This window comes from Dasypus novemcinctus, chromosome 10 (assembly GCF_030445035.2).
Source record: "Dasypus novemcinctus isolate mDasNov1 chromosome 10, mDasNov1.1.hap2, whole genome shotgun sequence".
NCBI classification, from domain to species: Eukaryota; Metazoa; Chordata; class Mammalia; order Cingulata; family Dasypodidae; genus Dasypus; species Dasypus novemcinctus.
Window position 1 is genome coordinate 6,983,677 of NC_080682.1, and position 549,873 is coordinate 7,533,549.

The following is a 549,873-nucleotide window of genomic DNA, read 5'->3' on the forward strand; positions in this document are numbered from 1 at the left end:
TTTCTGGGTAGCTTATTTTTCACAGTTGAGAGCTAACATCTCCCCAACTATGAAATGGGTGCATATCAAAACATCTTCTCTTAACTTCCCTTTTTTTTACCAGATTAGGTTACATGGAACACAAACTTCAATAACACACTCCAGCTTCTCTTTGTTTGTTTGTTTGCTTGTTTTGTACTCATCATCTTCTCCCCATACAATGCTTAAGCCACATAATCCCAACAACGCATTTCCTCTAGACTGTTTCAGGTTGCGAGAATGTCCAAATGAAGATGATGCTTTCTTCCCAAAGACTTGCTTCCAGCAATCCTTGGGTCCTCTGCCACATGGCAAGACACATGATGTCATATACTGGTCTTTCCATTGTCTTCTGGGTTTTGTTGCTTTCAGCTTCTTACTTCCATGGCTTTTCTATCTCTCTCACTACCACTTTCTATGGTTTCCTGTTTCCACTGAAAGGTTCAAGTTTTTCTTCTATTTCTCAAACATAGTAAACGCGGCTATTTTTTACTCCGTGTTTGATCATTTCAAATCTGAAGCATTTGTAAGAGTGTTTCTGTTGTCAGTGTTTCTGCTTGTTCTTGTTCATGGTGTCTTGTTTCCTTGTGTGCATAGTTATCTTTGACCATGTTCTGGATATTCTATTTGAAATGCTATATATAGGAAAAATCAAGTGTTGGCTGTTCCATGTGTGATGGTTTGGCTATTGTGTCAACTTGGCCAGATAATTGTGCCCAGTTGTTTGGTCAAGCAAGCACTGGGCTAACTGTAATACAAGGGCATTTATGGACTTTAGTCACCATTGACTTTACAGCAGTGGTAAATCATAGGTAGCTGATTACAATTACATCAATCAAGGAGATTGCCATCAGCAATGAGTGATGTTTTATCCAATCAGTTGAATGCCTTGAAAGGGGAAGTGATTCCAGCATTGAGAGAGAATTTCCCAGCTCATCTTTGGACAGCCAACATCTCCCAGAACTTGTCAAGAACTTTCACTGGATTTTCATTGCAGCCCTTGGCTGTGACCTGCCTGCGGAACCTGGACTTGTGCACCTCCACGGTCACATGAGAGATTCTGATAAAATTGCATACTATTGACAGATATCACTTGTTGATTCTGTTTCCCTAGAGAATGCTGATTAATACAGCTTGTTACCAGGAGTGGGATTCCTCTCTTGGCCCAGATTTAAGCTTCCATGTTTTCCCCTTAAAAGCTGTTTCTCCTTCAATCTCTCCTTTCCATGTCCCTTTTAGTCCAGGTTTACAGTGGTTTTGTTCATACAGCTCTCTCTAAAAATCTTGTTGGTTTAGCATGCAAAAAGCAGGGGTCCAAGCCATCAGACAGTAAGACTTTGCACAAGTCTTTCTGAGATAACTGCATTTTCAAACCTTATTTACATATTCCAAGTTTAGTTAAGCCTTCCAATGGGGCACTTGCATCTGGGATCTTAATTTCCGGAGGCTTGGAATTTCCAGAATCAGTTTCTGTTTTCTTTGTGCCCAACAGTCCAATCCTCAGCCTATCTCTCTCATCTAGCATTTTGCTATAAACTGCAAGCAGAAGCTAAGCCACATTCTCTAGGTTTATTTGGAAACTTCTTCAGCTAAATGCCCAGGCTCACCATTTTCAAATTCTACCTTCCATGAAACACCAGGAGTTAATCTTGCTCAGTTCTCTGTGACTTTAAAACACGGATCGCATTTCCTCCAGTTTCCAATAATAGTTTCATCATTTACTTCTAAGCCATCATAAAAAGCCTCTTTAGGGAAGCAGATGTGACTCAACTGATAGAGCATCTGCCTACCATATTGGAGGTCCAGGGTTCAAACCCAGGGCCTCCTGGCCTGTGTGGAGAGCTGGCCCAGACTCAGTGTGCTGCCATGAGCAAGGAGTGCTGTGCCTCGCAGGGCGTCCCTGCATAGGGGAGCCCCACATGCAAGGAGTGTGCCCTGTAAGGAGAGCCATCTGTGTGAAAAGTGCAGCCTGCTCAGGAGTAGTGTCGCACACATGGAGAGCTGACACAGCAAGATGACGCAACAAAAAAGAGACACAGATTCATGGTGCCACCGAGAATGCAAGCAGACACAGAAGAACGCTCAGCGAATGGACACAAGACAGCAGACAATGGGGGGGGGAGGGCTGAAATAAGTAAAAATAAAATAAATCTTTTTTTAAAAAAAAGAAAAAAAAGCCTCTTTGGCATCCTTATTGCTATCAACAATCTCTTCAAAGCAATCTAGGCCTTTTCCATCAAGCATCTCACAATTCCTTCAAAAAATACCTCTTACCCCTTTATAAAACCGTTCCAGCATTTTGGTAATTGCAAAAGGACTTCCCCACTCCTCAGTACCAAATTCTGTATTAGTCAGCCAAAGGGGTGCTGATGCAAAATATCAGAGATTGGTTGGTTTTTATACAGGGTATTTATTTGGGGTAGGAGCGTACAGATACCAGGCCATAAAGCATAAGTTACTTCCCTCACCAAAGTCTGTTTCCACGAGTTGGAGCAAGATGGCTGCCGACGTCTGCAAGGGTTCAGGCTTCCTGGGTTTCTCTCTTCCAGGTCTTGCTTTTCTCTGGATTCAGGGTTCCTGTCTTCCCAGGGCTTGCTTCTTCCTGGGCTCAGGTTTCCTCCTTCCTGGGGCTGGCTTCTGTTTCCTCTGTGAGCCTACTTCCTGGGGCTCCAGCTTAAGGCTTCAGCATCAAACTCCAACATCAAAAATCCTCAACTCTGTCCTTTGCCATGCCTTTTATTCTTGGTGGGTGGGGACTCAACGCTCTAATGACATGGCCCCATCAAAGCCCTAATCATAACTTAATCATGCACAGGTACAGACCAGATTACAAGCATAACCCAGTATCTCTCTATGGAATTCATAACCGTATGAAACTGCTGCGCCATGCTTCCTCTGAAGTCTGCAGGGAAGATCAGTTCAGTGGGTCTCTCCTGGCCTCTGGCAGGTGCATCAGCAATTCGTCGCACTCCCTGCCTCAGCCATCACATGCATTCTCCCCGCTGTCTGTGTTGAACTTTCCCCTTCTTATGAGGACATCAGTCATATTGGATTAGGGCCCACCTTAATCCAGTGTGTTCTCATCTAAACTAATCACATCCTCAAAGACCCTATTTCCAAATAAGGTCACAGTCACATGACCAAGGGCGAGGACCTGAATATGTCTTTTGGGGACACTATTCAACCTGTAAGAGCAATAAATATCAGAAAAGAAAACATAAGAAGATTGCTTCATGATTTAGGGATAAGCAAAGATTTCTTAAATAGTAACAAAAAAGCATGAACTATAAAAGGGAACACTGGCACACTGGGCTCTGACAAACAGCCTCGAAAGTGACCCTCATGGCCCCCACCTCCTGGTGTCTGTGCCCCTCTTGAGAGTGGGTGGGACCTATGGCTTGCTTCTAACCCACAGACATACCAAAGTGACAGGATGTCAATGATTATATGTACACAATCATGTCATAGAGCATTGCAAACTGTCTTTCTCTTTCTAGCTTTGAAGAAGCAAGCTGCCATGTTGTGTGTGGCTGGACACTGAGACCCTCAGTCCAGCAGCCTGCAAGAAACTGAATGCTGCCAACCACGGGAGCTTGGAAGTGGGTCCTCCCCAATCAACCATCGGATGTGACCACCGCCTGGCGGATGCCTTTTTTTTTCAGCAGATGCCTTGATTGTAGCTTTTTGAGATCTGAAGCAAAGCACCCAGACCCTTGACCCACATAATCTCAGAGATGATAAATGCATGTTGTTGTAAGTTTGTGATTGTACTGTCATGCAGTGATGGTTAAGCAATACAGACTCCAATAAATTGAAGACATCTTGTTCATCAAAAGAGAAACTAAAAAGATAAGCCATAGACTGGAAACAAATATTTGAAACACACTTATCCAACCAAAAGCTCATATCCAGATTATATGTAATGAATTCCCACAGGTCCATTTAAAAAATGACTGATGAGCTACACGCCCACAATCCATGCCTCGGACCATGTACTTTTCTTGTTTTCTTGTTTAATAGACTCTTTACTCCCTTGCCTAAAAAAAAAAAAAAAAAGATGATCCGAATTTTAAACTTTTAAAAAACTTAAGGGGAATGGATGTAGTTCAAGTGGTTGAGCATTTGCTTCCCATATACAAGATCCCAGCTTCAATCCCCGGTACCTCCAAAAAACAAAAACAAACAAGCAAACAAATGAAAAAACCAACTCAGGGGAGCCAATGTAGCTCAGTGGTTGAGCACTGGCTTTCCACATATGAGGTTCCGGGTTCAATCTCCAGTCCCAGTACCTCAAAAGAAAAAAAAACAAACAAAAAAGAAAAAAAAAAACATAATTAGGCACTTCACAAAAGAGGAAATCTAAATGGCCAACGAGCACATGCAAAGATGCCCAATGTCACTAACGAGCTGGGGAATGCAAGTTAAAATCCCCATGAGGTACCACCATGCTCATTGGAATGGCTCAAATGAAAAAAAAGCTTGACAATCCCAAGTTGTTGAGGGCAATGTGGAGCGACAGGAATTCTTACACATTAGTGGGAAAATGGTGCCTCCACTTCAGAAAACTGTTTGGCCTCCAGCTACTCTCTAGGCCAGGAAGTCCATTCCTGATAATATGCCTAATAGAAATGAGTGTTTATGTCCACCAAAGACATACACAAAAGCATTTGTAGCTGCATTATTTATAATAGCCAACACTGGAAATACCTCAAATGTCCGTCAACTGAAGAACGGGTCAATTTTAGTCCTATGACAGAATACTACACAGCCATGCAAAAGAACAAAACACCTGCTCCATACAGCAATGTGGATGGATGTCGCAGAATTATGGTGAGCGAAAGAAGTCAGGCACAGAAGAGGGCATACTGTATGCTTCCATTTCTATGACATTCACGAGTAGGCAAAACTTATTTTCAGTAAATAAGTCAGGAAAGGGATTCCCTTTGGCAGGCAAGGCTGGAAACATTCAATGCCTTGACCTGTTGTGGTTACACAGGTAGATATACCTGTAAACATTCATTGAGCTGGACACTTAGATAAGTGCACCTGCTTATATTTATGTTATATCTCAATTTAAAAGTGCCAGGGTTAGGGGAACAGGTGGAGCTCAGTGGTTGAGCACCTGCTTTCCATGTATGAGGTCCTGGGTTCAATCCCGGTACCTCCTCAAAAACAAAACAAAAGGTGGGGTGTATTAGTCAGCCAAAGGGGTGCTGATGCAAAATACCAGAAATCTCTTGGTTTTTATAAAGGATATTTATTTGGGGTAGAAGCTTACAGTTACTAGGTCATAAAGCGTAAGTTACTTCCCTCACCAAAGTCTATTGCCACATGTTGGAGCAAGATGGCTGCTGACGTCCGCCAGGGTTCAGGCTTCCTGGGTTCCTCTCTTCCCGGGGCTCATTTCTCTTCAGGCACAGCTGCTCCGTTTTCTTCACAAGGTCAGCTGCAGACCACGAGGCTCTCTAGACTTTACCTCTCTCCACAAGGCCAGCTGTAGACTATCAGGCAACCAGCTCTGTCTCTCTCCCGGGGGCTCAATTTTCTCTGGGCTCAGCTGCTCTGCTCCTCTGTGTGCTTATTTCCCAGGCTCCAGCTCAAAATTCCAGTATCAAAACTTCAACTAGCTCGTCTGCTTTGCAGTGTAGTTTTAGCCGTGAGTCCCCACCCACGAAGGGAGCGGGGACTCAATGTCCTACTGATGCGGCCCAATCAAAGCCCTGATCATAACTTAATCACGCCCAGGTACAGACCAGTTTATAAACATAATCCAATATCTATTTTTGGAATTCATAAACCATATCAAACTGCTACATGGGGGGAGATAAAATACATCCCCTTCCCTCTAAAAGTTTCTAGTCCTGTCATAGAGAAGCCAGCATGCAACTTGAGCGTTCTCAGTCAGAGCAGGTGTACTGTTGAGACTTGGTGGTCCAGATATTGTTTGGGGAGCAGAGGGAGAATTGGGGAGCACCTTGAGAGCTAGTTCACAAGTGGCCTCCAACTCACCTTGCACCCGGGGTTGCAATGCTGCGCTGTTGATCAGTTCAGTTCACGCTTGGCCTGGGGGTCAGTGCTGAGCAGGTGGGTCTCTTACTCCAGCAAAACAGCTCAGCCCTCACAGAAAGCACGGGAAGGGGTTCTAGAGGAGAGGGCTTGGGGGTAGGCCTGGAGACTCTGCAGGGGAGGGGAGGCACAAGCAGAGAGAGAAGCTCCCTAGAGGAATGTGGTACTGCAGGAGGAGGGATGTTCAGGCTCAAGTCCAAGGGCTGATGTGAAGATCTAGGGGGAAGAGCTCGGAGGGCTCAAATGCAAAACAACAACCATGTGGATTTTATCCCAGGCATAAAAGGGGAAACTGCCAACTACCTATTTGGAGAAGAACTTTCAATGTAACAATATTTCTCTGTTTCGTTCTAGAGTCATGCCCTCTTCTGATGATGTGGCTGAAAATTTCAAACTTCAAGTTTTGCAATTCACCATCAGTGGGAAGCGGACTTGGCCCAGTGGTTAGGGCGTCCGTCTACCACATGGGAGGTCCCCGGTTCAAACCCCGGGCCTCCTTGACCCGTGTGCAGCTGGCCCATGCGCAGTGCTGATGTGCACAAGGAGTGCCCTGCCAACCAGGGATGTCCCCCGTCTAGGGGAGCCCCACACGCAAAGAGTGCACCCCGCAAGAAGAGCCGCCCAGTGCTAAAGCGCAGCCTGCCCAGGAATGGTGCCGCACACACGGAGAGCTGACACAGCAAGATGAGGCAACAAAAAGAAACACAAATTCCTGGTGCTGCTGATAAGAATAGAAGCAGTCACAGAAGAACACACAGCGAATGAACACAAAGAGCAGACAAATGGGTGGGGGGTAGAGAAATAAATAAAAAATAAATCTTAAAAAAAAATTCACCATCATTTTTCATTGTTGTTTTGCTATTAGGTGAGAGGAATATATTAAAGAAGCGAATTGTGGGAAGCGGACTTGGCCCAGTGGTTAGGGCGTCCGTCTACCACATGGGAGGTCCGTGGTTCAAACCCCGGGCCTCCTTGACCCGTGTGGAGCTGGCCCATGCGCAGCGCTGATGCGCGCAAGGAGTGCCCTGCCACACAGGGGTGTCCCCTGCATAGGGGAGCCCCACGCGCAAGGAGTGCACCCGTAAGGAGAGCCGCCCAGCGCGAAAGAAAGTGCAGCCTGCCCAGGAATGGCGCCGCACACACGGAGAGCTGACACAGCAAGATGACGCAACGAAAAGAAACACAGATTCCCATGCCACTGACAACAACAGAAGGGGACAAAAATAAGAACACACAGCAAATGGACACAGAAAACAGACAATGGGGGGGGCGGGGGAGGGAAGAGAAATAAATAAAAATAAATCTTAAAAAAAAAAAGCGAATTGTGCTCGATTGCCTATTTGTACAAAATAGATCATGAAAGAAGGGGTGCTGTTTTCTCAAGGCTTAGAGACAGCACCAAACGCTACTGGTGGTAATAAGTCCTTTTTCTTTCTTTCCTTTTTTTAAAATGTGTATGTTTATTACTTTTCTTGCCCTCCCCCCATGGCTTCCTCATCTGTCTGCTCGTTGTCTGCATCTTCTTTAGGAGGCACTAGGAACCGAGCCCAGAACCTCCCATGTGGGAATGGCTTTCAGTCATTTATGGAACTCTAAATGTGAGCCGGGCACTTGCTAAATGTTTCCGGTGCCTTCTCTGGCTTTGGCACCTAGCTCAAGATCATGAAGCAAGTAAGTGGCAGAGTTAGGACCTGAGGGCAGGTCCACCCAAGCTCAACACCTGCTCTCTTCCCCACTGTGCTCGCTTACCTCTTCAAAGCGAGGGGCTGTGCCCGGGAAGACTAATTGTCGGAACATGCATTGTTGTCGCCTTGGCAACACTGGGTTCACAATCAGGAATCTGGGGGATCATCAAAGGAAAAAACTCAGGGTTGAAGGATGTGCCTCTGTCCCACCCACTGACCGACACCTCTGCCCAAGGACCACGGAGTTGCTGGAAAACAGCTTGTGGCAGTTTGAAAATCTTTTATGAATCCCCCAAAGAGAAAGATGATGATTGTGAACCCCTGCATTCCTGGGGTGTGAAACCATTTCAGTTGGTCTACTCAAGGAGCTGAGACCCAGGGAGAGATGAACCACATCTCTGCTGCTGATAACTCACAGCTGAACTCAGGGAGAAAGAGAGCCACCAAGCTGGATAGAGCAGGCCGGGAAAGAGACGAGCCCGGTGCCCGCCTCCACGGCCCGGCTCCAGGCACGGCGAGCCTGGCGGGGACGGGAGAGCCCCGTGGCCGTCCTGCTTCACCACGGGGCCGGACAACAGGTCAGCAGTGGCTGCCTGTGGTGAGAAAGCCCCTCTGATGGTGCCTTGATTCGGACAATTCATGGCCTAGGAACAGGAAGATTTTACCACTAATGCATTTCCATTATAAGGCCAACCCATTTCTGGTACTTTGCATCGGCAGCCCTTGGGCAAACTAAGACACAGCTCATCAGATCGAGAGTGTCTAACTTGCTCTGTGGGCCTTGAAAGCCACTCACCTCCTGTCCTGTTCTGAGCCTTGATGGGACAGATTTTGAAACAATTAGTCTCTTTCAGCGGAAGGCACAGAAGCTCAACTCCAAAAGGAAGATGTTTATGGGCTCACCAGACCAAACTATGGGAGGGGCGGCATGGAGCTGGCCTCTCCGGGGCCAGGAACCTAAAAGCCACCTCTCTCTCTCATCTGTTTTTCTGTGTCCAGGTGCTCCATTCTCCCACCTGCTGTGGCCTCACGTTCTCCCAGTTCCATGACCCAAAAGGAAAGAGAGCATCCATTCCGGAGGACCTCTGCTGGGCCCAGCCTGGCCCACGGGTTCACCCCTTGGGCCCCTCTCTGTGGCCGGGTGGGCCCGAGGCTCCAGGCTGGGAAGGGCTTGGGCCCCAGTGCGTGCCTGTGCCCGCAGGGCATGCTGGAGGCCAGTGCACCAGGAGGAGGAGATGCCGCCGGCAGGGGGAGGCTGGCGCTGGCGGCTCTCCCAGCTGTCTGTGCACCTGTCACCCTGACTAGATTCATGAGCCAAAGGTCACGCTTGCCCTATTTTGGGAATAGCAGGAAAGGGCAACGGCTTCAAACTCTCCAGATGGTGACTTTGGGCCGGAGCGGCTGGGTCGGTGGATCTGTTTGCAGCGTGAAGGCACAGAGCCTGAAGTTTCGAGAGACCGGCTTTCAAGCCACGCTCCAGCCGTGGACCCAGCAGCTGGCCGGGCAGAAACCTTCATTTCCTCCACAGGCTGCAGCACTTAGGAACAGGGCTGGTGACAATAAATTTAAGGGGCCGTAAACCACGCTCGGGCTGGAAGGACTCTAAGGCTGGTTTCCTGACGTTGGGACAGAAAAGTCCCATCTGGAGATGTGATGGCTCCTCCCTCTCCCTCAGCCAGCCCAAGTTTCTCCAGCAGGCAGATTTGGCACTCGGGTGCGGTTCAGCTGCTAAAAACACCCCGGAGTCTGCGCGAGGGCGAAAGGGCTCCGCGGGTCCCCTGCACGGGGCCTCTGCGCGTGTGCCTGCGCTGACGTCACCCACAGGGGCTGGCAGAGCTGACCCCTCCTGGCTGGGAAAGCAAGGAGCAAGTGAGGACAGAGCTTGGACATGACCTGTGATGTTGGTTCTAACTTTCTCGTGGCTTCGACTTGGTTTTAATCAGGATATTTTATGAACATTAAACATATTTTAAAAACCACTAAGGCAGATGTGAGATTTGGGGATTACCGAAGGAGGATGTTGGGTTTTGAAGGACTGAAAAACGGTGCCTGGATGTACCTAACTTGTTTGGCCATTTCGTCACCCAGAGAAAATTTAAGCATTTCCTCGGGCCGTGTGGGAAAGAACGGAGGCTGGACATCAGCCTGCCTGGGTGCCAAGCCCAGCTCTGGCCTCAGTTTTTTAAAAAATTTATGTTATTTATTCCACCCACCCCCCCTCCCCCCGCCTCACCCCATTGTCTGCTCTCTGTGTCCATTCACTGTGTGTTCTTCTGTGTCTGCTTTTGTTCTTGTCAGTGGCACCGGGAATCTGTGTCTCTCTTTGTTGTGTCACCTTGCTGCATCAGCTCTCAGGGTGTGCGGCGCCACTCCTGGGCAGGCTGCGCTTTTTTCACGCTGGGCGGCTCTCCTTATGGGGCACACTCCTTGTGTGTGGGGCTCTCCTACGCGGGGGACACCCCTGCGTGGCACGGCACTCCTTGCACGCGGCCACCCTGACCTTGGGCCAGTTCCACACGGGTCAAGGAGGCCCTAGGTATTAGCCCTGGACCTCCTATATGGTAGGCGGACGCTCCATCAGTTGAGCCACAACCGCTTCCCTCTGGCCTCAGTTTTCTCACCTGTAAAATGGGAACGTGAGTCCCGGTAAGCGTCTGGCGTGAGCTCAGTAGGAGAGGAAAGGGACCGAGAGAGTCAGCGCTTATCCGAGGTCCCATGTCTGGGTAAGGGCAATCCAAGAACTCTGATCTCCAGCCACAGGGTCCCCGACCAGGACAGGCAGGGGAGGGGCGGGGTGGCCGGAGCCCCTGGCCAGCACGGGAGCGTCAGGGGCCTTGACAGGGTGGCAGGAAGGCTGCGCAGGCGGGAGGCGAGGCCAGGAGCGAGGAGCCAAGCTGCCCACCGCCCCCTTGCCCGGACGGTGTGGCTGGGTGGCCTGGACCCGGGGCCTGAAAGCAGCCTGGGGTTCTTCTTCTGAGGCTGGGGTCTCCCCCCGTCCCCCTTCCCCAGCTAGCACCCCAGGGCCCTCAGTCCCTTCTCTGACAGTCCCCAGCAGCAGCTGCCGAGGACCAGCAGGTCCAGGCAAGGCTTTGGCTCTGCTCCTGGGACATGCCTCCTCCCCTGCTGGCCTTTAACTGTTCAGACCTTCAAACCGGAGCAAGCCCGAGCCGCCCCCCCGGCTGGAAGGCTTTCTCTTGGGAGTCCCGTCCCCCATGGCGGGATAGCCGTCCTGGCCTCCTGGAGTCACCCTGTGTCCAAGTAGAAAAAAAAGAAGCCCCAGTGCCCAGCCCACCGCAGAGTCATAAGAAGCACCAAGAACCTGGGTTCAAATCCTGGTCTGCCTCTCTCCAGCCGTGTGACCTTGGGCAGGTTACAGCCTCTTTGTACAACAGGATGATAATGACAATGGCACCTACCCAGTGGGGGTGGGGTCTCCTGCCGGGACTAATGAGCTGGACATGGAAAGTGCTCGGGGCGCGGGGTGGCCCTCACTGCCTGGAGGAAGCTTGCCCCTCCCTCCCGGACACACCCCTGGGTGCCACCTCTCCCGGCAGAGGGACCCGGCCCTCCCCAGCCCGGCCATCTGGTCACCCCCGTGCCTGGCTGCACCAGCGCACAGCGGTGGGCGGTCGCCCCAGCGGAGGCCCAGCCCGGGCTGCGGCCCAAGCATCCTCCCCAGGTACCCAGGAGGCCTCGGTGCAGGGACCCTCAGCGCTGGGCCCGCCTTCAGCTCCGAGACCCCTCTCGTTTCTCCCCCTCCCAGCCCGCCCTGGTCTCTGAACCCGCCAGAGGAAACCAGAAGCCCCCTAACTTGGAAGTCCTCCCTCCTGTCCACGCCGGGGTCCGAGCGTTGTACCATCAAACCCGCGGCCACACGGATGCGGAAGTGGTCAGCTGCGGCAAGCTGTCAGATGGCCCTGGAGCTGGCAGGATGCCGGGCTGTCCCCTCCAGCCCTGGCCGGCCCCGGGGACTCTTACAGCCACTGTGGCCCCAGGGTTCCACCAGTGCCCCCGGCACCAGGGCACGTTCAGGGCCCTCTCCAGGGGGCCAGGCAGGAGCACCCTCAGCCGAGAGCTCGGGGCACAAGGGACCCAGGCCCTGAGTGAGCCCTTCCCGGCAGTCTCCCTGCGGGGAGGGTTGGGAGACCCCTGGGGCGACAGTCTCGGGGCCAGGGCGGTGGTGGCTTCGGGGCTCACTGGGTGGTGGGTGCACACCGCGCCTCTCCTGGGGACCACCGGCCCTCCCCGGTGCATCCCCCCAAACCAGAACTTCCAGTCTCTGACCCACCGGGCTCTGCTCGGCGTCTCCGTGGGGCAGGGGCCTCTCGGAGGGGTGGCCGGGCCTCCAGTCTGGGAGTGTCGGGTGCAGAAAGTCATCTTGGCCAGTTACCCACTTGCTCGGTGAAGTCCATCCCCCTCTTGGACCTCAGTTTCCCTCTCTGTAAAGCGAGGCTTGGAGTTTGATGCCTGAGGCCTCCTGAGCATTAAGAGGCTGAGAGTCCTCGAAGTCCCCTTCCCTGCTCAAGAGCCTGCCGTGGCTCCCCACTGCCCAGGACCAACTCCACACGCCTTCGCCTGGCAGGCAAGGCCCCCGCAGTGGGCACCAATGCCCCTGCCCAAGCCCTCCCATACGGGAGCCCCCACTGTCCCCCGGCCCCTGCCCATGCCTGGCACATTCCAGAACCCCAGCCTGACCTCCTGCTTTCTCCTCTGGCCCCCAACCCCCTCCCTTCCTCTCTTTCGGAGAATGATGCTGGGAAAAGCTTGCGAAGTCACCGGGCCGGGGTTTGAATTCAAGCTCTGCCACTTAGGAGGGCGGGGCCTGGACAAGCCCCCCCCCCCCCACCTCCCTGAGCTTCGGTTTGCTCCTCCGTGGGAAGGTTACTGCTGCCCCGGGACCTGAGATCATTGTCCCAGTCCCCAGCATGGGGACACGAGACCTGGGACGGGCCTCAGAGAAGCCCTGCGTGCACCAGAGAGAACACCAGGGAGCTCGCGGGGCCCGGGGGGGCCCCCAGCATGCACAGAGGGTCGGCTCCACGCAGCCATTTTCTGGGGCAGGTAAAGGTGAGTGGGCGCCTCACCTGGGAGCAGAAGAGGCAGAAATGAACCAGACCTGGACCCTGCCCGCCTGGGAGGAGGGTGTGATTTGGGGGGAGACACCTGAACCAGCGAACCTGGGCCAAGGCAGGGGCTCGGGCTGCCATGGGGGAGGGGGGCTGGGCAGGGAGACAAAGGCTGGGAGAGAAAGTTCTGGGCCCCAGGGTAGAGCCCAGAGCTCAAGAAGGGTAGGGAAGGTTCTGGAGAGAACCTTCTAGTCCTCCCTTCCTGTGGGTGTGGACTTTGTCCTGAGGGTGGGGGTGGCGGGGTGGAGGGGAGCCGCTCAGGGCGGGGCATTCTGGAAGTCTCTCCAGACTGCCGGGTGAGCCATGGGAGGTGCCAGGAAGGTGGCCCGGAGCAGATGGCAGGGCCCGGGGTCTGTGGGGAGACGCAGGGGGCTGCGGAGGCTTCGGCGGAACCCCCCTAGGGACACCCGGGGCTCCGTGGGGTGAGCCCCATCAGGCTGACAAGGCTCCCCAGAACTGCACGAGGCCCTTGGCCCACCCTGGGCCCCTCCCACTGGGGCCCCGAGGCCACAGCACTGGCTGGGGTGTCTGAGTGTCCGTGAACCTGGGGACATGAGAACAGGCGGCAGCCACACGCATGCAAAACCCCGGAGGGTGCGTGCGTCACTCCTGCGTGAGCCTGCACAACGTCTGAGCTTGCAGGGCCTGTCGGGGCTCCGGGCCCAACAATGCACCTCGTGACATCTACGCAGGGGCTCTTTACTTGGGGTTGGAATATTCCCCCTGCAGGAAGTCCTCCAGATTGTCTCCTGGAGGTTCATAACTTTATCTTTTTCTTTCTCTCCCCTTCCCCGCAACCCCAAAGTTGTCTGCTCTCTGTGTCCATTCACTGTGTGTTGTTCTGGGTCCGCTTGCATTCTCGGCAGAACCAGGAATCTGTGTCTCTTTCGGTTGCGTCATCTTGTTGTGTCAGCTCTCCGTGTATGGGGCACCATTCCTGGGTAGGCTGCACTTTCTTTCGCGCTGGGCAGCTCTCCTTACGGGCGGGGCGCACTCCTTGCGCGTGGGGCTCCCCTACACGGGGGCACCCCTGCGTGGCATGGCACTCCTTGCGCATATCAGCACTGCGCATGAGCCAGCTCCACGCAGGTCAAGGAGGCCCGGGGTTTGAACCTTGGACTTCCCATGTGGTAGACGGACGCTCTATCTGTTGGGCCAAATCTGCTTCCCTAAAACCTTATCTTCCCGCCTGGACTCTGAGCTCCTGGGGACTGGAGCCCAATGCCCTTCCTGGCGCAGACCCCTGCCCCACCCTCTCCTTCCCTGAGGCGTCCCGGGACGGAGCAGGCAGGGGCACCTCTGCCCACCCAGGCTCCCAGAGACCACAGCACGGCTCTTCTCTCACCACTTTTATTGGTCCCCAACGCGCAGCCTCTCGCCCCGCTGGAGGCCGGGAGCACCTCATGTCTTGCGGCCTCCAAAGACGGGGCGGTTCAGGTGCTCGGGGGAGGCCAGGAAGGCCTGGAGCTGGGGCCGGGCGCGCAGGCGCGCTGCGTAGGCCGAGAGCAGGGGCAGCGCGTCCAGGCAGCCGGGGACCAGCACCTGGTGGGCCAGCAGGAAGTCCAGCAGGTTGTAGTCGGCGAAGGAGATCTGCGGGGAAGTGGGGAGCCGGGGGCGTCAGCCGCCCGCAGGGAGAGGGGGGCCGCGGGGCCAGAGCACTGGCGCAGCCTCTGCCCCCCGTGAGCCAGCCCCGCCCCACTTCGGGCCTCAGTTTGTCCTTTCTGAGAAGTGGCCAGGAGGGGCCGGGCCGAGCGCGCACCTGGTCGCCCACGATGAAGGCCTGGCCGCCCTTGTTCTGGGCCAGCAGCGTCTCGAAAGGCTTCAGGTGCCCGGGCAGCGCCCGCACGTAGTCCTCCTTGCCCGCCTCCTGCAAACGGGAGGGACGCCAGCGAGGCAGGGCGTGCGGCCCCCCGCCCAGCCCCGGCCCCCGCCCGCCGGCCCCCACTCACGTAGTTACTGTGGATGAGGTGGCTGCAGCGCCTCCGCAGGTCCTCCACGCCGTCGTTGACCATGTCCACCAGCGCCGCCTCCCGCTGGTCTTGGCCGTACAGCCCTGGGACAGTGGCCGGGCGGCAGGCTCAGGTCCCAGTGGTGGGGGAGCTCCCTGCAGGCCTCTCCCCCCACAGATGCCCCCCAGGCCCCGGCGGGACGGCTGCCAGCCTGGGCAGCCAGGACCCCCTGCCCAGGCCTTGTTCTAGGGGTCCACCCTGCCCTCCTCTGCTGCTCCCCTCTGCGGGGTGGGGGTCTGCAGGGCCACGGCGACATACCCAACAGAAGCCCACGTCCATCCGGGCACCTGGCACTCGAGGACGGCTCGAATAGCCCCAGGCCCCTTCCCCAGGTCTGTCCACCCAAGTGGGGGACCAAGCCTCCAGAGTGTCCACCCCAGGCCCCGGGGCGGGGCCGTTTGCAGGGGCCTGGCCAGAGCTGGACATGTGATCCGCCAGTGTCCATGTGCAGACACATAAAGCACCTTGTGGTACAGGGTGAATTAGGGTGCAAAGAGGAAGTGGCAGGCCACAGCCCGGCTCCTGCGGATGTCGGGTGGCCTCTCCTCAGCAGCTCCCACTGCTCCTCGGAGCCCTTCCCTGGTGGCCACCCCGTCCTGGGCCCCCCAAGGGGCCAAAGCAGAGGCAGCACCTCCCCAGCCGTCCCCGCGACGGCTCTCTGCGAGTACGGGGGTTCCAAAGTGAGTCGGGGCGGGAGCGAGAAGCCGTGGGCTGGGCCTGGGACCTGGACGCCCGGCCCGCCCGCGGTGGCCTCTGGCTGCGCCAGCACACGAGTGGGGGTTGGGGCCCCTCTGAGCTGCCGTCCAGGAAATGGGCGCAGCGTGTCCATGTGGCGCCGCCTGGCCGGGGCGAGCCGGAGGCCCCCGCAGGGACCCCCTGGCACCCAGTTCCTGTCCCCTCCTCCAGGGGCGCCTGGCCTGCCCTCCAGCCTGGAGGGTGCTGCTGACTTCAGGTGCAGCCACTCGGGCCCCAGGACGTCCTGCCAGGGACCAGGTGACCCCCCCGGAGCAGGTGCCCGCGGCCTCAGGACTCACCGAGCGAGCGGCCCAGGTGCCGCAGGATGGCATTGGACTGGTACAGGGTGAGGTCTCCGTCCTGGAACTTGGGGAGCTGCCCGTACAGCTGGGGGGGACACAGCTCGGTGAGGGGCGCTGAGCTCGGCCGCCCCCCACTCCCAGCCCGCCAAGGTCCCGCCCTCCCCCCAGGCCGGGCGCTCACGCAGGAGGCCTTGAGGTCACCCTGCAGCCAGGTGTCCTTGGTCACCACCTCCTCCTTCCAGCTCTGGCCCTGGTCAGCCAGCAGCATGCGCGTGGCCTCGCAGCGCCCTGGGGAGGGGGCGCAGGGCTGTGGGAGGGGCGTCGGGACAGGGCAGAAAGCCTGGCCTCCGAGCCTCCAGGGGAGAGGAGGGAATCAGGGAGAAAGGGCCGAGACCCCACCCCACAGCCCCACAGTGCCCCAGGGAGAGGGAGGGTGCCCCACAGCCAGTGGTCCCCAGGGGAGGCCCGGCCCGCCCCGCCCTGCAGCCCCTGGAGCCCCACAGGTCCCCTGAGGAGCCGAGGCCGCACCTCGCGCGGGGAAGTAGACGATGGTGTACGGCGGCACTAGGAGAGACAGACAGACAGGCCGATGGAGGAGGCCCCGGGCCAGGGCTGCAGGCGCAGGGCCTGGAGTCAGACCCCCGGGACACGGGGCGGCTCCGCCCAGGGCCCACCCCACCCCCGGCCGGTGCCGACCCCACTCACTGGCAGGCGGTGAAGTGCAAGTGCAGCAGGAAGTGGGGAGGAGCCCGGAGGCCTTATAGGGCTGCTCGGCTCCACCCTCGGCCCAGCTCGCCCCGCCCCAGGAATGCGCTGGGAGGTGGCTGGGGCGTGGAGGGGCGCACGGGGGAGGCACACTCAGCAGGGCGCAGTCCCCCCTGCGCGGGCAAACACACACAGGTCCTCATGGCCCACAGAGGGCCTGGACCGGGGTGCTCCAAAGTCTCCTCGAATGAATGAATGCTAGATCAGTGGACATGCACAGGTGCATTTACAGGCCCTTCCTCCGTAATCATGACACTAGCAAACCTTTAGGTGCTGAGGACCTCACATATATCACAACACTCGTTTTTACAGATGAGGAGATGAAAGCACAGAGAGGTTCAGTGACTTGCCCCAGGTCACACAGCTGGGAAGCAGCAGAGCTGCGATTTGGAGCCCCAAGGGCCTGCCTCCCAAGCCTCATTCCTTTCTCAGCAAAGCCCTGTGGTCCACCGTGGGTGGGAGAAAGACAAACGGACTGCAACAGGCAGAGCCTTCTGGACCAGGGAGGGCTGTGTCCTTCCAGGCAGAGCCCAGGGCCCTCGCCCAGCAGGCCTGCCTGACACCCCCAGCCCAGTTCTCCTGCCGGCTGCCCCCTCCCCCGGGCAGGGTTGTGGACTTTCTTTGGGAACTTGGGCCTGTCGGATCCCCAAGGAGAGAGGAAGACATCCTTCCCGGATGCAGAAGCAAAACCCTGAGACACCGCCCGAAAGCAACCCAAAAGCCACCGCCCTCATGTATTTCTGTTTTCAGCTGGGAGTGTGGAAGCGAAAGTACAACTAATGTCAGCGATGAGTCCTCCAGGGAGACTTGCCGCGGCTTCACCCACACATTTTTCTGTGGTGAGGCAGCACCCAAAGCCGAGGCGTGGGAACCAGTAATCAGCATCTGACCCGGAAGACATGCAACAGGTAGTTGTTAAAGGAATGACTGTGCCTTTTTCTTTTTTTAAGATTTTTAAAAATTTATTTCTCTTCCCTTCCTTGTCTCCCCCGCCCTAGTTGCCTGCTCTCTGTGTCCATTCGCTGTGTGATCTTCTGTGTCCGCTTGAGTCAGCGGCACCTGGACTCTGCGTCTCTTTTTGTTGCATCATCTTGCTGCGTCAGCTCTACGTGTGTGCAGTGCCACTCCTGGGCAGGCTGCGCTTTTTTCGCACGGGGCGGCTCTCCTTATGGGGCGCACTCCTAATCCTTGTGTGTGGGGCTCCGCTACATGGGGGACACCCCTACGTGGCACGGCACTCCTTGCGAGCGGCAGCACTGTGCATGGGCCAGCTCCACACGGGCCAGGAGGCCCTGGGGTTGAACCATGGACCTCCTATATGGTAGGTGGACGCTCTGTCTGTTGAGCTACATCTGCTTCCCTCTAGTTCACTCATTTTAATTGCTGAAAATAGTATTTCATTATTAAATGATTTCACAGTTTTAAAAAATTCAACCATCCTCGAGAGCAGCCTTCTGCAGCAAGAGCTCAGGGCTGGGGAGTGCTGGCCTCAGGCCTTCCTTGAGCCCACAGCTGGAGGCGCATCTGCCCAGCACCCAGCAGGCGCAGAGAGCACCCCTTCTAGTCTCCTCTCGTCTCCACAGCCACCCTGGGAGAGGGGTGGGAAATGTTGCTCCCACCACAGACAGGAGGACCCCAGGCTCAGAACGCTTCGTTCCTGTGCTCTGGCCTGGAGCCCCCACCTCGCCCCGCTGGCCAGCCTCCCGCCAGCTCACCCCCTGCAGCCGCCCCGCTCGGGCTCCTCCCCGGGGGGCTTGGCCCGGCGCTGGGCTGCCCCCGGCTGGCTTTCTGCAGCGCAGTCCTCTAGCTCCGGGGGCCCAGCCAGCCCCGGCTCTGTGGCCGCCCTGCTGCCGCCTCCTCTGGGGCTCGGCTTTCCCGGCCTTCCCGGGCCTGCCTTTTCCCTTTGTCCACCCCAACCTCCACTGAACCCACTTATGGGCAACCGCGCTGTATCCGTTGGCACCAGTGAATGGTGTTTTTTAAATATTTCAGTTTCATCATCACATAAAATTCACTCATAAAATGTACAATTTAGTGGCATTTAATGCTATGCAACCATCACCACTACCTAATTCCAGAACCTTTTCACCACCCCAAAAAGAAACCCCCGCTCCCCCCAGCCCCTGGAACCACTAATCTGCTTTCTCTCTCCATCGGCTCGTCTCTTCTGGATATTTCATGTCAATGGAACCACGCAGGGTGTGGCCTTTTGTGGCGGGCTTCTTTCCGTTGGCGTGTTGTGACATGTATCAATGCTTATTCCCTTTTGAAGATCACGTTATGTTTCGCTGTCTGGATACACCACATTCTACTTATCCTTTCAGCAGTGGATGGACATTTGGGTCATTTTCACTTTTTGGCTACTCTGAAAATGCCGCTATGAACGTTCGTGTACAGGTTTTTGTGTGGACATACGTTTTCATGTCTCTGGGGTAGATTCCTAGGAGTGGAATGGCTGGGCCATACGTAACAGTTTGAGAAACTGCCAAACTGTTCTCCAAAATGGCTGTACCATGTACAGTCCTGCCAGCAATGCATGAGGGTTCCAGTGTGCCCTCATTTTCACCATCACTTGCCATTGTCTGTCTTTATTTTGGCCATCTTACCAGGTATGGAGGTGTCTCATTATGGTTCTGTGTATGGCACTTACCAGAATCAAGCACTGGATTCAGCTTGTGAAAAACACAGTGAAGAGGGAGCCATGGCCCTTGCCATCAGAAGAATCACAGAGTCTCCACCCTGGTGGACTTCATAGGTGAGTCATTTAATGAAGAAGATAAGATCTTCACTGACAGTTCACCCATCCATCCATTCATCCGCCTAGCCATCTATCCACCTGTTCACTCTTGTGTCTGTCCATCTATCCATCCACCTACCCAATCATCCATCTATTCAACAACCAAACGTCCAACCACCAGTCCATCAAACCATCTGCCTATCCACCCATCTACCCATCTGTCCAACTACCCACCCACCCATATGTTTAGATTGAATTATATCTCACAAAAAGAGACGTTCCTGTCCTAACCCCAGCCCTGTGAATGTGATCCTATTTGGAAATGAGATCTTTGAAGATGTAGTAGTTAAATGAGGCCCAACTGGGTTAGGGTGGGTTCTAATCCAATAGGAATGCTGTCCTTAAAAGAATAGGAGATTTGGACATAGTAGGAAGAGAGAAGCAGACACATGGCCATGTGGCAGAGGCAGAGATTAAGTTGTGCTGCCACAAGCCACAGAACACCAGGGATGGTGGACAACCCACCAGAAGCCAGGAGAGAAGCAGGGAATGGATTCCATCCTTTAAGAAAGAGCATGATAGGTTTATGTCTATTCACCTTAGGTCCTATAGGAATGGGCATAATTTTTAAGTATAGGACTGACTGGAAAAGTCTCTAATCTTGCCTGACTGCTGGCCTTGACATGACTAATATAAAAATCCTAGGAGGAGTGGATTTGGCTCAACTGATAGAGCATTCGCCTACCATGGAGGTCCAGGGTTCAAACCCAGGGACTCCTGACCTGTGTGGTGAGCTGGCCCACATGCAGCGCTGATGCACACAAGGAGTGCTGTGCCATGTAGGGGTGTCCTCCACGCAGGGGTGCCCCATGTGCAAGGAGTGCACCCTTCAAGGAGAGCCGCCCCACATGGAAAAAAGCACAACCCATCCAGGAGTGGCGCTGCACACATGGAGAGCTGACGCGGCAAGATGACGCAACCAAAAGAGACACAGATTCCTGGTGCTACTGAAAAGAATGCAAGCGGACACAGAAGAACACACAGCGAGTGGACACAGAGAGCAGACAATGGGGGGGTGGGTGGGAAGGGGAGAGAAATAAATAAAAAATAAAATACCTTAAAAAAAATTCCTAGGGCTTTGTGGAGATGGTGAGGAGGGTCGTATCTTCCCCCAGTCCTCCCTCCCTTATCACAAATCAGTGGAAGAACATGGAGGCTGCAATTGGCCATCTAAAGGTTCAAATGACAACGACTTCCACTTCTTCATTTTGGTGGGTGACTTTTAAGCTTTTGTGTGTATGTTTTAGGCAACTCTTTATATTACTTTGTTGAGATTTTGTGATATATTGGGCTGAATACACAGCACCATAGGTCCTTGCTAAGGGAAGTTTTATAAAGACATTGTTAACACAATTTGTACTGGTAATAATTTAAAAATGGACTGGTATTTTTAAAAAAGGAAGCATGACAGTGCTGACACCTTGATTTTGCACTCCTGACTTCCAGAATTGTAAGACAATAAATTTGTGTTGTTTAAGCCAAATATTTTGTGGTACTTTGTTGCACCAACTCTAGGAAACCAAGACATTATCCAATCATCCATCCACCTATCAATTCATCCATTCATCCATCCTTCTGTACATCCATCCATCCATCCATCCATTTGTTTATCCATCTCCCTGTCCACCCATCTAACCATTTACTCAACCATCTATCTGTACATTCATTAAGCCATCCAACCACCAAGCATTTAACTGCAAGTCCGTCAATTATCTACCCATCCTTTCACAAAATCAACCACCCATCTCTTCATCCACCCATCCGTCTGTGTATCCATATAACTTCCTATCTACCCACCCAACTGTCCATCCACCTGTCCATCAATCAATCATCGATCAGTCCATCTAGCCAATCACCCATCCTTCCAACCACTAACCATTCGAACACCAGTCCTTCAAATCACTCAGCCCTCAATCCAACCATCCGTCTACTCACCAAGCTATCCATGTACTCATCTGTGTATTCATCATTCAACTGCGGATTCACTCATCCTGGACACCAGAGGTGGAACCCCAGTGTGGCTGCGTCAGCCTGGGCCAGTCAAGGGCACCAGGATGAAGTTCCAAGATGCCACTCATGGAACACATGCCAAAAAGGATTTCCAGTCCAGCCTTTCTCCACCATCTAGACACAAAACCTTTGCTCCCTGGTTGAAAGCTCTTCTACCCACTATATCCTGACCACTACTTTGGATCGTACTTGGGGACACATTTCTCACCACTGCTTGCTTTCTTAGATGGCTCTGTGAGGCAGATATTATGCCCATTTTACAGGTGAGGAGACTGAAGCTCAGAGAAGTGAAATGTCTTGCCTAGATCACTCTGTGAGGACATGGGGTGGAACTCAGGCCTTCAAGCTCTTTCTACAAAATCTATGAAGGATGCCTGTGTCCTATCTCAAGGAGATGTGACCTGGCATGGAGAGGGGCTGAAGGAAGCTCTGAAGGCTGAGCTTTCAACCCATCAGTAGGGATTATCACAATGAACCCTTGACCACCTGGCCGGTGTCCTCTCGCCTGTGAACCTTGGTCTTTCCTAAGACCCTTGGACCCACCTCAGGGGCTTGGTAGAGGCTATTTCCTCTCCCATCATGCCCATCCCTCTCTCTTCTCTTGGTGACTCCCAGCGTCCTCTGGTTTCAGCTCACAGATCTCTTCTGCCCCGCTCCCACCCAATCACAGCAAGGCCCCATCCTCCTCCCTCTTGACACCCTGCCCTTATCCACCTGCTGTTATTCTGAGTTTGCTGAATGTGCATCTCCCTCCAGGTGGGAAGTTCCAGAAGGCAAGGACTGGTTTCTGACATTTGTGAAGATCCAGCCCCTCTGAATTTTCCTCTGCCCCTCTTGGCACCCGTATCCTCTTTCCCAAAGCCACTTACTCCTCCTGAGGGCCTCCACCCAACCCTACTGCCTCCAGCAGCTGGGCCACTGCAAGCTCACGACTGACCCCTGCCAGGGACCCCAGTGCTTGCCCGGGACCAGGCACAGATTAAACCTAGACTATTGCCCCATCTCCCCGCTCCACGCAGCACCCCTGATGCGGGAGTCATGTCCCCATTGGTAGCTGTCTGGAGGCCTTTCTCAGAGTTCGATGTGACTGTGAGCAGGTCTCAGGGGCTGTCCTGGGGCTGGGTGAGTACCAGAAGGCTTTGGTTTGCAGACGGAATACATGAATGGGTGGCCATGAGAGGCCAGAGCCACCAGCTCAGGTGGCAGGCATCTGGCGGGATCTTGTTCCCTCGGACAAAGGCCGGCGCGGGGGGCAGGTGAATAAATCATGAGGCCACGAGCGGGGCGGGACAGGACAGCTGACCTCATTCTGCGAGCAGGCGGTGAGTGGGCTGGGGGCCTGGCAAGGGGGTACCACCCAGCCCAGCACCCTCCTTTCCCCTGAGAGGCAGAAGCCTGGGAGTCAGCAGGGCGCGGGGGCGGGGGGGGGGTGCTGGCCGGAGGGGGGGAGGGGGCAAAGTGCAGAAGAGGTGAGGTTCCGTGAGGGTGGCAGAGAGGAAGGAGAAAGGTCTGGAGGTGGGGGGGGGGGGTGATGTGACTTTCCAGAATCCTGAAACCATCCTAGGGGGAGCTGGGATGGGCAGACAGGGAAGAGCAAGGATGGACAGACAGATGTGAGAGCACGTCTCAGGGCTGTAGATGGAGGGCAGGGACAGGCGGTGGGCATGAATGGGTCAGAGCCTCGCAGGGGCACTGCCAGGCAGAGGGCTGGAGGGGGTGGCAGGTGAGACAGACACAGAGAGACACCCTGGGAGCAGAGAGGGGACAGGGCAGGCAGCAGCCTGGGAAGACTGAGGCAGAGGACAAAGGCCAGAGAAGCAGAGACCACGCGCCCACAGGGGAGGCGGGCAGTGAGGGAGGCGGCCAGGCGCGGGGGCCAGCACCTGCGGGACAGGTAGGGGCACCCGGGGAGCAGGCTGCAGCCTGCAGGGCTGGAGGGGGCTGGCTGGGACCCCGGGGAGGGGTCTGTGGGCTGGTAGGACTGAGCGAGGGGCAGTGTGGGGGGCTGGGAAAGACGCGGGGCGTCCGGGGGACGGGTCCCTGGGGACGGGGAGCGGGGAGGAGCTGAGGGCCACGGAGAGCGCCCCCTCTGCCCACAGAGCCTCCTCCCACAGGAGCGGTCAGCAGGAGGCACCCAGGCCCGGGCACCATGGCCCTGCCCCAGGGCCCAGCGGACGTCAGCCTCCCCGCGGGGGACCCCAACCCCACTGAGGGCACTCCAGGGCCCAGCCGGACCCCGGGCAGCCCAGAAGCCAGCAGGCGGCGGGCGCTGCTCCAGGAGCTCGAGGCGCAGGTGCAGGCGGCCTACGGGCAGGTACAGGGGCAGGGGCGCGGCACCCACGGGAGAGCAGCAGGCACCAGGGTGGGGCAGACCCAGGGCCCAGGCCCGGACGGGGACCCGCTTGCCCGTGGAGGGCCCGGGCAGCGGAGGCGAGGGCTGCGCCACCGGGAAGGAGAGCTGCTGCCCAGCCTGCCCTGCCACCCCCTGGCCCCGGGCCCCGGCCCCCTGCAGCTCCTCGCCCAAGGGCCAGGGGCGTGGGCCAGGCCTGACCGGGGGGCCAAGGACAAGCTGGGTGGGAGGGCCAGGTCTTGCAGGGCGGGGGTGTGGTCCGGCCACGTTCTGCGGGGGGATGCCCCGGCCCCCCTGGCATGCCGGGCAGCTGCTCTCATCCTCCCAGGACCCAGCCCCGCCTCTGAAGATGGCAAATCTCCTGACTGGGCGAGATTAGGGGGGGGCGGTGGGGAGGAGGTTGGGGAGGGGCTGGCCGGAAGACCCTCAGCTGAGCTGTGCCTTCCAGGGGTCCTTGGGTCCCCTCCCCCAGCAGACACGCTCAGAGATGATCCCGGATTAGGGCCCAAGCCCCCGTGCCCAGGGCCTACCCGCCCCCGATCTTCTCCACAAAACCCTGGGAAAATCCCGCACAGAGCTCCTGGCCCTCCCTGGGAGAGGCAGGGGGCTGCCGGCAGCCCACGGCACCCGCTGAGGCCCGGGAGCCTGGCATGGTGCAGGGGCCCATGGGAAACTGTGCCAAGCGTCCCCGGCACGGGGGGCTTCAGGTAGGAGGCTGAGGGGAAGAAGCCGAGGCCAGGAGGCTGGGCCGGACCCTGGAAGGGGCAGGTGGGGGGTCATGAGCCCCGTGTGAGGCTGGGTGGGGGCGGAGGTGGGGCACGGGATGCCAGGGGCAGGGCCCACTGGCAGATGGAGAGTTTTTCTGGAAGCCCCCAGACCCTGACCCATGCCGGCCTGGGCTCCCCTGCATCCTTGGACCTCACTGCCAAGCTCGTGCAGCACCCCAGCTGCCCCAGGCCCCTGCTCTCCACTAGCCAGTCTTGACCCTGAGACAGAGCTCGAGCTCGCCGGTGACCTTGGCCAAGCCCCTTGCCTTTTGAGGGTCTCAGTTGACCCACCTGAACAATCAGGGATGGACCTGCCAGTCTAAAGTGCTAACAGCCAAGGGCCCCTACACCCCCGCCTGGTCCTGGGCCGATTCCAGAGGCAGGAGTGGCCGCCGGGCAGGAGCAGAGGGTCCCCGGGCCCTGTTCTCAGCGGCCGCCGCCCAGCTCATGGCCGGCTCTGCTGCAGGACCCCTGGCAGCGGCCCAGCTCCCCCCCAGGGGGCTCCCGCCGCAGCCTCAGCCGCCGCCCCGAGGAGCAGGGGGGCCGTGGGCCGGGGCCCGCCTGCATCTTCCTGCGGCCCAGCCTCGCCGCCACCCAGCTCGTATGTACCGCCGCCTCCTGCCTTGCCCCGTCGCCTGGCCTCTCCCTGAGCAGCGGGTCGAGGACCGAGTGGGGACCGTGGAGCAAAGGCACACAGCTGCAGGGGCTGGGGGAGAGCGAGGCGGACGAGCCTAGAAATGGAGAGGAGATCAAGCCCCAGGGGTCCCAGGGAGAGACGAGGGGACCCGGACAAATGTCGGAAAGAGCCATAAGGGGAGGGGCCAGGGACGCGGCTGGGGACTCCCCGGAGTGGGCTCTGCCCAAGCCCCGGGGCCACTTCAGGCAAAGGAGGGCAGCACGGGGAGGGGGCCCGGGGTGCGTCCTGGCGGATGGCAGGGAAGGGGGCCCCCAGGCGCACAGACTGGTCAGCAGGGATGGGTGAAGCCGTGTCCGGGCCGCGTCAGACAGGCACAGCTCCTGGGCCTCCGTGCTGGGGGAGGGGCCGAGAGGGGGGTTCCAGGGAACCAGAGGAGGGGGAGCAGGAGTCTGGGTGGTGGGGAATTCCTGACCCTCCCATGCCCCCTTAGGACCGGGAGCTGCGGCCAGAGGAGATTGAAGGTAAAGAGTTTGAAAGGACGGGAGCTCCCCCGAGGGGTGGGCATACGGTGAAGGGCATGGGGGGCATCGGGGTCCCCAGAAAAACTAGGAGCGAGGAGGTGGGCCCAGACCAAGCGGGGTGGGGTCTCCAGGGTCCCCCGGTCTGTCGGTTCCTTGGTCCCATTCGCTGGGTGGGTCGTCGTGCCCTTCTGCGTTTGTTCATGCCGCTCCCACTTCCTGGGTGCCCCGTGTGCCTGGCCCTGTGCCGAGCACACGGAAACGTGGCAGATTGGACGATATGGCCCCTGCCCTCGGCAGACAGACATCAATAAGTCAACTTACAAGCACAGAAGAGAGCCGCCAAGAGGGCTCAGTGCTCAGAAGGAAATGAACACATGGGCTGGAGGGGAGCAAGTCTAGAGGGAAGATTCCCTTGGATAGACGACGTAAGGATGAGAGGAGGGAATGTCCCAGAATGTAAGCTTTGTGCGGGCAGGAATTTATTTTTCTCTCTCTTTTTAAATTTTCACTGCTGTATCCCCAGTGCTTAGAATGCATAGTACATGCTCCTTAAATACGTGCTGAAAAAACAAATAAAAGGAAGAGCATGTACAAAGACCCTGGGGCAGCAAAGAGAAGCCTGCTTTGGAGAGAGTGCTAGGGCCAAGGGGAAAGGGTGGACTGGTCCAGGCCTGGCCCTAGGGCATGCGGGGCAAGACCCATCCTGCCCTGTCTGGCAGAGCTGCAGGCCGCCTTCCAGGAGTTTGACCGGGACCAGGACGGCTACATCGGCTACCGGGAGCTGGGCGCCTGCATGCGGACCCTGGGCTACATGCCCACCGAGATGGAGCTCATCGAGATCTCACAGCAGATCAGTACGTGCTTCGGACCCACCCCTACCCCCTAGGTCCAGCAAGGCCAGGCAGCCTGGGCACACGGGTGCCTGCCCAGAGCCTGGGCTCTGGTGAGGTCAAGGCCAGACCTCTGCCCTGGGAGAATCTCGCCATCCCCTATGAGGTGGGCATGGCAAGGCCCATTATCCCCATTTTCAGATGGGGAAACTGAGGCTCTGACAGGTTAAGTGACTTGCTCAAGGTCACACAGTAAGTAACTATTAGCGCCAGAACTGGAGCCTGATGCAAACTCTTCAGGAAATTTCTTAAAAATTAAGGAATGCCCCAAGAAGTTTCAAGAGTGGTTCGGCCTTTGACCAAATCGGAGTCTTGCTTGGGGAGAAGGGCAGCGGCTCCCCACCAGGAAACACAAATGACCCAGCCAGGGGGTACAGAGGGAAGGAGGGGCCGCTTAGCAGGGCAGGGGCAGGGTCTGGGCAGGGGCCACTGGCCCCTCCAGTCTCTCTGATTGGCGTGGCCTGCAGGTGGAGGGAAGGTGGACTTTGAAGACTTTGTGGAGCTGATGGGCCCCAAGCTGCTGGCGGAGACGGCAGACATGATTGGGGTGCGGGAGCTGCGGGACGCCTTCCGGGAGGTGCGGCCGCAGGCGGCGGGCGGGCGGGGCCGGCATGCCTGTTGGGAGCTTGTGGCTGGCTGGACGGACGGCTGGCTGGCTGGATGAATGGCTGGCTGGCTGGCTGGCTGGCTGGCTGGCTGGCTGGCTGGCTGGCTGGCTGGATGGATGGATGGATGGATGGATGGATGGATGGATGGATGGATGGATGGATGGACGGTTGACTGGCTGACTCGCTGGATGACTGGCTGGCTGAATGGAAGGATGGAAGGATGGAAGGATGAATGGATGGATGGATGGATGAATGGATGGAAGGACAAACTGATGGCTGGCTGACTGGTTGGATGGAAGGATGGATGGACGGCTGGCTGGATGGATGGATGGATGGACGAATGGATGAACGGACAGCTGGCTGGATGACTCACTGAAAGACTGGATGGCTGGATGGAAGGACAGATGGACGGCTGGCTGGCTGGCTGGCTAGATGGATGAATGGCTGGCTGGCTGGCTGGATGGCTGGCTGGCTGGCTGGCTGGCTGGATGGATGGATGGATGGATGGATGGATGGATGGATGGATGGATGGATGAATGGCTGGATAGATGACTGGATGGATGGACAAACAGACGGCTGGCTGGTTGGCTGGATGAATGGATGGATAGATGGCTGGCTGCCTGGATGGATGGATGAATGGATGGACAACAGACGGCTGACTGGATGGATGGAAAGATGGATGGACGGCTGGCTGGCTGGATAGATGAATGGATGGATGATTCAGTGAGTGTGCCAACACCGTGACTGCCACCACCACAGTTCGACACCAACGGGGACGGCTGCATCAGTGTGGGTGAGCTCCGCGCGGCCCTCAAAACCCTGCTGGGGGAGCGCCTGAGCCAGCGCGAGGTGGACGAGATCCTCCATGACATTGACCTCAATGGCGATGGCCTGGTGGACTTTGAAGGTACCCCAGTCCCTGCCTAGCACCACACAGGTGGGAAGGTTGATGAGGTTCCACCAAGGCAGTGTTTATCAGGCACTCATCTTCTTAGCACGCCCATGTCCTTGCCCAGTTAATTCTCACAAGAACCCTGGAGGGAGGGGCCATTACCTTCAGACTCTGGAGAAGAAGTCAGTTCTTAGCAAAATGTAGATATGTGCCTGAGGTCACACAGAAGCAGGAAGTGGCAGTGGCCAAGATTTGAATATGGGCAGCTTGATCCAGAACCCAGCACTTCCTCTATCCTCAAGGATTCAATAATAGGAGGCCAAGGAAAATTAACAGGTAGAAGTACATGTCCCAAAGTTGCTCCCGAGCATCCTAGCGGCCAAAGCAAAAAGGAAAACAGGCCCAGTTTCAGGGCATTTTTGTCCTTTAGACAAAGGTCCCCTCTTCCTGACCCTGAGGCCTTCCCCACTAGATCCAGGATGTTGTGCAAATGCCCTCCCCTCCCACGCCACGGCCAGTAGATCAGCCTTACCCCTCGTGCGACCAGACAGCAGAGCCAGCCCTTGCTTTTTCCCCGGCAGAGTTTGTGCGAATGATGTCTCGCTGAGCCTGGACGGGAGCTGGCAGCAGCACAGGATTCAAGGATGACAGCCACTACGGGCCAGGCCGTGGCTTCCTCTCCTCCCTGCCCTGTGCGCGATGCCCCTGTCTGCCTTCACGCCTGCACCTGCCCCTTCCCCAAAGTCTCCGTCCCCTCCCCCCACCCTGTCTCCCTTTCCTGGACAATAAAGCGTCTTCAAGCCTAGGGAGTCAGCTTTGGCCTCTTACTGGCTGACACATACCTGGAAGCCCCAGTATTTGGTTCCCGCAAGATTCAGGGCCTGGGACTGTCCTCTTGGCCCACAGCCCCTCGACAGTGAGCTCCTTGGGGGGCAGAGACCCCCTCTTCCACTCTGGATCCCGGGCCCAGCCCGCTTCTCCCAGGGCTCGGCCTGCACACCTGCCCTCGAGTGGGCACCTTGTCCAGATGGCTGATGACACCAGCGGGCAGAGAAAGGACCCTTGGCTCATCTAGTCCTGCAGCGGCCTTGGGGGTGGCCTCTCTGCGGACCCTTCGGGAAAGAGCTGGCTCCTCAGGCGCTGAGCGCGGTTAGGGGGCAGCCTCCGGCTGTTTGCCCCTTCAGGCTGTGCCTCGGCTTTGGGGCTGCGGCCCTGCTCTCCCTCAGCCCGCAGCCAATGACTGAGCTGGTGGGGTACAGGACCTGGAATCTTCTGCCCAGCAGGACGTCGCTCCAATGGGCGGCTTTGCTCCCGAGCGCCCCCTTGGGGTAGGTTTTGTCAGGTGGGCCTGGTGGTCAGAGGTCCCCTGAGGCCAGAGGCTCCCGCCCAATCTCCTCCCATTCCTAACTTCCTCTCACTGCTCTCTGAGGCCCCGGGTGGCACAGCCTCACTCCAGCCCTGCCCCCCGCGTCTTCATGACCCCGTTTTGCAGACTGAGGAAACCGAGGCGCTGAGCGGCTTAAAGCCACGCAGTCCCACTGCCAGATTGTTCGGCCTAAAATATCACTCCTCTGCCTGCTCCAAAACGAGCCAGGACACCAGAAGTTTCTGAAAGGATGAGGGACTGGCATGAAATCATACTCAGGATGAAGTGGGGGAGGGGTTGCACCCAGGCCCAGGAAATCTGGAGCCCCCCAGGGTGGAGTGCTGCAGGCTCTAGCTGGGGGGAAGGCCTGTTGGCGGGAGGACCAGTCACCCAGTCGAGAGGCACGGGGAGCTTTCAGCGCCCGCCTGGGCCTCTCCGTCGCTCCTGGCAACAAGCCCTGGGGCAGGAGGCGGGCCCTGCCCTGGGCGCCGGGTGCCAGCCTGGCTGCGGCAGCTCAGCACCGCTAGACCTGGGAGGGCCCCATTAGTCCTCATTCCCCAGGTGGGCCGTTCCGCCTGCCAGCCCGCAGGCCGCAGGGATAAGCGTGAGGTCGCCCGGCCTCCGCCGCTCCCCTAGGAACCGCGGCCCACCCTCCCTCCCGCGCACCCTCCACGGCTGGCACAGATGGCATTGCTGCCGGAAGGGACGCCTGTCCCCTCTGCGGGGGCGTCGGGAAGACAGGCTGAGGGGTGAGGAGGTGGCTCTGTGCCAGGGGCAGATCAGAACCCAGCCCGGGGTCAGCCTCCCACCGCCCTCACCCACTTGGCACCCAGCCTGGTCAGGTCTGTTGGGGGTGGGGGAAGGGACCGCCTGGCAGCCAGATGGTCTTATCGGCTTCCGCGTGCCTGCTGGCACCAGCAGGGCTCACGACTCCCCCAGCTCTCACACTTACCCAGAAAGTCCCAGCAGACAGTAGCTGGAGCAGGGGTCAGGCCGGGGAGGGAGCAGGGGGCAGGTGGAGACTGTGGCGGGTGAGCCCCTTCTCCACCGACAGGGGACACCTGCCCCCCAGCTCCACTATGGGCCAGGCAGAAGCCCCTGAAGCTACCAGATCTAATTTCCCAAGAAGAACTGTAAATCCAGATGTCCTCATTATAGCCACTTAAAAAAATTTTTTCAGTTGTAGTATACATTCAGCAGGGTGTTTAAATAGTAAATGTGTAGATCTATGAATGTTTATATATATAATGCCCAGATTACAGTCATCCAGACCGTCCACTTAGTTTATAGAGATAAACTTTTTAAATTTCAATTTATTTTATTCATTTATTTCTCCCCACCCCCTCGTTGTTTGCACTTGCTGTGTCTGTTCATCTTCGTTGTTTCTTTAGGAGGCATCGGGATCTGAACCCAGGACCTCTGATGTTAGTGGGAGGCACCTAATCACTTGAGGCACCGTCTTTCCCTGCTTTGTTGTGTCTCTCATTATATTTTTCTTCATGTGTCTCTTGTTGTGTCATTATGTTGCATCAGCTTGCTGTGCCTGCCCGTTGAGCCGGCTTGCTGTCTTCTTTAGGAGGCACCGGGAGTCAAGCCAGGAACCTTCCATGTGGTAGGTGGGAGCCCAATCGCTTGAGCCACAGATGCTTCCCTGGATAAACTTTTAATTTTGAAAGTTTTAGGTTTACAGAATTATCACAAAGATAGTACAGAGCATTCCTGTACACCCTGCATCTAACTTCCCTGCCTGTTAATATCTTGCATTAGTAGAGTATGTCTGACATGGTTAGTGAGCCAATGTTGTCACTTTGTTATTAAGTAAATCTGTATTTTATTCATATTTCCCTAGCTTTACCCTAATGTCCTTTCTTTGTTCTAGGATCCCATCCGGGGCACCACATCCCACATCATCATCACCAATCCTTAGGTCCCTCCGGGCTGTGATGGGTTCTCAGACTTTCCTTGTTTTTCCTGACCTGGGCAGTTTTGAGGAGGACAGTCCAGAATGTTATAGAATGTCCCTAAATTGGCGTTTGTCTGGTGTTTCTTGTGATTAGACTGGGGAAATGCCTTTTTGGTAGGAAGACCCCAGAGGCCAAGTGTCCTTCTCATCACATCACAGTCAACAAGACTTCCCACCATGGAGGTGGACCTTGAGCGCCTGGAGTGGGTGGTGTTTCTCAGGCTTCTCCACTGTAAAGTACACTTTCCATACTTCCCTCTTTGTAAGAGAGTCGCCATGCACAGCTCCCCTTAAGGAGTGGGGAGTTACGCTCCACCTCCTTGAGAGGAGCAGCTACCTAAATTATTTGGAAGTATTCTGTATGGGAAATTTATCTATTCTCTCCCATTTATTTATTTATTCAGTCATTTCTTTATATCAGAATGGGTGTTTTGTTTTTTTTTTTAAGATTTATTTTTTATTTATTTCTCTCCCCTTACCCCCCGCCCCAGTTGTCTGCTCTCTGTGTCCATTTGCTGTGTGTTCTTCTGTGACCGCTTCTATCCTCATCAGTGGCACCAGGAATCTGTGTTTCTTTTTGTTGCGTCATCTTGTTGTGTCAGCTCTCCATGTGTGCGGCGCCATTCTTGGGCAGGCTGCACTTTCTTTCATGCTGGGTGGCTCTCCTTAAGGGGCACATTCCTTGTGTATGGGGCTCCCCTACACGGGGGACACCCCTGCATGACAGGGCACTCCTTGCGCGCATCAGCACTGTGCATGGGCCAGTTCCACACGGGTCAAGGAGACCCGGGGTTTGAACCGCGGACCTCCCATGTGGTAGGTGGACGCCCTATCCATTGGGCTAAGTCGGCTTCCCATTTGTTACACATTGGGTGACAACCCAACACTACTTTATCAACTAGAATACAAGGCTTCTATACAGTTCCTTTTGCCATTAGTCTTAGAGACTCCACTACTTTCTAAAGTTTTTCAGGTCAGCACCTTTCCCCCCATACCCTTCAGTGAGGTGGTGTCATACATTTGTAAAGCAGTTTGATTCTTTCCCACATTCTGCAATCCATTCTAGAAGTCCCCCAGAATTCTAAAAGACTTTTTAAATTTCACATGTGTGGGAAGTGCAGGATGCAGATGTGGTTCAACTGATAGAGTGTCCACCTACCATATAGGAGGCCCAGGGTTCAAACTCAGGGCCTCCTGACCCGTGTGGTGAGCTCGCCCACACATAGTGCTGCCACGAGCAAGGAGTGCCGTGCCACACAGGGGTGTCCCCCGCGTAGGGAAGCCCCACGCGCAACGAGTGTGCCCTGCAAGGAGAGCCGCCCCGCACAGAAAGCACAGTCCACCCAGGAATGGTGCCGCACACATGGAGAGCTGACGCAGCAAGATGATGCAACAACAACAAAAAGAGACACAGATTCCCAGTGCCACTGAGAATGCAAGCGGACACAGAAGAACACACAGCAAATGGACACAAGAGAGCAGATGATGACATAGATGTGCAATGGACACAACCAATCCAATGTCCACAGAGAAAATGTGGAATGGGTGTGGGAAGGGTAGCCATGGTGGCTGCTGGGTGTGGGGAACGGGAGGAAGAGATGAGATGTGGAGGTGTTTTCGGGACGTGGAGTTGTCCTGGATAGTGCTTCACGGACAATTACGGGACATTATAGATCCCCCCAGGGCCCACTGGATGGAACGTGAGAGAGTCTGGGCTATGATGTGGACCATCGACTATGGGGTGCAGTGATGCTCAGAGATGAACTTACCAGGTGCAATGGATGTGTCATGATGATGGGAGAGAGTGTTGCTGTGGGGGGAGTGGGGGGCAGGGGCAGTGGGGTTGAATGGGACCTCATATTTTTCATAATGTAATTAAAAATAATAATAATAAATAATTAAAAAAAAAAAGAAAAAGAAAACACTGGCTTGGAGGTAAGGAGGTTCTGGTGGCTTCCACATTAAACTGTCACACACTTTAAAAAAAAAAAAAAAAAAGAAAATGTGGCATTGGTGTGGAGAAAGTGGCCATGGTGGCTGCTGGGGGTAGGGAGTAAGAAGAAGAGAAGTGATGTGGGGGCATTTTCGGGGGTTGGAGTTGTCCTGGGTGGTGCTGCAGGGACAGTTACCTGACATTGTATGTCCTCCCATGGCCCACTGGGTGGACTGGGGGAGAGTGTGGGCTATGGTGTGGACCATTGACCATGAGGTGCAGCGGTGCTCAGAGATGTATTCACCAAGTGCAGTGAATGTCTCATGATGATGGAGGAGATTGTTGTTATGGGGGAAGGAGTGGGATGAGGAGGGTGGGGGGTATATGGGGACCTCATATTTTTTTAATGTAATATTAAAAAATAAAAAAAGACAAAAAAAAAAGAGAGCAGATGACATGGGGGGGAGGAGAGAGAAATAAATAAAATAAATCTTAAAAAAAATTTCACATGTGCTATATTTTAATCTGCGTTGTAAAGTTCTATGAATTTTGATAAATGTTCCATGTCTTATATTCACCATTATATGTACAGGATCATACAGAATAGATTTACTTCCCTAAAGAATCTCCTGTAAAAGAGTTAAAATTTAAAATTTAAAAATAAATTAATAAATTAAAATTAAAAAATAAAAAGAATCTCCTGTGTGTCACCTATTCAATCCATCACCCACCTCAAACTCCCAGCAACCACTAATCTGTTTACTGTCTCTATGAGTTTGTCTTTTCTAAAATGTCATATAACCAGAATAACACAGTATGTAGTTTTTTCAGACCGGCTTCTTTCACTGATCAATATGCAGTCACGATTCATCCATGTCTTTTCGTGACTTGATTAGCTCATTCCGTTTTATTGGTGAGTAGTCTTTTTTTCCTTCATTAGAGAAGTTTGTGCATTTACATAACAGTCAGTATAATAAAGACATCTTGGTTCTACCAGTTTGGGGCACTTACAAATTAAGTGGCTATAAACTTTTGCGTGCAGGTTTTTGTGTGGACACTCATTTTCAAATCAATGCAGCAAATACCTTGGGGCCTGATTGCTGGATTACGTGGTAGGATTCTGCTTAGTTTTGCAGGAGGCCGCCAGGCCCTCTTCCAGAGCAGCTGCATTTCCACCGGCAGCAAATGAGGGTTCCTGTGGCTCCTCAAACTCAAAAAGAGTTGCCGTTGTAATCTTTAATAAGTGTGCTGTGGTATCTCATTGTTGTTCATCCACTTATTTTTCAACATTTATTTTATTTTTTTAAAGACTTATTTATGTTTTTATTTCTCTCCCCTCCCCCCTCCCAGTTGTCTGCTCTCTGTGTCCATTCGCTGTGTGTTCTTCTGTGTCCGCTTGCATTCCTGTCAGCGGCACCCGGAATCTGTGTCTCTTTTTGTTGTGTCATCTTGCTGCATCAGCTCTCCGTGTGTGCAGCACCACTCCTGGGTAGGCTGCACTTTTATTGCGCTGGGCAGCTCTCCTTATGGGGCGCACTCCTTGAGCATGGGGCTCCTCTACATGCGGGACACCCCTGTGTGGCAGGGCACTCCTTGACACATCAGCACTGCACATGGGCCAGCTCCACACGGGTCAGGAGGCCCAGGGTTTGAACCCTGGACCTCCCAGGCGGTAGGCGGACACTCATATCTGTTGAGCCAAATCCGCTTCCCATATTTTTTTTCCCAACATTTTATAACAAGCCTGTTCCAACATACAGTGAAGTTGAAAGAATTGTACAGAAATGCAATGCTGAATTTTACAGCCCCAAAGCCGGCCAACAAACCCACCTGCAGGCTGGGCCCTAGCTCTTGCCATCTGATTTGGAGGCCATCATGCTGAAAGGCTCCAAACTGCAGCGAGTGAGCTAGGCACCTGGGGTCTGTGTGGAGAGGGGACTCCCGGAAAAGTTTCACCAAGGCCAAGTGACAGAGGCCTGTGCTGTCTTCCCCCTGGGCTGGGAGGGTCCTGAGGGACAGGTCACCGTTGTCACCCCTGACCTTCGGGGAACTCTGCTCCTTCTGCTATGGCCCCTGCTCCAAGGAAGAGGGACACGGAAACTGCTCTACTCCCAGGTACAGCCCTGCAGACACCTCCTGGCAAGTTCCTTCTCTCAAACAGGCAACAGAGAAAGGAGGAGAGCCTAGCCTTGGAGGAAGAGGGAGGGTTGAGGGACCACCCCCCACCCCCGCACAGCGGCGCTGTCCAGAGGACAGCCTCTGTGCCACCGGCGAGAGGGGCGCTCCTGGGTGATCCATGCTCAACATTTTTTAACAGTTGTATATTTAGTCTGGATATGTGTTAGTGTCATACAATAAAGAACTTGGCTGGTCTTTGCCCCTGATGCCTGGAATTACCTCCTAAATTACTGTAATGTCCCCTAATCGGAGTGTCCCTTGTCATTCAAACTTCACCTCACAGTATACGTTAACAAGATGACTCAGGTGGGGCCCGCCACACCGCAGAGACCACCGATGTGATTAGAGGGTTGGGGCTTTGAGCCAAGTCTCATCGACCCCTTCTGGGGGTTGGGGGTGAGAGCTCTGGAAAGTGAATTCCACCACGTGACTATTTTTTTTTAAAGATTTATTTATTTATTTATTTATTTCTCTCCCCCCCCACACACCCCACCCCGGTTGTCTGTTCTCTGTGTCCATTTGCTCCGTCTTTTTTCTTTGTCCGCTTCTGTTGTTGTCAGCGGCAGGGGAACCTGTGTCTCTTTTCTTGTTGCGTCATCTTGCTGCGTCAGCTCTCCGTGTGGGCGGCGCCACTCCTGGGCAGGCTGCACTTCCTTTCGCGCTGGGCGGCTCTCCTTGTGGGGCGCACTCCTTGCGCGTGAGGCTCCCCTATGCGGGGGACACCCTTGCGTGGCAGGGCACTCCTTGCGCGCATCGGCACTGCGCATGGCCAGCTCCACACGGGTCAAGGAGGCCCGGGGTTTGAACCGCGGACCTCCCATGTACCACGTGACTATTGATTCAGTCATTCATACCTTAGTGCCAAGGATAAAGAGGCATTTTCGAAGTTTTGCTCAACTTTATTCGGGTGACAAATGATTTGTGAAAACCAAAAGTGATAAGGAGCTGGGGCAGGGGAGTCCTCATATAGGACACGTGGGAGCACGTGAGGAGATGGCTGATGTTAAGTTACCATTTCATATGGGGGTCCTCACAAAGTGGGGAGTGGACATTGATTCCTACATCCCAATAAGCTCTCTCTACTGGACTGAAACTGGATTATCACCAGGGGTTGTTTATCTGCAATCCTGTGCGGAAAGCCCCTGTAGGTCAATTGTTTTTGTTGCTGTTTTGTTTGTTTTATAGTAGCAAGGAAGAAAATTTTTATTTGTACCAAAAGCAATTAGGTTAATTTTTTTCTCCAAAAATCCTTTCCTGGAAAGGGTTCCCTCCTGGCAATGGCCAAGGTTGGTAGCCGTTTTATTTTACTTAACCTAAGTGATGGAACCCCAATAAAAACTCTGGTCACTGAGGCTCAGGCTTCCCTGATTGGCCTTGCTGTGCCAGGAGGGTGATGTGGCCTCACCCCACTGGGAGAGGACACCAGTGCTTTGCATTTGGGAACCCTCCCGGTTCTGTCTCCTCTTAGGGGTATCCTTTTCACTATTAATAAAGTTGTAACTGTAGCGCTTTCCAGAGTTCTAGCAAAGCTGTGGGCGTGGCCAGAATCCAAATTTGTAGCCAGTTGGGCAGAAGCGCAGGTGTCCCTGGAACCCCCGAGCCTGCAGCTGGTGTCTGAAATAAAGACCATCTTGTGGAATATGGTGCTCGTGTGCTGTGGAGCCTGGACGCCGGGGAGTTAAGTCAGAATTGCATTGTAATTAGAAAACGATAAGGTGTATCACACTTGGGTGTAAATGGACACTACCGCTCTTCCTTTTAGAGTTTTTTTTTTTTTTTAAGGGAGTTGCTATAAAAGAAATACTAAGTAGATGGTGAGAATCATGAAGGTGTTGCACAAAGACTGAGGTTAGAAAAACACTAGGTACAGGTCAAATCTCAACTTTCTTCTTTGCTAGTCTCTTGAGGCTCCTCTTTGGCCCCTGCTGTGATCTCTATTTCAGGGGAAAATGACTTGCTCTTGTCCAATCACCGGTGCTCCCAAACTCCCAAGCCCTTCCACGTGTCAGGCCCTCTCCCTGGCACCCTCCTTCTCAGCTGCCAATCCCCCACACACACACACACCTTAGGGTCTTAGTTCAAATGCCACATTTGCTGAGAAGACTCGTGGGAGGCCTCCAGACAGGCCCCGTCCTCTAATGCCCACGGCCCGAGCCCCACTGGGACCATTATCTTACTGGACTGTGTGCCTTTACTTCCCTGTCTGTCTTCCCTTCAGACGAGGAGCCCCTTGAGGACAGAGTCTGCAGCCAGTTCAAATCTGTATCCTCAGCGTCCAGCGCGAGGTCTGGGATGGAGGAGGCAGAAAATGTTTGCTGGATGAATGGGAGTAAGTGTCCTGGAGATGAGGCAACTCTGCAGACCTAGGCACATGATGGGGACACCAGGCAAGAGCGGTTTAGGGGAGAAGAAGCCTGGGAGAAAGGGGTAGGGAAGTGGGAGAGCCTGAGATTTAGGGTTGTGAGAAATGAGATTTGAGATGGGGTCTGGGCGTGGTCTCTTAAGTGGGATGGGAACAAAGGAACAAGAGGAATGAAACCAGAGTTTTACAAATATGCATTTACTCCACACGATAACTCTCTGAGGTAGTTTTTCTGACCTCTCCCCCAACCCGTTTTGCAGATAGCCCTGTGAGATGAGCGACTCGCCCAAGCGGCGGCCGCTAGTGAGGAGTGGAGTTGAGACTGGAAGCAGGCAGGGATTGCAATTGGCGCTCCTGTCCCTGATTCATCTAGTTCGGAGTCCGGCGTGCACCAAGTAGTCGACGAGGGTTACATGTCGCTGCTGCTGTCATTAACTGCGGCAGAGGCGTGGGGTCTGCGGGGCGCGTTGAAGGCTCCACGGGTCGCCCTTCCTCTCACCACCTGCCTCGACCAGAGGACGAGCCAATCCGGGCAAGAGCCCCGGGCGATGGCGTTGGGGCCGGCGCCGTTGCCATGGGAACAAAGGGAGGCAGCCAGCGGGCTCATGCGCAGATGGCGGCCAGGGTGTTGAACCGGCGAAAGGTGACGTAAAAGCGCACGGGGTGGGGCGGCCGGCTGGGAACGTCAAAGCCCTGCGTCCTCCGGCAGCCGAAGAGGAGCGGCGCGCTCGGTGGCGGCGGCGGCGGCGGCGGCGGCCACCCGGGCTGCACCGAGACCCGGCGGCGCGAAGCTGACGTGCGAAGCCGCGCAAGGGTCGCACCCGCGCCCGGGAGGAGCCCCTCGGCGCGCCCCGCGGCGGCCCGAACCCCGGTCCCGGCTCCCGAGGCCCCGCCCCCGGGGCCTGGGGACTAATCGGATTGAGAGCGCGCTGGCCCGGGCCGCGAACTCGCCAGTTGCGGAGGGCGCCGCTCCCTACCCAATCCCAGGCAGACAGGTGCGAGGTCCGGAAGGCGGGGGCCAATCAGCAGCGGTTGCGGCCCGTGGGGGCCGGTCTCGGCCAATCAGGAGGCTCGAGTGACATCTCGGCGCGCCAATCGGGAGTGAGGGAGCGGCCGGGCCCGCCCGCCCTTCCGGTCGGAGCGCTATTTACCGGGGGCGTGCGGCCCGCTTGCCAATCAGAGCGCGGCCGAGCGGCCGGGCAGCCGACCCCGCAGCAGCCGCCGGCCGGCGTCCGCCCGCGCCCAGGAGTCGGGGATGTCCTACAAGCCCATCGCCCCCGCCCCCAGCAGCACCCCCGGCTCCAGCACCCCTGGGCCCGGCACCCCGGTCCCCACAGGTGAGGCTCCAGCTCCGGCCCTCCTCGCCTCCCCGGGCGGGCGAGGCCTCGACGAGAAGACGGCCTGCGTCCTGCCGCACCGGGCCTGCCGCCTGCGGTCCGCGAGCCTCAGTTTCCTGGCCTGTGCTGTGGGCGTGGTCACGTGAGGGCGTGTAGGTGGAGCGCAGGGGGAGGGGTTTGCCCCTGAAGTTGACCGGCCTGGAATGAAGTAGCCCCTTGGAGGGCGTCGGGCGACTCCGGGCAGGGAGCTTGGAACGCCGGGAGGAGGCGTCCCTGCCCCGCGCCGACCGCTGCCCTCTTCCTCGCGCGGGTTGCAGCCGGAAGTGTCCCGTCGCCGTCGGGCTCGGTCCCGGGAGCCGCCGCCCCCTTCAGACCACTGTTTAACGACTTTGGGCCGCCCTCCATGGGCTATGTGCAGGTGAGTGCGGCCCAGGGCGGGCCGAGGGGGGCCGGAGGGCCCGCCCGGGGCCTGAGCTCACCGCCCTGTTCCCTTTTGGCTAGGCGATGAAGCCACCCGGTGCCCAGGGCTCGCAGAGCACCTACACGGACCTGCTGTCGGTCATAGAGGAGATGGGCAAAGAGATCCGGCCCACCTATGCTGGCAGCAAGAGCGCCATGGAGCGCCTGAAGAGAGGTAAGCGGGGCCGGGCCGTCCTGCCCTGCCCAGGGCACACACAGGGCCCACCTTTCTTAGGGAAGGCTGGGCATCCCCAGGCCCAGACATGGAGCCAAGCCTCGGGCCCGTGTCCCTGCCCAGTGAGACCTTTTGAGTTGTACTGAAGTGGAGTCCATTGTCAGGAAGGGACCTGGGAATTTGTATTCTAACAGGATGACTTTGAGGAAGAGCCAAACCTCTCATCTTGTCCAGCCCCTCCTTAGATTTTGGTCCCTCTTACTGTAAAGGAAGAGGGCAGGGGGGCGGGCAGATCCTTCTCTGGAGGGGGGGGCGGGCGACTGGAGGGTCTCTGAGGCCAGGTGTGTTACTTCCCGGCCCCCACCCCAGGCATCATCCATGCCCGGGCCCTAGTCAGAGAGTGCCTGGCCGAGACCGAGCGGAACGCCCGCACGTAACAGGAAGCGCCGCCGCCTCGGCGTCTGGACCTTGCCTGGCCACTGCAGAGCACCTGCTTCTTCCTGGCCTTCACCCCGAGTTGCACTTCCCATCCTGGGCTTTCTGCCCCGTGTCCCTGGCCCGTGCCCTCCAGGAACCGGGAGGCAGCTCCCACTCCAGCAAGCAGCACTTAGCTGGGGCCCCCTGCAGTAGTTAGCAGTGAGGTCACCTGTGAGGCCCACCCATGACCTGCTGACGGCGTTGATCCAGCTGGAGCCTTCTACCTGGGGCCCCACCACTCAGCACTTCCCCAGCACTTCTCACCACCTTGTCCCTGTCCCCCTTCTCTCCGAGCAAGGCCTAGGAAGGCCTATCACCTCCCTGCCTTGACTCCTGGGCCATAGCAACTCTTTTCTTAGTGTGTCTTTTGCTAATAAACCCGTTTTGTATAAATACAAAATGATCTGGAGTTGTTTTCTCAGCTCTGAGCCTTTCTGGATCCAGGTCTGAGATAGAGGGAAAAAGGAGACCCAGGGAGGGGGAAGCCAGGGTGGGGTGGGCTGAGGCTGGCCTTGCTGCCCCATGCACCCTGAGCCCTGCGGCTCCTTCCCTCCGCTTCCCCCCTCTAAATAGCGGGAAGGTTTGAGTTCTGCTCGCCTTGGTGTGGTGCCGCCAGGGGGCAGTGCAGGGCCTCGGCTGCCTCCCTGGCTGGAGGGCACTGCCTGCGGGCCTGGGCCTGGAGGGTTCTGTCCCCAGATTAGCAGTGATCCTGGCCGGGTGGAACTGCCAGTTCACTGGAGCCAATCCCTTAACATGCCTTCATGCCCTAATGCCTTAAGCGCCCTGAATACACCCCATCTCTGACTTCTGGGGGTGGGAGAAGGGCTCCAGCGTCCCTCCCCCAGCCACACTTGGCTGGGAAGCGGGGGTAAGGGTCGAGGCTTGGGCTCCCCCGTGCGGGAGGCCCAGCTCGGTGCTGTCATCCACTGTCCCAGCACGTTGGGGCAGGCTGGGTGTGGCCTCCTGAACCCAGTGCCTGTGGCCTTTGCCCCTGGGATTGTGGCTGTGGGCCAGATTTGTGGCCCCAGAAACACAGGTGTGGCAGGCTGGCTCCAGGCTTTGGGGCGGCAGGGCCCTGCCCTGGGCCTGGGGCCCTGCAGAGGCAAGTCAGGCACCTGCTTCTGGCCAGACCTTGGGTGGCACTTCCCCTGCCCTGAGTCACAGGTTCCTGACGCCGCAGAGGGTGAGGGGCTGGAGACGGGGGGATGGGACCTGCCAAAGGAAACTCCGCCCCTTCATGGTACACCCAGTCCGGGTGGAGATGGGAACCGGGGTCCCGGGGGTCCCAAGCAGCACACAAGGAGCCAGAAGCCCTTGCCCTCCCCACCTCCGCTGCGGGTGGGGAAGGAAGGCAGGGGTCACCTCTCCGCCGCCGCGGGCCAGGACCCGCCGCGGTGGCGAAGGCCCGCCGGGCCCAGGAAGGGGGCGGGGCGGCCGCGGTGACGCGGCGGGGAGGGGACGGCAGGGGCGCCGGCGGGCAGGCGGGGAGGAAGGTCGGGGCCATGGGCCCGCGCTGCGCGGCCAGGGGTGCCGGCCACTGCTGGAGCGCGCGGCCGGGGCTGGGGGCGCTCGGGGCTCCGACCCGCGGCGCGGCCGCTCGGGCCCGGGCCGGCTGAGGGGCGCCCGCGCCAGCCTAAAGGTGAGCCGGGACGTCAGCGGGCGGGAGCACGGCGCGGGCCGGCCGCCGGGGAGCAGGGGGAAGTGGGGCCGGCGGGGCCTCTCGCCTCCGGCGGGGGTGGGGAGGGCCCGGGGCTTGGGGTGCCTGCAGCCGCACCGCGGCGCCGGACCCGGGCGGAGGTGGGCGGCGCGGCCCTCCCGGGGCGGAGGACCCGTGGCCGCCAAGTGGAGCCCCTCTTGCCTCGACCCTGGGGAGGGTGTCAGCTCTCGGGCAGCACGATGGGGTGGCTGCATAGACGTTGGGCGAGAGGCAACGGGGCCGGGGGCTGCAGGAAAGACGCCGGGGAGGGGGCCGGAGTGGGGAGGGCAGAGCCGAGGGGCGCAGGGACTCACACGCTCGGGAAGGTGGGTCTGGATGAGGGGGTGGGGAGCTGGCTCAGGGATGCTGAGGAGTGGGGCGCACGGGTCCTGCCCGCGGCGAGACGCCTCGGGGGACACGATTCGAGGCGGACCTGCGGGGACCCAGAGCACCATCGACTCGCCGAAGGGGATGCAGGGGGGGGCGGGCCCGGGCGGAGGGGCATGGGGCTCGGGGGGGCAGGTCCCCGGGGAAGCCCGGGACGTAGGGGCTCGGACGCGGCGCGGGCCGGAGAGGCGGGGCTGCGCCCCCGGCCGCGCGCTCCGCTCCGGGGGGCCCGCGTCAGCGCGCGGTTGCCAAGGCGACGGGCAGGGGGGGGCGCGGAAAGGAGGTCAGCGCCGGGCCCCGCTGCGGCTCGCGGCCCCCCCCACGACGCTGGGCTCGCCTCCGCCTCCCCCGCGGCGGGCCCGGGCATGGGGACCCGCGGCCCGAGCCCCCTGGCCGGTGCGCCGGGCTCCGGGCCGCGCGCCCCCGCCCCACACTGACGGCCGCGCCGTGCCCTGCGCCAGGCGGAGCGGAGGCCGCGCGCGGCCCCCCGAGCGCCGCAGGATGCTCATCAAGGAGTACCACATCCTGCTGCCCATGAGCCTGGACGAGTACCAGGTGGCCCAGCTCTACATGATCCAGGTGGGAGCAGGGCGGGGACCGCGGCGCCGGGGCGACCTGCCGGGGGCGCGCAAGCCGGGCATCTCCAGGCGCGGCCCCGGGGCCAGCTCACCCCCACCCCATCCCTACCCCCGAGCCCAGGAGAGGAGAAGGGCCACCGTCCGATGTGGGGGGCGGGAAGCGTGTGGGGAAAGGGACAGCGGGCAGAGGGGTGCCTCCCCACCCCCGTGTGCCCGGTGGCCCTGGACGCTTAGCTCACGCATGCTCTCCTTTAGCCTCCTCCACCTGGAATCCCACGGGGAGGGGGAAGGAGGGAAGAGTAGTGGGGGGGGGGGGGCAGCTGGAGAGGGTCCTGGCAGCCCCAGGAGTCAGGGAGAGGGGCCCAGGGCCAGTCCCAGGGAGATGAGGGGGCTAACTTAGGGTATCAGGGCCTGGCACGGGGGTCAGGGCTGTCCCTGGGATCCGCATCTGAGGACGGGGGTGGGGAGAGGGAGGGCCAGCCGCCAGCCTCAGGGTCCCCCAGGGCACCACGGCAGCTCCAGAGCTGGCCAGGGCAGGGTCCGGGTGCTCGCCAGCTCTGAGGGGTGTGGCAGGAGCTGGACCCCAGGGAGGGCAGGGGACCAGGGGCCGGGCCTCAGGGGGAGGGGAGGCCTTCTCCTGTCTTCCACTCAGGCCACGCTGGCTTTGTGGCTGCCGCTTGGCCCTGTCCAGTCTGCTGCCACCTTTTGGCCTTGTAGGGCTTCCCCTCTGCCTCCAACACTCACGCCCCTGCCCCACCCCAACACAGAACCTTCCCTCACCTTCAAGCGTGGTCATGTGACCTCAATTAAAATGTCAAGCCCAGCTCTTACCTGATACCATTCTCTTTTTTCCACAGCACTTAACCACCTTCGGACATACCAGATAATCTGCTCTTTTGTGTCTTTCCCTCCACTAGAGTGGAATTTTCACAAGGGCAGAGATCTTTCGTCCCAATCAATATAATCCCAGACAAGGCCAGGCTTAGGGTAGAGGCTCTGAATAAATATTTGAAAGGCTGAAGGAGGGCGGGCTGGCAGAACAGCTGGTCCCAGGGGGCTGGGATCAGGATTCAGGAGTCAAGAGGGCTGGGACTGGGGTCCCGGAGCTGTGTGGGGCCCAGGCCCAGTGGGGAGTCCGGGGCGATGAGCGGGGCAAGACCTGGGCTCCAGGGTCGAGCTCCCCGTTCTGCTCCACCCTGGGCCACAGAAAAAGAGCCGGGAGGAGTCGAGCGGCGAGGGCAGCGGCGTGGAGATCCTGGCCAACCGGCCGTACACGGACGGGCCCGGTGGCAGCGGGCAGTACACGCACAAGGTCTACCACGTGGGCTCCCACATCCCAGGCTGGTTCCGGGCCCTGCTGCCCAAGGCCGCGCTGCAGGTGGAGGAGGAGTCCTGGAACGCTTACCCCTACACCCGAACCCGGTGAGTGGGTGAGCCCGGGGCCCCTGAGGGCCCAATGGGCGGGGGTCGTGATCCTCACCCCTGCCCTCTGCCCAGGTATACCTGCCCTTTCGTCGAGAAATTCTCCATCGAAATAGAGACCTACTACCTGCCTGACGGGGGGCAGCAGCCCAATGTCTTCAACCTGAGTGGGGCAGAGAGGAGACAGCGCGTCCTGGGTGAGGCCTGGGCTGGGGGCCCTGCTGCCTGGGCGGGCCAGGCCCAGGCTCTCCTGGCCTTCACTTCCTGTCTGTGAAGGGTGGCCCTCCCAAGCCCGAGGCAGGGCAGGGTTTGAGGGGTCTGGGGTGGCTCAATGCTTGCCCCCACCCCCGCCGCAGACACCATCGACATCGTGCGTGACGCGGTGGCCCCGGGCGAGTACAAAGCGGAAGAGGACCCCCGGCTGTACCGCTCGGTCAAGACGGGCCGGGGGCCGCTGGCCGAAGACTGGGCGCGGACGGCGGCCCGGACGGGGCCCCTCATGTGCGCCTACAAGCTGTGCAAGGTGGAGTTCCGCTACTGGGGCATGCAGGCCAAGATCGAGCAGTTCATCCACGACGTGGGTGAGCACTCAGCCACAGGCGGGGCCTCTCTCCCGGCAGGCACCGGGCCCCCGTCGGAGCCAGACAGTTCTCCCGACTGCCGGGGGCCCCAGGAGCGTGCAGCCATCGTTTCCACTTGGCGGGGTGGGCGCCAAGGCAGAGGGGCCTCCCAGCCTAGCCAGGGGAGAGGAGAGCCAAACCTTGAGGTCTGGGCGTGTCGGGAGGACAGGAAACTGGGGACATGAGCTGCGAGGTCAATGCTGGCGCTGATTTTCAGAGGTGCTGCTTCTCCCATTGAGACTCTGCTTCTCCATTGTCCTGTGGGTCAAGTGGGACCGCCAGGGAATGGCACGGGCACAGAGCTACTGGGCAACACACTAGGGAGTGCAGCTTCCGCGACTGCGGCCCTGAGGTCTTACCCTCCCACTCCCACCTCCTGAGTCCCAGCCACTGGGGGCCCCGGGACCCTGTTCCATGCCTCGCTTTAAGTGCGACCCCATGGCTCCTGCTCAGCCCTGCGCCATCCCCCAGGTCTAAGGGCGAGCAACCACCCCCCCAGCCAGAAGGCCGATCCCTGGACGGGGGTCCACCAGGGTCCTGGGTTCTCTCCACTCCCGACTCCCTAGGGAACCTCCAGCCAGCGGCTGCCCAGCTCTGCGCCTCAGTGCGCGCTGTAAGCGAGGAGGAGCTGAAGGGCTAACAGCAGTCACAGCTGGCCAGGTCCTTTGCCAATGACTGTTCATGCAGGAACCCACCCCCCTTAGCGCCATCAGCGTCCCTTCAAGAGAGGGATTGGTATCGTTCCCACTTCACAGATGAGGAAGTTTAGCTCAGAGAGTAACACAGGCTCGTTGTCTTGCATTTAAAAATACAGAAAAGTTCAAATAAGAAAATTAAAGTCACACACATACAACAAGGATTAAGATTCTGATAGATTTCCTTCCAGAAACTGAAGATGATAATTCAACTGTTATTACTTTATTTTCTTGGATTCTGAAACGATTTTTCCTGCTTAGGATGAAAACATCCCAGAAAGGGCATCATCTTTTGCTACAACCTTCATTAAGTGCCAACACTTCCATTAACTATTAGCACCTTCATTAAAAATCAACAATTTCATTAACCATTGATGTCTTAATTAACTGTTAACTCTTAGTGAGAAGCCAGTCAAAAGAGGGCAAGAACAAGCCTTAGTTCCAGCTTTCAGGGTGGGGGTAGAGTCAGTGCTTGAGATTTGGGGTGTCCAGGGGGATAAAGAGGCAGTGTGTGAGGAGGGAAGGCGAAGGAAGCAGGTGCCCCAGTTTCCACTCTTATCCCCTGGATAACGGCCCTGCCCTACTTTGTGGCTCTGGGTGGTGGCAGCCCAGGGGAGCCATTGCCCAGCCTCGAGGGCTGCACGTGTGGCTGCAGCAGTGGCGGCAGGGAAGCCCGGGGCAGCCAGCGGTCTGACGCCCGGGCACCCGTAGGTCTGCGCCGGGTGATGCTGCGAGCCCACCGCCAGGCCTGGTGCTGGCAGGACGAGTGGACGGAGCTGAGCATGGCCGACATCCGGGCCCTGGAGGAGGAGACCGCCCGCATGCTGGCCCAGCGCATGGCCAAGTGCAACATGGGCCACGAGGGGCCCGAGGCCCAGCCCCCAGGGAGGCCGGGCACCGAGGCCCGGGCCAGCCGTGCCAGCACCCCCGATGGGCCCGAGGTGCCCCCGGGCCCTGACGCCTCCCCTGATGCCAGCTTCGGCAAGCAGTGGTCTTCATCCTCTCGCTCCTCGCACTCGTCCCAGCACGGAGGTGAGGCTGCGGGACGAGCTGGGAGGGGGGCGGCCCTCGGCGGCCGGGCTCCCAGGAGGCTGAGCCGGCCCTGCAGGGGGCGTGTCCCCCCAGAGCCTGTCCGAGTGGCGCATGCAGAACATTGCCCGCGACTCTGAGAACAGCTCTGAGGAGGAGTTCTTTGATGCCCACGGTGAGCCCCGTGGCCCCGGGGAGCTGGGGGGACTCAGGGAACCCCCCCACCGTGACACAGCCCCCTGGCTCCTCAGAAGGCTTCTCGGACAGCGACGAGGTCTTCCCCAAAGAAATGACCAAATGGAACTCCAATGACTTCATCGACGCCTTCGTGTCCCCCACGGAGGCCGAGGGGCCGCCAGGTGAGGCTCCCACGTCAGGCCGCCGGCAGCCGGCACCCCTGGCGCAGCCGGAGGGCCGTCCCTTCCCTTCTGCCTGCCACTGGAATCTCAGAGAAGCCAGTGCGACTCAGCAAACACTCATCTCTCGGCCCAGCTGGCTCCGGGCAGGGCACCAGGGGCTCAGAGAACCACCTGGTCAGGAGTTTATCGGGGTCCTAAGATGCATGACCATCCAGAGAGGGGGGGTCATTAAATGCACATGTGAATAATGGACAGACAGTGGATGGACGGGTGGGTGGATGGGGACGGGCTCTCGGGGTGCAGCCATAGCACAAAGGATGGAGGGATTGGTCCGGAACCAGGCAGGCTTCGTGTGGGGCGTGAGGTAGACGTGGGCTGTGCAGGAGCCAAAGGAGCGTTCCACGGTGCTGGCAATGCTCTCTAGCTGGCCTGTCCACCATGGCAGCCACTAGCCACGTGTGGCTACCAAGCACTTGGAATGTGGCTTGGGTGTCTGAGAAACTGAATTATTTTTTTTCATTTAATTCATTTAAATTTCAACAGCCGCAGGAGGCCAGTGGTCCCCCATTGGACAGGGCAAGAGTAGAAGTCTGCCAGGCAAGCCAGCCATGGTGGGGAGAGCTGTCCCTGGCAGCGGGGCCAGCACAGAGGTCTGGAAATGTGCAACGACCTGTGCGAGTCAGGTGTGAGAAGGTCAGGGGAGATAAGAGGGTCTCATCTCAGGCAGACACCAGAGTAGGGGTGCCTGGGGTGCCAGGCGAGGGGATGCCAGGCCCCCCACCCAGGTCCTCTCACAGGCTTTCTCTTGCCCTACAGAGCCTGGCACTGAGGCCACCAAAGGCCTCGGGGACGGGGCCCGAGCGGCCAGGGACTCGGAGGTGAGTGTGGGCGGCCCTCCCGGGTCCCTGTCTGCTGCTCACCGGCCTGTCCGCTGCCCTGACGCACCAGGCCCATCTCCCCCGCAGGGTCTCGACGGAGCCAGAGAGCCGGGGGCCGAGGCCTGCGCGGTGCATGCCCTCTTCCTCATCCTGCACAGTGGCAACATCCTGGACTTGGGCCCCGGCGACGCCAACTCCAAGCAGGCCGACGTGCAGACGCTGAGCACGGCCTTCGAGGCCGTCGCCCGTGTCCACTTCCCCGAGGCCCTGGGCCACGTGGCGCTGCGCCTGGTGCCCTGCCCACCCATCTGCGCCGCCGCCTTTGCCCTTGTCTCCAAGTACTGGCCAGGGGTGGAGGGCCGGGGGGCACGGGGGCTCCAAGGCGAGGACAGCCACCTGGGGGCCTCTGGGATCGGAACGACCCCGTGGGAGGGGGGCAGGGGGCGGGAAGCTGGACGCCTGGGCTCTTGGCCTGCCTGGCCCGCTGGACCTCCATCTCCAATCAGCGGCTCCGTGGCCGAGGACTCCCTTGTGGCACAGGGACGTGGGGGCCCGCAGGGGGCTGGAGGCACCCCACCCATGCCCCTCCTCCTCCTGCAGCCTGAGCCCCTACAGCCACGACGGCGACAGCCTTTCCCGCTCGCAGGACCACATCCCGTTGGCCGCCCTGCCACTGCTGGCCACCTCGTCCTCCCGCTACCAGGGGGCCGTGGCCACCGTCATCGCCCGCACCAACCAGGCCTACGCCGCCTTCCTGCGCTCGCCGGAGGGCGCTGGCTTCTGCGGGCAGGTCAGGGCTTAGGGGTGTCCCCGGGAGCCTGCCACCGAGTCATCTGTCTGCCTGCCCTTCCCTGCGGCCCTAGATGCCACCTGCCCTCTCACCCAGGTGGTGCTGATTGGAGACGGTGTCGGCGGGATCCTGGGCTTTGACGCGCTCTGCCACAGTGCCAACGTGGGCACGGGGAGCCGGGGCAGCAGCCGCCGCGGGAGCATGGTCAGTGTGGCCGTTGGGCCGGGGCTGCCCTCTCCCTTTCCAGGCCTCCGGAGGTCAGCTCGCCACAGGCAGGCCGCCTGCGCCTCTGCCGCATCTCCTCCCGGGCGCTGCCTGCCTTCTTTCTTTGGGGCCCTGCCCAAGCCCCAAGCCTCTCTCCTTCCCGCTTCCAAATAAGTAGAAAGTTGAATGGGCTCCAGGCCTAACGAGGTTTCTGTCCCGTTCCCTTTAGAACAATGAGCTGCTCTCCCCTGAGGTCGGCCCAGTGCGGGACCCCCTGGCAGATGGGGCGGAGGGGCTGGGCCGGGCCAGTCCAGAACCTTCCGCCCTGCCTGCCCAGCGCACCCCCTGCGACGCGGCCAGTCTGGAGCCGGAGGGCTTCCAGAACAGGTGACGGACATCCCAGCCCCGGAGCTCCCACCAAGGGCTCAGGCTGCACTGCGGAGCCCCTGCACTGAGCACCCCGTCCCCTGCAGCCTCCAGGCGGCCGCCTCCCCAGGGGAGCCCCGGCGGGCCAGCACAGCCTCCTGCCCCCCGACGGCGGGCGAGGCTCCCGACGGCCCCACCTGCGCTGCCCGCCTCGACTTCAAGGTCTCCGGCTTCTTCCTCTTCGGCTCCCCACTGGGCCTGGTGCTGGCTCTGCGCAAAACTGTGATGCCCGCCTTGGAGGGTGAGCCCCCGGGGAGGGCATGGGCCACCCCTTGTCCTTGGTCGGCGCAGATGAGCCTCCATCCCATCTGACCCTCCATCTCAGCCGAGACGCTTGGTGTTACTACCATGCAAATTAAATTCTTTGGCTAGAGAAGGGGAAACTGAGGCCCGGAGAGATAAGAGTTGTAGGGGTTGAGTTTCCCAGAGTGCACTGGGAGGAACTTCACTCCCACGAGATGTTCTGCATGAGAAGGGGCCAGGCAGGCCCTGTAAATGCTGTGTCCTGAGCCACAGCCACAAATCAAAGGGTCAGAGCCTCTTTTTGCCGAAAGGCAGGACCCCCGAGACCTCCCAGTGAATGCCAGCTCAGGGCCACTCCTTCCTCCCAGAATGCCCAGCTGAGCCCCCTCCCCACCCTTCTCTATCTCCTGTGCACCCAGTGGCACAGATGCGCCCAGCCTGTGAACAGATCTACAACCTCTTCCACGCGGCCGACCCCTGTGCCTCCCGCCTCGAGCCCCTGCTGGCCCCCAAGTTCCAGGCCATCGCCCCGCTGGCCGTGCCCCGCTACCAGAAGTTCCCCCTGGGAGATGGCGCGTCCCTGCTGCTGGGTACACCCCAACCAAGATGGGGGAGGGGAGGAGACCAACAGGAAGGGGATAGGAGGTAGCTCCTACATCATCAGGACCCGCTCACGTCACCCCTCCCAGGACCAGGGACCACACCCCTGGCCCCTTGGTGGGGGGTTGGGCTGGATCTCTAGCACCCTCTGACATTTTCTGCCCAGGAGTGGGGGGCAGTGGTGGTAATTGAGCTAGAGAGGAGACTTGAGTGACAATGGTACTCACCAGGGGGCGTGTGTGTGCCTGTGCGCAGGTGCACTCTCTCCGTGTGCACTTGTAGTGTAGATGTGTATAGGTACTGGCTTGGGCTCGTACAGCTGTGCGTGCCAGCAAGTACCTATTGGGCCCATGAGACAGATGGGCATGTGTTTGCGGGGGTGGGGGTGGCAGCATTCTGGCGGGAATGCAGCCGGCTGACTGGGTGAACCCTCAGGAGAGCAAGCTCCCCACGCGTCACCCCACCCAGCTATGGGGCAGTCCAGCCTCGGCTGTGACCTGACCAGGACGGGGTTGGGCAGCAGGACAGATGGTGAAGGCATAGGGGCTGAGCTGCCCTGGGACCCCTGGGGGGGGGGGCCGGAGGGCAGGCCTGGCCCAGCCGGGACGTGGCTGCTGAGGGCGCCCCTCTGCCCGCAGCCGACACTCTGCAGACCCACTCAGGCCTCTTTCTGGAGGAGCTGGAGATGTTGGTGCCCTCGACGCCCACCTCAGCCAGCGGTGCCTTCTGGAAGGGCAGTGAGTTAGGCGCCGAGCCGCCAGCCCAGCCAGCCGCCCCCAGCACCACCAGCGAGGTGGTCAGGAGTAAGTCAGCCAGCCACCGCGCTGGGGGGGACCGCCTGGGAGAGGACCCCCAGCCTTCCCGCTGGCCCCCCACCTGGCACCCACCCCCGTCCTAGCCAGGTCTCAGCCGAGGCTGGAGAAGGCGAGGAGTAGGCTGGGAAGGAGGAGGGAGGGGGGCTGTCCCGGCTGTACGGGTGGGCCCAGGGCAGGAGCCCTGTCCTCACTGCCCCCCGTGGCTGCGCAGTCCTGGAGCGGTGGTGGGGCACCAAGCGGATCGACTACTCGCTGTACTGCCCCGAGGCGCTCACCGCCTTCCCCACCGTCACGCTGCCCCACCTCTTCCACGCCAGCTACTGGGAGTCGGCCGACGTGGTGGCCTTCATCCTGCGCCAGGTGGGCTTGGGGTGGCCGGGGGGAGGAGGGGCAGGGACAAGCAGGGGGCGCCGCAGCCCCAGGCCTGGCCCCCAAGTTCACGGGGCAGCACCCCGTCCGGCCGCAGGTGATCGAGAAGGAGCGGCCCCAGCTGGCCGAGTGCGAGGAGCCGTCCATCTACAGCCCGGCCTTCCCCCGGGAGAAGTGGCAGCGCAAGCGCACGCAGGTCAAGATCCGGGTACGCCCGCCAGCCCCAGCCACGACCCCAGACCTCGCTTCTGCCCCGCCCCTCGGGGCTCCGGCCCCCAGGGCTGGCCCCGCCCCTCGGTGGCGCTGGTCCCCACCCCGCCCACCCAGGTCAGGTTCGTGGGGCCCGCGCTGACTCCCACCCCACGCTGCCCCTCCTCCCTTCCTGCACGGCCACGCCCTCTGGGGACAAGAGCCTCCCCACCCCGCCTGGGACCACGGGCAGGATCGCCAGGGCACACCCGGTCGCCTCTCCCGCAGCCGCCCCTGCAGCCCCGCAGCCCCTGCAGCCCCTGCAGCCCCGCAGCCCCGTCCTGCCCTGGCCGCCGGCCCACCCCGTCTTCTCCCGCCAGAACGTCACTTCCAACCACCGGGCGAGCGACACGGTGGTGTGCGAGGGCCGCCCCCAGGTGCTGAACGGGCGCTTCATGTACGGGCCCCTGGACGTGGTCACGCTCACCGGGGAGAAGGTCAGGACCCCGCGGCCCCGGGCAGACCCAGCCCGGGCTCCCGGCCCTGCCTCCTGTCCCGGAACCGCCCGGCGGCGCCCCTAGCGCCCCCCCCATGGACCCTCCGGCCCTCTCCCGGCCAGGTGGACGTCTACGTCATGACGCAGCCGCTGTCCGGCAAGTGGGTCCACTTCGGCACCGAGGTCACCAACAGCTCGGGCCGCCTGGCCTTCCCGGTGCCCCCCGAGCGCGCGCTGGGCATCGGCGTCTACCCGGTGCGCATGGTGGTCAGGTGAGCGCGGCGGGCGGGCCCGGGGGGCGGGGCTGGGCCAGGCCCCGCCCCGCTCACCCCCCACCCCCCACCCCCCGTGCGCAGGGGCGACCACACGTACGCCGAGTGCTGCCTGACGGTGGTGGCCCGCGGCACCGAGGCCGTGGTCTTCAGCATCGACGGCTCCTTCACCGCCAGCGTCTCCATCATGGGCAGCGACCCCAAGGTGCGGGCGGGCGCCGTCGACGTGGTCAGGTAGGAGCCGCCTCCCGCCCCGCCGCGGGGCGCCCGCAGCCCCGGGCCGCCGCGCTGACCGCCACCCGCGCTCCGCAGGCACTGGCAGGACGCGGGGTTCCTGATCGTGTACGTCACGGGCCGGCCCGACATGCAGAAGCACCGCGTGGTGGCCTGGCTGTCGCAGCACAACTTCCCCCACGGCGTCGTCTCCTTCTGCGACGGCCTCACCCACGACCCGCTGCGCCAGAAGGCCGTGTTTCTGCAGAGCCTGGTGCAGGAGGTGCGGCGCCGGGCGAGGGGGAGGCCGGTTCCCAGCGGTCTGGCACCCCTTGGCCCGACTGTCAGGAGAGGCCACTGTGGTCCTGCATCCCCGCGTGGCTCTGAGGCAGCCTGGCCCCACCACTCTGTCCTGCCCCTGGGGCAGCTGACCAGCCTCTCCGTCCACAGGTGGAGCTGAACATCGTGGCCGGCTACGGGTCCCCCAAAGACGTGGCCGTCTATGCGGCACTGGGCCTGCCCCCAGGACAGACTTACATCGTGGGCCGTGCTGTCCGGAAGCTGCAGGCACAGTGCCAGGTGAGGGCCTGGTGTGACCTCCAGGGCTCAGCGTCATGGGCCTAGACCTTTCTGAGCTGGTTTCCTGGCAGTGGCATTGACCTTGTCAGCTTATCCTGAGACTCCCATGATTAACCGTCCCTCAGCATGCCCGGGGCCGGGCACGAAGCAGTACCTGGTATATGTTAGCCTGTTATTTTCCGTCAAGATCCCAGTTTGCAGATGAGGCAAGTGAAACCCTGAGAGGAGCAGAACAAGGAGGAAAACCAGGGCGCCCCAGCTCCCTGCCTGGGGTTCTGTCCGCAGAGAGGAGGCGGGGTCAGGCTGGGCCGGGCTCGCTAACCAGTCCCCAGCCACTTCAGAAGCCCGGGGAGGGCAGCACAGGGCTGCAGGCCAGCCGGCCCCCTCATCCCTGCCCGCTCTGCCCGCAGTTCCTATCGGACGGCTACGTGGCCCACCTGGGCCAACTGGAGACGGGCTCCCACCCTCACGCCCCCACGGGACCCCCGAGGGCGGCCTTGGCCAAGAGCGGCTATGGCGTGGCTGCCCCGGTGGACTTCCTCCGCAAACAGAGCCAGCTGCTCCGCTCCAGGGGCCCCAGCCAGGTAGAGCGCGAGGGCCCAGGGACGCCGCCCACCGCGCTGGCACGTGGCAAGGCCCGGAGCGTCAGCCTCAAGTTGGACAGCGAAGAGTGAGACCCGAGCTGGGCCGAGCCTGGGTGATCTACGCTCACACCCGAGGAGCCGCAAGGGCCGCGTGTGGGGGGGCTGGGGGCCCACACCCCCGGCTGCCGCGGCCCAGCAGCTCCACCCCCTGCACCATCCGTCTGTCCCTCAGTGTTACTTCCCTGTCACGTGGGGGGACCCCGCCGGGGGGAGGGAGGAGGGAGTGGGCAAGGGCCCAGAGGTTTTTCCAGCGTGTGTACACCCATGAAAATAAACACCACCTGCATCCCACCTGCTTGCCCACCTGCCTGGCATCGCAGGGGGCCGAGCCACAGTTGTCAGCTTGGGGGCTACAGAGAGGGACAGGGACCTGGCACGGGTCATAGGTCCTGGGCCCCCGAGGCCTCTCCCTGGATAGAGCCACTCCCCCCTCGCCAACCCTCCCCACCCCGGCTTCTCACTGAAACGCCTGCCTCCAGAAGCTGAGGCCTGGGGACACTGGGCTCCAGGGTGGGGTCTGCACTGGGAGGCCACCTTCCTCAGGGCACAGCCCCTTTCCCTTCTCCCCATCCCACCTCACACAAGTTGCCAGGCAAAAGCCTTCCCAGCAGCCTCCAGTTTCTCTCTGCCTGTGGCTGCCCCACCCCCGTGGGGTCTGCTGGGTGTCATCTTGCCCTCCCCTCCTCCCTCAGACCCCTTCTGTGACCCACATCATACTGGCCCGGGCCAAGGACCCACCAGAGAGACTCGGCACCAGCCTCTAAACATGCCCCCTTTCCAGTCTGCGCCCCAAGCCTGACCATCCCTCCAGCCTCCCAGCCCCCAGCCAGGCACCTGCTTTTCAGCGCCCCTTCCTCGGGTGCCTCCCCAAGCCCGCTAGGGCTCCTGGCCCTGTCCCACCCCAGCTGCCCAGGGCCACAGCCCTCTGTGCTCTAAACCATGGTTCCCCCCTGGCTTCCTGGGATAACCCCAAGCCCCTCACCTGGCCCTAAAGGTCCTCCCCAATTGGAACCTTCTGGGGTCACCCCCATGCACACTCACAGACACAGCCCAGCCCTCATGTGGCTGCCAGCCACAGCCTTGTCAAGTACTACCCCTTGATGTCCTTCCTCATCTCCCTGGGCCCTTGAGGACGCAGCTCAAGTCCTGTCCCTTCCCCAAGAAGCCTCCACACTGGCCACCTGGCTTGTACCTGCCTTACTTCTCCCTCAACACTGGAGGCTCCCAGGTGCCACAGCCCTGGCTGCAAGAACCACCACGTCTTCTCTCTGGCAGGGTCACTGAGGCTCAGGGAGGTCTCAGAGCTGGTGAGTGGGGAGCTGGGACTAGAACCCTGATCCTTTGCCTCCCAGGACCAGGAAATGCCAGGTGGTGCACCTAGCTCTCCGATGGATCAGCTCAACAGACCCGAAGAGATAAATAAGGCCTTTATACAGAGAGAGCTGGTGTAGCGGGGGCGGGCGGGCTGGCAGCGGCAGCTGTGGGCTTGGCAGGGCGGGGCAGGGCCGGGTGGCCCTGTTAGTTGGAGAAGATGCCCCGGAAGCGGGCCTTGTCCTCCTCGTCCTTCTGCCGCATCCGCGCCTCCAGGGCCCGCAGCTCACGGCTCACGATGGGCGCCAAGGCTGGGTCGAGCTCCAGCACCTTGGCAAAGTCAGCCTGGGCTTCCTGGGCATTCCACACGGCCGCATGGGCCTTGCCCCGTTTGAAGTAAGCCTTGACATTGTCTGCGGGGGACACCAGTGGGTAGTGGGCAAGTAAGGTCAAGAGTGGGGCCCCAGCCAGCTGCCCGGCCTCGCTTCTCGTGGGGGGCTTTATTGGGTCTGGCTCCCGGGGGGGCTTGGAACAGGGACAGCCGAGGGCTCGGTCTTGGGCCCCCATGCCCTGTGGTGATGGAGGGAGGAGGCCATGCCACCCACCAGGCCACCCAGCGGCCTAGCACCCACTGCTCACCGTCGTACTTGTTGAGGATGGAGGAGCAGTGGTCCAGCACCTCGTAATACTCCTCGGCCACCAGCTTGCACTGGCAGTAGTTGAGCAGCAGCGGTGTGATCTGCTGATCCAGCTGCATCCAGTCAGGGGAGCCAGGCTGCTCCTGGGGCCAGCGGGAGGGGAGAAGGTGTGAAGCCCCGGCCCCCCCCCAGCCCTGCCTCCCGCCCACCCCACCTGCCCCAGGCAGCACCTTCATCTGCAGGTTCTTGAGGCAGGCGATGGCGTCGTAGTACTTGGCGGCAGCCTCCTTCACCTGCCCCTCGCGGTACAGCCGGTTGCCCTCCTGGTGGATGACCGGCACCGCCTTGGCCTTCTCCTCGTCCGTCATGGCCCAGGGGTCCTGCTGGTAGGTGCCAGGATTCTCCACCTGCCAGAGCACAAGCCGCGTCAGGGCGAGGCTCCAGGGATGCCGCAGCTTCCCCAGTAGCAGACCTGCCTGGCACCTGGGCTGGCAGGACCTCCGACGGCAGACAGTGGAGGCAGAACCATCCGCTCATTCACCAACCGGTCAACAAATGCCTATGGAGCATCTCCTCTGGCCCGGCACTGATGCCAGGCCCTGGGAAACTGGATGGTGGAAATCCCTGCCTTTACAGAGCTTCTGTTCTAAGGGAAGAGTCCCTAAACAGGCAAGGAACACAGATTCCTCTGTGATTTCAGATCATGGCAAAGGCCGGGAAGGAAACTATCCCCACAAGGATCGAGAATAAAGAACGGCGAGTGGGCAGGTCACGCCTGTTGAGGGAGATGCTATCTGATACCTTAAGGGATAACCTGGGGACTGCCAGGGTCCCTCCCAAGTATCTAGCACCTGTCCCTGACCCCTCCCCCAGCAGTCCATCCGATGAGCCCACCGCCCCTGGGCAGGGCCACCACCCCTCTGAGGCTGGGCGATGCGCCTGGGTCCCTGGCAGCCACTCACCTTAAGCATCTCGATGTTGAAGATGAGAGGCTGGGGGTTCTGCTGCAGGGCGTCCAGGTCGGCATGGCCCAGGGAGCCGTGCTCGTGCATCTGGGCTATGCCGCAGCAGTGCCGCTGCCCCTCCAAGGGGTCCTTGCCCGCTGCAATGTTGCGGAGACTCTTGGCAACCAGCGGGTACAGGACCACGTGCTGCAGGAGGGCGGGTGGGTGCCAGGGGCTGTCAACAGGGGCCCAGCCCTCTCCCAGACATCACCCTCTGAGGCCCAGGGAGGGGAAGCAACTGGCCCACCCCACCCCCAGGACACCCCCACCTCCCAGCCCTCGCTCCCAGCGAAGCCCCCTGGCCCGAAGAGGCCCACTAAGAGGCTGGTGTGGTACAGGGAGACAGATGACCAGGTTGAGGGCCCCTGGGGACAGGGACTAGGGCAAGGCTGGACAGACAGACAGGACAGGCAGGTGTGGGGCAGGCACCTTGACGTCACAGAGGAACTGGGCTATCTCCCCCTCGCGCATGGTGCACACGATGGTCTCCCACACGGGCAGCTTGAACTTCTTGCCAATGATCAGCTCCATGGGCTTGCCGCGCGCCCGGCTGTCATCCAGCAGGGCGCCCTCCTCGTCGCTGTGCAGCGTCCGGTAGTGGAACGTGGCCTGTGGGCCGCATGTGGAATCAGGGAGGGGCCGAAACCCTACCCCCCGCCCCCCAAGGACAAGCCCCGCCCCCAAAAGACAGGACTCACCCAGGAGTCTCCACCCGACCTTGCACTTGACTTTACACCACCACCCAGGTGAGGCTAGTAAGTCACAGGGAGGGAAGCACGGGGCCCAAGCCCCACTGCTAGCGGGTCTGGCTCCAGTCACCCCTTCAACAGATAAGGACGGGGCTCCGACAGTGTGCTCAAGCTCTGTGCTAGACACTGCTGTCCAAATTCCCTGCCCTCAAGGAGTTCAAATTCCAAAGGAAGGAGACAGACAACAAACCAAAGGATGTGTTACGCCAGAGGGAGGATGCTATGGATCAAAAGACAAGCTACAGAGGAAGCAGCTGTGGCTCAATCAGCTGGGCTCGTGTCCCGGGGCTTCCTTGTGAAGGCAAGCTGGCCCATGTGCTGCAGAGAGCTGCTGCAGCAAGATGACACAACAAAGGGAGACAAGCAGACACAGAAAAACACACAGCAAATGGACACAGAGAACAGATAGCAAAACAAGCTGCAAGGTGGGGTAATAAGTAAATAAATCTTTTTTTTTTTAAGATGTATTTATTTATTTATTTCCCCTTCCCCAGGTTGTCTGTTCTCTGTGTCTATTTGCTGCGTCTTCTTTGTCCGCTTCTGTTGTTGTCAGTGGCATAGGAATCTGTGTTTCTTTTTGTTGCGTTATCTTGCTCTGTCAGCTCTCCGTGTGTGCAGCACCGCTCCTGGGCAGGCTGCAATTTCTTTCGCGCTGGGCAGCTCTCCTTACGGGGCGCACTCCTTGCACATGGGGCTCCCCTACCCGGGGGACACCCCTGCATGGCAGGGCACTCCTTGCGCGCATCAGCACTGCGCATGGGCCAGCTCCACACGGGTCAAGGAGGCCTGGGGTTTGAACCGCGGACCTCCCATGTGGTAGACGGACGCCCTAACCACTGGGCCAAGTCTGCTGCCTCTATTTTTTTAAAAAGACAAGCTCTAGACCACGTGACTCAGCAATGCCCCTAATAAGGCATATCCCCAAAGAACTGAAAGCAGGGACTTAGACAGATATTTGGACATCATCACAACATTATTCACGAACCCAAAAGGTAGAAGCAATCCAAGTATCCATCAACAAAGAATGGACTAAAAAAATGTGATAAACAGATGGCAATCGACAACTCCTGCTGCATGCTCCAACATGGATGAACCCTGAAGACATCATGTTGAGTGAAATAAGCCAGACACAAAAGGACAAACATTGTATGATTGCTCTTATATGTAAAACTTAGACTCAGCAAATTCCTAGAGGCAGAGAGCAGAACAGCGGTGAGCACACATGGCAGGAGGTGGGAGTGAGGAGTTATTTCTGAGCGCGAGTTTTCGTTTAGGTGACAAAAACTGTCTGGAAGAGATCATGGTGCTAGCTACACGTCTTGTCAATGTACTTTAATCCCGCCCCCCCTTTTTTTTTTTTAGGAGCCTCTGGGGATTGAACCTAGGACCTCGTACATGGGACTCAGGCACTCAACAGCTGAGCTACATCCACTCCTGTCAATGTACTTTATGTCAAAGAACTGTCCACTTAAAGTGGTTAAAACAACTTTTGGTTATGTATATTTTATCACCTTTAAAAATAAGCACATTTTTAAAAAATACAAGCTATAGCAAGATAAGAGAAATGGGGAGGGCTGGAATGGGGGGCACCGAGCATCGAGGCAGGGTGGTCAGAGGGGACATTTAAGCTGAGACGTGGAGGGAGTAAGGGAATGCGCCAAGGAGGCATCTGGGGTAGGAGATGGAGGTACTAGGCCAAAAGGACAGCAGATGCTGAAGTCTGATGGTGGGACAGTGGTTAATGTGTTCAAGAAGTAACAAGGAAAAATATTTGTAGTTCACCTGAAATTCAAATTTAACTGGACATCTGGCAACCCTAAACCAACTGGTTTGAGTCCAGAGCTCTTCTCTAAGCCACTCTGCCAGTTGTTCTCAAAAGAAAAAGAAAAAAAAAGCAGCCACAAGGCCTTTGGGGCAGATGCAGAGTGAACGAGGGAAGTGGATTCCTGACGGTGTCACAGTAGCAGGCTGGGGTGGAGACTTTGTCTTTCCCTCTGAGCGAGATGGAAGCCACTAGGTGACCCTGAACCCTGGGAGGGCAGGATCGGACTTGGGTTCTGCTGCTAGGATGAGAACAGGCTGGGGGGTAAGGGGGTGGCCACGACAGAAGCAGGGAGGCGAGTTAGGGGCTTTCTGCAATAGTTCAGGGAGACGATGGTGGCCCAGACTAGTGTGGGGAGAAGTGGTCAGAACCTGGACGTAATCTGAGGACGTGCTGTGGGATGTGAGAGTAGGAGCCATGGGTGACACCAACGTCTTGGGCCTGAGCAACCAGAAGGAGAGGGGCCCTTAACTGAGATGGGGAAGTCCTGGGTAGCGCAGGTCAAGTGTGAGTTGCCCATCAGACATCCAAGCAGAGGTGGTGAGTTGGGAGCTGGATATCAAGTTTAGTGGAGAGGTAAGGACCAGCGATACATGTCTGGGAGTCATCTAGGTATGGAGAGTTTTTAAAGAGATGAAATTGGATGAGATCATCTGGGGGTAACTGCAGAGAGACAACGTGTGAGGACTGAACACTTGAAAGGATATGGGGAAGCAGACTTGGCCCAGTGGTTAGGGCGTCCGTCTACCACATGGGAGGTCCGCGGTTCAAATACCGGGCCTCCTTGACCCGTGTGGAGCTGGCACGTGCACAGTGCTGATGCGCGCAAGGAGTGCCATGCCACGCAGGAGTACCCCCGTGTAGGGGAGCCCCACACGCAAGGAGTGCGCCCCGTAAGGAGAGCCGCCCAGCGCGAAAGAAAGTGCAACCTGCCCAGGAATGGCGCCGCACACACAGAAAGCTGACACAACAAGATGACGCAACAAAAAGAAACACAGATTCCTGTGCCGCTGACAACAACAGAAGCGGACAAAGAAGAACACGCAGCAAACAGACACAGAGAACAGACAACTGGGGTGGGAGAGAAGGGGAAAGATAAAATAAATAGATTTTTTTTTAAAAAAAGCTTTAAAAAAAAAAAAAGGATATGGTCAGACGAGGCCACGCTCTTGGCCAGCACACTGTGCTGTCCCTCTGAGCTCAGTTTCTGCATCAACAAATGGTATCAAGAATACATCTCTTGGGAAGCAGATGTGGCTCAACTGGTAGAGCGTCTGCCTACCATATGGAGGGTCCAGGCTTCCATCCCCAGGGCCTCCTGACCTGTGTGGTGAGCTGGCCCACGCACAGTGCTGCCACGTGCAAGGAGTGCCGTGCCATAAAGGGGCGCCCCCACGTAGGGGTGCCCTACACTGAAGGAGTGCGCCCCACAAGGAGAGCCACCCCGCATGAAAAAAGCACAGCCCACCCAGGAGTGGTGCGGCACACACAGAGAGCTGATGCAGCAAGGTGATGCAACAAAAAAAAGACACAGTTTCCCAGGTCTGCCGGATAATACAAGTGGACACAGAACACACAGTGAATGGACACAGAGAGCAGACGATGGGGGGGAAGGGAAGAGAAATAAATAATATAAGTCTGGGGGAAACGGACTTTGGCCCAGTGGTTAGGGTGTCCGTCTACCACATGGGAGGTCCGTGGTTCAAACCCCGGGCCTCCTTGACCCGTGTGGAGCTGGCCCATGCGCAGTGCTGATGCGCGCAAGGAGTGCCCTGCCACACAGGGGTGTCCCCCGCATAGGGGAGCCCCACGCGCAAGGAGTGCACCCGTAAGGAGAGCCACCCAGAGCGAAGGAAAGTGCAGCCTGCCCAGGAATGGCGCTGCCCACACTTCCCATGCCGCTGACGACAACAGAGGCGGACAAAGAAACAAGACACAGTAAAAAGACACAGAAAACAGACAACCGGGAGAGGGGAGGGGAATTAAATTAAAAAAAAAAAAATCTTTAAAAAAAAAAAAGAACACTTTGGGGGAGGGGGGGAGAAATAAAGTAAATCTTTAAAAAAATAATAATAATATAAGTCTTGGAAAAAAAAAAAAAGAATATACTTCTTTGTGCTTTGGGAATTCAAGGAAATAAACCTGTAAAGCATTTAGCAGAGGGAGCAGTCAATCAGTGCCAGTGGCTGGATATTTAATAAAGCCTGCTCCTGTTCTTGCCATGCCTTTAGTCACAGATTTCCCTACCTTTGTCACATTCTGTCCCTCCAGTATCCCCCTTACCAGGCTCCAAGCTCCAGTCCCTTCTCCCCAGGCCACCACACCTTGCACACACACCTACACACCCTCTCTTCCCAAAGAAGAGCCCTCTTAATGTAACGATGATCACTAGAGCTGTGCAGCTCCCCTCCAGAGCCTGTGCACAGGGTCAAACTAGAAGCTTCTCGTGCTGGCCAAGGGCCGGGAGCTGGGCAGGAGCACACGCTCATTCACAGTAGCCATGACATTTGGTGTCCCCAGAACCTAACAGGACCTTTATTCACCAGCTCAGTAAACATCTCTTTGCTGGGCGCAGGGGCTGCGTCTGGGAAGCTCCTTAGTTCTACAGACAAGTAGTGGCTGGGCAAAGCACTTGGGATGCCGGGACTCGGCGTGAGCAGAGGCAGGGGAGCCTGGAGGTGCGGGACGTTTGCGGGAGGGGGTTCGAGAGCATGGGGCTTGGGCCTGGATGTAGAAAACAGGGGAGAGGGGGCTCCTTTCCTTCCTAGCCTTCATCTGCCCGATGGGCGATGGGCGCCACGTCGAGCAGTCGGGAAGTTCCCAACGGGCTCTGGGCAGGCCGCCCGGCCCTCGGGGGCCCACTGTCCGGGTTTGTGCGCCCCAGCGCCTGTTTTCCCTTCTAAATAATGGGAGCTGTTCTAAATGTTCTCAGAAGGCCTTTCCAGCTACATATCCTGAACCGTGAGACCACGAGGAGCCCCTCCCCACCCAGAGCCTTCTCCAGTGCAGGGCCTGCCCAGAGCACTGAGGTCAAACGCCCGCCACTCGCTGTGGTGACTGACGCGACCCCACGGCCAAGCCCGGGGGCGGGGGAACCCTTCCTAATTCGCGCCCTCCTTAAATTCAAACCAATCAGCGTCGAGCTCTGCACGCGAGCAGTAGAGCCACTGGCCGCCGCTATCTGGGCATGCGCAAGCTCTCGCCTCAGGTCTCCCGCCTCGCATGCGCACCGCGCCGCAGAAAGGTGACGGGGTGTGGGGTAGCCACTAACCTTGGTTCCATCCCGATAGTCGGGGAGAGCTCCTCGGCCTTCCTGTATCACACGCTTGTGGATCCCGTCCGTCCGGAGGCTTGCGATGATATCCGCCATCCTCCTTCCCCGCTGCTCTCTTTCGGCAACTTCCGGACTCGTTCGGACCTGCTTCGGCAATGCTAACGCCTCGGCAGCTTCCGTGATGGCGCCATTTTGGTTGAGGGCAGAAACCAAAAAGGGGACTGAACACGGAAGTGGATGGTGATTGGTTCTCTGCCCCGCGGTTTAGCGCGCGGTCTGGCCAGGGGCGGGGCCTGAGAAGGTCTAGGGGAAGGTCCGAAGCCCGTCGGAGAGGCGGAGCCTGAGTCTGCTAGGCGGGGCCTTTGGGAAATGGAATCTGGGGAGGTTTTTAGATCTCAGAAGGGTCACAACTGTGGCAGGGGAGAATAGCTGGTGCGGGGTGTCGGTGATGGGGGGGATGTGCGGGAAGGGCACCTGGGGCATGCCCGTATGGCATATGAATATGTTCAAGTGGTCATGCCTTGGTGGGTGGAGACCCACACAAAACAAAACAAAACAAAAAAAATGGAATTGCTCTGACCTGCGGATGTCTCCAGCAGCCGCGCAGCAAGCCACGCCATTTAAAATGGTAAACCTAACAGAACGGCAATACAGCGAGTTAGGAAAAGGGAAGGGGGAAAAAAGCCCACCCATAATGTCACACCCTAAAATTAGTCATTTCTCTGTATTCTCTTCCGGATTTTTTCTTTTGCATGTCTTGACACTTTTGCAACCTGTATTTATTTTCTTAAACCCCACCCCCAAAAAAGGCGGGGAGGAGGATGAAAGAGACAAGGAGGGTTTCTGGGTCTCCGCGGGAAACTAAGCTCCCGAGAGACCGAGAGCCCCTGTGGGTGCTCGGCACCCCTGAATCCACAGTGTCTGGCGTATAGTAGGTGCCCAGTAAATACTGGGAGTACGTAAATGATAGAAATTAAGTGCTTTTGGGAATGTCTTCAATGATTCTCTCCGCCTGTGGAAACTAGTTGTAAACAACAGAACCTTCTGCTCCCACTTTGCAGGTTTCAGTCACCGAGTAAGGGCGGGGGTGGGGTGGGGAGGGGTGGTATCTTCATGTCATTTCCACAACTGCAAAGGCTTATTGTCCGTCCTCTGTGACCCAGGTGCTAAGCGCTTTAGATATTTATCCGGTTAATTTTCCGACAAGAAGTTGGGGTGGAACCTCTAAGGTGAAGGGGGAACATGTTTTGTTTGTTTCTTTTCACCAACACCAAGTTTCACAGGCAGGTTGTACCAAAATTTGAAGGAACAAGTGGTCTGTATCTTGTATGAATTGTTACAGAAAAGATAAAAAAGAAAAGATGACCAACATATTTTAAGAGGCTAGTTTAATCTCCATTCTTAAACCAGATAGTACACTACAAAGCAAGAAAAGTTTATACACCCATTTCACTAATATAGATACAAAAAATCCTAAATAAAATATTAAGCTAATAGAATCCAATAGTGTATTTAAAAATGGATCAGGGTCAAGTAGGATTTTATTCAAGAACATAAAAATGGTGTAACAGAAAAATCTTTTAAATAACTCACCATATCAGTGGACACACGAAGAAAACTCATTTAAAAATGCAGAGAAAATATGTGATGAAGGTCTATGACTATTTGTGATAAAGCTCACAGGAATAAAAAGGGAACATCTTCAGATTGATCAAAGCTACATCCTCAGATTGATAAAAGCTACATACAATTAAGTGTGATGGAGTAAATATCAACATTCTCTTTAAGATCCTGAACAAAACAATGAGGCTGTTTAGTATAATGTCTGAAGTCCTGGCCAAAGCAATAGACAAAAAGCAAAACAACAACCAAGAAAAGAGTGCATTGTCATTATTAGCATTTTCTACATACAATCACCTATGTAGAAAATCCAACAGAATCAACAGACTACTTTAACAAATTAGAGTTCGGTAATGTTACAAGGATATAACAGTAAGCTAGCAAAAATGAAAAACTACCCTCCACACCAGCAATAACCAACTCAACGTATAATAAGACACCATTCACAACACCAAAAGAGCCCATAAAGCATTTAGGAAATCCAAAGACAGCTTTCTGAAGAAAAGAAAAAGAACTCTATTAAATGACATAAAAGAAGACGTAATAGAAGTGACATAGCTTCTTAGTGAATAGAAGAACTTAACGTTTAAAGATGTCATTTCTCCTGAAATCAAACTAGAAATTTGATGAAATGCCAATGAAAATTGGGAGGATCTTTGAAGAACTTGAAAAGCATTTCTGTAAGATTTCTGTAGAAGAATAAAAGCCCAGGAAAAGCTAAGCCCAGTTTGAAAAAGACCAAAGAGGAGGGACTTCCCTTCCTTATTAGGACTCCCCACAAACCATCCTAGTAAAAAGCACATGACTCTGGCCAAAGGAATCAAAAAGCTGAGAACAAATGCACATGTATGAAACTATATACCTGATACAGAGTAAAAGTGGCACCACAATCCAGAGGGAGAAAGAGCTGATTGGTAGGTAGTATTGGAAAACTGGTTCACTCTTCATTGAAATAAATCTGGATCCTTCCAAAAGTGGACTCTATAGGCTTCTTTTTTTTCTTTTTCTTTTTCTTTAGGAGGTACTGGGGATTGAACCTGGGATCTGGTGCATGGAAAGCAAGCACTCAAACCACTGAGCTACTTCTCCTCCCCCATAGGCTTCTTAATATTAATTGCAATAATACCTAACATTTATTTTAAATGCTAACTATGTGTCAGGAACTGTTCTGTGCTCCTTACTAGGCATTCACAAATTCAACCCTTGGTTTAGGCTGAAGGAAGCCCTTTTATTAACTGCACTTGACAAATGAGGAAACTGAGGCACAGAAAGTTCATGTAACTTGCTCAAGGCAGGACCAAGATTTGGGTGAAGCAAGTAAGGGGTGCAAATGCAGGATTAAATTTATTTTTTTAATTTTTAATAAAACTTTAAAATTGTTTAAATACAGTTTAAAGTTAAATCAAAATTTCACATTTGATACTTTGTTCATCATGGATTTTTGGCATTAATTTTTATTTTTTTTAAATATGATTTTTCTTGCTTACTGAGTGCATTATTTTCGGCATCCCCTTAAATTTTGTACGTGAGGAAAGCCCTCCATCTCCTCACCCTAGACCCGGCCCTCCAAGGTCCAAAAGGTAGTAAGGGAAAGACCTGAAAGTCAAGTCCAGGTCGTTGGGCTTCAGAGCCCCATTCCTGACCACTTTGTTGCAACACATGTCTAGATAGTAAAACCGTAAGGGGACAGAATAAGATGTTGGAGAAGATCTTCATGACGTCAGGGTGAGAGAACATTTTCAGCAAGGCTCAAAGTGAAGGATTATTCTCTATCCAAGGGCACCTTGCATGAACTATGAACAGGGAGTCTGACAGGGAGGAGATATTTGCAACATTAAAAAATCAGCACGAGATTAATCATGAGATAGGTATAGCCATGCACATCAGTAGGAAAAAGACTTGAAATCTGACAGAAAAACAATGGACAAGGGAAATGAGCAGGCGATTCACAAAAGAGGAGCTGCCCAAACCCTCCAGTTGTCATGAAGCCAGATGAAAATAAGGTACCACTTTATAGTCATTAGATTGGCAAGCCTTTAGAGACCTGGATAGTACCAACCGCTGAGGGAAAACTGGAGCCCGGGAGGTGGGTGCGTAAACTGGTGCAGTCACACAGGAGAGCATCTGTGTACCTTGAGAAGTCACAGTGCGTGTACCCTATGGCCCGTCGGTCCTAGTCCTGGGCACCCTGCTCCAAGAATAATGCTCTCACATCCATGAGGGGACAGGATGAAGATGTTTAGGGCAGCGACATCTGTGATGGAGGTGTTGGGGTCAGCTAATGGCGGAGTGGATTATAAAAGTGGAGGATGCAGGGCATGGTATACCAAGCATGCAGCTGGGAGAAGCAACCAAAGATGCATGCAGGAAACATGAGTGTTCAGTGGGAAAAAATGAACTGAATGAGTTTTACATGATGACACCAGGTTTGTAAATTGCAAACACATCCGCAAAGGAGAGAGTACCATGTGTGGTGCAGGGCTAGGCAACATTCTAGAATGCAGGTGGAGCACACTGATGTGGGTCCTCCAGAGGGGCCTTCTTCATAGTGACAGCGTGTCACCAACTGAGAAGCAGGAGTGACTGGACTCTCTGGACCTGAGATCATAAAATGAAAGGGGAATGGGGATGGCAGTTTTGGGGAGCTAGGTGGGCCTGGGTTCAAATTCCAGTTCTACCACTTGAAGGCATTTGGGACTTTGGCAAATCATTCTTTCATCCCTTCCACAAATTTTGGGCATCTACTTAGGGCCAAACAGTGTTCTGGGCACTGTAAATACAGTGCTGGATGTAACAGGGTAAATGAGATAATTTTAGGTAAGTGCTCTGTGATATGAGACTGACTTTAGATGGCATAGTCAGGAATGGTCCCTCTGAGAGGTGACATTTGGCAGGGGCACAGATGACCAAAGGAACCCGTTGTGCGAAGAGCCAGGTAAAGAGCTTTCTTGGCATAGGGACAGTGTGGGCAAAGGCCCTAAGCTGGGAAGACTAAGAAGACTGGGTGAGGATGGAAGAGACAGGCAGTGGCCAGACCACACAGGGCTCTGTGGGTAAAAAGTTCAGATTTTACCCTAACGGCAATGGAAGACCAGAGGAAGGTTTTAAACAGAGAAGTGACATAGCCGCAGGCATTAAAAAACAAGAAAGTTTTATTGGAGATTCACCCACAGAGAGAGAGAAAAAGATCAGGGAGGTGGTGTTAAAATATGTTGTTGGGGAGCGGATGTAGCTCAAGTGGTTGAGGGCCTACTTCTCATGTACGAGGTCCTGGGTTCAATCCCCAGGACTTCCTAAAAAAAAAAAAAAAAAAAAATTCCTGTTGGCTGCTGGGGGAGACCGGATGGGAGGAGAGAATGGAATGGAATGGCAATCAACCAGCCTCAGTTTCCACATCGGCAAGATGGCGAGAATACTCCTCCCAGGCTGGGCGTGGAGAAGCAGTGAGGCCCCCGAGGCTCCACGGGCCTCGAGAAGCCGACAGCGCTGCAGAGCGCCCCTCCTCGCTCCTTGCGGCCGGGAGCCACGCGCGGAGGTCCGTCCGGGCCCAGCAAGGACTGCGGGTGGCGCCGGAGCGCGCCCGGGCTGCGGCTCACCCCGGCAGCCGCGGGGCGGCGCCCACCAGCCCGCTCGGCGCTCGGCGCCCCTGGCCTGCCGCGGGCGGGCGGGGGCGGGGCCGTTACGTGGGGGCGGGCCCTCGGGGGCGGGGCCCGGCGTGGGGGCGGGGCCGCGGCGGCGCGGGGCAGGCGGCGCGGATGGCGGCGGCGCAGGGCGCCTGAGTGGGCCGGGGCCATGAGCGCCGCCCGGCCCCAGTTCAGCATCGATGACGCCTTCGAGCTGTCCCTGGAGGACGCGGGGCCCGGGCCCGAGGCCAGCGGGGTGGCCCGCTTCGGGCCGCTGCACTTCGAGCGCCGGGCCCGGTTCGAGGTGGCCGACGAGGACAAGCAGTCCCGGCTGCGCTACCAGGTGAACGACCCGGCCCACCTCGCCTCCCGCCCCGTCCCGGCCGGACCCGGGGTGCGATCCCAGGCCGGACCCGGGAGAGCCCCGTGTCCCGGGAGAATCTGCCTAGTGGCCCCAGCTGGAGTGGAAGACGCCCCCTCCCCGGACGTGGCCTGGAGCCCGGCCCAGACCCACATCCCCACCCGCCCGGCCCCGACCTCGGTCCCCAAGCCGAGACTGGAGAGTCCGGCCGGGGCCTCACTCCCACCCCAGCTGGAGATCCCAGCTGGAGACCCCACCCTCCATACCCTGACCCAAAGCCTTGCCCGCACTCAGGCGCACCCGGTTCAGCCCCAGGCCAGATGAAGTAATGGAGCCTACACTCCCCACTCGGTCCTGGGAGCGCCCCCTGCCCTCCATTTGGAGCCCCCCTCCCATGACAAGTCTTCCCTCCCCGGACGCCAACTAAACCAGGAATCCCCATCTTCCCGGAGGACCTCCACCAACGCTAGGATCTTTTCCTTGGAGATCTGGACCAGATTTCTGTGTCCCAAATCCGGGAACCATGGGTCTGGCCTTCTCTGACACCCTAAATCCAGAGCCTCCACTCTGGACCCCTGAAGTATCATCCCGAGAGCTTCACCCTGATTCCCAAGTTTGGAAGATCTGGTCCTGGGGCCCCTGCCGGCCCCTGCTCTCCAAGCCCCCGGTGCCCGCCTCCCACCCGGGTTTCAGTTTCTGTGAATCACCAAACCCGTTCTGCCGGAGGTGGAGGGCCAGGGAGCAGCTGGCAGGCAGCAGGCGGACAGCTGTGGGGCCTGCTGCCTCCTCTCCCCTAGCGGGACAGGAGGAGGGGCCTGACCCTATGGCCACTCTGAGCCCCGCGTTCCGGAACAGAACCTGGAGAATGATGTGGACGGAGCCCAGGCCTCTCCGGAGCCGGATGGGGGGATCAGCACCAGGTCAGGGCCAGGTGGGGACCCACCCGTATTCCAGCCCCAAACCTCCAGCTCCTGTTCTCCAGGGGCCCCACCCTGCCTGACTCAGCTTCCTCCCGTCCTGTCCTGGAGGGAGTCCTGGTCTGGCCCCCATTCCCCCCACGGGCTCCCCTGGCCTAGCCCTGACCCCCAGCCTCCTCCCACCCCTGAAATGGATCCTCTTTCTGCACCCGTTAGGGCCCCTCTCCTACAGGGATACTGTCTGCTCTAGTCCCTGCACGACCCCCTGCCACTTCCTCCTGCCCTCTTGCGCCCCTCCTCCCTCACTGGCCCACCTGTCCTGCAGGGACTCAGGCCGAACCTCAGTCCGCAGCTCCCAGTGGTCCTTTAGCACCAGCACCAGCAGCACCCAGCGCTCCTACAACGCCTGCTGCAGGTGAGCCCCTGTTCCTCTGGAGCCCCCCACCTGCTCTCTGCCATGGCGCCCACAGCCCTGCCTCCCCCCACCCCCTCCCAGCACCCCTTTCACATCCAGCCCTCTCTCCTGCCCGCCCGTCAGCTGGACCCAACACCCTCTGATCCTGAAGAACCGCCGGGTGGTGCTGGCCTCCTTCCTGCTGCTGCTGCTGGGGCTGGGTGAGTGCCCCCGAGGGTCCCCCGCCCACCCCCTGAGGGGCCGCCCTCCTTGGTGCCGGCTCTGCATCCTCCTTGGCACCCCGAGCCTCCCAGCCTCCTGAGGAGGCAGCTGGCTGGCATCACCCCACTGCCATTTTACAGGGGAGGCCTTGAGAGGTCCCCAGACAGGAAGCCACACACGGCTGAAAACGGAGCCTGGCTCCAGAGAGCTATGGATTCTTCCTTGTCCTTTTTCTGTTTTGACTTTGCCTCTTTGTGCCATCATGCGCCAGCACAATATCCTGAACTACATCTGTTTCGGCCCTGGGGATACAGCGGAGAAAGGAACAGCTAGAGATGGACAGAGTCCCTGCCCTCAGGGTGCGTCCACTCCCGTGGGGAGTGCACGTGGTCTGTCAGTGCAGGCTGAGGCACACACTGCGCTGCGGTTCACAGAGAACCGGAGAGTAACAGCCCGCCTCACAGCAGGGAGACGGGGCCTGAGGTCCCAGCAAGTTAGGGAGGGCCAGGCACTGTGGCCAGGGACTGAGTGCCCTGCCAAACTGAGCCATGGGGCATCTGCCACCACCCGCTCCTCTGGAGCCCGAGAGCTGGCAGGGGTCTCTCTTACCCCCATTGATCCCATAGGGAAACTGAGGCCCAGGGCAGGCCTAGATGTCACAGATGCTTCTGAGTATAGGCTCCTCATTCTCTGGGGCTATGGAGGCAGGGCCCCCAGAAAGGATCGAGAGTTGGGGTCAGGAGGAACCCCTCAGGAGGGTTGCTGCCCTGGCACCCCCTCCCTTCTCTGGAAGATCATAGCCCCCAGGCAGCCAGGCCCCCCACTGAGCAGTGCACTAGCTCACCCTGGGGCCTACGCCCCGGGTGTGTGTGCAGGGGAGGGAGCTGCCACTGCCCAGCCCCCCCACTGCGTGCCCCACACTCGGCATGCTGGCCACCATCCCCGTCTCACAGGTGAGGACACAAGCAGGTGAGGGGCCTGCTTGGGTCACCCCTGAGAAGTAGACAAGCTGGGAGTCAAACGCACAGGAGTGAGAATGCTGGGCCTCCGGGCCACCGTGTGCTCGTATAGGGGCCTTTGTAGGAATTAGTAACAGGCGTCCCCTCTGAGTGGGCACGAGAGCCCACGGTCCTAAGCCAAGGCACAGGCGGTTTCAGCCCCCATCACCCCCTTGGTGGCATGATGTGCAGTGCACAAACCACACAACAGTCCACGGTCGCCCTGAGAGCCTCCTTGCTCTCGCCCTACCCCACCTCCCCCCCCCCATTCCATCCTCCAACTGGGAACCCAGGACTCGGCCTGAAAAGTTGATCCACATCCCCTCTCCACCTTCCTTCCCAGATACCCCCTGTCCTTGGGCCAAAATCCACATCCCGCCTGGGGCGTACAGGTCCTGCCATACATTTCCCTCCAGCCTGCGCTCTTGCCGGTCCACTTTCACCAAATGCTGAAAGCTTCTAGAGAGCCCCAATTCCTCCCAGACTCGAGGCCAGGGGTTCTTAACAAGGGGTCTATAAGCTTGAATTGAAATTCAAAAGACCATTATTCTTGTGGAGACGTGTTGGCACAGGTGATCTAAATATTTATTAGTAATACTCAGCGTAGTGTGGACTCAGGAGGGGTCTGTGGTTTTCACCTACCTCTCGAAGGGGGTCCGTGGGACAGAAAAGGCTCAGAAGCCCTGCTCGCGGCCTTTGCAGTGCTGTCGCCTCTGCCTGGGCTTCTGTCCTCCATCTGCACACCGAAGTAGCAAAGCCCCTGGCGACAGGCAGCCTCCACCGTCCAATTGCAGCCAGGGCCATGCCTTTCCCCTCTCTGCCTCAGTTTCCTCCTTGGTGACACAGGGATGATAGCAATACCTGTCCTGTGTGGTCAAGGTGACAGCTAAGGCAGTGCCTGGCAGCCGCTGGGAAGTGGTCAGTAAATGCTAACCCCTTACTGCTGCCGCTGCTGCCCGCCCCCAGCTCGGCCTTCTGATCTGAGCTCAGATGTTGCCACCTGCAGGAAGCCCGTCCCCGACGCCCAGGCTATCCCCCACTGCCCTCTTCTGCTCCATCCTGTGACTTCAGGGTTCCTGGCCTCCCGGGCTGTCCACCGCGAAGCCCCAGCCCCACCCCCCACAGAGCAGGTGCTCCCGGGAGGTTTGTTGAACGAATGAAAGGCCACACCAAGGAGCAGACAAAAGCCTCTCGTTTCACAGACCTTTCCCAGGGCCTGCCAAGTGCCCGGCCCTGAAAGCAGCTTGGTGAGCTCGGTGGGGGGCGCCCCTGCAGCTCAGGTGGGGGCGCCCTTCCCCGGGCCTGCGCCTCGGTGGGTGGGGGAGGCCCCGCCCCGGGCCCTCACCCGTGCGGCCCTCTGTGTGCAGTGCTGATCCTGGTCGGCGTGGGACTGGAGGTGACCCCCTCTCCAGGTGAGGCCCCCGGCGGGTCGGGCAGGAGGGGTCCCCCCCGCCCCCGGCGCCGCGCCCTGACCCGCCGCTCCCACCCCGCAGGTGTCTCCAGCGCCATCTTCTTCGTGCCGGGCTTCCTGCTGCTGGTGCCGGGAGGTGCGCGGGGGGCGGGCCCGGGGGCGGGGCCTGGCGCGGGGGGCGGGGCCTCGGAGCTGACCGCCGGCCCCCGCCCTGTAGTCTACCACGTGATCTTCATCTACTGCGCGGTCAAGGGCCACCGGGGCTTCCAGTTTTTCTACCTGCCCTACTTCGAGAAGTGAGGCGCCCCCCCTCCCCGCGCGCGCGCGGCCGCGCCCCCCGGGGCCTCCGCGGAGCTCGCCGCGTCACCTTCTCTCATCTCACGGCAGCAGCCGCCCCTCCACGGCCCGCGCAGCCCGCTGCCCCATCTGGACTTAGCTCAGGAAGGTTGGGTGGTGCCAGGCCCTCTACCTGGGCCCTCGCCCCTCGCCTGTTCAGTGCCTTAACCCCTTCCTGGGCCCGGGGCTCCTGGGTCGGTGTTACTTTGTGCTAATAAAAGGGTAGTTGATTCCAGCAGCCTTCCTCTTGGCCACGCCGGGCCAGCCGCCAGCCGCGCCACAGCCCCCTCCACAGAGACTGAGAGAAGTACCCCAGGACCACTGAGCTCCTGGGGACACAAAGCCCTGATGCGTCAGCCATGTGGCACTAGAGGGGCAGAGCTGGGCCTGCCAGCTTGGGGATGCTCTTGGGGCCCCAGGCTGCCACAGCCAGCCCCAAATGTGGGCCTTGACGGGGCAGCAGCCCAGGCTCTGCTTCTTAGTCGCCCCCCACCTGCAACCTGCCTGCCCCCCAGCTTGAGAAACCCAGGAGGCCGGGCCCATGGCCCAGCGAGCCCCGGTGATCAGAGAATCTTAGAACCACGGAGCGTTAGAAACAGACCGGCTCGGAATCTTAAGAACGGAGAGACAGAAACCTGGAAATCCGAGAGCACCCCAGGCCCTGCCCCCCAGGCCCCGTGCATGGCACATCGGGGGGGCTGCCTCCCACAGTGCCCCCTCACCCCGTCAGCACCGTTTCGCAGGAAGCTGAGGCCGGTGAAAAAGCGACTCACCCGACGGCAGCCAGTGGGCTGTGCCCAGTTAGGCCTGCAGCCCAGGGCTCCAGCCGCCTCTCCTCTCCGTGGCACCGTGGGGGAGGGAGGAGAGCTGGTGTGGTCACCTGCCAGGCAGCAAGTCCTGTTCCTGGCACACACGCTGACGGTCTGTCTCCCCCACCGAGATGAGCGAGGGGCCGGGCCTGGCCTGGCTTCCGTGCGTCATCGCCGCAGCCCTGGGACTGTGGAATGAATGACCCCCAGAGGCCAGCTTCTGAGCCTGTCCTCCCCTAGGCACCCAGCCCCCCACCCTTAGCCCTGAGTCACTACCTGTCTGGGAACCCCATCTGGATGCAGGAAGCCCTAAACCACTAGTTCTCCATCTCCCAGTGGGGCAGGACCAGTTCTAGTTTCCAACCCAAGATAGACCAGTACTTCTGTAAATTAAATAAAAACTAGAAAAATGGAACAAAAAGTGAAAGACACACAGAGTCCAGGCCCACAGCTTTTATCATTGGATTAATTGGGCAGAAAAGTACATTTCAACACATATATTCAGAACAAGCATAGGAAAAAAGAAAAATTCCAGAAACCATTCACTGAAAGTGACAAACAGGCAATAAATACAGAGTCATTACACTCATAACTCATTCTGCAGTTTTAACCAGGTTATTCTATTCAGCTCTAGTGCCCAGGCGAAATACGGCCTGCGAGCTGGGAAAGATTTTTCTTTTTATTTCATCGTGGTCACATATGCACAACTTAATATTGAAAATGGAGAAGTATTGGATTCCTCTAGGTGCTTGGCTATCATGCATAAATGAATTTATGAACACGCCAGTAAAAAGAACTTATTTGGGAAATGGGGGCAACATGTGAATCTCCATCACAGTCACAACGTTGTACCGCCATCGCCACCATCCATTACCCAAACTTTCCCACCACCCTGAACAGCTAAGAATGATTTCTGTGATTTTTAATGGTCAGGAAAAAAGTTGAAGAGTAATAATACTTCATGACGTAAAAATTATATCAAATTCAAATATTGAGGTCCATAAGTAAAGTTTTGTTAGTGCCCACCGCACCCGTTTGTTTTTTTTGTCTTTTTTTTAAATTTTATCCCCTCTGCCCTTGTGGCTTGTTTTTGGCTTTCTGCTCCCAGTGTCCATTTGCTGCATGCTCTTCTGTATTTTTACCCGTCTCCCCTTTTTTTGTTGCGTCATCTTGCTGAGTCGGCTCTCCATGGCGCTTGCAGGCCGGCTGGCACTCCGTGGTGTGCGGGCGACCCTGCCTTCACAAGGAGACCCCGGGACGTGAACCCAGGGCCTCCCGTATGGACGGGAGCCCAACTGAGCCACCGCCGCTTCCCGTACCCATTTGTTTTTGTGTTGACTGTGGCTGTCTACGACTTGTAGCTTTGTGCTGTGGCTACAATGGCAGGATTGAGTGGTTCCAACAAAACCATGTGATCCTCAAAGCCTAAAATATTCACTCTCTGATCCTTTACAGAAAAAGTTTGCCAACCCTTGGTCTCTTTGAAATACCATGAATATCAGTATTTGAACTTTTAATGTGACCCAGGAGCTGGAGTCTAGCTATTTCTTGAGTGCAGGTTGGCCTGAGAGCTAACACAACAGGCATACCTCTTTTTTTTGTTTATTTTTTTTCGGTTTTCAGGTACCAGGAACCAGGAATTGAACCCTGGACCTTGCATTTGGGAAGCCAGTGCTCAACCACTGAGCCACATTGGCTCCCCTGAGTTGGGTTTCTCATTTGTTTGCTTATTTTTAGGAGGCACCAGGAACCAAACCTGGGACCTCCCTGTGGAAAGCAGGCGCTCAACCGTGTGAGCCACATCCCCTCCCCCCTCAATATTTTGCATTTCTCTTTATTGCACTCTGCAAATATTGCGGTTTTGTTTGTTTTTGGAGGTGCGGGGGATTGAACCCAGGACCTCCTACATGGGAAGCAGGCAATCAGCCACTGAGCTTTATCTGCTCCCCAGTGCAAGTTGTTTTTTTCGTTTGTTTTATTTTTAGGAGGTACGGGTGTCGTATGTGGGAAACAGGTGCTCAACGACCTGAGCTACTTCTGCTCCCCTGTGTTGTGTTTTTTATAAATTGAAGGTTTGTGGTAACCCCACAAGGGGCAAGTCTGCCTGTGCCGTTTTTCCAACAGCATGTGCACACTTGGTGTTGCTGTCATGTTAATTAGCATGTGCACATTGTTGTTTTAGACATAAAGCTATTGCACACTTAATATTGTCAACATAACTTTTATATGCACTGGGAAACCCAAAAATTTCAGGGGCCTTGCTTTCTTGCCATATTTGCTTTATCGAGGAGGTCTGGAACTGAATCCACACTCTCTGAGACACGCCTGTATTCACAGGCACCAAGATTATCTAAACTCTTTCTGTCTCTCCTCAGTGAATTGTGACTCAGTTTACCCTGAATGCCTTTTGACTCAAGCCCATTTTCATCTGACATTCCTATAGTTAAACTAGCTTTCTTTTGGCATTTTAGCTAGTGGATATTTTTTTGAAGCCCTCACGCCCAGCCATTCGGTTGTCATGTTTTGAACGTCTCTTGTCTCTGTACTTAGCTGCATGGAAGAGCCTGCTTCCTGCCCTTTGGGATCTGCTGTCCCCTTCTTCCACAGAAGAACCGCCAGCTGTTGGCTGGGCACTTGACCACCCACATTAAAGCCTGCTTCTCCCAGCATCCTTTGCAGCTGGTTGTGTCATGTGGTAAGCTCTGCCTAATGGGATACAAGTGGTTCATATTGTTTGCCCTCCTGTTTTCTTTGTTCCTTCTTCCATCCTCCCACTTAGAAAACAAACAAATGTGCTCACACCCTAGGGATGGCAGAACAGCAAGCCAGAGGAGCCTGGGTCCCTGAAGAATGTGTAAAGCCAGCTCCACCTTCAGCCTTTTCCTGTGGGGGAAAGAAACTTCTACCCAGTTTGAGGCAGTGTTATTTTGGGTCTGTTACTCACAGGGCACCTAATCCTAATAGTGATCCTTTAAAAAAAAAATGCAATTTGGGACTCTGACTTTCAACTAGCAAATTTAATCTTCTATTTATTGAAAACATTGATTTTTTAAAATATTATTTCTTCTTTTTCAGTTTTTTTTAACAAATCAACTTTATTCATACATATTGATAAAGCATACAATTTATCCAAAGTGTATTTGGTATACTTACATAGTTGTACATTCATCACTTCAATCATTATTAGAGCATTTTCATTATTTCAGTAATAATAAACAAACATGAAAATTCTTCACCACTCAATCTCTCTATGCTTCCCCTGCAGTAAATAGCTGCAATTTCTGGCTATTCTTGCCCATTTATTCATTTTTAAGCAGTTACACTGAGATGCATTCATATACCATACAGTCTAACCAAGGTGAGTTATCAATGGGTTTTAGTATAATCACAGTGTTGTGCATTCATCACACACAAAATTTTAGAACAATTTCATTCCTCCAAAAAGAGAAACTCCACACCCCTTAGCAGTCACCCTCAATCCCTCTGTCCCTCCCCAGCCCTACGTAACCACTAATCTAATTTCATCTTTATAAATCCATTTATATTTACATTTTATATACATGGAATCATACAAGATGTCGTACTTTGTGCCTGGTTTCTTTCACTTAGCCTCGTGGTTTTTTGGTATGTGTCTGATATTAACATCTTGTAGTATTAACATACACTTGCTCAGTTTCAAAGAAAAATGTAACATGGGACTGGATAGCTTAGTAAAACCACATGTGAAACATGAATTTGGGTAAAATTGCACATATAAGACGGCTTTTCTTTGAAAGGATTATTTCTGCCTTCTGTTTTAATGTTTTCTATTTACTTTGTTTTTCTTTGCTTTTTCCCTCTGTTCCACCCTTCTGTTGGCTTAATCACAAACTCCTTGTTTCCCCTTTTCCTTCTGTTACATGACAAGTTACCTTTAGGAGGTTAACAGCCTGAAGTTACTCTACCCTCTGCCATAACAACAACAACAACAAAGGATTTTGGCTAGCCAAAGCATCCCCTCCCAGCTTCCATCTTATTTTGTCTTTTATTTTAGTCCCTCCCTGTTTTTAAAATCTCCCAAATTAGTTTTAAAAACAAACAAACACAAAACAAAACACCTAAGGCTTCTTTAGCTCTACTGATAGGTTTACTGATTGCTCTCCTGACTCTCTTTCACCACGTGCTCTGCCTTGCTTACTGAAGCCACCTCTTCAGCAAGGACGTGTGGTTGGGAAACCCTTTTTCCAGTCTTCTTTTGTTGAAAAGGTCTATATTCCACCTTTATTCATGAATAATGATTGATATGGGTATAGCCTTCTTGGCTGAGGTTTATTTTCTTTTCCCCTTTGGCCGACAATGAATTCTTCCTCCGCACTTTGAACAATTTATTCCATTGCCTGCTGGCATCTATTGTTGCCAGCGAAAAGTCTTTGGAACGTCTAGTTGGTTTTCGTTTATAAGTAATCTTATTTTCTCTGGAGGTTTTTTTTTTTTTTTTCCCCAAAAAAGATTTCCTTTTTGTATTCTGCAGTTTCACTGGGTTGTATCTAGGTATGGATTTTTAAAAACTTATTCTGTTCTGGCTCCAACATGCTCCCTCAAGGTGGGGGCCTAAGTCATTGCTTAGTTATGGAAAAATATTAGCCATCATCTCTTTTAATATTGCTTCATGCTCACATTCTATATTCTCTCCTTATGAGATTCTTCATGATTTTTAATAACACTTTAATATTTTCTATCTTTTTTATCCATCAGTGCTATGGTTGGGATGATTTCTCCAATCTAGCTTTTGGTTCTTTAATTTTCTCAGATTGTGTCTAATCTGCTGTTTAATTTATCCACTGATTTTCCACCCCATTCCAATGGTTATATCTTTAATTTCTAGGTCGACTGGGTTCTTTTTAAATCTTCCTGTCGTTTTTTTTGTTGTTGTTGTTTTGTTTCATACTATTCTATTATGGCATATTGGTCTCTCTTCCTTCTTTTATCCCAAAATCTTTTACATTCATTTTATGGTCCGTTATAGATTGCTCCATTATGCTCCTGTTTCTTGCATCTGCTGAGCGAGTGTTGTGCTGGACGGTTTGTAATTTTTTTCCTGAGTTCCTCTTCAGGAGTGGAGAGTCTTTTTAGAAATCCCATGAGCCCTGGGTTGAGAGAGTGCCCCCCTCGGCAGTTTTCCAATCCCTTCGGCTTTTCCCACCATGGAGGTAGACTGCCCTCCTGCTGGACGTGCAGCCCTGGGCTTCGGGCCTCTCCAGGTGCCTTTTTTCCCATCCCAGGCCCTGCACCTGGAGACAAGCTCCCTTGCCCGTCCTCGGGCTGGTAGGTGGCCATCTAGTTCGGGCTCCCTTTCATGAACAGGATAGCCTGGTGAAACCCTGGGACACATTCAGGACGTTGATTTCTTGCTCCCCACCCTCGTGCAGTCATTTGTTCATCGTGGGTGTCAGAGCCCAGGCTCCAGAGCTGCCACCTGGACCGGAAACCCCCACGGAGGCGGCTCCCTTCCACCATTCCAGCTTTGATTTCTCTCTTTGTCTTTGGTAACTGGGCAACTGGTAACTTTGGTAACTGGGCTCTCAAATTCAGCTATTTTTTCATTTCTGCCCATGAGTAGTGGGAAGAGGCCTCCCAATTCACCAAGTTCTTAGAGGTTCCGCCTCCCCATCCTTGAATGCCGCCCCTTCCAGGGAACTCCCTACCTCCTAACGGACTGGAGAGATCCAAACACTGGGGAATGACAGGCTGTTGAGGGCGGGCTTCCTCCTAGTGGCTTGGGGCAGGGGAAGGCGAGGATGAGGGTGAGCAGGTGCCGTCATGAGCAGGCGCCCCGGCCAGGTGCTCTTCCGTCCATGGGGGCCCCTTGAGGGGGATTCGCAGGAAGAACCCTGCTCGGGGTCCCTGGCTCTCCACCCTGGAGCCTCAGTGGGTGGAAAGCATCATCACAAACTCTGCGGGAGAGAAGGGGTGGGGCTTAGGCCGGTCCAGGTCAGGGAGGGAAGGAGGCCTTGGGGTCGCCCTGGGAGCGAGAGGGTGGGAGGGACACTCACCATCAAAGTCTACGGTGCCATCCCCATCGAGGTCCACCTCGCGGAGCATCTCCTCCAGCTCAGGGCCCGCCAGCGGCTCCCCCAGGAGGGCCGGTGCTGCCTGCCGCAGCTCCGCCACCGTGATCCGTCCATCCCCGTCCCTGTCAAACTAGGGTCCCGGAAGTCCTCAGCACCCCCCCGCCCCCGAATGCTTCTGCAGGTACCCGGCTCCACTCCTGCCACCTCTTCTGCCTGGATGTCCCCCCATCCCTGTCCCTCCAACTTGTCCAGGAAGCCTCCCTGGACAGGCCACCTCCCCACCCCTCCCGTCCCAGGTGGGAGTGAGCCGAGTCCTCTCTGACCACCCCTGGGTCCTAGGCCCACCCCCTCCAGGGTCCCTGGCCCCCAAGGGAGGGGGGGCCTCCCGAGCCTCACACCGTCTGACCGAGAGGCCACGGAGGCCACCAGCCAGGCTCCCCACCCCCCACCTGGACTGCAGCCCCCACCTCCCGGAAGGCGACGTGCAGCTCCCGCACCCCCAGCATGTGCGCCGTCTCCTCCCGCAGCTTGGGGCTCATCAGGTCCACAAAGTCCTCGAAGTCCACGCGGCCACCCACTGCGGACCCAGGCAGAGAGTCACGGGTGACCCAAGGGCCAGGCCCTCCCGGCTCGGCACTCGGGAGGAAACAGCGGCACCCGCACCCGGGCGCCAGGGGCCAGGGCTGGTCTGCTCTCAGGGTGGGGGCACGGGACCGGGCTTTGGAGTCTGACCACCCGGGGCTCAAATCCTGACTCGGCCATGCATCATGCGTGAGCGTGGGCGGCCGCTAAACCTCCCTTCCTCATCCTAGAGTGCGGGTGAGGGACTCTGCTCCGTGGGGTGCTGTTGGGATCAGAGGCCACGGCTATAAAGTGCTGCCACCCAGGAGGTCGGCAGCAAAAGCCCCTGATGGGGCACACCCATGCGCTAGATGCCCTCAACTAAAAAGCGCCACGGGAGCGGATGTAGCCTGCGTGGTTGAGCGCCTGCTTCCCATGGACAAGGTTTTGGGTTTGATCTCCGATAGCTCCTGAAACCAAACAAACGATAAAACCACGTAGCTCAGTCTTTGAATGCCGGGTTGAATTAAAAAAAAAAAAACCCGCCAGTGGCTGAATAACAGATTGAGGGGGAAGAAAAAGAAGCAGTGCACTAAATGTTCCCGTGTGGGGACTCCCATCCCGATTTTAGAAAGTATAAAGAAACGCAGCAAGATGACGTAGCAAAGAGAGAGAGAGATACAGATTCCCAGTGCCACTGACAAGAATGCAGGCGGGGAAGCGGATGTGGCTCACACCTACCATGTAGGAGGTCCAGGGTTCAAACCCAGGGCCTCCTGGCCCGTGCAGTGAGCTGGCCCATGCGTAGTACTGCCATGTGCAAGGGGTGCCATGCCATGCAGGAGTGTCCCCCCGCGTAGGGGAGCCCCACGTGCAAGGAGTGCACTCCATAAGGAGAGCTGCCCCTTGCAAAAAAAGAGCTTAGCCCACCCAGGAGTGGCACTGCACACATGGAGAGCTGATGCAGCAGGATGACAGAGCAAAAAAAGAGACACAGATTCTGGGTGCCGCTGACAAGAATACAAGTGGACACAGAAGAACACGCAGTGAATGGACACAGAGAACAGACAACTGGGGAAGGGGGAAGGGGAGAGAAATAAATTTTTAAAAAATGAAATAAAAAATAAAGAGACAGATTTCCGGTGCCACCAAGAATGCAAGTGGACACAGAAGAACACTCAGTGAATGGACACAAGAGAGCAGACAGCAGGGAGGGGAGGGGAGAGAAATAAAAAATAAAATGAATCTTTAGGAAAAAGAAACAAAAAAAAAGGATGCAGGCAGACACAGAAGAACACGCAGCGAATGGACACACAGAGCAGACAACTGGGGGGGTGAGTAAGGGGAGAGAAATAAATCTCTAAAAAAAAAAAAAAAAGGAAGAAAACCAGTGCAAGGCAGGGAGCCTGACAAATTAGCGAATGGCAATTACACAAGTGCCCGTGACACATTTAGTCACAAAGAACAGCAGGGCTCTGGCACGCCGGGCCCAGCCTGGACTCGGGGCCCCGAGGCCCAGGCACCACCCCCTGGCTGGCTTATTGGGGGCTCCAGAAATGGGGCTCACTGAACCTCAGGAGGCCGTGCCCTCCCCAGAGAGGCTCCAGCTGCAGCCACCCCGGCCCCCCCGTCGCCACGAGGGTCCCAGCAGAGAGGGGCCTGTAAGGTCTCCGGGGTGCCCGGGCCGAGCGGAGAGGGAGGGGTGCCCCGGGGGTTCCTCGGCCCGGCCCTTGCCCGCCCACTGCGCCAGGAACGTGGTGGACACCTACCCTCAGGGGCCCTCAGAGACCCCTCCCACCAGCCCTCGTGGTCCCCCTGAACCCCGAGGCTCAGAGAGGCCGGCGGGGGGCGAGCCACTGACTGCGCATCTTGACGTGCTGCGAGAGCTCGAGGAGCTCCATCTCGGTGGGCATGTAGCCCAGTGCCCGCATGCAGGCGCCCAGCTCCCGGGGGCCCAGGCCGCCGTCCCCGTCCGTGTCGAACTCCTCGAAGGCGGCCCGCAGCTCTGGGACAGGGGGCTGAGGTCAGGCGCCGGCCACCGGGCGCCGGGACAGCCCCCGCCCCCCGGGCCAGCAGCAAGGGCCACTCACCGTCCAGCTCCCCGGGGTCCAGCTCACGGTCCTGCAGGCAGAGAGCGCAGCACGTCCCCAGGGGGGCCCTGGCGGGGTCCCCCCCGTCCTTCTCCTCCAGGCCCGGCGCCCCTACCCCTGCTCCTGGAGCTCAAGGCCCACCCTGGCCTGGAGGTCCAGCTCAGCACAGTCCCCACCTCCCGCCAGCCCGAGGCCCGGGACCCCCGCCGTCCAGGCTCCCTGGGCACTAAGGGGTGGGGTGGGCCAAGCCTCAGGACCTGACCCCCCACTCGCCGGCCCCCCGCCCGCCCCGCCCGACCTTCCCGAAGACGCGGTCGAGCAGGGGCCAGTATGTCCTCTGGGCCGCGTCGTGCTGGCGGACAGATCGGTGCCGGTGGGACTGGCGACGAGAGGCTGGCCTGGGGGTCCCAGGGGGCGGCCCCTCCTGTCCATCCCCGCTCCTAGGGGGTTTTTTGCTGCTCCCCGGACCCGCAGGGCCCTGGACAGCGGCCTGCTTCCCGGAGCTGCCGGTGCCCGCCTGCCACCCGCGAGGTCCCCTCTCCCTCATGCTCTTTCTCCTGGTTGAGGTGGGCCCCTCGGCCCCACCCTGGGGAGCCACCCCTCCTGCAGGGGGCTTCTGGGGGCCGGGGGCCGGGTCTGGGCAGCGCTGCCCCCTTGCCAGGCCTGCGGCCATGTGGGGAGACACTGCGAGACGGGGCCCCACTGAGCGCGCTTGGTTCTCAGGTCCCACAAAGCTGCTTACGTGCCCCCGCCGGCCGGGTTCCGTGCCCCGAGGGGGATTAGGGTAAGTGAGGTCGACAGCCCGGGCTCTAATCCCCACCCCCTGCCCGGGGGTGGCCAGGGCAGAGCCAGGCAGGTCAGGAGGCAGATGGCAACGAGGGGTGCCGGGCCAGATGGGTGCTACGGTCTCCAACTCCAGCTCTGCCACTTAGCAGCTGGGAGACCAGTTCATCTCCCCAGGCCTCAGTTTCCCCACCTATAAAATGGGGAGAACACTGGCAGAGGGACAGGGACGCAGCCCAGCCTCATGAAACAGGACTCAGCCAGGCCGGGATGACAGGGAGGGCATCTCAGGCAGGAGGGGAGGGGCAAAGCCAGGAGGTGGGCAAGGACAGGGCAGGCTGTCCCTGGGAGCCCCCTCTGGGTGACAGCCTGCCTGGAGCAGGGGGCGCTGTGAGGTGAGGGCAGGAGGCCAGGCCCCAGAGGCCTCGAGTGCCGACTGAAGGGCGTGGTTGGGGATGTCAAGAGAGGTGGGTGCTTGGGGACCCCAGAGCCCATCCCCAGACTGGAGGGGCCCAGAGTGAGGGGTGTCCAGCAGGCTGGCCGTGGGGGGGCCAGGGCCGGCTGGCCACCTGGCCCAACTGGGCCGGGGTTAGGGTTTCCCGGCGAGTAGCCCCATGAATGATTGACGAGCAGCCGGCTTGGGTTTCGTGCCCGCCCGCCCCAGCGCCACCCGGCGCCATGCGCTGGGCTCCAGGCCCCGGCGAGGGGCCCAGCGGACAGTGGGGCGCTGGGCAGGCCGGCACGCCCTGCTCCTCCCGGCCGGCGGCCCGCGCCGCGCAGGTAAGCCGGGCCTCGGTGGGCCCTGGGGCCCCCACTCTGGTCCCACAGGGGACCCGGCTCTGGTCCCACAGGGGCCCCGGCTCTCGTCCCACAGTGGATGGAGCTTGCAGAGTGGGGCCTGCCTGGGGAGGCACCCTGGGCCCCGGAGGCGTTCAGCCTTACTGGGGCACTGACTGTCCCCAACTCGGTGCTGGCACCAGGACCTTCCCCTCGCTGCACCTCTGCCAGCCGGGGGGACACGCAGCAGACCTCCCGGGGCCCAGGCCCCCTCACTCTCAGCCCACAGCTGAGCCCCTCCGTTTCTGTTTAGTAACCCCCAACCCAGGGCAGTCCCCTGGTGCTGCCCCCCACATTTGGGGGCCACCTTCTGCGTGGGCTGTGGGAGGGGAGAAAGGGACTTGGGGGGATGGGCAGGACACTCACCTTTAGTCCAGGAGTTGAACTTGCTGGGAGGGAGGCGTCTTCTGCCCTAGACTCCCTGGCCACCCTCGGGCTCCCATGGGCTCATGGGACCCCCCTGGCCCTTCCCCTCCTGGAATGGTAAACACATGAACCCCAACATACTGGAGAAAAAGGGGGCCTTGCAATGAGCTAGCCAAATGGTTTTCAAACTGTGTTCCCTGGAACCCTCAGGGATGCCTCCCCTTTCAGTTCAGTCATGAGCTCCACAATAATATTTCTGTTTTTCTTTTTTTTTTTTAATATTTATTTTATTTATTTCTCTCCCCTTGCCCCTGTTGTCTGCTCTCTGTGTCCATTCGCTCTGTTTTTCTGTGTCCACTTGCTTTATCTGGCAGCACTAGGAAACCGTGTCTCTTTCTTGTTGCGTCCTCTTGCTGCGTCAGCTCTCCATGTGTGCGGCGCCACTCCTGGGCGGGCTGTGCTTTTTTGTGCAGGGCGGCTCTCCTTGCGGGGCACACTCCTTACACGTGGGGTACACCTATGCAGGGAGCACCCCTACATGGCACTCCTTGCACGCATCAGCACTGCGCGTGGGCCAGCTCACCACACAGGTCAGGAGGCCCTGGGTTTGAACCCTGGACCTCCCATGTGGTAGGCGGATGCTCTATCAGTTGAGCTACGTCTGCTTCCCTATAATATTTCCCTTCAAGAAAGATTCAGCAGCCTTGGAAACACGTTTGAAAGCCTCTGTTTAGTCTACTTGGATTCACCGGGATTCTGTGGGGCAGAATGGTTAGTCCAGGTTTGAGTTTTGGTGACTCCCTTCCTCTCCTCACCTTTAAAATGGACTGTATGAGCACTAGATGACATCCCTATTAAAGGCCCCAATACAGGCTTGCTAACCCAATGGTGATGACAATGACCCAGAGAGGGGCAGCAACTTGCCTGGAGATGCACAGCATCCTCTCTCTGATGACCATTCATTAGTGTGCTCATCCATTCATTCATTTGCTAGGCTCCCACTCCAGGCCCGGTGGTCCACTGGGGACCTCAGACGGACACCACTATGGAAGCTGGCATGGGCGCCACCGGCCACAGACCCCGCATGGAGCTCGACGATGAGGACCACTACCCGCAGGGGGGCTGGGACACGGCCTTCCTGGTGGCCCTGCTGCTCCTGGGGCTGCCAGCCAACGGGCTGATGGCGTGGCTGGCTGGCTCGCAGGCCCGGCACGGAGCGGGCACCCGCCTCGCCCTGCTCCTGCTCAGCCTGGCCCTCTCTGACTTCTTGTTCCTGGTGGCGGCCGCCTTCCAGATCCTGGAGATCCAGCACGGGGGGCACTGGCCGCTGGGGACGGCCGCCTGCCGCTTCTACTACTTCCTGTGGGGCGTGTCCTACTCCTCGGGCCTCTTCCTGCTGGCGGCCCTCAGCCTGGACCGCTGCCTGCTGGCGCTGTGCCCGCGCTGGTACCCGGCGCGCCGGCCCGCCCGCCTGCCCCTCTGGGTCTGCGCCGGGGTCTGGGTGCTGGCCACGCTCTTCAGCGTGCCCTGGCTGGTCTTCCCCGAGGCCGCCGTCTGGTGGTACGACCTGGTCATCTGCCTGGACTTCTGGGACAGCGAGGAGCTGCCGCTGCGCGTGCTCGAGATCCTGGGCGGCTTCCTGCCTTTCCTTCTGCTGCTCGTCTGCCACGTGCTCACCCAGGCCGCCGCCTGCCGCACCTGCCGCCGCCCGCCGCCCGCCGCCCGCCACGGCTTTGCCCGCGTGGCCAAGACCATTCTGTCGGCCTACGTGGTCCTGCGGCTGCCCTACCAGCTGGCGCAGCTGCTGTACCTGGCCTTCCTGTGGGATGTCTACCCCGGCTACCTGCTCTGGGAGGCCCTGGTCTACTCGGACTACCTGGTCCTGCTCAACAGCTGCCTCAGCCCCTTCCTCTGTCTGCTGGCCAGCGCCGACCTCCGGGCCCTGCTGCGCTCAGTGCTGTCCTCCTTCGCGGCCGCGCTCTGCGAGGAGCGGCCCGGCAGCTTCACGCCAGCTGAGCCTCAGACCCAAGTGGACTCTGGGGGCCAGACGCTGCCGGGGTTAACGTCCGAGGCCCAGCCGCAGGTGAACCCCGCCGCCCAACCGCAGTCGGATCCCGTGGCCCGGCCACCGGTGGTCCCCACGGCCCAACCGCAGTCAGATCCCGTGGCCCGGCCACTGGTGGTCCCCATGGCCCAACCGCAGTCGGATCCCGTGGCCCGGCCACCGGTGGCCCCCACAGCCCAACCGCAGTCAGATGCCGTGGCCCGGCCACCAGTGGCCCAACTGCAGGTGAAACCCGAGGCTCAGCCACAGCTGGACTCCGTGGCCCTGCCACAGTCAAACCCTGAGGCCCAGAACTCCGGGCCCGATGCCAGCTCGGCCCCGAGTCCCTCTGGTGAGCCCTCGGCTGCCCCGGCCACAGCTCCCACCTCAGAGGGCCCTGAGACCCCGGCCGCGCCTGCTTCCTCTGTAGGTGAAGGCCCCAGCAGTGCGCCCCCAGAGGAGGCCCCCGGGGCAGGCCCCACGTGAGGGCCCGGAAAGCCCAGGCCGGCAGGGCGCGCAGCTGCAGAGGAAGTCACCTGGGAGAGCCCCGCTGTGCCCTCGGCCGGGAGGAAGGATTTGCGAGAAGTGAAAACCAAGTCGCCAAAAGTCCCGGGCAGTTTGCTGTGAGTCCCCCACCCCCGCCAGGCTTGACAGCTGCCCTGGACACACAGTCACCCAGCAGCCCTCTGAGCCACAGCTAAAGGTGCCCTGGGGCTTCTGCCTCCAACGCCCCTTTGCCAGGGTCTGCAGGAGGAGGAGAGCAGGCAGGACTTCCCCTGGGCTTGACCTGACCTCCCTTTCATCCCTCCCTCCCCTCCTCCTTGTCCTTGGCCTGGGCACAAGGCCAGGTCCCTGCAGAGAAAGGAGGAGACCAGGAGTCAGCAACCCCAAGCAAGACCCCAAGGCCTTAGTGGCCCCCAAGCTGGCCTGCCATGGCCAAGTCCTCTCCCCTAAAGGGCAGTGAAGCTGCAAAGACGTCCCTCAGCAAGGTGGTGGGGAGCAGAGGCAGGAGCTACTGAGCCCAGATTTGAGTCTGGCTCTGCCACATCCTGGCTGAACTCTGGACATGCTACTTTGCCCTCTGAGCTCCTGCTTCTTCATCTGTGAAAAGGGCTGTTGTGAGGGTTCATTGAGAAAGTGTGCCAAAAGCCTGGCACACGGAAGGGGCCCCTTGAGCAGCTGCTCTCTTCCTTCACTGGCGTACAAGATGTCCCAGGAGAATGGATGCGAGGAGGCGGCCGGGAAAGTCACCAGCTGGCCTGAGCCTCTGGGACCCCCTGAGCTGGAGGACGGGTCAGATGTACCCCCTACTGCTCTGGGCTGCGGACCCCCAGGCTGCCTGCAAGAGCATGGGGCCACCTCTGCTTTTGAGGGGCTCCAAAGGACTTCAAAGTTTGGCTCTTGGGTCCAGCTGGCATCCACTGGCCCCTACCCACCATGGCCAGGGCTGGCTGCCTCCCCCCTCCTGAGCCGCTTCCATGTGCTCAGTCCAGGGGGCACAGCTGGGAGCAGGCACAGGCATGATGCGTCCAAAGGGCCAAGTCTCCCTGGAGGTCACATGGCATCTCTGAGGCAGAACCCACCTCTTCCCTCTCGGGCCACTGCAGGGAAAACTAGGAAGTGCCGGGGGTCTTCTGGTCCACCCTCCACTTCCCTTTGCACATCGTCACCCCTTCTTGACACCCACCCCACCCGGCTTCCTCTCAACCCCCTGTGTTCCAAAATCACACCCCTTTCCCCTGTCGCCACCCAATCTCTTCCCATTAGCTCAGTGTTATGACTTCAGCAGCTGGGAGACTCCTTCACCTGCAAGTGTGAACGGTGACAATGACACTTCAGGTGCCGCCCCTGCCCGGGGTGCTAGCATTTTAGAAAGGCAGATCCGTGGTGCAGTTCTGAGCTCTTCCCGAGTTTTACACTCGATCTTAGCCAACAGGCCGAGAAGCGATCTCACGGGGATTTAGCGAGGTCGTTTTCCTTGCGGGGTTGGCCGTGGCGGCCATTGGATGAGAGCACCTGACAGCGGATGGGAATCGGGCTGCGCAGGGGGTGGTAAGGCCACAGTATAACGGGAGCATTTCCTCCTGGTGGAATTTGGGGCACTGAGGCAGGTGGGAGAGAGATTTCTGGGCAGGGAGCCTCCTTCAGCCATTCAACAAATCTTGGCTGAGCCCTTGCGGTGCGCCTTTCCAGGCAGCCTTCCACCTGGGGGACGTGAGGGGGTAAGCGTGTGGCCTCTCGTGCCCTCGGGGTTTGGGGTTTGTTTTGATCCTGGCTCTGCCACCAGCTGTGTGACCTTCAGCAAGTCACTCCACATCTTTGTGACTCAGCGTCCTCCTCTGTAAAGCGGGGACCGTAATAAGGGTACCCGTTCCCGGGGATGACATCCCTGAGAAGAGCTGGGACCAGGCGCGGCACGACCACGTTTTCCATAGTTGTTCGCCACGAGCCTGGCTGCCCCAGGGAGCACCCCCAGGCCTCATCCAGGTCCGAGGCCAGGCCCGACCCACGTGGCCTGCAGGTACCCTGCCCCCCAGGTGCTGTCCTCGCCACCACACGGCCTCCTCCTCGCCCATAAAAGCTTTCCCACTCTTCCCCTCCCACCCCCCCAAAAAACAACCACCACACGATGGAGTGCACACTGCCTGCGTGCAGGGCCTGGGCTCCGGGGCCCCTTGTGGCACTCTGCAGTGTCCTTCCCAGGCAAAGCCTTTCAACATGGCAGGCAGATCAGACAATAAAACCTCAGTGCCAGCACCTTCCTTCTGCTCTGGTCCACACGCCAAACTCTGGCCCCTGGGGAGAAGGCCAATCCCACCTCCAAGGTCCCCGAGGGGAACCCCACCCACAGTGGATGATTGCTATCCAGGTGAGGGCGAGAGCAGCAACCAGAAGAAACGATGCCCTGCAAGGTTTTGCAGGTTGAAGAGGAGTTCCGGTGGCCCATGGAGGAGGGCTTCGTGTTAGGGGACACATGTGCACCCAAAGCCAGGGGCATGAAAGGCAGAAGGCTCAACTCCAAGATATTCCAGGGCTCCCCACCTCCCCCTGCTACACCCCCAGGGGGCGGGGCGCCTGCTGCCCTTTGGAGGTTCAGCCTTTCTCCAGGCAAGAGACCCCTGCTCTCCATCAAAGGGCCCAGACGCCGATTCCAAGAGCTGTGAATATGAACATTTTTCAGTTCTACCTTCAGGGCTGCTGTTCATTCATTCATTCAACATCCATTAATTGAGCACCTACGGTGTTGGGCAACAGTGTGCTAGATGCTGGGGAGAGAGTGGGGGAAACGAGGCAACGTTCTTGTCCTCAATTTACTGACTTCCTGGGGGGCAAGGCAGACAAAACAAAAATGCACCAAGAATTACATAACGCGATACCAGTAGTTAGTAGTCAGGGCCCCCGGGGGGTAAGGGTCAGCGAGTGACTGAGCGGGAGGGGTCAGAGAGGATGGACAAGGTGAAACATGCTCCGAGACCTGGAGGAAGGAAGGGTGGGAGGCTTTTCAAACTCGGGGCAAGAGTTTCCACACGGCGGGAAAAGGATGTGCCAAGGCCCTGGGGTGGGATTGGGGGTGGAGGTGATGTGCTCCAGGGACAGGAGGGTCAGTGACCCTGGGCCACATGCAGGGAGGGGATGGTGGTAGGTGCTGAGAGGTGGTGGGCGGGGGTCAGACAGACCGGGGCACAGGGGGAGGCAGGGGCAGGTGTCTGTGCATTTTATTTCAAGTATGATGATGGGGAGCCAAACAGCTGGGGATGGGGATGGGCTGCGGGGGGTGACCTTGGGCAGGCCCCTGCCATTCTGAGCCGGTGGCATGAGGGGAACAAGTGATGATGGGACCCAGCAGGATCTCCGTCCAACCCCAGGCTCCCTTGGAGTCCTTCCCCGCCCCCCCCCATCTCCCATCATTTTTCTGGGAGGGGGGGCCTTTCCCCAGGCCCCTGGGCCCGCAGGGCTGGGGGTGGACACTATAGGAAGTCATGAGGGAGGGGGCCATGGATCACGGGGGTGGGGGGGTGGGGGGGGCAGACAGCTGGGGGACCTCTAGGGACACCTAAGCCCCCAGGGTGGGGCAGGATGGAGGCGGCTCGGAGGCGGCCAGGCTGGGCTCCTCCTCACAAGGAGAGGTGTGTGCCCTGACCTGGGAGAGGGGGCCCTGCGGCGCGAGCCCCCTCTTTTTCCGGTAAGGAGGGGGGGACCGCGCAGGACCCCTGGGTGCTCAGCGGGAAGGCGGCGGGGCGGGCCCAGCGCTCGCTGCTCTAAACCGTGCCGTGCAGTCACGTTCTTAGAGAGGGGACCCGTGAACTCAGAGCGGCCGCGTAGACTCGGAGTCGGGTGGGGGGCGCCGCACGGCGGGGGCGGGAGGCGGTGCTCCCCGCAAGGCTGCCCACGGAGGAGCTGCGGCCAGAGACCGCGGCCCCGGGCCCCTCAGAACCCGCCCCGGCCCTCGGCGCGTGACCGCGGCCCCGCCCCCGCGAGCCCCCGCCCCGCCCCCGCGCCGTCCCGGCTCCTCTGTCACTTCCTGATTCCCGCTTCCTGCTTCCCAGAGGCCGGGATCCGGAGCCGCCCCAGGCCGGTGCCGCAGCCCCCGGCGCCTCCCGGTGAGCGCAGCGGGCCCTGGGGCGGGGGAGGGCGCGGGCCCCAGGAGCCCCCCGGCCGCCGCGCCCCCCTCTCACCCCCAGGGCCCGGGGGCTGCCCAGCCTCTCCCCTCCACCGGGGTCCCCTGGAAAGGGGCGCCGCGCTCGCCTGGCACCCGCGCAGAGGCCGCCGTGGGCGGCGCTGCACCCGGAGAGGCGCCCGGCCGGCCCGGGCTCCCTGCAGCAGGGCCCACCCCGGGGCTGAGTCCGGGGACCCTGGCCGCCCCGCAGTGCACAGCTGCTCTGCGCCCACCCCGTCCCCCCATCACTCAGCCTCCAGCGCCTGGCAGGACTGGGCGACCTAGGAGGAGCCTCTGCGCCCACCCCCCCGGCCCACCCTCCCACATCCCCGAGCCCCTCAGGACTCAGCAAGGGCCCAGGCCAGGGGTCCCTGCCGTCCCCTGCTCAGCTCACCTCCAGGGGTGGGGCAGCCTGTGACCTTATTTGGTGACTGGGGAAACTGAGACCCAGGCAGGGCCCCAGCCACACCCTGCCACTCCCCTGGGAGGGCTGCGGGGTGGGAGGCGCCGGATGGGTGCTGACCCGGATGGGTGCTGACCCGGGGCCTCTGCTGTGCAGATATGTCCTTCCGTAAAGTGGTTCGGCAGAGCAAGTTCCGGCATGTGTTTGGGCAGCCGGTCAAAAATGACCAGTGCTATGAGGACATCCGAGTGTCCCGCGTGACCTGGGACAGCACCTTCTGTGCAGTCAACCCCAAGTTCCTGGCGGTGATCGTGGAGGCCAGCGGCGGGGGCGCCTTCCTGGTGCTCCCCCTGAGCAAGGTGGGCTCCGGCAGGGCCGCGGTCGGACCTTTCCCCACACCCCACGGCCCATCGTCCCCTCTGGCCCGGCCCCCCACGGCCACGCAGGTGTCACAGGCGTCACGTCCAGGTTTGCCGCTCAGATGTGTGAGCGCAGACAGAGAGCGCGTTTTTATTGTTTTATTGCCGTCGAGTCAGTGTCGGAGGCAGTAAATGCCTCCTGCTCACCTGGTGGCCGGGCACTGGCACCTCACCGCCACTGCCCTTTGGGAACGCCGCTCCACCAAGTGCCCTGACCGCCTCTCCCCTGCCTGCAGACGGGCCGCATCGACAAGGCCTACCCGACGGTGTGTGGGCACACGGGGCCCGTCCTGGACATTGACTGGTGTCCCCACAATGACAGAGTCATCGCCAGCGGCTCAGAGGACTGCACGGTCATGGTGAGGCGTGGGGCCCGGCTGGGCTGGGCTGGGGGCAGCGCCTGAGGCCACAGGGACAGGCAGAGGCCACACCGTCCCCGCTGTGCCCGCAGGTGTGGCAGATTCCAGAGAACGGGCTGGCCTCGCCGCTGACGGAGCCGGTGGTGGTGCTGGAGGGGCACACCAAGCGCGTGGGCATCGTCACCTGGCACCCGGTGGCCCGCAATGTGCTGCTCAGCGCAGGTCTGCCCCCCGCCCCTGCGCCCCTGCGCCCTGCCCCCTCGGCGTGGACCATCCCGGCCGGCGGTCTCCCTCGGGCCCGCAGAGGTCTCGGGGAGGGGGGCAGAGCCGGCCCTGCGGGCTCACGCGCCTCGCCCGCTCCCAGGCTGTGACAACGTGGTGCTCATCTGGAACGTGGGCACGGCGGAGGAGCTATACCGCCTGGACACCCTGCACCCCGACCTCATCTACAGCGTCTGCTGGAACCGCAACGGCAGCCTCTTCTGCTCCGCCTGCAAGGACAAGAGCGTGCGCGTCATCGACCCCCGCCGGGGCACCCTGGTCGCCGTACGTGGCCTCGGAGGCGGGATGGCGGGGGGCAGGCCCAGGGACTTGTGTGACCGGCCCGTCCCCCCGCTGCTGCCCAGGAGCGGGAGAAGGCTCACGAGGGGGCTCGGCCCATGCGCGCTATCTTCCTGGCGGACGGCAAGGTGTTCACCACGGGCTTCAGCCGCATGAGCGAGCGGCAGCTGGCGCTCTGGGACCCGGTGAGTGCTGGGGTGCCCCCACCCCAGGACCTCAGCACCTCTTCTCCCCCTGTCCCTGCGCTCCCACACTCCCGGTTGCCTCCACCGTGCCTTGGGTCTCTGCCTGTGTCGTTCCTGCCATCCAAAGGCCCTCCCTTCCTTGGCTCACTGGGTACAGCCAGCTCTCCTCAAGGCCTGCTCCTCCAGGAAGTCCTCCCGGCCCCTTCCCGAGACGCTCTGTCCCACAGACCTGTGCTCCTCCCCAGGGACCTCTGAGGCCCCATGGGGGCTTGGCAGCACCGTGGTTGGGGCTCTGCACCAGTACTGGGGCTCCTAAACTCTGGAGCTGGCCTCACAAGCGGGTCCCAGGAGCAGAAAGGGGCTGGGGGGGCTGGGCTGGGCACGTGGCAGGAGCCAAGGCTGGGAGGTGGGAAGGAACCGCCGGCATAGGGGCAGCTGCTGGCTGGCACGTGAGCAGCTGGGCCAGTCCTGACCAGGGCCTGGGGCCTGCCTGCCTGTCCCCTGTGCCAGGAGAACCTCGAGGAGCCCATGGCCCTGCAGGAGCTGGACTCGAGCAATGGGGCCCTGCTGCCCTTCTACGACCCCGACACCGGTGTGGTCTACGTCTGCGGCAAGGTGGGCCAGGCCCGGGCCGGGGCGGGGGCAGGGGCCCTGACGGCCGCACTGATGCCCGCTCCCCGCTCCAGGGCGACTCCAGCATCCGGTACTTCGAGATCACAGCCGAGGCCCCCTACATCCACTTCCTGAACACGTTCACCAGCAAAGAGCCGCAGAGGGGCATGGGCTGCATGCCCAAGCGGGGCCTGGAGGTCAGCAAGTGCGAGATCGCCCGGTAAGAGGCGCCCCCGAGGGACGGGGCCTGGGCGCCCAGCTGAGAGCGCTGCCGAGGAGCTGCCCAGAGGCCAGGGGTCCGACACGGGGGCTGCCTGGGGGCCGGGCTGTGGGAGGGGCTGGGGTGAGGTCTGGAGCGGAGCAGCCAGGAGAGCCAGCGGGGGTCCCCCCATGGCTCTCCCTGCCCTTTCCCAGGTTCTACAAACTACACGAGCGCAAGTGTGAGCCCATTGTCATGACTGTGCCAAGAAAGGTGAGGCTCCCTGGATCCCCTGCCCCCTGCTCCCTCCTCCAGCAGGTGGGCCGTGCAGAGGTGATGGATGAAGCCTGAGTGGGAGGTGGCCCCGTGTGGGGTGGGGTCAGGGGGCTGGACAGATGCCAAGTAGGGGCAGGCGAGGCCAGGCATGGGGGAGCCACAGAGGATGCAGGTGGGAGGGGGCAGCAAGGGTGGCGGTCTTCCCAGAGGAGGTGGGCCTGACGGCATGGCTGGAGAGTGGGCCACTGGTGAGTGGGCCAGGGGACAGGCACAGAGATGGAAATGGACTGAGAGACCATGAGGTGGGGATCAGGCCGGGAGCCTCAGACGGGCATCCACGAATTCTCCATTAGATGCCAAGTGCCCCAGTCGGGGCGCAAGGAGCGTCTGAGAGGTCGGCAGGGCCTGCCCAGGACCACCCCGTCCACGGGGGCACAGACTGGGTTCCTAGAACCCCGAATCCTATAAAGCTACCTAGCTGCCCCCCACCCCTTGCAGGGAGGCTGCCCCAGGGGTCCTGCTCAGGAGGGCTGAGGAAGGCTCAGAGGAAGCTCTTAGCAGCGTCCAGAAGGGAAGTGAAAGGTCACTTGGGGCCAGGACACTGGAGGAGACGATGGGGTACAAGCCTGGTGGCCAGGAGGCTGGGGAGGGGTGGCCACGAGGGTCCCGTTAGAGATGAGGCCTGGGCCAGGATAGGAGCAGTGGGACCAGCAGGGAGGGCAGTGAGGGCCGGGGAAGGCTTCGGCCTTCTAGAAGAAAGGCAGGGCAGGCAGCCAGCGTGGAGGCCAGCCCCACGGCCGAGGTTCCTCCATGGCTTCTGAGGTCAGGTCAGGAGAGGTCAGGGCCAAAGTGGGGGGAGCTGACGCCAGGGTGTTGCTTGCTGCCCCTGCCCCGGCTGGTGAGCAGCGAGGGATGGCGAGAGCGCTGCTCACTGCTTTGGCCCGCTGGGCCCCCGTCCCCTGCCCAGTCCGACCTCTTCCAGGATGACCTGTACCCCGACACGGCCGGGCCCGAGGCGGCCCTGGAGGCGGAGGAGTGGGTGAGCGGGCGCGATGCCGACCCCATCCTCATCTCCCTGCGCGAGGCCTACGTGCCCAGCAAACAGCGGGACCTGAAGGTCAGCCGGCGCAACGTGCTCTCCGACAGCAGGCCCGCTGCGGCCCCTGGCTCCACCCGCACGGGGCCCTCCACGGCCACGGCCACGGCCGTCCCCCCCAGCAGCAGACTCGCCGGAGGAGCCGGGGTATGTGTCCCGCCGGCTGGGGGCAGGGTGTGCCTGGGCCGTGCGCTGCCCCTCCCTGCGGCCCCTGACCCACCCCTGCTGCCCCCGCAGGAGGCTGGGAAGCTGGAGGAGGTGCTGCAGGAGCTGCAGGCGCTGAAGGTGCTGGTCAAGGAGCAGGGGGAGCGCATCAGCCGCCTGGAGGAGCAGCTCGGGCGCCTGGAGAACGGGGATGCATAGGACCGGCCCCCACGGCTGCCACCCCTCCAGCCTCCTCCACCCCCCTCTCACTCGGCTTCTGCCGGCGGCTCACGCCGGGCCAGCTGGCTGCTGAGGGCCTAGGGTGGGCTCCACGGCCGGCCCACCCCCACCCACCGTGGTCCCCCAGCTCCAGCCATCGCCTGGCTTTTGTCATTGTTACCAGGAGGATTTTTGCACCAAGGCAAGCTCGCTTGTCCTCTGAAGGACCACCTTCCCCACCCCTGCGCAGCCCACTGCCCCTCTGCGGAGGACGCGGGAGGCACGGGGTCTATATTTTCATTCCAAATAAAATTCTCTTTCTAAAAGCCACGTTTGACCTTCCGTGGCAAGGGTGGGGCTGGGAAAGGAGGTCCAGAAGGATGGGGATGGACGAGGCCCGCAGGCATCACAGATGGGAGAGCGGTCTGGGGCGTGGCCAGACCCCACAGCGTCGCTCACCTCAGTTCTTGGGGAAATTGAGGCAGAAGACAAGTAGACACCTCCACGCCGCGTCCTGCTTTGGGCACCCAGTTCCTTCCTCTGCTCACAGGCCCTGTTGCCCCAGCCTCGTCCCACGAGAGGCCTGTGAAAGGACGGCGTGGATCGGGGTGGTCCCAGGGGCCCGGGGCCCCCACCAGTGAGGGATGGGCGGGGTAGTGCGGGCAGGAAGCGGAAGCCTCGGGTAACCCCTAGCTGCTGTCGGGAGCGCGAGAGCGCACTTCTCGCTCAGCCTTGCCAGAGCTGAGGTGGGCGCCCAACATGGAGGCTGGCAGACTGATGGTGAGTGCCAGGGCCCGCTGGGTCCTTGGGGTGGGGCAGTAGGCCGTCAGGGCTGGGTGGCTGGGCCCAGGAGCTGAAAGGGATCCCCCACCTAGGCCCTGGGGCCCAAGAAGCCCGCAGGGGCAGAGGGGAGAGATGGAGGAGAGGAGAGGTGAGCAGAGGCCGGGCCTTTCGCTCGCCTCGCCTCACCCCACCTCCGGGCTGTGCCTCCCTGGGGCTCAGACCCCCAGTGCCGGCTCCAGGCCTGGGCCCCTTCAAGACCCTCCCTGCACTTCTCCCCGGGGGGCTGGGCCGCAGCCACAGCCCCCACTTGCCTCCCTGGGCCCGGGGGGAGGTTTGCACCCAGCACCCCTCACGCCCCGCACCCCCTCCCACCTTGTTCCAACCGCAGGCTTCCTCTGGCAGCTGCGCCCGCCCCCAGCCCCCGGCCCTGCACACCCCAGGTCCCCGGGGACGGGGCGCCGAGCGGAAGCGCTGCAGCTGGGGCAGCCCCCTTGCTGGGAGGGAAGGAAGTCGAGCGGCCTCAGGCCCCCCATCCCGGCCTGGGGCCTGCTGAGTGCAGGATGAACCCCCCCCCCCAGGGTTGGTCCAGGCCCCCCACACCTGGGGCCTCGGGAGAAACCTTTCTCTCTGACACCAGCCTTGCGGCCTCCACCCCCCACAGCCCAAGTGGCACGTCTGGGCCCTGTCAGCCGTACGGGTTAAGCACCTACTATGTGCTCCAGGTGCTTGAGATACTCAGTGAATGAAACAGACCCCCCCCAAAACCTGTCTCCCTGCAGTTTACGTGCGGGTGGGGAGAGAATACAGGAAACAAACCTAAGATGTAAGCAGTCAAGCCAGCACGCGCGAGTGCCGGGCGAGGAAAGCAGGTGGAGGGGCCTGCGGGGCCCAGCAGGCCCCCTCGGGGACGCCAGGTGGCTAGGAGCGGACGGGACCCCCCAGGCAGAGGGAACGGCCAGCGCGCAGGCCCCAGGCAAGAGTGGGCTTGGGGTGCACAGGGCAGGCCTCGGGCTTCCCTGCCCAACCATGGACCGTCCCCGTGTCACGTGGAGCACAGCGGAAGTGGCCTGGCGCCCTGCTGCAGGTGACAGCCCCATACCCTCTCCCCACAGGCTCTACCCCGCGCCCTGGGGCTCGGACTACTGCTGGCCCTGCCGGGGGCCCTGGGCTCGGGCAGCCCCAAGGACAGCAGGGGCTCCAGCTCTGTCACTGTCATCCTGCTGCTGCTGCTCCTGCTGCTGCTGGTCATTGTCCTGGCCCTGGCCTGGCGCCGCCTGAGTCGCGACTCTGGAGGCTACTACCACCCAGTTCGCCTGGGGGCCGCGCTGTGGGGCCGCACGCGCCGCCTGCTGTGGGCCAGCCCCCCAGGCCGCTGGCTTCGGGAACGGGCCACGCTGGGGTCACCAGACAACGACCCAGAGCAGGCGGAGGACGCCCAAGAAGACTACGCAGGGCCTGGCGGCCCCGAGGAGGCTGAACCCCAGGAGGAGGGGCCCTGGCGTGGAGAGGGGCCGGGCCCAGAGCGGGCCAGAGAAGCACACGACAGTGACAGTGACGGCGGCCTGCCGCTCAGCACCCGAGGGCCGGCAGGCTCGGGGGGCAGTGCCGAGGCCCTGCTCAGTGACCTGCACGCCTTCGGGGGCAGTGCTGCCTGGGACGATAGCGCCAGGGCCGCCGGGGGCCAGGGTCTCCACGTCACCGCACTGTAGCGCCAGCCTCGGCTCCCCTGCCCTGCACAGCCACATGCTCCCTGGGCCTCTGCTCCCAAGCTGCCCCTGCTGGACGTGGCCTGCCCTGGCCCTATGGTCACCACACACCTGCACGGAGAGCCTCAGACTATACCTGCCCCCACCAGATCCCGTCCCCAGGGCTCTACCTTTTCCCCACCCCCACAGGAAGGCAACCCACCCACGGGGTGGAGGACAGCGGTTTGAAATAAAGCCTCCAGCCTGGCAGTGCCCTGGTCCTGTGGCAACCCCCCAGCCCCAAGCAGGTCCACCCCGGGCCTGACCCTTGCCCACTCCTGCCCCCAGAAGTCAAAAGGAAGAGCCAGGTTCGTGCCATGATTGAGTCTTTTAATTCTCCAAGGGCACAGCTCCCACAGCAGGCGCCTTTGGGTGGCTGGGACCCTCTGCCAGCAGCTGTAGCCCATGCCCCTCTGTGCCATGATTCAGGGGCTACAGCCGCCCTCACCTGGACACACTCCCTCTCCCTCTCCAGAGCCCCAGACACACCCAGGCTGCACGGACTGGCCCAGGGTCCTGCGGCCCCCACAGCCTGCCAGGAGGGCCTCAACAGTCCCCCACAGCCCCTCCCATCGTGCTAGCGCCCAGGGCGTCCGCGGCTCCTCTTGCACTTTTTGGCCCCAGACGGTGGACGGATGGGGAGGGGGGCGGTGGTCGAGGGTGGCGGCGGTGGCGGCAGGAGTGGAGGTAGGGGTGGCTCCCCAGGCTCCGGTGGACCGGGGCTGGGCCGGAACCCCTCAAAGGGGGAGAACTTCAGGGGGCTGCAGGGGAGAGGGGGCAGGGTCAGAGCCTCCTAGGCCCCCAGGGGCCTCCTGGCACGGGGTCAGGCAGAGGGCGGCAGCCTCTCCACCTACAGGGGCGCACCGCCGAGCCTTCAGGGGGCCCCCTAGCAACGAGGAAACAGAGGCCAGTGCTGGTAAGAGCCTTGGCCTGGAGAGTGATGGGAGAACCAAAGCCAGACCAGCTTCCGCCCATGGGGGTCTGCCCCAGCTCCACGCTCTCCTCTGCCTGCGGTACCTGATGGGGGTCCGCGGGCTGCTGTGGAGGCGCCTGGGGGAGCGCAGCTTGGGCTGGAAAGAGAAGCCCTCCTTGATGCTGTCCAGGACGGAGGGTGCCACGTACGTGAAGCCCTGGGGAAGGAGGCCGGGCGGGACTCAGCGCCCGCCATGCCAAGGCCGCGTCCCTGCCCTTGACCCCAGGCCCTCACCAGGAAAGCCTGGTTGGCGCTCTCACTGAGAGCCATGTCGTCTGGGCTGTCCACCGGCGTCTGCCGCGTGAAGCGGGTGTCAAACTGGCTCACGTCCTCTTCTGACTGCTGCGGGCAGACCGAGGGGCCGGGGTCAGGGGGCGCCTGTGCTGGGGGTCCTCGGTGCACTCCCGGCCACTGGAACTTGTACTCACCAGACAGGGTCTGAATGGGGGATCCACGTGGCGGGCCAGGACGTCGTCCCAATTGATGTGCCGGAAGAAGGGGTGCCTCTGTGGGTAGGGCACCCCAAGCATGCCAAGAGTTCACTCTCGGGCTCCCTCAATACATCCACCTGCCCTAGAGCCCCACCTCCTGGCCCCCGTCACCCTGGGGGGCTCGACTCTGCCCCCTTGGTGGTGATCCCAGACCGACCTGCACGTCAGCAGCATCCCCTGGGCCACCCCCGATCCGTTGGCTGGGATTCCGTTTCAGAAACTGGGGGGCAAGGGCAGAGGGTGAGGCTTGGGGAGAGGGACTGCTGGTGTGCTCCCCCATGTCCCCAGGGCTTGGCTGCGTGGAGCGGGTAGGGTGAGAAGACTGGGTCCTACACGAGCTTTCTCACAGGCTCCGGGTCGGCTTGAGGTTCCTAGAGCCCAGCAGGGGCGCCTCGAGGAAGCCTCCCCTGCTCCAGCTCCTGGCCGCGCACCCCCTGGGGAGACTCCGTGATGGGAGAAAAGCTAGGCGGTCGTTACAGACGCTCAGCTCGCTAGGACTGGGACGGGGACCTGTGCGGGCCAGGCAGCCACCTGAGGCAGAGCCGAGGCTCAGCATCCTGGGCCCGAAGTCCGCAATCCCTCCAGTGCCAGCGGCGCTCAGGAGCCCAGGCTGAGAAGCGAGGGGCCCCACCTTTTTGACGAGGTCCCGGGCATCCGGGGTGAGGTAGGGGGGCAGCACCAGCTTCCCCTTGACGATCTTGTCCATGGTCTTCTTCCGGTTCTCAGCGGTGAAGGGTGGCTGGAGGGGGCAGAGGGGGAGAGGAGCCTTGTGGGCGCCCCACGGCCCTGCCCCTGCCCGGGCAGGGGGCCCTCCCCCTGCCCCACACCCTCCCTCTCGAGGAGGCTGGACTTGCCGATCCAGTGAGCATGTCGTACATCAGGGTCCCCAGGCTCCACCAGTCCACTGCCCGGTTGTGGCCACTGCGCGTCAGAATCTCCGGGGCCCTGGGGGCCGGGTGGGACGGCAGTCAGGCCAGGCCCCTGTCTGGCTGTCCTCCCAAAGCCCGGCCGGCTGCCGCTTACATGTACTCAATGGTGCCGCAGAAAGTGTGGGTGACAGCGCCCTCGTGAATGGACTCTTTACAGAGGCCGAAGTCCGTCAGCTTGATGTGGCCTGTGGAAAAGTGTTGGGGGGGCGGTCAGGGCTAGGCACCCCACCTGCCCCCCGGGGCTCCCCCACCCTCCCCACAGTCTGGGGACCCAGTGTGTGCACCCTGGCTGCTGAGCATGATGTTCTCAGGTTTGAGGTCCCGATAGATGATGCCTTGAGAGTGGAGGTGTCCAAGGGCCAGCGTGATCTCTGCCAGATAGAAACTGCAGAGACAGGACAGGGCGAACGAGGCAAGGGTTCCTGGAGCCCCTCGAGAGGGAGAAAGACGGGGAGAGAGGCAGGAAGTAGCACCCACCAGGCCGTGTCCTCCAGGAAGATGCCTTCTCGCTCCAGATGTGTGAAGAGCTCACCGCCTGGGACACAAACATGTCAGTGGCTGCGTGGAGGAGCAGACCCTTTTTTCTCTCTGTCTTGGTTTCTTCTTGGGGAGAGTGGGGCTCGGAACTCCTGCCCTACCTGCCTCACAGAGCTGCCGTGGGGATTCAATTCAATTCAGCAAACATCTACTGACGCCTACTCGGTGCCTGGCTCTGGGGTGGGTGAAGCTGGGGACACAGAGGTGAAGAGACCCAACCACCGCCCTCAGGATACGGGGATACAGCCACGCGCACAGCTGCTCTAATAACGCCCAGACTGAGGCAATGGTTCCAAGAGCTGCACCCCAATATCTCAGGGAGAAGAGGGAAGTCAACTCAAACCCAACACAAGGGAACAGAGAAAGTCTCACGGGCTTGGTGGGCCTTAAAGGGGATGCAGAGCTGGGAGGGGAGGGAAAGCACAGCGTGGAGGTAGGAGCTCGCAGGGCTCCTCTGCTACAGGCGGGCTAGCAGGAAAGCAGGCCTGGACCGCATCGTGGAGAGCAGGGGCATCAGGCCAAGGGGGCCAGCTTTATCCGGACAGTTATAGAGAGCCATGGAATTCCGAGCAGGAGTGTTGGGAACAATCCCGTGCTCTAGGAAGACAACCCTCGCAGTTAGTGGAGGAGACACTAGAAAGGGGGTGAGCTAGAGACATCGAGAAGTCTAGTTAAGAAACAACTACAACTGCCCACCCCACCCTACCCCGTGCCCAAGAGAGTGGAGAGGATGGAAGACACTGCAGACAATGAACCAGCCGAATTTGGGACCTGGCTGGACACCGGCACAAAGGGGAGAGCAAGAGGATGTGAAGGGCTAGTAAAAAAGGACATCACGACCCTCTGGACTTCATCCACCCCCCAATGCAAGTGAGGGACACAATAGGCGCTGGACAGACGTTTGCTGAATGAATGAAGGCGGGATGGATGGGTGGGTGTGCGGGGTTCCCTAACCACTCTCTGCAACCACACCACCTCAGGATGTTCCCCGGCCCTCCCAGGGCTGCCTGCCCCTGCCCTGGCTGGACCCACACTCATACCACTGAGGCACTCGAGGATGAGGTAGAGCTTGCCACCAGTCTGGAAGGCATAAGCCAGTTCCACAATGAAGGGGTGCTTCACCGACTCTAGAATGTTCCGCTCAGCCCGCGTGTGTGCTGTGTCCTTGGCATTGCGCACAATTTTGGCCTGGAAGGGCAGGGATTAGTCAGAAGTGGGGGCACCTAGGGCCTCCTTCAGGCCCCCCAGCCACCATTCTTCTACCCTTCTGTCACCCCATTTCATTTCTTTATAATTCTGCTCCGCTCACTGCAACCCGGCATGGTTCAACATCGGTCACAGGCTTTCTCTGCCTCAGCACTGCTGACATTTCTGGCCAGATCATTCTTTGTGTGGGGGCTCTGCTGTGTGTTGTAGGATGTTTAGCAGCATCCTTGGCCTCTCCCCACTAGATACTGGCAGTACCCCTCAGTCACGACAATTGAAAATGTTTCCAGACGTTGCCAAATGTTCCCTGGTTGAAAACTACCACGTAACAATATAGGTCACAGTAGCAAAACCAGCATATGCCAGAGACAAGTGCCACGAAGACGGGGACGTCTCCACCATCATGTTCACTGCTGTCTCGTAATGGCAGGCACTCCTGAGCACTCGTTAGTCGAACAAATGACTCACCTTCCTCAGGACTTTCATGGCATATATTTTGCCTGAGTTGGTGCCTTGCACCTTTCGCACCTGGAACACCTGTAGAGCAGGGGAGACAGGATCAACTTCTCTCCACAAATCCTATTTTCAAGAAGCCCCACCCTGAAGCTCAAGAGGCCCAGGCCCACCCAAGGGCGGGGCAATAAAGATTTGAAGACAGATTCTGAGAGGATTTTCCTTTCCCTCCTTTGCGTTTCTTGTGCTGAATTCTATCAGGGGCTCTGCTGGTTTCTAGGTCTAATCAGTCTGAGAATGCTTTTTAGAGTCAAGACCGCCGTGAGGCCAGCAGGGAAGGAGGGAGGGCCAGTACCTTGCCGTAGCCCCCCTTGCCCAGCACGCGCAGCAGCTCAAAGCAGTGGGGTCCAATACGCTCGGGGCCGAGGTTCACGCTCGTCTCAGTCAGCTCCACCTCTTCATAGTGTCCCACGGGTCTAGAGACGCAGGGAGTTAATGGGGGCAAGGCTCCAGTACCCCCCAGGTCCCCATCCGCCCTCCCCCAACACGACTCTCACTCACTCCAGGCCAGCCGCCCGCAACTCGGCAAGGGGGCACAGGTCCTGTGGGGAACCGAGGGGTAAGAATCAGGGCAAGAATCAGGCCCGAATGCCGCCCTCGGCCAGAGAAGGAGGGGGTCGGGGACAGGAGCATGAAGAGCATGGGACAGGGACTCGGGAGGAGAGGCCGGGACAGAAAAAGGGGACCCGGGAGAAAGGGGTGACGAGAGGGAAGAGGGTGGAAGAGACGTCGGAGTGAGGGTGGCTCAGAGGGGCCGCGGCCGGAGGAGGATCGGGCCTGCAGGAGTCGGGGCCCAGTCTGGGTGACGGAAGCCGGGGTTCCGTCCGCGGAGAGGGGAAAGGCTCGGCTCTGGGGCTGAACCGCGCCCCGTCGGGGCACTCACAGCGGGACTGAGCTCTGCTTCCCCCTCGCCTTCGCTGCCCTCCTCCGTCTCCAGGTCCAGGTCGAACACAGCCGCCATCACGGCGCCGGCCCCGCGGGCCCGGCCCGTACCTGGCCGCGCACTGACTGACAGTCCGGGGCCCTGGCCCGAATGTCATCATTTCGCGCCTACGGCCGCGCGCCGATGACGCACGCGCGGCTCCTCCCTCTCCCGAGCCCTTCGCTCCGCCGGGCTAGGAGAAAAGATGGCGTCCGTCGCAAGGCCTCCCGGGAGTTGTAGTTCCAGAGTGCCGGGGTGCCCTGCGTCCACCTCGCCGAACCCCTTCGGCGGGACCCCTGTCTTCCCAGTGCTGCTCCCCGGAGTGGGGTCTGGATGAGGCGGGGTCGGAAGAGCATGCAGGTGTGAGTGTAAATTCAACCCCCAGCTCTCTTGGAACCGTGCGCGGCCAGGGCAGCTAGAAGCCAGTCGCATCCCCTGTTTGTCCCTGGGAGGCTGCTGCGTCAGTCTCTCCCTAACGGGCTTCTCGGCTCGAGGACTCTGCGGGTCAGAGCATTTACGGGGTGTCTGCTCCGTGCCCAGCTCACAGGCGGGCTGTTGCCAGGTTCCTACTGGAAAGGGGTTTGGGGCTGGTGTGTAACATGGGCTTGTGCTGGAGAACGTTCTGTTCTCCTTGTAAGCACATTTAGTGACTCGGCCTCCTGGTAAAGAAGAGACACTTAATACAACTTTGCTGAAAGTATGAATCTCACACCAAGACTGGTGTGAGATTTGGCCTGGATTCCTGTTGGATGTGGCTCTCTGGGGGTGAACAGAGGCCAGACCTGGCCTTGGGTGTGCCTTCTGATTGTCCAAGACTGGCTGGGTGTGCATTCTGGTTGGATGCGGGAGGCTGGGAGTGAACTCGGATGGACAGAATTCTGGGGTCTCTAGGCCGTTGGAGGGTTATCGGTTGGCTGTGGCCCTTGGAGTGTAATTGCACAGAAGAAGAGCCTCCGGGTTAGGTCATGGTGCAGATGTAGGGCAAGGCCCAGGCAGAAGATCGACCCAGAGGCTGGGTGGGTGGGGCAGTTTGCCCTTGGCTCCAGATGTTACAGGCCCCCTGCCCATCTCGGCCCCACCCCCAGCTGAGCCTGGCAGGCGTTGTCCCGGTGGAGAAAATCTGCCCCAGACTCCAGACACTTCACTAGTCCATAGCCTTTATTTGGGGAGGGGTGCTTGTGGAGCTGTCCACAGCTCCATGCTGCGCAGAGGCAGGAGTTTTTAAAGCAGCCTCCCCTAGCTTCGGAAGAGAGTGTAGACTCTCCTCTGCAGCCGTGCTTCTCCAGTGCTAGTTAGGTGTGCCAGAGGCGAAAGCTTGGAAGCTCAGCCGGGAAGGAGTATGGCAGGGGAGCGTGCATGTGGCTCATTTTTCCTCATCTGTCAAGCGGAGGGCAGAAGTGTCTGCCTGGAGGTGTGAGGGGAGGTTATTCCCGCCCCCAGGTCACCTGCATCTACTGCTCAGGCCAAATGAGGCAGGTGGAATTTGTTAAATAAGGGACAGGGAAGTTTAGTCTCAGGTTTTCTTGGGATTTGTCCAAGACCAAGGGCACAGCCAGGTTCTGTCCTCCTGTAGGTGGCAGAAAGGGAGACAGACCTGGAGGGGTGTGGGGAGGAGGGGCCGGGGTTTGGAACCACTCCCTCCTACCCAGGGGGGGACCAGGACTGGCAGCTGTTGTTGTTTCCGCAAGGCCAGAGTCCTGGGGCAGCTGTGGGCTGGACTGGGGCCTTTGGGAGGGCGGCAGGACGCAGCAGACCCCAGATCCTTTCATCTGTGGCCCTCAGGCCCGGGAGGCTTTGGCCACCGGAAAGCCCTGCAGCTCTGGAACAGACCTGAGGCCTTGGAGTGGGCCAAGCGGAGTGGGACAGGGTAACGGGGAGAGAGGCAGAGAGCACTGGGGAGCAGAGGGCAACGTAGCCCTCCTCCCCTGGCGCCCCGTCCCCTGCCCCCTGGCCCCAGCGCTATTTGAAGTGGGACAGGAAATGGGCTACGGGGTAGTGGGGCCCGTCGATGCCCAGGCCCTGGCAGAGGCCCAGCAGGCGCAGGCGGGCCTCGGCGGGGGTGGGCCCGGCACAGGCCACGCTGCAGTAGGGCTCCTCGTACTCGCCGGGCACCAGGGCCTCCTCCAACAGATTGAGGCGCAGCACGCCCTGGTCGTGCAGGGCCTGCAGGACCTCGCGGCTGGCGGTGGAACTCAGCGCGCGCAGGTGCTGGGACACCAGGCACATGACACCCACCAGGTGGCCGCGGGCACGCGGGCGGGCGGGCAGGGCAGGCCGCAGGCCGCAGGCCACCATGGCGGCAGCTAGCAGCAGGTCCACGCCATAGAGCTCCAGGATCCAGTCGCGCAGGTAGAAGCCGCCCATGCGGGGGTTGATCTCGATGAGCCGCGGCCCCACGCCGGTCAGCTTGAGCTCCACGTTGAAGACGCCGTCCAGCAGGCCGCAGCCCAGGCAGCAGCGGAAGGCCGCCTGCACCAGCTGCGCCTCCTGCTCGGGCGCCAGCCCGGTGGGCATGCAGGCCGCCGTCTCGGTGAAGCCAGGCAGCCGTGTGGGGCCGTTGTCGGAGACAAAGGCGGCCAGCAGCCGCCCGCCAAACACCACCAGGTCCACGTCATGCTCGGTGCCCTCCACGAACTCCATCAGCAGCATGGCATTGCCCCAGCCCAGCCCGATGCCCGGGTGGTCGGCCTCGCCCTGCAGGTCGCGGGCGATCCGAGAAAAGTGCTCCTGGCACTGGGACATGTCCTCCACCAGGCGCACGCCCACAGCACCTGCCCCGAACTCCAGCTTCATGACACCCGGCAGGGGCACCTGGCGGGCGGCCTGCTCCACGTCAGCCTCGCTCTTCAGCGGGCAGCAGGGCACGGCATGGAGGGAGGGCGCCGGCCAGGGGGGGCCGTGGCGGCGCAACAGGTGCAGTTGGGTGCGGCTCTTCTGCTTGGCCAGGCTCATGGCAGCCGGGGGGCTGCAGGGCAGACCCAGTTCCTGGCAGAGCAGGGCCGTGAGCACCAGGCAGTCGTCCCAGTAGGAGAAGCAGCCATCCAGCTGCAGGCCGCGTGCCCGCACCAGCTCCGCCAGCAGCCGTGCATTCTCCTCATCTCGCCGGTGCTCTGTCACGTCAAAGTGGATGAAGGTCTGCACCAGCTGGGACGCAAAGTGGTTGGGGTCCGACTCCACCAGATGCAGCTGCAGAGAGCGGGGCGGGGGTCAGGGGCATGTCCCGGTCAACCCTTCTGGGGGTTGGGAGAGTGGGGAGAGGGGATGGGGCCTGGGCGGGCACACACAGCCAAGAGCAGCGCAAGGCCAGGGCTGAGCCTTCCCTGCCATGTTCCCTGCTGTATCCCTGGTGCTCAGCCCGCTACCAAGTACATAGTACGTGTTCAATAAATATTTGCTCGTGAATGAATAAAGAGAAGGTGCCGCCGGGACAAGGCGACCCCTAACCCAGCCTAGAGGGAAACCTGGAGGAGGCAATGCTGGAAGCCAAAGAATGAGTCAGGCAGAGGGGACCAGGAGAGGTGGGTGCTGGAGGGAGAGGGCAAGAGCTGGGTGGGAGGGGCTGGGGTGCCAAGGGGAGGGGCATCCACCCACAAGTACCTACTGGGAAATCCCATGGGGCCCCGCAGATCCCTGCCCGCCAGGGGAACACCAACACAAGGCAGTTGCTATCCAAGGCAGCTAAGGAGGGAGAGCAGGTGGCACCTGCCCAGGGCCTGGCAGCAAGAGGCATGACATTCCAGGTGGAGAAAACGCGCCAGGGAGCCAAGAGGCATAGGAATGGCTGGAAGGGCGCGGGGGCCACTGTGGTGGATTAGGGCCAGCCCCCGAAGGGCTGAGACACGTGTCCTCTCAAACTCATCTGTTCAGTGGCGCTAAGAAGGTCTGCCCCCACCCCTAAGATGTGGGGCACCTGCTCCCATCTCCTCAGGATCTAGAATGTGCCCCCCGGGCACCCTCCTCAGACCCTGGGACCCAACCTCAGGAATCCTACCTCATAGGTCCCCTCTGGCGGTGGGCTCCGCCCCCAGAGCTAGGGCCCCGCCTCTGGGACTCGGGCTCCGCCCCCGGCGCTAAGGCCCCGCCCCGCCCTGGCCCCGTCCCCCGTCCCCCCCCCCCCCCCCCGCACTAAGGCCCCGCCCTCGGAGCTCGGGCCCCTCCCCGGCGGTGGCCCGCCCCCAGCGCTCAGGCCCCGCCCCGCTCAGGCCCGGCCCCGCCCCGGCGCTGGGCCCCGCCCCACCTTGAGGCCGTAGTCGCGCGCCGCCGCCCACACGAACTTCTTGCTGACGCCGCCGGCGCCCACCAGCAGCAGCTGCTTGCCCTCCATGAGGCCGCGCGCCGAGCGCCGCAGCATCGTCTCCACCAGCGGCGCGGCCGCCGCCTCCTCGTCGGCCGCCGGCCCCGGGCGCGGCGCGGCCCACAGCCCCTCGAGCGCGCCGCACGCCTCCAGGCACAGGCCGCCGTTCAGCTCCAGGGCCACGGGCGTCAGCGCGCGGCCCGCCACCGTCAGCGCGAAGTCCACGCCTGGCCGGGCCGGGGAGCGGGCTCAGCGCGGGCCGCCGCGGGGGGCCCCCGCCCCGCCGGCCCGCACTCACCGAGGAAGTCGGTGCGGGCCCGGCGCCCGCCGCGCTGCTCGGCGCTCAGGCCGGCCTCCAGGGCCAGCACGGCGGCCAGCGCGGCCTCGGCCGCCGCCTTGACGCGCCGCCGCACGTCCGCCGCCTGCGCCGCCTCGCCCAGGCCGCACTGCGCCAGCGCCACCTCCAGCGTCCGCGGCAGGCAGCTCTGGTGCCGCAGCGGCCGGTCCCCGCGGCCCACGGCGCACACCACCTGGGCAGGCGGCGGCTCAGGGGCGCCGGCCTGGGGGAGCCCTCCCGGGGTCCGCAAGCTCCCGCTCCCCTCGCGCCCAGACCCCTCATCCGGGGTGACCGAGCCCGTTCTCCAGTGTGACCTCGGCTCAGCAAACCACCCTCGCTATCTGGTTCCCTGACCCCGCTGGGGATACACCCAGACTTCCAGGCCCAGCTGGGGCTCCTGCGGCTTGAGGGCTCCCAGCTGCTGCCACCCTGGGGGTCTGTGCCTCCTCGGGATGCCCAAGCCCTAGGATCTCTGCTTGAAGCCTTCGTCAGACTCCAGGGGAGCTCCTGGGGTGCAGAGTCCCTGGGATGGTCCCCAAACCTTCCTGGGGTCCCTTGCTTGGAGGACCCCCCTAAAAGGCACTGGAGGTTTATCAAGAGCTTCCTGGGAAGAGGGTTCCGCCTGGGCCCGGCTCCCAGCGTGAGCCTGAGCATGGCGGGGGTGGGTGGGTGGGGGGGTGTTTCTCCTGGTGGGGAAGGGGTGCAGACAGGGCTGGCGGGAGGGTCCAGGAGCCCCACCCCCACCCCCAGAGGCAACCAGGGCCCTCTGAAGTTTTGTCTCCTTTCTCTGCCCAGAGATTTGCAACCCCCCCCCCCCCCCCCCGCCCCGGTCCGGTGGTCCCTGTCATGTGAGTGGGGCTGGGCTGGGGTGCGGTGGGCAGGACCCGGACTGACCAGGACTCGCTCACCTTGCTCAGCAGAGGCCGGTCGCCCTGTGTGCGACACACCAAGGCACAGATCCGCACAGCCAGCTCGGGGCCGGGTGGGGGACTACCTGGGGAAGACGGTGAGGCCGAGCCCAGCGCTGCAGCCTGGCGGCAGAGCCGGGTTCCCAGCCCTGGGTGGCCCGGGGGGCTCTCACCTGGGAAGGGCGGCCGGGCGGGCGGGCACACGGCCTCCACCAGGACGCTCTCCTCCTCCTCCAGCTTCTCCAGCAGTGCCAGCACGGTGTCCACCACTGTGCCCAGCTCTGCCCGGGGGTGCAGACGCCAGGCCTGCCGCCCCCGCCAGCGCCACCCGCTGAGCTTCACGGCCACCTGGGCAGCAGGGAAGGGGAAAGGAGCCACCTCACTACCACCGCGTGTACTTGCAGGGTAGGGTGCTCAGACCACAGGAGCCGAGGGGTTAACTGAGGTAGGAGGGCAGGGGGTTGTCACAGTGCGACAGGGCAGTGGCAGGGCTGAAAGTCGGGGCACCTTCCCAGCAGGACTTGGTACCCAGCTGCCAGGGCCATCCTCCTTCATCTGCTCACGCCTCAGGGGGGGGGCAGGGTCCTGTTACCTGCAGGGTGTCCCCTAGGCCCTCGGAGTGCAGAAAGGCCCCTACTTCCTCCGTCACCAGTGCCTCCTGGCCCTCTTTGCCACTCAGCTCCACCAGCCGCAGTCCCGGGCTGACCTCCTCGCCCCGCAGCAGCGCCGGCGGCTTGTAGGTAAAAGCCAGGGTAGCTGGCACGGCCACGCCACCCTGCTGGGCCAGCAACCGCCTGGTCAGCAGCCGGTCCTCCAGCAGCCGGGCCAGCTCGGCCGAGGCTCCCGTGGGGCAGGCCAGGTCGCGGGCCAGCTCGGCTGCCTCCCGACCCCTGCCGGGCCCCGGCCCCAGGCCTGCCAGGAAGTAGGTGGCACGGCGAGGGGGGGCAAAGTCATCCAGGAAGGTCAGTCCTCCGGGGTGGAAGCTCACGGCCTTGGAGACCAGGAGGGCGGCCTCGCCCGGATGCCCAGGGGCTGGCACCTTCGTCAGCCAAGCAGGAGACAGGCACAGGAGCATGTTTCCTGTGGGCAGAGGGAGGCAGGTGGCTGGCCAGGGAAGGCCGAGCACCCCCATGCCTGCCACCTCCAGCCCGGGCCCCTGGGCTGTGGGGCAGCTGCTCTCAGAACCCACCCACCCCCACTCGGAGCTCGGCAGTTGTTCCAGGGGAATGCAGGCGGTTGCCAGGGTCGGCGGGTATTTTGGGACGCGGCCGGGCCGGGGCAGGGCTGCCCTTTCTGTGGGACAGGGGGTGGAGGACTTGGGCACACACTCACCAGGGCTCTGGATCCCACCCTCGAGCAGCACGGGCAGGAAGGTGCTGGGGGATCCCAGGACGCACAGGGTCACCTCGGCCCCAGGGCAGCCTCGGGGGAAGAGGGCAGGGCCCAGCTCACCAGGGGCTCCCCTGGCCGCCTGTCTGCCCGGCTTCCCCCACCTCCATGCCCCTGCCCTCGCCCTGGGGCCCCCAGATCCCGGGGTGCAGCGAGGAAGCTGGAGAGGGGAGGGGAGCCACTTGCCCCTCCCCACCCATGAGGCCCCTCTCCCTGCAGCTGCCCTGAACAGCGCTGTAGGCTGGGTGGCAGGAGACCAGAGTCCTAGCCTCAGCTCTGCCACTTTCTGTGCGACCTGGGAGGTGTCACAGCTGCTCCCAGGCTGTACAGTGGCACCAGGAAGGAGGCTCGTGTATTCTAGCTGTGAAACCTCTGTCCAAACAAAACCATTTGTGGCCACCTGATACATCAGGCAGATAAAGCGGGGGTATAGGGGTGGCAGACTTCTAAAAAAGCCTCGCTTCCCAGGTGAGGGTGGGCAGAGCCCGGGGCTGGAGCTCCCTGTGGGGAGGCGTGGGGGACTCGAGCTCGCACCTTCTCTGCTGGTGCCGAGGGAGCCAGAGCCCGGGGGAAGGGGCCACCCTGGGCAGGTGGGCAGGTCCCCCTCTCCCCTCCAGGGGTGGGACGCAGGCTGGGCGGAGGACAGCTCTTCCCCCCACCCCCGCGGGCGGCGCCCCGCGCGGAGCACCTGTGCGGGGCGCCTGGCTGCGGTCCTGGGTCTCAGGGAGGCCGGCATGCTGCAGACAGCTCTGCAGGAGGCTGTAGTAGTAGGCAGTCCAGGCCCGGGCCGCGGCGCCCTCGGGCGAACCCTTGCAGTCGAGGCCCACGTCCTGGCGCCAGGAGCCAGGAAAGCAGCCCGCAGGCGGCAGGCCGGAGCCCCCTCCCCACGGGCCCTGCTCTTCCTCCAGGTCCTTGGAGCCCAGGGGGCAGTCCCACTCGGGACCCTGCAGATCCAGGGAGAGCTGGGAAGAGGGTAGAAGTGGTGGGTCTCGGGTGGGGTGGGCAAGGGAGCACCTCAAGCCAGCGCCTCCCCTGCCAGCCCTGGGTCATGTTTGGGGCAGACTCTCTATGGGACCGAGAGAGGATGGAGCTGGGCTGAGGGCCCCAGACTTGTCGCAGGCATCATGTGTATGGGAGTGCTTTGTAAACTGTTAAGGGGTGGGGTGGGGAGCCGTGTCTGCTCTGCCCTGACTTTGTCCATAGGGGCAGAGCTTTTGGTCTGTTTTGTTTATCGAGGTAGCCCCAGCACCTCAAACAGAACTTGGAATACAGTAGCTGCTCAATAAATGTCTGTTGCATGAAGACGCAATGATGTATGGACCACTAACTCACTCATTTCTAGGCCTCCGTGGCCCCTCTACTAGCATGAGAGTTCTGAGACCTAATAAGTAGATGAATCTGTATCATTGTCACCCCTCAGTAGACCTTGAGGACCTACTGTGCACCCAGCCCTGTGCCAGGCGTTGGGAAGACAGACTGGTGCCCTTTTCCCCAGATGGTTTGAGTGAGGGATATACTCTCCTGGCATGAAATCTTACACCCCTGCCCCTCTTGGAGACCTGGGCCAGCCATGCCCTGGCTGATGCCCACAGGGCCCCTTGGGAGGCTCAGTGGGAACATGGGTGGTGACACTTATGCCTTGCTGTCCCTGGACCTGCAGTCCCTGGGCCTGGCAGCTAAGCCTGGCTCCCAAGGACAGGCTGGGCCACCTTGGGCACGCTGCAAGCTCTCTCTCTAGGCCTTGCGGGTGGCTGGAGCCTGCTCTGCTCCAGCCCAGGGGTGCTGATGAGGCGTGGGCTGTAGAGAGCCTCCTGGTCACTGGGAGACAGGGTGCCGTGGCCGTGGCCAGGACAGCAGAGGTTGAGCCTCCCATCTGGGCTCGAATCCCAGCTTTCCAGGGTCCAACATGGACCTGCTGAGCCCTCACCTAGCAGGTGGGCTCCCCGAGGGCTTGGGCTTGGGGGTCTCTGCACACAGCAGGGGCTCAATGAATGTTGGCTGAATGAATGAATGCCACGGGTTGAGGAGGGAGGTGCTTCTCCCACGGGGTGGAGAGTCCAGGGGACACGGGGAGCTGGTTGTGGGTGGGAGCGGTCTGCACACGGCAGCCCCCAGGATTAGACCCTGGGGACCCTCCCTCTGTCCAGGGACTTGGTCTTTTGGGGGAGGGGACTCACCATCTTGCAGGTGGAGAGGCTGAGAGACTGATGGCAGAGACAGAGGGACAGAGAGGAGAGGAAGTCAGGGCAGCTGGGTCCCTACTCCCTCCCCACACCCAGCCCCTAAGACTTTGGCAGAGAAGAGGTGGCTGCCACCGTGCCTCTGCCCTGGCCCTGCCAGGCTCCTGCCAGGTTTCCGAGGCTGCCCCACCCCCACCCGCACCCCTACCCCAAGGAGGCAGAGCCTTTCTGCTTCCAGCACCCCCACCCCCACGATCTGGGGGCCGCTGGGGCAGCGCTGGGGGTCCCGGCTCCTGCTCGGGCTCAGCCCCTCCAGCGAGGGGCGCCCGGGCACCCCTGGGCGGGGGAGTGGGCGCGCAGTGTCCCCGTCCCCGCGGCCCCTGCCCGGCAGCCCCCCTCCCTGGCTCGCCGGCGTGCGCAGGAGCCGGGGTACCTGGCGGGCGGCGGCGGCTCGGCGGGGCTCGGCGCGGGCAGGCGGCGCGGGCAGGGCGGGCGGCAGCGGCGGCACCCAGCGGGACCCGGGCGGCGCCGCCTTATATAGAAGCGACCCGGGCAAGCCCAGCGCCGGGCGGGGCCGCGGGCGGAGGGCTGCGCGGACAGACGGACGGACCGCGGCGCCCGCCAGGCCCGGGCCCGCCCCCTTCCTCCAAACCCTTCCCCGCCCCGCAATCCCCGGGCCTGGGGCCCTGGGGCTGGGAGGGGGCGCGGGGGAGGGGAGGGGGGCCCGCAGGAGGGCGGGACGCGGCATCTGCGGGCACACCCACAGCGTGAGACGGAGGGACAGGTGCAAATGGAGAGGTCAAGACAGGGACACACGGATAGTCCCGTGTTGGAGGAAGGAGATGGGAGAGATGGTGCAAGGGGCGGCGGCTGGTACTGGGGCCCCCTTGGGGTGGGGTGGCCTGGAAAGGGATCGGGGCACACCGTGGGTCCCGAGCCCTGCCCTGGGATGGAGTCCTGGCCCCCCAGCATCCCCTGCCCCACAGCTGGCTGTCCTCCTGGGCCAGCGTCCCTTACGTCTGTGGGGTCCTCTGCACACTTTCCCCCCATCACTGCCGAAGTGGGGGCTCCTCAGGCAAGGGCCTACGGGAGGGCAGTCCCAGCTCCCTGCAGGGGGAATAAGAGGAGGACGTGGCCATGTCCACGGGGGTCCCAGTGGGTCTGAGCCCAGGAAAGGGGTGCCTGCAGGATCAGCATGCAGGCCCGAGGCACACCTGCAGCTACACCCGGTCGCCTCCCAGACACGCGATCATGCCTCATTGCAAACCGCCGAAAGCACACCCCGAGAGCTCTGGCCGCCAGCCACAGACTCCCAAACACACCCAGAGCCCTCACTCTCCTGGAGTGTGTCCCCCAGGCCGGCTTCCAGTCTTTGGCTGTGGGACGAGGCCACCTCCCTTGCCAGCTCCGAGTCTCGTTTTGCGCATGCCTGAAAGAGGGCTGTGGTGCGGATCAGCCCTGGGGGGTGGCTGCTCCCCCCACAGCCCGGACTCACGCTCTCCCTGGCTGTCTCAGGGCGGGGGAGGCGCCCTGGCTGTCCCCCTGAGCCTCCGGGGGCCGGGGAGAGTACTGAGGGGTGGGATCACAGGGGGAGGGGGCCAGCTTGGGGCCCTTCTGCAACTGTACACAGAGCAGCCTTTGAGCACCTGCTCTGTCCACCCCTGGAGGGGCTTGGATGGGGAAGTGACTTACCCAGGGTCACCAGCCGTGCCCACGTTTCCCACACAGCTTTCTAGAGCTGCTCAGGGCCCTCCCAACTCTGAAATGGGTTGTGGACACCCCGGGAAGCTATGTTGCCTTGCTGCATGGGTGGCCTGAGTGCCAGAGCAGGTGGGGTGGCAGGTGACAGGGCTGGGGCTCAGATGTCATCTAGAGAGCATGAACTTAGAGCCCAAACAGCTAGGGCAGCCCCTGGGACCTCTGTCTTCTCCTCAGATGGCAGTTACCATGGACACATAGCTCAGGCTTGGGCAGGCAGGGGCGCCTGGCAGAAACACACGGGGGTACAGGGGTAGCACCAACAACTGCTTTTTTTTTGTCACGAGGCACTGGGAACCGAACCCAGGACCTCCCATGTGAAAAGTGGGAGCTCAACCGCTTGAGCCCCAACCACTCCCGTGTTTCTTGACCTTGTAGCAGGTCCTGGGTGAAGGGCGTTCCATGACATATTTCATCAAACCCCGTGAGGTAGCGCTTACTGTTCTCTGCCTTTCACTGGTGAGGCGAGCGAGGCTCAGAGAGGTGGTGTCCCTTGCCTCTCACCTGCTTGTCACCCAGCAGGTGAGAGGCAGAGCACTGGCAACCTCTTCACCTCCAGGCCCCAGCCCAGCCTGGCACCTGGCAGGGGGCCGCCAGGAGGTGGGCGCAGGGAGGCTAATCAGGGTGGGCCAGCTGCAGGTGAAGTTCAGGGCATGTCCGTCATCCCTGCCAGGACAGCCCCCCGTCACCTGGGGCTGGGCTGATCCAGGTCTGTCCGGGCGAGGAGCAGCCCGGCTGGAGCCAGCAGTCAGCGCCCTCGCACGGAGACCCGTGGGCGCTCTGGGGAGGGGAGGGGAGTCTCAGGCTCCCACTGTCCAAAGGAGAATCAGGCTCACAGCATGGAGGGGCCCTTTCCTGGTATATTAGTCAGCCAAAGGGGTTCAGATGCAGAATACCAGACACTGGTTGGTTTATATGAAGAGTATTTATTTGGGGTAGGAGCTTACAGATACCAGCCCATAACGCATAAGTTACTTCCCTCACCAAAGTCTATTTGGAGCAAGATGGCTGCCAACGGCTGCGAGGGTTAAGGTTTCCTGGGTTCCTCCCTTCTGGGGTCTTGCTTCTCTCTGGGCTCAGGGTTCCTCTCCTCCCGGGGCTGGCTTCTCTCTCCTCTGGGTGCTTACTTCCCAGGGCTCCAGCCTAAGGCTTCAGCATCAAACTCCAGCGTCAAAACTCCAACATTAAGAACCCTCAACTCTGTCTTTTGCCTTGACTTTTATCTGCGAGTCCCCACCCACCAAGGGGCGGGGACTAAAAACCCTACTGGCACAATATAATCTAATATGCCCAGAGGAAAAGTTTACAGACATAACCCCATATTTCTTTTCGGAATTCATCAATAATATCAAACTGTTACACCTGGTAACTTTGCAAGGCCTCAAGCCTGGCCTCTGAGCATTTGGGTTTGGGGTCAATCCTCTGGGGTGGGTGGTAGTGCAGGATGGAGACCGTGGGCTCCCCCCCAGATCAAGGCAGGAGTTCATTTGTCCTTCCGTTCTGTGCCTGCCCCCCACCCAGACCCCTAGGACACAAATCCCTGGCCACCATCCTAGCTTTGGTCTCCGCAGGCTGAGTGCTTTTGGGCATGTGGCTTCCCTTCTCTGAGCCCGTTTCCAGGCAGGTGTGCAGGGAGCCAGGACTGCCAGGGGTCACTGAGTACGGTTGTGCAGGTTGCTCACTGAACAAAGTCACTGGCTGGTGGGTCAAGCGCCACTCTGCCAACCGTGCGTCCTGGTGGAGCTGCCTGTGCTGGAGTAGGGGGCACCTTCCCACTGGCACAGAAGCACTATGGGGGCTGGCGCAGCCCCGTGGGAGGCCCATGAATGGTGTGTTTCAACTTGCTCCCCCCCGCCCCTTCAGCGCAGGGTCCTTCTGGAGGTGGTTCACAATGGGACCTGCAGAAGCGCAGCCCACAAAATGCTCCTCTTCAGGCCCCGGCAGAGGGGCTCTGCCAGAGACCACCTGTGACCTGCTGCACCCAGGGCCCTCCCAGCCGCAAGGCAGAAGCCTGTGCCCAGGGCTGAGGCTGCACATTCCTGCTGCCCTACTGTGTAGGAGAGGAGACAGGGCACTTGGGGGCAGGCTCTGGGGGCGCCTCCCAGCCCCCTCACCTGCTCCAGCGCCTGTGACTCCAGCTCTAGACTTCCGTCTCTGAGGTCAGGGCCTCACCTCCAGAAGGCATGGACGAGCCAGCTGCCATCTTGGGCTGGCGCTCAACCTCCCTGAGCCCCACTCCCCCCTGTCTAACGAGGCTCTGAGTGCCCCTTGCAGAGAGAGGGGGCAGAGGTGGGGCTGTCCAAGAAAGGGTTTTGAGAACTGCAGGTAAGGGCCTTTTTAAGCTGTAGGTATCCCAGCGGAAGGGGAGAAGGGCGTTTCCAGAGCTCCCTGCAGCTCCCAGAAGCCCCAGCAGCTGCCCCAACACTCAGAGGGGCCCAGGGACAGGGCTGGGAAAGGGAGAAAGCCCCAGGCCGGAGGGCCCAGGCAGGTGCCCAAGTGCGCAAGAGGGGAGGCTGTTCGTGGCTGCCAGCAATGAGGGTCTGCAGCCTTGGCCAAGTGCCCTCCCCTCCTGGGCCTCAGTTTCCCCGAGGGCCAGATCTCAGCAGACTCAGGTCTGAACCCTCTGTGATCCCCTCCTCCTGGCCGCTGAGTGGTCGAGAGTGGGATGGCTCAGTTCCAGGCCCAGAGCCTGGCCTGGCATTCAGAGGCACATGTGCACTCCCACAGCCTGTGGCCCTGTCACTAGAACATTCCGGATCCCGCACTCTACCTTCTGGGGTCTGGCAGGTGGCCATGCCAGTGTTCCAACACAGCCATTTACATGTGGGGTTCCAGACGCTTCCTCCTGGTATTCCTGAACGCTGTGCGCCGCCCCCACCCCCATCTGCTGGTGAGGGCGGGGCTCAGGGCACCCGGGAACGGGCACTGCAGGGACCCGGCCTGCTGTGGAACCAGCCCTGTCGTCCTGGTGACAGCTCGCGTCCCAGGCACCCCAGGCCCCCTCAGGGGCAATTAGTGAGTGTGGGAGGGGGTTTCCATGGTGGCTGTCCCGAGGGGGTGCAGCCAGGGCTCAGGGCGGGCGGCCGGGCCGGCGGGGCCTTTCTCCTTTGTCCTGGGCACACTGGGCCTTTGTTCCCACCCGGCGGGACGAGGACCCTGGGTGGGGAGGGGGTGGACTTGGGTTGGAGCCTCCCCAGCCCGGGCAGGGGAGACGAGGGGCAGCATAGAGGAATGGGGCCCCATCCTGGGCCTGGCACCCGCTTGGGGAGCCTGCCTCGTACCTGTCCCCGGGAGCCTGGGCATGGCGGCTCACAGTGGGCTCCCCTGGCTGGTAAACACCGTCCCCAGCAGCCAGCGGGGCGGCCACGGCTGTCCCTGGGGAGGGAGCCAGGGCAGAAACAGAAGGGGGGCTGCGTGGATGGGGGGATGGGAGGAGGGGAAGGGGCAGCCACGGCCTCTGCCAGCGTCTGCTCACTCAGACTTTATTGCAGCCCTCCCCAGGGGGCCTCTGGGGCCACCCAGCCCAGCCGGCCTCCCTCCCCTGACGTCCGTGCTGGCCAGGGCCTGGGTACCAGGACAGCTCCGTGGCGCCCCCGCCCATGACCTTCCTTTGTCCTTGTGACTGACACACGGTCAAAGGAGTGAATCAGTCCAACGAGTGGGGCGTCGCCCCCCCATGGGAAGGGAGCCGAGCTGAAGCCAGATCCCAGCGATAAAGTGCAGGTGGCACGGACCTCAGCCGCTCAGCCGCGGGGGGCACTGACCCACGGGGCCTTCAGAAGCGGGTGTCCAGGAAGGAGGAGCCTCGATGGGGCCTGGGGGGGCCCTCGATAGGCGGGCCCCGGGCCCGCGTCAGGAGCCCGTGGAAAGTCTTGCCTCGGGTCTGGGGCTTGCGCCGGGGCGGCCTGGGCTCCTCCGGGGGCTGCACCACGATGCGGGGCACTTCGGGGCCGGGCCTGGCGCCTCCCCGCGCCCCTGCCAGCTGCTGGGCCTCGAAGATGGCTTGGGCCCCAGGAAGGCGGGCCTGCGGGCGAGGGGCTGGCCCGGACGCGGACTCGGGCAGCTGCCCCAGCTGGGTCCTGATCTCGCGCTGCAGGTCCCGCTCGGACAGGGCCACGCTGTGCACCTGCGGGGCGCGGGGGCTGCTGGTTGGCAGGAGGGTGCGGCAGCTGAAGGGGCGGGGCAGGAAACCGCCGGGCCCCCTCGGAGCGTGCAGTCCGCAGCCCCAGGAAGTGGCGGAGGGCTGGGGGGCTGACAGCCTCCCCGCGGGGGAGCCACGGAAAGCCACTCGAGGCCTGGGGTTTGCACGTGCTCTGCAGCTCGGGGGACAGGAACTGGGCGCCGGCTCTGGGACTCAGGTGCCCCGCTGCGCGGCAGGGCCTGGGGACACCCACCTGGGACATGAAGACCTCCTCCTGCAGCTGGGTGGGGGGGATGGCCCGAAGGGCGCCGAGCGTCTCCAGGAGCCCGGGGCAGGCCAGGCGCTGTTCCGCAGTGCCCAGGGCCAGGCGCACCAGCGTCAGCCCCGCCCGGAAGAGCACCTTCGCGCCTGTGGGGAGGGGTCACTCAGCGGCGCCCGGCCCTCCCCTCCTCAGCCAGCCCGCTCCCCACTGCCTCCAGCTCTGCACCCCTCAACTCGGGCCGGGATTGCTTTTTGGGGAGCACAGGCCCCTGTGCTGGCTAAGGGCTCCCAGTCTTCCCTCTTTGGGCCTCAGTTTCCCTGCTTCTACAAGCAAAGCCTGGGGTGAGTGCCCTTTAAGGCCTTGCCAGCTCGGATCTGTGGCCCTTTGACTCCAGGCAGATTCTAGAAAGAGCTCCTTCCCTCTGGGCCAAGGGGTCGTGGGACCGTGGAACAGCCCCCTCCCCCCTACCCCAGAGACTCAGAATTCCTTCCTGGCAGCCTCGGATCTGCTGGGAAGAGCCACCGGGGGTCAGCAAGGCCTAAACACAACTGTGACCCGCGACCTAGCGAAGGGGGGCAGTCACGACCGTCGTTGTTGAAGGGCGCCGCGGCCCTGCTTGGCCCCACCCCTCCTTACTCCTCCCACCCGGGAGGGGGCGGGACCAGCTCAGCCCCACCCTGAGGTCTGAGGCCGGCCAGGATGTGACCTGTAGATAGCGACCGAGCCAGAGCCAGGCAGCCAGCCATCCTCTCCCAGTGGGGAAGCCCTGACCAGCAGGCACACAGCAGGAGCTCAATAAATGCATATATGGGTTTCTACCATTTTTGAGGTGCACCGCCTCACGTGCTGTGAAGAACAGGCTTCCGCGGGTAGGTTACTGCGGGAGGTGTGGGGCAGAGCCCCAAAGACCCCGAGAGCCAGCCCAGCTCGGCCCCGCCCTTGCTGGCCTGGCCCCAGCACCCACCTCTCAACACGTCCCTTCCTCCATCACCTGTCGCCTGGACCCTGCAATCTGCTCCCCCAGCACCGCCTGGCCTGCCCCCTCGTTTCATCTTCATGGCACTTACAGCAATCTATGACTAGCTTGTTAATGTGGTTTTGTCACCACCCGTCCCCAACCCCACAGAATGTGGGTCTCACTCAGGCAGCCCCAGGCTCCAGGGCGGCGCCTGGCGCCCGAGAGCACTCAGCAGACGACTGTGGGAAAATGCCTGCGTGCCCCCCACCTCGTCCTGGGCACTGAGCTGCCAGCGTCTCGGGCCTTTGCACGTGCTCTCAGCTCGGGTCGCCTCTTTCCCAGCTCCTGCCCATCTGCCTCCCTGGAAACCTCCCCTGGGGCCAGCTCCGTCCTCACGCGATTCAGTTCAGTGCCCCTGGGCCCTCCCGGCCCCTGCTGGGTGCTCCTTCAGGGCAGGGCCTGGCCCTCCTGCACAGAGGGCGGCCAGCGAACAAGTGCACCGAACCGATGGGCTGTGGCTGCAGCCACCACCATCCCCCACCCCAGCTGGGCCCCTCAGCGGGCCAGCTAGGCTCCCCAGGCCTGGTGCTCCCCGGGCCGTGTGCTCCCCAGGCCTGGTGCTCCCCGGGCCGTGTGCTCCCCAGGCCTGGTGCTCCCCAGGCCTGATGCTCCCCAGGCCGGATGCTCCCCGGGCCGTGTGCTCCCCAGGCTTGATGCTCCCCGGGCCTGATGCTCCCCGGGGCATGTGCTCCCCAGGCCTGGTGCTCCCTGGGCCTGATGCTCCCTGGGCCTGATGCTCCCCGGGGCATGTGCTCCCCAGGCCTGGTGCTCCCCAGGCCTGCTGCTCCTCAGGACATATGCTCCCCAGGCCATGTGCTCCCCGGGGCATGTGCTCCCCAGACCATGTGCTCCCCGGGCCTGATGCTCCCTGGGACATGTACTCCCCGGGCCTGGTGCTCCTCAAGGCTCCGGCCCCATGCACCCCGGGCACCCCACTCACCCTCGCTGAGGAAGGCGTCCCAGACACGCAGCACCGTGGGGAAGGGCAGGGAGCGGGCGAAGAGGCACAGGAACCACTCAGGCAGGTAGAGCAGGGGCCCGACGCCCACCTGCTGCAGGTGCTTGTGCACACGCGGGAGGAGGCGCCGCAGCAGCGCCGCGAACACCTCGGCGTCCAGCCGCACAGCCTCCTGTGGCCACGTCCATCAGCTCGGGCCGCCGGGCACCCCCACTCCCACACCCCAGGCCCCAACCCGCCTCCCCTCCATGCCAGCCTCCCAGCCCCCGTCCCCGCCCACGGGGCCCCCAACCCAGCCTCTTACCATGTGGGGCCCATAGTAGCCGGGGAGGTAGACCTCGCAGATCTGCACCAGGCACCAAAAGGCCTCCTGGGGGGGGCACAGGTCCATGAGTGCCCCTCACAGAGTGCCCCTCACAGGGCTGAGGGGCACAGGCACCAGCTGGGGTGACTCGGGGGGCAGGTGCCGTTCCTACCCTGGCAGTACCTGGGAGGCTCTTCCCAAAAGCCTCTCCCCTGGGCTCCACTCAGGGCCTGGTGACGGGTTTCGGGGGCTGGGGTATGTGGCTCAGGGTGGTGAAGTCTAGGGTCAAAGGTCGACGGTTGGGAGGGACCCAAGTTCAATTCTGGGGTCATTAGGGTCAGGGTCAGGTCCCAGGATTCAAAATCAGGAGTCATGAGGTCAAGGTGAAAAAGTTAAGGGTTCTGACTTTAGGCAAGGTCATCAGGGTTGAATGTCACCGAAGATGGCAGTCCTGGGACCCTGGGTCTCTGAGACAGGGTCTGGGAGTCAAGGATCATCTGTCCCTGAGGTCAGAGTCCCTGGGACGGGGGGTCATGGGCCCAGAGCTCAGGATCATGGGGGCCTGGGGGCATGGGGGTGGTTGGGGCGTCAGAGTCTTAGGTCCCTGGAACAGGGTCAAGGGTCACTCACCTCCGGGGGCAGGTGCATGAGCAGCACGGCGGCCACGGGGCCCTGGGCCTGGCAGTACCCCTGTTCTGGCCGATACAGGGTGTAGGCCTTAAGAACCTGCTGGAGCCCCTGCTGCCTGTGCCAGGAGACCCCGTTAGGGAGCAGTCCCCCAGGGTGCCCCTGGCCCACCCTCCGGGGACCCCCGCCCAGGCCTCAGCCTCCCTGAGCCTTCCCCGCTCCCCTGATACACAAGGTGTACAGCTAGGCTGAGGGGCTAAGGAGGTGGGGTCCCTGGGCATGGTCGGCCTCGTACCCGTGACCTTGGGGTGACACAAACATCTCGTGCAGGGGGAACTGGCGGTGCAAGTCCCTGCCAATGGTCTCCATCCACTGTGGATCTCCGGGGGCCGAGGCCAGCTCCTGTCCGGTGGGTGGCAGGAGGGCAGACGTGAGGGCTCGGAGGGGCGAGGGGCTCTGGGAAAGCGAGGCAGGACCCCTGCCCGCTCCCTCACCTGATAGGTGCCAGGGCTGTTCTCCTGACACACGTGGGCCCCGCACAGCAGGGGCCAGCACCGGGCCCGCAGGGCCGAGGGGATACCTTTCCGACACTGCACCTTTACCTGTGGGGGGAGGCCAAGGGCTCATCAGGCCAGCCCCACAGGCCACCCACTCCCGTCAGCCCGAGCGCAGTGCATCCTGGGGCCGGGGGTCACTTTGAGGGGGCAGGGAGCAGAGGCAGCCCCTGTGGGACTCAGGATGGGCAGCTTCGGCCAGGCGGCCGGCGCAAGGGAACGGACCAGCTTCCCCCTCACCTTCTTGTACCGCCGCGACATCGTTTTCTCCCAGTGTGAGGTCATCTCCACCCACTTCATCTCCCGCTGGCGGATGAGGTCGGCAGGCGGCTGACCCGTACTGGGGACACACGCACAGGTCACCTAGAGCCCACCCCTGCCGCCCTCCATGCTCCCCACGAGCCCAGCTCCTGCTCCTGCTGATGACCTGTGACCAGGAATTGGCAATGGTTGTCATGGGGACGGGAAAGGATGTGGCTCTGATGTGGGCGGAAGCAGGAGAGACTGAGGCGTGTGTGGGTGTGCGTTGGGGGATGGGCTGGCTGGCTATCCCCCTGTCCCCCAGGGCAGGGACACAGACAACTCAGAGGGGAAGCTGGTTGGTCAGCACCCTGGGCTGGCAGCCAGGGGTCTTGAGTTTGAATCTGGTTCTGTCTCTGACCTGCTGTGTGACTTTGGGCAAGTTCCTACTGTCTCTGTTTTCCTGTTGGCATATTTGGGGAGGCGGGGAGGTATTGTGGGTTCTATGGTTTGGATGGAAGATTCCTGGGCCAGAGACTTAAAAGGGGAAGGATATTTGCCCCAAGGGTGGGTGCAAACCTTCGGAGGTTTGCGAGTATAAGAGATGTACAGGAGTACCCCCACCCTAGGCGCACACACCAGCCCTCCCCACCTGGAGGAGTGAAGAGAGGTGATGGGCTCCGAGGCCGGCTCAGTGCCTACGGCCAGGCCCCCCCAGGACCCGCGAAGGCCTTGCGCCAAGATCCGGCCCCCCCACCCCACCCCACTTACCCTGGCTCCGCCGAGCTGCCCCCAATGAAGCCATAGCGGTCAGCCTGGCGGTACGGGCCGGGCCCGCTCAGCTCCGAGTCGGACCCCAAAGAGCTGGAGTCATCCTGCAGCTCGGAGGGCTGTGCCAGGTCCTGCCCCAGGGCCATGGCGCCGGGACCCCAGGTGCGACAGGTTTAGGCTGTGAGACGTGGGCAGAGCCGGCCTGAGAGGCGGCTCCTGGTCAGCCTGGGGCCCTGGGCTCCCGTCCAGTCAGTTCCCAGCCCCAGCCAGGATGTGGGGATGTAGCGGGAAGGTTTCGGGGTACCTCACCGAGTCCCTGACAGGCCCTCTCTTGTTGAGGGGGGAAGGCCCTGAGGTGGCAAAAGACCAGGCCCCTGTTTGGAGCCGGAGCCCCAGCCCCAGGCCCAGCCCCGTCCGCGGGCAGCCCAGCTCACCTCCCAGCTGCACCTGACCTCCTCCTCTCACTTCCTCCTCAGCCACAGCCACAGCCACCCACTCGGGCCCCTCCCAAGGTGGGGGGGGTCACCCCTTCCTCTCTGAGGCGCTTCCTGCCAGCCCCAGTGCCCCTGAGCCCCGCGCTCCTCCCACCCTCCCCGCGGGCAGGCTGGGGCTCTGGGGCTGGGATGGGCAGGGGCCAGGCTGCCTCCAGGGTTGAGGTTACTGGCACGTGAGCCACCCCGACTTGAGGTGCGCTCTTTTTGGAGGAATCCCCTTTAACAGGCCCGCGGGCCGCTCGATTGTGCTACCCCCCGAGGTCACTGATGAATAGTCATCTCGCGACCACCGCAGGCCCGGAGCACCAGAATGGGCTCAGAGTTCGGGGGCCTCGGTGACTCTGAGTCCCCTGTCCCTTGTCGCTGAGCCTCAGTTTCCATTTCTGCACTTGGAGGGTTTAATCTGCAGGGTTTCAGGGGGCGGACGGGGCTGCGGTTCCCCGCGTTATTCAAGCTCTGGCACCACGCTCCACCCAGGGCAGCGATGGGACAAGCCCATCAGTCTTTCAAAGAGAAAAACAACTGCCACAGCGCTTCCGGTCCTTTAGCCTCAGGACGGGGCTGGGCTAGCCCTTAGGGGGCGGGACCAGATCAAGCCCCGCCCCTTCAGCCCCGCCCCGAGCGCCGAGGCCCCGCCCCCGGGCCGGCACGACGCGGCGCCTCCCGTCCAGCGGCGGCGCTAGAGCGCGCGGGGAGGGCGGGCGGACCGGCGCGGGGGCGGGGCCGGGGCGGGCCCGGGCGGGCGGAAGGGGAGCCAGGCCGGAAGGCGGCGGCGGGAGGGCGGGAGGCAGGAGCGGGCCGGGAGCTGTAGGGCCGGAGCGGTGGCGCGGCCATGTCCGACAGCGAGAAGCTCAACCTGGACTCGATCATCGGGCGCCTGCTGGAAGGTTAGCCGCGGCCGGGGAGGCCGCGGAGGGCCGCGCTGGCCCCCTGCCCGGCCCGGAAGTGGCGCGCGCGCAGGACTGCCCCTCCTGGGGCCAGCTCCGGCAGGGCGGGGACGGGCCGCGAGGTCCCGCGGCCACGGCGCCCCCCGTTCCACTCGCGGGCGCCCTGAGGGGCCTGGGGCCTGCTCGGGCCCGCGGAGCAGCCCCCTCTCCCGGGAGCGCACGGGGTGGCCGGGCCTTGGGGGGAGGGAGGGCCCTGAGAAGCCCAGCCCGGGGAAGGGGTCGGCGCTGTTGAGTTGTTGGTGGGGGGACCTTGAGGAGAGTTGGGTCCTGTCTTGGGGGCGTGAGACACAGGTCCTGGGTGGCACAGCAGCCAACAGCTTCCCTGGTCGAGGCGGCGGCCAGGGCGACCCCCCCGAAGTGCCCATGGGCTGCCCGTGGCACCACATCCCTGCTCCAGAGGCCAGGGTCCTGACGCCCAATTCCACCCCACAGTGCAGGGCTCGCGGCCCGGAAAGAACGTACAGCTGACAGAGAATGAGATCCGTGGTCTGTGCCTCAAATCCCGGGAGATTTTCCTGAGCCAGCCCATTCTTCTGGAGCTGGAGGCGCCTCTCAAGATCTGCGGTGAGCTCAGCCCCCTTGGGCCTCCTGAAAGTGGCGTTGGCCCCCAAAGTGCCCAGATTCCTCCTCCCTCCAAGCAGTCCAGGCCCCGCACCTGGCGCTGACCTGATTCCCTGGGTCCCAGGCGACATCCACGGTCAGTACTACGACCTCCTGCGCCTGTTTGAGTACGGCGGCTTCCCACCCGAGAGCAACTACCTTTTCCTGGGGGACTACGTGGACCGGGGCAAACAGTCATTGGAGACCATCTGCCTGCTCCTGGCCTATAAGATCAAGTACCCTGAGAACTTCTTCCTGCTCCGTGGGAACCACGAGTGTGCCAGCATCAACCGCATCTACGGCTTCTATGATGAGTGTGAGTGGCGCGGGGGTCGGCAGCTGCCCGGCCTCTGCAGTGCTCTCCCCTGTCTGGTGGGACCCTCCTTTCGGTCTGGCGTCAACCTTATCGCTGTCTGGCAGGTGCCTGCTAGCCTGAGCTTGCCGGACCCTGTGCCCCACCCTCCTGGCATGGGGCCTGGCACCGGGGAGGGTTTGGTGAATGGACGCCGACTGGAGGGCTGCCCACGTTCTTAATAACGCTTTGCCCCATGGCCCCGCCTGGTGACACCCCCACCCCCAGGACATCCGTTACCTAAGCACGTAGGGCACTAATCTGGGCTGAATCTGCCAGCCAGAAGCCAAGATAAGCCAGACTCAGTCTCTCCTGGCCCTGCTCATGGGGTAGGGGTGTGTGCTAACCCTGAGGTCCCAGACAGATCTCTGGCGTGCCTGTGGGCTAAGCTGCTTTCGCCTCTCTCCTGGAAGGTGGCAGGCAGCGGAGAGGGGAGGGGAGGGTGAGCCCCGGAGGCCCAGAGACCCAGGCCCAGGGAGGCGGGCGGCCTTCTCACCAGCATCTCCTGCCCCTGGACAGGCAAGAGACGCTACAACATCAAACTGTGGAAGACCTTCACCGACTGCTTCAACTGCCTGCCCATCGCAGCCATAGTGGACGAGAAGATCTTCTGCTGCCACGGAGGTGAGGGGTCTAGGGCCCTGCGTGCCCCTGGATACCTGGTGCCGTGCCGAGAGAGCTGGGAAGCCAAGCCCCGGCTGCGTCACCAGGGGCCTTGGGATGAACTTGTTAGCTGTCTTGGGGCTTGCTCCGATGCCTCTTCTTCAGGAAGCGTCCCTGCTACAGCCCTGCTGCGAGGCTGCCCTTTCCCCTTGTGGCACTCGGCGTCCTACCTTCAAGGAGCTCAGCTCCTTTCTCCTGAGATCTGCACTCCCAGAGGGCAGGGGCTTCTCTGGGCTGGTTTCCCTCTGTGCCCAAGGCCTCAGATCCACAGATGGCAGGATGAGGGGCTGTATCACCTGGGTCCCCACAAGTCCAGGAGAGGTGATGGACCGTGGTGGGAAGGATGAGGCTGCCTCTGGTGGAGGGGGTGGTCATTTTGAGGCTTGGGCAGTTGACCTCTCCGCCCCACCCCCCGCAGGCCTGTCCCCAGACCTGCAGTCCATGGAGCAGATTCGGCGGATCATGCGGCCCACAGATGTGCCTGACCAGGGCCTGCTGTGCGACCTGCTGTGGTCGGACCCCGACAAAGACGTGCAGGGCTGGGGCGAGAATGACCGTGGCGTCTCCTTTACCTTCGGGGCTGAGGTGGTGGCCAAGTTCCTGCACAAGCACGACTTGGACCTCATCTGCCGGGCACACCAGGTGGGCTGGCTGCTCTGGGGGGCCATGGTGGGGTCTGACAGGGCCGCCCCAGCTCGCCTGACCACCCCCGTCCTCGCCAGGTGGTAGAAGATGGGTACGAGTTCTTTGCCAAGCGCCAGCTGGTGACGCTTTTCTCAGCTCCCAACTACTGTGGCGAGTTCGACAATGCAGGCGCCATGATGAGTGTGGACGAGACCCTCATGTGCTCCTTCCAGGTGGGTTGGGGGAGCAAGGGGCCCAGGGCCCCCGGGGCTCAGCCTTGGGAGCCTGACCAGCTGTCTCTTTTCTAGATCCTCAAGCCCGCTGACAAGAACAAGGGGAAATACGGGCAGTTCAGTGGCCTGAACCCTGGGGGCCGGCCTATCACCCCACCCCGCAACTCCGCCAAAGCCAAGAAGTAGCCTCCGCGGGCCCGCCCCTCTGCCCCAGATGATGGATTGATTGTACAGAAGTCCTGCCGCCACGGGGAGGCAGGCCAGCCTCTTAGGCCACCCATCACAGGGAACACAGAGCCTTGGAATTTTTTTTTTTAATGAATTAATAGCAGCGTCCAACCCCCCAGGGCTCCTTCCTGCCTGCGCCTCTGGTGGCTGCGGGCTGGAGCCTGGGGCTGAGGCTGCAGCTCAGGGCAAAGGGAGATCGTGGGTCTCCAGCCTGGCCTGGCCTCAGGGCTGGCGCTGGATCCTGGGGCAACCCATCTGGTCTCTTGAATAAAGGTCAAAGCTGGATTCTCACCATGGCTTGTCTCGCTTGTCCCAAATGCAGGGCCTGGCAGCCCTTCTGCAGGCCTCTCGGTTGGGAAGGCTCTGGGCACTGGGCACTGGGCCCCAGCCAGGGCAACCCCCAGCCACAGGCTCAGGCCCACAGGGTTCTTCGAATTCCAAGCCAGGGCCAGAGAGTATTGGGAAAGCAAAAACAGCCTGTGCAGACCAGAGGTGTGGCCAGGACTGGAGGGAAGGCAGAGGAGCAGTGGCCAGCAGTGCACTGTGGCTTTCTCGTGGAACTGGTCCTCGTTGGGGGGCTGGGGGGTGAGGACCCAGCCCAGTCACTCTGGGGAGAGCACCCAGGAGCTAGCCAGGTGCAGCAGGGATGGGGGGCAGGCACAGGCAGCCTGGAGCTGGGGCCCCCTGGACCGCCCGCTGCCTGGGCCTGCAGGGGCCGCTGGACAAGGCCGCAGGTGCCCTGCTCAGCCCTCACCCTCACTGTCTTCAGCCAGCACGGGGCTGGGGCCCTGTGGGGAGTGCACTGGGGCCAGGATGGAGCCAAAGAACAGTGAGCGGAACTGGAAGGAGAACAGAAAGCAGGAGTGAATTCTGGAAGCCACTTCCTTCCTTCCCTCCCGTCCTTCCAAACCCTGCCCCTACCTTCTTTGGTGGGGGAGTCCCAGGCACTGAACTAGGCTCAGCCTCATCTTCCTCCTCTGAGTGAGGGCCAGGTGAAGGGGTGTTAGGGGGCAGAGGCCGTGAGCCCTCACTGCCCACCGTGGTTTCCATGGCGATCATGTAAGAGTCAATGTCGTCATTGGCAAAATCATCCAGGTGTGTGCTGCAGGGGTGTGAGTGTGAGCAGGGAGAGGCAGCAGAGACCCGCCCCACCTTGGAAGGCTCTGGGTGGCAGGACTTGGCCCCACCCCCTGGGCTCTGATGGTTTTATTACTTCCTGGTTTGCTTGAAGGGGAGAGGACACAGGTTAAGTGGTAGCTTCCTGGAGGGCTGGGCCTGGGATCTGTTTGATCCGAGTTAGGGTAGGAACCTGAGAAGAGGCAGCCTGGGGGCCAGGTTAGCCTGGCTGGGGGGAGGGGAGGCAGAGCAATTCCTGCAAGCCCGGCCACAGGGGGCCCAAGCCCCTCCACCCCAGGGGACGGGAGCTGGAGCTTGCTGGGGCCTAGGGACAAGCTGGGCCCAGGGCCAGGCCGACTTCCTCTGCTTACATGAGCCCAGCCTCCCCAACCCACCTGCTCTTCCAGCCACCTGCTTCCCCACCCCAGGCAGTTCCCTGCCTCTGGGCAGCCTTCTTCCTCCTCAGCCTGGGAGGTGGCTCAGCCAAAGAAGGAAGCCGGCAGGACCTTGGGGACGCCCCCCCCCCCAGTGGGAGGGGTCTCTGAGCACAGCTGAGCAGAGGCTGAGCCTGCAGGGCTGGAAGCTGTAAGCAGGAGGGGCCAGGGCCTGACAGGAAGTGGGGGAGGGAGCAGTGCTGGGAGGAGCAGGCTCAGGCCAGGGTGCAGGGATGGGCAGAGGGAGGAGTGGCTGGGGGTCACCCTCACCTGTTAGCCTGGAGCTGGGGTACTGGTGGGCAGAGTCCCGGGGAGCCCAGGGCCTGGGAAGGCACATCCACCTCTGAAAGCGTGGCCAAGACGAAGCGCCCGTCAAGCAGGGAGTCCTCAATGGTGAAGATGGCTGGCCTGGGCAAGCAATGGGACAGAGGAAGGTCAGGGCGCTTGGGCTCCTGGCATCCCAGAGCCTTCCCCTCCAGTCCTGAGGCTGGGAGTTACCTGCCCGGAGCATCAAAGTGAATGCTCAGAGACAAATTCGCTGACTCAGCAAAGCTCAGGAGCCCCTGGGAGAAAAAAGGCAGAGAGCGTGTCAGGCCTTGGGGGTTGGGGGGGGTGCAACAGGATAGCCAGCAGGTGGGGGGGGCATGGCTTGGGGGTTGGGGGGGTGCAACAGGATAGCCAGTGGGTGGGGGGGCATGGCTTACCCGGAATTCCTTGAGGCAGAAAGTGATGGCCACCCCTTCTCGGGCCTGCAGCTGCTGGAACTCCTCTTCCCCGAGGCTCACCTCAGTCACCATGGGTTTGACCTTGCTGTCTGCACCCGGCGGGAACAGGAGGAACCTGGACCCCACCCCTGCCCTCTCCCACCGCAGCCCTGCTCCCTATCCCAGGTCATGCCCTTCTATGGCCCGGCTCCCTCACCTGCCTCCTCCTCCTGGTAGCTGCGCAGGATGACTCTGCGGCCACCACCAATACCCAGAGTCACTTCAGCCAGTGCGGGGGGGAAGGGCAGAACTGCCTCCCCTAGGACCCTGTGAGGAGGGCACACCATCACGCCCAGCCCAGCAGCCTTGCTCTCCCAGGACTCAAGGCAGGGCAGCTACACACGCATATCCAGGGATGTGTACACGTGTTCACTCAATACCTAAGGAGAATCACCTCCGGGCAGGCCTGGCACACTCCGGGGAGGAGGACAAGGGAGTGGGCCTACATGGTCCCCGCCCCGCTCCCAGGCTCTTGTGGCAGAAAAATCCCCTGCAAGGTGGAAGGGGACAGAGATGGACAGGACAGAGCCCAAAGAAGAAAGGCCATTTGCACCAGGCAGAACTGGGCAGTCGTGCCCAGCCACGCAGGGGCAGGAGAAGGACCCAGGAGGGCGAGGAAGACAGGCGAGGGGAGGCAAGCCACACCCATGCCGGCCCTAAATGCCCAGCCGTCCCTACACACCCACGGTGTCCCGACACACTGGCTTTCCAAGAGCGCCCCTCAATCCCTGTCTATAGGGATAAATGATACACATTTGCAGATGAGATAGCACCTGGAACCTGCCCCACAATGAAATGGGCTTGATGGACTCAGGGTTCACCACCCTATACTCTCTACTTATGTGTCTGGAATTATCCATGAGAAAAAAAAGAACATTCGTGAAAGAAAAGAAAGCAAGACCCCAAAGTCCAGAGCAAAGGTGACAGCCTTCCCTCCTCCTCTACCCAGAGGAGTCCTGAGCAGTGCTACTTCAACCAAACTCAGCAATGGGCTCTTAGGACCTAAAAGGACTATCAAATCACCATGTCCTGAGACTACCAAAAGAAACGAAGGGGCGGGGGGCACCTGGAAGAGAAGCAGAGTCCAGCCTGAAGCGGGGAGAGGCCCCTCCTCCCTCAGCTGGTCCTTGCCAGGCTCCACCTCCCTGCAGCCCTGGGGCTCTGAGCGCACCTAACAGCCACCAGTCCACAGCCAGACAGCCCCCAGCCTCCCTGCCCTGTCCCCTGCCTCGGCCTGGGGACTCAAGGCCAGAGCCTGGGCAGGTGCAGTGAGAGCCTGCCCCCGGGTGGGGCTACCCTAGAAGGATGACCAGGCCGGTGAAGGGTTTTCTGTTTTGTTTTGAGGAGGTCCTGGGGACTGAATCCAGGACCTCGGACACGGAAAGCAGGCGTCACCCACTGAACTACCCTCGCTCCCCAGCAAAGGGTTTTGAAACCCTGAGCACCAAAGAGACGACCTCTGAGGCTCCTCAGCCCAGACAAGAGATTTGAGGGAGGTCCAGGGAATCAGCCCAGGTAGGCGTGAATGGCCCGGACGGCCAAGCCAGACCCCCTGTGAGGAAAACAGAGCTGGCACGCACATGGCCCCTTCCCCCCTCCCTTCAGGCCCACCTCTGCCTTGAAAGAGCCAGCCAGATAAAGACCTCAGGCCAATGGGGCTGGGTTAGCTCTTTGGAATCCACAGCAGCCCCACAGGGAAAATGGAAGAAGTGCCTTCTTCAACTAACATGGAGGCCCCGAAGGAGGAGGAGAAAGGCCTAAGGCTCAGCTGACCTGGCTGGGGCGCGGAGCACGTGGGGGCACAGATCTGAGTCGAAGACGGCCTGCAGGGACTCGCAGTCCTGGAACGACAGGTTGTGAGTCTTCCTCACCCCTGCATGGGTAGACAGGGTCTCAGGGGGCCCTGCCGGCCTCCAACCCCCACCCCGGGGAGCCCTGGGCCAGCCAGCAGCCCACTTACCGTACTTGCAGTGGAGCTGGACTACCAGGCGGCTGCTCCTGGCATTCAGGGAGATGCAGCATCTCTCCACGGTCTTCTCCAGCATCACCAGCGAGCGGAAGACGGACAGGAAAGACTGAGAGAGGAAACACATCGGCCTAGCGCCACGGCTCCAGTCAACCCGCTCTCACGGCCCATGGAGGCCCTGCTCAGAAGGGACCCACAACACATGGGATACTTGCACACTTTCAGATCTTTCTTCCCTCTGCAATGCCCTAAAAGACTTGCTTGCCTTTCAGGGACCACCTCGGATGCCACCAACCTGAGCGAGAGGCTCTCCAGTTCCCGGCAGTCACTCGCCCTCTCTGTAGCTCCACTCCCCTCTGTGGCTGTCTCCGCTAAGCCTTTACTGCATTCTGCACTGGGTGACCCCCACTCTGTCTCCCAGCTCCTAAGTGGCCCAGGGCAGAGACACTGCTGCTGGAGGTTCCTGGGCTGGGGGCTGGGCCACAGCTGAGCAGAGGGGCTCACCTTCATCAGGACCTTACAGCGCAGCGGGTCCTGATCAGGGGCAGCTGCCTGGTACTGCTGGAAGAAGAGTGGGGCAAACAGGAAGCAGGCGAAGGCCGAGCGAGAAGAGTTCACGGTCCGGAGGGAGAGCTGGGTGTGCAGAACGGGGAGGGAGGCACAGTCAGGGGCAGTGGCAGGCCCAGCCCCCTGCCCTGCCTTGGCTCACACTCTTATTCTAAAGGCCTCCACCTTCACCCTCACCTCCTGAAATCCTCCCTCTCTTTCAAGGACAGTCTGAGTCCTTACCTGTTCCCTGACTCGACCTCATCACTGCTCCCACTGCCAAGGGTCTGTCCCTTTACCTCTTCCCCAAGTTATTCCCAAGTCTGTGGGACCCCATTCCCCCAGCCGGGAACCCCAGGGCAGCTGCTGTCAATTCAGCAACGGGAATGGAAATTAACACTGGGCACACAGATCTGCCCACGGTCAGCACTGGGCAGGACTCGAGCCCAGGTTCCCTGTGCCCTCCTGCAAGCCTCCCCCCAGAGCCCTGCCCCTCACCCCGTCCTCCAGGGGTTCCAGGTAGAGCTCGTCACCGATACGGGACAGGGAGTGGACGGCCCTGCCGAGCACTGCGGGGAGGAGAGTAGAGAGAAGGGGGTGAGTCTGCGCCAGGGGTCGGCCCACGTGTCCCTGCCGCCCTCCGGGCCCCAGCTCACCCTTCACGTTGCCGCCCGTGACCAGACACTTCATGCTGCCACACTCCGAGCCCGGGCCCGGCCGGCGGCCGCGCTGACACCCGGAGACCAGGCTCGCCACCTTCCCCTGGCTCCCAGCGACCGCCACCCGCCCCAGCGCTCCCTTCCCGCGCGCCACCCCCGCCGGCCCCGCCCCCGCCGCCTTATTGGCCCACACACAGGCGCCTCCGTCACGTGAGACAAACGCTCGCGGGCGCCCCCGCCACGTGACCTGGGCGCCGCGGCGCCTGCGCGGCTGCCGGCTCCTCCTCCGGGCCCGCCCCTGCCCGGCCGAGCGCGGCGCGGGCGCGAGGCGGGCTGCACCGCGGGACGCGCAGAGCGGAGTTCTGGCTTCTGGAGCGGAGGTTCCTGGTGCGGTGGAGCGAGCACCGGTCTCGGGATACGGAGACGTGGGGGCGAGCTCGCCGGGGTCTCTAGCTTGGTGCGGGTGTCCCGGGCTCCTGTCGGGGGATGCGGGGCTGGAAGCAACCCCGGCCGCCCCAACCTGGGCCGAGAGTCGGACCTTCGCGGCACCAGCCAGCTCCAAGTAGGGGCTAAAGCAGCTTGCTGGAGGAGCCACAGTGGGAGGTGGCTGCGCATTCTGGCTTCGAGGAGGTGACACTCAATTGATCCCTGAAACAGAACGGAAGCTTCGTGGGGCAGAAAGGGGTAGACGGGTGTACCCGGCACAGGGCAGAGCAGGAGGCAAGGCTTGGCGGTGCGTGGCGCTGTGCCGCGTGGAGAGGGAAGCGGGGCTCTGCGCCTCGCAGAGGGGTGGGGGCTGCCTGGCTGTATGGCCCTCTTAAAGACGGCGGGGCTGTGCCCTTTCCTTGCGCCTCCGTCCCTCCATGTGAAGTGGAGGGGAGGCTAGAGGCGGCCTCCTGACCGCTAGTCCCCAGGACTGTGGTTCTTGGAAGGACCCTGGACTTGCCTGCCTCGCCCTTCTGGTCTTGTCAGCCGTGAGACCATTTGTCCCTGGGCCCCTTGCCCTCCAACTCCTGGCCCTGCAATTCTGGACCCGACTTTGTTTCTCCCTCACCCCTTCCCTAGACAACGGGGAGGTCCCCTTCCCCTCCTCCTTCCGGGAGGGATGGGTGAATGGCAGCACCTCCTCCCCACATAAACGGGGAGTCCTTTCTGACACCACCCTCTTCCTCACCCCCATGTCCAGTCCTGGCCACCTCCCCTCTCAAACAGTTGGCAGATCTGCCCACTCCCATCCTTCTTCCCGGACAGGCCCCCTGGCTCAGGCCACCAGCATCTCTTGCTAGGACTGTGGGAACAGCTCTCCACCCTCCATATAGCAGCATAAAGCCACCTTCCTAAGATGTAGATCTTGTCATGCCAGGCCCTTGCTTACACCTTGCAGGGGGTTGCTGAGTGCTATACTTAACAATAGATAACGTCCAAACTCCTAACCCCACTGCCCATGCCATGCCCCTCACCACTCCACCTGTTTCCGGCCTTTCTCTTTGTGATGGCCTTGTGCAGCCACACTGGCCCCGCCACATCCTTTCCACCTCGGGGTCTTTTTACATGCTGTTCCACCACTTGAGATCGCCATGCTGGCTCAGCCCTTACTGGGTCTTCTTCATGGCACTTAGACAGCAACTTGACGTTGGTTTATGCGTCTGCTCACTTACCAAATGTCCTTCCTCCCCACCGGGAGCTCGGTGAAGGTGAGGGCTGTGCGCAGGCTTCAGTGCTGCATCTCTGTTCCTCACCCAGGGCTCAGCCCTCTGTAGACACGCAGTAAACAAGTGTTACATGAATAAGTGGGTGATCCAAATAAAACCGAGCTGCCTTTTAATCACTTCGCACAAGGCTGTGATGAACAAAACAAATCCAACCTCCAGCCCTCTGCCCACGACTCCACTCCTTCCTGTGTAATAGCTGGCCCTCTACTCTATCTAAACCACAAAACAAAGCAAAAACCCTGTGCATCAATTATTCTCTTCCTTACCTTTTTCTTTCTCTCTCTGGATCTTTTTTTCCTGATGGAAATCAGGAGACCCTTCTTCTCCATCTTTGTCACCAAACGCATTACCTGAGCAGCTCAACCAGAGCAGGAGATGGTATCAAGAGTTCCTGCCTGGAACGTAAGGGAGAGGAGAGCCGTGAATTCCCCCAGCCCTGTTTGCTACCCCTGACACCTAGGAGTCTGTAGGGTCCCCTGGCCTGGAGGTCTAGGGAGAGGGGAAGGGAGACAGAGTTCTAGAATCCTCAATGGGTCTTTCTTCAATCACCACCTCTCCCATTCCCTCCCCTAAAAGAAAATCACAAATCATCTGGACCTTCTGAAGGTTTTTAAGAACCGAACAGGAGGGGGATGCAGATATGGCTCCAGCAGTTGAGCTCCTGCCTACCACGTGGGAGGTACCAGGTTCGGTTCCTAGTGCCTCCTGAAAAAAACATCAGCACACAACAAACAGCGAGTGCAAATAGTGAGGGAGTGTGCAGAGAAATAAATCTTAAAAAAAAAAAAAAGCAGGAAAAGAAACACAAAACAACACTGGGCTTTGCCCTTTACTCCATGACTTCCTGCAAGTCCCTCCATCTGTATAACAGGATAGGGCAGGAGAGGTTGACTGGTGTCCCGATAGGCTCCAAGCCAGGGCCCCTCAGCTGCCTGTGCTCTGGAGAATGTCCGCCACGCCCCTTGCCCCCGCTCCCAGCTGCGGGGCTGGAAGGGCGCTTTCCAGTCTTAGGCCGTGGAACTGCTCCAGGCTAGCCATTGGCACAAACACACCACAGGTCCAGAGGGAGGAGGCACAGCAGGGTGCTGGGAGTTCTCACGGGACCCTCTGGGAGAGTAAAGGAAATGCCAGGCAGGGAGTCTGTTGAAGTCAGGCCCTGCTCGTAGATGGCCCGGAGCAAGTCAGGGCCCTGCTTTGGGCCTCGGTCTCCTCTCCACTGCACGGGGAGTTGCATGAGATGCTCCCTCGGGAGTCTTTCAAACCCCTATGTTTTATATCCTCACCATTCCCCACTTCGGAGTGGACTCCAAGTAAGTGGCGTGCAAGTGTGTGTGGTGGGGGGAGGGACTCCTGGCAGATGGAGAATGGAGGAAGGTGGTCACTTTTGAACATCAAAATAATTTTCTGGGAAAATCTCTTCCCTTTCAACTACTCCTACTTTTTTTTTTGAAAACATTTTTTATTGTCTTTTTCTTAAAGATACATACATCACACAAAATATTACATTAAAAATTATAAGAGGTTCCCATATACCCCACTCTCCACCCCCCCCCCAACATCAACAACCTCTTTCGTCATGGTGGCACATTCGTTGCATTTGATGAATACATTTTGGAGCACTGCTATACCGCCTGCATTATAGTTTACACTCTCCCCCAGTCCATTCAGTGGGTTATGGCAGGACAGATAACGTCCAGCATCTGTCCCTGCAATATCATTCAGGACAACTCCAAGTCCTGTAAATGTCCCCATATCACATCTCTTCCCTCTCCCTGCCCTCAGCAGCTCCTGTGGCCACTGTTTCCACATCAATGATACAATTTATTTCATTGCTAGAGTCACAATAGTTCTACAGTAGAATACCAGGAAAGCTACCCTGATCCATATTTTATTCCTCCATCCTGAGGACCCTGGGATGGCGATGTCCACATCACCTCTAAATCGAGAGGGGCTTAGATTCCACAAGGCTGACAGATGTGATTCACCTGCTTGCAGGTATAGATTCTCTCGGTTCCTTGGTGTGGTGGTTGACCATCCTCACCTCCCTGTTAACTGACCTGCGTAAGTCCAATGAATCGGAGAGTAGGTGTTACAACTCTGCTGAGGCTCAGGGCCCAGCTGGCACATGGACAGTCCAGAGATTCAAGTCTCCTGAGCACAACTACTACTTCTTAAAGCCACTGTCCAACTGGTTAGGTTTGAAGTTACAGGAACCCCAAAGCTTGGGGCGAACCCTGCAGACATCTGGGGGGAGTGTCCCAGGCCAAGGGGACAGCCAAAGCAGAAGCCTGAGCGGTGGCAGGAGCTCTGCCTCTGATGCCTGGCCTCGTGTTGGGCCCTTCTGGTACAGTGGAGAAGGGCCAAGAGGGTCACGGCACCTGAGCTCAGGGCTACGCTACAGTCTAGTCAAAGAGCGACCACAGGAAATGGCACCATTACACCTTTTCTTAAATCTTATTTTTATTTATTTCTCTTCCTTTTCTTGCCCCCCCCCCAAGTTGTCTGCTCTCTGTGTCCATTTGCTGTGTTCTTCTGTGTCCGCTTGTATTCTTGTCAGCAGCACCCAGAATCTGGTGTCTCTTTTTGTTGTGTCATCTTGCTGTGTCAGCTCTCCATGTGTGTGGTGCCATTCCAGGGTAGGCTCCACTTTTTCGCACTGGGCAGCTCTCCTTATGGGGCACACTCCTTGTGCATGGGGCTCCCCTACACGGGGGACACCCCTGCGTGGCACGGCACTCCTTGCATACATCAACACTGCACGTGGGCCAGCTCACCATACGGGTCAGGAGGCCCTGGGTTTGAATCCTGGACCTCCCATGTGGTAGGCGGACACCCTGTCCGTTGGGCCAAATCCACTTCCCACCATTACACCTTTGAGGAGGACTAGGAATGACAAAGACATGAGCAAGGAGCGCGTGTCATTAGGAAGACCTGGGCGGGGCAGCAGGGAGGGCTTCCTGGAGGAAGGAGAGGCCAGAGGTGTGCAGGGGAGAGTGTATGGAACACTGAGGAGCCATTAGCGGTCATGCGTGTGTTTGTCTCCTAAAGCCGCTGTAACAATGACCACAACAGGTGGCTTAAAACAACAGAAATGTATTGTCTCCCAGTTCTAGAAGCCAGAAGTCCCAAGTCAGGGTGTTGGCAGCACCAGGCTCCCGCTGAAGGCTCCAGGGAAGGCTGTGTCCCCTGCCTCTCTCTCCCCACCAGTTTCTGGTGGTTATAGGTGATCCTTGGCCCTCCTTGGCTTGTGGATGTGCCAGTCCCATCTGTGCCTCTCTTGTCGTGTAGTCTTCTCTTTGGGTCCATGCGTGTGGTGTGGTGTGCGTGTGTGTGTCCAAATTTCCCTCTTCTTACAAGGACACCAGGCATATGGATTCTGCCCCCCCGCCCCCCGAATCCCAGTATGCTCTCATCTTTTTTTTTTTTTAAAGATTTATTTCTCTCCCCTGCCCCCCACCCCAGTTGTCTGTTCTCTATTTGCTGTGTCTTCTTTTTCTGCTTCTGTTGTTGTCAGTGGCATGGGAATTTGTGTTTCTTTTTGTTGCGTCATCTTGTTGTGTCATCTCTTCGTGTGTGCGGCGCCATTCCTGGGCAGGCTGCACTTTCTTTCGCGCTGGGCGGCTCTCCTTATGGGGCACAGTCCTTGCGCGTGGGGCTCCCCTATGCGGGGGACACCCCTGCGTGGCGTGGCACTCCTTGCGCGCATCAGCACTGTGCATGGGCCAGCTCCACACGGGTCAAGGAGGCCTGGGGTTTGAACCGCGGACCTCCCATGTGGTAGACGCCAAGTCCGCTTCCCTGCCCTCATCTTGATAACATCTGCAGAAACCCTATTTCCAAATAAAGTCACGTTCACAGGTTCTGGTTAGATGTGACTTTTGGGGGTACACTATTTCAGGGGGTACAGTGAGGACGATTTGGCAGGCACTGCTTGGTCCCACAGTGGGATGTCCTCCGTGGCCCTCCTTGTAGAGCTGAGAGCAGAGGCGGAGCTTACGCATGGTTGAGTCCTGCCACATTGGGGTGACCAAAGGGCAGGAGTGTTTGGTGTTTGTGAGTTCACATGGCTTAGTCTTGACCTAACCCCATGACAATGCCACCCTACCTTTTCTAGCCATGGCACATGCAGAAAATGGTATTGTCTGGCTCCTTGGGGGCTGACCAAATGGGCAGAGCAGCCCTGGGCACCGAGTCGGTGTAAGGGCTTCGTGGCACGCTGCAGTGCTGCCAGCCCCTGCTGGCCCGCCCTGCCCACCTCGTTCTTGTTCCCCAGCCTTTTTCTCAGCAACCAGGACAATGCTGGGTGCTCCGCAGTGGTTTAAAGAATACACATTGAACGACTGAAGAATGGGGGACTTGGAGGTGATGAGACTGGAGCCGAGGAGAGTCTGGAACCTGGCTCCATCATACAAATTGTGTGGCGGTGGAGAAGTTGCTTGTGTCCCCTGAGCCACAGTTTCCTCATTGGTAAATGGTGGGTAAGGATGGCACCTGGCTCAAAGGGCTCCGGGAGGGTTACCTTAGTGGCTGCTCCTGAGGTGCTCAGAGCAGACATGAGCGTGGCTCTCCCCATTACCGCTGGGACCCAGCACCTTCACAGGAGCAGAGGGTCAGAATGGGGACCAATTGACCTCTGGCTTTGACAAGAATGCTCCCCAGGAAGCCTGGAGGAACGTCCGCCCCAAGAAGCATCCCAGAGAAAGGGCCCGGGCTCCAGAAACTGGACAACACCCCAAGGACTCAGGTCGGGCAGAGGAGCCAGGCCAAGGCAGATCCCCAGGGCCACCCCGCGATCCAGCGGCGGCTGTGTCTTCAGCTGCCTGGGGGCTGCCTGCCTTCCTCGTGTGTCACCACACGAGGCCACCACAAGACGTCTGGTGTGCCCTCGCCACTGAGCCCCATGCAGAAATGAGGGAACAGCCCTCTTCAATCTGCCGGGTGGAGCCAGAGGGAGATGGGGTGGAATTTTTTTCAAACCCACAATGGGAAAGGAAGGGGCTTGTTCACCAAAACCCGGAGTGCTGGAGTTACAGGGCCCCCTTGGAGCACAAGTGAGGTAAGGTTAGGACAAATCAAAGGCAGCGTGCTTCACCCAGCAGGGGAGGACACCGATGGAACTCATTACCCCAAGATGTGGTCTCGGCTGGAAATATAAATAGCTTCACAAAAGGTTTAGATAAATCCGTGGATGACAGCTCCATTCATGGGTTAGAAGGAGGCGGTGGATTGGGGCCTGCTGTCCCCTGGGGAAGGCGTCCGGGAGGCGACCACCCCTCAGCGCCCCTGTTGGAGAGCAGCTTCTGGCCGCAGGGACCCCCGAAGGCAGTGTCAGGGTTCCTGGAGGCTAAGCCTGTGAGTTCCAGGGGACCGTTCCTCAACCTCCCAGCATTCGGCACCCACGGTTTGGGGAAGACCTAGGTGCCACGGGCTCTTGGTAGAAGCATCCTGGCCAGGCTGTCCCCTAAGGGACCAGCAGAGGGAGACAGACACCGCGCCCAGTCCCAGCTCCCAGCACAGAGGGCGCTGCTTCCCCTCTGCCAGGGTCAGGCAAGCCTCTGCCGGTGCCAGCTTGGTGCCCTGCTGGTGACAGCCCCCCACAGTGGGGTGGGAGCAGAGACTATATCCTTGCTGGCTGAGATGGTCTTACTACAGTGTAGTGGGGGGCAAGGGGATTTCAGGGAACTGGGGAGGGGTGGGGTTCTAATTATGAGGTGGGCAGCTCCAGAGTCAGACCTTGGGACTCAGTTTCCCCACAATCAAATGGCAACTATAATAGTAACTGCCTTTGGAGGACGAGGTGATACCATCTGTGACATATTTAAAGGCAGGGCTAGACAGCGTGTGCTCAGTAGATTGTAGCTATCTATAAGGGCTACCGCCAGGTGCCTCTCGGGTCCCTTGGGAGCAGCTCGCAAAACTGTCACTGTCTCAGCTGAGCCTTGCACCAACCCTGGGGGGTCCTGAGGCTGACAGGCTTCTAAGGGACGGGTCTGGGCTTTCTGATCCCCCTGGGTCCCTTGCTGAGGGGGAGGTTGGAGGAGGCCTGCCCCCGGGTGCGCAGTATGCACCAGTCCCCCAGGAGGCTGCCTCTCAGCAGCCCATAGCCTCGGCGCTCCTGGCGTGCGGGGTCCAGGTCCTCTGGGCCCACAGTCAGGCATGGCGGTCGGCCTATAGAGGAGGGGCTCCGGGAGCCCAGGGGAGTTGCTGGGACACCCCCCCCCCCCGCCCCCGGCAGGCCCGCGAGGGCTCCTCTTCCTGCCCCCGGGACCTCTGTGCTCTCCCTGCACAGCCTTCTGCACACCTTCTTAGGTTCCTCTTTCGTGTGAGTGGTTGAGCAATGATTAACTGCTGAAGCGGAAAATATGCACGACATACTCTGTTAAGACCCATGAGGTGGACCTGGGAGAGGCCCGGGGATGTCCTCTAGATGGCCTGAGAGCCCAGAATGGGCTGGCACCCAGGACGACACGGACTGGTTGACACTGGTGGCCCGTTAGAGCCAGCTGTGTCCTGAGAGTCTGGCCTTGTGCCACAGCCCTCCTCCAGCATGCCGAGCCATGAGGACGGGTCGTGAGGCAAAATCAGATCCTCAGGGAGCTGCTAACCATGCAGGTGTGGCTGTCACACCAGGTGGGGGAGCTGTGAGGGCCCCCAGGGGCAGAGGTGTGTGTGTGTGTGTGTGTGTGTGAGAGAGAGAGAGAGAGAGAGAGAGAGAGAGAGAGGCTTGGGGAAGGTGGAAGGAACAGACGAGAGACATGCAGACGTGGGGGCTTGCAAGGGGGAGGTGGCGTTCCGGACAGGACAGGTTAAGCAAAGAGAGGAGGGACAGGGCATGAAGGGCGGGTGACGATAATAGTTAACATCGTTGAATGCTTCTGCACGCCAGAGATTTGACCTGTTTGAACCCCACTGTCCCTTATCCTGCGGTAGGTGCTATCGTCATCGGCCTCATTTTATAGATGAGAAAACCCAGGTCAGAAGGCTGGAGGGACTTCCCTGAGGTCACAAGGCTCATCCCTGTGGAGCTGACTTCTCTCTCCACCACCAAGTCTCCCTCTCTCCCAGCAGTTGTTGGACTGGGCCGGCATGGCAGGGCGGGGATGGAAGTGCCCACACAGGGACGTGGTGTCCCACCTCTGACTCCCAGGGCCCCTGAGGAGCCCAGAGGAGGCTGGGAGAAGCCTGAGGGGGGGAGACTGGTGGGGAGGGAGGGGAGAGGGCGGGAGAAGCCGGCAGTGACTCAGCAGGGCAGGATAAGGATCTCCCAGCCCAGGGAGAGGTAACCCCACTCTGCCAGGGGAGACGGAGTCACGGAGCCCGCGGCATGGGCTGGCCAGGGCAGTGGAGCATCCCGGGAGAATGGCGGGCTAGGGAGGCGCTCACCTGGGGGTAGCCCTTCTGCTCCTGCCTTCCTCACACCCAGACTTCCCAGTTGATGGGAGATGCAGAGATGCAGGCGCAGGGACCCAGCTTCTCTGAGCTGCTCTCTCACTTCCTGGGAGGCGTGGGAGCAGAGTGGAGGCAGGGGAGGGCCTGAGCTGGTCCAGGTGTGGGTGGGGCACCCAGGGCAAGGCAGGGCCACTGCTGAGCCAAGAGGCAGCCCTTCTGCCCCGGGGTTTCCGCTGAGGACAGGGCTAGCTCAGGGTGAGGCAGGGCCTCTGGGCTCCTGCTCACTGGAGGGAGAGGGAAAGTGCACATCCTGCGGCCTTGGCCTCATCCCCTGCCTTGGGTGGCCCCTGGCGCCTGTACACGTGCACACTTGCACAAGCACCTGTGCGTGCGCACGCTGGAGCACACACACGTGGTGGGCGGAGGCTCTCCTAGGGATGCAGAATCCGAGGGGTCCCGGGCTGGCCCCCTCTGGCCCTGGCAGCCCAGGGGGCTCTGAGCCTACCCAGATGCTCAAGGTACAGGCAAAGTTGTCGGGCCGTGGGAAAGCAGAGACAAGCCCTTGCCTTGTTCTCCTGACTCCGGCTTCAGTGTTTAGTCCACGATTCCAAACTCCTTGCTTGCGGTCTTGAGAATTCTACTGAGGGGACTCGGGTGCTCAGGGGGTCTCGCACCTACTCGGGGTCACACTGGCAGTTTGTGTCAGCAGTGGGTGTCCAGGAGAGCCCAGGTCTTGGCTCCAGACCACAAGGACTCTGGTGTTGGCGTCCTGAAGAGTCCTGCTCACCCACTCACTAGCTGGCTTCCCGTTCCTCTTGGGTAAAATGGGGAGATAATAGTCCCTCTCTGTAGGGAGTAAATGGAGGTCACGGAGACAGCCTCAGCACAGGGCCTGGCAGGTGCGGTGGACCTTAATACATTCAGATGGGCGGTTGTTGTCATCTACACCTTTAGGGCCCGAGGAAGTCAAGCTTCAGTGAGAATCTCTGGGCATCACAGCAGCTGAGAGGGTCGCTGTCACAGGCCCGGCTGCCCCTATGCCCATAGCACGGTGGCCCCTTAGGGCTCCTCTCTATCCCCAGGCAACTGGCATGGACTAGGGGCTCAAGGAATGTTTGGTGAACAATGAATGAATTAGTGAATGTCCCTGCTCACCTCTGTGGCTTCTCCAACGCCAGACCTCTGCTCACTTTTGGGGAGGGGACCAGACCAGAGGTTCCCCTAGTTCAGGAATCCAGAAGCCCTGGCCAGGGTCCCTTCAGTGCCAACTCTGCAGCTGGGCAGATGTTTTGGGCATCCAGAGAGCATTCTCTGGGGATGCCAGTACGGAAGGAGAGAGGACAGGAGGGAGCAGGTGGGACACTAGCCCCTCCCTGGGCCACACTGGCTCACCCCCACCCCCTTGAAGGACAGCTCAGTCACCACCCCAGCCATACCCCTTGAACCTGACTTGCCACCTACAAAAGCACCAGCTCCTCCATGGGTGGCAAGGTTTTGAGTGTGGAAGGCCAGTGGGGGCAAAAAACAAGTTTCCTTTTCAGCTCACTGAATTCTCTCACCGTACTGTGGGAGAGGAGGGCAGAGGCAGTTCTATGCCATTCCACGGAGAGGCGAGAGAGCCTGACCCCAGGCCACCCTGGCCAACTGGAGGCCAGGTACCCTGCCCCCCAGCCTGGGCCTTCTGCCCCGGGCAGGGTGCCACGTGGGCTATGCCAGGTCTCACCTCAGCACCTTCCCGACCGGTCTGCCCCCTTCTCTGCCCCTGAAGCTTCCCCTGCTCCTGGAAGGTCTCCTGCCTCACCAACCTCTGTGGCCCTAGCTGCCTGCATGCACACTGCCACCTAGGGCTGGCCTCGCCGGGTGAGTGAGTGTGCCCGGTCACAAGGCTGGGAATCTTGAAGACGGGCAGACTTGTCTTGGCCTCTGTGTCCTTTACAGTATACAGGGCCTAGTACCCAGGAGGGGCTCAATAAATGCCTGCGAAATGGACCGTGCAACAGATGGAGCCAATCTCTCTGGAGGATGCGCGTCTTCTGGGGTGGGGCTGGAATCTCCTCCAGCCTCTGCTTCCCACACCGCCCCCATGGAAGCCCAGGCTGTCAGAGCTGAAAGGGCTCCTACCAGGAACTCTGCACCCTGGGGGGGCGGGCGCTTTCCCCAGGCCTCCAGCTGGAAAGTAGAGGGCAGCCACCTGTCCCAGCCTCTCCTGCATAAACCCTCGCTTTTGCTTCCTTCTTCCCCGAATTCCAACAGCTACCCCCCACTTGGGGACTCGGCAGAACCCAGGCCCATCTTTATTCCAGCCCCCACCCCACCTGGCCGCTCCTAGCTGCCTTTCCCCAGGTGTGGCGGAGGGGCACTGGCAGCTTGGAAATTGAGTTGATTTTCTCCTTGGCAGTAGGAAGATGGGGGAGGGGAGAGGCTGGGCCCCCACGAGGTGAGGGAAGAGGACAGGGATGCAAGTCCAGACAGGAGGCAGAGGGAGAACACGACTTTCCCAGCTTGTGGGGTCACGGCGCCAAGAACCAAGGACAAAGTGGGGGCCCGGGTGCCACGTGTCAGGCCGCTCATCCCCACCCCCACCTGGCCTGGGTCCCTGGTTCGGAAGGAGCGCCATTCCTGCAGACCGGTGCTTTCTAGACTCCCAAACTGATCGTCTGCAGGGGGTGGGGTGGGGGCCACCCCTGCAAACGCACCCTCTGCTCCACCTCGAGAGTCTATCCCTCTTCCTCCTCCAGCCTTCCCCCTTCCCCCTCAGCTCACCGCCTCCCCTCTCTCACTCCCACCCATTTGCCTCTTGCCTTTGTGTCTCCTCTTTCCTTCCCTGGTCCCTTCCCTTTCTCATTTGGCCTCCACCCTCTCTCTCCCTCTCCCCCTCTCCCTTTCCCCCTTCTCTCCGGCCCCCTCCTCCTCTCCCGCATGGGGGCTGCTTTCTCCCTGACTCAGCAAGGTGCTTTATAAGGTGCTGAGGGGGCTCGGCCAAATCCAAACCACATTGTCTGTGCAGACTCGGCGAGGAGCAGGCTGCACACCAGCGGAGAGGGCTCCAGCGGCCCCCCTTCCCCTTCTCCCCTTCCCTTCTGGGCTTCCTCCCTCCAAAAGGGTGGTTGCTCGGGGCCCTCCTGGCCAGCCTCTGGTGCCAGTCACCCACTGGGCATCTGCCTTCTTGACCCTGGCATGGGCATCCAAAGATCGTGGAACTCACCCGCCAAGAATGTCATTGAAACGCCGGAGCCCGGCTGCGAGGGGGGCGGGAGGGAGGTGAGGGAGGCCCAGGCCACTTTGCAAAAGGGCCCCTTCAAGGCAAGTTTCATCAGGGCCACTAGTGGCACCTCAAAGGCCCCTGCCCCCAACCCCAGGCCAGCTCTCCTTTCTCAGCCCTTTTTGTCCTTGTTTAAAAACACACACACATGCACACACAAACACACACACACGAAAGAAGAGGGAAAAAAAAACAACCAACAACAAAGTCTGTCCCACTCCAGTGAGGTAATTGAAAACAAACTTCTTCCCCCCCACCCCCCCACCTCGGTTCTCGCGGTGCAGAAGAGGGGAGAGCTGCCCTGGGAACCCAGCTCTGGCCACAGCGTCTGCTCTGCCCGCGGGGCTCAGGAGTCTGCGGGCCACTGGCAGGGCGCCCTCCTTTCTCGGGGGGCATGGGGCTATATCCCCTCCCCTGGCAGGACTGTGGGGTAGGCATGGGCTTCTGACTCTTGCAGAGACAGGCTTCACCTTCCCGGCTGCTCCGCCAGCTGCCTCACCCCTTTCAGGACAATAAGCAACCAGGACCCGGAGCAACTGACCACCAGATGATTTACTCGGCGGCCTGGCTCTAGGGCACCCAAGCCCTGCAGACCAAATGGCAATCCCCCAAGAAAAGTCACCAAGGGGCGCCTGCCCGCCCAGATGAGAGCCGTTTCCTCTGTGGCCTCCCCACAGCCCTTTCTTTGTGGGGAGGAGGGAGACCCTCCAGGGAGGGTCTAGGCTGGTGGGTCCCCTAGGTGTCCTGGCCCCCTGGGCCCAGCCCAGGCATGAGGGAAGGAACGAGGGCACGCCCCCCACCGCCAAACCAGCCCTACCCCACCACCGGAAAAAACCAACAACCCCAAACCCTAAAGGATGGCGAACGCCAAATGCCTTTATGGGGAAGTGTTTCACAAGTGGGGACTCTAGATCTGTCCATCGCCTCGAATCGGAGAGTTCTCGCTGAGTCACCCGAAGCCTCTGGTGTTGAAACTGGTCGGGTGCCCCGTGCTGATTAATGAATTACAACCCCCCACCCCAGGCTGCACTCTCTCTGCCGGGTGGCTGAGAAGAAGAATGAAGGTCGCGCGGAAGACGAGGGAAGACGCCTCGCCAGTACCCGCCTCTGCGCCCGGAGCCCGCCAGTGGGGCCGCCGGGCCCTCTGCCTCCCGCCCAGGGAGCCCCGGCAGCCGCTTAGTCACCTGCCCCGGCCCCCGGCGCCGCACTTCTCCCGGCTCTTGGAAATGGGACAGGCGGCGGGACAAAAGGCAAGGGGGGCGGTCGGCCCAGACAAAGGGCAGCAGGAAAAACACCATCACTTGCTGCGAGGCCAGCTCGCTGGCATTTGGGAGAATGTGTCATTGCATTTACTCCAGGGGAGGGGGAGGGAAGGTTAGCGATGGCGAGGCAGAGGTAGCGTGGAAGCCGGGCTCCGGCCCGGGCAGGGGCCGCCCCTGAGGCCCGAGGACGGCCGGGACCGGCTCACGCCCCTGGCTCGCCCGCGCGGGCCGCAGGATGATGCCCTCCCCGCCCCCTCCCGCAGGAGGCCCAGGGTGGTACCGCGGCAGCCTCGCCTCACCTCACCCCCCCTCGGCGTTGTGGGAGGGAGAGGAACCCCAGAAGCCCTCCCTTCCCTCCTCCCCCCGCCTCCCCCCACCCCGGGGAGGGCCGCTACAATTTGTGGTTACAGCTTTACACGTCAGAAAAAAAAAAAAGTTTGCAGAATGTCCCACACCGAAAAAAAAAAATCCGAAACCGAGCGAAAAAAACCTGCGAGTGGGCCTGGCGGATGGGATTATTAAAGCTCCGCCGGAGCCGCGCTCGCCCTCCCACTCCGCCAGCCTCCGGGAGAGGAGCCGCGCCCGGCCCCCAGCCCCATGGACCTCCGAGCAGGTAGGGGCCCGGCGCCCCCGCCCCCGCCGTCCCGCGCCGCGAGCTGCGGGGCCGTCGCGGTGCCCGGGCAGAACTGCGAGCTGTCCCTGCCAGCGGGGCTCGGGCCGGGGCAGGCACGGCCGCGCGCCCTCGGGAGGGGGCCGGGCGGGGACGCGGCATTCCTGGAGTCCGCGCAGCGGGGCCAGGAGGTGGCCCGGAGCGCGCGGGGAGCCCGGCGACCCGCGGCCCCGGGGGGCCGGCCACCTGGCGAGCCGGCGAGGTGGGGTCCCGGGAGCCGGGTGGCCCGAGAGCCGCGCGCACGAGTCGGGGCAAGCGGGTGGCGCGGGGAGCGAGGCTGCGGGAGGGAGACGCGGCGGGAAGGGAGGAGGGGAGCTGCGGGGAGGAAGAGGGAGGGGACGGCGGAGTGGGCGCCCGAGGCCGGGCCGGCGGCGGCGAGCGAGGCCGACACCTCGGGCCGCGCCGCTCTCCCTCCCCGGCCCTGCGGGAGGGGCGGGCAGCGGGAGGGAAGGCGGGCGGGCGGGCCGGGGAGGCGGGCGGGCGGGCAGCGCCGAGCCGGCTGGGCCGGGCGGCCCGAGGCGCGGGAATCGCGGCGTCCTCGCGGCGTCCTCGCGGCGCGCCGCCCGCCCGCAGCCCACCATGCTGCCCGCGGCCGGGGAGCCGGCGGCAGGTAGGGCCGGTCTGGTGGCGGGGCGGCGGCAGCGAGCCCCCCGCCCGCCCCGCCGGGGCCTGGGAGTGATTAGAGCGGGGGGCGGAGGCGGCCCGGCTGGACCCGGCAGGAAAAAGTCCGTCACCGGCCCGGGAGCGGCGGGAGTGGCCGCTCGGCTCGGGCGCCTGCGGGCGGGCCGGGCCGGAGACGGCCGCGCGGGCGAGGGCAGCGGCCGGAGCGGGCCGCGGAGCCCCGGCGCCCCGGACCCCGCCCCCGCCGCCGGGAGGGGAGCGACCCGGCGGGAGCGGGCCGGGGGGCGGGGCCGGGGGCGCCGGGGCCACACAGGGGGAAGGCGCCGCCGCCCTGGGGAGGGGGCCGGAGCGAGAGGTCACCGGCGAGGGGGGCCGCCGGCCGCACACATCCCCTCGAGGGGCACCCGAGGTCCGCGGGTGCCGCCAGCTTCCCGCCTTTCCGTCCCCCCACCTTCCTGCCGGGCCCTCCACCCTGCGCTCCTGGAGCCCTCCCGGCAGACTCTCCAGCCCAGAGGACCCTCTCCCTGTTTCCCCTCCCCCTCGGGGAGGCACGGGCTGCCCGGAGAGGAGGGGGAAGAGACTGGGTGCTGGCAGGGGCAGACTGAGTTCTGGGGGGTTCGGTACGGGGGCGGCACTGGACCCACTTGCCTGTCGCCTGCACCCTCTGACCCAGAAGGGCTGAGGGGCTTTCACCGGGCTTGCCGGCGGGACCCTGAACACACACTGCCGGCACGGGTGGGGCACAGGTACACGGCCCCCTGGCAGACCCACTTGCTGCCCTGGGGACACACTTGGCCAGGGGAGGAATCAGGCACCAGGCAGAACTGGCCGCCCGTGGGGCACACCACCCCAATAAGTAGCCCCTCCTGGCTGGTGAAAGGGTCCAGCGCACGGCTGCCCCGACACACTTGTGCCGCCACCCCTACCCGCCAGCTCCTCAGTCCCTGACACTTCACATTCCTCCCACAGTCCCACCTGCCTATTCACACAAGCCTTTTGCCTGCCCCCTCCAGGCCCCTCCCACGTGCCTGCACACTCCAGATTTCAAATTCACCCCCACCCTTGCCGGGACTCTTCCCTGCAGCCCTCTCCCGCCCCTGGCTTTCACCGTACACCCTGCTGCCCCTGGCTTCACCTTGCTGGCCCCAGCACCGAGGGTTTTCCCTGCAGCACCATGGGGCACCCTCTCACCCAGACCTAAGCCCTCCACCTGGTACCCAGCTGCTGCTTCTCCCAGGCCTGTTTCTTCCTGGGTTCTTTAGGCTGGAAGGGCAGGGCGAGGAGGGGGATGTTGAAGTGGGCAGCAGAAATGGAGTCCCGCAGGCTTCAGCCGGGAGCAACTTCACCGCGCAGAGGGCAAGCCCACGGCCACCCAGTGGGTTGAGGGCAAAGCTGGGTCCCCTCACTCCTAGGCCTGGCTTTCCCCTTCCTCTAAGCTGCTTGCCTCCCTGCGGTCTGGGGGGATGGGAACCAAGGAGAGGGCAGAAGGGAGAGAAAGAAGCCCGAGCAGGAAGGGACAAGGAAAAATGGGTGGTTTCTGTGCCTTTCCCTGGCCAGGGGGCTTCCTACAGTCAAAATGCCTGGCTTGCACACCACACAGGGTACACGTCACTTCTAAGCCACTCCATGCCCCATTCTGGCCCCAGTCTGACCTGAGGGCAGGGCCTTTCTTCTGACTCCCACATTTGGCCCCCACAGCTGCAGCCCACTGCGCTGCTCACAGCTCTGAGCCACTGGGCCCAGGCCCAGAGGCTCCCGGCCGACCTTCACCCTGACCCCTGGCACCTCAGCAGGCCCGGGGCTGTGCACGCAGTGGGTCTGCCCATGCAGCTGGGTCAGGGTGGCCAAGTGTGTGAGTGTGTGTGTGTTCACGAGGGGGGCCTCAGTTCCCAGGGCCCAGGGATCTGGATGGAATTAGGGGCCAGCCCCGGGGTGGGGGGCCAGGATGGGGACTGGGGGGGCTGCAGCAGGAAACGTGAGCTGCACTCATTAGCTCCTCACGTGCTCAGTGGATTTATAAACACAGGGAGAAGACGGCATGTAAACAATCAGTGGGCAGCAGCCAGAGGCAGAGCTGGGGTGGGGGCCGGGCCAGGGGCCAGGGCTGGGGGAGTGGCCCAGGACCCAGCCCCTGCTGGCCAGGTCCACCTGCTCCCTGCGAGCTGGAGAGGAGGGCTGAGGTGCCAGGCTGCCCTCCTGGGATGTGCGGGGCTCCCACCTACACCATAGGTGCTTTGCCCCACACGGCCTACAAGTTTCCTGCCTGAGATGGGGCAACACCTCCTGGCCAGAGGACGGCAGAGCCCGGCCTACCTCCCCTTTCCCCTTGCCCTGCGCTTCTCCCTCTGGATTCCTGGGACTCCCTCCTTCTGGTTTTCTCTGTGGGCCGGGTCAGTTGGATCCTTCTGCTCTCTCCCTGCTCCCCCCCCAGCCTACAGTGACACAGTTACCTCAGAACTGAAATATTCCTGGAAACACCGGCCCTGTCTGGTTAATTTCATGAGCCGTTTTTCTGCCCAGATGACTTAGCTCTTGTTTATCCAAAGGCTTCTCCCCTGCTGTCCCCATGTAGGAAGCCGGTTCTCCCTAGGGATGTCCCACAGGGCCCCGAAGGGGATGGGGCCAACAAGGCCCAGAGCTGGCCCCAAGACTGTCCCTCCTCCCCTGAAAGAGCCCAGTCCCAGAAGTGGGGCTACAGGGCTGCCCTAAGGCAGGGAGGGGGAAGGAAGCCAGCCTGGCTCCCAGTTCCTGCTTCAGCCAGGACCCTTGGCATTGCCGAACTGCGAGCCAGGCCAAACTCCCTCGAGGCTAGAAGGGCCGCTGCCCACCTCGGCAGGTCTCCAGCCTCCCAAACTAAGCCCACGTGGTACCGTTAGGATCCTGGCGTTGACTCAGCCAGATCCCCAGTGTAGCCGGGGAGAAGGGCCGGGAGTCGGTCTGGGAAGTGAAGAACAGAGAATGGAAAGGCTCTCGGAGGGGCAGGCGAGAGCTGGGAGCTCTGGATGGAATGGAAGCCTGAGGGCAGGAGCTCTCAGGAGGCGGCAGAGGGCTGCAGCTGGGAAGGAGGACAAGGAAGGGAGAGGTCGCCGCCGACCCTTCCCCATGTCCTAAGCCCTCGTGTGAAAACACACCCCCTCGAACGCAGAGCCCTTCCCCTGTCGAGCAGTGTCCCTGTGACTGGGACTTCCGCAGAAGCCTCCCTCAGGAAAGTCAGCAGGCCACGCATCTGCACGCATCCAGAGGGCGCAGCGGGGGCGCTGCGGGAGCCCCACCTGGCACTGTCTAGGAGGCATTTTCCCACGACTGGAATCTCAAAGCCTTCCTAGTTCATCACCGTCTCTTAAACCCCAACGGGGCACCATGACGGACCCTAAACCTAACTTAGTCTTAAATCTTTAGGCCCTAACTCTAAGTACAGTCGAATTGTAAGCCTGTCCAACTTATTTCTAATTACCAAAGCAATGTATGTCATTGTAGAAAAACTGAAAATACAAAATATAAAGTAGAAGAAAGAAACCACTGGTAACCTCATACCTACCCAGGCTTTAAACCCTAACGAGCCTCTTAATGACACACGAAACACCCCCGCATCTGACATCTAAGCCAACACACACAAACCTTAGCCCCGGCTCACCCTCTGCCTGCCCCAAACTAGCCGCATCCCTCTCCTGGACTCAAACCTCCACCAAACTCACTCAACCAAACCCTGAGCCTGGAGTGCCGTGAAACCCTAGAGGCAATGCAGTCCTTAAGCCTACGCCCTGCCAATTAATGCCTACTCTCTCCTGACCTTCGTTGCCTCACCCAGTCCCAGTGCCCCCTGAATCCAAGAGCCTGGAAGAGCGCGTTTCCCAGCTGCCCATGTGCGCACTCATGGCCCCAGTCCCTGGCTTCCGGGGGTGCCCAAGCTCCCAGCACCATCAGCTGAGGAGCCTGACTCACCAGATGCACTCCTCCCACCCCCCATCTCTTAGTTCCCGCTGCGGCTGATGGAAAAGCCTCATTCAGGTCAAGCTTTCCCCACCCAATACCCCAGGGAAGAGGTGGACAATCCCTGAGGGGGGTGCGAGCCGGCCCCACACTTCCCACACCAGGAATCCGAGCCTCGAACATGCTCGACAGCAACTGCCTAAAGCAGCCCTAGCCCCCAACGCTGGTGGTCTACCCCCGCAACCCTGCCTCCTCCAGCTCTCCTCAGTTCTCGGCCCCCATCCCACCCCGCCCTCTCTCCTGCACCCCTCCCTCGGGTGGGCTGTGCTGCCTCCCCTCTCCTCGGCTCTCCTCATGCTGCTGCGGCACAAAGGGAACCCAGGAAGACTGATTCACAGCCCCTAGGCCTGGCCCCATCCCTCCATGTACACAAACATACGTGTTGGCACACATACACTGACACGCGTGCCAAAGACTCTTTCTCAGTTGACACACAAATCTACGATCAAATAGCTGCTGGTACACAGATACGCACACACCAAGTCCTCGTCCTCAAACACATCCATGCCTACACGCACATGCGTGCGCCCCCCACACACACACACTTAGGCCAGCAGTACTCCCCTCCCCCAGCTCCTCTTCCTCCCATCTGGCGTCCCACCCTCGCACCCCCCTCCCAGCCCAAGGTGGGGACAGACACCTGAGGGGCTGCCAGCTGCCTCCCCCGCCCAGGTCTGGGCCCGCCCTCAAGCTTCTTGCCCATCCCGTCCACAGGGGACTCGTGGGGGATGCTAGCTTGCCTGTGCACGGTGCTCTGGCACCTCCCCGCTGTGCCAGCCCTCAATCGCACAGGGGACCCGGGGCCTGGCCCCTCCATCCAGAAAACCTATGACCTCACCCGCTACCTGGAGCATCAACTCCGCAGCTTGGCTGGGACCTACGTGAGTATCCAGGAGTTGGGCGGAGAATGGGAAGAGGAGTTGGGCGAAGAGAGCCGTAATGGTGGGGGGTCGTGGTGAGTGGCGGGGAAAGGGCAGGGCCTTGGGCTCCAGCAGTGTCCCTGTCGGGCCTATCTGCTGCCCTTCCCTCGCAGGCGCCCCCCTCCTCCCTATCCTTGGCCCCGGGACTAGGCATGCGGGCAGGCCTCGCACCCGCCTTGGCCCCCTGCCCACTGGCTGCCGGCCCGGCTGCCCGCCTCCCCCTGGGGGCTGGGGAAGTCTCCTCTGTTTACCCCGTGTTGTGGTGTCTCTTGCACGGGTGGGGCTGGGTGGGGATGGAGGGGCCCCACCTCCCATGCCTGTGTCCCAGCTCGTCTCTGCCCCCAGACCTGGGGCCCTTCTGCTCTGGACCCACGGCCTCCCTTCCGGCTGCCTCTCTCATCCCAGCTGGGCCTCCTAGGGGGTCGGGGAGAGGGGGCTGCCGGGCACCAGGGCCATTGGCGGCAGGGGCTCAGGGTGTGAATGGAGGCGATGCCGTAGGATTTGGGGGCCATCCAGGGGTGTTCAGAGAGCCCAGGAGAGAAGGAAGGAGGGTCAGAGGAGCCGAGGACCATGGGGGACTGGCCCCTTCTTCCCGTGTTCCTTCCACATCCCAGACCCTATTCTGGAGCCAGAGAAAGAAAGGGGAGGAGGGTGGCGGGGGAGCTGGCTCCAGCCCCGGGATACACCGAGGAAATTAGTTTGTCTCTGTGCTTGTCAGCGTGTGAACCTCCCCCTGGGCCCTTGCCTCTCCCAGCCTCACCCCTCACTTCTCCCTTTTTCTCCCAGCTTAGACGTCTCCCTCTTCCCTTTCCCTGGGCCCCAGGCTGCTCCCTCGAGGGTTGGCCAGGGCTCTGCCCTCCTCCTGGTCCTGCCTTCCAGACCCTTCCTCCTGACCCACTCTGCCCTTGCAGCCCTGCTCCTCACAGCCAAGCCCTTCCGGGGGCCTGAGTGCGTGCCCTGCTAGCCCCCCTCCCTCCAGCTGGGGGTCTGGGCATGTGGGGGAGCCGAAGGAGGGTGCTCCGTGCCAGCGGCTCCTCTGCCTTCCAACACACACTGGTCTCTCTTGAGTTTCCCGGTCCAGAAAACCTTTGCTTGACTCTGCTACCCCCTCTAGTTCCCGACCCGTTTTCTCTCCCGGCTTTCCCTGCCAAATTTCGCGAAGGAGTGGTCTACACCCTCTGCCTCCGCTTCCTCTCCACCCACTCACTCCTTAACCCCCTGCAAGCTGGCCTCCAGTCCACTGCACGCTACTCTCCAAGGTCGGCCCGCACCTCCTTCTCGCCAAATCCAGCAGTCTTCGTCAGCCCCCCTCTCCTTGCTCTGTTTTGCAGCGACCCTGCTGAACTATGCGACTCTCGAGCTCCTCTCCCCTGGCCTCTGTGCCCTCCTGGTCCACCCTCTGCCTCTCCAGCTTCACCTCCCGGCTCCTTCGGGGGCTGCTCTGCCTCTTTGCCCTGCCCTGCCGCCGGGCGCACTCCCAAGGCTTGCATACCCCGCCAATCAACACATCCTTACCGAGTGTCTGCTGCGTCTTCTCTCTCTACACCTTCTCCGTGGGAGAGCTCGTCACGCCCACTGCTTCAACTGTCACCTCTGTGCCAATGACATCCTTGCTGGAGAACCTTAGGGGAGGCCGTGACCTGAGAGGCAGAACATGGAGACGAGCCAGTGTCAGGGGATCCACGCCATAGAAGCTCTGGGGGCAGGTCTCTAGGTCTTCGGCGCACTGGCGGCTCCGCCCTCCTCCTTCCCCATTGCCCTCTCCTTTTCACAGCTGAACTACCTGGGCCCCCCTTTCAACGAGCCTGACTTCAACCCACCTCGGCTGGGGGCAGAGACTCTGCCCAGAGCCACTGTCAACTTCGATGTGTGGCGAAGCCTCAACGACAAACTGCGGCTGACCCAGAACTACGAGGCCTACAGCCACCTCCTGTGCTACCTGCGCGGCCTCAACCGCCAGGCCGCCACGGCCGAGCTGCGCCGCAGCCTGGCCCACTTCTGCACCAGCCTCCAGGGCCTGCTGGGCAGCATCGCTGGCGTCATGGCGGCCCTGGGCTACCCGCTGCCTCAGCCTCTGCCAGGGACTGAGCCCGCCTGGGCCCCCGGCCCTGCCCACAGCGACTTCCTCCAGAAGATGGATGACTTCTGGCTGCTGAAGGAGCTGCAGACCTGGCTGTGGCGCTCGGCCAAGGACTTCAACCGGCTCAAGAAGAAGATACAGCCTCCTGCAGCTGCGGTCGCCCTGCGCCTGGAGGCCCGTGGCTTCTGATCTCTGGCCTTTACCACCTCCTTTTGTCCCCTCCCCCTGGAAACCAGGCTCCCGCTCTGGGAGGGAGGAACCTGGATGCCAACACCTGTTGAGCCAGGAGACAGAAGCCGTGAGCCTCTGGGCCTCCACTGGACTTGGGTGGGGTGGGATGCAATAGGCCTGTCCGCCCACCCCGACCCCATCCATCCCGTCTCCCAAAGTCCTACAGGTCTGGGGAAGAGATGCAATAGGCCCATCCCGCTGCCACGGAAGTATCCCTCCAGGGAGCCTGGAGTGTGTCAAGCGGTACGAAGGCTCTCACTGCCTCCTGCTTCCTGCCCACCGCCTGCCAGCACCCACCCAGCCTCTTCAGCGGCACTTCCAGGAAGCGTGACTGGAGGGAGGGTGGGGGCCACCAGAGCATGTGCCTTTCTGGGGTGAAGCCCTTTGGCTGCCCTACTCTCTTTGGGTGGCTGTTGCTACCCTAACTCCAAATAACTCTACATATCTAATTCCAGAACAGACAAGTCCAAACAGGAAGAGATGGGATTAAAAATGGAAGATGTGGGGTCTGCATTGGAGGTGGCCTATAAACCAGAAGAGGTAACACTGAAAGCAGAGGGGCAGGGACACGCTGGACCCCGGGGCCACCAAGGCCATCGGTGGCACAGGGTGGCAAACAGAAGCTCGCAAACTCTTGCCGGCCTCGCGGTGCCTCCGCGCCGCCCCTTTCCCAGGGTATCTGTGGGTTGCCCAGGCTGGGGAGGGCAATCACAGCCACAGCCACAGGATTTCCTGAAAGTTTACATTGCGGTAGCATTTTGGGGTGTAGGGGGGCAGCTCCCCCAGGCCCTGCCTCCCAGCCCCACCCACTCATGACTCTAAGTTTGTTGTATTAATATTTATTTATTTGGAAATGTTATTTATTAGATGATATTTATTGCAGAATTTCTATTCTTGTATTAACAAATAAAACGCTTGCCCCAGGACTTACTCCGTAGGCTGGCCCTGCCCTTCCTTGTGTCTCTCGCCTCTGGGGTCTCCTGGCCCACCCTCCCCAGCTCCCACTGCTGGTGGAGGGCCCGGAAGCCCAAGATTGGAGAGTCTGGGGTGAGAGGGCTGCTCCCGGTTCCTATTCCTGGTCCCTGAGCCCAGGAAGATTTGTACAACAGCAGACTTCACAACCCGTGTCCTGTTCGTCCTGCCTCCGTCTGTCCCTTGTTTCCATTGTCCCTGCTTCTGCTCAGCCCTCCTCACTTCTTGGGATCCCTTGAACGGTCTCATAGGCCTATCCCCTCCAGACCACCCCCCACCTTGGGAGCAGAGCAGCTCACCCGCCCCCGTGGCCTCTCCCAAGTTGGCAGCCACCTGGGCCCCACCTGTGGCTGCCCCTTGGGGCCCCAGGGCAGGGACTCACCTTCTCCTCAACACCCTCCATCGCCCTTGCCGGGTGATGCACTGGAGCTAGGTTGTATTTCTCAGCTGTGACCCTACTCCTTTCTTCCTGTTCTAAGGAAGCAAATTTGGGGGGAAGGGGAGAAAACCTCATTCTGGAGCGTGAGTGAATGGAATGGATACTGCCCGAGGGGTGACCCAAGTTCAAATCCCAGTTTCAAGCCTACTATCTGAATGACCTTGGACAAATTCATCAGCCTCTCTAAGCTCCCCATCTATAAAACGGGCATAATTTAATGCCCATATAAGAGTGCTGGGAAGGACAGCAGAAACAGCAAAGGCGAGATGCTTGACTGCAGTAACAGTCATCACAGTTACTTAGAAAACATTACTTAGGACACATCAGCACGTCATGTTACTCTAGGTAAGAACCACAGGTCAATAAATGGGTTAACCACCCGCAGGTCACACCGGGGTATTCTATAAGGGCCTCCTGGAGACAATGCCTTGAGCCTAGACAGCCTGGTCAATCAGGATACTTTCAAGGCCTCCGTTGCTTCACTGTGCTACTTGGTGTAGGAAAGCCAATAGGAGTCCAAGCTCTGACTTGGCTCCTGCCCTCAGGGAGACTGCCATCTACTAGGGCAGAAAAGATCAGCTTCCTGGAAATAATAAGAGGAAATGCGTCCATGTGCAGTACCGACTGGGAAGAGGAGAGGCCAGAGGCAGGGGCAGGAGGATTGGACTCCGCTCGAGACCCTGAGTCACTGGCCCACGGTGGAGTGGACATGCTCTGTCCTGAGGGGTCCAGCCTCTTCAGGCAGAGACGCTGCCCAGTCACAGTCACAGCCAGGGGCACCCCAGCCCTGCCTCCTATCTAACAAGATAGAAAGAAGGGGCCACCTGGGCAAAAGGGGGAGCTGCCTGTAAGGTGGAAAGCCCATGCAAAGATGGAAGTAAGGAAGATCCAGCTCCTGTCATCCAGGACCCCACACTTCTAGACGGGGACCTTCTTGAGAGCAGGCTCTGAGTACTCCTTAGCTCTCCACTAGCTCAGGCCCTAGCCCAAAGAAGGTGTTCAATAAATGTGTGTTGAGCCAACCAATCTAGTAAAGGGAAAAGCACAACTCCCCTCACACTCCTAACTGCTGCTCTACAAGGCAGAATTTGATTAAGTGCAGAAAGAGACAAGTGGGCAAAATACCGTGGGGATCAGGGCAGGAGTGACATCATTCTCCTGGGTGGAGGAAAAGGCTCTGCTAATCTGTGGGCCCTGCCTGGGAGGGCTGGGATCTGAGGTCTTCACCACGTCTCCAGCCCAGCACACGGTAGGTGCTCCCAAGTCAACTTTGGAATAACTGCGCGCTGGGGTTCCACGCTGGTCTTGGAGGGCGGGCAGCATTTTGACAGATGGGGACGGGGCAGGACGATGGCTGCGCAGTCTGTCCCTCTCTCTTTCAAGCACATAGCATCTCCAAGGAGGGGCCCTGGCCTACTCATCTCTGCATCCCTATGGCATTTTAACCCAATGCCTGGCATGTAGTAAAGCACTTGATCGTTGGTTGGATTAAACCGATTGAAAGAGTATCAAGACAAGAGTGTATTAGAGTTTTAAGGCGACAGTTGCCCAACAGGCTTAGGTGGTCCAGAGGAATTGAGAGAATGTCGAGAAAGAGCCACTGGCTCTTGTAATTATGAAGTCATAGACGATCTTTGAAAGGGCTGTTGAGAGGTAGATACCAAATTATGAGATTGGAGGAGGATATGGTGGGAAGAAAGTAAAAGTGTAACTATAACTATATTCCCTCAAGAGCTTGGTGGTGGAGAGGCTATCTAGAAGGGGTAGCAGGGATCAAGAAGGTCTTTTTTTTTAGGTACTGGGTGCCAGAGATTGAACCCAGGACCTTGTATGGGGGAAGCCGGTGCTCAACCACTGAGCCATATTGGCTTCCCTGAGTTGGCTGGTGTGTTTTCGCTTGTTGTTATTTTTGTTTTTTCAGGAGGCACCAGGAACATGCCGTAGGCAGGAGGTCAACCGCTTGCGCCACATCTGCTCCCAGGAATCGTTTTTGCTTTGTTTTGTTGTATTTGTTTTTACATGGCATATTTTCCCCCTCCTTTCACTTTCAACCTATTTGTGTCTTTGAATTTAAGGTGACACTGGTTCACAGCATCCTCTTATGATCCTTTTTTATTTCTGTGGGGTTGGTAGTAATATCCCCCCTTTCATTTCTGATTTTAATTATTTGCATCCTCTCTCTTTTTTCTTTTTTAGTCTAGCTAAAGTTATATCAATTTTATTGATATTAAAAAAAAACTTTTGGTTTTCATTGACACTCTACTGCTTTTTTATTTCTATGTCATTTATCTCTACTCTAATCTTTATTTCCTGCCTTCTGCTGGCTTTGAGTTTAGTTTGTTCTTTTCTAAATCCTTCAGTTGTGAGGTTTTTCTGATCTGAGACCTTTCTTATTTAATGTAAGCATTTAGAGTTTTAAATTTTCCCCTTAGGGGAGTGAGTGTAGCTCAGTGGTTGAGCGCCTACTTTCCATATACAAGGTCTTGGGTTCAATCCCTGGAACTCCCTAAGATAAACAAACAAACAAATAAATTTCTCTCTCAGCACTGCCTTTACTGCATCTCCTAGATCTTGGTCTGTTGGGTTGTTGTTTTTAAGTAGAAGAGATCTAAACATGCTTTCTGCTGAGTGAGGGGATGGTGGCTGGAGAAGAATGGAGACGTTTTGGAAATAGAATAAGGAGACAATCAGACAAGCAAGCACCAGCAAACACACCTTTGTCGTGGACCCAATCAGCATGGATTGTGACAATCTGCAGCAGGCCAGAGGTGGAGGCTGAGGACTGGCAGAGCAGGAATGGTGGAGAATCCAGGGCTCTAGAGGGGCTTGGGTGCCAATGATTGTCCTGTTGAGTGGCTGTGAGCAAGGGCAAAAAGAAGGTGAGGGAAAAGAGAGGAAGGGAAGGCCAGAGGAAGAGGGGCCAGCACTAGCCACCAGTGGCAGGGAGCTGGTGGGAAGGGTGCACGGAGGGGAGCAGGTTTGAAAGGGCACTTCAGAGGCACAGTTCTTGAGTTCTCCTCCATGGTGAATGGTGATGGGGAGTATGAGCCCTTCCTTTGAGTTTTGGCACTGTATCCCCTGGGGCCTCTTATGAAAATACCAGCACTGTGGGACAGATAATGCAGCCACCAACCAGTAATCAGTCTCTTCTGTGAGGGAGCCTGTCATTGGCTTTCCACCTGCTGCTGCTTCAGGCTGGGTGAGGAGGGGACAAATGCGTTTTCCGTGGTCCTCTAAGTGTAGTCTTGTCAGGGCCCATGTATCCAGAGGTCAACTTAGGAAACTAGACTCACTGGGGCCTTGCAGCAACATGGGGGCACATTACCTCCAGAAGTCCTCCTGTTGCCAGAAAGCCTAGGGAGGATGGGAGGGCAGGAGGAAAGGCCTTCTTTTCTGTCTTCACCAGACACCATATAATGGCTTAGAAACCTCATTGTCTTGGGGGCCTGGAAAGACACAAGTGCTTGAGAGAAGGTGCACAGGACGGAGAATTGACACTGGAGGGAGGCAGCCGGGGACAGGCAGGAGTGGGTATGGAAGAGGTTCTCACAGGGGTGGGGGTGGGCAAATGGGGGTATGCTTTGCCAGCTTCCCCCTTTTGCAAAGACTGACCCAAAATCCAGGACATAGGGGCCCCCTTGGTATCTGAAGAGACACATTCAAGCACTCATCACACACACACACACTCACACTCACACTCACTCACTCTCCCCAGCCACCCCAAATGGGGAAGAGCAAAGGGAGGCTCTCTGTTTCCCTTAACCTAGAGGGCAAGGGCCAGTGATTCAGGCCTGGCTGAGTGCTCTGATGGGTGGCTCCCTCTCAGCAACCCCTTCTTCTCTGGAGCCACAATTGTCCCTTCCTTTGTCCCTTCAATTCTTGAGCTCCCTGACTCAGCCTGGTTCCCTAATTTCCCAGCAAGGGACAAAGCCCTTGTCAGTGGGGTGGGGGAGTAACTGTGAGAAAGCTTCAGAACTAGAGTGCCAGTCCTTTCCCAGGCTCGACCTTCATGGTCCCTCAGCCTCACTAGTTCAGGGGTCACCCCAGCCCCTCCCCAATTTGCGTGGCTCATGGGGTGGAAATGGTTAACTAGGACCTTTCTTCCAGCTGGACAAAGTCTGACACCTGGTGGCCAAGGTGAGGAATAGGCAGAAGGGCCCCTTTTCAAATTTTCCCTGAACTTCTCCAGACCAGGATGGCCAAGGTCGAAGGGCAAATGACTGAAGGGCCGCGGTTGGGACAGGGCAGAGGAGACAGTGGCAGAAAAACTCAGAGAGACCCGGGTTCCCTTCCTTCTCTTCGACCAGGCTTCCACCCCTGAAGCCCCCAAAGCCAGAGAACCTGGAGCAGGGAGGGGGTGGGAATTTCGGAGGGTTCTAAGGGCTTTGGTGGGGCTGCCTGAAAGAAATCTGGACCATGGGGTGAGGAATAGGGCCCCGGGAGTGTGCATATGTTGGCGGGTGTCAGTCTGGATGCCCAGGATCTGCTGAGCAGGCCTGATTTCCAGCGCAGGGTGGGTGGCAGGGCCCGAGGGCCTGAGGAAGGGGGGTGCATCAGGAGAGAGAAGGAGAGCAGGAAACGCCCCACAGCCTGCTGGGCTCCAGGCAGCTGCTTCTCTCCCTCCACCTGCCCCCACCTTCCCAGCACTACCTGGCTCTCTCCAAGAGCCCCATTGGGAGCTGGGGGAGGGGAAGGGGCCCAGAGGGCGCATGAGCAGTACGGGTGGGGGGGCGGGGGCATCCTGCCTCATTGTCTGCACTAAGCCAGGCCTAATCCCCTTCCCTTAGAGCAGTCAGCATGGGGCTCCATCCCTTGGAAGGTGCTGGGCTCCCACTCCAGTTCTTTCCTCTCCTGGGTTCCCCAGTACTTTGGCCTAAGCTATGAAGCAAGGGCTGAGTGTTCCTAGGCAGGGGTGCAAAGGCCACTCCCGCTAGTCCCCCACCACTTCTGGGGGGCAGAGCTGATACAAGGACCTTAGTCCTGGGTCTCAGGAAACTCCCCCAAGGAGAGAAAACTTCGCCCCCCAACTCAGACCTCTGGCCTGGCCCTCCAGCCTGCAGCCTGAACTGTGACAGGCCCCAGGAGAGCAGTTTGGAGGATGGGTCCAGAAGGCTACCTGGGTAGGACAGGGGTTCCAGAGAGGGTAGTGGTAAGAGGCAGCAGGGGGTGGGGGCAGAGGATAAGGAGGAAAAGACCCCGGGCTGGGCAGGCGGAGGTCTGGTCTAGTTGCCAGGGCACCTTGGGGATTCAGAGTCAGGAGAAGAGATCAGCTGGGCAGAATAGCTCAGAAATCCCTGGGTGCCAGCTCCTCCCTTGGGGTCTTTCCCCACTGTCTGATGAGGGAAGGGCAATGGTCCGTGTGGAGAGCTCCCTCAGCGCCAAGCAGAAAGCCAGCCCAGGGATGCCTGAGCTCAAGCTGACCACACTGATTCTCTTTCTCGGGGCTGAAGAGAAGCTGAAGGCCAAGGGAGCCATCTTCCAGGCTGGGTGGGAGAGGCTGGCAGGGCCAGAGGCAGACAGAGCTGGGGGCAGCCAGCAGGGGCTGTCCAAACTGTGCTCGCAGAGCAGGTCATGGCCAGAGGCCGCACAGGAGAGGAGGGCTGGCCAGGGCAGCAGTGGGAGCCGCTGTGGCGGTCCAGAGGCACACCCCATTTCACGCTTCCTGGGCGGTGGCAGGGCCCCACGGCTATCAGCTTTCAGGGTGGGAGGGACCTGGAATGAGGAGGGGTCTGCCCCACCCTGACTCCCTACTCCCTCAGGGCTTTGTGGACTCAGAAGGCAGGTGGCGGCTGCAGCTGGGACCCTGGGGGCCACACATCTCTGGAAACAGCTCTGGAGGCCCTAGCTGAGGCCCCCTCACGGAGTACGCTGCCTGGCTGGACTCAACACCTAAGCGCGTCCCAGCCCCTGGTGAAGAGGGCCTCCCGCGTCCCTCCCCACCTCAGCTGGGCCTCTGCCTCCCTCAGGGTGGGCCCTGCTTAGTCGACAAGGCACTTGGGGGGATTAGAGCAGACCCAGCCCAGACAATGCAGCAGGGAAGGGCCCTCCAGCTCTGTGCAGTGCACCCACAAGCTCCCGCTCCAGCTCAGCCCTCCTCAAGGAAGCTGATGGGGAGCCAGGCAGGAGGAGGCCCTGCTGACGGCCGCTCCCTGCCTCCTCCCCTTTGGCGTTCTCCTATCCAGAGCATTCTTCTTTGCTCCCTACAAAGATCGCTGGCTTCAGGGATAGGGGCCCAGCCCCGTCCCAGCACAGAGCACCCAGACCCCAGAGCAGTGGGAAAGAAGGAAAGCAGAGGGCTCTGAGCAGGCACGGCCCTGGCATCTCTGCCTCTAGGACTGGCACCCTAGGGAGAAGACCGGACCACATCTCCCAGGGTGATGAGAGCTACGCCAGTCCTTGTGCTCACTGATTCCCAGACTCCCACTGGCCAGCATTTTCGCCTGCTGCCAGGAAGTTGGTGAGGGGGAGGCAGGGTAGGGGTGAGTCAGCGATGACAGGAGCCCAACAGACAAAGGTCATGGGTGGAGAATTGAGAGAGAGTTTCCAGCAGCCTGCCTCTGCCAGGGGGTCTTCCAAGGCTAAGCAGCCCCATAGCCCTCTCATCCTGTCTGCCCTCTCAGCCTCGGGGCTTCTGGGACATGGGGCACTGTGGTTTAGGTGAGACCCCACGATGCCTGTGACTATTAGCAGTGGTAATTTATCCAGGGTTCCTGCTTTTGAAAACCTTTTTACATTTAAATTGAGTTACTCTGTGGTGCAGTGCCTGGAAGAGGACTTGGCATATTCTGAGTGCTCTATGTTGGGGTCATTGTTATTTTCTGCTCCTGCACTCATTTTTCTGTGAGAGAAACTGAGCAGAGTTGACCCAGGAAGAACCGGGGCCCGAGGTGTGTGTGACGAGAACCCCTGCTCCTGCCCAGCCCAGGGTGAGACCTTCCTGACCAGCAGGGCGGCAGGCTGGCAAGGAAGGCTGGCCTGGACCGAGGGGCAGTGTCTCTGGGCGCAGGCTGTGAGAAAGGAGCTCTCAGAGGCCGCGGGCTTCTCCAGCCAGCTCCCCCGGGGCCGGTGGGGGTGGGCTGAGAGCAGGGAAGGGGCTGGATTAGCCCACCCTCTCCCCGGACCTCCAGACCGGCCCCCACAATGCGCCGCGGGCCAAGGGGCCTGAGCGGAAGGCTCCAGCTGGGCTCTGGGGAGCTACAAAACGGCCACGGGGATTAGTGGGGCTGAAAAGCACATTTGCCTAGGAAGGGAAAACGGGAAGTGAGAGGCCGAGGAGAACGCTCTGTGACTCCCTGGAGACCCCGCCGCAGACCAGCGTGGGGGGAGGCGCAGGAAGAGGTGGTGAAGCCTGGGGCATCTTGACAGGTCCTGCCCCCCCAGAGCACAGCTGCAGGCTCGGCCCCGCCCCCTCGCCCTGAGCCGCGGGCCATTGGCCAGAGCCGGGGCTCCGCCCCACAGGCGCGGCCTGCCATTGGCTCAGGCCTTTCGTGTTTGCGAGCCCGTGGGGGTGGGGAAGAGGCGTCATCCCCTGGAAGCCGCCGGACTTCCTCTCGCGGCTCGTCTGGGTCACCCCGTCTGCCCGCCGCTGGCCCCGGCTCTCGCTCTCAGCAGCTGTCCCTCTCGCGCCCGCTGGCCTGCTCTCTTCTTCCCCGCCGTCGCCTCCTTCTCCGCCTGCCTGGGTGGCCGCCATGGGCCGGAAGCGGCTCATCACTGACTCCTACCCTGTAGTGAAGAGGAGGGAGGGGCCCGCTGGGCACAGCAAGGGGGAGCTGGCACCAGAGCTAGGTCTCTGAGGCGTGGGGGCGGCCGCTGGACACCGAGGGGCAGAAGAGGAAGTGGGCGGAGGAGGGGACAGGGGCAGGGGCAGGAGGCTCTGTCCTCCACTTCCTGCCCCAGGGCTGGCCGCGGGGAGCCTGAGGCCTGGGCAGAGGCCTGGGCAGAGGCCTGGGCAGGCCTGAGACGCCTCTCATTGCAGAGGAAGAGCCCCAAGCCCCGGACGTGGATGAAGCCGACCTGGAGCTGCTCAGGCAGTTTGACCTGGCCTGGCAGTATGGGCCGTGCACAGGTGAGAACCCCACCCAGGCGCTGTGGGGCACACACCCCTGAGCCAGTCCTGTCACCCACATCTCTCTGAAGGAACCCTGGCCCCTGTCTGCCTCTCTCCAGCACTGTTCCTGGGACTGCGGAGCGTGGAGGCTCCCAAGACACATCCCTACACATTCTCTAGCCTTGGCTCCTCCTCAACCCCCAAGAGGCCCCAGTGTCATCTTCCCACACTGCAGGTATCACCCGGCTGCAGCGCTGGCATCGGGCACAACAGATGGGCTTGGATCCTCCTCCAGAGGTGCATCAGGTGCTACAGACCCACCCTGGGGATCCCCGCTTCCAGTGCAGGTCAGAGGCAGGTTGAGGGGGGCTTTCATGGGAGCCTGACCTCCAGGCATCACCACCCTACTGGCCCAAGGGAGAGAGGGAGACAGGCTTTGGGGAACCCTCCCCCAGGCTCCTCCAGTCCTTGCTGGGCAGGCAAGGTGTCATGAGGTGGAGGTGCCTGGTTCAGGAAGGCAGAAGGTTGCTTTAATAATTCTTATCTCTGAGCCAATGGGAAAGGGTACACCCAGGGACCAAGGGGCAATCTATTTTTGGACTGAAGGGCTGGCCAAGGACTATAGCCAATGGCCAAGGACTGGGGCTGGTAAAATCCAGGTCACTAAGGGACTCAGCTGACTCACTCTCTGGTGTCTCCCTCCCACCCCACCTTCCACAGCCTCTGGCATCTCTATCCACTTTGAAGCCCCGCCTAGGACCTCCTGCCTTTGGCAAACCTGCTAGCTACCCGAGAGCCTCAGGACAGATGGGAGAGCCAGCTGCTCTGCTGTGGAGGAACACTTGGCAAGAAAGAGTCTCTCAGGGAAGGAAGCAGACTTAATCTGGAGGTGTCCGTGGCTCCGCCCCTCCACCTAGCCGGGTGCCAGGAGGCCCTCTCAGAGCCCACAGCAGCTGAAGCGAAGTTCTGGATGGAGGATGGTCCTTGAGGGCAAGGACCTGGCCTTGAACCTACTGCCACATCCCTCCCTGACCTAAACCCTGGGGTTCCTGGGGATCGTGTGGCAATCAGGCACAGCCTTGGCAGAGCCATTCTCAGGTAGATGATCCAGGAAGCAAACATGCACTCCTCACCTAAGGCTGGGAATCTAGGGCAGAGACTGGCTGAGCTCACAGGGCAAGGGGTTCACAAATGCTTATCAATAAAGAGCACTGAGCCTGGAACTCTGACCTCGGTCCCTTCCTGTGCCCCTGCTTTGGCTAGCAGGACCCAGCAAGCTGAGAGGTGGGGTAGAGCCAGCACCATGCCCCACTTTTTCTAAAAGACTCCTGGGTGCACGTGCCTAAGCCCCAGGCCTGAGAGGGACTGAAGACCACCCCAATGACAAGACGGTCCTGCCAGAGCTGAGCTGCCTCTGGCGCCCCCTGGTGGCCCTCAGGGAAACTACTCCTTAGTCATCCACCTGACCAGTTAAGGGAAACCTGATCTGCAGACCACCTAGCCTGCCCAGCGTTGCCACCAGCCTCAAGGATGGCTTCTTTGCCAGAGGAGGACCCATGGGGCCCATGTCTCATGAAGTCCAGTCAGACCTACACATTCCCAGCAAGCACCTCTGCTTCCCACATTGGGGGACACCTGGGTCCAAAGCAGGGTTGGGGGAAGGTCTCAACCTGCAGGATCTAATCTGAGATGGTCACCTTCGGGGTGCTTTGGTAGGGAACTGGCTGGAACCAGAACCTCTGCTTAGAGGACGTGGGGCCCGGTATAGATAGCATGGAGAATGGAATCTAGTGCTTCATTTGCTATGTCAGCACCCCCTCCTGGGGGCAGAGAGAGACAGGGTTATTCACTTCTTGGAAACAGGTCTAGAGAGCAGTTAAATGGCCTTTTTAACTCCTATTTTATTGGGCACTTAGGAACTTCAGAAGTATTGTCCCTAGCCCTCCTAAAAAAAACCTTCAAAGTAAATTTCAGAGAAGGAAACTGAGGTCAGGAAGGTTAGGTAAAGGTGCCCAGCCTCACACAGCAGGTAAGGAAGGGGTAGAGCAGAGGTGAGGCCCACATCTATTCCTCCAGTCTAGACCACGCCCCCCTGCCCAACTCCTGGGCACCTACCACGTGCCAAGGCACCTGTGAGCCTCTTGTGGTGTTAATAGTGGGGAGGAGATGGGCAAAACCAAATTCACGTGTAAATATTAGGAGAGGTAGTGATTGTGGTGAGAAAAGAGGGGTGAGAGCGCTAGGGCTGCATTGTAGAGTGTGGTTAGGGAAGCTCACTGGTAAGGTCGCATTGGAGCAGAGATCTGAAGGAAGTCAGGGAGCAAGCCCTGCACCTACTAGAGCATTCCAGGCGGAAAGAACCACCAAAGCCCCATGGAGGAGAGTTTTCAGCTTGTTCAAGGAGCAGCGTGGAGGCCAGTGTGGCTGGGGCACAGGGAGCAAGAGGGCGAGGCGGGGAACGAGGGCAGAGAGGAAGCAGGCCCATTCCCAGTGCTCATAGGCTGCGATAAGCAATCTGGATTTTACTCCAAGTGAAAGGGCTTCAAGCTACTACAGCAGGACACGTTGACCTGACATTTTGAAACTATTACTCTGTTGGCGAAGTCGTGGAGGTGGAGGAAGAGAGACAGCAAAACCTCCTAGGATGACAGTGGGGTTGTCCAGGTGGGAGGTGCTGGTAGTTTGGACTAGGGAAGGAAAGGTGGAGGTGGCAGGAAGTGGCCAGGTTCTTTTTTTTTTCTTTCTTTTCTTTTCATTTTAATGTGGTGACATATATACATCATAACATTTCTCATTTTCACCACTTTCAAGTGTACAATTCTCTATATTTTGAGGACAGAACTGGCAGGATTTGCTGATGGGATTTAAAAGAGAGGTTTGAGCAAATGAAAGGATAGCATTCTGTTACCAAGGAAAGACTGTGGGAAGGGCTCCTCTTAGATGTGCTGAACTTGAAGTGTCATTGATGTACCCAAGTAGAGCTGAGGAGTAGGCCTTTGGATAGCCAAATCTGGAATTCTGGGGAGTGATCCGGATTCAAGATAGAAATTTGGGCACCTTTTCGATAATAATTAAAGTCACTAGAGTGGATGAGATGACCTAGGATTGAATGTAGATAGAAGTAAGACAGCCCTGTCTTATCTTATTGTTCAAGGACAGCCCTGGGGCCCTCCCACACTGGGAGGTGAGGAAGAGGGGACTCAGGAGGCCAGGGCAGAAGGTGTTTCCAGGGCAGGACAAACAGCGTCTCAGATGCTTCTCAGAGGCCTGAGAACGGCCTCCTGGACTTGGCAACGCAGAGGTCCCTGGAGACCTGATGAGTTTCAGCGATGTGATGGGGGTAAAAGCCTGACCCCGACTGGAGTGGCTCCAGGAGGAATAACAGCCGAAGTGTAAATAGCGTGCTGAGTAGCTCAGGGATTTTTTTTTTTTTTTTTTTTTACTGTAAAGGGAGCAGCAAAATGGAGTAGAGAGGTGATACGGGATCAAGGGAGGGTTTTTATTTTATTTCCTTTTTTTGTTGGTTTTGCCTTGTTTTAGATAGTGATAGCAGAGCTTAATTACATGATGAAGGGAATGCTCCAATAGAGAGGGCAGGTGACGATGCAGGAGAGAGAGAAGGCAGTTGTAATGAGTGAGGGAGGAGGGTGGCCTTAGACTGGAAGCGGGAAGGCAGGAGAGGCAGGAGGGAAGCTCTGGGACTGCCCTTGCTGCGGAGGCCTGAGTTCCCCGAGAGCCCGTCAAGGCCAACTGCCAGGCTGAGTGCTGCACACGCTAACAGCCTCCTGGGCTAAGGATTAGCCACATCTTACAGGCCGAGAGGTAAAGCGACTCGCTCAATTCGTAAACGTCAGGGCCCAGATTCAAAGCCGGGCCTGTCCTTCCAGTGCGTCACAGTCCCACCCAGCCTTGCACTCCAGGTGCTTATGATTTTGTTGGAGAGATAAGATCTACATATGTGGAAAGTTAAAAAAAAAAACCATGTAATACAAGTACTACCTTGAGGCCTCCTAGTAGAAGTGGAGGCGCCGCGTTCTCTGAGTTGTCAGAAAGGAGACGGCACCAGTGACTCAGAGGACCCTCACCAGGCTGCACGGGGCTGGAGCACAGGGACCGTGGGCTCAGCTGCACCGGCATCACCCCTTCCTTGACCTCCTACCTGTCTTGTCCCTTGTCCTCCTGATGGCTGTGCACCGCAGCCCTTTCCACTGCAGGATGAATGCAGACCCCAACTGGAGCTGGAGGTGGCCCAAGACTTCTCCACTCTGAACAGTTTTGGTAGTTTTCTTTTATAAATCTTTTGTCAATTTTGCATTTGACTCCATGAATGTTTCAACATAAAAATGGATGAACTTATTATCAAGAAAATGTAACTCTCCAGGAAGATGTGCCATGTCTGGCCACTGGCTGCCTTTGCAGACCCCAGACACCCACCACCACCTTGCCCACTTTGAGCAGTCCTGCAGAAAGCACTAGATAAACTTTTATCAGAAGGAGATGGGAGGAGGTAACTGGCCCTTGAAGGGTAAGAGCTGGCAGGCAGGGAATGGCATTCTGGATGGAGAGAATGCACTGAGCGCGGGCAACAAGGAGGAAACAACACATGAATCCAGGGCAGAGGTGTGCAGAAGGTAGGAGGCAGCGTGCAGCGCTCCCTTTGTGGAAATCATCGTGATCAAAGGCTACCATCGGAGTGCTTATCCAGTACTCAGCACTGTTCTAAGTGCTTTTTATCCTCATAGCAACCCTAGAAACAATTAGAAAATGTTTTTATATAATGATTTTAAATTAGAAGACACTCAGGCACAGATAGGTTAAGTGCTTGTTGGAGGTCACACAGCCTGTAAGTGTCAAGGATAGGATTTGGTCCCAGAGAGTCTGGCTCCTGAGCCTGCACTCTTAATCATGTGTGAGAAGATCAGTGAGACAGACTGGGTCCAAACAAAGGGTATTAAGCCTGAGGCTGAAGAGAGCTCCTGAAGGTTTCTAAGCAGAAGAGAGAATAAAAGAATCACTCTGGAAAACCAATCTGGCCAGGTATGAAAGACTGGACAGGGAGGCAGGAAGATCAAGTGGGAAGCTACTGCAGGGGGTTTCGCAATACGAATGGAAAAGGACAGAGTTCTGAGTTGTTACCAAGGTGGTCAGCAAGACTTGCCTTTGAGAAGGCAAGAATGCGGGAGGAGGCCTCAAATATAACTCGGGTTTTGAGCCCAGGTTGGTGAGAGACTGGTGATGCCAGGGGCAGAAAGAAGGAAACTGGGAGAGGGAAGAGAAGTTCGATTTTATCCATGTTTAGCTTAGGAAGATGGCAGGACATCTGGTAGGCAGTGGAATAGCTCCAGTCCAGCAGAGCAGTCCCGGGAGAGTGTGGTATCCAGGGGACAGAGCTGACCTTGAATCCATGAGCATGGATGAGTTCTCAGAGAGGAAAGAGGGGCAGGAAGAGGGTGCAAAGAGGGGGCCAAGGATGGCACTTTGGAAGAGTCTCTCTAGTAGAAAGTGGAAGAAGATCCAGCAAAACAGAGGGGAGGGCAGTGAGAGCAGCAGGAGAATCCATGGAGCGGCGTCACAGAGGTCAACAGAGGGCTTCACATAGGGTGGTCAACAGTGTGAGGTTGCAGAGCTGGGAGAACTGCGGGAGAGATGAGGAGCAGCAGGGAAAATGGCATGCCCTCACTCTCTTCCTCCATTTCCCACTTCCCTCTCTCCCTGTTTTGTAGCTCGTTCTGGGATCCCTACTGTCATGGTAACTGCCAGAACCACACCCATCAGTGAGGGCCACACTGATTCATTCTTTATTGATTCAGGTGTGGCAACATTTATCCACCCTCAGACAAACTCACTAGAAGCTTAGAGGTTTAAGGAGCTAATTTACCAAGAAAAAGTAAACAAGAGAAAGAACAAGTTTCTGAACTGGTCTAGAAGTAGAACAAAGCTATAACAAGTGCCAGCTGGAGGCAGATTTGGGATAACACCACTTCTAGGACTTAATGGCTCCTCAAAATGATTCCTAATTTTCTCTGCCATCAGGTCTCCAGTTCAGCTACCTGAGCCCTAAACTAGAAAAGAACAATTTTGTGCTAGTCATTGTGGATGAAATGATTAGCAACCCAGGCCCTAACCTCCAAGAGCTTACTACAGTGGGAGAGGGAGGGAAGACATGCCAGGGGACTTCAGCCTTCACAGGACAGGTGTGAGCGTGACTCTCTGTGAGCGCAAGACTTCCGGAAGATGAGCCTTTAGCTGAATATGTAAGGCTGGGCAGCGGTTTTCACAACATGGACAAGTGATGGTGGACGTGTTGGGGAGAAATGGGTCCTGGGTCCTTCTTGAGCCATACTCGGATCCTTTGTCCTTTGAAGGAAAAGGCATTTCCTAGAAACCCCCTTTGGGGTATGACCTCCTTCATCTCACCTCGCTGTCTCCATGGCTCCCAGTCCTGGAAGTCTCACCCTTGATTGCATGAGTTTCTCTCTCTGTGGAGCCTTCCAGAAGAAGAGGTAAGGATTCCTCCTCTGCTTCCTACGGTGACTTGGTTATTTTTTGTTACAGTATGTCACGTGCTAGCAAGTATTTTATCCTCATCAGTGACATTCCCATTTCACTCACACCTGCTTCTACCTTTTTGATCCATTAATTTTTGTTCCAAGCTGTGAGAATCATAGCCCTTTGTGAAGGCTGGTCCTTGACCCCAGTGAATTTTGGACTCTGAGTCACTTCTGGGGGCTGTGACCTTGCTGGCAGGAGCCATCTCTACCTAGAGCCTCTCAGAGAGGCATCAAAGCCGTCAACCTCTGAAGCAGGTCCTTTTTCATTTCTCGTTTTGAGCTCCTTGTGTACCCAGCTGAAGTCTTCTTGGATGCAGATGAGAGATGGGCCTCACATCGAGAGCTCAATGAATCAGACAGCCCACTTCTCTGCATGGTCTCGGGAGACTGGCTGGTCAGGACCCTACCCTTAAGTCTTACCCTGCTGCAGTGTAAACTGGTTCAACTACAAGTATGCCAATCTGGCATCATTTATCAAAATTACAAATGTACATAACCTTTGTCCCTTTCAGTTCATAGCTGTTGATTTTCCCAAATATACACTGTATATGCAATAAATGTTTAAAGTTTATGTATTACTGCATTGTTTGTAATACCAAAGATTAGAAAGCACCTGGAGGTCTATAAATAAGGGACTGGTAAAGTAAGTCATAGCATAGTAGAGGCTGTGGAAACTATACTGTGAAAAAGTTTGAGGAAGCTCTTCATGTAGTGTACAGATTATAAAATGATCTCTAAAATATACAGTTAAGTGACAAAAAGGATTTACAGAACAATGTGTGTAAAAGGCTACAATTTGGGTAAAAAAAGTGCATGTATTTGCTTTTATAGACATGAAATATCTCTGAAAAGATACCCAAGCAATTAAATCATCAGTTGCCTTGTCAGAAAGGTAAATTGGTAGCTTAGAAATAGGAATAGGGTTTAAAATTTTTCATTGAATAGTACTTTTCTTCTGTTTATTTTATTTTGAATTTTGAATTCTATAACTCTATTACCTATTCAATCAATCAGAAAAAAATCTTACCTTGTATTTTAAAATATTAGATATAATAGAAACATAATTATGTGTATGTTACTATGGTACTGGGCTAGAGTTTCTGTGTCGGGTCCTGAGTGATTTGGGGGAGTTGCTGGACTTGTGGTGCCGTGCTCCTCTACTTCTTTTCACTGGGAGTGAAGGGCCTTCTACCTTCTACCACAGCGGGTATGGTGGGTCTGAGCAATGGGAAGGACCAGGCCTTGCTCATTCTTTTTTTTTGTTAGGTACTGGGGCCGGGTTTGAATCCTGGACATCATATGTGGGAAACTGGCATTCAACCACTGAGCTACATAAGCTCCTCTGAGTTGTTTTTTTTTCCCATTTGTTTGCTTTTTTGTTTGTAGGAGGCACCAGGGACTGAACCCAAGACCTCCCCTATGGGAAGCAGGCACTCAGTTGCTTGAGCCATATCCACTCCCTCACTCACTCTTGAACACACCTCTTCTTTTACTAAATATCTGCCAGTACCAAGGCCCCTGTGTTGCAGAGACAGGTTTCACAAGAATCTAAACATTATGAGTCTAATTTAAATTAAACCAGATCATTTATCAATCTAACAAATATATCTGGGGCACCTGTTAGTTTGTGTCCTATGTGGAATATGCACCTTGGGTCCCAACCCTTAAAGAGTACTCAGTCCACTCTTAAACATAGGAAAAGATGCTCAACTTCACTCTAAATAAAACTGGCAAAAGTTAGCAAACTTGGACAGTATGCTCCATTGGCAAGTCTGTGGGGACACAGGTGAGTGTACAAAATGGAGTTGCCACTGGGAAGAAAAATTTGGTTCCACTAACAAGGTGACAAAGCATTTGCCTTTTTACCCCACAACCTGCTTCTAGGAATTTACTCTGAAGATTCACTTCCACAAATATGAAACAACATATGCACAAGCTTATTCACTGTGGAGTTCTTTGTAATAGCAAAATATTGGAAATTACCTAAATTCCTGTCCACAGGAGATTGATTAAATAAACCCACCCCGTGGAATACTACGTTGTCGGAAAGAAAAGAGGAAGGCGGCTTCTATTAGCTAACATGGAGTGGTTTCCAGGATAAACTGCTTAAAAAGTACTATACTACCTTTGTATTAGGAGGGGAAATAAGGTACATATTTACAAAAGGAAACGCAGGAAGAATAAACTAGAAATGAATGAAAATTGTCACTATGGTGTGGAAGGGACAGGATGGAAATGAGACTTTTCTAAGTATATCTTTTTATATAGTTTTGGTCCTTGGACTGTGGAAATACTTTACATATTCAAAAAATTAAAACAAAAGAGATTTTTAAAACCCTAAAATTGAATAATACAAACAGATACAAATGAACCTTTGTACATTAAATAAATACAACCACACAGAAAAACGAATACAAGAATTCAATTTTTTAATTGTCTTTTTTTTTAAAGATACATAGATCACAAAAAAATGCTTAATTAAAAAATAAAAGAGATTCCCATAAACCCCACACCCCAACCTCCCCACTCTTCCCACATCATCAACCTCTTTCATTATTGTGGCCTATTCATAGCATTTGGTGAATATATCTTGGAGCACTGCTGCACCACACGGATTATAGTTTACGGTGTAGTTTACACTCTCCCCCAGTCCATTCAGTAGGCTATGGCAGGATATATAATGTCCACCATCTGTTCCTGCAATATCATTTAAGACAACTCCAAGTTCCGAAAATGCCCCCACATCACATCTCTTCTTCCCTCTCCCTGCTCTCAGCAACTACCATGGCCACTGTCTCCACACCAATGATACAATTTCTTTCATTGCTAGAGGTACACTAGCAAGTAAATTTTGAACACAGTTCACCGACTTCCTAAGAATAAAAGAACTATAGGGAAGCGGACTTGGCCCAGTGGTTAGGGCGTCCGTCTACCACATGGGAGGTCTGCAGTTCAAACCCTGGGCCTCCTTGACCGGTGTGGAGCTAGCCCACATGCAGTGCTGATGCACGCAAGGAGTGCCCTGCCATGCAGGGGTGTCCCCGCGTAGGGGAGCCCCACGCGCAAGGAGTGTGCCCCGTAAGGAGAGTCACCCAGCGTGAAAGAAAGTGCAGCCTGCCCAGGAATGGTGCCATACACATGGAGAGCTGACACAAGATGACGCAACAAAAAGAAACACAGATTCCTGTGCCGCTGACAACAGAAGCAGACAAAGAAAAACACGCAGCAAATGGACACAGAGAGCAGACAACAGCGAGGGGGGGGTTGGGGAGGAAGGGGCGAGAAATAAATTTTTAAAAAAATGTTAAAAAAAAAAAAAAAGAACTACAAAAATTCCTTTGCATGGTCACACACCAATGCTTAGATGTTGCAGTAGCTAATACAGCCACAGTGGCCCTGATAGCCAGTCACTGTTTTCCATCTTTAGAAAACCTACATGTGAACAACCAGATTCAACAGAGCTCAAGCTACTGTGCGTGTGAATGAACACTCCTGTTTGCTTCATACCTGAATGCTACACATCTACTTTGGTTTGTATATTGTGTTTGTGTATATATGCTTTGATCCATAGTAACATCTCATGTTATAGAACTGATTTGCACTGAACACAAACTATAAATAAAAAATGGCTGAAAGAGGGAAAAAAAATCTAAAAAATCTTGAACTTTACTCACTAGATGTGTTGATAATGGCATTGGTGTAGTAATTCTAAAACTGTTCTTGCTATTTTTGTATAAAAGATAGAAAAAGTGAATAAATACATAGATGTTAGGAACCCGAGATTGCACTGTGAGTAAAGGGAGATAAAACATGGAATGGGGGAAGGAGAGAAAAGAACACTGATACGCTGGATTTGTATTGGAGGTATCAGTATGAAACTCATGATTTTTTAAAAGAAATCAACTTTATTAAGGCCAAAAAAATTTTTTTTTGAGGTACTGGCACCGGAGATTGAACTTGGGACCTTGTATGTGGTAAGCCAGTGCTCAACCACTGAGCCACATCAGCAATCAGTTGTTTTCTTAAGTGTTTTTTTTTTTTTTCCATTTGTTTGCTTGTTGTCTGCTTTTGTTTTTAGGAGGCACTGGGGATTGAACCTGGAACCTCCCGTGTGGGAAGCAGGAGCTCAACTGCTTGAGCCACATCTGCTCCCATTGGGGTATAATTTATTTATAGATGAATTAGTTTGATGAACATATACACCCTTGTAACCACCAACCCAATTAGGATCTTGACTATTCCCATAGGCCCAGAACGTTCCCACACTCTGCTCTGTACCCCCACCACAGGCAATCTGATCTGATTTCTATAATTGTAGATTTGTTTTGCCTGTTCTAGGTCTTCATATAAATGCTACCATACGGCATGTCTGGCTTCTTTCATTCAATATAAAGTCAATGAGATTCATCCATGTTGTTATATGTATCAGTAGTTCATTTATTTTTGCTGCTGAGTAATATTCTTTTGTGCAAATACACTAAAATGTATTTATCCATTTTTGGTTGATGGACAGTTGGGTTATTTCCAGTTTGGGGCTATTATGAATCAAGCTGCTAAAAGTGTTCATGAATAAATCTTTTGGTTAGACATATGTCTTCATTTCTCTTGGATAAATGCCTAGAAGAGGGACTACTAGGTTGTACAGCACTTGTATATTTAATTTTACAAAAAACTGCTAATATATTTTCCAAAGTGGTTCTATCACTTTACATTTTCATCAGTGATGTATGAAACTTCTCTTATAGTTCCTCATCAGCACTTGGTACTGTCAGTCTTTTCAATTTTAGTCATTCCAGTATATGAAGTGGTATCACATTATGGCTTTATTTTGCATTTTCCTAATGTTGAACATCTTTTCATGGGCTATTTGCCATTTGTATATTTTCTTTGGTAAAGAGTCTTTTCAAATCTTTCACCCATTTTTAAATCAGGTTGGCTTCATATTTTTAAGTTATAAGAGTTCATGAATATATTCTGGATAACTAACTTTTGTCAAATACATGTATTGTGAATATTTCCTTGTAGTCTGTAGTTTGCCTTTTACTTTTCTCAGTGGTATCTTTTGAAGAATCAATGTTTTGGATTTTGATAAAATCTAATTACTTTTTTTCTTTTATGGTTAGTGTATTTTATGTCCTAAGAAATGTTTACCTACACCAAAATAACAAGCATTTTCTTATTTTTCTACATGTTTATATTTTAGCTTTTACATTTAGGTCTAAGGTCTATTTCAAGTTAATTTTTTTTAAAAAAAGATTTATTTATTTATTTAATTCCCCCCCTCCCCCTGTTGTCTGTTCTCTGTGTCTATTTGCTGCGTCTTGTTTCTTTTGTCCGCTTCTGTTGTCGTCAGCGGCATGGGAAGTGTGGGCGGTGCCATTCCTGGGCAGGCTGCACTTTCTTTTTGCGCTGGGCAGCTCTCCTTATGGGGCACACTCCTTGCGCGTGGGGGTCCCCTACGCGGGGGACACCCCTGCGTGGCGCGGCACTCCTTGCGCGCATCAGCACTGCACGTGGGCCAGCTCCACACGGGTCAAGGAGGACCGGGGTTTGAACCGCGGACCTCCCATGTGGTAGACGGACGCCCTAACCACTGGGCCAAGTCCGTTTCCCTCAAGTTAATTTTTGTACATTGTGAGAAGCAGGGGTCAAGGTTCATGTTTTTAAAAAAATACAGATATCCAGTTCCAGCACCACTGGTAGAAAGATTTCTTTTTACCCATTTAATTACATTAGTACCTTTGTTAAAAGTTAATTGTCCATGTAACTGTGGGTCTATTGTTAAGCCTTCTATTCTATTCCATTGATATGTTTGTCCATCCTTATCCCAACATCACACTGTCTCGATTAGTATAGCTTTACACTAAAACTTTAAATCAGATAGTTTATCCTCCAAATTTGTTCATCTTTTAAAAAACTGTTTTAGTTCTTCTAGATCCTTTATACTTCCTATAAATTTCAGAATCTGCTTATTAATTTAATAAAACTACTTGGAATTTTATTGGAATTACATAGATGCTATAGGTCAACTGGGCATAAGTGACACCTTAACAACACTGACCCACCAAACCTTGAAAATGATATTCTTCTACATGAATTTAATCTTCCTTGGCTTCTTTAATTTCCTCAGCAAAGTTTTGTAGTATTAAGTATAGAATTCTTTGCCTGATCAGCTAAATTCATTCCTAAGAATTTTTTTGGTGGGAAAATATACATACCATTGACCTTCTGTTATTCTTTTTTAGGAGGTACTGGGGATTAAACCCATGACCTTGTATGTGGGAGGCAGGTGCTTAACCACTGAGCTACACCTGTTCCCACCATTACCATTTTAACCATTTTTTTTCAGGAGGCTCCAAGGATTGAACCCAGGACCTCATACATGCAAAGCAGGCACTCAACCACTGATCTACGCCCTCTCCCCAATTTTAACCATTTTTTAAGTGTACAATTAAGTGGCATTAAGAACATTGTGTTGTGTAACTATGACCACCATCTATATCAGTAACTTTTTTCTTACTCCAGACAGAAACTCTTTACCCATTAAGAAAAACTCCCCTTTCCCCTCTTTCCAGCCCAATAACATCTAATCTATTTTTTCCCCTCAATGAATGTGTTTATTCTAGGTATTTCATCTAAGAGGAATCATCAGTATTTATCCTTTTGTGTCTGGCTGATTTTGCTTAGCATAATGTCTTCACAGTTAATCCATAATGCAGCATGAATCAGCACTTTATTCCTTTTTATGCCTGAAAAATATTCCATTGTAAGTATATGATATGTTTTGTCTATCCATTCATTTCTTGATGAATGCTTGGACTGCTTTTACCTTTTGACTATTGTGAACAACGCTGCTATGAATATTGGTATACAAATATCTGTTTGTGTCCCTATGTTCCAAATAATTTTATTTTTGCATGCTATTGTAAATGGGTTAAAAAAATTACCAACCCAAATGTTGGTCAACAGATGAGTGGATAAACAAAATGTGACCTATCCATACAATGGAATACTATTCAGCTACAAAAAGTAATACATTTGCAGGATCTGATACGGCTCAGTGGTTGAGAACCAGCTTCCCATATATCAGGTCCTAGGTTTAACCCCTGGCCTTGGTGCCTGAAAAAAAAAAAAAAAGTAATGAATTTGCTAAAAAATTCATTTTCCTATTTTTTTTTTTTAGAATATAGAAATACGATTGATTTTTTAAAAAAGATTTTTATTTACTCCTCCCCTTCATTATTTTGTGCTTGCAGTCTGCTCTGTGTCCATTTGTTGTGTGCTCTCTGTGTCTGCTTGTCTTCTCTTTAGGAGGCACCGGGAACTGAACCTGGGACCTCCCATGTAGGAGAGAGGCACTCAATCACTCGAGCCTCCTCAGCTCCCTGGTTTGTTGGGTCTCTCACTGTTTTTCCTCTTTGTGTTTCTTTGTTGGGTCATCTTGTTGTGTCAGTCCACCGCACCTGCTTGTTGCGCCAGCTTACTATCTTGCTTGTCTTCTCCAGGAGGCATCAGGAATGGAACCAGGAGCTCAATGTGTGCTATGTGGTAGGTGGGAGTTCAATCACTTGAGCCACATCCACTTCCCAAAATATGATTCATTTTGTTCATTGACCTTGTTCCTATGACCTTTCTAAATTCATTTATTTATTCTAGCAGTTTTTCAAACAGATTCCTTGGGATTTTCTATGTAAACAATCCTGTCATTTATAAATAAGTACATTTACTTCTTTCTTTTTAATCTGTGTGCATTTTACTTTTCTTGCCCTAAGTACTTCCAGTACAATGTTGAATAGAAGTGCTGAAAATGGATATCTTTTTGTTTCCCCTCCCTTATGGGGAAAGACTTGAATATATCAAAGAGCAGATGTAACACAAGTGGTTGAGCGCCTGCTTCCCATATATGAAGTCCTGGGTTCGATCACTAGTACCTCCTAAAAACAAAAGCAAACAAACAAGAAAGCAACTCCACTGGGGATGTAGCTCAGTGGTTGAGCACCTGATTCCCATGTACGAGGTCCTGGGTTCAATCCCAGGTACCTCCAAAAAAAAAGTTTATTTAATATATCACAATTATGTAATTGTATATGTTGTATAGATGTTAGCTATAAGTTTCTCATAGATGCTCTTTATCAAATCAAGGAATTTCCCTTTATTCCTAGTTTGCTGAGAGTTTTCGTTATATATGAGAGGGAGGATAATTAGTTTTCCTTCATCTACAAGATAATCAAATGTCTTTTCTCTTTTATTCTTGTCATGTAGTATATATCACATTGATTTTTTTTTTCATTGATTTGTTTTGCTTGTTTGTTTGTTTTTAGGAAGTAATGGGGAATGAACCCGGGTCCTCATACATGCGAAGCAGGCGCTCAACCATTTGAGCTACATCCACTCTCCAGATGTTTTTTTTTTAAGATTTATTTTTTATTTATTCCCCCCTGCTCTCTGTGTCTATTCGCTGTGTGTTCTTCTGTGTCCACTTGCATTTTTCTCAGTGGCACCATAAATCTGTGTTTCCTTTTGTTGCATCATCTTGCGGCATCAGCTCTGTGTGTGCGGTGCCACTCCTGGGCAGGCTGCACTTTTTTCGTGCAGGGCGGCTCTCCTTACAGGGTGTACTCCTTGCGCATGGGGCACCCCTACGCGGGGGACACCCCTGTGTGGCATGGCACTCCTTGCCTGCGCCAGCGCTGCACGTGGGCCAGCTCACCACACAAGCCAGTAGGCCCTAGGTTCAAACCCTGAACCTCCTATATGGTAGGCAGATGCTCTATCAGTTGAGCCACGTCCGCTTCACTCACATTGACTTTTGAACAATGAACCAACCATGTGTACCTGGGGTAAATAACACTTAGTCATGATCTTTTCCTTTCTATTGTTAGGTTCAGAAATCCCTTTATTATCTTTTTAATGTCTAGCAATATGTAATGGTATCTACTCTTTCATTCTTAATAATAAGTAATACAATTTTCTTATTTTCTCAGTTTTGTTAGGGGGTTACCAATTTTATCAATTTTTTTTGAAATAACCGACATTTGACTTTGTTCATTTTCTCTATATTTTGTCTATTTTCTATTTTATTAATTTCTGGTCTTCATTATTTCCTTTGGGTTTAACTTGTTTTTTTTTCCTAGCTTTTTTTCTTTTATTCTTTTATTGAGCATTTATAATTCACGCAACAAAAAATCCACCATTTTACAGTGTACAATTCAGTGGTTTTTAGTATATTCACTATGTTTTACAACCATCACCACTATATAAGTCCGGAATATTTTCTTCACCCAAGAGAGACTTTTTCTGGCTTTTATAGCTTCCCTCCCAAGGTCCTAGGAAGCAGGTCTGCAACCCACTACTGGGTCCAGTGCCCAGATGTGAGCAACAGCAGCGACAACCCTAAAGATGAAGAAGAGGTTGAACCACAAATCAAAGAACAGCAGTAACCCACAGCCTCCTGCTACGAAAACCCTATGAAACAGAGAAATTGAGTATCTGAGTAAACTCACCATATTCATCAGATGCCTAGACATCAGCAAAAATTATAAGCCATGCTAACAAAATGGAAGAAATAGCCCAAGAAAAGGAATATATCAAAGCCACAGAAGAGATGCAGGATTTGAGACAACTAATCAATGAGATGCACATACATTTCCAAAATCAAATTAATGAGTTAAAAGACAACATGGCTAAAGAGATAAAGGACATCAAGAAGACACTGAACAAGGACAAATACCTGAATAAAAAACCTGAATAAAAAAGTAACAGAAGGGGAGCAGGTGTAACTCAGTGGTTTGAGCACCTGCTTCCCATGTACGGGGTCCTGGGTTCAATCCCAGTATACCTCCTAAAAACAAAACGAAAACAAAAAATAACAGAATTTATGGGAATGAAAGACACAATAGGTGAGATAAAAAACACATTAGAAGCATACAACAGCAGACTCAAAATTATAGAAGAAAGAATAAGTGATAAAGAAGACAGAATATCTGAAATTGAAGAGAGAAAAGAATAGAAAAAGTAGAGTAGGGGCTCAGGGAGTTGAATGATAACATGAAATGCAACAACATAAGTGTCGTGGGAGTTCCAGAAGGAGAAGAGAAGGGAAAGGGGGCAGAAAGAGTATTTGAGGAAATAACAGCTGAAAATCTCCCAACTCTCACAAAAGAAATGAACTTATATGTCCAAGAAACACAGCATATCTGAATTAGAATAAATACAAACAGACCTACTCCAAGACACATAACTACTCAGAATGTCAAATGTCAAAGATAAAGAGAAAATTCTGAGCAGCAAGGGAGAAGCAATCCATCACATACAAGGGGCACCTTGTAAGACTTAGTACGGATTTCTTATCAGAAACCATGGAGGCGAGAAAGCAGTGGAGGACTAAATAATCAGTGGTCAAAGAAGAAATTGCAGGTAAAATTAGTAAATATATTAAGATGAATGAAAATAAGGACACAACTTGTCAGAAATTATGGGATACAGTGAAGGCAGTCTTGAGAGGGAAATTTATAGCCCTAAATGCCTATTTTTAAAAAGAAAAGAGAGCTAAAATCAAAGATCAGACCGAACAATTGGAGAAATAATAAGTATTACAGTAGAAATAAATGAAATTGAGAACAAAAAAAGAAAAAAAAAAGGGAAGAAAATCAACCCAACCAAAAACTGGTTCTTTGAGAAGATCAATAAAATTGTTAACCCCCTAGCTAAACTAACAAAGAAAAAAAGAGAGAAGATACAAATAAATGAAAGGGGCAAAGTTATGACTAGCCCTACAGAAATAAAAAGGATCATAAGAGGATTTTTTTTTTTTTAAAGATTTATTTATTTATTTAATTCCCCCCCTCCCCTGGTTGTCTGTTCTTGGTGTCTATTTGCTGCGTCTTGTTTCTTGGTCCGCTTCTGTTGTCGTCAGCGGCACGGGAAGTGTGGGCGGCGCCATTCCTGGACAGGCTGCACTTTCTTTTCACGCTGGGCGGCTTTCCTCACAGGCGCACTCCTTGCGCGTGGGGCTCCCCCACGCGGGGGACACCCTTGCGTGGCAAGGCACTCCTTGCGTGCATCAGCACTGCGCATGGCCAGCTCCACACGGGTCAAGGAGGCCCGGGGTTTGAACCGCGGACCTCCCATATGGTAGACGGACGCCCTAACCACTGGGCCAAAGTCCGTTTCCCATAAGAGGATATTATGAGAAACTGTATACCTACAAACTAGACAGCCTAGCTGAAATGGACAAATTCTTAGAAATGCACAACCTACACTGAAGCTACAAGAAATATAAGAACTTAACAAACCAATCACATTTAAAGAGATTGAATCAATCATCAAAAATCTCCCAACAAATTGAAGTCCAGGACCAGATGGCTCCAAAGGTAAATTCTACCAAGTATTTTGAGAATTAACACCAATCCTGTTTAAATTCTTCCAGAAAACTGAAGAGGAGGGAAAATTACCTAACACATTTTATGACGTCAATATCACCCTAATACCAAAGCCAGATAAAGACACTACAAGAAAAGAAAATTACAGACCAATCTCTCTAATGAACATAGACGCAAAACTTTTCCATAAAATATTTACCAACAGAATCCAACAGCATGTCAAAAATCTTAAACATCACAACCAAATGGGATTTATTCCTGCTATGCAAGGCTGGTTCAACATAAGAAAATCAATTGACGTAACGCACTACATTAATAAACTGATGGAAAAAAAACCACATTATCATCTCAATCGATGCAGAAAAGGCATTCAACAAAATTCAGCATCCTTTATTGATTAAAATACTTTGAAAAGAAGGAAAATTCTTCAACATAATAAAAGTAAGCCAACATCTAACTCAATGGGTAAAGGGTGAAACCTTTCCCTCTAAGAGTGGGAATAAGACAAGAATGCACACTGTAACCACTGTATTCAACATTGTGTTAGAAGTTCTAACTAGAGTAATTAGACAAGAAAAAATTAAAAAGGGATCCAAATAGGAAAAGAGGAAGTAAAACTCTATGCGTTGATGACATAATCCTATCTATATTTAGAAAATTCTGAAATGGCTACAACAAAACTACTTGAGCTAATAAATGAGTTTAGCAAAGTGGCAGGATAGAAGACCAACATGAAAAAATCAGTAATTTTTCTGTACACTAGTATCGAACAAACTAAGAAGGAAATCAGGGGGGAAATTCCATTTCCACTAGCAACAAAAAGACTCAAATACCTAGGAATCAATTTAACCAAAGAAATATGCAGAAAACTACAAAACAATGCTAAAAGAAATCAATGAAGATGTAAACAAATGGAAAGACATTCCGTGTTCATGGATTGGAAGACTAAATATCTTGAAGAGGTCAATCCTACCCAAACTGATTACAGATTCAATACAATACCAATCAAAATTCCAACAGCCTACTTTACAGAAATAGAAAAGTCAATAACCAAATTTGTTTGGAAGGAAAGTGCACCCAAATAGCCAAAATTTGCATTCTAAAAAAGAAGAGTGATGTGGGGGGAAATTCACTGCCTGACTTTAAAACATATTACAAAGCTACAGTGGTCAAAACAGCATGGTATCAGCATAATGATCACACATCAATCAGTGGAATAGAATTGAGAGTCCAGAAGTAAGCCCTCACCTCTTTGGCCAACTAGTTTTTTACAAACCTACCAAGTCCACATTGATGGGAAAAAACTATCCAACATAATGTTTGTAACTACTAGTACTATTATGTGGGTATAAAAGTGGTTTAAAGGGAAAGTCTAAAGTCATATATATTACTGAAAGGAAAGCTAAAAAATGTGACATGGAACTGTATAGCATAGTATACCACATGTGAAATATGAATATGGGCAAAATTGTATATATAAGACTGTTTTTCTTTAAAGCTGAACAAATGTATGTTAATACTACAAAATGTTAATAATAGACAAAAAACACATTATGCTAAGTGAAAGAAAGCAGACACAAAGTACTACATATTATATGATTCCATTTATATGAAATGTAAAGATAAGTCAATTTATAAAGATGAAATTAGACTAGTGGTTATGTAGTGCTGGGGAAGGAATGCTAAGGGGTTTGGAGTTTTTCTTTTTGGAGTAATGAAATTGTTCTAAAATTTTTTGTGGTAATGAATCACAATATTGTGATTATAATAAAAGCAACCGGCTATACACTTTGGATAGACTATATGGTATGTGAATATATCACAACAACACTTCTTAATACATACATGATTGTGCAATAATAGCCAGAAATAGCAGCCATATACAGCAGGGGAAACAGAGATTGAGAGGTGAGGAAATTTGGTTTGTCTTATTTTTTATTATTATTGAAAGAATGAAAATGCTCTTATAATTATTGACATGATCAATGTACAACTATGTGATTATACCAAATACCATTGATTGTCCACTTTAGAAGAACTGTATGCTTTATTAATAAGTATAATAAAATTGATTTGTTTAAAAAATTAAGTGTTTAATTTGATGGAGGTCCCATTTATCTATTTTTCCTTTTGTTGCTCATATTTTGGGTGTAAGGTTTAAGAAACTACAGCAGGAAGTGGATGTGGTTCAACTGAGAGAGCACCCGCCTACCATATAGGAGGTCCAGGGTTCAAATCCAGGGCCTCCTGGCTCGTGTGGTGAGCTGGCCCACATGCATTGCTACCGCGTGCAAGGAGTGCCATGCCACAAAGGGGTGTCCCCCAAATAGGAAAGTCCCACACACAAGTAGTTGCCCTGCAAAGAGAGCCACTCCATGCAAAAAAAAGTGCAGCCCACCCAGAAGTGGTGCCATACACACAGAGAGCTGACGCAGCAAGGTGACACAACAAAAAGACACAGATTCCTGGTGTCACCAAGAATGCAAATGGACACAAGAGAGGAGACAATGGTGGGGGGGAAGGGGAGAGAAATAAATAAAATAAATCTTAAAAAAAAGAAAAACTACTGCCTAGCACAAGAGCTTGAAGATGTTTTCCTACATTTTCTTTTTTTCATTTTATTATTTGTTTGTTTATTTACATTTTCTTTTAGGAGTTTTATGGTTGTAGCTTTTATATCTAGGTCTTTGGTCCATTTTGAGTTAATTTTTGTATAAGGTGTGAGATAGGGGTCCTCTTTCTTTCTTTTGGATATGGATAGCCAGTTCTCTGGGTACCATTTGTTGATTAAACTCTTCTGGCCCAGCTGGGAGTGCTTGACAGCCTTGTCAAAGATCACCTGACCATAGATGTGAGGGTCTATTTTTGAGTTCTTGATTTTGTTCCATTGGTCAATCTATGTTTATGCTACTGCTATGCTGTTTTTGTTTTTGTTTTTGTTTTTTTTACCACTGCAGCTAAGTAATATGCTTTAAAGTCAGGAAATGAGAGTCCTCCAACTTCGTTCTTTTTAAAGATATTTTTGGCTATTTGGGGCCCCTTACTCTTCCAAGTAAATTTGATAATTGGCTTTTCTATTTCCGCAAAAAAGGGCGTTGGGATTTTTATTGGGGTTGCATTCAATCTGTAAATCAGTTTGGGTAGAATTGACATCTTAATGATATTTAGTCTTCCAGTTCACATTAAGTCTTCTTTGGTTTCTTTTAGCCATGTTTTGTAGTTTTCTGAATTTGGATCCTTTATGTCCTTGGTTAAATTTATTCCTAAATATTTGATTCTTTTAGTTGCTATTATAAATGGAATTTTTCTTCTGATTTATTCCTCAGATTGCTCATCAGTAGTGTATAGAAACACTACTGCTTTTTGCTATTAATCTTGTATCCTACCACTTAGCTGAACTCATCTATTAGTTATAGGAGCTTTGCTATAGATTTTTAGGATTTTCTAGATATAGGATCATATTAACAAATAGTTTAAGTTTTACTTCTTTGTACCTATTTGGATGCCATTTCTTTCTTTTTTTTTTAAAGATTTATTTATTTATCCCCTCCCCCCTTGAGGCTTGTTCCTTTTTTTCTCCTTTTGCTGTCTCTTCTGTGTCCATTTGCTGCACGTTTTTTTCTGTATCAGCTTCTCCCTTTTGCTGTGTCATCTTGCTGTGCCACCTCTCCACAGCGCATGGGCTGTCAGCTTTCCGCGATGCACGGGCCAGCTTTGCCTACACAAGGAGGCCCTGGGATGCGAACCCAGAGCCTCCCATATGGTAGACAGGAGCCCAGCTAATTGAGCCACAGCCAATTCCCCCATTTATTTCTTTATCTAGACTAATTGCTTTAGCTAGAACTTCTAACACAATATCAAGTAACAATGGTGACAGTGGGCATCCTTGACTTGTTCCTGATCTCAGAGGGAAAGGTTTCAGACTTTCACCATTGAGTACAATGCTAGCTGTAGGTTTTTCCTACATGCACTTTACCATATTGAGAAAGCTTTCTATTCCTCTTTTAGAGTGTTTTTATCAAGAAAGGATGCTGTATTTTGTCAAATGCCTACATCAATAGAGACGATCATGTGATTTTTCTTCTTCAATTTATTAATATGGTTTATTACACTAATAGATTTTCTTGTGTTAAACCACCCTTGCATAGTTGATTGTAGAGTATAATTTTTTAAATGTACTTTTGGATTCAGTTTGCAGTATTTTGTACCTATATTCATTAGAGATATTGGTCTGTAATTTTCTTTTTTCATAGTATCATTATCTGGTTTTGGTATTAGGGTGATGTTGGCTTCATAGAATAAGTTTTGTAGCACACTTTCCTGTTCAATTTTTTAGAAGAGATTGAGCAAGATTGGTATTAAATTGTCTTTGAATGATTGGTAGAATTCACCTGTGAAGCCATCTGGTACTGGGCTTTTCAACTTTGGATGGTTTTTGATGACTGTTTCAATATCTTTACTATTGACTGGTTTGTTGAGGTCTCCTATTCTAGAGTCAGTATAAGTTGTTTGTGTGTTTCTAGGAATGTGTCCACCTTGTCTACATTGTCTAGTTTTTTGAAGTACAGTCATTCATAGCATCCTTATGATCTTATTTCTGTGAAGTCAGTGGTAATGTCCCCCCTCTCATTGCTGATTATATTTGTCTCTTCTTTTTTACCTTGTCAGTCTAACTAAGGGTTTATCAATTTTGTTACTCTTATCAAACAACCAACTTTTGGTTTTGTTGATACTATTGTTTTTTGTTCTCAATTTCATTTATTTTTGCTCTAATCTTTACTATTCTTTCCTTCAGCTTGATTTGGGATTAGTTTGCTGTTCTTTTTCTAGTTCCTCCAGGTATGCAGTTAGGTCTTTGATTTTAGCTCTTTTTTTTTTTTCTTCAAAAATAAGTTTATTCATGATACATATTTAAAAACAAACAAAAAAACTCCCACCTCTTAGAAATGAGCTAAAAAATAAAATCTGCCTCCCACGTTCTCACTCTCACTTCCTCCCATTGCCTCCATATAAAAGGGAAAAAGAGGCAAAGGAAAAAACAAAACAAAAAATATCCCAAGCCCCCCAAACAAGGTAGTCCATTTCCCGAGGGGGGAAGTGAATTTACCCTGGAGCCACTAGAGGCGGAATGGAGATCTTCCTGCTACAGAAACCTGCAAAGAAAGACACTCAAAACAGAAAAAGAAACAAAATAGATTATCAGGCAATCTGGAGGGGCGGGGAGTCCAAAAATGGGGTAGAGTTGGCAAGAGGTGACTGCGAAAGACAGGGAGAAGATGGAGGGAAGGTAATAAGCATAACAGTTTGATGTCCTTCCAGAGTCCTGGGTGAAAAAAAAGTTTCCTACCACCCATGCCCATAGGCAAACAGCCTGTGCAGTTGAGAATGTGTCCATGGCTGATCCCCAAAGTGAATGAATGAGCAGCTCCTGCCTCATTCCCCAGGCCTTCCCCGACTCCCAAAGCAGGTCCCTCCTCAGCAGTTAGTTATGGCATTCTCCCCACTTTCACAGTATATTAAAAAAAAAATTTTTTTTTCCATCAAGGTCTTCTGTTTTTCTTTCTTTCTCTTTTTAATCCCCCCCCCTTCTTTCCTTTTCCTTTTTTTTCTCTCTCTCTCCTAATACACATTTTTTTTTAAAGTAAGGGGAATACCAAGATGTTGCACTAGCCTGGCCCCTGTAGACACGACCACAGGGCCTGCTGTTGAAATCACTGTAGAATGGAGAGCAGGAACTGTTGTAGTCGGTGGTCTGGGCATGTAGAAAGCTTGTGGGAAGCTTGAGTCTGTTGTGCTGATGACTGGTCTGTTTGTTTTAGGATCACCATGATTTGTCTCCCTCTAGAAAGGGACTCATCTAAGGTCAGGGAGGTCCTCACTGACTCTTTTTCAGATTTCTATATAGGCAAACCCTTCGGATGGCCAGTCAGTTTGTCACAGAGTATAGTAACACAGTTGACTGAACCATAGCCATGAAAGTGCGCTTCCAGCTCTACTGCTGTTGGACCATAGTTCACATTGCCAACATAGATGGAATGAGCATCAACCTCCATCTTCTCTTCAATTGACATGATCACTGGGCCAGCATTGCCTGGCGGTGGACTCATATTCATCTGCTTCTCTACCTTGTGCTGTAGCTCCTTTAGCTTTTCAGCTTCTTCCCTCATCTCCCTGACTAGAGCTTAGATGGCTTCCAGCTCCAGGTCCTCAATGTTGCCAACTTCCGGGTCACCCTTGACCAGTCCCTGCTCTTCCTCTTCCTGGCTGCCAGGGGCTCAAGAGTCAGGGCCTGGAGCTCCTGGGGCTGGGGTGGTTCCTCTTCTGGCTCAGGTTTCAGCAGCAGCTCCTCAGGCTCCAGGCCTTTCCATAGTCCCTGTGCCCCTGGGACCCCCTTGCCCCCACCTCCCCACTGGCCCAGGCACAATGGCACCCCTGCCCCCGCCAGCCCCAATCCCTACCACTGGAAGGCCCCACTGCTCCTGCCCTCTTATTTTTTAATGTAAGCATTGAGACCTATAAATTTCCCTCTCAGCACTGCCTTTACAGTATACCATAGGCTTTGATGTGGTGGTTCTCATTTTCATTTGTCTCATGATATTTAATGAATTTTCTTGTAGTTGCTTCTTTGAACCACTGATTATTTAAGAGTGTGCTGTTTATTCTCTATATATTTATGAATTTTCCCTTTTTCCATTATTGATTTCCAGCTTCATTCTGTTATGATCAGAGAAAGTGTTATGTGTAGTTTCAATCTTTTAAAATTTATTGAGACCTGTCTTGTGACCCAACATGTGGTCTAACTTGGAGAAGGATCCATGAGTGCTTAAAAGAATGTATATACTTGTTGTCTTGGGGTGTAATGCTCTATAAATGTCTATAACAGTTTTGAATTTAAAATAAACTTTGTCTGATATTAGTATCACTACTCCAGATCTGTTTTTGGTTACTATTTGGATGGAATACCTTTTTCCAACTTTTCACTTTCTGGTTGTTTCCTTATGTCTGAGGTGAGTCTCTTATAGATGGCTCATATTTTTTTTAATCCATTCTATCTGTCTATGTCTTTTGATTGGGGAGTTTAAGCCATTAACATTAAATGTTATTACTGTAAAGGCAAAACTTATTTCATCCATTTTATCCTCTGGCTTTCCATTGCCATATCTTATTATTGTCTGTCTTTTTATCCTTTAATTTACCCTTCCTAATAATCTTCATTTCTACACTTTTCTCCAAGTCTCTTGCCCTTGTTTTTTTCCCTTTAGGCTGCAGCACTCCCTTTAGTATCTCCTGTAATACTGGTTTTTGGTAGCATACTATCTCAGTTTTTGTTTGTGAAGACCTTAAATTTACCCTCATTTTTGAAGGACAGTTTTGCCAGGTACAGAATTCTTGGCTGGCAGATTTTCTCTTTCAGTACCTTAAACACATCATACTACTTTCTTCTTGCCTCCATGGTGTCTGATGAGAGATTGGCACTTAATCTTATTTAAGTTCCCTTTTATGTGATGCTTTTCTCTTGCTGCTTTCAGAATCGTCTCTTTATCTCTGATATTTGTCATTCTGAATAGTAGATGTCTCAGAGTAGGTCTATTTGGCTTTATTCTGTTTGGGCTGTGTTGTCCTTTTTAGATATTGATATTTATGTCTTTCATAATGGTTGGGAAGTTTTTGGTCATTATTTCTTCTATTCTTTTTTTTAAATTTTTAAAAATTTCTCTTCCCTTCCGCCTCCTCCCCCAGTTGTCTGCTCTCTGTGTCCATTCGCTGTGTGTTTTTCTGTGACTGATTCTATCCTTATCAGCGGCACTGGGAATAATTTGTGTTTCTTTTTGTTGCATCATCTTGTTGTGTCAGCTCTCTGTGTGTGCAGCGCCACTCTTGGGCAGGCTGCACTTTCTTTCGCACTGGGTGGCTCTCCTTATGGGGCTCACTCCTTGCATGTGGGGCTCCCCTATGCAGGGGACACCCCTGCGTGGCACGGCACTCCTTGTGTGCATCAGCACTGCGCACGGGCCAGCTCCACCCGGGTCAAGGAGGCCTGGGGTTTGAACCACGGACCTCCCATGAGGTAGATGGATGCCCTATCCATTGGGCCAAGTCTGCTTCCCTCTTCTATTCTTTTTAATTTTTAAGATTTATTTTATTTCTCCCCTCCCATCATTGTTTATGCTCACTGTCTGTTCTCTGTGTACATTCGTTGTGTGCTTGTCTTCTTTTTAGGAGGTACCAGGACTCAAACATCCCATGTGAGAGGGAGGTTTCCCACTGTCATGTCTTTCATTGTATTTCCTTGTTGTGTCTCTGTGTTGCATCATCTTGTTGCAAGCTCTGTGTCAGCTTGCTGTCTTGCTTGTCTTCTTCAGGAGGCACTGGGAACCAAACCTGGGACCTCTCGTGTGGTAGGAAGGCACCCAAATGTTTGAGCCACATCTGCTTCCCTCAAATATTCTTCTGCTCCTTTTCCATTCTTTTCTCCTTCTGGGATGCTGATAATGTGTATGTTTGTGCTTTTCACATTGTCATTCAATTTCCTGAGACCCCTTTCCATTTTTTCCTTTCTTTTTTCTTTCTGTTCTCTTATCTTTTCCAATTCAGATGTTCTGTCCTTAAAATCACTATTTCTGTTGTTAAGCAATTCAAATTTGCTGTTATGTACCTCTAATTTTTTTTTTTTTTCAATTAGGAGGCACTGGGGATTGAACTTGGAACCTAGTACATGGGAAGCAGACATTCAACCAACACTCCCCCTCTAATGTATTTTTAATCTCATCCATTATGTCTTTCATTCCCATAAACTGTTACTTTTCTTTGCAAGCTTTTAAATTGTTCTTTATGCTCACCCAGTGTCTTCTTAATATCCTTTATCTCTTTTCTTTTCTTTTTTAAAAGAAGTACCAGGGATTGAATCCAGGACCTTTTACATAGGAAGCAGGCACTCAACCACTGAGCTACATCTGCTCCCCAATGAAAGTTGGTTTTTTCATATGGGAAGCAGGCACTCAATCACTTAAGCTACATCTGTTCTCCTCTTTTATCTCTTTAGTCATATTTTCCTTCAATTCTTTGAATTGATTTAGGAGATTTGTGTGATTGTCATTTTATTTGTCTTAAATCCTGTATCTCATCAGGATATATGGTTTGTTCCTTTGGGTAGGCCATCTATTCCTGTTTCCTTGTAATTTTTTTCTGATGTCTGGGCATCTGAATACGTTGGTGAATATAACCTGATGGTCAATTTCTCTTGCTTGCCAAGTGTTTTGTTTTTTCCTCACAGCTCTTCTTTGATTTTTTTTTTTAAAAGATTTATTTTTATTTATTTAATTCCCCTCCCCTCCCCCGGTTGTCTGTTTTCTGTGTCTTTTTGCTGCGTCTTGTTTCTTTGTCCGCTTCTGTTGTCATCAGCGGCACGGGAAGTGTGGGCGGCACCATTCCTCAGCAGGCTGCTCCCTCCTTCGCGCTGGGCGGCTCTCCTTATGGGTGCACTCCTTGCGCGTGGGGCTCCCCTACGCGGGGGACACCCCTGTGTGGCACTGCACTCCTTGCGCGCATCAGCACTGCGCATGGGCCAGCTCCACACGGGTCAAGGAGGCCCGGGGCTTGAACTGCGGACCTCCCATGTGGTAGACGGACGCCCTAACCACTGGGCCAAAGTCCGTTTCCCTCTTCTTTGATTTTTGGTTCAACTTATTCTGAGTCTTTAAAATTCCCTAGCTTAAATTATCAAAATCCAGCCAGGGCTCGCTAATTGGGTGCAGATTTTCTCCCATGGGGTTTGGGTTAAGAGTAACCTAAAAGAAGTTTTTCTCCTTGCAGTTTCCTGGCTGGCCAACAGATGGCGCTCATCAGAAAACCTTTCCATGGAGGTATTTCTTTCAGCCTCCACTTGCCGGTGTTTCTGGTCTGGCCAGAGCTGAGATTCAAAGTGGGCTCTGCTGGCAGAATTCATTGAAAAGAAACCACTCTCTGCCCTCTGACATACCCTCCCTCTTCCCAAAGAGGAAGATGGCTGTTCCCCGCTCTGACAGCTGCTGTGAGCCAGGGGTTTTATCCAGGCTTAATATCTTGAGGGTGGGGGATGGTGCCCTTTTCAACCACCACAGGGATTTAGTAACTCACATTTGTTGTTTCTGGTTCCTTGTCTCTCCATCCCTCCCCCTTCTCCGGGTTGCGCAGCACTGTCCTGGTTTGCAGACTCCAAACAGCTCCCTCAGACAGCTTTTGGCCCTTTCTCCATTGTTTCTGTGAGAGGGTTGAGCCTGCCTGCCTACTCTGATACCATCTTCCTGGAATTCCTATACTGTGCTTTTATCATCATTCAGCTGGAAACATTTTCTATTTTCATTTGTGTTTTCTTCTTATATTCATTAGTTATTTAAAAATATATATCCAGCCCCCCAAGATTGCTCCCTTGTCTGTTGGTTCTTTGTGTTTGCTTGTTGTTTGTGCGCATTGTCTGCTCTGTTTTTTCTTTAGGAGGCACCGGAAACTAACCTGGGACCTCCCGTGTGGGAAGTGAGCACTCACCTGCTTGAGCCCCATCTGCTTCTTGCCATTTGCTTTGTTTTTGCTTATTGTCTGCTCATTTTTTTTTTTAAGATTATTTATTTATTTATTTCTGCCCCCTCCGTCCATTATCTGCTCTCCATGTCCATTTGCTGTGTGTTCTGTGTCTGCTTGTATTCTCATTAGGTGGCTCTGGGAACTGATCCTAGGACCTTCCGGAGTGGGAGAGAGGCGATCGTTCTCTTGCACCACCTCAGCTCCCTTGCTCATTGTTTTTGCTTGATGTCTGCTCATTGTTTGTCTTTAGAAGGCACCAGGAAACAAACCTGGGGCTTCCCATGTGGGAGGTGGGTGCTCAATTGCTTGAGCCACATCCACTCCCTGCTCATTTGTTTTGTTTTTGTTCATTGTCAATTTGTTGTTTTTGCTCGATGTCTGCTCATTGTTTTTTTGTCTTCTTCAGGAGGCACTGGGAACCGTATCTGGGACCTCCCATGTGAAAGGTGGGTGCAAAACTGCTTGAGCCACATCCACTCCCTAGATATATATATATATATATATATATTTTTTTTTTAAGGTTTATTTTTTATTTATTTCTTTCCCATTCCCCCCCCCTCCCCAGTTGTCTGCTCTCTGTGTCCATTCGCTGTGTGTTCTTCTGTGACCACTTCTATCCTTATCAGTGGCACTGGGAATCTGTGTTTCTTTTTGTTGCCTCATCTTGTTGTGTCAGCTCTCCGTGTGTGTGGTGCCATTCTTGGGCAGGCTGCACTTTCTTTTGCACTGGGCAGTTCTCCTTACGGGGTATACTCCTTGTGCACAGGGGTCCCCTACGCGGGTGACACCCCTGCATGGCATGGCACTCCTTGCGTGCGTCCACACTGCGCATGGGCCAGCTCCACACAGGTCAAGGAGACCCGGGGTTTGAACCACAGACCTCCCATGTGGTAGGTGGACGCCCTATCCATTTGGCCAAGTCTGCTTCCTAAGAGATATTTTTTTAAAATTTCCAAATATTTAGGGATTTTCTAGTTATGTTATTATTTTTCTCATTTAATTCGATTATGATCAGAGAATATTTTTTTATTTTGTTTTTTTAATTTTCTTTTCTCTGTAAGATTTTAATCTTTTGAAGCTTATTAAAACTTATTTTATGGCCAGGATATAATCTAACTTGGTGAATGTTCTATGTGTGCTTGAAAAAAAAAGTGCATTCTGTAATTATTGGTGGAATTTAATGTTAATCAAAGTAAGGTGGTTGATAGTATTGTTCAGATTATCTATATCCCTACAGCTATTTTGTGTATTTGTCTCTTTTTACTCCTGTCAGTTTTTACTTCATTATATGTAGTTAAATTATTAAGTACATATACATTTTGGATCGTATCTTCTTGTTGTATTGACCCTTTCCTGATTATGAAATCTCCCTCTGTATCTTTGCAAATATTCCCTGCCTTAAAGTTTATTTTATCTGATATTAATATAGTCCTACCAGGTTTGTGCTTTCCATTGCATAGAATAGCTTTTTTCATCCTTTCACTTTCTACCAAGTTGTGTTTTTAAATTGAAAGTATATCTCTTTTAGACATTATATAGTGGGGTCTTGATATTTTATCCTGTCTGATAGTCTCTGCCTTTAATTTGAATGTTAATATTTAGTGGAATTATTACTATAATTAGGTTTAAGTCTCACATTTTGCTATTTGTTTTCTATTTGTCCCATACAAGTTTTGCCCCTCTGTTCTTCTTTTCCTCCATATTTCAAAAGACTGAATGTTTTTAATATTACATTTTATTTCCTCAATTTACTTTTTAGCTAAACCTCTTTTTATTATTTTATGGGTCACTCTAGAGATTATTTAATTGACCACAGCCTAACCGAACTCTCTCACCTTTTACAAATAAAAGAAACTTACAATAATATAATTCTATGTACTCTCTACCCTTTGTACTATTATATTTTATTTCTACATATGTCATGAACTATATAACTTAAAATAATATTAGTTTTGCTGTAAACAGTTATAGAAATTAAGTGAAGAGAAAAACAGCAAGTCTTTTATATTTTACCAGATATTTGCCATTTCTGTGGCTCTTCATCCCTTCCTATATAGACCCAAGTTTCAGATTTTCTTTTAGCCTGAATAACTTCCTATAGCGTTTCTCATAGTACAGATCTGTTGGCCATAAATTCTCCCAACTTTCATTTTTCTGGAAATGTCTTTATTTTCTCCTCATTTTGAAGAATATTTTCTATGGCTTTAGAATTCTTGATTAAAACTCTTTTCCCTGTCAGCACTTTAAAGGAACGATCCCATTGTCTTCTGCCCTTCATTTTTTGTATCATTGTTCTCCTCTATGTAATATGCCTTTAATTTCTGCCTGCCTCCAAGATTTTCTCATTTGGCACTTTTTTTTAACACTTTCAATTTCCCCACTGGGATACCTATTAAGACCACCATATTTTCCTTTAAGCCCCTCATCATATTTAAAATAGTGGCTTTAAAGTCCTTGTCCATGAATTTCAATGCCAATGTCATTTTAGACTCTGTCCTACTGAATGCTTTGGTTCTTAATTATGGGCACACTGGCACATTGTCCTTTTTCCTTGAATGTCTAGTAATTTTTTATTGTATGCTGAACACTGTCTGGATACTATTATCTTCCTTTACTTTGTTCTACTTTTTGTAGATTGTTTTGCCTATTATAAGTCCCTTGAGTTTCCATATGAATTTTTAAAAATAGGCAGTACCAGGGATTGAACCTTGGACCGCATACATATGAAGGTGGTGCTCAACCATTGCCACTGAGCAATACCCGCTCTTTATTGTCTTCCTTTAAAGAGTGCCAAGTTTTGTTATGGCAGGTAATTCATTTCTAGTAAGTCTCCTTGATCCATTTGAGACTTGATTTTACGCCAGGTCTAGATTAGCCCTTACTCTAGGGAAGGGGTTAGCAAGAAGTTGAACCTGTAAAGATAGTAAATATTCTCAGCTTTGAAGACCATATGGTCTCTGTCACACTACTTGGCTTTGCCACTCTAGCATGACAATATTAAACAAATAGGCATGACTGTATCTGGCTCATAGTGGGTAACATTTGGTATGCAGGCTGTGGTTTGCCAGTCCATGTTCTAGGGCATACATTTATTCCTTAGACAAGGCCTTTCTGGTATCTGGTATCTCAGCTCAATGCTCAAGGTATTAATGAAATATTTCCATTCTGGCTAGGCCAGAACTCAAGTCTAGTAACACTGCGTGACTTTTAATATCTTCTCTGTTCCACTCCCAACCCCATAGCAATAATTCTGCTAGGATTTGCAAAGTCTCACCCTATGCATATGCAGTCCAGCCCTCAGCTAAGGGGCCATAGCTCCCTCTTCTCCAATACCCTGCCCTGTAATTTCCGGCTACTTCAGTAATCTTCAGCTCTGAACTCTGCCTTATCAGTTCAGCAAAACTATTGTGCTCTGCTTGGACTCCACCTCTGTGTTGTGATCAGAAAATTGCCCAGGCAGAGGTTCAGGGGCCAGGGTTCATTTGTTTTCCTTCTCTCAGTAACCAAAGTCCTGCCTATTGTTCAAAGCCTAATAATAGTTGCTTTATATATTTAACCAGTTTTATAGTTGCTTACAATATAGTTTTGTTTCCAATATAGTTATAACATAGGTTTTACAAAGGGAAGGCTCTGATATAGTCAGAAGCAGAAGTCTTAAAACTCAATGATGAAAATTTTTTGTTCAGGGAGCCTGTGTAGCTCAGTGGTTGCGCACCCACTTCCTAAATACAAGGTCCTTGGGTTCAGTCCCTGGACCTGGTACCTAAAAACAAACAACAACAACAAAAACCCACGGAAAAAAAAAATTTCACTCCCTGTCCATTGAAAACATCTGGAAGGAATAAAACTCTAATAGCAATGAACACACCTAGAACTCAATCTTAATTTCTAAATATCTTTTCTCACTTAAAGAAACCAGGGGTTTCTTTGGACAAATGGTTGACCCCAGATTTGGGGCATGGAAAATTCAAGGTGCATCAGGAAAGTTATATTGTTTCAGAATGCAACAAAATGCTCAAAAACTAATAGGGACAGTGGAGGGGGTGTAGCTTGGTGGTTGAGTGCACACTTCACGTGTACAAGGTCCTGGGTTCAATCCCCAGTACCTCCTAAAACTAAAAGAGAATTGTGAGAAGGCAGCAGATTAGGAAGATCCAGGAATTGGTCCCACCACCAAAACAACTATTAAACTGGAAGAAACTGTCTGAATAAACTATTTGAGAATTCTGGAATCTGGTGGAACACTGTGCAGCACTGGTGAACAACGGTAAATACTGGTGAATTTTATCCTCCATGCAGTGGCTACCATCCCCAATCCCCCAACTATATGGCAGATAGCAGTAGAAACTGCATCCTGGGCTCCTGGTACAGCTCGGTGGTACCATGGTGGGCTATAAGGACCTAGTCCTCCAGAATCCAGAAGTGTGTGTTCTGATCACTGGCCACTTCTTAGGTCACTGACCACTTCAGATCACTGGGGGGCAGGATGGAGGCCCTGGCTCTGAGAGCAGTCACTGCTCCAACCCCCCCTTAGGCAAAAGTGGCAGGAAAGTCTTAAAGAAGTAGTATATTTTGTTGTTTCTCTTTTCTCTTTCTCTTCCTCAATTGGGAGCAAAAATAGTTTGGAAAAGTCACAGATTGATGACTCTAGTACTCAAAAACAAACAACAAACAATAAAAACAACAACAACAGAAAACACCTATCAATCCCACAAGAGTGGAAGAACTAGACTTCCAGAGTTATAATAATACTCAGAATGTACAATTCTCAACAAAAATTACAAAACACACAAATAAACAGGAAAGCATGACACACTCACAGGAAAAAGCAAATTTACAGAAAACATCCTTGAGGAAGCTCATACATCAAAACTCTTAGCCAAAAACTTTAAATTAACTAGCTTAAATATGTTCAATGAAAAATCTATATACAAAGAACTAAAGGATATTAGGAAAACATTTTCCAAACAAAATAAGGAGATAGAAATTATAAGAAGGAACCAAACAAATTTTGTAGTTGCTGGAATTTGAAGCTCCATTTCCCAAAAACAGGGGAGGAAGAGATGGTTGGCCACCAATTTGAGCTACTGATTAGTAAATTTGGCTGGTTGAAGTATAACCATAAGAAATCTAAAGTTTGAATCTGTCCAAGTTGGAAGGAAGCCGGTAGCCACCATTTTGACTGTGCCTCCAGCATGACGGGAAGCTGAAATGACTGAAAATCACAGTGATGGTAGGAATCTGTTTCTTTCACCAAGATCGGCCTACTTCAGTCCCACCTTTGGCAGGGAGGGGGCTGGCGGGCCCTGCACCAGCCTATCTGGGTAACTGCAGGTAACTTCGGTGGCAGACTGGATAATCAGTAGTTTACTGGGGCAACTGCAGTCATCTTGGACCTGCACTGCAAAGATTACTGCCCACACCTGCAGCTCCATCCCCGCCCCAGACAGGGGAGAAAGGAGTGTGAAGCTTCATCAGTCTCTTTGGCCAACTACAGTCTAGGCCTGCATAACTTGGATTACTCCACACAGCTGTGACTATTTCCCTGGCAAAGGAGAATGTTGGGAGAAGCTTCCTCGGTCCCTGGGGTGATAAGGGCAACTTGAGCCTCCACAGCCTATAGCACCAACTACATCCTTGATTCCCACTGCACAACCAGCAAGAGAAGAAGGACAGGAAGCCCTAAAATAAAGAGAAAAACTGCACCCAGAATAAATACTCTAGTAAGCCAGATGATAAGACACCAACAAAAAATTAGAATCCGCACAAAGAAATAGGAAGACACAGCCCAGTTAAAGGAACAAGTTAAGCCTCCAGATGACATAAAGGAGTTGAGTCAACTAATCATAGACGTTCAGACAAATCTCCTTAATAAATTCAATGAGATGGCTAAAGAGATTAAGGATATTAAGAAGACACTGGATGAGCACAAAGAAGAATTTGAAAGCATACATAGAAAAATAGCAGATCTTACAGGAATGAAAGGAGCAGTAAATGAAATTTAAAAAACACTGGAATCATATAATAGCAGATTTGAGGAGGCAGAAAAAGGATTGGTGAGCTTGAAGAAATGGCCTCTGAAAGTGAACATACAAAAGAACAGATGAAGAAAAGAATGAAAAAAAAAATTCAACAAGGTCTCAGGGAACTAAATGACAGCAAACAGCATGCAAACATACATGCTATGGGTGGCCCAGAAGGAGAAGAGGAGGGAAATGGGGCAGAAGGAATATTTGAAGAAATAATGACTGAAAATTTCCCAGCCCTATTGAAGGACATAAGAAATCCATGTCCAAGAAGTACAATGTACTCCCATCCTAAAAAATCCTAATAGACCAACTCTGAGACACATACTAATCAGAATGTAAAATGCCAAAGACAGAGAGAATTCTGGAAACAGCAAAAGAAAAGCAATGCATAACACATAAGGGATACTCAATAAGATGTAGTGCTGATTTCTTACCAGAAACCATGGAGGCAAGAAGACAGTGGTATGATATATTTAAGATACTACAAAGGAAAAAACTTCCAGCCCAGAATCTTATATTGTCTTTCAAAAATGAGGGCAAGTTTAGAATATTCATAGATTAAAAAAAACTGAATTTCTAACCAAGAGACCAGATTTTCAGGAAATTCTATAAGGTATGCTAGAGCCTGAAAAGAAGACAGTAGAGAGAGGCCTAGAAGAGTCTAGAAATGAAGATTATATCAATAAAAGTAAATAAAGTGTCAAAAGAGTGATGAAAATAAAATATAACAGATAAAACTCAAATAGCCAGGGATAAACTTAACCAACAATGTAAAGTACTTGTATTCAGAAATCTGCAACTCATTGTTAAAAAATTTTCAAAAGCCCTAAATAACTGGAAAAGGGAAACAGACTTGGCCCAGTGGTTAGGGCATCCGTCTACCACTTGGGAGGTCCGCAGTTCAAACGCCGGGCCTCCTTGACCCGTGTGGAGCTGGCCCATGCGCAGTGCTGATGTACACAAGGAGTGCCGTGCCACGCGGGGGCCCCACGCGCAACGAGTGCGCCCCGTAAGGAGAGCCGCCCAGTGTGAAAGAAAGTGCAGCCTGCCTAAGAATGGTGCCACCCACACGGAGAGCTGACACAACAAGATGATACAACAAAAAGAGACACAGATTCCCGTGCCGTTGACAACAGAAGCGGACAAAGAAAACAAGATGCAGCAAACAGACACAGAGAACAGACAACCGGGGTGGGGGGTGGGGAGGGGAGAGAAATAAATAAATAAATAAATCTTTAAAAAATAAAAATAAAAAAAATAAATAACTGGAAGAATATTCCATGCTTGTGGATTGGAAGACTAAATATCATTAAGATGTCAATTCTACTTAAATTAATACACAAATTCAATGCAATCCTGATAAAAATTCCACCAGCATTTTTAAAAAATTGAAAACATGATTATCAAATTTATTTGGAAGGGTAAGGGGTCCTGAAGAGCCTGAAACATCTTAAAAAGGAAAACTGAACTCTATCTCTAGACTTTAAATTATATTACCTAGCAATTGTGGCAAAAACAGCATGGTACTGGCATAAAGACAGACATATAGACCAATGGAAACAAACTGATGGTTCAGAAACAGACCCTCATATGTATGGTCAAGTGATTTTTGACTAGCCTGTCAAACCCACACAGCTTCGGCAGAACAGCCCATTCAACAAATGGTACAGAAAGAACTGGATATCCATAGCCAAATCAAAAATTAATCTTATCAACCTTATCCAAAAATTAACTCAAAATGGATTAAAAACCTAAAAATAAAAGCAAGAACCATAAAGCTTCTAGAAGAAATTGTAGGAAAATAGCTTCAAGACCCGGTGGTAGGTGATGGATTCTTAAAGGAGGTAAGAAGAGGACTGAGATGTACTATTGATGTTTAGTGTATGTAAAAGTTTTAATTAGTTTTACTGTAAAAGTGTGGAAATGTATAGAGTAGATGGTAACACATAGTAACAGCTAGTTTATAAATGGGGATGTGGCTGAAAATGGTAGTCTAGATATGTAAATGCCAATTGACAGAATGCCAGAGAATAATCTAGGAATTGAATAGAACAGGAAACCAAGAGGTGTATGAGGATTGTAGTTGATGGCACAGTTGCAAGAGTGTCCTTTGTTAGCTAGAGCAAATTTACATTACTATTGCAGGGTGGTGGGAATGTGGAGAAGCATGGGAAAGATACAACTGGAGTAACCTATGCAGTGTGGTCAGCAGTAATAATATAACATTCTTGTATCCATGCCAAATGTTGATAATGGGGCAGTATGGAAAATGTGTCTCACATGTACACTATGGATGTGGTAACTATCAGATGATATATTATCTGTAACAAATGTTCCACCACAATGTGGTGTGTTGATAGGGGGGTGTTGCTTGGGAATTCTGTACATGTGCATATTGTTACATAAATTTACAACTTTGGACATAAAAATATATTTAAAAAATAATAATAGGGTGGATTGGGGGAAAAAAACACCAAACAGAAGACAAGGACTATAATTAGTAGTAATTATAGTTCTTTCATAATTTGTAACAAATGTCTCATGACAATGCAAGGTGTTGGTGGAGGGCTGATGTGTGGGCCCTCTGTATGTTATACATGTTTGCTTTGTAAGTTCACTACTTTTACTATACACTTATTGTTTATGTATGTTCATATATAAATGATAAAAAGATAATAATAATAGGGTGGTTTGGGGGGAAAATACTTTGGTTAGTAGTAATATTTTGACAATGCTCTTCATTTTTCTTTTAAAGATTTATTTATTTATCTCTCCCCCCCTCCCCCCACATTGTCTGCTCTCTGTGTCCATTTGCTATGCATCCTTCTGTGTCTGCTTGTATTCTCATTAGGTGGCTCCGGGAATCAATCCTGGGACCTTCCAGAGTAGGAGAGAGGTGATCATTCTCTTGTGCCACCTCAGCTTCCTGATCTGCTGTGTCTCTTATTATCTCTCCTCTGTGTCTCTTTTTGTTGTGTTATCTTGCTGCACCAGCTTTCTGGGTGGGCCAGCACTCCTGCTCAAAGCAGCACTCCTGCACAGGGCAGTACTCTGCACAGGCCAGCACTCTGCATGGGCCAGCACTGTGCGTGGGCCAGCTCACCACATGGGCCAGCTCACCACATGGGCCAGCTTACCACATGGGCCAGCTTACCTTTACCAGGAGGCCCTTGGTGTCAAACCCTGGACCTCCTATATGGTAGACGGAAGTCCAATTACTTGAGCCACATTCACTTCCTCAATGCTCTTTAATCATTAGTTGAAAATGTTTAACAACAATACAAGGGAAGCGGACTTGGCCCAGTGGTTAGGGCGTCCGCCTACCACATGGGAGGTCCGCAGTTCAAACCCCAGGCCCCCTTGACCCATGTGACACTGGCCCACGCACAGTGCTGATCCGCGCAATGAGTGCCCTGCCATGCAGGGGTGTCCCCCGCGTGGGGAAGGCCCATGCGCAAGGGGTGAGCCCCGAAAGGAGAGCCGCCCAGCGCAAGAGAAAGCTCAGCCTGCCCAGAATGGCGCCACACACATGAAGAGCTGACATAACAAGATGAGGCAACAAAAAGAAACACAGGGAAACGGACTTTGGCCCAGTGGTTAGGGCGTCCGTCTACCATATGGGAGGTCCGCGGTTCAAACCCCGGGCCTCCTTGACCCGTGTGGAGCTGGCCATGCGCAGTGCTGATGCGCGCAAGGAGTGCCGTGCCACGCAAGGGTGTCCCACGCGCAAGGAGTACGCCTGTGAGGAAAAGCCGCACAGCGTGAAAAGAAAGAGCAGCCTGCCCAGGAATGGCGCCGCCCACACTTCCCGTGCCGCTGACGACAACAGAAGCGGACAAAGAAACAAGACGCAGCAAAGAGACACCAAGAACAGACAACCGGGGGAGGGGAGGGAATTAAATAAATAAATAAATCTTAAAAAAAAAAAAAAAAAGAAACACAGAGTCCCATGCCACTGACAACAGAAGTGGACAAAGAAGAACACGCAGCAAATAGACACAGAGAACAGACAACTGGGGCAGGGCGGGGGGGAAGGGAGAGAAATAAATAAATCAATCTTAAAAAAAAAACAATACAAGATATTGGTGATAGGGTAAGGTACGAGAGTCCTGTAGGATGTTATATATGTTTGTTTTGTAAGTTCACAACTAGAAGTAAAAAAATAAAATAAAATAAAAAAGACAAAGAGAGGTTTTGAAGACAGCAAATGAGAAGTGCCTAGTGATATACAAGGGATCCCCAATAAAATTAACAGTGGATTTCTCATCAGAAACCAGGGAGCCCAGAAGACAGAGGGATAGCATATTTAAAGTCCTTAAAACAAAATCAACTAAGAATTCTCTACCCAGAAAAATTATCTTTCAAAAATGAAGGAGAAATGAAACTATTTACAGATAAACAAAAGCTGAAAGAATTCATTATCAGAAGACCTACTACAAGAAATGCTAAAGTGAGTCTTTGTGGTTGAAGTAAAAGGACACTAAAGAGTAACTCGGAGCCATAGGAGAAATAAAGAACACTGGTGAAGGTAGTACACAGGTAAATATAAAATCCTGTATTATTGTACTTTTGGTTTGTAACTATTTCCCTCCTATATTATTTAACAAGCAAATGTGTAAAATAGCATTTTTAAAGACTTATTTTATTTACTTTATTTTTCTTTATTCTCCCTCCCCAGATGGTTCTCTCGTCTGCCTGTTCATTGTTTGGGAACCGAACCTGTGAACATGAAAGATAAGTGTCCAACAGCCTGAGCCACATCTACTCCCTGCAGGCTGCAGCATCTTATGGTTTTGTGGCATCTGCTTGTTGAGCCAGGGGCAGAGTCTAGCTCATTGTGGTGAGAGGCGGCGTCTAAGCTCGTTGGGGCAGGAGGCAGTGTCTAAGTTTGTAGCAGCAGGAGGTGAGTCTGCTCATCTTTTTTTAGGAGGTACCAGGACCTGATCCTGGGACCTCCCATGTGGTAGGCGAGTGCCCAAAGGGTTGAGCCACAGCCACTTCCAAAAATAGCATTTTAAATTTATGTTAATGAGCATACAATGTATAAAGATGTAACCTGAGCCAATAACAGTAGAAAGGGGAAGGGATGAAAATATATAGGAGTAGAGAGTTTGTCCTACTGAAACTAGGTTGGTTCTAGTAGACTAGGTTTTTAATTAGTTTAAGATGCTATTGTAGGGAAACGGACTTGGCCCAGTGGTTAGGGCGTCCGTCTACCACATGGGAGGTCCGTGTTTCAAACCCCGGGCCTCCTTGACCCATGTGGAGCTGGCCCATGCGCGGTGCTGATGCGCGCAAGGAGTGCCCTGCCATGCAGGGGTGTCCCCCGCATAGGGGTGCCCCACGCGCAAAGGAGTGCGCCCCATAAGGAGAGCTGCCCAGCGCGAAAGAAAGTGCAGCCTGCCCAGGAATGGCGCCACCCACACTTCCCTTGCCGCTGACGACAATAGAAGCAGACAAAAAAACAAGACGCAGCAAATAGACACAGAGAACAGACAACTGGGGGAGGTGGGGAATTAAATAAATAAATAAATCTTAAAAAAAAAAAAAAGACGCTATTGTAATTATGAAGGTAACCACTAAGAAAATAACTAAAAAACAAAAAGAAAAGGAAAGAAGAAGGGAATCAAAATGGTACACTACAAAACAGCAACCTAAATAATTTTTTTTTAAAGGTAGTAATGGAGTAACTGAGGATCAAAAAAACCATATAAGACATACAGAAAACAAATAGCTAAATAGGAGAATGAAATTCTTCCTTCTCCATTATTACCTTAAATGGCAATGGATTAAACTTCCTATAAAAAGGCAGTGATAGGCAGACTGGTCATCCATCTAATTGCTGTTTCCCAGAGACTTACTTCAAGTACAGAGACACAAACAGGTTGAGAGTAAAAGGGTGGAAAAAGATATTCCAGGCAAACAGTAATCAAAGGAAAGCTGGAGTAGGTATATTACTGTCATAAAAAAGAAACTTTAATGGGTTAGAGTGGACTTACTGGTGTTCTACTATGGAACTATTGTGATTAGTAATGGAAGAAATTGTAGCATTGATGTGGAGAAAGTGGCCATGGTAGCTACTGAGGGTAGGGAGAGGGAAGAAGAGATATGATGTGGGGGCGTTTTCAGGACTTGGAGTTGTCCTGGGTGGTACTCCAAGGACAGATACTGGACACTGTATGTCCTGCCATGGCCCACTGGGTGGACTGGGGGAGAGTATAAACTACAATGTAAACCACTATCCATGTGGTGCAGCAGTGCTTCAAAACGTAGTCACCAAATGAAAGGAATGTGCCACGATGATGAAAGAGGTTGTTGATGTGGGAGGAGTGGGGTGGGGGGTGGGGGGTAAATGGGGACCTCATATTTTTTTTAATGTAACATTTAAAAAAAGAAACTTTAAGTAAAAAAAAAGTTACAAAAGAGACAAAGAAATATATTATTTATTGGCCATATAACTCAGCAATTCCACTCCTAGGTATACACCCAGAAGAACTGAAAGCAGGAACTTGGAAAGATATTTGTACACCAATGTTCATCACAAGTGTCCATCAACAAATGAATGGAGCAACAAATTGTATACACACACAATGTAATATTACTCAGCAATAGAAAAAGTGAAGTGCTATCACATCTGACAACATGGATGAACGCTGAAAACATCATGTTGAGTGAAATCAGTCAGACACAAAAGGACAAATTATGATTTCTCTTATATGAAATACTTAGAATAAGCAAATTTGTGGAGCCAGAAAGCAGAATAGTGATTACCAGGCATTTTAGTCTGCTAGACTGCTGAAATGCAATATATGAGAAATGGGTTAGCTTTTACAATGGGGATTTACTAGCTTACAAGCTTGTAGTTCCAAGGCTGAGAAAAATGTCCAAATCAAGGTATCATTAGGTAATGCTTTCTCCTGGAAGACTTAATGCTAGTAATCCTGGACTCCTCTGTCACATGGCAAGGCACATGATGGTGTCTGCTGGTCTCTCCCTTCTCTTTGGGCTTCAATGATTCAGCTTCTGGCTTCCATGGCTTTTTCTTTCTCTTCTTCTTTCTGTATTCATCCCATTAGTAAAAGACTCCAGTAAGAGGATTAAGACCCACCCTGGGAGAAGTGGATTTGGCCCAAAGGGTAGGGCGTCCGCCTACCACATGGGAGGTCCAAGGTTCAAACCCAGGGCCTCCTTACCCATGTGATGAGCTGGTCCACGCACAGTGCTAATGCGCGCAAGGAGTGCCGTGCCACAGAGGGGTGTCCCCCGCGTAGGGGAGCCCCAAGCGCAAGGAGTGAGCCCCGTAAGGAGAGCTGCCCAGCGCGAAAAAATGTGCAGCCTGCCTAGGAATGGCGCCGCACACACAGAGAGCTGACGCAGCAAGATGATACAAGAAAACAAGACACAGATTCTGGGTGCCGCTGACAAGAATACAAGCAGACACAGAAGAACACACAGAGAATGGACATGGAGAGCAGGCAGCTGGAGTGGGGCAGGGAAGGGGAGAGAAATAAATAAAAAATAAATCAAAAAAAAAAAAAAGACCCACGCTGGGCCACACCCTAACTGAAGTAACCTAATCAAAAGATCTCACCTACATAGGTTATACCCACAGGAATAGATTAGCTTTTAAGAACATGATTTTCTGAGGTCCATCCAGCTTCAAATCATTACAGCAGGAGTCTGAGGAGTGGGGAATAGGGAGTTATTGTTAAACGAGAATAAGTTTTCGTTTAGGATGATGAAAACAGTCTGAAAATAGTGTTAAAAGTTATATAGTATGACCAATGTACTTAATGTCAAGGAATTGTTCACTTAAAATGGTTAAAATGATTTTTATGTTATCCAGGTTTTACCACAATTGAAAATTAATGTAGGGAAACAGATGTGGTTCAACTAATTGGGCTCCTGTCTACCATATGGGAGGTCCAGGGTTCGATACCCAGGGGCTCCTGGCCCATGTGGTAAGCTAGCTGACGCGGAGTACTGCTCCATGAAAGGATTGCTGCCCAGCACAGGGATACCCCCTGTGCAGGAGTGCTGCCCCATGTAGAAGTGCCCCCCACACAAGGAGTGCGCGCCCAGTGCAGGAGTGCAGCATGCCCAGGAGTGCCGCCCACACGGAGAGCTGACGCAGCAAGATGACACAACAAAAAGAGACATACAGAAGAGACATTAAGAAACACAACTAGGGAGCTGAGGTGCTGCAATAGAATGATCACCTCTCTCCCACTCCGGAAGGTCCCAGGATTGGTTCCCGGAGCTGCCTAATGAGTATACAAACAGACACAGAAGAACGCACAGCAAATGGACACAGAGAGCAGACAATGGGGGGATAAATAAATAAATCTTTAAAAAAATGAAGCACTTCTTTTAAAAAAATTAATGTATATATTTTTTAAAAGGACAGATAAGACTTATGCACCCAGATCATGGTTCCCAAATACTCTCAGACACTTAAAGGAACCAGGGCTCATTACAGAAAGGTTGATTCTCAAGTTCTGGGTAAGAAAATATACAAGATGTACCAGAATATATTGTACTAGAAAGTAAGGAAGTTCTTAAAGAATGATAGGGGCATGTTAAAAAGACACAAGAAACAACCAGAGAGGGCTCCCATTAGCCAAATATGGAAAAATTTCAGCATATAGTAATAAATAATAATAATAAATAACTGCAATGGAATAGAACACATTAAATATATAAAGACCAATGCAGGGAAGTGGATGTGGCTCTACTGACAGAGCATCCACCTACCATATAGGAGGTCCAGGACTCAAACCTAGGGCCTCCTGGCCCGTGTGGTGACCTGGCCCACGTGCAGTGCTGTCACATGCAAGGAGTGCTGTGCTACACAGGGGTGCCCCCCCGCATAGGGGAGCCCCATGTGCAAAGAGTACACCCCGCAAGGAGAGCCGCCCCACACAGAAAAAGCGCAGCCTGCCTAGGAGTGGTGCCACACACACAGAGAGCTGACACAGCAAGATGATGCAACAAAAAGAGACAAGATTCCCGGTGCCGCTGAGAATGCAAATGGACATAGAAGAACACACAGCGAATGGACACAAGAAAGCAGACGATGGGAGGCGGGGGGGTGGGGGAGAGAAATAAATTAAAAAAAAAAAGACCAATGCATTCTGATTAAGTAAAACAAACTTGGAATCACCCTAATACCAATGCCAGATAAAGATATCACAAGAAAACAAAATTATGGATAACTTCCCCTATTAATATACATGCAAAAATCCTCAACAAAATACGAGTAAATCTAATCCAACAGCACACTAAAGGATTATACACCATGATCAAGTAGGATTTATTCCAGGAATGCAAGAGTGGTTTTACATAAGAAAATCAGTTAATACACCACATTCATAGAACGAAGGAAGAAAAATCACATGATGATCTCAACTGATGCAGAAAAAGCATTTGAAAAAAGGCCCAGCAACTTTTTTGATTAAAAAACATTCAGAAAACTAGGAATAGATGGGAACTTCCTTAACACAATAAAAAGCATGTATGAAAAACCCACTGCTAATATTATACCCAATTGTCAAAGTCTGAAAGCTTACCCCTTAAGATCAGGAACAAGAAAAGGATGCCTACTTTCACTATTGCTATTCAACACTGTACTAGAAGTGCTAGCCAGAGCAATTAGGCAAGAAAAAGAAATCAAAATGAAGGAAGAAATAAAACTACCCATATTTGCAAATGAAATTATCCCATATATAGGAACAAACAAACCCACTGGTCACCTTTTTATTCCAAAAAGGGTAAGATTCAAGCATATCTCACACTACTTCTATATAAAGGATATTTCAGGGTAATAAACATAGTTGATGTAAGGAAATTCTTTGTAGAAAAATCTAAGAAAAACACACGCATGGGAAATGACAGAATTAATGATATAATGGATCTAGACAATTATGATCAACATCTGATAAAACTCTTTGGTGAAAGACTGATGGGGAACTTTATAAGAAAGGAGTCAGTCTGGCACCACCTGAACTCACCTATCCATCTCAACAACTCAAGGAGAGACACCATTCGACTTGACGTACCACCTGATGTAATGCAGAGGACACAGCACCACCTTATGAAGTATTTTTAGAAAAAAAAATTGAACCAGAATCTAGTTAAAGTTCTAGATCTGAAAACTACCAGTTTATAAGAAAAGCAGGCGGACACACTAAATACCACCACAGGGACACAACTGGCCAAATTCAGACTGTGGGAAACAATATCAGACACATGATCTGGTTTCTTCTACAAATGAGTGGCATAAAAAAAAGGAAGGGGAATTGTTATGGATTAAAAGAGATTCTTGGGGAACTGAAATGGCTCAGTGGTTGCGTGCCAGCTTCCCACATGAGGTCACAAGGTTAAGCCCTGGCCTCAGTACCTCAAAAAAAAAAATTCTTAAGCTCATCAACAACATCAAAAATGTGTGGCTTCCTCTGGATCATGCTTTGAATAATTAACTGGAAAATAAGACACCTTGAGGCAACTGGGGAAATTTTTAAATGGACTGGATATTTGATAATAGAAGGCTTCAATGCTAATTTTATTGGGTGTAATAAAGTATTGTATTTATGTTTTTAAAAAAAGGGGGGGAGACAGAACCTTCTCTGAAAGAGACACATATGAAATGAAATGAAATAGGATATCTTGGGTTTGCTTTAAAACACTTCAGCAAAAGAAAGAGCTAGAGTGAAAGAAGGAGGGAGAAAAAGAGAGAGGAAGGAAGGGAGGCAGGAAGGAAGGTACGGAAGGCTATAGATTCCTAAGAATGTCAACGTTTTGATAATTGTACAAACTGGGTGAGGGGTAAATGGGGATTCATTATATCATTCTCTCCACTTTTTTGTGTTTGAACTATTTCATAATAAAATAAAGGGAAAAACATAAGATTTATACAAACCTCATTGATTAGCTGCTTCAAGTCCTGTGTCTCATATGTCGCTTTGGTTTGTTCGTTTGCCTGAGTCATACTTGCACTTTTCTTAGCTTGTAGTTTAACAGCACAAATCAGGGTTAAGGACCTACTAATGGGGCACAGACCAGTTTCCAAGGACCTTGGAGAGGGAGACAGTAAAGGCGCCTGCTTAACTTTTATTTATTATTTTTCCTTTTATGTGCACTTTTCTGGTCTGGACAGCAGATGGCATTCTTTGACAGACCTCTCAGCTCAGACCCCAGGCGATCTGGGGGAATGCATTCAGTGTAACTCCTTAGGGGAATGGGGGGTGTGATGTCTTCAGGGCTGGCCAAGTCTCACAAACAAAACTTTCTGAGAGGCTGTTCTCTACCCTTGGCCAGCCATACCTCCTTCCCTCTGCCTTTTCAGTAACTAGCTCAGGGGACTGTGGAGGGTGTTTAAGAAAGCAAAATATCTTTAGCTCCCTGCTGGCTCTCAGGCTGGAAATGTGACCCATCCAATAAAACAGACCAATGTAGCAGACCAAGTTCACTGGCCAAAATCTGAATTTGCTGTAGGTTGTATCCCACCTTTTCTCCTTTCTTGTGGAAGGGGAACCCTGCTACCCCCTCAGTCTGCAGCCACTGCAGTCCACAGTCACTGTACGCCACAGACTGCTGTTTGCGTCATAGGTGGGGGGAAGGGTGCCCGCTGCTGTTTTTGCAGTTCTGCTCAGGAAATTTTTAAGCAAGCTGAGACTCCATTTCTTTGCCTTTCTCTCTTCTGGGTAGTGTCTCACCTTCCCCTGGTATCCTGAACTCCAGAACAGCCCTCCAGACAGTTTCTGTCTGACTCTAGCTATTTTTTGGGGAGAGAGAAGTGATCCCTCTATCTTTTCAGAAGACTGTTACAACCCTTATGAAAAACATAAATAGCAACATCCAAAAAGGACAATGCACCTTAAATGTAATAAATCTGAACAGACCTACTCCGGGACAACTACTATTCAGAATGTGAAATGCTAGAGATAGAGAATTCTGAAAGCAGCAAGAGAAAAGCAAAGCATCACATACAAGGGATGTTCAATAAGACTAAGTGCCAATTTCTCATCAGAAACCATGGAGGTGAGAAGGCAGTGATATGATATATTAAAGGAACTGAAAGAGAAAATTTGCCAGCCCATAATTCTTTATCTGGCAAAACTATCCTTCAAAAATGAGGGTGAATTTAATGTCTTCACAGATCAACAAAAACCATGATATGTTACCAGGAGACTGGATTTACAAGAGATGCTAAAAGGAGTGCTGCAACCTGAAAGGAAAAGACAGGAGAAAGAGGCTTGGATAAGAGTGTAGAAATGAAGATTATTAGTAAGAATAACTAAAAGGGTAAAAAGACAGACAATGGTAAGATACGACAATGGAAAGTCAAAGGACAAAATGGACAAAGTAATGCCTTTACAGTAATAATACTGAATGTTAATGGATTGAATACCCCAATGAAAAGACACAGACTGGGAGCAGATGTGTCTCAAACCTGCTTCCCACATAGGAGTTCCCAGATATGGTTCCTGGTGCCTCCTAAACAAACAAACAACAAGCAAAACAAATGAAAAACTTAACTCAGGGGAGCCAATGTGGCTCAGTGGTTGAGCTCCAGCTTTCCACATGCAATGTCCTGGGTTCAATCCCCAGGCCCTGGTACCTGAAAAAAAAAAAAAAAAAAAGGACACAGACTGGAAGAATGGATAAAAAAAAATTAACTATCTATATGCTGTCTACAAGAGACTCACCTTATACACAAGGACACAAATAGGCTGAAGGTGAAAGGTTGGAAAGATAGTCCATGCAAGAAACGGATATGGCTCAAACACTTAAGCTCCCACCTACCACATGGGAGGTCCGTGGTTTGGCTCCCAGTGCCTCAAAAGAAGACAGTGAGCTAATGTGATGGGCAGGCACAGCAAGCTGATAAGATGATGAAACAAGAGACACAAGAGGGAAAACATAATGAAAGATACAACAAAGAAGGGAGCAGAGGTTCCCGATGCCTCTTGAAGAAGACGATCAAGACAGTAGGCTGAAAAAAAAAAAAACTGAGGGGAATAAAGAATATTTATATAAGAAAAAAAAAAGACAGCAGGCTGGTGTGATGGGCAGGTATGGCAAGCTGACACAATAAGATGACATAACAAGAGACACAAGAAGAGAAAACATAGAGACAAAACAAAAGCAGGGAATGGAGTGGCTTAAATGATTAGGTGCCTCCCTTCCACATCAGAGGTCCCAGGTTCATTTTCCAGTGCCTCCTAAAGAAACAAAAGGAGAGGAAAAGACATAGCAATCGTAAATGACAACAGGGTGGGGAGAAATAAATAAAATAAATCTTTTTAAAAATAATTTTAAAAAAGATATTCCATGCAAATAGTAACCAAAAAAGAGCTGGAGTAGCTACATTAATATCAGACAAAATAGATTTAAAGTGCAAAACTGTCACAAGAGATGAAGAAGGTAATTATATATTAATTAAAGGGGTAATTCACCAAGAAGAAATAACAATAATAAATATTTATGCAGCTAACCTGGGTGCCCCCCAAATATATGAGGCAAACATTGGCAAAACTGAAGGGAAAAACAGATGTCTTTATAAGAATATTTGGAGACTTTAACACACCCCTCTCATCTGAACATTAACACCGCATCTCATCAGAACATCTGGATAGAGGATTCATATGACAGCTTAAATAATACAATATATGAAGTAGACCTAACAGACATATATAGACTATTACACTCCAAAACAGTGGGATATACATCTTCTCAAGTTCTCATGGATCTTTCTCCAGGATAGATCATATGTTGGTTTACAAAGCAGGTCTTAATATATTGAAAAGACTGAAATTATACAGAGCACTTTCTCTGATCATAATAGAATGAAGCTGGAAATCAATAACAGGTGAGAAAATGGAAAATTTCACAAATATATGGAGATTAAATAACCATTCTTAAATAACGAGTTAAAGAAGAAATTTCAAGAGAAATCAGTAAATATCTCAAGATAATGAAAATGAGAACACAACTGTATTAGTCAGCCAAAGGGGTACTGATGCAAAAATACCAGAAATCTGTTGGCTTTTATAAAAGGGTATTTATTTGGGGTAGAAGCTTACCGGTACCAGGCCATAAAGCATGTTACTTCCCTCACCAAAGTCTGGTGCCACATATTGGAGCAAGATGGCTGTTGATGTCTGCAAGGGTTCAGCCTTCTTTTCCTCTTAAGGTTCCGTGGTACCAGCTTCTGATAAACTTAGCTGTAAGCTGGGTTAAGTCTTGTCTCTCTCTGGGCTCAGCTGCTCTGTTATTCCACAAGGTCAGCTGTAGATGATTGGGCTCTCTCTTTTCCCAAGGCCTCTGCTGTGTCTATGGAGCCATCTCTATTCCTCTGTGTTCTTCTCCTGTGTATTTACTTCCTGCAGCTCCAGCACCAAAAAACTTCTAGTAACTCCTCTGCCATGTCATTTTACTGTGAGTCCTACTGACATGGCCCAATCAAATCCTTAATCATTATTAAATCAAGTAAAAGTGAACCCTCTGTATTTAATACAATCTAATACACCCAGAGGAACAGATCAGTTCATAAACATAATCCAATATCTATTTTTAGAATTCATAAACAATATCAAACTGCTACAACAACATATCACAACATGGGATGCAGTGAAGGCAGTGCTGAGAGGGAAATTTAAAACATTAAAAAAGAAGAAAGAGCTAAAATCAAAGACCTAACTGCACACCTGGATGAACTAGAAAAAGAACAACAAACCTATCCCACAGCAAGCCAAAGGAAAGAAATAACAAGTATCAGAGCAAAAATAAGTGAAATGGAGGAGAAAAAAAAACCGAGAAAATAAAATAAAACAAATAATAGAAAGAATCAACAAAATCAAAAGTTGGTTCCTGGAGAATATCAACAAAATTGACAAACCCTCAGCTATACTGACAAAGAAAAAGGAGAGAAGATGCAAATAAATAAAATCAGAATTGAGAGGTCGGGAACATTACTACTGAACCCACAGAGATAAACAAGATCATAAGAGGATACTATGAACAATTGTATGCCACCAAACTCGACAATGAGATGGACAAATTCCTAGAAACACATATACAACCTACACTGACCCTAGAAGAAATAGAAGACCTCAACAAACCAATAACCATAAAGAGATTGTTGAAATAGTTATCAAAACCTCCCCAAAATGAAACTCCCAGGACTAGATGGCTTCACAAATGAAGTCTACCAATCAGTGAAAGAACATTTAATACCAATCTTGCTCAAAAGCGTCCAAAAAATTGAACAGGAGGAAACCCTACCATAATCATTCTATGAAGCCAACCTCACCTTTATACTAAAGCCAGATAAAGATACTATGGAAAAAGAAAATTACAGACCAATTTCTCTAATGAATAAAGATGCAAAAATCCTCAACAAAATACTTACTAACCAAATCCAAAAATACATTAAAAGAATTATACATCACAGTCAAGGGGGTTTTATCCCAAGTATGCAAGGGTAGTTCAACACAAGAAAATCAGTCAGGTAATTCAAAATTATACTAGAAGTTCTACCTAGAGCAATTAGGGAAGAAAAAGAAATAAAAGGCACCCAAATAGGAAAGGAAGATGTAAAACTTTTGTTATTCACTGATGAGAAGATCCTATTTCTAAGGAAATGGATTTAGCTCAACTGACAGAGTGTCCACCTACCACATGGGAGGTCCAGGGTTCAAAGCCAGGGCCCTGTAGGGAGAATGGCCCAGTACGAAAAAAGTGCAGCCTGCCCAGGAGTGGCACCACACACACACAGAGCTGACACAACAAAAAGAGACACAGATTCCCAGTGCCACTGACAAGAATGCAAGCGCACACAGAAGAACACACAGCAGATGAACACAGGGAGCAGACAATGAGGGGGAAGGGGAGAGAAATAAATAAAAAATAAATCTTAAAAAAACGATCCTCTTCCTAGAAAATCCTGAAAAATCCACAAAAAAACTACTAGAGCTAATAAACGAGTTCAGCAAAGTGGCAGGATACAAGATTAATATGCAAAAACCAGTAGCATTTCTTTATACAACTAATGAGCAATCTGAGGATGAAGTCAGGAGAAAAAATTCCATTTATAATAGTGACTAAAAGAATCAAATATTTAGGAATAAGCTTAACCAAGGACATAAAGAACATGCATTCAGAAAACTACAAAGCATTGCTAAAAGAAATCAAAGATGACCTGAACAATGGAAGGACATTTTGTGCTCATCTAAATATCGTTAAGATGTCAATTCCACCCAAATTGATTTGTAGATTCAACACAATCCCAATCAAAATTTCCAACATCTTTTTTTTTGTAGAAATGGAAAAGCCAATTATCAAATTTATATGCAAGAGTAAAGGGCCCTGAATAGCCAAAAATATCTTTAAAAAGAAGAAGTTGGAGGACTCTTAATGAAGCAGGATAGATCAGGGAATAAAGAGATGGATCTGGAACCTGGCTGAAAAACCGTGGCTGTAGGAACCCTCCCTGAAGTAAAGACCATTCAAGATGACTGCTGGAAGAACCTCACAAGAATTCCCCATTCAGAACAGGATTTCATCCAGGATCAAGGGAAAACCTCGAATATTCTCAAGGGGTCTTACCATTGGGCACTCCCAGGGGATCAATGGGTTGGGTAACCAATCAAAATAGCAACTGGGACTCCTCCCCCAACATTAGCAAAGGGGTAGAATAATTAATGGTTTAAAAAGCAACTGTAGGATGGGAGACAGACATGGCTCAACTGATAAAGCGTCCGTCTACCACGTGGAGGGTCCAGGGTTTGATCCCCAGGGCCTCCTGACCCATGTGGTAAGTGGGCCTGCATGCAAGGAGTGCCGTACCATGCAGGGGCATCCCCGTGTAGGGGTGGCTCAGGTGCAAGGAGTGTGCCCCATAACCACCTGTGGTGGCGCTGCACACATGAAGAGCTGACACAACAAAAAAGAGGTGCAGTTTCCCAGTGCCACCGGATAATGCAAGCAGACACAGAAGAACACACAGGAATGGACACAGAGAGCAGACAATGGGGGAAAGGGGAGAGAAAAAAATAAAATAAATCTTAAAAAAACAACACCAAATGTAGGGAGGTGGATGTGGCTCAATCGACTGGGCTCCCGTCTCCCATATGGGAGGCCCTGGGTTTGCTTCCCAGGGCCTCCTTGTGAAGGTAAGCCAGCCCATGCCTGCAGACAGCTGACAGCCCACGCCCATGGAAAGCTGGTGCAGCAAGATGACGCAACAAAGGGAGACAAGCAGACACAGAAGAACACACAGCGAAAGGACACAGAGAGCAGACAGGAAGCAAGTGGCAATGGAGGGATAAATAAAGAAAATCTTTTAAAAAAAGGCAAGTGTAAAAGCCAAACTGGCCCTGGTTTTTGTTTTTTCTCTCCCTGCCTGGGTAAGCATGCAAGTAAACCTGGGGACCTGCAATCTGTAACGTGGACTTGTAGTCTGTAAATCAGCCCTCTTTACTCCTTACTTCTCTTCAGCCCTTTCTCTCTCTCTACCTGGAACCCATACTCTGCTATTTTCTCCCATTTATTGTCCTTCATTTTCTTAATAAACTATTGGCCTAACTGAACTGGCATATACTTAAAATTCTTTTTGTGACATAGACAAGAACCAAGAAAAAATCCGACATTACTTCCTGACTTTAAAGCATACTACTTAGCTACAGTGGTAAAAAGCATCATGGTACTGGCATAAAGATAGACATAAAGACTGATAGAATTGAATTTAGAGTTCAGAAACAGACCCTCACATCTATGGGTCCAACCCATTTTGACAAGGCTGTCAAACCCACCCAGCTGGGTCAGAATTGTCTATTCAACAATAGTGCTGGAGAACTAGATATTCATAACCAAAGGAAAAAAGAGGCCCCCATCTCACACCTTAAAAAAATTACCTCAAAATGGACCAAAGACTTAACGATAGAAACTGCAACCATAAAACTCTTAGAAAATGTAGGGATCTTCACGATCTCATGGTAGATGGTTTCTTAAACCTTACCATGAAAGCATTAGCAATGAAAAAAAAAATAGATAAACGGGACCTCCTCAAAATTAAACACTTTCATGCTTCCAATGACTTTGTAAAGAAGGTAAAAAGGCAACTGACTCAATGGGAGAAAATATTTGGAACCACATCTCCAATAAGGGCTTGGTTTCCATGTTATGTAGAGATCATACAACTCAACAATAAAGAAAACAAGCAATACCCTTGTATTAGTCAGCCAAAGGGGTGTTGATGCAAAGTACTTTTTATAAAGGCAACTTATTTGGGGTAGAAGTTTACAATCACAAGGCCCTAAAGATTTATTTATTTATTTAACTCCCCCCCCCTCCCCCGGTTGTCTGTTCTCTGTGTCTATTTGCTGCGTCTTGTTTCTTTGTCCGCTTCTGTTGTCGTCAGCGGCACGGGAAGTGTGTGCGGCGCCATTCCTGGGCAGGCTGCACTTTCTTTCGCGCCGGGCGGCTCTCCTTACGGGGGGCGCACTCCTTGCGCTTGGGGCTCCCTTACGCGGGGGACACCCCTGCGTGGGGCGGCACTCCTTGCGCGCATCAGCACTGCGCATGGCCAGCTCCACACGGGTCAAGGAGGCCCGGGGTTTGAACCGCGGACCTCCCATGTGGTAGACGGACGCCCTAACCACTGGGCCAAGTCCGTTTCCTACAAGGCCCTAAAGAGACCAGTTTACAAACATAATCTGTATTTCTTTTTGGAATTCATAAATAATATCAAACTGCTGCACTCCATCCTCTGAATTCCAAAAAAGACATTACAATATTCAAAAAAGAACCTTAAATCAGTAACAATGCTAAGTATAAAATCCTATCACAATCAGTTTAAGGAAATACAGTTTGTCTTGGGACAAAGTCCCATCTGGCTGCAGACCTCTGAAACTTACAATTTATCTACTGCCAATATACAAAGGGACAGACAATGATAAACATTTGCATTACGATAAGGAGAAATTGAGAAAACATGAGTCATGGGGTCCCCTACAGTTCCATAAACCTGCAGGGCATACTTCATTAGACTTCAAAGTCTGAGTCATTCTCAAGGTGATGGTTTCTTCTCCCTAGGGCCTCATGGGGACCCCTCTTTCCACAGGCTTGTCCAATAGCCATTTTCTTGGTTCCACCCTCATCAAGTATCTGGGTGGGAAGCAGACTTGGCCCAGTGGTTAGGGCATCCGTCTACTACATGAGAGGTCCGCGGTTCAAACCCTGGGCCTCCTTGACCCGTGTGGAGCTGGCCCATGCGCAGTGCTGATGTGCGCAAGAAGTGCCCTGCCACGCAGGGGTATCCCCGGCGTAGGGGAGCCCCACGCACAAGGAGTGCGCCCTGTAGGGAGAGCCGCCCAGCGTGAAAGAAAGTGCAGCCTGCCCAGGAATGGCACCGCACACACGGAGAGCTGACACAACAAGATGACGTAACAAAAAGAAACACAGATTCCCGTGCCGCTGACAACAACAGGAGTGGACAAAGAAGAAGACGCAACAAATAGACACAGAGAACAGACAACTGGGGCGGGAGAAGAGGAGAGAAATAAATAAATAAATCTTTTTTAAAAATTTAGAAAAGCATCTGGGTAGCAACCGAGCTCCAGACCTCACCCTCCAAGAACGCAGGTGTGATGGCCACACTTTACCCACCTTTGGGGTAGAATCTCAACCCCATAGTGTGGTGAGGGGGAAGCAACACTCTCCCTAATCTCTGGCCTACAGGCCCAACCCTCTCAGAGCAATGAGTTGGTGACCTGGTCTTCCCTAATCTATGGGGGCAGGACTACCCCTCTTAGACCTACAGGGTGTCAACCTTACCCTCCTCAACCCTTGGGGAATGAGTTCCACCCTCTGTAACCTGGGGTGTCAAAATTCTCCCTGAACAGTGGCAGGAGCATCCACCCTTTTCAACTGCTGGGGCAAACTCACCCTCTCTGTACACATGGATGAGGTTCCTCTCTTGGCCCAAGGAGATGTTTTAATTCCAGATCTCAGCTTCCATGATTTTCTTCTTAAAGCTGTTTTTCCTTCCATATTTCCCCTCCATGTCCATTTTAGTCCAGGCTGACAGTAGTTTTGTTCATACAGCTCTCTCAAAAAGCTTGTTGGTTTAACATTCAGGAAGCCAGGGTCCAAGCCATCAGACAGTAAAACTTTCCCAAAGTCTTTCCTAGATAACTTAATTTTCAATTCCGAGTTCCAAGTTCCAAGTTTGTTAAGTCCTCAAATGGGGCACTATCATCTGGGGGTTTGATTTTCAGAGGCTTGGAATTTCCAAAATGAATTTCTGGTTTCTTTGTGCCCAACAATTCAGTTCTCAGCTTCTCTCTCTCATCTAGCATTTTACTATAAGCTGCAAGGAGAAGCCAAACTATATTCTCCAAATTTACTTTGGAAAGTTCCTCAGCTAAATTACAGGCTTGTCATTTTCAAATTCTGCCTTCCATACAACATCAGGAGTCAATCTTGCTAAGTTCTCTGCTACTTTAAACAAGGATCACCTGTCCTCCCACTTTTTTTTTTTTGTAAATTTCATATTTTTGAAGATATATACATCACATAAAAAACGTTACATTAAAAAATATAAGAGGTTCCTGTATACCCCCCACACCCCCACTCCCATTTCCAGTAACAGTTTCATCATTTATTTCTAAGGCTTCATAAAAAGTCACTTTAGTGTCTATATTCCTTCCAAAAGTCTCTTCAAAGCAATCTAGGCCTTTTCCATCAAGCATCTCACAATTCCTCCAAAAAATACCCGTTACCCATTTATAAAATCATTCCAGCATTTGGGTAATTGCAAAAGCACAACCCCACTTTTCAGTACCAAGTTCTGTCTTAGTTAGCCAAAGGGGTATTGATGCAAAGTACCAGAAACCTGTTGGTTTGTTTCTTTGGTTTTTTTTTAAAGATTTATTTATTTTTATTTATTTATCTCCCCTCCCCCCCCATTGTCTGCTCTCTGTCCATTCACTGTGTGTTCTTCTGTGTCTGCATGCATGCTTGTCAGTGGCACCAGGAATCCATGTCTCTTTTTGTTGTGTCATCTTGCTGCGTCAGCTCTCCGTGTATGCAGTGCCACTCCTGGGTGGGCTGCACTTTCTTCGCGCAGGGCGGCTCTCCTTGCGGGGGTGCACTCCTTGCACACATCAGCACTGTGCGTGGGCCAGCTCACCACATGGGCCAGGAGGCCCTAGATTTGAACCTTGCACCTTCTCTGTGGTAGGCAGATGCTCTATCAGTTGAGCCAAATCCACTTCCCTTGTGGGTTTTTATAAAGGTCACAAGGCCCTAGAGTCTAACTCAAGGTACCATAAGAGGTGCTTTCAAAAAAATAAAAAATAAATAAGAAAAAAAAAAAACAACAATAAAAAAAGAGGTACTTTCTCACCCAAAGTCATTGGCCACGTGTTGAAGCAAGATGGCAGGCAATGTCTGTAAGGGTCAGCCTTCCTTCTTCCTCTTAAGGCTCTGTGGTCCCAGCTTCTCCCAATCTCAGCTGTAGGCTGGCATAGGACTCATCTCCCTTCCTGGGGCTTGTTTCTTTCTGGGCTCAGCTGCTCTGGTCTCTTCACAAGGTCAGCTGTAGACTGTCAGGCTCATCTCTCTTCTTGGGGCCCCTGCTTTATCTAATGAGCTGTCTCTCTTCCTCTGTGTTCTTCTCTTTGTGTCTGCTTCTGTGTGAGAATCTGTTTTATCAGCCCATCAAGAGGTCTGGGACTCAACACTGAGTCACACTCTAATAATGTGGTTGAATTAAAGCCCTAATGTTAACATGATTTAATCAAAGACATCTCAGTGAAATCTAATACAATCAAAGGATTATCACACCAGAGGAACAGACCAGTTTAAAAACATAATCTCTATCTCATAAATAATATCAAACTGCCACACAACCCAATTAAAAAATGGGCAAAAGACTTGAAAAGACATTTTTCCAAAGAGGAAATACAAATGGCCAAAAAGCACATGAAAAGATGCACAACATCACTAGCTAATGGGGAAATGCAGATCAAAATTACGAGATATCATTTCATGCCTTAAAGAATAGCCATTATTTTAAAAAAAACAGACTTCTAGGAAGATGGTGGACTAGAAAAACAAGGACTCTCTTCTCTTCCATCTCTTCCAGAAAAATAGCTAGATGACAGGTTGAAACAGCCCAGAAAAAGATTTTCTAGGGTATAGGACACCAGGCAAAGGCTAGACACCACCCAGAGGAGAGAGATACAAAGGAGGAAAATTGCAAAGACAGAACTGTGAGTTGAAACCAGCGGCTGATGCTGCTGGCACCATCCCCCACACTAAAGACACTTTAGAATTCTCCTGCCTCTGGTCCTGCAACTACAGACAAAGGGGGCTCCAGGGATCTACTACCTCAGGAAAGGGGCTAGAAGGGAAACAGCCTAAGGCTGATTCAGCTTTTGACTCACAAATTTGGTCTGCTGTGTCCCACAAGCCCTCCAAGCCAGGTGAGGCTGAGCCACTGTTTGCCTTGGAATAGGCAAGGGGCTAAAGTTACACAATTCTTCAATCTACTCCTCTAATAACAGGGACTGACTGTTGAGGATTCAGAGGAATGTGGAAATATTTCCAACCTCCCCCCCCCCCCCCCCGAAAAGGGAGGGGACTGTCAGAGAAGGCTGAAGAACTATCTCAGAGAAAAACTGCATCACAAGGTTCATAGCCTCCAGAGAGTAAGTCCTATCACGTTGATACCTTCAATGTTGCAACTCTGACCAGGGACTGAACTGAGAGTTGCCAAAGAGCACTGTCTGCTGGCACACCAAGGAAGTGCATGCAAGAAAATTAAAAATAAGTAGGAGATGCTTTTTCCAGTCTCTATAGCCTCCCTCCCCAAGATCCTAGGAAGCAACTCTACAACAATTAACCAATTACTAGGTCCAGTGACCAGTTTTGAGCAACCAGCAGGACAATCCTACATATCCAGGTTGAGCCAAGAATCAAAGAGCAATGGTAACACACAGTCTCCTCCCACTAAATCCCTACAGAAGAAAAAGAAATTGAGCATCTAAGTAAACTCAATCCTAATCAGATGCCTAGATATCAGCAAAAAATTATGAGCCATACTAAGAAAATAGAGAAGACATGGCCCAAGAAAATGAATATATCAAAGCGCCAGAAGAGATGCAGAATTTGAGAAAACTAATCAGCAAGATCCACACAAATCTCCAAAATCAAATTAATGAGCTGAAAGACAATATAGTCAAAGAGATAAATGACATCAAGAAGACACTGAGTGAGTGCAAAGAAGAATTTGAAATCCTGAACAGAAAAGTAACAGAACTCATGGTAATGAAAGACACAATAGGTGAGATAAAAAACACAGTTGAGGCATACAACAGCAGACTTGAAATGACAGAAGAAAGAATAAGTGATACTGAAGACAGAAAACCTAAAACTGAAAAAAGAAAAGAACAGAGAGAGAAAAAAATGGAAAAAATAGAGCAGGGGCTCAGAGAGTTGAATGACAACTCAAAACACAACAACATATGTGTCATGGAAGTTCCAGAAGGAGAAGAGAAGGGAAAAGGGGCAGAAAGAATATTTGAGGAAATCGTAGTGAAAATTTCTGAACTCTCACAAAAGAAATAAACTTATATGTCCAAGGAGCACACTGTACTGCAATCAGAATAAATCCGAACAGACCTACTCCAAGGCACATACTACTCAAAATGTCAAATGTCAAAAATAAAGAGAAAGGAAGCGGACTTGGCCCAACGGATAGGGCATCCACCTACCACATGAGAGGTCCAAGGTTCAAACCCTGGGTCTCCTTGACCCGTGTGGAGCTGGCCCATGCGCGGTGCTGATGCGCGCACGGAATGCTGTGCCATGCAGGGTTGTTCCCCGCGTAGGGGAGCCCCATGCGCCATGACTGCACCCCATAAGGAGAGCTGTCCAGCACAAAAGAAAGTGCAGCCTGCCCAAGAACGGCGCTGCACAGACGGAGAGCTGACACAACAAAAAGAAACACAGATTCCCGGTGCCGCTGATAAGGATAGAAGCTGTCTCAGAAGAACACACAGTGAATGGACACAGACAGCAGACAACTGGGGAGGGGGGAGATAAATAAATAATATAAATCTTAAAAAAAAAAATTCCCTAGAGGGGAAGGCAGATATGGCTCAAGCGATTAGGCTCCCATCTACCATATGGGGGGTCCTGGGTTTGGTTTCCGGGGCCTCCTGGTGAAGGTGAGCTGGCCTGTACCACCAGGAATTGGCCTACACTGAGAGCTGATGCAACAAGATGATGCAACAAAAGAGAGACATAGAGGAAAGACAATGAGAGACACAACAAACGAGGGAGCTGAGGTGGCTCAAGTGACTGAGTGCCTCTCCCCCACACTGGAGGTCCTAGGATTGGTTCGCGATGCCTCCTAAAGAGAAGACGAGAAGAGAAGACAAGCAGACACAGAAGAACATGCAGCAAATAGATACAATGGATGGAAACTACATAAAGAAATAAAGCTCTCAGGTAAAAGTAATGACATGAGTAAATATAAATGCTACTACTATTGTATTTTTCCTTTGTAACTTCACTTTTTACTTCCTATAGGATCTAAAAGGCAAAAAATGCAATGATACATCAGTGGTTTGGGACTCATAATGTATTGTCCTGGCTTGAGTCTTTTGTGGACCCCAGAAAATTATGTTCTTAAGCTAACCCATTTCTGTGCATGTATGTGGGGCCTTTTGGTTAGCTTCACTTAAGGAACATTTTGATTAGATCACATCAGTTAAGGGCCTTTGATTAGACTGTGGGATCCAGGGTGGGTTCTAATCCTCTCATTGAAGTCTTATATAAACAGAGGACTGAAAGCAAAGGCACACAGAAAAAGAGACCTGCTATTTTCACCCTGCCACGTGAGAGAGGACTCCAGGATCGCCTATCGCTGCAAAAAGACAAAGAAACCCTGAGAAGTTGAGAGGCCAGAGGCTGGAATCAGTAGAGCAGCCCAAAACTGAAGAGAGGAGTCATATGCCTGATTGTCCACAGCTGAGCTCAGGGAGGATGTGAGCCTGGAGAAGGCAGACATTGGCCACCATTTTGCCTTGGTATGTGGCAGGAGTCCAGGACTGCCAGCAGCCAACCTTTGGTGAGACAGCATCTCTGATGATGCCTTGATTCGGACATTTTTACAGCCTTGGCATTGTAAAATTTTGCCCAAATAAAGTCCCATTAAAAAAAGCTAACCCATTTCTGGTATTTTGCATTGGCAGCCTTTAGCAAACTAAGACATGTATAAACATGTAATTTGTGACAAGAACTACATAAAGGCAGGAGAAAAGAGAAGTATAGGAACATAGTTTGTGTACGCTATTGAAGTAAAGTAGGTATCGAAGCAAATGAGAGGGAGCGGATGTGGCTCAAGCAGTTAAGTGCCTGCTTGCCACATGGGAGATCCCCAGTGCCTCCTAAAAACCAAAAGAAAGCAAGCAGACAAGCAAATGAAAAAACCAACTCAGGGGAGCTGATGTGGTTGAGTACTGGCATCCCCACACAATGAGGTCCCAGGCTCAATCCCTGGCCCTGGTACCTAAAAAACAAAAACAAAAAAGCAAATGTGGTTGTTACAGATTTAAGATGTTAAATTTAAGCCCTATGGTAACTAAAAAGAAAATACTGGAGACTATGAAGCTCAAAGAGACAAATTAGAGTACAGGTCCTTGGGGTAAGGGGGAGAGTAAGGGTATGGGAAGTTAACCCATAATGAATATAGCGTTTCTGTTTGGGGAGATGGGAAAGTTGTAGTAATGGAAGGTAGTGAGGGTACCACAATATTGTGACTGTGATTAAACCCATACAGGGATATGCTTGGGAGTAGTTTAGATGGGCAAGTTTATGCTGTAAATTTAAAAATAATAATAAATAGAAAGAACGACTACGGAGACAATGACAAAGGCAATATGTGATACTGGATGGAATCTAGCATGAGAGGAGAAAAGTCTCAAAGGGAAATTATTAGGACAAATGAAACAAATGGAACGTAACTGTAAGCTTTATATCAATGTTAAATTTCTTGAACTTGATAACTGCACTTAAGGTGGCTCCATAAGTGAATATCCTTGTTTTTAGGATGTTTTAGGATATTTAGGATATCCTTGTACATTTAGGAAATGTACATGGCAGTATTAAGTGTTCATGGTATATACAACCGATATTCAAGTGTTCAGAAAATGGACTGATAAGTAGATTAGATAGATGAACAGAGAGAATGAAACAGCAAGTGTGGCAAAATGTTACAAGGTGTTCTGGGTATATGGGATGGGGGTAGGGGTATGTTGGAGTTCTCTGAATGGAGCGTATTATTTTTGCTAATCCTATAAGTTTGGTAATAGTTCAAAAAAAATTTAAAGGGGATAAAAGAAAATAATTATTTACTGAAGAATAATAGCTCACTATATTAAATGTATAATAATTATAGAAAGAAGGACATAATTTTAAAACACAATGAAAGAGTTTAGGCAAAGATCCTCAAGTGATGCCAAAACCCATGGCTGATAGTTTGTGGGAGAACAGGATATTCACAAGGTCTCAATTTACCACTCAAGAGATTACTTATGATTATAAAGGAAAAAGGTTCCTTGACAAAGGAGAGATTTAATGGATACCATCGTGACCAAGTAATCAAACTCAATATCACCAATAATGGGATAAGGCAACATAATATGACTCCTAAAATAACGCAATAGGAAGAACATATGATTTGTGTAGTATTCTTATAAAAAAACTTAACCTGAATCTAATTGTGAGGAAATATTCAAACAAATCCAAACTGAGAGCTACTCTATAAGACAACTGGCTTGGAGTCTTCAAAAATGTCAATGTCATAAAAAACAAAGAACAAAAAGGCAGGAGAACTATTCTAGATTTTTAAAAAATAGACACATGACAGCCCAAAGCAATCTATGGTTCTTGATTGGATCCTGAATAAAAAAATTTTTTTAGCAAAGCAGTAAATTTGGGGGCACAGGAAAAGTTTAATTATGGTCTATAGTCTAGGTAAGAATATTACATCCCTGTGAAATTTCTTGAATTTAAAAGTGTACTGTGGTTATGCAAGAGATGTTTTTCTTAGGAGAACATGTGCTGAAATATTTGCTCATGAAGTGTTACAATGCCTACAGCTCATTTTCAATTGGTTAAGAAAACAAAAGAGGAAAGGAGAAAGAAACATGGCCAAAGATAACTAGTAAATCTAATGTAAGGTATGTGGAGGTTCATTGTATTATTCTTTCAACTTTTCTGTAAGGTCTGAAATTTTCAAGATAAATGGTAGGGAAGTAAAAGAGTTTATGGTCTAATGGGACCGATAAAGCGCTACCTGAGTAATTTCAAGACAAATCAATATATGGTGTTAGTATCAGGTCTGTTTAAAACCTTAAGAGTGGTACAGCTGATACAGTTTAATGACTGAGAAGAGCCTGCTTCTGGAGGAAGAAACTAGGAAAGACTTAGTGGACAATGCGTTATTTTATCAGGGTGTTGACGAACAGCTAGGATTGTAATATGTACAGCGAAGGCAACCCTAACCCCTATCACAACACTCTGTAAACCCCCTTTCTGATTTATTTTTCTCCCTAGCACATTGCTATCTGACATATTATATGACATTTTTTTTTAATCTGTTTCCCCCAAGTAAAGTCCTTGAAGACTTTTTTGTTTTGTTCTTATCAGTGCTGTATCTCCAGCACCTAGAAAAGTACCTGGCTAACAGAAGGTGCTCAATAATTTTTTGTTTTTTAATGAAAGAATGAATGCAGGAGGGAGAACAAGTATGAACAAAATGAAGAGGTAGAAAAACAGAAAGTGTTTGCAAGGAATAGTTAGTAGCTGCGCATGCTTGGAGTGAAAGTAGTATGTTAGGACCTTCTGGGATTTGATAAGCTGGTGCCCTACTGGGAAAGGCCCTGAGCAAAAGAATAGAGAGGATGTACTGTACTCGGCAGGCCATGGAAAGCAGCCCCAGAGGCATTTAACATGGGAGTAACGTATGTGATGGGATGTAATGTTCCTGAAAGATGAACCAGCCACAGTCTTCTGGACAGACAAGGGTGTAACCAGGTAGAAGGTTATTCCAGTGGTCTAGGCATGGGGAATAGGCACTTGAGCAAGGTGAAGGAGGTGGGAATAACAGGCAACAGCTTTGTGGATCACCTCGAGGTTTACAGCTGGGTAGAGGAAAACAGGTACTATGAAAGGAAACGGAAAAGTCTGCAAGAGGGGCTGGTTTGGCACTCAAGACTCAAATGAACCTTAAGAAAAAAGAAGTTTAGTTTTATCACTGCCTTCCTGGTCAAATGGGTCTTTCACAGTCTTTTAAGCTGCCAAACAGGGGTCCAGCCAGAAACAGATTACTCCTTCCAAGGACAGCTCCTCTGCTAGACCAGTTGTGCAGGGCCCTAAAATCTATTTCCGGGACCCCCAGGCCTTTCTGGCAATCTCAGGCTGCTGAACACAGTGCTCCTCCAGGAGCCTGCCTTCAATCTATTAGCCTATTAGCTTCCCACGCAGCCTCCATGTAGTTCCCAGGCCCTTTCCCCTCCCCCAATGTTCCCTGCTATTAATATCTTATATTACTATCTGTCACAACTAAGAAACTGATATTGAAACACAGCTTTTTTTTTTTTCCCCCAAACACACATTACCCCTTTCCCTGTCCCCTCATCTCCTGGTAACCTCTAATCCACTTTCTAATTTCTGCCAATTTGCTATTTCTAGTCATCTGTTAAAGTGATATCATATAATATTTGTCCCTATGTGCCCTGCTTATTTCATTGAGAGTTCCTAGTTTTCTTCCCTTTCTTATCTGAATCCTTTTTCCTTTGTAAGAGGAGACAAACCAGAAGTATTTGCCCGGAAGCACCAGTCCTGCAGGGTGCAGGCCAAGATGGGCACTTCTAAGAAGCTGAACAGCAGGTAGGAACAGGCAGAGTCCCTACGTCAGCAGCTGTTGCTGGCACTCTTTAAAGAGGGGGAATGAGAGAAAGAGGGAAAGAAAATGAATGAACAGGGCTGAGGTGGAGGGTGAGCTGGGACAGGATGGTGGGGTGGGGCAGTAGAGACCACTTCAAGCAACTACAGTAGATCCCACTGCAGGCAGTCATGTGGGCTACCCTTGGTGCCAGTCCCACCTACCACACAGATACCCAGCAGTACCTGGGGTTGGAGGTGTTCTCTGCTTACCAGCTCAGGCATCCCACTGACCCAGAAACAATTCCAACTGCTGACCCCAAACCACTTGTTCTGTCCCATGACACTCAACCCCTCTCTCCCAATTTCCCATTTCTGGGTAGAAAATAAGAGCTTTAGGTTGGCAGGAGTGTGGGAACTCTGACAGGGAGAGTTCCTAGCATAGGAACATTTGGGGCAGAGGGATAATCAGGTTGTGGACACAGCTGGGGAAGGCATCTAAATGAGCTTCCAGCAAGGGTGGAGGGTGTAGGAGAAGGTCTCGAGGGCCTTCACAGAAGGGAGTCAGTTTGCCAATCCAAGAGATGAACCATGCAGCAGTGTTGTGCTGCCTGGGACCTGGAGACAGGCAGCTGCTGTCCTGACCACACCTGACCAGCTCCAAGCCTCCTCAGGCCATATAAGATAAACTATGTAGGCTGCATAGCATAGCTCCCTCTCCCCACCCCAGCCTTCACCCAAACCTGTCCCTCACACTCACAATGACCAATCTCTGGCTGGAGGTAGCACTTGGGGTCCTGATTTGCCTGGGCTTGCTCCTTGTTTTACCCATCCTGGCCACACTCACCTCATCACCTTTATCTCACCGAGGTGTTGCCAGGGGTGCCAAGAGGTGGGGTATAGCATTACTACCCAGATTAGGGGATCCACCAGGCAAACTTTGGCTAACTGCCCTCCCGACCCTGGTCCTCTAGCCCAGACACGGAATCACCTAAGTATCCTGGCTGGGAGCAGGCACACCTGGCAGAGTGAGAGGGAGGAGCATGAGCTCTCTGAATGGACCCTGCTGCCTTGAGAACAAGTCGGCTTCAGCAGTCGGACTAGCCAGAGTGGGAGACTCTGGTCAAATACATTTGATGACAGAGAGAAGCTGAGCTCAGATGGAACGCTGAGGAAAATGGGCAGGAAATTCTGGCTGAAATGGGAAGGAAAGAGAGTCTTGGTCTAGCTTCAGGTTACCTGAGGACCATGGCCATACCAGTTGGCAAATGGCACTCCTTCAGCAATAAGTGAGGTAGTGGGAAGATCACTGGTCTCGATGCCACCATTTAGCTCTTTGACTTATAACCTAAGAACTTGGATCTCTCAAATGGAAAAGTGGAAGTTGTAATACAAGACATTCCAGATGCTATAAAGATAAAATGAGATCATATAAGAGAAGGTGCTTTGTAAACTGTAAAGGACCATGATGTGCCCGACATAGGGTGACAGAGGCCTGCATGACAGCACTGAGCTGCTGTAACTTCCCTTTGAATATCAGGTCTGGAGTTTTAAAGCCTCCACCTGGCTAGAATGAACTCCTGACACATCCAGCGGGCACTTACCTGCAGCCAGTGGAGTGGGAGCAAACTGAAGAGGCAGGTGGAGAGAAATACCAGGTCTCAGGGTGGGAGGCTGTGCTGTCACACAGATGGGTGCAACAGCTCACCTTGCATTGCGTCTCCAGGAAAAGGGGCATTTGTGGCCTCCAGAAGTTCTGTACCATCCCACACCTAAGGACAAAAAAAGTGGTCAGTTGTGTCCCATGCCCTCTTTGGTTGTAGCCCAGCCTCCTTGTTCTGAGGAAGACGACATCCTCTGTGAATAACAGAGGATCCCAGGGGAAATCTAGACCCTTGATGAGTAAAGCAGGCCTTGGGAAGATGTGCCTGTTCTGAAGCCATTCTCCTTTCAATCCTCTCTGCTTGTGATCTCCTCAAAAGCTACCACCATCCCCAATCCTGAGGCAGCTCTCTCCCAGGGTCAACTGACACCTCTCTCCTTGGACATGTTCAGCCCTAGGCAGGATGGGAAGAAGGACATGGCCCCAGAAGTCAACCCGAAAACGGTGCTGCTGAGGCCAACTTCATTCCTCTGCAGGTTGGCAATCTGTTGGCATGGTAGGTAAAGGTTCTCACACCCAGGTGGATCACAGATGGAAGAGCTATGTCCCTTGGGATGAAGGGGCCAAGCAAAAGAGCCAGGGACAGACACATATGCCACAAGACCCCGAGAGATGATCATCACTAGTCCTCAAGACCAGGCTCCACTGGTGCTTCTTTACCTCATTTGCCAGGGAAGGAGGCACACAAACCCTCCTATCTTTTCACAGCAAGACCTTGTTCCCTGGGATCTTAGTTAACTGGTGCTGCACTAAACAAGTCAACAATAGGGCCCTTGACCCATAATCCCCTGCCTGTTCACAGTCCTCCCCTAGAAAAGTAGCTGATTAGAGGGCAGGAGTGTCTAATAAAAGGGCCTCCGGGTAATACCAAGCATCTCAGTTCCTTGCTAGAGGAAACTCATTGCCCCTGTCTATTCATTAATATTTACTGCATGCCAACTAGATGCCAAGCTAGAAAAAAACGCTGGCCCAAACCCAGCCCCTGCTTTCTAGGAGCTCACTGTCTAGTCAGGGATACAGACATTTCTCCTCCAGTCTCTCAGAGCTGAGAGGAGAGTATGCAGAGTATCTTTTCCCTACCTCTTGGCAAATCCATATTTTCCACATCTGTCAAGGCCTGGCTCAAACGCTATCTGCTCCCTGATGCTCTTGGTACTAAGACATACCTGCCTCCAACTCTTCATAGCCCAGTCACCTGCACCTCTCTTTGGACCCCGCTCTTCTTTTATTATTTGTGTCTTGTATGCATATTTAATCTTCTCTCCTATACTCTGTTTCTTGGAGGCAAAGATTGTCTTATACATCTTCATATCCCTTACAGCCCTCTGCATCATACCAAGAACCTAACAGAAGCTCAAAAATGCTCCTGGAATAATGTTATACAGCTTCCATATAAAGATGCTTGTGGAGATAAAGAAAAACTAGTTTGTAAAGCTGCTGGAAGTTCCAGAATTGAAAAAAAAAATTTTTTTAACTCCTTTTTTAGGTTTTTCCCAATGAACACAAAGCTTGAACTCAATGCAAGGGGCACAAGATAATTATGTACTCCTTACAACTGTATGTGTATCCAGTCTTAAGTAAATAGATTAGTCCAATATTCAGCTGTTTCTGCATCCTGATATGCACGTGTTCTCATTTTCTATGAATCTTAAGGAAAGGAAAGTATCCTCCCCACTCTCTGATGTTGGACTTGCATTCTCCCGAGGTGCTATGTGGTAATGCTATATAACCCAAACTTCAGGGAGGAGATACACACTCTCAACATCCAACCTTGGCTAAGAGCACTCAGGATTCCCTACCAGAATCAGCCTCTAAAACCATACTGCTTAGGAGAATGGATTTGACCAAAAATAAAGGAAGCAACTCCAAAAATTAGGAAAAGGTCTCAGAGTAGCCAAGGAATTGGAAAAGTTATCAGAAATTATGGCTGGGCCATGGAATAGCATTTGCTATCTGCAGGTCCTGTGCCAAGAATGTACATGGATTATCTCATTTAATCCTCAAAAACCTGAGGTCTTACTATCGTTATCCTCACTTTTGCAAATGAAGAAATGGGGGCTCAACAGAGATAATAACTTTACCCAAAGTCACAAACTCAGGTTTTTCCAACTCTAGGTCCTCAGCGGAGATTTTTACTCAGACCATCCCGGAAAACGATCTCTTTTCTCGCACTTTGGTGCGGGGGCAGCGACCCTGGCTGTATGCAAAATAAACAGCTAGAAGCGATCTTAGGAATCATCCGCTTCAACCTCCTTATTTTACAGGGAAGGAAACGGCTTCACGGACGTAAGGGACTGTCGTCGCCCACCCTCTCCCCCGTCCCACTGAGCCAGGAGCTGCCCTGCAAAGGCATGGCCACGTGCCCTAGAATTCCAGTTCAAGCCCCCACCTTACAGAGTGGGGAACTGAACCCCAGAGGGGCTGAGACCCACTTCGGGTCCCGGATTCTTCAGAGGCAGAGCGGCTGGAAGCCCGGTGCGCTCGTGGCTCGGCGGGACGCTTCCTCCACGTTCACCCGCGGCGCCAACCATCCTGCCTCCGGCCCGCGCCACGCGAGTACCTGTCGGCGGCGGGGAGTGACAAGACGCTGGCGGGCGCAGAGCGAGCGGGGCCGCGCGAGCCAGAGCTGGGCATCGGCGTCTCCGCCCCCTTCGCCTCAGAACGCTCAGGCCCCTGAAGCGCGCGGACCACCGGACGCCGAGGAAAATTCGGGAGCGCCGGTCACGGGAGGCAGGGCCGCTCGGACCTCCTCCGCTCAAGCTTCCGACTTCATCGGGTCAACCATCTGCAAACCAAAGTCCTTCGCAGCGCACCTCAACTGGAGCAACACCTCCCGGCTCGGGAGAGTCAGATTGCTCAGTCCCCGGAGGAGGGGTGGAGAGGGGGCGGGTTCCCATGGAAACGAAAGGCGACTCTTTGCGCCTGCGCTGACGCGTTAGGCACCCTGGGAAATGTGGTTTCCCGGCTGTTGTCTGGGGGCCACAGGAATGGACGCAAGATGGCGCCAGAGCGTTGCTTTGGGTTCTAACCAGCCGGGTTCGCGGGTGCCGCCGCGCTTGTCCTTAGGAGAGGCCGCGAAGGCCTGAGAGGTCGTTTCTCCCACAGCCGCGGCCCTGACGCGTCTGGGAAGCGGGGTGTAGGGGCGGGGGCGTGGTCTCTCGAGCGCCCTCCTTTTGCCGTTTGAAAACTTGTACGAACGATCGGCTGCCCTGGCTCAGGGTAGACGGGCTGCCGCGCTGAGCCGACCTAGGCGGAGGGAGACCGTCCTGGCGGTGGGAGCCGAGCCGGGAAGGAACGCGTGCCAAGTTCCGGTCGGTGTGGGCGACCTCTCCCGCCCGAAGAGGCTCAAGGGGCAGGTGAATTAGAAGCTCCATAAAGGGCCTTTTGGGGACTCTCCGAATTGGGGTCATCTGGACCCCAGCCCTGGGGAGTTCTGGCAGTTCCGGATCCAGGGCCCGCCTTGGGCACAACGGTGAAATTTGTGCTTTGACTTCCCGGGGACCACCTTCTCCATTCCCAAGGTCCCTGGTCTGAGAATACAGAATTTTAGGATCGTGTTCCGATTACTTAGATTTCTAGTAATCTAAGAGATTTCTTAGAGAGTCAGATTACTTCCCTGGGCCTCGGTTACCTTATTTCTAAAACGGAGGTAATCATAATGCCTGTCCTTTCTCCCTCTGAGAGTGTTGCCTGGTTCCTATGAGATGGCACCAACGTGTAGGCTGCATGGTCCTTTAAAGATATAAACAGGCATTCCCATTTGCTGTAGATTGGGGTAACTTCTTTGAAAGAAAATTAGGCAAGGCATCTCAAAACTAAAAATGCCCATAGCAATTCTAGCAATGTCTTACAGATTTGGTGGCTATATGTGCGTAAGAAAGTAGTTCCAATGAATGAATAATGAAGCATTATTTGAAATGAAAAACAGTGACCTGTAAATGACTTAAGTGTTTATGAATAGATAACCACAAATAAGTGATGGTGTGTAAAATGGAATATGTGTGGTTATTTTTAAATGGAGCAGATCTTTCTGTACTGATGTAATACTCCTCATGACATGAAAAACATGTCAAAGTGTAGAATAGTATGTTAATATGTTATCATTTATATTTTGAAAAGAATATATACAGGGACTTCTGGGAAGATGGAGGATTAGAGAGGCAGAGGGTTCACTTTCTCTCCCAGAAAAATAGCTAGAAGATAGGCAGAGACTGTCTGGAAAGCTGTTCGAGGGCTTAGGACGCCTGGGAAGGGTAGATGGGACTCAGAAGAGAGAAAGGCAAATGAAAGGAGCCTTGGCTGGCAGGGAAAATCATGTGAGTAAAACTGAAGTAGCAGCTGCTGATGTCCATCCCACCTCCTTCAGAACAAATAGCAGGGGGTCTCCTGGCCCCTGGCAGGTGGCTGTGGACTGAGAGGGTAGCAGGGGTCCTCTTCCCTAAGAAAGGGGAGAGGGTGGGACACAACCTACAGCAAATTCAGATTTTGGCACACAAACTTGGTCTGCAGCATTGGAGGGGTGGCACATTTCTAGACCAGTGGGGCCATGATATTGCTGACCCTGAGAGCCAGCAGGGACTAAAGATAATTTGCCTCCTCGAACATACTCTGTACTGCCCTGGGCTGGTTGCTGAAGAGGCAGAGAGAGGAAGACCACCAAGGAAGGAGTACAGTTTCTGAGAAAGTTTGTTTGAGATGCTTGGCCAGCCCTGAGGACCTTGCTTCTCTACCACCTGTCCAATCAGGTTACAGTGAATCCATCCCCCACTAGATTCTGGGAGGTCTGCCAAAGAGTGCCATCTGCTTACCAGACCAGAAAATACATGAAAAGAAGGAAAAAATAATACATAAAAGGCATTCAGGAAGCAGCCGTGGCTCAATCAGTTGGGCTCCTGTCTACCATATGGGAGGCCCTGGGTTCGCATCCTGGGGCCTCCCTGTGAAGGCAGGCTCGCCTGCAAGCCTTGGAGAGCCACCAGCCTGCAAGTGCCACGGAGTGCTACCTGGCCCGCAAAGCACCGCGGAGTACCGCCCAGCCCACAAGGGCTGCAGAGAGCCGACTCAGCAAGGTGACACAGTAAAAAGGGAGACAAGTAAAAACACAGAAGGACGCACAGCAAATGGACACAGAGGCAAAACAACAAGCACACCGTAAGGGGTGGGGGGAATGAATAAATACAGACAGAAAAATACACAGCAAATAGACACAGAGAACAGCAGCAAGCAAGATGCAAGGAGGGCAATAAAAAAAATTTTTTTTTAAATAGGCGTTCAGGTGCCTTTACTGGCCCCTTGCCAATGCCCTTGGAAATTGGCCTGCACCTCATTACTGGGTCCTTAGCACTGTTTTGAGAACTTAAGCAGGGGTAATCCTAAATATCTAGAACAAGCTGAACCAAGAATCAAAAAACAGTGGTAGCACACAGCTACTTAATAGTGAATCCCTAGGCATGAAAGAGAAACATCAGAGTAAACTCAGCATCAGAATCAGATGCCTAGATATCAGCAAAAAACTGCAAACTAAAAAAAAGGAAGATATGACTCAGGCAAAGGAACAAATCAAAGTTGCAGATAAGACACAGAACTTGAAATGACTAATCAGTGATATTCATACAAACCTCCTAAATCAAATCATGGAATTGAAGGACAACATGGCTAAAGAAGTAAAAGACATTATGAAGATGTCTGGGTGAGCACAAAGGAAAATTTGAAACATTGTAGGGAAAAATAATAGAGCCCCCTCTCACTTGGTAGCAGAATAGGGATCCCCAAATCCTCAAGATTGAGGAATGAACAAGCATAAAAGGGGAATGCAACTATGAACTAAAGTAGACTTATTCCAGTAATGGGAGAACTTGGAACATTGACGCAATGGTAGTGGTCACCAAAGGCTTAAGAGGAGAGATAGGGAAGAATAGGTGTAACATGGGACATTTTGGGAACATTGGAATTGTTCTGAATGACATTGCAATGACAGACACAGGCCTTTATAAATTTTGTCAAAACCTATAAAATTATGCAGTGAAAAGCATAAACTGTATTGTAAACTATAGACTATAGTTAGTAGCAATATTTCAATATATGTTATCAATTGTAACAAATGTACCACACTAATGAAGGATGTTGTTGGTGAGGAAAAGTGGGGGAGGGGGAGGGGGTGGGAATCCCCTAAGTTTTTTATGTAACATTTATATAATCTAAAGCTGCTTTAAAATAATCAATAATAAGAAAAAAGGAAAAGGAAAAAAAATGACAGCTTATGGAAATGATGGACACAATAAGTGAGATTAAAAATACAGTAGAGGTGGCAGACTTGGCCCAGTGGTTAGGGTGTCTTCCTACCACATAGGAGGTCCGCGGTTCAAACCCTGGGCCTCCTTGACCCGTGTGGAGTTGGCCCATGCACAGTGCTAATGCATGCAAGGAGTGCCCTGCCACGCAGGGGTGTCCCCCCTGTAGAGGAGTCCTACACACAAGGAGCGTACCCCATAAGGAGAGCTGCCCAGCACGAAAGAAAGTGCAGCCTGCCCAGGAATGGTGCCACACACACGGAGAGCTGGCACAGCAAGATGACGCAGCAAAAAGAAACACAGATTCCCGTGCTGCTCACAACAACAGAAGCGGACAAAGAAGACGCAGCAAATAGACACAGAGAACAGACAACCGGGGTGGGGGGGGGGAAGGGGAGAGAAATAAATAAATAAATCTTTAACAAAAAATACACAAAACCTGAAAAAAAGTGTTTAAAAAAATATACAATAGAGCAGAGTGGGAGTGGCTCGGTGGTTGAGCACCTGCTTCACACATACTTGGTCCTGGGTTCAATCTCCGGTACCTCCTAAAAAAAAAGAAAAAGGAAAAATACAGTAGAGGCATATAACAGCAGATTTGAAATCATGAAAGAAAGAATCAGTGACATACAGGACATCACTGTTGAAATTGAAAAGAGAAGAACACAAAGAGTAAAAAACAGAAAAACTGGAGCAAGTTCTCAGGGAATTGAATGATAGCATGAAGCGCACCAACATATGTGTTATGGGAACTCCAGAAGGAGAAGAGAAGGGAAAAGGGGCACCAAAGACTATTTGAGCGAATAATGGCCGAAAATTCCCCAGCTCTCATGAAAGCATGAATATGTGTCCAAGAAGCACAGCATACTTCAATTAGAATTTTAAAAATCTAAATATATCCACCCCAAGACACATAATGTTCAGAATGCCAAATGCCAGAGATAAAGAGAAAATTCTGAAAGGAGCAAGGGAGAGGCAAAATATCACATACAAGGAATGTCCAGTAAGACTTAGTGCATATTTCTCTTCAGAAACCATGGAGGCAAGAAGGCAGTGGTATCATGTAATTAAGGTACCGAAAGAAGAACTGCCAGCCACAAATTCTTTATCCAGCAAACCTGTCCTTCAAATATGACAGTGAGCTTAAAATATTCACAGATAAACAGAAACTAAGAGAGTTTGTAAACAAGAATCCAGCTCTGCAGGAAACACTAAAGGGAGATCTGCAGCCAGAAAAGTAAAGACAAGGGAGAGAGGTTTGGAGGAGAGTGTAGAAGTCAAGACTATCAGAAAGGGTAACCAAAGGGTAAAAAGACAAACAAAAATAAGATATGACATATGAAAGCCAAAGGATAAAAATAATGTCTTTACAGTGATAATATTGAATGTTAATGGATTAAACTCCCCAGTCAAAAGACATAGGCTGACAGAATGGCTAAGAAAACAGGAGCAGCCATATGCTATCTACAGGAGACTCCACCCGAGACCCAAGGATGCAAATAGACTGAAAGCGAAAGGTTGGAAAAAGATATTTCACACAAACAGTAACCAAAATAGAACAGGGGTAACTATATTGGTGTTAGACAAAATGGACTTTAAATGCAAAAAGTGATAAATGCATAGGCCATTATATATTAATAAAAGGTAGACTCCACCAGGGAGGATTAACAATCATCCATGCATGTAACCAGGATGCTCCAGGATACATGAGGTGAACTCTGGCAAAACTGAATGGACAAATAGACATCTCTACAGTAATAGTTGGAGACTTCAACATGCCACTCACATAAATAGATAGAACAACTAGACAGAAGATCAACAAGGAAACAGAGAATGTTGAACAATATGATAAACGAGCTGGACCTGACAGACATATACAGAACAGTGCACCCCTGCTCAGGAGGTTATACATTCTTCTCAAGTGCTTATAGATCTTTCTCCAGAATAAACCACATTTGGGCCACCAAACAGCTCTCAAATAAAGAAGATTAAAATTATACAAAGCACCTTCTCTGATCATAACAGAATGAAACCAGAAATGAATCAATAGGTGGGAAATGAGAACATTTTCCAATATATGGAGGCTAAAAAATACACTCCTAAACAATTAGTGGGTCAAAGAAGAAATTGCAAAAGAGATTAGTAGTTGTCTTGAGATGAATTAGAATGAGAACACAACTCATCAAAACTTATGGAATATTACTAAGGCAGTGCTAACAGGGAAATTTATAGCCATAAGTACCTATATTAAAAAGAAGAAAGAGTTCAAATCAGAGACCTAACTGAATACCTAGAGAAACTAGAAAAAGAACAACAAACCAATCCCAAGCAAATAGACAGAAATAACAAAGATTAGAGCAGAAATAAATGAAATTGAGGGGGAAAAAAAAATCAATAAAACCAAAAGCTGGTTCTTTGAGAAGATCAATAAAATCAACAAATTCTTAGCTAGACTAACAGGAGAGAGAGAGAGAAGATACAAATAAGTGAGGAATGAAAGGGGGGATGTAACAACTGACCCCACAGAAATAAAAGGATCATGAGAGGATACTGTGAGAAATTGCCAACAAATTAGACAACTTGGATGAAAAGGACAAATTCCTAGAAATACACAAACAACCCTTGTTGCCTGTAAGAAATACAGGAACTCAACAAACCACTCTCAATAAAGAGATTGAATCAGTCATCAAAAATCTTCCAACAAAGAAAAGTCTGGGATCAGATATCTTCATAGTTGAAGTCTACCAAACATTTTGAGAACTAATACCAATCTTTTTTAAACTCTTCCAAAAAATTGAAGAGGAAGGGAAATTACCCAACACATTTTATGAAGCAATATTTTATGAAGCAATATCAAAGCCAGATAAAGATAGTACAATAAAAGAAAATTACAGACCAATCTCTTTGATGAAAATAGATGGAAAAATTTTCAGCAAGGTACTTGCAAATCAAATCCAACAGCATATTAAAAGACTTATACAGGAGTGGGTGTAGCTCAGTTGTTGAGCATTTCTTCACATACATGAGGTCCTGGGTTCAACCCCTGGTACCTCCTAAAAATAAAAAATAAAAAATTTTTTAAGTGATCAAGTGGATTTTATTCCTGGTTTGTAAGGGTGGTTCAATACAAGAAAATCAATTAAGGTAGTACACTATATTAACAAATCAAAGCGGGGAAGCAGATGTGGCTCAACTGATAGAGCATCCACCTACCATGGAGGTTCCAGGATTTGATCCCCAGGGTCTCCTGACCTGTGTGGTACACTGGCCCACACGCAGTGCTGCAGCAAGCAAGGAGTACTGTGCCACGCAGGGGCACCCCTGCGTAGGGGTGCCCCATGCGCAAGGAGTGTGCCTGCAAGGAGAGCTGCCCCACGTGAAAAAAAGTACAGCCCACCCAGAAGTGGCCCTGCACACACGGAGAGCTGACGCAGCAAGATGATGCAACCAAAAGAGACGCAGTTTCCCGGTGCCACCTGATAATGCAAGCAGATACAGAGCAGACAATGGGGGGAAAGGGAGAGAAATAAATAAAAAATAAATCTTAAAAAAAAACCAAAAAACAAAGGGGAAAAAAAACACATGATCATCTTGATTGATTCATTTGACAAAATATAGCATATTTTCTTGATAAGAATGTTTTGAAAGATAGGAATAGAAGGAAAGTTCCTCATCATAATAAAGGGCATTTATGAAAATCCCACAGCCAATATCATATTCGATGGGGAGAGGCTGAAAGCTTTCCCTCTAATATCAGGAAAAAGACAAGATGCCCACTGTCACCACTGTTATTCAACACTGTGCTAGAAGTTCTAGTTAGAGGAAGTAGTCAAGAAAAAGAAGTGAAAGGCGTCTGTGGCAGTTTGATATTATTAATTAATTCCTTTTTGTTTAAAGTTGCTTTTAAATTTATTTTTGAATTCCTACTTTTTTTTAATCCCCTCTCCCCCTGCTTGCTTGCTGTCTGCTTTCTGTGTCCATTCACTGTGTGTTCTTTTGTGTCTGTTTGTCTCCCTTTGCTGGGTCATCTTGCTGTGCCAGGTCTCCGCGGGCACAGGCCAGCTTGCCTTCACACCAGGGCCTCCCATATGGTAAATGGGAGCCCAATCGATTGAGCCACAGCCACTTCCCAAAAAGAAGATATTGATTATGTTTGTAAATTGGTCTCTTTCTCCAGGCGTGATAACACTTTGATTGTTTTGTATTAGATTTAGCTGAGATGCCTTTGATTAAATTATGTTAAGATTAGGGCTTTGATTTGACCATGTCATTTGGGCATGCGGAATTGAGTCCCCACCCCCTTGGTGGACTGATAAAACAGACCCTCTCACAGAATTAGATACACAGAGGAAGAGAGACAGCTAATGAAACATAGCAGAGGGCCCCGGGAAGAGGGATGAACTTGATAGTCTACAGCTGACCTTGTGAAGAAACCAGAGCAGCTGAACCTGCAAAGAAACAAGCCCTGGGGAGAGAGACAAGCCTTATGCCAGCCTACAGCTGAGATCAGAAGAAGCTGGGACCGTGGAGCCTTAAGAGGAAGAAGGAAAGCTGAACCCTCGCAGACATCATCTGCCATCGTGCATTAACACATGGCAACAGACTTTGAGTGAGAAAGTACCTCTTATGGTACCTTGAGTACTCTTTTTTTAAATTTGTTTATTTCTCTCCCCTTATCCCCACCAATTGTCTGCTCTCTGTGTCCATTTGCTGTGTGTTCTTCTGTGTCCGCTTGTATTCTTATCAGTGGCACCAGGAATCTGTCTCTTTTGTTGCATCATCTTGCTGCGTCGTCAGCTCTCCATGCGTGCAGCGCCACTCCTGGGCAGCCTGCACTTTTTTTGCACGGGGCAGCTCTCCTTACAGGGTGTGCTCCTTGTGCATGGGGCTCTCCTACATGGGGGTCACCCCTGCATGTCATGGCACTCCTTGCACACATCAGCACTGCACATAGGCGAGCTCACCACACAGGTCAGAAGGTCCTGGGTTTGAACCCTGGACGTCCCATATGGTTGGCGGACACCCTATCAGTTGAGCCAAATCTGCTTTCTGAGTTGGCCTCCTTAGAGGCTTGTGACTGTAATCTTCTACCCCAATCAATACCCTTTATAAAAGCTAACAGGGGAAGTGGATTTGGCTCAATGGATAGAGCATCCACCTACCACATGGGAGGTCCAAGGTTCAAACACAGGGCCTCCTGACCCATGTGGTGAAGCTGGCCCATGCGTAGTGCTGATGTGTGCAAGGAGTACCCTGCCATACAGGGGTGTCCCCCGCATAGGGAAGCTCCACACGCAAGGAGTGCGTCTCATAAGGAGAGCCATCCCACGTGAAAAAAGTGCAGCCTGCCCAGGAGTGGGGTTCCACACACAGAGAGCTGACACAGCAAGATGACTCAACAAAAAGAGACACATATTCTCGGTGCCACTGACAAGAATACAAGCGGACACAGAACACACAGCGAATGGACACAGAGAACAGACAACTGGGGTTGGGGGAAGGGGAGAGAAATAAATTAAAAATAAATAAATAAATAAATAAATAAATAAATAAAAACTAACAAATTTATGTTACTTTGCATCAGTACCCCTTGGCTGACTAATACAGCATTCAAATTGGAAAAGAGGAAGTAAAACTCTCATTATTTGCAGATATAATCCTATTTTTAGAAAATTCTGAACTACTTAACAAAGCTATTAGAGCTAATAATGAGTTCAGCAAAGTTGCAGGATACAAAATGAGCACGCAAAAATCACTTGTGTTTCCATACACTAGTAAAGAGCAAGCTGAGGAGGAAATCGAGGGGGAAAATTCATTTATAATAGCAGCAAAAAGACTCAAATATCTAGGAATTAGTTTAACCAGGAATGTGAAGTTTCTGTATTCAGAAGATCAGAAAACACTGTTAAAAGAAATCAAAGAACACCTAAACAAATGGAAGCACATTCTATGTTCATAGATTGGAATATTAAACATTGTGAAGATGTCAATTCTACCCAAACTGATTTATAGATGCAATGCAATTTAATCAAAATTCTAACAGTCTATACTTTACAGAAATAGAAAAGCCAGTTACCAAATTTATTTGGAAGAGAAAGGGGTCCCAAATAGCCAAACACATCCTAAAAAAGAAGAGTGAAGTTGGAGGACTCACACTTCCTGTCCTCGAAGTGTACTATAAAGCTACAGTGGTCAAAACAGCATGCAAATGACATAAAGATAGACACATTGATCCATGAAATTGAATTAAGAGTTCAGAAATAGACCCTCACTTCTATGGTCAACTGATTTTTTATGAGCCTACCAAGTCTGCTTTTCTGAGACATAATAGTCTCTTCAACAAATGGTGCTGGGAGAACTGGCTATCCATAACCGAAAGAATGAAAGAGGACCTCATGGACCTCATCTCACTCCCTAAACAAGAATCAACTCAAAATTGATCAAAGGCTTAAACAGAAAAGCCAGAACCATAAAACTAGAAGATAATGTAGGGAAATATCTTTAAGACCATATAGTAGGTAGTGGTCTCTTAAACCTTACACCCAAAGCATGAGCAAAGAAGAAAAAAATAGATAAATGGGACCTCCTCAAAATTAAACACTTCTGCACCTCTAAGGACTTTGTGAAGAGGGTAAAAAGACAGCCTCCATGATGGGGGAAATTATTTAGAAATCACACATCCGACAAGGGTCTAATATCCATGATATATAAACAGATCCTGCAACTCAACAATAAAAAGACAAATGACTCAATTTTTAAAATGGGCAAAAGTCCCAAATAGACATTTTTCTAAGGAAGAAATACAAATGGTGAAAGAACACATGAAAAAATGTTCAGTATCACAACTATTAAGGAAATGCAAATCAAAGCTACAATGAGATATCATTTCATACCTACTAGAATGGCCAATATTAACAAAACAGAAAACTACAAGTGTTGGAGAGGATGTGGAGAAAAGGAACGCTTATTCACTGTTGGTGGGAATGGAGAATGGTACAGCCACTGTGGAGGCCTGTTTGGCAGTTCCTAGGAAGTTTCATATAGATTTGCCATGTGGCCTGACAATACCACTACTAGGTCTATTCTCAGAAGAGCTGAGAGCTATGACACAAACAAATGTCTGCATACCAATGTTCATAGTGGCGTTTTTCATGTTAGCCAAAAGATGGAAGCAACCCAGGTGTCCATCAACTGACAAATGGATAAATAAACTGTAGTATATATACATGCTGTAAGAAAAAATAAAGTCGTGAAGCATATGACGAGCATGAACCTGGAGGATATGTTGAGTGCAAGCCAGGCACAAAAGGACAACTATTGTATGATTTCGCTATTCTGAACAAAACATAATGAGCAAACTCATGGAGTTAACAGCTAGAATATGTCGCCAGAGAACAGAGCATGGTTAGAGAATGGAAAGCTGAGGTTTAATCTGTGCAGAATTGGTAAGAAGTTGTTTGGAAATGTTTGGAAATGAGTATAAATGGTGAAAGTACATCATAGGATTTGTAATTAGTAGTGCTAACATATGGGTATGGTAGTGGTTTTTTTGTTTGTTTTTTTTTGGAGTAATGAAAATGCTCTAAGATGGATCGAAATGATGGATGCACAATTCTTTGCCATTGATTTTGCATGTTAGATAAATTGTATGGTTTATGAACAAACAAAAAATAATAATAGGGTAGATTGTGGGAAAAATGCACCAAATGTAAGATCTGGACTATAGTAAGTAGTATGATGCTCTTTCACAATTTTTTACAAGTATTTCACAACAATGCAAGGTACTGGTGGTAGGGTGAGGTATGGGAGGCTTGTATGATGTTATACTTGCTTGTATTGTAAGTTCATAACTTTTACTATACACTTTTGTTTGTGTATGTTCACGTATCAATGATATACTTGAATAAATTTTAAAATAAAAAAATATATACACAAATATATTTGATTACATAAACATGGAGCGTCATTAGAAACTGGTAAGAGTCATTGCCTATGAAGAATGGAAGGGTGGAGGAAGGGGTAGGAGGGACACTTGTGTTTCATTTTATATCCTTTTTTATTTTTCACTCTTTTTTACTTGCTCCTTTAGCAATTCGTGTGAGCTTTTTATAAATTATTTAGTCCTTTAATACTTTATTCTGCAAATCCGATGCACATATTTTCCCCTCCAGGATTTTGCCCCCAGCACGCTCCGGGGATTCCAGTTGGCCCACAGCTCCGAGGACGTTTGGGCCCTGCCTTGTGAGCTGTCCAGGGTGCAGAAGGCGGGGCCTGGCCTTGGCGTCTGTCTTGACACCGACCCCTCCACCCCAACCTAGGGCGACTGAAATGGCTGTCAGAGTGGGAGTTCTGTGTGGCGGTCGCCTGGCGAGCAGCCCCCGTGTTTGTTCAGTAGGGTGGGATGGCTAAGTGGGTCAGCAGTCAGAACTAGCTTCTCTGTACCCCACCTTGCAACTCTGCCCAGGCCTCCCATAGACAGGTGCAAAGGATTCCTGTTCAGAGAGCAGGTAGAGCAGGGGTTCTTAACGTTTTTAGTCCACAGACCACTTTGCCAGTAAGTGAAAACCATGGGCCCCTTCTCAGAATGTTATAGCAAACAGTTTTATGACACTCAACATTGGCATGTCTTTATTTAGAATTATTCAAAATTATGTTTTACAACTTTCCCCTAAGTTCAATACCTTCTAACCTAACACACTTCATCATCTGTTCAGTCATTTTTGGTATTTAAAAATTTGAATTTTCCCACATCATAAAACGACCTCTGCCATCCTTACCAGCCTTTTTTCAGGCAGTTATCCACTGCTCTCAGAACACACTACAGCAAAATATAAACCATACTAAGTGCACATTATACTGTGCATTATTTAATAAATATATCACACCTGCACCCCATATGTCCCCACAAGAATAATGTTTAAAAAATTTTTTCAATTCAAGTTCACGGAACCCCTGAAATCTTTCCATGGACCCTTTGGGGGGGTCCATGAACCCCAGGTTAAAAACCCCTGAGGCTGAGAAGTAGATTTGGCTCAACTGATAGAGCGTCCGCCTACCACATGGGAGGTCCAGGGTTCAAACCCAGGGCCTCCTGACCTGTGTGGTGAGCTGGCCCATGTGCAGTGCTGATGCACGCAAGGAGTGCTGTGCCATGCAAGGGTGTCCCCTGAGTAGGTGCACCCTATAAGAAGAGCCGCCCAGCACAAAAAAAGCACAGCCTGCCCAGGAGTGGTGCTACACGCAAGACGAGCTGACGCAGCAAGATGACACAACAAAAAAAGACAGATTCCCAGTGCCACTGACAAGAATGCAAGCGGACACAGAAGACATAGAGCAGACAATAGCGGGGGATGGGGTGGAGGAAGGGGAGAGAAAAAAAAAAAAGAACCCCTGAGGAGGAGGCTGAACTCCAGCAGGGTGTGTGGAGGCTGTAATTCTAGTAGATGGCAAAGAGGGAGGGGCACGTAGGGATTTCCCAGTCTAATCCTTTGCTTTATAGAAAGAAACAGTCTCAAGGTGCAGTAACTTGTAAGTGGTAAAGCCGGGGCGAGTCTCCTGCCCGCCCCCCTGTCACTGCTGGGAGTCACAGCAGGGCTTGGTGAGGGATTGTCTTAGAATTGCAAGAGGCCTCAATGAGAATGTTTGAGAGGGAGTTGTCCAGCCCCACCCTCCAAACCAGAGTAGCTGCCACAGGGCAGAAAGTACCATCTGGAGAAGAGGGGAAGGAAGTACTGAAGATGGGACCACTTGCTCTTGAACACTGAAATGGGGCAGAAGGGGCTCCGGGGCAGAAGGGGCCCGCTGGTGGGGGCCCTTCCTCCCTGCCGGGACGGGCTGGCCTGGAAGCAGGAGGGAGGTGATTTCAGGACTCAAAGGGTGCCCGAGAACTAGCATCGGGTGGGCGTCCCAGACAAGCGTGAGCTGCCGGAGCAGGCTCGGTCCTGCCCACACCGGCAGCGCAGCTTCTGCTTCCCCACAGAGCCAGACGCCTGCCGGCGGGCAGGGACCCGCTCCGGGCCGGCCTGCCCGAGGGGCGTGGGCAGCGGACATTTACGCCGGCCTCCCCTCTTCTCACCCCCATTCTCCCGCCTCCCACAAACCACTTCCCAAAACAGGTCTGTCACGAGCCACCGGGAATTTCTGAGGCAACTGAGGAGGTAATGAAAGGCCAACTCCTCGTGCCACCAGGTAAGGCTCTGACTGATGGCGAGATGGCGCTGTAATAAAATTGAAAACAACATAGTATGAAAATGTTTTTATTTCTAAGTACAAAGCCAGATACTTTCAAGACTATGAAAAATTGGCCAGAGGCGGTGAAGGACAAAAAGACTCTTTGGCCTGGTGCCGTGCCCCAGGGCAGTGCTGTGGGGGGACCGAAGGCACCAGCAAAAAACTTGGTTCAGCTGTGAGGTGTGCAAAGGGCGCTTCCCTGCCAGCCCCACAGAGGGGCCCGGCCCTCGGCCTTCCTGGCCTGGGGACTGACCCCTGGTGTGACAGCCTTTGGGGCAGAGGGGACGGGGGTGGGGAGGGAGGCAAGGGCCATTCTGTACTGGCAAACTCTGCTTTTATTCCCATGGCTGCAGGTGAATGTTTTAGGGCAGGAAGTGAGAGAAACTAGGGTGCTGTTGCCCCCGAAGGCACCGTCAGGCTTTCTAGCACATCCCCTACTACAGAGGAAGTCTCGAGCCCTTGGACAGGTGGACGTGGGTCTGGGGACTCCAGGGGAAGAACTAAGAGACAAGGGTGCAGGCGGGGAGGAGTGAGGAGGGTTCCTCCGAGGAGCTGTGCTTCAGCGGCCTCCATTTAGTGTCTAGGGGGGGTGTGGGCGTGGGGGGGGCTCAGGCCCCACCCTCCTCTCCGCTGCCATCCAAGCTGGCCTGCCTGACTAGCTTCCGGAACCTGGGTGTGGAGGAACAGCTGGCCTCTCCCGGGTCCTGCTCCTGCCCCTGCTCCTGGAAGACCTGGGTCCGGCTGGCCACCAGAGCGGCGCTGTGGAGGGCGACCACAGACTGGCGGGACTTGAGGGCAGGCCAGGGCCCCTTGCGGGCCCGCCGGCCCCCCCTGGCCCTGGGGAGCTGCGGGCAGGGCTGCGGAGGAGGCTCTTCATCCGAAGACTCGCTTGGGGAGAAAACCTGGGCAGCGAGAGCACAGGGAGGAAGAGTCACAGGAAGTCTTCCGGGCAGGGCTAGCTGCTGGCCTGCCTGGCCTCCCTGAGCACAGAGCCTGGCAGGGGACAGGTGCCAAGTGTGTGTCCGTTGGCGAGTGCAGAGACGCTGAGCGGCTCGTGGGTCACGCTGCCCCAGAGGAAAGACAGTACCCAGCCACACTGCCCCTGCGCTCTGGCCCTCCCCTGCCGGCAGCTTCCTTCCAGCCCCCAGAAGCCCTCCTTAGCTCTCCCCTGCACCTGCCACTTCCTTGAGGCCCTCTCCTCCTCCTGCTGCTCCTCGGCCTTGGAACAGACAGGTGGCCACAGAGGACCCTTCTGGGGGCTGCGCCCTGGCCTGGGCTGCATGTAGACGTGTGTCTGGGGGCCAAGTGAGGACGCCTGCCTTTGGAAACATCCACACCCCACCCGTCCCACCACCGATTCCTCCCTGGCCTCCACGCCCCCTCCTCCAGGAAGCCACCTCCCAGTGTTGCTGTCCTCCCTGAGCTCTCCTCCCCCACGGTCAGCCCTCTTGGCCTCGGGTCACGCCTGCAGTCCTCTGAGGGCCCATCCTCGCGCCCCGCAGCACTGGTTTTTCTTTTTCTCTTGCTTCTTGTGGCCCCAGCACTTAGAGAGGTGCTTGCTCAGGAAAGACCTCGGCTTGGTGAGGCTGCGATCCCTCTGCACCCTGTCCTTTGACAATGACCGTCAGATTTTGGAGGGGCTTCAGAGCTCATCATACCCACCCCCAGCTAGGAAAGGAATCACCAGGCGGCTCGGACCCTTGGCCAGCTCAGCCTTCGTCTGCCCGCAGCCTCCACCCCAGGGCCAGCTCTGCCGAGGGGACCCCTCAGAATAGGTGCTGCCTCTCCCCCAGGACCCCAGGACTTCTCTTCAGCCCTGAGACGCTGAGCTGGCCCACCCTCATGGAGAGAGCGCACGACATGCACAGGCTGTGGTCCCTGTCCCGGGGACAAAATGGGGTGGGCTTGCTGGCTGGTGCTGAGAGGTGCGGGGTGGAAAGTATGGAGGGGGCGAGGACCAGCCCCCCCCGCCCCGTCCCGTGGCCCTGACCTCTCTGAGACCATGCAGTCAAGTACCGCCCCGCCGCCGGCCCACTCCTCCCTCGGGCCCCCACCTCATCCACCACCCCAGACCCAGACCAGGCTCCTTCCCGCCCTTGCCTCACCTCTGGCAAGTCGCCGGCCCCGGGGGTGCTTTCCGGCTCCGAGGAGGCCTCCAGGAGACTGATGGACCTCATGACCCCACGCAGGTTGATCCGGGGCCGGGGCCCAGGCTCTTCATTTGGGGCCGCCTGGCCCTGCTCCAGCCCCAGAACCTTCACCTCCCCGCTGCCCCCAGGTTCCGGCTGCGGAGGCGGCAATGGCGTGGAGACTTCCGGGGCCAGGGGCTCCTCTGGGGAGACCCCACCCGCTTTCTGTTCCCAGACGTGGCTCTGGCGGCTGTGAGGAGGGGGCCTGGCGTCAGCTCCGCACGCCACCCGCAGCTCCCCCGCCCGCAGCTCCCCTGCCCGCACGTGCGCCCCCGACTCCCTGTCACCTGGCAGTCAGGATGCCCTGGTAGGTCTGCAGCTGGCGCAGGAAGCCGGGGTTGGGGCGGGCGATGGGCCGCAGCTCCTGCACGTGGCGCAGAGCCTGCTCCAGGGTCCAGCCGTACTGCTTCATGGCGTAGGCCGCCACCGTGGCCGCCGAGCGGCTGACGCCCATCTTGCAGTGGACCAGCACCCGGCTGCCCTGGACTCTGCGGAGGCGGGACCGGTCGGCTGGCCCCCTCCACCCGCCCCTTGCTGTGAGGGGCCCGCAGGGTGGAGGGAGCACAGGGCGGGCGCAAGGAAGGGCCCGAAGAGGGAACAGAGCTGACGACAGAGTGGGCGGGAAAGGACCCTGGGGACCTCCTGGAGCCGGGGTGGGCGGCGGGGTGGCGCTGACCTGGCCGCCTCGATGAAGAGGTGCGTCTCCTTCCAGTGGGGCAGCAGCTGGGCCGACTCCTCGTCCCAGAGGCGCACGTTGTGGTATGTGAAGCACTCGGGGTAGAAGTTGTCGATCTCCCGGGCCATGTTCAAGATGTGGCTGACCCTGTGCCCGAGGGACAAGGCCAGGCTGACGGGCCCCGCGCCGGCAGACCCGGGCTGTCCTGCTCAGGCCACGGTTAAGGGGGCAGGAGGACGGAACCAGCTGACCAACGACTGTGCGACCAGGGGCCAACACCTGACCTCACTGCGCTGGGGGGAAGGGTCGAGAAGGGGGGTGACAGAGGGCGGGCCACCCCGAGGGCCCCCACCTGTTTCTCTGCAGCTCCTCCCGGTTGGCTGCATTCCACTCCGAGCCCTGGGAGAGAGGGAGAGACGCTTCCTTCTTCCCTGCCCCTGACCACTGCCTCCCGCCCCGCACCCGAGCCTCCCCTCCTCCCCACCCAGCCGCCAGCTCACCAGGTAGAGGTGGGGGAAGATGCGGGAAGCCCGGTCTTGCTGGGCCATGAGCAGCAGCATCTGGTTGTCGATGAATTCGCGGTACTGCTGCAGAGGACACCCCAGGCGCACCTCCAGGGCCTGGCGGATCTGCCGGCAGCAGGGGTGGGGAGGAGGGCGCTGGGGCGGCTCTCCAGGCTCCTGGCTCCCACCTTCCCCTCTAGAGAAAGGACCCGGGGCCAGGGCGCTGGGCAGTGGAGCAGGACAAGGAGGGAGGTAGGGAGGGCTCCAGGGAGGGGGGAGCCCAGGTCTGAGTGAGAGGGACCCTGTCGGGCCCTCCCCAGCCCTCGGCACCCTGCCCACCTCTTTGGAGGTGACGCTCTCCAGGTCGCTGGTGTCCAGCACCTCCCACAGCTCGGCCCGGATCGCCTGCTCCATCTGCTCCTGCTCTGGGGGCCTGGTGGTAGAGTGGGTCAGCCCAGGGCCCCTGCCTGCCCCCTCCCCCACCCTCTGCTCCCCCCCGCACTGACCGGCCGGGCTCGGCACTGGGAGGCCGCAGGGACTCCAGGTCGGCCATGGCCGTCCACTCGTTGAGGCAGCTCTGGTCGGAGCTCACGCTCTCCTGGTAGTGGCCGGCCCAGGAGAGGGCGCTGCCCCCGGGCACGAGGCCACTGCCGAGCGCCGCCTCACATGCCTGGTGCAAGACCTGGAGCGTGGCCCTGGGGACGGAGGAGAGGCTGGGCCCCGTGCCTCCCTGCCGCCCCTGCCCTGCAGCCCCCTCCCTGGAAGACAGGCCGTCCCCAGCCCTTACCACATGGTCTGGATCGAGATGGGCTTGAAGATGTGACTCCGCCCACCGGACGTGACACTGAAGCCCCTGCAGGAGACCACGGGGGCACCGTGCGAGGCTGATCCTTAGAATAACCTACCTAGCATCTGAGCCTCAAACTAATCCCCACCTGCCAGATGTGAGGCCCAGAGAAGTTAGAGGAACTCCCCAGGATCACAGAGCAAATTGGAGGGGGTGCCTAGAGTTCTGCTGCTGCCCCCCAGCCCCCAGGGCCCTTGTCACACGTGGCACGCCCCTGGCCCCTCCGCTCCCTTGCCCTCCTCCAGTTGCCTCCTCTTACCCGTCTCCATCTAGGTACACCTGGGTGTCACTCCAGAGGGGTAAGACCAAGCCCAGGGTGCAGCTGGGGGAGCTGGCAAGGGACAGAGGGAAAGCCATTGTTCCCCAGCATGTCAGTTGCCTGTCCCCTCCCTCCCTCCCCTTGCTCTCACCTGCCGTCAGGGAAGTCCACCCCCAGGAGGACGGTCTCATCCTGGCTCAGGCATTCTCTTGTGGAAACAACCAGCAGGTAGCGGAGCCGGGGGGCCCGGGCTGCCTCCAGCTGGGCTGCCTAAGGAAGATGGGAAGGGGGAGCCACAGGCACCTGGGGTCACAGGGACCTGGGGGACCCTGCCACCCCACCTGGACACACACCCAAGCCTAGAACTGACATTTTCTCCTGCAGCCCAACTCCCCAGATCCTCGAGCATGTAATCCAGTGGTTTCCAACTTTTGGATTTCATGGTCCACCAGAATGTACAATTGTTATTTTTAAAGGGGGAGTGTGTGGAAAATAACGGGAGAGTGACCCTGCCATCGCCTGCCCATTTCTTCTTTTTGCCTAGCAAGGAGGTTAGAAAACAACACTTGCCATCACCACCATTTCATTAAAGAATGTTTTGTCACCCATGAAAGATTGAGGACATAATCTTAAAAGACGATGCTCCCATGGAATAAATTCACTTTAAAACACACGCACTCCATCTTGTTTTTCATTTTGTCGGACAGTGAGATGTCTGCACAGCCCCCTGGGAACCACTGAGCTGGTCCTGGCGCCCTCCCCTGGACTCCCACCCCTCTGTGGGTGCCAGAGTCTTGCCTCCCTCCCTCTGCCGGGGCCCCTCCAGCACGCCAGCCCCCAGTGGGTGCTCAAGAGGCCTCCCAGAGCCCTGGTCCGTTTACCGACAACACATCATCAGAGAGGGCTTCCACTGCTCGAACAGAAATCTGCCTTGTGTCACCTCCAACTCTTGGACCCAACTTGGCTCTGTGGGCTCACAGGGGACAAGCGTCCCTTGTTCTTTTCCAGCCCTCCAAAGACCTCAGGACATGGCCTTGCCCCATTACAAAGTGTCTAGCTGCAACAGCAAGGTAGACCCAAAGCGCCCCAGGGTGGCCCTGACCTCATACCATTCTACCCTTCTCCGGAGACACACACGCTCCCCTCTACCGGGACCGCTCAGGCTGCTGGAGGGGCGGGGAGGGGTCCTCACCAGGCGGATATCGTCCTGGGGCCTCAGCAGCTCCACCATGAGGCGCAGGCGCCGCCTCTGCTCCAGCTCCTGGGCGCTCTGGGCTCCACACCCTTCTGCCTGGTCCCCGGGGGGCTGCTCCTCTCCGGGAGGCGCCTCCACGGGCTCCGGGATGGCCTCGGCCGCATCTCCACTGTCACTGTCCCCTCCGTCCTGCAGTCCCAGGACAGCCCCACGGAGTACAGCAAAGCTCTGCCTGGCAGAGTGGTGGGGGAGCAGCGGTTCTCAAACTTGAGGGTGGCAGAACCCCCCCGAGTGTTTTAAAACAGGCCGTGGGACCCCAGCTCCCGAGAGCCGAAAGTCTGAGAACTGGCATTTCCAACCAGTTCTCTGGTGATGCCGCACCCCACTTTGAGAACCACTGCCTTCGAGACCCTCAAAGTCTGCAGCCCAGCTACTCTTGCCCGCCTAAGGGAGGGGGCTGCAGCTCCGCTTCCCTTCCCTCCCCACTCAGAGGACGCGCACACTCGCCAGGGGCCCCGGCAGGAGTCCTCAGATCAAGTCCTGCCATCCTGACCTCTGGCCGGTGTCGCTGACCTGAGCCAGGGCCCCGGGGCTGGTGGGTGGAGCCCACCTGACCAGGGGCAAGGTGAAAGCAAACGCGGCTGGTTCTGCTGCGAGCAGCCCAGGCCAGCCGGGGGCCTGCGGGGAACCCTGGCCCACACACTCAGCAGCCGGCTATGCCAGCGAGTCCTCCAGGGCGCCTTCCGGCTCTGCCACCAGGAGCCCACGAGGGCAATGGGCAGGCCTGGGGGCTGCCTGGAGGAGCCCGCGCGGGGGTGGGGGCTCACCGTCGCTGAAGCCGGCTTCTGCGCTGGGTTGCCGGGTCCTGCCGAGAAAGCAGGGGAGCCCGGAGAAGTGAGGGGGCCGGAGGGACACTCTTCTCCCTTCCCCTCTCTCCAGGCTGCTGGCTGCTGGGGGCGCACCCCCCCGGGATCGCCCCGCTCTCCCCAGAGGCGGGAGGCGGGGCTCCCCAGCACAGCCCACTGGCCTCTTCCCTCCCCAGTCCACTCCCCAGCTGGAGGCGCTGGCGGAGTCCCGTCCAGACCCAGAGGAGTGGCCTGGCTCGGCCCAGGGACTCCCCGGGCTGGGCTGGTGCTCGGGGCTCCGGGTCTTGCCTTGACCTCAGGACCCCCTAACCCCTGCGGGCTGGGACCCGGGGTCTCCCTCTACACCGCCCCCCCCCCAGGCTGTGGGGGGGCTGCCCGAGCGCAGGACGTGCTCCCCCGGGTCCGCCCCGCAGCCAAGTGCGTGGGCAGCACCTCAGCAGCGCCCGACTCACCGTGGGCCCCGCGGGCGTGGAGTGGCCGCTGGCGGGGGGCGAGCGGCTCACCGTGACCAGAGCCATGGGGCCCGGCCGGGGGCACCTGGGTGGCTCCGGGCACGGCTCCCTCCCCCAGCCCGAAGACAGCCTCTGCCCCGCAGGACTAGGAAGGAGAGCCCGCAGCCAGCAGGGCCTGGCACCTCCTCGGCGGCCGCCCTTAAAGGGCCAGACGCCCGCCCGGCCGGGCCGCGGAGCCGCCCGAGGGGCCGACGCCCCTCCCTTCCCGACTCCTCCGCGGCCGCCGGCCTCGCCCCCGCCCCACCTCCACGCCGGGGGCGGGGCCTGGGCGGGGCGCAGGTGCCCGGCCTTCCGGGAGAGGCGGGGCCAGAGGGGCTGGCGGCGGGTCGAGTCCGTTCCGGGGGCTCGCTCCCCGCTCCCGGGAAGGGCCCTGCCCGGCCCAGCCAGGTCCCGAGCTCGGCTTTCTGCCTCAACTGTTCTGTTGGGGGCGGGGATGGACCCCAGAGAGGCAGACCCTGCAAACTAAAGGACTTCGAGGGATCAGGCACCGCGGACTTTAAGTCTGCTGGGCCCCCACCCAAACCAGTTCTCGCAGGCCGCCCGCGTCCCCACACCTTGCACTTCCCCACCCTTGCACTTCCCCACCCTTGCACTTCCCCACGCCTTGCACTTCCCCACCCTTGCACTCTGCGCTGATCAAAGCTTCAGGGGAGATCAGGTTGGGATTTGGGACTAATCAACGAAGCTCACAGGGGATTGGGGGGCGGGGCGGGGCTGAGCCCCGTTTTACATCTACAGCAGAGGGAAGGGACTTGCCCAGTCACTGTGACAGACCATCCTGGAGCTGGGGCAGGAAGCTGGGGCCCAGCCCTCCCCCTCCCCAGCAGGAACCCGGGGAGGAGCTGGGGCAAGGCTGGGGGTTGGGGTCCCAGGAGCCCCTCCTCCAGAAGGCTCAGGCCCTGGGTGTTGGGTGGGTGGTAGTCTTCTCACTTTACAGCTGAAGACACTGGGGCCAAGTGGGCCACGGCCATCTTGTGGGGCCAGGGAGCCAGGATTCCAAGCCAGGTCCCAGGTCCTTGCCCACGGCGCCTCCCACCCGCACCCACTGAGCAGAGCAAGCCCGCTGCTGACACGTCTTTATTTCCTTCTTAGCCGCAGGCCCACCCCCAAGGCTCCAGGCTCCAGGCCCCAAGCCCCGAAGCGGACAGTTTATAAATAAATAAATTACAAAAGCCGGAGGGCAGTGCCAGGCCCAGGCCCCCGGACCCGGGGGGCTCCGAGGCCCGGGTGGGGCTCAGTGCTCCGTGAGCGACAGCCGCAGGATCCGCTGTAAGTCTTCCTCCTCCTGCTGCCCGCGCCGCTCCCCGCTCCTCCTGCTCCCGCGAGGACAACTCCAGGGCCAGGCGAAGCTGCTCCTCAAAGCTGGGCGGTGCGGGGGACGGGGGCGTCCGGTGAGGGGACCCCACGTCCCGGGGCTCTGTGGACAGCCGCAGGCTCTCCTGGAGGGCCCTTGCAAGCGAGGGGGGAGCAGAACGTGAGCCCTGAAGAGGGGGCAGGTGGCCCGGGTGCCCGGCCCAGCCAAAGGACAGGGGACAGGGCTTTGGAGGACAAGGACGGGGACCCGGCTGGAGGCGGGAACAGACTGGGGGAAGAGTCCCCACTCCGGTGGGAGGTGGGTCCCGGGCCCAGCACCTCCCTGCTCCCCTCCCCCACACCGGCAGGGACGGCAGAGGGGACTTGGGGCGGCCCCGCAGCTCCTCGGGGGGCCTCACCGCTCCAGCTGAAGCTGCTCCTCATAGGCCTCGGGCTGCGGGGGAAGGTGGGCGCCAGGCCGGGCGTTGCTCAGGGCTTCCCAGACCGTCACCTGCCGGCGGCCAGAGCCCGGCGCTGTCACCTCCGCCCGCGGCCGCGGGGGCCGGCCCGCCCGTCCACCCGCACCCCACCTGCTCGGCCTCGGTGCCCGCCTCCAGCAGGCTCTGGCGGATGGCGAACTGCAGCAGGTCGTCGTCCTCGTCGCGGAGGGGCTCGCTGCGCTCGGCGCCCAGCACGCTGTAGCCCTCGGGCACCTCGAACACCGCGGGGTCCACCTCGCACGGGACGGGGCTGCCTGGGCAGGCGGCACCAGGGGCCGTGCTCGGTCCCCGGGCTCGGGGGCCCAGAGGGCCCCGCGGCCGCCCGCCCCCTCCCGCCCCGTCCCGCCGCGGTACCTGCCGCTGGGAAGGCAGCGCCGGGCGCCGGCACCCACACCGAGCTCAGGGGCTCGTCGCGGCCGCACAGGTTGCTGAAGGTGATGCGGGCGTTGAGCACGTGGAAAAGCGGGATCTCTGCGGGGAGACGCCAGGCCTGAGCCGCCCCCCACCCCGGCCCGCCCCTTGCATGACCCCGGGAAAACAGACACAGCCGTCTGCCCGCTGGCACTGCCCAGGGCCTCTGCCCTCCTGCCCCATGCCCCCCTCACCGATCTTGACCGGGAAGCCGGGTGGGAGGCGCAAGGTGATGAAGTCCCGCAGCTTGGCGAAGTGGGCATTGCTGATGGCCATGAGGTCGATGATGGGTGTCACCTGGGCGCCCAGGGAGAGCGGGTGCTCCTCGCTCAGCCACAGTGTAGCCTTGAACCTGCCCAGTCGACCGCGGGATGTGGGTCCAGGAGCCGCAGCCCCTTGGCTAAAGCCCGCCCTGTCTCCACCTGCCCAGACCCTGCCTGTCCTGCCTGGTCTCTCCTGTCCCTCAGCTGTCCCCTGCCGCCACCCCAGGAGCTTGTGTCCTTCCGCCCGGACGGCAGGAGCTGCCCCCACACCCTGGTCCCAGACAGCGGCCCATGAGGGTTTTGTGCCAGTCCTCTCAGCCAGCTGGAGGGCAGGTGCCTGCTGGGAGCTTCTCTCTTCCCTAGCCCACCAGGTCCAGCACTCACACCTGGCCAAGCACTTCTAGTCCAGCACAGCCCAGGCTGCAATCCCAGCTCCGCTGCCAGGCTCCTGAGATGACCCAAGTGAAGCGGTCAGGGCACTGCTTGGCCATGGGATGCTCTGGACACGTGGTTGTGACGTCATCATTACCACCTATACCCACTAATTAGACCCTCATGATGGTGTGCCCGGGTGAGGCCAGCGGGCGAGTATGAATATTTCCGCTTTATTGAGGAGGACGCTAGACGCAGGGGAGAAGGAATGCTCGGTTGCACAGCCAGGTGGCGGCCAAGCTGGTCTGATGCCGGCCCGGAGCAGGTGCTCCTTAAATTGAACTGCAAGCCATACATGGGGCTGCTGCTCACTCACTCATCCATCCATCCATCTATCCATCCATCCATCCGTTCATCCATTCACAAGGAAACAGCAGCTGGTTCCACACCAAATGCATGCTGCGGGCTGGGACCATGGATGAACCAGGCGAGGCTCCTGCCCTCTAAAGGAGTCTAGAAGAAGCCAGCTGTGTGTGCAGGTGCCTGGGCGGGCTGGCCCCTGGGTGACAGGAGTCTGCCAGGGCTTGGAGGGCCAGGGCAGGCCCTGTCCCTCAGGGCAGGCCCCGGCTGGCACCCGGAGCTCACCTCTGCACTTTGCTGGACATCTCGATGGGGCGCCCGATGTTGCGTGACTCCAGGCTGAAGTCGGGGTTGAAGTACTCGTCGGGGGAAATGGCTGTGGGGTTGGTGGGGCTGGCGGCCGGCTGCACGGGGGCCTGGGTGGGCCCCAGGACAGGCTTAGTGCTCAGGATGGCGTCTGCCTGGCCCAGCCCAGCCCGGCTCCCCGCCCGGCCTGACCCCAGCCCGGCCCGGCCCCTGCCTGGCCCTCTGCCCAGCTCCCGGCCCCAGCCTGGCTCCCTGCCCGGCCCGGCCCCTGCCTGGCCCTCTGCCCAGCTCCCGGCCCCAGCCTGGCCCCCTGCCCGGCCCGGCCCCCTGCCAGCCCAGCCTCGCTCACCCCGTTGTGGGAGGAGTGTTGCTGGGCCATGCCGAGAAAGGACTGGAATGGCGTCTTCCCCCTTGAGGAGGGGTGGGGGCTCGTGAGGGGACTTTGGGCCACTTTTCCCAGACTGCCTCCTGCCTCCTGCCACCACCCTCCTCTCACGAGAGTTCCCGGGAGCCGGGATGCGCCTGGGAGCCTCCTGCCAGACGGGAAAGGGGCCAACGGGAACGGGGAGGCCCCCGGCTGGTCCTGGGACCCGGCCCCTGCCCCAGCCCCGGGTGACCCCATCGCACGGGTGACCGGGCAGCAGGCAGGCGCACCTGGGTTTACCTTTGCTCCTCGACTTGTCCTGATCCGAGAGGTGCTCCGTGCGCGTGCGTGTCACCAGCTCCACGTTGGTGGCACTGTACACCTAGGGGGCAGGGCACACGGGGGAGCTGGGGCTCAGAGCCTCTCTGGCCCAGCACTGTATCCTCTGGTCCCCAGGGAAGGATGAGTCCTGGCTCCCCACGACAGAGGAGGGGGGCAGGCCTGAACCCCAGGGAGCCACCAGGAGGAGATGCAGCCCCTCGCTCTCACCCGGTACCCTGGGTGGGGGCCCTGCTGTGGGTGACCCCTACATGCTCAGCAGGGGCTGGGCACTCAGGCGCTGAGTTCCCCCAGACTCCCAGGGTCTCCAGGGCTGGACAGCTACGCCGCCCCTGCACTCTAGGGTGGACGTGGAGAAGCAGCTGAGTCCCCGAGCCCCATCTCTCGTCCCGAGACCCCCACCACTGGCCTCTCCTGCCTTGGCCTCGTAGCCGCTCACGGTTTCCATCTTCTCGGACCGCCAGCCCCAGATGCCACATTTGTTCCTGAAACAGATCAAACGGGAGCGCATGAGGCTCCACCACCTGGCACCCTGGCCAAAGCCTTCCCTTCCAAAGCGCCCTCACCCCCTCCAATTAGCCTTTCTTGACTGCCCCTCTCCTGGGGGCACTGCCCACTCTGACAAACACAGAGGCCTTGAAGAGGTGCCTGGAGAGCTGGGACATTTGCACAAGGACTGAGGATTAGAAGGGACTGAGGAACTATCATTGCCGTTGTTATGGCGTCAGGGCTGGTTTGAAAACTGTCCTTATCAGATGGAGTCATATGCAGTTACTGTTGAAATGATATGATACCTGGAACGTGTTTTAAAATACTCCGGAAAAAAAAAGAAGACAGGAAAAAGTTGAGAGACAATAGATTAAACAAGATGGGTAAAATGTTGATAAATTTGAGGTTGGGTGATGGGTACATGTTATTACCCCTATTATTATTTCTTCTTTCATATATGTTTGAAATTTTCCATAATAAAATTAAAGTTAAAAATAGAAGCACGTTTGATTCAGTAATAGTTGGAAAATTCAATATCAATATCAAAATTCAATATCCCCCTTTGGATAATTAACAACAAGGAAACAAAGAACTTGCACCCAACCTAACAGCCACCCAAAGGACACTCGACCCAACACAACGGAATGCACGTTCTTCTCAAGTGCACAGGGGGCAGTATTCAGGACAGATCACACGCTAGGCCATAGAGCTAACCGCAGAAAATTTAGAAGAATAAAAATAATACAGAGTATGTTCTCCAACCACAATGGAATGAAATTAGAAAGCAATTACAGGGGGGAAAAAAAAAAGGAAACTGATAAATATGTGGAAGTTAAACAATACACTTCTAAATAATCAATGGGTCAAAGAAGAAATCAGAAAGGAAATCAGAAAATTCTTTGAGATTAATGAAAATGAAAAGATAGCATACCAAAACTATGGGATCAGGGAACCAGTGTAGCTCAGTGGTTGAGCACCAGCTTCCCACATACAAGGTCCTGGGTTCAATCCCCAGCCCCATACCTCAAAAAACAAACAAAAAACTATGGGATACAGCTAAAGTGGTGCTTAAAAGAAATTTAAAGCTTTATGCCTATATCAAGAAATAAGACAGATCTCAAATCAATAACCACCTTCCACCTTGAGACACTGGAAAAAGAAGAGCAAACTAAACCTACAGCAAGCAGAAGGAAAAAATAAAGATTAGAGTGAAAATTAATGAAATAGAGACTAGAAAAAAATAGAGAAAATCAATGAAACCATAGCTGGTTCTTTGAAAAGATCAACAAAATTTCAAACCTTCAGCTAGATTGACCAAGAAAAAGAGAAGACTCAAATTATTAGAATAACAAATGACAGACGGGATATTATTATTGACTTTACAGAAAGAAAGAACTATAAGGAGTACTATGGATAACTGTATGCCAACAAATTGGATAAATTCCTAGAAAGACAAAAAATATTGAAACTTACTCAAGAAGAAATAGATCATCTTAACAGACATATAACAAATGAAGAGGTTGAATTAGCAATGCGCCTCTTGAGAGCTGGCACAGCAAGAAGACGCAACAAAGGGAGACAAGCAGACACAGAGGAAAGCGGAGTGAATGGACACAGAGAGCAGACAGCAAGCAAGCAGCAAGCGGGGCGGGGGATAAAAAAATTGCCCACGTGATTTTTTTCTGTAAACCTATAACTGGTCTACTAAAAACAAATAAAGTACCCACAAAGAAAGGCCCACGCCCGGGTGGCTTCATTGCTGAATCCTACTAAACATTTAAAGAAGAATTCAGACTTCTAGGAAGATGGCAGACTAGAAAGACATGGGATTCTCTCTTCCTGCAGAAAAATAGCTAGAGGACAGGGTGAAACAACCTAGAAAAAGATCTTCTAGGGTTTAGGACACCAGGTGAAGGTTGCACCTCCCAGAGGAGAGAGGAACAAAGGAGGGAAATCGTGATGACAGAACTGTGAGTTGAAACCAGTGGCTGCTGCTGCTGGCACCCCCCCACACACACTAAAGACACTTTAGAATTCTCAGGCCTCTGGGCCTGCGGCTACAAAGGGGGCTCCAGGGATCCACCGCCCCAGGAAAGGCGAGAGAGAGGGACACAGCCTAAGGCTGACTAAGCTTCTGACCCACATATTTGGTCTGCTGTGTCCCAGGAGCCCTTCCAGGCAGGCTGGGCTGTGCAATTGTTTGCCTTTGGAGCCTGCAAGGGCTGAAGATATAGAACCCTCCCCATCTCCTTCTCTACTAACCTGAACTGATGGTTGAGGATTCTGAGGGGAATGAAAATATTTCCTAGCCAGGAAAAGGGAGGGAGCTGCCAGAGAAGGCTGGAGAACTGTCTCAGAGAAAGTTTGAATTACAAGGCTCCTAGCATCCAGACAGAAGCTCTATCCCATTGATTTGGTCTGTGCAACAACAAATACACTCCCACCAGGCATCGAACTGAGAGCTGCCAACAAGCGCCATCTGCTGGCACGCCAAGGACGTGCATGTGAGAAAATAAGAATGAATAGGAGACGCTTTTTCCTACCTCTATAGCCTCCCTCCCCAAGGCCCTAGGAAGCGGGTCTACCACAAATTCCTAGGTGCAGTGCACAGTTTTGAGCAACTAGCAGGGAAAATCCTAACAATCCAGGCCGAGCCAAAAATCAAAGAGCAGTGGTAACACACAGCCTCCTGCCACTAAATCCCTACAAAAGAGAAAGAAATTGAGCATCTGAGTAAACCACATCCTAATCAGATGCCTAGACATAAGCAAAAAATTACAGTCACACTAAGAAAATAGAAGACATGGCAGAAGAAAAGGAATATATCAAAGCCCTAGAAGAGACACAGGATTTAAGAGAATTAGTCATCAAGATGCACACACGTTTCCAAGATCAAATTAATGAGTTGAAAGGCAATATGGTTAAAGAGATAAAAGACATCAAGAAGACACTGAGGGGAAGCGAACTTGGCCCAATGGATAGGGCGTCCTCCTACCACATGGAAGGTCCGCAGTTCAAACCCCAGGCCTCCTTGACCTGTGTGGAGCAGGCCCATATGCAGTGCTGATGCGTACAAGGAGTGCCATGCCACGCAGGGGAGCCCCATGTGCAAGGAGCGCGCCCTGCAAGGAGAGCCGCCCAGTGCGAAAGAAAGTTCAGCCTGCCCAGGAGTGGCACTGCATACATGGAGAACTGATGCAGCAAGATGACACAACAAAGAGAGACACAAATTCCCAGTGCTGCTGATAAGAATAGAAGTGGACACAAAGAACACACAGCAAATGGACACAGAGAACAGACACCTGGGGTGGGGGGGGGAGGGAGAGAAATAAATAAAAAAATAAATCTTTTTTTTAAAAAAAAGAAGACATTGAGTGAGGGCAAAGAAGAATTGGAAATCCTGAACAGAAAAGTAACAGAGCTCATGGGAATGAAAGACACAATAGGTGAGATCAAAAACATATTAGAGGGAAGCAGATGTAGCTCAAGCAGTTGGGCTCACATTGCCATATAGGAGGTCCAGGGTTCGATTCCTGGGACCTCCTGGTGAAGGCAAGATGGCCTGCATGGCAAACTGGCCTGAGGAGAGTTGGCCCATGCTGAGTGCTGGCCCACACAGAGTGCTGGCCCGTGTGGAGTGCTGGCACAGCAAGATGACGCAACAAAAAGAGACACAGAGGAAAGACATTAAGAGACACAGCAGACCAGGATGAGGTGGCATAAGAGACTGAGTGCCTCTCTCCCACTCCAGAAGTTCCCAAGATCAGTTCCGAGTGCCGCCTAAAGAGAAGACAAGCAGACACAGAAGAACACACAGAGAATGGGCACCGAAAGCAGACAGCAAGCACAAAAACAATGAGGGAGGGAGGGAGAAATAAATAAATAAATCTTAAAAAAAAAAAACACATTAGAGGCATACAACAGCAGACTTGGAATGATAGAAGAAAGAATAAGTGATACAGAAGATAGAACAGCTGAAAGTGAAGAAAGCAAAGAACGGAGAAAAGAATGGAAAAAATTGAGCAGGGGCTCATCAAGCTGAATAACAACATGAATCACAACAATATATGTGTCATGGGAGTTCCAGAAGGAGAAAAGAAGGGAAAAGAGACAAAAAGAATATTTGAAGAAATAATAGCTGAAAATTTCCCAGTTCTCACCAAAAAAAATGAACCTTCATGTACAAGAAGCGCATTATACCCCAATCAGAATAAATCTGAATAGACCCACTCCAAGACACATACTACTCAGAATGTCAAATATCAAAAATAAAGAGAAAATTCTTAGAGCAGCAAGGGAGAATTAAACCATCATGTACAAGGGACACTCGGTAAGACTGAGCATGACTTTCTCTTCAGAAACCATGGAGGGGAGAAGACAGTGGTATGATACAATTAGGATACTGAAAGAGAAAAACTGCCAGCCAAGAATTCTTTATCCAGCAAAATTGTCCTTCAAATATGAAGATGAGTATAAAATATTCACCAACAAACAGAAACTAAAAGAGTTTGCAAAAAAGAATCCACCTTTGCAGGAAATACTAAAGGAAGCCTTGTAACATGAAATAAAAAGATGGGAGAGAGAGGTTTGAAGAGAGGATAGAAGAAAGAATAGCAGAAAGGATAACCAAAAGAGTAACAAGACGGACAAAAATACGATATGACATAGGAAAACCAAAAAATAAAATGGTGGCAGTAAATAGTGCATTTTCATTAATATCATTGAATGTGAATGGATTAAACTTCCCAATCAAAAGATACAGACTGATAGAATGGATTAGAAAAACATGAGCCATCCGCATGCTGCTTACAAACAACTCACCTTAGATCCAGGGATATAAAGAAGAATTTCTACTAATTTTTCACAAACTCTCCCAAAAAGCAGAAGAGTAAAAAGCACTTCCTAACTCATTCTGTGAGGCCAGTATTACTCAGATACCAAAACTAGACAAAGACATCACAAGAAAAGAAAACTATAGACCAATATCTCTTATGATTATGGAAGCGAAAATTCCTCAACAAAATACTGGCAAACTGAATTTAGCAATACATAAACACAACTATACTCCATGACCAACTGGGATTTATCCCAGGAATACAAGGTTGTGCAACATCTGAAAATCAATGATATAGTTTATCAGATTAATAGAATAAAAAATAAAAATCACATGATCATCTCAATAGATATAGAAAAAGCAACTGACAAAATCCAACACCCTTTCATGATAAAAATATTCAACAGACTTGGAATAGAGGTGAACGTAACCCTTCTATGAAAACACAGCTAACATCATATTTAATGGTGAAAAACAGGATGCTTTTTCCCTAAGATCAAAAATAAAACAAGGATGTCTGCTCTCACTATCTCTATTCAACATTGTACTGGATGTTCTAGCCAGGGCAATTTGACAAAAAAGAAAAAAAGAAAAGAAAAAGAAAAAGGCAAGCAGATTGGAAAGAAGGAAGTAAAACTATCTCTATCTGCAGATGACATAGCTTTATTGCACTTCCCATATATTGTATTTTTTACAAACTACAGGTTTGTGGCAACCCTGTGTTGAGCAAGATTATCGGCACCATTTTCCGAATAGCATGCTGGAAAATGTGTCTCTGTGTCACATTTTAATTAAGGTATGTACATTGTTTTTTTAGACATAATGCTACTGCACACTTAAAGAGACTACAGTGTAGTGTAAACATAACTCTTACGTACACTGGGAAACCAAAAAATTGGGATGACTCGCATTATTGCAATATGCTTTTTATTGTAGTGGTCTGGAACCAAACGTGCAATATCTCTGAGGTATGACTGCATACAAAAAATCAGAAGGAATCCACTAAAAAACTAACAAACCACTTCAGTAATGTAGCAGGATACAAGATCAATATGCAAAAGTCAATTGTATCATTATATACTTGCAGCAAACAATTCAAAAATGAAATTAAGAAAACAATTCCATTCACAATAGCATCAGAAAAGAATAAAATATTTACAAGTAAGCTTAACAAAAGAACAGCAAAACTTTTACTCTGATAACTACAAACCATTGTTGAAAGAAACTAAAGAAGATTTAAATAAATGGAAATACATTCCATGTTCATTAACCAACAGACTTAATATTAAGATGGCAATACTCCCCAAAATGATGTAAAGATTCAATGCAATCCCTGTAAGAATTCCAGCTGGCTTTTTTGTACAAACTGACAACTGATTCTAAAATTCATATGGAATTGCAGGGGATCAAGATAGCCATAACAATCCTGAAAAAGAAGAATAAAGTAGGAGGATGCACACTTCCTGATTTCAAAACATTATGTGAAAGCTACAGTAATTAACACAGTGTGGTATTGGCACAAGGACGGATATATAGATGAACAGAACAATCAAGAGTCTAGTAATAAACCCATACACCAATGGGCAATTGTGTTTTGTTTTTTTTGCAACTGATTTTTGACAAGAGTGCCAAGACCATCCAATGAGGAAAGAATAGACTTTTCAACATATGGTGCTGGGACAATTAGATAGCCACATGCAAAAGAATGAAGTTGAAATCCTACCTCACACCATATACAAAAATTCACTCGAAATGGATTGAAGACCTAAATGTAACAGCTAAAATAATAAAGTGCTTAGGAAAAAACATAGGGATAAATTTTCATGACCTAGAATTTGGCAAAGGATTCTCAGATATGACACCAAAAGTATGAACAATAAAAGAAATAGATTAATTGGACTTCATCAGCATGAGAAAATTTTGTGTTCAAAGGATACCATCAAGAAAGTGAAAAGAAGGAAGTGGATTTGGCCCAATGGATAGGGAATCCGCCTACCACATGGGGAGGTCCAGGGTTCAAACCCAGGGCCTCCTGACCTGTGTGGTGAGCTGGCCCACACGCAGTGCTGATGCACACAAGGAGTGCTGTGCCATGCAGGCGTGTCCCCCGTGTAGGGAAGCCCCATGCGCAAGGAGTGTGCCCCGTAAAGAGAGCCACCCAGCAAGAAAAAAGTACAGCCTGCCCAGGAGTGGGGCCACACACATGGAGAGCTGACGCGGCAAGATGATGCAACAAAAAGAGACACAGATTCCGGGTGCTGCTGACAAGAATATTGGCGGGCACAGAAGAACACGCAGCAAATGGACACAGAGAGCAGACAACTGGGGGGGAGGGGGGCGGGGAAGGGGAGAGAAATAAATAAAAAGAAATAAATATTTTTTAAAAAGTGAAAAGACAACTCACAGGAAGAGAGAAAACATTTGCAAATTTTAGATCTCATGGGGGTCTGGTCTCCAGAATATATAAAGAACTCTGACAACTCAATAATAACAGACAAAAAACCCAAGGAAGATATGCAAATGGCCAATTAATAAATGAAAAGATGTTCAACATCATTAGTCAAGGGAAATGCAAATCAAAACCATAATGAGATCTTACATCACACCCACATGATGGCTATAATCATACAGCCGGGTAATAACAAGTGTTGTCAAGGATGTAGAGAAATCAGAACCCTCATACATTGCTGATAGGAGTATAAAATGGTGCAGCCACTTCGGAAAACAGTCTGGTAATTCTTCAACGAATTAAACATAGTTACCAATGACCTCACAATTCTACTCCTAGCTATGTACCCCAAAGATTGAAAACTGGTGTTCAAACAAATACATCCAAATGTTCATAGCAGCACTATTCACAATAGCCAAAAGGTAGAAACAACCCGAAGTCTATCACCCAATGAATGGATAAATGGAAACTGGTATATCTATATGACAGAATATTACTCAGTCATTAAAACAAATGAAGTACTGGAATTCCAGGAAGATGGAGGATTAGAGAGGCAGAGGGCTCACTTCTCTTCCAGAAAAATAGCTAGAGAACAGGCAGAGACTGTCTGGAAAACTATTCCATGGCTTAGGACACCAGGGGAAGGCTGACACACCACGCAGAAGAGAGAGGGGTGAAGGAAAAGAGTGTTGGCTGGTTGGAAAAATCCTGTGAGTAAAGCTGCAGCAGCAATTTCTGGTGCCCATCCCCCACTTGCAGAGCAAACCACAGGGGGTCACCCTAGCAGGAAGCTGTGGACTGAGGGAGTAGCAGGGGTCCCCTTCTCCAAGGGAGGGGAGACGGTGGGACACAGCCTATAATAAATTCAGATTTTAGCCAGCAAACTTGGTCTGCTGCATTGGAGGAGTCCTACACTTCCAGGCTGGGTGGGGCCACGACATTGTTTCCCTGAGAGCCATCAGGGAACTAAAGATAACCTGCCTCCCCAAACACACTCCCTACCGCCCTGGGCTGGTTGCTTGCTGAGGACACAAAGGGAGGGAGGGTGCAGCCTGCCAAGGGAGAACAGCCTTTGAGAAAGACTGGGAGGCCTGGCCAGTCCTGAGATTATTGCTTCTGTATTGCCCACCTGAGTGGGGTTTCGGTGAATCTATTCCCCCCTAAATTCTGGGTTTTGAGCTGAGTGGTCTGCCAAAGAACACCAACTGTTGGCAGACTAGAAAAGTGCAAGAAAAATAAATTAAAAAATAAAAGGCATTCAGGTGAGTTTATCGTCCCCCTCTCCAAGGCTCTTGGAAACTGGCCTGCACCCCATTACTGGCTCCTTAGCCCTGGTTTGAGCAATTACATGGGTAATCTTAAATATCTAGAACACAGTTGAACCAAGAATCAAAAGACAGTGGTAGAGAAGCGGCTGTGACTCAATCAGTTGGGCTCCTGCTACCACATGGGAGGCCTGGGTTCGCGTCCTGGGGCCTCCTTGTGAAGGCAGGCTCGCCTGCACATCACGGAGAGCCGCTGGCTGCAAGTGCCATGGAGAGCTGACTCAGCAAGGTAACACAACAATAAAAAGGGAACAAGTGAAAACACAGAAGAGCACGCAGCGAATGGATACAAAGAGCAGACAGTAAGCAAAAGGGGCAGGGATATTAAAAAACAAAACAAAACAACAGTTGTAGGGAAACAGATGTGGCTCAACCAATTGGGCTCCCGTCTACCATATAGGAGGTCCAGGGTTAGATGCCCAGGGCCTCCTGCTGGGGGCAAGCTGGCTGATGTGGGAATGCAGCCCCACACAGGAGTGCTGCCCTGTGTGGAAATGCCGCCCAGCATGGGAAAGCCACCCCGTGCAGAAGTGCCGGTCGATGCAGAGAGCTGGCGCAGCAAGATGATGCAACAAGAGACAGAGGAGAAAAAATAAGAAGACATAGCAGAACAGGGAGGTGAGGTGGCGCAAGAGAGTAATTGACTCTCTCCCACTCCAGAATGTCCCAGGATCAGTTCCTGGAGCCGCCTGAGAATACAAGCAGACACAAAAAACACACAGCGAATGGACACAGAGAGCAGGCAATGGGGAGAATGGGGGTAGGGGGGAGAAATAAATAAAAAATAAATCTTCAAAAAAAACAGCGGTAGTACACAGCTAATTAACAGTAAATCCCTAGGCAAGAAAGAGAAACAGAACATCAGAGTAAACTTAGCACCAGTATCAGATGCCTAGACATTAACAAAAAATTACAAGCCATACTAAGAAAAAGGAAGATATGGGAACAAATCAAAGCTCCAGAAAAGACACAGGATTTGAAACAACTAATCAGTGACGTTCATATAAATCTCCTAATCAAGTCATGGAACTGAAGGACAACATGGCTAAAGAAGTAAATGATATTAAGAAGACACTAGGCGAGCACAAAGAAAAATGTGAAACCTTGGAGAGAAAAAAAAGAGTCCCCTCTCAATTAGCAGCAGAGTGGGCCTCACCATCCCCAAATCCTCAAGACTGAGTAATGAAAAAACATAAGGGGGGAATGCAACTATGGACTCAAGTAGACTTATTATTATTCTAGGAACGGAAGAACTTGTAGCACTATCATAAAGACAGTGGTCACCAGAGGTTTTAAGAAGAGGGATAAGAAAGAATAGGTGTAACATGGGGCATTTTGGGGACATTGAAATTGTTCTGAATGACATTGCAACGACAGGTACAGGCCTTTATAAATTTTGTCAAAACCTATAAAATTGTGCAGTAAAAAATGTAAACCATATTGTAAACTATAGACCATGGTTAGTAGCAATACTTCAATATATGTTATCAACTGTCACAAATGTACCTCACTAATGAAGGATGTGACTGGTAGGGAAAAGTGGGGGAAGGGAGGGGTGAAGTATGTGGGAATTCCCTGTATCTTCAATGTAACATTTATATAATCTAAAGCTTCTTTTAAAAAGTAAATAAAATAAAAAATAAAGAGGAAAAAAATGAAAATAACAGAGCTTATGGGAATGAGAGACACAATAAATGAGATTAAAAATACAAAGAGATAAGCAGGTGTGTCCCAGGGGTTGAGCACCTGCTTCTCACATAGGAGGTCCTGGGTTTAATCCCCAGTACTTCCTACAAAAAAACCCAAAAACATAAAAGTACAATACAGGTATACAACAGCTGATTTGAAATCATGGAAGAAAGAATTAGGTACATAGAGCACAGCGTAGTTGAAATTGAAAAGAGAGAAGAACACAGAAAATAATGGAAAAACTTGAGCAGGGGCTCAGAGACTTGAATGACAGAACAAAACATACGAACATACATGTTATGGCAACTCCAGAAGGAGAGGAGAAGGGAAAGGGGGCTGAAAGAGTATTTGAGGAAATAATGACTGAAAATTTCCCAGCTCTCATGAAAGACATGAATATATGTGTCCAGGAAGCACTATCTACTCCAGTTAGAAAAAAATCCAAATAGACCTACCCCAAGACACGTAATGTTCAGAATGCCAAATGCCAGAGATAAAGAGAAAATTCTGAAAGCAGTAAGGAAGAAGCAAAACATCACATACAAGGAATGTCCAGTAAGACTTAGTGAGTGCAGATTTCTCTTCAGAAACCATGGAGGCACGAAAGCAGTGGTATCATATAATTAAGGTACTGAAAGAGAAAAACTGTCAGCCAAGAATTCTTACCCAGCAAAATTGTCCTTCAAATATGACAGTGAGCTTAAAATATTCACAGATAAACAGAAACTAAGAGAGTTTGTAAACAAGAATCCAGCTCTGCAGGAAACACTAAAGGGAGATCTGCAGCCAGGAAAGTAAAGACAAGGGAGAGAGGTTTGGAGGAGAGTGTAGAAGTCAAGACTATCAGAAAGGGTAACCAAAGGGTAAAAAGACAAACAAAAATAAGATATGACATATGAAAGCCAAAGGATAAAATGGTTGAAGTAATATCTTTACAGTGATAATACTGAATGTTAAAGGAATAAACTCCCCAATCAAAAGACACAGGCTGGGAAGCGGATTTGGCCCAACAGATAGGGCGTCCACCTACCACATGGGAGGTCCAAGGTTCAAACCCAGGTCTCCTGACCCACGTGATGAGCTGGCCCATTCACAGTGCTGATGCGCGAAAGGAGTGCCATGCCATGCAGGGGTGTCCCCCGTGTAAAGGAGCCCCATGCACAAGGAGTGTGCCCCGTAAGAAGAGCCACCCAGTGTGAAAAAAGTGCAGCCTGACCAGGAGTGGCACCGCACACACGGAGAGCTGATGCAGCAAGATGACGCAACAAAAAAAAAGAGAAACAGATTCCTATGCCGTTGACAAGAATACAAGCAGACACAGAAGAACACTCAGCTAATGGACACAGAGAGCAGACAACAGAGGAAAAAAAAAAGACTGACAGAACGGCTAAGAAAACATGAGCAGCCGTATGCTATCTACAGGAGACTCACCTGAGACCCGAGGATGCAAATAGCCTGAAAGGTTGGAAAAAGATATTTCATACAAAGAGTAAGCAAAAGAGAACAGGAGTAACTATACTGGTGTTAGACAAAACAGACTTTAAATGCAAGAAAATGATAAGAGATGCAGAGGACTGTTATATATTAATAAAAGGTACAATCTACCAGGAAGGATTAACAATCATCTATGCATGTAACCAGGATGCTCCAAAATACAGCAGGCAAACTCTGGCAAAACTGAATGGAGAAATAGACATCTCTACAGTATTAGTTGGAGATTTCAACATGCCACGCACATAAATAGATAGAACAACTAGACAGAAGACCAACAAGGAAACAGAGAATCTGAACAATATGATAAATAAGCTGGACCTGATAGATATATACGGAACATTGCACCCCAAAATCAGCAGGTTATATGTTCTTCTCAAGTGCTCATGGATCTTCCTCCAGGATAAACCACATTTGGGCCACAAAATAGCTCTCAATAAATTTAAGAAGATTGAAATCATACAAAGCACCTGCCCTCATCATAATGGAATGAAGCTAGAAATCAGTATTAGGTAGAACAGGGGAAATTTTGCAGATATATAGAGGCCAAACAACACGCTCAGTGAGTCAAAGAAGAGCCTGTATGAGAAATGAGTAGATACCTTGAGACAAATGAAAATGAGAACACAACTTATTAAAACTTAGGGGATACAGCAAAGGCAGGGCTGAGAGGGAAATTTATAGCCCTGAAGGCCTAAATGGAAAAAAAAGAGTCAGTGTAGTTCACTGGTTGAGGGCCGGCTTCCCATGTACAAGGTTCAATCCCCAGCTCCGGTATCTCAAAAAAAATTATTTTTAAAGATCTAAAATCAAAGACCTAACTGGAGAAACTAGAAAAAGAATAGCAAACCAGTCCTAAAGCAAACAAAAAATAAGAAATAACAAAATAACACTGCTCATTTATAAATGTGATTGTGGCTGAAAAGTATAGTTGGTGGATGTAATATTTCAATTGAAAGGAGGCTAGAGAATAATGTAGAGACTGTATATAACTTAGTGATTTGGGTGGTGGATGAATATTGTGGTTAATAGTATAAATAGAAGAATGTTCTTTGGGAAGCCGACATGGCTCAACTGATAGTCTACCTACCATAGGGAGGGTCCAGGGTTCGATACCCAGGCTGTCCTGACCCATGTGGAGCTGGACCACGTGCAGTGCTGCTGTGCGCAAGGAGTGCCATGCCATGCAGGGGCGCCCCCGCATAGGGGAGCCCCATGCACGAAGAGTGTGCCCTGCAAGGAGAGCCACCCCATGTGACAAAAAAGCATAAGCCCACCTAGGAGTGGTGCCGAACACACGGAGAGCTGACTCAAGATGACACAACAACAACAAAAGAGACACAGCTTCCCAGTGCCACCTGACAATGCAAGTGGATGCAGAAGAACACACAGCGAATGGACACAGAGAACAGACAACAGCAGGGAAGAGGAGAGAAATAAATAAAATAAATCTTTTTAAAAAAGTTAAAAAAAAAAGAAAGCTCTCCTTTATAAATTGTTAAGTATATGGTAATACATGAGAAAAATACAACTACCGTAACTTAGAATGACAGTTAACAGTAACACTGTAATATTTTTGCAGCAATGGCAGAGCAGATTATTCTATGATTTCAAAGGAACAAAAATGGGGAGATAAGGGGATATGGAATTTTTCCCTTTGGAGTAATGAAAATATTCTAAAATTGATTGAGGTGATGACAGCATAACTCTGTGATGAATATGAGAGCCACTGACTGTACACTTTGAAGGGATTGTACATGCATGCGACTGTATAACACGGTGAATCCTGTGGTCGAAGATGGACTGTGGTTAACCGAACAAATGCGAGAACATTCTCTCATGAACTATAACAAGCGTAAAATACTAATACAGGGTGTCATTAACTGGGTGGGTTGGGGGGAAAATACACTAAATGTAAGATACTGGCTAGAGTTAGTAGGAATGTTTTGACAATACTCTTCCATAGTTTGTAAAAATTGTTTCACAACAATGCAAGGTGTTGGTGGTGAGGTAATATATGGGAGCCCTATATGATGATATGCCTTTTTGTTTTGTAAGTTCACAACTTACACTATGCACTTATTGTTTCTGGATGTTCATGTATGAATGATAAACTTTAATAAAAAGGTAAAAGAAATAATGTCATTAATGATATTACCCACAGGCTAGGAACTGAGACATAAAATACTCTCTAGAATCGAGATGTTTCCTGATCTAAATATGCAGAGGTCTGTAAGTAATCAAATTATTATCAAATTTTTATCTTCCCCAGTACTTATAAATTTATTTTCCTATATAAAAATACATTGAATTATGTGTTGCTATGCCATAGTTATATCAGACTCCTCAATAGTACGTGCAGGAAATAAATGAAAGTCATTTGTTGATAAAGATCTGATTCAACTGTCAAATTTGTTGACATAATAGAAATGATGATAGTGGAGTCCAACTTTATGCACCACTTTGTATTTCTTCATGTCTAGACTCTACATCCAAAGGTTAATTTGAGGGCAAGTGTGTACTAAAAAAATCAATCAACAAACATAGTTTATTGTTCAATAGTCCTGAGAGCCCTGTCTTTCCCCAAGGGAGATGTTAGGATATCCTGTTCCTAAACAGCCACAAGGGGTGGAGTCCCGACGAGTCAGTGGCACACGTCAGTCTGGGCATACTAGTAAGATGTAGGCGAGGTGCAGAAGCAAAGAGTTGAAACTGCCTCCTCTTTGAGGAACATTCTCCGTAGTTCAAGAAGGAAGATCGCAGGAAGAGAAGCCTGGGACTGCCACCTACAGAAAAGTTCTCCCGCAGCTGGGAGCCCCAGAAGCAGTTAAGGCCTGAGGGCTGCACGGGGCTCAGGGATGAAAGGTAATTTGTGAATAAATAATTTGTGAGCTTCTTGAGGGCAAGGATCTTGTCTGTTTGCAATACATAAAACACTATCTGATCTTTAGATGACAAATAAATTCTACCAAGCATTTCAAGAATTAACACCAATCCTGTTTAAACTCTTCCAAAAAATTGAAAAGGAGGGACAATTACCCAACTTATTTTATGAAGCCAACAGCACCCTAGTACTAAACCAGATACAGTTAATGCAAGAAAGGAAAATTACAGACCAATCTCTCTAAAGAACATAGATGCAAAAAATTCTCAAAAAAATACTTGCAAATCGAATCCAATAGCATATTATAAAAATTATAGGTGGGAGGGGGAAGGGGAGGGTATATGGAATCCCTTAGGTTTTTGATGTAACATTTATGTAATCTAAAACTTTTTTTAAAATAAAAAAATAATTAATTTTAAAAAAGGAATTATACACCATAATCAAGTAAGGGTGGTTCCACATAAGAAAATTTATTAACATAATACACCACACTAACAAATTGCTGGAAGAATTCACATGATCATCTTGCGTGATGCAGAAAAGGCATTTGACAAAATCCAGCATCCTACCTTGATAAAAACACTTTGAAAGATAGTTATAGAAGGAAAGTTCCTCAACATAATAAAGGGCATATATGAAAATCCCACGGCCAACATCGTACTCAACCAGGGAGAGGTTGAAAGCTTTCCCTCTAAGATAAGGAAAAAGACAAGCATGCCCACTGTCAATATTGTTAGTCAACATTGTGCAAGAAGTTCTAGCTAGAGCAAGTACACAAGAAAAAGAAATAAAAAAACATCCAAATTGGAAAAGAGGAAGTAAAACTCTCACTATTTGCAGATGACATGATCTTATATTTTAATTCCAAACTATCTACTACAAAGCTATTAGAACTAATAAATTAGTTCAACAAAGTGGCAGGATACAATATCAATGCATATATACTATATACTAATATACTAATGATGCGTAAGCTGAGGATGAAATCAGGAAAAACATTCCATTTACAATAGCAATAAAAAGATCCAAATATCTAGTAATTAATTTAACTAGGAATATAAAGGATCTGTATTCAGAAAACTACACAACACTGCTAAAAGAAATCAAAGAAGACCTAAACAAAGGGAATGACATTCCATGTTCATGGACTGGAAGACACTGTGAAGATGTCAATTCTACCCGAACTGATTTTTAGATTCAACACAATCCCAATTAAACAGCCAACTTTACAGAAATAGAAAAGTCAATTACCAAATTTATTTGGAAGCGAAAGGGTCCCAAAAAGCCAAACACCCTAAAAAAGAAGAGTGAAGTCAGTACTCAGGCTTCCTGTCCTTGAAATGTATTATAAAGCTACTGTGGTCAAAACAGCATGTTGGGAAGCGGACTTGGCCCAATGGATAGGGTGTCCGCCTACCACATGGGAGGTCCATGGTTCAAACCCGGGGCCTCCTTGACCCGAGTGGAGCTGGCCCATGCGCAGTGCTGATGCATGCAAGGTGTGCCCTGCCGCGCAGGGGTGTCCCCCGCGTAGGGGAGCCCCACATGCAAGGAGTGCGCCCCATAAGGAGAGCCGCCCAGCACGAAAGAAAGTGCAGCCTGCCCAGGAATGGCGCGCACACACGGAGAGCTGACACAAGATGACACAACAAAAAGAAACACAGATTCCTAGTGCCACTGATTAAGGATAGAAGCGGTCACAGAAGAACACACAGCGAATGGACACAGAGAGCAGACAACTCGGGGAGGGGGGGAAGGGGAGAGAGATAAATAAAAAATAAGTCTTAAAAAAAAAAAACAACTGAGGAAACTCATAAAAAAAACCCAGCACATTATTGGCATAAAGATAGATACATTGATTGATGGAATTGGATTGAGAGGCAGAAATAGACCCTCACCTCTATGGTCAGCTGATTTTTGATGAGCCTACCAAGTCCACTTTTCTGGGACCGAACAGTCTCTTCAAAAAAGGGTGCTGGGGCAGCAGACTTGGCCCAGTGGTTAGGGCATCCGTCTACCACATGGGAGGTCCACGGTTCAAACCCCGGGCCTCCTTGACCCGTGTGCAGCTGGCCCATGCGCAGTGCTGATGCACGCAAGGAGTGTCCTGCCATGCAGGGGTGTCCCCTGCGTGGGGGAGCCCCATGCACAAGGATTGCGCCCGGTGGGGAGAGCCGCCCAGTGGGAAAGAAAGTGCAACCTGCCCAGGAATGGTGTGCCGCACACACAGAGAGCTGACGTAGCAAGATGATGTGACAAAGGGAAACGCAGATTCCCGTGCTGCTGACAACAGAAGCGGACAAGGAAGAGGGAGCAGCAAGTGAACACAGAGAGCAGACAACGGCGGCGGGGGGGGAAACGGAGAGAAATAAATAAATAAATTAATCTTTAAGGGAAAAAAAGGGTGCTGGAAGAACCAGCTATCCATAACCAAAAGAATGAGAGGACCCCAATATCACTCCCTAAACAAGAATCAACTCAAAATTGATCAAAGACCTAAACAGAAAAGCCAGGACCATAAAACTCCTAGAAGATAATGTAGGGAAATATCTACAAGACCTTGTGATAGGCAGTGGTCTCTTAAACCTTACACCTAAAGCGTGAGCAAAGAAGAAAATATAGATGGGACCTCCTCAAAATTAAACACTTTAGCACCTCAAAGGACTCTGTGAAGAGGGTAAAAAGGCAGACTACACAATGGGAGAAAATATTTGGAAATCATACATTTCACAAGGGTCTAATATCCAAGATATATAAAGAGTTCCTACATCTCAACAATAAAAAGACAAATGACCAGATTTTTTAAATGAGCAGAAGTCCTGAATAGACATTTTTATAAAGAAGAAATACAAATGGCAAAAAAATACATGAAAAAAATGTTCAACATCACTGGCTATTAGGGAAATGCAAATCAAAGCTCTCTGAGATATCATTTTACACTTACTAGAATGGCCACAATTCAAACAGAAAACTACAAGTGTTGGAGAGGATGTGGAGAGACAGGAACACTTACTCACTCTTGGTGGGAATGTATAATGGTACAGCCACTGTGGAGGACTGTTTGGTGGTTCCTAAGGAAGTTAGATATAGATCTACCATGTGACCTGGCAATACCACAACTGCATCTATACTCAGAAGACCTGAGAGCAGCGACACCAACAGACACCTGCACGCCGATGTTCAGAGCGGCATTATTCACGACTGCCAAAAGATGGAAACAACCCAGTTGTCATCAGCTGACGAATAAGTAAACAAACTAGTAGATACACGATGGAATATTATGCATCTGTAAGAAGAAACGAAGTTGTGATGCATATGACAACATGGATGAACCTGGAGGATATGCTGAGTGCAAGCCAGGCACAAAAGGACAAATATTGTGATTTTGCTATTCTGAACAAAACATAATGAGGAAACTCATGGAATTAATAGCTAGACTGTAAGTCACCAGGGAAGAGAGCATGGTTAGAGAATGGAAAGCTGAGGTTTAGTCTGTGCAGAATTGGTAAAAAGTTGTTTGGAAATGTTTGGAGATGAATAGAAATAGTGACGGCACATCACAGGATTTATAACTAGTAGTGCTAACATATGGGTATGATGGAGGTATGTTTTTTGTTGTTGTTTTCTTTTTTTTTTGAACAATGAAAATGCTCGAATATTGACTGAAGGGATGAATGCACAACTCAGTGATTATACCAAATGCCACTGATGGTACACTTTAGATAAACTGGTTTACATACAAAAAAAAAATACGGAGGGTTGTGGGAAAAAAATGCACCAATTTTAAGATAAGGACTATTGTTACTAGTACTATTTTGATGATGCTCTTTTATAATTTGTGACAAATGCTTCACAACAATGCAAGGTATTGGTGGTAAGGTGATGTATGAAAGCACAGCATAATGTTTTGCATGCTTGTTTTGTTAAGTTTGTTTACCGCACACTTACTGTTTATGCATACTCATGTATAAATATAAACTTCAAAAGATTTTTTAAAATGTGATAAAAATAATTTATGTAACAGTTTTGATAATCGATGGTGCTGATGTAGCACATTTTGAATGTAATTAATAGCACTGAATTATATATTTGAATGTGCTTTAAAAGAGAAATTTGAAGTTCTAGATATGTTACTAGCAGAAACAACAACAAAAGCCTTAGCACTGAATACCACAGTGATTCCCAGTGTAAACCGTGGACTATGGTTGACAGCACAGCTACAATACATTCTTTCTTCAACTGTCACAATGTACCACACTAATGCAGGGTGCTAATAATGTGAGGGAAGGGATATTTGGGAACTCTGTATTTTGCGCATTATTTTTCTATAGACCCACAACTTCTCTAATAAAAACATTTACTGGGAAGCAGATTTGGCTCAACGGATAGAGTATCCGCCTACCACATGGGAGGTCCATGATTCAAACCCCGGGCCTCTTTGATCCATGTGTGGAGCTGGCCTATGTGCAGTGTTGATGCGTGCAAGGAGTGCCGCGCCATGCAGGGGCGTCCCCCGTGTAGGGGAGCCCCAAGCACAAGGAGTGTGCCCCGTAAGGAGAGCTGCCCAGCGCGAAACAAGTGCAGCCTGCCCAGGAGTAGCGCCGCACACATGGAGAGCTGACACAGCAAGATGACACAACAAAAAGATACACAGATTCCTGGTGCTGCTGACAAGAATACAAACGGACAGAGAAGAACACACAGTGAATGGACACAGAGAGCAGACAACTGGGGAGGAGGAAAGGGGAAAGAAATAAATAAAAAATAAATCTTTAAAAAAAAAACACTCCAAGAAAAAAAAAAAAGGAATGACACATGCTACAACTTGGATGAACCTTGAAAATATTATGCTACGTGAAAGAAACCAGTCTCAAAATGCCACCTATTATATGATTCTATTCACATGAAAGTCCAGAAAAAGGAGATCTACCAAGACAGAACGTAGATTAGTGTTTGCTGAGGGCTTCCGGGCAGGCGAGGGGGGTGGGGGGTGGGGGAAAGGGGGATGACAGATAAAGGGTACAGGGTTTCTTTCTGAGGAGATGAAACTGTTCTAAAATCAACGGTGGTGATGGCTGCACTCATCAGAATATGTTAAAAGCATTGAGTTATACATTCTCAGGGGGTGAACTGCATGGTATATGAGTTATGTCTCATTAAAACGTTTTCCTTTACTGGAAGTGGAGGTATGTGTTTTCCAAGAACTCACTCTAACTAGAAGGTTGTGTGCTCAGGCGACCCACAAACATTGCTGACGAGAAGCCAAGCACTGGTGCAAACAGCACCCAGGCGGGGCCACCGGCCCTTCACCGCAGCCTAAATCCTTGCTTTTAATGGGAAAACCTGAGGTCAAAAATTGAGAAACTGGGCTTCCCTGCGTAACCCCACCCCCAGGAAAAGAGCTGCTGGGATACACAGGTACCTGGTTGCTGGCAGTTGCCACGGGAGTCCCGCCCACCCAGGGCAGTCTGGGGGAGACCCTGGGGCCGCGGTGACCCCTCCCATCTCAGCCGCCCCTGGGGCGGCTCTCAGCCCCCCAGAGGCCTGACCCAGCAGCCTCGAGGACAGGCCTTCCCACATCGTCGGTGGCTCCCACCCCTTCCCCTTGGCCCACCCGCCGCGTGGCCAGGCCCCGGCTGACCTCTCAAAGGCCACGTTGCGAGTGTCCAGGTGGGTGGAGACGATGGGGGAGGTGAGGCGGCTGGCCACATGCTCCTCGCTGGGCCGCATGGCGGCCAGCAACGTGTCGGGCTCGTGCAGGGCCAGCCCCAGCGTCTCCGTGTGCACCACCTGCCGGTCGTGGTCCACCTCCATCACCAGGGCCCCCGCCTCTGCCAGCCAAGGGGGGAGAGGGAGGGAGGGGACCAAATCAGAGCGGGGCCCTCGCCAGCAGGGCCGCCTGTGGCTTCCCTCCATCCCCACCCTGTTTCCTCAGTCTGGAAAGCGGGAGACAGGGTGGTATGGACCTGGCAAGCCGCTGGGGCAATGGCTGGCGCCAGCGTGAGAGGTGCGCCCCCCGCCCCCCCCAGGGGCACAGGGAGGCCGCTGGACGCACGCTGGCCCTTGAAGATGAAGCTCCGGCGGCCGCGCTGCCAGGTCATGTGCTCAAAGCCCAGGAGGCTGGTGTCCACCCGCAGGTTCTCGCCGCGCTTCCACACGCGGTACACATCGCTCGGGCACATCTTGGACACGAGAGGCACTGTAGGGGGTGCCGAGGTCACGGGGGTTCTTCCCTGGGGCCCATCCCAAGCCTCCCACAGCTCAGCGACCCTCACTCACCCCAGCTGGTGAACTCCCACTTCATCTCCACGTAAAAGTCAGGGGCCTGTGACAGGTCAGACCCCCCTGTTAGGGTGCCGGCGGTGGGCCAGGGACGCCCCCTGTCCATGGTCCTCTTTTGGGGAGTCCAGACCTGCAGCAGGTCCTGATGTCCCACCACAGCCCGGCGACACCCTACCCCATTCACGCCCTGTCCAGGCGGACCACGTGGAGAAGGACTGCGAGTGATGAGGCCTGAGGGCCCCAGCAGGAAGGGTGGGGGGCAGTGCTGAGTTGACCTGGACCACCCCTTCCAGGGAGTCTGCGTGGACCAGGAGGCCCAGGGCCTCAAGCTCTGCTGGCACTGGTGGCTTTTCAGGCCCCAGGGACCCCTCAATGCAAAGCCTTTCCTTCTAAAGGGCCCGGCCTCCGCCACACAGGCCTTTCCCCCGAGACGCTGGGATATGGGGTCAAGAGCGCTGGCCCTCACCGCACTGCCTGGGCACTGACCACGGGGGCCCCCATGCATCTGTCACAGCCCCCGGCACGGGCCCCCTGCCCCATTCATCGGCCACGCCTCTGGGCCCTGGTGCACCTGGCGGAGTTTGTTGAGCAGTTCTGGAATGCCAGCCAGCCGTTGCGTGGCCCGCTGGTAGTCCCGATACTGGAGCACCAGCTGCACCATCTCGGGGTCTCCGGTGCTGACCGCCTCCTGCAGGACTGGGGGGCACAGGCTCGAGGAGGTCCCTCTGGCTGTCCACCCCCCACCCAGCTGCCCTGCTGCCAGCCTGGGGGCAGCCCCTCTGCCCTCCCTGTACCTGCCCAGCCCTGGCGGCTCTCTTTGCCCACATCGGCATTGTGCTGGAGGAGGACTCGCACGGACTCCAGGTTCCCCAGGGACACGGCCAGCTCCAGGGGGGTCCGGCCCCGGGGATCCTCCTCTTCAATGTCGTGCTGGGGGAGATGGGACACTCAGCACATGGCATGAGGGCCACCTGGACTGCACAGCGCTGGGGGTCACTGAAGTTAATACGGAGGGCAGACAGGCCAGGGGGATGGCAGAGGATGGCCGGGGTGGCGCCGGCGGGAGGGGTGGGGCTGGGGGCCTGGCGGGGCCTGGCCCGTGCAGAGTGGCTGGCGCGGGATGCCGGGAGTTTGGCCCCGTCTGGGGACCAGGGCCGGGGTACTGGTTCTCACCCTGGACCGGGGGTGGGGGGGGTGACGCGAGGTCGGGGGCTTGATGCCTCGTGAGGGGGGTCGGCGAGTAGGGCAAGGCCCAGGCGGCGGGGCCAGCAGCTCGGGCACGCCGGGCAGGTGCCCTGCGCCTCCGATGGGGCCGGGGAGGGGGCGCCGGGAGGCAGCCGCGGAGCCGCGCAGGGGCGGCGGCCTGCGGGGGTCCCCGGCTTGGGCGCGGGCCCGCGGGTGCCCCGGCGGGGCCTCACCTGGCGGCTGTGCAGCGCGGCCTCCAGCTCGCGGTGCCGGTTCGCCCAGACGAGCCGGTGCAGCGGGAAGGTGGGGCCCGGACCCGCCATGCTGGGCCTCAGCGCCGCATCCCGGGCGGGCGGGGGCGGCCCCCTCGTCTCCCCCCCAGCCTGAGCTGCACCCACCGCGGCCCGGGCGGCGAGAGCGGCGGCCGCGGCGCGGGAGGGGCCGGGGGCGGGTCTGGGGGCGGGGCCACGCCGGCCGGGGCGGGGCCTCGGGCCCGCGCGCCCCTCGCCTCCCGCTGCCATGGTAACCGGCCCGAGCGGCGCGCGCCGGCGGCGGGCGGGGGGCGCGGCCCGGGAGCAGCCCGTGGGGGTGAGCGCCGTGGCCTCAGCCGGGCTGGGGGGCTCGCGCGGGGCGGCCCGGCTGCAGCGCCGCCCGCGGCCTGCAGGGGGCGCCTCGGGCCCCGCGCGGGTCCCTCCTGCGGGCCCGGAAAGGGAAGGAGGGGCCGGGGGCGGGGCGGCGCGGCGGGGGGCGGCGGCGAGCTTCCGGGAGGGGCGCCCGTGAGGCCTGCGCGCCTTTCGCGCGTTCCCGCCGCCCCGGGCGGGGCCCCGGCCTTCCTCCCCCAGTCCCCGCGGGCACCGACCCCCCGCTAAGCCCGCGGGTGCGGGCGAGGTGAGAGGGGCCGGCTGCCTTCGCCCCGCGCCGAGCAGAGCCGCGGGCGCCCCGCTGGGCGGTGGGCGAGCGGCAGAGGCCCCTCACCGCCGGCCGGCTCGGCGTGCGGGCCTTTCCCCCCGGGACCTGGCCCCGGCCCTGGGCCCAGCCACGCGGGCGGCTGCCCTCGCCCCTGCGGTCAGGGGTGGGCGGTGGCGAGCCTTCCTGGTGCGGAACGGCCTTTGTGCACGGCCGCCGAGGCCCACCGCGGGCAGCCCTTTGGCAGAGGCTGCGCTTCGCTGACGGCGTTCGGGAGAGGAAGGAGAGTTTCGAAATCAGCGCCAGCCCTTCCACCCACACGGGAAGCAGGGTGCAGGCCTCGGTCCGCCTAGTTCCGGGGGGTTCCAGGTTGTGGGCCAGACTCAGGCGTCTGGCCCCGGTCCTTCCGAGCGGGGAGGCAGCTGTTGGGCAGAAGCTTGACCAAGGCTGACCTTCTGGTCTCAGTTTCCCTATATGGAAAACGACCAAATGACCAGATGGTACCATCTAGAAAGGCCAGCTAGCTCAGGGGCGCTGGGACTCTGGTCTGAGGCCACCTCTCTCCAAGGGTGCCCTCTTTGCAGAGGCCTCTGGTGGCCATTTTTATCCTGCCCTCCCCCCCCCCTTTTTTTTAAATATTACATTCAAAAAATATGAGGTCCCCATATACCCCCCACCCCCCTCATCCCACTCCTCCCACATCAACAACCTCTTTCATCATCATGGTACATTCATTGCATTTGGGGAATACATCTTGGGGCACTGCTGCCCCATGTGGATAGTGTTTTACATTGTAGTTGACACTCTCCCCCAGTCCACCCAGTGGGCCATGGCAGGACACACAATGTCCAGCATCTGTCCCTGCAGCACCACCCAGGACAACTCCAAGTCCTGAAAATGCCCCCACATCATATCTCTTCTTCCTCTTCCTACCCTCAGCAGCTACCATGGCCACTTTCTCCACATCAGTGCTACAATTTCTCCCATCACTACTCACAATAGTTCCACAGTAGAACACCAGTAAATCCACTCTAATCCATACTCTATTCCTCCAGCCTGTGGACCCTGGGATGGTGATGTCCACTCCACCCCTATATCAAAAGGGGGCTAAGATTCCACATGGATGATGGATGCAATTCTGCTTATCCTGCACTCCCCTTGGAGTCAGGTGGCCCCTGTGCCATCTGGGTTCACGTCACACACACACACACCACGTGTTATCGGGTCATCTGTCGTGTCCTGGGGTCTGTAGCAGATGTCCAGAACTTTAAAACCAGACCTCACCAGCCACCTCTGCTGCAGCCCTCTCTTGCCTCCACCTTCCTTAAAAGGGGTGTCCCTCTCCCCAGCCCTCTCCAAACCCCAGCCAACAGGCCTTCCCCAGGGCCACCCTCTCCCTGACTGCTGCGGTCCTGGCGGACTCCCTGCAGCCTATGATACTGGGACATTGCCTTCTTTTCCAGGGCCCCCCTCTCCCACTGGTCTGAGAACTGTTGGTTCCCACCCTACCTCCCCCCATGCTGCCTCCAGGCCCGGGCCATCTCTGCCCAGGTGTCCCGTGCTCTCTCGCTTGGCCACCTCCATCCTCTTCCCCTCACGCCTGCTCTGCTGGCTGTCCTGCCTCCGCAGGTAGCTCAGCCCTCCCCATCTGCCGGCTCCCGCCCTGAGCCAGCTTGTTCGCCCACCTCCCTCTCTCCCTCCCCGAGTCCTGCTCTTTGGCCTCTCTGTCTTCCTCCACCACCATCTCAGGGCAACACATTCCTGGACGTGCAGCCTGCACACGCGGCCCTGTTAGGGGCTCTCATCACCCCAGCACTGGTTCAGAGCCTTCCAGGACCACCCAGAGCCTCTGGAATAAAGCCCCGGCTCCAGCCTGCCATCACCAACCAGGCGCAGGGCCCCGCCAGGCTCGCCCTCGCAGTCAGGGCCTCTTGGGACCCCCTTTCCCCCGGGGGCTTCTGCCACCTTGAGCCACTCAGGACTGCCTGGCCCTCCCGTCCTTCAACCACCACCTCCCCACCCCCGTGCTTGGGGCCCAGCTCAAGATGCCACTTCCCCTAGGACTCCCTAAAGCACATGCCCCCAGGCCCCAGCTCCCAGGCCCCTGCCCCCTCCCAGCTGCCCCCATCCTCGGCCCAGAGCACCTTAGCCTCACCGGGCAGGGATCCTCAGACACCTGCTGAGTCACCCATGGGGGCCTGCAGGGCAGGGATGCTGGGAAAAGGATGTTGACCTCTGGTGAGAGGGGCTGCTGCTGGGGTACCCCTCCAGCCTTGGGGACCCCACCTGGGGCCGCACAGTGAGAGCAAGGGGGGAGGCAAAGCAAGTGAGGGCCCAGGGGTAGCAGTGTGGCCTGGAGGCCCCAGGGAGCCAGGGGTCCAGGGCACACTTCCTGGCAGGCAGGCAGTGCTCAGGGAGGTCCCAGAGGCTCCCAGTCGGTCTGCTGGCACTTCCTGCCTACCTGGCAAGCGGCCAGAAGGCGCCCTCCCTTTCCCAGGAGAGGCTGGAGAGCAGGCAGGGGGCTGCCAGCGCCAGCGAGGGACCTGCTGGCCCCCGAGCCCCTCTCCGACACACCCCGCCCCGCAGAGGAGGAGAAGCAGGTCACAAGAAGAGTCTGACACAACCTAGGAGTCAGGCACTATTTTTTATAAAAACGCATAGTTTCATTTTCCACTCTTTAAAATCACATTCAAAAATCGGCAAAGAAACGCACCGGGGAGGGAGGAGATGGGAGGGGGAGGGCGCGCCGACCCAGCCCCGGGGGGAGAGGGCGCGACACCACGCACTGGAGCGCGACTGGCACGAGGGGCATGCGCGAGGGGGCGCCCTGAGGGCGGCGGCACTGACGGGGCTGGGGCCTGGCGCCCGGGGGGAGGGGGCTCACTGATGGGGCGGGGTGGCTGCTGCCCCCTGCCGCCCCAAGCCGGCCCCCGGTGGTCCTGTGGGGGGGACCTGGGGACCAGACCAGGCCAGTTTGGCACAATCTGCCATCACCCTTCTAGGACCCCTGCACCGGGCCCCAGGGCAGGGGGGCTGGAGACACCTGGTGGAGGCCCTCACTGTCCAGGGAAGGCAGGAACGGGGACAGCCAGGGACACAGGGGCTTTTTCTGGACCAAGGCCCGGGAGCCCAAGTCACCGGAAAGCCGCAGGGGCCGGGGGACCCGGGCCTTTTCCTCTCCCTGCCAGCCAGATGCAGGGCAGGGCCCTCCGCAAGCTCGGGGGCAGCGCAGGGCACTCCGGGAGGGGCTGCGGCGGGAAGATTCAAGTGTATCCCTGTTCTGTGCCCGCCCCCAGGAGGGGGCCACGGGCCACCCCGCCGAGCCCACGGGCCCGGAGCTCGCCCTTAGAGGCTGCGTTGGCCCGACTCCCGTGGCAGCGTCACCAGGGAAGGGGGCAGTAGGGCTGCCGGGGGTCACCACTCTCGCCTCCCCAGGGAGACCCCGGAGGCAAGTGGCTCCTGGGGGTCAGGGCTGGAGGAGGGGCTGGGCAGGGGCTGGGTGGGTGGCAGCAGGAGCCGAGGCAAGCGGGCCCCTCCCTGGGGGCTGGGGCCACAGGAAATCACAATAATTACAAAATAAAACCTTTTCCGCTTGGCGGGAAAACAAATAATAAAAATTCGACGAAATAAATTAGAGGTGTATAAAAGGCGGGCGGGCGGTCAGAGGCCGTTGGCGCTGCCGCGCTGGACCAGCGGCACCTTGCTCAGCTCGACGACGGGCGAGCGCGGCTTGTTCTTCATCTTGGGCACCCGCTGCACCAGCTGCTGGGCCTCGCGGTAGGCGTCCCGCAGCTCCTTCTTCCACTGCACCAGCTCGGGGTCGCTCTGCCGCACCCGTGCCCGCCGTCAGCGGTGGCCCGGGCCGCCCCCCCAGGCCCGCCCCGCGGCCCCCCGGCCCGGCCCCGGCCCCCACTCACGTCGCACTGCAGGACAAACTGCTTCCCGCCGCGGATCTTGAGCAGGAGGCACTTGCGCTCCTTGATCTGCGTCTCCTCCACCGACTGGATCTCCTCCATGGTCAGCAGGCTCTGCTGCAGGGCCGGGCCGGGTGAGGGCGCCGCCCGCTGCCCCCCGCCACGCTGCCCCCTGCTCCTGCCCCTCCGCTGCTTACCGGGGCCTCGCCCTCGCCCCGCCACTCCAGTCGGTTGGGAAACAGGTAGAAGTAGCGCCGCTGCCACTGCGTCAGGAAGGGGTTCCCCATCTTGGCCATGTAGCCGTGCATGATGCAGTCCTTGCCCGAGGCGTAGTCTGACGGGGGAGGAGAGGCGGGCTCAGCGCGCCCAGCTCTCGGGCTCGCTCCTGGGCCCCAGCCCCCGAGGCTGCCCCTCCCGTCTGAGCGGCAGGGCCCGGCGCCCCAGGCACCTCACCGTCCTCGTGGCCCAGCTGCTTGTTCTTGGCTTTCTTGCGGGCCTCCAGCCGGTCCGTCTCGGCGTTGATGGTGTCAAAGACGGTCTCTGCCACCTCCTGCTGCCACCGCTCCGAGATGGTGAGGGGGAAGTTGCGGTAGAGCTCCTGGTCGCTGTCCAGCAACTGCACCCAGATGGACGGGGCACGGGCATACGGACAGACACACAGGAAGGTCCGGGGACATCCGTCACCACGGCCTGCCTGGAGGCCAGCCCAGGGCCCCAGGGCAGGGACGGTCACGTTCCGTCACCGCCCCTGGGGATGTTGAGGCCAGAGGAGCCTGAGGCCCAGTGAGCTGGCAAGGCTGGCACAGGGCCTGGGGGGCCGAGGGGGCTGCGGACCCGACCTGGACTGGGGCCCGGGGCGCAGGTGTGAGCCCCAGGTGTGAGTAACCAGAGCCCGCTACCTTGATTCCTTTTGTGTCCTCCTCATCGAAGGAGCCAATGTCAAAGGCGTCAGCCGCGTTCACCTCCCCTCGCGGGGGGATCAGAGGGGGAGGGTACTGCAGCAGAAGAGGGGTTGAAGTTGGCACGGGGGAGGGGCTTCCGGGGACACCCCCCACCCTGGCCCCAGCCACGTTACCTTCTGCAGGAACACCATCTGCCAGTCCAGATTGCGGAAGAAGGGGCTCTCCTTCACCTCCTGGGCCCTGGGGGGAGAACGGTCAGGGGGCTTGGCACCCCATCTTGGGGGCCAGGTAGCCCAGGATTAAATCATAGTTAGCCACCTGGTGCAACCTTGTCCAAGGCCCTTAACCTTGAGCCTATTCTCTCACCTCTGGATGGGGTGAGGAGCAGTTTCCACATCACAGGTGTGTGAGTTTTACTTCTTGTAAAAATCAAGGTACCAGGCACTTGCCTGGCCTCTCACCTGAGCCCTGGACCTGGGCCTGGGTCCTCAGCTCCTTCTGCCCTGACAGACTCTTTTTTTCAAAAAAAGATTTATTTATTTCCCTCCTTCCTGTCCCCCTACCCCCGCCCTAATTTTGCTGTGTCCATTCACTGTGTCACCTTCTGAATCTATTTCTTTTTTTGTCTTCTCATTTTTCCTCCTCTAGGATTCACTGGGATTCGATCCTGGGGACCTCTGACGTGGAGAGAGGTTCCTTGTCAGCTGTGCCTCCTCAGTTCCTGGTCTCTGCTGCCCTTCACCTTGACTGTCCCCTTCGTCTCTTTTGTGGCATCATTATCTCGCTGCGTGACTCGCTCGTGCGGGCACTGGCTCGCTGCGCGGGCCCTGGCTCGCCACACGGGCACTCACATGGGCACTCGATTCACTGTGCGGGAACTCGGCTCACCACACAGCCACTCGCGTGGGCACTCGGCTCACCGCACAGCCACTCGCGTGGGCACTCGGCTCACCACACAGCCACTCGCGTGGGCACTCGGCTCACCGCACAGCCACTCGCGTGGGCACTCGGCTCACTGCACAGCCACTCGCGTGGGCACTCGGCTCACCGCACAGGCCCTGACTCACTACGTGGGCACTGGTTCCCCGTGCAGGCATGTGCGTGGGCACTTGGCTCATCACGGGGCACTCAGCTCGCCGCATGGGCACTGGCTCACCATGCAGGCACGCTTTCTCTTCTTTTCACCAGGAGGCCCCAGGGATGGAACCCGGGTCCTCCCATATGGTAGGCGGGAGCCCCATGACCTGAGCCACATCCGCTTCCCCCCCTTTAAAACTTGCAAAGCTGCCATCAGCATCATCGTCCTCATCACCCTTGTCACACGGCCCTCCGGAAGCATGGCCCCAGCTGGCTCTGGCAGCTCTACCCCAGGCAGCTGCCGCGCTCTGACAACACTGGATGGGGCTGTCTGTGTCCTCACCTGTGAGCTCATCAAAGGAGGCTGGGGGGTCCAGGTGGAGGCCCACACAGGCCGGCTCGGCAGCCCATGGGAGAAGTCCAGCCCCCGCAGCACCCCATGGCCCTGGGTCCTGGCACTCACCCTCGGCCCAGGCAGCCCAGCCTCCGGTTGACGTCCCTCTGCAGCAAGCCATCCAGCAGGAAGCGCAGCTCGGGGGAGAAGGAGTCAGGCAGCTCCACAGCCTGCGGGGAAGAGGAGTGGGTGCTGCCTGGGGCAGGGCGCCCAGTCCCCAGCTTCCCAGCGACTGCAGCCCTGTCATGCTCTGACTACACAGAGATGGGGAGAGTCTGGGGGCAGGGGTTCTCAGTGCCACGGAGGCCAGGGTGGGCATCAGCAGTGTGGGCTGCTGAGTGGAGAACCAAAAGCCCATGACCCAGACCCCCGTGTGGCCCCCCAGGGGACCCCCCACTCACCATCGTCAACGTCATGCGGTCGATTTCATGCTTGTCTTTGGTCTTGTGCTGCCGGAAGGGGCTGTGCCTGGACAACAGAGGTCAGAGGACAGGAAGGGGGAAACCGAGGCAGACAATGAATGCTCTTTGTCCGAAGCCAGGGATGGTGCCACCTGCCATCCGGGCAGCCATGGGGCTGCCTCCCCCGGCTTCTGGCCTGGACTGGAGCCGCGCCTCTGCCCCATCGCCCCAGCCCCACTCACCCCCGGAGCAGTTTGAAGAGCATGCAGCCCAGGGAGAACCAGTCGGCGCTGCTGTCGTAGGCCACGCCCTTCTGCAGGACCTCGGGGGCCATGTACCCATGCGTGCCCCTGCGGGCACAAGGCGCGGTCAGCAGGGCGGGCGGGCGTGCGCAGGGAGGCGGGGGCGCAGGGCCGGGGCGGCACTCACACGCTGGCGTGGGGCTTCTTCTTGGAGAAGTCGCAGGCCAGGCCCAGGTCTGAGATGCGCACGTGGCCGTGCTCGTCCAGCAGGATGTTGGCGGGCTGCGGAGGAAGCCCCGGTGAGTGTGGCCGCCAGGGGCCGGGCAGACGCCGGACAGGTCGCTGCCTGCCTTCCAGAGCCTGGTGGGTGCCCGAGGGCACAGGCGCTGGGGGGGCATTTCTTCTCCCCCGCCAATCACAACCTGAACCCCAAAATGGCTCAAGGCGGGAAGGAGAGGGTGAAAGGGGAGGAGCCGGGGGCGGGACTCCTGGGAAGAGCTATCCTCTGGGGCTGGGGGGCCAGGTGTGCCCAGAGGGGGCGACGGAGGGCAGCAGGGGCCGGCCACGGGCTGTGGGGGCAGGGACCCCACCTTCAGGTCGCGGTAGACGACGAAGCGGCTGTGCATGTGCTCCAAGCCCAGGATGATCTCGGCCGCGTAGAAGCGCATGTCCGCCTCGGAGAAGACCCCGTGCTGGGACAGGTGGTAGTGCAGGTCCCCGCCTGTGGGGGGCAGCCCGGTGGGTGGCACTCAGCTCCCAGCCCGGCCCCCAGCCTGCCCGGCCCCCAGCCCGCCCGGGCCCCGGGGTGGGGAGACCCACCGTTCATGAGGTCGAGGATGAAGCTGAGCTTGTCGGGCGTGTGGAAGGCGTAGGACATGCAGACGATGAACGGGCAGTCCTAGGGGCGAGGGCGCGCATCAGCAGGGTCGGCCCGGGGCCGCGGAGCTGGGGTGGGGTGGGGGGAGCCCCAGTCGCCCAGCTCACCCCGGTGCTGACGAGGGAGAGCATGATGCGCTCGTTCAGGGCCAGGGTCTCCCCCTGCTTCATCTTGATGCGCTTCTTGTCCAGACACTTCATGGCGTACCTGCCGTGAGGGGGGCTGCTGGTCAGAGCCCCGGGCCGGCCTCTGGGGGGCCGTGAGCATGGCTCTTGTGGGGGAGAAGCAGACACCAGCACAAGTGTGAGAAACAGGATCGCAGGCACAGAGACGGTGCCGAAAGCACGGGCGGGCCGGGGCCTGCCCGGGAGGGGCAGCAGCGGAGCCAGGACAGAAAGAGCCTGCGCGGGGAGGGCGGAGCCCGGGACACGGAGGGGGAGGGGCCAGGGGCGGGGCCCGGAGGCGGAGGGGCGGGGCCCGGAGGCAGAGGGGCGGGGCCAGGACGTGAAAGGGGAGAAGCTGGGGAAGAGGAGAGTAAGCGCGTGGCCCTTGGCCTGCAGACCTGGCTCCCAGGGTCACCTCGGCTTTCTGCACTGCTCCCCTGGAAGCCCTTCCCACTGGAATGCTCCAGCCTGCAGGGGCCCGCAGGGGCCCTCCCCTCCCTGGGACACCCCCCTAAGGTCAGCCAAGAAGGGTGCTTACATCTTGCCGGTGTCGGCCTTCCGGCACCCGTAGACCTCCCCGAAGCCCCCGCGCCCGATGATGCGGTGCACGCTGAAGTCATTCATGGTCAGCTGCGGGGTGGGGTGGGGGAGGGCCACCGGGTCACTGCAGGCTGCCAGGGCCCAGCCCACCCCAGCCGGGGTCCCCACACCCACCTTTCCTGGACGGCACCTCGGGCCGAAGCCTCCCCCTACTGGGATCTGGGCACCCTCCCCCACAGCCATCATCCCCCCGAGGCTAAAGGACAGACACCCTGACCTCCCAGCCCTGGTCAGCCCACGGGGCTCCTTTCCCCAGAAGAGCCTGGCAGGGTGCTCGGCTCCCCACACCCGCCCCGACGCACTCACGTGGATGTTGAGCTCCACGTTCTTCCACTGGCAAAACCGGGTGAACTTATCGCTGTAAGAGAAGAGCCCCGGCCCGTCGGAGCCTCACAAGCTGGACAGAGCCACATGGGTGCCAGGCACCCCACCCCACTGCCGTTCCCTGGGCCCCTGCCTGGGTAGGTGTGGAAGCACCATGGGCCTCAGTTTCCCCTGGGATTGCCTTGGGAACACAGTGCATGGCTGCTGCCCACCCAGGAGGCCAGCCAGGCCGGGCTCGGGCCTCTGCCACCTGTCCTGGCTCCTGCCGGGATCAGAGAAGCTGGAGAGGAGGCAGCCCAGTCTAAGAAGGCACACCTCCAGCGACACAGAGCTCACTCCCTGTGACACCCCCTGCTCTGTGGCCGGGCAGCTCTGGGCCTGGCTGTTCCTGACATCGGGTGAAATCCGCCCACAAGTCCACCCACCCCGCCCCGGCCCCCATGCCCCTTGGCCCATGTGGGTGCAGCAAGGTGTCAGACGGTTCACGGGAGGGAAAGATGCCCAGGTGGTCCCGGGACGGGCCGAGGGGCCGGCGCTGAGGGGAGGGCAGGCATGTGGAGATGGGCGTGACTGGGCCCTGTCTCAGGGGCCACGTTCTCCTCAGAGCTGCCTCTTGCTGGCCCTGTTTCTCCACACCATCCCAGCTCTCACCTCTCGATGAACTTCTGGAACACGTCCCCCCGGAGGTTCTGACAGATCTCTTCGATGTAGGGCTGAGGGAGAAAGCCACATGTTGGTGGCAGAGCCCCTTGAGCCGGGGCTGCCCATGGGGAGGAGGGGAGGCTGGGGCGGGGGCTGGGGGGGCGTGGGGGCGAGCCGGGCACACACCTGGAAGAGGTCTGGAGGCACTTGCTTCTTCGTCAGGTGGCCCTGGACGTGCTCTGTGGCGCTTTTCGAGAAGGGCTGGGGGGCAGAGGCGGCCGTGATTTCTCCGCAGGCCCCCTCTCCCCCTCCCAGCCTGAGTCACCGTGGCTGGCCCGCGGGCCCGGGACTGAGGACAGCTGGCCAGGGGACACTCACGTGCGAACAGGCCAGCAGCTCCTTCATGATGTACGAGTCGAAGATTTCCCGGCTGCGGACCCAGCGCTCCTCCTCCGTCTCCAGCTTCTCGTATTTCTTGATCTAGACGACAAGATTCCCAGTGGGGTCTGGGGCCCTGCTTGCACTGGGGGCGGAAAGCAGCCACGCCCTCCGCCCCTCTGTGCTGCCCAGCCCCCGCCAGGGGCCAGGCACAGGGGGCGGGGTCGCGCCTCACCTCCTCGTAGAACTCCACCAGGGGTTTGGCCTCCTCCAGGTGGTTCAGGCAGAAATCCCGGAAGAGCAGGTACCCTGAGAGCAACCGGCGGGAGTCATGCAGAGCCACACCCCTGGCCGGGACCCCTGTCCCCCAGAGGTGGGCCTGGAGCTTCCTGGGTGGCACTGGCCAAGGAGGCAGCTTCGAAGACTGTGCCAACTTGAAGATTCTCGGCCTGGGAGTTGGGGCCTCTGCCTCTCTACCCTTTCCTGGGATCTAACGCCTCAGGCGGTGGCTGGAGGGTGACAGAGGCAATGGGGCCAGCTCGGGCTTTGGCACCCAGGTCGCTGGCCTGGGCCCTGGCCTGCCCCGCAAGGCCCCACCGGCCCCCGGGCAGGCTGCGAGGTGTAGTGCGATGATGCCTGCGGGGCTCCTGGGTGCCCCCTGTCCCCTCCCGCCGCCCCCCCCCGCCAGGTCAGCTGCAGCCCGGGAGAGGAAGGTGTGGAAGGCGAGGCAGGCCTGCAAAGGAGGGCAAAGCCCGCTCTCTGGGCCTCGTCCCCTCCCTCCCTCAGCTGGCCGATTCTCACAGCAGCCCTGAGAAACAGGCAGGCCAGAGGGTGGGCCCAGCTGGGGAAACTGAGGCTCGAGGAGGCAGGTCAGGGAGGCAGTTATGCGGCCGAGGCACAACTAGAGCTCCAGGCCCCTCCCCCCACTGCAGGCTGCTGGGAAAGATGGGGCCGAGCGGGCCGGGGGCTAGAGCCGGGGTACTGGAGGTGCCAGGGGGCAGGGAGCGCTGAGGCGGGCTGCATGGCATCCCCTTCTGGGCAGGCACCTGAAGCTGGCCCCAGAAGCCTGCTGGGGGTCAAGTGGAGTCGAGGGCCAGCCCCACTCTCCCCTTGGGCCACCGGCCCACCAGGCTGACGCGGCTCATGCTTGCGGCTTCCGATGCAGGGGGTGGCGCCCTGGTGCCCTCAACGCCCTCCACTGTCTGGGCACCTCTGCCAGGGCTCATGGCCACCATTTCTGGTAAGAGGGTCTGGCCTGCCACTGCAGGGACCTTGACACCACCTTGTCCAGCCCTCCCGCAGCCCCTGGGTTCATGAGTCTCCTTGCACAGGTGAGGACACTGTCAGGCACAGAGAGGTGCAGTGACTTGCCTAAGGTCACACAGTGCAGGCAGGGGACCCAAACTGCGCACTTCCCGCCTGGACATGCTGGCTCCCCAGGCTGACCTCCAACCCCGAAACCTCCCTGCAGCCATCGAAGCTTCTATCCTGTTCTCTAGAAAGCCAAACAGGAGCCCTGTGGGCCGCAGCCCACCTGACGCTGCCCTGCAGCCGAGTGGGTGGCGGGGACCGTGCGATGCTGAGGCAGCGGGCACCAGCAGGAGGACGCGGGCCGGGCAGGTTGCTGGCGGGCAGCGGGGGCGGGCGGCGGGCCAACCCCAGCCCTGGGCCGGCTCCACAGGAAGAGGCGGGCCCCTTCCTGTCAGTTCTACCAACCGCCCAGAGCAGCTGTGGCCTGGGCCAAGGGGAAGCTGCAACTCTCAAAAACAAAAACCCCAAAGGAGGAACTTCCCCGGCGGCCCTGGAGACCGCTGGCCCCCACGCCCCCTCCACGGGGCTCGCAGGGCCCCCCGGGCCGCTGGCCAGGGACTGTGAGGCACAACGGGTCACAGCCCGGAGCAGCCCCTGCTGCCACCCGGGGGGCTCGCCGGCTCCCCTGGCCTTCCGTGGGCGCGGGGGTCAGGTGCACATGGCTCAGATGGCGGCGGGGGGGTTACGTCACTCTGGGGTCCTCCTGCCCCCGCATCCCAGCCAGGGCGGCTGTGGGGGAAGCCTACAAGCCAGCAGAGCTGCCTCCAGACTCACCCAGCTTCTGCGAGAAGATCTTCTCGAAGGCCAGCTCGGCCCGGTCCTCCAGGTACTTCTGCATGACGCTGCGTATGCTGTGCGACAGGGGGGAGACGCGGGTGACCAGGTGCCCTGGAGCCCCTGTCACAGCTGCAGGCCCGAATCCAGAGGGGGAAGCTGGAGGGCAGCGCCGAGGACGTCTGTGGCTCTTCAGGGAGGCAGCCGCCCCCCAGCCCACTCACTGCTCACGACCTGCCCAGGACCCCGAAGGTAAGGGGTCCAGCAGGTGGCCTCCTGCTCAGGAGCCCAGAATTTTGGTCCCAGTGCTGCCACATGCCGGCTCTGGGGACTTGGCCAAATCTCAAAAGCCAGGTCTCATCCATCACCCGGTGAAGAGATGAACTAAAAGTGGCATCTCCAGACAATGGAATATTATTCAGCCAAGAAAAGGAAAGGAGTGCTGAGCCACGCTACAACACGGACGAACCGTGAAAATATTACGCTGAGGGAAAGAAGCCAGGCACAAGCGGCCCTGCACTGCATGATTCCCTTTACATCAAACGTCCAGGACAGGGGAAACGGATGTGGCTCAAGCAACTGAGCTCCCGCCTACCACACAGGAGGTCCATGGTTCGGTTCCCGGTGTCTCCTAGGGAAGACAGTGAGCTGGCACGACAGGCAGGCATGGCAAGCTGACACAGCAAGATGACACAATAAGAGACACAAGAAGAAAAACATAAAGAGAGACACAACAAAAGTAGGAAACGGTGGTGGCTCAAGTGATTAGGCGCCTCCCTTCCACATTGGAGGTCCTGGGTTCAGTTCTAATTGTCTCCAAAAGAAACAAGGAAGACAAACAGACACAGCAAGTGCAAACACCAAAGTGGGGAAAGAAATAAATGAATAAAATAAGTCTCTGAAAAAAAAAATTGTCCAGGACAGGCAAATCCACAGAGGTGGAAAGTAGAGTCCCTGGAGGAAGAGCGTTACGTTGAGTGAAGCAAGTCAGACACGGAAGGACAAATACTGTATGATTATGTTACTATGAACCAAATATATTGTGTAACATATTGTACGACTCAAAAAAAAAAGTATATTTATCCAGTAAAATAAATAAATGTGTTCATCAATTGTAAAAAATGTAGAAAGAAAAAAGAAAAAGAAAGTAGACGTGTGGCTACCAGGGGCTGAGGGTGGGAGGGGGATGAGGATGGGAAGGGACAGCTTAATGGAGACGGAGTTTATTTTTGAGGTGATGGAAATGCTCTGGAATTAGATATGGAATTAGATAGCAGTGATGGTGGCACAACATGATATACTAAAAAACACCGATTGTATACTTTAAAATGATGAATTTTGTGCTGCATACGTTATAGCTCAAAAAACAAACACAAACAAAACAGTATCAGAAAAAAAAGCCAGAGGAAGCGGCTGCAGCTCAAGTGGTTGAGCACCTGCTTCCCATGTACGAGGTCCTGGGTTCCATCCCTGGTACATCCTAAGAACAAACAAATAAATGAAAAAAAACAACTCTCATTGGAGAGCAGATGTAGCGCCTGCTGCCCCTGTATGAGGTCCTGGGTTCAATCCCCGGTTCCTCCTAAAAGAAAAAAAAAAAAGGGCCATGCCTCAGTTTCTCAGTTTCTGTATCTCTGATGTCTGGATTAAAAATGTGCCCCGCTCTGTCATTACACCAAAAGTCACTGATTGTACACTTAGGTGGACTGCATGGCTTATGAATATGTTTCAATAAAATTGATCCTAATAATAAAGAAGTGTGCCCCTGCCTCCCTGGGAGGCTGGGAGGACCACAGGGGAGAGGCTTGCACTTTATGACACGGAAGCCCCCAGTCCACGCTCCCACCCCCCACTTATCTCGCCCCCCGGCAGGGAGCATGGTCGGGAGAGCCACGCCGGGCTCCGCTCCAGGGCGGAGAGCCCCTGGCTGGGCTGCCTACCACCACAGGCAGGGGACCCGCCGGCCCTTGCCGGCTGGGCCACCGAGGGGACACTCCCGCTGCCCTCAGTGACTGCGGCCGCCGAGGTTCATGACCCACCGGGCAGAGCCAGGGTCTGCATCGGGAGGCAGGGCTCCCCGTGCACGGCCCCCGCTCCCCGTGCCCCTGCCCTCGTATCTCGGAGCCCGGCCCGGGGCCTGCCGCCTGCTCCCTGGAGCACGTCCACGTGCCAGGGGCTGGATGCCACACGAATCCCACCCTGCCCTCCAAGCAGGCCTGCCAGGGCACTGCTGCTAAGTCCCCGGAATCAGACACATGCAAAAGGCCACGAGTGGGCCCACCGTCGGTGCGAGGAGACCTGGGACAGTCTCCTGGGTGGCCAGGAGAGGTTCTGTGGAGGAGGCGGAACATTCTAGGGGACAACCTGATGTCAACAGGTGTGGGGACACAGGCAGCAGCAGGGGAGCCGGTCAGGGATGAGCCAGAGAACGGGCCGGCAGGGAGGAAGACTCGGCCAAGGGCCCGCGGCAGGGGAGGCGGCAGGGCAGGCAGGGCCTGGGGTGCCGGCGGTCACGGCCACAGTAGGGGAGGGCCCTGGAAGGCAGCACCTGGGAAGCTGGGTGCTGGGTGGTGTGCCGACAGAGCCCCCCGGGAGGGACCCGGGGACGGGCGGGGACAGCAGGCTGGGGCCGCGCTCGGCCGGGGAGAGGGGAGGCAGCAGGCTGGGCAGGCCACGGGGCAGGTGGTGTGGACGAAAAGGGACAAATGTCGAGAGGCGGCGGGAAGGGGAGCACGGCGGGGTCTCCAGGAGCCCAGGGAGGGCGGCTCCGGGCCCCCCCGGGCCTCGGCCCTCTTCCGCTCGGCATTTCCCTTCTGAGGCGGTCTGGAGTGGACCGGCCGGCCCTGGCTCGCCCTGCAGCCCCTCAGGAAGGGCGGCTGCCGTAAGCACAATCCCGAGGCCAGGACCCCCTCTCCCCGCCGGGGACGCGGCCTGTGCCGGGGGTGGCACGACCTCCTCTGAGGGCCGCTTCCAGCAGGAAGCAGGGCGGCCGACGACAAGGACAGCCCTTGGCAAGCCCCGGGTTTCCAGCCTGGGCCTCCAGCGCAGGCCCGGTGAGAGCGGGGGACGGCGAGGACGCTGCCCTCCACGCGGGCACCCCTCCTCTCACCCCCCAGCTGCCTGCGAGGACACGCTGCCCTGGTGCCTGGCAGACCCCAGGCCTGTCCCTGCACCCGGCGGCTCCTCACAGGGAGCGTCGCCCGCGACAGGAGCCTGGCAACATCTGCCCACCTGGCCGCGGACCCCGCGCGGGGCCTGCAGCCGGGACGCCACCAGGCAGGGTGCGCTCAGCTCAGTGGTGCCACAGCCAAGAGCCCCGTGAGGGACAGCTCAGGACCTTCCTGTTCGGGGCGGGGGGGGGGGGTCGGGTCAAGGCAACCCTGGAGGGGAGTCTGGAGTCCGCCCCATGAAGGACCCCCTTGGCTGGCCCTGGGTGCTCCACCTCCACGCCCCCCTCTCAGGTCTCCAGAAAGCTTGGTCCCTGGAAGGGGATGAAGGAAAGCAATAAAGGGGGAAAACACCCCAAACGTCAAACCGCCCAGGCAAGTGGGCAGCCGAACGTACAGGCAGGTCAATGGCGACGACTGGCAGAGCGGCTCTGGCCTGTCAGGGGCGACCCCACCCGCAGCTGCGCACGGCCAGGGACATTCACAGAGAAGTGCTCCTGAGCCCCCAGCTCCCTGGGAACTGGCAAGACTGCGCCAGTTCGAAGGCTGGGCGAAGGGACTGCCACCAGAAGCCAGAGCAGCCGCCCCCACATGACTCAGTGGCCCAAGGGACATATTCCCAGACACCCTCTAAGAGACCCTGCCCCAGGAGCGCCAGGGGAAGCGCTTGCTTTTGGGGGACGGGGGAGGGCTGTGCCTGCAGCAGGGTCCCCTTCTCTCCTGGGGGGCTCTGTTGTCATCAGGCCCAGGTAACAGCAGGAGGCGGGACCCCTGGGCTCAGAGGTGGCCTCACGCCAGGCCCTGCCCCTGTCCTCAAAGCCCTGGGGGGGACACAGCACTCTGTCCAGCCCACAGCACTGAAATTTCTTCCTTCAAAAAAAAAAAAAATTTCTTTAAATAAAATAAACAACCCCCCCTCCCCCCGTCAAAAAACAAAACAAAACCCACAAGGTCAGGCCTGAGCCCTGTCCTCGAAGGGGCTGTGTCAGGGTTTCCTGTCTGTCCCCTGGGCTGGTGGCCCAGGGAGCTGGCAGGTGAGAAGCACGCAAGAGGACACTCCCGCCTGGTGGCAAGTACGGACTGGCACGGACGGGGCCGGCGGCCTGCTGGGCCAGGCAGCCACGGTCTCCAGCACCTTCTCCCTGATTCTGGCAGAGTGGGGAGTGGCGAAGAGCCCGGAGCCGCTTCCCACCCCAGCCCTGGGTCAACAACCCCCCTCTCCAGGAGGATGTGTCTCCAAAGATCAACCCCAAAGTTTTAGGAGAACCGAATGCTGGAGTACTCCCCTCTGGGAAGGACCTCGGCGCCTCCTCTGTCCTGGCAGTGGGGCGGGCCACCCAGGCTTGGGTCCCCGCTGGACTCTGCCCACCTCCTTCCCTAGAGACCGGGCCAAGTGGCAGACTTTAAATATCCAATTTCCTCATCTGGGAAATGAGGATGTCAATAAATGCTGAATTACCACAACTGCCCTGGCCATTTAAAAAGCCTGCAGGACACACGCAGGAGGGAGACTCTCCTAAGATGCCAGTCTTGCTGGGACGGGCAGGCGGCGCGGGTCCCGCCTCCTGGAGGCAGCGCTCCTGCCCGGGACCGCACAGCTTGCTCCCAGCTGCCCCGCTCCTTCTAGAACATGGCCCCGTGCTAGCCGGCTGCTCCCTACTTGCCATGTCCTGGGGGCATGGGGCCCGAGCAGGGCTGGGCCCTCCGCGGCACTTGCTGGGCCAAGCTGGGTGGCTGCGGGGCCACGCCACCCCCAGAACAGCCCCCAGTGGGTGGGGCTCAGCACCTGCTGGGCTGCGGTATCGAGGGCACCTTGGCAGAGAGGTGCCCGGTGCCAGGGAGCCCGTGGGGCGCACACTCCCACCTTTAGCCCCGCCTCCCTCCCAGCCTAGCCGCGCAGCTGAGGCACCGAAGGACAGCAGGCAGGGAGGGGTGAGCACTGAGGGGGGGACTTCCGGCACCAGATGGTTCAGAGGGGAAGCGAAGTCCCACACTCTGTGGTGCAGGGGTCTGGCACATGGTTTGGTCCTCACAGGGGGCCCCGCCAAGGGACAAAACACGTAGCTTGTGTGGACTGGAAGGGACCTCAGGGGTCAGAAGGCCAAAGCTCCTTTTGATGATAAAATCAGGGCTCAGAGCCTCGCCGTGATGGTGAGAAATGGTCTTCCACCAGCGCTCTGAGGGCGCGCTGGCCCTGCCCGAACCTGTGCAGAAGAGCTGGGTACAGTCTCGGCGGGCCCTGCGCCGGTGCCCAGCTTTGCCCTGGCAGCCTGCCCTGGCGTCCCCCTCAGCTCTGCCAGGGGTCGCAGGAAGCAGGAAGCACTCTCTGGCCTGGAGAGCCCAGAGGGTGGGGAGGCAGCTCCTGCCACACCCGGGTGGGCCAGGGGCCGTGGTTCCTGGGCCCCTCGTGTGACAATGAAGCCAAAGCCGCTAGGTCCCAGGCAGTGAAAGGGCTGGGAGCCGGGAATGACAGCTAAGCGGCCAGCAGAGGAGAGCCTGTGCCCGCGGCCGCAGCGCTCCTCGGTGGCATTTCCAGGAAACCTGGCACTGAGGTGGCAGCAGCAAGAGGAAGTCCCCTGGGGACTCTTATTAATATTTCTCAATGACTCGCCCTGGGACCAACGATGTCCTCAGGGCTCAAGGACGGGCCACAGACCAAACAGGAAAGACCGACCCAAACCGCCAACTCCAGAGCCAGCCCGGGGCAGGAGAGGAAAGGACCCCGGCCCTCAGGTGGCCACAGAGCAGGGCCCTTCCCGGGACACCCAGGGAGCAGCCCGTCGGCAGCTGTGTCTCGTCTAGGCTTCTACGCCAACATGACAGGAGCCTCCCACCCTGTGCCTGGCCACCCACACGGAAACCATAACCGGCCGTCACGACAGAAAGCACCCGGAGCAAACTTCTAGAACTCCCTGCCCTGCCGTTCCCAGGAGGCAGCCCCCGGACAGTCCAGGGGCAAACCACTGCTCGGAGAATCCCCCCTTCCCGGGAGAGAGCTGCTGACCCCACAAAACGCCCTTCCAGAGCCCACTCCCCTGCCACACGCGCTACCCTTCACCCTTGGCAGTGAGCTGGAGGCCGACAAGGGATGTTATCGTTTTAGAAAACAGCCACAAGCCACACAAGCTTCACTCGCAGTATCTCTTCTGAAACAGATCAGCAATACCTCAAGTGTGACTGTCTCCCTCCCGGGCCAGGGGCAGGGAGCAGGGTGGGGGGACCCTTGGGAGAAAGGGCAGGTGGGAGGGAGGCAGCGGGTTCCTCAGCGACACTCCCGCGCCCTCGGCTCCCGCTGTTTGAGGCAGGAGCATAACCGGGGAGCACCGGCTGCCAGGGCTGAGCAGACGTGGGACGCCGGCTGCCAGGGCGCCCGCACCTGACGTCGGCGGGAATTTACTACTAGGGATTGATGGTGCGTTAATGGGACGCCGTACGCCTGGGCTGCGGAGCCCAGGTTCCCGCTGGCGCGCTCACGCTTCCTCCAGATCCACCCACTCCAGGGCCGGGGGCGAGCGAGGGGCTTCCTGGCCAAGGGCTGAAGCCGCCTCTGGAAAGAAGGGCAGATGGGAAAAGGCACCCCAGAGCGCCCTTCCTGGGGAACGGCAGCTGCTTCCAGGGCGGGAGGAGGCAGAGCTGCTCCTGGAGTGGGAAGTTCTGGGTCACGGTTGAGGACTGGAGCGGCCGTGAAGCTGCTGTGGCTGGAGGAGAGGAGGGGGAACGACAGGAGAGCGCCTCCCCCTGTGCCCCTTCCCCGGCCCCAAATCAAGGACAGGAAGTCCTGGACGCAAAGAGTTAACAGGAAGGGAAAAAAGCCTCTGAGAAGAGGGGCAGGGTCTGGGGAGCCCGGAAAGCAGCGAAGGGCAGGAAGGAGGAAGTGCACGGTGGGGGAGGAACCAGGAAACAGCCAAGAACATGGGAGGCTGCAAGAGGCCCCCAGTGCGACAAGCTGCTACTGGGGCTGCCGCTGTCACCCGGGAGGGTTCAGGGGCTTCTCCTGGGACGGCCCCAGGCAGGGCTCCCCAGCCAGGAGCCCTGAGATTAATTATGTGAGGTCTCCGTGGTCCCATTAAGCAAATGATGATAATCACGGGGCTGCTGCCGGGAAAGGGAGCGAAAGCGAGCTGCTTGCGACCAGGGACCCTGGGTGCTGAATGGGCGTCAGCTTGAAGGGGCAGCCCTTCATTTCACGGAGATGGAAACGGAAACGATAAGCGATAAGCGAGCAGCCCGAGCCCAGGTGCTGGGGCTGCAGGGGAATTAGACGCCAGCTCCCCTGTCTTCCAGTGACACAAGGAGAAATGGGTCTGTGTCCCTGGGTTCTAGAGGGTGGCAGAAGGGGAGGCCCCTAGGCCAACTCAAAGTGGCACTAGGCCCACCAGGCCCCATCCCCCAGCCTGGAGGGGTCAGAGAAGTGATGCCAGCCTCAGCACCTGGCCAAGCCACAGTGCAGGCACCGGCCACCGCGAGGCTGCTGGGAAGGACCACCCCGAGGCAGGAACCACTTGGCTGGGACCTTGTCCTAGAGACACATCTCCGTGCTCCCCCCCCCGCCCCCGAGTCTGACCTCATACGTGTGGGGAAAACGGACCCCTGGGTCAGACGGAGCCAAGGCAGAGCGCGGCCTCCTGCTGGCACTAGCCTGCCAGGGCGGTTCAGCTCGTGGCCCCAGCCAACGGCAAGGGGGCTGGGGCCTGGGAACCACACAGCAGACAGCACAGGGGACGGTCCTGCTGCTTCCAGGCCACGGCCCCAGCCCCACGGCTCTCCAGACAAGGGGTGCCAGCCGGCACATTTCACAAAAGGGGGATGGAGGTGAGAGCAGAGGCATCCGGGGGGGTGGGGGAGTGGGCAGGGAGGACGAGGTAAAGCAGGGCAAGAGCACTGGCCTGGGTGTCCAGGGACCCAGGTCCAAATCCAGTTCTGAGCCTCCCCTCTCTGAGCCTCAATTTCTCCAACCACTCAATGGGGAGAATACCACCTGTTGTGCTGCTGGGTTTGTCCCAGTGCAAGGCAGGGCCCCTCCCTGGGTTTTGGGACGTCCCACGTCGCAGCCTTACACTCGACCCCATGCCACCTTGCTCTGGATCTCCTGCCGTTGCCCTAAAACCCACAGCCCACCTCGTTCCCACTCAGGAGGCCGCACAATCTTCTGACATTTCCTGAGCGACTACTCCATGCAAGGCATGATCCAGCCAACTTCACAGATTGAATTTTGGATCAACTGCGATGACAGGTGTCAAAATACATAATAAGCGAGTATAATTTCCGTCTCTATTCCTATTACCACCATCACTACCACGGTGGCCAGGGAGGCAGGGAAAGAGGAACATCTCGTTTCTCAGGGTTCTAACACCTGCACAGCCGGCCCAAGGCGGGGCCCCGCCAGGAGCAATGCATTCTGGGGAGAGATTACCCAAACACAGAGAGTTCCAGAAAAGGCCCCACGTCACACTTTGCAGAACTCCAACCTGCAGGAGGGTCTCGGGCTGAGGCCTCCGAGAAGTCAGTGCGAACCCCTAGAGGCGGATGCCCCCAGCCCTCCGCTTCCTCCCTGGTGGCTTTGCCATTTCTGTACTCATTTCTGTTCTAACTCTCTCTGCTCCTCGGACAGTCCCCAGCTGACAGTCAGCTCTGGTTCCTGTTTTGAGAAATCCGATTGCAAATGTCTTCACAAAAAAATAAAAACCGGGGCGGGGTGGGGGGAAGCCCTAACGGCCTTTCCGAAATGCAGATCAATTTTCCTCTCCGAGGTTTGACGTTCAGTCAATCTGAAACCTGCCGGTGAGAGACATCAGCTAGGCACCTCCTGCAGCTCTGTCCCGGGCTGAGACAGCTGCCGCCCTGCCTCGAAGCCTCAGGACACCACCGGGTCACAGCCCTTATTTCACACCATCCACATTTCACAGATGAGAAAAGTGAGGCCCAGGGACAGGACGGGACTTCCCGAAAGTCACGTGATGAGACCGGAGTCGTTAGCAGCGGCCCGGGCGGGGAGAGCAGAGGCCCACCCTTCGGCACGGATGGAGGAGTCACGGGAACCTGCCTCGCCGCCCCCCGACAGCAGGACTGGCAGAGGGGTGCACAGCTTTTCCAAAAGCAGACTGTCCAGGCGCAGGCTGAGCCAGAGGAGTGGTGGAATGTAGGACTAGAAGCCGGAAGCCATGATGGGCTGGCCCGACTCCACCCTGGATTATCTGTGTGACACGGGCAGGTGGCCTACCCGCCCCATGGGCTGCTGTGGAAATACAGGAAAATCCCCCATAAGCCGGGCAACCACAGCTACCACTCGTACCACAGCTGTCCTGTACACTTCCGCACCTCCATCCTGGACAGCCTTCCACTTTGATACAGGGCACGATGACATGCTTTACAGAAGGGTGGCATCCGTGGCCCAGCTGCTGCTGCAAGGGTGCTGGGATGGCCCCTAGTAAATGGCATCCACGAGGACACGGTGGCAGGGTGGGGATGGGGGGATGCCAGGTAGCGGCACACCTGAGCGCAGCCCACCTGCACAGAGCACACGCTACACCGTGTCCCCTGCCCACGACACCTGCCCCAAAGGCACTCTCAAATCCAGACCCAAGACAGCGATGCCGCACGAGGACAAGGGAAGGGGCCCAGAAGGCAACCCTGAGACTGGCTGTCCCCTTCCAACTTCACTAAAGCATAGACTGGGAGGGTGGAGACACCCCCGGAGGAGGTAGGGTGCTGGGAGTAGGGGCAGCTAAAGGATGGGTGATATCAGGCCAGGTAAATGGTGGCAGGCAGTGGACAGGAGACCCCGCGGGGCCCAAGGGCTGCTCCCAGTCGGAAGAGGGGGCGCGATGGGCGCTGGGGTGGGGGTGGGGGAGTGGGCAGGCGTAAGGGGCTGACAGGCCGGGGGACAGGTAGAGCGGGGCAGTGAGAGGGTCTGGGAGACGGTGGAGCCCACGAGTCCTGGAGCGCGGGCAGCTCCGGGCTCGGGCTCACGGCGCTGGGGTGTGGGGGTCCGGACCCGGGGCTAAGGCGGGGCCGGGGTGCTGGGCCCGGGGCGGAAGAGGGTCAGGAGGTCGGGGCCGGGGCCGCGCGCCCGGGGCCGGCGGGCTCACCTGGGCTCGGGCAGCACGATCTTCTTGCTGGCGCGCGCGGCCGGCGTGGCCTTGCTCTTCTCCATGGCCATCAGGTAGCTCACGTCGGCCAGCACCGCCTCCAGGTCCGCCATCTTGGCGGCGGCGGCGGCTGCTGCTCCCGCCGCGGCCGCGGCCGCTCCCGCTCGCTCGGCGCGCTCGGCCCGGCCCGGCCGCCGCTGCCTCGGCCTCGGGCCCGCGCCGCCCGCCCGGCCCCGCTCGCCGCCCGCGGCTCCCTCGCCGCCGCTCACAGGCGGCGCCGCCCCATGGCGCCGGCTCGGGCCCGGCCCCGGCTCGCGTCCGCTCCCGCCGGGACTGCAGTCGGGGCGCCGCCGCCGCCCGCCCGCGCCCCGGAGCCGCCGCCGCCGCCTCCGGCCCCGCCTGCCGCGCACAGCGCCAGCCAGCCCGCGAGGGGCCGAGGCGGGCGGGCGGCGCGGACGGCGCGGGCGGGCGGCGGCGCCCCCTGCCGGCCGCGCGGGCCGCCCGGCCCCGACCGCCCGGCCGACCCCGGGCCGTGAACCCGGACCCGGATCCTGACTCGCGAGCCCAGAGCCCGACCGGGCCCGCGGATCTCGCCCCCGGATCCCACCCGCGGACCACAGCCCAGCCCGGGCCCGCATCCTGACGAGCCCCCGGACACTGCCCGAGACCCCAGCCTCAGACTTCCATCCCAGACCCTGACTAGAACCCCGGACTGCCTGGCCTGGGCACTGTCCACGACCTGAACCCAGACTCCAAACAGGATCCTGACCCAGACCTTGACCGTGACCCCAGATCACAGCCCTGGGTCCCTGACTCCACACGCCGACCTTGACGCTGACCTGGAACACAGACTTCCGACCTTAACCTCCACACCATTCGCCACCCTACACCTAGACCACTGCCGTGACGTGGAATCAGGGCCCAGACCTGGACTCGGACCAGCAACCCCAGACCCAACACCTAGAACCCTGGACCAAGCTCCCTGGAACTGACAGCCACCCCCAGACTCCAGACTTGCTCCATTCACCACCCCTCGTGCCCCACACCCAATCCTGGCCTCACTCAGGCCTGAGGACCCCGCACCCAACCCAACCCCAGCCCACCCAGGACCCAGGCACACTTGGCTCAGCCTCCTTCCCTACACCCCCTCCCAACCGGAGGCTGCCGTACATTCGGGATGATTCCACCGCCTGGGAGGGCACATGGCTCTCGGTGCTACCCCGCAGAGGAAACCCACCCAGCTGAGAGCCCACCCAAGCCTGTGGGTTAAATATGAGTGTCTCAAGGCAGCACGGCCACCCACTCCCATCTTGACGTTCCCCTCTCGGGATCCACCCCCCCACACTCCCCATGGTGACAGGCTTCCCTCCCAGCTCTGGACATGGGGACTTCAGGCCTCACGGCAGCTGGTGAGCCAGCCACAGGGAGGATCTGTTTGCAAAGCAGGGACCCCATCCCCAGGCACTTTTGAAGCCTCTGGCTCTGGGTCTCAGAGCAGCCCCAGCAGAGCCTAGAGTCTGAGCACATTAGAGAGGCGAGTGCCCCTTCTCGAGGTGGCACCACTGTCCCCTCAGATACATACCCAAGTCAGAACTCCAGGCATTTTCCTGACTCCTCCCTTTCATCCTCCCCTACTTTATCACCACACCATCCTGGGCTGGCCTCTTGAAAATCTTCCAGAACCAATCCACTCCTTGGAGATTGCTGCCCTGGTGCCAGAAAGGGCTGTCCCCAATCTAGATGTACTGGTCACTGCCTGCAAGGCACCACAAAGCAGCTCTCCAGGCGTTTTGGGGCCGCTGTGAGTGGGGATCCACTTGGCCTGAAGCAAGCTTGTCCCTTGACACTGAGAGCGGGGACCCACTTTGCTCCTTAGCCTGCAAGTCAAGGCTTGGCTGGCTGGGCCCTGCCCTCCTCTCCTGCTCCATTTGCCACCATCCTCTGCACGTGGGGTCCCCCACCAGCCCACCAACTGGTTTTCACCTCCCTGCCTAGAAGCCCTTCTGTGTGCCTTTTTCCCTGGCGAACTTCTGCTTAGCCTTTAAGACCCACCTCCTCCAGGCAGCCCTCCCTGGCACCCCTACCCCAATTATGGACAGCTCTGATTCTGCACTTACCACCAGTTACACCCTATTTCCTTGATTTGAAAGCACAGTGGGGCTTTATGAAATGTTTGCATCCCTGGAATGCACTTCCTGATATAGGAAATGCTGAAGCATGGAAGCATTGAGGTAACTTTTTTTTCCCCCAGTAATTGATGCTCCAGGTTCATCTCTTGCTTGGGGCCCGACACAGAAAAGACTCAATCGATATCCGATGAATGAATGAGCCCAAGGTGACACATGGGGAGGGAGGCAGAACCGGGCCAGAGGTGCTTGAGGATGCCACAGCAGGAGGCCTCTGACCCCTCCTCCACCCCAATTGAAAGCACTCTGCTTGATGAACTTGTCAGACCAGCTTCTGCCTCTGGGTTTGGGGAATTTGCCAGCCATCCTGCTTCAGGAACTGGCGCTGCCTGGCCCCCCCTGCACCCCCTCCAGACCCGCACCCCTGGCTGGGCCTGAAGCCTCCTTGATTCCCGGGACCTAGAAAAGGGGGAGAAGTTGGTGCAAGTCCCTAGCCTGGGGGAGGCTGGTTTCGGGGGGTGCTGCCCTCTGGCGGTTCTAAGTGGGTCGACTGGTAAACTTGTCTTAGCCGGCAGGCTCCCCGCATTCCTTCTCCCAACAAACCTTTGTCCGGTGCCCAGACAGTGCCGGGCTGTGACTGGGATCCTGGGAGTGCCAGGAGGACTGGACCACCATCCCTGCCCAGCTGGCAGACCCGTCTCCTTGGCATCCCCACTGGTGACTAACAGGTTTTGCAAACTGAACGCATCCCACACTGAGCTCTTGTTCCCGCCACACAGCCCCTGCCCAGCCTGCTCCTCTCCAGCCTTCCCATCTCTGCCATGGCTCCTTTGTTCTCCAAAAACTTAGACGTCGGCCTTAATATCGTTCTCTTCCCTCCCTCCCCCCCCCCCCCACTATCATCCAGCCTGTCCTGTCCACTGCCTGGTATAAATGTCTCCAAAATAGACCCCGAATCCTTTCACTGTTTCCTGCTAAAGCCCAGTCCAAGACCCATCCCCTCTCGGGTGGATACCCGTGCCAGCCCCCCGTGCCAGCCCCCTCACGGGTCTCCCTGCTCTCTTCTAGCCCTCCCGACCACTCACCACCCCGCAGGCAGTTAGCACTATTACAGACCCAAGTCAAACGCGCCTCCTCCAAAGGCTGCACCTGCACCTCAAGTCAAAGCACCCTTCTTCCCACAGCCTGGGGAGTCCTGAGCCGTCAGGCCCCTCTCACTGCTGTAACTCAACCCCCTCCAAGCTTCCTCTTGTTTTTCAGCCTTCCTGGTATTCCTTCTATCACTAGGACAAGCCAAGTTCATTTCCACACCTCTGGGGAATGCCCTCCCCACTCCCACCATCACCCCCCTTTCTGGTGGGCTCCTGCTCACTCTGCCATCTCATTGGCTGAAAGGTTTCCTGCTCAGAGAGCTCTCCCTTGGCCTGCCTGCTTGTCGTGGTCACCACAGCATCCCTCACCTCCAGCATGGCTCTTGGCACAAAGGGCTGCAAAGAGAAACTGACTCAGTGTTGGCCCAGGCCAATGGGAAAGAAGACCCTAACCATATACAATTTCATACTCATTGTTCATGGATCTTGTATTCACAAATTCACCTACTTGCTAGAATGTGCTTGTAATTCCGGATCAGTATTTGCAGCACTTTTGTGGTCATGTGCAGACATGTGCAAAGCAGCGAAAAACTTGAGTCGTCTGACGCACAGGTTTCCAGTTGAGGTCAAACATGGTGATGCGCTGCCTTCTCGTTTCAGCTCTCAGACTGTAAACAAGTGTTCTTTTCCTGGTATATTTAGCGACACGTGTTTTGCATTTTAGTGCTTTTCGTAGGTGATTTCACTGTTGAAAATGGCCCCCCGGCATAGTGCTGCCCAGCATTCCTAAGCACAAGAAGACTCTGATGTCCGTTACAGAGAAAAATGTGTGTGTTAAAGTAGCTTCATTCAGGCATGAGTTATAGTGCTTGGCCTTGAGTTCAATGTAAATGAGTCATATATATATATATTTAAAGGTGTCTTTAAACAGAAACAAACATAAAACTAGATTAGGTATTGATCAATTGATGGAAATGCTGTGACCAGACAGGGGCTGGAGGGAATCTCACCCTGTATTTCCCTTAGGGGTAAAGAGTTCAGTATTCAGGCAACTACTGTAAATAACAAGAATAATTACTGTAAATAATGGGAACTGACTCTACCTCCAATTAACCTGGCAGGACCTAAAGTGCAAGGAGGTGGAGGCATTCAGGAGAACAAGGTCAGCCCACTGGCAGGCCAGACAAGGGCTGGCACAGCACAGTTTCTGCACATGTGCGTGAGTGAACGTGGGGCCCCGAGGTCACTGTCGGTTCTCTCCGGCCCCGGCTTTGCCTCTCTCTCCTGGGACCAGGCTTTGAAGATCACAGAATCTTCCCTGGCCTCACCAGGGGTGTGCTGGGTAGATCTGGAGAAATTCCTGCCTAACACCAATAGCCACATCTCGTTCATTCATCATTCCTTCAACAATACTTGTAGAACGTCTACTGTGTGCTGGGCAACCCAGCTTGGCATTGGGGAACCAACATGAAGAGTGCCAGGCGGTGAACTTTTGGGCAAACTATACATAACAATAATAACCGTCGGCATTTATTGGGTTCTCAATGTGTCTGAGAGCCTGGGCATTTAATATGCTGGAAACACTCTATGGGACAAGTGACAAGTTATTATAAAAGCAGGAGCCTGAGAAGTGGATTTGGCTCAATGGATAGAGCATCTGTCTACCACATGGGAGGTCCAAGGTTCAAACCCAGGGCCTCCTGACCCGTGTGATGAGCTGGACCACGTGCAGTGCTGATGCGCGCAAGGAGTGCCCTGCCACGCAGGGGTGCCCCCGCATAGGGGAGCCCCACGCGCAAGGAGTGCGCCCTGTAAGGAGAGCGCCCAGCGTGAAAAAAGTGCAGCCTGCCCAGGAGTGGTGCTGCACACACGGAGAGCTGATGCAGCAAGATGACGCAATAAAGAGACACGGATTCCCAGTGCTGCTGACAAGAATACAAACGGACACAGAAGAACACACAGCTGATGGACACAGAGAGCAGACCGGGTGGTGGTGGAGGGGGATAAATAAATAAAAAATAAATCTTAAAAAAAAAAGCAGGCGCCTCCCTGAATGGGGAAGTGAGGGCAACCTTGGAGCAGGGGCGTTTTTGCTAGAACCAGAATGAAAGGGAAGCGGCTGTGTCAGGCACACACACGGAACAGCAAGTGCCGAGGGCGGCCCCGCGGGAGGGAAGGGCCCTGGTGATCCCGGAGGCTCGACTTCCCTCTCTCCGCTACAGCCCAAGGGCCTTTTGCAGCCACTTGGCTCGCGGGCGCCAGCCGGCAGCCTCGCAGCAGCGCCCCTCCCTGAAGCCTTCCGGAAAGCCGGGCAGCTCCGCGCTGCCCCGGCTCCGCCTCCGCCTCGGGCCCGCCTCCGCCCCGCAGCGCCCCGCAGCGCCCCGCCCCGCCCCCGGCGCCTGCTTGGAGCCTTCCCAGCGCGCATGCGCCCCGGCGCCCATGGTCAGCCTGCCGGGGAGCCTTCTGTGCGCGCTTTCTGTGCGCGCTTGTCTCCTGATGTCCCTAATCTAACTGTATGAGTCCGAGTCACGGTCTCGTAGCCCCCACCGGGTCCACGCTCTGGCCGCTCTGGTGGGGGCGGGGAGTGGGGGGGAAAGACCTGGGGTCGAACCCCAGTGCCACCTCTTCCTGCCCTGGCTGGGGTTCTGGGCTAGCGACTGTGAACCTCGCCTTTCCTGTCTGCACGAGGGGCGCCTCGGGCCACACCTCGCTGGCTTGTTTGGAGGATAAAGTCAGCTAATGGGTGTGAAGTGCCAGGCCGAGGGAGAGTCCCACTATGGTGGGCCTCACCTGTCCTTTCTCTTCCTTGGGGTCCTCCATGGACTTTCTTTTCCTTGTCTTTCTCCCTCTTCCTTAATCTGCCTTTTCTCTACTTGAGTCTTATTTTCTTTGTGACTCTCTCTCAGGATCTTTGTATTCTGTCCTTCTGTCTTGCCATCCTAAGTACCCTCCTGGCAGATGTCTGGGTGGGGGCGGGCAGTGGGACCTTCCTGCCCCCTGTGCTTCTCTGTAGTTGTGGGTGAGGCCAAGGGTGAAGTCAGGGCCTCTCAGACCTCCCTCCTGCGGGCTCTGTTTCCTGTCTGCGTGTGGGTGTGGGCACTGAGCTTTCCTTCCGCGTCTGGGCTCTGAGTGCAGCCTGGAAAGGTGGTGGGAGGATGGGTGTCCCCAGTCGGCAGGTGCCAGGCCTGCCATGCTCTCGGCTTGGCACAGAGGCAGCCCCCTTGGGGAACTGGAAACTCCAGCTACAGCATTTGCAGGGCCCAGTGCACAGTGAAAATGCAGAGCGCCTTGTTCAAAGAGTATTATGAATTTTAAGATGGCAACCACAGAGCAGTAAACTGAGCCCGGGGCATTGTGTGACTGCACAGCTCTTAGGGTTGATCATGTCCCCTCCTCCCCACGGTACATCCACCTGTCCTTATATGCAGTAAATATCCTCATCCCCTGACTTCTGGCTCAGGATAGCCCTAACCTCAGGGAACTTGAAGGGCCATGGGGGAGGCCCCCAGCCTGGGATGCTTAGCAAAGCACAGGCAAGCTGGCATGAAGGAATAAGCCCCGGAGTCACAGGCCTAGCCTCCATTTATTTCCCAGCTCTGCCAGTGACACTTTGACTGTCGCTTCACCTCTCTGAGTCTTGGCTTTGTCATCTATGAAATGAGAACATATCTACCTTGCAGGGGCAGGGGTATGAGCATGGACTAGAAGCATGTGAATGCAGAGGCAGAAAGAGAAGGCAGACCCTGGAGCCAGAGTCTCTGGGTTTATTAGCTAAGTCACTCTGGACAAATTGTTTAATTTGCCCTACGACGGGGTAGTAATAGCAGGGTTGTAGTGAGGATTAAATGGGTTTCTACATGTTAAACACATAGGAATGCCCATCAGATGTCAGCGGTTCCTATGTTGTTGCCTACAAGAGGTACAGAATGCCCAGGCCGGTCCTTTCCTGTTGGAGGGGGCAACGGGAAAGGCTTCTGGAGGAAGAGGTGTTTGGAGAAGGGCTAGATGTTGACAGGCTGCTTTGGGGGTGATGCAGCCTAAACACAGCAAGCCTGGGGACCAGAGAGGTGTCCTGTTCAAGGCCTCTTAGAAGCACCTATTAAGTGCCAATCACGGTGCCCCCCATTTTACAGATGCCACTGGCAGGATGAGCTTACTCTTGAGTTTAGACATGATCCCAGGTTACTGAAGAATTGTGTGCCCTGGGAAGGCTAATTCATAGCTGAATACAGATTACATCAAAACAGGGAGACTGTTGACAGGTTAAAAAAAAAAAAAAAAAAAGAGGCTTGCAGCAGTGGCGCAAGAAAGGAGAAGGACATACAGGTAAAAGAAAAGGTGAATTTGGAGAGCTGAGATTGATCTCTGGGTATCTGGTTTGCTGGGAACACTCACTCGGCAGTTTCTTGGGCATCTATTATGTACTAAGCACTGTTCCAGCTGCTAGGGACGACATGGTGAGCCACAGAACAATCTTTGTTCTTGTGGAGCTTCAGGCAGTTGGGGAGACTGACTTTAAGGGAATAGTAGGTTACCAGGTTAACATATGATCCAGTCCCCAGCAGGGCAGGTGGCTTCCCAGAGGGAGTGACCTGTAAACTGAGGCAGGTGGGCCAGGCAGAAGGAAGCACATGTGCCAAGCCCCAGAGATGGGTGGAGGTAAAAAGTTAGCTCTGGGCATAGTGGGAGGGGGCAAATGATGAGTGATGAAACAGGGCCGCATGAAAGAACACATTTAGGTTTTATTCTGGATGAATGCACTGAAAGGTTTTAAGCAGGAAAGAGTAATAGGCTTTTTTTGCATTATTTTTATTTCTGCCCCCCATCCCCCACCGTATCATTGTTTGCTGTCTGCTCTCTGTTCATCTTTTTTAGGAGGCACTGGGAACGGAACCTGGGACCTCCCATTTGGTAGGTGGGCGCCCAGTAGCTTGAGTCACATCTGCTTCCCAACCATATCTTTTAAGAGCCGTGTTCCGGCTGCCAATAATGATGGCAGGTTGGACAGGAAGCTGGAAGGCCGTCTAGGGGCTGTTGCTGTGGCCCAGGTACTGGACAGTGGTGGCTTGGACTAGGGTGGCAGGGATGAGGTTACTGAGAAGCAGATGGGTTTCTGAGATATCTAAGAGGCAAAAGTAACACTCATTCTTCCTTCTGGCAACATGCAAACATGGCCATGTCCATAGCTACCCTGAAGAAACAACAATCAGTTCATTGCCCAAGACCTCGTCCTTTTCTAGGACGTGCAGCAGACAGAGATACTCTTTAAACAGTTTTGGGGTAGGATGGACAGTTCTAAGTAACTGGGAATAACCCCCTCTCCCCCCCTTCCTTGGGACTTCAGACCTCCAGAGACAGCTGTGAGCAGGGTGAAGCAGTCTGGCAGCATCAAAGGCACATGTCTAAAGACTGGCCACCTGGCTGATTTTCATCTGACATGCCCAAAAAATGCAGGTGAGGAAAATGCTGGTGCCAGTGTGGCCTCAGCCCGCTCAGTGACCTTGAGTGACCTATTCTGCAGCTTTAGTGGATGGCAGCTGGCCTTGACTAGTGGCTCTCCTGAGATGGACATGGCAGTAGAGTTGGATAACTGAAAATCTGCAGGCCCATTTTCAGAGGTTCTTTCCAGCAGTGCCTTTTTGGGGTGGTGGGGTGTTCACGCATGTGTGCACGTGTGCGGGGCGGTGGTAGTGGTAGGTCAGGTCATCTCAGACTTTCACTAGCCATCCATTAAAAACATTGATGAAGCAAATTCTGCAGTGTTTCTAAAAGGGCTGCCTTTTGACTTTAAGAGGTAAGGATAGTAGTACAGTCCCAGCAGTTACGCAGCTTGTGCTCCAAGGGGTGAGACAGGCAACTCCAGGCCTTTGCCACTTGCATGAGTCTGCAGTATCTCGACTCGCTTGCTCACTCATGCACACACACACCAAGGCAGAAAAGGTTTTGTTTTGTTTTTGTTTTTAAAAGTCCTTTTATTAAAAAAACAAAAAAACAAAACAAAACAAAAAACCCAAATCAAAATATTTCCCATTAGAGGCTTTTTTTTTTTTTTTTGTCTTTTAAAAATTTTATTACACAAATATCTCCCATTCCCATGTGTCAGAGGAAAGATGTCCTTGCTCTTTCTAAAACCAATAGTGGAGGAACTTTTAGAAAACAAAACAAAGTCCAACTAGCTTCCCTCCTTCCCTGGCCCCAAATAACCCCAATGTGTCAACTGAGATAGCATCAGACTTATCCCCTTAATGCTTACATTTAATTTAAATTTTCTTAGCACAACATTGGAGATTGACTCTAAATCAGCAACAAAAAATATATATTTACAGTTATTTCTCCAAAAAACAAAAAACACAATCAAACCCTTTAAACATAGTGACTTTAGGAGTTTTATTTATGGAGCAGTTATTTTTTTAATCACCAAGTGATTTTATATTATATATATATAAATTTTCTTCCTTTCCTTTGTGGTTTTTCGCCCCGGTGCTTGGAAAGATGGAGGCAGGGTGTCTGGTCCTGCAGTCTGAAGAGGGCAGGCTCTTCTGGCAAGGCCGTATCTAAGAGCAGATTGCAGGAAATGCGATGGACTCCCGGGCTCCTCTGTCTTCAGAGACACTTCTTTCCTCCACCTGGACCAACCCTCACCTTAAAAACCATTTTCCCCTCACAGTTCCAAAGAAAAGTAAAGCCCAGCAGGGGCATCGGTCCATCTGCCACCTCCCCTGGGCTCCCTTTTCTGCTGACTGATTTCCGTGCACAGTAAAAATGCTTGTTTTTCCAAACCCCAAACAAACAAAACCAAAACCCAAAACAAACTATCAGCTTGGAAATTTCTGTGGATGAAATGTCCCAAAGTCAGAGGCACTCTCCCGGCACAATCCCTGCTCTGAAGGGGTCTCTCCACCTCCCCTTTTATAAAAAGACAAAAAACAGAACCCCCAAAAAACAAAAACAAAACACAAAAAAACAAAACAAAAACAAACAAAAACATTAATCTTTTCAGTATTTTCCACAGGAGCAACCAAAAAAAGGCAGGAAGCTTCCAATTATAGATCACTGACAATAGTATTAATAAGGTTTTTGCTCAATACCCAGGGTTCTTTACAGAGAAGTTCCCCTAACTGAGGCACTCTGGAATAAGTCACTGGCATTTCCTCAAAGTTTCAGTCCCAGATTGCTGGGGCCTGGAGACCAATGGAAGCGGGCAGAGGGTCAAGGGAGCAGACTGCTGTTTTTAAGGTGCAGCCAAGACAATCAGCAGATTGGAAGAAATGCACAATGCCACCCCTAACCAGGACCCACTTTTCTCTTAGGAGGCCAGTCTATGCCAGGGTCAAAGCTGGGCTAGGTGGCAAAGAGGGGGACCCCTCTGCCTCTATTGCTTTGGAAGTGGCAAGGGTACAGTTGGCGTCTCTCCTCTGGGCTGGCTCACAATTCAGACCGTTCCCTGATGCCTGGGCTCCTTCCCCTCCCCCAGCAGGGCTTCAGGGAGGAGGAAAGCCTGAGACAGGACCACAGGAAAGGGGCCAGGAAGGGATGGGGCTGGAGGACAAGAAGGCAGGGGCAAGGTTGTGCTATCAATATCCTTACAGATGGGGAGCAGAGTGCAAATTTGCGTCTCATTTATAAGCTCTTGCCATAGGCTGCTGCCATGAGCATCTCCTCACACACTTAAATATTAACCCAAAAGAAATTCCGACCTTTCTTTTTTTTTTTTTAAAGTGCAAAAAGCTCTCTGCTGCCCTAGAGAGAGGATCTTTGGACAGGTCGTTCAATGCAAAGAAAAGGGGGCAGCTGATGGGGCTCCACACAGGGCGGTGGTGTGGGAGACACAATGCTCCCTTCCCTACCTCCCTCCACACACACACACACACACACACACACACACATGTAGTACACACAGCCACACATACAGAGGCACATGCACACCCCCTTCCATAGCTGCAGGCAGAGGGCAGGTGACTGGCTTCTAAGCAGGGCCCCACCCAAAGCTGCCAGATCAGTGAGCCATTCCTGCTAAACCCAGGCCTGGGCCCCCGGGGCTCTGCTAAGCCAGGCCCGGCGCCTGGTTGGGAGGCAGGTGGGGACTGGGCTCAGTCCTCTGCTACCCCCCAGCTGGGGGAGACACGCTGCTCCCTCTGAAGACATGCATCCTGCGAAAGCCCTAATCAGGCAGGAATGAGGACATCTGGAAAAGGGCAGTGGGAGGCCAAACAGGGAAGGGGAAGAGGGAGATGGTGCCCATCTCAGAATCTGCCTGGGAAGCAATAAAATGAGGTGTCCCTGGGGTGGGCAGTTCCAGCTCCTCTGAAGAGCCTCAACCCCAATAAGTGCAATAAGGACCTCATGGCGACTAGCAGGAAAGTCTGGGGTGGGGAAACCTCATTATTTGAACTACCACAAGCGTGGGACAGTATCAAGCTAAGGGGAGTGAAGAGGAGGGCGAGCACAGACATGGATAAGAGGTTTTGGACATCTCAACAGCACCAGTGTGATTTGCATGGGTCTGGCGTTCCTGGGGCTGCTGGCCCCTCCTGCATAAGCCGGGAGAGTGTGACAGAGGAGAGACACGCACTGGACACCACAAAGAGAACCTGGTCATGGAGGCAGGGCAGCTTTGTTCCCTGGAAGTTTGCTTAAACCCAGGCACTGCTGGGGTGGAAGGGCCCAAGGCCCAGTGCAGATGAAAGTTGCACAAGCACCCCCAAACTGAGAGCCAGGCCTCCTGGCAGGTGAGTGAGCCGACAGGCGGGCAGGCGAGCAAGCGAGCAGGCACCTTGACAGCACACAGCCTGTGCTTTTCCCTCGGATCAATTTGCTACTCCCTTTTCCTTAGGAGGGAGAGGAGCAGGCAGGTAAGCCTGGTGTTCACCACCCTCTCTGCCCTGCCTGCAGGGAAAGGGCTCAAGGGACAGGAGAGCGGAGAGGGAGTGTGACGCTGGCCTCGGAGCCCGTGCAGGGAGCCCGTGCAGGGTCGGGGAGAGGCTCTCCTCGGTGGGGAGTGAGGGGAAGATCAGCTTCCTGTTCAGTCTGGGGTGGGTGTGTCTTAGCTGATCTTCTGTATCAGCTTCTCGTCAGACAGGCAGTAGAGGCTGTTGATGGACAAGTCTGAGATGAAGTGCTCACAGGCTTTCCGAGTGATCTGCTTGCATCCTCGAAGGTCGATCAAAGTGACATTAGCGATGCGCCGTAGGTAGATCAGGGTCTGGTCTGTCAATTTATTGCAACCTGTAGGGAAGGAACCCCAAGGACAGGGCTCACATACATGGCCATGCCCACTTTCCTCTGCCACATAATTCCCCTAGCCCTTTAGTGTTACCTCTCCCTCAAAATGCTAAATTAGAGCCCTTTTTGTCCCATAGCTACCTGGTTCTGAGACCAGAAGAACCACTGGGCCAGTTGCCATACTCCCAGGACAGGTGACAGAAAGCGCAAAGGCTGCAAGGCTGACCAGAGAGCTGCTGAATGGCGTACCCAACTCATCTACTCTTCACCCTGAGCTTCAGTCCATCCCCTACTCCCCCACCAGTGAAAAGAGGGCTAAAAACCCATGTCCTTGTCCAGAGGCCAGGAAACAATTTAACGTGGTTCCATCAAAACACCCAAGTTCACACTGGTCCCTGGGTAAAGCTCCAGGCAGGGCTGGGACCTCTGGAGGCCTCAGCAGCATACCTGCCATATTGAGCTCTGTGAGGGAGTAACGCGTGGAAGACCCGACAGCAGTGAGTAGATTGGAGGACTGATCTGTAAGGTGGCTGCAGTGACTGAGGTCGAGTCGAGACAGGAGGGGCATGTGGCGAATGATGAGGCGAAGTGTAGCATCTGTGATGTCAAGGCCTGCCAGCCGGAAGTCAGTCATGTTCCGGAGTTTGCTACGATTGTCCTGACCTGCGTAGGAAAGACAAGGAAACTAGAATAAAGTGCCAGGGAGCTTTAGCTACTTGCTGGCTAGGCTCCTGAAGGGGTTAAAGACTGCTCACACCCAGCCCTGCCTTCAGGGAAAGAGCAGTTGTGTGGGGGCAGTTTCTAGGAAACCAGACAAGTTTTCTTTCTTCCCAGCTGCTGCATCATGCCTCACTTACACAGCAAAAGGGTATGTGGAGAATGCTCTCCCCGCCCCCCCTTTCTAGACCATCATGCACATCCCACCTCAACTGTGAAGCTCTCCCAGACTTCCTTAGGCTTATATTCTCTGGGCCCCGAATTTCACTATCCACAAAATGGACTTACTCCTTTGTTTGTAGGTAGTTATCTGCTTGTAAATAGTTAACCTGTACTTGTACATAGGCCATCATCATTCAGGTCTCTTTTATTCTTCCACAGTATCATTTATGAGACTACCTTAGCTTCTGAGAATGAGGTCTGTCATAAGACAAGGCTACCCCAATACCAGCACAGAGAAGTCAGGCCCAGAGCATACCCGGTTTATCAGCCGGTGGAGTCAGCAAGTCCCGAATTTGAGGGTCCTTGATTCCCACTGCCCACCGAAGATCAAGGGTCCTGAGAAGGGGGCAGCTGGAGGTGCTGAGGGCAGAGACTGCAGACCAGGAACAGCCTGCTAGGAGGAGGTCTTTCAGTCCTGCAATAGTGGGAAACAGACATCCAATAGCTTAATTCTGCCTACCAGCACTTTCTCAACTACCAGGTCATCTTAAGAAAGATGAATGGATTCCCCATAATCTTATTCTAGTAATCCAGCTCAGAGATTCCTATAATTTCCTACACTGTATCTTATAGCCTTGGTGTTAAAACTGATAGCTTAAGTTCCTACCTTTCCAAGACCTCAAAATGTTGAAGAAGAAGGTTTACAAGGGCTGTTCAAGGCAACCTCTGACTCAGGTTTCCTTGCCAGGGCTATGCTGAGGAGACCGCTGGGCTGGAAGCACACAGGAGCCCATTCTCCTCATTGTCTAGTGCAGGGAATTGGCCCACCAGTCTAGGACAATGCCTGGGAGACTGGCAGTTAAGGTGACCTGGATAAATAAATCTCTTGCTAAGCAGTAAGGCAGCAATGGCAATTCTAAAAAAAAGATAAAAATAAAAAACACTGCAAACAATGCAGCTTTCCCTACCTGTTTCTTCTGATTCCCTAGAAGGACAACAGCACAGCTGCTCACCTGGCAGCCTGTTGACAAGCCATGTCAGTTGCTTTTTGGAGATGTTGGTCCAACTGAGATCAAGGCTAACCGGTTGCCTCTTGATGATGCCACTAAGAGCCTGGGGTACAATAGCCTTACACCTACTCAAGTCAATTTTTGTCCAAAGTCTCTTGTCGCAGCACCTGTGACAGAAAGGAAGAGAACTAGTTGTCATTAACCTGATACCCCAGTCAAAGGAACTCCAATTACAAGCTTCTGGGAAAAGCAGAGCTCCTGGAGGGCCATGCTCCCTAGGTTCTTCTGCAAGACAACCAAGGTTTGTGCCCTGTCATTTCTTGCCTCAGAGAATAGGGCTCGATCTATATAGCAACTAGTTAGGTTGCACCCGTGTTAAATGGTATATTAACTTGACCAGTTTGTGCTGGCTCTGGAGGGTTAGCAAACACAACATAATTGTTAGGGACATAGAGAAACCATACTATACCCCCTCCACTTGCATAAAAATAGTATGGCTCCCAAGGAAGAGCCATCAAGGGAACATTTTAAAACTTCTTGACTTCTTACTGCTTGAGGCCCTTAGGCCTGCCTCCATTCTCTCTCGTCAATTATCCCAGCTACTCAAGTTGCAGGGTGCTATCCCACATGTCCTTAATTTACCCTGCCTTAAGCTCTAGAAACAGAGCCCATTACTGTATCAGGCATGAAAAGGCTCTTTTATCAGTCCAAGCGAGACCTCTCTCACCCTTGGGTTTCTGTACACTACCCCTGCACCTTCTAGCCAGTCTCGACCAGAACCAAGAGTACCTTCCCACAGCAGTATACAAGTCCAAATATACCACAAACTGTACTGCACCAGGCAGGCTTGGGTTTAATATTTTACTGCCTGTGTCCACTCCCTCCTCCCCCAAGCTCACTCTGGCTGGCAAGGGGAGACGGCAGAAAATGGGAGTCTTATGTGCCTGGGCCTGGAAACCAAGGAGTAGAGCCAGGCAGGTCCATTAGCCCTACAAAGAAATATTTCAGATATTTATTAAGATTTGGTGAAAAACTCATGTTCACAAAAAAGTCTTTAATTAAAGACTGCATAAATTTCATCAATTGCACACGAAACTTTTAGGACAGAAACAAGCTGCTTAAAAAAGCAGTGGTTGTCAAACTTTAGTATGTATAAGAACCACAGGAGAGCTTGCCAAAACAGATTGCAGCCCCCCTCCCCCCCCCCATTCTGATTCAGGTCTGGGATAGGCCCCGAGAACACTGAGAATTTGCATTTCTATCATGTTCCCAGGTGGTGCCACTGGTCTGGGCAGCATGCTTTGAGAACCACTGCAATACCATGTTAGCTATAAAGAATATATCCTAGAGGTCCAGAAGCTTAAGGAAAAAAATCAACAATGCCCATGGAAATCTCTTAGAAAATCCCAATCTAGGGTTTCTGTTCAACTTGGAGAAGAAATGGTAGGTCTCATTAAGGAGGACAACTAAGTCTTGGGAAACTTCCAAACTGGACCCTGCTTGCTGAAGAAAGGAACTCTGATCCAGGTGTGAGAATTACAACTGGAAGATCACGAGCACCTTCATTTGGAAAAGCATGTCCTCCTCTTGTTAGAGGGAGAGGGAGCTGAAGGCAAGGGGCTTAGCTATAGACTTCCATGTCAGTAGCACCAGGAGAGTAATGGACAAACCACAGGCTTTCAACAAATATGTGATGAGTCCAGCTAACTCTGGGGAAACTTTTCAGCCCTTAACACTCTGAAGTTTTAGCAGAAACCATACAGTGCACCCCCCAAATCAGTAACCCACTCCCAATAGAGAGATGGGAAAGTACAGAGCAGGGAGAGGAGGGAAAGAGCCAAATTTCCCTAATGACATCTCCAGGCATAACTGGCCACATCCCAAACACTGTCTGGGAAAGAGACCAGGTTAATTCACTCCTTATAGGACCCAGTATATAAGTCTTCAAATACCAAGGTACATGCTGTTCTCTTATGGCAAACTTGCCACCTACTCCCGTACCCCTCTTCCTGACCCCCTGTATCCCTGCTCACCATTTATACCACGTCTTGCACACTCGCATACATTCACAAAGTTCTCTGCGGCTGAGGTAGCGGAAGACAGACATCCAGACCTCCCGCTGCATCCAGCTTTCGTCTCCATCCTGAGCCCAACTGCCCCGGCCATTCAGCCTGGCTGCACCCCCCTCCTCTGCACTGTCATCTTCCTCCTCCTCCTCCTCCTCTTCCTCCTCCTCTCCCCCCAGACCCTCCTCATCCCCACGCTGGGGGGTTCGGGCTGGGCAGTGCTGCACTAGCACACGGGGGGAATGACGAAGGTTGGCAGAGGAGGCCGTGATGGCCTGCAGCTTGGGCACAATGGATGTCCCGTGGAGCTCTTTGGTGGGCCTCTGTAGCGTGACAGTGAGGTACGATCCCCGGATCTTGGCTTTCTCAACTTCAGACAGCTCCTTTTTGCCGCTGGGATTGTTCTCCTTTTCCCGTACCATGGTGCGCTCGGTGGCCTGCAGCCGCAGCAACTGCCGCCGTTTGAAGCGCTCATCGCGGCTGGCACTGTGGTGGTCGCTGGGGCCAGCCCCAGGGGATGACCGAGTCACCATACCCCGGGGGGAAACCGGGTCATGGATGAGCTGCAGCATGGAAGTGGGTGAATGAGGCGGGGGTGTGAGGGGCTCATCGCAGCTCCGCAGGGGCCGCAGGACTTTGGCTTGCACGGCTTCTTCATCACTCTCTTCCATTTTCCGCTTCTGTAAAACAGGCCCCAGAAGGCAACATCAGAGCCTCCTCTCTTCAAAACCCTCAAAAGTGACAGGGTGAGCCTTACTGTTGCTCCTGGGGCACTAGATTGATCATTTGGTCCTCTGGTGGTAGTGGTGATGGGGGGTACCTGGATGCTAGAGGGTGGTTATTGCCACAGAATCCACAATTTAGACACTGCAAGGATCAGCAACTGAACTCACACCTGTGCCAGAGAATACTGATCACAGAACAAAATCCTCAAAATGGGTCACTCGGGAAACCTACAAGTGGCAAGAAAGGTGTGTGTTCAAGTACAGGAGAGGGATCCAATATTGGGGCTGCTTGAGTCCATACCCCACCTTATTCATCTTCGGCCCAATATTTCAGTAATAATTTCCTGAGTAAAAATATTTTTCTTTAAAGAGGCCACATGCTACCCCTATGTAACCTGACATTTTTTAATCCTGTTTCTAAACTGGTTCTCTTATCAAAGAGAAGCTTGTCTTTTGACAGTGGAGGTAGAAAAATTTTCACATGTTGAGTCTGGGGGCAGTAATAAACCCTACTGACTTTTAGCTCCCCCAGTGTGGTATCTACACTCTCCTCTACCAGACTGCTTCTTCCTATCAGCACCCCACCCTATCCCTAGAGAGATGAAGAGAATGCAAGCGAATCTCTGTGAGAAACTGCATAGCTACCAGAGGTTATGTGTGCAGGATTACAACGAGCGATATGGTTTGGTATGGCCAACATTCCCAGAAAGGACTACATCTTTGTCCTGGGGCACTTGTGTTCTCTGGAAACTTTTCTTTTCCTGAAGCCCACCCTGGCTATGCTGTGACCAAGTGTAATCTATGTATTCTACTAAGAGTCATATCAGTACTTCAGATTTTCCTTAGGGAGACTTTTATGTCCCTTAGCAACAATCCTGATTTCCACTCCCTTTTCCCTTTTCCCTTTATATTCTTGAGATCACCATGTTTGGAGGAGAATGACCACCTCTTAGTCACTGGCTTTTATATTGTATTAGAAAGTAATACTAAAATATGGCTTCTGCCAACCCATCTGCTGCAGCAGGGAAGCAAACACCCACTCCCACTCCTACCAGAAATAGCAAATGCAAAAGCTACTGGATAAGAACTTGGAACAAGGAGAACTTTAGCCCTACTCAACTTTAGAAACCCTTATCCTAAAAAACATTTATTTTATTCAACTGTGTTTTCTCTTTGGTTTTTAATTGTTTATATTTTCAGTTATTAAATGTACAAAGTTAAAAAAAAAAAAAAAAACCTGTATCAGGAAAAAAAAAAAAAAAGAAAAAAGACATTTAGATGGAAAATTCAACTACTACAGTTCCTAAGTGGGAAGAAATAGAAGACAGAGAAAATCTCTTATGTCCCCATTCCTGTGCAGGGCACCTGGAGGAGCCCACTGGAGCTTGACTGACTACCAGTAGGACAGCTTGCCTCTTGTATGTGTCCTTAGTGGGTCTTGCCTTGACAGGTTCAAGTAATCAGAGTCCTTCTGGCTCTTTAGTATTACTGGTGACCATTGGGCCAGCAACTGCAGCTGTTCCAGGCCAAGGTCATGGCACTGGTTTCCTCTGGAGGGGAGGGGCTGCCTCTTAAAAACACATTTGGGTACTGGGCAGGGCTTTCTGCTGAGGCCACAAAGGCCACAAAGGTGAAGATGACAAAAATGTGAACCTGCTTAACTGGAAACTCCAGGACACCACTGTATTAACTTGCTGCCTCAGGCCACTGCCTCCCCTCAAATTTCATTCCTCAGGAGCAATCCTGCTCACTTAAATTTCCCTCCTCAGCTCACCAATGGTCCCTCTCTTTTTAAGGCCCCAGAGTGCCACAGGACCTCAGGCACTGGCACACTCCAAGTAGAACAATATTCAATAATAGAAAAACAAATAGTAAAAATGCAAACAAAAGAATAGACAAAATTAACCAAAAGGGAAAAAAGGTATCAAATAAGACAAAACAAAAATATAATTTCCCCAGGTCAGAAAGAAGCCACAAAGGCAAACACAGGAATCTCCTAGACCAGGAACTTCCTTTCTTCTCCCAGCACCAGTCTGGGTAAAGTTCCTTTACCTGGGCTTTCTCCGAGCTGTCCTCCTGGTAGCACTTTGGACACTCCCAGCAATTTGGCAATTCCTCGTTAAGCAAGCCCTCTCCATCCATCTATAGGCAGATAGAGATGTTAAAAATCTTTCTCATCAGGAGAGAGGGGAAAAAAAAAAAAAAAGCCTCCTTTATCAACCAATAACACAACCACATGGCTGGGAAGAACCTGAAGAGTTTCCCATTTCTAAACATATTGGTCTCCAAGGGGAGAAAAACTCAGCCATTCCATATGCCAGCTGCGAGCCTCAGAGAGGGGCCCCAAATGGCACCCATATCCACTCTCTGTCACTGGAAAACTCTAGGTTACTTGATACAAGTTAGTCTCCATGAGGAGTCTCCCAAGAGCCTGGGTCAATTTGGGGTCTCATGACACTTTGCAAAAGGAACTAAACAAATAGGAATAGTGCTAGACCCAACGCTGGCAGTGGGAAACAGGAGTTACAGTTGCTTGCATTCTCAGTGTTGTTGACTGTACAATGGAGATAAGTAACAATATCTACCTTATAGGGATGTGGTAAGGATCAAATGAACTATGTAATATATAAACTGTTTAGAATAATGCCTGACACAGTAAATGCTTTATATTAACCATTATTATCATCTGTAAAATGAAGATAATACCCTGTATTTTAGTGATGCATCTTTTTCACATTTTAATCTTTCTGAGATCAGGATGCTTCTCACAATCAGCAATGTCTTATAATCAGCCAGGTGGCAGTCAAGACAGAGTTGACACTTTCCAGGAAGGCAAGAAAGTACCAGCATCAATGTACTTTAGATTTAAAGAAATATAAAGAAATAAGGTAGACCCAATTTCATAGGGTTATCTTAAGATTAAATAAGAGAATCCACGGAAAATGGTGGTTCTTTGTCCTGGCTGCATATCAGAATCACCTGGGACTTTCAGAGAACACCAAGGCTAGACCAGTTGAATCAATCTCTGAGGTTGAGGTTTGGACTTCCTTATAATTTGTTTTAAGCTCCTTGGGTGTGTACTAAGCCTGTTACAGATTGAACACTTATCCAATGTTAGCTAATATTATTAACCTCACCATCTCTCAGGAAAACCAACATTCAGAGTTTCACTGAAGTATGCAGCAGAGATGCCTAAAGGTTTGAGGCATCCCGAAATAGACTATGCAGTTCCGCGATGGCCTGGGGACTCCAGACAGACTCTCCAGAGGCCAGACTGTAAGCTCCATGAGGGCAGGAACTAGATGTATTTTGCTCACTGTCTATCCTTGGGATGTAGCACAGTGCCTGACACATAGCAGACATTTGAATAAAGGGTTAATGTTGTCCTGCAACATAATCATGGAGCTGCTTTCCCACAGTAGGGGTGCTGACAATCACTTGTAAAGGTCCTCCCCTCTTCTGTTGCTTCACTCAGTATGTTTACATACTCCATCAGCTGAGAATTCAGAGGACCCTTAGACTTCTCACCTGGAGGCAGCCAGGATGCACTATCTCATTGCATATACAGCATTCCATGAGTTTCTTCTCAAAGTCCTGTGTCTCCTCATTCTGATCTACCTCCCCACAGAGGGAACATGTGACTGAGTGAGGCAGTCTGGGCTACAAAAGGACAAAGACAGAAAACAAGAAGAGAAAAGCCTTAGATCTTTATCAATTCAATTTCCCCTTAACTGAAGATGGGTGATTTGGTTCTTGTAATTCTCTCTTGTACCCTAGGAGCCTTGGGACAGTGCAGAGAGGAGAGGTTTTTGGAAGGAAAAATGACTAATGAAGAAGATGGGGAGAATCAACAGCCTGAGAACTAGCTAGAGACTACTAGAGACTAGCTTATTTTTAATTTTCCCTTTAACTGACCTCTCCTTGGCCTGACAGATCCTTTCTAATCCATTTAAAAGAGGCAACAGAGGGAAGTGAGTGTAGCTCAGTGGTTGAGCACCTGCTTCCCAGGTACAAAGTCCTCGGTTCAATGTCCAGTACATCCCGAAAAAAATAAATAAATAGAGGGGACAGAGGGCAGAAAATAGCCTTTTAAATGCTGGTCTCATGTGAAAATTGGGTGAGCAATGCTGAATGGTCAGATTAGATCACTTTTAGTGCTAGAAACCTTCCCTTTCTCAACCCAGGGAGAAAAGGACAAAATGAAGTCAAAAAGACAGTATAACTTTTCCTTTCCAACTCTGAAGTCTCTATAACTCTGTATTATATTTATTCTAATTCCTTTGGCACTACTACCCCTCCCCCAAATTCTTTACCCAGGAGATTACTCACTGCCAAGCACTGCCGAAGGACACAGGACTGCTTCATGCGTCCAGGCCCCCCAAACTTCTTCATGTCCCTGCAGTAGTGGCAAACACCACATTCTCCTTGCACACAGGCTTTGCATTTTCGACATCGCACTCGTCTCCGCCTGGCTCCTGACACAATGGGGGAGGCAGCAGCTGGCCTCACAGGTGTTAACCGTGGTGCTGGCTTCATAGTGTGAGGCTTTGTGATGGGGATGGTAGGGACCCGTACCTTTGGCCGGGTGGGGAATTTAAGCTGGAAAGAGAAAGCAGGGAGATCAAATATATAAGGTAGTTTATTGAACTGGAGAGGGTAGAAGACTACATGGTACTTACTTTGCCCAAGGATTGGCTAACTACAGCTCATGGGCTAAATCTGGCCTACTGCCTGCTTTAATAAATAAAATTTTATTGAACACAGCCATGCTCATCTGTCTACATGTTCTCTATGGCTGCTTTCATGCTACAGCTAGAATAGCAGAATTGAGAAGTTGCGAGAGACTACACGGCCCGCAAAACCTATATTTACTATCTAGGAAAAGTTCGCCAACCCCTGTCCTGACCCTTTGGTCTACTACTTTTAGCCACATCCCTCTCATTCTGCTGTACTTTTTTTTTTTTAGATTTTTTTTTTATTTATTTCTCTCCCCTTCCCCGTTCCCCCCACCCCAAGTTGTCTGCTCTCTGTGTCCATTCGCTGTGTGTTCTTCTGTGCCCACTTGTATTCTTGTCAGCAGCACCCAGAATCTGTGTCTTGTTTTGTTGCGTCATCTTGCTGTATCAGCTCGCCGTGTGTGCGGCGCCAAGTCCTGGGCAGGCTGTACTTTTTTCGTGCTGGGCAGCTCTCCTTATGGGGCACACTCCTTGTGCGTGAGGCTCCCCTATGTGGGGGACACCCTGCGTGGCACAGTACTTGAGCACATCAGCATTGTGCATGGGCCAGCTCATCACACGGGTCAGGAGGCCTTGGGTTTGAACATTGGACCTCCCATGTGGTAGGCGGACGCCCTATCCGTTGGGTCAAATCCACCTCCTTCTGCTGCACTCTTAAGATTCGTCTCTCCCTGATAGTTTCTGGACAAGTGCCACCCACCATAATCACTCCAAAGGGGCCCTCCCATATTTCCTTATCCTGAATACTATTACTCAGAATATACTCCTAAACAAAACAGTAAATGACCTGAAGATGAGAGTGGTCTTGTTCATCTCTTTAGTTCTCTGAACTCAAGCATAAGCCTGGTACAGAGCAGATATGCCAGTAGCATTTAAGTGTGGCATAAATCTCTCAGATATATATTTATAATTTTATCACATGTATTTACCCTGTTGGTGACCACTGCAAGGACAAGAACCATGCCTTCTACTTATTTAATTTCCCACTTATATAGTGACTTAAACACTGTTCTGACACAAACAGCTCAAGAATCAGAAATGGTGAGTTGTTTTGAGGCAGGACTCACGTCGCCAAGCAGAGGCCAGGTGGGATTCTTCTATGTTGGAAGGAGGAAATGGTTCTTTAAAGAAAATTTTCAGGGAAACGGATGTGGCTCAACCATCTGGGCTCCTGCCTACCCTATAGGAGGTCCAGGGTTCGATGCCCAGGACCTCCTGGTGAGGGGGGCAAGCTGGCCCATGCGGTGAGCTGGCCCACGCGGAGTGCTGGCCCATGCAGGAAAGCAGCCCTGTGCAGAAGAGCCGCCCCGCACAGGAGTGCTGGCGCAGCAAGAAGACGCAACAAGAGATACAGAGGAGAGAAAACAAGAAGATGTAGCAGAACAGGGGAGCTGAGATGGCGCAAGAGAGTCATTGCCTCTCTCCCATTCCGGAAGGTCCCAGGATCGGTTCCCGGTGCTGCCTAATGAGAATACAAGCAGACACAGAAGAACGCACATAGCGAATTTGGACACAGAGAGCAGACAACAGGGGAGGACAAATAAATTAAATCTTAAAAAAATAAAATAAAATAAAATAAAATAAAATAAAATAAAATAAAAACTCTTCAGTCACATACCCTTGTATTTTCCCTAAACACCCCTGGAATGTGATGGCTCTCCAAGTTTCAGCTGGGGAACATAAAGGACAGACCTAATTTTTCGGTCAGACTCATTGTCTGAGTCTGGAAAAGGATCTGAATGCTATGACTTTTAATAAATAACCTTGACAGAGGACAATATGGGAAAAAATGATACAAGAACTGAAAAGGTCTGAAAAACTTATAAATGATGATTTATTATTCCTTTTTTCTCTTTTCAATTCCAAACTGAAAAGTCCAAATTAAGGGGAATCTTAAGAGCATGGTCTCACAACAATAAAAACTCTGGCCTTTTAAATATACATGTAATTATTTTAGTGGTTTTAAATCATAACTATAGGAAGACAGTTGAGTCACTGGGTCAGACAGAGAGGAACTGACCCATTCTGGAGAACTAATACATCCCTGTCATCTGAATATGGAGGGAGGCCTCAAACTTTGAAAGTTAAGAAAGCTGCCGCCACACATAGCCAATTACCCTGACCAAAGAGTCAAAGCAGAACTGAGTAATGATTTTCTGTCAGTTTGTGTTAATATACCAAAAGCTATCTGCTCTCTAGTTGTTCTTTCTCTTCCTGGAATGCTGAGCAGCCTGGAGATCAAACAGAATAGTTTCTTACCTTATCCCTTTTCGGCCACTGTACTATAGGTACTCCAGTGAGGGCTAACTTGGGATCACTGTTGGCAAGTTCCTCCAGCAAAACCTGTGGGGAGGATAGGAGAAAAGATGGAAAAGCAGGCCATGGTGAACAAAGAGCCAACCACTTCTAAGAGCATCCAGACTTCACAACAGTCCCCAAGTACCAGGGAGGAGAGCAGCATGGCAATTGTTCATATTCTCCCATCATAGAGAACCTCACTGTGAAACAAGTAAACTGGAGACAAATGAGAAAACTCAGACTCAGACAAGTACAGTCCTACGAAGACTCCAAATTTCCCTTTGCTCCCAGCCCTTATCCTCATTAAACTAACACTTTGCACTGAAACAACTAAGTACTGTGTTGACAAATGCTGCAGTAAGTAATGCCCTCATTTTGCAGATTGGAGCAAATTGGCATAAAAATGACTGGATATGTTGCCTAAGAGTTACCTCCTGAGGGACCTCCTTGTTGCTCAAATGTGGCCTCTTTCTAAGCCAAACTCACCATATAAATGCACTGCCTCCCCCCGCCCGTGGGACATGACTCTCTGGGATGAGCCTCCCTGGCACCAAGCACCAACTAGCAATGCATCTGGAAAAAGACCTTGACAATAAGGCGGAAATGGTAAATACAAATGAGTTCTTATGGCTAAGAAATTTCAAAGTGAGTCGGGAGGTCATCCTGCATCCAGGAGGATCTCGCTGACTGCCACAGTAAAAATACTGCCACTAATAGTGGGGCTCCTGAGGGCTCTAGAGACATCCAGATATTAGAGGAAGAGCAGACAGCTCAGGCGTTTAGTGTTCTGCCAGTGGGCCTGACCTTGGAATTTATGCTCCCCAGTGTGAGTGTTGGACTCATTTGTGGTTTCCCCACACATGGCTCTTCTGCCCCTTCTAATTGAACCTACAGTTAGTACTAGAGTTGATAGGTTTATGTCCAAGAGACTTAAATTTTTGGGCTTCCATGTACCATCTGGGCCCTGAATCTCAACAGAGTTGTAATATCTACTCTCAAGTTCACTGGACTCACCCAGGACAACTAACAGGGAAATGATGATGACAACGACCATGCCAAGGAACTGAAAGAATCTACCACTGCAAGCAAGGTCGCCCCATCCATCTGCCCCCATGGAATCTAAGCCCCCTCTCAATTAGAGGTGGAGTTAGCATCACCATCCAAGAATCCTCAGGACTGGGGAATGAACATGGACTAGAGTAGACTTACTGTTATTCTACTATAGACTTATTGTTATTCTAGCAATGGAAGAACTTTCATCATTGTGGAGGCAGTGGCTACCGGAGGGTCTGAGGGAGGGAGAGGGAAAAAGAGTTGCAATATGGGAACATTTTCAGGACATTGGAATTGTCCTGCATGATGTTGCAATGATGGATATAGGCTATTATATATTTTGTCATAACTTATAAAATTGTGTGGAACAGAGTGTAAACTATAATCCACAGTTAGTGGCAATGTTTCTATTTGTGCTCATTAATTGTAACAAATGTACAACACTAATGAAGGATGTTATTAATATGAGAAAATGTGTGAGGGGGAGGGAGTGGGGCATATGGGAATCCCGTATATATATATTTTTATGCGTCTCTCTCTCTCTCTCTATTTATTTATTTCTCCCCACCCCCAGTTGTCTGTTCTCTGTGTCTATTCGCTGCATGTTCTTCTTTGCCCGCTTCTGAGTGGCACGAGAATCTGTGTTTCTTTTTGTTGCGTCATCTTGTTGTGTCAACTCTCCGTGTGTGCGACGCCATTCCTGGGCAGACTGAACTTTCTTTTGCGCTGGGCAGCTCTCCTTCCTGGGCGCACTCCTTGCACATGGGACTCCCCTATGCGGGGGACACCCCAGCGTGGCACTGCACTCCTTGCATGCGTCAGCACTGCGTGTGGGCCAGCTCACACCAGGGTCAAGGAGGCCCAGGGTTTGAACCGCGGACCTCCCATGTGGTAGACGGAAGCCCTAACCACTGGGCCAAGTCCGCTTCCACCGTATATATATATTTAAAACTTTATTTTATTTATTTCTGCCCCTCTTGTTGGTTTTGTACTCGCTGTCTACTCTCTGTGTCTGTTTGTTGTGTGCTCATTTTTTTTCAGGAGGCACCGGGGAGTGCCTAATGGCTTGAGCCACCTCCGCTCCCTCCCCTGTATTTTTTATGTAACATTTATGTAATCTAAAGTTTCTTTAAAGAAATAATTTTTTAAAAAAAAGACTGGCTAGTAATATTGAATTAACAATATGAACAGCAAAACAGTAATGTCCTCCAGATTCAAACTACCCACGATTCTCTTCTTTTAAGACCAATTACAGAAATCTCAAAGCCAATCAACCAACCCCCCTTTCTCCTCCACCCCCCCCCCCCCCACGGTCAGTGATTTGCCTTTATTCCTATAGGTAGGGCAGGAACAATCTCTGGGGTAATAGTTTTCCTAGTTTTAACCAATCCAGTTTGAATGACTTCAGGAACAATATTACAGTAAGAAACTGCCACTTAAGTAAATCACACTGGTTGAGTGTTATTTTGAAACAAACCTTTTGTTTGAGAATGAAATCCCTCTTCCTCTGGCCTCATGAGCCCTAAGGCAAGCCAAGAGCAAAAGAACACAAAACCAGTAGAAGTTATACATTCCCTTTCTGGTTACCTCAAGTGTGTATAGGATATTAACCGTTTCAGAGTAAACTAAACTTTGATTCTGGACAGGTCAGCATGCCTAGGCCACCTTAAATAACCATTCTCATAATCCTGTGGGCTCAGTGCCTAGAAACCAGGGCTTTTTGAAGTACGAGGCATTTCTCTACCAAGCTCTTTTATCCTGAACCTAAGGATCATGTTCCAAATTCTAGAGTTGGGACTTTTAAAAGACCCTTTAACTCATATCCAAGAAGCTTCTCCATGAAGATTTCTTTTGCCAAGTCTCCAGATGCCTCCCACCCTCCCCCCAAACTAATTTCATTTGCAGACGTTTTATTTACTTCAAGTTGCTATGGCATCCTATTCTGAAGCCTCCTGTTAGCACCACACTGCGTGGGGGTGAAGAGGCGGGGTGTGGTGCCACGTGGGACAAGGCTCTGGTATGGACTCTTAATCTCCCTGGGGTGAAAAACTCAGGTCCATTCAAAATGTGTGCTGAGGAGCGCACCGCTCCCCTCCCCCACCTCCCACTGCTGAGGAGTAGGACTCTGCCCATTTCCTCTGCCTGAGAGAACTGAGCTGTCCACAAACAGGGACTTTCCACTTTCAGCAAAATAAGACCACACAGAAAGACCTGCAATTTTTTATGAGTTGAAAAGGGACTTAACTATTCTCACCCAAAGCACTCTGATTCCACCTGCAAAAATTGTGCGGGGGATAGGGAAGGGTAGGCAGAGAAACTGTCTGCGTGGGGCGGGGGGTGGGGGGTAGCTGTTCACACAGAGACGACTCAGTTACTGGGCTGTGTGTGGGTGTGGAGGGAAATGCAGATTTCCTCCTAAGCCTAGTTTCCCTGGGCCATTCAACCCTGCACGCCCTGCTTTCATCAAAAAAGGCAGACTCCAGCTGAGGCCCTTCCAGAAACCATATAAAGAAGCCACCACTCCTTCACCAGAGGGGGTTTGGGATAGGGGGAGCGGGGGTGGAGTGTGTGTGGGGGGAAAACTGGCGCCTATCTAGCCTCCTGGCATTAAGGAAAACATTCAAACACAAGCCCAGAGCCCACAGGAAGGGAAGAGGACAGAGACAGCCAGGAATGGGTTCCCTAAAGCTAAGCGACCCAATTCAAAGGCATTTTCCCACCAGGTAAGGGAACAAGTGCAACGACGGCTCAACCAACACTAAGTAAGTGAAGCATTGTCCTGGACTAGCTCGACAGGTAGTAGAGTTCTGCCACTTCATGGAAACAAAGTCCCTCCAGATACACACACACCCCAAATCTGAAAGGGTTTGGCCGACTGGCCGCCTGACCTTGTGTGTCTCGTCGCTCTGGAGGTGCCGAGGTTCTCAACTGAAGTTTCCCCAGCGTCTTTGTTTTGTTTTCTGTATTGGAAGTTGTGCTGAAGGAGTTAAGGTTTTCCGCCTCTAAGAAAATCCCGATTTACTTGAAAATTCTGGAATCCCTCAGAGCACAGAAGGCTGGGCAGTTTAGCTCTCACCCTTCAGGCTACCCAGAGGCAGCAGCACGCAGTGCTTGGAGCTCCTCCTCAAGCCCTCCAGCTCAGCCGCGGCTTCCTGTGCCTGCGAACAATGCTGCTGCGTCACCCACATGCAGCTCCCAGAAATGCTTTGCAACGGAAGATGGCAGGCGGGGGAGCCGAGCTTGAGTGAGCAAGCCAGGCAGCCAGCCCAGCCGTTCTGCTGCAGAGCCGGGAGGGGGTGTGTTCAGCCACCACTCTCTTCTTCCCGATTGGAGGAGGTGCTGCCGGGGAGGGGAGCTGGGCCTCCGCCCCGCCCCACCACCCTACCCCCACCACTGCAATAGGAGAAGCCAGGGCCAGCCCAGAGGGCTCCCAGGGGGCAGACTTCAGAAGGCGCCAGCGAAAGGGAAAGCTTTAACCCATTCGGCATTTGTCCTTGTCTCAGACCACACCCTACCCCTCAGGTCACCTCACTGGGCTACAGCCAGAGCTCTCAGTCCTCTCTCCCCTCTCAGGCCCACAGGCCAAGTGCCTAAAGTTCCGCCTGCCCAGCGGAACTAAGCCCTGGAACTGATGAGCTCCTTTTGCGTTACCTTCTTTTCCTGGGCACACGCGCCTGCTTCGCCTGCCCTCACTGACACTGCTCTCTTTGGCCCAGCCCAAACAACCTAGAACCATCATCTATGTTTCCGGAAATACCTTCGGAAATGACACATTTCAACCAATATTGAGATATTCAATACAATATGCCTGTTTAGTATCAACTGCTTCTACAACAGATGCCTCTGGGGACAACTAGGAACTCTACCGTCCCAGGAAAGAGATGCCTAGGCGGCTCTCTTCCAGTAATTCCGTCATGAGGAAGTCACAATAGCTGGGGCACAACTTAAGGTCTATCATACTCAAGAATGTGCTTTACTCTCCTGCCTATCAACAAGGCTCAGGAAGCCAGGGCAAGTGCCTTCTCTCAACTCCACCCTTAGCCTCCTCTGAAGCTGACTCTTACACAAGCAGAGCACCCCGCCCTTCAGGACACCAGGACTCCTTGGATTTCCTAGTCTATTCCCATTTGTTCTGCCTGCTTCAGGCTTGGTATTCCGGAGATGAAGCAGCCACCCTGCACTCTGACAGCCACTTGCCTAAGGTATGCTGCCCCCATCTCCACTCCCCATCACAGCCCCGGCAACAAGCATGCTGAACGCTGCGCCTCGTCTTTGGGCTACAGGGGAAAGGGAAGGGGCATTGACAGGTTGAGTTTTCTGCACTCCACAGTACACTGAACTTGTCAGTACAGGAGAAGCTCAACCAGAATAGAACCCTAAAGAGCAGCAGTTGGGGCCTGAATTCATGTAATTTTTAGATCCTCACAAATTTAACTTGGCTTTTCTGGAAATTATAGATACTGCTGTGAAAGAAAACACCTCAAACCACAAAGAGCCTAGCTTTTACTGTTAGAAACACTCATTTCCAAGATAGTATCAGTGAGTTTCTGGTGGAAAGTTAATGGCCTAATAAATAGGCTTTTTGGGACCTGGGGCTTTGCTTGCTGTCAGGGGCTACATATCTGAAATTTTATAATAGTTTACCAAGTGTAGGAATGACTTCTGTGCTCTTCCTACAAACGTTTATATGGTCATCTTAAATCTCTTGCTTGCACTTTATCTTACGGCTCAAAGACCCAGCGTGCAGTCAGTCCATTATGTTTGAAAAACTTTTAATAGTGATTGATCTAGCCAATCAGTCTTCTTAGAAAATGCTTATTCTGGTCTTCAGTGATACCTCACCTAAGAGGGATGATAAAGTGTAAATACTTAAGAGAAACGTGTTATTACTTAAAACAAAACACAAGAGCATAATGCAGCAAGCAGCAAGTCTGTATTACAGAAGCCACTAGAAAGGGACAAAAACCAGATAGGGCACTAGAAACTGTACTCCCGGTAAGTTTCCCAATCACAAATTAAACAAGGCCTAATTTATAGAGTAGCAGTAGCCTATTGCACCACAAAGAACAACTTGCAAATTTATAAACTGTGAGCTTTTTCTTTTTATAGAATGTTGCATGAATCCATTCAGATGATTTTCTAATAGGAAAGTTTATTAACTGGCATCTCCCTCCCTCAAGACAATCTGCCACACTCCAGGTAGTGTCTACTCTGTGCCCTTCCTCATGCACAGCCCCTGCAAATCTAAACTGCACTTATCTTCCTAGGCCACTCAAAGGCCTGTCTCCCCTTGGACTGTAGCCCTTAGAGGGCTGAGACCATGGCTTGTTTGTATATTCCCCCAACACTTAATCTGGTACCTGGCATTATTCACATTGGTGAATATACGAATTTCAAAGATTTGTAACACCTAGTTTGTTTTTGGCTATAATAATGCAGCTATTTACTAAGTACTTTACTAAGTTATCACTGTTTACCAAGTGTTTCTAAATTGTCACTAATTTTCACAACTCCACTGAGTTAGATATTATTTTAAAGAGGAGGAAACAGGCTTTGATAGATTTAGAAACTGTTAACCCAAAAGTCACACAGCACGATTGCAGGCTTATCAAAATGTTTGAGAGAAAACAGGAAAGTAGAAAAATATTCAACAACACTAAATTTGTTTCACTGAGTTGGGTAGTCAGATATATTGATGTATTAAAAGCTTTTGATATGTACGTAAAGTTTATTACAAAAATAAACACAAACAAAATAACAACTTCTGATTAAAAACTCAAATCTTCCAGTTGACTCCCACCACCCTGCTGGGACTCACTGTCAGCAGTGTAGTGTGCCCCTCTCTAGAATTCCCAGCAATGCAGATATTTTTTCTTACATTAACGGGACTGTACTATACATACTGCTCCATGTTCTGTCTCTTTATTTAACACATATCCAAGACACAATTTCTCAAGTCTAGAAATGTAATTCTTAAGAATATTTCAGAGTAAAAGAGAGCACCATTCTACCTTAAGTATACTTTAGCAGTCAAGGTTACCTATACTTCTCCTAAACAGAACTTTATACATACTGATAAAGTTCCCCTGAACTTTACCAATAACTCAGCACTTTGGAATGCCCAGTTTTTTAATCTAATCCCCCTCCACCTCTATATTCTATAATTTTTTTTTTTTTTCAAAGTCTTTTTACCTCATCATTAAAACTGACTTTTTCTCCCAGGGTGTATGTAAATATGGTTATCCCATATGACCACTTATCCTCTTATCTCTTCTACTAGTTATTTTTGACAGCCAAATAGGTTATAAGTGGAACCAATCCCTTTATCTGCAGGAAGGGCAAACTTCTGTGCCTGTTTTCTTCCTCTACTGCAGTAGAGCCTTCAGTGCTATAAGCACCAGTTCTCTAGCACTGCAGAGGCCCCAGCTGTGCTGGAATTCAGCACCTACCCAATGCAACACTTTTCTCTTTTGAGTCATTCTTACAGTCTCAAAATATTCAAGCTCTAAACTCACTATCTGAATCTCAGGTTAAACATAACTGATCAAATGAAGGAATAATTAGCTCATTTGATTTTAAAGTGAAACTACTTGTAGAGCTGGGGCCTAAAAGTGTTGTTTTCTGACACTGGTTGCATTTTGACTATGGTACTGGATAAACAAGAGAAGGTATGGGGCAGCTTTGCAGGGAGAATCCCTACACTGTCGGCCTATGCAGTATTTCCACTGGCTACACCTTTCACATGCTCTTGTCTCTTATGCCGCTACATGTGTTCACTGATGGTAGCCATGTTTTTCAGTGATTCTTGATAAACACAGGGAAACTATAAACACTTTTCACTATGCCAAGAGTCCTCTTTAGATGTCTCTTCTTAACTTATTCCCATTCTTGCTGCCTCCTCCAACTGTTTAATATTTGACCCAAATCTTTCCATATTTTTTCCTGGTATACTACTATACCACTTTGCCTTCTCAAACAACTACTTTAAGTTATACTACTGCAATGACTCAAGTGAGTTTGCAGATTTCTATCATGAAACTTGACCTTGTAACAATTATTACATGGATTATAATACAGCTTCTGCTTCCTGACCACTGGATTCAATGGTGGACTAAAAAGATATTTTTCTTTTATATGAATTAGAAATACAGATATCCAGGCCAAAAGAATGTTAGTGAGAGAAAAACTCAGAAATCTTTTTTTTAGGGTTCCTAACATTATATAAGTTAACAAATCCCCAAAGTCCCAATTTAATGTTTTTCACAGTCACCCATAATGGAAAGCTATATATTAAATATATATATATTTTAAAAGATCACTGTAGAAAATTAGAAAGATGGTAGAGACCCCTATAAAACACCCAAATTCTCAGGATTACGTAATTTTATGTAAGTCTACCATAACGGAAAAGAAAAAATTTAAATACTCTTTGCTCACTGAAGGGTGGGAAGTGAATCTGGAAAAGTATGATTAAGCTTGTTTCACTGTACATTAATCATCATAGAAATAGCACCACATCTACCTAGAACTTATCATTCCTTCATCTAAAAACAAACCACATTTCCCTCCCTAAATACAAGCCACACTGATACCATCTGCTTCTTCTAGAGCCAAACCAATAAAAACAAATTATAAAACCAACTGTCCAGCTTCTATAACTACTAAAGAGGACCACTCTCACCAAATTAACAGCCCCCCTTTTTTTAGCCTCTTTAATTTTAATTTTCTTTTTTTTTTTTTTAATATTTTCACTGAAGCAGAAACATCATAAAATGCTGATTCGAAAATGAAAAAAAATGAAAGGAAATGTAACATGTCAACTGTAGTTAATTAAGTAAGTTCAGGTACCATCCTAGGCTTTGGAATTCTATCCTGAGATGGATGGCAGAAGCCAGAAAGCACCTTAACTGGTGCCCTCCCACATGGAAGGTCCCAGATTTAGTTCCCAGTACCTCCTAAAAAAAAAAGATGAGCAGATGCAGAGAGCACACAATGAACAGACATAATGAGTGCAAAAACAATGATGTGTGTGTACGTGTGTGTGGGTAAATAAATAAATCCTTAAAAAAAAAAAAGTCTTAAAAATTCTTGTGTAACTTAAAATTATCTATGTGGAAAGCAGATGTAGCTCAAGTGCCTGAGCGCCTGCTTCCCATGTATGAGGTCCTAGGTTCAATCCCTGGTACCTCTTAAAATAGAAACAAGCAAACAAACAAATAAAATATAAAATAATAATAAAATAAAATCAATATGACAGGTTTTCAAAATAACACTCATTACAAATTGTGGATACTGTCTAATACGCATATCCTGTCTCACACTCAAGACATTGATCTAAACACCTAGGTGATTTAAAAAGAAAAGTTATTATCCCAGCTTTATGTTTCTTGGTGTCCACACTGATGGGTTACCTATGAGGAAGAACTTAGAAGAATACCTTCCAGTTCAGAGACACTGAATCTAGAATCCTTAAAAATCAGTTTATTTCTCTGAGACCAATATGTGAAGTATGGGGTAGGCTTTAAAGATTACTGATACTAGGAGATTTCTTGAAAAAGAAGAAAAATATATAGTATGAAGAAATTTGATAAAGCAATAGGATGGCCTTTGTTTAAAATTAAGGACACTTATCTCAGAAATTGTCCCCATGTACTTAAGTTTTAATACAACTAGATAAACTGAAACCAAAGATGATAAACCTCCTTTCAGTATAACCCAACACAGAACAATTTCTTCCCTCTTCCAGAGGTGAGACTGCAATAGACCATTATCAGTCACTTTTGTTCTGAAATAGGCTTCTTTATTTGAGAGTAACTTAAGTTTAAAGTTTCTTAATACAAACATTTTCTCAGGCTTTCCTTTATTTTTGGGATCAGCCTGAAATCTGTGTTTGTAAGAATAAATTTAAGTCCTAACTGAATGCATGAATGTTAGTGTTTTCTTGACAAAGATTTAATCTCATGCTAGGGTCTCAAACGCACGCACACACATATTAACTTGTCTCCAATTCAATCAGAGGTTATTCAAACTTCCTTAAATTCTCCTTTGGAATCCAGAAACCCAGTGCCCTAGCCAGATCAGCAGCTGTCATGCAACAGAATAAAACTTTACCTTTACATCAGCAATGAGGGCATCTTCATCTTCTATTCCTGTGGGGACACATTTCTTGTGGAGTGGCAGAGACTCCAACTTATCTACAAGGCAGCGAAGACCTTCAAGCTCAAAATGGGTCAGGTGCACCTGCCTGTCCTTTCGGGGGCTACACTGGGGATCCCACACTTGGCCATTGTGGGACGCCCGGCTAGAGTCAGAGGATGAGTCCCCAGATAAAGATTTCTTCAGACTTGGAAGACTTCTGCAGGTTTTGCCCAGTCCATCATAATCCAGGTTGACCCCATTGGCTACAGGGCTAGTGAGGACAGAGCGCCTACTGCTCAAGCGCCGGGGTTCTCGATCCACTGCTTCCTCATCCCCGTTTCCGGACTCTAACCCATTTAACTCCAAATCTGCCAATACAAAGAGAAAATGCAGTGAGGACATACAGGTTGGTCATGTGACCAACGAGAGAAAAGGGTTATGAATGAATAAGCTATCATATTTTAAAAATGGTCTCCTCCTGTTCAGGATGATAAAAATATTCTGGGGAGCTCAAGCAGTTGCACACCCACCTCCCACATGGGAGGTCCCAGATTCAGATCCTGGTGCCTCCTGAAAAACCAAAAACAAACAACAAGCAAAACAGATGAGAAAGCCAACTCAGGGAAGCTGATGTGGCTCAGTGGTTGAGTGCTGGCTTCTCACATATGAGGTCCTGGGTTCAATCCCCGGACCCTGGTACCTAAAAAAGAATAATAAATTTTAAAAAGTTCTAGAACTAGATAGTGATGAAAGTTGCACAATCTTATGAATGCACTTAATGTCACAGAACTGTTCACCTAAAAATGGTTAAAATGATTTTTCTGTTATGTCTATTTTATCATAATTAGAAACAGGTAAATTAAAAAGAAAAAGAAGCACATACATTTAAAAAGTAGTTTTGTCCAATGTTTTGCTCAAAAACTTAAGCTCTGGAGTTGAAATCCTAGCAATATAACTAACAAAATAAAATAAAAGTGAGTATCTTCTAAAACGAAGATTTTAATAGGCAAAACAAAGTGAAAAAAAGTTTTGCAAAAAGAATTTTTTCATGAAATAACATTTTCCGGGAAACGGACTTTGGCCCAGTGGTTAGGGTGTCCGTCTACCACATGGGAGGGCCGCGGTTCAAACCCCCGGCCTCCTTGACCCGTGTGGAGCTGGCCCATGCGCAGTGCTGATGCGCGCAAGGGGTGCTGTGCCACACAGGGGTGTCCCCTGCGAAGGGGAGCCCCACGCGCAAGGAGTGCACCCGTAAGGAGAGCCGCCCAGCGCGAAAGAAAGTGCAGCCTGCCCAGGAATGGCGCCGCCCACATTTCCCGTGCTGCTGACGACAACAGAAGCGGACAAAGAAACAAGACAGACGCAGCAAAAAGACACAGAAAACAGACAACTGGGGGAGGGGAATTAAATAAATAAAAATAAATCTAAAAAAAAAAAAAATAATAAAAAATAACATTTTCCCCTTTATTAGAGAAGTTGTGGGTTTATAGAACAATCATGTATAAAATACAGGATTCTGATATACCACCCCACCATCAACACTTTGCATTGGTGTGGAACATTTGTCACACTTGATGACAGAACGCTTTTATAATTGTACTAGTAAGTAAAGTACATGGTTTAACTTAGGGTTCACTGTTTGTATAGTACAGTTCCATGAACTTAAAAAAATTTTTTATTGTTACCATATATACAATTTAATTTTTAAAAAATGATGGGGTGGGGGGGTGGGGAGTGGGGTACTTGGGAACCTCCTACGTCTTTTCTTCATTTTTTTTTAACTAAAGTTAATAGATCACAAGGAATGGTACATTAAAAAACATAAAGAGGGCGGCGGACTTGGCCCAGTGGTTAGGGCGTCCGTCTACCACATGGGAGGTCCGTGGTTCAAACCCCAGGTCTCCTTGACCCATGTGGAGCTGGCCCATGCGCAGTGCTGATGCGCGCAAGGAGTGCCGTGCTACGCAAGGGTATCCCCCACTTAGGGGAACCCCACGCACGAGTGTACCCTGTAAGGAGAGCCGCCCAGCGCGAAAGAAAAGTGCAGCCTACCGAAGAATGGCGCCGCACACATGGAGAGCTGACACAACAAGATGACGCAACAAAAAGAAACACAGATTCCTGTGCCGCTGACAACAACAGAAGCAGACAAAGAAGACACAGCCAATAGACACAGAGAACAGGCAACCAGGGTGTGTGGGAGAGAGAAATAAATAAATAAATCTTAAAAAAATAAAAAATAAAAAACATAAAGAGGTTCCCATATAGCCCACTCCCCACCCCCCATCCTTGTAAATTGTATTTTTTTAAAAGATATATATATCACAAAAAAATGTTACATTAAAAAATGTAAGAGGTTCCTGTATACCCCCCAAGAAGAATTTTTAAATGTTTATATGTTGTTTTTTTCCCCTCTATTAATTTGAAAGTAATACAACTATCAATAATTTAGAAAATATAGGAAGGTGCAAAGAATTAAATAAGTCATCCCATAACCCCCCACCCTGAATAATGACTAAACAGCATGACGCAGTCCTTTTCCATCCTTTTCTACGCATATGCATATGATTATAATGTAGATATATTTTAAAAACGAGATTATGATTGTACGATATATACAATACTGTATCTTGCTTTCATATTCATGGGAGAGTATTTTTATTTTCTAATGAGAATATAAACTCTGAGCAAAGTTATGCCATAAGAAGAAAATGCTAAGGTAAAAAAAGTACCTTGCTTATACCGAAGAGTCCACAGAAGCTTGTGACTACAGGATATTTCAGTTTTGGCTCCACTCCATTTTAAGGCATAAAACAGTCTAAAAATGTGTTATTGAAACTATCCCTGTTATTCAATAAAGTATTTCTCTTGGTAGAAGTTGGAAAAACATTAGAGTACAGATTTAAGAGTGTTTAGTTTATAGAGTGTGACCAACCTGGGTTCAAGTTGTGGATCACAGATAAGTTTTTAAAACTTTTAAACTTCTATGTTCCCACCTGTAAAATGGGGATGACAATACCTACTTCACAGGAAATTGTAAAAACAATGTATATAAACTGCTGAGTAGAATGCCTGAGGTATAACAGGCATTTTACCTGTTTTATTATGGAATTATTATGAGGACATATTCCTAGTTTTTGTTGTGTCAAAGATCAATCTTTCTGCAATAAAACTAATAGTAAACAACTGATTATCTTTCTTGAGGAACTAACTCAGACAAAGATGAGATCGGCTTTGACTAGTGCTCAATCTCACTAAACAAATTCTGATACTTCCAAATAGGTAAGTAAAAAACAAAAACTGTTGAGTATCAAATAGCTTACTGAATATTCCTGGCCTTATCCTCAGTCTTGCAGGTTATAAAAAGTGTCTTTGTCTGAAAATTCAGGTAGGCAGAACACTTACCCATGCTAAGGGATTCTTTCTGAAACTCCTTAGTTAGGTGGGAGCGGTTGGTTATGCAGTACACATAGCGCTCCAACACGTACCAACACATCTCATAGTAGAATGGATAGCGGAACTTATTTGGAACCTATACAGGAAGAGAACAGTGAGAAAAGCAAGGTGATGACAATTTTCAAGGAAGGAGAGTAAGATAAACTGAATCACTCAATAATTAACCCAAGAAAAACTCTCTCCAGGCAACCTGCAAATCCAGGTTGGCATCTAAAGTGAGAATTTAAGTGAACTGTCAACATAGAAAATATTGGTCTTGGTAAACAATCACAAAAGATAAAAGGTACTTGGAAAGACCATTCAGAACCACCAAGAAGCTGCCTTGATTGAATGGGAAAACATCTGTAGCAGTCTGATAAGGTTATGAATTCCAAAAATAGATACTGGAATATGTTTGTAATCTGGTCTGTACCTGGGCGTGATTTAAGTTATGATTAGGATTTTGACTGGGCCACATCATTAGGCCTTGAGTCCCCACCCCTTGGTTGGTGGGGACTTGCAGATAAAAGGCTGGCAAAGGACACAGCTGAGGGTTTTTGATGCTGGAATTTTGATGGTGGAGTTTGATGCTGAAGCCTTAAGCTGGAGCCCTGGGAAGTAAGCTCACAGAGGAAAGAGAAGCCAGCCCCAGGAAGAGAGGAACACTGAGCCCAGGAAGAAGCAAGCCCTGGGAAAAGAGGAGAACCCTGAACCCAGAGAGAAGCAAGACCCTGGAAGGAAGGAACCCAGGAAGCCTAAACCCTCACAGATGTCGGCAGCCATCTTGCTCCAACACGTGAAAACAGACTTTGGTGAGGGAAGTTATGCTTTATGGCCTCTCCTACCCCAAATAAACACCCCTCATGAAAACCAACCAATTTCTGGTATTTTGCATCAGCACCCCTTTGGCTGATTAATACAGCATCAAAAAGAAATTTTGGGCTTTTGGACAGAGATTAAATGTAAGAATAATACACATTATACCTGAGAAAACTATGTTAGGGTTCTTAGGATACAAAGGCATGCCAGGCGATTTGCCTTTACTATAGTTTTACCCTGACTCAGAAGGCAGTGGGACAAAGAACCTAAGGGAAAACGGGACATGAGATGAAGTTATTATATCCTTACATACATGAAAATATGAGACTCATGCTCAAGTTGTGTCCAGATGAGCATTTTCCCTAATATCAACTCTCAGCTTGCCTGCCTAGTATGTTTGTTATATGCCAAGATGGTAGGTACACAAATCAGATTAATGTTTCATATCAACCAAGATATTTCACACTCAACCTGCCCTCATTACATTTTTACCTCAGCTGCTAAACACCACAGTGCCTATCAATTTCCAAGATTGGGTTGAAATTTTTTGAAAAGAGGTTTTAAAAAATCCTCATTACAAAATTATTAAGACTGAGTACTATCAGGTTTAACAACACCCAAATTTAAATAGTAAATCTCTACACTGGAATAACAAAAGTAACTACAACAGTGTCTTGAGTTTACAACATGCTTTTAGGTTTCTTTCTTTTCTCCTCAAAAGTAGCATGAGATTATTCCAGCTGAATAATAAAAACAAATGCCTTTCAGATCTGCCAAAGTTAAGGAAAAGGAAAATCAGCACAGATTTGTCAGTGAGGAAGACCAATGATGGGAATACTTCCTAAATATATTTTTGCTGTCTTCTTTTTACAGAGGGCATTTTTGCAAAGGTTAAGTCAAACAATACATTTAAGAGGTCTTCATTATACAACCCCTAAGAAGAGTCCCATTTCCTCCCATGTTGAAGAGATGACTTTACCTACCCCTTTTCAAAGCCCCATGCCAAGAAGTCTTCCTTAATCAAGGCGAACTGGATAGGAGTCCCTTTTTAGTACCCTTCACCAGGTCACAGGGCATCACTGTGGAATGAGATCACCTTCCTCATCGCAAGGCAGGAGAGGCATGCACTTTTCCTAATCAGCCCTGTTAGCTTTCCAATGCAGAGCAGCCAGGCTCTGAATCTGGGTCTCTCATGTGCTACAGCTTTAACAACTCTAAGAGGTTTCTCATCCTTTACTTTTAAAGTCAAATTAATATAATTCTGGTAAGGAGGGACAAGAATTAAAAGTTACTCAGTCCCCCCAAATAAAATGTAATATATTGTGCCTCTCCACTAGCCTTTTAAGTACAGCCATACTTTTCTCGAAGGGTCTTAGTTAGGAATTCAGGACAATCTTGATTCTAAAGTCCTCTTTACTCTGTAGAGAGCTGAGTAATACTGACAGTAAAAAAAGAAAATATAAAATAAGGACATTAAACTTTCACTTAAAAAAAAATAAAGGAAACATAAGATTGTACTAGTAATAGCCAAGATAGCTAATACAAAAATTATTGAGATTCTGAGTATTACCAGTAGATTACCAACACTCAAGTTTCAAGAGTAAATCTCTACATTGGAATAGCAAAAGTAACTACAACAGTGCCTTGAATTTACAACATGCTTTATATTTCTTTTGTAAAGCATTATCTTTTAAAATGTTTTGTGAAAACTTTCCTTTTAAAATTAAACTTCATAAGTTTATAGTGATTAGTAACATATTTAACAGATACCTGGATAGTACAGACACATAAAAGGTTGATGTGGCAAGCAATAAAAAACTACCCTATGTGTACTGATGTAGGGGGACTCAATGAAATTTCACAGAAACATGAAAGTATTCCTGATTTAGAATGAAACAACTATTCTTAGGAAGGACAGAATAACACGGTTATTAGATACTAAAATTTCACAATTTTCTAATAAATGAAGTCTAGGAAGTAGATAAATCAAGATCTGTTTTTGCCAATTTAATAGTCTTGCAGAAACTTTTCATGCAGGTTGAAGGTGTTTGTTTTACCTATGCTATTAAATACACATTTTCTCTTTCTTGACTATAGTCATTTTTAACTACAAAAAGAGAATGCTTTTTAATATCTAATTTTCAGACTGAAACTTACAGCAGGTGGCCAGTGTTATCTCTTAGAATGACTCTGAGTTTAAGTGAGTATTTTACTATGAAATTTTTTTCTTTTGAAACATTTTAACTCTATTTGCATATATACCTTTATTACAACTTCAAACTTATTAAATGACTTATCTTTTATAATTCATTTTTATAAAATTTATTCAAGAAACACTGCTCCCTCTTTTAATATTATTTTTTTTTTTTTTTTTTTTTTTAAAGATTTATTTATTTATTTAATTCCCCCCCTCCCTTGGTTGTCTGTTCTTGGTGTCTATTTGCTGCGTCTTGTTTCTTTGTCCGCTTCTGTTGTCGTCAGCGGCACGGGAAGTGTGGGCGGCGCCATTCCTGGGCAGGCTGCTCTTTCTTTTCACGCTGGGCGGCTTTCCTCACGGGCGCACTCCTTTCGCGTGGGGCTCCCCCACGCGGGGGACACCCTTGCGTGGCACGGCACTCCTTGCGCGCATCAGCGCTGCGCATGGCCAGCTCCACACGGGTCAAGGAGGTCCGGGGTTTGAACCGCGGACCTCCCATATGGTAGACGGACGCCCTAACCACTGGGCCAAAGTCCGTTTCCCTCTTTTAATATTATGATGGAGCAACTGCTACAGCTTATTATACATAATATAAAAATACCAGTCTTATGTAGAAAGTGACAGGTAGCTCCTAAACCAAAATATGTGTTTCCAAAAAGGCACCGAAATGGTTACCTAAAACCATGTTCACAGTATATAGGTCAATGACCATTGCCTCTGAAAGTTATAAACTGTTCACTAACTGCTGTTTTTTATTTTTAATTTTGAAACTATCGAAAAGTATCATGTACACTAGTATACAATTCTCTTAGATTCACCAACTACTAATATTTCCCCACATTTGCTAGTCTCTTTTCATGTACAATTTTTTTTCCTTAAATACTTGAAAGTAAGTTATGAATATCATCCTTAAATACGCTGTTATTTTTGTTTTGTTTTAAGGAGGTACCTGGAACTGAACCCAGGACCTCGTACATGGAAAGCAGGCACTCCAACACTAAGCTGCACCTGCTCCCTCTAATTATTGTTTTAATGTCAGTACCATTTATACTTCCACCAGATATTATATTATTCAGTCCTTATGACCAAGGTTTTGCTAGACAATTAAACCCTAATTCCCTAAGGCTTGGGTCAGTAAACAACAGTAGTGGATATGGTTTGCTACCTATTGTTTGTAAGGCCTCTGAGCTAAGAATATTACATTTTCAAATGGATGAAAAAAATGAGAAGGATATTTTGTGACACATGAAAATTATGATACTCAAATTTCTGTCCAAAATAAAATTTTATTGAAACACAGTCACGTGGATTCATTTAAGTATTTCACACTCTGAGGCAGAGTTAAGTAGTTACCACAGATACCATATGGCCCACAAACTCTAAAATATTTACATCTTGTCCTTTGGAGAAAAAGTTTATGAACCTCTGCCTTCATTGTTTTGTATATAAGGAAATAACCTCTCTGCTATGCATCTAAAACGGTAGTGGCTATGTATCATCCTTGGGAAAGCTGAGAAAATAAGACACACAAATCACGCTCGATAGGGCTCAATCCTATCATGGAATTCCAGTTAAGAAAGGCAGTATACACATTTACACACTGAAGTAAAACAACTCAATTTTTAAGGCTGCAATCAGAGTAAAGATAGATGAATTTTAAGTTATGATTTGATTAATTTCCATAATATCAAATTACTCGAGAGCATAAAAATGAAAGCATGGCTTCAGGGAACACCAAATGGTCTTACCTGGTCCTATAAAAATTCAAGAAACCAAGAGCCTCTAAGAACTGGAGTCCACAAAACCAAGCATATAGATCCTGTTAAAATGCTAATTTTTCTCAGTGTTCCCAATACGTGAACATTGCATTTTAACCCAGAGATCACTGAAGGTTTGACAAACCATCAGCGTCTCTCTTACATCTGTCTTAAATGGAATAATCCTCTTCACAATCAGTGTTAGAATTACTTACCCGTGTCCGATCTTCAATGTTGTATATTTTTAATTGCATGGGGATGTTGAAGCTATGCAAAAAGTTGCCTCCAAACACTAATGTGTCTGTAGGAGTATACACAGCATGAATCCAGCCTGGAAGAGGGAATGGTGGACAGTGGCTGAACGTACTTATAACGTAGTTCTCAGAGAACTAACACATGATCATACTTTGTATTCTGATTCTACCTCTTAGTGGTTGGTCAAGTTAGTTAATCTCTCAAAGTCTCAATTTCCTTTATAAAACCAGAATAAATTATACCACAAGTGGTTGCTGGTGAGTACTAAATGAGAAAATGCACATAAAGTGCTTAACATATAAATTTTTAATAAATGCCACCATTTACTTCAGCACCTATTTATGAATAAGTCTCTGTACAAGGTATTTTACATGTATTCTCATTTATTCCTCACAACAAAATGAGACCTAGAGATTTAAACATGTGACCACAATAGTACCTAACAGGTAAATGTCCAGTCAGAATTCTAATAACAGGTCTGTGACTCCAAAATCTGTACTATTTATAGCATTTATTCTATAACTAGTAACTTGATCAGTAATTCATTCTTCATGGCTATCTCTTAGAAAGAGTACGTGGTTCTTAACCAGGGGTGTATATCATCTGTAGAAAAGGTCCAACCCCTGGAGAGTCTAAATTACCAGGGCTAATACAGGGCCCAAACATGTAGAACTGAAGAGCCTCCACTAGCAATTCTGCTATACACCTTTGGTGAAAATTCACTGCCTTTTTTCCAAAACAAATTCTCAGTACCTACTCCATAATGACAGGAAAGAACACCACTGCTTTCTGCCTACCCCATCATCAAAGTAATTCTTGGTAGTAATCCATCAATTCCTTTAAGTTGAAGAAAATAAAGTGGCTAGAGTAAACAACCACTTTTTCCCACCTTGCTTACCTGAAGGAATGACGAAGGTATAGCCCTGCTTGAGCTCAATGCGCTGGCAATCTGACACCCGGTCACCCAGAAAGATGTCTCCCTGTTTCCCTGACAGCAGCCAATTCTCGTACAGCTCCAGGTTGTGGGCTGTAGGGGGGATGAGCCAGAAGACCTGTGAGTTAAAAAACTTCAGTCTGTTAACAGCCATTGACATGACCCAGTCATCTCCCTCAACTAAGAAACAGGTACAAAGTTAAGACCATCAAGTAGAAGAGAAACAGGCAATTCTCCTAGTCTACAGAATTTGACTATTTGGGAAACTTTAGAGGGCCCCAGAAAGTAGATCATTCTTGTCTTTCACTTGATCAAACAGCATTAGGGGCTTTCTTGGGATTTGACTATAAAATCCAGAAACCATCCAAGATTCAGAAAGAAGAGGGGCATTCAGCTTCTTAACTCAGGCAGTCCTTTATATGGCCTTTATAGTCCTACAAGAAGTACATGTAGTAAGGTACAATGTCTTTAAGAAACTGTCCTGGGTTGCTTTCGTTCAAGGTAGTAACCAAGACACTGGACAAAACTTCTCAAACAACATTGAATGGATAAAAAGTAAACAAAATTACTTTTGGATTTGAAGGTGTAATTGTACTAGATTAGGACCCCACTTTTTGTTCTTGTTTTTTTTTTTTTTTTTGGATATACTGGGGATTGAACCTAAGACCTTATACATGGGGAAGAAGTGCTCAATTACTGAGCTACATCTGCTCCCCAATAAGAGTTGGTTTTTTCATGTGTTTGTTTGTTTTAGGAGGTCCTGGGGATTGAATTTGGGACCTTGCACATATAAAGCAGGTGCTCAACCACTTGAGCTACATCCACTCCCCATGGACCTCACATTTTAAAAGCATTATCTATTTTCATTCTAGTACCACTTTTCTCTAAAGGGCCATAGCACACTAATGCATTCATTTCTAGTAAGGGAAAAAAAGTAACAAGAGTATACATTTTATAAACTTCTGCTCTTAATTCTAGAGTTCCATTCTCACCCCGCATTCAGAAACTGATAAACTGGATTATAATTCTTTACAAATTTACAAATGGGGATTATCTTTGAAAATCTGTTTACATCCTTGGAATGTAAATAGATTTTGGCCATAATTCAGACCAATGTCTCCATACAGGGAAAGTTGGTTTGGATCCTAATTTACTGCTTTCATTGTGAATCTATCCAAAATTTGTGTTCCCTTCCACTAATTTAATACACTTTCACGGAGAGAAACTGTCTTTGTAAAACCGCTTCCTTTGGAGAACTCTGTGTTTGGGAACATAGAAACAGGGCTGTTGGGAAATGGACTTTGGCCCAGTGGTTAGGGCGTCCGTCTACCACATGGGAGGGCCGCGGTTCAAACCCCGGGCCTCCTTGACCCGGGTGGAGCTGGCCCATGCGCAGTGCTGATGCGCGCAAGGAGTGCCGTGCCACACAGGGGTGTCCCCCGCGTAGGGGAGCCCCACTCGCAAGGAGTGCACCCATAAGGAGAGCCGCCCAGCGCGAAGGAGGGAGCAGCCTGCCCAGGAATGGCGCCGCCCACACTTCCCGTGCCGCTGACGACAACAGAAGCGGACAAAGAAACAAGACGCAGAAAACAGACAACCAGGGGAGGGGAGGGGAATTAAATAAAATAAAAATAAATCTTTAAAAAAAAAAAAAAGAAAAGAAACAGGGCTGTTGAGGTTTCCCAAGTACTGTGCTATGTTGGTGTTATAATAACGGACTAGATGAACACTAATTCCTAATTAACTCTAGCCAGGAATGTCAACTTAAACTATAATTCTCTCCAGATAGGAAGAGGACAATTTCCTAATAGATTCATTCTCACGATATATTAAGCATGCACAAACTGAAGTAAAGTCCTATAATCGGCTTCAGATTCCAACCCCCACCATAACTAAAACCGTACCTTTCCCCCTTGATGGATGTGATACCAAACAGAAGTACCACCAAAGTCCACGTGGAAGTCAGTATAGCAGCCTCGAACACTCATTAGACAGTACCTGACCCAAAAAAAGCAGCAGCATTAATGCACTGATGAGAAAAATAGGAACTGCCCCACCACAATGCTACCCTTTTCCTTTGTGTACACCCTTACCTTCTACCTCATCAACTAACTCCCATCAGGTGAGAGGAATGCAATTTCAATTCATCACATTACCAGAAGGACACATTTATTTTTTTAAAACTATGTGGTCATGGGCTATGGTACTCTTACACTTTTCCCTTTGAAACTGTAAAACCAACTAAGTAATTCATCTTTTTGATCATAGTACACAGAAACAAGAGTCCTATGGGAGGGAGCATTCCTTGCTCTAACTTCTTTCCACAACACCCTGAGGAAAATGCAGAGTAAGTCACTTACTTCTGCACTTTAGGGTACTGCATCTCCAGAATGGCATTTGTTGATTCTGTCTGACTTTCCTTCAAATGCCTTGGCCACATGTTGTCTACCCAGTCAATGAAATCCACCTTTAAAGAGAAGGAGGAAATGTTAGGCTTCAAACAAAGGGTGACGATTAAAAAGAATTTTCAAGTCAAGAAAAGAAGAATTCTCAAAATGCATACTGAAAGACTTATAATTTAATTTTAAGTAAATTAACATAATATGTAATCGTAGGGTCAGTAGGCGAACATTCTAGAAATAATTGTTAAATAATAAAATTGAATGGTTCCATAAACAGAATCATAAAGACAGCACTAATCAGAATGGAGTAATTAAAAGATACAGAAGCTACCTCCCTATATCACTGTTGGTATAATTTGCTGTTTATGTTTTTGATCCAATAAAAGGTGATGCCTGATAGGTATCTGTAAATTTACTGAAAGATGTACTACTGTTAGAGCACCTAAGATACCAAAAGTTAAATAAAAAGAAATCCAGCAGGGATTTGCAGCCTTGCATAGGTAATATGCTGTACAAACTAGTAGGCCAGTTATAGGTCTCTCATATTGTCTTGATATCATGCAAGTCCCTGGAATTCATCTGTACAATGGGGATAATTACCTCAAAGGGATGTTGTATATGTTAACATTTTTTGAAATAATGTTGTCAAAACATTTATGAATCTGCTGGAAGAAACAAGAAGTAAAAACAGTAAAAACTTAATTGAGGGAACAGATGTGGCTCAGCAGTTGAGCACCGGCTTCCCACATATGAGGACCCAGGGTCAATACCTGGTTCTGGGTATAAATAAGTAAGTAAATAAAAAAATAAATAAAATAAAAATGTTACTGCTTAAAAAAAAAAACCTAATTGAACACTTCATACTGAATTGTAATGTATCATGTACCTTCAAATGCCTGTAGCCAACCACTGAACTCTTAAGAAACAGTCTCGGGTAGAAAAGGTGTAAGAGCCAACCAACCATGAGTCTACCACAGTGCTGATGTTGGAATACCTAACTTATGGTTTTGAAAATATCTACCTGGTAAGTTTTATAATATAATCTGTGAGAGATTGTTTGGAAGACCAATATCACAGGAGTGACAAACAAAAGGAGGCACTGGGGATTAAACACGGGATCTCAAACATGGGAAGGAGGTGCTCAACCACTGAGCAACAGCACTCCCCTGAGCCAAGAGTTTTAACCAAACATCCACTAGGCCTCGAACACTGGATGAGCCCTCAGATTCCTTTTTTTCCCACATACAAAATCCAGTTTTCTTAATGTAATGACCAGCACCTTCAATCTCCTTGTATTAAGAGAATAAGAAATAACTGTACTTGCTCAATCCATATAATAACAGCTCTTATGTCTGAATGGGAAGAGAAAGAACTGGGAGTACATGAGTATTTTTTTTTTACATTTTTTAAACCAAGTATTCATTCAGAAAAAGCTAAAACTCTCTGACCAGAATTTCTCACCTGCAGCAACAAGTTAGTTATTATGTCCTCTCCTTACTTGGTATTATTAGGTATCAACTATGGAGAGTATATTGTGGCACCATGTTCACACATTTTTCCTTAGGTTAATCTTTAGCCTTTGGACAACCTTTTACGAAATGCCTTCATCCATATGAGAACCAGTTTCCAGCAAGAAAGTAAGGAAAACCGCCAGTTTCTATCTGTTCTGCACCAGTACGATGGTCAAACTGACTTGAAGTCCAATACCTAGGACTAATCTATTCATATATTGTGCAAAACAGTTCATGGCCTTCTCTGAACTAAATTTCCTATCAATAAATAAATTTGTATATTGTATCTATTGTCATATTTTATCTATTTCTCAATTATTGCTGGAATGATCTCTCTTCTCACCCAAGAACTTCACACTTTATACAAGCACCACAACGGGCACTTAATAGTTGCCAGCCTTACTTTAACAAGATATTCCTTCCGCCTGCAGCTGTATTCTCTACCCTCTTTCCCTCATTTCTTTCTTACCAATCACTTCCTCCAAAGAGCATCCACCAATTCTACTCCATTAGGTGAGCCCTGTCTATGCTCCCATGATACTCTGTATTTATATCTCTATCACCTAGTACAGTGTTTATCATGTGGTAGTCACCTGAGGAAATAATTCTTAAAGGTAGTGAGAATCGTAAGTGAACAAGAGATACGTAGCTCTAGGATTAAGAAACACCAATTGGAAGGGTTCTGGACCTTGACTATGGTGGTGGTTACATGAGTGACTATATTTGTCAACTCAATGAAATGTACATTTAACACAGGTACACATTATTGTAGGTCAACTGGACCTCATTAAAGTTATTTTAAAAAATCAGTATTGAGATACAGTATAGAAGATTATGGGGAAAAAATCCAGTAGAATAATAATCATGTTAGTGCTCACGTGACAAGATCATAAAAAGTTTGCTTGCTTTTAGGATGTGACCTTGGTAATAGCTCATTCAATCTTTCTGGCCATATTTTAGGTCCCGGAAAGATACTGGTACACTGTGGTCTCTGTCGCCTAGATAATTTTCTCACAGAGTCTACTCCTCCAGTTAAAGGTACAGCATTTTTAATTATATCCATAGTGTTTCTAAATTGAAATTCGAGAAATACTAAGGAAATATTTTTATAAACAATGTTGTTGTGATTTTTACATCCCTCTCCTGTTGAATTATTCATTTTTGAAAGTAATTAGTTTAAGTAGACCAAGTGTGGTTAAGAAGGCTAAATTCTTACCACCTGTCTTTCTTTATTTCTACATGACCAAACAAAAAGGATTCTTGTTGCTCTGGAGGGTAGGGAAGTTTTGCTTAATGAGAAATTTTGTATTTAGTTGTAGCATCTCCAGTAATAAGAAACTATGACAAGAAATTGCACTATCTCTTCAGACAATGGTGAAAAGACTAACAATGTTTCCCCCCTTTGTCTATATAAATCCATGTATTAGTGATAATAATAATGCAATTTATTAACAGGCTGAAGATATATATTAAGTAACTATGTTATAAGTAATTAACCATATTTCAACTTTGAAAATCAAAGGGAATACTTAGAATGATTTGAATGGACAGAAGATAAAACACTGAGACCTTAACTTCAATAAAATGATGAGAGCATTCCAAGTTCCACTATTCTACTAGTTATCAAACAGCATCTCATAAAATGATCACATAGCTTTCAACCAGCTTTCTCCCAAGCTTCTCAGCAAGTATAAACCTGTAGGCAAGCTGTTTCTTAGGTTAAGTTTCCTTCTGGCAGTTCTTATAGGAGAATCTTAAGACTCATCTCTACTATATGCTAAAGCCAGTGTTCCTAAATTAAATTACTAACAATAGGCTATCTATACAAAATGACAATAGGCTACCTATATAAAATCAAGTAACTTTGAAAAATGACGAACTTTCTAAAAATGTTATTCCTGTAAAATTGTCTTTTTCATCTTCATCTAAATCTTGGCGTATACAAAAAGTTATAAATTCTTCCAGTATATAAACAACCTTCTTGGTGATGATGACAATATGAGAAAAATGATTAGACTAACCGTAGAGGGCCTCTGTACCATATTCTCCAGCCTGGTGTGGCTAAACTCTAGGCTGATGACATTATAGAGTTTCTCTCGCTCCTCCTCTGGGGTCTCATAGTAGCGCGTCCACTGAGCCATGGTCATTTCAATGCCTTTCTGTGTGTTCACATCCATGACATCCACCATGCGACGACTCCCTGCCAGAAAAGAGGCACTGATCACCTTTAGTGAGCCACTAACAACCTTAAATATAAGAATATAAAACCACAAGAAGGAGGATATCAACTACCCTTTCTATTTAGGGTATTGAGTAGTAGACACTGAAGATAGTTCTCACTCAAAATGGATAGTCAAGATAAAATAAAATCACAGAATGGGAAAGACAACGGGTAATATTAAAAAATTATTCTCTGTGGCATTTACTATACGGTGAGGCACTAAACTTCACAGCGAATGTCTCATTTAATCTTAATAAATCGAGGAAATAGGTTGTAGGGAACTTGCAGACAGCAGGACATGAACTCAGGCAGTCTAATTCTAGAGTCTATCTTCTGATCCACTGAACTATACTGCTTTGATGTAGATTTGAAGATTGACCTAATCTATGCCCAGATTTGAATATGGGATCTACTATTCAGTATGCACTAAATGGAATTCATGCTGCCCATTTCCAAACTTGTCAAGGAGTATTTCTAATGTAAAACTATCTTTTTAATCATTCTACAAATATCTTACTGGATGACAGACACCATGTTTGATAGAAAGATTTATATCAGATTCTCAATCTGATAAAACAATTATGATAAAAGGCAGAATACTACAAAAGATAGCATAAAGTTATAGAGGGAAAAAAACAATAGGTTTGGAGTCAAAGAGACTTATCTATGGAAAATAAGTCCCAGCACCAATAGTACTTGGGCAAGTTATTTAACTTCTCTGAACCTTAAGTATCACCTTCTGTAAGTTGGGGATATCACTTTGTGGGCTACTGTGAGGATTTAAAGTGGATGAAGTAAAAATCACCAGCACATAGTAGGTGTTCAAACAACAATGAAAATAAAAGGCAAACATCATTTCCTATTAATCTGATCAGAAAAGGCTTTAAGAATAGAGGGGGAAGAACTATATAAGCTGGGTCTTGAAGAATAAGTAGAAGCTCAACAGAGAGAATTCCAGGCAGAGGCAGTAGCATAAGAGAAGAATGGGAAGGTAGTACAGCTAAAAGATTAAGAACATAATGGTCAAAGAAGGGAGTGGGAGGAAAAAAAAGATGACACAGGAACATTAAAACCATTGTTCGTCCTTTAAGAAGTGTACTTGTGTAAATAGACCAAGTCCTATTTGGACTTGGTCTCCAGCCTTCAAATAATTTACTTACCAATTAAAGAGATAATAGGCAAGAGAGCAAGAGTATGGCCCACAATGAAATAAGTAATTCAGAATACACATAAAAATATAACTAATGTAGGGAAGGGAACAAACCAACCCTTCATATTTTAGAAGAACAAGTAAGTGCTAAATCAAAACTACAAAGTTATCACTTTATACTCACTTGGATGGCCATAATTTTTTTTAAATATGGAAAATTACAAGGATTGGTGAAGATGTGGACAAATTCTAACATTCACACATTGCAGTTATGAATATAAAATGGTATAGCCACTATGGAAAAGAGTTTGTCAGTTCTTCAATAAAGTTAAACATAGAGTTACTATATGACTCAGCAATTCCACTCCTAGGTATATATCCAAAGAAATTGAAAACAAGTGTTAATAAGCAACTCTTTTCACAATGGCTAAAAGGTAGGAAAAACCCAAATGTCCACCAACAGATGAATGAATAAATAAAATGTGGTATATCCACATAATGGAATATTATTCAGCTATAAAAAGAAAGAAATGAATTAAATTTCTGGTCTTCTGGTTGAGCCAGATGGCAGCATTAAGATGCTCTAGGGTGCCATTCCACCACAGAATTTTTAAACAACTAGCAAAAACTAGCAAGGTCATCTCCCTCAAAATTCAAGAAAACAGTTTACAGGTTGCAGTAAATTGGTAAGTGCCGAATCAAGAAAAAACAGCTTGAAAAAAAAAATGCAGGGAAGCAGCTGTGGCTCAATCAGACGAGCTCCCATCTACCATATGGGAGGCTCTCAGTTTGCATCCTAGTGCATCCTTGTGAAGTTAAGCTCACCCACAGGCGCCATGGAGAGCTGACTCAGCAAAAAGGTGACGCAACAAAAGAAGGGAGACAAGCAAGAACACAGAAGAGCCTGCAGCAAATGGACACAGAAAGTAGACAGCAAGCAAGCTGTGAGAGGGGAGGGGAAAATAAATATAGACACAGAAGAACATACAGCAAAATGGACACAGAGAGCAGACAGTATGCAAAAAAAAAAAAAGTCACAAGGGGGGATTAAAAAAATGCAGGAGAAGCTTGTGGTACCCTTGCTGGCTCCATTCCCACCCCCACACACACACACCAGCACTAGCCTGCGCTCCCATTTTGAGTCCCTGGACCTATTTCACACGGAGCATACTAGAATGTCTATAAATAGATGCCAATCTATTGGTAAAATCCAACATAGAAACAGTGAAGGGATGAATAAGAGATTAGAAAAAAATTCTCTACTTAGACTATCTGTGTGACTTTTACTGTTTAGATAAACAGAAGAGTCATCAAGAAGCCTAGAGGGAGGGAAGTGGACTTGGCCCAATGGTAGGGCATCCGTCTACCACATGGGAGGTCTAAGGTTCAAACCCAGGGCCTCCTGACCTGTGTGATGAGTTGGCCCACGCGCAGTGCTGATGCGTGGCAAGGAGTGCTGTGCGACGCAGGGGTGTCCCCCACATAGGGGAGCAACACGCACAAGGAGTGTGCCCCGTAAGGAGAGCCCCCAGTGTGAAAAAAGTACAGCTTGCCCAGGAATGGCGCTGCACACACGGAGAGCTGACACAGCAAGATGACGCAACAAAATGAGACACAGATTTCAGGTGCCATTGACAATACAAACTGACACAGAAGAATACACAACGAATGGACACAGAGAGCAGACAACTGGTGCGGGGGCGGGGGCAGGGAAGGGGAGAGAAATAAATAAATAAAGAAAGAAGTCTAGAGGGAAGCAGATGTCGCTCAAGCAGTTGGGTGCCCACCTACCACATGGTGGGGTGGGGAAGGTCCCACATTCAGTGCCCGGTGCCTCCTAAAGATGAGCAAGGCAGGAGCTGATGCTACAGTGCGATGAGCTGACACAAGATGACACAACGAGGCGATACAACAAGGACAGACAGTGAAAGACTCAAAGAGCAGGCAGCAGGGTGGCTCAAGTGATTGGGCCACTCCCTCCCAAATGGTAGGCCCTGGGTTCAGTTCCTGGTGCCTCCTAAAAGATGAGCAGACAGAAAGTAGACCGCGAGCGCAAAAACAGGGAGGAGGATAAATAAATAAATCTTTTTAAGAAGAACTCTAGAAAGGGCTCTCCCTCAAGTGGCCTAGAGATAGTACTACAATACTTAATTTCTAATGCAAAAGAAGGCACTGGAGCTTCAGTTAAAAGATAAAACATAGTAGAAGCTGTAGTTTTAGGAGAGAGTCTTAAAAACTTCTGTTTCATGTACTATAGGAAACATTTACCCCACTCTACTGCTTTATCATGAACATGAAAGTTACCATCTCTCAACTCCTAAGAGTCCTGGGATGTCCTCAGGGCTATACTAAATATCAATGATCTTAGAAAATCAAGCTAAACCTTTGCTGACACCAGGAAGGTTTCTTAATTTAGTTCTAATTTGTTTCCTTTTCCTACATTTTGAATATAATGAAATTTAAATCCAATTATATAAAAACCCAAGTTAACCACTCACAGATGAAGAGAAATTTTAAGGTATCCACTTTGCAGCTTACAAAGTTTCCAGCCTTAGCGAGGTTACCAAATGTTTAGCCAAGTTACCAAATGTACCAGTAGTGCTTTCAGGGAAAGGAAGGGAATCACAAACATGATGAAGCTTTACTCTTGGCTAAGATATACAATCTTTTACTTTCCTGGGCACGGTACTCCAGAAGGCAGGTCCTTTATGCAGAGGGGGAAGGATGCACAGAGATAAGATGGGAGGTAAGGAAAGAAGTGGAGGTTCAAATGCTCTAATATATTCCAATGTTCCTGAGTCTTACAATCTCAGTCACTGCCTCAAAGACACAGAGGTCAAGAAGTTGATACTTACCCACACACATTTTGACATCATTCACAGTGAAGTCTGGATCTGGCATCCTATGAAACAAATACAAGTAAGTACCAATGAAAAGTACATCTTCTCTAGTCAGTATGTTTTTCTTAAAATACTGAGAACTAACCAATCAAGCACTTAGATCTTCACATTTAGGTTGAAAACTATTTTTAAAATATGTGATCATATATGTGCATATATACTTAGGAAGAAAGAATATACAACAAAATCTTAACAGTGATTATCTGAGGGTGGTATATTTCAGGAGATTTAAATCTTTTTAGTTTGTGTTTATTTCTCATTTACCTATAATGAACATGAATATCTGTGTAACAAAAGACAGAATAAAAATGGGATATTTATCAATTATCTACTGCTTTGGGTTATCAATACTGTCTACAACACTGACCACAGCATGGTCATTTCCCAACCAAATCTAATCAGTCCAAGAACACTTACTTTATTCCAAGTCCATCAGAATTCTTGAAAATCAGAGGGTCTCTCAAGCCACCCCGCTGAATATACTCTACATTAAAATCTGTCATTACAGGAAAACAATTGTTAGAGAGGAAAGAGGTATAACTGAAAACAGATAAAAGGATCATAAAAGAACCCTAAGCAATAAGGTAGAGGTAGTGTTTATTATTCTGTGAACAGTTATACTCTATTAGACAATAAACGCTTGTTACTAAGAAGGGTTTCTTAAGATACAGAGAGAGCATATTGAGAAGTAGGGCTTGAGTAGCCTGTTTGCTAAGCTATTATTTCCAAAGGAAATTCAGAACTTAACCAACAGGGGATAGTACTATTACGGAGTCATCCCATAAATGCTAAGAGGAAATGATCATCACCCTGTCTTTTATTGGTCAAAAAAATTAAATTTTGTCCTCTAAAATATACATTAAGACATCCATGTCAGTTTGCCAAGGAGCAAAGCTGTATGGTACACATGGGATTCCCATCTTCACTTCTGGTGGGGCAGGTATATGACGAGAGTTTTAATTGCACTATTTTTCATTAAGCCTAATCAACAGATGGGAGAAGAAATAGGCCTTTAGGAAAAACCTCCAACAACATACCTGCCATAAAAAAAGCTTATTTCTAATATAGAAGGGAATGACTCACAGGGTGGGAGGAGGGGTGAGGGTGGGGGAGCAAGTGGCACTGGGTAACAAGAGAAAATAAACAGCATAATGAAGCAATATTTTAGCTGCATGGATGCTGAGTCCACAGTTCCCTGAGGTTACAACTTGCTACATCACAAAACTGCAGTCTGATGAAAATGATACTGACCTTTTCCCTCCATAAAAGTAACAAAATTGGCATTATATTTGTTGGTATGGAGTTTCTCTTCCAAGTCAAAAGTTCTTTTCCCTTCAATTTCATCATCTGAAATGCCATCATCTTCATAGCGCCGTCGCATGGTACCACGCTGGAGAGAGAGGAGACATAAGGATGAAATGATGTACTTTTTCATGTCTATCAAAAAGGGGGTTGTTGCAGTTTGATAGTTATGAATCCCAAAAATTGACACTGGATTATGTTTGTAATCTGATCTGTACCTGGGCATGATTGAATTATGATTAGGGTGTTGAGTCCCCGCCCATCAAGGAGTGGGGACTCACAGATAAAAAGGCATGGCAAAGAACAGAGTTAAGGGTTTTCTGATGTTAGAGTTGTGATGTTTGAAGTTTGATGCTGAAGACTTAAGCTGGAGCCCCGGCAAGTAAGCTCACAGTGGAAAGAGAAGTCAGCCCCAGGAAGAAAGGAACCTTGAATCCAGAGAAAAGCAAGCCCAGGAATGTAGGAACCCAGGAAGCCTGAACCCTCGCAGATGTCGGCAGCCATCTTGCTCCAAACAGACTTTGGTGAGGGAAGTAACTTATGCTTTATGGGCTGGTATCTGTAAGCTCCTACCCCAAATAAACACTCTTTATAAAAAGCCAACCAATTTCTGGTATTTTGCATCAGCACCCTTTTGGCTGACTAATATAGGGGTATAATTTATCTACATGTCCAAAGTGCTACTTCTAACTTCAGCCACTAAGATAAACATCAATTTTACAGATCTTTTCTTTCGTTCATCTAAAATTCAGCTAATGTTTTCAGAATTCTTAGAGTATAACAAACTTTTTAGTGAGCCAATGGCTTCCTACTTAGGAATTTTACACCTGCTCTTCGAGCTTAGAAATACTCATTCCCAATAAAAATACTACCAAATAGGGTCTGGTAAACATTTCATTTGTCTGTCATTGCTAAGCAGAGTGGGGACAAACTGACTTTATGAACATTTCAAGTCAGAGTACAAATTTATAATTTTTTCATAGGGGAAAGCTGTATGTGTATCACCTTTCTAAAACAACCTTCAAGAATAGCTAAAACACATTTGAGTTAATAGAAAAACCTATCTCAGATAAAGGAAGAAAGTTAATCTGAACAGTAGTTTACCAAACAATAGAGCATAAACAGATACTTTAAAATATATATATTTTATTGATTATTTCTCCCCCCTCTCCTTATTTGCACTCACTGTCTGCTCTCTGCATATGTTCATTGTGTGCTCTCCATGTCTGCTCATCTTTTCCTTAGGAGGCACTGGAAACTGAACCGAGGACCTCCCACGTGAGAGGAAAGCGCCCAATCACTTGAGCCACCTCCACTCGTTTGTTGCGTCTCTCCTTCTATTTCCTAGTTGTGTCTCCTCATTGCATCATCCTGTTGCATCAATTCACTGAGCCTGTCGCATCACCTCACTGTCTTTTTTAGAAGGCAGCGGGAACCAAATCAGGGACCTCCTGTGTGATAGGCAGGTGCCCAAATGCTTGAGTCACATCTGTTTTCCAATATTTACTTTCAAAAAATTCTATCTATCCAAAGATACACAAATGGCCAATACGCATAAAAAAAGATGCCCAACATCATTAGTGACTAAGGAAATACCAATCAAAACCACAATGCAGAGGAGCGGAGGAGATGTGCCTCAAGCAGTTGAGCACCTACGTCCAACATGAGAGGTTCCCAGTACCTAAGGAAAACAGAAATAAACAACAAGCAAAATCAAATGTAAAAACCAACTCAGGGGAGTCTACATGGTTCAATGATTGGGCTCTGGCTCCCCACATACAAGATTCTGGGTTCATTCCCCAGCCCCTGGTATCACAAACAAACAAACAAACAACCCACAATACCACGGTGACGTATTAACTGGCATAGGAGCATGGTGCATGCAAACTATTCTCAAATGTTTAGAAAGTAGATTAGTGTGGATGGATGGATGGATGGATGGATGGATGGATGGATGGATGGATGGATGGATGGGTAGGTAGGTAGGTAGAGAGGCAGGGGAGGGAGGGAGTACTAACATGCTAAAGGTTGGTGAATCTGGAAGGCTAAGTTGGTATATATGGGAATTAATTTGTAATGTTTTATTATTACTTTTGCAACTTTCCTGTAACTTTGAAATTATTTCAAAATAAAAAATATAATATGTTGCTTATGTTGCAAATTCACAGCCTCAGAACTATAAACTTTTGCCCTAAATAAAATAAAAAGCCAAATCATTTTTGGGTACATTATGACAGCAGCCTAGCAAACTTAAGATAACTTCCATATAAATGTGATGAATAGGGGTTGGGGGCGGTGGGGTTGATTGGGACCTCATATTTTTTTAATGTAATTTTTAAAAATAAATAATTTTAATTTAAAAAAAGAGAAAAAAAATGTGATGAATGCATTCGCCATTTCTTAAAAGAAAGCAGTTGGAATTTTGATACGGATTGCAATGAATCTGAAATCACTTTGGGTAAAATGGCATCTTAACAATATTTAGTCTTCTAATCCATGAACATAAAATGTCCTTCCATTTGTTTAGGCCTTCTATGACTGAAGTATTGATTTACAGTTTTCTGTGTATAAATCCTTTACATACTTACTTACACTTATTTCTTTTTTAAATTTTATTTTGTACATTAATTGAAAATAAACTATAATTAAGAAATAAAAAGAAAACAGTTGAGTAAAAACAGTTTTCAATTAAATGCATTGGATATATGATTTTTTTAAAAATCATACAATATATTACACAATATATTTGGTTCGTAGTAATGTAATCATACAGTATTTGTCCTTTTCTGTCTGGCTTGCTTCGCTCCAGGTTCATCCATGTTGTCATATGCTTTACAACTTCATATCTTCTTACAGTTGAATAATATTCTATTCTGTGAATACACCACAGTTTGTTTATCCTTTCACTGGTTGATGGATACCTGGGTTGTTTCCAAATTTGGCAATAATTGGTGAATAATACCACTATGAACATTGGTGTGCAAATGTCTGTGTCACTGCTCTCAGTTCTTCTTGGTATATACCCAGTAGTGGTATTGCAGGGTGATGTGGCAAGTCTATATTAAACTTCTTTAGGAACTGCCAAACCATTCTGCATTCCCAACAACAGTGAATAAGTGTTCGTATCGGTCTGCATCCTCTCCAACACTTGTAGTTTTCTGTTTTAATAGTGGCCATTCTGATACGTGTGAAATGATATCTCATTGTAGTTTTGATTTGCATTCCCCTAATCATGAGTGATGTTGAAAGGTTTTTCATGTTTTTGCCATTTGTATTTCTTCTTTGGATAAATGTCTATTCAAGCCTTTGGCCCATTTTTTAATTAGTTCATTTATTTTTATTATATTTTTATTATTGAGTTGTAACATCCCTTTATATAGTGGATATTAAAACACTTGTCTGACATGTGATTTTCAAATATTTTTTTCCCATTGAGTTGGCTGCCTTCTCACCCTTTTGACAAAGACCTGTGAGGTGCAAAAGCATTTACTTTTAAGGAGGTCCCACTTAGTTATCTTTCCTTTTCTTGCACGTGCTTTGGGTGTAAGGTCCAAGAAATCACTACCTACTACAAGGTCTTGAAGATGTTGCCCTATATTTTCTTTACTCCATTTTCTTTACTAGTTTTATGGTTTTGGCTTTTATATTTAGGTCTTAGATCCATTTTGAGTTGATTCTTGTATAGGATGTGAGACGGGGTCCTCTTTCATTCTTTGGTTATAAATAACCAGTTCTCCCAGAACCATTTGTTGAAGAGAATGATTCTGTTAACATGGACTTGGTAGGTTTGTCAAAAACCAGTTGGCCATATAGGTGAGGGTTTATTTCTAGATTTTCAATTATATTCCACTGATTGATATGTCTATCTTTATGCCAGTACCATGCTGTTTTGACTACTGTAGCTTTGTAATATGTTTCAAGGTCAAGCAGTAGAATTCCTCGCACGTTCTGCCATGCTGTAATGATAGGTCTTCAGAAACTTGCAAAGACAGACAATGAGAACATTTTAAAGTTCAGTTGTATTTTCTGTTTGTTTGTTTCTGAGTTACCAGGGTTGGGAACTGAACCCAAGACCTCGAATGTGGGAAGCTGGCGCTCAACCACTGAGCCACATCGGCTTCCTTGAATTGTTTTTTTCATTTGTTAGCTTTTTGTTTGTTTCTGTTTTTAGGATACACCAGGGACCAAGCACAGGACCTGGTTTTTGAGATACTGGTCCTGCAAAGGTGGATTCATTTTGCAAATGCTTGTAGTTTCTGTTTATGAATATTGCATGCTCACTTTCATATTTGAAGGACAATTTTGCAGGATAAAGAATTCTTGGTTGGCAGTTTTTCTCTTTCAGTATCCTAGCTATATCATTCCACTGTATTCTCGCCTCCATGGTTTCTGAAGAGAAATCCACACTAAGTCTTATTGAGCATACTTTGTATTTGATGATTTGCTTCTCCCTTGCTGCTCTCATGATTTTCTCTTGATCTTTGACATTCTGAGTAGAATGTGTCTTGGAATAGGCCTATTCAGAATTATTCTGATAGGGGTATGGTGCACTTCTTGGACATGAAAGTTCACATCTTTTGTGGCTTTGGGAAATTTTCAGCTCAAGGGTACTTCCTCAAATACTCTTTCTGCCCATTCTCTTCTCCTTCTGGAACTTCCATTTTGTGTTGTCATTCAACTCTATGAGCCCCTATTCAATTTTTCCCAATCTTTTCTCTTTGTGTTCTTTTCTCTCTTCAATTTCAGCTGTTCTGTCTTCACTATCATTTATTCTTTCTTCTATCATTTCAAGTCTGCTGTTATATGCCTCTAATGTGTATGTGTGTGTTTTTTAAAGATTTTTAATTTATTCCCTGGCCCCCCCCCAAGGTTTGCTTGCTGTCTGCTCTGTGTCCATTCGCTGCATGTTCTTCTGTGTCTGCTTGCCTCCCTTTGTTGTGTCATCTTGCTGTGCCAGCTCTCCGCGGGCACAGGCTTGTCAGTTTTCCGTGGATATGGGCCAGCTTGCCTTCACAAGGAGGCCCTGGGTTCGCACCCCATATGGTAGATGGGAGCCCAATGGATTGGGCCACAGGCACTTCCCTCTGTGTTTTTGATCTCACCTATTGAGCCTTTCATTCCCATGACCTCTGTTACTTTTCTGTTCAGGATTTCAAATTTTTCTTTGTGCTTGCTCAAAGTCTTGTTTTTTTCCCCTCCTCAATGTCTTTAATTTTATTTTTTATCTCAATGTCTTCTTGATGTCATTTATCTTTGTAGTCATATTCTTTCAACTCACTAATTTGATTTTGGAAATTTGTGCACAACTTGCTAAATAGTTGTCTCAAATCCTGTGTCTCGTCTTGGGCTTTGATATATCCTTTTCTTGGGCCATGTCTTCCATTTCCTTAGTATGGCTCATAATTTTTTGCTGATGTCTAGGAATCTGATTAGGATGTAGTTTACTCAAACATTCAATATCTTTCTCTTTTGTAGGGATTTAGAGATGGGAGGCTATGTATTACCATTCCTTTTTGATTCTTGCCTTGACCTGGATTGTTAGAATGTCTCTGCTAGTTACTCAGAAGTGGGCTCTGGACCCAGTAACTGGTTGCAGACCTACTTCCTAGGGCCTTGGGGAAGGAAGTTATAAAGGCCCAAGAAAGCCTCTCACTTACTTTTAATTTTCTCACATGCACTTCCTCGTTCTGCCAGCAGATGGTGCTCTTTGGCAATGCTCAGTTCAGGGCCTGGTGGGAGTGTATTTGTTGCAACACAGACTGGATCATTGTGACAGAGCTTCCTGCCTGGGGGCTGAGGGCCTTGTAATTCAAACTTTCTCAGAGACAGTTCTCCAGCCTTCTCTGGCAGCCCCCTCCCTTTTCCCAGGTAGGAAATACTTCCACTCCCCTCTGAATCCTCAACAATCCGTGCAGGTTTGTAGAGAAGGAGATTGGAAGTGTTGTCTATCTTTAGCCTCTCGCAGCTCCCAAGGGAAATAATGGCTGTGGCCCCACCAGGCCTGGAAGGGCGGCTGGGATACAGCAGACCAAATCTGTGAGTCAAAAGCTGAGTCAGCCTTAGGCTGTGTCCTTCTCTCTCACCTTTCCTGGAGTGGTGGATTCTTTGAGCCCCCTTTGTCTGTAGCTGCTCAGGGCAGGAAGAGTTCTAAAGTGTCTTTAGTGTGGGGGACTATGCTGGAGGCAGTAGCCACTGGTTTCAACTCACAATTCTGTCCTTTGATTTCCTTCCTTTGTTCCTTTCTCCTCTGGGCAGTACTGCCCTAGTGTCCTAATCCTTAGGTCATCGTGTTACAGCCTATCCTCTAGCTATTTTCCTGGAGGGAAAAACAGTCCTGTTTCTTTCTAGCCTGCCAATTTCCTGGAAGTCCTACTTTGCAATTACATTTATTTCCAGATACTCAATTCTGAGGTTTTTTTTCTTGATTTCCTCTCTAGATTGTTCAGATTGTGTATACAAATGCTACTAATTTGGCATGGTGACCTTGTATCCTTCCACTTATTAGCTCTAGTCACTTTACTTGGGGATAGTTCAGGATTTTCTACCTATAGGATTATATCATCTGCAAAGAGGGTAAGTTTTACTTCCTCCTTTCCAAATGTGATATTTTTTCTTTTTCTTGCCTAATTGCTCTGGTTAAAACATCCAATGCAATGTTGTATAACAACGGTGATTCTAGCATCCTTGTCTTAGTCTTAGAGGGAAAGTTTTCAGCTTTTGACCATTATGTGGTTTTTTAATATCTATTCTTTCCCATGTGGAGGAAATACCCTCTTGTTCCTAATTTTCTCAGTGTTTTAATCAAGAAGGAGTACTGGATTTTGTCAAATGATTGTTCTGCATCAACTGCAATGATCATCTAGGTTTTTTCCCACATTCTTTCAATGTGGTGTTATCACATTAATTGCTTTTCTTATGCTTAACCACCCTTGCATACCTTAGATGAATCCCATCTGACCATGGTGTATAATTTAATGTGCTGCTGGATTCAGCTTGCTAGTATTTTGTTGATGATCTTTTTTTTTTTTTTAAAGATTAATTTTTATTTATTTAATTCCCCTCCCCTCTCCCGGTTGTCTGTTTTCTGTGTCTTTTTGCTGCGTCTTGTTTCTTTGTCCGCTTCTGTTGTCGTCAGCAGCACGGGAAGTGTGGGCGGGAAGTGTGGGCGGCGCCATTCCTGGGCAGGCTGCACTTTCCTTCGCGCTGGGTGGCTCTCCTTACGGGTGCACTCCTTGCGCGTGGGGCTCCCCTACGTGGGGGACACCCGTGTGGCAGGGCACTCCTTGCGCGCATCACCACTGTGCATGGGCCAGCTCCACACGGGTCAAGGAGGCCTGGGGTTTGAACCGCAGACCTGCCATGTGGTAGACGGACGTCCTAACCACTGGGCCAAAGTCCGTTTCCCTGTTGAAGATCTTTACATGTATAATATTCATAAGGGATAATGGTCTTTTTTTTTTTTTAAGATTTCTTTCTTTCTTTCCCCTTCCCTCCTGTTGTCTGCTCTCTGTGTCCATTCACTATGTGTTCTTCTGCATCTGCATGCATTGTCATGTGGCACCGGGAAACTGCGTCTCTTTTTTGTTGCATTATCTTGCAGCATGGGGTGTGTGTGTGTGTGTGTGTGTGTGTGTGTGTGTGTGTGTGTGTGTGGCCACTCCTGGGCAGGCTGTGCTTTTTTTCACATGGGGTAGCTCTCCTTGTGGGGCGCACTCTTTGCACGTGGGGCACCCCTATGCGGGGGGGCTCCCCTGCATAGAGTGGCACTCCTTGTGCGCGGCAGAACTGCACATGGGCCAGCTCACCGCACGGGTCAGGAGGTCCTGGGTATTGAACCCTGGACCCTCCATATGGGAGGTGGACCTCTATCAGTTGAGCCATATCTGCTTCCCAGGAAATGGTCTTTAATTTCCTTTTCTTGTGGTAGCTTTAGTTTTGTTGTTAGGGTGATCAGACTGCTGGCCTCATAGGGTGCCTTAGGAAGTGTTCCCACATTGTCTTTTTTTTTTTGTGAGCAATTACTGGTGTTAATTTTTTTTTTTTAAGATTTATTTCTCCCCACCCCCTCATTGTTTGCACTTGCTGTGTGCTTTCTCTTTAGGGGGCACCAGGAACTGAACCCAGGACCCATTGCCAATGTGGTAGGGGAGGAACCTAATTGCTTAAGCCACATCCATTCCCTGCTTTCTTACATCTCATTATGTTTCTTCTTCTTGTGTCTCATGTCATTTTGTTGAGTCAGCTTGCCGTGCCTGCCCGTTATGTCAGCTAGCTCTCCTGCTTGTTTTCTTTAGGAGGCACTGGGAATCTCTGTTCCCTGCTTTGTTGTCTCTCATTATGGTTTCTTCTTCTGTCTCTTACTGTGTCATCTTGTTTTATCAGCTTGCCGTGCCTGCCCATCATGCCCGCTCACTATCTTCTTTAGGAGGCGCTGGGAACTGAAATACAGACCTTCCATGTGGTAAGTGAGAGCTCAGTTGCCTGAGCCACATCCACTCCCCTGTTAAATCTTTTTGGAATATTTGGTAAGATTCACTAGTGAAGATATTTATTCCTGGACTTTCCTCTGTTGGGAGATTTTGGATGACTGATTCAAGTTCTTTAATTGTTATTTATTTTTAAAAATCTTCTTTCCTTTTTGAGTCAGTTTAGGTAGTTTGTATGTTTCTAGGAAACTGTCCACTCATCTAGGTTAACTAATTTGTTAGTGGAGAGTTTTTCAGGATATCCTCTGACAATACTTACCAATTCTATGAGGTCAGTAGTAATGTCCCCTACCACTACTGCTTTCATCTCTGATTTTAGTTATTTGCATCCTCCTCTAATCTTTCAGTCTAGCTAAAGGTTTATCCATGTTATTGATCTTTTCAAAGAACCAACTTTTGCTTTAATTGATGCATTTTTTGTTTCTTTGTTTCCTATTTCATTTTTCTCTACTTTTTATTTTTTTCCTTCTGCTCACTTTGGAAAGTGTTTAAGATTGCACTTCTTTTTCTATATTCTCCAATTGTGAATTTAGCTCTCTGATGAAAGATCTTTCTTCTTTTCCAATGTAAACATAAATTTAGAGCTATGAATCTCTCTCTCAGCACATTCTTTGCTGTATCCCTTAAGTTCTGGTATGCTGTTTCTCCTTACCCCCCAGAATGGCATCCTGTCTGTTTGCTTATTATTTTTTTGCTCTGTTTGCACTCATTGTTTACACGTTGTTTTTGCTAGTTGTCTGTTTTCTCTTTAGAAGGCACAGGAAACTGAACCGAGGACCTCCTGTGGGATTCAGGTGCTCAACTGCTTGAGCCTTGCCCACTCCCTGCTCCTTTGTTTCTGCTCACTGTCTGCTTATCTTCTTTAGGAGGCACCAGGAACTAAACCCAGGACTGCCCAAGTGGGAGGTGGCACTCAACTTCTTGAGCCACATCTACTCATGTTGCTTTTTGTGTTCTTCTGCCTCAAGATATTTTACAATTTCCATTTTGATTGCTTCTTTGATCCACTGATAGTTTAAAACTACTTTTATATTTCCACTTATTTGTGAATTTTCCATTTCTCCCTCTGTTATACATATCTAGCTTCATTTCATTGTGGTCAAAGAAGATACATTGCAGGATTTCAATATTTTTTTAATTTATTAAGATGATTTGTGAACTAACATTTGGTCTATCCTGGAGAATGATCCATGTGCACTAGAGAAGAATTGTACCCTGCTGTTGCTGGGTGAAGTATTAGGTCTAGTTTTCAAGTTTTCTATTTCCTTATTGAGCTTTTATCTAGATGTTCAATCTATTATTATTAAAAGTGGTGCACTTGGGGAAGCAGCTGTGGCTCAACCAGTTGAGTGCCCACCTACCACATGGGAGGTCCCAGGTTCTGGTCCCAGTGCCTCCTAAAGAACACAACTAGCAGACGCCACAGCCTGCAGGGAGCGATGTGGCTCAAAAGCTGTTGGGCATTCGCCTTCCACGTGGGAGGGTCCCAGGTTCAGTTCCCGGTGCCTCCTGGAGAAGGTGAGCCAACAACGAGGAGACAGATGAGAGAACCATCTGGAGGTGGGAGACAAAAATAAGTAAATAAAAAAAGTGGTGCACTGAAGTCTCCTATTATTAATGTAGGACCATCAATTTCTACCTTCAAATCTGTTCAACATTTACTTCATATATTTTGGGGCTCTGTTAGGTGCATATAAACTTATAATTACTTTGTTTTCTTGTTGAATTGATTCCTTTATCAGTATGTAGTAACCTTTTCCCTTGATCAGTTTCTGATTTAAAGTCTATTTTACTTTATATTAGGACAGATATGACAGCACTTTTTTGATTACTATTTGCATGGTATATATTTTTCCACACTTGCACTTTCAACCCACTTGTGTCTTTGAATTTAAGGCAAGTTTCTTCTAAACAGCATATAGTTGGGTCATGCTTTTTTACCCATTCTGCCAATCTCTGCCCCTTGAATGGATAATTTAATCCATTTACATACAAAGTAACTACTGGTAATGAACAATTTATTCCTACCATTTTGCTATTTGGTCTTTTGTTATATCTTTTTGACTGTCAACTCTTCCATTGATGCCTACTTTACTATTTACTTGATTCTTTGTATTGTACCATTTTAAGTCCTTTCTCATTTTCTTCTGCATGTATTTTTCATATATTTTCTTTGTGGTTACCATGGGGCTTAAATTTAACCTAAATCTATGATTTTATACCAACTTACTTTCGATAGCATACACAGACTTAACACTTTAAAATATTAAAATGTAAAGTGTAAAGCAAAAGAGAACAAGAAAAAAATTGACAGAGATGACCAGACTTTGGACATACCACACAAAGACTTAAAAAAAAAAAAAAAAAAGACCCTTAGTGTATTCAAGGAGATAAAGGAAAACACAGGGAATGAACTAAAGGTAACAGGAAAACAATGAGTGAACAATATGAGAATCTCAGTAAAGAAGTAGAAATCTTAAAAATCAATCCAGGGTAGCAGACGTGGCTCAACTGATAGAGCATCCGCCTACCATATAGGAGGTCCAGGGTTCAAACCCAGGGCCTCCTGGCCTATGTGGTGAACTGGCCCATGTGCAGTGCTGCTACATGCAAGGAGTGTCAAGTTACACAGGGGTACCCCCCACATAGGGGAGCCTCACGTGCAAGGAGTGCGCCCTGCAACTAAGAGTGACCCCATGTGAAAAAGTGCAGCCCGCCTAGGAGTGGCGCCACACACATGGAGAGGACACAGAAAGATGACGCAACAAAAAGAGACACAGATTCCCAGTGTCGCCGAGAATGCAAGCAGACACAGAACACAGCAAATGGACACAAGAGAGCAGACAATGGGGGGGGGCACAGAAGAGGGGAGAGAAACAAAAATAAATCTTGGAAAAAAAAAAAGACTTGACATTTCTTTAAAAAAAAGGACAATCAGTCCAAACAGAAATACTAAAGTTGAAGACCACAGTAACTGAAATGAAAAATTCAGCAGACTGGAGCTGGCAGAAGAAGGATCAGTGAGCTTGGAATACAAGACAATTGAAATAATTCAGGCCAAGGACCAGAAAGTAAAAAGAATTAGAAAAAGTGAAAATAGCATAAAAGACCTATAGGATACCATCAAGAGTACCAATATACACATAATGGGAATTCTAAAGGGAAAAAAAGGAGTACAAGGAATAATGACAAAGAATATGCCAAACTTGGGAAGACATGAACATTCACATCTAAGAAGCCCATCAGACACCAAACAGGATAAACTCAAAGAGAAATACTCCCAGACATATAGTGGCCAGGCTGCTGAAAGCAAAGGAGAAAGTTCTAAGGGTTGCAAAAAAAAAAAGTAGCCTGCTACAGGCAAGGGAATCCCCAATTTTATTAAATGCTAATTTCTCATCAGAAATCATGAAGGAAAAAGACAGTGGCTTGAAATACTTAAAGTGCAGATAGAAAACAACTGTCAACCAAGAATTTTATATCTGGTAAGATGTCTTTCAAAAATGAAAGAGAGGGAAGTGGACTTGGCTCAACAGATAGAGCGTCTGCCTACCACATGGGAGGTCCATGGTTCAAACCCAGGGCCTCCTTGACCTGTGTGGCGCTGGCCCACGTGCAGTGCTGATGCATGCAAGGAGTGCCATGCCACGCTAGGGTGTCCCCTGTGTAGGGGAGCCCCATGCGCAAGGAGTGTGCCCTGTAAGGAGAGCCGTCCCACGTGAAAGTTCAGCCTGCCCAGAAATGGCGCGGCACACATGAAGAGCTGACACAGCAAGATAACACAACAAAAAGAGACACAGATTCCCGGTGTCGCTGACAAGAACAAAAGCGGACACAGAAGAACACACAGCGAATGGACACAGAGAGCAGATAACTTGGGGGGGCGGGGGAAGGAAGGGGAGAGATAAATAAAAATAAATCTTTAAAAAAAAATGAGAGATTAAGACATTCCCCAATAAACAAAATCTGAGGGAGTTCAATATCACTAGACCTGCCCTACAAGCAACGCTAAAAGGGAGTTCTTCATACTGAAGGAAAGGACACTAGACAGTGGAAAAAAATAACAAAGAAATAAAGGCCTCTAGTAAAGTTAGCCATCTGGGTAATTATAAACGCCAGCACTATTGTATTTTATTTTTTGTTATCTAACTTCATTTCTTACAGGTACTGAAGTGTAAATGCATAAAAAGTAATGAGGGAAGTGGATGTGGCTCAACTGATAGAGCGTCTGCCTACCATATGGAGGGTCCAGGGTTTGATACCCAGGGCCTCCTGACCCATGTCATAAGCTGGCCCACGTGTAGTGCTGCCACATGCAAGAAGTGCCGTGCCATCTAGGGGCGCCCCTGTGTAGGGGTGCTCCCCGCGCAAGGAGTGTGCCCCACAAGGAGAGCTGCCCTGTGTGAAAAAAGCTCAGCCTGACCAGAAGTGGCACCGCACACACAGAGAGCTGACTCAGGAAGATAATGCAACAAAAAAGAGACGCAGTTTCCTAGTGCCGCCTGACAATGCAAGCAGATGCAGAAGAACACACAGCAAAATGGATGCAGAGAGCAGACAACGAGGGGAAGGGGAAAGAAATAAAATAAATCTTGAAAAGAAAAAGAAAAAATAGTATTATTATTTTTAAAAGTAAAGGTAAGTCAATGATTTTGGATATAAAATAGACAAGGATATAATTTCTAACAAGTACAAAAAAGGGGGGAAAGGGGTGTATAGGAACAGTGTGTGTACATGCTATTCAAGTTAGGTTGGTATCAAATAAAAAATGACTCATATATTTAGGATGTTAAACATAAGGCCCAAGGTAACCATAAAAAAAATATGAAAAATAAATACACAAAGATATTGAGAAGGAACTCAACATGGTAAACAATTTAAAAGAATCATATAAATATGGAAGTAGTCAATTACAGAAGAATTGAGTCAAAAATGGTATAACACTTATAAAAAGACTAAATTGTATTAACTAAAATAGAAGAAAATTCTCAATTATCAATAGTTTAATGTAAATGGATAAAACCCTCTAGTCAAAAAGCAGAGATTGATGGAATGCATAAGAAATCATGTCCCAAATATATGCTGTTTAGAAGAAACTCATCTTAAATTTAAAGACACATGCAGACTGAAAGTGAAATGATAGAAAAACCATACCATGCAAGTAGTAACCAAGAGACTTTACTAATACGCTAATATAACACAAATAGGTTTTAAGTAAAAAACTGTTACAAAAGACTGAAAAAAAGTCCTTATATACTGATAAAGGGGTCAATTCAGCAAGAAGACATAACAATTATAAATATATACGCAGGAAAGCAGATGTGGCTCAAGAAACTGAGCTCCTGCCTACCACACTGGAGGTCCCAGGTTCAGTGCCTGGTGCCTCCTAAAGAAGATGAGCAAGACAGCAAGCTGATGCAACAAGATGATGCAACAAGAGATGCAAGGTAAACATAATAGGAGACATAACAAAGCAGGGAGCAGAGGTGATTTAAGCGATTAGGCACCCCCCTCCTACATCTGAGGTCCCAGGTTCAGTTCCCTGTGCCCCCTAAAAAGACGACCAGCATACAACAAGCACACACAGCAAATGCAATACAATGGGGGGAAGGGGGATGTTAAATATTAAATTAAGTTAAATTAAAATAAAATATATATATGTACCTAACAACAGAGCCCCAAAATAAATGAAATACTGACAAGATTTGAAGAGAGAAACAGATGTCTACATTAACAGTACAAGACTTCAGTGCCCTGCTTTCAATAATGGATAGTCTAGACAGAAAATCAGTAAGGAAATAGAAGACTTGAATGATACTCTAAACCAACTAGACTTAACAGACACTTCACCCAAGAGCAGAATATACATTCTTCTATAGTGCAAATGGATTATTCTTCAGGATGTATTATGTCACAAATAAGTCTCAAGATATTAAAATATATTGAAAGCATACAATATATCTTATCCGACCACAATGGAATGAAACTAGATATCAATCACAGAAGGAGAAATGGAAAATTTACAAACGCATGGAAATTACACAACATACTCTATTTCAACAGATTGAAAAACACACAAGAGAAATAAGGAAATATGTTGAGGTGAATGTAAATGAAAATAACAATATACTAAAACTTACGGGATGCACCAAAGGCAGTGTTGAGAGGGAAATTTTAGCTCTAAATGCTTACACAAAAAGGGAATAAAGATCTCGAATCAGACTTAATCTCAAAATTGGAGGATTTAGAAAAAGAGCAAACTAAACCCAAAGTGAGAAGGAAGATTAGCGATAAATGAAATAGAAAATAATAATAATAAAAAAATAAACAAACAAAACCAAATGTTGGTTCTTTGGAAAGTTCAATACAATTGATAACCTTTAACTAGACCAAAGAAGAAGAAGAAAAAAAAAGGACACAAGTAACTAAAATCAGGAATGAAAAGGGAGACACTACTGATCCCACAGAAATAAAAAGGAGAATAAGAGGATACTGTAGGGAAGCAGATGTGGCTCAAGCAATTGGCCTTTCATCTATGACACACGAGGTCCAGGGTTCAATGTCCAGGGCCTCCTGGTGAACACGCTGGCCTGTGTGGCAAGCTGGCCCATGCGGACTGCTGGCCTGTGCAGAGTATTGCCCCATGCGGGAGTGCTGGCCCACATGGAGAGTGGGTGCAGTGCGATGACACAGCAAAAAGAGACACAAAGGAGAGACAATAAGAGACACAGCAGATCAGGGAGCTGAGTGGTGCAAGAGAATGACTGCCTCTTTTCCACTCTGAAAGGTCCCAGGATTAGTTCCCAGCCGCCTAATGAGAAGACAAGCAGACACAGAAGAACACACAGTGAATGGACACAGAGAGCAGACAATGGAGGGAGGGGGAAGAAATAAATACATCTCTTTTTTTTAAAATTTCCTTTAAAAAAGAAGAAAAAAAAAAGGGGACATGGTGAACAACTGTATATCAACAAATTAGATTACACAGATGAAAGCACAAATTCCTGGAAACATACAAACTAAAAAAAAGGAGAAAGAACAGAAAGAAATCATATAAAAGATGAAAACTATGACTCAATAAAAATTTAAAATCATTTAAATAAAAAAATATAAACAAGTAATAAGCTTATGGAAACATCTGCTCAAGTAAGTATTTTAAGGTACACATAAGTCAATAAGAAAAATAGTAAAATTTCAATAGGTACCAAAAAAAAAAAAAAAGAAAAAAGGTAAAGGCTTAAAAGGTAGTTAAGAGACTTTTCTAGGAAAATACAGCTATAGACAATCCTGAAAAAAAGAAGGCTAAGTTTCTCAATTCTTACCTGATGACATACAATTGACTTTATGATAATACTAAATTTTTAATGAAGAATAAATTACAGGGGAAACAGATGTGGCTCAAGCAATTGGGGCTCTCGTCTACCACATGGGAGACCCCAGGTTTAATGCCCAGGGCTTCCTGGTGAAAGGTAAGATAGCCCGCACCGTGGAGAGCTGGCGCAGCAAGATGACACAACAAAGGGAGACGCAGAGAAGAGACAATGAGAGACACAGCAGACTGGGGAGATGAGGTGGCTCAGGGTTGAGCCTCTCCCCCACACTGGAGGTGCCGGGATTGGTTTCTGGGGCCTCCTAAAGAGCAAGTCGAGAAGAAAAAAGACAAGACACATAAGAACACACAGGAAATGGACACAGACAGTAGACAGTAAGTACAAATAACAAGGGGGGAGGATAAATATTTTTTTATAAATTACAAAAATATCTAAATAGCAACACAAGACTACCAAAGATAAACATTTTCATTTCTTCCACCTGTTTATACAGAGGTTTATACCAGAAGTTTGCACGCATTTTGGTCCCAGGACTCTATTATATTTTTATAAATTGAAGATCTCAACAAGTTATTGTTCACATGTCATTATTTAATGTTTTAGAAATTAAAAAAGAATTTTAAAAATCACATATATTAAATATAATTTAAAACTCACTACATATTACCATAAATATCTTAATTAAAAACAAAACTATTTCCCAAAAAATAATAGTGTAATTGTTTTACATCAGTACACTTTTACATTTCTGAAAATCTCTTTAAGGCCTAGCTTAACAAAGCAACTCAATTCTCAAATCTGCTTCTGTGACAGTGTGTTACATCACAGGTCAAGGAGTCTCTGGAAAATTCCCTACACTCATGAGAGAATGAGAGTAAAAAGAGAAATAACATCTTAGTATTTTATGAAAATAGTTTTGACCTTGCAGACCCCCTATCCCCAGATCACTCTTTGAGAACCAGTGTACAAATGCTCTCCTTTTATATCAATTACTTTTTCTTGCCTAAGACATCACACTGTGAGAGTTAAGACATGATATATTTTACAAATGAAGAAAGAGGTAAAAGTGACCAAAATTAACCTTTCAAAATAATAACAGAAAAACATCAAAACAAGGGTCTGAAGGGAGAATTTATGTAATGTCAATTCTACTACTACTACTTTGCTTTGCAATCTTAGGCAGTTAAGTAACTGATTTAACCTCTCTAGATTCTAATTATCCCCTAGAGTCCCCTCCTTTGCGTTCTAAAATAAAGTCCTATATGACCTGATTCCAACTCAGATCTTCTCAGTCTCATTCCCATTTACATTATACCATATCGAAAGCTTGCTACATAGCAATCCCTCAGGCCCTTTGGTCAGTATGCAAAAAACATCTAACTGCAGCTCTAGCTCCCTCTGTCCTTAACAGGGATTCTGAGGGCAACCTTGCAGTGGTTTGGCATCCTATCTTGCATAGGCACTGAAAGGGTAGCCTTTCTAGGGACTTACACATCTTCTTCTTGTCCTTGCTACAGCTCCCCAAAAAGTTTAAAAAAAAAACCTACAGGTATCTCACAACCAGATGTTAAGAGGCAGCTGAGACCTTAGGTAATTCCCACTCCTCAAAGGGTCTGAAGAAGTCAGAAGGAAGAAAAGGACTGTTGCTTTTTTCATTCATAACACCCAAAACAAAGGCTACTGCTCATAAGGTAAACTATGATGCCAGGGCTAAGTAATAATAGTAACGGCTAATGTTTGAGTGCTTATCATATGCCATGTACTGTTATATAAGCACTCTGCATGTATTAACACATGTAAATCTAACATTCCTATGGGATATTATTATCCTTTCTACTTTACAAAGAAAATGAAAGACAAGAATAACTTGCCCAAGTAACAAAGCTAGTAATTGGTGGAGCTGGGATTTGAACAGTTTGGTTCTAGAGCCAAAAAGATCTCAAATGCTGCTCTAAACTACTGAAATCTGTAGAGAATGGTACTTGGACCTGCCAGTAGCTTGAGGCAGTTTAATGTAATTGTCAAAGGATGAGACCCCAGAGGGCTAAAATAGCTCTGGCAGAGAAAAGGTGAAGTGCCAGGGCCAGTTGGCAACAAAGGCAACTATCTATGAAAGAGAAAACAGTGCTTGGTAGATACAGGATTAGCAAAGCATCTTCCTGCTAAGTGATACTGTATCTCCAGTTATCCCACTGTTTAATGTACCACCATTTTTTATTTCTAATTTAAACTTTTACTCACTAAATTATTTTTTATACTGGCCATTTAGCTATTCTGGCTAAAATGAAAATACTGATTGCTATTCCTAACCAGAGACTATTTTATATCACAAAGTATAGTGAATGCAGTACATTTATTACATATATATTAAAATTTGTTTTCATTCTCCATATTTGTAGTCAAAGTAACATCTATTACATACTTCCTGTAAAGATGAAATTGCCAGTATTTTTTATCAAGATTAATTTCATCATCTCCTGTTTTTTTCTAAGGAATAAAAAAAGATTCTGAGCTCTTATTCCACTGCCTAAGAGTAGTTTTAATTATGGAGTCTCTTGCTGGTGATGGTATAAGAAATAAAGTAACAATTAGATTTCATGTCCTACATTGTGATATTGCTTTTAAAAAAATATTTGGAGCGTCTTTCTGTTGGTTGGTTGGTGGGTGGGTTGGTTGGTTGGCTTTTGAGATGCAATGTCACACTTTGGAGCTGATATATATTAGATCACTGTTGGTCTGACTGTCTCTCCCCCTTCTCCACCGTGCGTACATGCATACATATATTTATATGTATACATACAATCAAAATTATTGTGAACACTTATTCATTCATAAAGAACACAATGAATATGGAATAACAGCCAGATACAATGCATACAAAGATAAAAAAGGCACAAATGGCGGCGGACTTGGCCCAGTGGTTAGGGCGTCCGTCTACCACATGGGAGGTCCGTGGTTCAAACCCCAGGCCTCCTTGACCCGTGTGGAGCTGGCAGTGCTGATGTGCGCAAGGAGTGCCGTGCCACGCAGGGGTGTCCCCCGTGTAGGGCAGCCCACGTGCAAGGAGTGTGCCCCGTAAGGAGAGCTGCCCAGCGTGAAAGAAGTGTAGCCTGTTCAGGAATGGTGCCACACACATGGAGAGCTGACACAACAAGATGACGCAACCAAAAGAAACACAGATTCCCGTGCCGCTGACAACAACAGAAGCGGACAAAGAAGACGCAGCAAATAGACACAGAGAACAGACACCCGGGTGGGTGGGGGGAATAAATAAATAAATAAATAATTAAATCTTAAAAAAAAAAAAAAGGCACGAATCTAGCCCTCAAGGAAACTGATGGCCAGTAGGGGGAGACAGGCACGTAACTAAATTATTGTATCACAATTCAATGTGATATGTGTTAAGACAGGTAAATACAAATATTAATGAAGCAGAGGAAGAGGAACAACCTAACAGAGGGATTGGCAAAGATTCTATCCACATAAGAGAAAATGTTATATTCGTTCAGTATAACTTTCTGAGTAGCTACTAAGTTCCAATGACTATGGCTACAGACTATAGCAGTGACCTCTTTAAATATTTTGGGGTTTGCCTATACCATATAGGATTTCTCAGTATCTCCTTATTAATAAGATTTATTTACAGAAAATATTTTTAGAAATAAAAAGTAATCAACCTCTGTTTAGATAATGTGATAAGTTCATTATACACTGAGGGATTTTATTGGGAATACCTTAAGATAGTAAAGAAACAGTGGTAATCACTGCCTTACAGTGATGGAACCTTGATCCTAAGTTTTTATCTTTTTATCCATGTAACACTTACTACCCACTACCCCTAAGCAATAAATGAAGAGGCCTGAAAATTCAAAAGAATTTACAAGAAAGCTCCCAGAGTTAAATGAATTCAGTAGTGTCAAGGTTACAAGATCAACACAAAAAAAAATCAGTGATACTTCTAATACAACAGCAGTGAATAATCCAAAAAGGAAATCAAGAAAAAAAATTCCATTTACAATAACAACTAAAAGAATGAAATATCTAGAAATAAATTTAACCAAGGATGTAAATGGCTTATACACCAAAAACTACAAAACATTGTGGGAACAAATTAGGAAGACTTAAATAAATGAAAAGACATTCCATGTTCACAGACTGGGGGACTAAACATTTTTAAGATGTCACTACTACCCAAAGCAATTTTCAGATTCAATGCAACCCCAATCAAAATTCCATTGGTTTTCTTCAAAGAAATGGAAAGGCTAATCACCAAATTTATATGGAAGGGAAAGGAATCCCAAATAGTCAAAATGATCTTGAGAAAGAACAAAGTTGGATGTCTCACACTTCCCAATTTCGAAACTATTATAAAGATAAACAGTAATTTTAAAAATTTAGTAATTTTACAGTAAATTTAAACAGTAATTTAAAACAGTAATTTTAAAAATATAGACAGACCAATGGAACTTAAGAGCACAGAAATAAACCTTCACAGTTTGGGCCAATTGATTTTTTTTTTTAAGATTTATTTTTACTTACTTACTCCCCCCCCTCTTGTCTGCTCTCTGTGTCCATTCGCTGTGTGCTCTCTGTGTCTGCCCGTCTTCTCCTTAGGAGGCACCAGGAACCAAACCTGGGATCTCCTATGTGGGAGAGAGGCACTCAATCACTTGAGCCACCTCAGCTCCCTGCTGTGCTGTGTCTCTCATCGTCTTTCTTCTTTTTGTCTCCTTGTTGGGTCTTCTTGTTGTATCAACTCGCCATGCCTGCCCATCAGGTCAGCTTGCTGTCTTGCACATCTGCTCCAGGAGACATGGGGAACTGAACCTGGGACCTCCCATGTGATAGGCAGGAACTCAATCATTTGAGCCACACCCACTTCCCCCAATTAATTTTTGAGAAGCGTGCAAAACCCTCTCAATGGGGAAAGAATAGTTTCTTCAGCAAATGGTGCTGGGAAAGTTAGATATCTAGATGCAAGATGAGAGTGGAGCCCTACACCTCACAACATATAAAAAACTAACTCAAAGTGGATCAAAGAGGGAAGCGGATATGGCTCAAGTGATTGGGCTCCCGTCTACCATATGGGTGGTTCTGGGGCCTCCTGATGGTGAGCTGGCCCACATGGAGAGCTGGCCTGTGCAGCGAGTTCATGCAACAAGATGATGCAACAAAAAAGAGACACAGAGGAAAGACAATGAGAGACACAACAAACTAGGGAGCTGAGGTGGCTCAAGTGACTGAGTGCCTCTCTCCCACGTCAGATCAGTTCCCAGGGCTTCCTACAGAGAAAGACAAGAAGATAAGCAGACACCGAAGAACATGCAGTGAATGGACACAGAGACAGCAAGTGCAAGTAGCAAGGGGGAGAGGGAAAAAATAAATAAATCTTAAAAAAAAAAAAAAAGTAGAACCAAAGGCCTAAATGTAAGAATTATAAAGCAGAAGGAAAACATAGGGGAGCATCTTCAGGACCTTTTATTAGGCAATGGATTCTTACATTTTAAAATCAAAAGTATGAGCAACAAAAACTAAACTGGGGGAAGCAGATGTGGCTCAACCAGTTGGGCACCCACCTACCACATGAGCAGTCCTGGGTTCAGGTAGCAGTGCCTCCTAAAGAAGATGAGGTAGATGCTGCACCCACCCCAAAGAGCTAGACGCTGCGTGCAGCAACGAGCCGACACCTAAATAAGCAGCTGCCACAAGCCAGCAGAGGCAGACCTTGCAGGGAGTGGATGTAGCTCAGGCCCTTGGGCATTTGCCTCCCATGTGGGAGGTCCCAGGTTCAGTTCCCATTGTCTCCTGGAGAACATGAGCAGAAAAATGAGAGAAACATGGGGAGGCAGGGCATAAAGGAATAAATTTTTTTAAAAAACTAAACCAAACTGGACTTCATAAAGATTAAAAACTTTGGTGTATCAAGGGATATTATCAAGAAAGTGAAAAGGTAACATACAGAATGAAAGAAAATATCTGAACACCATTTATCTGGTAAGGGTTTTAAGTATCTAGAATATATACAGAACTCCCTACAGAACAATTAAAAGACAACTCAATTTAAAAATAGGCAAAGGACTTGAATAGACATTTCTCTACAGAAAATAAACAAATGGTCAAAAAGCACACAAAAAGAAATTCAGTATCATTAGTCATTAGGAAAATACAAATCAAAACCATAATGAGATACTTCATCACACCTACAAAAATGGTGATCATTTAAAAAATGGAGGGAAACGGACTTGGCCCAGTGGTTAGGGCGTCCACCTACCACATGGGAGATCCGCAGTTCAAACCTCGGGCCTTCTTGACCCGTGTGGAGCTGACCCATGTGCAGTGCTGATGCGCGCAAGGAGTGCCGTTACAGGCAGGGGTGCCCCCCATGTAGGGGAGCCCCACGTGCAAGGATGTGCCCCATAAGGAGAGCCGCCCAGCGCAAAAATAAAGTGCAGCCTGCCCAAGAATGGCGCTGCACACACAGAGAGCTGACACAACAAGATGACGCAACAAAAAGAAACACAGATTCCTGGTGCCGCTGATAAGGATAGAAGTGGTCACAAAAGAACACACAGCGAATGGACACAGAGCGCAGACAACTGGGGGGGGGGGAAGAAAGGGGTGGAAATAATTTTTTTTTTAAAAGATGGTTAAAAAATAAAATAAAATAAAAAATGGAAAATATTTAATAGTAAGTGTTGGCAAGGATGCAGAGGCAGGAACCCATGTACGTTGTTGGTGGGAATATAAAGTGATGTGGCCACTGTGGAAAACAGTAGTTCCTCAAAAAGTTAAACAAAGAGGGAAGCAGATTTGGCTCAAGTGATAGAGCATCTGCCTATCACACATGAGGTCTGGGGTTCAAACCCAGGGCCTCCTAGACCCGTGTGGAGCTGGCCCACGTGCAGTGCTGATGCGCGCAAGGAGAGCTGTGCCACGCGCCCCCCGCATAGGGGAGACCCACGCACAAGGAGTGTGCCCCATAAGGAGAGCCGCCCAGTGTGAAAGTGCAGCCTGCCCAGGAATGGCGCCACACACACGGAGAGCTGATGCAGGAAGACGACGCAACAAAAAAAAGGAAACACAGATTCCCGTGCTGCTGACAACAACAGAAGCAAACAAAATGAAGAATATGCAGCAAATGGACACACAGAACAAAACTGGGGTGGGGGGGGAGGGGGTTGCGAAGGGGAGAGAAATAAATAAATAAATAAATTTTTGGAAAAAGAAAAAAAAAAAAGAATAAAGGGAAGGGGATGTGGCTCAACCCCTTGGGCACCTGCCAACCACAAGGGAGGTCCCAGTTTCAGGTCCCAGTGCTTCCTAAAAGAAGACAAGCAGATGCAGCCTTCTGCTGCAATGAGCTTAGATGCCACCTCCCACCACAATGAGCTAGACTTTGCTCCCATGGGGGCAGATGTCAGATGCCAGAAGCCAGTAGACACCACAGCCCAAGGGGAGCTCAGGCTGTTTGGCGCATTCCTCTCTCAGGCCAGAAGTCCCTAGATGGGTTCTCGGTGTCTCCTGGAGAAGACAAATGAGAGAACCATGTGGGGGAGGGGAGGTGATAAATAAAGTAAAATAAATCTTAAAAAAAAAAAAAAAGAATGAAGTTTTAGTACTGAATGATAGTGATGGTAGCACAGCATTGAATGTAAGCAGCACCAATAAATAATATACTTGGAAGTGTTTAAAATGGGAAATTTATGTTATATATAAGTTAACCATAATAAAAATTTAAGAGGAGGAAGAGAGGAGAGGGCTGAGCAATGGAAAAAAGGAAGAACATAAGTTTAGCTTTAAGATAAATAAATGTATTACAAAGGTAGACTGAGCAATTTACATGGCTAAAAAACCCTGCATTTCTTTTGTTGTAAGTTCAGTTGTGTCACGCTTCAAAAATCTTCTAGGTCAACTTCTGCAGAGATCAACAGTACATGGAACAGTTTCCATATTATGTAAACGGTAGCAGGTCACAATAATTCTAGCAACAAGATAATGTAAGCCACAAAAGGCAGGCATCATCTATAGAACTTGGTATGATGACTTTTCACAACTAAATCTCTTGAGACTTTAGAGAAAAAGACAGCTAAGAAGGCAGAATGCCTTTTCTCTGAAAGTTCCTACCTTCAGAACTAGTGTCAGGATATCAAACATATATAGAATGACCCTAAAATTCTCCAAAACAGTCAGATGCATACCCTACATAAAACCAACTGCTGAAAAATTAAAATGTTGGAACTCTTCCATTAACACTGCCTTTCTATGCTTTTCCATATACCATTTGGCATAATCAAGCACAGTCACTAAGAACTATTCAGTGTGTTTGCTGCCCTTTTAACCATGATATCACCACAATTCTGCAAAGGAAAAACTATGGCTGCAAGGAGCAAAATTACCCAATAAAATTCAGGATGGAGATAAGGAATCTCTACACCGACTAGAACAGAAATGATCTTTTACCCAAAGCACATTCTTTGTCCTCTCAAAGGTTTTTACGAGAATATACACCCTTCTCCTTAAAAGCTGGCAAAAGCAGTCCTTAGCAATATTAAAATTTCTATCAACATGCAAATGCTCAATCAATTTGCCCTCCAAAAGCAGTCTAGCCAAACCACCAGAGAAACGGAAAATAAGCAAGAAACACCATTTGTCAAAGTCCAAGCCACCTTGGGGTATATTTCTTGAATAACCTCTAAAGCAAAGATGTATAATTCTCCACTTTACCTTCTGTTCCACTCTTTCAACTGTCTCAAATCTTCCCTTTTTTACGACCCAGAAAAACTTTAAAACCTAGCATTATTATCTGCATTTAAAAATTAGCCTGAGTTAAATGAAACTGTAACCCAGAAGGAAAATAAAATGTTTGCTTGTTCTGATTATTAACCTCCTAAAGCAGAAAAGAAGGGAATTTCAGAACACCTAATTACTAAGACATAACCTTTAAATTACCCTCATATAATAACATACCAACCATCAAAAATGAATAGTGATAACTCAGAAATTTTCAGTTTCTCTCTCAATTCAATCAGTATCTCAGCTTTATATTCATTAGCCAATGAAACATCCATTGTGAGTCAAATAATCCCTGAACACTTCTGTTTATTTCTGAATTTGTTTCTATAGCAACAGACACCCAGAACACAGAAACAATGATAGTGCCTACTTTTTTCACCATCTCCTATTATAACTGAAGCAACTGTAAATCATTTAGTATGACAGATGAATGTTAATGCAAGGTACAGGCCATGCCAATTCAATTCCTAGAAGGTAAGTATTAATATATTTGTTAGGTAAGAACAACTTATGGAAAAAGAAAAAGACCCTAAAAGTTCACCTTAAATCTCAAGGGGAAATAAGAGTTAACTTTCTGCCAGCCACTGGGAAAGGTACTCTGAACCTTAAAGGAAGCTTGTCCTGAAAAACACTACCTCCAGACATTTGTCCAGTAAATGATATAAACCATGAAATGTGTCACACATGTAGCTTCTCCTAATTCTTTAGGTAAGCTTAGGGAAATAGCAAGCAGTCACTTGAAACCAGAAAATATATAAATGTACCTATTTCCAGCTTTGCTACATTCATCTTATGAAAATGCTTTTATTCAGAGACAAAGGTTCAACCTCTTAAACATACCACCTCTTTTTCTTTCTTTTTTTTTTTTGCACAGGGCGGCTCTCACAGGGCGTACTCCTTGCACGTGGGGCTCCCCTACACGGGGGACACCCCTGCGTGGCATAGCATTCCTTGCACGCATCAGCACTGCACATGGGCCAGCTCATCACAAGGGTCAGGAGGCCCTGGGTTTGAACCTTGGAACTCCCATGTGGTAGGTGGACGCCCTATCCGTTGGGCCAAATCTGCTTCCCCAACCTCTTTTTCTAACTGCCAAACTTAAGATTTAAAGAAAGTCATAAAATGTCATGTCTGGAGTAGAAGCTCTAGAGGAAGAAACCAGCATAAAATGAAGGGCTGGTATTTTAAATTATCCCCCACAAAAACATACACTCCTCTCCCTTCCCACTATATTATAACCCTGGCAAGAACTCTTTCCTTCTAAACTCTCAGTCAGTCATCCCATCCATGTCAACTAAAGTGAAAGCAGAGAAAACTATGTTTTCATTTCTGAATTTACCTAGGAATGTTAGTTTAAGAATGGTAAACTGACCCAAAAAGATCAACAGTAAAAGATTCCTTAATAAAGAAATTATACTTGAGCAACCAAAGAAACTAAAAATGGAAATTAAAGATCATACCTTTGCAAAATTTTGCTAAATGTCTAAGTATCACATCTAAAATATTACCAAATTATGTTCCACACCAAGCTGAAATTCATCTTCAGATATGACCTTATTTATTATATTTAGCAAAGCTACATAAAGAGAACATAGGATTTGGAGTCAGAAGCGGGTCTGGACCTAGGTACTGCCTGTTTGAGTTTCAAATTCTCTAAACTTCTATTTTCTCATGTGGAAAACATCAAGAATTTCACCTAATGCACAGGATTGTTGTGAGGTTTAAATGAGATATATAAAAGCCCTTTGCGAATTGTAAAGTGCTTTATACATAAAAGAGAGGCTGTATAAAACAGTGGGAGTTTCTGGAGCCAGTTTTCTAGGATTCAAATCCTAGTTTATTCTCTTAAAATATATGGGCTACATAACTACTAACAATAATAAAAACTATGGCATAGGGTTGTATGAAATGAAGTGGATGATGTAAAGTAACACATAGCAGGTGATAAAAAAATACTAGTAGTTGTGATTCTGAGCATGAATTAACACTGGATTTGGGAACCAACTATCTTTTCCAAAAAGAATGGCCTATGTAGCTAGAGACAAATCATACTTCATATGCCTCTTCTCAGATGGCATTAATCAGATATGATTTTCTTCTTCTTTATCATCCCAAGTGATGGGCTTCAAGTAAGTTTTCCAAGTCCATCCTTTCAGGAATTGTCTTTTATGGTTCCACCACCTCTAAATCTCACACCACAACTCTAATTCTAGGGATGAAATTTTATGAAATCCATCAACTGTATCCTCTCCACTCCAACACAGCCAGCAATTTAATATGAAGTAACCATATCTGCAAGGTGCTGAGTGAGAAACCTCTGCTCTATGTGGTATAATTGGTGATATTGTTGTTGATTTGTGGGTAGAGATAGCTTGCATGAAAGGTCACATTTGAGCAAGGAAAGGGAAAAGCCAGAAGAGAGAGTAACAAAGTGCTTGTATAAGAACTGGTTCTGGACACCAAGATGGTCAGACTGGACCAGAAGGCTGAAGACAGACTCAAGGAAGAAGAGACATGACTAACAAAAGCAAAAGGTTTAGAACACAGTTCAATTCCTGACTTGAAAAAAATTCATACTTGCTTGTTTCTGTTGCTATCAATCTCAGGAGGTGCTTCAGGAAAAATGACCAAAAACCACATTTACAGACGATAAGAATTAGATCAACCTAATCTGAATTATTTGGTATTTATTGCTATCTTTCTCTTGTATTGCTGGAATGGCGTTGATACATACAGACTCTGGTGAAAACCATGAAAGCTATTTTCAGAATTTTATACAGCCAAGAGAAACAGGGGATTAACCAAAGAAAGTAAAATGATTTAATAAGTGATCATTCATCCATCATTATATTTCTTAAGGAGCCTGTTCAGTAATGGAAGTCCCTAAGAGAGTCAGAACAAAGACTTAAAACAGGGAGCCTAAAAGTTCTTTCCCACCATCATCCTCATGGAGATTCTAAAGCCTATGTGTTCCATGGCCTTCACATGAGGACTTAAATGTCTTTGAATGCTTACTATAGGCTGAGAACTGTCCAAGACACAACAGAAATAGAAGAGGGTTCGTATTTTTAAGAGCTCACAATTTGTTTGGAAGACAGAACATACTTAACCAAGATAAGTCTAAAGCCACAGGCAAGTGCAAAATGAAAGGAAGAAGAACTCAGAGTAAGTTTAGACAATCCAGTTTTACATAGGATAAGTTGCTAAGAAATGCTACAGCTAAAAATATCAACGTATCTAGATGGTACACATCTGCCTTTATAATAATGCCTAATATATGAATGTTTCCTATATGCTAAGCATTTTCAAGTCCATTTTTCTAGCTCATTTAATACTCACACCCTTATGAGGTAAGATAATAAAATATCAAAATTAGTTATGAAGAAAGTAAGAATTAAAAAGGATGAGCAGTTGGGCCAGGATTATTCAACAATGGTCAAGCTGAGAAATAAACACAGGTTCAATTGGCATTAAAAAGTTTATACTAGGAAGGGGATTTGGCCCAACAAATAGGGCGTCCGCCTACCACATGGGAGGTTCAAGGTTCAAAACCAGGGCCTCCTGACCCGTACGATGAGCTGGTCCACACGCAGTGCTGATGCACACAAGGAGTACCGTGCCACACAGGGGTCTCCTCTGTGTAGCGGAGCCCCACATGCAAGGAGTGCACTCCATAAGGAGAGTCACCCAGCACAAAAAAAAAGTGCAGCCTGTCCAGGAGTGGCACCGCACACACGGAGAGCTGGCAGGCACAAAAGAACACACAGGGAATGGACACAGAGAGCAGACAACTGGGGGGAGGGGGGGAAGGGAAGAGAAATTTAAAAAATAAATAAATCTTTAAAAAAAAAAGTCTATACTGTTAACCCCTATACTAGGGAGTTCTCACAATGTTTTAGTGTCAGGACCCCCTTGTACTGCTAAAAATTATGTGAGTTTTAACTACCAATATTTACTACTAGAAATTAAAACTGAGAAATTTTCTAAATATATTATTTTTGCAAAACAAGACAACAAACTGCACTTCTTACTGTGATGCCACATAGGCTTAAGGAAAACTTCAGGATTTGAAACAACGTTTACCATAATGAGGTTAGAGATTATAGCAGGCATAACCTAAGACAGCTGGTAAGAGCACCATATGAATATTAAGAATTGAACTGATTCCTGAAAAAACACATATTTATACCCTAAATCATCTTAGACAATTCTAGAAAACACAAGAATGCAAAAGCATATATTCCATTAGCCCTGAGAATCATGTCATCACATTATCATGTAATTCTGGAAAACTCTACTGTATATTCATGAGAGAATGAGAGAGAAAAATGCAAATATCTTACTTAGTATTATAATAAAAATAGTTTGCACTTTGCAGATCCTTATAAAAGAATCCTGGGTACTTCCCTGGACCACACTTTGAGAACCACTGCTCCACACCAACATTCTTTTTTTTTTTTTTAAGATTTTTTATTTATTTCTCTCCCCTTACTCCCATCTCCCCACCTACAGTTGTCTGCTCTCTGTCCCTTCGCTGTATGTTCTTCTATGTCCACTTATATTCTTGTCAGTGGCATTGGGAATCTGTATCTTTTTGTTGTGTCACCTTGCTGCGTCAGCTCTCCATGTGTGCAGCACCACTCCTGGGCAGGCTGCACTTTTTTCACACTGGGTGGCTCTCCTTACAGGGCACTCTCCTTGCGCATGGGGCACCCCTCCCCAGGGCACTCCTTGCTCGCATCAGCACTGCGTGTGGGCCAGCTCACCACACAGGTCAGGAGGCCGTGGGTTTGGATCCTTGGCCTTCCATGTGGTAGGTGGATGCCCTATTCGTTGGGCCAAATCTCCTTCCCCACACCAACATTCTTTAAATCATGGGTCAGAAAATCAGTTTGGGTTACAGTATGCTTTTTTTAAAAGTAACAATATAATGGGAAATAACAGAAAACATTGAATGGGTAAGTATAATTTCCTGACACTTGTGTTAGAGTACTAGGACATAATTTTTTATTTTTTATCTTTTTTTAAAGATACATAGATTACACAAAATTTTACATTAAAAAAAATAAGAGGTTCCTATATACCCTACTCCTTATACCCCCCACTGCTCCTACATTGACAACTTCTTTCATTAGTGTGGTACATTCATTACATTTGATGAGTACAATTGTGGAGCACTGCTACACAGCATGGATTACAGTCTATGTTGTAGTTTACACTCTCTCCCAGTCCATTCAGTGGATTTTGGCAGGATATATAATGTCCTGCATCTGTTCCTGCGATATCATTCAGGACAACTCCAAGTTCCGAAAATGCCCCAATATCACACCTCTTACATATATTTTTTTAAAGTATATATTTATTTCTCTCTCCTCCCCACCCCTACCCCCTGCCAATTGTCTGCTCTCTGTGTCCATTTGCTGTGTGTTCTTCTGTGTCCTCTTGGATTCTTGTCAGAGGCACTGGGAAACAGAGTCTCTTTTTTGTTGAGCCATCTTGTTGAGTCATCTTGTACGTCAGCTCTCCAGGTGTGCGGTGCCACTCCTAGGCAGACTACATTTTCTTCGCATGGGGGGCTCTCCTTACGGGTGCACTTCTTGTGTGTGGGGCTCCCCTATGCAGCACGGCACTCCTTGTGCGCATCAGCACTGCACGTGGGCCAGCTCCACACAGGTCAGGAGGCCCTGGGTTTGAACCCTGGACTTCCCATGTGGTAGGCGGACTCTTTATTAGGTAAGCCAAATCCGCCTCCCTCTTGTACCTTAAAATTAATTTCCCACTGCTAGTCAGATAAAAAGTGTGAAAAACACTCTATTTCAAAATACTAATTTCTTCCAATCTACTGCAAAGCAACCTATATATATATACAACCTATAATCTGTAGTCTGAAGAGAATTTGTAACGAACTGGATACTCTCATGAAGACAATCAAAGACAAAATAGCAACATTCAGACAATGGTTCAACTAGTAGAGATCTCTCTATTCTGGCAAAGGTAGGCCTACATCTGGAAAACTGCAACAAATGGAAACAGCACAGCCTGTCTTCACCAACTGCTGAAACTCCACCCTGAGCCTGAGCATAATCCAGGACACCCAAAGATCTCAACAATGGTCTCCCTGAGAAGCTTTTGCCAAGACAGACACTACCAGTAATAACTACCAACTATAACATCACTGCCTGTTCCTCTCTAAAGGTCTGAGCTATAGAATTTTTATTTCACGAAGAGTTTCTCTTCCAATTAGTCCAATTATACCAACAGGAAACCTGATGAAAATGATCAGAGAAAAAGCAATAAGGCAGGGCTAAATTTAGTGATACACAACAATGGCATATACTTTTTCTTTGATCTATTTCTCTGATATCAACACATACTAAATTACAAACGCTTCTACCCCTAAGAATAGACCCAATCCCACTACAGTCCTCAAACTTTAGAGGGAAAAAGACATAGGCAAGCTCTATGAACAAAAATCTTTTTCACCACTGTCTCCCCAGCACCTAGAAGACTTGACACATACCATCTCAAATATTTATTATGTGGCCAAAGCATCACCCCACAGATTACTCACTAATTTCAAAAGGTAAAATGTATCTTTCCAAAGAAGAGATGGCTGTTTACCACTTTAAACAATTTTAACCATCTCTATAGACACTGACCTGATACATTTGAAGTGCTCAGTCACCAAGGAAGCACTCTTGCTAAATGTTAAGGCTGAATCTAATACTCTAGATGCAACTTCCAGTTTACAGAAAACAGAGTTCAGAAAAACAAATTAAACTATATAATGAAGAAGCAAACCCAGAAAGTAGGACATTGTAAAAGATAATCAAAATAGACTCCAAAATGCCAGTGTAACAAAAACAAAAAGATGGGGACCCATTTGGAATCAGCAAACTTCATGCTAAATGAAAAAAGCCAGGCACAAAAAAACCCCCACATATTGTATGGTTTCATTTGTATGGAACATAGATAATAGATATATCTATAGAGACAGAAAGCAGATTAGTGATCGTAAGGATGACATCATCAACATGATGACGTATGACATCTGAAAAAACCTCCCCAGAGATTCAACAAATAAAAAAACAAATCCCACCTACTCAGAATTCTGGAGAAAGGTAGACACTGGAAAAAAACTCCACAAACACTGAATCAAAAAAAGAAAAAAATACAGGTGGAAAATTTCCAACCCAGACCAGCCAGTCCATTCCCCTAGCCCTCGCTGTGTCCATGTAGCTTGGGAGTTACTCAGGGGCATAAGCCTACATCCCTCCCCCCATGGCCAGTCTACAGAGCCACTCATATCAAGATATGGGGTAGAATGACTGGCAAGTGATATGCTTCATTTAACCCAGTTTCTATTGTCTGGACCACCTAAATTCAAAGAATTTTCTGGAGTGATTCACTTTTCAGAACTGACCCCATCTAGGCCCCCAGGGCAGGATACCCTAAAGGGGAAGAAAGTGGAGGCAGAAAAGCCTCAAAGAAAAAGAAGTATGTTTGTGTGTGGGAGGAGGGATTATAAATTGAACTACAATAATACAAAAGGTTCCCAAAACTCAAAAGTGTAAGGAAAACAGGATACTGAGGGAGAGAATTTAAACTAATCATAGGTGTCAGGGGAGGAAATTTTGCACAAAAACAAACAATGCCTACTACACCAGGAAAATGGATCATTCGTAATGGCGCAACATTATATGGACTCATATCCCTCAAATTGGCAGACTACAAACAAACACAATATATTTATTAAATTGTTTAGTGTAAAGCAGGATAAACGTCAAGAGATAAGAAAGCAAGAATACTTGTAAAAATACAAATATTACTTTTGTGGGAAGCGGATTTGGCTCAATGGATAGAACGCCCACCTACCACATGGGAGGTCCAGGGTCAAACCCAGGGTCTCCCGACTGTGTGGTGAGCTGGCCCATATGCAGTACTGATGTGCACAAGGAGTGTCCTGCCATACAGGAGTACCCCCTGCGTAGGGGAGCTCCATACGCAAGGAGTGCACCCCGTAAGGAGAGCCACCACGCGCAAAAAAGGTGCAGCCTGCCCAGTAGTGGCTCCGCACACACAAGACAGTTAACGCAGCAAGATGATGCAACAAAAAAAGACATAGATTCCCGGTGCAGCTGACAAGAATACAAGTGGACACAGAAGAATACACAGCGAATGGACAGAGAGAGCAGACAACTGGGGGAAGCGGGAAAGGGAAGAGATAAATAAAAAGTAAATCTTTAAAACAAAAACAAAGCAAACAACATTCCTTTTGTTTTGAAGAAGGAAAAACATACTCTAAAAGTTATAAAAAATAACTTATGAAACAATAAAACATTTAAAAACAAAAACAAAAACAGAATGGATCAAGATTCCCAATGACAGAACAGAACAAAGGAAGTTTTGTCTTGGAGGTGAAACAACTGAACTGGAAGTGCAGTCTTAAAAGGGCAAGAATCAGATGGAAAAGAGTTGAGAAAATCTAAAAAGTTAAGTATGGACTACCCTAATAAACATCCAGGATTAAGTTGGACCACATGTCAAAGAAAAGCCTTAACACAAAGCCAATCAACAATAAAACCCTATGGAGGGAAGTGGTTGTGGCTCAACTGGTGGAGCATCCGCCACCTACCATATGGAGGGTCCAGGGTTCCATACCCAGGGCCTCCTGGCCCGTGTGGTGAGCTGGCCTACACACAATGCTGCCACACACAAGGAGTGCCATGCCATGCAGGGAACACCCTGTATAGGGGTGACCCACACGCAGGCGGTGTGCCCTGCAGGGAGAGCTGCCCTGCACGAGAGAAGCGCAGCCTGCCCAGGAGTGGTGACGCACACATGGAGAGCTGATGCTGCAAGATGATGCAACAGAAGAGAGACACGGTTTCCTGGTACTGCATGACAAGAATGCAAGCAGACACAGAAAAACATGCAGTAAATGGACACAGAGAGCAGACAATGGGGGAGAAGGGAAGAGAAATGGATAAAATAAATCTTAAAAAAGAAAAAAACCCCTAGGGAAACGGATGTGGTTCAACCAACTGGGCTCCCATCTACCATATAGGAGGTCCAGGGTTCGATGCCCAGGGGCTCCTGGTGAGGACAAGCTGGCCCATGCAGCTAGCTGACCCATGTGGAGTGTCAGCCCACACAGGAATGTAGCCCCATGCAGGAGTGCCACCCTGCATGGGAATGCAGCCCTACACGGGGAAGCCACCCCATGAAGGAGTGTCGGCTGACACGGAGAGCTGGCACAGCAAGATGACGCAACAAGAGACACAGAGAAGAGAAAATAAGAAGATGCAGAATTGGGAGCTGAGGTGGCACAAGAGAGTATTTGCCTCTCTCTCACTCTGGAAGGTCCCAGGATCAGTTTCCCAGAACCACCTGATGAGAATACAAGCAAACAACAGAAGAACACATAGCGAATGGACACGGTGAATGCAACTGGGGGGGGGGGGGTGGAGTCAGGGAATATATAAAAAATAAATCTTTAAAAACAAACAAACAATAAAACTCTAGCCAAGAGGGAGAAACTGACTTTCAGAGTTAACTTATCAAGGTAATCAGATGTCCAAACATCAGCAAAAAATTACAAGCCATACTAAGAAGAAACAGAAGGATGTGGCTCAGTCACGGAAAAAGTTAAAACTTTACAGGAGACACAGAATTTGGAACAACTAATGAAAGAAATTTGAACATATATGGATATAAAGCCAAAGGATATTAAAATGATAATGTATGTACATAAAAAGAATTTCAAAATATAAAAAGAAACACAACAATACAGGGATGACAGGCACAAAAGTAGAGATTAAAAACACACTAGAGAGGGAAGCAGACTTGGCCCAGTGGTTAGGGCGTCCATCTACCACATGGGAGGTCCGTGGTTCAAACCCCGGGCCTCCTTGACCCGTGTGGAGATGGCCCATGCGCAGTGCTGATGCATGCAAGGAGTGCCATGCCACGCAGGGGTGTCCCATGTGTAGGGGAGCCCCCACACACAAGGAATGAGCCTAGTAAGGAGAGCCGCCTAGCACGAAAGAAAGTGCAGCCTGCCCAGGAATGGCGCTGCACACACAGAGAACTGACTCAACAAGATGACGCAACAAAAAGAAACACAGATTCCCGTGCCACTGACAACAACAGAGGTGGATAAAGAAGACAACGCAGCAAACAGAACAGACAACCGGGGCGGGGGGGAGGGGAGAGAAATAAATAAATAAATAGATCTTAAAACACACACACACACACACACACACACTAGAAGGAAGCAGATATGGCTCAAGTGATGGGGCTCCTGCCCACCATACAGGAGGTCTGTGGTTCCACTACCGGTGCCTCCTAAAGAAGACAGCAAGCTGCTATGACAGGCAGGTGTGGCAAGCTAACACAAGATGATACAACAAGAGACACAAGAAGAAAAACATAAAGGGAGACACAACAAAGCAGACAGAAGAGGTTCCTGGTGCCTCCTTAAAGAACATGACCAGGGGGGCAAGCTGACATGACCAGATGACACAAGAGACACAAGAGGAAAAATATAATGAGAGAGGACAAAAAAAGGGAACAGAGGTGGCTTAAGAGATTAGGCACCTCCCTCCCACATCTGAGGTCCCAGATTCTGTTCCTGGTATCTCTTAAAGAAGCAAAGAAGACAGAGACATGGCAAGTGCAAAACAATGGGGGATGGGAGAAGTAAATAAATAAAATAAATCTTTTTAAAACGCACACTAGGGGGAGCAGATGTGGTTCGAGCACTTGGGTGCCTGCCTCCCACATGCAAGGTCCCAGACTCAGTTTCCAGGTCCTCATGAAAAAACAAACACAAAGAACAAGCAAAACAAACAAGAAAATTAACTCGGGGAAGCTGATGTGGCTTCCTACACATGAGGGTCCCAGATTCAATCCCTGGCCCCTGTACCTAAAAAAAAAAAACCACTAGAAAAGGAGTTCGTAACAAGGGGTTCATGACATTGAATTTAAATTCAATAGAACATTATTCTTGTGGGGAACGTGTTGGTGTGGGTATGGTATATTTATCAAATAATATGCAGTATAGTGTGGACTTAGTAAGAGGTCTGTGGTTTTCACTTGACTGGCAAAGGGGTCTGTGGAACAGAAAAGGAGATTTGCACTAGAGGCACACAAGAGGAGATTTGAACAGGTGGAAAAGAATAGTGAACTATTAATAAAAGACAGAACAATCAAAATCATACAGTCAGAAAAATAAAGAATAGAAAAAGATTGATCAGTATTGTCAGGGATTTGTGTGACAGCATAAAGCACACAAAACATATACATCATGGGTGTTCCAGAAGGAGAAGGGAAAAGGGAAAGAATATTTGAGGAAAAAATAGCTGAATATTTCCCAACTCTAATGAAAAACATAAATATATATGTACAAAAAGTGCAATGTACTCCAAACAGAATAAGCCCTGTTAAGACCTATTCTAAGACACACATAATTAAAATACCAAATGCCAAAAATAGAGAATTTCGAAAGCGGAAAGAGAAAAATGAAAAGAGAAAATGTCTCTTACATGGGATCCTCAATAAGACTATTGCCAATTTCTCAGCAGAAACCATGGAGGCAAGAAGGCAATGGCAATCGTATGATATATTTAAGGTACTGAAAGAGAAAAACTGCCAGCCAAAAATTCTATGTCCAATGAAACTGTCCTTCAAAAATGAGGAAAAGTTTAAAATATGCATAGATAAACAAAAACTAAGAGAGTTCATCAACAAGAGACCTGCCCTACAAGACTTACTAAAGGGACTTCTGCAGGCTGAAAGGAAAAGTCAGGTGAGAGTGGGTTGTATAGTGTGAAGAAATGAATTAAAAACAAATAAATGCATAAATACAAAACCCAATAGTGCTGTATCCTCAATATACAACTCTACTCTTCTAATTCCTATAAGAGTCAGAATAAAACTGAACAAGAAAAAAAGGTTATCTCCCAATAAAGGACATGCAAAACAAAGTGGTAAGTGAACAAAAACCGCACAAAGATAGGAAAAAGGAATATGGGAACAAAGAACATGTATACTCTGGGAGGTCCGCGGTTCAAACCCCGGGCCTCCTTGACTCGTGTGGAGCTGGCCCATGCGCAGTGCTGATGCGCGCAAGGAGTGCCCTGCCACGCAGGGGTGTCCCCCGCGTAGGGGAGCCCCATGCGCAAGCAGTGTGCCCCGTAAGGAGAGCTGCCCAGCGCAAAAGAAAGTGCAGCCTGCCCAGGAATGGCGCTGCCCACACTTCCCGTGCCGCTGACGACAACAGAAGCGGACAAAGAAACAAGACACAGCAAATAGACACAGAGAACAGACAACCGGGGGGGAAGGGGGGGAATTAAAAATAAATAAATAAATATTAAAAAAAAAGAACATGTATACTCCTGAAGTAAAGTTGGTATCTTCAAATCCTCAGTTTATAGGTGTAGGTTATGTAATATAAAGCCCAGGGTAACCACAAAGAAAAGTTTTTTGAAAACATACAGAAGGGGTAGATGTGGCTAATGCAGTTGAGAACCTGCTTCCCACAAGGGAGGTCCCGGGTTAGGTTCCCCGTACCTCCTTAAAAACAAGCAAGCAAGCAAAAAAAGAACAAACTAACAACTCCGGGGAACCGATGTGGCTCATAGGTTGAGTCCTGGCGTCCCATATAGGAGGTCCCAAGTTCAATTTGCCCCAGTACCACAAAAGAAGAACACACACACAAAGACACACATACAGAATCAGAAGGTGTCAGTCAGAAACAGCACAAGAGATAACTATACAAAAAAGGAGACTGCAATAAAGGAAAAGAGACAACAGAAAGATATGATAAATAAATACCAAAGGACAAAATGGCTAGAGTACTGCCTTTCAATTAATATCACTGAATAGTAATGGATTGAAATTCCAATCAAAAGATACAAATTGCATCCAGCATCCATGTGGAATCTAAGCCCTCTCTTGATATAGATGTGGAATGGACACAACCATTCCAAGGTCCACAGGATGGAGGAATAGAGTATAGATTAGAATGGACTTACTGATATTCTATTCATGAACTACTGTGATTAGTAATCAAAGAAAATGTGGCATTGGTGTGGAGAGAGTGGCCATGGTGGCTGCTGGGGATAGGGAATGGGAGGAAGAGATGAGTTGTGGGGGTATTTTCAGGACTTGGAGTTGTCCTGGGTGGTGCTGCAGGGACAGTTACTGGACATTGTATGTCCTCCCATGGCCTACTGGGTGGAATGTGGGAGAGTGAGTGCTATGATGTGGATGGACCATTGACCATGAGGTGCAGCAGTGCTCAGAGATGTATTCACCAAATGCAATTAATGTCTCATGATGATGGAGGAGACTGTTGTTATGGGGGGAGGAGTGGGGTGAGGGGGGTGGGGGGTATATGGGGACCTCACATTTTTTTAATGTAATATTAAAAAAAAAAAAAAAGACAAAAAAAAAGATACAAACTGGCTGAATGGACAAAAGAACATAATCCAACTACATGCTGTTGACAAGAGTAACAAAGTGAAAGGTTAGAAAAGATAATCTATGCAAATAGCAACCAAAAAAGAGCTTGGACAAATGACACACCTCACTGTGGTGTGTTGATGGAGGGGTGTTGTTTGGGAATTCTGCACATGTGCATGATTGTTTTATAAGTTTACAACATCTGCCAAAAAAAAAAAACCATGTAAAAAATAATAATAGGTTGGGTTGGGGGAAAAACACACCAAATGTAAGATAATGATTAGTAAGATTTTGACAGTGTTCTTTCATAGCTTCTAACAAATGTCTCATGACAATGCAAGGTTTTGGTGGAGGGTTGATGTATGGGACTCCTGTATGATGTTATGCATGTTTGCTTTGTAAGTTCACAACTTTTACTATATACGTAATTGTTTATGTATGTTCATATATAAATGATGTAAAGATAAAAATAATCAGATTGGTTGGGGGAAAATACTTTGTTTAGTGGTAATATTTTGACAATGCTCTTTAGTCATTACTTAAAAAGGTTTAAAAACAATGCAAGTTATTGGTGGTAGGGTGAGATGTTATATATGGTTGTTCGATGTTATCTACGTTTGCTTTGTAAGTTCACAACTATTATACACTTGTTTAGGTATGTTTATGTATGAGTGATAAATTTCAATGAATTAAAAAGTTTTTTTTTAAAAAAAGAGCTTTGATAGCTATACTAATATCGGACAGAATAGACTTTAAGTCAAAAGCTATTAAAAGAAACTTTGGCAGTTTTTAAATTATTTATGAATTCCAAAAAAAGATATTATGTTTGCAAATTGGTCTGTTCCTCTGGGTGTGAACCTTTTTGATTATGTTAGATTCAGATAAGATGTCTTTGATTAAATTATGTTAAGATTAGAGCTTTGATTCAATCATGTCAATAGGGTATAACTCAGGGTTGAGTCCCCACGTCCTAGATGGGCTAAATAAATGGACACTCGCTCAAAAAGACAAACAGAAGAAAACGATACGGAAGGGGGAAGCGGATCTGGCTCAATGGATAGAGCATCTGCCTATCACATGGGAGGTCCAGGGTTCAAACCCAGGGCCTCCTGACCCGTGTGGTGAACTGGCCCACACACAGTGCTGATGCGCGCAAGAAGTGCCATGCCACACAGCGGTGTTCCCCATGTAGGGGAGCCTCACATGCAAGGAGTATACCCTGTAAGGAGAGCCGCCCACATGAAAAAAGTGCAGTCTGCCCAGGAATGGCGCTGCACACATGGGGAGGTGATGCAGCAAGATGGCGCAACAAAGAGAGACACAGATTCCTGGTGCTGCTGACAAGAATACAAGTGGACACAGAAGAAAACACAGCAAATGGACACAGAGAGCAGACAACTGGGGGAATCTTTTTTTAAAAAAAAAACACAGAAGAGGAAAGAATTTGGTCGTTTCAGTCCTGTCATGTGACGAGAAGCCGCGGGAAGAGGCCTACAGCTGAGACTGGAAGAAGCTGGGTCCATGGAGCCTTAAGAGGAAGAAGGAAGGCGAGACCAGGCAAGGGTTGCCCGCCATATTTGCTTCACCACATGGCTAGAAACTTGGGTGAGGAAATATCCTTGATTTGGACTCTTTAGGGCCTTGTAACTGCAAGCATTTACCCCAACTAACCTTTATAAAAGCTAACAGACTTCTGATATTTTACATCAGCACTCCTTCTGGCTACCTGAAACAAAGATGGGACACTGTATATTAATGAAAGGGGCAATCCTAAAAAAAAAAAAAATTCATAAATATATACACATCTTACCATAGTTCCCCCACATACTGAGGCAAACACTGGTGAAAAAAAAGTGAAGGGAGAGGGAAACATGTGGCTCAAGACATTGGGCTTCCATCTACCATAAGGAGGTCCCGGGTTCAGTTCCCAGGGCCCCCTGGTGTAGGCAAGCTGGCCCGCATGGAGAGCTGATGCAACAAGATGATGCAACAAAAAAGAGACACAGAGTAAAAACAATGAGAGACACAACAAACCAGAAGTTGAGGTGCCTTGAGCGCCTGAGTGCCTTTCTCCCTTGTCAGAATGTTCCAGGATTGGGGTTCCCAGTGTCTCCTAAAGAGAAGTCAAGAAGGGAAACGGACTTGGCCCAGTGGTTAGGGCATCCATCTACCACATAAGAGGTCCGCGGTTCAAACCCCGGGCCTCCTTGACCCGTGTGGAGCTGGCCCATGCGCAGTGCTGATGCGCGCAAGTAGTGTCCTGCCACGCAGGGGTGTCCCCCGCGTTGGGGAGCCCCACGCACAAGGAGTGCACCCGTAAGGAGAGCCGCCCAGCGCGAAAGAAAGTGCAGCCTGCCCAGGAATGGCGCCGCCCACACTTCCCATGCCCTAACAACAACAGAAGCGGACAAAGAAACAAGATGCAGCAAATAGACACAGAGAACAGACAACTGGGGGAAGGGGGGGGAGTTACATAAATAAATAAATAAATCTTTTAAAAAAAAAAGAGAGAAGTCAAGAAGAGAAGACAAGCAGACAAAGAACAATGTGCAGCGAATGGACACAGAGAGCAGAGAGTGAGTGCAAGTGGCAAGTGAAGGCGGGGGGGATGAAAAAATAAATCTTTAAAAAAAAAAGTGAAGGAAGAAACAGACAACTCTACAATAATAGTTAGTGAATTCAATATACTGATTTCACCAATAGATAGACTATCTAGACAAAATATTAATAAAGACACAGAGGGAAGCAAGTGTGGCACAATTGGCTGAGTGCCTACTTCCCATATATGAGGTCCCAGATTCAATCCCCAGTGCCTCCTTAAAATAGAATTTTTTAAAGGATACATAGAACTTAAATAATATGGTAAGTGAACCATTCAGACCTAAAGACAATATACAGAACAATAAACCCCAAAACAGCAGGATGTACATTCTTCTCAAGTGCTTATGGATCATTCTCCAGGATAAACCACATGTTGGGTCACAAAAAAAGTTTCAATAAATATAAAATCAATTACAGGAAAATCCACAAACATATAGAGGTTAAATAACACACTCTTAAGCAATCAGTGGGTCAAAAAAGAAACCATAAAGGAACTCAGTAAATATCTTAAGGCAAATAAAAATGAGAACATAACATATTAAAACTTACGGGGGGAAAAAAACTTACGGGGGCAGCAGACTTGGCCCAGTGGTTAGGGCGTCCGTCTACCACATGGGAGGTCCGCAGTTCAAACCCCGGGCCTCCTTGACCTGTGTGCAGCTGGCCCAGGCACAGTGCTGATGCGCTCAAGGAGTGCCGTGCCATGCAGGGGTGTCCCCCATGTAGGGGAGCCCCACGCGCAAGGAGTGTGCCCCGTAAGGAGCCGCCCAGCACAAAAGAAAGTGCAGCCTGCCCAGGAATGGTGCCAGCTGACACAACAAGATGATGCAACAAAAAGAAACACAGATTCCTGTGCCTCTGACAACAACAGAAGAGGACAAACAAGATGCAGCAAAAAGACACAGAGAACAGACAACAGGGGTGGGGGGGAAGGGGAGAGAAAGAAATAAATCTTTCAAAAAAAAAAACTTAATGGGATGCAGCAAAGTCAGTGTTGAAAGGGAAATTTATAGCCCTAAACACTCACAGTAAAAAAAAGAAAAAAGAGCTAAACTCTAAGACCTAACTGCATACCTGGGAGAACTAGAAAAAGAACAAACAACTAATCCCAAAGTAAGCAGAAGGAAATAAGTAACAAAGGTTAGAGCAGAATAAAGGAAATGGAGAATGAAAAAACAATAAAGAAAATTAAAGAAACCAAAGTTGGTTCTTTGAAAAGATCAATTGACAAATCCTTAGCTAGGCTGGCAAAGAAAAAAAGAAAGATGTAAATAAATGATTATAAGAGGCTACAATGAACAACTGTATACCAACAAACTAGACAACCTATATGAAATGGTAAAATTCCTAAAAACACACAACGTATATTGACTCTAGAAGAAACAAGACCAATTATAAGTAAAGAAAATGAATCAGTCATAAAAAAATATCCCACTAAGAAAAGTCCAGGATCAGATAGCTTCATAGAATTCTAGCAAACATTCCAAAAAGAAATAAACCAATCTTGCTCATACTCATTCAAAAAGTTGAGGAGGAGGAAACACTAGCTAAACCCATTCTATGAGGCCTACATAACCCTAATTCCAAAGTCAGATAAAGATATTATAAGACAAGAAAATTACAGACCAATTTCTAATATGAATATGGATGCGAAAATCCTCAACAAAATATTTGCAAACCTAATCCAACAGCACATTAAAAGAATTATACACCATGATCAAGTGTGATTTATCCCAGGTAATAATGTAAGGTGGTGCAACATAATAACCACAATTTTATCGAGTGACACAGGAAAGGCATCTGACAAAATTCGGCATCCTAGTTTGATTAAAACACTTAGAAAAGTAGGACTAGGAAGAAACTTCCTAAACGTGATAAAGGGCATATATGAAAAACCCACAGTTAACATCATACTCAATGGTGAAAGACTGAAAGCTTTCCCTCTAAGATCTGTAACAAGACAAGGATGACCACTGTCACTGCTGTCATTCAACACTGTATTGGAAGTTCTAGCCAGAGCAGTTAAGGCAAGAAAAAGAAATAATACGCACCAAACAGGAGGAGAAGTAAAACTTTTTCTATTTGCAAATGACATGATCCTATGCATATAGAAAGTCCCCAAAAATCTACAACAAAGCTACTAGGGTTAATAATGAAATTCAGCAAAATGGCAGGGTACAATATTAATATGCAAATATCAGTAGTATTTTGGGAGCAGATATGGCTCAAATGGTTGAGCTTATACCTCCCATATGGGAGGTTCTGAGTTTGGATCCCAGTGCCTCCTGGAAAAAAAACAACAAAAAACTAACAAGCAAAACAAACGAAAAAACCAAAGCAGGAAAGATAATGTGGCTCAGTGGTTGAGCACTGGCTTCCCATATACGAGGTCATAGGTTCAATCCCCGACCACCAGTACCTAAAAAAAAAAAGTTGTTTCTATACACTAGTAATGAGCACTCTCAGGAGGAAAAAGAGAAAAAAATTCCATATACAATAACAAGTATTAAATATCTGGGAAAAATTAAACCAAGGATATTGAGGACTTGCACACAGAAAACTACAAAACATTGCTAAAAGAAACCAAAGAAGACCTATATAAATGGAAGGATATTCCGCCTTCAGGGATTGGAAGACTAAATATCATTAAGATGTCAATTCTACCCAAAATTACAGATTCAATGCAATTCCAGTCAAAATTCCAACTGCCTACTTTGCAGAAATGGAAAACCTATTATCAAATAGGCTATTTGGGGCTAATTGGGGCACCAAATAGCCAAACATATATTGAAAAAGAAGAATGAACTTGGAGAACTCATATTTCCTGACTTTAAAGCATATAACAAAGCTACAATGGTCAAAACAGCTTAGTACTAACACAAGAATAGGTATATTGATCAATGAAATAGATTTGAGAGCTCAGAAATAGACCCTCACATCTACAGCCAAATGATTTTTGATAAGGCTGCCAATTCCACTCAATTAAAAATAGTCTCTTCAACAAATGGTGCTGGAAGAATTGGATATCCATATGCAAAAGAATGAAAAAAGACCCCTATCTCATACCATATACAGAAATTAATGGATCAAAGATCTAAATAAAAGAACAACACTAAAAAACTAATAGAAGAAAATACAGGGAATTGTATTAGGCAATGGTTTCTTAAAGACAATATAGGATCTTATATTAGGCAATTGTTTTCTTAAAGTTTACACCCAAAACATAAGCAACAAAAGAAAAAAAAATAGATAAATGAGATCTCCTCAGAACGGAAACCACATATCTGACACAGGCTTACTATCCAGAATATATAAACAAATTCTTTACACTTTGGATGAATTGTATGCTTTATTAATATGTATCAATAAAACTGATTTGTTTAAAAAGAAAAAAACAGAAATACTACAACTCAACAATTAAAATACCAATATCCCAATTAAAATGGGCAAAAGACATTGAATAGACATTTCTCAAAAGGGGATATACAATTAGATAAAAAGCATATGAAAAGATGCTCAACATCACTAGCAATTGGGGAAATGCAAATCAAAACCACAGAGATATAATTTCACACCCACTAGAATGATTACTATTAAAAAAATAGAAAATTATACACATTGGAGAGGATATAGAAATTTAGGGAGACTCATTCATTGCTGTTGGGAATGTATAACAGCGCAGCAGCTGTGGAACATAGTTTGGCAATTCCTAAAGAAACTACATATACAATTACATAAAACCTGGCAATCACACTATTAGGTATATACCCAGAAGAAAGCAAGGACTCAATCAGATATTTGTACACCGACGTTCATAGCAGCATTATTCACAAGCGTCCATCAAATGATGAATGGATAAACAAAATGTGGCATATACATACGACTGAAATATTATACTGCCGTAAAAAGGAATAAATCCTGCTGCACGCAACAGGAAGGACCATTAAGGTCATTATGCTGACTGAAATAACCTAAACACAAAAAGACAAATATTGTATAATTGCACTGACATGAAAAAATTATAATAAGCAAACTCAAAGAGTTAGAATTGAGAATATACTTCCAGGAAGGTGGCAGATTAGAAAGACATGAGACTCTCTTCTCCAGAAAAAGAGCTAAAGTATAGGCTGAAAGACCCTGGAAAAAGATCTTCTGGGTTTAGGACAACACTCCAAGGCTGGACACCGCCCAGAGGAGAAAGGGATAAAGCAGGGGAATCACAATGACAGAGCTCTGAATTGAAACCAGCGGCTTCTACTGACAGCACCCTCACCCTCACTGAAGACACTTTAGTACTCTCAGGTCTCTGGGCCTGCAGCTACAGACAAAGGGGGCTCAAAGAATCCATCATTCCAGGAAAGGGGAGAGAGGGACACAGCCTAAGGCTGACTCAGCTTTTGACTCACAAATTTGGTCTGCTGTATCCCAGCAGCCCTTCCAGGTCTAGTGGAGCCATGCCATTATCTGCCTTAGGGGCTGGCAAGGGGCTAGAGATAGACAACCCTCCCAATCTCCTTCTCTACTAACCTGGACTGATGGTTAAGGACTCAGAGGGGAGTGGAAATATTTCCTACCGAGGAAAAGGTTGGGGAGGGGGAGGCTGCCAGAGAAGGCTGGAGAACTGTCTCTGAGAAAGTTTGAATTACATGGCCCTCAGCCTCTAGGCAGGAAGCTCTGTCACAATGATCCAGTCCGTGTTGCAACAAATACACTCCCACCAGGCACTGAACTGAGCACTGCCAAAGAGCACCATCTGCTGGCAGAACAAGGAAGTGCATGTGAGAAAATTAAAAGTAAGTAAGAGAGCCTTTTTCGGGTCTTTATAACTTACCTCCCCAAGGCCCTAGGAAGCAGGTCTGCAACCAGTTATTGGGTCCAGAGCCCAGTTCTGAGCAACTAGCAGAGACAATCCTAACAATCCAGGTCAAGGCAAGAATCAAAGAGGAGTGGTAACACACTGGTTATCTCCACTAAATCCCTACAAAAGAGAAAGATAATGAGCATTTGGGTAAACTACATCCTAATCAGATGCCTAGACATTAGCAAAAAAATTATGAGCCATACTAAGAAAATGAAAGACATGGCCCAAGAAAAGGAATATTTCAAAGCCCAAGAGGAGAGGCACGATTCGAGACAACTTATTAGCGAGATGCACACAAATTTCCAAAATCAGGTTAATGAGTTGAAAGACAACAGGAGTACAGAGATAAATGATATCTAGACGTCATTGAGGAGGGAAAAAAGAAAAGAAGATGACTTTGAGCAAGCACAAAGAAAAATCTGAAATCCTGAACAGAAAAGTAACAGAGGTCATGGGAATGAAAAACACAACAGATGAGATCAAAAACACATAAGAGGGCCAGGGGTGGCTGCGGCCCCCACTGCATGTGGCTAAGCGCCGAATGGGCCTGGGCACTGCTGGCCAACACAGACATGCTGCTGTTCAAATGCAACAGCATGCTTTGACGTGGTGGAGCGGCAGTGTCTGGCACACCTGAGGCCCTGTGGCAAGTGCCTGGGCTTCATCACCAACAACAGCAGTGAGACCTGTGAGGCCTACCCAGAGAAGCCGCAGTACCTGGGCTTTGATGGCTGAGCCGGGCCAGGCACCAGCCATGAGGTCATGAGCACAGCCCTCTACCTGCACCAGCACCTGGTGGGCACACCAGCCCCGAAGGCCTATGTGCTGGGTGGTACAGCACTGGCAGCCGAGCTAGAGGCCACCAACATTACCTGCATGGGTGTGGGGCCCGAGCTGTTGTGGGGTGATGGCCCCAGTGACTGGCTGGACATGGCCGCTCGAAACCAATGTGCGTGCCATGGTGGTGGGCTTTGACACGCACTTCACCTACATGAAGCTCGTCCAAGCTGTGCATTACCTGCAGCGGCCCGGCTGCATGCTTGTGGGCACCAACATGGACAACCAACTCCTGCTGGAGAATGCCACTTCATTGCGGGTACGAGCTGCCTGGTGTGCACTATTGAGATGGCCACCAAGAACCAGACCGACATTATCGGCAAGCCCAGCCGCTTCATCTTCAACTGCATGTCCAAAGAGTACAGAGCCAACAACCCCTAGCGCACCGTCACGGTGGGAGACTGGGTGGACACAGACATCCTCCTGGGCGTCACCTGTGGCCTGAAGACCATCCTGATCCTCACTGGAGTCTCCATCCTCAAGGAAGTCAAGAGCAATCAGGAAAGCAACTGCATATCCAAGAGGAAGATGGTCCCCAACTTCTATGTCGACAGCATAGCCAAACTTTTGCCTGCCCTTCAAGGTTATAATCTCCAGAATGAGAAAAAAAAAGTGGAAAAAAAAAACATTAGAGGCATACTCGAAATGATAGAAGAAAAAATAAGTGATACCAAAAACAGAACAGCTGAAATTGAAGAGAAAAGAACACAAAGAGAAAAAAATGGAAAAAACTGAACAGGGGCTCAGAGAGTTGAATGACAACACAAATCAGGAGTTCCAGAAGAAGGGAAGAGAACAGGGGCAGAAAGAGCATTTGAGGAAATACTCTTGAGCTGAAAATTTCCCAATGCCACAAAAGAAATGAACTTCCATGTCCAAGAAGCGCACCAAACACCAATCAGAATTATTCTCAATAGGCCTACTCCAAAACACATACTATTCAGAATGTCAAATGTCAAAGATCCATATAGTTGCAAATAAAAAAAAGTGTGAAGCATAAAAAAATAAAAAGTCAAAGAGCAAGAGAAAATTATGAGAGCAGCAAAGGAAAAACAAACCATCAAATATAATGTATGCCCAATAAGACTTAGCATGGATTTCTCTTCAGAAACCATGAAGGCAAGAAGACAATGGAATACCACTAGGATACTGAAAGAGAAAAACTGTCAGCCGAGAATTCTTTATCCAGCAAAATTATCCTTCAAATACGAAAGTGAGTGTACAATATTCATAAACAGAAGCTAAGAGCATTTGCAAGAAAGAATCCACGCTCACAGGAAATATTAAAGGAAGCCTTAGAACCTGAAATAAAGACAGAGGAGAGAGGGGCCTGGAGGAAAGTAAAGAAGGAAGAATAGGGAAAGGATAACCAAAAGACTAAAAGGACAGGCAAAAATATGATATTACGTAAGAAAACCGAATGAAATAGTGGAGGTAAATAATGCATTTACAATAATATCACTGAATGTGAATGGATTAAACTCTCCAATCGAAACATGCAGGCTGACAGAATGGGTTAAAAAACATGAGCCATCCATATGCTGCTTACAAGAAACGCACCTGAGACCCAGGGATACAAACCAGCTCAAAGTGAAAGGTTGGAAAAACATACTTCAAGCGAATAGTAACCAAAAAAGAACAGGGGTAGCTATGCTAATATCAGACAAACACACTTTAAATACAAAAAAGTTGTAAGAGATACAGAAGGCTATTATATATTAATAAAAGGGACAATCCACGAGGTAGATATAACAGTCATAAAGATCTATGAACCTAACAGGGTGCCCCAAAATACATGAGACAAACTGGCAAAACTGAAGGGAAAGGGAAGCAGATGTGGGTCAAGTGACTGGGCTCCTGTCTTCCTGGGGCCTCCTGGAGAAAGTGACCTGGCCTGCGCAGAGAGCTGACACAACAAAGGACACAGAGGAGGGACAATGGGAGACACAGAGAATCAAGGAGCTGAGGTGGCTCAAGTGACTGAGTGCCTCTCTCCCACATCGAAGGTCTGCCATCGGTTCCCAGTGCCTCCTAAAGAGAAGACAAGAATAGAAGACAATCAGACACAGAGAGCTGATGGTGAGTGGACATAAAGAACAGAGGCAGAGAGCAAGAACAAAACAGGGGGAGAGGATAAATAAATAAATAAATAAATTTTTAAAAACCTGAAGGGAGAAATAGACATCTCTACAATAATCATTGGAGTCTTCAACACCCCACTCACATCATTAGATAGAAAAACTAGATAGAAGATCAACAAGGAAACAGAACTTGAACAATATGATAAACAAGTCAGACCTAACAAACATATACAGAACACTGCGTCCAAACTCACCAAGTTACATTTTTTCTCAAGTGCCCATGGACCTTTCTCCAGGACAGACCACATATAATGGCACAAATGCAGCTCTCAATAAATATAAAAAGACTGAAATTATACAAAGCACCTTCTCATATGATAATAGAATGCAAGTGGAAATTAATAACAGAAAGGAAAAATTATATTCGCATATGTGTGGAGGATGAACAACACTATTGTGGGGTCCAAGAAGAAGTTGCAAGTCAAATCAGTAAATATATTGAGACAAATGAAAATGAAAACACAACTTATCAAAACTTATTTATGGGATAAATACAGTGAAGCCTGTCTTGAGAGGCAAATTTATAGCCCTAAACTTTTAGGTCAATCAATATTAAAAAAGAAAAAAGAGCTAAACTCAGAGAAACAACTTAGAGAAACTAGAAAAACAACAACAAACCAATCCCAAAGCAAGGAGAAGGAAAGGAATAATAAAGATTAGAGGAGAAATAAATGAAATTGAGGACAAAAAAACAACAGAGAGAATCAACCAAACGAAAAGTTGGTTCTTTGAGAAGATTAATAAAATTGACAAACCCCTAGCTAGACTAACAAAGAAAAAAAGAGAGAAGATGGCAAATAAATAAAATCAGAAATGAAAGGGGGGAAGTTACAAATGACTCCACAGACATAAAAAGGATAAAGAGGATATTGTGAGAAACTGTACATCAACGTACAGACAACCTAGATGAAATGGATAAATTCCTAGAAATACACAACCTATGCTTATGCTACAAGAAACACAAGAACTTAACAAGCCAATCACATTTAAAGAAATTGAATCCATCATCAAAAATCTCCCAGCAAAGAAAAGTCCAGGATCAGACGGCTTCACAAGTGAATTCTACTAAGCATTTTGTAAAAAAATTAACACTAATCCCATTTAAACTATTCCAAAGAAAAGAAAACGAGGGAAAAATACGCAACACATTTTATGAAGCCAATATCACCCAATACCAAAGCCAAAAAAAGCTACTACAAGAAAATGACAGACCAATCTCTCTAATGAACACAGATGCAAAAATTCTCAACAAAATACAAATCGAATCCAAACTGTATATCAAGACTTACACATTGGGAAGCAGATGTGGCTCAAGAGATTGGGCTTCCGTCTACCATATGAGAGGACCCAGGTTCAATCCCTGGGGCCTCCTGGTAAAGGCATGCCCGCGTGCTGAGCCATGCAGTACATAAAAGAGAACAAAGGGGAGAGTCAAGGCAAAACACAGCAGAAACCAGGAACTGATGTGGCACAAGTGACAGGGAACCTCACTCCACATCGGAGGTCCCCAGGATCAAATCCCAGTGAATCCTAGAGAAGATGAGAAGACAAAAAAAGAGAAACAGACACAGAAGATCACACAGCAAATGGACACAGACAACAAAAATAGCAGGCTGGGGGGAAAGGGGGAGGAAAAAATAAATAAAAATAAAAATTACTTAAAAAAAAAAAGACTTTTATACATCATGATCAAGTGGGATTTATTCGTGGTATGCAAGACTGGTTCAACATAAGAATATCAATCAACATAATACACCACATTAACAAACTGAAGGGAAAAAAACCACATCATCTCAATTGACACAGAAAGGCATTCGACAAAATCCAGCCTTCTTTTTTGATAAAAACACTTCAAAAGATAGGAATAGAAGGAAAATACCTCAATGTGATAAAAGGCATATATGAAAAAACCAATGGCCAACATCGTACTCAACAGGGAAAGGTTGTAAGCTTTCCTTCTAAGATAAGGATGCCCACTGTCACCACTGTTATTCAGTATTGTACTAGAAGTTCTAGCTAGGACAATTAGACAAAAAACAAAATTAAAGGCATCCAAATAGGAAAAGAGGAAATAAAACTCTCACAGCTTGCCAAAGACATGATCCTGTATTTAGATAATTCTGAAGTATCCATGACAAAGCTATATGAGCTAATAAGAGGTTCAGCAAAGTGGCAAGATACAAGATAAATATGCAAAAGTCAGTCATGTTTTTTTCATTAGTACTGAACAATATGAGGAGGAAGTAAGGGGGAAATTCCATTTACGATAGCAACAAAAAGGCTCAAGTACCTAGCAATTACTATAACCAAAGAAGCACAGGACCTATATGCAGAAAACTACAAAACAATGCTAAAAGAAATTTTAGAAGACCTAAACAAATGGAAAGACGTTCAATGCTCACAGACTGGAAGAATAAAAATATTGTGAAGATGTCAATCTTACCCAAACTGAGTTATAGATTCAATGCAATACCAATCAAAATTCCAAAAGCCTACTTTACAGAATTAGAAAAGGCAGTTACTAAATTCATTGGAAGGGAAAATGCAATTGAATAGCCAAAAGCATTCTAAAAAAAAGCAACATGGGGGGAATTTCACTGCCTGAACTTGAAACACATTACAAAAATACAATGGACACAACAGCATGGTACTGGCATAAAGACAGACACATTGATCAGTGGAATAGAATTGAAAATCCAGAAATAAACTTTCACCTATACTATCAACATGTTTTTGACAAATCTACCAAGTTCATGTTAACAGAACGAAACAGTCTGACAAACGGTGCTGGAAGAACTGGCTATCTATAAGCAAAAGAATGAAAGAAGACCTCTATCTCATTCCCTGTACAAGAATCAACTCAAAATAGATCAAAGACCTAAATATAAAAACCAGGACCATGAAATTACTAGAAGAAAATGTAGAGAACATCTTCAAGACCTTGTAGCAGGTGGTGGTTTCTTGAACCTTACACCCAAAGCATATGCAAGAAAAGAAAAAATAGGTAACTGGGACCTCCTCAAAATTAAATACTTTTGCACCTCGCAGGATTCTGTCAAAAGGGTAAGAATGCAGCCAACTCAATGGAATAAATATTTGGAAATCACATCAGATAAGTGTTTAATATCCAGGATATAAAGAGATATTACAACTCAACAATAAAAGGACAAACGACCCAATTTAAAAATGGGCCAAAGGTTTGAATAGACATTTGTCCAAAGAAGAAATACAAATGGCAAAAAAATACATGAAAAAGTGTTTAACGTCACTCATGATTAGGGAAATGCAAATCAAAACTACAATGAGGTATCACTTCACACCTATCAGAATGGCCACTATTAAAAAGACACAGAACTACAGGTGTTGGAGAGGATGTGGAGAGACAGGAACACTTACTGTTGGTGGAAATGCAGAATGGTACAGCCACTATGGAGGACTGTTTGGCAGTTCCTAAAGAAGCTTAATATAGACTTGCCACATGACCCTGCAATATCACTACTGGTTCATTATATACCCAGAAAAACTGAGAGCAGTGACACAAACAGCCATCTGCACACAGATGTTCATATTACAATACATATCAAATTGTATTACTCACAATTGCCCAAAGTGGAAACAACCCATGTGTGCATCAACTGATGAATGGATAAACAAACTGTGGGGTATTACACGATGGAATATTAGGCAGCTGTAAAAAGAAATGAAGTCCTAAAACATATCACAACATATATGAACCTGGAGGACATTATGCTGAGTGAAGCAAGCCAGACACAAAAGGACAAATCCTGTATGACTGCAGTATTATGAACCAAATGTAACATACTGTATCATGAAAAAAAGGAAATTTGTATGTATCCAGTACATTTAATTGAGAAGTGTTTTCATTCAACTGTTTTTTTTCTTTTTATTATTTATAGTTTCTATTATTAAATGTACAAAATAAAGTTAAAAAAAATTTTTTTTAATTAAAAAAAGAGAATCCAGAATATAGGTCACCAGGGGCTGGATTGGGGGTAGAAAATGAGAAGCTGATGCTTAATTTGTAAGAATTTCTATATTTAAGTTGATTGCTAAGGTTTGGAAATGGATGGTGACAATGGTAGCACATTATTGTGAGTGTATTTATCAGCACTGAATTATATATGTGAATATGGTTTAAAAAGGGGGAAAATTAGGTCATATGTTACTAGAATAAAAATTAAAAGGTAAACACAGTAAACCCTACTGTAGACAATGTACTATAGTTAACAGTACAATTTTAAGAATGTTCTTTCACGAACTGTTAACACTAACACAAGGTGTTAATAAGAGGAAGGTATTATATATGGGATGATTAAAGTCTTAGAAGAAGACAGATGTAATGATTGCACAACATTTTTAAATGTACTAAATGCCTCTGAAATGTACACTTTTAAATGATTAGTGGTTTAATCTTGTTGCATAAATTTTACCTCGTTTTTTAAAAATGATATAGAAAAAGAATGTAAAAATCAGTTTTTTCTATAGGGCTATAGAAAAGCAGGTTGCTAGTCAAATCTGGCACACAGGCTATAATTTGCCATCTTATATTCTAGACTAAAAGAGAGTCACAAATGCAAGCACTGAATCTGGGACTGAAAACAGTAAAAAAAAAAAAATCTATAAAGTTATTTAGAACTTGGGAAAACTTGACTATTAGGTATTACGGAACTATAACTTACTTATGTATGAAAACAGATGTGGTAAAATCATATCCTTATTCTTAAAAGCAGCAGGCTGAGGAAAGCGGATGTGGCTCAACTGACAGAGCGTCTGCCTACCATATGGGAGGTCCAGGGTTCAAACCCAGGGCCTCCTGGCCCATGTGGTGAGCTGGCCCACAGTGCAGTGCTGCCGCACAAGGAGTGCCTTCCCGCATAGGGGAACCCCACGGGCAAGGAGCACGCCCTGCAAGGAGAGCCACCCCGCGTGAAAAGCGCAGCCCACCCACACGAGAGCTGATGCAGAAAGATGACACAACAAAGAGGCACAGATTCCTGGTGCCACCTGACAAGAATGCAAGCAGACACAGAAGAACACACAGCAAATGGACACAGAGAGCAGACAACGGGGGTCACGGGGAAGGAGAGAATAAATAAATCTTATAAAAAAAAAAAAAAAGGGAAACGGACTTTGGCCCAGCGGTTAGAGCGTCCGTCTACCATATGGGAGGTCCGCGGTTCAAACCCCGGGCCTCCTTGACCCGTGTGGAGCTGGCCATGCGCAGTGCTGATGCGCGCAAGGAGTGCCGTGCCACGCAAGGGTGTCCCCCGCGTGGGGGAGCCCCCACGCGCAAGGAGTGCGCCCGTGAGGAAAGCCGCCCAGCGTGAAAAGAAAGTGCAGCCTGCCCAGGAATGGCGCCGCCCACACTTCCTGTGCCGCTGACGACAACAGAAGCGGACAAAGAAACAAGACGCAACAAATAGACACCAAGAACAGACAACCAGGGGAGGGGGGGAAATTAAATAAATAAATAAAATAAATCTTTTTAAAAAAAAAGCAGCAGGCTGAAATACGTCGTAAGTCATGCAAATTGTTTTCCAATAATTCAGCTGAAAATAAGTAGAGAGAGTAGATTTTACTCAAGCAATTGGGCACCTGCCTCCCACATGGGTTTGGTTCCTGGTGCCTCCTACAGTACAGGAGCAGACACCACAACCAGCAAGATGCCACAACCAGCACACACTGCAACTAGCAGGAAGCGGAAGTGGCTCAAGCAGTTGGGCACTCACTTCCCACAAGGGAGGTCTAAGGTTCAGTTCCCAGTGTCACCTAAGGAAAACAAGCAGACAACAAGCAGACAGAAACAAGAGCCATCTTGAGGTGGGGGAGGGGTTATAAAAATAAAAATAAGTAGAGAAATTTAAAAGTACAGCAAAGATGGGAAGTAGATGTGGCTGAACTGATAGAGCATCCACCTACCACATAGGAGGTCCAGGTTTCAATACCCAGGGCCTCCTGACCCGTGTGGTAAGCTGGCCCAAGCATAGTGCTGCTGCAGACAAGGAGTGCCATGCCATACAGGGGCGCCCCAGTGGAGGGATGCCCCACACGCAAGGAGTGCGCCCCACAAGGAGAGCCCCTCCACATGAAAAAAGCGCAGCCCACCTAGGAGTGGCGCCACACGCACGGAGAGCTGACATAGCAAGATGATGCAACAAAAAAGAGACACAATTTCCCGGTGCCGCCTGATAATGCAAGTGGATGCACAAGGAAACAGAGCAAATAGACACAGAGAGCAGACAATGGGGGAGAAGAGGAGAGAAATAAATAAAATAAATCTTTTAAAAATGAAAATAAATAGCAAAGAGAATTTTTAAAAATTTGGGGAATCTAGGGAAAGAGTATAAAGGTATTCACTACATAATACTCATTCAACTTTTCCACGTTTTAATTTGTTCAAAATTTAAAAGGAAAGTGGAAGTGACTCAAGCAATTGGGCTCCCATCTACCATATGGGAGGCCTAGGGTTCGATTCTCAGGACCTCTTGGTGAAGGCAAGCTGGCCCATGCAGAGAGCTGGCCTGCGCAGGATTGCCAGCCCACACAGGGTTGCTGGCCCAATCAGAGAGCTGACACAGCAAGATGACAAAACAAAAAGAGACACAGAGGAGAAACAATAAAAGATGCAGCAGACGAGGGAGCTGAGGTGGCGCAAGAGACTGAGCACTTCTCTTCCACTCTGGAAGGTTCCAGGATCGGTTCCCATTGCCACCTAAAGAAAAGACAAGCAGACACAGAAGAATGCACAGCGAATGGACACAGAGAGCAGACAACAAGCATCGGAAGATATAAATAAATAAATCCTTAAAAAAAAAAGTTTGGGAAAAAGCGCATTACACAAATGCAGAAAACTCACTCTAGATAGCTAAATACAAAATTTCTTGACACATTAAACCGAATTCCCCTCATTTCTTGGGAGTAAAGTCTTTTAAGACCTGGGTTAAGGAATATATATGCCTCAAGTATAATTTCTGGGACAGAAAAGCATCAATATTCCAAGGACAGGCTTAATCAGGAAGGAAGATTGGTAGGACTGGTACCCCGTGAACATGGGTGTCAGAAGGCATTATCAGTACTGCAAGAGGAATTTCTGAAAAGTAACGCACACACAATTACACAACATGACACTGTAATCCTATATTCCCACTAACTTACACCATTAAAAATGTTTTTCCCCTTAGCCAAAAAAAAAAACTGACTTGAAGTTAAACAAAATTTTAAATATTCTGAGTTGAAATCACCCAACTTCTACTGAATAACCAATTTGAAATTCTGTAACAAAAAAGTATTAGGTTGGTGCAAAAGTAATTGCAATTTTACATTGCTGACATTTGCCGTTTGATATTGGCATACATTCTTAAATAAATGTGGTTATGTTATACATCATTTTAATGTGCATTTCTTGCTTTATGTTTTTTTGCTAATGACTTATTACTTGCTGTTTATATTTATTTTAGACTACGGAAATGATGTTGGACAAAAAGCAAATTCGATAGTTTCTTATTTGAGTTCAAAATGGGTCGTAAAGCAGTGGAAACAACTTGCAACATCAACAATGCACTTGGCCCAGGAACCGCTACCGAACATACAGTACAGTGGTGGTTCAAGAACTTTTGCAAAGGACATTAGAGCCTTTAGGATGAGGAGTGTAGTGGCTGGCCACTGAAGTTGATGATGACCATTGAGAGCAGTCACGGAAGCTTCTCTTGAGTTGCCAAAGAATTCAATGTTGACCATTCTACAGTCATTCAGCATTTGAAATAAATTCGAAAGGTAAAAAAGCTCTGTAAGTGGGTGCCTCATGAGCTGACTGAAAATTTAAAAAATCATCGTTTAAGTGTCGTCTTCTCTTATTCTATGCCACAACAACGATCCATTTCTCTATTGGATTGTGACATGACTTAAAGTGGATTTTATACGACAACTGGCGATGACCAGCTCAGTGGTTGGACCAAGAAACAGCACCAAAGCACTTCCCAAAGCTATATCTGCACCAAAAAAGGTCATGGTCACAGTTTGGTGGTCTGCTGTCCATCTGATTCACTATAGCTTTCTGAATCCCAGCAAAACCATTACATCTGAGAAATATGCTCAGCAAATCATGAGATGCACCAAAAACTGCAATGCCTGTAGCCAGCATTGGTCAACAGAAACAGCTGAGTTCTTCTCCACGACAATGCCCAACCACACATCACACAACCAATGCTTCAAAAGTTGAACAAACTGGTCTACGAAGTTTTGCCTCATCTTCCATATTCACCTGACCTCTCGCCAACTACCACTTCTTCAAGTATCTCGATAACTTTTTGCAAGGAAAACTCTTCCACAACCAGCAGGATGCAGAAAATGCTTTACAAGAGTCCATCATATCCCAAAGTATGGATTTTTATGCTACAGAATTAACAAACTTATTTCTCATTGGCAAAAATGTGTTGATTGTAATGGTTCCTATGATCAATAAAGATGTGTTTGAGCCTAGTTATAATGATTTAAAATTCACAGTCTGAAACTGCAATTCCTTTTGCACCAACCTAATAGTACTCTTCCTTCGCACAGGCTGTTCCAGGCCAGCAGGGGTCCAATAGAACTATAACGCAAGCCACATGTCATTTTAGGTTTTCTAGTAGCCATACTTTATTTCGTTAATTTTATTCACACACACTCCATATCAATACTCTCCTCCTCCCATGCCCTGGTAACCTATAATCTACTTCTGTCTCTAAAATTTGTTATTTCTAGATGTCTCTTATAAGGGATATCATACAATATTTGCCCTTCTGTGTCCTATTTATATCATTGAGCATAATGCTTTCAAGGTTCTTTCATGTTGCAGCATGTCTCAGAACTTCATTTTTTTCCTTATGGCTGAATAATATTCCATTATGTGTATGTACCATATTTTGTTTACCCGTTCATTTGTTGATGGACACTTGGTTGTTCCTACCTTTTGTCTACTGCAAATAATGCTGTTATAAACACCAGTGTACAAGTATGTGAGACCTTGTTTTCATCCTCTTTAGATTAGACCTAGAAGCGGGATTGCCAGGTCATATGGTAACTGTAACTGCACATTTAATTTTTTAAGGAACTGCCATATTGCTTCTCACAGTGGTTCCACCATTTTACATTCCCACCAACAATGCACTAGAATCCTGAAGACTAATCATGTTGAGCATCTTTTCATAGGCTTATTGGACATTTGTATATCTTCTTTGGAAAAATGTCTATTCAGGTCCTTTGCCCATTTTAAAATTGGACTGTCTTATAGTCTGGATATTAAGCCCTTATCCGATACATGTTTTGCAATGATATTTTCCCATTATTAGGAAGTCTTGTCTTTTCTTCATGGTGTCCTTTAATACAAAAAAGTTTTAAATTTTGATGTAGAATTTATCTGTTTCTTTTGTTGCTGATGTTTGTAATGTTACATCTAAGAATCTACTGCCTAATACTAAGTCCCAAAGATGTGTCCCTATGTTTTCTTCTAAGAGTTTCATAGTTTTAGTTTTGTTTTTTTTTTAGATTTATTTATTTCTCTCTCCTCCCCCCTGCCCCAGTTGTCTGTTCTCTGTGTCTATGTGCTGTGTGTTCTTTGTTCGCTTCTGCTGTTGTCAGCAGCACGGGAATCTGTGTTTCTTTTTGTTGCATCATCTTGTTGTGTCAGCTGTCCATGTGTGCGGCACCATTCCTGGGCAGGCTGTACTTTCTTTCGCGCTGGGTGGCTCTCCTTACAGGGTGCACTCCTTGCACGTGGGGCTCCCCTACGCAGGGGACACCCCTGCGTGGCATGGCACTCCTCGCGCATCGGCACTGTGCGTGGGCCAGCTCCACACGGGTCAAGGAGGCCTGGGGTTTGAACCATGGACCTCCCATGTGGTAGACGGACGCCCTAACCACTGGGCCACTGGGCTGCTTCCCCATAGTTTTAGTTCTTATACATAGGTCTTTTTTTTTTTCTTCCCTTCCTCCTCCCCCACCCTAGTGTTTTTGCTGCCTGTGTCCATTCCCTGTGGTGATCTTCTGTATCAATTTCTCTTTTTGTCTTCTCCTCTCGTCTTTCTCCTCTAGGATTCACCAAGATTCGATCCTGGGGACCTCTGATACAGAAAGAAGTTCCCTGTCAATCACACCACCTCAGTTCCTGGTCTCTATGCTTCACCTTGCCTCTCCCCTTTTGTCTCTCTTTTGTTGTGTCATCATCTTGCTGCATGACTCACTTGCACAGGCACTGTATCACCACACAGGCATTCAGATGGGCACTCGGCTCACTGCACAGATACTTGGTTCACCACACAGGCACTCAACTCATCACACAGGCAGGCTTTCTCTTCTTTTTCACCAGGAGGCCCGGGGATCGAATCTGGGTCCCCCCATATAGTAGGCCTTATCACTTGAGCCAATCCGCTTCCCATACATAAGTCTTTGATGAATTTTGAGTTAAGTTTTTTTAACCCTGTTGCGTCATCATCTTCATAGTATGTCACTTCACCATGCAAAGGGGGCCTGCGCCTTTCCACACTGCGTGGGGGCCTGCACCTCACCACACAGGTCTGGGGTGCTTTTTTTTTTTTTTTACCAGGAGGTCCCAGGGGACCTGGGACCAAACAACCCAGGTCCTCCATATGGTAAACAGGAGCTCAACTGCTTGAGCCACAACCGCTTCCCTTGAGTTAATTTTTGTATGGTGTGATGTGTAGGTGTCCACCTTAGGTCTTTTATGGGTATCTAGTTTTCCTAGCACCATTTGTTGAAGAAACTATTCCACCCCCATTGTGTGTACTTAGCACCCTTGTCAAAAATCAATTTACCATAGATGTGTGGGTGTGGGTCTATTTCTAAACTCTGAAATCTATTTCACAGGGCTATATGCCTACCTTTATGCAAGTAACACACTGTTCTGATTACTATATAACTTTGTAGCACAATGTGAAAATGGAAAGTTTAAGTCCTTCAACTTTGTTCTTTTTCAAAATTGTTTTGGCTATTCAGGGACCCTTGCAGTTCTATGTCTATATCTGAAAAAGATATGCTAGAATTTTAAAAGCAATTGCACTGAATTTGGAGATTGCTTTAAGTAAGACTGACTTAACTATATTGTTTTTTTCAATCCATGAGCATCATATTTTTAAAGGTGAAATTAAGTTTTATAATGTACTGTACTTACCCCAGTAAATCACTTAAAACATCATTAACAGCATTTCAACATGTGATCAATAATACCATTACTGAAAAAAATAAAGTTACTGAGATATTTTACATTCTTTTTTCATATCTTTCAAAATCCTACGTGTGTTTTATACTTACACCACATCTCAATTCAGACTAGCCACATTTCAAGTGCTCAAAAGCTACATGTAGGCTAGTGGCTACCACACCAGACAGTGTACCTCTACAGGCTGTTGGGAGAAGCAGCAGAAGCAAAGCTTAAACAACAAGCTACCAAGAAACCAGTTTAAAGTATGTATATACATCTCCCAGAGCAAGGAAATTTTTATGCATTTTCAATAGGATAATCAGCCAAACAAGTTCCAAACTAAAATCAACCCCTGCTTCCGGCATTCCCCATGATACCCTCCAAGCAAAGAAGATTATCACATTGGGTTGGAGAGTTCCGTCTTCTGACCTTCACTACTATGTTCAGTCTGAGGACTAAGATGAAAGAAGAGGAGCTGAATCTTATGTTCCACTTTCCATTTCTTAGAACTGATTAGAATAAGCACCTTTTAACTATGGCATTTCCCTTTGTCTATTAAACCTCCCTCCTACAGTTTTGTCCAACTGACCTCTAATTCCCCAGAGAATAGAGGTTATATCAAATTCATATTTTCCAACTCTTAGATCCCTGCTCCCAAGGTGACTATGGTCCTTCCTCCTGAAAGACACTTACTTTGAAAATTAAAAAAGGAAAAAAAAATATTTCAGAACAAGTGGCTTTAGGAGATCAACTATAGTCATTTTAAGATCAATCTCCTTCCCCAAGTGACCTAGGATTTACTTGCCAAAAAGTATATATTACAAACAAAACCAGAACACTTAGGTAACCACAAAAATAATATATGTGAAGATATACTTCCACCACAGCCCCATCCCCTCTGTCTTGCACCAAAAAGGTGCTGACAATTTCTCACATTTATTAGAAAAGAAAACATCAATTCTTCCTTATTGGACAAATAAATGATATCTTTTATCCTCAGTTGTAGAATGTATGATAAACTCAGGTACAGTGAATTTCCTTAATTCTGATCTATTTATTGGCCAGAAAATCTAATGGATATTTTAAAGCTAAATAGCTAAAAAGCTGTTTATTTCTTTTAGATTTTTCCCCATGATTAAACCTTTCTAGGGCTATAAGAATTCTATAATCTGGTCCAAAATCTGCCACTACATAACAAATTGCTTAATTTTTCAATCCTGTAGCTATACTGAGACTGTAAAACACAGATTCTAATATTAATAACTAGTAATTGTAAAATTCACAAAATTTTAGTGCTTGACCTATGAAGTAAGTAGAAAATGGGGGGGGGGGCATATGGGTATAATTTAAAGGCAAAGAAGACATGGAAGGATATGCAAACTAATAAAATGATTATCTCTGGGAAAAGGATTAGGATTGGGAAAGTCAAGGGACTCTTTAGCCTTATCTATAATATTTTAATTTTATAAAATAATGCATTGTGTGTTATGTGTATAATTAAAAAAAAACAGATTTGAAATATACAAAATTGTTTGATTAGATAAAATAATTTGAGAGCTTTAATAGATACCATTTATTCAAAGTTCACTGTTTGCAAAGCAGTCTACATTCATAGACTAGATGCATAGAGGGAATACAGTGAATCCTCATACCAACCTAAAAAGAAAGGTATCATTATTATTTCCAATTCAGAAATGAGTAAACAGAATGAGAGGTTAAAATGCCCTGGTTCAAAGTCACTCAAGTGTTGGCCTAGCAGTGACTCCAAAACCACACTAAAGAAGATCCACAAGAAATTTACCACCCACATTGTTACAGTTCTGCTAAAGAAAATTAAGTTAATTTAATAACAAACAGAAAATACTCTAAGTTTTGTCATTGTTAAAGAGCTCCAAGAGACTCAGTGGTTGAGAGCTTGCTTTCCACGTACGAATACAAGGTCCCGGGTTCAATCCCCAGTACATCCTTTAAAAAAAAAGAGCTCCAGGAAAAATTTTTATTTATCCTCCGGTCTTAATGAATAATGAATGAAGTAGAATGAATATATTAGGATATTTCTTTTTTTTTTTTTTTTTTTTTAAGGAGGTAACAGAAATTGAACCTGGGGACCTGATACATGTGAAGTACACTCTCAACCACTGAGCTACACCCGCTCCACTAGGATACTGCTTGATTGGCTATTTACTGATTGATATTTATTGATGCCAAACATGGTTCTATTACCCCAAACTTATAGAAAGTTTAAAAAATTGAAGTAGATTGGGAGAGCCAAGCCACATACCACCAGCTCCTACTCCAAAAGTTGCTCTTTTAGTTAATTCTAGGCAAAGTATAGAAGATAATTCCATCAAGGTTTCACATTAAGGTTGTGGATTACTTGTTTCTGACAGGAGAAAAAACACGCAATCATTACCTATGATTTCAATTTTATCTACAAACCAAAAACATTTTCTTTAAACAGCAGTGATAGGAACAAATACTTACATAACAACTATAAGTGATTTATCTAGTAAAGGCTGTAAGTTAAACAACGATCATGTATTAAGTCAGTTTACATTATTACTAGAAGACCAGCTAGAGAAGACCAGTTACAAGAATCTCTAATGTAAAGGGATATGCATTCTCTCTGAAGAGATTCCTTGAGCCTTGAAAATCTTTTTCCTTTCTTCTTTAATAAGGTCTAGTTAGGATCACTGACTGCTGAAACCCAGTGAAGTCCTGACCTTTATACCCACGATGGCACAACAGATCTCCTTAAGCCTGGATGATACAAAACTTATTTCTACTCTCCTATAACACATCTTCAATAACAGGGCTTGTTTTTGTTTTGTTTTGTTTTTATAATTTTTATTTATTCCTCTCCCCTTTCCCACCCCCCACCCCCAGTTGTCTGCTTCTGTGTCCACTTGCTGCATGTCCTTCTGTGACCGCTTCTATCCTTATCAGCAGCACCGGGAATCTGTGTTTCTTTTTGTTGCGTGATCTTGTTTTTGTGTCAGCTCTCCGTGTGTGCGGCACCATTCTTGGGCAGGCTGCACTTTCTTTTGTCCTGGGCGGCTCTTCTTATGGGGTGCGCTCCTTGCACGTGGGGCTCCCCTATGCGGGTGACACCCCTGCGTGGCACAGCACTCCTTGCATCAGTACTGCACATGGGCCAGCTCCACACTGGTCAAGGAGGCCCGGGGTTTGAACCGTGGAACCCCCATGTGGTAGACGGATGCCCTACCCACTGGGCCAAGTCTGCTTCCCCTGTTTTGTTTTTGAGGTACCAACAGCCAGGGATTGAACACAGGATCTCATATGCAGGAAGCTGGCACTCTCAACACTGAGCCACACTGGCTACCCTGTGTTGTTTTTTTTCATTTGTTTTGCTTGTTTTTGCTTGTTTGTTTTTAGGCAGCACCAGGAACAAACCCAGTACCTCCCATGTGGGAGGCAGGTGCTCAACCACTTGACCACACGCACCCAGTGCCTGTTTTTAAGTTGATTACCTACTCTGGATTTATATGGCACTTATATAAATCTTAAATCTGCTTCAATTCCCATCTTGCTTTTTTCTGGCTATTTATATGAGGTTCAGGAAATGTGAACTACTATTACAGTACAGGTTCCAGGTCTTGGTTCCAAAGGTCGCAAAGTAACTCTCATGCACATACTAAGAACATGTATGTCTAGACCCATCATCTCTCCTGTAGAGTCCTGAGGGACTGAACCAAGATACTCATCTCAGGCACACCATCCCAGAGTGTGCCCTGTATGTAAAAGGCAGCTCACATTAAATTGGGATACTAAAAATAATGGAAAATAAACTTTGTTATTTTGCCTTTCATCACTCTAAAAAAAAAAAAGGTAGCTCACAGAGCTATCCTACAGAAAGCTGTGGGAGATCAGTCAAATCACAGCTGTCTGGAGCAAAGGATTGCTGGCTGTAGGATATATAGTACATTGCCTCTGATCATGAGGAAATAGTTTCCTAGGTAAGAAGGAGCATTTGTAGCCATGTAAACAGGAAATTCTAGGGCCACAGCACATATATGTCCAAGACAAGATGTGTGAGCAGAAAGGATCAGGGAGGCCCTTATGCTTTGGTCTGGAGCTACTCTCTAAACTCATTGTATGGATAAATTCTGAAAGAACAATGCATAGTCAATCTGCAAAGACTGGGAAAGATGTTCTCTTTTTTCCCTTTCTTTTTTTTTTTTTGCTATCTCCTGGCATTCAAAAAAGGCTCTGTTATAACATTATATACAATTTTTTAAATTGAAGTATATCATTCATACATGAACACTCATAAACAATAAGTGTATAGTAAAGATTGTGAACTTACAAAATAAACATACATAACATCACACAGGGGTCTCCTACATCCATAAACTCTTTGCATTGGTGTGAAACTATACAAGAGCATCATCAAAATATTACTACCAACTATATTCTTTATCTTATATTTGGTGTATTTTTCCCCCAACCCATACTTTTTTTTTTTAATGTATTTTTGTTACAGATATTGTGAACTTGCAAAACTTTCACACAGATGTGTAGATTTCCCATACAATTCCACACCCTGGTAGAACATTTGTTTTACAGATTATGAGATAATATCATCGGACTCTCAACACCAATCATGGTCCACAGCATACATTTGGCACACTTTTTCCATACACCTCCATTATCAACACAGTATAGCTTGGCATTAATGCAAGAATATTATAGTATTGCTGTTAACCACAGTCTACAGGGCATACCAACTGTAGTTTTCTCATGTTTCTCCATATTCCCATCACCCTGCTCTAGCTCACAGAAGGACTCTCTTGCATTTGTACCCTTAACCACAATTCTCAACCGCCTCTGGGTTCACTGTGTTATTTAGTCCCTAGATTATTCTTTAGCTTTCTTTCTATTGACATTTACTTCCCCAGACTACCTTTTTCAGTCACAATCCCATCTATAACCCAGCTGTTACTCACTATAATGTGTTACAATCAACTCTATCCATCTCCATACTTTTACAGTCAAGTTAATTAAAACTCATTAGGTACAATTTTAAGGAACAGACCCCTTAGAATCTCAATTCCAAAGATAACACATTAAAATATCAAAATGTCTGGGTTTTAACAAAGGTTACAAAACATACTAAAGAAAGGGGGAGGTATGGCCCAGGCAAAGGAGATTAGAGCATTAGAAACCTTCAATGAGGAGACTCAGACCTGGGACATTACAAACAAACACTTAAAAAAAAATGGTCTAACATATGCTCAATGAGCTATGTAAGAATTAAAAGAAACCAAAAAAACTAAAGATGAACACTAAGAGAATATTAATAGAGAGATGGAAACCATGAAAAGGAACCAAACAGAGCTGAAGACCACGGGAACAAAAATTTTTAAATCCCTAGAGATACAGACTGAATAACATAGCAAACCCAGAGGTGGATGAGGACTGCAGTTAACAGTACAAATCCAAGAATGTTCTTCTATGAACTAGAACAAATATCTCTATTACAAGGTGGTAAGAATATGATGATGCATGGGGAAAATACAATTAATGTAGCTTAAGGACTATAGTTAACAGCAATACTGTAATAGTCTTCCATCAATGTCAAAGACAGTACCATATGAACACTAAGGGTCGATAACAGGGGATATGGGGTTTTTTCTTTTGGACTAAGGAAAACATTCAAAAATTTACTGAGGCGATCGATGACTGCACAACTCTAATGAAAGTGAGAGCCACTGATTGTACTCTCTGGATGAAGTGCACAAGGCACGAGACTGTACAACACAGTTAACTATGTGGTAGAAGATGGACTGTGATTAACAGTACAAATATGAGACAGTTCTCTCATAAATTAACAAATGTACAATACTAATACACGGTGCTAAATAGGGGGTATATGGGGAAAAATATACCAAATGTAAGCTATTGACATTAGTGGCAATAGTCTGATGATGTTCTTTCATAATCTGTAACAAATGTTCCACAACAATGCAAAGTGGAGAGGTGATATATGGGAATTCTGCACATTATACATGACTGTCTTCTAAGCTCCCAACTTTTTAATAAAAATATATTATTTTTTAAATTAAGAAAATAAAGTTCCCTAGAGGGAACAGCAGAATGGTATTGGCAGAAGAAAGAATCAGTGACCCTAAAGATAAGGCAATTGAAACAATCTAGTCTGAAGAACAGAAAGAATGAAGACAAGTGAACAGATCCTGAGGAAACTATGGGAAACCATCAAGTATACCAATATACACACTGAGATAGTCCCAGAAGGAGAAAAAAGAAAGGGGCATAGAGAATATTCAAAGAAATAATAGCTAAAAATGTCTAAAATTTAATTCAAGTCATGAATATGCATATCCAAGACACACAATGAACTCCAAACAAGATAAACCCAAATAGACCTACATCGCAACACACTATAATCAAATTGTTGAACAAACAGAATTCTGAAAGCCATGTGAAAAGCAATGTGTCATGTATGAGACCCTCAACAAAATTAAATGCCAGGAACTGGACTAGGCCCAGTGGATAGGGCATCCGCCTTCCACATGGGAGGTCCAGTGTTCAAACCCAGGGCCTCCTTGACCCGTATGGAGCTGGCCCATGTGCAGTGCTGATGCGCACAAGGAGTGCCCTGCCACGCAGGGGTGTTCCCCGCATAGGGGAGCCCCACGCGCAAGGAGTGCACCCCATAAGGAGAGCCACCCAGCGCAAAAAAAAGTGCAGCCTGCCCAGGAATGGTGCCGCACACACGGAGAGCTGACACAACAAGATGACGCAACAAAAAGAAAACACATTCCTGGTGACGCTGATAAGGATAGAAGCGGTCACATAAGAACACACAGCGAATGGACACAGACAGCAGACAACTGGGGGAGGAGGAGGTGGGAAGGGGACAGATAAATAAATAAATCTTTTTTAAAAAATTTAAATGCCTTTTCTCATCAGAAACCATGGAGGCAAGAAGGCAGTGGGATGGCATACGTAAAGTACTAAAAGTAGAACACTGCCAACCAAAAATTCTATTCTCTAACAAAACTGTCTTTCAAAAATGAAGGAGTGATTAAGATATTCCCAGATAAACAAAAGCTGAGGGACTTTGTTACACTAAACCTGCCCTAGAAGAGATGTTAAAGAGAGTTCTGCAGGTTTAAAGTAAAGGAAAATTGACGGAAAGCACGTGAAGAAATAAAGCTCTCAGGTAAGGGTAATGACATGAGTAATTATAAATGCCAATACTATTATAATGCCTTGGTTTGTAACTCCACTTTCTAAACTATTATAGAAAGCCTCTGCATTCTTCCATCACTAGTCTATCCTCCACAATACCTCCAAGAGCAATCTTTCTAAAACGGAAATATGATCAATTTTCCCCCACGTTACAGTTCTTCCAGTATCTCCCCATCACCTACTGGATAAAGTTCAAACTTAACATAACTCAGATTCCCTCCAATTCTTACATTCCAATAAGAGTGAACTACTGGCAATTTTGAGCTTTCAGTGCTGTTTCATACTTCTTTGCCTTTGGAAAATGCAGGTACCACTCCCTGGAATTTTCTTCCTTACCCCCTGACTAATCTTACAATATCCAAAATAGTTACCTCCTCTTTGAAGACTTTCTTCACTCCTCAATCACTCCCTTCTTCTTCTTACATCTGTAGTTTGTTCCACTAAATTTCATTTATCCCACTACAGCATAATTATTTGTTTACAGGGCTTCTCTTATCAGAATGGGAGGACAGGTTACAAGGTATTCATTATTTATTCAGGATAGTTATTAAACACCAACAGTACAGCCAACAATATCTTTTGAACAAATGAATAAGCAAAAGACCAAAGAGAACAACACTTCTGAATCTACAACAGTTCTTATAGTTTTGGTGACCACAGCAAGAAATATATAATAGCTAGAAAAGATTTGGAGAAAGGTGATTATAACAATTTGAAAGAAAAAATAAACAGCTTCCATGTAAGGAAAGAGCCAAGAAAAGAAGTTTCTTTAATTTAGAAAGTCTTAGAAGTATTTTAACTAAAGACATAAAAAGTAAATGGAGCAAACTGATACTGTGTTTACTAGGCAGCATCACTGCATCTTAAAAGGAGTTCTTTTTTAGGAAATCTATTTCCAAAAGGTTCTCTTTACTTAACAGATAGTAAATTTAAACTCAAGATATTAAGCCAAACAATGGTGGAAGGGGCCATGTAAAAGCACTTAGCAGCACCAAGCACAAAATAAGCATATATGTTAACTATTATGGCTTCCATCAGAGAAGTATGCAACTCCGTCAACAGGAAGTAAGTTATTACCAGCACTAATCAGTACTTTTTAGTCCAAAAAGCAACCTGTATGTCCCAGGTATCACTGAGGCAAACACTTACTGCTAAGAAAGTTCCCTAATATGAGATACATAAGTATGTATACCTATTGTTGCAAAAAGCAACCTCCTTTTTTTTATACTTCTTATTTGGCCATAATACTCATTCAAGTCTGCCTAGCAAAGGCCTGTACTTTACCTTCACCTTTCCTTAACCACTCACCATTGAGAAGTTTCTACTGATAGAAAACCATGTATGTGTGCTACAGGTATACCTAAAAATATAGATATATCCACACACAATTTTGCTTGGTGCATGCAGCATTAAAAAGCAGTCTTCAGGGACGCAGATGTGGCTCAAGCAGTTTGGTACCTCCTAAAGAAGACAAGCAAGACAGCGAGCTGACACAAGGGGCTGGCATGGCCAGCTGGCATAATGAGGTGACACAACAAGGAGACACAAAGAGGAAAAACAATGAGAGACGTAACAAGTGGGAATGGAAGTAGCCCAAGCTACTGGTCGCCTCCCTCCCACAAGGGAGGTCCCAGGTTTGGTTCCTGGTACCTCCTAAAAATAAGATGAGCACACAACAAACAAACAGAGAGAGTAGACAGCAAGCAAAAACAATGGGGGAGGTGGGGGTTAAGATAAATGAAAATAAACCTTATGAAAAAAAAAAAAAAAGCAGTCTCCAAAAACCTCTGAATCTACTTCCTCTGATTCAAGGACACTTTGCCTCTATAGCTATCATCTAAATTGGTTTAGGGACGTGGATATGGCTCGAGTGATAGGGCTTCCGCCTACCATATGGGAAGACCCAGGTTCGATCCCTGGGGCCTCCTGGTAAAAAAGAAAAAAAAAAAAAGAAGGCATGCCCTCACAGCAAGCCAAGTGCCTGCGCAAGTGCCCTTGCAGCAAGCTGAGTGCCTACGTGGTAACCCAGTGCCTGCACAGATGAGTCATGCAGCAAGATGATGATGCAATAAAGAGAAACGGACTTGGCACAGTGGTTAGGGCATCCGTCTACCACATGGGAGGTCCACGGTTTAAACCCCGGGCCTCCTTGACCCGTGTGGAGCTGGCCCATGCACAGTGCTGATGCGCGCAAGGAGTGCCCTGCCACGCAGGGGTGTCCCCCGCGTAGGGGAGCCCCACGCGCAAGGAGTGCACCTGTAAGGAGAGCCGCCCAGCGTGAAAGAAAAGTACAGCCTGCCCAGGAATGGCGCCGCCCACACTTCCCCTGCCGCTGACAACAACAGAAACAACAACAGAAGCAGACAAAGAAACAAGACGCAGCAAACAGACACAGAGAGCAGACAACCGGGGTAGGGGGAGGAATTAAATAAAAATAAATCTTAAAAAAAAAAAAAAAAGAGAGAGTCAAAGGAAGAGTCAAGGTGAAGCACAGCAGAAACCAGGAACAGAGGTGGCACAGGTGACAGGGAACCTCTCCCCACATCAGAGGTCCCCAGGATGAAATCTCCGTGAATCCTACAGGAAAAGAAAAAAAAAAGAAGAGAAGACAAAAAGAGAAACAGGTACAGAAGATCACACAGCGAATGGACACAGCAAAAAAAGAGCGGGGAGAGGGTGACGGGAAAAAAAAAAAGTGGTTTAGAAATTCAACTGGTAGGAAACACAAACGAAGAAAATTTTTAAAAATTTAAGCTGTGAGGTTAGAAATTAAGGTAGTTAACTCGAGCTTTACTTGTTTTTGTTTTTTACATTCTGAATCAACAGGAAACAAACTGCTAAAATAATTCCAGTAGTTCTCAAACTTCACTTAGGTATCAGAATCACCTGAAAGGTTTATTAAAACACAGATTGCTGGGTCCCACTAGCAGAGTTTCTGATTCTGTAAGTTTGGGGTAGGACTGATGAATCTGCTAATGGTCTAGGGACGACACTTTGAGAACTGGTTTAAATTATTAGAACTGAAAAGGACCTTCCAGATGAATAAAATAGGAAAGCTTAGATAACTAATGAAGACTTTCTGACCAACAATCTAAGGTTCTTTACATTGTTAGGGTTCTACTACATTACACATATTTAATGTATTTTTAAAAAGTGCTTAACACATTTTTGTTCAAGTCAATAGACATTTTTTGAGCACTTTAAGAAAATATGATCCTTGTCTTAAAGAACTTTACTCTAGCTGGGTAAAAGGAGATCATGGTCAAGTAACTACAATACGAGGTGACTGGTACCACAACAGAAATGCATAGCAAGTGCCTTGGAAATGTAACTGATGAAAGTTCAAGGGAAGAACAACTTGTGGATGCCTTGAAGGATAACTGGAGTTTTCCAAGAAGGCAGAGTGGGATAGGAGGGAGAGCATTTTAGATAGGTACATTCACAGAAGAAAAGTCCATTAAGCACCTACTATGGTATGGATCAAGCTGGGGGATAAAACGAAAAGAGCATAGCGGTCATTAATGATGCTTAAACCCAAACAGGGAAACAATTGAATAATCATCTAAGTAAGTATAAAATTGCAATTTTGATGCATGTCATGCATAAGTGGCATTTTACATGAGAATTTAAAACAGGAAGATCTGACCTAGTCAAAGAAATGCTTTTCTGTGAAAAGGGTCTGAGCTAGGGTTATTAAAGAATGAACCTAGGCATTCCATGCAGCATGTTCAAATACCCTTCACAGAAGAACCTCTGCACATAGGAACACTGTTTGTAGATAATATTACCGATAATTGGAAATTCTGTCTCCTTTAAAGTTGTTGTTATAGCTAAAAAATGGGGAAGCAGATTTGGCTCAATAGATAAGAGCATCTGCCTACCACATGGGAGGTCCAGGGTTCAAACCCAGGGCCTCCTGACCCATGTGATGAGCTGGCCCACGCGCAGTGCTGATGAGCACAAGGAGTGCCCTGTCACGCAGTGTGTCCCCCGCGTAGGGGAGCCCCACACACAAGGAGTGCACCCAATAAAAGCCACCCAGCGTGAAAAAAGTGCAGCCTGTCCAGGGTGGCGCCGCACACATGGAGAGGTGACGCAGCAAGATGAGGCAACAAAAAGAGACATAGAGGGAAACGGACTTGGCCCAGTGGTTGGGGCGTCCGTCTACCACATGGGAGGTCCGCGGTTCAAACCCCAGGCCTCCTTGACCCGTGTGGAGCTGGTCCATGTGCGGTGCTGATGCGTGCGGGGAGTGCCGTGTCACGCGGGGGTGTCCCCCGCGTGGGGGAGCCCCACGCACAGGGAGTGCACCCGTGGGGAGGGCAGCCCAGCGCGGGAGAGGGTGCAGCCTGCCCAGGAATGGCGCCGCCCACACTTCCTGTGCCGCTGACGAAAGCAGAAACGGATAAGGAAACATGGCACAGCGGACAGACACAGAGAGCAGACAACTGGGGGGAGGGGGGGAAATTAAATAAATAAATAAATCTTTAAAAAAAAAAAAAAAAAGAGATAGATTCCCAGTGCTGCTGACAAGAATATAAGCAGACACAGAAGAAAACACAGTGAATGGACACAGAGAGCAGAAAATTGGGGGGGGGGGGGGGGGGCGGGGGAATAAATAAATGAAGGAATGAAAGAGAAGGGATGTCTTGGTAGGCCAGTACTCAATTCTGAAAGGCAAAAGAACTCTCAATACCCTGTAGAGATTGTATATGCTTGCCTCTTATCCAGGAGACCAGTTTCTTGATATCAACAAACTACGTGAACCAAACTTATTATGAATATATTATGGAATACTTATTATGAATATATTATGGTATGCACAGTATAAGAGCAAGGGTAACTATACAGTTTCAAGGGACATGAACAGTCATTTCTAGTGGGGCTATCAGATATGGCAAATTCTTGAACCTTGACTCCCTTTCTCTGCCTCTATCACCCTCTGATAATTATACTATTACTTTCAGCACTTAACCATAGACTAGCATAACTTCATTTTATTAGATTATACTTTGACGTCATGAAGCCATACATTCAGTTAACCAACCAGGAATCTTAGAATCTCAATGATGTAAACAGTATTTGTGCATGTATGAGCTACAGAAGAGTCATTCACTGCCCTCAAGGAGTATATAATCTAGACATGATTAGACTTTCTATATCTTATATCCAATCAGACATTATGAAAGGTAGGGAGAAAAAAAACTATAAGAATTAGAAGGATATAAGGTTTATAATTTTTTAAAATGATAAGGATTCAGAAAAGACATTTTTGCAGAACATGGGCTTAAAAGGATAAGAATTTGGGTAAGGGACAGTGAGACAGGTTATGACTGTTTTTCCATATATGGGAAAAAACAATCAGGTAGCTTAGTTTGGCTGGAACACAGAGAAGAAAATAAGGCTGTAAAAATCAATGGAAAGAACTCTTACAACTCAACAAAAAGGCAAACAACCCAATTTAAAAATGGGCAAAGAACTTGAATAGACATTCTCCAAATAGATATGCAAATGGCCAATAAGCACATAAAAAGATATTCAACATCAATAGTCATTAGGGAAATGCAAATTATAACCATAATGAGATACCACTTCACAGAATGGCTTTACTAAAATAAAAAACAAATACTGATGAGGATGTAGAGAAACTGGAATCCCCATACACTGCTGGGAGGAATGTATAACGATGTAATCACTTGGAAAACAATTTGGCAGCTCCTCAAAAAATTCAACACAGAATTACCAGATCACCCAGTAATTCCACTCCTAGGTATGTATCTCAGAAAAATTGAAAACGGACTCAAGCAGATCCTGTACATCAATATCCAGAGCACCATTATTCACAATAGCCAAAAGGTGAGAGTATCCTAAGTGTTCATCAACAGATGAATGGATAAACAAACTGTGGTATATATATACACTATGGAATATTATTCAGCTATAAAAAGGAATGAATTATTGAAACATCCTACAACATGAACAAACCTTGAAACATTAAGCTAAGTGAATGAAGCCAGACACAAAAGGTCACATATTGTATGATTTCATTTTGTATAAAACATTAAGAGGTGAATCCAGGGGAGTGGATGTAGCTCAGTGGTTGAGCGCCTGTTTCCCATGTACAAGGTCCCGGATTCAATCTCTGGTACCCTCAGTAATAAAGGCAAATCCATAAAGACAAAAAGCAGACTAGTGGTTGCCAGGGGCTGGGGAAGGAGGGAGTAAGAAGGGACTTTTAATGGGTACACATATCCTTTTGGGGTAATTAAAATGTCTTGGAATCAGAAGTGATGGTTGCACAGCACTCTGAATGTAATTAATGACACTGGATTGTACACTTAAAATGGTTAACATAGCAAATTTTACATTATATATATTTTACCACAATAAAAACTGAAATTATTATTTTTTTTATCTAACACTTTTAATGTTAGAAGTCAATGGCAGGAAGCAGATGTGACTCAAGTGATAGAGCTTCCGCTTACCATATGGGAGGACCTGGGTTCGATCCCTGTGGCCTCCTGGTGAAAAAGTAGAAAAGAAAGCATGCCTGCACGGCAAGCCAATGCCCAAGCGAGGGCCCACATGGTAAGCCGGTGCCTGTACGAGTGCCCACATGAGTGTCCACATGGTGAGTCAGTGCCCTGTGCAAGTGAGTCACACAGCAAGATGATGACGCATCAAAAGAGAGACAAGGGGAGAGTCAAGGTAAAGCACAGTAGAAACCATAAACTGAGGTGGCACAATTGACAGGGACCCTCTCTTCCCATCAGAGGTCTCCAGAATCCCAGTGAATCCCAGAGAAGAGACATTGAGGAGACAACATAGCACAAACAGCAGGGTGGGAGGAGGGGAAGGGAGGGAATAAATAAATAAATCTTAAAAAAAAAAAAAAGTCAATGGCACCTGAATACCAGGCTAAGGAGCTTGTGCATATAATCGCACAAGCAGGTGTAGCTCAGTAGTTAAGTGTCTGCCTCCTTTGCATGTATGAAGTCCCAGGTTTAATCCCTGGTACCATCTTAAGGAAAAAAAAAAAGCTAACCAAACACTTAAAACTACTTTCAAAAAGTATATTTTATTTTCACTATTCCACAGATGAAAAATTAAAGTTCATCAAGTTCAAGTGACTTGCCCAAGATTACAGTTTATAAACTAAAATTCAAAATCAGGTCTCATTAAGTCCAGTGTTTATCCCACACCAACACTGACTCTACAGAGTGGGAAAAGTCACAGAGGATGCGGAACAACACAATCAGAACCTTAGAAGCACAGCATAAGACATAATGGCAGAGGTACCCAAAAAGAAAATCTAAAAAGGAGGTTACTACAATAGCGCAGACTAAGGGTCAGAACTAGGAGCGGCAGTGGGAACTATAAGGAAAGGAATATTAGAAATCTAGGTCACAGCAACTGGTAAAATATGGGGGATAGTAGAGCGGAAGGAGTTATAGTTGATAATATCATTGCCAGAGAAATGCAACGGTCTCTCCCATCCTAAAACAAAAATAAATTAAAACAGAAAAACAAAAGCAAAAAAACCTCTAACTACAACTCTCCCCCCTTCTTCCCTTTCTGGACAAAGTTCTCTAAACTGTTGCCTTCTTTAACTGTCTCCATTTAATCTCACATTTATTTGCAGAAATGCTTTCCATCCTCAAATGCCACTGAGTTACTTGTCATTAAAAATTCCAATAACCAAATTGGCAAATTCAAAATTTCAGTCCTCAGTATACTCACGCTCCGTGCAACATCCACCCAAGGGGACTGCTCCCTCCCTCCATGAAACACTCTCAGTATAAAGTGGTCATTAAGAATAGAATACAAACTAGAGCCAGACAGCCTTGGTTCAAAACGCAACTTCTCCAGTAACCACATGGTGATATTGGGCAAGTCACATATTCTCTTCTTGCCTCATTTTCCTCATCTACAAAAGAAGGAGAATAAAAGCACCTACTTCAGAGTTATGAGCATTTAAATGAGTAAAAATACATAACTACTTAGAAGAGTACCTGATGCACAAGTGCTACACAGTACCTTGGCTTCCATGACACCATTATGCTAATTTTCCTCATGCCTCTCTGGCCTCTCCTTTCCACTCCTCTTTGTAGGCAACTCCATATCTACACAAATTCAATTAGCCCTTCATGAGGTCCAGAATCATACCCAATCATATCCATAGTTCTACTGGGATATCTCACAGATACCTCAGGTTCTACTGTGATGTCTCATAGGCACCTTACATTCAACCTATTCAAAACTTACTGAAAATTGAATTTATGATCCATTCCTCAATCCCCAAATCTGCTCTTCCTTCAGTGTGCCCTACATCTCAATAAAAGGACTACATCGCAACTCCCTTAAGAGACATACTTAGGGGAGCAGGTGTGGCTTAAGCAGTTGAGCGCCTGCCTCCCACATGGGAGGACCCAGGTTCCGTTTCCACTGCCCCTAAAAGAAAAGGGGGGAAGCAGATGCGGCTCAAGTGACTGGGCTCCCATCTACCATATAGGAGGTCCAGAGTTCGATTCCCGGGGCCTCCTGTGAAGACAAGTTGGCCCACGCAGGGAGCTGACCCACACAGGAGTGCTGGCCTGAGCAGAAAGCTGGTGCAGTAAGATGATGCAACAAAAAGACACCCAAGGGAGAGACAATAAGAGACAGCAGACCAGGGAGCTAAGGTGGCACAAGAGATTAAATAAGTACCTCTTTCCCACTCTAAAAGGTCCCAGGATTGCTTCCCAGTGCTGCCTAAAGAGAAGACAAGCAGACACAGAAGAACATAGAGCAAATGGACACAGAGAGCAGACAGTGAGTGAAAAAACAATGGGGGGGGGGATAAGTAAATAAATGAATCTTTAAAAAAAAATGCTCTGGAAACTAAAAAAGTACTATAAAACTACTACCAGGTGGTGGACTTGGCCCAGTGGTAAGGGCGTTCGTCTACCACATGGGAGGTCCGCAGTTCAAACCCCGGGCCTCCTTGACCTGTCCGTGTGGAGCTGGCCAATGCGCGGTGCTGATGCACGCAGGGAGTGCCATGCCACACAGGGGTGTCCCCCGCGTGGGGGAGCCCCACGCACGGGGAGTGCGCCCCGTAGGGAGAGCCACCCAGCGTGAAGGAGGGTGCAGTCTGCCTAGGAGTGGCGCCGCCCACACGGAGAGTTGACACAAGATGATGCAACTGAAAGAAACACAGATTCCCGTGCCGCTGACAACAACAGAAGTGGACAAAGAAAACGCAGCAAATAGACACAGAGAACAGACAACCGGGTGGGGGGGGGAGGGGAGAGAAATAAATAAATCTTTAAAAAAAAATTTATTAAAAAAAAATTACCACCATACTTAAGAATGTACGTTCTCTTCAGGCCACTTTCAGACACAAGTGAGTTGAAGAGATTACTCTGCCCTGACACAAAAGCAATCCTAAACTCTGAGATCCAGAGATTAAAGAGCAGATGTGGCTCAACCAACTGGGCTCCCATCTACCATATGGGAGACCCTGTGTTCCTGTCCCAGGGCCTTGTGAGGGCAAGCTGGCCTGCACCCATGGAGAGCTGACAGCCGATGGCCCATGCCCACGGAGAGCTGGCACAGCAAGATGACACAACAAAGGGAGACAAGCAGACACAGAAGAACACAGTAAATGGACAGAGAGAGCAGAGAGCAAGCAAGCAGCAAGGGAAAGGGATAAATAAATAAATAATAAGTCTTTAAAAAAAGAGAGATTAAGGTTGGGAGCTACCTTGAATTCACACTGCAGGCTACAACCAGCTCATGAGGTAGTTCTCAGGAATGGTCAGAGGGTATTCAGCTACAGGACCAATACATTTCAAAATTTGCTCAAAGAAACACACAGCTTTTATCTCATTTTTCACATTTCCTATTCTTCAAAGAGATTATCAAAAGGAATCTCTTGCTGTAACTTATTGATTTCAAAACAGTGAATATTCACTTAGCTTACCCAAATAAGTTGATCTAAGGAGACATTAAAAGAAGTAGTAAGGAAATCTGCAAATGAGAATTTGCCACTACCATGAAGTTAGCTGGGGGTCAGGAGGTAGGGGGAAGGTTTCATGCTTGCTTTGGGAAACACAATCTCAGACTGATTTTGAGCTGTTTTGTGTTAGACTTAAAACTCTAAGATGAACAGTAGAAAATAAGGTTAGACGATGGACTAGAATAGACTTAACAGTTATTCTACTATAGATTTATTGTTATTCTAGTAATGAAGAACTTTTATCACTGATGTGGAAGCAATGGCCACTGGAGGTTCTGAGGGAAGGAAGAGGGAAAAATAGGTATAATATGGGGGCATATTCGGGACACTGGAGTTGTCCTGAATGACATTGCAATGACAGATACAGGCCATTATGTATCTTGTCATAATTTACAAAATTGTGTGGAAGAGTTTAAACTATAATGTAAACTATAATCCACACTTAGTGGCAATGCTCCAATTGTTCATCAAATGTAACAAATGTACCACATTAATGAGGAATGTTGTTAGTGTGGGAAAGTGGGGGGGGGAGAGAGTGGGGCATATGGGAATCCTCTATATTTGTAATGTAACAATATATAATCTAAAGTTTCTTTAAAATAAATAAATAAATATGTTAGAAATACAGTTAGATAGAACCTATCTACCAGGTATTTCCCTTAGTTTTTTTCAACCTCCACACTACAGGCATTTTGGACCAGATGATTCTATGTTGTGGGGCCTGTCTTGCGCATTACAAGATATTTAGCAGTTAAAAACCAGTAGCACTTCTCTAGTCTGACAATCAAAAATGTCTCCAGACGTTGCCAGATATCCCCCAGGGGCAAAAGCACTCCCAGTTCAGAACCCCTTCCTTTAGATTAATCTGCTAGTATCTCCAACTGTCTAAAACATTCACGCACGCTCTCTTTCCCCTTCCAAAGAGTCATTCCTCAGGTCTTCCTGGTAACCCAGAGTCTTAATTCTTTTGACTTTACCTCCAAAATCCTCAGAAATCATTTAGTCCAACTCCCTCAAAGATAGGTCAGTTCTCTTGTTCAAAACCACAATTAACGAAAGATAACGAAAGAGTAGATACTAGACCTCAGGGCTCATGAACTCCAATCAAGAATGCATCCCATCATAACCTGCTTGCTGCTATCCAGTCAGTCACCAACTTTTGTCAGTTCTTCATTGCTTCTATCCTTTCCTTTCCAATACCTCAGAGCAGTTTTCAAACTTTTGCATGGAATCGAATTACCTGGCTTGTTATAACACAGATTGTGGGGTCCCAATCCCAAAGTCGTGGTGTAGAAGTCTGGGGTGGGGCCTAAGAATTTGCTTGCCTAACATATTCCCCATATAATGAATGCAAGAGATGCTGGTGATGGAAGCACACTTTATAAACCACCACCCTAAAGTTTAGGGATATATTGTCTCAAAAGGTAAACTATTTAGATATTCTTCTAGACACCTCCCTGACCTATAACTACAAAATACTACTCCAAAAACACCATTTTGATCAAATTATTATTCTATTCAAAACAAACCAGAACTTCAAATGGCTCTCTACCATCCATACCTGGCTTTCAAAGTTGTTTAAAATCTGTTCCCAACATTATCAACAGTACCTCCCAAAACAAATCTACTTCAGCCTAATAGCTCAAAATAGGCTATTAGACTTCCCACTCCACAGTAAAGCTTATGTTATCTTTGTCTATTGAAAGGCCAACCTCTTCTCTCCTCTTCTCTACCTGTAGGAGGTTTACACCACTGTACTTGCTAAAACCACTGGTTTGATTCTTACTTGCTGCCTTTTATCTTTGGGCTTTAAGTTTTTACCATGTACTCAGAGAGAAAACCCCCAAGAATCTAAAATTTAAGCCAGAAAACAATGAGTGGCATACACAAACCATAAATAAAATGCTTGACATACAAACTGCACAAATACTGTTGTTTTAATAGATTAAGTGCAATAAATTCAAAGTTCACAAAAGAAGGACTGTGCCAATTTTTTAAAAACAGGATCAAACACAACCTGTCAAATATTTGTAGCTATCTCATTTAAGATGTTTAGTGATCATTTACTAGGGAAAAAATTGTAAAAGTAGCCTCAAAAATAGTAATCATTCTACAACTTGCTACCATAAAAGTTGAGTATCATTTGTTTTCTGTATGAAATAGCCCACAAGAGACAGAACCCTGTGAGAGAAGAAACAGGGATTTGAAGTCAGGGCACCTAAGGTCTGATTCCACCTCTTACCAACTGTGTGACCTTTGACAACTCATGGCCCTTCCCTGAGCCATGGTTTCCATAACAAAAAAATTAAGGTTTAAGACTATACCACTGGATGGTGGTAATAGTAGCACAACATTGTGGATGCAAGTAACACCACTGAAATGTATACCTGAAAGTCCTTAAAATGGGAAATTTTATGTTGTATACATGTAATAAAAACTGAAAAAAACAAAACAAAACACTATACCATAGTTTTGAGGATTAAATAAGGCAATGTATATGTAGGTGAAAGAACCTAGCCTCATACTTGGAACATAATAAATGTTTTTTGAATTTTAAACTTTATTTATGTGAAAACACAATGCAAAAATAAAGTATTATTTCAAATATGAGACAGAGAAAATTAATGAAATCTGATTAAGAGTATCCATTTTCCAAAAGGAAAAATTAAAAAGGACATAAAATTAAAGAATGCAGGTACAGTAAACTTATTACCTGTCTTAATGACCAAAACCAAGCCAAGAGAGTAACACAAACACCATCACTTGCAACTTCCCAGTTTTACTGTTGTCTACAAGTCAACAAAAACCTTGATGTGCAGCAGCAGGTGTGGCTCAACTGATAGAGGGTCTGCCTACCATACAGGAGGTCCAGGGTTCAAACCCAGGGCCTCCTGGCCTGTGTGATGAGCTGGCCCACGCGCAGTGCTACTATGCACAAGGAGAGCCATGCCACGCATGCCCTATGCGGGGGACACCACCCGCCAAGGAATATGCCACACAAGGAGAGCTCCCTGCACGAAAAAGCACAGCCCATCGAGGAGTGGCGCCGCATACACGAAGAACTGACACAGCAAGATGACACAACAAAAAGAGACACAGATTCCTGGTGCCACTAAGAATGCAAGGAGACACAGAAAAACACACAGCAAATGGACACAAGAGAGCAGATGGTGGGGAGAGAAATAAATTAAAATTTAAAAAAATTAAAAAAAAAAAAAACCTTGATATAGAGGACTTAGCCAGGAGATTAGAGAAGTAGGAAAGGCTGAAATTCAGTCTGAACTTTTAAAGTCTAGTAGACACATTCTCTACCATTCTAAATGGCCCAAATATTACAAAAAGTACTCATGTGGCATGTGTGCTAAGCAGAAATTTTTATTTGTTCTTATCTACTTTGCAAGACCTCAATACCCAGGTATCCTGCTCCCTACTACATACAAACTCTCCTCCAATCTAGTGGTCTAGTGGTCACTCAAAACTGGTAGCAAAAAAGGGTACTCAACCAAATCAACACAGAGCACTTTCTATTGACAGGCACTCTTCTAAGCATCAAGTATACAACATAAACAAAGTCCCCAGTCTCCTGGAGCTGATATTATAGTGGCAAGATATACACAAAAACAAACAAGTAAACATCAGTATAGTAGTGATCAGTGCCCAGCAAAATAAAACAAGAACAAATGATATATCTTAAATATAGTCTTCAATCTGGGTCCCCCAAATACAGATTATTATGGAAGATGCATAAGAATAAAGAATTAGCTCCCTCATTATCTGCATTTTGAATCATCCAAAACTGGGCAACAAGTCTTTCCTATAGTATCAGGAAGGAGGCTGAAACAATCAGAACAGTGTACTCCCCTTTCAACACAGAAAAAAGGCTAAGTCTAATGAAATAACAGTAAATAAGTGAATTAAATCAGTAAATTTAGACCACCTGTAATTTTTTTCTGTTAACAATATGATACTTTTATGCTAAAAAACATAAAATGGCATAAATCAGAATTCTACTTTGCCTAATCTATTCCAGTCAGAAAGACCTTAAAACAGGGTCCACTCAGAGTGGCACTGTTTGGAAAGGGATAATCTGGTAAATGCTACTGAATCCAAGGAGACAATTTCAAGGATAACCTTGAAAGAGAAAAAGGTGGGAATATCAGACTTCAGTGTCCCTACTTCCTTGCAACAAATAAATGATTTAGCTATTCAGAGAATCATACCTAAGGTATATTAACAGGGTTGAACATACAACAGTCTAATAACATCCTTTAGAAAATCTCTTAATCTCATCAATATTGACAAGCAAACGGAATTCTCAAGTAAATCAATATCTCCTTCTCCACATAATACCATAAGGCTTAGGTGAATCTGAGAGAAAAACATTATTCCGTTTACATAACTCCTCTCACCCTGAAATACATTGTCTTTACTTTCTTTAACAATGATCTGACAGGTTCATCTGTTTCTACAATTGCCGCTCACACAGGGCTAGTGAAATTTTTCTACTCTAAATATATGTGCAATATACTATACAGGCTGGGAGCGGATATTAAAATCCAGTAGATATGTTAAAATACATAAAAGCCATCTTTTCCAGTAAAAAAGAAACAAGTCTCATGTTAAAACTAAAGGTGATCATAACACATAGTTTATCAATTTTAATTTAAGCATCTGTTAGATATACATTATTTTGCCTTTATTTTCTATGCAATAGATACGGATTACTCAATATTGGTAGTTCTGAAAACCTAAAAGGTCACCAATTATAATTACTTTGGACTTGACACTTTAGGTTACACTTAAGTTTGATAGACAGACTGCTGCTCATTTAAGCAGCCAACATGTTCTTAAGAAACCGTAAGAGGGACGCAAATGTGGCTCAAGCAATTGGGATCCCATCTACCATATAGGAGGTCCAGGGTTCGATGCCAGGGCCTCCTGGTAATGGCAAACAGGCCTGTATGGAGAGCTGGCCCACGCAGAGAGCTGGCCCAGCAAGATGACACAACAAAAAGAGACACAGAGGAGAGACAATAAGAGATGCAGCAGATCAGGGAGTTGAGGTGGCAAAAGAGAATGACTGCCTCTCTCCCATTCCAGAAGGTCCCAGGATCTGTTCCCTGAGCTTCCTAATTAGAATACAAGCAGTCACGGAAGAACACACAGCGAACGGACACAGAGAGCAGACAACGGGGGTGGGGAGGGAGGATAAATAAAGAAATAAATCTTTAAAAAAAAAAAGAAACTAAGAGGGAAGCGGATGTGACTCAAGCAACTGGGCTCCCATATACCATATAGGAGGTCCAGGGTTCGATGCCCAGGGCCTCCTGGTGAAGGCACACTGGCCTGTGTGGCAAGCTGGCCCACGCAGAGTGCTGCCCTGCACAGGAGTGCTGGTCCACACAGAAATCTGGCACAGCAAGATGACACAACAAAAAGAAACACAGAGGAGAGATAATTAGAGAAGCAACAAATCAGGGAGCTGAGGTGGCGCAAAAGAGTGATCACCTGTCTCCTACTCTGCAAAGTCCCAGGATCGGTTCCCGGAGCCACCTAATGAGAATACAAGCAGACAGAGAAGAACACACAGCATATGGACAGAGAGAGCAGACAATGGAGGGAGAGGGTATAAATAAATAAATCTTTTTTTTTTGAAAGAAAGAAAGAAACTCTAAGATATTAGGCTGAACGTTCCCACTGAGTACTCATATATATAGGAACAGTGACAAAAATCCAAAACTACCACCATGCTTTGGCTCTTGAAACCAAATGTATAAAAATGTTCCATCCTTAGTACCTGTCAAGTGTTTCTCAGTAAGACCTTACACCTAAATTTACTAGATATACAGAAATAAATCATATTTATCATTAGACAACCAAATACACAACCAGTCACAGAAATGAAGCTTGTATCTTATCCCACTTGAGAAGCAACTCAGGTATATAAACTTGTCTCAGAAGTTTTCTTCTAGTATTCTATACAAAGGTACTGTTTTCATCAACAACAAAAATCTATCTTGCTTAAGAAAAGGCAAACACTTTACCTACCCTTGTCATTTCCTGGCTGTTCAGTTCAACTCCAACTCTGCAAAATAAGTATTCTAGCTCCAGAAAGTAGAATTTATGCCCCAAATCTACACATGCATGCATCTCCAAAGATCCAATTCTCTTCCACATGCAATAGATGAATAATAAAGTTTGGCAAAAGACTAGCCAGTTTTTTGGTTTGTTTTTTTTTTTCACTAGCTCACTCTAATTTTTTTAAAAATGGCTTGTACAAAGAGTATATAAACATCAAACTTTACCAAATTCAGCATGTACACTCGGAATAGCTATGTCAGTAGAAAGTATTCAAATACGAAGTTCTCATTAATAAGACTACCTATCTTTTTGTAAAGAGTCCCAATAAAAAAGTCATTTTTCATTTTAAAATGAGTTTGGATTCAGACATTTAATACTGATATTAACTTTTCTCTCCCAAAAGGTTATCTTGAAGGTATGTCACAAAGGAGTGACCGCTTAGGTTTTGTCTTCTAACAGAAAAGTAACAGTGAGTAACACTACAATGCAAAGTACTAGAAGATTCAATTCGACAATATTTATTGCATAGGAGTACACAAACTTTAGGCACTAAACCAAATTAATAAACCTATTGTTTTGTCACTATTTCAAACTTTAAGTTCAATGACGAGTAACTTCAAAACCAGAAGTTCTATACTTCAACCACTTAAAAAAAAAATAGTATAATTCTTGGAGGACAAAGACAAATGGAAAAGAGCTTCTCAGTAATCTCATTTACTGTAAGCTCCTCATTCTGCTGGTTTGTTAGTCTTACAACTTCTCAAATAAGATCTAACTTACTCACTAGAGAATTCTATAATATGAGCACTCACCATGCAGATAGAGAAGAGCTTATAGTATAAGCTTGGTAGGCAGGCTGACACTCAAATAAGCAGCCAACATGCTTATTTATCAAGTTATATTATGGAAAGGATTTACACTTGAGATACAATTTTGGCATGTAATCTTAGAAAGGAAAAAAAGACATCAGTCACTCTAAATGGCTAGATTATTATTCAAAATTCTAAGAAAGATCTCCCAACATATGTGATGCATCCTCCTCCACAACACTGCTACAATAACATATTAAGCCAAAGGGTGGGGGGGAATGCTAGATGAGGAAAGGGTTAATGTGTACAACAGGTGGCAATCACCTTAACAATTATTATTTTTTTTTAAAGTTATAGATTCCTTGGATCTCCTTAGCAATTGCTTCTCTCTACCTTGTTAAAAAATGTAAAAACTTTTGCACACTCAGAGGCTCTTTCTTTAACAGACTGGATCCTAAGAGTCTTTAGGTACCTATGTGAAGCTCAACAATTCTACAAGTTTAGCATGATAAAAATGAATTCTATATATCAATAACTACCCAGGAAGGCAGTTTTGCAGCATCCTTTCTCTTTCAGTTCTCAAAGAAAAAGTTTAATTCAAAAAATGTCAGAACAAAAAAGTCTAAACATACAAAATTCCACTTCGGATATACTTTATTTTTTAAGAGTTAGGAATAAAGAATTATAATCTCAACAAATGGATTGGGAGACAAGAGGTAAACTTCTGAAATTAAGCTCATTAGAAAATATGCTTGCTAAATACACTTGCCAATACACTCCAAACTATGATAAGTCACTTTTTTTTTTTAATGTAAAAAGTAGCCTTTTTGCGAAAGGAGTGGGGGTCATTAAAAAATGGAAGAATCAGAAAATAATTCCTTTTTTCTCTAATCTCAATCTAAAACACAGAACCAAATAAAGCCACCATAAATTCCTTCAGTAATCTTCCAGGCCTTTCAGTTCAGCAAATTTCACATAATATATACAGTTCTGTGGCTTTCCTTGTTTCCCAACCTACAAAGTCATATTCAAGTTTTTGAAATGAATTATGATGAATATATTAATTAATCTCTATTTGACTAAGGAAAATAAAAATCTAATTCCTAAAAAAAAATTTTTAACAATTAAATGAAATTCCCAATAGGGAAACCCTGAAAGAAAAGGGAGGGCCTAAACCAGCAAGTATTCCACATACACATACAAGCTAGAACCTTCCAAATCATTACTAAGTAAAAATTTATTTCAACACAACATCTCATGTACCCCTCCCACAAATATAGAACTTTATGAGCATCTAGTATTCTACCTGTCCTCAACCCCTACCTCACCAACCCCATGGAAGTGTTAATTATAATAACAAAATAATCCATAGTTTTGGTCTCCAATTCAGAGTCACAAATCCAGGCACAACATAATCGAAAAAACTATAGGAAGTAGAAATGGCTCAAGCAATTGAGCTCCTTTCTCCCACATAGGAAGTACCAGATTGGGTTCCCATGCCTCCTAAAGAGATGAGCAGACATAGAGAACAGACAGCAAGTGCAAACAACGCGACGGGGAGGGGGGGAATAAATAAATAAAATAAATCTTTAAATAAAAAATTAAATTATTTATTTAAATAAATCTTTAAGTAAAAAATTTGACAACTATCCTGTCAAATTAGAGATCTTTGTCATCCTTGTATTCCACAAAATCCTATGATTTACAATACTTTCTATATAAACCAAATGAGATTTTTATCCACGCACAGTAGAGCCATCTGAAAAGTTTTAATCACAGTAAGTTCACAAACAGAAACACAATAATTATTCTACTTCAAAATTAAGAAAGAAAAAAAAACACACTTTTGAGAAAAAAAATACCAACCAATCTCTGGCTGTAACGAATCCTTTCTTCTTCGGGTTCCATCTCTCACTCTTCTGTTGAAATTGTAAAGAGAACACTCCAGGGCTGCTTTCCCCTTCCTCCTTAGGAACCAGACTGCAACGCTAAAGAATAAAGACATGAGTAGAGATGAGAACTCATCCTTAAATTCACCTTTTCTTTTCAAGAAAAGAACTATTTAAGGTATTTTTAAGTTAAAGGTTCCCAAAGAAATCAGGTCCTCCTTCATGATGAGTTTGGGACCTTTCTGCTCTTGTGTAAGTGGTTCCATGACATGATCAACACTAGTGACCACATTACAACTGTCCAAGGCCTAGGCAAATCGAGATGCTGGTTTCAGTTCCTCGTGGATGGGCAACACCACTTGTTTCTTCCCTACAGGATTACAATTAGTAAGGCTCCCTTACATAGCAGCATTCGCAACAACAACAAAAGCCCAGGACTTTTAGCTCGAGAGCTGACCAGGTGAACCACACACTGAATTAATCTAGATCCCAACCAAATTAGTTCTATCTCACTGGTAATTCGAAATGGGGGGAGGGGGGGGCAAAAAAAATTAGGGTTCAGAGAAAGACTGCAAAACAATTTTCCATACCCCTATAGTAAAGCCATGCACAATCATCATCGCCTTGGTTCCCAGACTCCCTGGATCTTTTCATTCCCAAACCCATCCTCCGCCCCAACATATAATTGTGTACAACTCGGAAACAAATTTAAGAATGTCGCAAACCAGGGATAAAAGTGCCAATGGCTCTTTTGGAATAAAGTAATGATCGATTCGATCTACGGATACGAGTCAAATACATATTTCCCAAAAAGAAAAGACCGGTTTGCGCGACGGTCCAAAAAGGGTTTTTTTTTCCCAAATAGTCTCATGAATAATGGCTTCCATAGGTTAAGCAGATTTTCTTTTCTCAATAGTAACTACTTTACGGCAGCGTTAATAGCATCCTTTCAAAACTGCTACGAGACCAGAGGACCCGGTGACAGAGTTCGCGAGAACAGTTCGTGGCAGAGCCCTCCTGGAGGAAGCCCTCGGCCGAAGGAGGGAGGGAAAGCCTATTTGCACCCCCTTAGCCGAAGACCGCCCGGGCTTGAGCGCAGCCAGGGCGGGAGAGGAAAGCTGCAGATCGCGCCCGGCTCCCCCCGGGAACGGCATTTCAATGGTTGACCCATCGGAAAAAGAAATAGAAACTTTACATTAAGTCTTTAGATAACACATCGAACCAAACTTCCAAATGGGGAGTGGGGGTGGGGGTGGGGGAGGCTCACCGGGGATTTTGCTGTTTAGTTCTTGTCCGAGAGAGAAGTAAAAGATTCCAAAAACTGAGAGGAAAAATTAAATCCCAAACGTCGTCTTCGGTTTTTTCCGTGGATCAACCCAGTATCCAGAAAGGGTCAGAGCGACCCAGAACCGGGAGCAAACAGTTGCTGAATAAAACCTCCTCTTCGAGCTTCGGAGCCCAGGAGTCGAAGGCGTCAAAAGAGGGGAGGCACGACCCCTCGGCGCCGAGCCCCGGGCGCCCCCGCCTTCCCCGGGCCGGCGGTCAGCAGCCCGAGCCCGAGCCCCGGGCCAGCCCGGCCGCGGGGAGCGCCCTCCTCGCAGTGCCCTCGGCGAGCAGCTGCCCGGGGTCTCCGAGAGCAGCAGCCGATCAGCTGAGACCGGCCGGCCCGAGGCTCCCCGCGCCGCCCCCGGCCCCCGGAACGCGGGCCCCGGCCCCGGGGAGCGGAGAGGGCGGGAGCGGCGCGGCGCGCCGGGCTGGGGGCCCCGGCTCCCCTCGCGTCTCCCCCTCAGACCTGGCACCGCGCTGCGGGACGAGCCCCCCGGCTACTCCCCGGTCGCAGAGGGATTCCAGGGGATGGGCCCCCTGGCGTTGCCCCTCCTCCCGGAGCGCCCCCTGCCCAGGATAGACAGAGCGGCGACAGGCCCAGCCGCTGGGAAGGTGCTCTGCGAACCGCAGCCGCCGCCGCCACCGCCGCCGCTGCCCGGGAGGGGTGTTGTTTCCCTCACACAGGAGGAGCCGCTGAGGCAGCCGCCGCCATTTTGAACCCGTCAGACTCTCACATACACACAGCTCCTCCGCGGCGCACTGCGCAGGCGCCGCCTCTCCACCCTCTCCCACCCCCACCCCCTTTCAGCCTCCCTTCGCTTCTTACCGCTCTCCCCAGAGCGCGTGAACGCGCACGCGTCACTCCCCGCTCCGCGGACACTCCACCGGCGCGCGCACGCGCGGATGCGTCAGCCTCGAGACGCCCGCGCCCCGCGACGCCGACGCGGCTCCTCGCCGCCCCCCGCGTCGCGTCACTAGCCCGCCCTCCCGCCGGCCTACCACCCCCGCTCCCCGCCGGCCTTCTTCCAGGGCTCGGGCCCGGGCCGCTCCTCGCGCCTGCGCGCAGGGCACGGATCCTCCTCCGCGCGCGCGCGCCCTCCCCCCCACACCCTCGCTGGAACACACACTCTTCGCCTCTGTGACCCCGCCCCTCGCCGGCCAGCTGCGCCGGTGGCCCTCCCCCACCCCTCCCGGGAGGGTGGTGACCCCCGACCCCCCACAAAGCACATCACCCCCCTCCCCCAAGCGGTGGGGAGAGCGCCCCTGCCCCCTCAACCGCCCTCGGCCCGAGTCGGCCCGTCACAGTCACACAACCTGAGGGCCGGGCGGCCTGGGCCAGGGCAGCCGTTGCCCGCCTCAAAGCAGGGTCTCCCGGGGTCAGGCCCCTGGGCCCTGGGCCGGGCGCCACGACTCGGGTGTCCCGCTCGGGCCTGCCCTGGGCTAGGGGGCGCAGGCCAGGGGCGCCTCCCCGCGGCTGCCCTCCCCTCGCGCGCCGGCCGGTGGGCCGAGGCCGGCCTGCCCGCCATTCCCGGGCAGGCCCCGGCGCCCCCGCCACGGGGCCCGTCCGCCCTCGGCCCGGGAGGCTCCTCGGTGCAGCGGCTCGGCCCCGCCTCACCCACTCCTCGCCGCTCCGAAGGGGCAGGAAACGGGAGTAGCATGTCTGTCCTGGGCTCGGCTCCCCCGGGGGAGCTCCGGGCGCTTGACAAGGGCGTCCACAGGTACCGGGCGCGGGAGTGGTCTCCGCGACGGCCCGGGGGCGGCGGCGGCCAGCGCGCCCACCGCGAGCCGGAGGCGCCCGGGGAGGTGGCCCGGGAAGCCCCCGCTCCTCGGCCACGCTCTGGTTTCCGCCGCGCCGGTGCCCCCGGCGGCCCGGGTGGGACGTGACCCCGCCCCCGGCGAGTCGGGGCGCCCCCCACGGAGGGGTGCGCGGGCCGCCCGCCGCCCCCGGGCCGACCCCCGCCGCCTCGGGCCGCGGCGGGCGCGGGAGGCCCGGCGGGGATGATGTCGCCTCTGGATGCGCGCAGCTTGGCGCGAGGGTCAGCGGCGGGGCAGCGGCCGCCCGAGCCGCGCCGGCCCTGCCCACGAGCGGGCTCCCGCGTCTCGACAGCTGCCCGACGGGCCGCCAGGCTCGGGACGTCGACGGAGCCCGGCCGGAGGCGTCTGAGCGATGCCATGCGAGCAGCCCAGCCGCGATCCGGGCATCTCCCCAGCCAGTCTCGTGCTTTGGGCCGCGTTTAAATCTGAAGTCCCGTAAAGGTCCGTGGCTTGGGCGTTACGCCGCGGGCTTGGCGCTACCCGTGGCGAGGGGGGCCACACAAACCTTTTCCTCCGTGCCAGGGATGCCCGCTCTTTATGCTAGGGCATGGAGTGAATCATTTAACTACCATAAACAACCTTGAACTCTTTTAGAAAGTCGTTAGAGAAAAAGCATTGAAATAATGAGAACCTTCTCTTTCTCTTAAGGGTTGACCCCTAGAGTCAAGGCATTCTGTAAACTGAAGCGCTTACAACTTATTCCCCCACGAGGTTTTTCTACATGCAAACTTAGGGACGTTCTCTACTTTGTTCCGCTACATCCTTGGGAGACAAGTCTAACTGTAGTGGTTTCCTAGCCTTACTCGCATTTTAAAGATGGATAAGTTGAAGTATGGGAAGGGTAACGACTTGCATGATGACTCCAACAGAGGGGAGTACAGCGTTTTGCCATAGCAAGCCTAAAATGTCTCACACCAACAACAAAAAGGTTAGTTTGTTTATAGGGCATCATCCTCTTGCATTCCGGTCACTGGGAAATATTTTTTATTCTAATACCAGTTTCATTCAGACTTCCTAGATTTCCAGAGCATTGATACAAAGCAGATAATTACCAAAACTTTGTCAGGTCTAAAGCCCTTTTTAAGTCTTTCAGATTACAATGAGAGATATTTTTAAAACACCAGTCTTCTACACTGGCACCACCAGATGTGGGTTTATAGGCATCTGGCTCAGCATAGATGTAGAAAAAGGAAAATGTAGGCGAGAAAGACTTCTGCCACTGTCAGACAAAGTAAGTACTGGGCCTCATTGACATTTGCTAAATAAATGGCTTCATTTCCTTCCCACTCATCCCTTATAACCCTGGGGATACTTGGGGCAAAGAGAGAGAGAAGGCCTCTTACAGGAGCTCCAAATTTGTCTTGCCCCCTTTGTGAAGGTCGAGAATCCCTTGAGGACTAACCCTCAAGAAATTGAGTCACTCACCTTCAAGAAGCAGATACCTCTTACAGGCTTAGATGGTTTAACTCAGGTGGGTATCCTGGGAGGGACCTAAGAAGGCTCGGAGAGCAGGATTAGTAATACTGTGGACTGGGCTTCAGGTAGGGCAAGGTTTGTCCTATCACAGTCAGCTCTTTTCCAGTTGAAAACCATTTGTTAGTCTGCATTGGGGGAGATGGGCGTGTAAACAAATACACACAATGGTCTCTCCACAGGCAGGCTTTGTTAATATTCCAAAACAGATGTACAGAGTGATAAGAGATAGGCAGATGGCTAGTGATTCCCCCCGCAATCACAAAGGCACTGGTCGCAAATCTATCAGGCTCACTTCTTGGCCATTTTCAAGGTGACTGGAACTTAGGAGGTTCCCCAAGAAGCCCCCTGGAGACAGGTTCCTATGGCTTGAACTGCAGCTGCAGGGAGAGGGGGGGAGTGGTATATGGGAAGAAGGAAAGAAAAATTTCTTGAAATTTTGAAGGAGGCGGCTCCATGCTTGGAATAAGCTGGTGCTTAATAAGATACCAACAGATCTCTGCCTTCTCGGGCAAAGCTTATACCCAAAAAATGCTGGGAGTCAAAATTCATATTAGGAGACTTCAGTGCATGAAAAGAGAACTCTGTAATCTGGTCAACAAAGCGGAACAATTTCCGATTTCTCCTCACTCCTTAAACGTTAACGAGGAAGTAGGGATGTTCTAACCAGTGCAGGTCTTAACTAAAATAGAGAAGTTGGTCTTGAAGATTCCCCCAGAGGGAGCATAACCAGTGGTTAAAAAGCTTTGGCATCAGAGACCAAAGGTCTGTTCTGAGACCTACTAGTTTTTTGACCTTAACGAACTCATCTAAGTCTCAACTTTTCATCAATAAAGTGGGAAAAACACTTAATTCTCAAGATGAAATGTAATGTCTTAAAGCTCAGGGTCTGCACATAATAGCCACCCGTTTTTGAGCATTTATTATGTTTCTAGGGAAGTAGGGAGTACCGATGCTTCAATATTTAAGCAAATTAAAGAGTTTTCATATGGTTCATGAGAGTTTACATCAAGTTTAAGCAGCTTCTCTCCCTTCCTTCCTCCTGGTCTCTTTCTTTCCCCACTGCAGTGTCTCTGATCTCTATTTTTCTCTCTTCCCTGCCTGCCTCTCATCCTCCCCTGCCTCCTGAGGTCACCTTTCTCACTGTCACTCTGCCTACTCCCCACCTCCGGTGGTCCTTCTGTCTCTCAGGGCGCTTTGTCCTCTGGCTAAACTGCTTGCCCACTTCTCTTTACTATCCCTTTGGTGCCTTTGATCACGCGCTCTCTGCGTTTGTTAATTATTTTCTGAACCTCTCCCCCCCTCTCCCCCCCACTAGACCATAAGTTCCTTGAAGGCAGGGGCCAGGCCCCATTTGTATGTCTCAAAGAACTTTCCAAAATCAGTATCACATACTTATTGTGTCAACCCTTGGAGGGATAAAAACTGTGTCGTGTGAAGGGCAGGTTGATTTCTGAGGTTTAAGAGATGACAAGTATTAAGAAATGCAGTTGTTTTTGAGTCTGGAGGTAAAATGCTAACTCGATGGGGGGAAATGCCCTGCGATTCTCGCATCAGTGAACGTGATGGCACATGAGATTCTAGTGAGTTTCGTGGAACATGATAAACCCTTTCCCAGGGGCCATGGGACCACAGCCCACCCTGGCCCAGCACCTCCTTGCGGCCGTCCTTTCCAGGCTGTTGCCTTCCTTCGTGCATACCCGCCTCTCCTGAGCTGTGGGGTTGATTTTGGCTGTTGGTGCAGCTGCAGCAGCATCTGGGACCCACCTGCTCTTTCAGCAGCCTTAGCTTCATCTTGGGGCCAGGCCGCCCTCACTTCCCACTTTTAAAAAGGGTGGGGTTTCCTGCCTCCCCGGGAGTGAGGCTGAGATGCAGAACTCTGGGCCTCAACTACACCTGATCTTGTTTCTTTTTTTTCCCACATCAACGATTTGGTGACTTTTTGCACGCCTTTGTGCCCAACACTAAAGTAAGTGCTCAGATGGAGAAGGGAGGTTGAAAAAATTAGAACACTTGACTTTTACTTTTGAAGATTTCAAATCATTGAAGAGACACCTGAATGCATGAGATACTTTGAGAACAATCATCATTAAAATGAATCGCTGGGGAAGCAGATGTGGCTCAAGCAATTGAGCTCCTGCCTACTACCTCGGAGGTCCTGGGCTTGGTGCCCGGTGCCGCATAAAGAAGATGAGCAAGACGGCGAGCTGATACAACAAGGTGACACAAGAAGAATCAAGGAAAACAAAATAGAGAAATACAACTCAGGGAGTGGAGGTGGCTCAGGCAACTAGGCATCTCCCACATCAAAGGTCCCAGGTTCAGTTGCCGGTGTGTCCTGAAAAGAAGACCAGCACACAGCAGGCAGACACAGCAAATGCAAACAATCAGGGTGGGGAGAAATAAATAAATCTCTAAAAAAATAAAAAATAAAATGAATTGCTAAAAGAAAATGTAGACAATAATGACCAGGCCAGGGATTTTTATTCATTTATTCATTGATGCATTCCCAAAGCCTCGAACAGTGCCTGGCATAGCTGGCACCCATTCCTTAATGTTTATTGAATTAGTGAGTAAAGTAGTATAGTGGCATTTTTGAGGAAGGAGAATATGAAGGCTGGAGGGCTTTGGACCCTGGCAGACAAGGGTTTTTTTTTTTTGTTGTTGTTTTTAATTGTTTTGTTTTTGGACAAGTTTGATAGAGGAAGAGAGTCACATGCATTCTGGAGCAGAGGGTTGATGTAATAGTAGTTATTCCAGGTACACTATTAATTCCACTGAACTGGTAGAATTTAAAGCCCCAACTACTGCAAACCCAGTCAAGAGGCAAGTATGCAAACCTTAGGCCAAGTCCTTCATTCTTTCTTTCTATTCCAGGGTCTACTTGTGATCAGTACTTCAGGGTGTCACCTTTAAAATCCGAGTTGGAGTACATATATAATAATGTAATATTATAAACTTAATATCTTTAGCCAATTATTTTTTTCAAAATGCCTCGTTAATCATACCATTCATTATATTTAAAGTTTGTGATTATAAAATGACGATCTTCTTTGTTTTCCAAAATCTTGCTAAATATTTAACTCTGAAATGTATTCAGTCTTTTTTTGTTTTGTTTTCCTTTCTTGCTAACTCTTATTTTCACACTCTCTGGGGGACTGCAAGAAAATATTGACTGAATTTAAAGTGAAATTTCCCTGTTAGATTTTTTGCAATTATATTTGAATGGCCACAGCTTGTAGTTGAACTTTTGATTTGGTCTTAATTACTAGATCTGGGGGGCGGACTTGGCCCAGTGGTTAGGGCGTCCGCCTACCACATGGGAGGTCCACGGTTCAAACCCCGGGCCTCCTTGACCCGTGTGGAGCTGGCCCACGTGCAGGGCTGATGCGCGCAAGGAGTGCCCTGCCACTCAGGGGTGTCCCCCATGTAGGGGAGCCCCATGTGCAAGGAGTGCGCCCTGTAAGGAGAGCCGCCCAGCGTGAAAGAAAGTGCAGCCTGCCCAGAAATCATGTCTCACACACAGAGAGCTAACACAAGATGATGCAAAAAAAAAAAAAATTACTAGATCTGCTTCTACTGTTGAACTAATTATCTTCTTAGTGCTGAGCTGCATGTCTGTAATTAACTTTCTATTCCTGTATAATTTTATTGATATCAGGAATGTGGGAGATCCTACATATATACCTTCGTCCTTTATTTTTGGAATTGATTGCAAGATTTTTCCATCTGTATATTTACACAGATGTTTATATTGTGTTTTGCATAAATATTAATATTTTTCATAATATATCTTAACATTTTCTATTTAATTTCATATTTTCCCTAATACATTGTATGCATTTTTATAGTCAACAAATGTAGAAAAATGGGTAAATTGAGTTCTCAATTCCAATTTGCTGAAAGATAAATATAGACTATGAAGTGGCTTCCTTTTTCTGAATTCATGCTGTTCCCTTGGCGGAGATCGTATTTCTTTTTATATGCACTTAGATTGTTCCTTAATACACAGGCATAGAATTTATTTTTTTAAAGATTTATTTATTTTTATTTATTTCCCATTCCCCCCATACCCCCCACCCCTGTTGTCTGCTCTCTGTGTCCGTTCGCTGTGTGTGCTTCTGTGACCGCTTCTATCCTTATCAGCGGCACCCAGAATCTATGTTTCTTTTTGTTGCATCATCTTTTTTTTTTAAAGATTTATTTATTTATTTCTCTCCCCTTCCCCCGCCACCCCGGTTGTCTGTCCTCTGTGTCTATTTGCTGAGTCTTCTTTGTCCGCTTCTGTTGTTGTCAGCAGCATGGAAATCTGTGTCTCTTTTTGTTGCATCATCTTGTTGTGTCAGCTCTCCGTGTGTGCGGCACCATTCCTGGGCAGGCTGCCCTTTCTTTCACACTGGGCGGCTCTCCTTACGGGGCGTACTCCTTGCGCATGGGGCTCCCCTACGTGGGGGACATCCCTGCGTGGCACAGTACTTCTTGCGTGCATCAGCGCTGCACATGGGCCAGCTCCACACGGGTCAAAGAGGCCCCGGGTTTGAACCTCAGACCTCCCATGTGGGAGGCGGACGACCTATCTGTTGGGCCAAGTCCACTTCCCCAGACATAGAATTTAGAAGCTACTGACTGTAGAACAATACTCCTAGTTTCCACACCCTTCTCCTCTAATATTCTTCTGATTAAACCTGGCATCCACTGTCACACTTTTGATTGGATTCCTATATGATTATTACCATCATCAAACACAAAATAAATGCCAATTTCTAACTCCTTGTCATGTCCTCAAGATTTAAAGTGCAAGACTTGGACCTGCCTTCGAGGTGCTTACTCTTTAGCTGGAGAATTAAACAAAAAAAAAAATAATGACTACCTTGAAAATGCCAATCTGCTTATGAACCAGAGATACAAACAGCAGCATGTCGGAGCTGGAGGAGGGAGAAGTGAAGGTCCCTGGGCAGCTGCAGGAGCTGTCACAAACCTCTGTCTTTCCCAGGACTTCCTGGCGCATACTAGGTGTTGCATTAACTTATTCCATACAGTGTCTGCAACGTCCTCATCTGTTATGGGGATCTTAGCTCTGAATCACCAGGTCTTAGAGCTGGCATGGAACTCAGAGGTCATTTACTCCAACCTGCTCATTTGAAAAAACTGGCAGTCTGCAACCCTGAGATGTTAAGCAGCTTGGTCAAGGGCACACAGGTGGTTAGTAATGAAAATGGAACCAAAAACTCTGTCTCTTGATAGCTGGTCCAGTGCTCTTTCTGCTCCTCCTTGAATTGATGGCATTTTTAAACTATCCGATCAAGTGTTGGTTCATTCATCACCAGAAAGAACACCTGCCCTTGGGGTTCCATCAGGAGTGCACAGGAGGCCACGTGGGGGGAGGGGGATGAAGCAAGTCAGGTGAGCATGTGAATTAGCCTCTGAATGAGACCCTTTAGAAAGTGAAAGGGTCTATCAATAACTTTTTTTTTTAAATGGGGAAATAAGCCTAGGACCTCCTATTTGGGAACCTAGCGCTCAACCACTGAGCCACATTGGCTGCCCTGATCCCGAGTTGGTTTTTTCATTTGTTTGCTTGTTTGTTTTTAGGAGGCACCGGGGTCAGAAACCAGGACCTCCCATGTGAGAAACAGGCGCTCAACGGCTTGAGCCACATCTGCTCCCCTATTAATAACTCTTGGGTGCACATCAGGTGTAAACCAGACTGTGAAGACATAGAGGTAGGAGGGGTCAGTTCTGCTGTCAGGGAGAGGTTTCGGGTCAGGAAGGCTTCATGGAGGGGGCGATGCTTGACTTGAGAGTTAGTGGGTTTTTGGTGCTCACCAGGAAGATGGTGGAGGAAGGGCGCTCGTGTTCCTGGTGTGCTCGGTCCCGAAGGACTTTTCCCACCATATTCAACTTTGTCATCTGCAGGGGAAGAGTATTTGGTCAGTCAGGTAACCTGCCACGTGGCAGGGACTGCTGTCGGCACTGGGGAGACAGCGGAACAGGACCCTGCTGGGAAAGGAAGCGGAATGCAGTGGTCGGAGTGGAGACCTGGGAGACCACCGCCTGCCTCCCCCCTCGATGCCCCCACACAAAGACCACCAGACCGTGCGAGCCGCGAAGCCCCCAAGGTCCGAGTCCTCACTTGTCAGGCGGGGACAAGTCGCACCCTTGTCAGTTGTTGTTCTCAGGACTAAATGGGTTAATATCTCAGCGCTAGAACAGCACATGGAAAACAGTGTTATATGAGTTTGTGACATAAAGGTGAGCAGACAATTTAGTTGGGAGAATCACAGCAAATAATTTATGAGGGAAACTCAGTGAAGAAAATGGGGAAGGCTTCTCTTGAGGAGGTGACATGGGAGCTGAGACCACAGACAGGAACGCGCCTTCCAGCCTGTGGTGGGAACGGGCCCTGGTGAACTGTCAGGCAAGGGCCCAGGGTGACCTCGCAGGGAACTGAGAGGCTCTGAGGGCAGGGGGAGCCCCTGGAAGCAGGGGAAGGGCAGTGAAGGTGTTTCTCTGAGCCCCAAGAGAGAATTTGAAGGTGTGGCCTGAGGAGTAAAAAGGGTGTGGAGAGGAGAGAGGGGAAGCCAGGGGCGGAGGAGGGGCGGAGGCTGTGGCCGGGTTCCTGCCTTGGCTGCCTCCCTCGGTGCTCTAGAGAGGCCTGAGAATCAGCAGCACCCGATGACGGCGGCGGCGGGAACACGATGGCCCACAGGAAGTGTGCAGAAGTGGCCAGCACCCCAGGGGCCGGGCCACAGGAGAGCAGTGCCTGGCACACTGGACGGATGGAGGGATGGGTGACGGGCAGAGGAGGGGGAGCCTGTGCAACAGCGGAGACAGAAGGACAAAGGCACAGGAGAGACGGGAAATGGGAAGGGTCAAGGAGGAGGGAGGGGTCAAGGCATAAGATGCCCCTGGAAGACCTGGCAGTCCTGGGGATGGGACCACTGTGACATCACTGGTGGCCTTTGACGGTAGCTCGCAGTGAAACTGGGTGGAGCGGATGTCGGATGTCGGGATGCAGGGGGCCAGGAGTGACTGGAAATAGGAAAGATAGCAAGCCCACGCCCTTCTCTCGGCAGGGCGGGAAGAGTAGAATGGATTGGAGGGGAGAGTGGAGGGAAGTCAGGGCCCGGGAGTGGACTGAGAGAAATGATGAGCTTGCGTGTGGCCTGCGAGAAGGCGTTAGGACCGAGGGAGGCCTTGGAAATAGACGATGGAAGTCAAGGACGAGGGATCTAGCAGGAGGGGGTCAGTGCTGGTGCATTGGAGGGGGGGGGGGCGGGGCGGGGCCTGGCCCTGAGAGGAGTTGAGAGAAGACACAGCTCTGCTGAGTTTGGAGAGGAGGCTGCGAGGGCGGCAGAACAGGCAGGTAATTTCCAGGGTGTGGGGGCAGGAGGTTGAGGGAGTTCACATTTGAGAACTCCCAGAATATTCTCAGGAAGGAAGGCCACGTAGTCGGAGCAGGGTTTGGATTCCCCTGCCCAGTTACTCCTGATTTCCTCATTTCTCTCCACATTCTTGAATCCTGCACAGGTGGAGGAGAGCAATGGGTGGCGGGGAAGCAGTGGGAGCCATCGCAGGGCACCTGCTGCTTCTCCACCGGCCCTGGCCGAGGTCAGGCGGTCCCCTGGGCAGGTGCCTCAGGGGCCCTGCGCAGGAAGGAGAGCTCGGAGCCCCAAGCAGGCCTCCATGGCCCAGGGACACAGCTCAGCAGGCGTCTCTGCCTCTCTGAGGCCGGCTTCTTCCTCTCTCCCACCCTGGCATCACGCGCTGGTCCTCAGTTCTGCTCTCCCCTGAACTCCTGCTCAGAACATTAAATAGCCTGTCTGGGGGACGACTCCCACGTCTACCCCAGCCCTGACCTTCCCCCCAGCTGGCCAGCACCCTCACTGTTGAGGATTGCCACTGGACTCTTCCAGCAGAAATGGGGTCTCCTACACCATCCCCCTCCCCCTTCCAGCAGGCTCCTGCCACGCTCCCACCTCTGCCCCACCTCCCCTTTCCTCCGGCCCAAACATGTGCCCAGCCCTTCCCTGCTGCCCCTACGAATTCCCCAGCACTGGAAGGTCCCTACCCCCTACCCCACCAACGTCTGGCATTTGCAACCTGCTTCCTTGTGGTTTTAGGCCTCTGGTAAGTCTTGTTCTCCCTCCAGAGGAGGAGTGAGTTTCCTGAAGCCGGGGCTGGCCCTGTGCTTGCTTCATTGTTTCCTCACTGTCTGGAATCAGACCTTGAAAATAGTCATTTCCTCACTCACTCAATGCTTGTGAAGTCCCTTAATAAAAGGGTCCTGTGAGCGTGGCGCAGACAAATCCTCTAGTCTGTCCCCGTACCCCCTCTTCCCCCAGGGACAGGAAAGAGGTGGGGTTTGTAAATTGGAGGAGAACATTATAGGCACATGAAATATTTTTCTGAGCGAAGTCCCAAATGGGCATGAAATGATGGGAGGAAGGAGATGTCGAGTTACTTTGCCAGGAAGGCCCAGCCAGTGGGTGGTAGAGTCGGAGGAGGAAGGGGAGACAAGAGGACTGGGGAAAGCTGGTGGCAAGTTGGGAGCACAAAATGGGTTTAGGTAGCTCACTGGCAGCCACAGAAGGCTCTAGAAAGGGCAGTGTCATGTCCTCAAAGCAGGAGGTGGAAAAGGCAGCGTTGGCACCAGCACAGCTGCTGGAGCTGGATGCCCCAGGGGAAGCAGACAATGGGCAGTGGTTCATTGTTCAGGACTGAAGTGAAACAGTGACTTCAGAATGGGGAGAGGAGTCCAAATGGGACAACGATTCCAGAGAAAACTGTATGGCAGATGGCACAGAGTGAGGAAAGTAATGACAGCTCAAAACAATCTGAGTTTTGTCCTGTGATGGGGAGAGAAGGAATAAAGAAAGGCCTCTGTATATTTGCAATGCTTGGTGGCCTGCATCCAACCCCTACCCCAACAGGTATCCCAGCGTTTCTCTTGGAGATGCCCTTGGGTGGTCTCGAAGGGGAGTCCTACCATCTTCCCTCTGTGGAAGCTGAAGGGGCTAGCTCCTCCTCGTCTCCCCAGATGCAGCTGTGGGGAGCAGGGCAGCTTGTCACTTGAGCTTGGTCCAGCAGACCCTCTCTTTCAGGATGTTGTCTCCTGAGCAGGAGCCTTAGGATGTGGGAAAGACGGAGGTTATCCCTACTTGGCACTCAGCCTGTTCCTACTAAGCCACTAGCAATGGGGCCACAGAGCTCCCTGGTTTCCCACCTATCCTGAATCTGGTCCTCCAGCCCCCAGTAAATGCTGGGAGTCACCTCCACAACTATCACCACACACGTGAACACACACACACACGTGAACACGCACTCATACCCTCATCATTTCATTCCTCTCTGCTTTGGTTAGCCAGAGTCAGTTTCTGTTGCTTGCAAACAAGAACCCTGACTAAATCAGAGTTCATCCCTATTATCCCTAAAGATGGGGAATGTTGTCAGATTCCTGTGCAGATGTGACCTCTAGGGAAGAACACCAAAGAACACAAGTTGTTCATCTATTTAAAGCCCCTGTGCCAGATGTTATATGCTAGGTACTGAGACTAAAAAGACAAATACAACAAACCCCTGCCTTAATATAAACAGTGAGTATGTCTTAGTTTGGTGCTTGGCAAACCACTTCACCTTTCTCAGCTTTTCTTTCTCCAACGATAAAATGAAGATAATAAAATATCCTCCTTGTATAAGGGTTCACCAGGGAAACAGAGCCAAAAGGATAGAATATATATATATACACACACACGAAGTAAATATTAGGAAGTTTATTATAGGACTTGGTTGATATGAACCTGAGGATGGGTAAGCCCAAACTCCATTGGGCAACAGGAGTGGCGCCGCACACACGGAAAGCTAACACAGCAAGATGATGCAACAAAAAGAGACACAGATTCCTGGTGCCACTGACAAGAATGCAAATGGACACAGAATAACACACAGCAAATGGACACAGAGCAGACAAGGGGCAGGGGTGGGGAAGGAGAGAAAGAAAAAATAAAAATCTTAAAAAAAAAAAAAAAAAAACTCCAATGGGCAGGCCACAGGTTGGGAACTCCAATGAAGCTTTCAACAAATTCCCTAGGATGAACTGGCTGACTGAAGTAGAGATGGAAGTTCTTGCCTCTGACTGCTGAAATCAATTCACCCTTTAAGGCCTCCAACTGATTGGCTAAGACTTCTCACTGCAGAAGGCAAACTTCATGTTGATTTCGATGTAAGCAGCCGTAGATGCCACCAAGTTATTAATGATGTAAAACCATAAGGGAAGGTGATGTAGCTCAGGTGACTGGGCTCCCGCCTACCACATGGGAGGTTGCTGGTTCAGCTCCCGGTGCCCCCTAAAAGAAGACAGTGAGCTGGCATGACTGGCAGGTGTGGCGAGCTGATGCAACAAGATGACGCAACCAGAGAGGCAGGGAGGAAGAACATAATGAGAGACACAACAAAGCAGGGAGTGGACGTGGCTCAAGCCATTAGTATGCTCCCTCCTACATCAGAGATCCCAGGTTCAGCTCCCCCCGCACCCTTGCCCTGGTATCTCCTAAAGAAACAAGGAAGATGAACAGATACAGCAAGTGCAAACAACAAGGGGGTAGGAGACATAAATAAATAAAACAAATCATTAAAATAAATACTAAATAAAACCACAAAATATCCTTAGAGTAACAATCAGGTCAGTGCTGGCTTGACCAAACAACTGGACACCACCACCTGGCCAACTTACCACATAAACTTGACCGTCACAGTCTGCCCTTTGTGCCTTTTGTCAACTTGGTGCCCATTCACACCTCCTTAAACCATGCTTAATCTCTAAATAAAAACATTGCCATATTTTTGCCTAACATAATTTAGCTGCCCTGCGTAAAATCAGAAATGTACTCTTTTCCCAGAAGAGGATGCAAGTCCTTGGGTAACATTCACTCTTATACTTGAAATCCTGTAACTTAAATACTATGACGTAAAATTAATGCAACTTGTATGATAAGGGAATAAGAAAGGGAAGATAAAGACATTTACTTTATGTATATATACGAACATACTCAAAACAAAACAAGAAAGAAATATAACTGCCACATTCTCAGCTTTGCTTTCTCCAATGGTAAACTGAGGATAAAAAAATACCCCCCTCAAAGGATGGTTAGCAGGATTGACTCAGCATGGCCCTCAGCGATAGCAGCCCCTCAGCGCATGCTAACCATTACGGTTAAAGCCCCAGCTTCTGTCCCCTATATAAAAAAAAAGAGAAATCTAAGACTCCTCTGGTTCTAGCATTCTTGGACAAGGAGCTAGTGCAGGTTAGAACAATGAGAAGTTTCGGGGGCAGTTGTGAACAGAGGACAAGCTGGAACTGGGAGAAACTGACTGAGAGGCCGAGGTAGCTATAACAAGCCAGGCCTGAGGTTCTTTTTAAGAACAGGATTAGGACAACGAGAAAGAGATTTCGAGATCTCAAAGCTGACCTGGAAGAGTTCCCAGCATGCCAATATCAAGAAGCTTGTCAGGCTTCCGCAACAGGCTTAGGGGGCCTAAGAGAATAGATGACTGAAGACTGCGCAGGAGTTAACCAGAGGGGTGAAAAGAGGTGTCTAGAAGGTCCTGAAGAAAGAGGCTGGCGGAACAGCTATTTGGAGCAACAGTTTTCGTTTAAGGTAACAATAAAAATACCATCTTTGGTGCAATATTAAAACAGCCATGAGTCTTTTGTGCCCAGTGTGTAAAGAAACTCTGAGTTATAACTCAAAGGCACAACTGGAAAAAAAAACAAAAACAAAAACCCATCTTTGGAAAAAGTTGAGGTTTGAAGACCCTTTAACAAGGAATGAGATAGAAAGAACAGGTCTGGGAAGTGGCTGTAGCTAATCAATTGGGTTCCCGTCTACCATATGGGAGGCCCTGCGTTCACGTCCTGGGGCCTCCTTGTGAAGGCAATCTGGCCCGTGCCTGCAGAGAGCTGGCACAGCAAGGTGACGCAATGAAGGGAGACAAGCAGACACAGAAGAACACACAGCAAATGAACACAGAGAGCAGACAGCAAGCAAGCCACAAGCGGGGAGGAGATAGATAGCTAGATAGGTAGGTAGATAGGTAGGTAGGTAGATATGCAACCACTTTTTTTAAAAAAAGAACAGATCTACCAGAAATGTGGGATCTCAAGGGATCCTAAGTAACACTCTCAGGGGACTTGGCCAGGCAAAGCAGGCAAAGCTCATGTCCTCACCCCTCTCCTAGCTCAGTGGGACCCTCTCTTAGGTTTGGCTGCTGGCGTTACTTATAAACAGCTCCCTGTTCCCACTGAAGCTAAGGCAGAGTTGGAGCCAGGGAGAGAAAAGGAAAAATACCCTGGCTTTTCCCCACCCCTTCTGTGAATCCCCTGCCATGGGCCAACCCCAGCAGGATGTCCATCCTCGACCCCTGAGACACAGCAGCTCAGGGAAGATGTCTCAGGGCGCTAGGCCAAGAACTGGCCTCCAGGGGAGGGACAGATAAGGACGTAGTTGGCGACCACCCTGGACTTCTGGCATTTCCCAGCTTCTTCCCAGCTTCTTTCAGTCTCTCTGGAAAGAGCCTTTTCCTCCCTGTGTTGCTAGTTCCGTGCCAGGATAAAGGAATTAGGCTGCCCATACAGGGCCCACCAAGCAAGGAGGAAGGCTGGCACCTTGGTGGAATGGCCAACAGGTAACATCTGCCCCATCCCAGCCATGGAGGCTGAAATTCTCCAGTAACATGCCTCTCTTTGGGCCTCGCTCTACCTGAGAGCGAGGGCAGAATGACAGAAGGGCCAAAAGAGGAGTGGGGAGTAGCTTCATAACTGCACCCGAGGAGGCCTAGAGAGTGGGTGGACATGGCTGAAGGGGCATTGACCCACTTCACCAACCTCCTCACTGATGGGACCTGAGGGGATGGGGCTAGGGCCGCCCAGAACGACAGCTTCTGCTGCCAGTCCACCTGCTGGTCTATGTGTGTGCGCTTTCCCCTGAATGCCAGGCTCCCACTCTCCTACCTCCCTCTCCTCACTGAGTGACAGACGATGAAGGGCCGTGGAAACAGGAAGCCCTATTTTCAATCTACACAAAACCCGAGACCATGGGGCTGGACTTGGGGCTGATCTGAAATGGACCATGGACCAATCTGAAATGGCCCGCCTCTCCTGTCTCTTTGTTTTTAGCTCCCCTTGTCTGGGCAGGGCCCTGAGATGCACCCCTGCGGCAAGTCCATAAAAAAGGTGCAAGTGGCACAGCACCGCCTTCCAGGAGCACAGGGCATCCACTCTGCTGGGCCCCACGAGGCCTGCGAGCCTGCAGTCCCGGGAGGACCCTGGTTCCACTCCATAGAGGAGGTTCCCAAGCCCCAGGGGGTGACAGGGCCTGCGCAAGCCTGCCCAGCACAACCAACCCTAGTGGACCTGGTCTGGCCATTGGCGCGTCCCCATTAGGGCCCCATGAGGACAGGTATTTGATTTGTTCGTGGCTGTGTCGCTGATGCCAAATTGGCTCCTGCCACATGGGGTAGACGTCATGAGAACTGAAGGAGTACATATGAGCCCTTTGGATGTCTCACACACACCCCCAGGAGCCCCAAACTGGGTGGGCACATTCATACGTCCATGGGAAGATGGGCTAACTGCCTGTGAGTGGTGAATGTCAAGTGACCTAAGACAATGCTTGAGGAACTCACGGGAGGCTGCTGGGCTTGAAGGGCAGAGGGGCATGGGCAGAGCACAGCGGTAGGCGCGCGGGGGAAGTTTCCGTGGTGCCAAGCTGGGGCACCGCCAGGTCGAAGCAGGGGAGGCTGGCGGAGAGGTATACCAGGTCGGGGTCACTGTGTGTCAGGCACAAAGCCAGCGCTAGGTTTGCAAAAGGGCCCAGGATGGCATAGCCCCTTCTTTCAAACAGACTACAGCACAGGCGAAGAGAGCAAAAGATACTGTGACAAATGGCAGAGCTGCCCTGGCAGGGCGAGGTGGCATCAAGGAGGGCCCCGGGCAGAGGGGAGAGCCATGCGATCCAGATCCCTCTGTGGAAAGGGGGACCCTGCCTGCCACATCCTCCCGTACATACACTCCTGCCTCTGCCCCAGGGCTCCCAGCCCCCTGGTCCAGGCCCCTGCCCCCCACGCCCCTGCCGCCCCCCTCCTCGCAAGGTCCACTGCAGGTGACATGCTGTCCTGTTGCTAGTTCAGCTTACCAGCGGAAAAACGGGCCCATCCCGCCACCCCCCAGATGTCGACTGTCCTTCTGTGGCTTTGACCCAGGGTATGGAAAGTTACGGAAAAGGAAATGGTGTTTCCAGCAACCACGGGTAGCACTCCGGCCCGCAGGCCAGGCTGGGCTCGGGAGTCACAAGCTCGGCACCTCCCAGCCTCACCTGCAGCCTCGGAGCCGCTCTGACTCGGGTGCTGAGGCCCCTGAGGCGGGGGCCCTCCTCGCGGCGTCCTCTTTTACCCATCCTCTGCGGCTGGATTGGCGTCCTCAAGCTTTGTTCCGTCTTGAGGGGCTCCCCAGCAGGCACCTCCAGGTGGAACCAGGTGATGTTCTGGTTACTTCTGAGAGCACAGCCAGGTAACTTTCCTTTGACCCTCTCATTGACCGCTCTGGGGGCTGGGGGCTTGGGAGCAAGGGTGGGCTGGCGGTAGAGGGTGGCCCTGCAGCCCTGCTCACCTCACCAGGTGAGGTGGGGCTGCCCCCCTTCTCCCTCGGACCCCCTGCAGCCTCCCCTGCAGGGCGGGGAGGTGGTGGTGGGGGACTGGGGCAGAAGCTGCTGTCAAGAGAGGAGGGAGCTGGGGCAGGCAAGGCAGACGGTGGGGCTGCTGGGCCCAGAGCGGCTTGTGCACCTGGAGTAAGAGCCTCTTCCAGAAAGTGGGGTACATGGGTCAGGGTCTCCCCTGAAAAGACAGAGTTGGCCTGGTCTCTAGCCTGTGGCTCTTAGGGACTGTCCTGGGTGGTGGCACCGGAGGGAGGGAGCAGCATTGGGGCGGGAGTGGGTGGGGGATGGCAAACAGCTCTGGTCCTTAGCGAGGGTCTCAGCAGGAGCTGGAGCCGCGCGCGCAGCCTGTGCGGACCCCTGAACGCCCCCCAGCCAGCGAGGCGGGACTCAGGCGGGTCAGGCCCTGCGCTCCAGGTTCTCACCTTGCCCCACCCTCAGCCCAGCTGCCAACACTTCCCAGCGCCCTGGGACCTGGCTCAGCTGGCGAGACTTTCCCCAGCCCCGCCCAGCCCACCCACTATCCCAGGGCCCAGATCCTTGCCTGGTGAGGCTGGAGTGGAGAGGACTTCAGCCGGAAGTATAGTGGGGTGGGTCAGAGGCCAGGTGAGTGGAGAGAATCGGGGCCCCTTCTGCATGAACAGCTCTGCCTTGTGCCCCCACAGAAGCTCGGGTGCCAGCCACCTGGACCCTGCAATGCCCACCCTGCCCCAATCTCTACTGCCAAGGAGGCCAGTGGAAGGACCAGTGAGTTTGAAGGGGTCCTGAGAGCACCCCTGGGAGGGGTGGGCTCCTGTCCTGGCCCCTTGAAGCCAGAAGGTCAGCCCAGGGGTGGAGCCATGCCGCAGGACTCTGGATTGAGCCACGGAGCAGAAGGTGGATTTGAAACCGGGTTTGGATGAATTTCCCAAGATTCACCAGCTTCCCAGGATTTTTGGACCAAGGGAACTAAGGCCAACTTGCAGCCAGAGGGAAAAGGTGTGAGCAAACTCATCAGGGACTGTTTACATTTCTATTGTCAGCCACCAGCGTCTGTTTATTTAAACCTCAGGAGGTCTCCCCTGGTTCATTTTAGTCCCGGCTCCACTGGACAAAGAGTCCAGGACATCCATTTCACAAGGAGGTGTGAACTGCATCCATCCTATCAGCCTTTCGGGAAAGGGGCAATTTCGATCTTAAACAGCCCCCTGCTTTGATCGCACACAGCTCTGCACTGCCGTGGGGTGAGAGGAGCCATCTTTAGGGTCCCGAACCTGTTGTCAGCCAGTTTGCCTAGTAGGTAAGAGTTTGGGGACCCCTCAGGCGACCCGCACAGAACGGGGGTGGAGACGAGCCTGGAGTAGGTGCGCCAGGTTGCAGCTCGGGTGTGACTGTCGGAGGGGGTCGGCGCTGAAGTGGATGGGTGAATAACGGAGCATCGAAACGGGAGTGAACGAAGTGCAACTCCCAAGATTTGTCCTGGGGAATACTCAATTTTTTAAATAATCTTGTTTTTCTTTATTTCTTTTTTATAAGAGGTTCCCATATACCCCCTACCCCTCCTCATCCCACTCCTCCCACATCAACAACCCCCCCCCACCACCGCAGCACGCTCATTGCCCTTGGCGACCACACCCCGGAGCACGGCCGCCCCCCGTGGATAACAGTCCACACTGTAGTCTACACTGTCTCCCAGTCCACCCAGTGGGTTATGGCAGGATATATAAGGTCCAGCATCTGTCCCTGCAACATCCTTCAGGACAACTGTGGTCCTGAAAACACCCCCACATCACATCTCTTCTTCCCTCTCCCTACCCTCAGCAGCTACCATGGCCACTTTCTCCACATCAATGCTACAATTTCTTCCATTACTAATCACAATAGTTCCATAGTAGAATATCAGTAAGTCCACTCTAAACCATATTTTATTCCTCCATCCTGTGGACTCTGGGATGGTGATGGCCACTCCACCTCTATATTGAGAAGAGGCTTAGATTCCACATGAATGATGGATGCAATTCTCCTGCTTGCATTTATAAACTCTCTGGGTTCCCTGGTGTGGTGATTGACCATCTTCACCTCCCTGTTAGCTGACCTGGATAAACTGGACTCAGAGGTGACCTTTCTACACATGCTTCTTCTGTCACTTTTACTGAACCTGTGGTTGGTGCTGGGGTTGGTGTATACTCAGGAGACTTGAATCTCTGGATTGTCCATGTGCCAGCTGGGCCCTGAGCCTCGCAGCCTTGCAACTCCTACCCTCTGGTTCATTGGACTTAATAACCACTTTATAAGAACAATCTTAGATTTGCAGAAAAATTGTAACCATAGTACAGAGAGTTCCTCTGGGTTTCCCCTGGTGTTAACATCTTACATTAGTAGGGTCCATTTGTTACAATTAATGAACTAAAATGGATACACTATGATGATCTAAGGTCCATACTTCCTGTATTTCCTGCAGAGTTCCTTAGTTCTTACCTAACTTCCCTTTTCTGTTTCAGGATCCCCTTCCAGGAAACTGTATTACATTTCATTGTCACGTCTGGAGGGGCTTCTCTGGCTATGACAGTTTCTTTCTCAGAGTATCTTGTTTTTGATAACTTTGGCAGTGTTGGGGAGGACTGGTCAGTGATTTTGTAAAATGTCCCTTGATTGAGACTTTAAAAAATTAATATTTTATTTAACTCCATATATCTAAAACATATATATATATATATATATATATATATATATATATATTTTAGGTACTGGGGGCCAGGGATTGAACATGGGACCTTGTATGTGGGAAGCTGGCACTCGACCACTGAGCCGCATTGGCTCCCCTGAGTTATTTTTTTTATTTGCTTTGCTTGCTATTTTTGTTTGTTTGTTTGTTTTTTCAGGAGACCGCAGAAACCAAACTTGTGACTTCTCGTGTGGGAGGTGGGTACTCAACTGCTTGACCCACATCAACTCCCACCTAAAACATAATTTTAATGTATAATCAATATGAAAATTACTAAGAAGATGCGTCTGACAAGAATAGAAGCAGACACAGAAGAACACACAGCGAATGGACACAGAGAACAGACAACTGGGGCGGGGTGGGGAGGGGAGAGAAATAAATAAATCTTTAAAAAAAAAAGAAGATGCGTGACATTCTTTTTTGAGTGTGTGCTAAGTCTTCAAAATCTGCTCTGAATTTTGCACTTAGAGCGTAGCTCAACTGGGACTAGCCTGCTTTCTAGCGCTCAAAAGCCCCAGGTAGCTTGAGGTGATTGCAGTAGACGTTTCAGTTTTATGCCCCCTTTCAGGTGAGACTCATGAGATGTTTTCCTCATGATTAGACTGGGGCTATGGGTTTGGGGAAGAAAGACCCTAGAGGTCTTTGATGAATTATTTCCAAAATCATTACTTTTCTCCCCTTACTCCCTCTTTTCATTCCTTCCTTTCTCCCCTTCTTCTGAACTTTTCCTCCTGGGTGCATTTCTTTTCCTTGTACCCCACGCACTTGCTCAGCCAGCCTTTTGGCAGCACTGGGCTCAGGCCATCAGCTCTGAAGAGGTGAGAGGCAGGAGGCTCTGTGAGAATGGAGAGGCTCAGAAGGCCCCTGGGGTAGGGGGTCAGTGTGGTGTCCCAGTGAAAATCATGGGTCAGGAGCCCCATGTCACTGCCAGGTCCTGGGAGTCCTGCCACCTGTCTCTGCTGCTCTTTGTGCACCTGAAGAGCACCCACCTTGTTAGGCTGTTGGGAGCACTTGTGAGCCAATGGAGACCGGTCCCCGTTACAGGGGGTGCTTGAGCCGAGCCCTAAACCATCCTGTAGGACTGGAGCGGCTTCAGGGGAGAAGCACACCCAAAGGTCCTTCAGCCAAGATGCTACATGTTCTGCAGCAGAACTGCCCTCTGGGATCGACCCACGAGTGACAGTGGCTTCCCCAGTGACAAAGCAATGTCCCCGCTCGGGGGTCACCCACTGAGTACTCTCAAGGGCCCAGTGCTCAGTCAAATCAGTCCCGTATATGTGATCTGCTTCAACCTTCCAAGCGATCTTAAGAGGGAGTACATTTATCATCACTACTTTACACCTGGGGAAACCGAGGCCCGGCCACGCACCTGGTATGTGCGGCAGGGTCAGAATTCCAGGTTGCCTCAATGTGATCCCAGGCCAGAGCTCACAGGCTGCCCTGCTGAGGACATGGGGTACAGAGAAGGTGGGGAATGCGGGTCCCGCACTGGGTTGACCCTATATACTGAACTTGGTCCAACCACACACAAAAAAATCAATGTATTTAAAACCAAGGATGCTACGGGAAATCCAGAGGGACTTTTTTCTCCTCTAGTTAACTGGTTTCGGGACTCCCTTTAACAATTCTGAATAAAAAAGCCTTGATAGCAATTTGACAGGGGCAGAGTGTCAATTAGACGACAGGCCTTGGATTAGCATTTCAGTTAGAGGTCAGGCCTTGGAGCAGGAAGCCCTGCGCAGGCCTCTCTGCTGGGCCCTGGCCGTGCTGAATGACCTTGGACCTGTCGATCTCTGTTACCTTATCTGCAGATGGACTTGGGGGAGGGCAGGGTGGAGGTATGATATTTACCCTGCAGGAATTTTGAATAGTAAATACATTCTGCTGATCAACAGGCTACCCTTTAAACAACAAGCAACATTTAGGATAAGCTTTTTAATAGCAGGAAAACTAGAAGCATTACTGTAAATAGCGTGTAACGTTCGCCAACGTGTTTCAAAAGCTGTAGACTATCCACTGGATGGACTAAAATGCAGTATCACAAATTAGATCACCTAAATGCAACATGGAACCCTGGATTGGATCCTGGAACAGAAAAAGGGCATTAGTAAAAAGTGTGAAATCCAAATAAAGTCTGGAGTTTAATACTCTTACTGTTAATTTCTTAATTTTGATAAACGCATGTTAGCATCAGGGTAAGCTGGGTAAAAGGTAATGGGAGACTGTGTGTGCTGTATTTGTAATTCTTGTGTAAATCTAAAATTGCTCCAAAAATAAGTTATTTTAAAACGGTATTCAAACTTTGTATGGAATACAGGAATATTTAGGCTAAAATGTGAAGTGAAAAGAGCAGAATTCAAATTGCAAGGCAATGGAGACAGGCAGCGAAGGACGACACAGTGTCATTAGTGGCCAGGTCTCGGGCTAGCTTGCACGTGGCCTTGGGCGGGTTTCTCCACCTCCCTGCCTCTGCTGAACAGTTTTCTCCTTGGGAAAACCCAGCTGCTGATAACTGAGCCTGCCTTGGGGCGTGGTTCCGAGGCCTGAGGCCTGAATGAGTTAATTTGAGAAGCGCCCTGGTTACGAGTCAAAGGGAAAAACGCGGCTGAGTCACAGAAGTGAATTTAAATGTCACTTTGCATCCCTTGCCCCAGATTCCAAGCCCTAAGGTTAGGAGAGAGTGAGGATCTGAAGTTCCAGCTTCTGCAGAGGGAGGGGCGCTGCCCCGCAGCCCACCTGCACCGAAGACCATCAAGGAACAGGAGGGGCCCAGGAGGCAGGGCTTCTGTAGGCCGTGCTCAGTAAATAGTTGTGCAATGAATGAACCCGCAACCAAGCAAACCCAGCAAACAGCGCACATGGTTCAGTTGGGAGGAGATCCCGGGAGCTGGAGTCAGGGAGTGGGGAAGTAGAGGGAAGGGGGAAGGTGGCTGCCCTGGGATCCTGCCAAGACTTCCTCAGAGGTGTCTGCCCCAAGCACTCATGGGAGCCCTGGCATTTCCATCCCCACTTCCATCTCCAGGGGGCACAGTGATCCCCGGAGCCTCAATGCCCTCCAACGTCTCTGGGTGCCCGGGGAGAGGGGCAGCTGTTCCTTGCCAGCGCACACACACCCCTCCCCACAGGATTGTTCTGGCCCCAGCCTTTCACTTTCTGGGCATACTCCCATGGGGCTCCTCAACACTCTAATTTTTTTTTTCCATCAAGAAGAAATTTACTTACTTAAAAAGAACCCAAAAGCTTGCACTGTCTCGAAAAAAATCTAACAAGTTTATTTATAATTATTATAAAGTTCAACTATTTATTGAAATGTGTTCACATAAACATATTGACTTGCATTAATGCTTTATGTCCCCACATTTATATGAAAAATTCACACATAAATGAAAATGGAAACACACACACAAAACACACACATTCACACACACATGAAAATGGGAAAACTGCCATCACCTGATTTCTGGCCCCTGTGTTTCCATTCACAATCATATACTGCGATACCTACCGGGGGGGTGGGGTGGGGGGGTGTTTCTAACGTTCAGAACTACCAATAACATGAAGAAAAGAAGAGAATTTTTTTTGAGAATGAAGTATTTCCCCTCCGTGGATTCTTACGCACGTTCTCCACGTCCGCGGCGCGGTGGCCGGAAGGGAAGTTTGTGAATCACAAGTTCAATGCACTCGTGCCTGCAGCCTGAGGTTTCCCCACCCGGCCAGCAGAGGGCGCACGCTCGCGAGCCGCTTTTGGAGCCAGGTGCTTCCTGGGTGCTTTACCAGCGGTGGGTTTGCGGGGTCTACCCAGTGCCAGCCACGGATAGAGACCTCCTCCGTGTCCCCCCTCTTCTCCTTGGGCGGGAGCTCGGCGAGCTGGAGGCGGCTCCCCGCCGCTCACACCGGCGTATGTTGATCATTTCCTCGAACTATGATACACATTCCGGGGTGGGGTCGGGAGAGGAGGGCCAGGGCCAGCGCCAGGGGCCTCCCGCTCAGGGAGGGGAGCCTGGAGCAAATGAAGCCAGCCTGCGTTCCGTGGCGGTCCTCACACCCCCCGCCCTGTGGGAAGCGCCCCTCTGCGATGTCACCTTTGACGCGGGTAGATGGAGGGAGCTGCGCCTCGGCTAAGCCGCTTGATTCCGGCCAGGCCAGGTGGTTAAGGCTGGGCCGGAATTCGAACCTGGTCTTTCTCTGACTCTAGAACCGTGACGGACTCGGGACAGCACGTTTCTCATCCTGGACCTGTGCAGTCTGGGTGAGGGGTCAAGTCACCTGGCCACGTTGAGTCTCGGTGTTTCTCCAGTAAAATGCTGGGGGTGGGCCTGGCTCAGTGGGTGGCGGCTGGTGGGCCGGGTGTGGCAGGAGAAAGCAGCCCCCCGCTGCCCTGCCTGGGGTGCTGGGAAGGGCCTCCTGCGGTGGCCCTGCCGCCCTCTGCCGGCAGGGGAGGGGACCCGGCAGGCCCAGGGGAGGCCCTGAGGGGGCCTGGCAGGCGGCCTGGGACCAGCGCTTGACTTTTGGTCCCCGCTCTTTCTCGATGACCCCTGGGAGAAGGGAACCAAGGGGGGGGACGCTTGCGTGCTGGCTGCTGCTCCGCAATCCGTAAGGACAAGCTTGCCGGGTGTCATCCCCTTTCAGAGTTCAGGACTCAAGCTCTAGTTAACACTGTCGCGAGGACCAGCAACGCCACCAGTCTGGCAGGCAGGGTCCGTCCTACCCCCATTGACAGCTAAGGAATGACACGAAGAGAGCGCTGGTGACTTGCCCAAGGTAAGTTGCCAGGATTCCATCTCCGGAAACTCCCCTTCTCCCCCCCCCCCCCCACTCAGACACAGACACACAGTATTTGGCCTGGAGATGAGAAGCCCTCAAATGTGGTTTTGGGGGCTCCACGGTGACTTCCTGGGTCTGCACAGGCAGGGCCCCCAGGAGCAGGAGGCCAGAGGGAGCAAGGAGGTGGCCTCAAGTGGGGTGACCTGCCTGGGCGCTGCTCACGCGGAGGGGAGAGGAAAGCTGGGTGACTCACAGTGCGGGTCCGCCCTCCCGCCTGGAGGATGCCAGGGTGGGGCCCGTCTTGGAGGAGATGACTTGGGGTCCCCACCCCTCCCCTCTGCCTTCCCGGCAGGAGCACCAAGGCCGGCGCGGAGGCGGTGTGGGGAAACCAAGAGACGGCGGTTTGTGTTTCTTGGCCCCACTTGTTGGCCCGCCCGGCCGGCCAGGCGGGGTGGTGGGGGACTGAAAGGGGGGACTGTTGGGGGCGGAGGAGAATAATGACAAATTTCGAGTCTCGGCCGGCCGTCTCCGGGGGCTGTAGCGGCCCGAGCCCTCATGATACCTGGAATTGCTGGGTGTGACAGGCGGGGGCGGGATGGGGCGGGAAGAGTGTCCTCACCTCTCCGGTGGCGCCGGGCCCTGGGAAGCTGCCGCTTTGCCCCATTTCTCCCGGGGACGGGGACGGCCCCCGTTCTGCCCCGGCCCTCGGGGGCGCCTCCGCCCCTCCCGCCGCGCTCCCTCCCCGCCTCGGCTTCCCAGCCAGAAGTCACCCACCCTGGACGTGTGGTGGCTTGTTTCTGGTTTCTAGCCATCTGCAGCTGCCCATCGGGTCTCTCGGCTCCTGCCTCCGCCCTCCCAGCCTTCCTGGTCAAGGGGCCGGTGCGGAGAGAAGGGACACCCTGATGTGTGCCGGCAGTGAGGAGGGCGCCTGCAATCCTGCAGTGCCAGCAGGCTTCTGGGAGAAGACAAACCATCTTCTGTCTGAGCTCGACCCCGAGGGGGTGGGTGGGGCGGGGGTGGGGACGAGTGCTGCGGTGGGGGGGCATGCCGAGATGGGAAACAGCCTGAGCACAGGCTCTAAGGCGGGCTCTGGGGTTAGCCAGGGCAGGGCCTGGGGCCGGCGGATGAGGCTGGGAAGGTGCAGGAAGCCCAAATCCCCAGCTGGGGAACCTGGACCTTTCTCTTCCCGGGCAGAGGGAGCTGTGAAGGGCTTTTGAGTAGGGAGGTGACAGATTTATACTTTGGAAGATGGCTCTAGGGTGATGGGGAGGAAGGAGGCGGAGAGCCTGGAGGCTGATGAGGACTAAAGGGAAGCAATGATTGATAACATCCATCCTCCATCCATTCATCCTCCATCCATCCTCCATCCATCCATCTATCCATCCATCCATCCATCCTCCAACCATCCTCCATCCATCCATCCATTCGTCCTCCAACCATCCTCCATCCATCCATCCATTCGTCCTCCAACCATCCTCCATCCATCCATCCATCCATCCTCCATCCATCCATCCTCCAACCGTCATCCATCCTCCAACCATCCTCCATCTATCCATCCTCCATCCTCCATCCATCCTCATCCATCCATCCCATATTTATTTAGTGCTTACTCTGTGTGACATTGTTTTAGGCACAGGGGATTCTGAACAAGCCAGCCTGTGCTCTTGGGAAGCAAATCAGTTTTACATGGTGATGAGCTCTTGGATAAAGCAAAGCAGAGTGGTCTTTGGTGAGGGCAAGGGTGGGGGCTGGAAAGTCCAATGTTCCTCACTCCCCCTGGCCCCTGCAAAGCCCCTCCCCTCCAGCCGGGGTGGCCCACACCCAGACCAGGCAGGTGCCCCTGTCCCCCTCTGTGCCTTGGCCGTGGAAGCCCTTTCCCTACCTCTGCACCCCTGCCCCCCATCCCTTCCCTTCCACTCCAAAGCCCTCCCCAGGTGTTTTCCCATGGACCTGGGCCTCCCCGCATGCATTCTCCGGGAAGGTTGAACCTGACTTGAATCTCCATCGCATCTCTGCCGTGTGACCCTAGGCAGGTCACTTTATCACTCTGGTCCTAGCTTTCTTCTCTGAAATGGGCCCAATAATGCCACCTTACCAGCCAAGTGCCTGGCACCTGTCGGGAATCCAGTCCCTGCCAGGCTGCACCCCTCCGGACACCACTTTGCCCACGAGGACTGCGGCTGCCAGCAGACCTCCCTGCAAGGTGTAGCTCTGCCATCACTGCTGGTGTCTGGGGCGGGTCTTCATGACTTTGCCCTCACCTGGCCTAAAACGGGTGTGGTGGGGGTGGCGAGCAGCAAGACGACAGTGAGACGGGGGCTCTCGCAGTTCCGCAAGAGAGTTCTGGGCTTTCTTGTCTCCCTACATTTTAAGCTCTGTGGGGCTGGGCTGGAGTCAGGAAATGCCAGTACAAGGCAGTGGTCCAGGGCAGGGCTCCCAGGAGGGGGGTCTAGGGCAGGGATCCAGGGGGGAGAATCCAGGGCAGGGGGCCCAGGGCAGGGGCTGACAGCACAGATTCTGGACAATCCTGGGCTGGCATCCTGGCCCTAACACTTCTTGTCTTATCTTTTTTTTTTTTTTTTAAGATTTATTTATTTCTCCCGTCCACCCAGTTTCCCTGTTGTCTGCTCTTTATATCCATTTGCTGTGTGTTCTTCTGTGTCTGCTTGTCTTCTCATTAGGCGGCTCAGGGAGAGAGGCGATTACTCTCTTGCGCCATCTCAACTCCCTGTTCTGCTGCGTCGTCTTCTTTTCTCTCCGCTGTGTCTCTTGTTGCATCATCTTGCTGCGCCAGCTCTTTGTGTTGGCTGGCACTCTTGTGCAGGGTGGCTTTCCCATGCTGGGCAGCATTCCCACGCAGGGCGGCACTCCTGCAGGGGGCGGCATTCCCGCATGGGCCAGTTCGCCGCGTGGGCCAGCTTGCCCTCACCAGGAGGCCCTGGGCATTGAACCCCGGACCTCCTGTATGGTAGATGGGAGCCCAATTGGTTGAGCCATATCCATTTCCCTTCTTGGCTTATCTTAAGCAAGTCTCCAAGCTCCCTGTGCCTGTTTCCTCATCTGTGAAGTGGGTGTGGAAATAGGAGCTAGCTCGCCAGGGCCCTGGACGTTCAATGAGCTGCTGCGTGGAAAATGATTGCGCACAGAGCCGGAAGCTCAGCAAGTTTCTTTTTGTTTTCGTTTTCTCTACTTAAATATATATATATATATTTTTTTTCTTAGTTTTCTTTTTAATTTTTCTTTCATTTTTTATTTTTAGCTTTTTAAATTTTTTCCTTTTTCTTTTTCTCAGTAAAGTTTTAGTAAATGATAAGTTACGAGAGTGGATTCTGTAAGGAAGCGGGCCCTGGAGTCCGGTCTCCCTGACAGCGCTTCTGTGTTCTGCAGGGGTGGAGGGGGGGCATTTCCTGACGGAGCCCCGGGCGCAGCCCAGCTGGAGCGTGGCCGGAGCCGGCTCCCACTGTCCACTGTCTGGCGGAGTCGCAAGCTGAGTGGGCCACTCTGCCAGGGCTTCATTTCCGGCCTGCATGAATAACCCTCTCCCGCCTGGGGGCCTGAGCTGAACCTCGCTGCTGGGAAAGAGCAGCCAGGGCGGCCCTAATCACCAGGTTTAGCGAAAGCGGCTCAGGAGGCGGAAACCGATTTTCCTGGCCTGACTGCTCCTCCCCCCAGCCCACCCCCAGGCCGGAATGTTCTTCCTCTTCTCCTCCCCCTGCCTTCCCCAATCGCAGTGAGCTAAAAACCCAGCTCGCAAACCCCTAATTTCCCAAAATGCATGTTCCTGAATCCCTCCGTGGGTATTTTGCCTTTCACGCTGACTCGTTTGTCTGCCTGTCTTCTCGCACTAGACCTTGACTTTCTTGAAGTCAGGATCCCTGTCTTCTTCATCTCTTCGCCCCCACCCCCTGTTTAGGATGCAGCTTGGCCGGTTGGCCTGGCAGAGCGTGGGGGCCCTAGAGTCGACAGCGGATCTGGGTTCGAATTTCAGCCCTGCTACTTTCCATAGCGATCTTAGGCAGGCTTCTTATGCTCTTTGAGTTTCCATCTCCCATCTAGCCCCCGTTGCCCTTCTTAGAGGGTAGCTGTGAGGATGACGTGGCCAAATGCCCCTGTGTGCCTAGCACGGAGCCTGGGAGATACTGAGAGGAGGCACAGAGAGATGGGGCATGAACCGCGCAGAGCAGGGCTGGGCTGCTCAGTGTGTCCCATACGTCCCATACATGAGGGCAGGATGCCAAAGATGGGAGGCTGGCCCAGGCTCTATCTGGACATGGCCAGGGGCTCAGTCATTCATTCCTTCCCCAGCCGGCATTTAAGGTGCTCCCTGGTGTATTCGAAGCTAGATCAGGGCTAGGGCTATTACCCGGGGAACCCCGCAAAGCCGGGGAGGTGATGAGTGAAATAAGCCAGATCCCAAAGGGCAGGTATCTAGTAATCCTTCTCACTTATACGAAATGATTAGAATATTCAAATTCATAGAGTCAGAAAGTTGAATACAGGCTCCCAGGGGCAGTGTGGGGTAGCGAACGGGGAGTTAATGCTTAATGAGTGCAGAGTTATGTTTGGGGTGATGGAAAAGTTTACTTATGGATGGTGGTGATGGTGGCACAATATCATGAGTGTAATTAAGACCACTAAATTGTATACTTGGAAGTGGCTAAAATGGAAAATTTTATGTTGCATAGATTGCCACAGTAAAAACTAAAAAAAAAAAAAAAAAGCAAAAACATCCAACTGTTTAACACAAAGAGTGAACCCTAACTAGAGTTAATAGTATAATTATAGGGAAGTGGATGTGGCTCAAGCAGTTGGGCACCTGCCTATTACATGGGAGGTCCCAGGTTCAGTTCCCGATGCCTCCTAAAGAAAACAAGCAAGATGTAAGCTGACTTGACAGGCTGGCGCAGCAAGGTGATACACCATAACGATGTAACCAAGAGACACAAAAAGGGAACACAATGAGAGACACAACAAATGGGGAGTGGAGGTGGCTCAAGTCAATGGGCCCCTCCCTCCCACATGAGAGATCCCGGATTTGGTTTCCAGTACCTCCTAAAAAAAAAAAAAAAGACAAGGACATAGAGAGCAGACAAGGAGTGTAAACAACAGGGGGGAGGAAAGGGAAGAAATAAATAAAATAAATCTTAATAAAAATAAAAAATATTTTAAAAATAGTATAATTATAATGATATTGGTTCATCAATCCCACACACGCAAAAAAAATCAATCACACTAATGCAAAATGTATGGGAACTCTGCACTTCCTGCAATGGTTTTTCTGTAAACGTACAACAGCTCCGATTTTAAGAAAAAAAAAAGAAAAAGAAAAAAACCTGGTGGGGAAACAGGTCTGTTTGCAACGCCCTGAGATAAGCAGAGGAGGGGCCCCTCACCCCGCTGGCCTGCGGGGGGCTGTTGGGGAAGCTACCAAGAAAGAGAAGTCACTTCCCTGGAAAGGGGGTGGGGTGTGGCGGGGGGGGGAGATGAGGGCCCGTGGGATGCTGCAAGGCAGGTGAGCTGGGAGCTGCGGCCAAGGGGAGCTGAGCAGCACGCTGGGCTTGCTGCTGGAAGGCTCTCGGCCTTCTCCCGGAGGAACGCGCTCTGCCCTGATGCCGCCCATCTCTCTGCCGTGTTAAGAATATTAAGCATGAGATGATGAACTAGAGGAGCGTCCAGTAGGTCCATGATGTAGTCTGTGATTGGTCCCATCTCACAGAGGAGGAAGCTGAGACTCAGAGGGTTTGAGTAACTTGCCCAGGGTCCAGGAAGTGATAATGCCCAGTTTGGATCCAACCAGCCCCACTCCAGAGCTTGCACGGGGCAGGTTCCTATCCACCTGGGAACAGGTGTGTAAAGGCACTTCGAAACAACAGGCAGGACCAAATAATCAGTGGTGGTGTTTTAGTTGTTACAGTTACCCCCGGGGCGGGTGGTGGGGACAGAGCGGGGTGTGGTGGGTCCCGGCAAGGGGGTCCTAAGAGCGCCCGGTCCGGGAAGGTGCGGCGCTGGGAGCGGCCACCAGGTGGCGTCAGGCTGCAGGCCGGTCTGGGACCTGCACCCAGGTTGGGGGCTGGGAGCCCGGGAACCCCCTGCCTCAAGCCTCAGGGGTGTTTCTCTCCAGTCCAGGGCTCCTGGCCTTGTGTGTGTGTGTGGGGGGTCCGTTTGCGGGGCAGGTGGTGGTCACAGGGTGTGGACGGTGCAGCCCGCTCGGCAGGGCAGCGCCCGGCTCCCCGCGGAGCCCTGAGGTAGGTGGGGCGGTCGGGGCAGGGACCCCAAGCCGGTCAGATGACCACGCACAGGCTCTGGGTGATCCGCCGCCAGAAGTTGCGCGTGCGGCTGCTGAGGGCCACCTCGGCGGCCTCCTGGAAGACGGCGTGCACGTTGTCGTGGAGGCGGGCGGAGCACTCCAGGTAGGCCACGGCGCCCACCGCCCGGGCCATCTCCTGGCCCTGGGGGAGAGGCGGGCGCGGCTGCCGTGAGCGGCCCGGCCCGCGCCCTGCCTCCCCAGCCCCCGCGCCCGGGCCAGGGCGTCTCCAGGGAGACGAGCGTTTCCGAGGGCAAAGCACCCGCGCTCCCTCGGGACCCCCCCGGAGGTCGCGGGGGGCCACTTCCCGCAGCTCCGGGCCCTGCCCGCGGGCTGCAGGGGGCCGATGGGGAGCGAGGGGTGTGCCTCAGAGCCCCCCGCGCCCCCCGCCCCCCCCCCCCCGGAGGGGCTCCCTACCCTACCCTGTAGTAGGTCACGGGCTCCTGCCGGTTCTTCCGCAGCCGATTCACCACCGCCTTGTCCTTGCGCAGGTCGGTCTTGCAGCCCACCACGATAATGGGCGCCTCCTTGCGGAAGTGGCTCACCTCCGGGTACCACTGCCGGGGGTGGCGCTGGCGTCATGAGGGGCGGCCCGTCGGTGGCACTCTGGCCGGACGGGCTACCCTCTTGCTCCCCGGGCCCCCCTCCCCTGCAACGCTGCTCAGCTCAGCCAACGCGGGAGCAGGCACCTGTGCAGACGGAAGGCTTGACACCTGCCCGCTCGTTTACGCCCCCGGTCCCCAGGAAACACGTGCTGAAATCCGTCGTGTGGGACAGATGCTGCAACCAAGGCACGGGGCGTGCTAGGTCGCTTGGCCACGGTCACACAAAGCAGGCACCGCCCGGGTCCGAGGCCCCAGAGTCCTGCTGCCCCCCCCCCCACTCCAGAATCCTGCCTCTCTGCAGTGAGGGCGTTCCTAGATTGGGCAAAACCTACAAGGAAATCGGTGGTCCTTTGAAAAGACAGGGCTCCCAAAGGCAGCGGAGCCCAGGTTTGGCAGGCCGTGGGAAGGGGGCTTGCTCCTGGCTGGTGGCCGCCGCCCCTGTGCATTGGTGGATCCCGAGACCCCGGGGCCAGGGGATTTTGACCCGGGCTGCAGCAGGGGCTGCCCTGGGCAGGCTTCCCTGCCCCCACCCCAAACTGCCCTGCTTGCCAAGTCCACCGGGAATCCTCCCCCTTCCTGCCTGACCCCCGATGGGCTCGACACGGGAGGAGGGCCTGGCCCCCTTTCACAATCTGGTCTGAGCTCAACCCACCTCGCAGGCTCTCCTGTCCACTCCTACCAGCTCTCCTCCTCTCTCTCGGGGCTCAGGCTTTGGTCTCCCCTCTAGCCCCTCCCCCTCCTCAGGTGACCTCGCCCAGGCCCCGGGCCCTAACTACCCTGCTGACAGTTTCCAGTAACTGCTCACACTGTCTTCCTGACCCCTGCCCCGCCCCCACATTTGCCGCCTTCCCGTTGCTAGGTGGACACAGCTCCTCCTCACCCCGTGTCCAGTCCACCCGTAAATCCTGGCAGCTGGGACTTCAGAACAGATGCAGGCCCACCCACCTCTCACCTCACCCCCACAGCTAGCACCTGATCCCACCCCCTCATCTGGGCCTAGACCAGAAGAGATCCATGACTAGACCTGAATGGGTGCATGGGACAGACTGCCTGGGTTTGACCCCCAGTGTCACATCCACGTGGATCCCTGGGCAAGTGACTCAGCCTGGACATGGTACCCATCTGCTCGGCGAGGTCGTGCAGGGGACTGAATGAGCAGGTACGCGTACATGCCCACACGGTGCCCGGCACGTGGCGCGTTCTCAATAAATGTCATCGTCGCCGTCGTTGTCATTATTACCAAGGCTAGAGCCAGCTGTGCTCCCAGGAACCCTGGAGACCCTGGCAGCAACGGAGAAGAGGACTGTGCCACGGCTGCAGTGGCAGGAACTGCGGACTTGGGGATCGAGCCCCTGAGTCTTGTAAGCAGCCTTGGGGGCCCCTGCGGAAGCCTCCTCGGAGCCCGCAGAGACCCTGCAGTCACGCGTACAGGAGCCGAGAACTGCTGGAACTGGGTGGACCCCAGGGCTCACGACAGGCTGGGGCCTCTTTGTCCCCAGCACGCTCAGGTAGAGGTCACAGCGGAGAGCCCTGCAGGGTTCTGACTCTGAGGCCAGGGCAGTGCCAGGAGCACTGGACTGGGAGTCAGAGGCCAGATGCTGCCACCCAATCCCCGTGTGACCCCAGGGAAGTTGCTGCCTCTCTGGGCCTCAGTTTCCCCAAACAGCTATCAAAGGTGCTGGACTTGGTATCATCCAAGCCTGGCCAGGTCTGACGATTTCAGAGTGGGGCAGGGTGGCCCGCCTGTGGGGGAAGGCTGTGCCTCCCGGCTCCCCCGCCCCCAGTACCTACCCGGTTAAGGACATTGTCAAAGCTGTACGGGCTGGTGACGTCGAAGCAGAGGAGGAAGACGCTGGCATCAGGGTAGAACAGGGGCCTCAGGCGGTCATAGTCATCTTGCCCTGGGCAGGGGTGGGGGGCGGTCACTCCCTCCCAGGTCTCCTGCCCTCAAGCAGCACCTCCCCAGGTCAGGACAGGGTCGACCCACTGGGCAGGGGGCAGGATACTCCATGGGCATGCCATCCTTGGGACCGTGCCAGCCCTGGCCTGGGTGAGACACCTGCTGAGAGAGCCGTTCTGGAAGGTGCGGCGTCGGGTAAGGCAGAGGCCAGGCTGGAGGAACCAGGCGGCCCAGAGGAGTGAGGCGCCAGGGGCAGGCGGGACCCCTGCCCAAGGCCCATTAGCCCATCCAAGGTAAGGGGGCCGCTGGGATCCAATAAGTTTAGCTTTGAGCTCTGGGGCAGCCTTGACTTTGAACCCTGTGTGGCTGAGGCCAGGAAGCTGGAGGGCCAAGGTCGAGGTCAGAAGCTAGGGCCAGGGTGGGAAACTGGGGGCTGGGAACACTCCACCTCGGAGAGCAGGAGCCCCGGGCTCCCGCTTGCCCCCAGTCCAGGCCAACACCGGTCCCTTGGAGACTGGGTGGCCCCCTGGTTAGGAAGGAAGGAGTAGGGCCCTGCTCCCCAGCCTCTGGGGTGCACAGAAGCCCCTCCCAGAGCCCCTGGCACGCCCACCTGCTGTGTCCCAGATTTGGAGGTGCACTGGTTTGCCCTTCATTTGCAGATTGACGCCATACCGCTCAAACACCGTGGGGCTGTAGCCCTGAGGAGGAAGAGGGCAAGGGGGAGGCTGTGAGGGTGGCTTCTGAGGGCGGTGGGGCCCGGGGGTCCAGGTCAGAAATGCCCCCGGCAGTGCCTCCACTCTGGTGTCGGAAGGAGTGTCATCGTAGCTGGAAGTTTCTGGGTTGGCCAGCCTGGGCTGGAGGCCTGGAGCCTCGGCTTCCAGCTGGACCAAACCTCCCGGGGGCTGGTCCTCCCCCACTGTAAGATGGGACCCACGAGCGCGCCCACCCACGGGGTTCCGGAAGCGTTCTGTGAGAATCCACGGGGCCCCTGGCACGGGCCGTGCAAAACAAGCACCCTTGAGGGCTAGCTGCCGAGATTCGTTTCTTTGTTCCCCTGGACGGGGGAATCCCCCCCTTTCTGAGCCTTTGTTCCTGTTGCCCTTTCCTGCCAGAATGACAGTGACCTGCAGCTGCTCAGTCTTTCATTCACTCAGTCACTCATTCAGCACACATCAGCGCCTTCTCTGAGCCTGGCTCTGGGCTCTGGGAAGCAAGCAGGAAACTAGCCCCACTCTGAGAAGCAGCTTTCGGGGGCTCTTACTCTGCCCCACAGCCCCTCCCAGGCCTTTTGGGACCCCTGCCTTCCCCCCCACCGCCTCGCCACCCAGCCTGAGCTCAGCCCCCTCGCCCTAAGGCCGGGGTGCCTGGGAGCAGCACCGACTTTGTACACAGATGACAAGGCAGGAATGAAGAGAGGGGAGATTTGCAAGACCGTGGGCGGCCGCGAGGAGTTTTCGCAGTTCTACCAGGACGCAGCGCCTCGCCCGGAGGGGCTTGCCGGGCTACCTGCATCTTGGGTCCCCGAGCCACACTTGCTCCCTCCAGGCTGGTGGGTGGGACTGTGGCCCCGAGTGGGCACCCTGGCCTCCCCACCCTCCCATGCCGGGTGGGGCCCCCACCTGGCAGTGACTCAGGAGGACGTCGCCGCTGTCCTCTGAGTCAGGCCCTGGGCAGCTGGGAGGAGCAGCACGTTAGCACTGGGACGGCACGGTTCTCCTGGGCACCTGGAAAGCTGCTGGGGGTGGGGTGGGGAGAAGGGCAGGCTCCAGAGGGGGCAGCCAGGGAAGTCAGGGAAGTCAACCCACCCTGGACTCAGCGACCCTGACACTCCCTGTTCCAGCGGGGACAGCCCAGGACCCCACCCATCTCCCCGTGCCCCCCCCACCTGTCCCAGGGCCCCTCCCTATAAGTTCTAGCCCCCACCAGCTGTGTGACCTTGGCCAGTTACCTGGCCTCTCTGGGCGGCAGTCCCCTCGGTTAAACGGAAAGATGGGGTAAGAAGACTGCCTGGCAGTGGAAGCCCTTAGCACAACGGCCTGGCACTTAGCGGGCTGCCAGGGGCAGTGTCCCCGCCAGTCACCGTCCAGCCCCTGAACTTCATCCCCCATTTGACCACCCCCTCCCCAGCAGAGTGGCCCTGGGGCAGGAGCCGCCTGAGGGAAGCACTCAGGACATGTCAGTGCTTTGCGAATGACCCCAAGGGTCCCCTGGGAATGACCCTTTGCCGGCACCCGTCTCTGATCCTTGCAACCTTGAGAGGTGGGGACAATCCCCTCTGCCTGAAGAGGACACTGAGGCCCAGAAAGGGGAAGTGTCTTGCCCAAGGTGACACGCTGGACCGCTGGTTCAGAACTGAGCCTGCCTTTCTGAGGCCACCAACTCCAGTTTCTGCCCTGTCCCCGGTGCCAGGAGTGAGCTGGGCTGTCATCTCCCTTCCTGCCGCTCTGGAATGTCATGCTGGAGCCTCCATCTACACCTTCAGTTGTAATCTCTGAACCACCAGGCAGGGTCACCCCTTGCCCCTGGGTCCAATGGGCACCCAACGTCATCTCTCGAGCTGTCGTCAGCCAGAGAGGCAGGGTCTGGGCCAGGCCAGGGGCTCACGGACGGACAGGGGCTCATTACCGGAAGGGGATGTGGCTCAAGACAGGGGTGTCAGGAGTTTTCCTGGACAGGTCACCCATGGGAGTCCCAGCACAGACTGGGAAGGACTCGGGGTGCCAGCAGGGAACTCTCCGGGACCCTGGATGCCTCAGGACGCCCCCTGCCCCGCTGCTGCCCCTGCACCAAGGACCAAGGACGGCCATAGCCAGGCGAGGGCCACAGGGCTCCTCGACACCCCCAAGTGGCCCCAGGCCTCCTAGCCGCTGCCTCCATGGCTGTGAGGGCTGCCTGGAGGAGGAGGCCCTGGGCAGGGGCTGGAGGAGGCTGGGTCCAGCAGGCACAGAATGGGGGCGGCAGAGAGTGCCCGGGTCGGGCAGGGAGGGGAGAGCCGCATTCCGGACCAGCACCGCCCCTGCCTGGCTAGACCGCCCCTTGGGCCTCCGTTTTCCTTTCCAGCTCTTGGATCTGTGGTTTGTTTCACAGAAGAGGCCTCTCTTGAGCCCCGGGGCCGAGGACCCTCTGGTCCTGACCGGGGTGGGGAGGTGGCTGGGCCAGGCCCACCCCGGTGACAAGTATCCCCTCCCCTGCCTCCCCTGTCCAGCTCCGCGGCCTTCACATTGCGCTGACTGCAAAATGCCCCCTTCTGAGTTTTCGCCTCTGACCCTGCGATGGCCGCGAGGCATCGGACCCCCCCTGCCAGGCGCCCCCAGGCCCCGGCCTGACCTCCCGGTGGCACTCCCCCACCGGGCCAGGATTGTTAGATTCCCACAAGGCAGTGTCTGGGGGCCCGGAAATACAGCCTCGCCGCAACCCGCCAGAGGCATGTGCCTGGCCACAGCGCTGACGTCGGCGCCACCACACTGCCCCAGTTACAGGCAGGCCCGGGGCCAGCCGCCACCAGGCCCGCCTCGCCTGCCTCCCCCGCCGGGCTGCCCACTTCCGCACAACCCCAGGGGTTCCGAGGGCGGCAGGGAGGCGGGGAGAAGAGATGTGGAAACAAATCCATGGATTCTTGGGGCGACTGAGCTGCGGTGGCACCGGGGTGGCCAGGCCCTGCCCTTTGCCGGTGCCTGGAGCCCGGACCGCTGGGGAGCGGGGGACAGTGGTGGGGGATGGTCAGCATGCCCAGAGTGCCCACGACACGCCAGGCACCGCGGGGAGCCACCCAGCCCCACCACCTTACTTGTTCCCTCACTCGGGGGGGTCCCTCCATCCCCCAGGTTGCTGGGAGGAAAAGGAGGCTCAGAGAGGTGGAGCGAGTTAGTGAGGGCCACACAGCGAGTTCGAGGCGAGCCAAGGGGCCCGCCCAGCTGTCTGACTCCAGGGCCGGGTCCTCCGACCCTCCGAGGGAGAGCCCATGGGAGGCCGGGTGCAGGGGCCAGAGCTGGGGGAGGAGAGAGCTGGTGTTCCCCAAGGGCGCTGCTCACCCCCCGAGGGAGTCCTACTGTGCGCAGACTCAGAGCCCAGTGCTTGCCCTGCCATAATCCACCCTTCACAGTGACACTGCCGGGTGGACACTGCCGTGACGCCTATTACGCCGTTAAGGAAATGGCACAGACAGGGTAGGGCACTTGCCCAAGGGCACACAGCTAGCAGGGGCAAAGCTGAGCTCAGAACCCCGGCGCTCTGGCTCCCGAGTGGACCCTCCCCGTGCTCTGGGGGCCTGCCGTGCACCCAGGATGTCTGCGGCCGTGCCCGGCACCCCTCCCGAGGGGATGCCCTCCTCCCCCCTTGACCGATGCCATCGCGGGTAGAGCGCGAAGGGGGTCTCTGCCCTTGTCCCTAAGTCCCCCCCCCCGAGGCTCCTCCGCCCCTTCCCCCGTGGAGACAGCCGCGCGCGTGCTGGGCCGCCCCCGCCCCGCCGGCACCCCGGGCGCGGGCACCCACCTCGGGGAAGGCCCCGTCGGCGAAGACGAGCAGCAGCGACGTCTTCCCGCAGCCGCCGTCGCCCACCAGCACCACCTTGACGGCCGGCGCGCCCGGCGGCGCCCCCTCGCCCGCGCCCTCGGCCGCCCGCATCCCGCCGGGGGTGGCGGCGCGCAGCGGCGACCGGCCGGGCCGCGGCAGGGACGCGCGGGGGGCAGGCCCGGCGCGAGGAATGTGGAAGGGGCGGGGCGGCGGGAGGAAGTGCGGGCGGCGCGGGCCAGGTGAGGGCCGTCCCGGCGGCCGCGCGGGGGCCGGCGCGCCGCACCTCCTGCGGGCCCGGCCCCCGCCCGGCGGGCGCCGCCGAGCGGCCGGACGGGGCCGGTGGCGGCGGGGACAGCGTTCAGAGGGGGTGGGGGTGGCTCGGTGTCCCAGCCCCGCGGGCAGCGGCCCTCGACGGCGGGGCGAGCGAATGAATGAAGAGCCTTTTCCCTGGGCGGGGGGCACGGGGCTCTGCAGCACAGCCGCAGCCTCCCTCCCGGCGCGTCAGGCCAGGCGGGCAGGAGGTTGTCCCGGACGCGCCCTTCTGGGTCAGTGGCGGGGAAGTTTCGGTGCAGGTGGGTGAGCACCTGGGTGGCCTCCGGCTGGGGTGTGGTCTGGGGAGAATGATGGAACCTTCCAGCCGCGAAGCGCCCAGCACAGGGTTGGTGGCTGGTGGGTGCTCTCTGGGGGTGGCTCTTATTACAAACCCGAATGATCCGCTGTGTCTGAGGGACCCTTGGCCTTGAGGACCAAGGCCCTGTCTTGAGCCTGGGATGGAAGGCTGCCAGGAAATCAGGGGAGCCACCAGGAGATCAGGGGCGCTGAGCCGCGGGGGAGGGGCAGGAAAGGGAGTACGGAGGGGGCCCCTCCCCCAGCTGTGGGGTCAGGAAACCCTTCTGAGAAGAGGAAAAAGAGACGGGGGAAGCAGATGTGGCTCAACTGATAGAGCATCCGCCTACCGTATAGGAGGTCCAGGGTTCAAACCCAGGGCCTCCTTGACCCGTGTGGAGCTGGCTCACGCGCAGTGCTGATGCGTGCAAGGAATGCTGTGCCACACAGGGTGTCCCCCGTGGAGGGGAGCCCCACGTGCAAGGAGTGCGCCCCCATAAGGAGACCTGCCCTTTGTGAAGAAAGTGCAGCCCCCCAGGAGTGGTGCCGCACACACGGAGAGCTGACGCAGCAAGGTGACACAACAAAAAGAGAGATTCTGGGTGCCGCTGACAAGAATCCAAGCGGACACGGAAGAACACACAGCGAATGGACCTAGAGAGCAGACAACGGGGAGCGGGGGGGGGGGGGGGGGAGGGAAGGGGAGAGAAATAAATAAAAAGAAGAAAAAACAATAAAAGAGACAGATGGAGAAGGGAGACTGGTAGGGAGGCAAGAGGGGGGTGCTCTGGGGGCCGCAGCCCCGTCCTGAGCCCAAGGGCAAGGCCTGGTGGGGGAGGCGGTGCGGGGGGCGGAGCATTTTAGAGACCAGCACTAAAGCCGGAGTGACCTGCGTACCCGCTGGCCCTGGACCTCCCCCCTCTGGCAGTGGCCTTGGTGCTACCCGGGGTGAGATCTTTTTAAAACATGTGTGAGGGGCTCTCCAGACCCTGTCTCTGTGGGAGCTTTTGGGTTACATCATCCCTCGCCCAGTTCCAAGTCGGGCAGGTGCCAGAGCACCTGGAGTCCCCTTTGAACCTTGCTGTGGCCCAAAGAGACAGCCCGAGCAGGACTCACTGCCCCCCACTGCACAGAGAGGCCGAGGGACGTGCCCAAGGTGGCACAGCCGGAGCCCACGTCCCTGACTCCACTGCAGTGCTTGCCCACAGGACCACACGCAGCAGGCTGAAGGCAGCCTCGCCTGGGTGGAAGGAGATCCCCAGGACGCCTCCACCTCTCAGGTGCCCCCTTCCTCCCCGAAACTGCCCTGGGGCTGGGCAGGGACCTGGCACCGGTCTGGGTGTGTAGCCGCCGAGCAGGGCTCCGCGCCCCGGGGAGTGGTGGGGAGGGGCCGTGCTCAGCTGTCTGTCTCATCAGCCCCCCCGGCACCCCACGGCTGCTGTCAGCGGGCCTTGGGTGGCAAGGCCGGGAGGCAGATGGGGCCAGGTGGGGGGCGGTGAGGGGAGCTGAGAGGCAGGCAGAGGAGTTTGGCCTGGTTGCTATAGTGATAATCACTCATGAGTCTTCCATGCTGCAGTTTCACTGAACATTTCCCAATGACTACAGCACCAATGTGCAAGAACTGGCATCCAGAAGGCAGGAACCCCCGGCCCCACCGTACAGGGGGAGGCACGAAGGCCCAGGGAGCTGACGCCCTTGGTCTGAGGCCCTCGGTCAGCTGTGTACCCAGGTCTGCCCCAAAGCCGGGCTCTCAACTCACCGTCGTGCCGCGTGCACATCATCTCATTCCCTTCTCTGACTGGGAGGTGGGCAGAGCAGGTGATGAGCTCCCCCACCCCATTTTACAGATTGGTGAACTGAGGCTCAGACAGAGGCACTCTCAGGCTAGCAAGATGTAGTGGTGGAATTTGAATCCAGAGCTTCACGTCAAGCCCCAGCCTCACCCCCACTGCCGGAGGGAGATTAGTCACTGGGCCGTGGAATCTGCCCTGCCTGGCAGGGGACTTCCCGGCATCTCAAGCCTTGCCGGGCCCTGGACCACACTGTTTTCCTGCAGCTTATTTTCAGAGGCGGGAGATGTCAGGTCACTGTCTGCCGGGGCCAGGGTACCTGGCATGGCTCCAGCCCAGTGTGGTTGCTGGTTACTGCCAGATGTGGGTGACTCAGCCCCTCGCTCCGCCCCCCTCAGCCCAGAGTCCATCGGGCACCCAGCCCAGAGCGTGCCTGCCCCCCAGACCCAGCTGTGGCCAGGCAGGCCCTCCCGCCCCAAGCTGAGCCATGAACACTTGGGACCAGGTAGACCCCCAGCGGTGGCTCAGGATGTTATGTCTAATTGACTCCTGGCTGCAGACAAGGGCAGGGAAGGAAGAGGAGGGAGAGAAAAAAAGGAAGAAAGAATAAACAGACGGAAGAAATGAATAAAAGGAACCAATGACTTCCTGGACAGTAGATACAGGACATGACCCGAGTCGGGGTTCGGTGGACAGGTGGGCACTCTCCAGCCATCATCTGCCGTAGCTTCAACCTTACGTCCTCCCTTAATCACCACCTTGGCCCCTCGGCCTCATTTTCTGATTGCCCCCTGCATCCTCCCCTGAGGCCGGTGGGGTGGGCAGGGAGTGGGGGGGGGGTGTGTGGGCTGCTGTCCCGGCCAATCCTCTGCTGCCCCCGTGTGGCCGCTCTGCTCCCTGCACCGCAATCCCCGGGGTCCCTGCTGCTGACTTGGGGGTATGGGGTGTTTGTGGACAGCTGGACTAAGGGGAAGTGGGTGCCAGGGGAGTGGAATCTTAGAGGTCCGATCCTACCCTTTGGGATACCTGGATGGGGTGCACCTGCCCCAGAGTGTAGTTCCTGAGGCATTTTCCTCCTCCTGCTGCCCCTTGTGCCCCCCACTCCATCCCATGCCTGCTCTAAGAGCCCTTGATCCCGGTCAGCCATTATCCACGCAAAGCGCTGGTCGCACATGTGCCAAGCACCTACTGTGCACTAGACATAGCATGTATCGTTTCAGTTCATGCTATAAAGCAGGGACAGTACTTAGCCTCTTTTGACAGATGGGGAAACTGAGTCCTGAAGGTCCCACAACTGGTAAGTGGAGGAGCTGGGATTTGAAGAGCCCACACAGACAGGCCCTGAAAGTCAGAGGGGAGGGGGCCTTTAGGAGCCATCCCATCCAATCTCTTGTTCTTCAGATGGGGAAACTGAGGCCCAGACAGAGGAAAGGTAAGCCTCGGACTCAGGCCTCTGGAACCCCGGCAGACCTCGCCCCTGTGTCTGACCTCTCCCAGCCCAACTCACTCCTGGCTTCTGCCTTCTCGCCCCATCTGTCTCCCCATTATTGATGCTTCTGGGGGGGCGGGAAGGGGGAGAGAGGGAGCCCGTGCCCAGCCTTGGTGCTTCCGTAGCCTTTTGGTTTGGTCCCTTGGCACCGGCAGGTGTAGGCAACTACAGGCAAGAGGGAGGAGCGAAGGTTTGAGCTGCTGGTGACCGTGGCCGCTAAAGCAGCCCAACTCGCTTCTCCCACGTGGCAGGTGAGGTCCAGGTAACGCGACTGGTCAGCTCAGCGACCTCCACACCTGGCCTTTCCGGTGGGGCTGGGCTGGGGCTGGAGGAATGGGAAGAGGCAGGGCAGGAAGCGATGGGAACTGGGAAAGGGAGGTCAGGGAGATGATGGAGACAAGTAGGGGGACACGAGGGAGGTGGGAAAGCAGCTTCTCTTAGCCCCGATTGTCCTGACTCCTCTCCTGGAAGGTTCTCGATTTGCACCTTGCAGAAATGAATCCGACAGCGAACTCCCGCAGCTCAGAGGCTCCTGTCTGCTCCTCACTGACCAAGGGCAAGGCTCACTGACCTCCCGCTTGTCACCTCCAAAGCTCCACAGAGCTGCCCTCTTCCTCCTGCTCAAGACTCCTCCATGGCTCCCCATTGCCAGCAGAACAAGCACCTACTCCTGCAATCTTCCCAGCTGAGCCCTGCTTGACCCCTTGAGCGTCACGGTGACCCCTCTGCTCAGGTACTTCCCCAGCCTGGGGCTCCACCCCCTTCTTGCGGTGTCAGGAGCCTGCCCGCCCTGCAGGGCCAGCTCTCAGGTTTCCTCCTTCTCCAGGAAGCCTTCCTGGCCCTGCCTCCAGCCATCTTGGGCGCCTGTCCTACCGGTTACCCTCCTGGCTGGCTTTGTCTGCTGGGGATGGCGGTGGGGGCAGAGGCTTTTCACAGGCAGCCCACGGTGTGTCCCCTGGGAGTGCCCATCCAGGTCATCTGTGCTGGGGGGGGAGAGAAGGGGGGACACACGGAGGGCAGAGGGTGGCCAAGGCAGCTTGGAGTCCAGGGGAGCTTCTGTGCTGTCCCCTAGCCCCACATCTGAGGGGCCAGGGAGGGGGGCAGTATGGGCTAGTGGTTAAGCGCTTGGCTCCCAGGTCTGTAACTTTCTGGCTGTGACCTTGGGCTGGTTACCTAATCTCTTTGAGCCTCAGTTTCCACATCTGCCCAAAGGGGTAACAGCACCTGCCTCTAAGGGCTGCAGGCTGGGCACCAGCACTCACTAAAGTTTTAAGGCCCTTCTCCCCTCCCAGCCTCTCCCTTGGCTCCCCAACTCCCCACGGCTCCCCACCACTTGCTTAGTGGCTGAATAGGCCCACTCCTTTAGTCTAGGCTGTTCCCTCAGCCAGGAATGCTTTTCCCACCTTGTCTACCTGTTCCTCTCCTTGCCCAGAAGCCTCAGCTCAGTATCACCACCGGGAACCCTCCTGGAGTTGCCCCGGGCCCCTCCCCCCACCCCGGGTTGGTTTGGGGTGCCTCTTCTGTGCTTTCCAAGCAGTCTGATGGCATCGTCCTTGTGATTCTCCCCAACAGAGAGAGGCGTCATTCCCCTCTGGACCCCCGCAGCAGGACAGGGAAGGGGCAGGAAAGGCACGCGGTAACTCCACAGAGGCAAGCCCCTGATCCCCGAGAAGAGATGAAGGGGATTCTGGCAGAGGAGGAGCTCCCCAGAAGCCCCGTCTTTCCTGGCCCATCTTTATTTTGGTTCTAGAGTCATTCCAGTAGGCATACTGGGTCCCCGCCACGCCAACTGCGTCATGCACTTAGAGGGAGGGAGAGAGGAAGGAAGGCGGCAGGAGTTAATGGCCCACACTGCATAGTCGCTGGGTTAGAAAAAGAGCCCGGGGTCTGAGGCTGCAAAGGCTCAGCCAGCCGTGCAGGCTCCTAAACGCTGGCCAGCAGGTGGACAGCCTGGCCTCAGGCCTGGGCCGCAGCTGTGTTGAGGGGAGCCACGGTCCAGCCTGCAGCCGTATGCCCACCCCGGGTCCCCACTCTAGCCCGTGTCATTGGGGGTAAGTGGCCGGGCCTGGGCACCCACCCCTGTGGGTGACCCCACAGAGCAGGCCCCTTTGACCAGGCAGGTGTGCCCAGCCCTGGCTCAAAGGATGCCCAGCCCTGCCTCTCGGGACCCTGCCCCTGGCTGATGGGAGCTGCCTCCCGAGGCATACCTGGCAGGGTACCCGCGGCCCCTGACCCTGCAGCTGCGGAGGGTGGGGACCGTCACCAGAGACCAACTGCGGCGAGGGCGGCCAGCCCCGTCCCGTGGCTTCTGGGCTGGGCTTCTGGGGAGCTGGTGACATGCCAGAGCTCCCCGTGTGCTCAGGCCACGGACAGACTTCTCCGGAAGCCACAATTTGCTTGGGTCATCCCCTGCTCCCTCTCCCTTAGGAGTTTATCCTTTTAATAAACCGCTTACCCAAGAACCCCCATCTCAGACCCCAGGGCCCCCTGTGCTCCAGGGGTTTGAATCCCGCCCGAGCCTCCACGGCTGCCCTTCCTACCTGACCTCCCTCAACTGCCCCTCTTGCTGCAGCCCAGGGGACCCGCTCAGGCTGTGCCTCCTCCTCCAGCCAGGCTTCCTGCTGCGGCCCAGTCCTCTCCTGCCCGGCCTGCCTCCCCCAGCCCACAGCCGAAGGCGCCCTTCTTCCTCGCGGGCCTGGCAGGAGAGCACGAATGATGCCGGCGGGGCTGAGGGCTGATTTGTGGGGGCCCGGGGGCCCGGGGGCCCGGGGGAGTGGGAGCTGTCAGAGAGAACTGCCCAGAGGGAGGCCCGGGGTCCCTGGGTGCACAGGACTGGCAGGGAAGCTCTGGTCTCCCGTCCCTGCCGAGTGCCCGGCCTGTGTCTCCTGCCTGGACCCCCGAGGGCACAGGTCCCACCGCATCCAGCTTCCCCCAGGCCCCATCCATTCTGCACTGAGCAAATCGTCTGGGAGAGCGCGTCTCCCTGCTGCCCCCTGGTGGCAGGACTGTGGCATGTTCCTGTCACCCCTGCCTGGCCGCCCAGGTGGGGAGGGAGGCCGCCGGCTCCGAGGGGCTATGTCCCCTTTCCAGGCAGAAGGATGGACGCGTCAGGGACCTTGAGATGGGAGCATGATCGGCCGCCCCCCCGCCTGGCCCCCAGCAGCCCTCCCCGGGTCCCGGCTCCGCCGCGGCCAGTCCTCAGTGGGAGATGACCCTGAGCGGGTCCCTGGACTCCTCTGCTGCAGTCAGGGCCGAGGCCCAAAATGGCTCTTGGGGACTCCACTGGGTGGCCCTGGCCGTCCGTGTCTCCAACAGCTGAGTCTGCACCGGGCTCCGGGGACACTCCCGCGCCCCCCCGGCCCCGCCGCTAGTTTCGCCGGACGGGGTGCCACATGGACACGGGCCTGCGCAGCGTGGCCAGCATCTGGTTCCAGTGCGTGGTGCCCATGCCACTGGCCGAGGGCCCGATGATGACATGGCCCACGTTGTCCCCACGCCCATCGCTGCTGCTCTCAGCCACCGTCACGCGGAGAGACAGGTCCTGCAGAGGATGAGACGGGGGCTGCTGGGGAGCAGGGATGGAGGCCTCCCCCGCTCCAGGGTCCCAAGGGGTGCCGGGCACGGCCACCCGCAACCCTCCCCTCGGTCCAGGAGGTGAAGCGCCCCGTCGAGGCCTCCCAGCGAGGATCTGAACCAGGTCTGCCCACGCCGTAGCCTGGCGTGGCTGCCTCCCTGTGCTGGTAAGAGCCAGGGTGCCCGGGTACGCACATTGGCCGCCCTGCACCCTCGCTGCATGACCTGGGCGAGTGACTTGGGTTCTTGCTAATAACAGTTCCTGCCTCCCAGGGTGGCTCTGGGAGCTAAACAACCTAAACTGTGTAAAGCACTTGGCACAGTGCCTGGCACACAGTCAGGGCTTTATATCTCTGTCACTATGATCACTAATGCACTTGCTCAAGGTCAAGGTGGTGAAGCTGAAACTAGAACCTGGCCCCAAGTCTCCTCCCGCCACACTGCCCTGGGGTCCCGAGAAGGCTCCTGCCCCGGGAGGCTGTGGCCAGAGGCACTGTGATGGCCCGGGGGGACAGGAGTCAGATGGGCAGCCTGCCCCATGCGGGTAAAAGGGCAGGGTGCCGATCCCTGGATCACCTAGAGATGTGGGGGTGTTTGCTTGGATTAGGAACACGCAGAGCTAGAGGGGTTCTGGGTTTTCAAATCCTGGTGGGCTTCCCAGCAATGGGGGATTAGGAGGGTCCTGTACCACCCCAGGGCTGTGGGCTCAAGTGTTGGGGCTCAAGGTCCAAAAGGAGTGCCGGGGCTGCCCAAGGATGGAAGGAGACAGGAGAGGGGGTGAGCTCCCCATCCCCCGAGGCATGTAAGCCCTGCACTGTTGTGGCTGAAGGCTTATCCTCTGCAATTCCCCCCACATTCGGTCTGTGACATCCCTGCTAGGTGGCGTCTTCCTGGGGCACATGGTCTGCTGAGTTCCATGGGGGCGTGGGGAGCCCAGCAGGGCCCGAGGGTAGAGCCTCAGAAATTTAAGGCCAGAATCCGCATCCCTTGGTTGCCCCTGGCTCCGTCCACCTGGAAGGCTCTTGCCCCAGCTCTCAGTTGAGCTATCTCCTCCTGCAGGAAGCCTCCCCTGATTGCCTTGGTGGATTAGGACAGTCTGGGGACTTTCCTGCCCCATCCTATGGGGTCACTACGAAAGCAGCGCCCGTGTTCCCAGGGCCCACCCAAGGGCTGGCACCCAGTGGGTGCTCAAAATCGCTTCTCGAACCACCACCGCCCACAGGAGCCCCGCGAAGCAAGGCTGGAGGGGACGGAGTGGCCCCAGAGTGCTGCCCCCAGCCCCACGCGGGGCCCCCGCACCTGGAGCACGATGGCGGGCACGGAGAAGATCATGGCCTCGTTGAACACGGGGTTGGGGTCGCCCCTCTTCACAGCTGTCTTTTTCTTGCTTGTCTTCCTCCCATCCTGCAGCAGGTACACCTTGACGAAGGGGTCTGCAGGTGGGCGAGGGGGTGGGGGGGGCTGAGGGCCGGCGCCATGCCCGCTGGTCACATCCCTGCCCGGCCCGGCCCCCTGGCTCCAACCCCCCAACCTCGACGGCCGCCACGATGTCCTGTAACCCTGCGGTGGGTTCTGGGTTCCTCCCCATTTTATAGACGAGGCTCTGAGACTCATACGCGGTGAGGAGGACCGGTGGGGGGGGCGGCGCTCCCTTCACGCAGCCCCTGGACCCACCGCTTGCCATGCTATAAGTGGCCCCGGCGCAGACGCTGGCCCTGACTCACCCGGCGCCGGCTCAGCGGAGCCTGACTCAACGGCGTGAGGCTGTGAAATAACAAGCCGCCGCCATCTGCCCAGTCCCCGGCGCCCATGGGGAGCCCTGCTGCGGCTGCTGCCCCCGCTGGCACCTCCCAGCAGGCAGGGATCCCCCAGCCCTCTCTGCCTTAGTTACCCTCGCCCCAGGCCACAGCCTCCTGCCCCCGTGGCTGCTTTGGGAGGTCCTGCCTGGCACTTGGCACCGGTCCAGTGGCCTCCGGTCCCCCTGTCTGGGGTCTGTGATTCTGGCCCGTCTCTGGGAATGGAGCCTCTGTCACGAGTTCCCGATTTGGGAGGCGGGTGCCTCAGCTTGTCCCCTGTCCAGTACTCCCAGCCCTGAGGCTGCCTCTTGCTCCCTGACCACCCCACCTCTCTGCCCCTTGCAGGGCTCCCTGCCACCTTCCGTGGCCCCATCTCCCCAGTCGCATCCATCTTCCCACCCCGTGGGACTCCTGAGCTCGGCCGAAGCTTCGAGGGCCCTGGCACCGAGCCCCCACTTGCTGGTGCCCGGGGGGGCCACAGCTCCCACCTGGCCAGCAGAACCTCACCCGCTGTGGTCTTGTCATTGGTCCAGATGAGATTCTTGGCCTTCACCACAACCACGGTGAGGCGCTCGGCCGTGGGGAGGTAGCTGAGGGACAGCAGGATTTCGCCCACGGCGTCAGCGGCCTGGACGACAGGTGGGGGGGGCTCAGAGGCTCGTCCCCTGGGACTTGAGGGGCCCAGGGAAAAGGCCTCGACTGCCAGCAGAGGGCAGAAGCCCCCGCCTTGTACCAGGACCCCTGGCCCGTGGGTGGGCAAAGGCCCCATGGGGCCCACTGCCCGCCCCCCTGCCCGGCGTGAGCCCTGCCTCGGAAGGAGCGCCAAAGATATGGCCACGAACTACCCACTGCGCTCCCAGGCCGTCGCTCCAGGCCGAGGAGGGCAGCCCATGGCAGCAGCGCCCTGCAAAGCCCGGCGCCAGGTTTGGCGCTGAGAGCACAGAAGGGGTGTCGGCAGTGGTCGGGGTTTTTCACGGGCACGCAGGAAGCACAGTTTCCTCAGCCGGGGCTCTCACCCGGCCGTCCTCGAGCCGCGGGGGTTCGGGCTGTTGCAGGGGATGGGAGACCCGGCCCGGAAGCGTGACGGCCTGCGGCTCCTGGCGGGGCGGGCGGGCGCGGCGGGGCAGGGCAGGATACCTTGTTCTGGTCTTGGAGGTAGAGCCAGCCGCTGAAGGGCTGCAGCGGCAGGTCCAGCACGGAGAGCTTCAGCTCCACCACCCCCGTGCTGACGTTCCGCTCGTCCTCGTCGATGCCGAACACGGAGAACCGCAGGCTCTTCTCCTCCAGGGCCGCGGGGTCCAGGGGCACGGAGAACTTCTCGTCGAAGAAGATGGAGTAGGCGTTCCTTTGGATCTGTAGAGAGAAAGGGCCGTGGAGGGAGCCCCCAGGCTGGGGAGGAGGTGGCAGCCTGGGGCCTGGGAGGCTGCAGCGGGGAGGGAGCACTGCACAGGGAGTCCAGAGCCCTGGGCTGGAAGCCTGGCTCTGTTGTTCCCACCACCTCCACGCCAGTCCTTCCGTTGGTGCCCGACCTTCAAAGGGCCCCGTCCTCCCCTCAGCGGTGGTCAGTCCAGGGGCCTGTCCCAACTAGTCCCTGTCCTCGGTGCACCAGCTCCACAGGACACTCGTGACGCTCTGGCCGAGCCCGTCGCCATCTTCCTGGCCTCTGCTCCAGCGCCCAGTCCTGGCGTGCGGCGGGGTGGGCAACTGTAGAGCCGAGCGCCATGGATGCCCGCCACGCCAGGCGGCCCAGGCAGGGAGCTGGGGGGCTGCTGCTCCCCAGGCCTGGGCTAGATCTGAGCTCTGCCACTCCCCAGCTGTGTGTTGTTGGGCGAATCCTTTAAACACGCTGTGCCTCAGTTTCCTCATCTGTAAAGTGGGGATAAATGACGGTACCCCACGCAGAGCTGTTGCGAGGCTCAAACGAGACAACAGGCTTGTTCTCAGCTTGGTGCCCGGCCCAGACGGAGTGGCTGGATGAATGAATGGTGACCGTCTGGCATGAGACCCTGGCCCCAGAGGCCTGGCACCTTCTCAGATCCCACTCCCCGCTCCCAGCAGTCAAGAAACGGCGGGGCCGGGGGCCGGTGAGCTGCGTGCCGGCTCACGAGGAAGACGTCAATGGTGAGAAGATGAGAGGGAAGCGGATGTGGCTCAACAGATAGCGCGTCCACCTGCCAACGGTTCAATACCCAGGGCCTCCTGGCCCGTGTGGGGAGCCGGTCCATGTGCAGTGCTGCTGCGTGCAGGGCGTGCTGGCTCATGCAGGGATGCCCCCGCGTAAGGGGGCCCCCCACGCAAGGAGTGGCCCCTGTGCAAGGAGAGCTAACCCACAAAAAACTGCAGCCCACCCAGGAGTGGTGCCATACACACAGAGAGCTGACGTAGCAAGATGACTCAACGAAAAGAGACAGATCCCCAGTGCCACCTGATGAGGATACAAGCGGACACAGAAGAACACACAGTGAATGGACACAGAGAGCAGATAACGGGGAGCGGGGGCGGGGGGAAGGCGGAAGAGAGAAACAAATAAATCTTAAAAAAAAAATATTGAGTATACGAGAAAACACATTTATTTCTCTCCTCCGTGGCTGAGCAAAAGGCATACCCTGAGCCCACCCGAGTAGGGGTCACATCACTGCGGGAAAGTAAAAAGCGACACTCCAGTTTAGCTCCCTGGCAATTCGGATTTGCTCGGATCAAGGCCCTGATGCCCAGGTCCCGGGTGGGCCTCGTGGGCTGTTCTGGGAGCCGGGCCCGCCCATGGCTTCTGCCGAGGGTCCTTGGGCATCTGCTGGCGATGGGACCTGGCTGAGCAGGTGGGGACCAGGGTGGCCAGCAGGAGCACGTGCCCCCTCCTCGACGAGGCTGTAGCCAGCCTGGGGCCCTCCCTGCCACCTGCTGCTTCCTCCCCTACCTCCAGGCTGAGCTGTCTCAGGCAGATCCTGTCGGGTCATTTGTTACTCGAGACCTTAGGATGGTTCCCCTGTTGCTCCGGGCATGACATGACTTCTTGCCCTCAGGCTTTTGCTCCTGGGGCCCCCCTGCCCTCCCCGCCCTACCCCCTGGCCAGCTCCCACTCACCCCTAAGGCTCAGTGTGGGTGCCACTTCCTTCCCCCAAGGCCACTGTCCTCCCAGGGCCCACGCCGCCACGGCCCTTAGCATTCTGTTTGCAATGGTTCTTACCCTTCCCCTCACCCAGGACTCTGTATTATGGGATGGGCGGATGGGCAAAGGAGTGGAGGGGTGCGTGGGGGGGTGGACAGGTGGATGTGAGTGGAGGGAAGGAGACACAGATAGACCGGTGGATGGATGGACAAATGGATGGGCAGATGGGGTGACTCTGTTGCCCAGCCCAGCCCTGCCTGGTGGGTGCCACTGGCCTCTCCCATGAGGCTGTGGGTATGACCCTTGGGAAGGTGCACTCCCGGGCACCAAGGTGGGGGGCTGGTTAGATTTAGAGAGAGGGATGCTCATCCCTGGCACCTCTCCCAGCCTGGGGGCAGCCCCCTACTCAGCGGGATTGGCCGGGCAGCCATGCCGAGAGGCCTGCCTCCCCAGCAGTCAACCCAGCACGGCCGCCGGGAGCCCTGGGCCAGTCTGCTCCCCCTGCCTGGGCCTTGGGGGGCTCCTCCTCCTGTTCTCAGGGAGCTGCGTCTCCGCCCAGTCACCTATTCCAGAACCTTCTGGGGCTCCTTGCCCCCTGTGGGATGAAGCCTGCCCCGACCTGCTGGCCTTGGCCTGCAGGCCCCTGCCCGCAGCGTCTGGCGCTTGCCGACCGTCCGTTCTCTGTGCGTTGAGCTCTACGAACTTGTAGGCACCGGAGGAGGGGAGCCCCGGGATCGAGTCCCCGATCTCCTGCCTGCTTGCAGGGGAAAGACGTCCTGGAGATACCCTATCGGTCCCCGCGTCGGCCTCGGGAGGCTAACGAGAGAATCCTGTGTGCCCCGGTAAGCAGGTGCTCAGCTCACCTCGCCTGGGGTGGCTGCCGTCTGTGATGTCCCCACTCGAGGGGAATGACCAGATCCACCCAGAGTCCTTCAGGCCGCCCAGGCCACAGGGGACAGCTCAGGGCTCAGCGGGAGACCTTGGCGGCCTGGACAGCCAGCTCACCAAGGCCACGCCAAGCAGGAGCTGAGGCCTTTCGGGGTGTTAACTCAGCCCCTCCTCACCACTACAGCCCCTGCCTGGCAGATGGGGAAATGCACAGAGAGCTCAAGCAGCTTTCCCAAGGTCACACTGCTCCGGTCAGGGGCCGCTGAGTGCTCGCCCATCTCAGAGGGCCGCAGCCCTGGTACCCCCACCACCCCCACCAGCTCTGGCGCCTCCCCCCACTGCAGCCCTGGCCCTCTTCCCTCTCTCCCCCCAGCCCATGGTCACGCGCTGCTAGTGCAGGGCTCTAGGGGGGTGTCTCCCTCTTGGCAAGGCGGGGGGGGGCTGGGTGCCTTCCCTTTGCCCTGTCCAGCTTTCTCTCTACCCTTTGCCCCTGCTCACCCGGGAGCCGAGCTCTGGGCTGCATCCCAGGCGTGCCTGGCCTCTGGCTTCCGCTGGGGTCAGCCCCTGGAGGTCATGGGAGGGAGACGGGGGTCCAAGGGAGGAAGGGGGCCTGCTCCCTGTGGTGTTTTGGAGCTGTCTGCACCCCACAAAGACATGCTCTTAAGCGGACTCCATTCCCGTGGGTGTGACTGCTGTAAGCAGGACCTCCTGATGAGGTCACCTCAGGCGAGGCGTGGCCCGGCCCAATCAGGACAGGCCGAATCCTCTGACTGGAGGCCTTGCTAAGGAAGGAAATTCAGAGAGAGAGAGCGGGAGCCCCAGAAAGCGAGAGGCTGAACATCAGGGGAACCCGGAAGAGAGGGGAGCGGCTGCCACGTGCCTGGCCATGTGACAGAGGAGCCAGGACCGCGGCTCGTGGGCAGCCAGCCCCAGAACACAACAGCCTTCTGGGAAAACACGTCGCCGTGCTGACATCTGGAGTTGGACCGTGAGCCGATACGGTCCCATTGTTGAGCGTGGCCCAGCGCGTGGTGTTTGTTTTAGCAACAAGGACCCTAAAACACCATCAGACCCTACATGCCTCTCTCCTTTGGGGCCCAGGAACCTCACCTTCCCCTCAGCCCTTCAGATCTCACAGTGCTGTCCCCACTGTGACGAGTCCCGGGACACCACGCCGTCCCTGGCGTCACCCTGCGCCTGGCCCATAGCCAGTCCTGGTATTACGCTCTCCCAAATTTGAGTGGGCCAGCCCTTTCCCGCCAGGACCCCAAGTTGACATAGGGGACAGATGTGAAAATGGACCATTGCCACCCCGCTCTGATTTGGTGGCACATCAGCACCGAGCGCCGCGGACATTGAGAGCCCCGGGAGGGAGGCCCCGAACCCCCAGTGCTGACCTCGCTGCGGTCCGCCCCCTCAGCTCCGGGCATCGGCGCCCAGACCCGCCGCTGGCGCCCTCCTCGGACCCCGCCTGGCCCTGCGGCTCCCAGCCAGGACGCCTGCCCGGCCCCCCCTGATCCCTCGCCCCTCCACCGCCAGCCCCCACTCACCCGGGAAATGCCCACGATCTGCTCATCGGGCAGCAGGCTGACGCGCATGAAGCAGGACTCGAAGCTGGCCTCCTCGCGCTCCAGGAGGTCCGTGCCCTGCAGCAGGGCCACGTGCAGCGTGTGCGAGGCGGCCGCGTAGTGCATGCTCACTTCCACCTGGCCCAGCGTGAAGTCCTGCCCGAAGGTGTTGCTCACGGAGGAGATGGAGTTCAGGGAGTCGGCCGACTGGGACTTCCGGAGGGTCCCGTAGGGGGCCAGGTCCAGCTCCCGGCCCATCAGCTCCAGGGGCCCCAGCTCGCTGATGCTCTCAAAGGTGTCCTCGATGCTGAGGCTGCCTTTGCGGCTGGGGGGTCCCCGGGCGCTGGGGCGCTGGGCGGTCCAGGCAGGTGCCCTCTGGGGATGACAAAAAAACAACACGGGAGCATCACAGGGGCAAGAGGCATGGTTCATAGATGGCAAAGAGCGCAGGTAGGCCCTCTTCTTTCAGGGCCACCCCAAGTTCCCACTGGAGAAACACAGCATTTCCTTTAGTTAGCGAGGCCCTTGTTTGTGTTATTTCATGCCCCTCCGTTTTTCTCTCCCACAGGGTGGAAGGACGCCTTTTCTCAAAATTGTTGTTATAGGCAGAAAGAGTTCCATACACAGAGATGTTCATCACAGAGCTGTTTACAAAAGGGAAACGGAGTTAGCAATCTAAGTGTGCAGCAGAGGGGGATGGATAAGAACACTAGAAGGTAGCCACTCAAGAGATGAGTAAGCAGCCTCAAAGGATGCTCACAAAAAAATGTTTACAGCATGAGAAAACTTTCGTGTTAGATAACACACACCTTAATATTAAAAATGTTTCTTTTTTGGGAAACGGACTTTGGCCCAGTGGTTAGGGCGTCCGTCTACCACATGGGAGGCCCGCGGTTCAAACCCCGGGCCTCCTTGACCCGTGTGCAGCTGGCCCATGCGCAGTGCTGATGCGCGCAAGGAGTGCTGTGCCACGCAAGGGTGTCCCCCGTGTAGGGGAGCCCCACGCGCAAGGAGTGCACCCGTAAGGAGAGCCGCCCAGCGCGAAGGAGGGAGCAGCCTGCCGAGGAATGGTGCCGCCCACACTTCCCGCGCCGCTGACGACAACAGAAGCGGACAAAGAAACAAGACGCAGCAAAAAGACACAGAAAACAGACAACTGGGGGAGGGGAATTAAATAAATAAATAAAAATAAATCTTTAAAAAAAAAAATGTTTCTTTTCTATAAATTGACCTTGGGATTTGAGAAAGCAAAAGCCTTTGTACCAGATGCATCTTCTGTTTTGTTCCCCAATTTCCCATTAAGTGGACAGTAACCATATATTTCACTATTCCCCTACTGCTGGATCTTTGAGTGGTTGCTATTTTCACAAATACAAATACAGCCTTGAATACTTTTCTCTCTACCTTAGGACCCTAGATCAGAAGACACAGGCCTTTGGAAGGCTTCTGAGACATTCTGCCAAAATGCTCATTGGAAAAGCAGTGCCAATTTATACTCTTTCCAACAGAGAGGTGGTTTCCCTAAAACTCTGAGTGCACCTGTGGGATCTGAGCTGGTAACAGACTCTGGCTGTGCTCTCTGGAACCCCAAACGAGGTTAGAAAAACTCTCTGCCAAGAGTTAAATGATGAAATGTTCAGCAATATAGACCGAGAACCCTAAACAAATGTTGTACCAGCTGATAGGGTAAATCCACATCTGGGCATCCAGCCAAAGTACATAATCCCAAAGGAAGACCAAGTTTTACATACAAAACATTCACAGCCTTCTTCATAATGGCATTTAGTAAACTACGGCACTTCATAAAAAGCAATCTTATGCAGCCATTAAAATGATGTTCTGGTGGTTGTCCAACAATATAGGAAAATGCCGGAGCTGTGGGATAAAAAGTGCAGGGTATAAAATTCTATGTGGCTGTGACACCCAGTGTGTCCCAATCATGCACGGAGAAGAGACTTGTCGGGGGGGGAGACTTGTCAGTGTTTAGTGACACCTGGCACTGGACTAGGAATTGGAGATACGAGGGTGGACAGGGGAGGCTAGGGCCCTCTTCACAGGGAGGAAATCAACCAGGAGGGTGGGGTGGGGAGCAGAGGTGGGTCTTGAAGGGGGGCGTGGGAGGGGGCGGTGAAGCCTCACCTTCTGCCTGGCCTCTGCGTAGGTCTCGCCGTACTTCTGCTGAAGGTACCTGTAGTCGTAGTTGGGGAACGGGGAGGGGCTGGGGAAGCTGCCCGACGACCAGAGCTTCCACAGGCTCACAGCGGCGATTCCCAGCAGCGCCAGGGCCCCTGCGGCGTAGACGCCCACCTCCCAGCCAGGCGGGCTCTGGATAACTGCAAGGCAAGGGCGGCTTTCAGCAGTGAGCCCTGGGGTCCCCCAGCCAGTACAGACGCACACGCCAGGGAGCAGGTGATGCGGCATTGACCCTGCTATGCACTGAATGAGTATTTATTGAGCGCCTACTGTGTGCTAGGCATGGTTCTGGGGCTTCAGTGGCCAGAAAGCCATACACTCTTGTGTGGTCTTTGCTTCCATTCCCCCTTTCCAGGGAAACACACGTTTCCACCTGGGTAGACATGTGGCTAGAGTGGATGAAGAGCTGCAAACAACGGTCAGCTAGTCCTTGACTTTTAAAAAAATCCCTTGCCTCTTTTGAGTTCTCTGACCTCATAGCTTTCAGAGGGCCTCTTGCTTCCAGTTCATCACAGCTGCCTTTTGGGGTTGGGTGAAGAGAAAGTGGATTGAGGGAGAACGAGAAATGACCGTTTATTGCCTCAAGACACGGCCAGAACTACCTAAGGTCCATCAACGGGGGAGAGATAAACAAAATAAAAAATGGGGTACATCCAATTTATTTGGCAATAAAAAGAAATGAGGTACTGCTCCATGCTACAGCAGAGCTGAACCTTGAAAATATGATGCTAAGTGAGAGAAGCCATTCACAAAAGACCACACAGCATGGGATTCCGTTCATATGAAATGTCCACACCAGGCAAATCCGCAGAGACCGAAAGGGGGCTATTCATGTCGGGGCTGGCGGGAAGAAGGCAGAAGGGAGGTGGCTGCTGGCGGGTACGGGCTTTCTTTTGGGGATGGTGAACACGCCCTGACATTGATTGTGGTGATGGTTGTACAACTCGGAATATACTAAAAACCACTGGATTGAACACTTTAAATGAGTGGCTTGTCTGTCTATGTGTGAATTCCATCTCAATAGAGCTGTCACCAAAAGAAAAAGAGAAAAAAGAAAAAAACTCAACCAGAGGTGAGAGGCGCAGGGCTTAGAGACAGATCCGGATGCTCAAATGTTTTTTCTCCACTGAGGAGTAAATAACTAATCCTACCGTAGCCTCAGTTTCCCCAAACATAGCAATGAAACACCTACAACCATGCCCAGCGTGCCGCAGGACCCCCACAAATGGTAAAAGGTCCTGCCTCACTCTGCACGGGAATCTGGCTCTGCTTTCCTAAAGGAAGACATGGAAATACTAGAATTCATTTTGCAGAAGTTTCCACTGTTGGCACATACCCCATTCTCAGCGCTGCCTCTAAACTCAATTTAGATGGGGGGAAACCAAGGCACAGAAAGGCACGGGAACTTGTCTGATATCACAGAGCCAGGAGTAGGCAGAGCTGGGATTCCAGGCCAGGCAGCCGGGCTCCAAAGGGTGCAGCCGCCAGCCCCACGCAGGCCCTCAAGAGCAGGGTGGAGAGGCGGGGAGGGCATGTCAAGGTCAGAGATTTCTTTCACACATTCGTTGCATGCCTACTGCGTGCCAGTACCGTGGGGGTATGGGGAGCCAAGGGTGGGCGAGTCAGACTCTGCCCTCATCCCTGTCCTTAAGTAGCTCACAGTTTGGGGGTGAGGTGGGGCAGGCAAATAAATAGACAAAGCAGGGTGATGGGAATTATGATGGCACAGCCCAGGAGAGCTTCCTGGAGGAGGGACATCTAAGCTGACATAAGGAGGAGAGAAGCAAGCCAGGCCAAGGCAACATGTCTGGGAGTTTAGAGCAGAAAGAATGCCTGGCGGTGCCCAGCAGGAGAGGGGCAAGGGGCACTTTGGGCTGGAGCGGTTCCTTGCCACCAGCCCCCTCGCACCCCCTGATCTGAAGGAATTGCCTAGCAGTGGCAGCCCCGAGCCCGCCCCTACTCTCTCCAGAGCCCAGGCCACCCTAGCCAGAACCCACAACACAAATTCTCCTCCACAGAAGGGCAGGGAACAGCCTTCAGTCTTGATATTTAGCGAGCTCTTAGCACCCTGAGGTCCCTAAGGGAAACTGAGGCTGAGCCAGGCTGCAGAACACATCTATTGATCCGCTCAAAGGTACAGAACTGGCGGGACGTGGGCGCATACCTTGGCTCCCGGGCAAGCCACCCAGCCTCTCCGAGCTCCTCTCCTCCGGAAGATGGAGATGATGACATATCCCCCCTCCCCCGGGGTCCCACCCAGAGAATTTATTCCAAGGGAAAAATCCCAACAAGATGTGTAGCTGGTGTGAGTCACCAAGGCTGTATTTATAACAGTGGAAATCTGGAAACAGCCTGAAGGTCCAACCAAGGGGACCGGTGGGGGCTGGGGGTGCCACCTTGGGAGAAACTGCCACTGGCCATCGAGAGTGATGACTGAGCTCATCGGGACGGCTCTCTGGCAGCATAGAGAAATGTTTCTGGCAGTCTTGAGAAAAAAAAAATCCGTTCCCAACATGGGATGACCGCATGATTTTGATGTAAAAATCAAACAGGTAATGAGGTTGAAGGGGCTGTGAGCAAATTCCACTTACTCCTGACTTTTCCTGGTGATAGGATGGAATCTCTGGGTAAGCAGAGAGATCCAGAGGATCCCAGATTAGCTCTGACAAGGCCTGGGATGGCCCTGGGAGGGCGGCGAATGGGTGCCAGGGTGGGAAAGTAGCTTTTAACTGGAGGGCGCGGGTGCATGTGAGGGGCTCCGGCTGAGGAGATGTGCTGGGGGAGCAGAGGCCCGCGGTCCGGCAGGTGGTGGGCGTAGCCAGGGTGGCAGGGCGGGGCCAGACCCTGTTGGGAGGAGCCCAGGGCACCCAGGGACTGAAGGCACGGCTGGGTTGGCAGAAAAGCGGGGCAGGGCCAGGGGCAGGGAAGGTCCGTGTCTAGCCCCCTAGAGAGCTGGGAAAAACCCCAGAAGAGTGACATGAAATGAGGCGGTTAATGCTCATTCATTTCTTCATTTTATGGTGTACTGGCCTCAGGGAGGTACAGGAAGAACTGCCAGGGGAAGCGGGGTCTAAACTAAGACCTGCAAGTGAGCAGTAAGAGTAGTGGGGATAAGAACTATATGCTAGTAAGAGCTCCCCTTATGAAGCACTTCACGTCTCCCAGGCCCCGTTTGGAGTGCTTCACGTCCCGATGCCCACTGGTCCGCAGAACGGCCCTGAGAGGCAGGAGCTCGTATCATCTCAGGCCACAGGCGAGGGAGCGAGGGCTTAGAGGAGAGCTCTGCAGGCCTGGCCTGCTGGCTCCAGAGCTGGGCGCCAAGACCCGCCTCCCCACCGGCAAAGGCAGGGACCGGGGCAGAGGCTGGGCATGGGAGAGACCTGGGTTCACACCGTGCCGGGCGCTTCCCAGGCACTGGTTGCCTGAATGTTCCAACGGCCCCTGAGGCCGGCTGCCCTGTACCCATTTTAGGATGAGTAAGTGGAGGCTCGGAGCGGTGCCCTCACTTGCCCAAGGCCACACAGGGCTTGGGCATGGACCCGTGAGTCTGCAGAGGGAGAAGGAGGCTCCCTGGCCGGGGGCTCCGCTCGGCCCTGGGTTAGCTGGGGGCTGTGCCAGGGTAGGGGCTGGAGTGGCAGAGAGCACTGGGTCTGGAGTCAGGGGACCTGGGTCCTTGGGCTGGCCCTGTCCCTCGTTCACTGTGTGACCCTGGGCCAGTTCCTTTCTCTGGCCGACATGCCGAGTGGCCCTTCTGTCATCTGTAAAGAGAGAGGGAAGACGGCAGGAGGTTTCAACTCTGGTACCACCCATCACTGACTGGCAGGGCCGCAGGAGGGTGTCTGCTGTCTTGAGGCCCTCTCCGGCTCAGTGGGAGTGCTGCAATCACTTAGCTATGCCTGCTAGGGGTACAGGAGGGGAAGGCAGGAGCTGCGCCCCAGATATCTGCCACCCCAAACTGGGTGATCTCTGAGTTTCATGCCCCACAAATCCAATGTCAGTCTTCTTGGTCTCCTCTCCCTCGGCTACCTGACAGCCTCCAAGAATGGTCCTGGGTGAGCGGATTCCAGCTCACAAGCTCATCCTCAGGGAGCACCTGGGGGAGGGCGTCCCTCAGCCCCCACAGGGGCAGATGCTTCAGCAGGAAGGAGCCACTGAGATGGAGAGATGGGGAGCCCTCGGGCTGATCCTGGGTGTCCCTTGGGCATGTCACTGACCATCCTTACCAGGTCAACAGGCTGGGAGTCGTGTTCCAGCAACACCCCCACCCCAGGCCAGGTGAGAGGGCATGCAGGTGTGATGCCCGGGGGCGGGGCTGGCCTCTGGGACTCACCGCTCAGGTGGTATTCTGCCACATCCACGGCCATGGCGTCCACGGCAGCAGCTGTACTGCAAAGGAAAGGCGAGTTGGTGGGGAGGGCCCCTGGTAGCACTGTGTCATTCCCACTGGCTATGGATGGTCGCCAACCCCGACCCTCTGCCTTAGCCTTCCTGGCACCAGTGTGTCTGTCATCCTGGAGCTCACACTCAGCAGGCAGGGTAGCTTGGCCACACGCAGGTGTTATTTTAATGGGTGTTTTTAAAAAATGGCATTTAAATCTCTTTTCAGGCACTCTAAGACCTCATTTCCGGTTGCCAGGTAAAATACGAGCCTTCCAGTTACATTTGCATTTCAGATTGTTTTTTAATATAAGTATGCCCCAATTATTGCACAGGAGATACTTATACTAAAAAAAAATTGTTTGCTATTTATCTGACATTTTGACTGTACCTGGATGTCTTTTTTTAAAAAAAGATTTATTTATTTCTCTCCCCTTCCCCCCCACCCCGGTTGTCTGTTCTCTGTGTCTATTCGCTGAGTGTTCTTTGTTGGCTTCTGTTGTTGTCATCGGAACCAGAATCTGTGTTTCTTTTTGTTGTGTCAGTTCTCTGTGTGTGTGGCGCCATTCTTGGGCAGGCTGCACTTTCTTTCGCGCTGGGTGGCTCTCCTTATGGGGCGCACTCCTTGAGCGAGGGGCTCCCCTATGCAGGGGACACCCCTGCCTGTCATGGCACTCCTCGCGTGCATCAGCACTGCGCGTGGGCCAGCTCCACACGTGTCAAGGAGGCCCGGGGTTTGAACCGTGACCTCCCATGTGGTAGGTGGACGCCCTATCCACTGGGCCAACTCCACCACCTGGATGTCTTCTAATTTGACCACCTTCCCTCATTTCTACCCGACACCTCACTTCCAATGCTTCTGTTGAAACTGGAAAGGAAAGATGGAGTTTCTCTGATGGCCTAGCATCAGTCCACAGTCCACTCTCAGACCAGTCTTCATGAACCACTGAGCTCTAAGTTGTTCTAGAAGATCTGGGAGTTCATACAGGCCATTACCAGGTGACTGTTTCATTAGCATTGCTGCTGAGAAGGAAATCGGCCTCAAGAACATGTTCTCCACCAAGGAGAGAGGGGGAGAAAAAGGGAGATTGGAGCCAGCAGGACCGGTCCCAGCTCAAGGGGCACAGGACAGGTGAGGCCAGGTGAAGGGGCGTAGGAGGGCTTGCCTGGCCCAAGGGCAGCTGCTCTTCTCTTTAAACAAATACCAGGTACCAGGCTTTTTCTGCGCCGTGTCTTGGTTTTTATATGTTGCAGCCAATTCACAAGAAGCACTCTTTGGGCTGTTGCTTGCCAGCCTGCAACCCCTAGAAGCATTCCAGAGTCTTCCTTTGGGACTGGGATTGAGCCCGAGGGTGAGGCTGTGACATTTAGCAGTTTCAGGAATCCTGGCATTCCCCCTAATCTACGCTTTGAAGTCAAGAAGTTGGGGTGCCTTGGCCCGAGAAGGTTAGCCAGCACACACAGGGGTGCTGTAGGGGCCAACGCAGGAGCCCTCGAGCAGCAGGGCAGAGCAGGGTCCTGGAGCGAACCCCTGCCCAGGGTACAGAGCCACTCCTTGCTCCCAGCTCTTGCAACAATGCCCCCAGGCCCACGAGGAGATGCGCACTGTCAGGGCGAGTGGAAGCTCAGTCCTGACACCTGGGCTCCAGATAAGGAAAACAGCTAACTTTGGTGAGTACTGCTTACCGGGGAGCCAGGCACCACGATCGTCTCCAGTTTGCAGGTGAAGTGATTTGCTCGGGGACGCAGCTGGTAATCGGTACAAGGGGGACTCGAACCCAGGCTTCCTAATCGCAGTTCTTGGCATTGTTCCTTATGGCAGGTGGCCCAAGGGCCCCAGCCTGCCCAGGCCTCGCAGGGCACCCCAGAAACAAAGCCATCGGCTTTTTTCCCTGCTCACCTGGCCAGCTAGAGGGCTGGGGACAGAACCCCATGCTGTTGAGGGGCTCCCACCCCTCCAAGGCGGGACCAGCTCAGACCCCAGACTCCTACCTTGCCCCCTCCCCTTCTGCCCTGCCCTGGGTGTAACTGACAAGAGGCGCCCCAGCCAGAAGTTGCAGGCGTGGTTACATGTGAAGGCAGCTGCCCGGGGGGGGGGGGGCTGGGGGGCAGATGCCAGCGGTGCAGGAAGAGGTGGGGGGCACAGGGCAATCTGAGCACAGGGTTTGGAGTCAGACACTCCCAGATCTGTCTCCCTCACCAACCCAAGTGACCTCGGACACTTTTCTTAGTCTCTCTGAGCCTCAGTTTTCCCAGCTATAAAATGGGGTCCACGACTGCCCCGTGACGGTGCCAGGAGGGTGGAACGAGGTGAGTGTGGTCGGGCTTGGCAAACCAGCGGCTGTGGCTGTGTCCTGGGCATGGTCGAGACAGTCCCCGAACCCTAGACTGAGCAGTGAGGTCACGTGGGCAGCACTGCCGACCTGCAGGGATGGGTCACCTTTTTTTTTTTTTTGCCTTAAAGTGAGTTGGCAACATTTAAAAAGAAAAAAAAAATTCCTTTAAAAGCCGATTTCCAGCTTTTCAGCTTCCTTAAAAAGTTGGAATTTCCAGGGACACTGGGTCTGCATTTCCCCAGCGGGAAGGGCCAGAGCTGGAGCTGAACGGGCCCCATCCCTCTGGACTCAGCGTGAGTTCCGGGGTTCATGCCTGGCCCCTTCCAGCCCCTCCGTCCACCCCCCAAACCTGCAGGCTCTGGAGGCATCTGCCTTTGGGAGCCTGGCCAGGGGCTTTCTGGGAGCACTGGGCAGGTTCAGAGAAGCTAAGGGACCTGCCCAAAGCCATCTGGCCTGGCCCAGCCCTGGAGCCACTTCCCCGTGGGGCAAATCCTGTTGTTATCCCCACTCCACAGAGGTGGGCAGTGAGGCTCAGAGGAGGGGAGGGAATCTGCACACGGGCCCCCCAACGAGGGAGCAGGGAGCCGAGGCAGAGCCAGACCTGGGCCTGCAGACGCTCCCTTCAACGGCTTTACCTCCTGGACCAGAGGCCAGACCCCAGCTTGCTGCCGCCGCGGCCTCAGCGGGCAGCCTGGAGGTCTGCCAGGCGGAGGGGCTGTGGCGCGGAGCAGGATGCTGACCAGGCACAGGGGAGGCTGGGGGGGGCTGGACCAGAGCTTTCCACACAGGAAATGGAGCCCAGCAGGGGCACCGGGGAGGGAGGGCTGGAGCTGCTCCAGACCTGAGCCTGAGCTGCCTAGAAGGCCCCCCCTCCCTCAGCATCCCTGTCCCTGCCCCCCCAACCTCTTCGTGCTTGCCTCAAACCCCCAAACGACATGGGGCTCGCGCACTGAAAACAGTTCCAGGTTCAAATTTGGCTGAACCGAATTTGGCCGGGCTGCTGTACAAGACAGAACGTGTGTGAAAGGCTCACCGCGTGCAGGGGACTTGGTGGGCGCTCAGGATAGGCCTGACGATTGGGTGGCTGCGTGGCTCCCCATTTCACAGACAGGAAGCGGGTCCACGTGGGTGTGTGCGGGAGGGGGAGGGACCAGGGTTCATGGTCACCCCGGGGTCCTGATTGCTGAAGGGAGCGGGGAGAGCCAAGCCCCCCCCCTGACCTGTAGGAGGCCGACCAGGGTTGAGGCCCCTCCTGGGCTTGTCAGGGAATTTTGTCCCGAGTCCCTGCTCTCCCCCCAAACACCCCCCCTCCCCGCGCCCTATCCTTGCTCTCCAGGTTCCCCCCTCCCCCACATATCTCCCTGGCCGGCAGGGTGCTGGTCCTCGTCCCCCCATTCGCAGCAGGGATGGGAAGGCACCGGGGTGGCTACAGGGCAGCCCTCAAACCTCCAGGCCTAAGAGGACTAAAGGTGTCAAGTCCCAGCCAAGGGCCTCCCCGCCCCCACAGCCACGGAAAGCTCAATACAGGCAGCCTGGGGCCAGGGGGGTGCCACTGGGGCGGCACCTACTACGTGCTGGCCCGGGACCAAGGGTGGGCCATGTGTTTTCTCAGCAAATGCTCAGCCCTCTGGGGTGGCTGTTACTCTTCCCCCTGTACCGATAAGAAAACGGGGGTGCAAAAACTGAGGTGCCCAGGGCCACCAGAGCAGACCTGAAGGGACCTCTGGAAGCCCCACTCTCCCAAGCTGCTTGGGAAAGGTTTCCCACTTCAGAGGGAGGAGGCAGAGGGGCGGGTTCGCGCGCTGTCCCCTCTGGGGATCAGCTCTGTTAACTTGGGGGAGGGACCCTTTCTGGGGCTCAGTTTCCCCATTTCTAACAGGAAGGACGGCTCTGAGGCCCTTGCCAGCACTGCTGCTGCTGCTGCTCTCCAAACCGGCCACCCTCTGACTAGGGGGACGTGACCTTCCAGGGTGGAGGTTTCCCAGGCTCTTTAGGGAGGGGGTGGCCTCCCTGACAGAGGCACCTGCTAAGAGGGAGCTCACAGTCCTTCCAGGGCCCTGGAAGGTGTCACCAGGAAGGCCGGCTCAGGCTCCTCCCCCAATAAGCCCCCTCTAAGTCCCCGGGTCCAGCCCCCCCGCCCCGCGCCCTCTCCCACCTTCAGCAGCAGAGGCCAAAGCTCCTGAAAGGGCCCAGCCAGCGACACTGGCGCCTGAGGGTCCTCTCCCGCCGCTGGCACAGCCCGGAGCCTCCTGGGCACGGAGTGTGAGGTGTCCCCTCGGAGCGGAGGCAGTGCCCGCAGCGCCAGCGCCCCTGCCTCGGGGATCCCGGGCGAATGCGCGGCCCGGGGTGCGGGGGCCGAGCAGGGAGTCGGGAAGGGGTGCGAGGCCCGGGCAGGAGGGAGAGTCAGGGCGCCGAGCGGGAACGTGAGGGGCATGTGGGCCGCGCGGGCGCAGGGGAGGCGCGCAAATGGCGGGGCGAGCCGCGTGGGTGCACACGCGGAGCGGGCGCGCGGGGCGCGAAGCGATGCGCAGTGCGCGGGGCGCCGGGGCCAGGCGCCCGGCTGCGCGGTGCCCGGGCGCCAGCGCGGCGCGAGGAGGGCGCGGGGCCCGGCGGCGCCGAGAGGGGGCCCGGCGTGCGCCCGCGCGAGGGGCGCGGGGCCCGGCGGCGCCCCGAGGACGGCCGGGCTGGTACTCACCCCGGCTCGGCGGAGGGGCTCCGGCTCCTGCTCGGGCTCCGGCCCGGGGCGCCCGGCCCTGGCTCCCGCAGCGCGCCCGCGCCCCGGGACCCGCGGCGGCCGGCCACGCCACCCCTGCAGTGGCGCCTCGGCGGAGCGCGGCGCGGGCCGGGGGCTCGGCGGGGCCGGGCGGCGGCAGGGAGCTGCGCCGCAGTCCGGGCACGCTCCCAGGAGCCCGCCGCGCGCTCGCGCCCGCCGCCCGCTCCCTCTTTAATTTAAAGTGACAACCCCAAGCGCTCCCCCCCCCACCCCGGCTCCCGGGGGGCGGCGCGGCATTTCCGGGGTCTCGGCCGAAGATCCCCAAGCGCGCTCCGGGACCGAGCCCAGCCCCTTACTCCCAGCCCGGAGGACGAGGGTGCGGTGGGGTGAGAAGGCACCCTCCCCGGGGGCTCTGCGAGGCGGACCGGGCACTGGACGCAGGGCCTGGAGACTTGGGGTCTCGCCCCAGCCTGCCGCACCCCGAGGTCGGGAGCTCGGGTGGCCCAGTTCCCTTTCTGAGCCTCAGTTTCTTTATCTGTAAAATGGGCAGACACTGCGCAGTCTCCCAGGAGTCAATGAGAAAATTGACCGAAAGGCGGCGCGGCAGGAAGTGGTCCACTTCTCTGAATGGATACTCACCCCCACCCCACCCCCACCCCACCCCCACCCCCGAGATGGAGCGGTTCCGGTGGGCAGATTCAAGCTGGTCCTTTACATCATCTCATTTGAGCCTCACGATGGGCGCGTGGGCTCGTGATCTCCCCATTTTTCACATGAGAAAATGGGCTCGGAGAGGCCGAGTGACCTGCCCAAGGTCAGAGCTAAAGGCCAGAGCCGGATTCAAACCCAGATCTGTGTGACTTGCACGCACATAGGGTCACGCTTTCTCTCCCAAAGGAATGAATGAATCATTGAGGAGATGTTTATGACACCCCAGCAGACGCCCCAGCTGGGTGCTAGGCATAGTGCCAGGTGTGGGCGGTTTTCCGGGAACAGGGGGCGGGTCCCTCCGGGGTCTCTCCCTGTCCCCCACAGTCTGTCAGGGAGGCATGGGAGGGACCTGAGCGTGTGGGGGAAGGTGCCACGTGCTGTGGGCACAGTAACCAGGGGAGCAGGCCGGGCGGGCACCTGGGGAGGCCAAGGATCAGGGCTGAGGACCCCAGATGGGGAGGGAGCGTGCAGAGGCAGCAGCGGTTCCTGCATCCTTCTAGATGGGGCTGCCTCTGGGCTGACTCTGCTGGAAGGGGTCTAGAAGGCAGGGTCCCGGGGAGCCAAGGAAAGGGAGGGCTGCGGCTTCCCCCTCACCCAAAGGGGTTGCCCTTGTTTTCATTTGCTGGCCCTGGAAGAGGAAGGAGAGAAAATGGGCGTTGATGCCCCCTGACTGGCAGGAAGCTGGTCTTTGAGGTCATTATCCCATTTAACTTAATCCTCAGTCCCCTGCAGCTTTGGGTTGATTGAGCCCATTTTCCATCTGAGAACACTGAGGCCTGCGTAATACAGGGTTCCCTGTTTAGGGCAGTAGGACATGCCATCGCCGGATAAAAAGGTAGGCTCAGGCAAGGGGTTCTGTTGGAGCAACAAAAAGGTACAGTTGGGGTTGGTCCGATTCCGTTGTCAGCTGTTGGGCAGACGCAGGAAGTAGAGTGAGTTTGAGGTGAGATCTTGTCAATTTCCTCTTAAATCCCTTCGGTGACCAGAAATGGGTGCATATGTGCCCCCAAAGCAGGGACTACCTTGATCACAGCAGCCCTGACCTGGAAACCACAATGCCCACCAACAGTGGAATGTGGAATGAGACATGGTCTAGTTGCACGATGGGGTGCACACAGCCAAGAGGAGAGACACCCCTCAACCTCCTGCAACCAGGTGGGGGAATCTCCCAACACATGGCGGAGTGAAAGAAGCCAAACACCAGATGACACATGCTGTATGGCTCCAATTAGGGAAAGTTCAAAAACAGACACGACTACGCCCTGCTGGTAGAAGTCAGGATGCTGGTGAGCGTGGGGGCGGGAGGACGGGACGGGGTCTGGTGGGATTCTGGGGTACCGGTCACGTTCTCACTTTGATCTTGGTGTTGGTCTCTGGGTGTTTGCACTGTGACAAATCGTGGCACTGTTTCCTTCTGATTCGTCTCAGACTTATGATTTGTGTCCTTTTCCGTGAATGCTATTTGCTTCGCTACAACTTAAAAAATGAAGACACCTCATGTGGCTGCCCATGGCCCCAGGAACAGAAGCCAAACTCCTTTGCTTGGTGCACAGCCCCCGCGTGCTCAGGCCCCGCTGGCTTCTCTGACCTGTCATGCCAACACCACCTCCTTCCCACCCCCCACGCGCCACCTCTCTGCCGTCTGGCGTTCTGACACCTGCCAAGCCAATTTCTGGCTCAGGGATTCCTGCTTGCCGGCTCCCTCTGCTTGGAAAGAGCTTTCCCTGCTCTCTCATCATCCTCTGCTCATCACCCTACAGGAGTCACCTTGCCAGAGAGGCCCTCCTGGGGACCCTTCCTAGAGAGCCCCCCCCTTCAACAGCGCACCTTTTATTTCCTTTGAAACACCAGCCACTGCCTGCCATGAGTTTATTTATCCATTTGGTTACAGTTCATTTCCTGCATCACTCTTCTAAGGCTCCATTACGGCATCGACTCCTCAACCCGACCCCAAGAGGCTCTACTATCCTCAGTCCCATTTCACAGTCAAGGACGTTGGGGCTCAGAGAGGTTATGTGGTCACACAGCTGGAAAGTAGTGGAGCCAGGGTTGAAACCCAAGCAGCCTGGCCCCAGAGTCCCTGCCTGAACTCTACACTTGGACTGACCTTGCCCGCTGTCTTTTCTTGTGGTGTACCTGGCACACAGTAGGTGTTCAGTGAATGTCTTTTTTTTTTTTTAATTTATTTTTATTTATTTAATTCCCCTCCCCTCCCCCGGTTGTCTGTTTTCTGTGTCTTTCTGCTGCGTCTTGTTTCTTTGTCTGCTTCTGTTGTCGTCAGCGGCACGGGAAGTGTGGGCGGCGCCATTCCTGGGCAGGCTGCTCCCTCCTTCGCGCTGGGCGGCTCTCCTTATGGGTGCACTCCTTGTGCGTGGGGCTCCCCCACGCGGGGGACACCCCTGCGTGGCAGGGCACTCCTTGCGCGCATCAGCACTGCGCATGGGCCAGCTGCACATGGGTCAAGGAGGCCCGGGGCTTGAACCGCCGACCTCCCATGTGGTAGACGGACGCCCTAACCACTGGGCCAAAGTCCGTTTCCCAGTGAATGTCTATTGAATGAATAAATTAGTGAATGCCGTGCTAGTGGCTGGGGGGGGAGGGGGAACCTGGGCCCTGGAGAGGGTGCTGAAGGGAGGGGCAGGCAATGTCTGAACTGATGGCAGAAGGAGGCTGGAGGCAGCTGGAAGCAACTGAGAGCTAAGGTCAAGTCCACCTGCAGCCTCCCCTGCTGACCCCGCAAGGCCCAGAGGCTGCCTCCGAGGGGGCTCTGCCTTGAGGGTCCACACCCTATCTGGGGGTCCCAGGCTTGATGACTCAACTGTCTCTGGCCAGAGGCTCCTTGGACCCACGGGGCCTCCCCAGGGACGGGTTGTGGCTGCAGGGCTGGGCGGTGAAGGCCACAGCTCCGGTGTCATCATCCCCCAAGCCAGCGCGCGCATCAGTGGCTGGAGCCAGTTGCATCGCGGCCTCCTGACCAGCTCTTCAGCAGCCTGTCCTGGAGGTGACGTCCATGGTTCTGTCCCTCTACCCCAAGGGGGCCCGCCTGCACCTTCTCCCAGCAATCGGCTCTTCCTTGGCTTCTGGGCCAGCGAGAAAGCAAGGACCCCCTCAGTGAGGCACTACCCTGCGGGGCGGGCCCAAGGGATGCTCCACCCCAACCCCATTTACAGAAAAAGAAACTAAGACCCGGGAAAGAAAGGGCGGGCCAAGGCCGCACAGTTGGGAAGCTGCAGAGGCCAATGCTTGGGCAAGCAGCTCCCTGCTTCCCGGGCCCTGGCCCTCAGCCTTGGCCGCTGCCTGCTCCACGTCTTGAGGCCTGCTCCCGCTCCCTCCCCGTGGGCCCAGCTCTTCCAGTTTTAGACACACATCTGGGAAACACATGCTGGGTTCAGAAGGACGTGGAGTTGAGTTCGCTTTCGGGGCACGTGGCTTCCCTGCGCTGAGCTCTATGCTGTCTACTGTGCAATCAGGAGGTCCGGGGCTCCCTGCCCAGGTCCCCCAAATGGCTGGTTGGATTCGTCTCCCATATGTTCTCTCTTTTTTTTTTTAAAGATTTATTTTTAAAAAATTTATTTCTGTACCCTTCTGCCCACCCTGTTGTCTGCTCTCTGCATCCATTTGCTGTGTGTCTGCTTGCATTATCAGGCAGCACTGGGAATCTGCGTCTCTTTTTGTTGCATCATCTTGCTGCATCAGCTCTCCATGTGTGCAGTGCCACTCCTGGGCAGGCTGCACTTTTTTCATGCAGGGTGACTCTCCTTGCGTGTGGGGCACCCCTACACGGTGGTGCCCCTGCGAGGCATGGTACTCCTTGCGCGCCGTAGTACTGCACGTGGGCCAGCTCACCACAACGGGTCAGGAGGCCCTGGGTTTGAACCCTGGACCTCCTATATGGTAGGCAAATGCTCTATCAGTTGAGCAACGTCTGCTTCCCCATATGTTCTCATTTGTACTCAGGCACATGGGGAAACTGAGGCCTGGAAAGCAGGAGTTAGCAGCTGTGAGTTGGCAGTGGGCAGAGGGTGGTGCCCTCTGTCTCACCCTATCCCCCTTGCCGGGCCCTGCAGGGTGTCTGGCACTTCCCAAGCCCCCTTTCCCAGGCTGGCCCTCCTGGCTGGGCCTCAGGACTTGCTCTCCACCTGGTCTACTCCTTCTACTGCATCTTCCACCCCAACCAGGTGTGTGAAGCTGCGGGGGGCAGTGATGGAGGAGTCCTTGAGGACCTGGAGTTGAGACCCCTCGCCCCTCCAACTGCTCAGAACTGTGGCGAGGAGTTGCAAGGGGGTGGGGAGGGTGGAGAGAATAAGAGGGAGAGGAGGGGCAGGGGGACAAAGGGGAGGGCCAGGCAGTGCAGTGGGAGGGTTAGAGCTCAAGGTCCCTCGCCGCTGATTTAGTGGTTTTCAAACTTTATTTATGCCCCAGAAGTCTGTCTTTCTTCATTCTCTGAACGTGATCAAAGGTTCTGGTTGAAGCCAGGTGGAGGTCTCCACTCTCCCCCTCCTCTGGGAAACACAGTTTGAGGTCCAATTCACTGAGGCCTGTTTTGTTGGGGTGCTGCAGAGGCTGATAACGGCCCCCCAGAACTGCACACATTGCCTTTCATTGTGGGAGGGACTCTGCAGGTGTGATGAGGACCTTGAGGTGGGAGACAATCCTGGGTTATCCACGTGGGCCCTAACTCACAAGGGTCCTTAGAAGAGGGAGTCGGGTGGGTCGGGGGCAGAGAGGAGACGAGGGGGACGTGGGGCCATGCGCTGAGGAATGAAGGCCGGGTGGCCTCGAGAAGCCGGAACAGGCAAGGGAACGGACTCTCCCCTCGAGCTTCCAGGAGGAACAGTCCTGCCCACACCTTGATTTTAACCCAATGAGACTCATTTTGGACTCCGGACCCCCGAACGGGAAGAATACATTTGCGTTGTTTTAAGCCACCAAGTCTGGTAATTTGTTATAGCAGCAAAAGGAAGCTAATACTCCCAGGGTGGATCCCGGGTGACCCAGCTTTGGAAAGACTAGCAGCAGGGGTGGGGAGGATGAGGGATAAGGATGCTGTCCCCCAAGGGGTTCCAGGAAGGAGAGAGGACTGGCTGGAGTGTGGCTCTGACTCCCTGCTCCCCTCTCCACTCTCACTGGGTGCTGGGGCTCCAGGCCTGGCCTTTTTTTGTCCACCTTCTTCATCAGCTTGCAGATCTTGAAGATCTTGTACCAGGAGACTAAACCCTCACTCTCCAGTTGGCCCTACTGCTTTGCCATCCTGGGGTCATCTTTTGGCATCACAGACGAGTGTGGTCCTGGCCCTGGCCTGGGGGCTTGGCATGGCCCTCCTTAACCAGTGATGCCCAGAGCCAGCCTAGGGGAACTTCCTGCCCTAAGAGACAGACATAATCCTGAAGGAGGCAGCCAGGGCCCTGCCCTCAAGGGGCTTACATTCTAGTGGGGAAGGCAGGACCCAAGCAAGCCAGGACAATGCTTTCAGATTGTAATTAGTCTCAAGAAGAAAATCAAGCAGGGCAGCCTGATAGAGAGCAGCTAGGTGCTCAGGAAAGGCTTTGGGGGTAACATCTGAGCTAGACTTAAAATGATGGGACTCTCTGGGCCAGTCCAGGCGGAGGGAATGGCATGTGTTAAGGCCCTGGGGCTGCAGAGAGCCGTGTGTTCCATGAGCTGTCAGAAGGCCAAGGTGCTTTGGGGGATGGGGACGATAGAGAAGTCCAAGAGGTAAGCAGGGGCAGGACCTGGGAGCGATGGGAAGAGGGGCCTCCATGACTGCAACAAGTCTGTCTCTGGCTACTCTGTGGACAGGGCCTGTTGAGAGACAACAGTCAGGAAGCAACTGCAGGATCCAAGCAGAGAAGAGGGTGACTTGGAATGGTTTCATCAAGGACGGGAATGGGCAGATTTGTCTCTCTTGGTGACACAGTGATGGATTGGGGCAAGGGGTCCTACCGTCACTGTGACACCAGTCATTGGGCTAGACTGGAAGCTCGTGCGCAGGGAATGTGGTAATGGAACAAGCCAGCCTTGGGGAGGTTTTGCGATCCTCTTCATGGGACAATGTACACTACTTGGAGATCCTGTCTTGATACAGTTAAAGACACACCAGTTCAGCTTCTAAAATGGCTGAAAAACCATTTGCATCACTCCAGAAGCCTCTCTAGAAAATACCAAATGAATGCATTCTTAATGCCTGGGAAAAAAAACCCTTTTCCCCCCATCTTCTCTCACCCTGTCTGATGCTTCCTAAATGTCTCTACACCCCAGCTTCCAACGCCTTCCTGAGCTGCCGGTGCAAGCTTTCTCACCCACCCCCTGCCCTCACACTTCAGCTTTTTGTCTCTGATATTTTTCTCCAGCGATGAACTCTCTAGTTTTCCGGTGAAAATCCAGCCAGGCGTCTGATTTATCTATACCCCACCCCCCAAGGATCCAGAGTTGCACGGTCAAGGCCAGGCACCCTCACGGAGCAAGGAGAGGCTAAGGACTCAGGTTCATGTTTTCTCCAGTCACCGGCATGGAGAAGCTTCCTAAAGATCAAGGAAAAGCCACGGCACAAGTGCTGGGGTCTGTTTCAAACCCTCTTTGTATTCATGATCTCGTTCAATCCTGGGGGGCTGATGCTCTTACCAACCCCCTTGGCTGATGAGGAACCCAAGATCAAGAGAGCTGAAACCACTGGCTCCAAAGCCTGAGCTTTCTCTCCCTTCACTTTCCTTTGCGCTCAGCTGGGGTTCCCGTCATGCTGCGCCCGAGGGGCACCCACGCTGCCTGATCCCACACACCTCCCCCGTCCATGCCAACCTGAGGATGTGGCCCCAGGGGCAGCTGTCACCCACACAGCTCCTGGGAGACACTGGGAGGCTGGGAGCATGCTGCTGAGGGCTGGGACCCAAGATGGGCAAGCTTTTATTTTTATGAATTGATTCATTTATTTATTTGGTACTGGGGCTGGGGACTGAATTGGGGACCTCCTATGTGGGAAGCTGGCACTCGACCACGGAGGGACACTGACTGCCGAGTTGGCTTTTTTGTTTGTTTGCTTGTTTGTTTTTTTTTAGGAGGCACCAGAAACTGAACCCGGGACCTCCCATGTAGGGAGCAGGCACTCAACTGTTTGAGCCACATCTGTTCCCAAGGTTTAATTTTTTATTAGAGAAGATGTGAGTTCACAAAACGATCGTTTTTTTTCCTCTCCCCTCCTCCCTCCCCCTGGTTGTCTGCTCTCTGTGTCCATTTGCTGTGTGTTCTTCTGTGTCCACTTGCATGCTTGTTAGCAGCACCGGAAATCTGTGTCTCTTTTTTTTTTATTAAAGATTTATTTTTATTTATTTCTCTCCCCCCAACCCCCCCGGTGTCTGCTCTCTGTGTCAATTCGCTGCGTGTTCTTCTGTGACCGCTTCTATCCTTATCAGTGGCATTGGGAATCTGTTTCTCTTTTTGTTGTGTCATCTCGTTGTATCAGTTCTCTGTGTTTGTGGCACCACTCCTGGGCAGGTTTCATTTTTCTCGTGCGGGGTGGCTCTCCTTGCAGGGCGCACTTGCGTGTGGGGCTCCCCTACGGAGGGGACACCCCTGATTGGCACAGCACTCCATGCGCGCATCAGCACTACACCTGGGCCAGCTCACCACATGGGTCAGGAGGCCCTGGGTTTGAACCCTGGACCTCCCATGTGGTAGGCAGACGCCCTATCCGTTGGGCCAAATCCGCTTCCCAAAGCCATCATACATGACATACAGGATTCCCGTACATCACCCTGCCATGGGCAGGTTTGGATGGGGGCAGGCTAGAGATGCGAATGCTGGTAGGGACGGCAGGGACACGTTCTCCCAGGGCTGGCCTCAGCCTCCCTGCTCTCCCTTTGCTGCCCCCTCCCACCATCAGGGATTAGGGGTGTCTACCCCACAAGCCACCTGGACTGCCTCCTTCACCTGTAGCTACACTGCCACTGGCGTTAGGGCACAGGACATTTCAAGGAGGAGCCATAGCTCTGGATGTGGGGTGAGGGACCCCGTGCCAGTCATCCAGTGCCTGCCCAGAGTGACCTGCCTGCTGGCCCCTTCCCTCCTGCTGAGGAGAGCTGGCTGTCACTCATCTGCCCCTGGGGCTCAGGAGCCCAGCACCAGTGTCCTCTCGGCTCTGTCCCTGCAGCTCCCTCCCCGGCTCCCTGCCAGGCCTCCTCTGCCCACTGGGCCATTTGCGGACGGAGAGATGGCCTTCCTTTGGGCACAGTCCCAGCTTCCAGGAGTGTTGATGTTGGGCGTGGGAGGGCGGGAGGGGCCCTGTGGCCTGTGGAGGGCTGGACTTGCACTTGACCAGGTTTGTGGGCTAGGGAGAGCCCATCAGGGCACCAGCTATGCCCTCAGACCTCCGAACCAAGTTGCCTCCGTTTGAGTCAAAATAGCCGTGGGGGCCAGCCCACCACCCACCCGACCCCCCGCCGTGATCCCTCAACCCCACCTTCCCCAACCTGCCTCTCAACCACCAGGCCCCAAGCTCCCACCAGGCCCCTGTTGCTGGCGGCCAAGCCAGCCTCACAGCCAGGCCTCAAAGCCTGGCAGCGGACGGCCCGGCAGGAGCCCCTTGCCCAGCCCGGTCAAGGAAGTGAGCCTTGGTATCTGTGGGGTTCTCCCCCATTTCATTCCCACCACCCCCAAACGTTCCCCCAGGCATCTGCTTGGACCATGTCACTGAATCAACTAACCAGACTTTCACCTTTTCCAATGAGCACATTTTATGGGGATGTGGGGGTGAAGGAGACACCATCCTTGACCCCTGAAGGCTCCCGGGCTGGCAGGGTGGTGGAGTGGGTCGCATTACATCGCCCTAAAAGATATGTCCCCAGTACCTGTGAACGTGACCTTATTTGGAAATAGATGGATCGGCTAAATTGAGATGAGGTCAGACTGGAATATGGAATCCTTCTTTTTTTACATTTTTTTTTTTACTTCTTCCCCCTCCTCTACCCCCAGCCCCGCCCCCCCCCCCCCCCCCCGCCGCCAATTGTCCGCTCTCTGTGTCCATTTGCTGTGCACTCTTCTGTGTCTGTTGGACTCTCATTAGGCGACTCCGGGAACCCATGCTGGGACCTTCTGGAGTGGGAGAGAGGTGATCATTCTCTTGCGTCACCTCAGCTCCCTAGTTGGCTGTGTCTCATATTGTCTCCCCATGTCTCTTTTTGTTGCATCGTCTTGCTGCGTCAGCTCTCCTTGTGGGCGACACCACTCCTGCGTGGGCTGCACTCCTGCACGGGGCTACACTCCTTGCGCAGGGGGCACCCCTGTGCAGGGTGACTCTCCTTGTGCGCAGCACCACTCCATGTGGGCCAGCTCACCACATGAGCCAGGAGGTCCTGGGTATCAAACCCTGGACCTCCTATATGGTAGGCGGAAGCTCTAGCAGTTGAGCCAAGTCCGCTTCCCCCACGGTATCCTTTTAAGAACAGGAGAAGAGACAGACCCAGAAGAGAAGGTCGCATGATGACGGAGGCCGAGATCGGAGTGCTGCGCCTATGAGGCGAGGACAGCCAAGGATGGCAGGCAAATGCCAGAAGCTGGAAGAGGCAGGGAAGCCTTCTCCCCGACAGGCTCTGGACTGCAAGCCTCTGGCCTCCAGGACTGTGACCGCACCTGTCTGTTGTGGTAAAGCCCCTCCGTTGTGGGGCTCTGGGACAGCAGCCCTAGGAAACTCAGGCGCACTGGGTTAGTCATCGATTGGGAGGGATCTCTGCCCCAATCTGAGGGGGGGAGGGCTTCCTGGAGAAGGTGACCTCTAAGCCAAGGCCTGAAAGAAGCCAGGCAGATGGGATGGGAGAGGGCCTTTCAGCAGTTTGCTGGGCTGTAAACACCACAAAAGCAGGGACTGGGACTGACCTGGTCATCCCTGCATGTCCAGCACCTGGGAGGTGCCCAGTAAATCCTCAGGGAAGGGAAAAATGGAGCAAGATGGGTAGGCCTGGTGGGTTCCAGGTGTCTGCCTTTATCCTGTGGTTCCTGGAAAGACCCTTTTGTGGGAGGAGTTTGGCTTGGGGATGGGGTGGGGGCAGAGCTGGAGACCCTGCCACCCAGCAGGGACACCTGCACTCCAGTTCCAAGGCCCCAGCCTGTGGATGCACCCAGCCCTGGTCCCTCTTGGCCCTGCACCCCAGCCTGTGTCCTTCCAGGTACTGAACCCCAACCTGGACCAAGCCTCCTCTCTGAACCTTTGCCCTGACTCTCAGACCTGCCACAGATGCAACAAGAAGCTGGGGCTTCTTCTGTTTTGGGGACCCCATTTTGCAGTTGGTTACTTTAGGGATCCCATCTAAGAACCTCAGTTTCCCCATCTGTACAATGGGGTGTTCCTCATCATTTCTATCTCCCAAACTTATTGTGGGATCAGTGAGATGGCATGTCCAAACATAAAGCACCCCACAAATAGCCCTGCTTTTGTGTTTTCCTTTCTTTTTTTTCCCCCTAGAACTATTAATTACATATTTATTGAACACTCAAGGTACTAAAAAGGAGCTTAATAATTTTGTTGAATGACATTATATCAACTTAGGTATTATGTGGATAGCTTTACATTAATAAAAACACACACATGAAATGTATACACGGCAAGACTGGAAATTTCCTTCAATAACTTTATTCTTTACAAAATGTATAAATAAATAAAAACAATTCAACTTCTAAGAAGACAGTATTGCTATCCTGTGTTTTCCTTTCTGCACGAGAGCAGCCATATATGCTCCTGATAGAAAAATCATGAAGCACAGGTAAGCAAAAAGGAAAAGGGCGTAATTCCCTAAAATTCTACTACCCAAGGGCACATCTTGGTGTCTGCCCCGAGCGTGTGCTGGTGGCCAGTAAGAAGCGGGGGGAGTGGATGTAGCTCAGGGGTTGAGCGCCTGCTTCCCACGTAAGAGGGCCTGGGTTCAATCCCTGGTAACTCTTTATGGAAAAAAAACAACAAAGTGGGGTTACCCAAACCACAGGGTTGGGGTGGGACACGACCTCAGGCCTGTCCTTCTAGGAGCAGGCTCTCCTGACAACTCCAGGTCCTGCTGTGAGGAGGAAAGTTTTCAAGGGTAAGTAAGTCAAAGGGCATTTATTAAGCATCAACTGCGTACCTGTGCTCCTGGGCTGGACTGGGAAACAAGCCGCTCACACCCACCTACCAAGTTGATTGCCTGGGCTTGTCACTGGGGGCAGGACTGTGCTGGATCCACCCTAAGGGCTGTGGGATTTCCGTGCACGAGGGGTTGAGGTCTCAGTGGGAGGGTCTTGATTCAAAGACAGCCTAGTGCCTCGGAGCCAGGAGCCTGGCAAGGGCCTACCATTTCTGACACCAGGGGAAAAAAGGATTGCCTACAAAAGAGGAAAAGAAAATTGAAGATAATATAATGCTCAAATGTTTTGCCAAATAGTGAATGCACCTCTACATAGAGTCATAGAGCATTCCGTTTACTATGAAATGTGGGCACAGCTGTGTGATGAGTTGTGGGATGTGGCCTCCTGGAGAAAAAGGACCTAGAGTCTAGGAGGGTCTTCAAATAATCTTGACCCCCAAATTCTTTCCCTACACCCCCAGGCCTGAAACTCCCTTGGCTCAATTTGCTCCAGCGAAAGAGAGAAAAAAGGGTGGGCCCATCACCAATAGGGATTTATTTAAAAAGGGCAAAGGAGACCCAGAGAAAGCACAGGGATACATCTCCCGACCCCTTCCCAGAACCCCAGCCACAGCCGGTGTTGCCCAGGAGAGGTCTTGGGGCCCCTCGGAGCAAGCAGGATGTGGGGCAGTTGCAGAACTCGTTTGGTGGTGGTGGCAGGTGTCGCCAGTGGGGTGCTGGGCAGAAGCTCACAAAGGTTTGGCGAGTTCAGGGCTGGGCATGGAGCCCACGGGGGGCTCAGGGCAGAGGGAGGATGACACACGGGGCCGTGGGGCTTGGCACTGTCCGCCTCCGGTCGCATCATAAAGCCCACTGCCTGGGCACCGACCTCCCTTTGGTGCCAATCTGTCCTGCCCGCCCTGCAGAGCCCGACGGGTCAGAGCGAGAGCTGGACCCGGACCAGGTCACCTGCTTGAGGGAGCCTGGGACAGAGTCATCACAGATGCTTCCTCGGGAACAGAAGGAATGTGTGGCTCCTAGGACGCAGTTCTTTTTTCTAGCCTGGACTGGGGCAAAATATTTTCTCTAAATGTCTTAATAAGCCAGGAATCACAGGTCAGGTATTTTTGTTGTATTTTCTCATCAGTCACTCCAACCTCCCCTCTAGCCTTTACCGTCCCTCACTTTAAAGTTCAGCCACAATGCTCTTTGCACTCTTCTCCAAACACACCAAGCCCTTCCTTGCCTCCAAGCATTTGCAAATGCAGTTCCTTTTTGCCTGAAATGCTGCTTTTTTTTTCTTATGTAAACTCCTATTCATCCTTCAAAACCCTATCCTGTGAAGTCTTCCCGTGACTCCTCCAGCAAAGTCACTCCCCTTCTCCTTGGGGTTCCCACAGCACCTGGGACGGCTCTCTGGTGTACCACATACAGTGGATGGCCTGGAATTATTTGTTTTGGTGCCTGCCCCTACTTGATAGCTGGCCACCTTAAGAGCAGATGTCTGTTTTATTCCTTTCTCTATCCTTCAGGCCCCGCATACCGCAGGAGCTTTGTCAAATAATTTAAAAAACAAGAACCCACGTTTATTAGGCCCTTGCCGGGCACAGTTCTCAATGAATTACACATATTGACTCACTTCATTCTCCAATGCCTCAGTGACAAAGGTCCCATTATCACTCCTTACTTTCCACATTCGGGAACCGAGGCATAGAGAAGTGAAGAAATGTGGCAAAGTATGGACGCTAGCGAGTGGCAGAGGTGGGATTCAAATGAATGAATAATGCATGATAAATAAATAAATGAGTAAATCAAGTGGAAGGAGAAAACCAAGTGACGAGGGGGGCCCTCAGTGCCAGGGAGGAAGCACTCCCCCTCAGAAAGGAAGATAAACCCTCAATCCAAATCCAGGCTTCTCATAAATATATTCTCTCTTTCCCCCCTTCCCACGCCCTCTCATTACTGCCTCCCACTCAGAACTCTCCTTGTAAAAATAGCAAACCCGAAGGAGTCTGACGGAAGTGCTTGGCAAAGACCCCACACAGCCCGTGACCCCTGGAGGTGGGTGGCAGCTGGGGCCCTGCAGCACCGGCAAGCGAGGCACTGGGGGGCCCACTGGGAGGGCCCTTTGCCCACGGCCCAACATGGGGACAAGGTGCAGTGTCTGCCTGGCCTCCTGTCGCAGTCCCTCCGGGCCGCCCCCTCCACGTCGCCAGGCTCCAGAACAGCAGTTCTAGAACCCGGGCCCTTCCGCCTCTTCCTCGGCTGCTCTGCGGCTGCGTCTCCCCAGGACCTGGCCCCAACCTGCCTTCCTGGTGTTCCCACCCACTCTACCCCACCACACACGTCACTCCACCATGCGGCTCCCTATTTCCTACTCATCCATCATGACCCAGATCGTTTGTCCTTTCTGAGAAGACTTCCCTAGCTCTGGCGCAAGTAACAGTAACCCGCTCCGGCTGGCTGAAGCAAGAGGGCGGTTATCATTAAATAATAGCATTCCACAGCATCCCAGGGCAGCAAGGCAGCCCTGTGTCCTTTCTGCCACTGGGCAGGCCCTCGTGGGAGACAACGCCGACCCTGCAGCTCTGCAGAGAGCGCCATCTTCAAGGGAGCTCTGACTGGCTGGCTTAGGTCAGGTGATCAGCGCTGCGCCAATCCACTGTGGCCGGGAGTGTGTGGTCACGTGACGCGAATATGCCTCCCCGGAGCCTGCGCTGGAGGATGAGAGGCGGAGTGCGGGGTGTTGATTGCTAAGAACGCAAAGGAGGAGGTGGCTCCGGAATCTGCTCGTTCCTCCCCGCTACTCCTCCTGTGGAATTAATTACTCTCCCCCTCCTTGTGCTTACAGCACTTCCTTTGCAACGCCGCCTTTTAAACTCTAGTCGCATTGTAACACCCAGTCCCCAGCACGCAGTAAAGAAGCCCCTTGACCCGAGTCCGCTTCCAAGGCCTCCTCCTGGCCCCCTCTTCAGGGCGGGATTCACGGGTATCCGACATGTGCAGTAGCAAAGCGCCCCGTGCAAGGTTTCATGCTCTGCTGATGCCTCTTGATCTTCTTAACTTTGGAATAAGCAGCCCCGTGTTTTCATTTTGTGCCCATCCACAAATTAGGTCTCGGCATTTCTTCTGACTTGCCTCTTCTTCCTAACCTGGCCTTCTGAGTTCCCTGATCCCTTGCCTCACACCTTCTGCACAGCTCATGCCTGTAGCTTGGATGAGCCAGGTGGCACTATCCTTCAGGGTTGACCTCTGGTAATACCCCTCCCCACCACACACACTTATGGCTCCCCTCACCCTTCGGTTCCTCACTCTGTCCCACTCAGTCTCTCCAGGGCCAGAGTTCCCCAGGCCTGGAGGGTGGAGCCAGGCAGACTCTCCACTGGGTAGGGGCTGTCACACCCTCAGGGACATGATCCTCTGCCTGGGTGGTGCCTGCCTCATGCCCCACTTGCAGGCCTTGGCGGAGACCCCCATGTCATCCCACGGGCCATTTCTGCCCATTCTCCTACCCCCATGGTTGGGCTCAGATTTTCTTCTGAGATGCCCTCACCTGGTCAGGGTTCCTACTGTCCCATAGGACAATGGCCCATTTTGTGCCTGTCAGGTCAAATGGTCCGTTTATGGGGACAGGGACCCTGTTTTCTTCACCATCTTAGTCCTGGTGCCTAACAGAGCCTGCAGAGTGGGCACATAAATCCCCTCCCATCACCCCTGCTTTCTGATTGCACCTTCAAAAGGGCCATAGAGGGCTCTGGCTACTTCTAGGCAGAATGAGAGGGACTTCTCTGAGGTTCTTTGTACTCATATGCCTTTTTTTTTTTTTTAAGATTTATTTTATTTATTTCTCTCCCCTTCCACCCACCCTGTTGTCTGCTCTCTGTGTCCATTCGCTGTGTGTTCTTCTGCATCCACTTACATTGTCAGGTGGCGCCAGGAAACTGTGTCTCTTTTTTGCTGTGTCATCTTGCTGCGTCAGCTCTCTGTGTGTGCGGTGCCACTCCTGGGCAGGCTGCGCTTTTTACACGAGGTGGCTCTCCTTGCGGGATGCACTCCTTACGGGGTGCACTCCATGCGTGGCATGGCACTCCTTGCGTGTGGCAGCATTGCACGTGGGCCAACTTACCACACAGGTCAGGAGGCCCTGAGTATCAAACCCTGGACCCTCCATATGGTAGGCGGATGCTCTACCAGTTGAGCCACATCTGCTTCCCACTCATATGTCTTTTAAAAACTAGAGCCTCAGGAGACCCCTGATAACCTCACCGCCTTCAGCCCTTCTGGGCTTTAAAAAATACATTAGAAGCAGGCTAGTAAGATAGGAAATCAATAGATGGATCTGGAACCTGACAGAGAGTCCATGTGAACATCAATAACCCCAAGATGGCTGCTGGAAGACCCCACCCCATAAGATCCTGCCATCCAGAACAAAGACTCCTTCTGCAAGCCGGGAGAAACCCCGGATATTCCCCAAGGACTTTATCATTGATGGGTGGAGTAATCAATCAAAACAGCAAATAGCTGGAACTCCTCTCCTGCCATTAGCAAAGGGGTGGAATATTTAACAGTTTAAAAAAGGTAGGCACAGGGCCTAAGCTCTCTCTTGTGCACTCTCTCACCTGTGGACCCATTCCTGCTCTCTGCACACCGCTCTCACCGTTTTTCCTCTGTCATGTGGCCATGCAAGTAAAACCTGGGCATTTATAACCTCTAATGGGAAAGCGTAGCCTGTAAATCAGCCCTATTTATCATTTTTCAGCCCCTTCCTCTCTACCTGGGACCCCTGCTCTGTTATTTTCTCCCATTTCTCTTCCCTCCCTGCCTGAATAAATTACTGGCCAAACTCACCCGACAATGTCATTCAGAATTTTATATACAAACATCCATAGGAAAAATGTCATTCTTTAGAACTCTCTAATGACTGACCCCAGCTCACTAGTCCCTAGTTCAGCTCAATGACAGCAAAATCCCTAAGATTGCCTATTTAACATTGGTTGCTTTCTATTTACATTTAGATTTTTGCATTCTTTGAGAAAGGTTTTCTCCTATTTTGACCTCGACCTATGGTAGGAAATTCACTGAACTCTGAAACCCAGTATATACAATCAATAACCATGTAATAAAAGTTTCATAAAACAATACTTAATGCGATGCACTCTGATATTTTCTATTCTAGTCTGTTCCGTTCTATTTGATTGGCTCTCTCTTGTCGACCCACTAAATTGATTTCACAAGCCTCTGATGGGTCGTGAAGCCAGTTTCTTTCCTTGCCCCTTCTCTTCTCCCAGGGCAGAGCCACGCATCCTAGGTTTAAGTGGTTCCAGCATCAGGAAAGGGGCTCCCAGGCCACAAGACCTTTCCGTCCTCACCGCTGAAGCAGGGCTGGCCCCTCGGCTCCTGGACCTTGGCCTCTGTCCCTGATGCATCCGCTGTTGCTGACCAGGGCCTGAGCAGGCCTTGGTCAACAGGCCACGTCCTCCCTTCTCAGCTCTGTGCCCTCTCAGCAGGAGCTAGAGTCCTTTAGCGGCTCAGGAAACGTTCAGAATCCCCCTTCTCCACGGAGAGCAAGTGTGTGCACGGGCAGTGGCTTCCTCAGGCCTGAGGGCACGGACCTGGCCTTCTCACAGTTCAGTTTTACCTCAGGCAGGACCAAGCCCACACCCTGAGGCTTGCAAGTGATTCTGGGAGGCCCGGACCTGAGAGGCGGGGATGACGGGAATGTGGGGTTAGGAGCAGGTCTTGGGCCCCGGGAGCGGCTCCTACCTCATCTCCACATCTCCTTTCACTCCGGGGGGGTGCTGCAAACCTTTTTTTAACTTTTTAATTTATTTATTTTTGTATTTATTTATTTTTTCTTGTATTTTTTGAAGATACATAGATCACAAAAAATGTTACATTAAAAAATATATGACGTTCCCACAGGCCCCCCACCCCGCCTCCCACATCAACAACCTCTTTCCTCATTGTGGCACATCCATTGCATTTGGTGAATACATTTTGGAGCACTGCTGCACCTCACTGATTGTAGTTCACATAGTAGTTTATACTCTCCCCCAGTTCATTCAGTGGGTTGTGGCAGGATATATAATCTCCAGCATCTGTCCCTGCAATATCATTTAGGACAACTCCAAGTCCCAAAAATGCCCCCACATCACATCTCTTCTTCCCTCTCCCTGCTCTCAGTAACTACTGTGGCCACTTTCTCCACATCAATGCTACAGTTTCTTCCATTACTTGTCACAATAGTTCTATAGTAGAATACCAGTGAGTCCACTCTAATCCATATTTTATTCCTCCATCCTGTGGACCCTGGGATGGTGATGTCCACCCCACCTCTATATTGAGAGGGGGCTTAGATTCCACATGAATGATGGATGCAATTCTCCTGCTTGCTGTTGTAGGCACTCTCGGTTCTCTGGTGTGGTGGTTGACCTTCTTCACCTCCCTGTTAGCTGACCTGGGTAAGTCCAACAAACGGGAGAATAGGATTTGCAACTCTGCTGAGGCTCAGGGCCCAGCTGGCACATGGATGGTCCAGAGACTCAAGTCTCCTGGGTATACACCAACCCCAGCGCCAACCACAGGTGCAGTAAAAGTGACAGAAGAGGCATGTGTAGAGAGGTCACATCTGAGTCCAACTCCATCACATTCAGGAGCACAAATTCCAAAGTGGGGCCCACTGACCAGGCCCTGAACTCCAGAGCCAACTTCGCTGTGCATCCCCCAAGGTCCTCAGCCCCTCGATGCTGACTTCTCCTCCCCCAGATAGCCGCACCATAGAAGGCTCCTGGTGTGTGTGTGTGGGCAAACTTGCCCTGAGCTTTGGAAAAGTCTAATTTGGAACTCCAAGCTGAGCTCTGACTCTTTTGTTCTCCTGTATCCACCCTCCCAGAGGGCAGAGCAGGGCTGTGTGTGGTGGAGGTGGGGGTGGGGACACGGGACGAGGACAGACGAGTAAAAGGAAAGGAAAGACAAAACAACCACAGAATAGTAACATTACGCGGGTACACAGATCCAGGAAAGCCCCACCCCTCCCCCCTCTGCCCCTCCCCCTCTCCCCTCCCCTCTGTAACAGAGTTGCCCTGTTGGGGTGGTTTGGAACTATGCACCCCAGAAAAATAAACTCTTAAGCTTTATCCATTCCCTTGGGCGTGAACTTCTGTACACAGGACTTGAGGTGACGTCACTTCAGTTAAGGTGTGGCCCCGCCGAGTCAGGACAGGGTTTAATCCTGTTTGGAAGGCACCACAAGGAAGGGCACAGAGTGACGTCAGAGCCTCAGAGCCGCTGGAAGCTGCAAAGTCCTTGGAACCCAGAACCCGGAAAGTGACTCGAGCGTAATCAGGGTACTTTGTAGCCTGAATAGAACACGATGTACTTGTCACCCAGCAAGCACCTTAGAATGCACGTAAGGTTTCTATAGAAGGGCATGTGGCCTTGTGGAGTTTAATGTTAATTAAACTGCTTTACTTCTTCTCGGTAAAGAAAATGTCTCTCTTCTTATAACCATGCAGCTTAGAAGCACCTGGCACAATATGGAGCTACAGGATAACCAGGGCGGAAACCTAGACAAACCCCAACCCTTCAAAGAAATGTGGAGTCCACGATTAACTTGGTTTCAAATCATACCTGTGACGGGAAGCGGTTGTGGCTCAAAGGCTCCAGGGTTCGATCCCCAGGGCCTCCTGACCCATGGCGTGAGCTGGCCCACGCGCAGAACTGCCGCTCACAAGGAGTGCCGTGCCACGCAGGGGCGCCCCTGCGAGGAGAGCCACCCCGTGTGAAATAAGCACAGCCCACCCAGGAGTGGCGCCGCAACACGGAGAGCTGACGCAGCAAAAAAGAGACGCAGTTTCCCAGTGCCGCTGAGCGTGCAAGCGGACGCAGAAGAACACAGGGCCAATGGACACAGCAGACAATGGGGTGGGGGGACGGGGAGAGAAATAAATAAAATAAATAAAAAAAAAAGCAAAAAACAAATCATACCTGCAATGAATTTCTTTGTTTCAAAACCAGTATCAAAGCTGAGGAAAATTCCTGGAAGGGGAGGCAGATTTGAGAGATCGATTAGCTCGCCAGCCCTCGGCCGGGCAAGAAAACCTCTTTCCTTCCCAGCTGGGTCCAGTGTCTGCCGATCTTCGTGTGTCTGTCTGTCCTGCTGTGCCCAGCGAGCGGACCCAGCTGGGAGCCGCCTGGGCCCTCTTCAGTTTGGTGCCCAGCACGGGCGGGCGTCCTCATGAGAATGTCACAGCTGGGTGGGCAACCGGACCCCCTGAGGAGACACCCGCACGGGCCGCAGTGTTGTCCTTGGAGAGTCGGAACCTGAGTCTCCTGGCCCGCGTGTCTGGGATCCTTAGGGCTGCGGAGGAAGACAGAGTCTGCCTTGTGTCATCTGTGAGAATTCTGTTGTCCTTCTTCTCAGCAGCACCACGACTCCTGCCACAGCTGTCAGCCGCAAAGTCACACTTGGATTTTGTTTGGCCTAGGAAAGGGAGCAAGGCTGTAAGGCCTGGTACTGAGACTGGCTCCCAGGTAGTCATTTCTTGGTACTTGTTTGAATACACTGAGAATGAGAAAAACTGGAGTTCACAAGTAAAAGGCAAGAGCCACCTCCCAGGTGGCATTATTAAGTATTGGGAACACTTTGGGTATGAACCTGTGACTAAAAAGACAATGGTGGGAAGCGGACGTGGCTCAACTGATAGTGCGTCCGTCTACCACATGGAGGGTCCAGAGTTTGATCCCCAGGACCTCCTGACCCGTGTGATGAGCTGGCCCATGTGCAGTGCTGCCGTGCACAAGGAGTGCCGTGCCACCCAGGGGCGCCCCCTTGTAAGGGTGTCCCATGCGCAAGGTGTGCACCCCAGAAGGAAAGTCACCCTGTGTGAAGAAAGCGCAGCGCTCCCAGGAGTGGCACCACACACACAGAGCTGATGTGGCAAGATGATACAAGCGGATACAGAAGAACACACAGCGAGTGGACACAGAGAGCAGACAACGGGGGGAACGGGGAGAAAAACAAATAAAATAAATCTTTAAAAAAAAAAAAAGACAGTGGTGCGTCTTTGTTAGGAAGTCCAGCCTCACCTCAATATGCAGGAGAGGATGAGCGAAAATGGGCAGCTCAAGGGCCTTAGAATATAACACTATTCTACATTTAGACCTGTTCTGTAGGGGGTTAAGTAAACGGCATGAAATTCTTATAGTCAATGTTTTGTGGTACTAGCCCAACGTGGAAAACTTTAGAGGGAGTGTTTCAGGCATGGTGTATCTCAGGTTCATCAAGCCCTGAGCTCCCAATGTTCAAAAGCCAGAGGTGACAAGGGCTGGTTATCTCAACCAGGTAAGGAATTAGTTAATCAATCCTCTACTTCTAAGCAAGAATTAAATCCTTGTAAAAATAAGGGAATCAAAAAAATCAGAAGAAACCTCTACCTGATTCTAAAGCCAGCGATGCGGCTGAATTTTAGATGCCATCATTGATTCAGTGTGTCTAGGTTTGAAATGGTTACAGTTCCAGCACCAACTCCACTCCCATATCGAGGGGATGGAAATAAGCCCCAATTACTGTCAGATCCCCGAGAAATGACCTCTCCACCCCGCCCCCGCGGTGGTGTACCTTTAGGGCAGGGTGGCTCGGCTTCAGGAGGGCAAGGCCAGGGTCAATTTCCCCTCCAAGCACCTGCGGGAAGAGATGAGCAAGGACAACCAAGGGGCTAGCTATAAATGTATTCTCCATTTTCAACATCAGATTTATGGAATTGAGAAGATCGAGTCCCTAGCTAGAGAGAGGACCCCAGAAAGATGGAAAATCTTTTCAAATCTATATTCAGACCTTACAACCCTAAATGGACAGTCAATCTTTACTGTATAATGTACTTTATTTTTTTTGTGCTGGTCTGGGGACCGGGGATAGTACCCTGAACCTTGTATGTGGGAAGCCTACACTCAACCATGGAGCCACACAGCTTCCCTGAATTGTTTTTTTTTTGTTTGTTTTACTTGTTTGCTTTTGTTTTTTCAGGAGGCACCAGGAACTGAACTTGGGACCTCCCATGTGACTCAATTGCTTGAGCCACATCCACACTCCTGAATAATGCACTATCTTTTTAAAGATTTTTATTTTTTATTTATTTCTCTCCCCTTCCACTACATCCCCCCAGTTGTCTGCTCTCTGTGTCCATTTGGTGTGTGTTCTTCTGTGTCCGCTTGTATTCTGGTCAGTGGCACCGGGAATCTGTGTCTCTTTTTGTTGTGTCATCTTACTGCGTCAGCTCTCCATGCGCACAGCACACTCCTGGGCAGGCGGCACTTTTTTCATGCGGGATGGGTCTCCTTAACGGGGCGCACTCCTTGCGCGTGGGGCTCCCCTACGCGGGGACACCCCTGCGTGGCAGGGCACTCCTTGTGCACATCAGCACTGCACGTGGGCCAGCTCACCACACGGGTCAGGAGGCCCTGGGTTTGAACCCTGGACCTCCCAGGTGGTAGGCAGATGCTCTGTCTGTTGAGCCACATCCACTTCCCAAATAATGCACTTTTAACCTCAGAGGAAAAGGTTCAAGATCATGCTAATGTTCTAGCCAATAGTAGCCCTAACAACTCTATTCATGTCCCAGGACCCAAGCAGTACCAACAGCTGACCCCAATTGGAACACAAATGAACTAAACTAGATTATTACAAAGTTTGCATATTTGTAGGACTCAGAAATGGAGTTCCTAAACAGAAAAATTTAAGCAAGATCTAAGAAATTGTCCAGAAACCAGATGAAAATCCATCCGAATTCCCCAAGAGACGGCTGGAGGCTTATGGCTAGTTTACTGACCTAGACCCCGAAGACCTTCCTAATTGGAGCAGTGTTAACCAGACTTCTTTTATCTGCCAAACTGCTCCTGACATCTGTAGTAAATTACAAAAAGTAGGGGAAGGGTTGGACTGCCAGTTTCGGCTCTAGTGGAAATTCCTTCCCAAGTGTATTACAATCGAGAAGTAGCCCAAGAAACGGTTGCAAGGAAGGCTAACTTGAGTGCTCCCCTTTTAGAAGCAGTCCTGAGCAAAACTCTGCAGCCGCAATGAAAGGTAAGACCTTTGAGGTCCCTAGAAAACCCTTGGACCCTTAGCAATGTGCTTTTTGCAAAGAAGAAGGACACTGGAAGCAAGAATGTCCTAGTCTCACCAAGAAGGGGCACTAAAGGCTGCTGACCCCGCGACCCAATGCCCACAGCTGACGGGGATGATGACAGTGATATGGAATGATGGGGCCCGGGGACGCTTTCCACCCATCAGGAAATAATCCCAGTCACCCACAGGGAACCTCGGGTCTCTCTCCAAGTGGGTAAGAAATAGATAAATTTCCTGGGTGCCTCCAGTGTCAAGTAGGAGGCACCCAATGAATGCATAAATTCCTCTCCATCCCTGAATGCCCTGTCACTCTCCTCGGTTGGGACTTGCTTTCAAGACTACAAGCCTTGCTCTCTTTCTCACCAAATGAGGTCAACATACATGTTCCAGAAGTGCATGCCTGCACTCTCCATGCAGCCCTTCTAGGTCTGGCAGAAAGCCCTGAGAAGCTTAGAGTACCTCAAGGAATAAAACAATAGCTGAAGTATGGACCAGACAAGCAGGGAATATGCAAGAAGTGAAGGGAAGACTACAACCCAACAGTATGCCTCTACACTGAAAACTAGATCTGCTCAGATGCAAAGCAAAAATAGGCATTGCACTCCTGATTTAAAAATTCCTGAGGTGGAGCCTGATCAGACCCACCCTGCCAGTCAAACTTTAACAGACCCATCTTATAAGTCCTAAAACCTGGAATACAAGATTACCGGTTTAACAAGATTTAAGGGCTGTCACTCAAGTAGTGGAAGATATCCATCCAGTAATACCTAACCCATATACTCTCCTCATCAATATTTCAGATGCTTATGCTTGGTTCACTGTTTTAGATTTATTTTTAATTTTTTTAAGATTAAAAAAAATATATATTCCCACCCCCCACCAGGGTCTGTTCTCTGTGTCCATTTGCTGTGTGTTCTTCTGTGTCTGCCTGCATTCTTGTCAGCGGCACTGGGAATCTGTGTCTCCTTTTTGTTGTGTCATCTTGCTGCGCCAGCTCTCTGTGTGTGCGGCACCACTCCTGGGCAGGCTGCACTTTTTTCACATGGGGCGGCTCTCCTTGCGGGGCACACTCCTTGTGCATGGGGCTCCCCTACATGGGAGACACCCCTGCATGGCACGGCATTCCTTGTGTGCGTGGGCCAACTCACCACACAGGTCAGGAGGCCTGTGGCAGTCGCTCTATCAGTTGAGTCAAATCCGCTTCCTGTTTTAGATTTAAAAGATGCTTTTTACTGCTTTCCCCTAGTCAAAAAATCACAAAAGGGAAGCGGACTTGGCCCAGTGGTTAGGGCGTCCATCTACCACATGGGAGGTCTGCGGTTCAAACCCCGGACCTCCTTGACCCGTGTGCAGCTGGCCCATGCGCAGTGCTGATGCGCGCAAGGAGTGCCCTGCCACGCAGGGGTGTCCCCCGCGTAGGGGAGCCCCACGCACAAGGAGTGCGCCCCGTAAGGAGAGCCGCCCAGCGTGAAAGAAAGTGCAGCCTGCCTAAGAATGGCGCCGTCCACACAAGGAGAGCTGACACAACAACATGACGCAACAACAACAAAAAAGAAACACAGGTGGACGAAGACGACGACGCAGCAAATAGACACAGAAAACAGACAACCGGGGTAGGGGGGGAAGGGAGATAAATAAATAAATAAATAAATCTTTTTAAAAAAATCACAAAAACTGTTTTTTTTTTTTTTTTTTTTTAAGATTTTATCTATCTACTTACACCGCCCTGCACCCCCAGCCATTTTCTATGGTCACTGTCTGCTTTCTGTATCATTTGCTGTCTGTTCATCTTCTTTTTAGGAGGTGCTCGGAACTGAACCCAGGACCCCCCACATGGAAGACAGGCACCCAATCACCTGAGTCACCTCAGCTCCCTGGCTTGTATCTCTCACTGTCCTTCCTTTTTGTGACTCTTTTGTTGCGTCATCTTGTTGTGCCAGCTTACCTTCTCAGGGGGCACTGGGAACCAAACCTGGGACCTCCCATGTGGTAGGCGGAACCCCAATCATTTGAGCCACTCTGTTTCCTGAACTGCTTACTTTTAAATGGGAAGGTCCTGACCCTGGAATAAAACTCTATTGTTGGACTGTGTAGCCACAAGGATTCAAAAACGCCCCAACTATATTTAGTCCCGCTGTCCCAGCACTTACATGGAGTACAACTCCAAGAAGGACTTTTCCTTCAGTATGTTGATGATATACTCATAGCCAGTAAAACCCAAGAAGCCTCAAATCAAAACACCATAACAAGGCTAGAAAGGCTAACAGGAAAAGGATATGAAGTATCTGAAAAGAAAGCCCAAATACCACAGACCCATGTTAAATATCTTAGGTTTGAACTGTCAAGGGGACAACAGGCTTTACTGTTCAGCAGAAAGGAAACTTTATGGCACGTGCCAGAACCTAGAAACAGAAAAGAACTTAGAGCATTTCTAGGCATGGATGGCTTTTGCAGGCTTTAGATACCAAATTGTAGACTGATTGCTAAACGCCTGTATAAGGCCTTAATGAGGGAAGAAAATGATCCTTTAGAATAGACGGCAGAATGCTCTCTACAATTTCAAAAATTTAAAGATGAACTTCTCATAGTCCCAGCCCTGGGAGTCCCTGACCTAATGAAAGAATTTAAACTAATACAGCAAAGCATTGCCCTAGGAGTGTTAGTACAAGAATTTGTAGGAAACCTCTGACAGGTTGCATCTTTATGAAAGCAGTCGCCAGAGGCTAGCCAACCTGCTGAGGAGCAGTAGGTGCTACCTGTGATCTTCTCCAGGAAGCAAAAAAATTCACATTGGGTTCTCCCCCACATAAGTCTTCACCCCACATTTTGTTCTTGCCATACCAGAACAAGAAGGGGGCCAGTGGTTAACTATGGGCCATCTGAGCAAATATCAAGCCATTTTACTAGACAGCCCAAATGTCACACTAAAAATTAGAAATAAGCTCAAACTGATTGGGGAAGCGGATTTGGCTCAATGGTTACATCATCCGCCTACCACATGGGAGGTCCGCGGTTCAAACCCAGGGCCTCCTGACCCGTGTGGAGCTGGTCCAAGTGCAATGCTGATGCGTGCAAGGAGTGCCATGCCACACAGGGGTGTCCCCCATGTAGGGGAGCTCCACATGCATGGAGTGTGCCCTATAAGGAAAGCCGCCCTGCGTGAAAAAAATGCAGCCTGCCCAGAGTGGCGCCACACACACACAGAGCTGACGCAGCAAGATGATGCAACAAAAAGAGACACGGATTCCCGGTGCCACTGACTAGAATACAAGCCGACACAGAAGAACACATAGCGAATGGACACAGAGAGCAGACAACTGGGGGGAGAGGGGAGAGAAATAAATAAAAAATAAATCAATAAATAAAAGATACAGAGTTTTTAAAAAAAGCTCATACTGGCTCCCCTATTGCCTAAAATTAATGAAAAGCCAGAATGGAACACTCCTAGGCATAATTTGTACAACTTCTTGATGAAGTATATTCTACCCGCCCAGGGCTAGCCAACACCCCATTACCAGACCCAGCCCTAGAATCCTTTACAGATGGAAACAGCTCCGAGGACCATGGAAAACACAGGGCAGGCTACTCAGGAGCCACTCACTGAAATATTAGAGGCAAAGCCTTTGCCCCCAGGAACTTCAGCACAAAGAGCCGAACTAATTGCTCTTAAGGGCCCTGCAACAAGTGCAGGACAAAAGGCAAACATGTTTTCAGACTCTGGATCTTTTACTGTCCGACCTACACATGGAGGTATTTGGAAAGAGCGGGGTTTATTAACGGCTGCCAATAAAGATAGTAAATATGTAGATCTGATTTATTTTATTTTTAATTTTTTTATTTCTCTTCCCTCCCCCCTGTTGGCTGCTCTCTTGTGTCCATTAGCTGTGTGTTCTGTGTCCACTTGCGTTCTCACTGGCACTGGGAATCTATGTCTCTCTTTTTTGTTACATCATGTTGCTGCATCAGCTCTCTGTGTGTGCGGCACCACTCCTGGGCGGGCTGCGCTTTTTTCACATGGGCCAGCTCTCCTTGCGGGGTGCACTCCTTGTGCATGGGGCTCCCCTACGTGGGGGCCGCCCCTGTGTAACATGGCACTCCTTGCACGTGGTAGCACTGCACATGGGCCAGCTCACCTCATGGGCCAGGAGGCCTTGGATTTGAACCCCGGACCTTCTATGTGGTAAGTGGACGCTCTATCAGTTGAGCCACGTCCGCTTCCCAGTAGTCCTGATTTTATAGTTGTTGAATGCAGTTTTATAACGGAAAGAATTGGCAGTTATTCATTATAAAGTACATCAAGCTCCTGATAGCAAAGAAGCTAAAGGCAATAGACTGGTAGACAAAGCAGCCAAAAAAGAAATCCCCTCCCCAACCTTTCTTTGTTTTACTCAGACCACCCACTATGGCCTCACAGTGAAGGAGGACCTGAACTACAGACATGTGGAAAACCTCAGTACTCAGAAAATGACTTAGCAGGGGCAAAGGAACAGGGAGGGCTACAAAATGAAAATGAATCCTATGACAGCAGGAAATTTCTTGTCCCAGAAAATCCTCTCAAACCCATCATAATACACTGTCACCAAATAACACACTATGGGCAAGAAATCCTTTATAATCAGCTCAGTTTCTAGGTGGACCCAATCTACGCCAAACTATGCAAGCTGGAACTGATCAATGTGTAACATGCGCTCAGGTCAATCCTCAGCCCTGCCCAAAAGTACCAACTTTAACAAGAGGAGTACACTCTCTGGGATTAACAGAGGCAAAGATTAGAAAATTGATTTTACCATAATGCCTGTAGCAGTTTGATATTATTGATGAATTCCAAAAAGAAATATTGGATTATGTTTGTAATCCAACCTGTACCTGGGCATGATTGAGTTATGATTAGTCCCCACCAAGGGGTGAAAACTCACAGAGAAAAGGCGTGGCAAAGAACAGAGATGAGGGTTTTTGATGTTGGAGTCTGATGCTGAAGACTTAAGCTGGAGCCCCGGGAAGTCAACATGCAGAGGAAAGAGAAGCCAGCCCCAGGAAGAAAGGAACCTTGAACCCACAGAAAAGCAAGCCCAGGAACGTAGGAACCCAGGAAGCCTGAACCCTCGCAGACATTGACTGCTCTCTTGTTCCAAATAGACTTTGGTGAGGGAAGTAACTTATGCTTATGGCCTGGTATCTGTAAGTTCCTACCCAAATAAATACCCTTTATAAAAACCAACCAATTTCTGGTATTTTGCATCAGCATCCCTTTGGCTGACTAACACAATGCCTAAGGCCCCTAGAAATTTCAAATATCTGCTAGTATTTAACACTTTGACTATATGGGTATAAGCTTTCCCTTGTTGAACTGAGAAAACCCATGAAGTTGTTAAATGTTTGCTAAAGGAAATTATTCCTAGGTTTGGACTCCTATTCATTCAAAGTGACACTGATGCTGTTTTCAACTCTAAAGTAGTCAAAGATGTTTCCAGTTTATTGGGTGTTGATTGGTGACTTCACTCTTATAGATCTCAAGCCACAGGAAAAACAGAGTGAATGAACTGAACATTAAAAGATCATCTATGGGGAAGTGGATGTGGCTCAACTGATAGGAGTATCTGCCTACCATATGGAGGGTCCAGGGTTCGATACCCAGGGCCTCCGACTGATGTGGTAAACTGGCCCATGTGCACTGCTGCTGTGCACAAGGAGTGCTGTGCCACGTAGGGGTGCCCTATGTGCAAGCGCCCCGCAAGGAGAGCTGCCCCACGTGAAGAAAGCAAGGCCCACCCAGGAGTGGTGCCACACACACAGAGAGCTGATGCAGCAGGATGACGCAACAAAAAAGAGACGCAGTTTCCCAGTGCCGTCTGATAATGCAAGCGGATGCAAATGGACACAGAGAGCAGACAACAGGGGGGGAAGGGGAGAGAAATAAATAAAATAAATCTTAAAAAAAAAAAAAGATCATCTAGGGAAGTGATGTGGCTCAAGTGACTGGGCTCCCATCTACCATATGGGAAGTCCAGGGTTCGATTCCCAGGGCCTCCTGGTGAAGGTAAGCTGGCCTGCGTGGAGAGCTGGCATAGCAAGATGATGCAACAAAAAGAGTCACAGAGGAGAGACAATAAAAGACATAGCAGACCAGGGAGCTGAGGTGGCGCAAGAGACCGAGCACCTCTCTCCCACTCCGGAAGGTCCTAGGATCGATTCCTGGTTCTGCCTAGAGAGAAGACAAGCAGACACAGAAGAACACACAGTAAATGGACACAGAGAGCAGACAATGGTGGGTGCGGATGGGGGTGATAAGCAAACAAACAAATAAATAAATCTTTTATTTAAAAAAAGACCATCTGGGAAGCGGACTTGGCCCAGTGGTTAGGGCGTCCGTCTACCACATGGGAGGTCCACGGTTCAAACCCTGGGCCTCCTTGACCTGTGTGGAGCTGGCCCATGCGCAGTGTTGATGTGCGCAAGGGGTGCCGTGCCACGCAGTGGTGTCCCCCGCGTAGGGGAGCCCCATGCGCAAGGAGTGAGCCCCGTAAGGAGAACCGCCCAGCACGAAGGACAGTGCAGCCTGCCCAGGAACAGTGCCGCACACACGGAGAGCTGACACAGCAAGATGATGCAACAAAAAGAAACACAGATTCCCGTGCCGCTGACAACAACAGAAGCAGACAAAGAAGATGATGCAGCAAATAGACAAAGAGAACAGACAACCGGGGAGGGGGGAAGGGGAGAGAAATAAATAAATAAATCTTTTTAAAAAAAAGAGCATCTATGCCCCATAGAGGGAAGCCAGTATGGCTCAGTGGCTGAGTGCCGACTTCCCGTGTATGAAGTCGCAGGTTCGATTCCCAGCCCCAGTACTATAAGCAAAAAAAATCAAGCAAAAATTTGCTTGGAAACACAGTTAAAATCAGATGAAGCCCCGCCTGCCCGTTGCACTCCTGAGCGTAGGAGTAGCACCCTGAAGTGGACAAGGTTTAAGTCCTTATGAGATGATGTACGGAAGGCCATTTCTAAAAGTGGAATATGCTGGAAATATGTATCCTAGTTCTGAATTAGCCACTATCCAATATGTCAAATCCCTAGGAGGAAGTTTAACTGAAATCAATAACTATACTTTCAACTTCTAAGTTCCCCACAGACATTCCTTTACACAACGACTAATCTGGAGATGGGATATGGTTACATACATGGAAAAATTTGCCCTCCCAAGCACAACTAAATCCAAGGGGGTAGGACCGTACTGGTATTACTTGTCACTCACTCTTCTCTTAAATTACAGGGCATCAAACTGTGGATACATTACACTGGAGTCAGGCCACAACCGGTCCTGTGTGGTAACTTTCCACCGCCCAGCCATTGGGTGCCATTGACCCACCCCAAGATCCTGAACGTAAGTATATCTGTGAAACTCTAGATGAACTCAAATATTTGTTTTTTTTTTAAAAAAGCCTTCATAAATAACTAGTGATTATTGTATGTGCTATTAATTGCCTTTTTTGTCATTTTCCTAGGAGTGTGGATCCTGGTTAATTTAATATTCTCAGTCACTGAAAAATTAACTCATAATTAGCATTAACATGATTACTCCACTTTTCCTTATACTTTCTTTTCTGTTTTTAACTATAAAACCACAAAATAATCACCTCTTTCTTCAGCGGGCACATTCTTAAGCTAACATTATAAACTGGGCTAATTTTTGCATTTGTAGACAGCTACCAACCTCAAGCATCTCCAGACTACCCTGTTGGGCATCTCCCTTACAAGGTACTGAGTGGAAAGCTTTAAAATCTTTCATAAAAGACATACAACAACAGCAAGGGACATCAAATTCTATAGATATAGCCAGAGCCAAACCTGAATATTAGCCCATATACTGAACAAAACCTAGTCATTGGCTTAGATTTTCAAATGATGTTACTACTAAAACCTCTTTGCAATATTCTTTTCAGGTAGCTTACCAAGCTCAAAATTTTACCAGCAGAGAAAGAGATGGGCATTTCCAACTTTAGGATGGAGTGGTCTGGCACACTCCAGGGTATGGCAAACTAAGTCAGGTAGTACCCCTATGTTGGGGACAACACAATGACTTCTGGCAACACAACCCTTCTCTAAATTGCAAATTAAGATATTCAGTGTGGGTAGTGCCAAATGGTACCCAATGGATATTTTTTTTTTTTTTTTAATTTTTTTATTTTTTATTGAATTTGTAATAATATTACATTAAAAATATATATGTGAGGTCCCAATGGATTTTTTAATCAAGTTTGTGGCCATGGCTTCCCCCGGCTTGTTAAAAAGATGTATTCTGGGGTTGCCATGGGCCAAAAAGACTTTTAGATCTCTCTTCTGTTGCAGCTAACCTACCCCAGTTACTAGCTAGATGGACTCATTCAGTTTTTCTTTGGTCTGATCATCCAGCAGCAATTTTTGTTCCTTCCATAGGAATTAAAGATGTTATTGCAAGAGAAAAAACCTAAAAAATTTTATTTCTCAAACCTTGAGTGATAGTTACCATAGTATAGCTCTTTTTTTTAAAAAAAATTTATTTATTTATTTATCCCCACCCCTGTTGTCTGCGCTCTGTATCCATTTGCTGTGTGTTCTTCTGTGTCCACTTGCATTCCTGTCAGGCGGCACTGGAGTCTGTGTCTCTTTTGTTGAGTCATCTTGCTGCGCCAGTGCTCTGTGTGCGGCACCACTCCTGGGTAGGTTGCATTTTTGCACAGGATGGCTCTCCTTGCACAGGTGCACCCTTACGTGGGGGGCACCCCTGCATGGAACAGCACTCCTTGCATGCAGCAGCGTGTGCATCGGCCAGCTCATCATGCGGGCCAGGAGGCCCTGGGTATCGAACCCTGGACCTCCTATATGGTAGGCGGAAGCTCTATCAGTTGAGCCACATCCGCTTCCCGTTATAGCTCTTATTAACACTGAAATGAGTCTAATGCGTAAGGCTGTTCTCCAAAATTGAATGGCCTTAAACATTTTGACAGGGGAGCAGGTGTAGCTCAGTGGTTGAGCGCCTACTTTGCATGTACAAGGTCCTGGGTTCAACCCCCGCTACCTCCTAAAAAACAAGACAAAAAGCATGCATTAGTATGGGAAGCGGACTTGGCCCAGTGGTTAGGGCATCCGTCTACCACATGGGAGGTCCGCGGTTCAAACCCCGGACCTCCTTGACCCCATGTGGAGCTGGCCCATGCACAGTGCTGATGCGCGCAAGGAGTGCCATGCCACGCAGGGGTGTTCCCCGCGTAGGGGAGCCCCACGTGCAAGGAGTGCACCCCCGTAAGGAGAGCCACCCAGCGTGAAAGAAAGTGCAGCCTGCCCAGGAATGGCACCGCACACATGGAGAGCTGACAAGATGACGCAACAAAAAGAAACATATTCCTGTGCCGCTGACAACAACAGAAGCGGACAAAGAACATGCAGCAAATAGACACAGAGAATAGACAACCAGGGTGGGGGAGGAAGGGGAGAGAAATAAATAAATAAATAAATCTTAAAAAAAAAAACATTTTGACAACTTCTCAAGGAGGTACATGTGCTATAAATAAAACCTGAGTGCTGTGCTTACATCCCTGATGACTCTAATAATATAGCCACTCTTTTAATTCACATGAACAAACAAATTCAAGCTATGTCAACCCCATCTACTCCATTCAAATTTTTAATGTGTTTATAGTTGGCTTCCACCTGGTATTGAGTCCTGGCTCTATTCAAACTGGCCTCATGATTATCCTATTATAATAATCATAAACCTTAATAATCATATAAACATTATTCTAAAATGTACTATCTCCTCGTATGCTCGATTAATTGTAAAATATTTTTCTTCACCTGGGGTCACTTCTAAAACTTCCCCCAATCCCTCAAACATCAATCAGTATTCCTTATATACCATGAATCAGCGTTTCCAACAAGAAACTTTGACTGCTGGGCCCATTTCAGCAGGAAGCAGCCAGACAGAATGACGACTGAAGCCACCCAGATTCATTTCATGATTGGAAATAAAAGTATAATAAGTGAGAATTTGTAGCTGGAGTATAATCAGGGGGAATTTGTAGCCTGAACAGAATACAATGTACTTGTAACCTCGCAAGCTCCTTAGAATAGGCATAAGGTTTCTATACAAGGTCACGTATCCTTATTGAGTTTAATATTAACTAGACCTTTCTACTTCTCTTTCTTTGTAAAGAAAATGTCTCTATTCTTACAACTGTGACGCTTAGAAGCACTGGGCAAATATATATATATCCTGCATGTTAACCAGAGCAGAAAACTAGAAAAACTCCACAACCCCTTAAAAGAAATTTGAGTCTATGATTAATTTTCTTTGTTTCAAATCATACCTGTGATTAGTTCTCTTTGTTTCAAGCCTGTATCAAAGCTGTGGAAAAACCAGTTGAAGGGGAGGCAGATATAAGATTGATTAGCTCTCCTGCCTTCCACAGGCCAATAACTTCTTTTTTTTTAAGTTTTATTTTTATTTATTTCTCTCCCCTCCTCCCCACAACCCCAGTTGTCTGTTCTCTGTGTCCATTCGCTGTGTGTTCTTCTGTGTCCACTTCTATTCTTGTCAGTAGCATCAGGAATCTGTGTTTCTTTTTGTTGCGTCATCTTGATACATCAGCTCTCCATGTGTGAGGTGCCATTCCTGGGCAGGCTGCACTTTTGTCGCGCTGGGTGGCTCTCTGTACTGGATGCACTCCTTGCGCGTGGGGCTCCCCTACATGGGGGACACCCCTGCGTGACACGGCACTCCTTGCGTGCATCAGCACAGCGCATGGGCCAGCTCCACACGGGCCAAGGAGGCTCTGGGTTTGAACCGCGGACCTCCCATGTGGTAGGTGGATGCTCTATCCATTGGGCCAAGTGCACTTTCCCAAGAACTTCTTTTCCTTCCCAACTTGGTTCAATGTGTGTATCCTGCCACGCCAAATGAATGGACCCAGCTGAGGACCTCCTTGGTCCATCTTCAGGAAGAGAACAGAGAATCCAAGAGAGGCCGCTATGCGCATTGCCATGTGACAGAGGAGCCCAGGACCAAGGATCACTGGCAGCCAGCCCCAGAGTCCCAGGCTTTGGGAGGAAAGCATTGCCTTGGTTTTGGACTTCTTCTAGCCTCAAAACCGTGAACCAATAAATTCCCATTGTTTAAGCCAACCCATTGCATGGCACTTGTTTTGGCAGCTGGGAAACTAAGACTTATGTGTATGTATATATTTTGTTGTGGTTTAGAACTAGCCTGCCTGGGTTCAGACCCTCTGTTATTTACTGAGTGTGCGACATTGGGAAAGTTACTTAACTTCTCTGTACCTCACTTTCCTCATCTGCAAAATGAGAGTTACATTTATAGAGCGCCCGGCATTTGGCAAGTATTCTACAGTGTTAGCTGTGATTATTGCACGATTTTTACTGTTTTGCAACTCTATGTATCATTCTATAGCTCTGCTTTAAAAACACCTGAATATTTTCCACAGCCCCACAGAGAGGTCTACCTCCTTGGAAAGTATCCCATTGTACAGAAGCATCATATTCTCCTATCGATGGACCAAAGTGGTGTCTAATTTTTTCCCCCCAAAAATAATGCTGCAATGAACATTTTGGGCATGTGCATTTTTATTTTTAAAATGCAGCCAAATTTTCTTCTCCAAAGGCTGTACCAGTTTATATTTCTGCCAACCCTCCCCATTTCCCTGTGTCTGCATCAGTGCTGGACACCTTTAGTTTGTTTTCATTTTTGCCCATCTGAACGTGCTGGTTCATTGTTGTTTTCATTTACATTCCTCTGTTGATAAGATGGTTGGGCATCTCGTCGTGTGTCTGACCTACTTGTTCCACAAATTCTGTGAATTTACAGTTTCCTTCCTTTGCCCATTTTCCTTTTGGGTTGTTGTTCTTTTTTCTTTTTCTTTTCATGGTGATCTGTAGGAGTTCTTATGGATTCTAGGCACAAATCTTTTACTTGTGTTGAAAGACAAATCAAAGTTGAGTTTGCAGATTACAGCATTTTGTTTGAGAAGCCAGATTAGTTGCAAAAACAGAAGCAGCTTTGGGCTTCTAGGGATGGCAAATGATTTTTATGGATGTAAAGAGGAAGTTAGCTTGATTCCTATTGATTGGACGAGGGTTTGTCCATCTTACATGGACAGGTTTGGGGCAGGGAGGCTTTATTTTGAATTGAGTCAAATGAAATAAATTAGGGGCTTGATTGGCTATTTGGTCGCCTGCATTGGTGGGGATTTCCAATTTCAAAAGCTAGCAAGAGGAAATTTAAGACAGTGTGCATAAGAGGAAGTAGGGCATGGTTTTGGTTGTTTTGTTTTGCTTTATTTTGGCTCTGAAGGGGCCCCAGGACTTTCTCTTTATAATTTTTTGGTAATTTAAATTTTTTTTAATCTTTAAGTTTTATTTTTTTAAGTATAATTTTATCACTTGTTTCATATGTTGCAAATATTTTCTCCCAGGCAGTCTCACATCATTTAAAAATAAACTCTAAAAAAACAAAAACAAAAAAAATAAAAATAAATAAACAAAACCAAGCCCCCCCCTCAAATAAATAAAAAGACAAAAAAGTAAAAAATAAACTCAAACTGGGTGTGAGGTATCTGGGACGCCTCTGAACTACTGTCACAATTTTTCTGTAAATTTAAAACTATTTCAGATTATAGAGTTTATTTTTAAAACCCCACGCCCAGTTTCCCCAACTATTAACATTCTGATGGCGAGCAAAAGCAGGTTCTTGCCTGATGGGCTTCGTTAATGACCAACTCCCGAGACCTCGCGATTTCAAAGGGAAAGTTTCTTTGCGTGCCCAGAGCAAAGGAGGACAGTGACCTGGTGGCCCACAAACTGCCTTCTGGAACTGCAGTACTCCTGATAATTTTAGAATATCCAGGTTTAGCAGTTTATGCTAATAAGCAATTCAGGTGGGGCTGGCTCAGGTTCCTTCATTAATAAACATTAAGGGATTGGTTGAACAGAATGGGGGTGGGTACAAAACCTGGGCATGTCCCAAAGTCATTATAATCACAAGACAAGCATTATCAGAGATTAAGGCATCCGGGATGGGAGAGTACAGAACAAGGGTCAGTTACAAGGGTTTTCTTATGGATTTCAAACAGAGGAGGCTGGAGTGGTTACCATTTCAATAGCCATGTTCATATACCAGGGTAAAATCAATCTGGCATAATCATCACAACAGCAGGTAGAAATGATCATATACAAAGGTTGATCTGTCTGGAATAATCATCACAATGGCAGGTTTTTACTTGGAAATGACCATATACAAAGGGTGAGGTCAGATCTAGCCAGTTTCAGTAATTTCAGATGTTATCCTTTGACTATTTTATAATATACTGAAAGTAAAAGGCATCTATATAATGATACAGTAGTCATAATTATTTTTAAAATTATAATGATTACAATTTTACATTGGTTACAAGGAATGAGCCAATGTTGATGTCTATTAACAAACATACTTTCCTTTTCTTCATTTTTCCCGAATGTCCTTTCTGTGTCCCAGGTTGTCATCTAGTATCCTGCATGACATTTCGTCATTGTTCCCTTAGGTGCCTCTGGCCTGTGACAGATTCTCAGAACTCCCCCTTGTTTTTGCTGATCTTGACAGTTTTCCCAAGTACCGATCAGCGGCTTTGTAGGATGTCCCTCAGTTGGGGTATGTTTTTTTTTCCCCCAGGTTAGACCGCAGTGATGGATTTTGGGTGGAAGACCCCAGAGGTAAAGTGCTTCTCACCACATGACCTCAAGGGTACATGCCGCCTGCAGGCACGACTTAGCACTTTAGGTGTCGACCCCAGTCACCTGGCCAAGGTGGTGACTGTGGGTTTCTCCACGGTAATGTTACTCTTTTGTTCTCCCAGTCTCTTGCCTTTTACCTGTGCTTATGATGATGTCTTTTTGTACAGGAGTTTTACCCGTTCAGTCTGTTTAGAGCTGGAAGGAACTTCATCTTAGGGGTAGCAGCAGTGGTGGCAGCAGCTCCCAGGAAGGGAGCGTCCTGGGGTGCCTGGCCCCGTGCTAAGAGCTTCCACACTTCAGGTTGTTGTCATCGTTGTCTCCATTTCACCGACGAGAAAACAGCATCTTCCAGCGAGGAGCCACGCTAGAGCTAGCAGATGACAAAACCTGGGTCCGTCTCAACCCAGATGTAACTCTTAGATGTTGAAATTAAGGTACAGACAGGGCCATGCTCGTCCACATCCACCCAGCAAGTTGGTGGCTTCTGCCCAGGGCCCTGCCTACGGCTGGGTCACCTCTGGCTCCACGGAGCCTGGGGGCCTTTCTGACCACCGTGCCCCCATCCCAATCTGCCCACTTTTGATCCTTCTCCAATTTGTATCCTTCGGCCAGCATGGATCCCGGCACCAAGGGAAAGGACCAGACTTCCTAGCAAATAAACATGGCCCAAGGATTCCCAAATATACAGAGATGCATCCTGCCTATCATTTATTCTTCCTGGAGATGGGTTCTGGGTCCCGAGACCTCATCAGAACAGCAGCGGGTCCTGCCAATCATGGGGCCAGTGGGAAACCTGCATGGCCTGCACTGGGGGCGGGGGTGGGTGGGGGTGGGTGGAAGGCAGAATCAAAACAACCACTGTGATTGTTTTGGCCACAATACTTACTCAGATGTGTATTTATTTTTTAGGAGGTATCAGAGATTGAACCCAGGACCTTGTACATGGGAAGCAGATGTTCAACCACTGAGCTACAGCCACTCACCAATGAAAACTGAGTTTTTCATTTGTTTGTTTGGGATTTTTAGGCGGTACCGGGGATTGAACCTGGGACTTCATACACGGGAAGCAGGCGCTCAACCAGCTACATCCGGTCCCCTGGATATATTTTACAAACAGTTGTGAGCAAAGTCTCCTTAAGCATCTTGGACAACAGTGCCCTCGTCCTCAGCCAGAGCCGCTTGGTGAGTCACCTAACAGGATTGTCTCATCCCTAGCCTCACTTATATCCAGAGGGGCAAGTAAGAAGCAAAACTCTCCTGTTTGGATGTATTAACCATCCCCGCAGCTACCACTTACACAGAGGCACTGCTTTCCCCAAAACCCTTCGTTACGGAGAACTGTGAACACGTACAAACGTAGGCAGCACCCGTCTCCAGCACCCAGCTTCCGCGCTCGGCTGGACAGCTTGATCTTGCTTCATCGGCATCGCTATCTATTCCCCCCACCTCTATTAATGAAAACAAATCCCAGATGTCATATTGTCAGCAGAACACTCTGGGTTCTGGGTTTCTTTGAAAGAATGACTTCAGACATGTGCCAGTTTAGAGGCCAGTAAAAAGAGTTTATTAAGGAAATTTAAAAAAGGGAAAGCACATACCTGAGACATGGGTGTGGGCGTGCTACCGGGTGAGAGATGTACCTGGGCCCCGGGAGGCCTTTTTAAGGCTGTGCTCCTCCCCTTCCCGGCATTAGGGAGGGAGCGCAGCCGCCTGCCGTCCTGGCTGGCTGCTTTCTGCCTCCCCCCGTCAGCTTTCAGGGAACCCCTGGGGAGGCTCTTCTGTTTGCAGTTTTCTGAACTTCTCTTGAGCCGGGGGTTTCCTTTGAGTTTATGACCAGGTCTTGGTGGGCTTTTTGGCTGTAAGGGTTTCGGCTTTGTTCTCAATCAGCTGCCTCCTCTCGGGGGGTTTCTGGGCAGGGTCTCTTCCCTTTTTCCTATACTAACCTGCCTCAATATCATTTCATTCTTAAAGGTAAGGATCATCTAAATAAAGAGTCCTTTATTAATATAACCATAACATAATTTTCACTCCTAAAAAAGGAATAATTCTACAATATCATGAAATATCTGGATGATGTTCAAAGTTTAAACTGTTTCATATACATTTCCCTTTTCTTTTTTTACTGTTTGTTTCTTTGAATTTGTATCTAATTCTCTGAGTTAATATCACCCATTGCGACTGGCTAATATGTCAACTTTCTTTTAATCTAGATCTCCTTCTTCATCCCTTTTTTTTTCTTTTTCTTTGCATTTTATTTGTTGGGGAAAAAAAAAACAGACTTTTGTCCTGTAGGAATCCCCACAGTGTGGATTTGGCTGTTGTAGCCCCCCTGCTATACTTCAACTTGTTCCTCTGTCCCCAGTGGTTCTTGCAAATTGGGAGTTAGATCTAGAGGTTTGACAAGATGCAGGCTCAGCTTTTTTGGCATGAATATTTCATAGGAGATACTGCTTCTTCCTTTTGTGAGATTTTCATATTGCTTTTTTTTTTTAACATTTTGAAAAAAATTAAAGGTTATGGAAAGTTGCAAGGATGGTTCAATGAGCTCCCATATACTCTTCCGCTTGATTCAATTGATACCATTTTGCCATGTTTGCTTTATCATCCACACTCTCTTTATATGTGTTTCTAAAT

At 51.5% G+C, this 549,873-nt stretch overlaps 23 protein-coding genes, 4 long non-coding RNA genes, 1 other non-coding gene and 2 pseudogenes across 46 annotated transcripts; 14 read left to right on the forward strand and 16 right to left on the reverse strand.

Moving 5' to 3' along the window:
• Positions 1-14,229: 14,229 nt before the first annotated feature.
• LOC101436889 (glutathione S-transferase P-like) lies at positions 14,230-16,727 on the reverse strand. The gene is made up of 7 exons (XM_004481612.3): positions 16,647-16,727; positions 16,470-16,505; positions 16,123-16,229; positions 15,939-16,026; positions 14,845-14,948; positions 14,655-14,762; positions 14,230-14,485 (listed from the first exon to the last, which is right to left on the reverse strand). Coding segments are annotated over exons 1-7 (633 nt in total). The 5' UTR covers positions 16,648-16,727; the 3' UTR covers positions 14,230-14,296.
• A 603-nt stretch (positions 16,728-17,330) lies between these two features.
• LOC111761396 (uncharacterized) lies at positions 17,331-20,980 on the forward strand. The gene is made up of 3 exons (XR_002794774.2): positions 17,331-17,614; positions 19,316-19,461; positions 20,149-20,980. It is a non-coding gene; the product is annotated as an uncharacterized lncRNA (long non-coding RNA).
• Positions 20,981-24,513: 3,533 nt separating this feature from the next.
• Positions 24,514-28,970, forward strand: LOC101436484 (calcium-binding protein 2). The gene is made up of 7 exons (XM_058305097.1): positions 24,514-24,570; positions 25,097-25,231; positions 25,758-25,788; positions 26,508-26,642; positions 27,146-27,255; positions 28,046-28,193; positions 28,760-28,970. The coding sequence occupies exons 1-7, from the start codon at positions 24,514-24,516 to the stop codon at positions 28,783-28,785; spliced, it is 642 nt and encodes a 213-aa protein (XP_058161080.1). The 3' UTR covers positions 28,786-28,970.
• A 9,740-nt stretch (positions 28,971-38,710) lies between these two features.
• CDK2AP2 (cyclin dependent kinase 2 associated protein 2) lies at positions 38,711-40,828 on the forward strand. The gene is made up of 4 exons (XM_004481610.5): positions 38,711-39,317; positions 39,635-39,735; positions 39,819-39,951; positions 40,321-40,828. Exons 1-4 carry the CDS (start codon positions 39,236-39,238, stop codon positions 40,386-40,388), a joined length of 384 nt encoding a protein of 127 aa, XP_004481667.1. The 5' UTR covers positions 38,711-39,235; the 3' UTR covers positions 40,389-40,828.
• Positions 40,829-41,872: 1,044 nt separating this feature from the next.
• Positions 41,873-54,223, forward strand: PITPNM1 (phosphatidylinositol transfer protein membrane associated 1). 3 transcript variants are annotated; one of them, XM_058305098.2, is made up of 24 exons: positions 41,873-42,067; positions 42,973-43,090; positions 44,297-44,511; positions 44,587-44,708; positions 44,868-45,092; positions 46,538-46,858; positions 46,935-47,030; positions 47,107-47,214; positions 48,031-48,092; positions 48,180-48,430; positions 48,693-48,882; positions 48,979-49,086; positions 49,316-49,473; positions 49,560-49,753; positions 50,175-50,345; positions 50,994-51,158; positions 51,382-51,530; positions 51,637-51,747; positions 52,109-52,225; positions 52,348-52,496; positions 52,581-52,730; positions 52,809-52,992; positions 53,160-53,288; positions 53,699-54,223. In XM_058305098.2, exons 2-24 carry the CDS (start codon positions 43,013-43,015, stop codon positions 53,960-53,962), a joined length of 3,717 nt encoding a protein of 1,238 aa, XP_058161081.1. In that variant the 5' UTR covers positions 41,873-42,067; positions 42,973-43,012; the 3' UTR covers positions 53,963-54,223. The 3 variants fall into 3 exon arrangements, with proteins under 3 accessions (XP_058161081.1, XP_058161082.1, XP_058161083.1); XM_058305099.2 differs by lacking the exon at positions 50,175-50,345; XM_058305100.2 differs by lacking the exons at positions 53,160-53,288; positions 53,699-54,223 and having other exon boundaries at positions 52,348-52,479; positions 52,581-52,701; positions 52,809-52,971.
• A 1,119-nt stretch (positions 54,224-55,342) lies between these two features.
• On the reverse strand, positions 55,343-63,365 carry AIP (AHR interacting HSP90 co-chaperone). Of its 2 annotated transcripts, none has more exons than XM_012520880.3 (7): positions 63,311-63,365; positions 62,728-62,951; positions 57,315-57,494; positions 56,844-57,032; positions 56,112-56,288; positions 55,891-56,024; positions 55,343-55,656 (listed from the first exon to the last, which is right to left on the reverse strand). In XM_012520880.3, exons 1-7 carry the CDS (start codon positions 63,348-63,350, stop codon positions 55,584-55,586), a joined length of 1,017 nt encoding a protein of 338 aa, XP_012376334.2. In that variant the 5' UTR covers positions 63,351-63,365; the 3' UTR covers positions 55,343-55,583. The 2 variants fall into 2 exon arrangements, with proteins under 2 accessions (XP_012376334.2, XP_004481665.2); XM_004481608.3 differs by having other exon boundaries at positions 55,883-56,024.
• Positions 63,366-68,076: 4,711 nt separating this feature from the next.
• TMEM134 (transmembrane protein 134) lies at positions 68,077-72,847 on the forward strand. The gene is made up of 7 exons (XM_058305101.2): positions 68,077-68,316; positions 69,190-69,254; positions 69,577-69,666; positions 69,790-69,866; positions 72,233-72,277; positions 72,359-72,412; positions 72,494-72,847. Exons 1-7 carry the CDS (start codon positions 68,143-68,145, stop codon positions 72,574-72,576), a joined length of 588 nt encoding a protein of 195 aa, XP_058161084.1. The 5' UTR covers positions 68,077-68,142; the 3' UTR covers positions 72,577-72,847.
• On the reverse strand, positions 71,429-72,414 carry LOC131279966 (uncharacterized). Its single transcript, XR_009187481.2, has 2 exons — positions 72,211-72,414; positions 71,429-71,731 (listed from the first exon to the last, which is right to left on the reverse strand). It is a non-coding gene; the product is annotated as an uncharacterized lncRNA (long non-coding RNA).
• Positions 72,848-79,325: 6,478 nt separating the features above from the next.
• On the reverse strand, positions 79,326-82,795 carry LOC101446582 (calcium-binding protein 4). Its single transcript, XM_004481632.1, has 6 exons — positions 82,421-82,795; positions 82,123-82,153; positions 81,894-82,037; positions 79,939-80,048; positions 79,454-79,601; positions 79,326-79,354 (listed from the first exon to the last, which is right to left on the reverse strand). Exons 1-6 carry the CDS (start codon positions 82,793-82,795, stop codon positions 79,326-79,328), a joined length of 837 nt encoding a protein of 278 aa, XP_004481689.1.
• Positions 82,796-83,583: 788 nt separating this feature from the next.
• GPR152 (G protein-coupled receptor 152) lies at positions 83,584-88,909 on the forward strand. Its single transcript, XM_058306179.1, has 2 exons — positions 83,584-83,685; positions 85,103-88,909. The coding sequence occupies exons 1-2, from the start codon at positions 83,584-83,586 to the stop codon at positions 86,636-86,638; spliced, it is 1,638 nt and encodes a 545-aa protein (XP_058162162.1). The 3' UTR covers positions 86,639-88,909.
• Positions 88,910-90,678: 1,769 nt separating this feature from the next.
• On the forward strand, positions 90,679-95,608 carry CORO1B (coronin 1B). The gene is made up of 11 exons (XM_058305102.2): positions 90,679-90,753; positions 91,369-91,571; positions 91,868-91,990; positions 92,083-92,212; positions 92,355-92,536; positions 92,617-92,736; positions 93,247-93,351; positions 93,423-93,568; positions 93,763-93,820; positions 94,791-95,066; positions 95,157-95,608. The coding sequence occupies exons 2-11, from the start codon at positions 91,371-91,373 to the stop codon at positions 95,280-95,282; spliced, it is 1,467 nt and encodes a 488-aa protein (XP_058161085.1). The 5' UTR covers positions 90,679-90,753; positions 91,369-91,370; the 3' UTR covers positions 95,283-95,608.
• A 350-nt stretch (positions 95,609-95,958) lies between these two features.
• PTPRCAP (protein tyrosine phosphatase receptor type C associated protein) lies at positions 95,959-98,020 on the forward strand. Its single transcript, XM_004481604.4, has 2 exons — positions 95,959-96,062; positions 97,178-98,020. Exons 1-2 carry the CDS (start codon positions 96,042-96,044, stop codon positions 97,772-97,774), a joined length of 618 nt encoding a protein of 205 aa, XP_004481661.1. The 5' UTR covers positions 95,959-96,041; the 3' UTR covers positions 97,775-98,020.
• A 103-nt stretch (positions 98,021-98,123) lies between these two features.
• Positions 98,124-103,503, reverse strand: RPS6KB2 (ribosomal protein S6 kinase B2). The gene is made up of 15 exons (XM_004481605.5): positions 103,343-103,503; positions 102,961-103,001; positions 102,755-102,875; positions 102,415-102,483; positions 101,781-101,928; positions 100,681-100,738; positions 100,488-100,588; positions 100,298-100,388; positions 100,129-100,219; positions 99,906-100,013; positions 99,432-99,494; positions 99,212-99,289; positions 99,018-99,125; positions 98,828-98,940; positions 98,124-98,571 (listed from the first exon to the last, which is right to left on the reverse strand). The coding sequence occupies exons 1-15, from the start codon at positions 103,418-103,420 to the stop codon at positions 98,388-98,390; spliced, it is 1,452 nt and encodes a 483-aa protein (XP_004481662.1). The 5' UTR covers positions 103,421-103,503; the 3' UTR covers positions 98,124-98,387.
• Positions 103,504-105,209: 1,706 nt separating this feature from the next.
• CARNS1 (carnosine synthase 1) lies at positions 105,210-112,993 on the reverse strand. 2 transcript variants are annotated; one of them, XM_058305105.2, is made up of 10 exons: positions 112,923-112,993; positions 112,487-112,513; positions 110,998-111,271; positions 110,253-110,342; positions 109,513-110,000; positions 109,094-109,268; positions 108,921-109,006; positions 107,974-108,205; positions 107,619-107,902; positions 105,210-106,567 (listed from the first exon to the last, which is right to left on the reverse strand). In XM_058305105.2, exons 2-10 carry the CDS (start codon positions 112,487-112,489, stop codon positions 105,341-105,343), a joined length of 2,859 nt encoding a protein of 952 aa, XP_058161088.1. In that variant the 5' UTR covers positions 112,490-112,513; positions 112,923-112,993; the 3' UTR covers positions 105,210-105,340. The 2 variants fall into 2 exon arrangements, with proteins under 2 accessions (XP_058161088.1, XP_058161087.1); XM_058305104.2 differs by having other exon boundaries at positions 108,921-109,268; positions 112,923-112,977.
• Positions 112,994-115,159: 2,166 nt separating this feature from the next.
• TBC1D10C (TBC1 domain family member 10C) lies at positions 115,160-124,216 on the reverse strand. Of its 2 annotated transcripts, XM_058305106.2 has the most exons (10): positions 123,557-124,216; positions 123,123-123,300; positions 122,352-122,451; positions 122,052-122,159; positions 121,853-121,959; positions 121,561-121,675; positions 120,931-120,996; positions 120,609-120,798; positions 118,642-118,796; positions 115,160-118,373 (listed from the first exon to the last, which is right to left on the reverse strand). In XM_058305106.2, the coding sequence occupies exons 2-10, from the start codon at positions 123,266-123,268 to the stop codon at positions 118,023-118,025; spliced, it is 1,338 nt and encodes a 445-aa protein (XP_058161089.1). In that variant the 5' UTR covers positions 123,269-123,300; positions 123,557-124,216; the 3' UTR covers positions 115,160-118,022. The 2 variants fall into 2 exon arrangements, with proteins under 2 accessions (XP_058161089.1, XP_023441277.2); XM_023585509.3 differs by having other exon boundaries at positions 123,123-124,216.
• Positions 124,217-124,353: 137 nt separating this feature from the next.
• PPP1CA (protein phosphatase 1 catalytic subunit alpha) lies at positions 124,354-127,554 on the forward strand. The gene is made up of 7 exons (XM_058305107.1): positions 124,354-124,503; positions 124,996-125,127; positions 125,249-125,479; positions 126,035-126,139; positions 126,597-126,820; positions 126,901-127,035; positions 127,111-127,554. Exons 1-7 carry the CDS (start codon positions 124,449-124,451, stop codon positions 127,219-127,221), a joined length of 993 nt encoding a protein of 330 aa, XP_058161090.1. The 5' UTR covers positions 124,354-124,448; the 3' UTR covers positions 127,222-127,554.
• Positions 127,332-132,917, reverse strand: RAD9A (RAD9 checkpoint clamp component A). The gene is made up of 11 exons (XM_004481601.4): positions 132,746-132,917; positions 132,588-132,658; positions 132,048-132,176; positions 131,538-131,652; positions 131,351-131,450; positions 129,735-129,844; positions 129,518-129,627; positions 129,312-129,376; positions 129,084-129,221; positions 128,185-128,365; positions 127,332-128,102 (listed from the first exon to the last, which is right to left on the reverse strand). Exons 1-11 carry the CDS (start codon positions 132,777-132,779, stop codon positions 128,007-128,009), a joined length of 1,149 nt encoding a protein of 382 aa, XP_004481658.1. The 5' UTR covers positions 132,780-132,917; the 3' UTR covers positions 127,332-128,006.
• Positions 132,918-133,300: 383 nt separating this feature from the next.
• LOC131279968 (uncharacterized) lies at positions 133,301-232,376 on the reverse strand. Its single transcript, XR_009187482.1, has 6 exons — positions 232,047-232,376; positions 229,428-229,595; positions 154,090-154,214; positions 134,727-134,855; positions 134,407-134,502; positions 133,301-133,396 (listed from the first exon to the last, which is right to left on the reverse strand). It is a non-coding gene; the product is annotated as an uncharacterized lncRNA (long non-coding RNA).
• CLCF1 (cardiotrophin like cytokine factor 1) lies at positions 146,490-155,815 on the forward strand. Its single transcript, XM_004481596.4, has 3 exons — positions 146,490-146,986; positions 152,369-152,535; positions 154,349-155,815. The coding sequence occupies exons 1-3, from the start codon at positions 146,971-146,973 to the stop codon at positions 154,841-154,843; spliced, it is 678 nt and encodes a 225-aa protein (XP_004481653.1). The 5' UTR covers positions 146,490-146,970; the 3' UTR covers positions 154,844-155,815.
• On the forward strand, positions 163,790-165,566 carry POLD4 (DNA polymerase delta 4, accessory subunit). Of its 9 annotated transcripts, none has more exons than XM_004481599.5 (4): positions 163,790-164,081; positions 164,272-164,361; positions 164,579-164,690; positions 165,064-165,566. In XM_004481599.5, the coding sequence occupies exons 1-4, from the start codon at positions 163,985-163,987 to the stop codon at positions 165,086-165,088; spliced, it is 324 nt and encodes a 107-aa protein (XP_004481656.1). In that variant the 5' UTR covers positions 163,790-163,984; the 3' UTR covers positions 165,089-165,566. The 9 variants fall into 9 exon arrangements, with proteins under 9 accessions (XP_004481656.1, XP_058161091.1, XP_004481655.1 ...); XM_058305108.2 differs by having other exon boundaries at positions 163,797-164,081; positions 164,433-164,640; positions 165,064-165,225; XM_004481598.5 differs by having other exon boundaries at positions 163,798-164,081; positions 164,433-164,649; positions 165,064-165,225.
• Positions 183,979-196,046, reverse strand: LOC131279967 (polyadenylate-binding protein 2 pseudogene; annotated as a pseudogene).
• Positions 232,377-246,016: 13,640 nt separating the features above from the next.
• Positions 246,017-253,218, reverse strand: SSH3 (slingshot protein phosphatase 3). The gene is made up of 14 exons (XM_012520878.4): positions 252,994-253,218; positions 252,503-252,540; positions 251,673-251,907; positions 250,632-250,750; positions 250,481-250,552; positions 250,162-250,227; positions 249,881-250,069; positions 249,714-249,807; positions 249,372-249,500; positions 249,224-249,270; positions 248,872-249,018; positions 248,483-248,683; positions 248,112-248,385; positions 246,017-246,908 (listed from the first exon to the last, which is right to left on the reverse strand). Exons 1-14 carry the CDS (start codon positions 253,057-253,059, stop codon positions 246,615-246,617), a joined length of 1,971 nt encoding a protein of 656 aa, XP_012376332.1. The 5' UTR covers positions 253,060-253,218; the 3' UTR covers positions 246,017-246,614.
• An 899-nt stretch (positions 253,219-254,117) lies between these two features.
• Positions 254,118-280,317, reverse strand: ANKRD13D (ankyrin repeat domain 13D). Its single transcript, XM_058305110.2, is given in 16 exon segments — positions 254,118-254,356; positions 254,358-254,502; positions 254,766-254,857; positions 254,937-255,100; positions 255,201-255,317; positions 255,452-255,609; positions 256,538-256,668; positions 256,908-256,968; positions 257,213-257,304; positions 257,680-257,746; positions 278,064-278,253; positions 278,478-278,621; positions 278,702-278,747; positions 279,276-279,400; positions 279,499-279,634; positions 280,123-280,317. Coding segments are annotated over 16 exon segments (1,827 nt in total). The 5' UTR covers positions 280,213-280,317; the 3' UTR covers positions 254,118-254,287.
• Positions 280,318-283,426: 3,109 nt separating this feature from the next.
• Positions 283,427-303,215, reverse strand: GRK2 (G protein-coupled receptor kinase 2). Of its 2 annotated transcripts, none has more exons than XM_058305112.2 (21): positions 303,051-303,215; positions 292,796-292,872; positions 290,946-291,019; positions 290,711-290,812; positions 290,519-290,593; positions 290,342-290,403; positions 289,673-289,724; positions 289,305-289,396; positions 288,710-288,809; positions 288,545-288,623; positions 288,316-288,446; positions 287,913-288,007; positions 287,726-287,833; positions 287,484-287,550; positions 287,152-287,252; positions 285,785-285,851; positions 285,609-285,704; positions 285,163-285,325; positions 284,907-285,043; positions 284,713-284,823; positions 283,427-284,620 (listed from the first exon to the last, which is right to left on the reverse strand). In XM_058305112.2, the coding sequence occupies exons 1-21, from the start codon at positions 303,161-303,163 to the stop codon at positions 284,456-284,458; spliced, it is 2,067 nt and encodes a 688-aa protein (XP_058161095.1). In that variant the 5' UTR covers positions 303,164-303,215; the 3' UTR covers positions 283,427-284,455. The 2 variants fall into 2 exon arrangements, with proteins under 2 accessions (XP_058161095.1, XP_058161094.1); XM_058305111.2 differs by having other exon boundaries at positions 284,713-284,826; positions 303,051-303,214.
• A 9,414-nt stretch (positions 303,216-312,629) lies between these two features.
• Positions 312,630-445,484, reverse strand: KDM2A (lysine demethylase 2A). Of its 2 annotated transcripts, none has more exons than XM_058305113.2 (21): positions 445,292-445,484; positions 444,002-444,123; positions 358,227-358,365; positions 357,393-357,471; positions 356,931-356,977; positions 352,726-352,904; positions 349,152-349,258; positions 348,696-348,789; positions 346,756-346,909; positions 345,818-345,933; positions 340,800-340,926; positions 337,368-337,762; positions 327,165-327,248; positions 324,499-324,768; positions 323,698-323,829; positions 322,222-322,311; positions 319,412-320,124; positions 317,382-317,545; positions 316,685-316,843; positions 315,937-316,152; positions 312,630-315,492 (listed from the first exon to the last, which is right to left on the reverse strand). In XM_058305113.2, exons 2-21 carry the CDS (start codon positions 444,041-444,043, stop codon positions 315,311-315,313), a joined length of 3,489 nt encoding a protein of 1,162 aa, XP_058161096.1. In that variant the 5' UTR covers positions 444,044-444,123; positions 445,292-445,484; the 3' UTR covers positions 312,630-315,310. The 2 variants fall into 2 exon arrangements, with proteins under 2 accessions (XP_058161096.1, XP_004481640.2); XM_004481583.5 differs by lacking the exon at positions 445,292-445,484 and adding an exon at positions 359,464-359,958.
• On the forward strand, positions 404,341-405,770 carry LOC139439734 (glycerol-3-phosphate phosphatase-like; annotated as a pseudogene).
• Positions 445,485-447,528: 2,044 nt separating the features above from the next.
• LOC131280264 (uncharacterized) lies at positions 447,529-455,201 on the forward strand. The gene is made up of 3 exons (XR_009187782.2): positions 447,529-447,606; positions 454,231-454,361; positions 454,555-455,201. It is a non-coding gene; the product is annotated as an uncharacterized lncRNA (long non-coding RNA).
• Positions 455,202-460,305: 5,104 nt separating this feature from the next.
• LOC111761397 (small Cajal body-specific RNA 1) lies at positions 460,306-460,397 on the forward strand. Its single transcript, XR_002794776.1, has one exon. It is a non-coding gene; the product is annotated as a small Cajal body-specific RNA 1 (non-coding RNA).
• Positions 460,398-476,701: 16,304 nt separating this feature from the next.
• RHOD (ras homolog family member D) lies at positions 476,702-484,286 on the reverse strand. The gene is made up of 5 exons (XM_004481580.4): positions 484,115-484,286; positions 480,234-480,321; positions 479,515-479,624; positions 477,541-477,675; positions 476,702-477,263 (listed from the first exon to the last, which is right to left on the reverse strand). The coding sequence occupies exons 1-5, from the start codon at positions 484,244-484,246 to the stop codon at positions 477,096-477,098; spliced, it is 633 nt and encodes a 210-aa protein (XP_004481637.1). The 5' UTR covers positions 484,247-484,286; the 3' UTR covers positions 476,702-477,095.
• A 5,419-nt stretch (positions 484,287-489,705) lies between these two features.
• SYT12 (synaptotagmin 12) lies at positions 489,706-510,713 on the reverse strand. 4 transcript variants are annotated; one of them, XM_058305115.2, is made up of 8 exons: positions 510,553-510,713; positions 505,475-505,525; positions 501,091-501,284; positions 498,934-499,326; positions 494,527-494,742; positions 493,897-494,017; positions 492,893-493,026; positions 489,706-491,561 (listed from the first exon to the last, which is right to left on the reverse strand). In XM_058305115.2, the coding sequence occupies exons 2-8, from the start codon at positions 505,506-505,508 to the stop codon at positions 491,388-491,390; spliced, it is 1,266 nt and encodes a 421-aa protein (XP_058161098.1). In that variant the 5' UTR covers positions 505,509-505,525; positions 510,553-510,713; the 3' UTR covers positions 489,706-491,387. The 4 variants fall into 4 exon arrangements, with proteins under 4 accessions (XP_058161098.1, XP_058161097.1, XP_023441275.1 ...); XM_058305114.2 differs by having other exon boundaries at positions 505,475-505,530; XM_023585507.3 differs by lacking the exon at positions 510,553-510,713 and adding an exon at positions 507,208-510,313.
• Positions 510,714-549,873: the final 39,160 nt, after the last annotated feature.

Coding starts and splice junctions, on each gene's coding strand:
- LOC101436889 (XM_004481612.3), bottom strand. Junction 14,763..14,844: donor ACCTCATCCACAGTAACTAC/GTGAGTGGGGGC, acceptor TCCCGTTTGCAG/GAGGCGGGCAAGGAGGACTA. Junction 14,486..14,654: donor CCTTCATCGTGGGCGACCAG/GTGCGCGCTCGG, acceptor ACTTCCCCGCAG/ATCTCCTTCGCCGACTACAA.
- LOC101436484 (XM_058305097.1), top strand. CDS start 24,514: ATGGTGCAGGGGCCCATGGGAAACTGTGCCAAGCGTCCCCGGCACGGG. Junction 25,789..26,507: donor GCGGCCAGAGGAGATTGAAG/GTAAAGAGTTTG, acceptor CCTGTCTGGCAG/AGCTGCAGGCCGCCTTCCAG. Junction 27,256..28,045: donor TGCGGGACGCCTTCCGGGAG/GTGCGGCCGCAG, acceptor CCACCACCACAG/TTCGACACCAACGGGGACGG.
- CDK2AP2 (XM_004481610.5), top strand. CDS start 39,236: ATGTCCTACAAGCCCATCGCCCCCGCCCCCAGCAGCACCCCCGGCTCC. Junction 39,736..39,818: donor CCTCCATGGGCTATGTGCAG/GTGAGTGCGGCC, acceptor CCTTTTGGCTAG/GCGATGAAGCCACCCGGTGC. Junction 39,952..40,320: donor CATGGAGCGCCTGAAGAGAG/GTAAGCGGGGCC, acceptor CCCCCACCCCAG/GCATCATCCATGCCCGGGCC.
- PITPNM1 (XM_058305098.2), top strand. CDS start 43,013: ATGCTCATCAAGGAGTACCACATCCTGCTGCCCATGAGCCTGGACGAG. Junction 44,709..44,867: donor GAGGAGACAGCGCGTCCTGG/GTGAGGCCTGGG, acceptor CCCCCGCCGCAG/ACACCATCGACATCGTGCGT. Junction 48,883..48,978: donor GCGCTGGCTTCTGCGGGCAG/GTCAGGGCTTAG, acceptor CCTCTCACCCAG/GTGGTGCTGATTGGAGACGG.
- AIP (XM_004481608.3), bottom strand. CDS start 63,350: ATGGCGTGGCTTGCTGCGCGGCTGCTGGAGACATCCGCAG. Junction 62,952..63,310: donor GCTGCTGGAGACATCCGCAG/GTCAGAGCAATT, acceptor TTCCGTGTTCAG/TCCCCTTTTTGGTTTCTGCC. Junction 56,289..56,843: donor TCAACATCGAGATGCTTAAG/GTGAGTGGCTGC, acceptor GTGCTCTGGCAG/GTGGAGAATCCTGGCACCTA.
- TMEM134 (XM_058305101.2), top strand. CDS start 68,143: ATGAGCGCCGCCCGGCCCCAGTTCAGCATCGATGACGCCTTCGAGCTG. Junction 68,317..69,189: donor AGTCCCGGCTGCGCTACCAG/GTGAACGACCCG, acceptor GTTCCGGAACAG/AACCTGGAGAATGATGTGGA. Junction 72,413..72,493: donor CCTGCTGCTGGTGCCGGGAG/GTGCGCGGGGGG, acceptor CCCGCCCTGTAG/TCTACCACGTGATCTTCATC.
- LOC101446582 (XM_004481632.1), bottom strand. CDS start 82,795: ATGGCCGCAGGCCTGGCAAGGGGGCAGCGCTGCCCAGACCCGGCCCCC. Junction 82,038..82,122: donor GGACCCCGGGGAGCTGGACG/GTGAGTGGCCCT, acceptor CCCCTGTCCCAG/AGCTGCGGGCCGCCTTCGAG. Junction 79,355..79,453: donor TGGCACCGTAGACTTTGATG/GTGAGTGTCCCT, acceptor TCTCTCCCGCAG/AGTTTGTGATGATGCTTTCC.
- GPR152 (XM_058306179.1), top strand. CDS start 83,584: ATGCGCTGGGCTCCAGGCCCCGGCGAGGGGCCCAGCGGACAGTGGGGC. Junction 83,686..85,102: donor CGGCGGCCCGCGCCGCGCAG/GTAAGCCGGGCC, acceptor TTCATTTGCTAG/GCTCCCACTCCAGGCCCGGT.
- CORO1B (XM_058305102.2), top strand. CDS start 91,371: ATGTCCTTCCGTAAAGTGGTTCGGCAGAGCAAGTTCCGGCATGTGTTT. Junction 91,991..92,082: donor CAGAGGACTGCACGGTCATG/GTGAGGCGTGGG, acceptor CTGTGCCCGCAG/GTGTGGCAGATTCCAGAGAA. Junction 95,067..95,156: donor GACTCGCCGGAGGAGCCGGG/GTATGTGTCCCG, acceptor CTGCCCCCGCAG/GAGGCTGGGAAGCTGGAGGA.
- PTPRCAP (XM_004481604.4), top strand. CDS start 96,042: ATGGAGGCTGGCAGACTGATG. Junction 96,063..97,177: donor TGGAGGCTGGCAGACTGATG/GTGAGTGCCAGG, acceptor CTCTCCCCACAG/GCTCTACCCCGCGCCCTGGG.
- RPS6KB2 (XM_004481605.5), bottom strand. CDS start 103,420: ATGGCGGCTGTGTTCGACCTGGACCTGGAGACGGAGGAGGGCAGCGAA. Junction 102,876..102,960: donor TTGCGGGCGGCTGGCCTGGA/GTGAGTGAGAGT, acceptor CTGCGTCTCTAG/ACCCGTGGGACACTATGAAG. Junction 100,389..100,487: donor CATCATGCTCAGCAGCCAGG/GTGCACACACTG, acceptor ACTTTTCCACAG/GCCACATCAAGCTGACGGAC.
- CARNS1 (XM_058305104.2), bottom strand. Junction 110,001..110,252: donor GGGTGGGATCCAGAGCCCTG/GTGAGTGTGTGC, acceptor CTCTGCCCACAG/GAAACATGCTCCTGTGCCTG. Junction 109,269..109,512: donor GCCTAGGGGACACCCTGCAG/GTAACAGGACCC, acceptor CCTGCTGCCCAG/GTGGCCGTGAAGCTCAGCGG.
- TBC1D10C (XM_058305106.2), bottom strand. CDS start 123,268: ATGGCCCTGGGGCAGGACCTGGCACAGCCCTCCGAGCTGCAGGATGAC. Junction 121,676..121,852: donor GTGTCACCCCAAGGTCACGG/GTACGAGGCCGA, acceptor CTCCTGGCACAG/GCAGCAGGGGCTCCAGCAGG. Junction 118,797..120,608: donor GGACGCCTTCCTCAGCGAGG/GTGAGTGGGGTG, acceptor CCCTCCCCACAG/GCGCGAAGGTGCTCTTCCGG.
- PPP1CA (XM_058305107.1), top strand. CDS start 124,449: ATGTCCGACAGCGAGAAGCTCAACCTGGACTCGATCATCGGGCGCCTG. Junction 124,504..124,995: donor CATCGGGCGCCTGCTGGAAG/GTTAGCCGCGGC, acceptor TCCACCCCACAG/TGCAGGGCTCGCGGCCCGGA. Junction 126,140..126,596: donor GATCTTCTGCTGCCACGGAG/GTGAGGGGTCTA, acceptor CACCCCCCGCAG/GCCTGTCCCCAGACCTGCAG.
- RAD9A (XM_004481601.4), bottom strand. CDS start 132,779: ATGAAGTGTCTGGTCACGGGCGGCAACGTGAAGG. Junction 132,177..132,587: donor TGGAACCCCTGGAGGACGGG/GTGAGGGGCAGG, acceptor CTGCACACCCAG/CTCTCCCTCCGGACCGTGAA. Junction 131,451..131,537: donor CCAGCTCCACTGCAAGTACG/GTAAGTGGGCTG, acceptor CTACCCATGCAG/GGGTGAGGAAGACTCACAAC.
- CLCF1 (XM_004481596.4), top strand. Junction 152,536..154,348: donor GCAGCTTGGCTGGGACCTAC/GTGAGTATCCAG, acceptor TCCTTTTCACAG/CTGAACTACCTGGGCCCCCC.
- POLD4 (XM_023585519.2), top strand. CDS start 163,985: ATGGGCCGGAAGCGGCTCATCACTGACTCCTACCCTGTAGTGAAGAGG. Junction 164,362..164,432: donor GCAGTATGGGCCGTGCACAG/GTGAGAACCCCA, acceptor ATCTCTCTGAAG/GAACCCTGGCCCCTGTCTGC. Junction 164,691..165,063: donor GATCCCCGCTTCCAGTGCAG/GTCAGAGGCAGG, acceptor CACCTTCCACAG/CCTCTGGCATCTCTATCCAC.
- SSH3 (XM_012520878.4), bottom strand. CDS start 253,059: ATGGCTCTGGTCACGGTGAGCCGCTCGCCCCCCGCCAGCGGCCACTCC. Junction 250,070..250,161: donor ATCTCGATCCAGACCATGTG/GTAAGGGCTGGG, acceptor CTCCGTCCCCAG/GGCCACGCTCCAGGTCTTGC. Junction 249,501..249,713: donor AGAGCGTCACCTCCAAAGAG/GTGGGCAGGGTG, acceptor TGCTGCCGGCAG/ATCCGCCAGGCCCTGGAGGT.
- GRK2 (XM_058305111.2), bottom strand. CDS start 303,163: ATGGCGGACCTGGAGGCGGTGCTGGCCGACGTGAGCTACCTGATGGCC. Junction 289,725..290,341: donor TTCCAGAAGTTCATCGAGAG/GTGAGAGCTGGG, acceptor CTTCTCTTACAG/CGATAAGTTCACCCGGTTTT. Junction 288,624..288,709: donor TCTCCCTCGTCAGCACCGGG/GTGAGCTGGGCG, acceptor CCTCGCCCCTAG/GACTGCCCGTTCATCGTCTG.
- KDM2A (XM_004481583.5), bottom strand. CDS start 359,511: ATGAGCAGACATGGAGAGCACACAATGAACATATGCAGAGAGCAGACA. Junction 358,366..359,463: donor ACATATGCAGAGAGCAGACA/GTGAGTGCAAAT, acceptor CTCTCTCTCCAG/CGTGGTACCATGCGACGGCG. Junction 316,844..317,381: donor GCTTGTCAACAGGCTGCCAG/GTGAGCAGCTGT, acceptor CCACTATTGCAG/GACTGAAAGACCTCCTCCTA.
- RHOD (XM_004481580.4), bottom strand. CDS start 484,246: ATGCGGGCGGCCGAGGGCGCGGGCGAGGGGGCGCCGCCGGGCGCGCCG. Junction 479,625..480,233: donor CCAAATCTGGGACACAGCAG/GTGGGCGTGCCA, acceptor ACCCCTGCCCAG/GGCAAGATGACTATGACCGC. Junction 477,676..479,514: donor TTGACAATGTCCTTAACCGG/GTAGGTACTGGG, acceptor CACCCCCGGCAG/TGGTACCCGGAGGTGAGCCA.
- SYT12 (XM_023585507.3), bottom strand. CDS start 507,328: ATGCCAAGAACTGCGATTAGGAAGCCTGGGTTCGAGTCCCCCTTGTAC. Junction 499,327..501,090: donor ACGCAGAGGCCAGGCAGAAG/GTGAGGCTTCAC, acceptor TGTCATCCCCAG/AGGGCACCTGCCTGGACCGC. Junction 494,743..498,933: donor AGATCGTGGGCATTTCCCGG/GTGAGTGGGGGC, acceptor TTCTCTCTACAG/ATCCAAAGGAACGCCTACTC.